The following is a 576,716-nucleotide window of genomic DNA, read 5'->3' as shown; positions in this document are numbered from 1 at the left end:
TTTCGTGGACTCTTTTTGAACGAAGAGGTACCTTCGAGGAAACAGTTTTTATATGAAATGGGCCTTTTTGGACGAAAGGGCACTTTCAAGGAAACATTTTATTTTTTAGGATGCTTTTTGTTCGAACGGATACTTTCGAGGACACATTTTTATGGAAAAGTGACAATTTTGTCGAGTCGATACTTTCGATGAAACATTTTATACGAAAGGGTACTTTCGAGGGCATTTTTTGTACGAAAGGAGGACATTACATTATATTATAAAAAGGATGCTTCCGAGACGTAAAAGCGTATTATAAAATTATTCCTTTATGAAAGGCCGAATTTTAAAAGGGCGATCTAAAATATCATGGGACGATCAGTAAAAGAAGTAACCGATACCTTTATGAAGGTCGAAGGAGAATCTGCTAAAGTGGGTCTGGAGGTAAACGGCGAGAAGACGAAGCTGATGGTGTCGGCGCGCAATGCGTCCATTGAGATCGGACCAACTGTTGAAGTTGGTTCTTATAATTTTGAGGTAGTAAGACTTCGTATACCTCGGCACCGCCGTAAACACAACAAACGACATCAGTTGTGAAATAAAAAGAAGATTTGTATTGGCCAACAGATGCTACTTTGGCTTAAGTAAGCACTTTAAAAACAAAGCCACAACTCGTCAAACAAAAATAACGCTTTACAAAACACTGATACTACCCGTGCTGATGTATAGTTCCGAAGCCTGGGTACTTGCGCAAGCAGATAAGGCAGTGCTTGGCGTGATTGAGAGAAAAATTCTTCGAAAGATCTACGGACCGATCTGCGTTGACGGTGAATATCGACGTCGTATGAACCACGAGCTGTATCTGCTATACAACTACATCAATATAGTGCTTTGGCTAGGCCATATAATAAGAATGAGCGATGATGAACCCGCAAAAAAGGCGTATAAATTCGAGCCACATGGCGGTGCACGCAGAATTGGCAGGCCAAAGAATAGATGGCGCAAACATATGGTTGAAGAGATGACAAGGCGCGGTATTCCAAAAAGCGAAGCACTAAACAGAGAGAATTGGAGATCTTTTATTAGTTCGGTCTATGGAACAAATGTTCTGTAATGGGCCAGCTAAGTAATTAAGTAAGATCTAAAATATCAAAATATTCTTGTAAGAATGTTTGCTCTAGAGTTGTGCCAAAGGAACTATATGGAACTATCTAGTTCACTTCACAGTTCCAATGGCCCACATTATTTCTTTGAACAAACTACGTATACTTAATATCACACGCTATATTTCATAATATTACTCATACGTTTTGGAACTAGTACAAGGAACTAGATTACCCAAAGCTAGTTTGCTCTAGAAGACTATTTATATGCCTTGCGTGCTTTCAAGGACATTCTATATATGATGGCGGTGCTTCTCGTGACATTGCACAGTGGTCCCATTTGTATGGGAAGTTGCGAAAAATATGTATAATCGTCAGATCGATTTGATTTTTACAGAAAATGTTTAAAATAAGAAAAAACTACTTTAGCTAAAAAATCATCAATATGGGTCTAGTTTTTCCTATAGCCCCCCATATAGCAGTACTATCCGATTTCTGGTAATTTGAAGCCTTTATCTACATTTTCGGTCTGAATTGGTTGTAATTTGGTATTTGGGGTTCTCAGTAGTCAGTAACCATATGCACCAAAAATTGTGGACATAGTTCCAGGTTTTGGTATAACCCCCATATAGCTGTACTTCCCGATTTTAGGTACTTTGAAGTTTTCGCCTAGATTTTCGGTCCGAATGGGCTGTAATTTAGTATTGGGAGTTCTCATTGATCGGGAAACTTTCAAAGCAAAAAGTGTGGACATACGTCCAGGTTTTGGTAGAGCCCCCATTTAACGGAACCGTCAGATTTAAGGTTCTTTGAAGTTTTTATCTACCATTTCGACTTAAATCGGCTGTAATTTCGTTATGGGGGTTCCAAAACAAAAAAAAAAAAAAAACATTGTTCCACAACATCCCATACGGGACAAGGGAGACTTCTCTCATATCAATGAGTGCACCCCGATTCATATTTAGCTCAATGATATGGGACCTACTGTTTATCGCCGAGTCCGAACGGCGTGTCTTAAGACACCACTTATGGAGAAGTTTTTCAAGGCTGAAATACTCAGGAAATATCGCCAACATTACTGAGGGGTATTTTGCCACCGTTGAAAAATGTTTGATGTTGCTTGGCCGGGGAATCGAACCCCCGACCTTCTGCGTGCAAGGCGGACGTGCATACCATTGCACCACGGTGGCACCCGTGGGGTTTCAGTTGTGAAAAAAATGTCTTCGCCTGATAATGTGGACAAGAAAGGAAGCTAATTCTTCCATATGAGGTAAGAATATTTCATGGTGGCGGTATAATAAAGTTCGGTCCGGCCGAATTTAACAATTATACTTGTTTTTCATTTTGTGTGGAGCATCATATATCAATACTATACAAGTGTAAGTGTAAAATACACTTATAAGTAGATCCCAAAACAATATCTAATTCTTGAATGAAAAAAAAACCAAAACAAACAATTAAAACCCAACACAAAAGAACACAACAATAAACACGGTGTGCCTTAACCAAATTTAAATGGAAGGTGCTTACACCTGGGAAGTTTTTGCAGATTCTGAAACTACAATGCTCATATATGAGGGGAGGGATTTTCAATAAAATCGCGATTTAAGTTCACATTTTAGGGGTTCTTTAGGTTTTCACGATTTTGCTTGGAAACCGCAAGTCCTATGTAAATGGATCTAAAGAAAATGTTGTAGCTGTGAAAATTCTCCACAAGATTGGCCTTTATGATATTTTCGTAGGTTTTACCGTTTCTGAGATATAGAAGTTCAAATAGAGATATTTTCGATTTTACGATTTTTGTCGCAGGTTGGGACCACAGTGCATTGTATGTTAAAAAGGTTGGTTTCGAGGACATTTATTGAAGAAAATATTCTTTCGGGGAAACTTTTTAAAAGAAAAGGAAATAAATAAAATAGTTAAATCTATAAGAAATCGTGCTTTAGATTACCCTTTTTCAGCCTAAGAAAGATAGCCCATGAAAACTCTTGTAGAGAAAAGGTTCAAAAGCATCCTTCTATCTGCTTTTTATGGAAAGGTAATCGAAGAAAAAGATCCGTTCAACGAGAAAAATACATTAAAATGCCATTTATGTACAAAAACTGTGCTTTTGGAGACACTATTATACGAACAGGTGCTTTTAAGGACATACATATATTATATTATGCAAAAACTTCGAATGAATTTGCCAATAATTTATTTTTATTTGTTGCATATAATTTTTAAGTTTTGTGATCTTTAAAAAACACATACATATGTATATTCTTAAAGTCTTTAGAAGTATCTACCCTTGCCATATGCAACACCCTTTCATTAGAACTGTGTTTCTGTTGAAACACACACACAAAGCTCTTAATTTATTTGATTATGGGTATGCGATTTGCTTTTATGGCTTTTATAAATTGTTGGGGATTATCGTTGTTGTTGTTCTCCAACTCCCATTAATCAATTACAAAATAATATGGCAGCAGCAGCAGCACCAGAGTGTCATGACATCATTAACATTGTATTCTGCGCTGTTTCTGTTATGTGGAAAAATAAATTGCAGTTATCTGCAAACAAACAGCTAAACAAAAGGCGTATTATTTTCCTAATCCCTAATGCTCCCTAATGAAGGTGAACTTGCAAATTGTTATTTTCGAATAAAAATAGAATTTAATTACCAATAATGACAGAGAACAGAAGCTGCGAAAGTGTTTGTAAGAGTTGATTAGAAGATTATTTTAACGAATAAAGAATGAATAAATGTGTGATTAATGTATTTGTAGATTTCTACAACATCGAAAGTATTATTTATTATTTTTGATGAATAATAAATTTTATTTATGTGAGTCAAATGTCTATAACGTTTTCATCCAATAATTTTGCAGTACGTCCTTGTAAGAATAGAAAAGAAAGCAGGGAATTTTATTTTCAAACTATCATGTGACACTATTGACAGTTTACCGGCAACTAAACATTCATTACGAGCCAACAAGTAAACAAACAACAGCTACTCAGCAAACGTGCTTTTTTCCAGACACAACCGAGGTCTGTAGTTAACTAACAGTCATATATCTCTGCTACGTAAATATTTTGAATGTTATTATGTATTAACCCATAACCGCATTTATTTCCCATTTCTAGATAACAAGTACTGTAAAGGATAGGCTATTTATTATAGGCGTGTTTTCCCGAAGGGACACGGGAGACTTCTCTCATATCAATGAGAGCACACCGATTCATATTAGCTCAATGATATCCCAGCAAACCAATCGTACAGACATCGTAATGAAATCGGAACGAAATTCGGACGATACGTCCGATATCTGATCTGAAATTGTAACGATATCTTAACGAAAGTTGTATGAAGTGGTTGACATAATTTCGGAACGAAATGTCGGAGCGACATCGGATCGATTTCGGTCCGATTTCGTAACGAAATCTGAAGAAAATCCTTGGGAAATTCGGAAAGGAAATTTCTTTCCGACATTCGTTCCGAAATCGGAACGAAATCTGTAGAAAATCTGAACTATTTCCTGTCCGAAAAATCGTTTAGAAATCGTAACGAAATCTGAACGACTTTGCTTCCGAAATTGTTCAGACTTGTCGGACATCAGACATTTGGTTTGCTGGGATGGGACCTATAAATAAGTTTTACATGTCTGCAATACTCAGGTGCTGTCGCCTACATTACGCAGAGGGTGTATTTTGCCACTGTTGAAAAGTATGATGTTTTGCCGAACGGGTGCTTTCGAGGACAAATTTTCTACGAAAGGGTACTTTCGAGGACACTTTTTATACGAAGAGATACTTTTTGACGAAGTGATTCTTTCAACGGCACATTTTATACAAAATGCTGATATCAAGGACACTTGCTATACGAACGATTGCCTTCGAAAACAATTTTTGTATAATGGGAACTTTTGAAATGAAAATTTCGTAAAACTGTTGCTAAAGAACCCCGTCTTATGGAAGGAGTCTTCTAAACTCTCTTCTAAAGGACGCCTAGAAGTCACATAGAGCTCCCTTCTCTTGGAAGGAGTCATATAAAGCGTCCCTTCCTATAGAAGAACTCTTCTAAAGCACCCCTTTTTATAGAATGGGACTTCTAAAGCACCCCTTCTCATAGAAGCAGACTTCTAAAGCATTCCCTCTCATATAAGCACCCTTTCTTACAGAAGGAGACTTCTAAAGCTCCCTTTCTTCTAGAAGGGGTCATATAAAGCACAACTTTCCATAAAAGGCATCCCTTCTTATAGAATAAGTTTTCTAAATCACGTGTTTTCTAGAAGGATTCTTTAAAACAATCTAAACAATCATAGAATAAGTCCTTTAAAGCGTCCCCTCTCAGACAAGGAGTTTTGTAAATCACCCTTCCCATAAAATGAGTCTTCTAAGTCACCCTTTTCGAAGAAGAAGACTTCTCAACGACCCGTACTCATCGAAGGGAACTTCAAAAGCACACCTTCTCGTAGAAGGAATCTTCTAAAGGAACCTTTCTCATAGAAGAAGTCTCCTTCTAAGGAAAGAGTCTTCCATGAGAAAGGGTGCTTTAGAAGACTTCTTCCATGAGAAGGTGTGCTTTAGAAGACTTCTTCCATGAGAAGGGGTGCTTTAGAAGACATCTTCCATGAGAAGGGGTACTTTAGAAGACTTCTTCCATGAGAAGGGGTGCTTTAGAAGACTTCTTCTATTAGAAGAGGTGCTTTAGAAGACTTCTTTCATGAGAAAACTTCATAGAAAACTTCTTTCATGAGAAGGGGTGCTTCAGAAGACTTCTTCCATTGGAAGGGGTGCTTCAGAAGACTTCTTCCATTGGAAGGGGTGCTTTAGAAGACTTCTTCCATTAGAAGGGGTGCTTTAGAAGACTTCTTCCATTGGAAGGGGTGCTTTAGAAGACTTCTTCCATGAGAAGGGGTGCTTTAGAAGACTTTTTCATGAGAAGGGGAGCTTTAGAAGACTTCTTCCATGAGAAGGGGTGTTTTAGAAGACTTCTTCCATTAGAAGGGGTGCTTTAGAAGACTTTTTCATGAGAAGGGGAGCTTTAGAAGACTTCTTCCATGAGAAGGAGTGCTTTAAAAGACTTCTTCCATTAGAAGGGTTGCTTTCGAAGACTTCTTCCATGAGAAGGTGTGGTACAGAAGACTTCCTCGATGAGAAGGGGTGCTTTAGAAGACTTCTTCCATGAGAAAGGGTGCTTTAGAAGACTTCTTCCATGAGAAGGGGTGCTTTAGAAGACATCTTCCATGAGAAGGGGTACTTTAGAAGACTTCTTCTATGAGAAGGGGTGCTTTAGAAGACTTCTTCCATTAGAAGAGGTGCTTTAGAAGACTTCTTCCATCATAGAAAACTTCTTTCATGAGAAGGGGTGCTTCAGAAGACTTCTTCCATTGGAAGGGGTGCTTTACAAGACTTCTTCCATTAGAAGGTGTGCTTTACAAGACTTCTTCCATGAGAAGGGGTGTTTTAGAAGACTTCTTCCATGAGAAGGGGTGCTTTAGAAGACTTGTTCATGAGAAAGGTTGCTTCAGAAGACTTCTTTCATGGGAGGGGGTGCTTTAGAAGACTTCTTCTATGAGAAGGAGTGCTTTAAAAGACTTCTTCCATTAGAAGGGGTGCTTTAGAAGACTTCTTCCATGAGAAGGTGTGGTACAGAAGGCTTCCTCGATGAGAAGGGGTGCTTTAGAAGACTTCTTTCATGAGAAAGGGTGCTTTAGAAGACTTCTTCCATTAGAAGAGCTGCTTTAGAAGACTTCTTCCATGAGAAGGGGTGCTTCAGAAGACTTCTTCCATGAGAAGGGGTGTTTTAGAAGACTTCTTTCATGAGAAGGGGTGCTTTAGAAGACTTCTTCCATTAGAAGAGGTGCTTTAGAAGACTTCTTCCATGGGAAGGGGTGCTTTAGAAGACTTCTTCCATTGGAAGGGGTGCTTTAGAAGACTTCTTCCATGAGAAGGGGTGCTTTAGAAGACATCTTCCATGAGAAGGGGTGCTTTAGAAGACTTCTTCCATGAGAAGGGGTGGTTTAGAAGACTTCTCCTATGAGAAGAGGTGTTTTAGAAGACTACTTCCATAAGAAGGGTTGCTTTAGAAGACTTCTTCCATAAGAAGGGTTGCTTTAGAAGACTTCGTACATGAGAAGGGGTGCTTAAGAAGACTTCTTTCATAAGAAGGATTGCTTTAGAAGACATCTTCCATGAGAAGGGTTGCTTTGCAAGACTTCTACCATGAGAAGGGGTGCTTTTGAAGACTTCTTCTATCAGAAGGCGTGCTTAAGAAGAAATGGATTCTTTAAAAGACATCTCCCATGAGATGGGTGGCTTCAGAAGACTTCATCCATGAAAAGGGGTGATTTAGAAGACTTCTTCCATGAGAAGGGGTGTTTTAGAAGACTTCTTCCATGGGAAGGGTTGCTTTAGAAGAGTTTTTTTAGCTTTCCGTTTGTAACACATCGAACTAATCATTTGCGAGCCAATAAAGTATATATATTCTTGATCAGGATAAAATTCTAAGACGATCTAGCCATGTCCGTCTGTCCGTCTGTTGTAATCACTCTAGCGTCCGCAATAATTGAGATAGAGTGCTGAAATTTTGCACCCGAGGGTCTTTTTTCCATAGGCAGGTCAAGTTCGAAGATGGGCTATATCGGTCCATTATTTGGTATAGCCCCCATATAACGGTACCTCCGGATTTGAGGTATTTTGACGTTCTTCGCCACATTTGCAGACCGAATTAGCTATAATTTGGCACTTAGGGTTCCTAGTGATCAACAAACTTATATCCCAAAGGATATGGGCATAGGTCCATGTTTTGGTATAGTCCCCATATAACAGTACCCCCCGCTTTTCGGTATTTTGAGAATTTTATCCACAATTTTTAACCGAACTATCTGCAATTTGACATTGGAGGTTCTCAGTGGTCATGAAACATCTCCACGAAACATTGTCATGTTTTGGTATAGCCCCCATATATCGGTACCTCCCGATTTTCGGTATTTTGAGAATTTTAGCTACAATTTTTAACCGAACTAGCCGTAATATGTCATTTCAGGTTCTCAGTGGTCATGAAATATCTCCACCAAACATCGTCAACATAGGTCCATGTTTTGGTATAGCCCCCATATAACGGTACCTCCCGATTTTCGGTATTTTGAGAATTTTAGCCACAATTTGTAACCGAACTATCTGCAATTTGACATTTGAGGTTCTCAGTGGTCATGAAACATCTCCACCAAACATCGTCAACATAGGTCAATGTTTTGGTATGGCCCCCTTATAATCGTACCTCCCGATTTTCCGTATTTTGAGCATTTTAGTTACAATTTTTAACCGAACTAGCTGTAATTTGACATTGGAGGTTCTCAGTGGTCATGAAACATCTCCACGAAATATCGTCAACATAGGTCCATGTTTTGGTATAGCCCCCATATATCGGTACCTCCCGATTTTCGGTATTTTGAGAATTTTAGCTACAATTTTTAACCGAACTAGCTGTAATTTGTCATTTGAGGTTCTCAGTGGTCATGAAATATCTCCACCAAACATCGTCAACATAGGTCCATGTTTTGGTGTAGCCCCCATATAACGGTACCTCCCGATTTTCGGTATTTTGAGAATTTTAGCCACAATTTGTAACCGAACTATCTGCAATTTGACATTTGAGGTTCTCAGTGGTCATGAAACATCTCCACCAAACATCGTCAACATAGGTCAATGTTTTGGTATATCCCCCATATCACGGTACCTCCCCATTTTTGGTATTTTGAGAATTTTAGCTACAGTTTTTAACCGAAATAGCTGTAATTTGACATTTGAAGTTCTCAGTGGTCATAAACATAGGTCCATGTTTTGGTATAGCCCCCATATAACGGTATCTCCCCATTTTCGGTATTTTGAGAATTTTAGCTGCAATTTTTAACCGAACTAGCTGTAATGAATTTAAAAATAATCATGTTTTGGTATATCCCCCCATATAACTTTACCTTTTCGGGAATTTTCATTAGTCACGAAATTTCTTCGCTAAAATTCGTTAACATGGGCCCATTTTTGAGGGTCTACATTGTTTTGATGAACTACCCTCAATTTGACTCTTGAAGTTCCCTGCAGCTATAAAACTTTTCCGCCAAAAAAATTAAAGATAGGTTGACTCCTTGATATAGCACCGTAGGTGGTACCTTTCACCTAGCTGAACACATTTTTTAAATTAGATTAGAAAACACTGTGCAACAAAATGGAGGTGAAAGTGTGGGGCACGGAAAATTCCACTTGTGGAAAAAAGGCCTTGGTGAGTATATTATGAACCCCGAAGGACAGATCCACCGTGAGTTGAAGTTCCGCGTTATGGCGTGATGAAATTTTTGTTAGAGACCCTGTGGGTCATCAGGAATTAGCGTTATATCTTTGTTCACTGTTGCTTAAGTGCTCTACAAAAACAACAAAGATATAATGCTAATTCATGATGGCTTACAGGGTCTCTTGCAAAAACTTCATCACGCCATAACGCGGAAGTTCGACTCACGGCGCATCTGTCCTTTGGGGTTTTTAACATACTCACCATTGTCGAAAAGTTGTTACACCTAAAATTGTAAAAGGACCCTAATAATTCCATTTAAATTAAGACTTTTTATGGTGGAGGGTATAAAAAGTTCGGCCCGGCCGAACTTAACGACTGTTTACTTGTTTTAAATCTTTACCACGCTTCATCAATTTGACTATAAATAATGAAATGTTTGCTGAATAGATAGAAAATTAAATAAAATCTTGCAATGCTTTCGAAATGGTTTTAAATCGTTTTAAATAGTTTTGCCAACCAACATCATGGCTATAATAGAAACCTTTTTGATTGATCAGTTTTGTGTAAAAATTAGAACCTCAGGACAAACACACACTCTTGAAATGGCAATACGGTAGCTGTCAAATGCAATGGCTATTTAAAGAAAAAAATGGTCGAAGAACAGAAACAAAACACAGCATCAAGAATTGACCGCGAATCATTCTTCGGGCACGTGCTAAATAAAATGTAAATTGAAATATTAAATTGTAAAATAAATGTTGTTGTTGTACATGGATCCCCCCCATCTACTACAAAAACAGCACTGGTCGGAAAATTACCAACGAAAAAACACGCAGGCAGATCTATGATGATAAGAAAAAATACTGCACTACGTCATCAATGATCAAATGTTGCATTTCCAACAAGCGAGGGAGAAGAAGGGGTAAGAAGTGAAATATATTTTTAATTTGAAATATGTCACGTTTGAAAAAATCACCTCAAGACAAATTTGAATTCTTACACACGCCACGCCGAGAATATCCCCCCGCCCATTACGTTGGGTGGGGGACATCATTCAAGGAGGACATGACACACCATTTTTATTTAAAATAGTTTTCATTTAATGGTGCTTCCTCATTTTTTTCTGCCCACTTCTATTTTTTCCTCTGCTTCTCTGTGATTGTCTTGACTACGTGGAATAGCATCCCGCAATCATCCAAGCAAAAAAAAAAAATGATTGCGAAGAATATCAGCAGGCGAATACGTGATATCATAAATGTTTAGATTTTCTTTCTCTTCGGACTCTAACGAATCTCTCTCCCCGTCTCTCTCTCTGCGACTAAGTAAAATGACTAAAAGGAAACAAATCCCAACAAGGCCACAAAACCCAAAATGCATTCTACGACGACGCTTTTCTGTCTAAGACAGCCAGTTACCCAACCAGCCAGCCCAACCGCCCGCCACCCATCCAACACTCTCAACATGCAAATGCGTTCTGGGCTAATGGGACAATTTGGCTATAAATTTGAAAATTACATTTCAAATACTCGGTGTGTGTCTATTTTTAAAGATTTGCACACAAAGGGTAGCGTCCTCTTGAGGACATTGAAAAAAGGTCGCATTGCCAGTTTGGCAAGCGATTGACGATTAAATAAAAAACACAAAAGCAAAAGAAATGTGAAAGAAACGAGGGTTGTGCCAAGAATTTAGGTGCGATGGGAAATTAAACAGCAGAAAATACCAACTATAACAAAGTTTTAGAATAGAGAGGGGAAGTTTTGCAGGATTTGAAGTGCGCGATCACATAAAAATTGGCTAGGGAAAAAAATGATTTTAGTAGAATAATTCTTTCTTCTTCATCGGAGAATTTCGCATAGAAAAGTTATATTAGATGAGAGGGTGCTTAAGAAGATATCTTCCATTTCTGATGGAAACACCCTGTTATTCTTATCAAGGCGTGGTTTGGAAGACTTCTTCCTTAAGAAGGCGTGGTTTAAAAGACTTCTTGCGTATGAAGGCGTGGTTTGGAAGACTTCTTCCTTAAGAAGGAGTGGTTTGGTTTCATAAGAAGGCGTGGTTGGGAAGACTTCTTCCTAAAGAAGACGTGGTTTGGAAGATTTCTTCCTTAAAATGATGTGGTTTGGAAGGCTTCTTCCTTAAGAAGTCGTGGTTTGGAAAACTTCTTCCTTAAGAAGGCGTGGGTAAAAAGACTCCTTCCTCAAGAAAGTGTGGTTTAAAAGACTTTTTCCTTATGAAGGCGTGGTTTGGAAGACTCCTTCCTTAAGGAGGTGTGGTTTAAAAGACTCCTTCCTTAAGGAGGCGTGGTTTAAAAGACTTCTACCTTATGCAGGCGTGGTTTCAAAGACTTCTTCCTTAAGAAGGCGTGGTTTGGAAGACTCCTTCCTTAAGGAGGTTTAGTTTAAAAGACTCCTTCCTTAAGGAGGCGTGGTTTAAAAGACTTCTACCTTATGCAGGCGTGGTTTCAAAGACTTCTTCCTTAAGAAGGCGTGGTTTAAAAGACTTCTACCTTATGCAGGCGTGGTTTCAAAGACTTCTTCCTTAAGAAGGCGTGGTTTAAAAGACTTCTACCTTATGCAGGCGTGGTTTCAAAGACTTCTTCCTTAAGAAGGCGTGGTTGGGAAGACTTCTTCCTTAAGAAGACGTGGTTTAAAAGACTTCTTCCTTAAGAAGACGTGGTTTAAAAGACTTCTTCCTTAAGAAGGCGTGGTTTAGAAGAATTCTTCCTTAAGAAAGCGCGGTTTGGAAGACATCTTCCTTAAGAAAGCGTGGTTTCGAAGACTTCGTCCTTAAGAAGACGTGGGTTGCAAGATTTCTTCCTAATGAAGGCGTGGTTTAAAAGACTCCTTACTTAAGAAGGCGTGGTTTAAAATACTTCTTCCTTATGAAGGCGTGGTTTAAAAGACTCATTCCTTAAGAAGGCATGGTTTAAAAGACTTCTACCGTATGAAGGCGTGGTTTGGAAGACATCTTCCTTAAGAAAGCGTGGATTGGAAGACTTCTGCCTTATGAAGGCGTGGTTTGGAAGACTTCTACCTTATGAAGGCGCGGTTTGGAAGAATTCTTCTTTAAGAAGGCGTGGTTAGAAAGACTCCTTCCTTAAAAGGCGTGATTTAAGACTTCTTCTTTAAAAAGGCGTGGTTTGGAAGATTTCTTCCTTATGAAGGCGGGTGTTGGAAGACTTCTTCCTTAAGAAGGCGTGGGTAAAAAGACTCCTTCCTTAAGAAGGCGTGGTTTAAAAGACTCCTTCCTTAAGAAGGCGAGCTTTCAAAGACTTCTTCGTTAAGAAGGCGTGGTTTGGAAGACTTCTTCCTTAAGAAGGCGTGTTTTAAAAGACTCGTTCCTCAAGAAAGTGTGGTTTAAAAGACTTTTTCCTTATGAAGGCGTGGTTTGGAAGACTCCTTCCTTAAGGAGGTGTGGTTTAAAAGACTCCTTCCTTAAGGAGGCGTGGTTTAAAAGACTTCTTCCTTATGAATTCGTGGTTTGGAAGACTTCTTCCTTATGAATTCGTGGTTTGGAAGACTTCTTCCTTAAGAAGGCGTGGTTTGGAAGACTCCTTCCTTAAGGAGGTGTAGTTTAAAAGACTCCTTCCTTAAGGAGGCGTGGTTTAAAAGACTTCTACCTTATGCAGGCGTGGTTTCAAAGACTTCTTCCTTAAGAAGGCGTGGTTTAAAAGACTTCTTTCTTACCAAGGCGTCGTTGGGAAGACTTCTTTCTTACCAAGGCGTCGTTCGGAAGACTTCTTTCTTACCAAGGCGTGGTTGGGAAGACTTCTTCCTTAAGAAGACGTGGTTTAAAAGACTTCTTCCTTAAGAAGGCGTGGTTTGGAAGAATTCTTCCTTAAGAAAGCGCGGTTTGGAAGACATCTTCCTTAAGAAAGCGTGGTTTCGAAGACTTCGTCCTTAAGAAGACGTGGGTTGCAAGACTTCTTCCTAATGAAGGCGTGGTTTAAAAGACTCCTTACTTAAGAAGGCGTGGTTTAAAATACTTCTTCCTTATGAAGGCGTGGTTTAAAAGACTCATTCCTTAAGAAGGCATGGTTTAAAAGACTTCTACCTTATGAAGGCGTGGTTTGGAAGACATCTTCTTAAAGAAAGCGTGGTTTGGAAGACTTCTGCCTTATGAAGGCGTGGTTTGGAAGACTTCTACCTTATGAAGGCGCGGTTTGGAAGAATTCTTCTTTAAGAAGGCGTGGTTAGAAAGACTCCTTCCTTAAAAGGCGTGATTTAAGACTTCTTCCTTAAAAAGGCGTGGTTTGGAAGACTTTTTTCTTAAGAAGGTGTGGTTTGGAAGACTTCTTTCTTAAGAAGGCGTGGTTTAAAAACTTCTTCCTTAAGAAGGCGTGGTTAGAAAGGCTCCTTCCTTAAGAAGGCGTGATTTAAGACTTCTTCCTTAAAAAGGCGTGGTTAAAAAATCTTCTTTCTTAAGAAGACGTGGTTTGGAAGACTTCTTTCTTAAGAAGGTGTGGTTAAAAAGACTCCTTTCTTAAGAAGGCGTGGTTTAAAAACTTCTTCCTTAAGAAGGCGTGGTTAGAAAGGGTTAAGAAGGCGCGTTTTCAAAGACTTCTTCCTTATGAAGGCGTGGTATAAAAGACTTCTTCCTTAAGAAGGCGTGGTTAAAAAGACTCCTTCCTTAATAAGGCGTGATTTAAAAGACTTATTCCTTAAGAAGGCGTGGTTTAAAAGACTTCTCCCTTAAGAAGGCGTGGTTAAAAACACTCCTTCCTTAAGAAGGCGTGGTTAAAAACACTCCTTCCTTAACAAGGCGTGGTTAAAAACACTCCTTCTTTAACAAGGCGTGGTTTAAAAGACTTCTTCCTTGAGAAGGCGTGGAATACTTCTTCCTTAAGAAGGCGTGGTTTAAAAGAATTCTTCCTTAAGAAGGTGTGGTTTAAAAGACTCCTTCCTTAAGAAGGCGTGGTTACAAAGACTTCTTCCTTAAGAGTGCGCGGGTTCTTAAGAAGGCGTGGCCATAATCCCTTAACTTAAGAAGGTGGTTTAAAAGACTCCTTCCTTAAAAAGGCGTTTTTTTAGAATACTCCTTCCTTAAGACGGCGTGGCTTGGAAGACTCCTTCCTTAAGAAGGCGTGGAGGAGTCTTTCAATCCTTTCTTTGGATGCGTCCCCTTCTCATGGAAGAAGTCGTCTAAAGTTTTCTAAAACACCCACTTTATTTGAAGGAGTGTTCTAAAACACCTCTTTTTATGGAAGTCTACTAAAGTACCCCTTCTCATAGAAGTAGTCCTTATGAAGGTGTGGTTTGAAAGACTTCTTCCTTAAGAAGGCCTGGTTTAAAAGACTCCTTCCTTAGGAAGGCGTGGTTTAAAAGACTTCTTCCTTATGAAGGCGTGGTTTAAAAGACTTCTTCCTTACGAAGGCGTGGTTTGGAAGACTTCTTCCATAAGACGGCGTGGTTTGCAAGACTTCTTCCTAATGAAGGCGTGGTTTGCAAGACTTCTTCCTAATGAAGGCGTGGTTTTTAAAGAAGTCTTCCTTTAGAAGGCGGGGTTAGAAATACTCCTTCCTTAAGAAGGCGTGATTTAAGAGTTCTTCCTTAAAAAGGCGTGGTTTAAAAAACTTCTTTCTTAGTCTTCTAAAGCATCCCCTCTCATAGAAGGAGTCTTCTAACTCACCCCTTCTTATAGAAGGAGTCTTCTAACGCACCCCTTCTTATGGAAGGAGTCCTTCAAAGCTCCCCTTCTCATTGGAGGGGTCTTCCAAATCACCTCTTCTCATAGAGGGAGTATTTTAAAGTACCCCTTTGCATAGCAATGTCTTCATTTAACCTTCTCATAAAAGGTGTCTTCTAAAGCACGCTTTCTCAAAGAAACAGTAAAAATCACAATGACTATCCGCTATTAAAATTTAAACACGATTCGAAAAGTGACCTTAATCTCTGGGATAAAGCGAAAAACTGAAACTAAACTTTTACTGAAAAGGGACCAGGTGGAATAGACCGTCATAGTCTACCTTAAAATTGATAGTTTTTGTGTAAATCAGCCATTTAAATTGGTCATCGTAGGATTTTTTAAAACTTTTGGGTATTTATGGCCATATCCACGAAAAAAATATATCATTGCAATCAGAATCACACGGACTACTTTCTAAGAAAGTTTCAAAACAATTTTCGAACATATGTATGTATGTATATTGGTATGAATGTTACAAATTGTTAGCGTAATTGTTCAGAAGACACTAACGGACATACATATATACATTCGCATTTACACGATGAAGCCAAATGATGACAGCAAAAGAAAAAAAAAACGCAATAGTCCTGGCAAAATATGTCCCGTTTGCCCACACACCCACCAACTTTGCCTAACAGCCAAATTTTTGATAACGGTGTTGTAATGAGATATAAGTTCCAAAATCATGACTGTTGATGTTGTTGTTGTTGCTGGGAACAACATAGACAATTTAATAACAACATATTAAAGGAACTTTTGAGATCATGTAAAAATCACCCACATCCAGTTGACAAAACAGCTTGAGAGGAGTTGTTCAGGGAGGGTTTATTGTTCTTTAAAATTAATTCAAAATATAAAATTAAATTCATTTTAAAAATGTACAATTTACATATTTATGTATAGCTAAGCAAAATTCATTAGGAGACTTGTTGCAATATATGTCTCTTTATGGACTGTAAATGAATCTGCCCAACGATTCCCTCGGGGTATGAAAGGTTTTTCTTTCGTTTCATTTTTTTTCGCAAAGAGACAATAATGACCATCATTGTTGCGATGGCGCCACTGCAATCATTTGAATACTCTACATGTGCCATATGTCCATCACAGAGGGGGTGGAGGCAGACAAAAAAAAAAGAAAGAATGAAATTAATTTTTTTTTGATGCTGTGTATTCGTGATATGCGATTTGAAGTGTAACATTTAATATTGGAATAAAGCTACGAACATATGGAATTAAGGGCATTCAAACAAATTCCGTAACACTTTATAATTACACTGTGCTACACGAAAAATATTTATGGGTTCTGACTCAAAGATTTTATCGTGTTGGGGTCCATTGACAACAAAAAAATGGTTCCTTTGGGACACTTCGTTTATTGGTTTTATAACGGTAATTGTAGTGAAAAACGGGGCTTTTGAAATTTTCAAATTTAAACGGGCATAACTTCTATATTTCACATAGTTTTTCTTTTAAAGGGACGAGTAATATCTTTCGAATGAGCCATTAAGTTTTGAAATCGGTTAACAAATGGCTAAGTTATAGTGGTTGATGTGCGAAAAAAAATCAAAAATCGGGAAAATGATTTCCCTCGTGCTTTAGGCTGCTTAGAAGATACCAAACAGTATAATAATTTATTTTTATTAGGAAGAAAATTAAGTTAGCTTTCGAAAAAGGGAAAAATAAATGAAATCGGTTGAAAAATAGATAAGTTATGAAATTTTTTTTGTTCTTACTTTTTGGTTTTTTATGCAAGTCCGTCCCTCCGTTCGTCTCTTGTAATCACTCTAGCATCCACAAAAAAATGAGATAGGACGCTGAAATTTTGGAACGATAAGTCTTTTGTTTCGGGGCAGGTCAAGTTCGAAAATGGACGACATAGGTTCGCGTAGTGGTATAGCCCCCATATTACAGTACCGCCCGATTTCAGGCATTTTGGCGATTTTAGCCACATTTTCAGACCGAATGAGCTAAAATTTGGCATTTGGGCTTTCCAGTGATCAAGAAACTTCTCCACCAAAAATTATGGACATAGGTCTAAGTTTAGCGTACATAATTATGTACCAGTGTATGCTAACACCAGAATATGCTACCACCCCAATTTTCAAGTCTACTCGTACTTAAGGAATGGAATTCATGTAGATTAACTAATGTGTGAAAAGAAGCAGCTATCATAACCCTACCGAAGACATGCGGCTTAATGGAGAGACATCTTAATACCTTAAAGATAGTGGTCGCATTGATTTTAATAGGCAGAATAAGAAAACATTTAGGGGTATTCAAAAACACACGGCATTCGGAGATCTTCAAATCAACAGAAGACCCCTTTCGGAGGTCTTCAATAAACAGAAGAGCCATTTCGGAGGTCTCCAATCAATAGGAGAACTCTTTAATAGGTCTTCTATCAACATGTGACCTTTTTAAGAGGTCTTTTATCAATAGAAGACTGCTTTTTGAGGTTTTCTATCAATGGAAGACCCGTTTAGGTGGAATTCTATCAATTGAGGACCCCTTCAGAACGTCTTCTATTAATAGAATACACCTTTATGAGATCCTCTATCATTGAAAATTCTCTTTAGGGGGTCGTCTATCAATAGAAGGCACCTTTGTGATATGTTCGATTAATAGAAGACACATTTATGTTATCATCGATTGACAGAAGACCCCTTTATGAGGTCTTCAATAAACTGAAGACCCCTTTAGAAGGTCTTCAATCAATAGAAGGGGCCTTTATGAGATCTGCAACTAATAGAAGGCTCCCTTCAATAAACAGAAGACTCCTTAAGGATGTCTTCTATCAATAGAAGAGAACTTCAACAACAAACAAACAGAAGGCACCTTAGGATGTCTTTTATCAATAGCACACATTTTTAGGAGGTCTTCAATCCATAGAAGACCCCTTTAGGAGTTTTTCAATCAATAGAAGGTCCCTTTCTAGGAGGTCTGCAATAAAAAAGAAACCTTTAGGAGGTCTTCTACAAATAGAAAAAAAAAGAAGAAATTCTCAATCAATAGAAGATCCGCTTTAGGAGGTCCTATATCAATAGCAGACCCCTTTCGGAGGTCTTCAATAAACAGAAGAGCTCTTTCGGAGGTCTCCAATCAATAGGAGAGACTTTTTAAGAGGTCTTTTTTCTATCAAAGGAAGACCCCTTTAGGTAGAATTCTATCAATTAAGGACACCATCGAGAATACACCTTTATGATATCTTCGATTAGTAGAAGACCCCTTTATTAGGTCTTCAATAAACAGAAGACCCCTTTATTAGGTCTTCAATAAACAGAAGACCCCTTTAAAAAGTCTTCAACCAATAGAAGGCCCCTTTATGAGAAGGCCCCTTTAGGGGATCTTCAATAAACAGAAGACCACTTTAGGAGGTCTTCAATAAACAGAAGACTTCTTAAGGATGTATTTAGGAGGCATTAAATAAACATAAGACCCCCCTTAGAAGGCCTACAATCGGTAGGAGACCCGCTTAGGAGGCCTTCGATCAATAGGAGACTCTTTTCGGAGATATCCTATTAGTAGAAGATATCCATTTAGGGGATCTTCAATGAATAGAAGACTTCTTATGAAGGTTTTCATTAAACAGAAGTCCCCTTTGGGAGTTCTTCGATTAACAAAATAAGTCTCCAATCAATAGAAGGTCCCTTTATCAAGTCTTCTGCCAAGAGCAGGCCCCTTCAGAAGGTCTTCTATCAATAGAAGAGACCTTTAGGAGATCGTCTATCAATTGAAGACGGCTTCTACGAGGTCTTCTATTTATGGAAGACCCCTTAAGGAGTTCTTCTATCACTAGAGGACTTCTTCAGGAAGTCTTCTATCAATAGAATAGACCTTTAGTAGATCCTTTGTAATAGGTAGTTCCCCTTAGGAGGTCTTCTATTAATAGGAGACACTTTAGGATGTGTTTTATTAATAACACCCTTTGAGAGATTTTTTATCCATGAAAGACCCTTTTAGCAGGTATTTTATTAATAAAGGGACCCTTTTAGAGGTCCGCAGGAAACGGTACGTTTCTATAAGAACACCGATTGGCCCAATGGGTCTTCACATAGAAGACTAATAGGTCTATTATGGACAGAGCTCCGATTTACTCGGTGGTGAAAATTTGGGGGGGGGGGGGTGGTGTAGGTTTTTTTGGGTGCAATTTTGTTGATGGGGGTGGGGCAAGTTTATTTGCCCCCCTCAACTTGCTCAAATTCAAGAAGAGTTTCACTCGCGAGTGGAATTCGAGACAATTAGAGCGAGTATTCGGAGCTCTGATTATGGATGATCAGTAGACCAATAGGTTTTCTTATAGAAGACTAGTGTATCTACTTCTAGAAGACTAATAGGTGTTAATAATAGATCTTTGTATAGAAGACTAATTGGTCTTCTTGTCGAAGGTTAATAAAATTGTCTTCTTATAGAAGACTAATTGGTCTTCTTCTGGGAGGCCAATGGTCTTCTTATAGAAGGAATGCCAATATGTCTGATATATGTCTAGAAAAATAAACGTATAAACGTACATACATATGTATGTATGTACGCTAGGGTGGGGCGATTTGTGTGGAAGGAAAAAACCCTAATGAGCCCTTCGCGTTTCTGATTCCTGGGATTGAACTGAGCAAAAAAGTATACTGGACCATATATCTACCGTGAAAATCGAGCCTCCCGATTTTGACTTTAAGTTTTTTATTGACCTTTTTTGGATATTTTGGCATATAACAGCCAAACCATTGAGATCTTCGATCCAACACAAAGACAAACATTGTAGCCAAGACAGTAATTGAAAACTCTCTAATACATCGCAAAAGCATTGGAACGCTCCTTCAGACAGTTTTGGCCTTAAGAATGTGCAAACTTTTCGGAAAATGTCGATAAATGACATTGTGCTACAAAATTTGACCCGAAAAATATTCAAGTGTTCTGATGTAAAATTATATCGTGTTGGGATTCATGGACAACGACAATGCCTTTATTTCGTTTGGGTCACTTCGTTTTATTTTTTTATAACGGTAAAAGTAGTGAAAATCTGGGTTTCTTACATTTTCAAATTTAAACGGGCATATCTTATTTTTTCCACAACGGATTTCTTTTGATCCTTCTTCCTTTTAAAGGGGTGAATAATGTCTTTTGAATAAGCTATTATTGTTTCAAATCGGTTAACAAATGGCTAAGTTATAGTGGTTTATGTCTGAAAAACCCCACAAAAAACCTATAAAGGAATTTCTCATAATTTTCAAAAATATAATGTTTTTTTGTTTTGTTCAATATTTATTTTGAAAATTATGAGAAATTCCTTTATAGGTTTTTTGTGTGGTTTTTTAGACATAAACCACTATAACTTAGCCATTTGTTAACCGATTTAAAACAATAATAGCTTATTCAAAAGACATTATTCACCCCTTTAAAAGGAAGAAGGATCAAAAGAAATCCGTTGTGGAAAAAATAAGATATGCCCGTTTAAATTTGAAAATGTAAGAAACCCAGATTTTCACTACTTTTACCGTTATAAAAAAATAAAACGAAGTGACCCAAACGAAATAAAGGCATTGTCGTTGTCCATGAATCCCAACACGATATAATTTTGCATCAGAACACTTGAATATTTTTCGGGTCAAATTTTGTAGCACAATGTCATTTATCGACATTTTCCGAAAAGTTTGCACATTCTTAAGGCCAAAACTGTCTGAAGGAGCGTTCCAATGCTTTTGCGATGTATTAGAGAGTTTTCAATTACTGTCTTGGCTACAATGTTTGTCTTTGTGTTGGATCGAAAATCTCAATGGTTTGGCTGTTATATGCCAAAATATCCAAAAAACGTCAATAAAAAACTTAAAGTCAAAATCGGGAGGCTCGATTTTCACGGTAGATATATGGTCCAGTAGACTTTTTTGCTCAGTTCAACCCCAGGAATCAGAAACGCGAAGGGCCCATTAAGGTTTTCAAATCGCCCCGGCCTAATGTACGCATGTCTTGCTATTAATTACCCATTAATAATGGCCGTTGGTTGTCATAGAACGTGGCCTCAATTTGTCAGCATCAATTAGAAACCCAAGAGTTCCGCCAAACATTTAGGAAACATTTATCTCTTAGCCAACATTTACATTTGTTTATATGCATATATACACATATATATATGTACTCACTAATGTATGTGTGTGAGTGTTATGCATTATGTATTGCTGTCAGTTCAGGGTAACATTACAAACAAATCCCGCTGTTCAACTATTTACCACCCATTGGGTAATGAGGCGGAAATAATTTACAAAGGCCAAATGCATATTTCATGGACTGTATGTGTGTGCGTATGTCCACGGGTATATGCCCGGTAGGTGGAGGATATCCTCATGCCAGATTGTATGTTTTCTTTGATTTAAAAAAAAAACCAAAATATTAATATGCTGCGTTCGACATATAGGCCGGTAAATATTTACATTTGCTTGCCTTACAGATGAGTGGATTTTTCGCATATTTTTGTGTTTTGTTTATTTTCGTAATTCTACGTTCGGATATCAAAATGGAATTTAAATGATGGAGGATGTTTGTATAATCGTTTATACATACATGAATTTAATGGCTAACGATGACCTTTATTGGGTAGGAAGGAAGGAAGAAATTTTGTGTTACTTTGTTTATAAAACAGATGATGGCAAAGGGAAGACAAAATCATATCCAAAAACAACATTTGGGGAAGAGGCATAGTCAGACTGTCTTCAGTTAATATACCTAATGAGCACCGTCACCATACGCTAAGCATGTCGTGTAGTGGTTAGGAGATAACTTTTCTGGCATTCGTTTTCGCTTGCAAAAATCTTGTGATTATTCAGCTCATCTGTAAAGAGAAAAAGGAAATTAATTGACATCTAAGCTCCGAACACATCAAAGCGAAGGATTGTAATTTAATTAACAAGCCGAGCCTTATTTTTAAAAATTATTCTCTTTGTTTTGGGTACTATCTAATCCGCTTTCGAAGTAACTAAGTCATATTTAAGCTCTGTAACAGCGCTATATTTCGAAATACACATCCAAAAAATAACATTTTTATAATAGCCTGCAATTCTCTTCATTAATACCATTCAAGGTCCCACTTTACCTGAGCACATAATAAATAACTAATTTTCGTTTCTGCTAATGATGACCTCTATTTTGCATCTGTTTCTGGTTTTTTCCTAACAATTCTTATTTTCTATTTTTATTGACAAAAAATCAATCAATTTATTTCTTTCCAGATGGCTGAGCTAATGCATCAAATGCGTGATCCCGCTCACACCTTGGGCGGTTCCGTTGGCAGTATACCACAAACATTGGTGGCAAACAGCAGTTCGGGTAGTGGTGGTGATTTGACAATGCAAAAACTGCTGGCCGGTAATGGCATACACACCACGCCAGCCACGAATCTTAAGATGGCCGAAGCAATGCGTCAGGCACAACATGAGGCGAGTCCAACTGCAGGAGCAACGTCCAAAATGAAATCTTCAAAATCGTATACACATGGTCTCAGTAATTCCGCAGGAACGGTAAGTAAAAATAAAAACATGAAAGGTTTCCACCTAAAGAGGTCTCCCATTGATAGAAGACTTCCTGAAGGGCGTCTTCAATTGAAAGAATACCTCCTCAAACGGTCTTCAATTGAAGGAAGACCTCCCAAATAGGTATTCTATTGAAAGATCACCTCAGATAAGAGTCTTCTTTAAATAGAATACCTCCTAAGAGATATTTTATTGACAGAAGAACTCCTAAAGGGGCCCTACTAAAGAGAACTTCCTAAAGGAGTCTTCTAGTAATAGAAGACATCTTAAAGAGGTCTTCGATTGATCGAAGACTGCCTAAAGTGGGTTTTCTATAGATAGGAAACTTCCGAGAGGGGCCTTCTACTGATCGATCGGTGTCTACTATTGATAGGAGACTCTTCTATTCTACTATGTTTAGTGAAGACCCCTTTAAAGGGTCTTATGCTCATTGGAGTCCTCCTCAAGGGGTCTTCTATTGATAGAAGTCCTTCTAAGAGGATATTCTGTTTATTGAAGACCACCTAAAGGACTCTTCTATTGATAGGAAACCCCGAAAGTGGTCTTTCATTGATCGAAGACCTTCTAAAAAGGGGTTCTATTGACAGAAGTCTTCATAAAAGGCTCTTTTATTGATAGAAGACCTGCTAAAGGGGGTCTTCTCTTTATGGAAGACCACCTAAAGTGGTCTTCTGTCTATTGAAGGTCACCTAAGGAGCTCTTTTGTTTATTGCAGACCTTCTAAAGGGGTCTCCTCTGTATTACAGAACTCCTAAAAGGGGTTTCTTTTGATCGAATACACCTTAAAGGGGTCGTCTATTGATAGGAGACCGCCTAAAAGGGTCTTCTGTTTATTGAGGGCCTCCTAAAGGGCTCTTTTTATTGAAGACCCCCTAAAAGGGTCTTCTATTGATCTATTCTATCGATCAAAGACCTCCTAAAGAGGTCTTCTATTGATCGAAGACACCCTTTTATAAGTCTTCTAGGGGGTCTCCTGAGACCTCCTGAAAGGCTCTTCTATTTAAAGAAGACGTCCTGAGAGGGTCTTCTTTTCATCGGAGACCTCCTAAAGGGGTCTCCTATAAGGACTTCCCAAAGGTTTCTTCTCTTTATTGAAGACCACCTAGAGGGGTCTTCTGTTTACCACCTAAGGAGTCTTCTGTTTATTGAAGACCTCCTAAAGAGCTCTTTTGTTTATTAAAGACCTCCTAAAGGGGGTGTTCTCTTTATTGAAGACCTCCTAAAGAGGTCTTATTTTGAAAGGAGACCTCCGAAAAGGGGTCTTCTGTTAATTTTAGACTTCTTCTATTGACAGGAGAACTCCTAAAAGTGTCTTCTATTGATATGAGACCTCCGGAAGAAGCCTTCTGTTATTTAAAGACTTGCTGAAAGGGTCTTCAATTGTTTGGAGATCTCCTAAAAGGGTCTTCTATTTATTGAAGACCTCCTAAATAGGCCTTCTATTTAAAGGAAAACTCCGAAAAGAGTCTGCTATTAATCGGGGGCTTCCTAAAGGGATAGAAGTTCACCTAAAGGAGTCATCCATTGATAGAGACCTCCTAAAGGGGGTTTCATTGATAGAAACCTTATCAAATAAGTCTTCTATTGAAAAAACCTCCTAAAGAGTTTTTCTATTTATAAAAGACCTCCTTAAGGGTCTTCTATTGATATAATATAGAAGTCTTCCTGTTGGGGTCCTCCATTGATAGAAGACCTCAAAAAAGGTTGTTCCATTAACAGAATACTTAATAAAGGTGTCTTCTATTGGAAGAAGATCTCCTAAAGGGGTTTTCTCTTGATAGAAGACCTCCTAAAGGGGTCTTTTAATAATTGAGGACTTTCTAAAGGGGGCCTCCATTGATAGAAGACCTCCTAAAGGGGGTTTTCTATTGATAGAAGAACACCTAAAGGTGTCTTCATTTCATAGGAGACCTTCTAAAGGCGTATTCAATTGATTGAAGACTCCCGTTTGGAGATTTTCTAGAAGGTATCCCATCTTCTACTGATAGAAGTCCTCATAAAGAGGTCTACTGTTATTTGAAGAACTACCAAAGCGGACTTCTGTTTATTGGAGACATGTTAAAGGAGTCTTTTATTGATTATAGGCCTCCAGAAGGGGCCTTCTATTAATTGAAGACCTTCTAAAAGGATCTTCTATTGATCGAATACCTCCGAAAAGAGTCTTCTATTGATAGAAGAACGCCTAAAGGGGTCTTCATTTCATAGGAGACCTGCTAAAGGCGAATTCAATTGATCGAAGACTCCCGTTTGGAGGTCTTCTAGAAGGTATTCCATCTTCTATTGATAGAAGTCCTCCAAAAGGGGTCTTCTGTTATTTGGTGACCTCATAAAGGGGTCGTCTATTTATTGAAGACTTATTTAAGGAGTGTTCTGTTGATAAAGGTTTCTCCCGTTTATTGGAGAACTCTAAAAAGGATGTTCTTTTGGTAAAAGAGCTCCCCACCTACTAAAAGGGTCGTCTATTAACCGAAGACGTCCTAAAGGTGTCCTCTGTTGATTGAAGACCTCTTAAATGGATATCCTATTGATAAAAGACATCCTAAAGTGGTATTTTCTGAATTGAAGACCTTCTGAAGAGGTCTTCTATTGGTTGGAGTCCTCCTAAAAGTATTTTCTATTGAGAGGAGACTTCTAAAAGGGATCATCCCTGCACTGAAAACCTCCTTAAACGGATTTTCTCCTAAATTGATCTTCCATTTATAGAAGGCCTAAAGGATACTTCAATTGTTATAAGTCTTCTAAAGGGGTCCTCTATAGATAGAACCCTTAACGAAATTCTTCCATTCATAGAAGATCTCCTGATGGGGCCTTCCGTTGATAAAATACCTCCTACAATGGTTCTTCCTTTGATAGAAGTTCTCCTAAAGGGGTCTTCTATTGAGAGAAGACCTCCTAAGCCGGTATTTTATTTATAAGATACCTCCTACGATGACCCCCAAAGGCATCTTTCATTGATAGAAAACCCCCTAAAGCTCTATTCCATTGATAAATAATCTTTGAAAGAGTCTCCTTCAAAAAAGACCAGAGGTCACGTTCATCTTAAATTGCCTTTATTTTGACCATTTTCACTTTTGTTTTTTTCTGCATCCTATATCATTTCAGGTAAACATTCCAACCTCTACCTCAGCACAAAGTAATCTCTCGTTACTCGCCGACATCTCACCAAATCATACACACTTCTTTGAGGTTATGTATGTGGGTAAAATTCGGGTATCACACAAACGGGTACCATACTCCTTCATTGATGATGCCTTGCCGAAATTCAAGGCCTACGATGCTCAGCGTCAGCGACTCATGCAAATGTCTTCAAATCGTAAAATGTCAATGACCAGTGAAGGAGCCTTTGTTGGATCGGGAACACTTGATCTCAAGAATTGTTCTTTTAAGGGTAACGATGTTAAGGAAGAGGATGAAGAAGAGGCTGAACGTGAAGATGCAAAACGTTTACAAGAAAAAGAAGACGCCGTCGCCGCAAAGAAAAAAGAAGAAGCCGGCGATGATGTGACCGAAGGTGATGTTCAGCTAGAAACGGTGAATGTTTTTGTTAAGGCCGCGACACCAATTGATGGTGATAGGGAGGCAGATGCTGATCTCAGTGACCAGGGTGATAAGAAGACCCCGGAGGACAATAATAAGGAGAATAAATTGCCAGTGGGAAATCGTTTAATACGCGGCATAAGTCAACTGGAAATACCGCTAAAGAAAGAGTAAGTATTGGGAGGGAATTTTTTCTTTGATCGGGGGGATAATGGGTTTCAATCAATCATCAGTCAGTTAGTCACACAATTGTGGAATTGTGTTCTGTGTGTTTTATGTTAAGTGTTAAACCTTTTGTAAAGCCTTAAAATTAAGTTCGGCGGAACAGTGTTACAAAGATTTTTCTAGGAAGGAGGTGAATGTAAAATCATCTTGAAGAGAAAGAAGCCGTAGGTTGAGATGCCAGTTCCAGAAATAAAATATGCCCCACAAGAAATCTACTAGCCGCAAGTAAAATAAAGAAAACCAATAGTCGTTACCAATAAGTTTCCCTTCGAAGCCCAATAGGTCTTCTTTAAAAGACCTCCTAATGGGATCTTCTGTAGATAAACGACGTCCTATATGGGCCCCCTATGTATTGAAGATCTCCTAATGGCATCTTGGAGACTTCCCAATGCGGTCATCATGGAAGACCTCCCAATTCGGTCTTCTGTAAACAGAAGACCCCCTAAAGAGGTCTATGGGGGCTATTATAGATAGAATATCTGCAAAGGGATCCTCTATAGACATACGACCTTCTAAAAAGGTCTATTGTAGACAGATGAGAGGATCTTCAATAGACAGAAGGCCCCCTCATGGTGTCTTCCTTATATAGAAACCCTTCCAAAGTGGTATTTTATAAACACAAGGCCTCCTAAAGGGGTCTTATATACAAAGAAGACCTCCTAAAAAAGTATTTTCTAGATAAGCGACCTTCTTCTATAGATGGAAGACCTCCTAAAGGGGTCTTCTATAGATGGAAGATCTCCTAAAGGTGTGTTTTGTAGGTAAAAGACCTCCAAAAGGGGTCTTCTATAAACAGAAGACCTCAAAAAGTGGTATTCTATAAATATAAGTCCTCCTAAATGGGTCTGCCATATATTGAAATCCTCCTCAAAGGATCTTCTATACATGGAAGACCTCCAAAAGGAGTCTTCTATACATAGAATACCTCCTAAAGAGTCTTCTTACATAGAAGACCTCCTGAAGGTCTCTTCTATACGTAGAAGACCTCCTAAAGGGTTCTTCAATACATAGAGGATTTCCTAAAGGGGTCTTGTATACATAGAAGGCCTCCTAAAGGGGTCTTATATACATTGAAAACATCCTAAGGGGAACTCTGTACATATAAGACCTCCTAAAAGGGTATTATATACATAAAGAGCTTCCTAGAGGGTCTGCTGTACATAAAATACCTCCTATAGGGATCTTCTATATGTAGAAGTCCTACTAAAGTGATCTTCTATACATAGAAGGCCTCCTAAAGGGGTCTTCTATACATAGAAGACCTCCTAAAGGGGTCTTCTGTACATTGAAAACCTCCTAAAGGGGTCTTCTGTACATTGAAGACCTCCTAAAGGGGTCTTCTATACATAGACGACCTCCTAAAGGGGTCTTCTACACATAGAAGACCTCTTAAAGGGGTCTTCTATACATAGAAGACCTCCTAAATGGGTCTTCTATACATAGAAGACCACCTAAAGGGGTCTTCTATACATAGAAGACGACCTAAAGGGGTCTTCTATACATAGAAGACCTCCTAAAGGGGTCTTCTATACATAGAAGACCTCCTAAAGGGGTCTCCTATACATAGAAGACCTCCTAAAGGGTTCTTCTATACATAGAAGACCTCCTAAAGGGGTCTTCTATACATAGAAAACATCCTAAAGGGGTCTTCTATACCTAGAAGGCCTCCTAAAGGGGTCTTTTATACCTCCTGAAGGGGTCTTTTATACATGGAAGACCTCCTGAAGGGGTCTTCTATACATAGAAGACCTCCTGAAGGGGTCTTCTATACATAGAAGACCTCCTAAAAGGGTCTTCTATACATTGAAGACCTCCTAAAGAGGTCTTCTATACATAGAAGGCCTCCTAAAGGGTCTTATATACATAAAAGACCTCGTAAAGGGGTCTTCTATACATAGAAGGCCTCCTAAAGGGTTCTTCTATACATGGAAGACCTCTTAAGGGGTCTTCTATACATAGAAAACCTCCTAAAGGGGTCTTCTACACCTAGAAGGCCTCCTAAAGGAGTCTTTTATACCTCCTAAAGTGGTCTTCTATACATAGAAGACCTCCTAAAGGGGTCTTCTATACACAGAAGACCTCCTAAAGGGGTCTTCTATACATAGAAAACCTCCTAAAGGGGTCTTCTATACATTGAAGACCTCCTAAGGGGTCTTCTATACATAGAAGACATCCTAAAGGGGTCTTCTATACATAGAATACCTCCTAAAGGGGTCTTCTGTACATTGAAGACCTCCTAAAGGGGTCTTCTATACATAGAAGACCTCCTAAAGGGGTTTTCTATACATAGAAGACCTCCTAAAGGGGTCTTCTATACATAGAAGGCCTCCTAAAGGGGTGCATATAGGGCTTCCTAAAGGGTCTGCTGTACATAAAATACCTCCTATAGGGGTCTTCTAAACATAGAAGACCTCCTAAAGGGGTCTTCTATACATAGAAGACCTCCTAAGGAGGTCTTCTGTACATAGAAGACCTCCTCTATGGATATTCTGTACATTGAAGACCTCCTCAATGGATCTTCTGTACTTTGAAGACCTCCTGAAGGAATCTTCTATACATAAAAGACCTCGTAAAGGGGTGTCCTGCAGATAGTAGACCTCCTACAAGGGTCTTCTATACACAGAAAACCTCCTCAAGAGATCTTCTATACATAGAAGACCTCTTCTGGGGACTATCTATACATAGAAGACCTCCTGAAGGGGTCTTCTCTACATTGAAGACCTCCTAAGGGGGCCTCTGTACATTAAAGACCTCATAAAGGGGTATTCTTTACATCGAAGACCTCCTCTATGGATCTTCTGTACATTGGGTCTTCTATACATAGAAGGGTCTTCTATACATAGAAAACCTCCGCAAGAGATCCTTCTATACATAGAAGACCTCCTGAAGGGGTCTTCTCTACATTGAAGACCTCCTAAGGGGCTCTTCTGTACATAGAGGGCCTCTTAAGAGGATCTTCTATACATAGAATATGTCCTAAAGGGGTATTCTCTACATTGAAGACCTCCTAAGGGGATCTTCTGTACATAGAAGACCTCCTAAAAGTGTCTTCTATAAATAGAAGACATCCTAAAGGGGTCTTCTATACATAGAAGACCTCCCGAAGGGGAATAATATACATCGAGGAACTCATAAAAAGGCCTTCTATACATAGAAGGATCCTAAAGGGATCTTCTATACATATAAGACCCTCTAAAAGGTCTCCTCAAGGGACCTTCTATACAGAGAAAACCTCCGAAAGGGGTATTCTCCTCAAGAGATCTTCTAAACAAAGAAGACCTTCTAAAGGGTCTTCAGTAGATATCTCCTAAGTGGTCTAATAAAAAACCTTCTAATCTTAAATAGTTTAACGGGTCTTATTTAGATAGTACTCTTCCTTAAAAAGCCAATAAGTATTTATACATATAGAAGACCAATGGGTTCTGTCTTAGTGATGGCTTCCCACAATATTCGACGAAATTAATTTCATTATCTTCTCTGTTATTGCTTGCATTTTTCGCTACGCTTTCGGATTTCAGAGAATCTCAAACTATTGATGAAAATGAACCCTTACCAAGTAATGTTATAATCAATCAAAAACATCCATCACCACCAAGGCAGGATCAGGAGGCAACAGAACCGGTAATTATACCTCCCGTACAGGATCAACAATCTGAAGAAGCGTCACAACCATCTAATTCTGCATCACAACCACGACAACATTTACATCCGAATCTTGGAGCGGATAAGTGAGTAAAGAAGTCTGATAACGTACACCACCAGCACCAACAGAATTAGTTTTGTTATATCCTGCTTGTTATCCCCCCACCAAATCCAGAGTTTTGTATGATTTCCCCCCGCAATTTAAAATGTTTGTTTTGTATTTGAGTTGATTGTCTTGTGTTCATATTTTACTCCCACCCCTCACTTGCATGCTTCTCTTCATAAGAATCCCGACAACTTCTTTTTCGTTTCAGAATTTGTAGGTTATTTTTTACTGCTGCAAGCTGAGAAGGCATATCCGCTGTCTTCTCCCCTTTTTATTAGCTTACAAACCAAACTTAATCTCTCTCTCTCTCTTTGTTCCCCCCACTTTAGCCTACCAAAGCAACGTGATCGTTCGGCTTCGTACGGCTGTATACCACCCTATGTTGAACAGAATCGTACCATGGTCTTTCTGGTGGGTCGTTCCGACTTGCGGCTGATCTCCCCGGATCGTAAGCAGGTGTTGCTCTACAAAGATTTCAAAGATGTGGCCAGTTGTGCCCAGGGTCAAAAGAATGCCGATCACTTTGGCATTATCTGTCGTGAGGCCCACAATGATGGTTACATTGGCTACGTTTTCAAGTGTCAATCGGATCATGTTTGCGATGATATTGTGGCCGCCATCTCCCAGGCATTTGTCACCTGTGCTGAACAAAAGAAAAAGGAAGCCACCCAAATATTCTCCTGTGATCATTGTCCCATGTTGTGGTATCACAAACTCTGTACCGACGTTGAAGGTCTAAGTGAAAAGAAGACCCAAGCTATGATATTTAGGCGCATCGAAACTTTAACCGATGATGAACAGGACACCATATGGGCCAAGTTTTATGGTTCGGAAAAAATGACAGCACCACTACAGGAACAAAATCAATTTCTGATGATGTTATTGCGAGCTCACTGTGAGTCACGACAGCAACGACATGTCCACGACACGGCAGAAAATCGTTCGGAATTCCTCAACCAATATCTTGGTGGTAGTACCATTTTTATGAAGGCAAAACGTTCGCTGACAAACTCCTTTGACCATTTGCTAAAGCGTAAGGCCTCCAAGGATGATATTGGCGCAAGTTTGCAGGTTAAGGAACACAAGATACGGGAAAGTTCAGCAGAACCTAAGTTGGAGGGTTCGGGTGGTGGTGATTCACCACCGGAAGGCTTTAGATCACGATCCAACACCATTGGTGGTACTAGTCCAAGTAAACCGCAGGCGGAACAATTAAAATCACCAATGATGGATATGTAAGTGAAAGGAGAAGAATTCGAAGAAAGGTGATAATAAGCTTTTGTTGCATGTTTTCAGATTCATGAAAGTGGGCAATAGTCCCAAGGTGGAGGAGGCTCATCAAGGCTCCTGGCGCCAGGCCATACTCAATAGTGTGGTGACACCCTCGAAGGGTATGGATGGTTCAGATGGTCAATCGGAATATTTGTCACCAATGAGGATAACACGTAAGTGAAAATAAATTGAGGTAGAAATGAAAGGATGGATAATCTAAAATGCCCAGAAGGCATTAGGATTGGGTCACTTCTATCAATAGCAGATCCCTTTAGGAGGTCTTCTTCTATTTTATAAAAGACCCTTGTGTTGTGTATTTAAATTGAAAAATGAGCACGCGTTGATTAATGTTTAAATAATACTTTATTTATTAAATAACTAACAACAAAGATGAATATAAAAATGGAGTCGAACGTTTTGATCTGGTTGATAGTTGAAATCGAAGTGAACAAGTTAATAATAACTAGTAAGTAAAATGGCTGTTACTAAAAATGTAACGAATACTAATTAGTACAAAAGATACATTAGCATTGAGTAGAAAAACTTAACATTGCAGGGTTGCCATCAAATATCAATACATCATGAAATACACCACACCTTGTAAGAGATCATCTTTCTATTGAAGATAACTGTAGCAGGTCTTCTATCAATGGAAAACCCCCTTATTAAAGTTCCCTTTCGGAAGCCTTTTATCCACAGATGGAGGAACGCCTTTGGTAGGCCTTTTATATATGCAAAACCCTTTCGAAGATCTTCTGTCTCTAGAAGACCCCTTTCGGAGATCTTCTGCATTTAGAGGACCACTATAGGAGGTCTTTTATTTAAAAAAAAACCATTATCTGAGGTTTTGTGTCTATAGTAGTGTTGGGCAATCTCGTTCATTGAGGGGATCGATCTTTTTCATTCCGTTCACCAAAAAGATCCGGGTCGTTTACTTCGTTCGTTGGCTCTTTTTCGTTCAACAATACATTTGACTTTATTATTTTCTTTTGAAGTCGTTCGTTCTCTGCTGCATATGACTCCGTCGTTCTTTTCACCGAATCGTTCTTTTGAAAATGTTCGTTCACGAATAACACATTGTGTGCTAATGAGGGTGGTTTTGTTTCTGAACGTAGTGGTGGTGGTTTTGACATGAAAGAAGCAGATGAACGAATGATGCAAAGAAAGATATGACCGATATGTGCTACTGAACGAGGTGAGTTACTGAGCGAGAGTAGCTCTCTGAATCATTGTTTTGTGTGGAAATTGTGCTGTTTGCGCTAACGCAGCGTTTGTTTAGAGTTTGACTGCAAAACCAATGCTGCTAATTTTGTAAGCAGCAATGACTCGTCCATCGGGGATCTAAATGAACGATATAAAAGAATGGGCTGGATACGGATCCGTTCGTTCTTTTCACAGAATCGTTCCTTTGAGCCGGTTCGTTCATGAACGACTCAACTCTAGTCTATAGAAGTCCATTTTAGGAGGATTTCAGTCTATAGAATACCTCATGGGAGGTCGAAGGCCCCTATAAGAGGTCTTATTTTTATAGAAGGCTCCCACTGGAGATTTATTAGAAAAAGACCATTTATGATGTCTTCTGTCTGGAGAATACCCCTTTCATGAGGTCTTGTGTCTATAGAAGACACCTTTAGGTGGCCTGCTTCTTTTCGATGACGTATATGGGAGGTTTTTTATCTACAGGTGACCCTTTTTGGAAGTCTTCTGTTTATAGAAGATCCTATAAGGAGATCTTCTACATTTCGAAGGCCTCTTTGGGAGGTCTTCTACATTTTGAAGGCCTTTTTAGGACGTTTTCTACATTTCGAAGGCCTCTATGGGAGGTCTTCTGTCAATAGGGATGTCTACAGAATACACCTATAGGTTGTCCACATCTTTTCCAAGACGCCTACAGATGACACCTTTAGTAGATTTCTGTCTATAGAAGATTTTTTAGGTGGTGCACTTATTGTCGAAAGCCCCTGTTATAAGTCTTCTGTCCATGGAAAACCCCTTGAGGAGGTCTTCTGTTCATAGAAGACCCTTTTAGTAAGTCTTTTGTCTATAGAACACCCTGTTAGGAAGTCTTATGCCCATGGTAGACCCCTTCTGTCCATGGAACACCCTTTTAGGAGGCCTTCTGTATATGGAAAACCCTTTTAAGAGGCCTTCTGTCTATAGAAGACCCCTTTCGGAAAGATTCTGTACATAAAAGACCCCTTTAGAAGGTCTTCTGTCAATAGAAGTCCCTTTTAGGAGGTCTTCTGTCCATGGAATACCCTTTTAGAAGGTCTTCTGTATATAGAAGACCCCTTTCGGAAAGATCCTGTCAATAGAAGACCCTTTTAGAATATATTCTGTACATAAAAGACCCTATTAGGAAGTCTTATGTCTATGGAAGACCACTTTAGGAGCTCTTTTGTCCATAAAAGACCCTTTTAAGAGATCTTCTGTTCATGGAAGACCCTTTTAGAAGGTGTTCTGTCTATTGAAGACCCCTTTCGGAGGTCTTCTGTCCATAGAAGTCCCTTTTAGGAGGTCTTCTGTCCATGGAATACCCTTTTAGAAGGTCTTTTGTCTATAGAAGACTCCTTTCGGAGGGCTTCTGTCATTTAGAAGGTCTTCTGTCCATAAAAGACCCTTTTAAGAGGTCTTCTGTTCATGGAAGACCCTTTTAGAAGGTCTTCCGTCTACAGAAGACCCTTTTCGGAGGTCTTCTGTCCATAGAAGTCCCTTTTAGGAGGTCTTCTGTTTATAGAAGACCCTTTTAAGAGATCTTCTGTTCGTGGAAGACCCCTTTAGGAGGTCTTCTGTCCATAGACGACCCTTTGAGGAGGTCTTCTGTCCATGGAAGACCCTTATAGGAGGTCTTCTGTCGATGGAAGGCGGCTTATGCAGGTCTTCTACTTTTCGAAGACTACTTTTGGAAGGCCTTCTGCCACTAAAGGCCCCTATAGGAAGTCTACTGCCTATAGAAGACACCTTTATGAAGTCCTCTCTTCATATAAGATACTTTTAGGAGGTCTTATGTTCATGGAAGACCCTTTTAGGAGGTCTTCTGTGTATAGAAGAACCTTTAAGAAAGTCTTCTGTCCATGGAAGACCCTTTTAGGAGGTCTTCTGTGTATAGAAGACCCTTTTAGGGGGTCTTCTGCCTATGGAATACCCTTTTAGGGGGTCTTCTGTCAATAGAAGACCCCTTCAGGAGGTCTTCTGTTCATGAATGACGCCTTTAAGGGGTCTTCTGGCCATGGAAGACCCTTTTAGAGGTCTTCTGTCCATGGAAGGCACTTTTAGTAGGTTTTGTGTTCATAGAAGACTTTTTTAGGAAGCCTTCTGTCTATTGAACACATTTAGGAGGTCTTCTGCCCATGGAAGACGCCTTTAAAAAGTCTTCTCTCCATAGAATGCGCTTTAGTAGGTTTTCTGTTCATAGAAGACCCCTTTAGGAGGCCTTTCTGTCCATGGAAGGCCCCTTTAGGAGGACTTCTGTTCATAGAAGAACCCTTTAGGAGCTCTTCTGTTCATAGAAGATCCCTTTAGGAGGTCTTCTGTCCATGGAAGAACCTTTTAGTAGGTTTTCTGTTCATAGAAAACGTTTTTAGGAAGCCTTCTGTCTATTTAAGACCTTCAGGAAGTCTTCTGTCCATGGAAGACGCCTTTAAAAAACCTTCTCTCCATAGAATGCCCTTTTAGTAGGTTTTCTGTTCATAGAAGACCTTTTTAGGAAGCCTTCTGTCTATAGAAAACCCCTTTCGGAGGTCTTCTGCCTGTGGAAAACCCCTTTCGGAGGTCTTCTGTCTATAGAATACCCCTTTAGTAGGTCTTCTGTAGTACAGAAGACCCCTTTCGGAGGTTTTCTTCTTTTAGATGTCTTCTGACCATGGAAAACTCTTTTAGGATGTCTTCTGTCTCCCTTCAGGAGGTCGGCTTTCTTGAGAAGACCCCTTTAGGGTGTCTTCTGTTAATAGAAGACCCCTTTCGGACTACTGTCGATACTGTCGCTTATGCAGGTCTTCTATTTTTCGAAGACTCCTTTTGGAAGACCTTCTGTCATTGAAGGTCACTGTAGGAGGTCTTTTGTTCATATAGGACCATTTGTCTTCAGAAGACTCCTTTAGGAGGGCTTCTACTTTTCGGAGACTCCTTAAGAAGGTTTGATGTCTATAGAAAACCACCTGATGAGATCATCTATACCATAGAAGACGCATTTATAAGGTGTTATACGTTTCAAATACCCATTTAGGAGGTATTCTGTCTACCAAAAACTCCTTTAGCATATCGGTCCACGAATCTGAGATCGAAGACCTATCGAAGACCTCTTTACGAGCTCTTCCATATACATAAACCCCCTGAAGAAAGTCACCTATCTACAGAGTTCTCTTTAGAAGATATCTTCAGGAGGTCCTCTACTTTTCGCAGACTATTTTAGAAGCTCTTCTATCGATAAATCCATCTATAGGTTGTCGGATTTTTTTATTAATTTTCTGTCTTCCCTCTCTCTCTCTGTTTCTCTTTCTCTCTAGAACCCAAAATTGGCAAGCGAACCCGTGAAGAGTTACGTGAACTGTGGAAAACTGCGATACGTCAAACCATTTTACTAAATCGCATGGAGACGGAAAATGCTATGTTGCAGGCGAGACAAAATGAAAACGAATTGAAACGCATGAAATTGGACTATGAAGAAATTGTACCATGCGATAAGCAGCTCATTGAACGTTGGGACACCTTTATTGAGAGGGATTCGATGAAAATAGGCAATAAACGAGATCCCATAGTGTTGGCCCAGGCCATTAAGACGGGTGTGCCACGCTCAAAACGTGGTGAGGTATGGTCATTTTTGGCCGAACAATATTCCATGTATACGGCACCGGTGGATACGAAAAAATTTCCCAATTTCAATACACCCTATCATACGCTGTTGAAAAATCTCACCGAACATCAACATGCCATTTTCATTGATTTGGGTCGAACCTTTCCAAATCATAAATTCTACAAAGATCCTCTGGGTTTGGGTCAGCTGTCGTTATTCAATTTACTCAAAGCCTATTCGATATTGGATCCTGAATTGGGTTATTGCCAAGGTTTGGGTTTTATATGTGGTATACTGCTGTTGCATGTAAGTTCGAGGAATTGAAGGTCGACAAGGATATTGAATTGATTTTGAAAATTTGTTTGTGTTTTCCAGTGTGAAGAAGCTGATGCCTTCCAGCTGTTGAAACATCTTATGTTCCATCGTCAAATGCGCACCAAATACTTGCCCGATATGAAAAAATTCCAACTGCAATTATATCAATTGTCACGTTTGGTTAAGGACCACTTGCCGGCTTTGTATGTTTGGCTCGATCAAAATGATGTCTCACCCACCCTCTATGCAGCTCCATGGATTTTAACGGTATTCAGTTCACAATTCCCGTTGGGTTTTGTGGCCAGAGTTTTTGATCTGATGTTTTTGGAGTCGTCAGAAGTGATTTTTAAATTTGCCATAGCCCTGTTAACGGTGCATGAATCCGAGTTGTTGGCTCGTGATAATTTTGAAGAGATTATGGATTATTTAAAAACCGTTGTACCGAAAATCGATGCTAAAACAATGGAGAAGGTTTTGAAAATGGTAAGTAAAAAAAGAAAAAATGTTCGAAGTTACTCTGTAGGATAGTATGAGAAGGGAAGGAACAGAATATTCTGACTTACGGAATTTTCTCAAATAAGACGAACTTTGGTATAATTTTTTCATTACAATTGTCTTAAAAGTATATTCGTGGTTCATGTGGTTCCATTATTCAACATCAGCGTATATACGACGATAGAACACAGGTCTACTCTCACATTTGCTTTCTATAGAAGGCTTAATGAGGTCTTCTGTTGTGTCAAGATGACCTCAGGAGGTCTGCTGTTGTCCATGGATGACCTCAACAGATCTTCTATTGTCTATAGATGATCTCAGAGGTCTTCTGTTGTCTATTGAAGACTTTAAGAGGTCTCCTGCTGTCTATAGAGGTCTTATGTTAGCTACTGAAGATCCCAAGACGTCTTCTGTTGTATAAAGATGACTTCAAGAGGTCTCCTGTTGTCTATAGATGACATCAAGAGTTGTACGGAAGATCTCAAGTTGTACGGAAGATCTCTTCTGGTGTCTACAGATGAGCTGAAGAGGTCTTTCGTTGTGTATTGAATACCTCATAAAGTTCTGTTGTCTAAAGATGACCTCAAGGGGTCTCCTGTTGTCTACACATGACCTCAAGAGGTCCCTTGTTGTTTAGAAGACATGAAGAGGTCTTCTTTTGCCTAAAAAAGGTGTTAAGAGGTCCCCTGTTGTTGTAGAAGACCTGAAGAGGTCTTATTTTGTGTATGGAAGACCTCAAGAGGACTCCGTTGTCTATTAATGACCTCTAGAGGTCCTCTAAGAGGTCTTCTTTTGTCTCAAGATGACCTCGAGAAGTCTTCTCTTTTCTATAGATGACCCCAAGAAGTCTTATGACCTCATAAGGCTTCCTGTTGTCTACAGTTGACCTCAAAAGGTCTACTGAAGACCTCAAGAGATCTTCTGATATCTATAGAAGACTACAAGAGGTCTTCTTTTGCCTAAAAAGACTTGTTGTTGTAGAAGACCTCAAGAGGTCTTATTTTGTCAAAAAAAATGATCTTAAAAGGTCTTCTGTTGTCTATTGAAGACCTCAAGAGATCTTCTATATCCTCCAGATGATCACAATAGCTCGTCTGTTGTCTAAAAGTGACCTCAAGAGGTCTTGTGTTGTCTACTGAAGACCTCAAGGGGTATTTTTTTGTCTCTTGAAGACCTTAAGAGGACTTCAGTTATCTATAGATTACCTCAACAAGTCTTATGTTGTAATCAAGACTCCAAGGAAGATCTCGATTCACAAAATGCTCTCGATAAATTATTAACGGCCATAAATCCTTATGCCCAAACTATCCAATGTGATTTGGATGAATTAACAGAGGTCTTCTGTTGTCTATTGAAGACCTTAAAAGGTCTTCTGTCTCCTAAAAATGACCTCAAGAGGTCTTCTATTGTCTATAGGTCTTCTGTTCTTAATAGAAGACTTCAACAGTATTTCAGCTGTCTATAGATGGCCTCAAGAGGCCTTCTGTTATGTAGTGAAGTCCTCAAAAGGTCTTCTATTGTCTATGGATTACCTCAAGGGGTCTCCTGTTGTCTATGAAAGACCTCAAGAGGACTTCTGTTTTGTATAGATGACCCCAAGAGGTCTTCTGTTGGCTATAGAAGACGTCAGGAGTTCTTCTGTTGTGTATGAAGACCTAAAGAGTTCTTCTGCTGTCTATAGATGACCTCATGAGGACTTATGTTGTCTATGAAGATCTCAAGAGGTCTTCTGGTGTCTACTGAAGACCTCAAGAGGTCTTCTGTTCTCTATTGAAGACCTTTAGAGGTCTTCTGTTGTCTATTGAAGACCTCAAGAGGTCTTCTGTTGTCTATTGAAGACCTCAATAAGTGCTCTATAGATGACCTCATGAGGTCTTTTGTTGTCTATAGATGACCCCAAGAGGTCTTCTGTTGTGTATGAAGACCTCAAGATGTCTTCTGCTGTCTATAGATGACCTCAAGAGGACTTATGTTGTCTATGAAGATCTCAAGAGGTCTTCTCTTGTCTACAGAAGACCTCAAGAGGTCTTCTAATGTCTATTGAAGACCTTAGGTAGGTCTACTGTTGTCTATAGATTATCTCAAGACGTCTATTGTTGTTTATAGACGACCTGAAAAAGTTTTTGTATTCTGTGGAATAACACTTTAAGAGGTCTTCTATCTATGGAAGATCCCTTTGAAAGGTCTCCTATTTATGAAAGATCCCTTTAGAAGGTCTTCTATCTATGGAAGACCCCTTTAGAAGGTCTTCAATCGTTATAAAATCCCTTTAGAAAGTCTTCTACACATGGAAGACCCCTTTAGATGGCCTTCTCGGCAGAAGATCCCTTTAGGAGGTATTCTATTCATAGAAGGCTCCTTTAGAAAGTCTTTTGCCTATGCAAGACCTCTTTAGGAGGACTTCCATCTATCGAGGACGCCTTTCTGAGATCTTCCGTCTAAGAAGACCTCTTTAGGAAATCTTCCATCTTTGAAATATCTCTTCATGAGGCCTTTTATCAATGGAAGATCCTTTTAGAAGGTCTTCTATCTATAGAAGACCCCTTTAGGAGGGTTTTTTATGTTTTGAAGACCCTTTTAGCAGGTCTTCTATCCATGGAATACCCTTATATGTGACTTTTTATGTATGCAACACCCCTCTAGGAGGCCTTCTAACCATGGAGGACCACTTTGGTACGGCTTTTATCCATGAAAACCCCTTTCACAGGCTTTGGTCCATGAAAACCCCCTTTGTTAGGTAATCTATCTATAGAAGACTCCTTTAGGAAGCCTTTTATCTATGCAAGACCTCTTTAGGAGGACTTCCATCCATCGAGGACCCTATCTGATATCTTCCATATATGAAGACCCCTTTAGGAAATCTTCCATCTGCGAAATACCTCTTCACGAGGCCTTTTATCAATGCAAGACCACTTTAGGAGGTCTTCTATCCCTGGAAAACCCCTTTGGTAGGGCTTTTATCCACGAAAACCTCCTTTGGCTGACTTTTTATCCATGAAAACCCCCTTTTTTAGGTATTCTATCTATGGAATATTCCTTTAGGAAGCCTTTTATCTATGCAAGACCCCTTTAGGAGGACTTCCATCTATCGAGGACTCCTTTCTGAGGTCTTTCATCTATATTCATTTATGGAAGATCCATTTTATGTATGGAAGAACCCTTTAGAAGGTCTTCTATCCATGAAAGACCCCTTTAGGAGGTTTTATATCCATGGGAGACCCCTTTAAGAAGCCTTTTATCTATGCAAGACACCTTTAGAGGGACTTCCATCATTCTGAGGTCTTCCATCTATGAACACCCCTATAGAAAATCTTCAATCTGTGAAATACCCCTTCATGAGGCCTTTTATCAATGGAAGACCCCTTAAGGAGGCCTTTATCCATGGAAAACACCTTTAGGAGATCTTTAATGCACCTACGACCTCTTTAGAAGACCCCTATCCATTGAAGAGCCCTTATGGAGGCCTTTGTTCTTTTAAAAGATCCGCATTTAATTTCTTCTCTTCTTTCCACCCAACAGGTTTTCACATTGGACATCAACAAACAGCTAATGGAATACAATGTGGAGTATAATGTGCTGCAGGAAGAAATAACCTCTACAAATCATCATTTGGAAATGCTGAATCAAGAAAAGTCAAGGAATCAACATTTGGAGCAACAATTACAGGTAAACTATGGCCAAAAGAAAATATTTCTCTCTCTCTCCACACTTTACTAATTTTCTTCCTTCTTCTCCGCCACAGTTTGCCCAATCCTCAATAGTGCAATTGGAGAAGACACGCTCCTCACAGCAATCGCAAATAACAAATCTACAATCCCAAGTTCAATCCCTGGAATTGACCATACAAACGTTGGGACGTTATGTTAGCCATTTGGCTGAACGTAACATAGATTTGGAAATACCGCAAGAAGTGCGACGGGTACTCCAACAATTGGATGATTTGGAAAAGCAAAGGCGACGCCCCCTGTTTACAGAACGAAAAATTGGTAAATCTGTCTCCGTGAACAGTCATTTGGGGTTTCCACTCAAAGTCCTAGAAGAGTTGAACGAAAAAGAAGAACATGGTTCGCCCCAAAAAACCAAGAAGACACCTTATTTTGAGAACACCTATGAACAGTTGAGGCAACAAAAGAGGGTGGGCGGTGCTGGATCCAATGCCGCCGATACAACAATATCACCCACACGCCAGATATCACCACCCTACATACAACAGCCGCAATCACCTGAATTGACCCAACCCCAAAGACCCTCAGCTAGCCAGCAACAACGACCAAATCGTCTATACAATGATAAAGGTCCCAATCTCCAAGAAATGCAATCACGTTTGGATGAATTAAAATTACCCGAACATGTTGATCGTTATATGGCTCAAATTAAAAGTCCCCTCGAGGTGGATAGTGGTGTTGGCACCCCTCTTAGCCCGCCCAGCACCAGCAGTAACAGCAGCCAGAGTAGTTCCTTAAGTACGGGCAGTATTTTCAGTCGCATGGGCTACAAAAATACCCCAGCTGTATTTTCTCCAAATGCTAGTCGCCAACTTTTTGGCGTGGCCACTAATGAGTTGGCCGGTGGTAATGCTTCTGCTTCACCTGCAAAAGCAGCAGCCGTGCCACCAGCTGAAGAAGCCAAACTACCGGAGGTGAATAAAACCGAAGCAATGCATCCCCTGAGTATGGTGGGTGAGGTAAATGTGCGATTTAATGGTACAACACAATTGAAATCTATACGTCCCATACATCATTTCAAGAGTCCGGTGGTGACGGCGACGCCATCAGCTAAGACCACCACCACCACCAGCAATAATAATCAATTGGCTCAAAATGTTAGCGGGGCTGGTACAAGCTAACGGTTTTGATTTATAACAAAATTTTTGCGTAGCTTCTACTGAAGACTGGACGACGATGGACTGTTTTGTTGTTCCAGATAGGAAATTACACACACACACCCAAACACAAATAGAGGAAATGTTAGTAAAAAATATTAAGTCCCTCAAATTAAAACCGAAAAAAATCATATTTTGAGAAAATTATAAAACAGCAAAGAGATGTATCAGAACGTCGTAATGTCAGAAAACCAAAGTCCAACCTGAGCTTAATGTTAAAGCAAATTATCCCTTTATAATGAATAGCTTGAATTTGATATAAGAACAAAAACAAAACAAACAAAAAATAACAACAAATGAAATTGAACAAAGATTCATATCCCCATCAAAGGAGGAAGAGAGAGAAAGAGAGTAGATATAATGGGGTTTTAGAGATTGAGAGGCAGTGGAAGGCCTCACTAATACTTTAGGAATTGATTTAAATGTGTCCGCCGGTGTGTTCGACTGGCTGGTGCGTACGATAACTCTTGAACGTAGTGGTCCCCATAGAAGACCTAAACAGGTCTCTGTTGTCTATTGAAGACCTTTAGATGCCTTCTGTTGTCTATTTTTATTTTTTTATTTTCCAATTTCTTTTATTTATTTTTCAAAAATCGTTATAAATAGTTAATACAATTACAATTTTATTTCGTAAAGTAAATAAAGAAATTATTCAGCATGGTTGTATTTAAAACCGTCAGCTGGAGAATTGAGTAATTTATTTGTATATATAAAAATAGTTTTTTTTTTTTTTTTTGATCAGTTAATAATTAAATTCATTTATTAGCATATTTCGGTATTTAAGAGCTTCTTTCAAGAATCTGCATAAACTAATCCAACAAAAATCTTCACCACCATTTAGGATTGAAATAATTTCATCAAATAACATTTCAGTTTTGTTAAAATGTCTAGATCGTATACTTGTTAATATGGGGCACCGCCCTAGAAAATGCACGAATGTTTCCGCTTCTCCCATGTTGCACATGGAGCACCTCTGCTCATTCGTAGTCCTGTACCTATTGTGATTTAGCCAAAACAGGTCACCTCTAGCCTTCATTATGAGCGTGATATATTCTTGACTGTAATTCTTGCTGCAATAGATGGGTCCGATGCTAAAGTCTAGGAACTTGAATAATCTATATTCACTCTGATTAGCTTTTTGAATGTGTAAGTTGTAAGTCCTGTTCTTCATTTCCTGCAGCAGTTTTTTGCTTGCATCTGTCCAATATTTCTTACTTGTGTTGACATTTCTGTTGCATACATTATGCTCGTCCAATCTTAGCATGTAATCTTTGTACCAAGAAATGTTTTTGTTGCGTAGTTGTAGTGCAAGAATGTGTGGCAGTCTATGACCTTCAAGATCAAATAAAACTTTAGATAGGTAATTTAAGTGAAGCGAATACGTATATATAAATCCCGGTTCGTATGCCGTCTCCAGTGCGATTATGTAATTCGGGGTGCTTTCTGGTAGTCTTAATATTCTTTTTATGTAATAACGATACAGTTTGTCGACTTCTTCAAAATATGCGCCTCCCCATACCTGTGCTCCATAACTATAAATGGATCGACAAACTGATAGAAACAGTTTGCATTTTGCGGTTAAGTGTATTGATGGGTTGGCGATAAAAGTTTTCCAAGTCGAGTTTAATGCCATTTTTGCCGCCTCTTCTTTTTTGATAAGATGCTTGCTAAAGGATAGTTTTGGGGTTAATACAATTCCTAGGTATTTGTACTCATTGACAATTCGCAACGTTTCTCCTTTATATGTCCATTTTTCGTTTACCGCAAGTTTACCTCCTCTTCTAAACACCATAATTTCAGATTTCGCTTGATTCACTTCCATTCCCCATCTTTCGCAATATGTTTCCAATTTTAAGATCATTTTTTGCAGTGTATTGGGATTATCGGCCATTATGACTATGTCATCCGCGTACATGAGTAGTCGGATGTTTTTCTTTTCAATATAAAGTCCTCCCTCTAAGTGTTCATGAAGGTCGTTAAGGTATATTGCAAATAAAATGGGCGATAAAAGACAACCTTGTTTTACTCCAGTTACGGTATCAAAGTAATCAGACAGCTGGTTTCCTGACCACACTGCAGACTTGGTATTCTTGTATATCTCATCTACGAAGGTTATGATTTTAGCAGACAAACCTATCTCATGAAGTTTGTAAATTAGTAGGTCTCTAGGAATTCTGTCAAATGCTGCCTTGAAATCTACAAAGAAGGCGTATACTTTTTTGTTTTCATTAAACTTCAAATTTACTATAGCCGTTATATTAAATATGTTGTCGACAGTTGAGTATCCTTTACGGAACCCGGCCTGGTATTCATTTAATATCTGGTATCTATCTATCCAACTCACTATTCTTCTATTTATCATACCAATCATGAGTTTTCCAATACAGTTCATGAAGGTTATACCTCTATAATTGTTTACATCCGTGATATCGCCCTTTTTATGTATTGGAAATATTATTCCTGTACGAAAAGTTTCGTAATCATCGAGACCGTTTAAGATCCTTGTAAAAGTTTCACATAGGCGTTCTAAGAATAGATCAGGTGCATGAATGAAAAACTCGTATGGGATTTGGTCGTCCCCTGGCGCCTTATTAGTTTTTAAAGTTCTGAGTTGCGCTTTAATTTCCTCGATTGTGAAATTTCCGTCTAATAATGTGTCTGTAATGTTGGAGCGCGCATACAAAATCGAGGCTGTGTTAATTGTTGGGTTCAGAAGACAATTGAAGTATATTTGTAATACATCCGCAGATAAACAGCAACTAACTTTTCCATTTGACTCTCTAATTTCTTTAGCGAGACTCCACCAGGCCTTACTATCCGACGTATTGTCTAATTTTTCCTCCAAGCTCTTGTAATAATCCGCTTTTTTGATTTTACATACGTTTACATATGCTTTTCTCTGCTCAGTGTATGCCTTTCTGTCGTTTATGTTCCCGGATTTTCTGTACTTGTTGAGCAACCTCATCGTCTTGCTCCTACTCTTCAAACATGCTCTATCAAACCATTTATTTTTGAATCTAACACTTTTGGGCATCATTTGTTTTGGATATGACTCATATATTGCTCCCGTTAGGTCTTTGATGAATGGAATTACTGGCAATGACTCTGTCTTACAATTCAAAGCATGTTGATAAGAGCTTTTGTGTTCATTTTTCCAAGTTAATTTTGGTAAAGGATAAGGTTTTTCAGGCATCTTAGTTTTTTCACATGGTATTGAAATCATTATTATAATAGGAAAATGGTCTGACCATATTTGATCATCTACTTGGAATGTTTTCAAAACATCAAGGATTTCAGGAGACACGGAACATAAGTCAATTACGGAACTACCGTTTTTATTGGCAAATGTAAACTGTCCTTCCTCATCGCCTTTGACTCGTCCGTTCAAAATTACAAGACCATTGTTACCGCAGAATTCTATATATTTTTTGCCGTTGGAGTTAATTATTTTATCTTTCGATGTACGCATGTTAAAGCAGTTTTTTGCCATTTCTATGGGAAGCTCTTGTTGCTCTCCAATACGTGCATTATGGTCGCCAATAATTATTTTACTACATTGATTATATTCAACTCCACATTTCAGGCATTCAAAATCTTCATCCCAAGTTGCTCCTCTTAAATATACCGGTACTATTTCGAATTGAAATGAATTTAGCTCGCATTTGATCACTAATTGGCTTCCTCTATTGATAATTTTGTGCTGGAATCCATCGCTCTCTAGACTGTTCTTCACTCCGAATAACTGCCCACCTATGCCCCTTCCTCTAGCATTGTTTCTAGTAGCCGCAACCCAAAATATTTTAAAATTTTTGAATTGTTTGGAATAAATTTCTTGCTTGGTTTCTTCAACGTGCGTTTCCAAAAGTAAAAAAATATCGAAGTTATCTAAATATTCAAAGAAACGATGGTGAAGATTTTTATTTCCTAGACCATGAACATTATAGGATATAATATTTAAATCAAAAGTTCCATTTACTATAGTATCTTCAATGTTTAATTTATCTTTAGTTATATTTTTCGTTTTTAAATTATTTTCTTTAATTGTATTAGTTCCTTTTAATAGTTTTTTGAATTTAAATGTGATACTAAGATATCGTAGTTTAAGTTTAAATTTTTAACATCATCGCCGAAAATACTTATTAGAACTTCTGTACCGCAACTTTCGCCGCAAACCAATTTGTTTGTAGAGTTCCAATGTAATGTTCTTCCATCGGTTACCAGTTGTTCCCCTCTCACGGCAATTCTTTTATCCTTTTTGATCTTATTTAGTTCCTTTTTAAGTAACAGCATTACCTTCTTCCGTTGCAATCTTATACCACTCAGATCACGTTCTATGAATATTGATGTTCCAGTCAGTAATTTCGTACTTTTGATAACTTCTGCTACTGTTTTTGCTGATTTGAGTTCTACCAAAACTGTAACTTTTTCGTTGGTCTCGTGCAGTTTCTTAATATTTTCTATTTCAGTTTCAATATTCATTTTTAAGTTGAAGCGAAAAAGTTTGTTGACAGCCCCATGCAACGACTTTTCTCTTGGTAAACCTCTTATGATTAATTTACATCTTCCTAATTGATCTTCCAATCGCTGCAATCGTTTTTGTTCTTCATCTCTTTCCGCTCGCAATGTTCTTAATTCAGCCCTAAGTTCTTCGTTCTCGGTTGATAATCTTTCAATGTCGTTTTTGACAACATCGATGTTGTTTTTGATATCATGAATATCGTCCTTTGTTGGCAGATTTTCTAATTTCTGATCCAACAGCTTCGACATACACGCATTCATCAGACTCATTAATTCCATTGTGGACATATTCCCTACCATTGTGGAATTGTCGGGAGACGTTTCCATCAATTTGCGTTTCGCATTTTGCTCAGTAAGTCCCACTGTGCTGGTACTGCTGAATGGTGAATTAACCGGGGAAACTGACATACTTTATGGCTTTATTCAAAAATTTATGGCTATTGTGAATTAGCAAATTCACAAACCTACGTTTATACTAGCACTTAGATGATGTTTTATTTTATTTGCTTAAATTTCGGAGTATACTTTCAGGCTCACCAATTCTTCTTCTTCTTCTTTTATTGACGTACCTTGGAATGTTGGCTAAACTTTAGATTGTGGCAACTATGTAAAAAACCATTATTCGACAGACAAGGTAAACACAGCTGTTGTTATTCAGCGATTTTCTTAACTCTTTTATCTTTTTGAGTTGAATCAAAACAAAATACTTTCCAGTGGTTATTTTTGCCAAAATTGTGTTTTAAAATTGTTTATTTTTAAAGTGTGCAGTGTTAAAACGATTGTTTTTCAACATTCACCGGTGGCCGAACACGTAATCTTTTAATTTTTCTAAAAAACGCTTGGAATCAAGGTAGAATGTTGGTGTTTACACGAAAATATTTGGAGCCTCGAATTAGTGCGACCTTCCCGGTAAGAATTTTACTCAAATGTTGTCTATAGAAGAACACAAGAGGTCTATTCTTGTTGTATTGAAGACCTCATAAGGTCTTCTGTTGTCTTAAGATGACCCCAAGAGGTCTGATGTTGTCCATTGATGACCTCAGGAGATCTTCTGTTGTCTATAGATGACCACAGAGGTCTTCTGTTGTCTATTGGAGACCTTAAAAGTCTTCTGTATCTATAGATGGCCTCAAAAAGACTTCTGTTGTCTATAGATGACCACAAGAGGTCTTCTGTTGTGTATATACCTAAAAAGGTTTTCTATTGTCTACTAAATATGTCAAGAGGTCTTCTGTTGTCTCAAGATGATCTCAAGAGGTCTGATGTTGTCCATAGATGACCCATATTGTTCAAACTTTGTAAAGCCCAATATTTTTCCAAATTTAGTTTAAGTTCAAGGATGGAACACATCGGCCAACCTTTTGTTATATAAAGGTAAATACTGATTTCAGGTAATAATTGTTCGACAAACCTCTCTGAAGGGATATGTGAGACTTTTCTCATATCAATGTGCGCATCCCGATTCATATTAGGTATCTTATATCAGGTATTCGAAGGTTTTAGACACATATTCCAACCGAAAAATCTGAAATTCAGGTTTTCATATCCTCCACCATGTTATATTTGTCATTCCATTTTCAACACCTTGAAGTATTCGTCTGAGATCACACGATCAGCATACAGTTTTAAGTCGATTTAAAGACAACCGTCCGTCTGTTGAAATTAAGATAGATATCTCAATATTTACGTTTGTAGCAGTCCTAAGATGTTTGATATTGAAAATGGGTAATATAGGCCCTCTTTTTTGTGTAGACTCCCATTGGGGGTACCATCCGATTTAAGCTTTTTGGAAGATTTTAGTTACATTTTCCCACTGACTTGATTGTTAATTGGAGTTTTGTGTTCCCAAAAGGTAGAAAATTTCCCTACAAAAACTATCCACATAGGTCCAGGCTTTGGCATAGCCGTCGTCCTATAACCGAACCTCCCCATTTTATGTATTTCGAGGATTTTTGTCACATTATCGTACCGAAATTTCTGTGATTTGTTATCAGAGGGTAGAACAACTCAATTCAGAATATTTTAAATAACGTTCAAACTTTGTAGGGGCTCCGAAACATGTTTCCGCCCATTGTGAGTTATTTTAAAGGGGTTTTCAAATCTTTCCCACTGACGTGGCTGCAATTTGGTATTTCGAATTCTCAATGGTCAGAAAATATCCAAGCAGAAAATGATTAATAAAGGTCCATGGTTTGGTACTTACCCCCCATGACGGTACCTCCCGATTTTAGGTATTTTGAAGGTTTTACACACATCGTCAAAATGGTATGGCTGTAATTTGGCATTTCGGATTCTCAATGGTTACACAACTTCTAGGCTGAAAATGATCGACATATTTCTATGATATAGGTACATGACGGTACCTTCCGATTTTAGATATTTTGGAAGGTTTGACAACTATTCATACAAATGCAATGGCTGTAATTTGGTATTTCGGATTCTCAATGGTCAGAGAACATTCAAGCAGAATATGATCAATAAAGGTCCATGTTTTGGTACATACCCCCCATGACGGTACCACCCGATTTTAGGCATTTTGAAGGTTTTAAACACATCGTCAAAATAGAGTGGCTATAATTTGGCATTTCGGGTTCTCAATGGTTACACAACTTCCAGGCTGAAAATGGTCGACATAGTTCCATGATATAGGTCCATGACGGTACCTTCCGATTTTACATATTTTGAAGATTTTACACATATTCCTGCAAATACAATGGCTGTAATTTGATATTTCGGATTCTCAATGATTAGACAGCTTCGACGCAGAGTATGATCAAAACGGGTCCTTGACGGTATCTCTCGATTTTAAATATTTTGAAGGTGTAAACACGTCGTCCAGATGGAATAGCTGTAATGGCTGAGATCTCATTGGTATTCAACATTGTTTAAAATAAAGTGTCATTCATCATATAACATATTCTAACTCCTCCTGCGAAGAAGTCTTGACATGGCGGATGACCTTAGTACCGTCATAAACGAAAGGTAAATAATTACACCCTCAGCCACTAGGCTAAAGAGGGTATATGCACATTGATACAATTAACCAAAAAGGAAAAGGTCAAAGTCGGGCGAGACGACTACATAATGCCCTACACCACCACCAAGATATCAATACAATTAATACAATTCCACGGCCGCCGATACTAAGCATCAGCTAGACTGGGAGTAAACTTCGACCAGGACCCTCAAATACCTCAATAATTATGTGTTTGTATCTGGGATTGGCTGCTCCGAGCTCGTTTGGTTCGTGGCGGAATAGAGAAGAACCACGGGCCATGAATCGATTCTGTTTGCCAGATCCGCTTCTAACACATGGTGAAATGTAATGGATGTAGGGAATGGGTGGACTTCAAAGGTTGTTATGGCGTTAGACGCCTCCAGGACTGTTGCTAGAGTAGTGTCTAAATCTCCATGTCATCCTTGTTGTCATACGAGACACACCCACAGTCCCCCCAACAACAACAAAAAATGCAGCACTAACACCACATGTTTGTTGTTCAGCGCCTGCAATTCTATTGCAACGGTCTCCGCAACGAAGTCAGCGAAATTGTAAATTTTATGAATGGAAAGAACATAATTTTAGCCGTGCTGATGTATGGTTCCGAAGCCTGGGTACTTGCGCAAGCAGATAAGGCAGTGTTTGGCGTGTTTGAGAGAAAAATTCTTCGAAAGATCTACGGACCAATCTGCGTTGACGGTGAATATCGACGTCGTATGAACCACGAGCTGTATCAGCTATACAACGACATCAGTATAGATAAACATATCGAGATGCAGCGATTGTGCTGGCTAGGCCATATAATAAGAATGAGCGATGATGAACCCGCTAAAAAGGCGTATAAATTCGAGCCACATGGCGGTGCACGCAGAATTGGCAGGCCAAAGAATAGATGGCGCAAACAAGTGGATGAAGAGATGACAAGGCGCGGTATTCCAGAAAGCGAAGCACTAAACAGAGAGAATTGGAAATCTTTTCTTAGTTCGGTCTATGAAACAAATGTTCTGTAATGGGCCAGCTAAGTAAGTAAGTACAGGAAACAAAGCTAACCTCCACCTGTAGCTTGCAACGTTGCGAAGAGATTGTACAAGTAGCGGAGGAGAAGGAGGACTTGCCTTCGTTATATACCAGTCTGTCCAGTACAGATCTATCTCACTTTAGCTCGACTCTAGTGTCCGTACATAGAATGTGGGGGGAGGGAGAGGGTAGCAGTAAAGTTTTGGACGAGGTAGAGGTGCTTATGATTGACATTAGTTCGCTATTGGAGGGCAATAACCGTCTGGTACTAGGAGACTTCAATGCTCATCATGAACTTTGGCATTCTGCATTTCCGCATTTTGCACGGTGAAGAAAAACCTTTCTACGAGAATAAAAGGTGATTTCCACATTTCACCATATATCACCGTTGTGACACACGGTCTGATAAATGACGTGGCCTGGCAACCCGGCATTTTCCTTAACTCAGACGACCTCCCTGTCATCGTCTCCGTTAACAGACCACCCAATAACTTACTTACTTACTTTTTTGAACCATGGGAAAGCTGATTGGTGAGGGTTCAGATCATTTACCAATTATCGATTCAGAGAGCTCCCAATTCTCTAAGATTCTCGGGAAGCTGAGAGAACTTTCCGGGACATCATCACAGCTGTAGCCGCTCGCCACATACCTGCTGGTCGAATACCCGAAATCAGACCAAATTTCCCAGTAGAGGTAATGGAATTAGCAATTGACCGTGATGAGCATCGTCGTACGAACCCTAAAGACCCAAGAGTTATAGAAGTTAAGGCCTCGACACATAAGAAGCATGGCATTCTTGCTTAAGTCATATCTGGTAAATGACGAAAGACCAAGTTCGACTTAATTTAAATGTGATTCTGAAATCTTTTTATTAGGTCGAACTTGGTATTTAGTCTTTTATCAGATATGACTTAAGCAAGAATGCCATGCTTCTATGTGTCGAGGCCCTTACTCTTGAAGTCAACAGACTAATAGGCGAGCTAAAGCGCAAAAAATTGGCTAGACCACCTGAAGCAATGAAACATTGGAAGATGATAAATGAAATGTTGGACAAGGGTTAAATCACTCTCGAATCCGGGAAAGAAGGACGATAGAACGGCTGTTACTTTCAACGGTGTCACACTGACATATTCGTAGAGGTGAGCATGTTCATATTGCACACTGATAGTGATAAGGCGAAAAGAAGTGCGCTACACCATATAAGAGCCCTCGCAGCCAAGGAAATATCACCATAATGTTGCAGACATCATCCGAAACGCGAAATCATGCAAAGACCACGCATAATGTAAAATGTACAGTACGCCATATACACACATATCAGTCAAGGACAGAACCGGAACAGGGCATGCGACTGTACCGTCAAGGTGGCTTTTGACCTATCAAAGGCCTTTGTCAACCATACCAAGCTGTTTGATATAGAGAAGACTTCCCTCCAGCCTTTTCTGAAAGGTTGGACAGTCAACTAGTGTAGAACTTCAATAATTCGTAATACAAGGGACCGGCCATTTCCTACGAATTATCTAGGATTTCGAATTAGCGGGGTTAAAATGCGAAGGAAAAGGCTTAAAGGGACCGGCAGTTTGTTACGAATTATCGAGGATTACGAATTATCGATGTATATCTAGATACTACTGTATATGCCAGTTGTTTGTGGATTTCAAAAAGACCCGTAGAGTCTAACAGGAAGTTCCCCGAGGCGGGGTTATAACTCCTGAACTGTATAACCTCCACCTTTTAGAAATTCCTCACCCTCCAAAGATTGTAATAGCTTAGCATCGGTCCCTATCGTCGATGACACATATGATAGGTTAAATATCTACATAGCTGACTTAGTGCAGTTCATCCATCTGAGGAATATAAACATGTCAGATGCTAAATTCTCGCAAGCCAGAAGTAAGAACAATGTCCTCAATTCGCTGGCCGGCACATGACACCAGTGGATCACCTTCATGATGAGACAAAGATTTTAACGGTGCATCAGCACAACAAGATGTTGTCGTCGATGCAGTAGCTGCATGGGTGTTATCGCGGGGAGCATCCCTGCCACAACCTAGTGGACAAGCTTCTCCACCCAAGTACATCAGGAGAAATCTAAATGATGTGGAGAGAGATTTCTAAAGGTATAAACGAGACCAACGAGTCTATCAAGCAGGCCGGAATAGCACTCACACTGATGCAGTTGCGCAGTCCATTCTAGAACCAGTTTGCAGAATATTTGAATCTTGACACAGAGGAATCAAAACAGATTACTGAAAAGATATACAAACGTTTCTACAACAACAACAACTGATCAAGTTCCAAGAGGTTATATTATTGGACAAGAAGACCCCTCGCAAAGGTTCAACATTTTTGTTAAAGTGCAGTTTAAGGGCTTTGCGAAGATAGTTTTTAAATTTGTTGAATTTTTTACACAGGGATTTAAGCCGTATCATGGAAAAATCGTCGCTTGACCAATATAAATGACTGCTGGTCACAATATTTGAAAGGAGTGAATGATATAGATCCAATCTATGCACATTTCAAATGGACACCATGTTCCAAAAAGGTCTATTTCGGACAATACCTTCGGATACCTCCCTCTAGAAGGCTGTTCGAGGGTGGTTTTGAAATTTTCATCGAACGATTTTCAAGTCCATGGGCAAGACCACGTCCATACATCCACCACATAGTTTCGCAGCTCATAAGGAATATCGGTTGTGAAAGTAGCTTCTCTGACAATGCTTGGAATATAGTAATTAAAATGATTTTTTTTTCAATCTGAACTGCAGACAGTTCTTCAAAATCTTCAGCCCGGAACAATTGACTAGTGAACCAATGATCTATGCATGAGTAAGAAATGAATGAACAGATTTTACGCAAGCTGTTCCGGATTTCAGATACATCAGAATAAACGCAAAAAGATCTAGAATCGCAGGATAGAGTTTATTTCAGATGTTTGAGACCCGCTTAAACTTTACAAAAGGGATCTCACTCCTTTTAGTGAAGTGATGAAAGACACGAATGTGGTTTAAGAGAAACTCCATATCGTGTCTCCAGTTGCATGTTTTCTTTATCTCAGTTTTACCATTGATTGCTAAAGGCTGGTTGCACTTAAGAATAATTGATCATGGCATCCTGCACAACGAAGTACCCGATATTTGGTGATTTAGTCGATTCATGGCAACTCGAACCAGCACTTGAGTGTGGGGTGACCTTTCGCTTCGAATACATTTAGAAGGACTTTTTAAAGTGGCTTCTATTTATAGAAGAAGGAATTTTTAAAGTGACTACTATTTATAGAAGACCTTTTTAAGGGGTCTTCTATCCATATCCATAGAAGAATCGTTATACCCTTAGCATTATTTAACGACGGTATATACACTTTGATAAGGGCAAAATGTGCCTCATCGAAATAATGGACCCCTAAGTATGTTTAGACGAAATGTGTTTCAGGCAATTTAGAGTTGATTCAGCCATTTCCGTCCGTCTGTCTGTCTGGCTGGCTGGAACGCACGATAACCCTCATACGGATAAACAGATTTGGTCCAATATTTAATTTAGCCTTAGTAATTTTTATACCCTCCACCATAGGATAGGGGTATATTAAGTTTGTCACAACGTTTGTAACTACTCGAAATAATCATTGTAGACCCCACAACGTATATATATTCTTGATCAGCGTGCAATTCTACATCGATATAGCCATGTCCGTCCGTCTGTCCGTCTGTGGAAATCACTCTAGCGTCCGAACGGATTGACGTAGGTTGATGAAATTTTGGGAAAATATGTTATATTTACGTAGGACTTTCGGTATTGAAAGCCGGCTATGTAGGTCCACGCTTTCGTATAGCCCCCATACAAAATGACGCGTGACGCGTCGTCGTTTTAAGGAATTTTTAAGATATTTGGCCCATTTAACCACCGAATTGGTTGTAATTTGGCACTTTGTGTCTCCAGAGGCCAAAAAATATTCCTACCAAAGTTGGGTTATATAGATCCACGTTTTGGTATAGCCCCCATATAAGGCCCCATATAAAGTACGCGTCATTTTAATATATTTTGAATGTATTAGACCCATTTGACCAAAGAATCGGTTGTAACTTTGTATTTTGTGTTTCCAGAGGCTAAGAAACATTTCTACCATAAAATGTTTATATAGGTTCACGTGTTGATATAGCCCCCATAATACAATATCTCCTGATTTTCGATATTTTGAACGTTTTAGCCTCATTATCACACCGAGATGGCTGAAATTTGGTATTTAGTCTTCTTTAGGCGTATAAAACTTTCCCCCAGAAATTTGTAGGTATAGGTCCACGCCATCATATAGCCCCCATAGAACGGTACCTTCCGAATTTCGGTATTTTGAAGGTTGTGGCCACATTAATCCACCGAAATGGCTGAAATTTGTGGTGGAGGGTATAAAAAGTTCGGCCCGACCGAACTTAACGCTTTTCTTACTAGTTTATCCAAACTTAGTTTAAGTTCAAAGATGAGCCATATAGGTCCACTACTTCAGATACCTCCCCCACAAAAGTTTGAAACTGTTCGGAAAAATCGTTCGCACGATAAATATTGAAGCAAGTAACCGATTTGGTCCATACTTTGCACATTGTGAAATTTCTACTAAACTTAGATGAGGTTCCAATGTGGACTCTATCGGTCCACTCCTTCGGGTACCTCCCACACAAAATTTTGGAAAAGTTCAGTTTAGGACCTGCTCTCGAATAGCTTTGATTTTTGTTGTAACAACTTTTATTCGCTGCCCCCAATACGACGGTACAAGTTCAATCAGGGGCAAGTCCATATTTCCTGAGAAAATAGCCTGAAAGGTGCAAAAAAAGACCCCTATGACACCGTGTGAAGTGGTTGGAGCGCAAGATAACTCTCCAACGGATCTACCAATTCGGTCCACTCGGCCTTCGTAATATTTTGTCCAAACTTAGTTTAAGTTCGATGATAAGCCACATCGGTCCACTCCTTGAGATACCTCCCCCACAAAAGTTCGAAAATGTTCGGAAAAATCGTGCGCACGATAAATATTGAAGCAAGTAACCGATTTGGTCCATACTTTGCACATCGTGAAATTTCTACCAGACATATATGAGATTCCAATGTGGACTCAATCGTTCCACTTCGGGTACCTACCACACAAAATTTCGGAAAAGTTCAGTTTAAGACCTGCTTTCGAATCGCTTTGATTTTTGTTGTAACAACTTGTAATCGCTGCCCCCATTACGATGGTACAAGTTTTATCAGGGGCAAGTCCATACTTCCTCAGAAAATAATAAATAATAAAAAATAATATTTCTACCAGATATAGATCAGGTTCGAATATGAATTAAATTTGTCCACTCCTTCTGGTACCTCCCACAACAAATTTCGGATAAGTTCACTTTAAGACCTGCTCTCGAATCACTTTGATTTTTGGTGAAACAATTTGCATTGCAACTTGTAAAAGTTTTTTTTCAGGGGCAAGCCCATACTCCTTGAGAAAACACCCCGAAAGGTGAAAAAACCCCTATGGCACCATATGTAGTGGCTGGAGGAGAGCACGATAACTCTCGAACTGCTCCAAAATTTGGCCTGGTCCAAAATTTGGCCTCCGTCATATTTTGTCCAAACATAGTTTCAGCAGCAAACTATTCATGGAACAACGTCAGTCAAGCATTGCACAACATAGTTCGATAAAAAAGGATGCTTCAGGCCCTATGTTCCGGAGGAAGTGAAGGATAACAGAAGAAGAAGTTTCAGTTCGAACATGGGCAATACCGGTTCACAACTTCCGGTACTTCCCTCCAATATTTAAAAAAATCTCAATAAAATGGTATGCACGTTATCTCTTGAACGGTGCAACCAATTTGGATCTCCTATTTTTTTTTTTTTGTCCAAATTTAGTTTAACTTCTAAAATGACCCATATCGGTCCTCTCCTTAGGGTAAGTGAAGTGTAGAGTCTATTCAAATATCCTTTAGAAATGTGTAGCGTTGTTGTTCGTTGTGGTCCTGTTTAAAGGGATATTATGTTTTCCATGGACAAGTTTTCCATGGACTGGTCCAGTTAGTTATACGATGACCCACTGAAATGACTCTAGTGGTTGCGATATCTATCGAAAAGATATGACTCCCAAAGTAAGATCCATTCCCATAATGGACTATGTCGGTCCCACTGAAATGACTAGTGGGCGCGATAACTATCGAAAAGATATCATTCCCAAAATAAGATCCACTTCCATAATGGACTATGTCGGTACATTCCTTTAAGTACCTTATCCGCAACACTTTTGAACATTAATCCTAAGTCACATTTTTGTCGTCAAGTTCAAATGTCCAAAAAGGGCCACCACATTCTAAAACGAACCTAAATACATTCGATCTGTCCGTAGATGAAAGTTTCAATTCACATAGGCTAAGGGTATATCTCTCTTTTGTCGAAGGTCACACTAGAGTGTTTCATTGGAACAATTTCATGAAAACAAGGGTTCCTAGGTCGAGTTTCACAGTAGAGTGATATCATAAAGTTGCTGTAGTGGGGAACTCGATCTATAAATACCTAAAAGTTTCAGGGGTCGATCATCGATAACTATTATCGTTGAGTGGCGTTGCCAGTTGTCAAAATTGATCCACATATGGCAACTCTCAACTAAAGTTGCGAACCAATTTTCAGTTGCAGTGAACATTTTCGAAGAAACAAGAAGTAAAATAGAAGGAAAAATGGAACAAATCTAGTTTAGTAAAAACTCTCCGATTTTTTTGAAATTTTTTCCAGAGGTAGGTATTTTTACGCTGATTACGGGAATATAAAATTTTCTTGGGGGACGGACCCGGTTACCCGGTTATTCGACCCGAAAGTCCGGGTACCCGGTACCCGATAGACCCGGTTCTACTGAACCGATTCTTACAAAATGGGTATCGTTGGAAAGCTTATGAAACTACCTGTCCAACAAGTGGTCATATGATGGGGTTATCTCCAGGGGTTCAGAAGTTATAACCAAAATACCTCTTTTTGGACCCGGGTTTTTCCATAAAACCCTCAAAAAGTCGAAAAAGGGCCCATTATGGGTGCTCAATTAATTCACGTAATTTTATAGCTCATACTTCAACCTTTCCAAAATGGTGCCATTTGTTATAATACCTTCACTGGGTCCAGAGTTTTTCTAAATTCATCACTTTTTTTAAGTAAATTTTTTTCTAAGTAGCCGGCCTTCGGCCGGGGATTTAAGACTTTCTCCTATGGACAGGTTCAAATCTAGGGAATGGGAACAACATTTTCTTTTAAATTATAAATTTTCTCTAAGTAGCCGGCCTTCGGCCGGGGATTTAAGACTTTCTCCTATGGACAGGTTCAAATCTAGGGAATGGGAACAACATTTTCTTTTAAATTATAAATTTTCTCTAAGTAGCCGGCCTTCGGCCGGGGATTTAAGACTTTCTCCTATGGACAGGTTCAAATCTAGGGAATGGGAACAACATTTTCTTTTAAATTATAAATTTTCTCTAAGAAGCCGGCCTTCGGCCGGGGATTTAAGACTTTCTCCTATGGACAGGTTCAAATCTAGGGAATGGGAACAACATTTTCTTTTAAATTATAAATTTTCTCTAAGTAGCCGGCCTTCGGCCGTGGATTTAAGACTTTCTCATATGGACAGGTTCAAATCTAGGGAATGGGAACAACATTTTCTTTTAAATTATAAATTTTCGCTAAGTAGCCGGCCTTCGGCCGGGGATTTAAGACTTTCTCCTATGGACAGGTTCAAATCTAGGGAATGGGAACAACATTTTCTTTTAAATTATAAATTTTCTCTAAGTAGCCGGCCTTCGGCCGGGGATTTAAGACTTTCTCCTATGGACAGGTTCAAATCTAGGGAATGGGAACAACATTTTCTTTTAAATTATAAATTTTCTCTAAGTAGCCGGCCTTCGGCCGGGGATTTAAGACTTTCTCCTATGGACAGGTTCAAATCTAGGGAATGGGAACAACATTTTCTTCTAAATTTTAAAGTTTTCTCTCATTCTAAGGTCAATATCTCTGGACCCAGTGAAGGTATTATAACAAATGGCACCATTTTGGAAAGGTTGAAGTATGAGCTATAAAATTACGTGAATTAATTGAGCACCCATAATGGGCCCTTTTTCGACTTTTTGAGGGTTTTATGGAAAAACCCGGGTCCAAAAAGAGGTATTTTGGTTATAACTTCTGAACCCCTGGAGATAACCCCATCATATGACCACTTGTTGGATAGGTATTTTCATAAGCTTTCCAACGATACCCATTTTGTAAGAATCGGTTTAGTAGAACCGGGTCTATCGGGTACCGGGTACCCGGACTTTCGGGTCGAATAACCGGGTAACCGGGTCCGTCCCCCAAGAAAATTTTACATTCCCGTAATCAGCGTAAAAATATCTACCTATGGAAAAAATTTCGAAAAAATCGGAGAGTTTTTACTAAACTAGATTTAAGCCGGAAAAATAAACATTTTGTTAACAATTATTGATTCTTTGCATCATTAATTAATTTTGTGTATCAATGTGGTGAAAATAACGACAAAGCAGCAGTTCGAAATATTTGGTCTGTTCCTTTACTTTAAAAAATGGTAAAACCGGCAAAAGTAGTGAAAGTTGTAAATTGCTCCCATATGAATTGTATTGTGTCTGAAGTAAAGAAACGCTTTTCGAGTAAAAAGTGGTAAAACTTGAAGATTCTTGCACGTAAAGGAACAGAGCTTTTAATTGATAAACTAAGTGAAAATCCAAACTTAGCCCGAGGAGTTCGGGAGATTAGGTGAAACCAAAGCCACAGCGGATGAAGCGTGGAGGTCCATTTCGGACAGTTTAAACAGCCATGAACCTCCAACACGAACACCTGAAGAGTGGCAGAGTCTGAATTCACTTTAAAGCAAAAAAAAAAAACTTCAACGACACTGGTGGTGGTCCATCACAATAAGTGAATTTATCGCCTTTGGAGCGGACAGCAGCAAATCTTTTGCAAATGAATTTGGTGACAAATACAGTAGGTTCAGTTTAAGTACAAATGACGAACATCCTCCATCTATATAGCCAACTACACCAGGAAATTTCGTTTTTGAATAAAAATGGTTTTTATTTTGCCTTTTTTCCCTCCTCTGTCAACTTCGAAACGATCAAATTTTGGCACAATTTGTCCTCTATCAAGTGGACAACTTCCTTCAATAATCTCGACAATGTAGATTGAGCCATGCAATTGTTGAAATCATTGCCATGGGACTTTTGGAAACTTCCGTCCTCCAAGAATCGCAACGCTGCGCACACTTTTAAAAATGGGGGTATTGCTGTTGATCTGTAACTTACTTTGAAGTCATCCTTTAACGTTTCCACAACGTAAACTACGGCATCCTTTGGCAATCGAAAATACGCCTTAAACCTGAAATAATTTACTGATTATACAGGTCTTTCCACATGATCATCAGCTTACAGTGCAGATGGCAATTCCATTCGACTTGTCCCTCAAATTCGACTTGTCCCTCAAATTTCTTCTAATAGATGCAATATCCTGTACATTTTCTTCATCATCATTCAAAAATAATTCCACCGAACTTATCATTTTTTGGGACAGCAAACAAAACTTGACGACCCGAAGATTCAATGGGCAGGTTATATTCCAATCTTGAGTTGTTTTCCAAATTTGCTCGAAAACTCAGCCAAAATATTAAAATATTGTCCAGAATACACAAAAGAGTTATCCAAAGCGCAATTATTTTAAAATTTTTTTTTTTTCTTTTTGGCGAATAGAGGTCACAAGTTTGAAAAAACACTGATCGATAACATGTTTATCGACCACCCAGTTGAGTTGACATTGATGGTACAACATTTCAACTGACAACGCAACTCAAGTTTAGTGGCAATACAAGATAGACCCATCAATGAAACCACTCTAGTGTGACCTTCGACTTTGTTACCAAAGAAAAACTTCCATGCTGGCGGTGAGCTTTGAACACACAACCCTAGGATTTGTAGGTGGGCACACAAGCTCCGTGCCACCGTACTCATTACTTAATAATGAGTAAATTAAGTAGTTATGTGTAAGCCATTATTTATGTACTGCCTGATAATGTGGAGAGTAATGAGCCCTCATTAGTCGGTAATACATGAAGTAATGATATGTGCCTACCAAATGTTTACTGGGTAGGAGCCTTCTATCGGTAGACGGACTTTTTAAAGTGGCTTCTGTTTATAGAAGACCCCTTTAGGAGGAGATCTATCTATATAAGACTCGTTTAGGACTTCTATCTTTGGAAGACCCTTTTAGTGGGACTTCTATCTTTAGAAGACAAATTTAGGGGCCTTTTTTCTGTAGGAGGGATCTTTAAACTGACTTTTATTTATAGAAGACCTTTCTAGGAGAACTTTTACCTTAAAAGACCCTTTCAGTGGGACTTCTAGCTTTGAAAGACACATTTAGGGATATTCTTCCTTCTACAGGATTTTTATACCCTCAGCCTTTAGGCTAGAAAGGGTATATACACTTTCATACAGGCAAAATGTGCCTCATCGAAATAATGGTTTTAGACACCAAGTATGTTTGGACGAAATGTGTTTCAGACACTTTGGAGTCGATTTAGCAATGTCCGTCCGTCTGTCTGTCTGGCTGGCTGGAGCGCATGATAACTCCCAAACGGATGAGCCGATTTGGTACAAAATTTGGCTATCGTAATATTTTGTCCAAACTTAGTTTAAGTTCGAAGATGGGCCATATCGGTCAACTCCTTCAGGTACCTCCCCCACAAAAGTTCGAAAATGTTCGGAAAATGATTTGGTTCATACTTTGCACGTCGTGAAATGTTGATAAGGTTTCAATATGGACTCAATCGGTCTACTCCTACCTCCCACACAAAATTTCGGAAAAGTTCAGTTTAGGGCCTGCTCTCGAATCGCTTTGATTTTTGTTGTAGCAACTTATATTCACTTCCCCCCATACGAACGTACAAGTTTCATCAGGAGCAAGTCCATACTTCCTGAGAAAATAGACTGAAAGGTGCAAAAAAACCCCTATGACACCGTGTGTAGTGGTTGGAGCGTAAGATAACTTCCGAACGGATCTGCCGTTTCGGTCCAAAATGTGGCCTTCGTAATATTTTGTGCAAACTTAGTTTAAGTTCGAAGATAATCCATATCGCTCCACTCCTTCAGGTACCTCCCCCACAAAAGTTCAAAAATGTTCGGAAAAATTGTGTGTACGATAACTCTTGATGGGAGTGATAGATTTGGTCCATACTTTACACATCCTAATATAACTACCAGGTATAGGTCAGGTTCGAATATGGACTATATTTGTTCACTCCTTTGGGTGCCTCCCACACAAAATTATGGATAATTTCACTTTAAGACCTGCTTTCGAATTACTTTGATTTTTGTTTAAGCAACTTGCATTCGATGCCTCAATTACGACAGTAAAAGTTTTTTCAATGGCAAGTCCATGCTTCTTGAGAAAAAAACCCGAAAGTTGTAAAAACCCCCTATGGCCCCATATGTAGTGACTGGAGAACCGAATACTGCGTTCGTCCACACTTTGGATATCGTAATATTTCTTCGAATATTAGATGCAATTCGAAGATGGAAGGAGTGGAACTTCCGATACCTCCCCCACAAAAGTTGGAAAATATTCACTAAAATGGTACTCTAAATATTGTCGAAACTTAGTTTAAAAAAGCGATAGATTATCCCGGCCAATTTTTGCGCTTTAATCCAATCCATATTGTTTTGAAACCCCCCCCCCCCCCTAAATACGTAAGTTTTTTTGGATAAAAAAGTATTTCAATCCACACAGGCTGAGGGTGTATCTCTGTCGGCAGTGTCGACTGAGACTTTTTTACTTGTTAAAAGTGACTTCTATTTATAGAAGACCTTTTTAAAGGGACTTCTATCCACAGAAGATCCCTTTAGAAGCAGATATATCCATAGAAGACTCTTTAAATGTGACCTCTATCTTTCGAAGATCCTTTTAGTGGGACTTCTATCTTTAGAAGTCACATTCAGGGGGCTTCTCTGTAGAATTAGTTTTTAAAGTGGCTTATATTTATAGAAAACCCCTTTAGGAGGAGATCTATCTATAGAAGACTCTTTTAGGGGACTTCTACCTTTGGAAGACCCTTTTAGTGGGACATTATCATTAAAAGCCTCATTTAGGGGCGCTTCATCTGTAGAAAGGCTTCTTTAAGTGGCTTCTCCCCTTAAGGGTAGATCTATCAATAGAAAAGCCTTTTAGTGGGACTTCTAGCCTTAGAAGACACATTTAAGGCATTCTCTGTAGAAAGATTTTTTAAAAAGGCTTCTATTTATAGAAGACCCCTTTAGGAGGGGATTTATCTATAGAAGATAATGTTAATCTCCGGTCTACCCCAATGTCTACGCTGGAATTGTTGAGGTTATGAAGTTTTTCGGCAATTTACACCAACGATGAACACAAAGAGAGCATTTGTATGGCGAATCGTACGAAAACGTAAGTACGCGAGTGCTCATCTTGTTCATCTATGATTTACACAAACCGACTTGTTCTTCTCAATCTCTCTCTTTCTATCTCTCTCTCCTTTTTATCCTAACACTCACTCCGACCATCCAACAATATTCTGCCGAAACAAAAAAACCTAAGCCGCACAAAAATATCAAGCGTTTAAATGTTTGTTGCCATATAAAATAAAACCACAAAATGCTTACATAAAAAAACAACAATAAACTGTAAATTATATAAAAAGTAATAATAAAAAAATAATATAACATGATTCACAAAATGAAAAAAATATATAAACAACTTAACCCTCTTCAATGTTGTAAAAGTGTGAACAAAAATACAAAAAAACAAAACTCTAGGGGAAATCGGAAAAATTATATGAAAATTATATAAAACAAACAACTATAATTTGAAGCAAATTTTTAAGCTTATTCATGAATTTGTGTAAAGAACAAAAAATATATAAAAAAACACAAAGTAAGAGTATTCTCTTGAAAATACATAAGAAAAAAAAGAACATTGATGTTGTCCGAGTAGTAATGTAATATAAAATAAAAATAATACCAAAAAATATTTATAAAAAAAAATTAATTAAAAAAATATATAAAAGCAATGCTCTATTTATATAAAAAAAAACTAATATAAAAAATATTTATAAAAACCAAACACAAATCTTTATTATAAATATTTAGTCTCAAACAAACAAACAAAAAAGCAAAAGCAGTCTTCATGCTACTCTATATATTAAATACAAATTATTAATTATTAACATATAATTTAGTCAAAATTATTATTATTTTAGTTAATATAATCATTATAGTTGCTATTAATTATTATTATATAAAATATTATAAATTAACCAATAAACAATAATGTATTTTAAGTTGATTTCATATAAAGAAAAAAAAAATGAAAATATTGTAACTATCTCCGCTCTCTCTCCCCCACACCCCTTTTCTAAAACAATAGTTATTTTATGCTGTATTACACACACAAATTTATATAGACAGATACACCCTTCTTTTTCTAGTTCTACTTCTGATAAATAATTATTTATAACTTCTAGATAGCCACCCACGTTTCTAGTGCTTAGTTTCTAATTAAATATTTTAAGTCAACAATAAATAAAAAAACAATAAAACATTAACGGTATAAAACACAAATAACACACCGTACTTATGTACATAAATTTATATTTTTTAAATTATAATTGCGACATCGATTATTATTGTTTCTTTATTTTTTTAAAATTATTTTGTTTTAACAATTGTTTTTGTTTTAGTTGTAATATTTCTTTGTTTTATTATTATTATTTAGTTTTTAATTATTTTTTTGTTGTATATTGTTTTAGGTTATGTTTTAAGTGACAATTAATAACAAGTAAAATGTTGTAAAATTAAACATTTCAATATTTAATGAATTTTGTACTAGGGTGGGAAGTGGATAGGGGGAATTCATATTCAGAAAAAGAGCCTATGAAGGGGACTGCTATCTTTAGAAGAACCCTTTAAAGTGACTTCAATTTATAAAAGATGTTTTTCAGGGACTCTCATCTACTCCTTTAGGGGGACTTCCATCAATAAGAGACCCACTTAGGGGTAGATCTATCTATAGAAGACCCTTTTAGTGGAACTTCTATCTTTAGAAGACACATTTAAGAACCTTCTATCTGTAGAAGGGCTTTTTAACGTGGCTTCTATTTATAGACGATTATTTAGGGGGGATCTATCACCCTTAAGAGGACTTCTATCTTTAGAAGACGTTTTTATTGGGCATTCTACCTGTAGTAGACCCCTTTAGGAGGAGATCTATATGTAGAAGACCCTTTTAGGGGGACTTATCTCTTTAGAAGGGCTTTTAAAGTAGCTTTTATTTATAGAAGACCTTTCCATCTACTTCTATCTATAGAAGACACCTTTAGGCGGAGATCTATATAAGAAGACCTTTATAGGGGACTTCTATCGTTAGTATTTTTAAAGTGGCTTCTACTTATAGTACTATATTGGACTTCTTTCTATAGAAGGCCCCTTTACGGGTACTTCTATCAATAGAAAACCCCTTTAGGGGGACTTCTAGCCATAGAAGGCCCCTTTAGGGGGGCTTCTATGTATAAAAGACCCCTTTAGCGGGACTTCTATGTATAGAAGACCCCTTTAGGGGGACTTCTATCTATAGAAAACACCTTTAGGGGTACTTCTATCCATAGAAGGCCCATTTACGGGTACTTATATCTATAGAAGACCCCTTTAGAGGGACTTCTATCTTAAGAAGACCCCTTTAGGGGGACTTCTATGTATAGAAGACCCCTTTAGTGGCACTTCTATCTGTAGAAGACCCCTTAAGGGGGACTTCTATCTACAGATGAACCCTTTTAGAGGGACTTCTGTCTATAGAAGGCCCCTTTAGGGCGACTTCTATCTATAGAAGACCCCTTTAGGGCGACTTCTATCTATAGAAGACCCCTTCAGAGGGACTTCTATCTATAGAAGACCCCTTTAGGCGGACTTCTATCCATAGAAGACCCCTTTAGGCGGACTTCTATCTGCAGAATACCCCTTTTAGGGAGACTTCTATCTATAGAAGACTCTTTAGGTGGAGTTCTTTCTATAGAAGGCCCCTTTAGGGGGACTTCTATGTATAGAAGACTCACTTAGGGTTACTTCTATCTATAGAAAACCCCTTTAGGGGGACTTCCTATCTATAGAAGACCCCTTTAAGGGGACTTCTATGTATAGAAGACTCCTTTAGGGGGACTTCTATATATAGAAGACCACTTTAGGGGGACTTCTATGTATAGAAGACCCTCTTTAGGGGGACTTCTATCTATAGAAGACCCCTTTAGGAGGACTTCTACCTATAGAAGACCCCTTTAAGGGGACTTCTATGTATAGAAGACCACTTTAGAGGGACTTCTATGTATAAAAGACCACTTTAGGGGGACTTCTATGTATAGAATACCACTTTAGGGGGACTTCTATGTATAGAAGACCCCTTTAAGGGGACTTCTATGTATAGAAGACCCCTTTAAGGGGACTTCTATGTATAGAAGACCCCTTTAGGGGGACTTCTATGTATAGAAGACCCCTTTAGGGGGACTTCTATGTATAGAAAACCCATTTAGGGGGACTTCTATGCATAGAAGACCCTCTTTAGGGGGACTTCTATCTATAGAGGACCCCTTTAGGGGGACTTCTATTTTTAGAGGACCTATTAGGGCGACTTCTATATACAGAAGACCCCTTTAGGGTCACTTCTATATGCAGAAGACCCCTTTAGGGGGACTTCTATCTATAGAAGATCCCTTTAGTGTGACTTCTATATACAGAAGACCCCTTTAGGGGGATTTCTATCTATAGAAGACATCTTTAGGGGTACTTTTATCTACAGAATACCCCTTTTAGAGGGACTTCTATCTATAGGAGACGCCTTTAGCGGTACTCTAGGGCGACTTCTATCTATAGAATACCCCTTTAGGGCGACTTCTATTCATAGAAGACCTCTTTAAGGCGAATTCTATCTATAGAAGGTCCATTTGTGGGTACTTCTATCCATAGGAGACCCCTTTAGGGGTACTTCTATCTATAGAAGACCCCTTTAGAGGGACTTCTATCTATAGAAGACCCCTTTAGGGGTACTTCTATTCACAGAAGGCCCCTTTGCTACCCCCTTAGAGAGTCTTCTATCTATAGAAGACCCCGTTAGGGGGACTTCTATCTATAGAAGACCCCTTTAGGGGGATTTCTATCTGTAGAAGACATCTTTAGGGGTACTTTTATCTACAGAAGACCCCTTTTAGAGGGACTTCTATCTATAGAAGACCCCTTTACGGGTACTTCTATCTATAGAAGGCCCCTTTGCGGGTTTTTCTATCTATAGAATACCGCTTTAGGGGGACTTCTATCTATAGAAGACACCTTTAGGGGGACTTCTATCTATAGAAGACCCCTTTACGGGTACTTCTATCTATAGAAGACCCCTTTACGGGTACTTCTATCTATAGAAGGCCCCCTTACGGGTACTTCTATCTATAGAAGGCCCCTTTGCGGGTACTTCTATTTATAGAAACCCCCTTTAGAGGGACTTCTATCTTAAGAAAACCCCTTTTAGGGGGACTTCTATGTATAGAAGACCCCTTTAGTGGGACTTCTATCTGTAGAAGACCCCTTAAGGGGGACTTCTATCTACAGAAGACACCTTTGCGGGTTTTTCTATCTATAGAATACCCCTTTAGGGGGACTTCTATCTATAGAAGACACTTTTAGGGGGACTTCTATCTGTAGAAGACCCCGGGGGACTTCTATCTACAGAAGACCCCTTTAGGGGGACTTCTATCTACAGAAGACCCCTTTAGGGGGACTTCTATCTATAGAAGGCCCCTTTGCGGGTTTTTCTATCTATAGAATACCCCTTTAGTGGGACTTCTATCTATAGAAGACACCTTTAGGGGGACTTCTATCTATAGAAGACCCCTTTACGGGTACTTCTATCTATAGAAGGCCCCTTTACGGGTACTTATATCTATAGAAGGCCCTTTACGATTACTTCTATCTACAGAAGGCCCCTTTACGGGTACTTCTATCTATAGAAGGCCCCTTTACGGGTACTTCTATCTATAGAAGGCCCCTTTACGGGTACTTCTATCTATAGAAGGCCCCTTTGCGGGTAATTCTATCTATAGAAACCCCCTTTACAGGGACTTCTATCTTAAGAAAACCCCTTTAGGGGGACTTCTATGTATAGAAGACCCCTTTAGTGGGACTTCTATCTGTAGAAGACCACTTAAGGGGGACTTCTATCTACAGAAGACACCTTTAGGGGGACTTCTATCTATAGAACACCCCTTTAGGGGGACTTCTATCAGTAGAAGACCCCTTAAGGGGGACTTCTATCTACAGAAGACCCCTTTAGGGGGACTTCTATCTATAGAAGACCCCTTTAGGGGGACTTCTATCTATAGAAGACCCGTTTAGGGGGACTTCTATGTATAGAAGGTCCCTTTACGGGTACTTTTATCTATAGAAAACCCCTTTACAGGCACTTCTATCTATAGAAGCCCCCTTTGCGGGTACTTTTATCTATGGAAGACCCCTTTAGGGGTACTTATTTCTATAGAAATCCCCTTTACGGGTACTTCTATCTATAGAAGCCCCCTTTGCGGGTACTTTTATCTATGGAAGACCCCTTTAGGGGTACTTATTTCTATAGAAATCCCCTTTACGGGTACTTCTATCTATAGAAAACCACTTTTGAGCGACTTCTATCTATAGAAGACTCCCCTGCGATTACTTCTATTTATAGAAGACCCCTTTAGAGGAATTGTATCTATAGAAGACCCATTAAGGGCGACTTCTCTATATAGGGCGACTTCTATCTACAGAAGACCCCTTTAACGGGTGATCTATCTATAGAATACCGTTTTGGGGGCATTCTATCTGTATAATGACTTTTTAAACTGGCTTCTATTTATAGAAGACCTTTTTAGAAGGACTTCTATCTGCAGAAGTCCTTTTTAGGGGGAGATCTATCTATAGAAGACCCTTTTGATGGGTCTTCTATCTAAAGAAGGCCCTTGAAGAGGACTTCTTCCTTTTAACGACACATGTGGGGGCCTTCTGCCTGTAGACATTAATATTGTAGAACCCTGTCTGATAAATGACGTGTCCGTTAACAGACCAACCAACTTCATAACATCTGACCGCTGTACTTTTCTGAACTATGAAAAAGCTGAGTGGCAAGGGTTCAGAGAATTTACCAATCACCGTTTCAGATAGCTGTCCATTCCCTCAGATCCTCAGTTGGTGAGAATTTTCCGGAACATCATCACAGCTGCAGCCGCCCGCTACATACTTGCTGGTCAAATACCCAAATTTCGCAAATGAGCGTAATGAGCTTTGTCTTACATAAGCGGAAAAATGGGTATAATATTAAATACATTTTGGGCAACGGTTCAGATCGCTATTACTTTCAGCGGCATGACAGTGACAGATCCGTAGAGGTGCGCGTTATTTTAAGTGACAATTTATAGAGCACCCCGAGAGTTATACACCGAATATGAATCTGCTACGTCGTATAATAGCCCTCCTAGCACCCGCAATTTACTGTGGGCGAAGTTGCAGATGTCATTCGAATCACGCAATCGTTCAAAAAGTTGGGCCCACACGGAATCTCAATGGTTATGCTTAAGCCACCGGATGAACCTGCAGTTAAGTATTTGACAAGTGTCCTCAATATATCGTTAGCCACCCTTATTGTTCGAGAATCGTGGAAAGTTGGCAGGACCAGATTGCCTTCCTGTCACCAGTAACGAGGATTCTAGAGACATTACTCCTGCCCATGATGAGAAGCTGTTTCCCAGTTGCCAAACATCAGCATGGATTCCATAGCATTACACGTCATATCCACACATATCAGTCGGAGACTGAACCAGAACAGGCCGTGTGATCGAACAGTTATGGTGGCTATTGACCTATCGAAGGCTTTCGACACCGTCAATCTTGCTTAGGATATAGAGAAGACTTCCCTCCAGCCGTGTTTGAAACGTTGAATAATCAACTAAATGTATAGACGCCAGCAGTTGGTGGAATTCAGAAACAAAAAGTCCAGGACTCGTTGAGTGAAACAAAGACGGGGTGATATCTCCGGAACCGTTTAACCTCTAACTTTCTGAAATTCCACACCATCCAAGCGCCACAGAGATCGTAATGTATGCGTATAATTGTACGATCTTCGGTCTTGGGTACTATCGTCGATGATATGATGATGTGATAGGTTGTATATCTACATAGCAGAGCTGAGTGTAGTTCTTGCACCTAAGGATTATGACAATATCCGCCGCTAAATCCACTGCAACACTGTTCACCACCTGTACTTCTGAAATGAGGCTCAACCTGAACATATTAGTAGATGGTGTGCTGATTTCGACTACTAACTACCCAAGATATTGGGTGTATCGTTCTATAGCATGTTTAAGTCGTGCGCACAAGCCACAGCTATTTACAACAAGATCAGAAGTATAAACAAGGTCCTCACGTCGCTGGCCGGGGTGCTGACAAAGAAACCCCTTGTTCACCTCTTACAAAGCAATTGGCCGGACTGTCGAAAGTTATGCGGCACCAATGTGGTGTGCAAATGTTGGCGCTACGCAATGGAAGAATATATTAAAAACTGTCGGAATGCCAACCTGAAAACTGCAACAGGGTACCTCCTCATGACATCAGGGGACCACCTTCATCATGAGACGAGGAGACCAGTTACAGACCACCTATAAAATCGCATAAAAATTATGTATTTGGTTCAAGGTACAGCAATAGTGTTAACCCGATGGAGAGAACTGCATTTACTTAAATGAATTTATTTCATTTTCTTTTAATTATTATTATTTTTTTTCATTACAGTTATAATTTCTAATGAAAAACATAAAAAATTAAAAAAATAAAAATTTGTAAATCATATATAAAAAATGGAAAAAGCGAACAAATAATTATACAAACAAATATTTATAGCATTTAAAGCATTTTTTCTGTCTGTAAAGACACACCAAAGAAACGCTCTCCCAAAACCCTCCATCCCCTCAAAAAAAAATAAATAAAAATAAAATAAAATACAAAATAACTCACTTTCAAGTAATTGAAAAAATTGCCATTGCAAAAATATATACTTACATACATATATATCTACACCAGAAGATACAACTATATATACACTTCTATATACAAAAAAACAAATATTTATATATTAGCAAACCGCTTAAATAGGCAAACAACAAAAGTATTATTACCAAAAAACAAACTGGGGAAAAAGATTTAAAATGAAAAAAATAAAAAACAACTGCTTAGTTTGATGTACAACGTTTAAAAAACGCATAAAACAACAAATCAATAACAGCAACTTGAAAGAAACATTATTCATATATAACACAAAAAAGGCAAACCAAAAAAAAAAAACATTTTCTCAAAATAAAAAAAAAAACAAGAAAAAAGAACAAAGGAACAAAAGTTTTATTAAAGAAATTAATTTTTGTCAGGGAATAGAGGGAGGTAAGTACTTACCATAGTATAAGTAAATGAGGCGTTGCAATATGGTCGTCTAAAGAGACTCCCTTAAGGCCATCTATAACGATTGCCTTCAGGTCGTCTATAAAAGACTCCATTCTTATAAATACTCTCATATACAGACACGGTGCTTTTAAACCAACTTTAAATGGAATGTTCGCGGCTCAAGTTTACATTTTTAGGGTTTTTTTAGGTTTTCACGTTTGTGCTTGGAAACCGCAAGTCATATCAAAATGGGACTAAAGAAAATCTAACTTTGAAAATTCTCTACAAGATTTACAATTTTGATATTTTCGTAGTTTTTAGCGTTATTGAGATATAGAAGTTCAAATTGCGACAATGCACTGACTGTATTGCCTCCAATGTCGTGTCTGTAATTTCCCAACTTAAAATCATATATCTTAAAAATGGTACATCCTAGGAGAAAATAATACGAGCCAATATTGTAGAGAAGAAAATCTGTAAGATTTTCTCTAGTCCCATTTCGATAAGACTTACCGTTTTCAAGCAAAATAGAAAAAAACCTAAAAATGTGACCTGAACTTCTTTATCTCTAATATGGTAAAACCTAGAGGAAGTAATCATAAAGGTCAGTCCTCTAGAGAATTTTCACAGGTAAAACATTTTTTTAACCCCATTTCGCTAGAACCTACGAACTCAAACACAGAACTGCAGGAAACCCCCGAAAATATGGCGGAAGAGCTTATTTTCCGGCAACAAGCATGCAATGCAAAAAAGGAAGCGGGGTGTCAACAAAGCCCCAGTATATTGGTGGAACGCTGAAATAGCTGATCTACGTAAAGAGTGTCTTTGTGCTAGAAGACGTTTTGTAAGAACTCGTGATAGAGAAGACAATGAAGCTTATAGACAGGTTCTCAAGATGAAGAAGAAGAAAGCCCTCAAAAAAGCCGTATATGCAAGCAAAAGATATTGTTTTCTCGCTATTTGCGATGATGTAGAATACCAGACGTTTGGACTGCCGTACAAGATTGTGACTAAGAAACTGAAATGCTTCGGCTCAAGTACATCTACGGATGCTAAAACATTAGATAACATTGTGAATCACCTTTTTCCTCACCAAGCTGTAACATCATGGGCAACTTTTAACCCTGGTGGACATTTTGCTTACCCCCCGGTTACACCAGCGGTGATAAATTTTGCTTTCTCTAAATTCGATAACTCAAAGCACCTGGTCTCGATGGAATTCCCAACTACGTTCTAAAAGATATTATAAGTTGCTGTGGAGAACAAATGCTTAAATTACTGAACTCCTGCTTAGAATATGGACCCTTTCCATCGTTATGGAAAAAGCAAAAACTAGTCCTATTGCCCAAAAACTGCAAGCCGTTGGAAAATCCTTCATCATACCGCCCGCTATGTATGATAGATACATGCGGAAAACTCCTTGAGAGCATTATCCGCGACAGACTTGAAGAGTACATAGAACGTGCAAAGGGCTTATCTGAAAGCCAATTTGGTTTCAGAAAAAAAGATCTACGATCGATGCAATAAAAATGGTAACACACATCGCAAGGGAAGCAATAAATGGCCAAAGCTGGAAAAAAGAGTACTGTGTTGTCATAACACTAGATGTTAAAAATGCCTTCAACACATCTAACTGGAAGAATATTCTAAACGCTCTGAGACGGTTAAATGTCCCGGCATATCTTGTGGCTATACTCCAGGACTATTTCCGCAACAGAATACTAATATACCAAACTGAGGAGGTTTTAAAAGAATACCGAATAACAGGAGGAGTACCACAAGGATCTGTTCTTGGACCTCTTCTGTGGAACGTGATGCAAGATGGTGTCTTAAAGCTAAAACTCCCAGAGGAAGCAAATATTATTGGATTTGCAGATGATATTGCGCTATTTATAGTTGCAAAAACAACCGAAGAAGCAAAAAATGTCTCAGAAGTCAGCATAAAGTGGGTTAAATCGTGGCTGTGTTCACAAGGCCTAGCATTAGCCGATCAAAAAACGGAAGCTGTCTTAATTACAAGCCGCAGAACTGTAGAAAGGATAAATATTCAAATCGGAGAATGTACAATCACAACAGCGGAAAGCCTGAAATACCTCGGCGTTATTATAGACAATCGTCTATCTTTTAAGGAGCATTTGAATTACGTAAAGGCGAAAGCCGGAAACACTTGTAAAGCGCTGTGCCGTATAATGCCAAACACAAGAGGTCCGAGATACTTAAAGAGAAAAATTCAGGCAGGAGTTACCAAAAATATTATTCTTTATGCAGCACCAATATGGGCGAAATCCTTGAGGTATGCCACTACCTCACTACGTGTATGCTGTGCATATAGGACTGTTTCTGACGATGCAGCCTATGTTATCGCAGCTACTCGTATGATACCCATAGATATTCTTGCAAGAGAATCGGAATACATATACAATTCCAGAATCTCACAGGGAACAGATAATGAATCCGACGTCGCAAGAAGACGTAGCATTACCGAATGGCGAAGTAGGTGGTCAGCATCTACAAAAGGCAGATGGACGTATTCGCTGATAAGAAATGTGGACACATGGTCAAATAGGCGACATGGAGATCTAAACTTCTATCTCACCCAATTTCTCTCCGGACATGGGTGTTTCAGGTCCTATTTATACCGTTTTGGACTTGACTGCTCCCCTGATTGTCCCTGCTGCGTGGAACGTTTTCTTTTTGAGCCCGCGATGCAGTGAAGAGAGGACAAATTTAGAGCGGCAAGTTGGTAGTAAAATACATATGTGTAGAAAACATAATCGAAATTATGATGGCATCTTTAAGCAATTGGGAATATGTATGTGAGTACGTAAAGACAATAATATTGGAATTACGGAGGCAAGACGATATTCGAAGAAGAATAACAAATAGCAGTGTTCTATAGAACATTCCCCCCTGCGACGAAATGCCTGTACGGCGGTACCGCAGGGATGGTGGATCAGAGTAAAGGGGTTATTTTAGCGTGTTAAAGTCTCGCACACCTGGCGAAACCATAAACCAGGTAGCCAGAGTCTTCCGATTTCCCCGACCAAAAAAAGTCTTCTATAAAAACTTCCTCCATGTCGTCTATAAAGACTCCCTCCAGGTCGTCTATAAAGACTCCCTCCAGGTCCAGGTCGTCTATAAAGACTTCCTCCAGGTCGTCTATAAAGACTCCCTCCAGGTCCAGGTCTATAAAGACTCCCTCCAGGTCGTATATAGAGACTCTTTTCAGATTGTCCATACAAATTCCTTTCGGTTGCCTATAAAGACCCCCTTCAGATCATCTATAAAGACTCCCATTATGTCGTCAATGAAGACTCCCTTCAGTTCGCCAATAAAGGCTCCCTCCAGGTCGTCTATAAAGACTCTCTTCAGTAATGCGATTCTCTACCCCATTTTTTAGTTACCGACAATTGTCGGTAAAATTAAAATGCTTATAATTTCGGTAATTACCGATGTTTTTCGGAAAGTTAGCGACGAATAAAAAGTAGTCGTAAAGTTCTACCGATAACAAGAGTGTTGTCAACTTTTATTTTAACTTTTCATTCATAATTGTGCGTTTTAATTTTACCGATTTTTGTCGGTAACTCAAAAATGTGTTAGAGAATCGCACTACAGGTCGTCCATAAAGACTCCCTTCAGGTCGTCTATAAAGACTCCCTCAGGTCGTCTATTAAGACTCCCTTCATGTTGACTATAAAGACTCCCTTCAGGTCGTGTATAAAGAATATTTTTGGGTCGTCTATAGAGACTCTTTCCAGATTGTCCATACAGATTCCTTTCAGGTCGCCTATAAAGACCCCCTTCAGGTCATCTATAAAGACTCCCTTCAGATTGTCTATAGAGGCTCTTTTCAGATTTGCATACATATTACTTTCAGATCATCTATAAAGACTCCCATTAGGTCGTCAATGAAGACTCACTTCAGGTCGTCTATAAAGACTCCCTCCAGGTCGTCTATCAGGACTCCCTTCAGGCTGTCTATAAAGACTCCCTTCAGGTCGTCTACAAAGACTCCCTTCAGGTCGTCTATAAAAACTTCTAGAGACCTCTTCTGAAAGAAAGGGTGCTTTTATAGACCCTTTCTGAAAGAGTGAGTGCTTCTAGAAACCCTTTCTGAAATAAAGGGTGCTTCTTTAGACCCTTTCTGAAATAAAGGGTGCTTCTTTAGACCCTTTCTGAAATAAAGGGTGCTTCTATAGACCCTTTCTGAAATAAAGGGTGCTTCTATAGACCCTTTCTGAAATAAAGGGTGCTTCTATAGACCCTTTCTGAAATAAAGGGTGCTTCTTTAGACCCTTTCTGAAATAAAGGGTGCTTCTTTAGACCCTCTCTGAAATAAAGGGTGCTTCTTTAGACCCTTTCTGAAATAAAGGGTGCTTCTATAGACCCTTTCTGAAAGAAAGGGTGCTTCTTTAGACCCTTTCTGAAATAAAGGGTGCTTCTTTAGACCCTTTCTGAAATAAAGGGTGTTTCTTTAGACCCTTTCTGAAATAAAGGGTGCTTCTATAGACCCTTTCTGAAATAAAGGGTGCTTCTTTAGAACCTTTCTGAAATAAAAGGGTGCTTCTTTAGACCCTTTCTGAAATAAAGGGTGTTTCTTTAGACCCTTTCTGAAATAAAGGGTGCTTCTATAGACCCTTTCTGAAATAAAGGGTGCTTCTATAGACCCTTTCTGAAATAAAGGGTGCTTCTATAGACCCTTTCTGAAATAAAGGGTGCTTCTATAGACCCTTTCTGAAATAAAGGGTGCTTCTATAGATCCTTTCTGAAATAAAGGGTGCTTCTTTAGACCCTTTCTGAAATAAAGGGTGCTTCTTTAGACCCTTTCTGAAATAAAGGGTACTTCTATATACACTTTCTGAAATAAAGGGTGCTTCTATAGACCCTTTCTTAAATAAAGGGTGCTTCTTTAGACCCTTTCTGAAATAAAGGGTACTTCTATATACACTTTCTGAAATAAAGGGTGCTTCTATAGACCCTTTCTTAAATAAAGGGTGCTTCTATAGACCCTTTCTGAAATAAAGGGTGCTTCTATAGACCCTTTCTGAAATAAAGGGTGCTTCTATAGACCCTTTCTAAAATAAAGGGTGCCTCTATAGACCCTATCTGAAAGAAAAGGTGCTTCTATAGACCCTTCCTGAAATAAAGGGTGCTTCTTTAGACCCTTTCTGAAATAAAGGGTGCTTCTATTAACCCTTTCTGAAATAAAGGGTGCTTCTATTAACCCTTTCTGAAAGAAAGGGTGCTTCTATTAACCCTTTCTGAAATAAAGGGTGCTTCTTTAGACCCTTTCTGAAATAAAGGGTGCTTCTATTAACCCTTTCTGAAATAAAGGGTGCTTCTATTAACCCTTTCTGAAAGAAAGGGTGCTTCTATTAACCCTTTCTGAAAGAAAGGTTGCTTCTATAGACCCTTTCTGAAAGAAAGGTTGCTTCTATAGACCCTTTCAGAAATAAAGGGTACTTCTTTAGACCCTTTCAGAAATAAAGGATGCTTCTTTAGACCCTTTCAGAAATAAAGGATGCTTCTTTAGACCCTTTCAGAAATAAAGGATGCTTCTTTAGACCCTTTCAGAAATAAAGGATGCTTCTTTAGACCCTTTCAGAAATAAAGGATTCTTCTTTAGACCCTTTCTAAAAGAAAGAGTGGTTCTATAGAACCTTTGCTAATGAAAATCTCAGACAGCCAAGCTGAATGGGATAGTCTTTTTTAACCCGTTGACTGATTTGATGTATCCCAATTCCTTGTGGAAATAAAACACACGTTTGTTTGTTTTCATTTGTAGTTATCTTTCTTGTTTTTGTTCGTTCAAATTTTGATAAACAAAATTACTTACTGGTTTTTATTGGATTTTTCTTGTTGTTGTTGTTTTTTTTTTCTTCTTCTTTGAAATGTGTGATGTATTATTTGAGTTTTGTTTATAATTATTACAAACTATTTGCAATCTAAATTTGTTTTTATATTATTTAAATATGAAATACAGCAGTCCACTCTTCAAGAAATTCTAATAGGAATTTTGTTTTTTTTTTAGAAATATAAATATTTTTTTTACTTTAATATAGTATTTTTTTTATATATAAATAATTTAAAATAATATTACAAATATTGTTGTTTTTAATTATTCTTTTTTACTAAAACAAAAATTTGAAAATTGACCCAACTACATTTATATATATAAATATACGTCATATTTACAAAAATAGATTAGATATAAATATAAAATATAAAGGATTTTTTTGCTACAGTTTAGGAAAGTTGAGAGGAGAAGGATTTTCTTGTTTTAATTTTATTTCAACAGAGATTTTGTTGTTCCTTGTATTCAGAAGAAGCATGAACTAAAATGTCAAGGGGTCTAGTATTTAGAAAAATATTAAAATTGGGTTGTGGTAATCTCCAAATGGTGTTCCCAATGAATCTTTGCTCAGTGTTAAAATTTACGGCGTATTCTGTGATGTTTCGGCTTATGAAAAATGTTTCATTTTAAAACCCCATGACCTTTCAGTCCATCCATCTTTAAATTCCTAATAAAACTCATTTAAGCTATAACTTATTTGCTAATTTTGAATTTTGGTATGATAAATTTCTAAGGGTTTCCTTTTAGATTTAGGTATCTTCCTTATTTGTATAATTCCATAATTAGGTTCATTGGTTGGTTGCTTGCTTGGGATAAGGCCTAAAAATGTTGTTGTTGTTTTAATTACAAATATATAGTCGGTTTTCCGTTTTAGATATTTCCTTTAAATTGGTATACAAATAGAGAGTTTAAGCTACAGAGTTACACAAATCGATTTTTTTCTCTAATGCATTATACAAAGTTAAAATTAATTATTACACCTTTTTTAATAATAATAATTAAATTATAATAGTTTTTGTAATTATTTAATTTTAATAATAGTTAAGAGTTGGTATTGGGTTCCATTTTTTGTTTTGTTCTATATTTACATATACAAATTGTTTTATATTAATATAGTTAGGTATGTATAGGTAGGTATATAAATATATATCTATTTAACAACCAAAGACTGTTTTAAATGACGCAGTAAACCGGCGCCAATGTCCTGAACATCAGGCCATTGACGTATCACACAAATTATAATGAATATCGATAAGAATGTTGTCAAGACACGGACTCTGTAAAAAAGAAGGAAAAAAGAGAGAGAACATTAGTAAAGGAGATCAACAATAACAAGGGAAAAAGCATATTATTCTGTGACATAAATAAAAGAAGCAAACTCAATATGGGCAGTTCAGAAAAGGTCGATAGAAGCAGCCTTTCTTTCAGAAAGGGTTTATATAGAAGTAGTCATTTCAATAGAAGCAGCCCTTCTTTCAGAAAGGGTCAATAGAAGCAGCCCTTCTTTCAGAAAGGGTTTATATAGAAGTAGTCATTTCAAAAGAAGCAACCCTTCTTTCAGAAAGGGTCAATAGAGCAGCCTTTCTTTTAGAAAGGGTCAATAGAGCAGCCTTTCTTTTAGAAAGGGTCAATAGAGCAGCCTTTCTTTCAGAAAGGGTCAATAGAGCAGCCTTTCTTTCAGAAAGGGTCAATAGAGCAGCCTTTCTTTCAGAAAGGGTCAGTAGAGCAGCCTTTCTTTCAGAAAGGGTCAATAGATCAGCCTTTCTTTCAGAAAGGTCAATGGAAGCAGCCATTCTTTCAGAAAGGTCAATAGAAGCAACCTTTATTTTAGGAAGGGTCAATAGAAGTACCCTTTTTAGAAAGGGTCAATAGAGGCAGCCTTTATTTTAGAAAGGGTCAATAGAAGCACCCTTTATTTTAGGAGGGGTCAATAGAAGCACCCTTTATTTTAGGAGGGGTCAATAGAAGCACCCTTTATTTTAGGAAGGGTCAATAGAAGCACCCTTTATTTTAGGAGCGGTCAATAGAAGCACCCTTCATTTTAGAAAGGGTCAATAGAAGCACCCTTTATTTTAGGAAGGGTCAATAGAAGCACCATTTTTTTAGAAAGTATCAATAGAAGTACCTTTTATTTTAGAAAGGGTCAATAGAAGCACCCCACTATTTTAGAAAGGGCCAATAGAAGTACCCACTATTTTAGAAAGCGCCAATAGAAGCACCTTTATTCTAAAGAGGGTTAATAGAAGCACCCTTTATTTTAGAAAGGGTCTATAGAACACTCTTTATTTTAGAAAGGGTCAATAGAAGCACCCTTTATTTTAGAAAGAGTCAATAGAAGCACCCTTTATTTTAGAAAGGGTCAATAGAAGCACCCTTTATTTTAGAAAGGGTCAATAGAAGCACCCTTTATTTTAGAAAGGGTCAATAGAAGCACCCTTTATTTTAGAAAGGGTCTATAGAAGCACCGTTTATTCAAAAGGCATCCTTTATTTTAGAAAGGGTCTATAGAAGAACCTTTTCTTTCAGAAAGGGTCTTTAGAAGCACCTTTTCTTTCAGAAAGGGTCTTTAGAAGCACCCATTCTGAAGAAAAATCTTTATAGACCAACTGAAGGAAAGCTTTATATGCGACCAGAATGGAGTCTTCATAGACGTCTTTATAGACAACCTGGAGAGAGTCTTATATAGAAGGAAACGGCCTGAAGGGAGTACTAATAAATGACCTGAAGGAAGTCTTTATATGCGACCAGCACTACCGGCACTAAGCATACCTCCACCACCACCAGATCTTGTTGATGCATTGGGCATCACCAAAAGTGAGATTTTGCAGACTCCAGAAAAGACTTTATATTCGACCAGAAGCGAGGACATGGTGGGAGTCCTTATAGACGACCTGAAGGGCGTCTTTATAGATGACCTGAAGGGCGTCTTTATAGATGACCTGAAGGGCGTCTTTATAGACGACCTGAATGGCGTCTTTATAGACGACCTGAATGGCGTCTTTATAGATGACCTGAAGGGCGTCTTTATAGATGACCTGAAGGACGTCTTTATAGATGACCTGAAGGGCGTCTTTATAGATGACCTGAAGGGCGTCTTTATAGACGACCTGAAGGGAGTCTTTATAGACGACCTGAAGGGCGTCTTTATAGACGACCTGAAGGGCGTCTTTAAATGACGACCTGAAGTTCGTCTTTATAGACGACCTGAAGTGCGTCTTTATGGATGACCTGAAGGGAGTCTTTATAGACGACCTGAAGGGAGTCTTTATAGACGACCTGAAGGGAGTCTTTATAGACGACCCGAAGCGAATCTTTATAGACGACCTGAAGCGAATCTTTATAGACGGCCTGAAGGGAGCCTTTATAGACGACTTGAAGGACGTCTTTATAGACGACCTGAAGGGCGTCTTTATAGAAGGCCTGAAGGGAGTCTTTATAGACGGCCTGAAGGGAGTCTTTATAGACGACCTTAAGGGAGTTTTTTTAGACGACCTGAAGGGAGTCTTTATTGACGACCTGAAGGGAGTCATTTTAGACGAAGGGGGTCTTGTTAGACGACCTGAAGGGAGTTTATAGACGGCCTGAAGGATGTCTTTATAAACGACGTGAATGGAGTCTTTTTAGACGAAGGCAGTTTTTATAGATGACCAGAAGGGAGTTTTTATAAACGAGCTAAAGAAAGTCTATATAGACGTCCTGAAGGGAGTTTATATAACGATCTGAATGGAGTTTATATAGACGGCCAGAGCGAAATCTTTGCAGAAGTGAGATTTCTTAACCCATACTAAGGACATGTGTTGAGTATCGTTCTATCAAATCGGACCCAACACAAATTGAGACGGCTTCATCGTCCTGATCTTAATTGAGCTTTTAGCTCGTGTTTGCCTTGGCTGGCGTTTTTCTGTTGCGATGGGGTGATCTCCGAGTACGGCATTGGCACTGTATCTTTGTACTGCTGCGGTGATCGAAAGGTTCTCGTTTGTACCTTTCGATCTCTCTCTCCAGATCATGTTGTTGTTGTAGCAGCATGAAACCTACGTAGAATCAGGGGTGCCAAGTTGGTGGTTTTCCCGCTACTTGTGATTTTTGATGTACAAAAAACACTGTTTAAGCAGGAACGTCAAGTGTTTTAAGGTAAAAATCGCTACAGACCTATGGTGCGTATGTGGCTGTAGTCAATTTGGTACGAAAGAAGCCGCTGCCGTGGGATATATCATGCATATCTCTCCTGACGTTTTTACCACAGAACGGGTTTTAAGAGGTTAAAAAGGTTCATTTGTTAGCAACCCAAAAGCTGCCGGCCCGCGACTAATACCTTGTCCCCTACATGGACGAGTTCAGATCAAAGTTTGAGTGTAGCGGATGCGGATGTGCCAAACTTTTTTTCCTCCGGTAGGGACCAAAAGTCCGAAGCAGGCTGTTCCCAATACAAAAAAAAACTATTCAGATACAATAATGTGTACCCTGAGGTGGTAGCCGCTGCCCGGAACATTAATGTGGTGAAGATCCCGGTCAATGCAATGTCAAAGAATCTACCCCCGTGAAATTGAGAGTTCACCAATCAATTTAGTTGTTGTCGGCTGGGTCTTTTAGAGCTTTTAAGGCATTCAGCCCAATCATGAATGAAAATTCCCTGCGAAATTTCTCTCTTTTCCCTTCTTTCCCATCATAAACAAAAAATCCGCAGGGGAAAAAATCCGATAGTGAAAAAGTAGGTATCATGAACGCTCTCAAACATGTGTTTTCCTCCAAAAAAATCTCCCTTCCAAAACTGAAGGGAGTTTACAAAATCATGAATTATGTACTTGATGGTTCCGTTGTAACAGGGGCCGCATAAGATGATCTTAAACAATATTTTTGTGGAGTTGGTACCCGAAGGAGTGGAGGCCCATCTTCGAACTTGATCTAAGCTTGGACAAAATATTAAGAGGTGCAAAGTTTGGACCAAATCGGTTGATCCATTCGAAAGCTATCGTACATCCCAACCAGCCGGGCAGGCATTCGTACTATTTCGCACTTTTGATCGTACGGATGGAACGGATGGTATTGTCATTTCTTTTAGGTCGAACCAGTTTGTCTGAATGAAATTTTTTTTTTGGAAATTTTCAATTCGGTCGGGCAGAATGTAGATTTTTTGCGTCTCTTGCACTTACCTTGTTTTCAAAAATGGCATTATAATACCCGCCGCTGTGGCAACCAGCAGCAGTACCACTTGCAGTATGGTGAGGACAACATTAATTAGTTTTACAACTAGAGCACGGGCATTTGAATTATCGATACCTTCCACAGTTACGTATTGTTGTTGGGATAAATGTTCCATTTTGGATATCTGTAGGAAAACGAAAATATTATTAATTTTTCCAAATATATAACTTTCGAATCTTGTAAAGACATACTCTAGTTTGACAATTTTCTAAAACTTCATTGACATCCTGTAGACGTTCATCACTTTGATATTGGACCTTTTCCTCCATATCGGCAATGGTTTGTTTAAGGTTTTCAATTTCGTTCTAAGAGGGGAATAAAATATTAAAACCAAAACATTTTAAGGTTAGGAATTAAAAAAGGGGGTCATATCATACCTGATGTAATTCCGTTAGATCATTGATTTGTTCCTCCAGACTTTCAGCACGATATCGTTCACCTTCCAGTGTTGCAGTTAAGCCATTAAATTCCTTTTGAGCATTCTTTATTAAAAGGAGAAAAAGAAGGCGTTAATTAATGTTCGATATTTTATGGATAAATGTGTCTGTCACCAACCTCTAAACGTTCCACACGTTCGGTTAGTTTTTCTATTTCAGCCTTACGTTCGGCCAATTCGGTTAACAGAGATTTTAAAACAATGTGATATTGGCTGGCACCCGATTGACTTTTTCCAGAGCTGTAAAGAAACACACAACTATGTCATTAGAAGAATTGCCTCCCTCTCTTCTACAATTTCGGACACCTACCCCGCTGGTATGCTCTCACTGGTGACGCTGCTACATTCACTGCCATTTTCACTATTAAATTTACCGCTACCAGCACCACCGGTATTAAGCATACCTCCACCACCACCAGATCCAGTTGATGCATTTGGCATGACAGTATTGGGCGTGGAACTTCCAAACATTTCTTGATTCGCAGGCATATTTAGGTTATTTAATTCAGATTCTAAAAGAATAAGAAGTGAAAAGGAATATTAAATAATTCCGCATACACCTTAGGAAGGCTACTTTCTCTTTGGCTTACCTGACATTTGATTTATGTTATCAGCACTGCCAAATTTGTTTTTAATCAAATGTGCAAATTCTCGAGGTTTGGACATGACAGACCCCGAAAATCCTGTAATACCATCGCGGATATTGCCACCAACATTTCTGGAGAGAAAAAAGAAAGAAAATAGATAAGATTCGGCATCAAAATAACGTAATTCAACCACGCTGAAGTGAATTCAACCATACTTAATTGAAATTTTCTTATGGAAAGTATAATTCAGCCAGGCTGAATTGCAATTTTCCTATGGAAAACCTTATTCAGCCAGGCTGAATTGCAATTTTCCTATGGAAAACCTTATTCAGCCAGGCTGTATTGCAATTTTCCTATGGAAAACCTTATTCAGCCAGGCTGAATTCCAATTTTCCTATGGAAAACCTTATTCAGCCAGGCTGAATTCCAATTTTCCTATGGAAAAACTTATTCAGCCAGGCTGAATTGCATTTTTCCTATGGAAAACCTTATTCAACCAGGCTGAATTGCAATTTTCCTATGGAAAATCTTATTCAGCCAGGCTGAATTGCAATTTTCCTATGGAAAATCTTATTCAGCCAGGCTGAATTGCAATTTTCCTATGGAAAATCTTATTCAGCCAGGCTGAATTGCAATTTTCCTATGGAAAATCTTATTCAGCCAGGCTGAATTGCAATTTTCCTATGGAAAATCTTATTCAGCCAGGCTGAATTGCAATTTTCCTATGGAAAATCTTATTCAGCCAGGCTGAATTGCAATTTTCCTATGGAAAATCTTATTCAGCCAGGCTGAATTGCAATTTTCCCATGGAAAATCTTATTCAGCCAGGCTGAATTGCAATTTTCCTATGGAAAATCTTATTCAGCCAGGCTGAATTGCAATTTTCCTATGGAAAATCTTATTCAGCCAGGCTGAATTGCAATTTTCCTATGGAAAATCTTATTCAGCCAGGCTGAATTGCAATTTTCCTATGGAATTGCAATTTTCCTATGGAAAATCTTATTCAGCCAGGCTGAATTGCAATTTCCTATGGAAAATCTTATTCAGCCAGGCTGAATTGCAATTTTCCTATGGAAAATCTTATTCAGCCAGGCTGAATTGCAATTTTCCTATGGAAAATCTTATTCAGCCAGGCTGAATTGCAATTTTCCTATGGAAAATCTTATTCAGCCAGGCTGAATTGCAATTTTCCTATGGAAAATCTTATTCAGCCAGGCTGAATTGCAATTTTCCTATGGAAAATCTTATTCAGCCAGGCTGAATTGCAATTTTCCTATGGAAAATCTTATTCAGCCAGGCTGAATTGCAATTTTCCTATGGAAAATCTTATTCAGCCAGGCTGAATTGCAATTTTCCTATGGAAAACCTTATTCAGCCAGGCTGAATTGCAATTTTCCTATGGAAAACCTTATTCAGCCAGGCTGAATTGCAATTTTCCTATGGAAAACCTTATTCAGCCAGGCTGAATTGCAATTTTCCTATGGAAAACCTTATTCAGCCAGGCTGAATTGCAATTTTCCTATGGAAAACCTTATTCAGCCAGGCTGAATTGCAATTTTCCTATGGAAAACCTTATTCAGCCAGGCTGAATTGCAATTTTCCTATGGAAAACCTTATTCAGCCAGGCTGAATTGCAATTTTCCTATGGAAAACCTTATTCAGCCAGGCTGAATTGCAATTTTCCTATGGAAAACCTTATTCAGCCAGGCTGAATTGCAATTTTCCTATGGAAAACCTTATTCAGCCAGGCTGAATTGCAATTTTCCTATGGAAAACCTTATTCAGCCAGGCTGAATTGCAATTTTCCTATGGAAAACCATATTCAGCCAGGCTGAATTGCAATTTTCCTATGGAAAACCTTATTCAGCCAGGCTGAATTGCAATTTTCCTATGGAAAACCTTATTCAGCCAGGCTGAATTGCAATTTTCCTATGGAAAACCTTATTCAGCCAGGCTGAATTGCAATTTTCCTATGGAAAACCTTATTCAGCCAGGCTGAATTGCAATTTTCCTATGGAAAACCTTATTCAGCCAGGCTGAATTGCAATTTTCCTATGGAAAACCTTATTCAGCCAGGCTGAATTGCAATTTTCCTATGGAAAACCTTATTCAGCCAGGCTGAATTGCAATTTTCCTATGGAAAACCTTATTCAGCCAGGCTGAATTGCAATTTTCCTATGGAAAACCTTATTCAGCCAGGCTGAATTGCAATTTTCCTATGGAAAACCTTATTCAGCCAAGCTGAATTGCAATTTTCCTATGGATAACCTTATTCAGCCAGGCTGAATTGCAATTTTCCTATGGAAAACCTTATTCAGCCAGGCTGAATTGCAATTTTCCTATGGAAAACCTTATTCAACCAGGCTGAATTGCAATTTTCCTATGGAAAACCTTATTCAGCCAGGCTGAATTGCAATTTTCCTATGGAAAACCTTATTCAGCCAGGCTGAATTGCAATTTTCCTATGGAAAACCTTATTCAGCCAGGCTGAATTGCAATTTTCCTATGGAAAACTTAATTCAATGTTTCTACCTACCTTAAACCTTGGCCCACGTCTCTTAAGACTTCACGCGGTTGTCGATGCTGTGACTTGTGTTGATATTGTTGATTTTGCAGATCTTTCACCCGTTTCGTATAGTTGTCCAGCTTCTTTTGTAGTTGAGATATTGAGTGTGCGCTTTTTTGATTTTTCTTCTCAAAAACGGCCTAAAATGTGAAACGATCTTATATTAAAATACTACTACGACTATTGGAAATAAGTTTCCTTTAAGAAATCTTCAATTCAGCCTGGCTGAATAAGGTTTCCTTTAGGAAATCATCAATTCAGCCTGGCTGAATAAGGTTTCCGTTAGGAAATCTTCAATTCGGCCTGGCTGAATAAGGTTTCCTTTAGGAAATCTTCAATTCAGCCTGGCTGAATAAGGTTTCCTTTAGGAAATCTTCAATTCAGCCTGGCTGAATAAGGTTTCCTTTAGGAAATCTTCAATTCAGCCATGCTGAATTATCTTTCCTTTGGGAAATCTTCAATTCAGCCTGGCTGAATAAGGTTTCCTATAGGGAATCTTCAATTCAGCCTGGCTGAATAAGGTTTCCTATAGGGAATCTTCAATTCAGCCTGGCTGAATAAGGTTTCCTATAGGAAATCTTCAATTCAGCCTGGCTGAATAAGGTTTCTTTCAGGAAATCTGTAATTCAGCCAGGCTGAATAAGGTTTCCTGGAGGAAAACTGCTTTATACGCTTACCTTTATTCGTATTAATTGCTGTTTATCAGCACTGGCGGCTAATTTCAGATATTCATTCACATTATCTGAAAATTAGAAAATATTAGTAAAGCTTTTTAATGATCCGCCTATGTATTTACCATCCCGGGAAGTCTGTTCTTTACGTATGGACTCCTTTGTACATTGTATTTTGGTGTTCAGACGATCTAATGCCTGCAGACTGGAGGTTCTTTCATGACGTCGATGATGTTTTTTACTACTACTCTCACCGCCGTGGCCAGGACCACCGGCGGCATCTAAATCATCGGAGGCAAAGGATTGATAACAAATGTCGTCGATACCTAAAGAAAGAGGGAAATTGTTAAAAATTTTCTTCTGATTGATGGGGAATAGTTTTCTCTCGTGTTTACCTGATAACCGTGTATCGTCTATGACACCACCAGATGAGGTTCCGATACTACCCAAAGCTATATCCAAATCACCACCCACCAAACCAACACCACTCAAAGGTATACCACCACCAATGGCCCCATAGGCCAAGAGACCACCTTGATCGGAACCATGTGTGCGGGCGTGTGTGCGATTACGTTCCCGACTGCGACGATTTGTGGGCGAATGACTACGAAATCCGCGATAGGGCGTTACACCAACTACCCCACCACCACCGCTACCCATGCTACCGGTCATGGTGGTGGCCACACTATTGCTGGCCGCACTGGATGATGCTGCTATACCTGCCGCCGCCGAACTGCTGCTAAATGCAACCGCCGCTGAACTCGTTGAGTCGGCACTCTCGCCGCGGTGATGTTCACGCTCTCTGGACACTGTTGTTGTATTCATGCGAAAAGTTTTGTTTGTTTTGATTTTAGGTTATAATTTTCAAGCTCTCAAAAATAGGTTTTTGTTTGGGTTTAAAGACGAAATTGTAGCCGTTTGTTTTTGTATCGTTTCAGAACTCAAATCAAAAATCAATAATTTTCTTCTTGCTTTGCTTTGGCTGGCTTTCAGCTGTGTTTTCTCTTAGTTTTTGTTTTAAGCGAAATTTAAAGCTCTATGAGTATTGCTCTCTTTGTTTTAACAAAGAGAGTGAGTACATTGTTTATCATCTAAGAGAGTGAGTTTACAATAAAGCACATATAAAAATGTGTGTGATATTTTAACGATACAAAACGGAAGAGAGATAGAGAAATAGAGCAAAAGCGGTAGCGAGTTGAGAGACACATAAATCGTTGAACAAAGAGATGGTGAACAGAGAAAGCGTCTAAGAAAGTGATAAGACACAGACTTTGATGATGAGAGCAAATAAATCAATATAAATTGTCTCCCCAAGAGAGGGAGAGAGATAAATCAAAACCGAAAATAAACTTATCAACAGAAGAGAGAGAGCAACGTGATGCTTTTTTTTTAATGAAGACAGTGACAGGTGAATCAGTCGTACAGCTACGGTTATATGAGTGAGAGTGAGTTGGAGCCACGTTGTTTCATAGTATTCTCTTACTCTTTTGTTTGTTGATTCTTCTCTTATTTTCTATAAGGTGTGAATGTGCGTGATCAAAGGAAATCTGCTACTAATTTATTGAAAATACGCAAGTTTGTTTTTGCTGTTGTTGTGGTGGGTGTCCTTGTCTTTATTGTTAATTATATGAAGCTGTGTGATGATAAAGAACAGAAAGTGTGACAGAAAGAAAACAAACAAAAAAACATTGATAAAAAACATATATTTATGAAGACGATAGGAACACGTAAAACAAATTGGTAATGGCTTAAAATAGACAAACACCGCAAGCAAAATACAAGGATAACAAAATGAAATGAAGATTTCCTAGAGAAATCCCAATTCAACAAGGCTAAATTGAAGTTTCCCCAAGGAAAACCCTATTCAGCCAGGCTGAATTGAAATTTTCCTATGGAAAACCCTATTCAGCCAGGCTGAATTGAAGTTTTCCTATGGAAAGCCTTATTCAGCCAGGCTGAATTGAAGTTTTCCTATGGAAAACCTTATTCAGCCAGGCTGAATTAAAGTTTTCTTATGGAAAACCTTATTCAGCCAGGCTGAATTTAAGTTTTCCTATGGAAACCCTTATTCAGACAGGCTGAATTGAAGTTTTCGTATTGAAAACATTATTCAGCCAGGCTGAATTGTAGTTTTCCTATGGGAAAACCCTATTCAGCCAGACTGAATTGAAGTTTTCGTATCGAAAACCCTATTCAGCCAGGCTGAATTGAAGTTTTCCTATGGAAAACCCTATTCAGCCAGGCTGAATTGAAGTTTTCCATAGGTAAATAAGATTTTCCATAGGTAAACTTCACTTCAGCCTGGCTGAATAAGGTTTTCCATAGGTAAACTTCAATTCAGCCCGGCTGAATAAGGTTTTCCATAGGCAAACTTCAATTCAGCCTGGCTGAATAAGGTTTTCCATAGGAAAACTTCAATTCAGCCTGGCTGAATAATGTTTTCCATACGAAAACTTCAATTCAGCCTGTCTGAATAAGGGTTTCCATAGGAAAACTTAAATTCAGCCTGGCTGAATAAGGTTTTACATAAAAAAACTTAAATTCAGCCTGGCTAAATAAGGTTTTCCATAAGAAAACTTCAATTCAGCCTGGCTGAATAAGGCTTTCCATATGAAAACATCAATTCAGCCTGGCTGAATAAGGTTTTCCATAGGAAAACTTCAATTCAGCCTGGCTGAATAAGGCTTTCCATAGGAAAACTTCAATTCAGCCTGGCTGAATAAGGCTTTCCATAGGAAAACTTTAATTCAGCCTGGCTGAATAAGGCTTTCCATAGGAAAACTTTAATTCAGCCTGGCTGAATAAGGCTTTCCTTAGGAAAACTTCAATTCAGCCTGGCTGAACAAGGTTTTCCATAGGAAAACTTCAATTCAGCCTGGCTGAACAAGGTTTTCCATAGGAAAACTTCAATTCAGCCTGGCTGAACAAGGTTTTCCATAGGAAAACTTCAATTCAGCCTGGCTGAACAAGGTTTTCCATAGGAAAACTTCAATTCAGCCTGGCTGAATAAGGTTTTCCATAGAAAAACTTCAATTCAGCCTGGCTGAATATGGTTTTCCATAGAAAAACTTCAATTCAGCCTGGTTGAATAAGGTTTTCCATAGAAAAACTACAATTCAGCCTGGCTGAATAAGGTTTTCCATAGAAAAACTTCAATTCAGCCTGGCTGAATAAGGTTTTCCACAGAAAAACTTCAATTCAGCCTGGCTGAATAAGGTTTTCCATAGGAAAACTTCAATTCAGCCTGGCTGAATAAGGTTTTCCCTTAGGAAAACTTCAATTCAGCCTGGCTTAATAGGGGTTTCCATAGGAAAACTTCAATTCAGCCTGGCTGAATAAGGTTTTCCATATGAAAACTTCAATTCAGCCTGGCTGAACAAGGTTTTCCATAGGAAAACTTCAATTCAGCCTGGCTGAACAAGGTTTTCCATAGGAAAACTTCAATTCAGCCAGGCTTAATAAGGTTTTCCACAGAAAAACTTCAATTCAGCCTGGCTGAATAAGGTTTTCCATAGGAAAACTTCAATTCAGCCTGGCTGAATAAGGTTTTCCCTTAGGAAAACTTCAATTCAGCCTGGCTTAATAGGGTTTTCCATAGGAAAACTTCAATTCAGCCTGGCTGAACAAGGTTTTCCATAGGAAAACTTCAATTCAGCCTGGCTGAACAAGGTTTTCCATAGGAAAACTTCAATTCAGCCAGGCTGAACAAGGTTTTCCATAGGAAAACTTCAATTCAGCCAGGCTGAATAAGGTTTTCCATAGGAAAACTTCAATTCAGCCTGGTTGAATAAGGTTTTCCATAGGAAAACTTCAATTCAGCCTGGCTGAATAAGGTTTTCCATAGGAAAACTTCAATTCAGCCTGGTTGAATAAGGTTTTCCATAGGAAAACTTCAATTCAGCCTGGCTGAATAAGGTTTTCCATAGGAAAACTTCAATTCAGCCTGGCTGAATAAGGTTTTCCATAGGAAAACTTCAATTCAGCCTGGCTGAATAAGGTTTTCCATAGGAAAACTTCAATTCAGCCTGGCTGAATAAGGTTTTCCATAGGAAAACTTCAATTCAGCCTGGCTGAATAAGGTTTTCTATAGGAAAACTTCAATTCAGCCTGGCTGAATAAGGTTTTCCATAGGTAAACTTCACTTCAGCCTGGCTGAATAAGGTTTTCCATAGGTAAACTTCAATTCAGCCTGGCTGAATAAGGTTTTCCATAGGAAAACTTCAATTCAGCCTGGCTGAATAAGGTTTTCCATAGGAAAACTTCAATTCAGCCTGGCTGAATAAGGTTTTCCATAGGAAAACTTCAATTCAGCCTGGCTGAATAAGGTTTTCCATAGGAAAACTTCAATTCAGCCTGGCTGAATAAGGTTTTCCATAGGAAAACTTCAATTCAGCCTGGCTGAATAATGTTTTCCATAGGAAAACTTCAATTCAGCCTGGCTGAATAATGTTTTCCATAGGAAAACTTCAATTCAGCCTGGCTGAATAATGTTTTCCATACGAAAACTTCAATTCAGCCTGTCTGAATAAGGGTTTCCATAGGAAAACTTAAATTCAGCCTGGCTGAATAAGGTTTTCCATAAAAAAACTTCAATTCAGCCTGGCTGAATAAGGTTTTCCATAGGAAAACTTCAATTCAGCCGGGCTGAATAAGGTTTTTCATAGGAAAACTTCAATTCAGCCTGGCTGAATAAGGTTTTCCTTAGGAAATCTGCAATTTCATAGGAAAACTTCAATTCAGCCTGGCTGAATAAGGTTTTCCATAGGAAAACTTTAATTCAGCCTGGCTTAATAGGGTTTTCCATAGGAAAACTTCAATTCAGCCTGGCTGAATAAGGTTTTCCATCTGAAAACTTCAATTCAGCCTGGCTGAATAAGGTTTTCATAGGAAAACTTAAATTCAGGCTGGCTAAATAAGGGTTTACATAGGAAAACTTCAATTCAGCCTGGCTGAATAAGGTTTTCCATAGGAAAACTTCAATTCAGCCTGGCTGAATAAGGTTTTCCATAGGAAAACTTCAATTCAGCCTGGCTGAATAAGGTTTTCCATAGGAAAACTTCAATTCAGCCTGGCTGAATAAGGTTTTCCATAGGAAAACTTCAATTCAGCCTGGCTGAATAAGGTTTTCCATAGGAAAACTTCAATTCAGCCTGGCTGAATAAGGTTTTCCATAGGAAAACTTCAATTCAGCCTGGCTGAATAAGGTTTTCCATAGGAAAACTTCAATTCAGCCTGGCTGAATAAGGTTTTCCATAGGAAAACTTCAATTCAGCCTGGCTGAATAAGGTTTTCCATAGGAAAACTTCAATTCAGTCTGGCTGAATAAGGTTTTCCATAGGAAAACTTCAATTCAGCCTGGCTGAATAGGGTTTTCCATAGGAAAATTTCAATTCAGCCTGGCTGAATAGGGTTTTCCATAGGAAAATTTCAATTCAGCCTTGCTGAATAGGGTTTTCCATAGGAAAACTTCAATTCAGCCTGGCTGAATAGGGTTTTCCATAGGAAAACTTCAATTCAGCCTGGCTGAATAGGGTTTTCCATAGGAAAATTTCAATTCAGCCTTGCTGAATAGGGTTTTCCATAGGAAAACTTCAATTCAACCTGACTGAATAGGGTTTTCCATAGGAAAACTTCAATTCAGCCTGGCTGAATAAGGTTTTCCATAGGAAAATATATGAAATCTTATATTTATGGAAGGCTTTTAGAAACAAATTTTACAAAACACAAAGAAAGAATTGAATGACAATTGAGAAATGATAAGAATGTAAGAGAATGAGTATGGATAGAGGAGAGAAAACATTAAAAGCTAAACCAACCAAACTACAAATTACCATAAAATTAAATAAAATAATTTCATTACAAAATATTCAATTCTAGTTACAGCTACAAATTCCAACTACAACAATTATTTTAATTGAGTCTCAGCCACCACAGAAAAATAGAAGAGGGGGAGACGAGAATTGAAAGCATTACTTACTTGGTTCAGCACTGCGTGTGGCCGATGGAGATCGACTGGTGCGTAATAGCAGTACACTTCCGGTTCTCGATTGAGACAATAATTGTGATGCTGATGCTGCTGGCGTTGTTGTTGATGATAATAATGGATTGTGGTGATGCTGAAGGGCCAATGGTTGCAATGGCAACAATTGATCTTTGGCTAATTGATGACTACTGCCACCGAAATGTGAACCATCCATTATTTGTGTTGATGAGATTTTCTTCTTCTGCTGCAGCTTCTGCTGGTCTAGTGTTGGGAAATACTTGAGACACGAGATGTGATGTGAATAACGAGGAACATTGTCTTGGTTTGAGCCACAATGGGAGGTGGGCAGAGGATAAATGCAGCTTCTTGACGGCTATGCCTTGTGTGGTTTCAGTAATCTGAAAATAGAAGAATGAAAAAAAATAAAATAAATTTAAATATTATTTTTCACAAAAGAAAGAAATTTACTTTTTACATAGAAGACAAAACGCTACAATTTTTCAAGCTTTCAATTTCAAAAGATGAAAAATGTGTTTTTTGAATAGTTCGAGTAATCCGCCGCTTTGTACTGTATGTTTGCCCAGTCCAGTCCAGTTTAATTGAAATATAAATAAATTTAATCAGCATAAATTGTTGTATTGTAAACGAAAAACCCAACAACGACAACAACAAAAAGCACGAGGAGGAGGAGGAGAAGAATGAAGAGTAGGAAAAGAACAGAATAGAATAAATACGACAAATCGCCATTCGCACAATTTTTGAGATTATGATGTGTGTGTGGATCAACCACCCCAGTCAGAAAGATAGATAGCGAAGAGAAGAGACAGAAATGAAGAAAAGCAGAGGGGGAGAATGGGCCAGAGATTATGTTTATTATCACTCGTATGAACAGTACAAAACCCACAAACCCCTCACTTTCCCCCTCTCTTTTCTGTGGGGGAACTGCAGCAACAGATTCATATTTCATTGTGATATAAAGACGTCCGCCGTTGATGACCAGCGCCGTTCATTTCCAGCGAGTATAAAGTCCACTGCTGATTCACCTCGCTCGCCACCACACATTCATTCTTCATAGAAACCAATATTCCCACAGATAATTGTCTTATTTGTTGAATTTATTAAAAATAATCTCTATTTAATAAAGAGATATGTGAATGTGGGTTAGAGTGAACTAGGGTGGAGGAGGTGTCTACTAGCAGGAATGAAAAAAAAACCCAAGAAATTTATAATAACCGGCAGTGACGGCATTTTGGAGACAAGAAGTAGCAGCAAAAAAAAGTACCTTTACCACACAATTATAATTACCGATACTTTGTTTCAAAGGGATTGACAACGAAAGATCCTCGGTTATATTTTAAAACAGCACAAGAAGACCTTTCGGAGGTCTGCTATTTAAAAGAGGTCTATATTAGTACTTCTAACCATGTAAGACACTTCTAAAGAGGGTCGTCTATCTACGGAAGTCATTTAGCAAGACCTCTATCTGTAGGAGAAGAGGAAGAGGCCTCCCATCTGATCCAAAAGTGGAAGATTTTGGGATGTCTCTATCCATAGAAGACTTTTGCAGGTGTTGAATACAAACGTGCTATGTATAAAAGACCCAAAAGACCCTTAGGAGGTCTTCTATGTATGGCAGACACGTAGTAAGTCTTCTATCTATGGCAGGCTTTTTTAGGTATTTTATCAGTAGAAGAGCTTTAGGAAGTCTCCTAACTATAGACAACATTTAGAAGGGTTTTGGTCCATAGGATGTCAGTTATCCACAGAAGATCTTTAAAAGGTCATATATTCTATTTATAGACCTCCTTAAGGACCATATCTATCCATATAGGAGGTCTTCTATCCACAGAAAACATTTAGGAGATCTTTTATCAATAGAATAAGTTTAAAAGGTCTTCTTACACAAAAAACCTTTAGGAGGTCTCCATCCACAGAAGACATTTATGGATAGAAGACCATTAGCAGGAGAAGGTCCAATATAGATAATTCTTATATGGAAACCCATAAAATATCTTTAGACGGCCTTTAGGAGGTCTCCTATCCTTAGTATACCTCTAGGAGGTTGTCTATCAATAGCATACCTTTAGGAGGTTATCTATTTATAAAAGACCGTTAGAAGATTTTTAAGACATTACCGGATAAGACGTACCGGATTGACCCGGAACAACACAAAACCAAAGTTCCGGCCAGCGGCTGCCACCTCAGTGTGTACATGTTTGTATTTGTTTCGTTTTTCTGTATTGGGAGCAGCATATCCCGGAATGCCTGCTCCGAATACTATTGGTCCGAGCCGGGACAGAGGAAAACCCAGGACCAATATATCTGTGCTCAGTTTGTCACATCCGCATCTTCACCCACATCCAACCTTCGGAGAGATGCAATAGATGTCAGGAGTGGGTGCATCTAAGGGGTTGCTCTGGACTCGTCCACGTGAGGGACTACGACAGGGACTATGTTGCTGCATGCTGCGTGAACACAGTCCCCAGTGAGTCGTCGTCGGATTACGAGACTCCCTCGTCGTCTGATTACGAAACTCCCCCGCAGTCCCCTCGACAACAACCGCACACGCAGCCTTTAACACCAGCCGTTGTTGTCCCAATCCCCGAAAATGTAGCCTTTTTGCAATTGAATTGCAATGGACTCCGAGGTAAGATCGAGGAGATAGTAGATTTTATGAGTCGGAAGAACATCAAGGTCGCTGCGGTGCAGGAAACCAAGCTGAACAACAACCACAGCTTAGAGCATTGTGATGATTACAATGTTCTGAGGAAAGATCGCACCAGAAGTGGAGGTGGGGGATTGGCTTTCCTATTGCACCAGTCTGTCCAATACAGACCTATCTCGCTTGAGCCTGTCTCTAATGACCCGTACATGGAATGTATGGGGGTAGCAGTCAGGTGTGGAGCTGCCGAGATAGAGTTGCTGAATGTATACATCCCGCCGAGAAATAGCTGTATCCCTGATTATAGGCCTGACTCCCTGATTATAGGCCTCGCTCTTGCAAGGTCATAATCGGTCCTGGTCCTGAGGTATTTTAATGCGCGTCATGAGATGTGGCTGAGCTGGCTGAGCAGATTGATAGCTCTACGTTTTGCACGGTCAATGAGGACGCCCCTACCAAAATTAGAGGAGAGTGTCACAGTTCGCCTGACATAACCATCGTGTCACCTGGTCTGACAAATGACGTTACCTGGCAACCCGTCATTTCCCTTGGATCAGACCATCTCCCCATAATTGTCTCCATTAGCAGACCACCCGACTTCATCACCTCTGAACGCCGCACGTTCGTCAATCATAAAAAAGGTGATTGGCCGAGTTTTAGAGAGTTCACCAATCACCGCTTCAGAGAATTGCCCAATCCTTCTGATGTTCGGGTAGCGGAAAGGACATTCCGGGACATCATCACTGCTGCAGCCGCTCGCCATATCCCTGCTGGTCGAATACCCGAAGTAAGACCAAATTTCCCAGCAGAGGCGACGGGATTAGCAAATGAGCGTGATGAGCTTCGTCGTATCAACCCAAATGACCCCAGAGTCAGGGAGCAGACACTGGAAGTTAACAGGCTGGTCGGCGAGCATAAGCGGAACAAATGGTTAAATCATCTGAAGAGCTGCAACATTGGAGCCGGTATAGGTGAATTGTGGGCAACGGTTAAGTCACTCTCGAACCGTGGAAGAAGGGAAGATAGGACCTCAGTCACGTTTGGCGACGTTACCTTGACTGACCCGAAGAGGTGCGCAAGTAATTTCAATCGATAGTTTGTCGAGCATCCCGAGAGTGACAGGGCGAAGAGAAGAGTATTACGTCGCATCAGATCTCTTCCTGCCGAGGATGAACCACCACAATTTACAATGGATAATGTTGCCAATGCCATCAGGAACGCTAAATCATCCAAAACGTTGGGCCCTGATGGAATCTCCATGGTAATGTTGAAGCAGCTGGATGAGCCGGGATTCGAGTATCTCACCAAAGTCTTCAACTGGTCGCTAGCCACCCTCGTTGTTCCCGAAATCTGGAAATGGGCAGGGTGGTCCCACTACGGAAGCCAGGCAAGAATGCCAGCAAAAGTGAATCGTACAGACCGATTTCGCTTTTGTCGCCCGTAGCAAAGACACTTGAGGCCTTGCTCCTCCCCAGTATCAGAAATAGCTATCAAGTTGCCGATCATCAGCATGGATTCCGTAAGCAGCACAGCACGACAACAGCGCTGCACGCCTTTGATACAGTCAGGCACTCCACGCTGTTTGAAGACATTGAGCAGACAACCCTCCGGCCAAGCTTGAAACATTGGATAGTCAACTATATGTGTGGACGCCAGTCGTACGTGGAATTCAGAAATAAGAAGTCCAAACCCCGTAGAGTGAAACTGGGAGTCCCCCAAGGTGGGGGTGATATCTCCGGAACTGTTTAACCTCTATCTCTTCTGTATTCTGGCCCCTCCAGACGGAATCGAGATCGTAACGTATGCGGATGATTGCACGATCCTGGCGTCGGGTACCTATCCTGATGACATCTGTGAGAGACTGAACAACTATTTAACCGATCTTACCACCTTTTTCCATTTGAGGAATATGCAGATTTCCGCCACAAAATCTACAGCCACAATGTTCACCACATGGACAGCGCAGTTTGGATGTGAGTTGAATGTCGTGGTCGACGGTAGCAGAATTCCGACCACAAACTGCCCTAAAATGTTAGGGGTCACATTCGATACTACATTCACGTCGTGCGCACACGCGACAAGCTGAAAAGTAGGAACAAGGTCCTTAAGACCCTAGCCGGCAGCACTTGGGGTGCAGATAAAGAAACCTTGTTGGTCAGGTATAACGCGATAGGTCAGTCTGTGGTAAGCTATGCGGCTCCAGTCTGGTCTCGGAGATTATGTGATACGAATTGGAAAAAGATTCAAACTTGCCAGAATGCCGCCCTGAGAACAGCAACAGGGTGCCTAATCAAATCTTCAGTGGACCATCTACATGAGGAGGCAAAGATTCTTCCAGTAAAGCAACACAATGAGATGCTATCGTTTTGCAGTACCTGCTTGGATGTTACCGTGTGAGCCAACCCAAATCACCTTCTTGTAGGTAGGCCCGACACATTCATGCAGATCAGGAAGGATATCCATGCTCCAGAGGGAGAGGTCCAACGATACAGGAGAGAGCCCCTAGATCAACAAGCATATCAAACGGGTTTGAAAAGCATTCACACGGACCCACTTGCCAAGGCCTTAAGCAATTATAGTGTGAATAAAGTACATCCCCCATCTATCGCAGCTGAGGAGCGTCACCTGCCACGACAAACCAGTGTAGTTTTGGCTCAACTACGCTCGGGATATTGCAGTCGCCTAAATTCTTATTGGGCGGAAATCGATCGCGCCGTGCAAGACATCTGCCCAGTATGCGACATGGACCCGCACGACACAGAACACCTTTTTAAATGCCCCGCCAAACCTACCCATCTAACTCCAGTGGATCTGTGGCTAAATCCTATCGAAGCAGCCATTTTTCTGGAACTGGAGATAGACCCAGAGCCAGATTGAACAGAGGAACGAACATACAAACATAAAAAAACACTGTTACAACAACAACAATGAGGAGGTCTTCGACCAATAGAAAACCTTAAGGATGTCTTCTATCCAAAGAAAACCTTTAACAGGCCTATTATTCACAGGTCAGCTTTAGGGGTATTCTATTTATAGAAGGTCTAAAGGAGGTATTCTATCCATAGAAGACTTTTATAAGGCCTTTTATCCACAGAAGACCTTTTGGCCTGCTATCTAAAGAAGGCCTCTAGGAAGTCTGCTACCTTTAGGACGTCTGCTATATAAAGTAGACCTTAAGGAGGTCTTCTATCCATAGTAGAAAAAAAGTAGGAGGTCTTCTATCCACAGAAGACCTTTAGGAGGTCTCCTATCCATATAAGACCCTTAGGAGATCTTCTGTCCATAGAGATATTTAGAAGGTCTTTTGTCCATAGAAGACCTTTAGGAGGTATTAATAGAAGATCTTTAGCAGGGGTTCTGTCCATCGATGACCATTAGAAGGTTTTCTGTCCATCGAATACCTTTAGGAGATCTTCTATCCACAGAAGACCCTTATGAGATATTCTGCCCATAGAAGACTTTTAGGAGGTTGGTTTTCTGTCCATAGAGGAACTTTTTAGTAGGTCTTCTGTCTATGGAAGACGTTTAGAAAATCTTCTATCTATGGAAGGCCTTTATGAGGTCTTTTATCAATAGAAGAGATTTAGGAAGTGTCATAATTATAGAAAACCATCAGAAGAGCTTTAGTTTTCTATACCTATAGAAGACCTTTAGGTCGTCGTCTGCCCATAGAAGACCTTTAGGTGGTCCTCTATCCACAGAAGATCTTTTGAAGGTCTTCTGTCTCCAGATAACCTTAAGGAGATCTTCTATAAAAAGAAGAACAAATTAGGAGGTCTTCTATCCACAGAAGACCTTTAGGAGGTCTGCTATCCTTACAAGCCCCTTAGGAGATCTTCTGTCCATAGAGATATTTAGGAGGTCTTCTGTCCATAGAAGACCTTTAGGAGGTATGAATAGAAAGTCTTCTCTCAATAGAAGACCTTTAGCAGGTCTTCTGTCCATCGAACACCTTTAGGAGATCTTCTATCCATAACAGACCTTTAGGAGGTGTTCTATCAGTGGAAGACCTTTAGGAGGCCTTCTATCCACACATGACCTTTAAAAGGTATTCCTCCCATAGAAGACTTTTAGGAGGTTGATTTTCTGTCTATAGATGAACTTTTTAGAAGGCCTTTAAGAAAGACGTTTGAGAAATCTTCCATCTATGGAAGGCCTTTATGAGGTCTTTTATCAGTAGAAGAGCTTTAGGAAGACTCCTTATTATAGAAAACAATTAGAAGAGCAGTAGTCGTCAATACCTATAGAAGACCTTTAGGTGGTCCTCCACCCATAACAGACCTTTAGGTGGTCTTCTATCCCCAGAATCTCTTTTGAAGGTCTTCTGTCCCCAGATAACCATTAGCAGGTCTTCTATGTAACCTTTAGGATGTCTTCTATTCATAGAAGATCTTTAGAAATTCTTCTCTCCATAGAAGACCTTTAGCAGGTCTTCTGTCCATCGAACATCTTTAGGAGATCTTCTATCCATAACAGACCTTTAGGAGGTGTTCTATCTTTGGACGACCTTTAGGAGGTCTTCTATCCACAGACCTTTAGGATATCATTTATCCACAGAAGAGCTTCAGGGAATCATTTATTCACAGACGACCTTTAGGAGGTCTTCCATCTATAGAAGACTATTAGAAGGTCTTCTATCCATAGAAGTTCCTTTATCCGCAGTAGACCTCTAGAAGGTATTCTGCCCATAGAAGACTTTTAGGTGGTTGGATTTCTGTCCACAGATGAACTTTTTAGAAGGTTTTCTGTCTATGGAGGACGTTTAGAAAGTCGTCTATCTATGGAAGGCCCTTATGAGGTCTTTTATCAATAGAAGGAGCTTTAGGAGGTCTTTTACACAAGACCTTCAAGAAGTCTTATAACCGCAGACGACATTTAGGAGGCCTTATATTCATACAATACCTTTAGGATATATTCTATCCACAGAAGAGCTTTAGGATATCTTCTTCCATTGAAGACCTTTAGCGGTCTTCTATAAACAGAAGAAGAACTTTAGGAGGTCTTCTATCCATAGAAGACAATTATGAGATCTTCTACACATGGAAGACCTTTACGATGCCTCTATCCATATAAGACCTTTAAGAGGTAATTTGTCCATAGAAACATATAAAAGGTTTTCTATCCATAGATACACTAAAACAGATCTTCATCCGAAGATCTTTAGCAGGTCTTCTATGTAGAGAAGACCTTTAAGAGGTCTTCTGTTCTTAGGAGGTCTTCTATTAATAGAAGATCTTAAGGAGGCCATAGAAGACCTTAATGAGGAATTGTATCTGTAGAATGCCTTTATGAAGTCTTCTATCTGTAACGGATCTTTAGGAAATCTTCTATCTACAGAAGACCTGTAGGAGGCTTCCACCAGCCGAAGACATTTAAGAGGAATTCTATCTATGTAAGGCCTTAGCAGGTTTGCTGTCAATGAAATTCCTTACGGAGGATTTCTATCTGTAGAAGACTTAGCTAAGGTCTCCTATCTTTAGAAGATCTTTTGGGAAGGATTCTATCTGTAAAAGACCTCTAGGTGGTCCTCTATCTCTAGCAGATCATTAGGTCTTCTGCCTATAGATGAATTGAGAAGCTGTTCTATATATAGAAAACCTTTCGAGATTTACCTAGGATCTATACTATCTGTAGAAGACCTTTAGGAGGAATTCTATCTGTAGAAGAACTTTGGGAGGTCTTCTATACTTAGAAGACCTAAAGATGGCCTTAGAAGACCTTTAGGGGGTCTTCTATCCACAGAAGACATTTTGGAGGTCTGTTATCTATGGAAGGCTTAAGGAGGTATTCTATCCTTGGCAGACTTTTAAGAGGTCTTCTATCCCCAGAAGACCTTTAAGAGGGCTTTTATCCATAGAAGAGCTTTAGCAGGCCTCCTGTCCATAGAAGACCTTTAGGAGCTCTTCTATCCATAGAGACATCTGTCCCACAAGATTTTCAATATATAGAAAAACATGTGTCCCAAAAGACTTTCTATATCGGAAAAAATGTCCCACAAGATGTGTCCCTCAAGATTTTCTATATCGGAAAACATGTGTCGCAAAGCATTTGCCATAGAAAATGCCACACTTAAAACTTTTTACATTTACATTCTACATCACTTTCCTCCTCGTTTTCACTTTTCTCTTTCACTCCCACATATGTACATATGTTTGTTTGTCTGCCATTTATTATTAACATTTTATTTTTGCATTTATTATAATTTTCAAATTACCGCTTTTGAACTTCGTACGTGAGTTTGAATAATTATTTTATAATAAAAAAGTTTATTTTTAATCGGTTCATAAATAAAGCGCCGTAATTGGATTGAAGTGTGAAGTGTAGAACGCGCGACGTACTCCCGACCGACCGTTGGCTATGAAAACTAAACTTCACTGGCAAGTGAACGGACAAACGAATGAATACAACAACAACAACACATGCTCATTGATTGGCCGAACACAGTTGAGAAAACGCTGCACCGGCAACAATGATGAACGACGACAGCGAAGGGGGGCAGGCAGCAGAATGTCACGCTCCATTCATGCGTATGTAAATTAGAGACCTAATTGATTGATGGTCTTATCTTATCGGCAAAGCCAGGGTGGTAGCAGCAGCAACAACCACAACAACAATAACAACAACAGCATGGCAATGTTGACAATTCAAATTTAATTAATATTCAAATAAATAGACAACAAAGACAATAACAACAACAACAACATGAAATGTGACCGACTTCGGAAGGAAGTTTATTGAACAAGTCCATCGTCGTCGTCGTGAGTCACTTAGGTATCTCCCCAATCAGAGATTTGGTTCTTTTTTTCTTCTTTGTCTTCTCCCTCTTTGTCAAATATTTGTTTGAATATTTATTTTGCGTATCGAAAATTTCGATTGTATAACAATAATGGCATAATTAAGACAACAAATAAAAATATTAAAAACAAATAATCAGCACAAAAAGCCAATAAATTAATTCGTCCACTTAGGGAGCGGTGTTTGATGGATTAGTCTGATGTGATGCCGAACATCGGTCAGACGTTGTCGAAGCAGACAACACATTAAGAATTTTAATTAGAATTGAAATAAATATTGATATAAATAAATGAATAGTCCCACCACCAACCCAGCAAGGTATGGCATTCCAAATACAAAAGTAATTTCTATGAAAAAAATTGTGTCCCACAAGATGTTCTATGAGACAAAATAAAAGACATTCGGGAGGTTTTCCTTCTATAGAAGATCTGTGGGAGACCTTCTATGTTCAGAAGAGCTTTGGGAAATTTTCTATCTATAAAAGATCTATTGAAGACCTTTAGGACGTCGCTTAGCTATAAAAACCCATCGGAAATTTTCTATATATAAAAGACATTTAGAAGGTATCCTACCTATAGAAGAACTGTAGGAGGTCGCCAACCTATAGAAACCATTTAGAGGTCTTTTATCTATTGACGGCCTTTTGGAAGCCTTCAATTTATAGCAGACCTTTAGAAGATCTCCTATCAATATAAGAACTTTAAAAGCTATCCTATCTATAGAAGAACTTTATGAGGTCTCCTACCTATAGAAGACCTTTCGATGATCTTCTCCTGGGTCCAAGAAGACCTATAGGACGTAGCCTGTCTATACTTTCTATATACAGAAAACCTACGCGCGATCTTCTATTTACAGAAGACCTGTAGAAGGCCTTCTATCTATAGGGGAAGGTCGCATATCTACAGACTACCTTTAGGAGGACTTCTATCTAGACAATACCGTTAGGAGGTTTTCTACTTATGGAAGACCTTTAGACGGTAATCTAACCTTCCACCTTTTATTCAGAAAGGGTCTATAGAAGCACCCTTTCTTTCAGAAAGGGCCTATAGAAGCACCCTTTTTTTCAGAAAGGGCCTACAGAAGCACCCTTTATTTTAGAAAGGGTCTATAGAAGCACCTTTTCTTTGAGAGAGGGTCTATAGAAGCACCTTTTCTTTGAGAGAGGGTCTATAGAAGAACCCTTTCTTTGAGAAAGGGTCTATAGATGGACCCTTTCTTTGAGAAAGGGTCTACAGAAGCACCCTTTCTTTGAGAAAGGGTCTATAGAAGCACCCTTTCTTTCAGAAAGGGTCTATAGAAGCACCCTTTCTTTTAGAAAGGGTCTATAGAAGCACCCTTTCTTTTAGAAAGGGTCTATAGAAGCACTCTTGCTTTTAGAAAGGGTCTATAGAAGCACCCTTTCTCTCAGAAAGGGTCTAAGGAAGCACCCTTTCTCTCAGAAAGGGTCTATAGAAGCACCCTTTCTCTCAGAAAGGGTCTATAGAAGCACCCTTTCTTTTAGAAAGGGTCTATAGAAGCACCCTTTCTCTTAGAAAGGGTCTATAGAAGCACCCTTTCTTTCAGAAAAGGTTCTACAGATGCACCCTTTCTTTCAGAAAGGGTCTATAGAAGCACCCTTTCTTTTAGAAGGGTCAATATATGCACCCTTTCTTTTAGAAGGGTCAATAGATGCACCCTTTCTTTTAGAAAGGATCTGTAGATGCACCCTTTCTTTTAGAAAGGATCTGTAGATGCACCCTTTCTTTTAGAATGGGTCTATAGAAGCACCCCTTCTTTCAGAAAGGGTCTATAGAAGAACCCCTTCTTTCAGAAAGGGTATACAGAAGCACCCTTTCTTTCTAAAAGGGTATACAGAAGCACCATTTCGTTCAGAAAGGGTCTATAGGTGCACCCTTTCTTTCAGAAAGGGTCTATAGGTGCACCCTTTCTTTCAGAAAGGGTCTATAGGTGCACCCTTTCTTTCAGAAAGGGTCTATAGGTGCACCCTTTCTTTCAGAAAGGGTCTACAGAATCACCCATTTCTTTCAGAATGGGTCTATAGGAGCACAATTTCTTTCAGAATGGGTCTATAGGAGCACAATTTCTTTCAGAATGGGTCTATAGGAGCACAATTTCTTTCAGAAAGGGTCTATAGAAGCACCCTTTCTTTCAGAAAGGGTCTATAGAAGCACCTTTTCTTTTAGAAACTGTCTATAGAAGCACCCTTTCTTTTAGAAAGGGTCTATAGAAGCACCCTTTCTTTTAGAAAGGGTCTATAGAAGCACCCTTTCTTTTAGAAAGGGTCTATAGAAGCACCCTTTCTTTCAGAAAGGGTCTATAGAAGCACCCTTCCTTTTAGAAAGGGTCTATAGAAGCACCCTTTCTTTCAGAAAGGGTCTATAGAAGCACCCTTTCTTTTAGAAAGGGTCTATAGAAGCACCCTTTCTTTTAGAAAGGGTCTATAGGAGCACCCTTTCTTTTAGAAAGGGTCTATAGAAGCACCCTTTCTTTTAGAAAGGGTCTATAGAAGCAGCCTTTCTTTTAGAAAGGGTCTATAGAAGCAGCCTTTCTTTTAGAAAGGTCTTTAGGAGCACCCTTTCTTTTAGAAAGGGTCTACAGAAGCACAATTTCTTTCAAAAGGGTCTATAGAAGCACTCTTTCTCTCAGAAAGGGTCTAAGGAAGCATCCTTTCTTTTAGAAAGGATCTATAGAAACACCCTTTCTTTCTGAAAGAGTCTATAGAAGCACTCTTTCTTTTAGAAAGGGTCTATAGAAGCACCCTTTCTCTCAGAAAGGGTCTAAGGAAGCACCCTTTTTTTCAGAAAGGGTCTATAGAAGCACCCTTTCTTTTAGAAAGGGTCTATAGAAGCACCCTTTCTTTTAGAAAGGGTCTATAGAAGCACCCTTTCTCTTAGAAAGGGTCTATAGAAGCTCCCTTTCTTTCAGAAAAGGTTCTACAGATGCACCCTTTCTTCAGAAAAGGTTCTACAGATGCACCCTTTCTTTCAGAAAGGGTCTATAGAAGCACCCTTTCTTTTAGAAGGGTCTATAGATGCACCCTTTCTTTTAGAAAGGGTCTGTAGATGCACCCTTTCTTTTAGAATGGGTCTATAGAAGCACCCCTTCTTTCAGAAAGGGTCTATAGAAGAACCCCTTCTTTCAGAAAGGGTATACAGAAGCACCCTTTCTTCTAAAAGGGTATACAGAAGCACCATTTCGTTCAGAAAGGGTCTGTAGGTGCACCCTTTCTTTCAAGAAAGGGTCTGTAGGTGCACCCTTTCTTTCAGAAAGGGTCTACAGAAGCACCCATTCCTTTAGCAAGGGTCAACAGAAGCGCCCTTTCATTCATAAAGGGTCTATAGAAGCACCCTTTCTTTCAGAAAGGGTCTATAGAAGCACCCTTTCTTTCAGAAAGGGTCTATAGAAGCACCCTTTCTTTCAGAAAGGGTCTATAGAAGCACCCTTTCTTTTAGAAAGGGTCTATAGGAGCACCCTTTCTTTTAGGAAGGGTCTATAGAAGCACCCTTTCTTTTAGAAAGGGTCTATATAAGCAGCCTTTCTTTTGGAAAGGGTCTTTAGGAGCACCCTTTCTTTTAGAAAGGGTCTACAGAAGCACATTTTCTTTCAGAAAGGGTCTATAGAAGCACTCTTTCTCTCAGAAAGGGTCTAAGGAAGCATCCTTTCTTTTAGAAAGGATCTATAGAAGCACCCTTTCTTTCTGAAAGGGTCTATAGAAGCACTCTTTCTTTTAGAAAGGGTCTATAGAAGCACTCTTTCTTTTAGAAAGGGTCTATAGAAGCACCCTTTCTCTCAGAAAGGGTCTAAGGAAGCACCCTTTCTCTCAGAAAGGGTCTATAGAAGCACCCTTTCTTTCTGAAAGGGTCTATAGAAGCACTCTTTCTTTTAGAAAGGGTCTATAGAAGCACCCTTTCTTTCTGAAAGGGTCTAAGGAAGCACCCTTTCTCTCAGAAAGGGTCTATAGAAGCACCCTTTCTTTTAGAAGGGTCTATAGATGCACCCTTTCTTTTAGAAAGGGTCTGTAGATGCACCCTTTCTTTCTAAAAGGGTATACAGAAACACCATTTCGTTCAGAAAGGGTCTATAGGTGCACCCTTTCTTTCAGAAAGGGTCTATGTAAGCACCTTTTCTTTCAATAAATACAATACCCTTAGGAGGTCGTATATAAATAGAAAACCTGGAGGTTTTCCATGCATTGGAGCCCTTTGGAGGTCTTCTATATATAGAAGGCCTTTAGATGGTCTTCTATTTATGGAAGACCTTTAGTAGGTCATCTATCTCTAAAAGTCCTTTAGAAGGTCTTCTATACATACAAGACCTCTGGGAGGTCTTCTGTCTATAGAATACCTTTAGGAAATCTTCTATTTATGAAAGACCTTTAGGAGATCTATTTATAGAAGAACTTTATATGGTCTCCTATCAATAAAAGACCTGTAGGAGGTTTCTTATCATCAGAAGACTATTAGGAGATCTTCGATCTATAGAAGAACATTAGGAGGAGTTCTATGGCAAAATACCTGCTACAGAAACGCCTTTAGTATGCCTTCTATTTGAAAAAGACTCATCAGTGATCTTATATCTAAAGAAGACCTTTCAGAGACCTTTTGGGAGGACGTTAAGGATTTCACTCATTGTTTGTTACTTCCTGTGAACTTTCCTCCATATCCCCTCTTAATCTTTCGTTATTGCTTTTGTTGTTAATTAAAGAAAGAAAAAAAAAGCAATTAATAATCCAACAACAACAACAAAAGTTGAAAGTGAAAATCGTTTAGAAAGAAAATTACAACAACAACAGCAACACAAAGAAAGTGAATTTTTTCTTCTTTCTTTTGATGGCGGTTTTCTCTTTCTGACTTTTAATTTTTATAAGCCATTTTTTCAGGGTTGTTGCACTTGGTTTTCAATTTAAAAATGTATGCGACGCTTGACCCCACACCTGGCCCTTCTCGTCACTCGATCCCAGTAATCATAGATTTGCTGCAATGTACAGACCATTTATTATCCAATAGGCGGCCATGCTTGTGTGCATGTGGGAAGGTGGGCGCATAGCTATTTATGTATTAAGACGTCTTCCACATGCCGCAACTACCATCAAGAAGCGGTGGGTAGGTAGTCCGTCAGCTAGCTATGGATGTACCTTGCAAATATGTAAAATATGCTCATGTCGTTCGTTGGGCATATTTAGCAAACAACCTACTTTTCGTTGTTGCTCGATTCGATGAAACTAAAAAGGGCAGTGTTGCGATTCACACGTTTCACTTGTTTGCAAAAAAAAATTCGAGACACCAGGTAAGGAAGTGTTTGTTTCGAAAAATTTGTTGTGAAAATGTTGTAATAATTATTGGGCCTCGTTATATCCATATTCAGTGTCAACGATTTATTGCAAAAGGCTCTTGGGACAGATAGGGAAGCTTTTGAAAGAGAAACAAAATCTTCTCTTTTTCGCAAAAATGTCCATTACACCCTAATGTATGTTTATAGTTCCCTTTGTGTCACTTCTTTGCACATGTTCAGAACAAGGGGAGTCTCTCTTCTTCTAGGTCCACCACACAAACCTATAGAATATTTTAATGAATAATGAAATATGCAACACTCGGTTATGTTGTTGTTGCTGCTCTTTCTCGAGAAATATGCCTCGTTTATATTGTAATTATAGCTGCAATTATAGGACAAAATCTATTAATTAAAATCAGTTCTTTCTTCCCTCAGCTACGTATGGTTATAGCCATTAAAAGTGTTTGTTGGTGAGTTGGCATGTGTGTGTGTGCCTATGCTTGTGCCCTGTGCTTGTCCGAGCATTCGCAGGGTATTTGTGTTAACATCCCAGCCAACAATTTTTTCCGAGGGCTCTGATTTCCGATTTTTTTCCGAAATTTTCTGAATATTTTTTAGATATTTGTCGATTTCTCTAATATTTTTCTAGAAATTGTACCGATTTTCTAAAACTTTTTTTTAAGAATCTCTGCACATTTTCTGAAGAACCATAAGAATCTCGTTCCGAATTCGTTCCGATTTCTAATCGATTTTCTAAGGGATATTTTTGTTCGATTGTTGTCGAAAAACAAAGTGTTTTTTTATAAAATTCGCATATACAGTTTTTGAATTGTTTTAATATAAATGCAACATATAATAATTCAAGCTAGTGTTGATAGCTTTAACATACTCGTGCACATTCTTCTACTATTAATCACAATATGATAACAACAGGGTAAATCATTAGGACGTTTGAAATTAGAATCATCCATAAATAGCGCATTAAAAGAGAATTGTTTCTGAGTTGGGGATTTGTTCTGTGTTGTGTGTCAATATCAAAGGCGTCAGCGGCCAAGAATTTCATCAGATTTTTTCCAGAAAATCTAATCTTTTCTTCGAATTTTTCCAGAATTTCTTTCCGAATTCGGACCGATTTTCTTCAAAAAATCTAAATTTTCCACCGAATTTTCCAGAATTTTTTTCCGAATTCGTACCGAATTCGTTGCGAAACTCTAATATTTTGTTAGAATTTTCTTAGAAAATTCTTTCCGATTTCGGTGGACACGTCCATACAACTTTTGTACCGAATTCGGAAAGAATTCGGCATCAGAATCGGCAACTTGTGCAGAGATTCTGACCGAATTCGCAAAGAATTCGGAAAAAAATGTTAGCTGGGATGTCTGTTGTTCACACAGATGGCCGTATTTTTATTTTTGTCAAATGATGATGGGAACTTTTGCCACTTGCCAAGTGATCGATAACAATTTTTGTACATTTATAGGCCACTTTAAAGCAATTCACAAAACAAGAAATTTTCATAGAAAGATTTATCATTAATTGTTTACATTTTGATAAGAGGACGGGTGGCCGGACGAGAGATATGACTAACTACGAGGCAGATTTCTTGCAAAAATGTCGAAAATTTTAATTTGAAAGGAATTTGAAGATTTTTATCGAGGAATATTTTCTTATAGAAAATTGTATGTTTCACAAGTTTTTTTTTTTAAGAAATTTGTAGTTGCACAAAAGTTTTTTATTAGAAAATATTATGATACACCAGAAAACATTTGTTCCACGAGATTTTTATACTCTCAGCATTTATGCTAACGAGGGTACATACATACATACACTTTCATACGGGCAAAATGTGCCTCATCGAAATAATTGGTTTTAGACCCCAAGTATGTTTGGACGAAATGTGTTTCAGACAATTTGGAGTTGATTTAGCCATGTCCGTCCGTCTGTCTGTCTGGAGCGCACGATAACTCTCGAACGGATCAACCGATTCCGTCCAAAATTTGGCTTTAGTAATATTTTGCCCAAACTTAGTTTAAGTTCGAAGATGGGTTATATCGGTTAACTCCTTCCGGTACCTCCCCCACAAAGGTTCGAAAATGTTCGGAAAATTTGTGCGCACCATAACTCTTGAAGGGAGTAACCGATTTGTCTAATACTTTGTACATCGTGAACTTTCTACCAGACTTAGATAAGGTTCCAATATGGGCTCAATCGGTCCACTCCTTCGGGTATCTCGCACACAAAATTTCGGAAAAGTTCAGTTTAGGACCTGCTCTCGAATCACAGTCCCCCATACGACGGCACAAGTTACATCAGAGGCAAGTCCATACTTCCTGAGCAAATAGCGTGAAAGGTGCAAAAACCCATATGACACCGTGTGTAGTGGTTGGAGCGCAAGATAAATCTCGAACGGATCTGCCAATTCGGTGCAAAATTTGGCCTTCGAAGATAAACCATATCGGTCCACTCCTTCAGGTACCTCCCTCACAAAAGTACAAAAATGTTCGGAAAAAGTATGCGCAGGATAACTCTTGAAGGGAGTGATCGATGTAATCTATACTCTGCTCATCCTAATATATCTACCAGATATAGATCAGGTTCGAATATGGACTATATTTATCTACTCTTTCTGGTACCTCTCACACAAAATTTCGGATAAGTTCACTTTAAGACCTGCTCTCGAATCACTTTGATTTTTGTTGAAGCTATTTGCATTCGCTACCTCCATTACGGCGGTAAAAGTTTTTTCAGGGGCAAGTCCATATTTCTTGGGAAAACAGCCCGAAAGGTGTAAAAAACCCTATGTCACGTTACGTGGCGGCCACGATATCTCTCGAACTGTTCCACCGAGTTGGTCCAACATTTGGTCATCGTCATATTTTGACCAAACTTAGTTTCATATGTCAATACCGGTCCACAACTTCCGGTACTTCTCCCCAATATTTAAAAAAATGTCACAAAAATGCTAGGACGATATAACTTGAATGGGGCAACCAATTTGGTCCAAACTTTGGTTCTCCTAATATTTTGTCAAAATTTAGTTTAACATCTAAAATGGCCCATATCGGTCCTTTCTAAGGGTACCTCCCCCACAAAAGTTCAACACTTGTGTCTTAGTGCAGTTAATTCCTAATCCTAATCAAATGCTCAAAAAGGGCCACAAAATTCTGAAGAGACCCTAAATACATTTGATCTGTCCGTAGATGAAAGTTTCACTTCACATTGGCTGAGGGTATATCTCACACTTTTTTACTTGTCTATAGAAAACATGTTCCACAAAATTTTTAACCAGATTTTCTATATAAAATATTACGTTCCACAATATTTTCTATAAGAAAATTTATGTTCCACCACATTTTCTATAGAAATAATTATGTTCCACAAAATTTTCTATAGAAAATATTATGTTGCGCAAGATTTTGTATAGAAAAAGTTGTGTTCCACAAGATATTCTATAGAAAACATTATTTTCCACAAGATATTCTATAGAAAACATTCCCAGCAAAATGTTTGCCTCCAAAGATGCAGTTAAATGATATGTACAAGTGATCTGGATGTGCATCAAATTATGCATTTTCACTGATGATTTTTACAAGAGCGTGACTACTGAAAGATGCACTCCAAAGCACTGCATTTTAACTAACCCTTTGGCACTGCATTTTAACTGACCCTTTGGCATTGCATTTTAACTAACCCTTTTGCACTGCATTTTAACTGACCTTCTGGCACTGCATTTTAACTGACCCTTTGGCATTGCATTTTAACTAACCCTTTGGTGTAGAATATGAGGCAGTCCAAAGCACGTGTTTGGTACAGGCATTCTGCGGAAATTGTGCAAGCCATTACAAAATATGCCAGAACAAATAAAATGCATTTATTATTTGTGCAAAACAAAAATATTAACAACTTTATTACATTAACACAAATTATGAAAATTCTCCATTGAATTCAATCGCAATCATGCGTGTTTCCTCCGCTTGCATTTGTTCCAAGCTGAACTGTTTTTGCTTCATTTGCTAAATGGGTTGTCTTCCCATCACCAGTTAAGATTTCGACACGTACTCCAACAGCACTCCATTGGGAAATTTTCTTCTGGTGAGTTGCCGGAAAAATGTTCACAAATTAAATATTATTTAAATATTAAATATTATTTAGTTTGTATTAACAAATGTTTGGACATGTTACCACGCTTATCTCTTTTTGGAAAATTAAAGCCGCTGCCTGTAGAGATGTACAATCTGATTTATGTACATATAGGGATCTCTAACAACTGCTAATAAAATGTAGCGAACGGAGTGCCTTTTCACGACTCCGTTTGGACTGCATCCGGATGCTGTTAAATTGTGAGGAATTGGAGTGCCTTTTTCACGACTCCGTTGAACTGCATCCGGATGTTGTTAAAATGTGACAAGTGGATGTGATTCTTTGGATTGCATCCAAATGCGGTTAAAATGTGAGGACTGGAGTGCCTTTTTCACGACTCCAGTTGAACTGCATCAAAACATGCCGTGACAGAACTAGTCCACATTGCACTACTTCCAATTTATTTTGCTGGGTTATGTTCCACCAGATTTCTATAGAAAAACTTATGCTTCACAAGATTTTCTATAGAAAACATTATTTCCCACAAGATATTCTATAGGAAACATTACATTCCACAAGATATTCTATAGAAAACGTCATGTTCCACAAGATTTTCTATAGAGAACATTACGTTTCACATGATATTCTTTAGAAAACATTATTTTCCACAAGATATTCTATAGAAAACATTATGTTCCACAAGTTTTTCTATAGGAAACATTACATTCCACAAGATATTCTATAGAAAACATTATGTTCCACAAGATTTTCTATAGAAAATATTATGTTCCACAAAATATCCTGTAAAAACCTTTATGTTCCACAGATATTCTATATAAAACATTATGTTTCACAAGATATTCTATAGAGAACATTACGTTTCACTTGATATTCTATAGAAAACATTATGTTCCATAAGATATTCTATAGAAAACAGTTTGTTCCACAAGATTTTCTATAGAAAACATTATGTTCCACAAGATATTCTATAGGAAACATTACATTCCACAAGATTTTCTATAGAAAACTTTATGTTCTCGAAGATTCTCTATAGAAAACTTTATGTTCCACAAGATTTTCTATTAAAAATACTATGTTCCACAAAGTTTTCTATAGAAAAAATTATATTCCAAAAGATGTTTTAATATAAAACAATATGTTCCACAATACTTTCTATAGGAAACATTATGTTCTCATAGAAAACATTATGTTCCACAAAGTTTTCTATAGAATATTTTATGTTACAGATCGCCTAAAGGTATACAAAAAGAAGTGTGGTCTATAAGACCCCCAAAAGGCTTTCTTTAAGATCTCCTAAAGACATCATAAGGGGTTCCTCAACATCTCCGAAAGGACATTTATGTATATGTATAGAAGAAGAAACCTGCTGATGATCTCCTAAAGGTCCTCTATAAAAAGAAAACTAACTTAAGTCCTCCTAAAGAACTTCTAAAGATCTTCTATGGAAAGAAGATCTCCCATAGATAGTACACCCCCAAAGATGCACCTCAACATCTCCTAAAGGTCTTCTATATCGAGAGAAGACATCCTGAAGATCTTCTAAAGACTTTATAAGGGTATTCTATAGATAAAAAAACTTCTAAAACACTCTATAAACCTCCTAAAAATCTTTCCCTAAATAGAAGACACCATTCTCAATATCTCTTCTTTAACATTTTATTTAAGGTCATCTATATATAGAAGACCTCATAAAGCACTCGCAAATATCACCTAAAGGTCTTTAATAAGCCCCGTGGGATCTAATACAGACCTCCAAAAAATACTTAAAGATACATACATGACCTCTCAAAGATATCTTAAATGTCTTGGGCTATCTTATATAGATAGAATACATCCTAAGGGCCTTCTGCAGATAGATCTCCAAAATGTATAAAAAATACTTCCTAAAGGCCTTCAAATACTGGACTTCTTGAGGCTTTCCATAGATAGAAGACCACCTAAAGATCCTCGTAAGGTAGACCTTTTTCGATAGAAACCCACCCAAAAACCTTCTATGAATATAAGACCTTCTAAGTGTCTCCTAAAAACCTCCTAAAGATCTTCTTTATGTAGAAGATTCCCTAAAGACCTCCAGATGGTCCCATAAAAACCTCTTTACAGTATTTATATAGAAGATGTCCTAAAGGTTTCTAAAGCTCTTCTAAAAAAACTCCAAGAGGTTTTCTTAGGTAAAAGACATCCTTAAGGTATTGTAAACAAATTCCAAAGGTCTCCTAATAAAAAGCTCCAAAAGGTCTTCTATAGATATACGACCTCCTACATGTCTCCCAGTAACCATCTAAATGTCATCTGTTGATAGAAGATCTTCTAAAGGCACCTTAAAACCTAAAAAACTCCCTACAGTTTTTCTTCTGTTAAAAGACCTACTCAAGATTTTCCATAGATAGGAGACCTCCTAAAGGATTTCTTTAGGGAGAAGATATGCTCAAGATCTTCCATGGAAAAAGAAATCTCCAAAGTCTAGAAAACCTCATAAAGAAATTCTATAGATAAACAACTACCTGAAGGCCTTCGATAGATAGAAGACCTCCTAAAGTCTTCTATACTAGCAGGATGTCTTTAGGTGAAAGACCTTCTAATGATCTTTTTTAGATTGATTTTAGATGGACATCCTAAAGGTGTTCTTTACAGAAAAGAAAACCTCCTAAATATCAACTAAAAACTTCTTTAAGCTCTTCCTTAGATAGCATACCTCATATAAAGGTCTCCTAAAGACCTCCTGAATGTTTTCTATAGATGGAAAACCTCCTAAAGGTCTTTTAAGAACGTTCAGAGTTTTTCTAAAGACCACTTAAAGGTCTTATACCTCCAATAGTTTTTCTAAAGACCGCCTAAGGACAGCTGTAGACCGCCTAAATGTTTTCTAAAGATAGAATATTTACTAAAGGCCTCCTAAAGATCTCATGAATGTTTTCTATAGATGGAATAAAGGAATCTTAAAGGCCTTTTGTAGTTAGAAGACTTTAGAAGTTTTCCTAAAGAGCTCCTAAAGGTCAGCTGTAGACCTCTTACATGTTTTTTATAGGTAGAAGACTTACTAAAGGCATCCTAAAAACCTTCTAAAGTTTTATGCAAATAGAAGACTCCCTAAAGGTCTGATAAAGACCTGTTGAATGTTTTTTTATAGATGAAAGACCTTTAGTAGGTATTTTAAGGACCTCTAGAGTTCTAAAGGCCTCCTAAAGCTCAGCTGTAGACCTCTTAAATGTTTCTACCGGTAGAAGACTTTCTAAGAGCCTCCCAAAGACTTCATAATAATTTATGCAAAAGTTCTTATAAATACCTCCTGAATGTTATATGTTCTTCTAAAGACCACGTAAAGGTCTTTTAAGGATATAATGCCTCCAAAAGTTTTCCTAAAGACCTCCTAAGTGCAGCTGTAGACTTCCTAAATATTTTCTATAGGTAATATTCCTCCTAAAAGACTCCTAAACAATGGCTTCTATAAATGAAAGACCTCCTAAAGGTTTTTTAAGGGCCTCCAGAGTTATTCTAAAGTCCTCTTAAAGGCCTTTTTTAGTTATAAGACCTCTAAAAGTTTTCATGAAAACTCTTAAAGGTCAGCTGTAGACCTCCTAAATATTTTCTATAAGTAGAAGACTTAAAAAGGTCTTCTAAAGACCTCTTTTCTATAGATAAAGAGCTTTTAAAGCTCTTATATAGACAGAAGACCTCCTAAAGGTCTGCTATAAGTGGATGACCTCTATCTATGGATAGAAGACGTCCAGAGTTCATCTAAAGACAACTTAAAGACCTTCTATATATAGAAGACATCCAAATGTTTTCCTAGAAACCTCAAATGTAGACCTCTTAAATATTTTCTATAGGTAGAGGACTTACTAAAGGTCTCCTATATACCTCCTGCATGTTTTCTATAGATAATAAACCTCTTAAAGGTCTCCTACAGAACGCTTAGGTTAGGTTAGGTTAGGTTGAAAAGAGGGGCGAGTAATCACCACATGCCCTGGTGGACATACACTTAAGCCAGAAGTAGGCCTGTTGTGCGCTCTGTTGTTGTTGTTGTTGTAACAGTGTTTTATTCTTGTGTTTGTATGTTCGTTCTCCTATTCAATCTGGCTCTGGGTCAATCTCCAGTTCCAGGAATTTGGCTACATCGATGGGATGTAACCACAGATCCACTGGAGTCAGATGAGTAGGCTTGGCGGGGCAGTTGAATAGGTGTTTAGTATAGTGCGGGCCCATGCCGCATACTGGGCAGATGTCTTGCACGGTGCGATCGATTACCGCCCAATAGGAATTTAGGCGACTGCAATATCCTGAGCGTAGTTGAGCCAAAACTACTCTGGTTTGTCGTGGCAGCTGACGCTCTTCAGCTGCGATAGATGGGGGATGTGCTCCGATGACTGCATTCACACAATAATTGCTTATGGTCTTAGCAACTGTGTCCGTGTGAATGCTGTTCAAACCTGCCTGATATGCCTGTTGATCTGGAGGTTCTCTCCTATATTGTTTGACAGTCGTCTCTAGAGCATGAATATCCTTCTTGATATGCCTGGGTGTATCGGTGGCCAGCAGATGGTGATTGGGATGGCTCTCACGGTAACACCCGAGCAAGTACTGCAACGATAGCATCTCATTATGTTGTCGTACTGGAAGAATCTTTGCCTCCTCATGTAGATGGTCCACTGTTGATTTGAAGAGGCTCCCTGTTTCTGTTCTCAGGGCGGCGTTCTGACAAATTTGAATCTTATCCCACTGCGTGTCACATAAATTCGGGGACCAAACTGGCGCCGCATAGCTTACCACAGACCGACCTATCGCTTTATACGTGGTCAACAAGGTTTCTTTATCTGCACCCCAAGTGTTGCCGGCTAGGGACTTGAGGACCTTGTTCCTACATTTCAGTTTATCGCAGATAGCTGTGGCATGCGCGGACGACGTGAAAGTGGTGTCGAGTGTGACCTAGAATTTTAGGGCAGTTTGGTAGGGTAAGTAGGTACCTGATGCCAGGATCGTACAATCATCCGCATACGTTACAGGAAAGGTAGAGGTTAAACAGTTCCGGAGATATCACCCCTCCTTGGGGAACTCCCTGTTTTACTCTACGGGGCTTGGATTTCTTGTTCCTGAATTCCACATACGACTGGCGACCACACATATAGTTGATTATCCAACGTTTCAGATTTGGCCGGAGGGTTGTCTGATCAATGTCCTCAAACAGCGTGGAGTGCCTGACTGTGTCAATGGCTTTTGATAAGTCAAGCGCCACCATCACTGTTGTATCGCACGCTCGTCTCTGGTTGAGTCCTTGACAGATATATGTGGTAATGGCGTGCAGCGCTGTTGTCGTGCTGTGCTGCTTACGGAATCCATGCTGATGATCGGCAACTTGATAGCTATTTCTAATGCTGGGGAGGACTAAGGCCTCAAGAGTCTCCGCTACAGGTGACAAAAGCGAAATCGACCTGTACGATTCACCTTTGCTGGCATCCTTGCCTGGCTTCAGTAGAGGGACCACCCTGCCCATTTTCCAGACTTCGGGAACAATAAGGGTGGCTAGCGACAGATTGAGAACTTTTGTGAGATACTCCACTCCCGGCTCATCAAGCTGTTTCAACATTACCATGGAAATTCCCTCAGGGCCCAACGCTTTGGATGATTTAGCGTTCCTGATGGCATGACATCATCCATTGTAAACTGTGGTGGTTCCTCCTCGGCAGGAAGAGATCTGATGCGACGTAATACTCTTCTCTTCGCCCTGTCACTCTCGGGGTGCTCGACAAACAGTCGATTGAAGTAACTTGCACATCTCTTCGGGTCAGTCAACGTAACGTCGCCAAACGTGACTGAGATCCCGTCATCCCTCCTTCCGGGGTTCGAGAGTGTCTTAACCGCTGTCCACAATTTGCTTATACCGGCTGCAATGTTGCAACTCTTCAGATGATTTAACCACTTGTTCCGCTTATGTTCGCCGACCAGCCTGTTAACTTCCAGTGTCAGCACCCTGACTCTGGGGTCGTAGGGGTTGGTTCGACGAAGCTCATCACGTTGTGCGCTCTAGGCTAGGTTTGTTTGAACAAGGGGACTCTATTGTATTTTATTTAAGGAACTCTGTGCCCTTAACAAAATCCCGCAATTGTTTCAGGCCGTCTACAATTACCTGATTGAGATCTTGTATTGTGTCGTTCCCTAAAAACTGGGATCTGATATTTGCGAAAGCAGGGCATTGACAGAGAAAATACTCCAGTGTTTCGTCATCTTCTCCGCATGCCCTGCATATGCTGTTGTCTGTACAGATGAGCTTGTAAACCCAGGTGACCTGTAAGGACAGGTGTAAGTCTACTCAACCCTGACTTACCTAGCAGTAAAAGGTTTTTAGTTTTTTCCTCATTTCGGTCTCCCCATAGGATTTTTATACCCTCAGCCTTTAGGCTAAAGAGGGTATTTACACTTTGATACGACCAAAAATGTGCCTCATCGAAATAGTGGTTTTAGACCCCAAGTATGTTTGTACGATATCCGTTTCAGACAATTTTGAGTAGATCTAGCAATGTCCGTCCGTCTGTCTGTCTGTCCGTCTGTCTGTCTGGCTGGCTGGTGCGCACGTCGGTCCATTCCTTTAAGTACCTTTTCCGCAAAATTTTTTAATTTTAATCTTAATCAACATTTTTGTCGGTTCATACGACCAAAATTTTGAAACCCCCTAAATACATATTTTTTTTGTGAAAAAAGTGTTTCAATTTGCACAGGCTGAGGGTATATCTCTGTCGGCAAAACCGACTGATACTTTTTTACTTGTTGTGGTTGGTAGTTGGTCTCGTGTTGGCATTAAGCCAGTTCAGACATTCTGTAATCCCTCGGATCTCCGCTTGATGGATCGTTCTCCCACCTTGCAGAAGCCGTCTGTATTACCACAGTTTCCAGTCGGCATTTGTGCTAGAGTTCCGCCGATTCACGAGTCTCAGTCTGGAATTAATGCCTCGCATGAGGCAGATACAATTGTTTCAGGTATACGGTCCGATACAATGTTATCCATTGACTCTCTAGTTGTTACCCGTAAAATGTTTTGAGGGTATGTTAGGAGGTCCTTTCTGATCCACTCGTCCATCGCTTTAAGTCGTACAGCTTGCGACGGCCGCTTCATACCTTATCAGAATGCTTAAAGGTTGTCTATAGACATCACTTCCTCTAAAGATCTTCTAAAGAACTCCTGAAGGTTTCCCAAAGAGCTCCCAAAAAGGCCTTCTACAAATTGAAGAGCCTTCTATCGATATTAGACCTCGTATAGGTGTTTCTTAGATAGAAGCCCATCTAATGGTCGTCCATAGATCAGCCAAGATCACCCATATACGTTAACGTGACTACAGCAACAACATATGTTCTCTTTATTTCTCATCTGCCGTGGTTTAGCATAGGAAGGACTCGCTCAGAGAGACTAATGCACAAAATATTTTGAGCACCACCGCCATAGATAGAATTAGAGCCCTAAAGCTCTAAACAACTCATACAACAGGTCCTCTTTGCATATAGTTGGTCTTTAGGAGGTCTCTCATCTATAGAAGACCTTTAATTTATATTCTATATATAGAATCTATCTATAGAAGACCTTTAGCTTGTGATTTTGCATTTGTAATTGTTGCAACAATTTGTTCGTTATTTTACAATAGAATTTAATAATAGTTTTAAAACAGATTTACGGCGACAATAATAAATATTTATAACCTACCAAGCTACCGACCGTCCGACCACAATCGACAACAATGAATGTTTTCTGTAATGCATTTAAATGTGTATTTAAAAAAGAAAAAAAAACTTTATGAATAACACATGAATTTTCTAAAAAAACTATAATTGTTGACAATTGCATTGTTCTTTTTTTGTATTCTCTACAAAGAATTGAATACATTTTCTAGAAAGAAAACATTAGCATGTGGTTTAGAATACTAATCTGCTGATTTTTACAGAGATATGACAATGGGATGAAAAAAATATTGTACATTTAACAAAAGCTGAGCAAATTTTTTGTCTGTTGCAAATTTCGGGAAGTGTAAAATTTTCTCTCATGTTCTGCCTCAATTTTTAAAATCTGTGAAAAAAAATCTTTTCAATTTTGTCTTCACACCTTCTTCATTCTGATAAGAAGTATCTGCAGCATTTCCTTTTTAGCAACCCATTGCTGATAAAGTTTCCATTTAGCAAGTGTTCGGTATATTTTTTTTTTTTTTTGCTTCCGAATAAGATTTGGATTCCAGTGAAATTATTTCTTCTTCTCGCCCATGATTATTGTTGATGTTGGAAACGCACTTGACTCTGCTTTCATTTTTATCTCACTTTTTTCGTCTTTCTTCTTAGCCATGGATTATTTTAACGGTGAAGGTCGCTTTAAGTTATTGACTGACTGACGTGCGGCTTTTATTACAGTTCTGCTGACTTTGTTATTGTTGCTGCTGTGTTCTGTTCCCTCGTAATAATATTACTTAAGCTCTTCGTACTTGCGTGTCAAGTACGTAAATGTGAATCTGTGCCGATGCCTGTCGTGCAGAAGGTATCCATCCACACATTCTCCTATAGCGACCATCATCATCGTCATCTGCATGCTTTTTTGTTTTCATTCGGTTAGTTATTCTCTGTTTCATTTAATTCTGTTTCGTTTTGAATTTAAAACAAATAAATATTTAACAGATCCGATAACCACAAGGAAATAAGTTGTTAAGTAAAATGTTTATATGTGCGAAGGTAGATATGTATACGAGTGTGTATTATTTGCGAAGGTGGTACCTGATGCTGCATAAATCACTCAATCAGTAGGCATACGTCAATGACAACATATAAACAGACGAGGTGGGTTGAAACATTAATTGGAAACTATAGAAAAAAGTGGTTATCGGACAGGAAAATGAGTTATCGACAAATATTGCTCTAAAAATTAGTGTTATCGACAACTATTTCTATAGACAACTATTTCTATGGAAAAGGTTGTTATTGACAACTATTTCTATAGAAAAGTTGTTATCGACAACTATTTCTATAGAAAAAGTTGGTATCGACAACTATTTCTATAGAAAAAGTTGGTATCGACAACTATTTCTATAGAAAAAGTTGGTATCGACAACTATTTCTATAGAAAAAGTTGGTATCGACAACTATTTCTATAGAAAAAGTTGGTATCGACAACTATTTCTATAGAAAAAGTTGGTATCGACAACTATTTCTATAGAAAAAGTTGTTATCGACAACTATTTCTATAGAACAAGTTGTTATCGACAACTATTTCTATAGAAAAAGTTGGTATCGTTGTCGAATTTCTATAGAAATTGGTATCGTCGACTATTTCTATAGAAAAAGTTGTTATCGACAACTATTTCTATAGAAAAAGTTGGTATCGACAACTATTTCTATAGAAAAAGTTGTTATCGACAACTATTTCTGTGGAAAAAGTTGTTATCGACAACTATTTCTATAGAAAAAGTTGTTATCGACAACTATTTCTATAGAAAAAGTTGTTATCGACAACTATTTCTATAGAAAAAGTTTTTATCGACAACTATTTCTATAGAAAAAGTTTTTATCGACAACTATTTCTACAGAAAAAAGTTGTTATCGACAACTATTTCTATAGAAAAGTTGGTATCGACGACTATTTCTATAGAAAAAGTTGGTATCGACAACTATTTCTATAGAAAAAGTTGGTATCGACAACTATTTCTATAGAAAAAGTTGGTATCGACAACTATATCTATAGAAAAAGATGGTATCGACAACTATTTCTATAGAAAAATTTGTTATCGACAACTATTTCTATAGAAAAATTTGTTATCGACAACTATTTCTATAGAAAAAGTTGGTATCGACAACTATTTCTATAGAAAAAGTTGTTATCGACAACTATTTCTATAGAAAAAGTTGGTATCGTTGTCGAATTTCTATAGAAATTGGTATCGTCGACTATTTCTATAGAAAAAGTTGTTATCGACAACTATTTCTATAGAAAAAGTTGGTATCGACAACTATTTCTATAGAAAAAGTTGGTATCGACAACTATTTCAATAGAAAAAGTTGTTATCGACAACTATTTCTGTGGAAAAAGTTGTTATCGACAACTATTTCTATAGAAAAAGTTGTTATCGACAACTATTTCTATAGAAAAAGTTGTTATCGACAACTATTTCTATAGAAAAAGTTTTTATCGACAACTATTTCTATAGAAAAAGTTTTTATCGACAACTATTTCTACAGAAAAAAGTTGTTATCGACAACTATTTCTATAGAAAAGTTGGTATCGACGACTATTTCTATAGAAAAAGTTGGTATCGACAACTATTTCTATAGAAAAAGTTGGTATCGACAACTATTTCTATAGAAAAAGTTGGTATCGACAACTATATCTATAGAAAAAGATGGTATCGACAACTATTTCTATAGAAAAATTTGTTATCGACAACTATTTCTATAGAAAAATTTGTTATCGACAACTATTTCTATAGAAAAAGTTGGTATCGACAACTATTTCTATAGAAAAAGTTGGTATCGACAACTATTTCTATAGAAAAAGTTGGTATCGACAACTATTTCTATAGAAAAAGTTGGTATCGACAACTATTTCTATAGAAAAAGTTGTTATCGACAACTATTTCTATAGAAAAAGTTGTTATCGACAACTATTTCTATAGAAAAAGTTGTTATCGACAACTATTTCTATAGAAAAAGTTGTTATCGACAACTATTTATATAGAAAAAGTTGTTATCGACAACTATTTATATAGAAAAAGTTGTTATCGACAAATATTTCTATAGAAAAAGTTGTTATCGACAACTATTTCTATAGAAAAAGTTGTTATCGACAACTATTTCTATAGAAAAAGTTGTTATCGACAACTATTTCTATAGAAAAAGTTGTTATCGACAACTATTTCTATAGAAAAAGTTGTTATCGACAACTATTTCTATAGAAAAAGTAGTTATCGACAACTATTTCTATAGAAAAAGTTGTTATCGACAACTATTTCTATAGAAAAAGTTGTTTTCGACAACTATTTCTATAGAAAAAGTTGTTATCGACAACTATTTCTATAGAAAAAGTTGTTATCGACAACTATTTCTATAGAAAAAATTGTTATCGACAACTATTTCTATAGAAAAAGTTGTTATCGACAACTATTTCTATAGAAAAAGTTGTTATCGACAACTATTTCTATAGAAAAAGTTGTTATCGACAACTATTTCTAGAGAAAAAGTTGTTATCGACAACTATTTCTATAGAAATTACAGTTATCGAAAAATATTTCTCTAAAAAATAGTGTTATCGACAACTTTTTCTATGGAAAAAATTTTTATCGATAACTATTTCTATAGAAAAGGTTGTTGTAGACAACTATTTCTATAGAAAAAGACATTATCGACAACTGTGTTTACAGAAAAAGCTGTTATCGACAACTGTTTCTATAGAAAAAGTTGTTATCGGCAACTATTTCTATAGAAATTGTTGTTATCGGCAACTATTTCTATAGAAATTGTTGTTATCGACAACTATTTCTATAGAAATTGTTGTTATCGACAACTATTTCTATAGAAATTGTTGTTATCGACAACTATTTCTATAGAAATTGTTGTTATCGACATCTATTTCTATGGAAATTGTCGTTATCGACAACTATTTCTATAGAAAAAGTTGTTATAGACAACTATTTCTATAGAAAAAGTTGTTATCGACAACTATTTCTATAGAAAAAGTTGTTATCGACAACTATTTCTATAGAAAAAGTTGTTATCGACAGCTATTTCTGTAGAAAAAGTTGTTATCGACAACTATTTCTATAGAAAAAATTGTTATCGACAACTATTTCTATAGAAAAAGTTGTTATAGACAACTATTTCTATAGAAAAAGTTGTTATCGACAACTATTTCTATAGAAAAAGTTGTTATCGACAACTATTTCTATAGAAAAAGTTGTTATCGACAACTATTTCTGTAGAAAAAGTTGTTATCGACAACTATTTCTATAGAAAAAATTGTTATCGACAACTATTTCTAAAGAAAAAGTTGTTATTAACTATTTCTATAGAAAAAGTTGTTATCGACAACTATTTCTATAGAAAACGATGTTACCAAAAACTATTTTCATAGAAAAAATGTTATCGACAACTATTTCTATAGAAAAAAATGTTATCGAAAACTACTTCTATAGAAAAATTTGTTATCAAAAACTAGTGTTATCGACAACTATTTCCTAAAAAATAAGTGTTCTATAGAAAATTTGTTATCGACAACTATTTCTATAGAAATTTTGTTATCGACAACTATTTCTATAGAAAAAGTTGTTATCGACAACTATTTCTATAGAAAAAGTTGTTATCGACAACTATTTCTACAGAAAAAGTTGTTATCGACAACTATTTCTACAGAAAAAGTTGTTATCGACAATTATTTCCATAGAAAAATATGTTATCGAAAAAAAATTTATAGAAATTAATGTTATCGACAATTATTTCCTAAAGTGGGGTACACACGATCAGTTTTGCTCAAATTATCGGTTGCTTGCCGGTGTGGCCGCTAATTTTTGTCAGTCATCAGGCAACCACAAAATATTTTGTGGTTGCTGGGCAGTTTGACATTTATCGATATTTCCGAAAAATCGACAGTCAAAACTGATCGTGCATACCCCGCTTTAGAAGTTAATGTTTTCGACAGCTATTTTTATAGAAGTTACTGTTACCGGACCCTATTCCCACATAAATTTGTTACTGACAACTATTACTATAGAAAAAGTTGTTACTGACAACTATTACTATAGAAAAAGTTGTTATTGACAACTATTTCTATAGGAAAAGTTGTTATCGACAACTATTTCTATAGAAAAAGCTGTTATCGACAACTATTTCTATAGAAAAAGTTGTTACCGACAGCTATTTCTATAGAAAAAGTTGTAACCGACAGCTATTTCTATAGAAAAAGTTGTTACCGACAACTATTTCTATAGAAAAAGTTGTTATCGACAACTATTTCTACAGAAAAGGTTGTTATCGACAACTATTTCTATAGAAAAAGTTGTTATCGACAACTATTTCTAGAGAAAAAGTTGTTATCGACAACTATCTCTATTGAAAAAGTTGTTATCGACAAATATTTCTATGGAAATTGTTGTTTTCGACAACAATTTCTATGGAAATTGTTGGTACCGACAATTATTTCTATAGAAATTGATGTAATCGACAGCTATTGTTATATAAATTAATGTTATCGACAACTATTTCTATAGAAATTGTTGTTATCGACAACTATTTCTATAGAAATTGTTGTTATCGACAACTACTTCTATAGAAATTGCTGTTATCGACAACTATTTCTATAGAAATTGCTGTTATCGACAATTATTTCTATAGAAATTTGTTTTATTTTTGTTATCGACAACTATTTCTATAGAAATCGTTGTTATCGACAACTATTTCTATATAAGAATTTATCGACATCTATTTCTATAGAAATTGCTGTTATCTATTTCTATAGAAATTGCTGTTATCTATTTCTATAGAAATCGTTGTTATCGACAACTATCTCTATAGAAATTGTTGTTATTGACGATTATTTCTATATAAATTGATGTTAGCGACATTGATTTTTCGGAAAATGCTGTTATCGGTAGCTATTTCTATAGAAATTGTTGTTATCGATAGCAATATCTATAGAAAATGTTGTTATCGACATCAATTTCTTTAGAAATTGTTGTTATCGGTAGCAATAGCTATAGAAAATGTTCTTATCGATAGCTATTTCTATAGAAAATGTTGTTATCGACATCTATTTCTTTAGAAATAGTTGTTATCGGTTGATATTGCTATAGAAAATGTTGTTATCGGTAGCTATTTCTATAGAAAACTTATGAAAAAATATTGCATTTAATTAAACCTCAAATTATTTATCCATCCATGATGAATACGCTACACATTTGTTTGTGTTTTTCTTGCTTATTTAGTTTTCTTTTACCATCTATTTCGTCTTCGGTCGTCATTATCATCATTCGACGTCTTCTGGGGTTGTTCAATGAACTTGGCATAGATATTTTTGGCATTGTTGCTTTTACTGTTGCGTTTCGGAAGAATAACACGCTCACTTATAGTTGCCGCGAATATCTTCTTCGTATTTTTTCGCTGATTGATGAAATGAAATTGACTGTGTATATATTTTGATTTGGTGAAAAGTAGCAACAGTTCATGAATAGAAACGGAAAAATAAATTCATATTGGCCATAAAACTGTAGCCATAAACTATTTCATTGTTTTAATATGGCCATTGGTATTTGCTTATTGGCAAATATTTTTGTAAATTTTACCGAAAAAAATGTGTTGAGTTGTTTTAGCTCTTACTGTTAGGTGAGAAACAAGGGCGAGGAGGGGATGAGGGTCAGTAAATTTGATTATATGGAGTGGTACTATTTTTATTCATGTAAAGTTTTCCAATTCCCAGTTTTCACACAACTTCATTTTAGACACACAATATAAAATATTCTAACAGTTTCAATTATCATCTGACAAATTTTATGTTGAACCTGGCATTCTCTTCATAGCTCCTCATAACAAGCGAAGGCTGTTGAAAATCACATTTAATTCCGTTTCATTCTCCTTTAAGTAGAAAAATGTGATGCGTGTTTAATAACTCAACGTTGGTGCCACATGCTAGGTTGGTGTGGGGGATTTTTTTTTTGTCACATTCTACACCTCCCACAACATCACAACAGTGTTTGCGATATCAGTGCTGATGGCATATTGGACTAATCCCAGCAAGCATTTTTTATCGCCCATTACCCGAAGCAGTCACTCCCAGGCGATAGAAATACACATCCGCGATCTCGCATTCTAATTGAAGTGGGCACACCGTTCGGGAAGAAATGAACCACGTCCACGACACTACTTGTGAATGTCGCTTTCGAGACTTCCTAGAAGTACTTTTAGCGATAAAATTGGTTGTGACGAAAAAAAAAACATTTTTTTCATTTTATCTGTTGTTATTATTTTAATTTTTATCTTTTTACTATTCTAATTAATGTTCCAAATTACGTACGTTTTGAAAGAACTATCATTAGATGAAATTGTCATCTTCATTAATTTTTGTACTTTTAAAAATGTTATGTTGCCTGACCTGGGAATCAAACCCATGACCTTAGGAATGCAAAGCAAACATGCTTACCACTCCACCATCGTACCTTATAAACACCAGATAGACTAAAGTCTTATATTAGTTTAAGGTTGTACACGCCTCAAATGAACGTAAACAATCGAAGTGTCTGCATTGACCACAAAAAGTGTCTGCCCACGCGATAGTCATAAGTAGTACACATTGTTTGTGTAAACAATCAATAATAGAATTTCGATCTCCTTTTCTGACACTAGGTAGTTATTCAAAAAGTTCAAAAAGGGACAGCAATGCATTTGTTATTGTAAAATGATAAAAGATCGCTATTTTATAGAAAAGAAGTTCAGAATGCGATAACTTATGATAGAGGAAGTGAGAAACTCACTCCCAAATGCTGGCTGGGATGTGTTGATGTGTATGTGTGAGTGTTTGTAATGTAACTCGTCAAGGGTCGTTATCGTTTTTAATAAGATTAAACAACGCTACCAACGACATGGAAATTGCCATTTATGACATTTCAGTCATTCAGTCTTTTTTTTTTCTGATGTTTAGTTTATATAGCAACACCCGAATTAATACCACTCATCCGATGATAAGGTGGTAATAAGTGAACTGACAAAGCAAAATAAGCATGATATGATTATTCTATTAAAAATTGTTGTCGATAAAAATCTTTTACATCGAAATAGTTATGGATAACAACTTTTTCTTCAGTCAAACTAGTCGATAACAATTTTTTTCTATAGAAATAATTGTCATTAACAAATTTTTCTATAGACACAGCTGTCGATAACAACTTTCTCTATAGAAATAGTTGTCGATAACAACAATTTCAATAGAAATAGTTGTCGATAACAAAAATTTCGATAGAAATAGTTGTCGATAACAACAATTTCTATAGAAATAGTTGTCGATAACAAAAATTTCTTTAGAAATAGTTGTCGGTAACAAAAATTTCTATAGAAATAGTTGTCGATAACAACAATTTCTATAGAAACAGTTGTCGATAACAACAATTTCTATAGAAACCGTTGTCGATAACAACAATTTCTATAGAAATAGTTGTCGATAACAACAATTTCTATAGAAAAAGTTGTCGATAACAACAATGTCTATAGAAATAGTTGTCGATAAAAACAATTTCTATAGAAATAGTTGTCGATAACAACTTTCTCTATATAGTTGTCGATAACAACTTTCTCTATAGAAATTGTTGTCGATAACAACTTTCTCTATAGCAATATTTGTCGATAAAAACTTTTTCTATAGAACAGATGTCGATAACAAAAATTTCTACAGAAATAGTTGTCGATAACAAAAATTTCTATAGAAATAGTTGTCGATAAAACCAATTTCTATAGAAATAGTTGTCGATAACAACAATTTCTATAGAAGTAGTTGCCGATAACAACAATTTCTATAAAAATAGTTGTCGATAACAACAATTTCTATAGAAATAGTTGTCGATAACAACAATTTCTATAGAAATAGTTGTCGATAACAACAATTTCTATAGAAATAGTCGTCGATAACAACAATTTCTATAGAAATAGTCGTCGATAACAACAATTTCTATAGAAATAGTTGTCGATAACAACAATTTCTATAGAAATAGTTGTCGATAACAACAATTTCTATAGAAATAGTTGTCGATAAAAACAATTTCTATAGAAATAGTTGTCGATAACAACAATTTCTATAGAAATAATTGTCGATAACAACAATTTCTATAGACATAGTTGTCGATAACAACAATTTCTATAGAAGTAGTTGTCGATAACAACAATTTCTATAGAAATAGTTGTCGATAACAACTTTTTCTGTAAAAACAGTTGTCGATAACAACTTTTTCTATAAAAACAGTTGTCGATAACAACTTTTTCTATAAAAACAGTTGTCGATAACAATTTTTTCTATAAAAACAGTTGTCGATAACAATTTTTTCTATAAAAACAGTTGTCGATAACAACTTTTTCTATAGAAACAGTTGTCGATAACAACTTTTTCTATAGAAACAGTTGTCGATAACAACTTTTTCTATAGAAACAGTTGTCGATAACAACTTTTTCTATAGAAACAGTTGTCGATAACAACTTTTTCTATAGAAACAGTTGTCGATAACAACTTTTTCTATAGAAACAGTTGTCGATAACAACTCTTTCTACAGAAACAGTTGTCGATAACAACTTTTTCTATAGAAACAGTTGTCGATAACAACTTTTTCTATAGAAACAGTTGTCGATAACAACTTTTTCTATAGAAACAGTTGTCGATAACAACTTTTTCTATAGAAACAGTTGTCGATAACAACTTTTTCTATAGAAACAGTTGTCGATAACAACTTTTTCTATAGAAACAGTTGTCGATAACAACTTTTTCTATAGAAACAGTTGTCGATAACAACTTTTTCTATAGAAACAGTTGTCGATAACAACTTTTTCTATAGAAACAGTTGTCGATAACAACTTTTTCTATAGAAACAGTTGTCGATAACAACTTTTTCTATAGAAACAGTTGTCGATAACAACTTTTTCTATAGAAACAGTTGTCGATAACAACTTTTTCTATAGAAACAGTTCTCGATAACAACTTTTTCTATAGAAACAATTGTCGATAACAACTTTTTCTATAGAAACAGTTGTCGATAACAACTTTTTCTATAGAAACAGTTGTCGATAACAACTTTTTCTATAGAAACAGTTGTCGATAACAACTTTTTCTATAGAAACAGTTGTCGATAACAACTTTTTCTATAGAAACAGTTGTCGATAACAACTTTTTCTATAGAAACAGTTGTCGATAACAACTTTTTCTATAGAAACAGTTGTCCATAACAACTTTTTCTATAGAAACAGTTGTCGATAACAACTTTTTCTATAGAAACAGTTGTCCATAACAACTTTTTCTATAGAAACAGTTGTCGATAACAACTTTTTCTATAGAAACAGTTGTCGATAACAACTTTTTCTATAGAAACAGTTGTCGATAACAACTTTTTCTATAGAAACAGTTGTCGATAACAACTTTTTCTATAGAAACAGTTGTCGATAACAACTTTTTCTATAGAAACAGTTGTCGATAACAACTTTTTCTATAGAAACAGTTGTCGATAACAACTTTTTCTATAGAAACAGTTGTCGATAACAACTTTTTCTATAGAAACAGTTGTCGATAACAACTTTTTCTAAAGAAACAGTTGTCGATAACAACTTTTTCTAAAGAAACAGTTGTCGATAACAACTTTTTCTATAGAAACAGTTGTCGATAACAACTTTTTCTAAAGAAACAGTTGTCGATAACAACTTTTTCTAAAGAAACAGTTGTCGATAACAACTTTTTCTATAGAAATAGTTGTCGATAGCAATGTTTTCTCAAGAAATATTGCCGATAACACCAATTTCTAAAAAAATAGTTGCGAATACTTTGTTACAATATTTTTTAAAAATTGTCCATAAAAATAATTATCGATAACAACTTGTCATTACTAATTTCTCCATAAAAAATAATGCCGCTATTGAAATAGCCTATAGAAAATATTCCATTTCCTTCATTAAATTGACAATTTTATTTCAACAGCAAAATCATCAACATTTCCTTGCATACAAATCGGATTTAATTATTCAACAGTTGCCTTACATCCCAGTGCTGCCATCCAAGCAAGCAACTCACATCACCTATCGAAAAATGACTACCAACAATTCACACTTATTTGTTTATGAAGGGAAGAGCAAAACAAAACAAAAACTAATTACAGCTGCCAATTCACTTGAGAATGATGGTTACTTTCGTTTCGTTCGTTTGTTATTGCCACTGGAGCCGGTCGACAAGCGATAAAAATTGTTTATTGCATATTTATGAAATTTCATTCCTCAGCACCTTAGAGGCGGCGGCAAGAGCGTAAGAAGAACTCTCAAACAAAGTTTTGGTTTTGTTGTTGTTGTTGCTGAAAATGGACTTGTTTAGTTTTGTATGATGATATTTGGATGTGTTTATTTTCAAGCTATCATGCTAATGAAGTCTAATCTGTAACAATACTGCAGAGCGGCGCAGAGCGACAATGACGCTGGACAATGGCAACGATGGACGATTAATGACTTGAATATGAGAGCCATGGTGGTGGTGTTTTGTGACACTCCAATATTGAATGACACACGACTTTCAACATTTTCAATTTAATTTCGATTTTTAACATAATCATTTAGCAATGAAGTGTCAGTAGTTGTCGAAAGGAAAAAAAATCTGCTATTAGCACCTTTTCAGATTTGAGGTCATTGGTCGAAAGGTTATTGACATCAGGGTCAATCAGTTTTATAAAATAAATTAATAACACAAATTTTTTAAAGAAGTAGTTGTTGATAACAACAATTTCGAAAGAAATAGTTGTCGATAACAAAAATTTCTATAGAACTTCTTCTATAGAAACAGTGGTGGTCGGTAACAACTTTCTCTATAGAAACAGTTGTCTATAGAAAAGAAAGATAAAAACTTTTTCTATAGAAACTGCTGTCGGTAACAACTTTTTCTATAGAAACAGTTGTCGATAACAACTTTTTCTATAGAAACAGTTGTCGATAACAACTTTTTCTATAGAAACAGTTGTCGATAACAACTTTTTCTATAGAAATAGTTGTCGATAACAACTTTTTCTATAGAAATAGTTGTCGATAACAACTTTTTCTATAGAAACAGTTGTCGATAACAACTTTTTCTATAGAAACAGTTGTCGATAACAACTTTTTCTATAGAAACAGTTGTCGATAACAACTTTTTCTATAGAAACAGTTGTCGATAACAACTTTTTCTATAGAAACAGTTGTCGATAACAACTTTTTCTATAGAAACAGTTGTCGATAACAACTTTTTCTATAGAAACAGTTGTCGATAACAACTTTTTCTATAGAAACAGTTGTCGATAACAACTTTTTCTATAGAAACAGTTGTCGATAACAACTTTTTCTATAGAAACAGTTGTCGATAACAACTTTTTCTATAGAAACAGTTGTCGATAACAACTTTTTCTATAGAAACAGTTGTCGATAACAACTTTTTCTATAGAAACAGTTGTCGATAACAACTTTTTCTATAGAAACAGTTGTCGATAACAACTTTTTCTATAGAAACAGTTGTCGATAACAACTTTTTCTATAGAAACAGTTGTCGATAACAACTTTTTCTATAGAAACAGTTGTCGATAACAACTTTTTCTATAGAAACAGTTGTCGATAACAACTTTTTCTATAGAAACAGTTGTCGATAACAACTTTTTCTATAGAAACAGTTGTCGATAACAACTTTTTCTATAGAAACAGTTGTCGATAACAACTTTTTCTATAGAAACAGTTGTCGATAACAACTTTTTCTATAGAAACAGTTGTCGATAACAACTTTTTCTATAGAAACAGTTGTCGATAACAACTTTTTCTATAGAAACAGTTGTCGATAACAACTTTTTCTATAGAAACAGTTGTCGATAACAACTTTTTCTATAGAAACAGTTGTCGATAACAACTTTTTCTATAGAAACAGTTGTCGATAACAACTTTTTCTATAGAAACAGTTGTCGATAACAACTTTTTCTATAGAAACAGTTGTCGATAACAACTTTTTCTATAGAAACAGTTGTCGATAACAACTTTTTCTATAGAAACAGTTGTCGATAACAACTTTTTCTATAGAAACAGTTGTCGATAACAACTTTTTCTATAGAAACAGTTGTCGATAACAACTTTTTCTATAGAAACAGTTGTCGATAACAACTTTTTCTATAGAAACAGTTGTCGATAACAACTTTTTCTATAGAAACAGTTGTCGATAACAACTTTTTCTATAGAAACAGTTGTCGATAACAACTTTTTCTATAGAAACAGTTGTCGATAACAACTTTTTCTATAGAAACAGTTGTCGATAACAACTTTTTCTATAGAAATAGTTGTCAATAACAACTTTTTCTATAGAAATAGTTGTCGATAACAACTTTTTCTATAGAAACAGTTGTCGATAACAACTTTTTCTATAGAAACAGTTGTCGATAACAACTTTTTCTATAGAAATAGTTGTCGATAACAACTTTTTCTATAGAAACAGTTGTCGATAACAACTTTTTCTATAGAAACAGTTGTCGATAACAACTTTTTCTATAGAAACAGTTGTCGATAACAACTTTTTCTATAGAAACAGTTGTCGATAACAACTTTTTCTATAGAAACAGTTGTCGATAACAACTTTTTCTATAGAAACAGTTGTCGATAACAACTTTTTCTATAGAAACAGTTGTCGATAACAACTTTTTCTATAGAAACAGTTGTCGATAACAACTTTTTCTATAGAAACAGTTGTCGATAACAACTTTTTCTATAGAAACAGTTGTCGATAACAACTTTTTCTATAGAAACAGTTGTCGATAACAACTTTTTCTATAGAAACAGTTGTCGATAACAACTTTTTCTATAGAAACAGTTGTCGATAACAACTTTTTCTATAGAAACAGTTGTCGATAACAACTTTTTCTATAGAAACAGTTGTCGATAACAACTTTTTCTATAGAAACAGTTGTCGATAACAACTTTTTCTATAGAAACAGTTGTCAATAACAACTTTTACTATAGAAACAGTTGTCGATAACAACTTTTACTATAGAAACAGTTGTCGATAACAACTTTTACTATAGAAACAGTTGTCGATAACAACTTTTACTATAGAAACAGTTGTCGATAACAACTTTTTCTATAGAAACAGTTGTCAATAACAACAATTTCTATAGAAATAGTTATCGATAACAACAATTTCTATAGAAATAGTTATCGATAACAACAATTTATATAGAAATAGTTATCAATAACAACAATTTCTGTAGAAATAGTTGTCGATAACACCAATTTCTATAGAAATAGTTGTCGATAATGGCAATTTATGAAAAAAATAGTTTTCGATAACATCAATTTCTATAGAAATGGTTGTCGATAATAACAATTTCTGAAAAATAGTTGTCGATAATAACAATTTCTGAAAAATAGTTGTCGATAACAACAATTTCTATAGAAATGGTTTTCGATTATAACAATTTCTACAAAAATATTAGTCGATAACAATGATTTCTATAGAAATAGTCATTAACAAATTGTTTATTTTTTGTAATCTCATAAACATGATTGTGTTTATAATAAGATTATATAATTATTTCAAAACCAAACCCCCTAGTTATTTAATAAAAATTTCTTTACAACTCTGATAGCCAAAACACGCAACCTGTCATAGTTTTTAATTCAATAAAAAACAACAACGACAAGAAAAACATGCATTTATTCCCACAGTCATAAAAAATACAATTCAAAACAATGCTTAAAAACGATATTAACAATCAACCCCTCTAAAAGAAAAAAAAAAAAACAACAACACCGAAGATAAGTGAATCTTAAAGAAAGAAAATAAAAACAAAGCGCCAGATTTTCGTGAAATTTGTTGTTTTGAGTGGCAGTGACAAAATGCTGGGATTTTGTTTTGTTTTTGTCGTATTTTTTACCTTATGACTCATGACGAAATAATTAAGGCTATGGCTAGCGGTGATGTTGTTGATGACGGCGATTTTTCATGCCGGCCTGTTATGACTTATTTTACAAAAATTTAATTCCGAGCAACCGGTTACAGTTGTGTCGTGGTTTTCGGTTTCAATCTCAAAATAAATCATTGCATTTTTTTCTTCTTTCGAAACAACAGTCATCTGAACTGAGTGACCGACAACAAACAACGAAACAACACAATAAAAGTAAAATAATTGATAACAACAACAACACAATTCAGACATTAAAAACAATACAATGAAATACATAATAATGATGACTGACACTTGACCAACAAAAACAAACTGAGTTTTTTTTACAGAACAGAAAATGATTTTTATTGTTTTAAAGGAGGTGACGGCGATGTGAGCTTTTGTTTGTGAAAACAACAACTATTGTAATTCATTCATATTTGGATTATAAGCCAAGGGGCGTGAGCTTGACCGACATTTGAAAATAAAGATGATTGTAACTGGAAAGTCTGTTATCGGCAATTTTTGCTATAGAAAAAGACAAAGTATATACGAGTAGGCACGTATTTATATAGAAAACTTTGTTACTGGCACCAATATCGATAGGAAAGGTTGTTGTCGATAACTGTTGTTGTCCAATAGAAAAAGTTCATATCGACAACTATATAAATAGAAATCGTTGTTATCGAAAACTATTTCTATAGAATTTGTTGTTACCGACAAGTATTTCTATAGAAAAAGCTGTTATCGACAACTATTTCTATAAAAAAAGTTGTTATCGACAACTATTTCTATAGATAAAGTTGTTATCGACAACTATTTCTATAGATAAAGTTGTTATCGACAACTATTTCTATAGATAAAGTTGTTATCGACAACTATTTCTATAGATAAAGTTGTTATCGACAACTGTTTCTATAGAAAAAGTTGTTATCGACAACTGCTTCTATAGAAAAAGTTGTTATCGACAACTGTTTCTATAGAAAAAGTTGTTATCGACAACTGTTTCTATAGAAAAAGTTGTTATCGACAACTGTTTCTATAGAAAAAGTTGTTATCGACAACTGTTTCTATAGAAAAAGTTGTTATCGACAACTGTTTCTATAGAAAAAGTTGTTATCGACAACTGTTTCTATAGAAAAAGTTGTTATCGACAAATATTTCTATAGAAAAAGTTGTTATCGACAACTGTTTCTATAGAAAAAGTTGTTATCGACAACTATTTCTATAGAAAAAGTTGTTATCGACAACTATTTCTATAGAAAAAGTTGTTATCGACAACTGTTTCTATAGAAAAAGTTGTTATCGACAACTGTTTCTATAGAAAAAGTTGTTATCGACAACTATTTCTATAGAAAAAGCTGTTATCGACAACTATTTATATAGAAAAAGTTGTTATCGACAAATATTTCTATAGAAAAAGTTGTTATCGACAACTCTTTCTATAGAAACAGTTGTCATCGACAACTATTTCAATAGAAAAAGTTGTTATCGACAGCTATTTCTATAAAAAAAGGCTGTTATCCACAACTATTTATATAGAAAAAGTTGTTATCGACAAATATTTCTATAGAAAAAGTTGTTATCGACAACTATTTCTATAAAAAAAGTTGTTATCGACAACTATTTCAATAGAAAAAGTTGTTATCGACAACTATTTCTATAGAAAAAGTTGTTATCGACAACTATTTCTATAGAAAAAGTTGTTATCGACAACTATTTCTATAGAAAAAGTTGTTATCGACAACTATTTCTATAGAAAAAGTTGTTATCGACAACTATTTCTATTGAAACTGTTGTTATCGACAACTACTTCTATAGAAAAACTTGTTATCGACAACTATTTCTATTGAAACTGTTGTTATCGACAACCGTTTCAATAAAAAAGTTGTTATCGACAAAAATTTCTATAGAAATTGTTGTTATCAACAACTATTTCTATAGAAAAAGTTGTTATCGATAACTATTTCTATAGAAAAAGTTGTTATCGAAAACTATTTCTGTTGGCTTTGTATTGTTGGACTGCAAAATAATACTTGTTGTGTATTTATTTCAGCTAAAGTCCATATTTTGTTGCTTCAAAATTTGAAGAAACAAAATGTTTAACAGTGGGTATTGAAATTGATTACTACGAGCGGAGGCAGAGAAGACTATAGTTTCGGAAGCAGCCAAACTTCCTCATCAGTTCTCTTAACCGCTGACTCTGTATCAATAAACAGGTCAATAAGAGTGACCAGAAAATTAAACAGAACGAGAAATTTTCTGTATCCTCCTAAATCTGTTGACCGCACAATTGAGTCAGAATAATCAAAATCATATACCCACTACTGTTTTTATGCTGTCTTTGCATCGCAAACTTCAAATTTTGAAGCAACAAAATATGGACTTTAGCTGAAATAAATACACAACAAGGAAAACTATTTCTATAGAAAATTGTTGTTATCGACGACCATTTCTATAGAAAAAGTTGTTATCGACAACTATTTCTATAGAAAAAGTTGTTATCGACAACTATTTCTATAGAAAAAGTTGTTATCGACAACTATTTCTATAGAAAAAGTTGTTATCGACAACTATTTCTATAGAAAAAGTTGTTATCGACAACTATTTCTATAGAAAAAGTTGTTATCGACAACTATTTCTATAGAAAAAGTTGTTATCGACAACTATTTCTATAGAAAAAGTTGTTATCGACAACTATTTCTATAGAAAAAGTTGTTATCGACAACTATTTCTATAGAAAAAGTTGTTATCGACAACTATTTCTATAGAAAAAGTTGTTATCGACAACTATTTCTATAGAAAAAGTTGTTATCGACAACTATTTCTATAGAAAAAGTTGTTATCGACAACTATTTCTATAGAAAAAGTTGTTATCGACAATTATTTCTATAGAGAAAGTTGTTATCGACAATTATTTCTATAGAGAAAGTTGTTATCGACAACTCTTTCTATAGAAAAAGTTGTTATCGACAACTATTTCTATAGAACAAGTTGTTATAGAAAACTTTTTCTATAGAAAAAGTTGTTATCGACATCTATTTTTGTAGAAAAAGTTGTTATCGACAACTATTTCTGTAGAAAAAGTTGTTATCGACAACTATTTCTATGGAAAAACTTGTTATCGACAACTATTTCGATAGAAAAAGTTGTTATCGACAACTATTTCTATAGAAAAAGTTGTTATCGACAACTATTTCTATAGAAAAAGTTGTTATCGACAACTATTTCTATAGAAAAAGTTGTTATCGACAACTATTTCTATTGAAACTGTTGTTATCGACAACTACTTCTATAGAAAAACTTGTTATCGACAACTGTTTCTATAGAAAAAGTTGTTATCGACAACTATTTCTATAGAAAAAGTTGTTATCGACAACTATTTCTATAGAAAAAGTTGTTATCGACAACTGTTTCTATAGAAAAAGTTGTTATCGACAACTGTTTCTATAGAAAAAGTTGTTATCGACAACTGTTTCTATAGAAAAAGTTGTTATCGACAACTATTTCTATAGAAAAAGCTGTTATCGACAACTATTTATATAGAAAAAGTTGTTATCGACAAATATTTCTATAGAAAAAGTTGTTATCGACAACTCTTTCTATAGAAACAGTTGTCATCGACAACTATTTCAATAGAAAAAGTTGTTATCGACAACTATTTCTATAAAAAAAAGGCTGTTATCCACAACTATTTATATAGAAAAAGTTGTTATCGACAAATATTTCTATAGAAAAAGTTGTTATCGACAACTATTTCTATAAAAAAAGTTGTTATCGACAACTATTTCAATAGAAAAAGTTGTTATCGACAACTATTTCTATAGAAAAAGTTGTTATCGACAACTATTTCTATAGAAAAAGTTGTTATCGACAACTATTTCTATAGAAAAAGTTGTTATCGACAACTATTTCTATAGAAAAAGTTGTTATCGACAACTATTTCTATTGAAACTGTTGTTATCGACAACTACTTCTATAGAAAAACTTGTTATCGACAACTATTTCTATTGAAACTGTTGTTATCGACAACCGTTTCAATAAAAAAGTTGTTATCGACAAAAATTTCTATAGAAATTGTTGTTATCAACAACTATTTCTATAGAAAAAGTTGTTATCGATAACTATTTCTATAGAAAAAGTTGTTATCGAAAACTATTTCTGTTGGCTTTGTATTGTTGGACTGCAAAATAATACTTGTTGTGTATTTATTTCAGCTAAAGTCCATATTTTGTTGCTTCAAAATTTGAAGAAACAAAATGTTTAACAGTGGGTATTGAAATTGATTACTACGAGCGGAGGCAGAGAAGACTATAGTTTCGGAAGCAGCCAAACTTCCTCATCAGTTCTCTTAACCGCTGACTCTGTATCAATAAACAGGTCAATAAGAGTGACCAGAAAATTAAACAGAACGAGAAATTTTCTGTATCCTCCTAAATCTGTTGACCGCACAATTGAGTCAGAATAATCAAAATCATATACCCACTACTGTTTTTATGCTGTCTTTGCATCGCAAACTTCAAATTTTGAAGCAACAAAATATGGACTTTAGCTGAAATAAATACACAACAAGGAAAACTATTTCTATAGAAAATTGTTGTTATCGACGACCATTTCTATAGAAAAAGTTGTTATCGACAACTATTTCTATAGAAAAAGTTGTTATCGACAACTATTTCTATAGAAAAAGTTGTTATCGACAACTATTTCTATAGAAAAAGTTGTTATCGACAACTATTTCTATAGAAAAAGTTGTTATCGACAACTATTTCTATAGAAAAAGTTGTTATCGACAACTATTTCTATAGAAAAAGTTGTTATCGACAACTATTTCTATAGAAAAAGTTGTTATCGACAACTATTTCTATAGAAAAAGTTGTTATCGACAACTATTTCTATAGAAAAAGTTGTTATCGACAACTATTTCTATAGAAAAAGTTGTTATCGACAACTATTTCTATAGAAAAAGTTGTTATCGACAACTATTTCTATAGAAAAAGTTGTTATCGACAACTATTTCTATAGAAAAAGTTGTTATCGACAACTATTTCTATAGAAAAAGTTGTTATCGACAACTAGTTCTATAGAAAAAGTTGTTATCGACAACTATTTCTATAGAAAAAGTTGTTATCGACAACTATTTCTATAGAAAAAGTTGTTATCGACAACTATTTCTATAGAAAAAGTTGTTATCGACAACTATTTCTATAGAAAAAGTTGTTATCGACAATTATTTCTATAGAGAAAGTTGTTATCGACAATTATTTCTATAGAGAAAGTTGTTATCGACAACTCTTTCTATAGAAAAAGTTGTTATCGACAACTATTTCTATAGAACAAGTTGTTATTGAAAACTTTTTCTATAGAAAAAGTTGTTATCGACATCTATTTCTGTAGAAAAAGTTGTTATCGACAACTATTTCTGTAGAAAAAGTTGTTATCGACAACTATTTCTATGGAAAAACTTGTTATCGACAACTATTTCGATAGAAAAAGTTGTTATAAAAAACTATGTCTATAGAAAAAGTTGTTATCGACAACTATTTCTATAGAAAAAGTTGTTATCGACAACTAGTTCTATAGAAAAAGTTGTTATCGACAACTAGTTCTATAGAAAAAGTTGTTATCAACAACTAGTTCTATAGAAAAAGTTGTTATCGACAACTATTTCTATAGAAAAAGTTGTTATCGACAACTATTTCTATAGAAAAAGTTGTTATCGACAACTATTTCTATAGAAAAAGTTGTTATCGACAACTATTTCAATAGAAAAGGCTATCTTCTATGGACAGAACACTTTCTTATGGCTTTCTTTGGACAAAAGTCCAGCTTACGGGTCCAATAGACAGAACACATTCTTAAGTGTACAGAATACTTTCTAGCTGTCTTCTGTATACAGAAGACTTTCTTATAGTCTTCTATAGACAGATTTGGTATTCTATAGACAGAAGACCTTCTTAAGGTCGTCTATAGACCCTCTAAAGGTCTTCTAAAAACAGAAGTCCTTCTTAAGTACACAGAGGACTTCATAGGGGCATCTGTGGATAGAAGATTGCCTTAAGGACTTCTGCGGACTTCTATCAGTAGAAGACCTTAAGGTCTTCCAGAGACAGAAGATGTTCAGAGACAATTCTTAAGGTCTTCTATAGACCCTTATTAAGGTCTTCTATAGACAGAAGATCTTCTTAAGATCTTCTATAGAAAAAACACCTTGTTAAAGTCTTCTATACACGGAAGATATTCTTAAGGTCTTCTATTCTAATGCCTTCTTGTGAAAGAAGACCTGTGAAGGTAGGTAGGCAGAAATCCTTTTTAAAGAAAAAATAACTTCTCAGGAGACCTTCTTGAGGACTTCTTTAGACAAGATACCTTTTTAATGACCTCTGTAGACAGAAGACCTTCTTGAAAACTTCTTTGGGTAAAATACCATCTTTAGGACATCTGTAGATAGAGGATCTTCTTAAAGTCTTTTAGGTTTTTTTAAGGTCCTAAATACACCAAAGACCTTTTCGGGGACTTCTACAGACAAAAGACCTTCGTAAGGTCTTCTATAAACAGAAGCAACTCTTAAGCGATTATATGGACAGAAGAGCTTCTTAAGGTCTTCAATAGACATAATAGCCTCTTAAGGTCGATAGAAACAGGGAAGGCCTTCTACAGGTATAAAATCTTTCTAAGGCCTGCTGTAAACGGAAGACTTTCTTATGGCCTTCAATAGACAGAAAAAAACTTCCCAAGCTCGTTTATAGTCAGAAGACTTTTTTGAGGTTTTCTATAGGCAGAAGAATTTCTTATGGACAGAATACCTTCTTAGGGACTTTTATAGAAAAAATAACTTTTTGAGGTCTTTTATAGACAGGAGGCCTTCTTAAGGCTATCTATTGGCATAATACCTTATTAAGACCATCTGTAGACAGAATACCATAGACCTTTTTAAGGCTTCTTATAGAAGACTTTGCCAAAGGATTTTCTTTCATAGATAGAAGATCCTTCCTGTTATGTGTCTTCTTCGAAGGGCTGAAGAGCTGATAAAAATCTTCTATAGTGGGAAGGTCTTCTACGGAGAAAAGACCTTCTTAAGGTATTCTATATACAGGAGGTATTTTTAATGGTTCTTTAGAACGAAGACTTTCTTAGGGCTTTCATTGACAGATGATTTTCTTAAGACTTTCTGTAGGCACATTTGACTTACCACCACTTTGTTGATAGTTATTTCTGAAGAATTACTCCCAATGACTTACCCTGCAAAGAAAAGAAAATATCACAGATTAAAAATTGGATATTGGTACTGAGATGATATATGATTTTATATTGATATGGTGATATAGGTAAGAAGAATCTTACCACCCTCAATCTTAAACATTATTTCCCTATATTAAATACCATCGGCAGGTTTCCTATCACATGGTCTCATGTTATTTCTATTTTATAGATACCCCGAACTTGTAAGTTTTCTATTTAAATTAAATATCTCCCAAAACTCGTGGTGAAGATCCCAAGAGCCCACATTTTAGGCCATTAATTACTCATTTTTGCAACTACAAACATTCCTGTCCTGTCCTGCCAGTCGTCATTCATTTCATTTATTTGAACATTCAATTTACGAGCTAAATATCCGCAATATGACACCCCAACCCACCAACTAGCAGAGGAGCACTTGAGGGGAGATTGTTTTGCTGGTCATTTTTTTTCGTTGCTGCTGCTGTTGGTGTGTTTTGTCCAAATAAATGGTTCCCATTGCCAAATTGTCTACATTTTGGATATCTGGCTTATTCTAAATTTCCTTAATACCGCTGAGCACACAGTTGACTTCGTAGTCGCCGCTGTTTGGGGAAAAGAAAAATAAATTAAAGCAGAATATTTGATTTGGTAGTTTGCCAAATCTTATAATCCGATAATTGTTGCATATGTTTTTGACTTGCTTGTGTCTCTTTTGTGTGTGTGTGTCTTGTTTTTCTTGGCTTTCAGTTAGTTTTTTATTCGATGGGGATTTTCTTTATGAATAGACATTTTGGTCAAGTGTTTTTCATTCATCTTCATCACACAGAAAATTTGCTGACATTGCAAAAAGATTGAAAAATACGATTTTTATTCAATTTGAATTTGGTCGAAAAAATAATTAATACTTTTGATCGATTCAGCATGAAATGTGTCTAAAAATTCGATAATAAAACATTAAAGTATTAAACAGCTGAGTTGGGGAACATCTGGTGCTGTAATCAGCTGATTCGGAGGTCAGTGTATCACCTAGGAATCAGCTGAGCTTATGACCAGCAGATTTGTCTAACACCAAGGCCCTATTCCACGAAACAACTTATCGCTTTTCATAATGAAAAATCAATGTTTTTTGTTCCCCAAAATTACTTTTCAGTTTCTCTTTGTACTTAGCAAATTTGACTATCACTGTTCTCTTTCGGAGTTTTTGTGCTCTCTTGCTTCATTTTTCCGCCATCTTGCTAAGTCTCTCCGTTCTCTTGCAAAGTGTGGATGCTATTTGTTCCACAGAACATTTGATTATCTTTGCATTATTTTCTACTTGTCAATGATAAATAAGACACGTCAAAATGGGACGCGAGAACAAAAATGAAAAGAAATTGGTGTTATTAAAAGTGAGTAATGAAAAAAAAAATAAAAAAAAAATAAAAAAAATAAAAATAAAATAAAAATATAATAAAATAAAAAAAATAAAATAAAAATTAAAATAAAATATAAATAAAAAAATTAAATAAAAATAAACATAAAATTAAAATGAAAATAAAATTAAAATAAAAATAAAAATTAAAATAAAATAAAAATTAAAAATAATAAATGAAAAATAAAATGAAAATAAAAGAATACAAAAATTAAATAAAAATAAATGAAAACTAAAAACAAAAAAAAAACATAAAATTAAAATGAAAAAAAAAAATTAAAATAAAATGAAAATAAAAATAAAATAAAAATAAAATAAAAATAATATAAAATTAAAATAAAAATAATATAAAAAATTAAATAAAAATAAAATAAACATAAAATTAAAATGAAAATAAAGTGAAAATAAAATGAAAATAAAAATAAAATAAAATAAAGTAAAATAAAATAAAATTAAAATAAAATAAGAATAAAATGAAAATAAAAATAAAATAAAAGTGAAAGTCAAATAAAAATAAAATGAAAATAAAATATAAATAAAATAAAATAAAAATAAAACAAACATAAAATTAAAATGAAAATAAAAATAAAATAAAAAAAAATAAAAATTAAAAATAATAAATGAAAAATAAAATGAAAATAAAATATAAATAAAATAAAAATAAAGTAAACAAAAAATTAAAATGAAAATAAAAATAAAATAAAAACAAATAAAATAAAAATAAAATAAAAATATTAATAAAAATAAATGAAAAATAAAATAAAAAATAAAAAAATGAAAATTAAAATGAAAATAAAAAATAAAATAAAAATAAAAATAAAATAAAATAGAAATAAAATAAAAATAAATGAAAAATAAAATAAAAAATTAAAATAAAATCAAAATAAAACGAAAATAAAATAAAATAAAATAAAATAAAATAAAATAAAATAAAATAAAATAAAATAAAATAAAATAAAAATAAAATAAAATAAAATAAAAATAAAAATAAAAATAAAAATAAAAATAAAATAAAATAAAATAAAAATGAAAATAAAAATAAAAATAAAAATAAAAATTAAAATAAAAATAAAAATAAAATAAAATATAAATAACATGAAAATAAAATGTAAATAAAATAAAAATAAAAAAACATAAAATAAAATAAAATAAAATAAAATAAAATAAAATAAAATAAAATAAAATAAAATAAAACAAAACAAAATAAAATAAAAATAAAAATAAAAATAAAAATAAAATAAAATAAAATAAAATAAAGTAAAATAAAATAAAATAAAATAATATGAAATAAAATAAAATAAAATAAAATAAAATAAAATAAAATAAAATAAAATAAAATAAAATAAAATAAAATAAAATAAAATAAAATAAAATAAAATAAAATAAAATAAAATAAAATAAAATAAAATAAAATAAAAATAAAATAAAATGAAAATGAAAATAAAAATTAAAATAAAAATAAAATAAAATATAAATAACATGAAAATAAAATGAAAATAAAATGTAAATAAAATAAAAATAAAAAAACATAAAATAAAATAAAATAAAATAAAATAAAATAAAACGAAATAAAATAAAAATAAAATAAAATAAAATAAAATAAAATAAAATAAAATAAAATAAAATAAAGTAAAATAAAATAAAATAATATGAAATAAAATAAAATAAAATAAAATAAAATAAAATAAAATAAAATAAAATAAAATAAAATAAAATAAAATAAAATAAAATAAAATAAAATAAAATAAAATAAAATAAAATAAAATAAAATAAAATAAAATAAAATAAAATAAAATAAAATAAAATAAAATAAAATAAAATAAAATAAAATAAAATAAAATAAACTAAAATAAAAATAAAATAAAAGTAAAACAAAAATAATATAAAAATAAAATAAAATAAAATAAAATAAAATAAAATAAAATAAAATAAAATAAAAATAAAATAAAAATAAAAATAAAAAAACAATACAAAAATAAAATAAAATAAAAAATTGAAATAAAAATGAAATAAAGTAAAAAAAGTAAGAACGGCTTTAAGTTCGGAGTAGTTCAGAAGTGGTATTAAAGTAAAATTGAACAATTAGTTTTCTTTTGTTTATGAAAAAGACTCAATACCAAATTTCAGCAATTTCGGTAAAACAATAGCGCTAACCTTCAAAATACGGAAATTCGGGAGGTACCGTTCTATGGGGGCTATATCAAAACGTCGATCTATAGCGACAAATTTCTGGCGTAAAGTTTTTAGACTCAATGAAGACTAAATTTCGGTGTGATAACGAAGCTAAACCCTTCAAAATACCGAAAATCGGGTGGTACCGTTCTATGGGGACTGTATTAAGGGGGACTGTATTATCCGAACGAAGACTAAATACCAAATTTCAGCCACTTTGGATGAATATTGAGGTCACAACCTTCAAAATACCGAAAATCTGGAGGTACCGTTCTATGGGGGCTATATGAAGGCGTGGACCCATACCAACAAAATTCTGGGGGAAAGTTTTATACCACAAACGAACACTTAATACCAAATGTTAGCCATTTCGGTGTGATAACGAAGCTTTAACCTTCAAAATACCGAAAATCGGGTGGTACCGTTCTATGGGGGCTATATCAAAACGTGGATTAAACATCCTAGGAGTAATAGAAATTTCTATACCAAATTTCAAAGCTCTATCTTAAAAATTGCGAGCTGTATCTTGATTTCAACAGACGGACGGAAGGACGGACATGGTTATATCGACTTAGAATTTTACCCTGATCAAGAATATATATATAGAATATATATACATTACAGGATCTCCGATGAATATTTCGATGTATTACAAACGAAATGACAAATTTAATTATACCCTCCATATTATGGTGCAGGGTATAAAAATCATAAATAGAGTTTAGTCTAAGTGATTTGTGGGATAGTTCGGAGGGTGTTGTTCGGAGGTTCGAAGTTCGGAATGGGGTGGTTCAGAGGTTGGAAGTTAGGATTGGGGTTGTTTGCGGGGTGGAAGTTCAGAAGAATATGGTTCGCGTAACGTTTTAAAAACTTTACTTATTTTAACAATGTAAATTGGCAAAGAGAACGTTTACCCCACAAATTTTAGGCAAAAATTACCAAAATTTGGTCTGCAAAAACAAAATGCAAAGTTTTCTGTGGAACGAAAGAGCAAAATTTTTTGCAAAATCTTAGCAAAATACACTTTGCAGTTACAACTTTTCACTTAGGAGTAGAGGACGTTTGTGGAACAGAAATAAAAAAGAGAGCAAAAATTTTTTGAAAACTTAGCAAACACAACTTATCATTAGCAACTTATCACTTATCAAAAATAAGGGTCCTGTGGAACGGATAATTTTACGTATTGTCAAAAATATTGCCAAGTGCAGAATGAAAAGTTGAAAAGTTGTTTCGTGGGATATAGGGCCCAGATGTTACCCAACGTTCAAACTTTCAAATCTTTTAAGGACTTTGGACACAAATGTTAAAAAATGAAAAGAAAATACATTCAACGAAGCTCCTCACTTTTCTCCCTCCCACCCCTTTGCATTCCCCTCACTCACAACAACATAAATCCAATAAAAAAAATAACACAGCTTTCACACACAACAAATCTTTCTCAATTTTTCCAATTGTAGTGTGTGAAGATGACTCATTTAGTAGTCAATGTTCGCAGTTAACAATTTCTTAGGCTGTTATGTTGTTGTTATTCTTTTGTTGTTTTATGTCATTTAGCATCATCATTACCAAACATTCAACTAAAAAGTCAAAACATTAAACAGGCAATTCGATAACAAACCACCAACCCAAGCGAAACGAAAACGAAAAAATCGGCAACCCCCTCTTAAACACACTCAACAAAGGAAGAATACGCATCCACAACTAGAACAACAACAACAACACTTTTAGCGTCATCAGCCACAGAATGTGTTTATATTTTCCCCCAAATACACTTGTCAGACTCCCTCCGCCAACCCACACACAAAGCATTCTCTTTCTATCACTCATCAAGAAACACAACCTTAACCCAATACCGAATCAATTTTACACTAAAAAAATACCGACTATCTCTCGTCTCAATAGAAAAAAAATAAATAAACAAAGAAAGCCAATAAGGAAGGTGGCAAGGGAGGAAGAACAGAACTGAGTTTAGTGATGGCATAACAAAGTGATAAATCTTATTAAACTTCTATAGCCAGAAGAACTGTGAAAGGTGCTCTATGGAAAAAAGACCTAAGGAAGGTCTTCTGTCCATTCAAGCCGATAGAAAGGTTTTCTGTCGCCCAAAAATACGATGACTTCTCAGGTGGGCAGAAAGCCAAGGAGAATAAGACGAATATCGAGAAGGCAACTACCGCCTCGGGGAAACGAACTTCAAGACACATAGACAAGGGCGCAACAAGCCCTACCGCAGCCCAGTCCACCGCTGACGACTTTCGAGTGGCAATTATTGACCGAGCTGACCCCCAACGGGAGATCGGCGAAAGTCACTGGTTGCTTGTCGAAACAGAGGAGAGTGGAAGATCGTTGTTTCTGACATGGTTGTAAATCGGAGTGGCCGTCAGTGCAACAGCGTCAAGATCATTAAATGCTATAACAAGAATCGCGAGATTTCCTTTTTGAGGCACATAATGGCCTAGGTGACCTTTTTTGAATGGGCAAATCTTGCTGCGATCTACTGAGATACCATCCAGAATGCTATTTCCAGCCTGGCTTCCCCTACCTAACGTGCAAAGGGAGCTCATACTGAAAATGTTGGCGTTTCAAAATCCTGATATCCTCACATCGGGCAGGAGTATTACTAGACTAATCCCTTGTAAGGAGAATGAAGGTATGGATATTAGGGTGGCTGTGGACTCCATAGGGAGGGTTATTTTTGAAAACGTGGGGGAAAACTGAACTTCGGTTTGGGATGAATTCGATTCCATCTGAATCCACCTCACGAAACTCAGTAAGAGTGGTTAAGCGGCATCCTGATTAATCTGCATCTTGCAGATTAATCTGTCGCCGAACAAATCTTGTCCCTCACTAATTCAGAAGTATACATTGCCTTAGTTCAGGAACCATATATCTACAAGAATATGATTTCTGGACTATGCAATGCCAAGACTTCGTTCCATCCAAGGTGACCAAAGTGAGGACTTGCGTAGTAGGTAGGAAGAGCTCAAATTGAATCTTTCTATTTGGAAGAAAACCTTAAGAATGTATTTTGCCTATAGAAGACCTGTAGAAGATTTTAACATGTTCTTCTTCTTTTTTTATTATAAAACGACAAAAATCACTGCCTCACAAATATTATCCAATTTGGGTAAGTGGCACCCCCCAAAGACCATCTTCTCTATTTTGCGGTTAAAATTTCCGGGCCGAAATTCACAAAAACAACAAACACTTTTTGCGTGTTTGACGTTGATTTGATGAAATGCCAATGAGTGGCCGGTCTTCCGTTTAATTACCGATTGACATGCCACCAGGCAGGCAGGGTGGCTTTTAAAGACGACGTGTGGAGTATGGACAGCCACCAGTCAAAAAGTTCTTCAAAATATTTCGTTGGTGTCGCTCTGTTGTAAAAATTCACCCACTATAACAAACATTTGAAATTTAATCAAAGAAATTCTGTTCTAAGGTTATTTGAGAGGGTGAGAGAACCACGAACGGCAGACACACATTTGAAATATTTTAAAGTAGTTTTCCCCATTAATAAGTGTGTAGCGATGATGGTGGTGTTGGTTGGTTGGTTGTTTGAGATGCCATCATCCAATACTTTGGTTCCACAGCTTTTTGCTGTTTCATTCCAAATAAATTTATGTTGGAGATTACATCATAAGTGGTGTTCTGCCTCCCACCACTATCCATCATCTATGAAAGCCACAACACATAACAAATCTCTGAAACAATCCATTTACATCCGTAATATGTTCTATGGTTGTTATCATTTGGGGGCAACCTTCCCGTCCATTGACCGACCTACTGAACAACAAAAAGATAAACCGCCATCAACATCACAACAACAACAACAAAAATATACAACAACCTAAGCAACAAAATCAAAAGGCGTATGAAAATTTTACAACTCTCGGCATGACGAATAACATGGCGTGCAGCGTTATATGCTTTGGATTGGAATATAAATGTTTCTGGTGGGCATCACCAGCATCATTTCATCAATGGCTTCATTTTGAACATAAAGAAGAAGAAGGGTAAAATTAAAAGATGGCTAATTCTCTATAGAAGACGTGTAAAAGGTCTCCTGTGTAGAGAAGACCCGAAGAAAATCTTCTGTTTATTGAAGTCTTTCTATTGAAGTCTTTCTGAAAGAAGAGTGTTTCTATAGACCATTTCTCAAAGAAAGGGTGCTTCTATAGAACCTTCTATAGAAGCTCTCTGAAAGAAAGGGTGCTTCTATAGACCCTTTCTGAAAGAACGGCTGCTTCTATAGAGCCTTTCTGAAGAAAGGGTGCATCTATAGACCCTTTCTGAAAGAAACGGTGCTTCTATAGAACCTTTCTAAAAGAAATGGTGCTTCTATAGACGTTCTCTGAAAGAAAAGGGGGTTCTATATACCCTTTCCGAAAGAAAGGGTGGTTCTATATACCCTTTCTGAAAGAAAGGGTGCTTCTGTAGAACCTTTCTGAAAGAAAGGGTGCTTCTATAGAGCCTTTCTGAAAGAAAGGGTGCTTCTATACACCCTTTCTGAAAGAATGGGTGCTTCTATAGACGCTCCACGAAAGAATGGGTGCTTCTATAGACGCTCTCCGAAAGAATGGGTGCTTCTATAGACGCTCTCCGAAAAAATGGGTGCTTCTATAGACGCTCTCCGAAAAAATGGGTGCTTCTATAGACGCTCTCCGAAAGAATGGGTGCTTCTATAGACGCTCTCCGAAAGAATGGGTGGTTCTATAGACCCTTTCTGAAAGAAAGGGTGCTTCTTTGGACGCTCTCTGAAAGAAAGGGTGCTTCTATAGACCCTTTCTAAAAGAAAGGGTGCTTCTTTGGACGCTCCCTGAAAGAAAGGGTGCTTCTATAGAACCTTTCTCAAAGAAAGGGTGCTTCTATAGAACTTTTCTCAAAGAAAGGGTGCTTCTATAGAACCTTTCTCAAAGAAAGGGTGCTTCTATAGACCGTTTCTGAAAGAAAAGGTGCTTCTATGGACGCTCTCTGAAAGAAAGTGTGCTTCTATAGACCCTTTCTCAAAGAAAGGGTGCTTCTATAGACCCTTTCTCAAAGAAAGGGTGCTTCTATAGACCCTTTCTCAAAGAAAGGGTGTTTTCTATAGACCCTTTCTCAAAGAAAGAGTGCTTCTATAGACCCTTTCTCAAAGAAAGGGTGCTTCTATAGACCCTTTCTCAAAGAAAGGGTGCTTCTATAGACCCTTTCTCAAAGAAAGGGTGTTTTCTATAGGCCCTTTCTCAAAGAAAGGGTGCTTCTATAGACCCTTTCTCAAAGAAAGGGTGCTTCTATAGACCCTTTCTCAAAGAAAGGGTGCTTCTATAGACCCTTTCTCAAAGAAAGGGTGCTTCTATAGACCCTTTCTCAAAGAAAGGGTGCTTCTATAGAACCTTTCTCAAAGAAAGGGTGCTTCTATAGACCCTTTCTCAAAGAAAGGGTGCGTCTATAGACCCTTTCTCAAAGAAAGGGTGCTTCTATAGACCCTTTCTCAAAGAAAGGGTGCTTCTATAGACCCTTTCTCAAAGAAAGGGTGCTTCTATAGACCCTTTCTCAAAGAAAGGGTGCTTCTATAGACCCTTTCTCAAAGAAAGGGTGCTTCTATAGAACCTTTCTCAAAGAAAGGGTGCTTCTATAGACCCTTTCTCAAAGAAAGGGTGCGTCTATAGACCCTTTCTCAAAGAAAGGGTGCTTCTATAGACCCTTTCTCAAAGAAAGGGTGCTTCTATAGACCCTTTCTCAAAGAAAGGGTGCTTCTATAGACCCTTTCTCAAAGAAAGGGTGCTTCTATAGACCCTTTCTCAAAGAAAGGGTGCTTCTATAGACCCTTTCTCAAAGAAAGTGTGCTTCTATAGACCCTTTCTCAAAGAAAGGGTGCTTCTATAGACTCTTTCTCAAAGAAAGGGTGCTTCTATAGACCCTTTCTCAAAGAAAGGGTGCTTCTATAGACCCTTTCTCAAAGAAAGGGTGCTTCTATAGACCCTTTCTCAAAGAAAGTGTGCTTCTATAGACCCTTTCTCAAAGAAAGGGTGCTTCTATAGACTCTTTCTCAATGAAAGGGTGCTTCTATAGACCCTTTCTCAAAGAAAGGGTGCTTCTATAGACCCTTTCTCAAAGAAAGTGTGCTTCTATAGACCCTTTCTCAAAGAAAGGGTGCTTCTATAGACTCTTTCTCAAAGAAAGGGTGCTTCTATAGACCCTTTCTCAAAGAAAGGGTGCTTCTATAGACCCTTTCTCAAAGAAAGTGTGCTTCTATAGACCCTTTCTCAAAGAAAGGGTGCTTCTATAGACCCTTTCTCAAAGAAAGGGTGCTTCTATAGACCCTTTCTCAAAGAAAGTGTGCTTCTATAGACCCTTTCTCAAAGAAAGGGTGCTTCTATAGACCCTTTCTCAAAGAAAGGGTGCTTCTATAGACCCTTTCTCAAAGAAAGTGTGCTTCTATAGACCCTTTCTCAAAGAAAGGGTGCTTCTATAGACCCTTTCTCAAAGAAAGTGTGCTTCTATAGACCCTTTCTCAAAGAAAGGGTGCTTCTATAGACCCTTTCTCAAAGAAAGGGTGCTTCTATAGACCCTTTCTCAAAGAAAGGGTGCTTCTATAGAACCTTTCTCAAAGAAAGGGTGCTTCTATAGACCCTTTCTCAAAGAAAGGGTGCGTCTATAGACCCTTTCTCAAAGAAAGGGTGCTTCTATAGACCCTTTCTCAAAGAAAGGGTGCTTCTATAGACCCTTTCTCAAAGAAAGTGTGCTTCTATAGACCCTTTCTCAAAGAAAGGGTGCTTCTATAGACTCTTTCTCAAAGAAAGGGTGCTTCTATAGACCCTTTCTCAAAGAAAGGGTGCTTCTATAGACCCTTTCTCAAAGAAAGGGTGCTTCTATAGACCCTTTCTCAAAGAAAGTGTGCTTCTATAGACCCTTTCTCAAAGAAAGGGTGCTTCTATAGACTCTTTCTCAATGAAAGGGTGCTTCTATAGACCCTTTCTCAAAGAAAGGGTGCTTCTATAGACCCTTTCTCAAAGAAAGTGTGCTTCTATAGACCCTTTCTCAAAGAAAGGGTGCTTCTATAGACTCTTTCTCAAAGAAAGGGTGCTTCTATAGACCCTTTCTCAAAGAAAGGGTGCTTCTATAGACCCTTTCTCAAAGAAAGTGTGCTTCTATAGACCCTTTCTCAAAGAAAGGGTGCTTCTATAGACCCTTTCTCAAAGAAAGGGTGCTTCTATAGACCCTTTCTCAAAGAAAGTGTGCTTCTATAGACCCTTTCTCAAAGAAAGGGTGCTTCTATAGACCCTTTCTCAAAGAAAGGGTGCTTCTATAGACCCTTTCTCAAAGAAAGTGTGCTTCTATAGACCCTTTCTCAAAGAAAGGGTGCTTCTATAGACCCTTTCTCAAAGAAAGTGTGCTTCTATAGACCCTTTCTCAAAGAAAGGGTGCTTCTATAGACCCTTTCTCAAAGAAAGGGTGCTTCTATAGACCCTTTCTCAAAGAAAGGGTGCTTCTATAGAACCTTTCTCAAAGAAAGGGTGCTTCTATAGACCCTTTCTCAAAGAAAGGGTGCGTCTATAGACCCTTTCTCAAAGAAAGGGTGCTTCTATAGACCCTTTCTCAAAGAAAGGGTGCTTCTATAGACCCTTTCTCAAAGAAAGGGTGCTTCTATAGACCCTTTCTCAAAGAAAGGGTGCTTCTATAGACCCTTTCTCAAAGAAAGGGTGCTTCTATAGACCCTTTCTCAAAGAAAGTGTGCTTCTATAGACCCTTTCTCAAAGAAAGGGTGCTTCTATAGACTCTTTCTCAAAGAAAGGGTGCTTCTATAGACCCTTTCTCAAAGAAAGGGTGCTTCTATAGACCCTTTCTCAAAGAAAGGGTGCTTCTATAGACCCTTTCTCAAAGAAAGTGTGCTTCTATAGACCCTTTCTCAAAGAAAGGGTGCTTCTATAGACTCTTTCTCAATGAAAGGGTGCTTCTATAGACCCTTTCTCAAAGAAAGGGTGCTTCTATAGACCCTTTCTCAAAGAAAGTGTGCTTCTATAGACCCTTTCTCAAAGAAAGGGTGCTTCTATAGACTCTTTCTCAAAGAAAGGGTGCTTCTATAGACCCTTTCTCAAAGAAAGGGTGCTTCTATAGACCCTTTCTCAAAGAAAGGGTGCTTCTATAGATCCTTTCTCAAAGAAAGGGTGCTTCTATAGACCCTTTCTCAAAGAAAGGGTGCTTCTATAGACCCTTTCTCAAAGAAAGTGTGCTTCTATAGACCCTTTCTCAAAGAAAGGGTGCTTCTATAGACTCCCTCTCAAAGAAAGGGTGCTTCTATAGACCCTTTCTCAAAGAAAGGGTGCTTCTATAGACCCTTTCTCAAAGAAAGGGTGCTTCTATAGACCCTTTCTCAAAGAAAGTGTGCTTCTATAGACCCTTTCTCAAAGAAAGGGTGCTTCAATAGTCCCTTTCTTAAAAAAGGGTGCTTCTATAAACCCTCTCTGAAAGAAAGGGTGCTTCTATAAATCCTCTCTGAAAGAAAGGGTGCTTCTATAAACCCTCTCTGAAAGAAAGGGTGCTTCTATAAATCCTCTCTGAAAGAAAGGGTGCTTCTATAGACCCTTAAAACATATATTATCCTATTGTCCCCTTACTACATAGCCTCCTTCATGGGCTTCCTTTTGTTTTCAATAGTCCCTTTCTTAAAAAAGGGTGCTTCTATAAACCCTCTCTGAAAGAAAGGGTGCTTCTATAAATCCTCTTTGAAAGAAAGGGTGCTTCTATAGACCCTTAAAACATATATTATCCTATTGTCCCCTGACTACATAGCCTCCTTCATGGCTTCCTTTTGTTTTTTTCGCCATGGAATGTTGATATTAAATTTCCATTAATAACTTTTGCAATTAATTGCTAATATGTTTGTGAAATAATTAATAATTATGTTCTCATTAAAATGTTTGAAATAATCGACCTCCTGCTTAACTATGAAATGGTGGCCAGCAAATCTATTTTTGTTGCGCATTTTTTGCATTATTTTATCGGTCAATGAACATAAGAGGCGATAGGCAAAATATGGATGACCGTGATAATCAAAGTTTAAATGGATGAAATCTAATCGGTGGTTTTAATCTTTACACCCAGTCAAATAGAAGAAGGCGAAGAAGAATACGAAGGTAAAGAAAAATGAACAATAATAGACCACCTATTTTGTTAAATTGTCTATTCTCCTATTAACACTGGTCGCCCTTCTTATCCACCTTTTCCAATCCCTTTCTTCATGCCACCATCATTCTTCGTTGCTTAGAAAAGATTAAATCATTTGTGGCTGGAAATGTCTTAAAGCCAATCCTCCTTGACTAAGAAATTATGTCTGTTTGCCTCTAATCTTGGCTTATCAATCTTTGTTTTTGTTCGCCTTTGGTCAGCAGCTTAACAGACGTCCGGCGATGATTGTCTAAAAAAACAATGATGGGTTTAATATTGGTGATAAGAAAGAAAAAAAGTTGTTGCCTTGTGCGATATGGTTGCAAAAAAAATATATGATTGAATTACTTGAGTTATTAGCTGACAACAAACAGACAGAGGGGGAAAGAAGGGAAGGGAGAAGTAGCATTAATTTATTATGCTTCCATGTTGCTGGGACTCCTCATTGCTCATTGCTGCTTGCTTGTGAGTTGTTGCTTTTTACACACCCGGAAATAATTGAATGAAAATATTTATTTGCCAGGGTCCGGCCGACAGTCAGAGCTTAATATTATAAGATGAAGGTTAGTCACATACATTCCAGTAGCATTTAGTCATTGATAAAATGGATACAACTTGTGAGGAAAGCGTTTCGATGATTGGAAATAAGTTCCAAATGTGTAATAACAATTATTTTCTCAAGGATTCTAGAGGTAGAAAGCCTCCTAAAAGTCTAGAGATTGAAGAACTACTAAGAGTCTTCTCTAGATAAAAAATCTCCGAAAGGTCTGTCTAGAAGAACTCCTAAATGCCTTTCATAGACCGAAGCCTTCCTAAAGGTCTTCTATATATAAAAGACTTCCTAAAAGCATTCGATAGATAGAATACCTCCAAAATGTCTGATGTACATAGAAGTCCTGTTAAAGTTTCCACATAGCACAAATACCTTTTATTTATTTATTATTAACAGTGTAGTAAATACAGAGTAGAAGACGTCTCAAAGGTCTTCTAGAGATACAAGACCTCCATCATGCCATCTATTTACAGATATACTCTGAAGGTCTTCTAGAGATAGAAGAAGTCCCAAAGGACTTTTACAGACAGAAGGCCTTCTAAAGGTTTTATATAAATAGAAGACTTCTTAAAAATCTTCTAAACATAAAAACCTTTACTTAAAACCTTAGCCTTCTTTTATCTCTAAAACACATTTAAGAGTCCTTCTATCTCTAGAAGGCCTCCTAAAGGTTTCCTATAGATAGAATGACTCTAAAATGTCTTCCAGAAATAGAACACCTTCTGAAGGTCTTCTAGAGAAAAAGGACCCCTTAAAGGTGTTTTTAAAGACAGGCGATCCCTCAGGGTCTTCCAGAGATATAAGACTACCTGAAGATCTTCTAGAAATAAAAGGTCTTCAATAGAGAGAAGACCTTCTAAAGATCTTCTACAGGTTTAATGGTTTTCTAGAGACAGATTATCTAGAGACAGATTATCTAGAAAAAAATTTGTACATTTAGAAAATTAGCTAAAGGTCTACTAGAGATGGTGTTCATAAACCACTTCAGTAAAGTGCATAGTGTTTGTATGTCATTTGGATAACCCGAATAATGTGCCTAAGTCAATCGGATAATATGGATAACGTTTCTACCATATTTGGATAACGTGGATAAGGTTTTCAAACAATTTATATAACTTGAGTAATGTTCTGTGAAACTTGAATAACGTGCATATAATTTCTAAGCCATTAAGAAAACGTAGGTAATGTTGCTAAGCCCCTTGGATAAAGTGAATAATGTCCTAAGCCACTTGAATAAACTGAATGATGTTTCTAAGTCTTTAGGATGATGTGGATAATGTTTTTCAATCACTTTGATAACATAGATAATGTTTCTAAGCGACCCGGGTGACATGGGTAATGCTTCTAAACCACTCGGATATGTTTTTAAGTCACTTGGATAACGTGTATAATATTTCTAAGCCACCAGAATAACGCGGATAACGTGGATAATGTTTCTAAGGCAATTGGATAAACTGGAAAATGTTTCAAAGCCACTTTGATAACATCAATAATGTTTCTAAGCCACTCGGTTTATGCGGATAATGTTCGTAAGCAACTTAGATAAGGTCGATATGTTGCTTAGTCACTTGGATAATGTTTCTAAGTCAATTGGATAAACTGAAAAAAGTTTCTAAGTTAATTGGATAAACCGGATAATGTTTCTAAGTCAGTTGGATAACGTGGATGTTTCTAAGCCACTTAGATAAGGTGGATAATGGTAACAAGCCACTTGGATAACGCGGATAATATTTACAAGTCATTTTGATAACGTGGATAATGTTTCGTAGCCACTTGGATAACGTGGATAATGTTTCTTAACCACTTGGATAACGCGGATACTGTTTCTATGCCACTTCGATAATGCGGATAATGTTTCTACGGCAATTGGATAAAATGGATAATGTTTCTAAGTCAATTGGATAAACTGAATAATGTTTCTAAGTCAATTGGATAAACTGAATAATGTTTCTAAGCCACTTGGATAACATGGATAATGTTTCTAAGTTACTTGTACAACATGGATAATGTTTCTAAGTCAATTGGATAACGTGGATAATGCTTCTTAATCACTTGGACAGCATGGGTACTGTTTCGAAGTCAGTTGGATAACGGGGATAATGTTTCTAAGCGACTCGTATAACGCGGATAATGCTTCTAAGCCACTTGGAGAAAATGGATAGTGTTTTTAAGTCACTTGGATAACATGGATAATGTTTCTAAGTCACTTGGATAAAGCGGGCTACTTGGATAACGCGGATAATGTTTCTAAGCCACCCGGATAACGCGGATAATGTTTGTAAGTCACATGGATAATGTGGATAATGTCTCTAAATCAACTGGATAACGTGGATAATGTTTCTAAGCCACCATGATAACGTGGATAATGTTACTTAATGTTTCTAAAGCAATTGGATAAACTGTATAAAGTTTCTAAGTCAATTGGATTTACTGGATAATGTTTCTAAGTCAATTGGATAACGTCTATAATGTTTCTAAGGCACTAAGATAAGGTGGATAATGTTTACAAGCCACTTGGATAATGCGGATAATGTTTCTAAGTCAATTGGATAAACTGAATAAAGTTTCTTAACTTAATTGGATAAACCGGATAATGTTTCTAAGTCAGTTGGATAACGTGGATGTTTCTAAGCCACTTAGATAAGGTGGATAATGGTAACAAGCCACTTGGATAACGCGGATAATATTTACAAGTCATTTTGATAACGTGGATAATGTTTCTTAGCAACTTGGATAACGTGGATAATGTTTCTTAACCACTTGGATAACGCGGATAATGTTTCTAAGCCACTTCGATAATGTGGATAATGTTTCTACGGCAATTGGATAAAATGGATAATGTTTCTAAGTCAATTGGATAAACTGAATAATGTTTCTAAGTCAATTGGATAAACTGAATAATGTTTCTAAGCCACTTGGATAACATGGATAATGTTTCTAAGTTACTTGTACAACTTGGATAATGTTTCTAAGTCAATTGGATAACGTGGATAATGCTTCTTAGTCACTTGGACAACATGGGTAATGTTTCGAAGTCAGTTGGATAACGGGGATAATGTTTGTAAGCGACTCGTATAACACGGATAATGCTTCTAAGCCACTTGGATAAAATTGAAAGTGTTTTTAAGTCACTTGGATAACATGGATAATGTTTCTAAGTCACTTGGATAAAGCGGATAATGTTTCTAGGCTACTTGGATAACGTGGATAATGTTTCTAAGTCACTCGGATAACGCGGATAATGTTTCTAAGCCCACAGTATAACGTGAATAATGTTTCGACGACACTTAGATAACTTGGATAATGTTTCATAGCCACTAGGATAACGTGGATAATGTTTCCAAGCCACCAGGAAAACGTGGATAATGTTTCTACGCCACTAGGATAACTTGGATAATGTTTCTAAGCCACTAGGATAACTTTGATAATGTTTCTAAGCCAACAGGATAACGTGGATAATGTTTCCAAGCCACCAGGATAACGGGAATAATGTTTCTACGCCACTAGGATAACTTGGATAATGTTTCTAAGCCACTAGGATAACGTAGATAATGTTTCTAAGCCACTAGGATAACGTGGATGATGTTTCTAAGCCACTTGGATAACGTAGATAATGTTTCTAAGCCACTAGGATAACTTTGATATTGTTTCTAAGCCATTAGGACAACGTAGATAATGTTTCTTAGCCACTAGGATAACGTGGATAATGTTTCCAAGCCACTTGGGTAATGTTTCTAAGCCACTAGGATAACTTGGATAATGTTTCTAAACCACTAGGATAACGTGGATAATGTTTCTAAGCCACTTGGATAACGTGAATAATGTTTGTAAGCCACTAGGATAACTTTCATAATGTTTCTAAGCAATTAGGATAACGTGGATAATGTTTCTAAGCCACTAGGATAACGTGGATAATTTTTCTTAGCCACTAGGATATCGTGGATAATGTTTCCAAGCCACTTGGGTAATGTTTCTAAGCCACTAGGATAACTTGGATAATGCTTCTAAGCCACTATGATAACGTGGATAACGTTTCTTAGCCACTAGGATAACGTGGATAATGTTTCTAAGCCACTAGGATAACGTGAATAATGTTTATAAGCCCCCTTGAGAACGTGGATAATGTTTTGAAGCCACTAGGATAACGCGGATAACGTTTCTGAGTCAATTGGATAAACTGGATAATGTTTCTGAGCCACTTGGATAACGTGTATAATGTTTCTAAGCCACACGGATAAGGTGGATAATGCTCCTAACCCATTTGGATAACGTGGATAATTTTTCAAAGGCATTTGAATAACGTGGACAATACGTCTCAGTTGTTTGGAAAACGTATATAATGTTTCTAAAAACGTGAATACGATTATCAACATATTAAATGAAAGCAGCGACTTTTAGTTCCACTGACCTTTTACAAGAAGCATTTGGACCTCCTAAAAAGAATTTCATTATGATACCTTCAAAAAACTTAATAGAGACAAATTGACATACAAACATGAGGGCTAATAGCTGCCAAAGTGAATAATCAATATCAAACTTCATTGATCCCTGTTTGTCAATCTGTTGAATGCACTCTATGCATAGGTGGATGGGGCAGTGCTTGAATTAGCCCGCATCTATGATATGAAGAATGATTACAATGAAGAATGCATTATAAAAAATCAATTCTGAGAATTTCACTCATGTTTTCTTTTTTTTTAATTACATTTTTTTCACCGAACATCATCTCTAAGTGAAAAAGGTTATCGATCGATATTCATCTGAAATCACTGACAGACAGAAAAACTTTTGTTCAATTCAATTGAGAGATGAATTGAATGACAACAACAAAAACAAAAAACAATGGTGGTGACGATGCTAATGATGATAACAACGACATCTCATCTCATAATTCAATGAACTACTGCGAATAGCGGGAAATACTTGTCATGGAGGAGATCAAGAGGTTATGTTGTATGTCGGAATTTATTACAAATAAATGTTGATACAAGTGGCCATGAGTAACGTTTCGGAAGTATGAAGCCAATTTTTACTTTTATTCAAACATCTCCAGTAAATATTGTCATGAGAACTTTAGATATATGCCCCTCATGGAAAATGAGCTCAATAATAACCTCATAACAAAATCATCATAAAAAAGTTTGAAAACTGCCAAAGTCCAAATGACAAAAAATTAATAATAAAAACTCAATCTTGAAACTGCAAAGAATTTCAGTTGCATTTTTCACAGCTGTGCCGAAACAGTGTAGAGTAAAAAAAAGATGACAGGAAAATTGAAAAAACAGAATTAATTGAATTAAATGCAATTTATTTGCAGAGAGACAGACAGACAAACTAACATTCACAGCCATAGAGATGCCAGAATGACTGATAAGTAGCAACAATAACACCAGTTACAACAAATTCCAAAGAATTAAAATTCTGGAATTTATGAACTAAATTTTTTTATGTTGTTGTTGTGTGTGGATGTTCCAAGAGATGTTGTGGTCATACTTGATGGGTAAATAAACTGTATGGTTCTCAATAACAAGACCTATCAGTGCACTTTAACATAACCTTTTTGTCTTCTATAAGAAAATCCAGTTGGGTAATTTTTCTTAGCCTCTTAGATAACGTGGATAAAGCTGAAAACACATCCAACGTTTGAGTAAAGTTTTGTGTCATTTCTGGTAGAAGAATAAGGACAAATTGTAACTTGGCAGCACTTTGCCTTTTATTCATCTACCAGAAATAACACAAAACTTTACTCAAACGTTGGATGTGTTTTCACCTTATGTCTCTTAGCCATCTAGATAACGTGGATAATATTTCTTAGCAACTTGAATAACGTGGGTAATATTTCTAAGCCACTTAAATAACGTGGATAATATTTCTAGGGTCCTTGGATGACGTGGATAATGTGTCTAAGGTTCTTGGATAACGTGGATAATGTTTCTAAATCACTTAGATGTTTCTGAGCCCCAATGATAACGTGGGTAAAGTTTGTTAGTTGCTTGGGTAACGCGGATAATGTTTCTAATGGCGTGGATAATGTTTCTAAGCCCCTTGGATAACGTGAATAAAATTTCTAAGCCAATTGATAACGTGGATAATTTTTCTATGCCCCTTGGACAACGTGGATAATGTTTTTAAGGTCCTTGGACAACGTGGGTACTGTTTCTAAGGTCCTTGGATAACGTGGATAATGTTTCTAAGGTCCTTGGATAACGTGGATAATGTTTCTAAGTCACTTGGACAACGTGGATAATGTTTCTAAGCCGCACGGATAACGTGGTTAGTGTTTCCAAACTATCTGGTTAACGTGGATAAGTTTCTTAGCCATTTAGATACCGTGGATAATATTTTTTAGCCACTTGAATATAGTGGATAATGTTTATAAGCTACTTGGTTAGCGTGGATGATGTTTCAAAGCAATTTGGATAACGCGAATAATGTTTCTAAGTGCGGGGACAATATTTCTAAGCCTCTTGGATAACATGGATAATGGTTCTGACCCTCTTGGATAGCATAGATAATGTTTCTGAGCCCGCTACATAAAGCGTATAATGTTTCTAAGCCACTTGTATAATATGTATAATGTTTCGAATCCGCTTGGATAAGATGGATAATGGTTCGGAGCCTGTTTGATAACATGCATAATGCTTCCAAGCCCTTTGGATAACGTGCATTATGAATATAAGCCACTTGTTTAACGTTTTTCTTGGCCCCTAGAATGAAGTGGATAATATTTCTAGGCCCCTAAAACAAAGTGGATAATGTACATAAGGTACTTGGATAACGTGGATAATGTTTATAAGTCACTTAGATAATGCGAATAATATTTCTAAGCCCCTTGGATAAAGTGGATAATGCTTCTAAACCACTGGATAACATGTATATTATTTCAAAGCCCCTTGAATAACGTGAATAATATTTCTAAGTCCCTTGGATAACGCTGATAATATTTCTAAGCCTCTGAAATAAAATGGATAATGTATATAAGGCACTTGGATAACGTGGATAATGCTTCTAAGCCGTTTAGATAACGTGGATTATGTATTTAAACCACTTGTTTAACGTGGATAATGTTTCTAAGCCACTTAGATAAAGCGGATAATATTTCTAGGCCCCTAGAATAAAGTGGATAATGTACATAAGGCACTTGGATAACGTGGATAATGTTTCTAAGTCACTAAGATAATGCGGATAATATTTCTAAACCACTTGGATAAAGTGGATAATGCTTCTAAACCACTTGGATAACGTGTATATTATTTCTAAGCCCCTTGAATAACGTGGATAATATTTCTAAGCCCCTTGGATAACGCCGATAATATTTCTAAGCCCCTAGGATAAAGGGGATAATGTATATAAGGCACTTGGATAACGTGGATAATATTTCTAAGTCACTTAGATAATGCGGATAATATTTCTAAGCCCCTTGGATAACGTGGATAATATTTCTAAGCAACATAAATAACGTGGATAATATTTCGACGGTCATTGGATGACGTGGATAATGTGTCTAAGGATTTTGGATAACTTGGATAATGTTTCTAAGTCACTGGGATGTTTCTGAGCCCCAAGGATAACGTGGGTAAAGTTTGTAAGTTACCTGGGTAACGCGGATAATGTTTCTAAGCCACTTGGATAACATGGATAATGTTTCTAAGCAACTTGGATAACGTGGATAATATTTCTAAGCCACTTGATAACGTAAATAATGTTTCTAAGCCACACGGATAACGTGGATAGTGTTTCTAAACTACTTGGTTAACGTGGATGATGTTTCTAAGCAATTTGGATAACGCGAATAATGTTTCTAAGTGTGGGGACAATATTTCTAAGACTCTTGGATAACATGGATAATGGTTCTGAACCACTTGGATAACGTGTATATTATTTCTAACGTCCTTGAATAACGTGGATAATATTTCTAAGTCCCTTGGATAACGTGGATAACATTTCTAAGTCCCTTGGATAACGCGGATAATATTTCTATGCCCCTAGGATAAAGTGAATAATGTACATAAGGCACTTGGATAATGTGGATAATGTTTCTAAGTCATTTAGATAATACGGATAATATTTCTAAGCCCCTTGGATAAAGTGGATAATGCTTCTAAACCACTTGGATAACGTGTATATTATTTCTAAGCCCCTAGGATAAAGTGGATAATGTTTCTAAGCCAATTAGATAACGCGGATAATATTTCCAAGCCCCTAGGATAAAGTGGATAATGTACATAAGGCACTTGGATAATGTTTCTAAGTCATTTAGATAATGCGGATAATATTTCTAAGCCCCTTGGATAAAGTGGATAATGCTTCTAAACCACTTGGATAACGTGTATATTATTTCTAAGCCCCTTGAATAACGTGGATAATGTTTCTAAGTCACTTAGATAATGCGGATATTATTTCTAAGGCCCTTGGATAAAGTGGATAATGCGTCCAAGCCACTTGGATAACGTGGATAATGTTTCTAAACCACTTGAATAAAGTTAATAATGTCTCTAACCCCCTTGGATATCGATAATAACATATCTAATACCTTTGGATAACATGGATAATATTTCTAAGCCCCTTGGATAACTTGGATAATGTTTCTAAGGCAATATGAAACCCCTATACTGCGAAAGATTTTCCAAACAACAAGAAAGCAGTCATATTTACCAAATAATTTAAAAACATTATCCCTCTTACGGACCCAATACTTTCCATAAAAGTGACAATTTTCCATATGTAGTCAACAAAAAGCTACAATTGCTGCTGCTGCTGTTGGTGGTATCACATCAGCTGACCAACCAACCCGTGCATTTGTTGGGTCATATCTCTTCTCAATAAAATAAAAACCAGTGGCCCATATTTCTATCAATTCTGGCACGGATGTATGACCCCATCGTAGCACACAAATGAAACCAAGCATGAGAAGATGATGTGCAAAGTGTGATGCCGCGGCCAAACAACAAAAACAAAATCAAATTTATGATAGTATACCATGAAAAAGAGGGGATGTGGGGAAGAAGGGGGGAGGGGAAACAAACACATGCATTGCAAGTGTTTCCATTGTAGTTTCTTGACTTTTAAATGGCTCTACCACGACGACACTTCGCATAGAACAACAAATTTCTTGTTAATTTTCTAACAAGAATTTTTATTTGAGATCTCTTCATATATTGCTTTTAAAATTCTACTACTCAATGGGGCGGAATTTTTATGGACATTAATCCCCAAAATTCTGCAAGTATTTTTATTAAAACTTTTAACATATTTTTTAACGATGATTGAATTGTTTCTAATCTTTGTTTCGATTTTTAAGATTGCAACAGTAGCCGCATTTATTACCAACACACCGTTGGGGATTCGAAGCCTTATATCTGATAAGGAAGTTAGGCCAGTCAGTCAGTCATCAACCAATCTAAGTCTAAGGTGTTTCTTATCACTCAATTATAAATAAATTTTGAAAAAAAATGTGCTATTCGTTTGATAAGCGTATTTCTAAGGTGATTGAAATCGGAAGCAAAGTTTTGTAAATAAAATCAAATAAAATGTTCATTGTTCAACAAACAAAACTCCCTTCGGTATAGAGGGCACCATTCCATCAGAATAAAAAGACTCGGTTCAGATTGCTTATAAAGACTACCTTCTAGTGGACTATAATCCCTCGTGGTCGCGTAAATACCTTCCTTCAGGCCTTCTATAAAGGCTCCCTTCTGATCGTCTATATAAAAACTCCCCTTCTGGTCGTCCTATGATGACTCCCTTCAGCTCGTGTATAAAGACTCCCTCCTGCTCCTTCTCCCTTTAGTTTTTATAGACGGTCATGTATAAATACTCCCTTCTGTTCGCCTATAAAGATTCTATTTTGGTCGTCTATAAAGACTTTCTTCAGCTCGTCTATAAAGACTTCCATTAACTCGTATGTCTGTAAAGACTCCATTCAGCTCGTCTATAAAGACTCCCTTCAGCTCGTCTATAAAGACTCCCCTCAGCTCGTCTATAAAGACTCCCTTCAGCTAGTCTATAAAGACTCCCTTCAGCTCGTCTATAAAGACTCCCTTCAGCTCATGTATAAAGACTCCCTCCTGCTCCTTTTCCCTTTAGTTTTTATAGACGGTCATATATAAAGACTCCCTTCAGCTCTTCTTCTTCCTACTTCCTTCATCTTTTCTAAAAATACTCCTTTAATATCCTTAAAAGGTATTACACTAAACTCTCAGGGGGAAACTTCAACTTCCTCATCTGTGTATAAAAAAAGTTGTATAATAAAGGGAGTAAACTATGAAATTTCATTCTTCACTTACCTTTCAATGAAATGTGTTATTTTGCCAACAAGAATTGGATTGAAGAACTGTTAGAGTTGGAATTTGCCCCGTACTTGAACTGAATTTGAGAAGAGCAGGTTTTTGTCGAATATTTTTGGGGACAGTCAGTCATACAGACTGCGACTGCACAGCTCAGACTGCAAAAAAGGGCACAACAAATAGATGAAGATTTTTAGTATTGCTTTTTTGTTGTTATTTTTGTATTTGCTGCAAGTTGGTTGGTTCTTTTATTTTCCACCAAAACACAATAGGCACAGAAACACACACACACACTCATACACAAATATTTGCTGTTTTTGGTTTGCTTGATTTGGGTTCAGAAACACAAAATTAATCCTCCCATTTTAAGTGTTTGATCAAAGAAATGCATGATGAATTTTGCTCTGCAAATAATTTATCTTTTTTAATACATATTTTTCACACAATATTATTTAATTTGCTTTTAATTTCGTTATGAAAACAACAATAGAAACAAAAATGTCACAAAAAGAAAGACTTTTTCCTCTCGCGCTTTGCACTCTCTCTCGCTAAAAAATGACAGTTTACCTCACCCCTTGCCAAAACTCTCACTCACACACTCTCTCACTCATTCACAATTTGACGCTCCTTCAGTATCTTTTCTCATACACACCTTTCGTTTTTTTTTTTTCTTGTTTCTTCTTCTATCTTTTTTTTGCTTAGAGATGATTGTGGCTGTTTTTCTTTTAATTTTTCATAATCTCTTTTGTAAAAAGAGGAAAATTTTCATTTTCTTTACTAAAAAGCTTGGACTTTTCACTTCACTGGGTGTTATTCACAAATTGTTTTTGTTTTTTACACAGCAACACTTTCAAGGGAGTGTTTTTTCTCTGCTTTTATTTTTTTGCATTGGGGCAGCAAACAAACAAAAAAATTGCTTTTCACTCCGCGACAACTACGTCAAAAGAATACAAGAAAAAACTAACTAACCAACCGACGACAACTAACATGCGAGACGAGTAGATTAGTCGATTTTTTTGTATGAATCGACTTTACTTATAAGAAAATCGAAAAGCAAATTGAGAAAACAACATTGCCATCACCAATGCTATGGACCTAATGAATGGCAATGCCGTTACAGGGTTGTATATTGGTGAGAACAAAAGGCCAACCTAATTAAAAGGCGTAAAATAATACGATATTTCAAAGAAATTTACGATATTTGACATTGCATTCACTGCAGACAGCTATGACCCGGTCCACACTAGAGTGATTTCAATAAAAAGAAATTGTGAAAAGAAAAAAAGAAATTATTATGAAATTATGCGTTTCTAGATCGCGTTCCATAGTAGAGTAAAATCAGGAAATTGCTGTAGTGCGGAATTCGATCTAAGAACGCCTAATTTCATTAATTCTTTTAATGAAATTCACTGGTGTGGACGTGTCGACACTAGAATGAATTTCATTAAAATTTTCATGAAATAAAAAAATAAAAATGAAAATAATAAAATAAATTAGGCCTTCTTAGTTCGAATTCTTCACTAAGCAAATCTCATGATTTTACTCTAGTATTGAACTCGATATTGAATTGCATAATTTCATGATTTTTTCAATGAAATCACTCTAGTGTGGACCGGGACTAACGGATGTACAACAACAACATACTTTCTGTAATTCTCGTTTGCCGTTGTTTAATCCAGGTCCACACTAGCGTGATTTCATTGCATGGTAGAACAAATATAAGGTAAAATAAATACTACAACAAATACAACTCGAACAACAACCACAAAGGAATTTGTTTTTGTTTGTAACATTACTGCCAGTTGTATTTGTAAACAAAACAAGGAAATGTCTATAAATTATTGGAATTTAAAAAAAAACTAATAATTTTTCACCTTTGGTTGAATATTTTGGAAAACATGAATAAAAATTCGTTACATTTTCAATTTTTATGTTTCCACTAAATGCATAAATTCTCGCAGAAAGTAGAATTCTTGCATTCTCGCTGGAAATTCATAGAAAAAGGAGAAGCTGTTTCAATGTTTTGTTTTAGAAATCAAAGAAGCACATGTTTATTAGGGCTTTATTATTTAAAATTTTAACAAAATACCTCACATATTAACAAACGTTGTGTCGCCTCTACAAGCGGGGATTTACTGCGCGGCCTATCGTTCGAACTTGGAGGAGGTTACATATCATTGATATGAAGAAGTCTTTCAGGGAAATGGTTTTTTCCGAAAGATATATTTTTTTCTCAAAAAATATATGTCCCTAATGTACATCGAAATAGAAATAAACATGGTATAAGTAAAGAGGTAGATTTAAATGAAAAAAATCTATAGAACCCTTGTTTTTCCTGAATTCCTAAAACTTCAAAATTAAGCAACAAGTGGTTTGTTTACAACACCAATATTGAGCATTTTATAAAAATCGCGAAAAATGAATGAAGGACCAATGTTTCTCCGCATAATCAAGTTGTGGATATGATAAAATGTTTGTTTCAATGATAACCTGAGGAATTATTTCCATACAAATGTTCCAAAAATAATTTTAAAAATCATTGAATTCGATTGTTTTTAAAATTGTTTGACATATTATTCAAACACCACACACACATACACAGTTTGTGTATATTGTTTTGAAGTTTTAGGAATACTCGAATAAAAAAATTTAAATTGACATAAAGCTTTGGCTAACCTTTCTTATTAAACCATGGAAATAAATGTATAAAATGTCATATGAAATTTGACAATAACGTTACAACCCAGTTCAGTCAGCTGTGTATTGCTGCTACCTTTTCTTATTCTACCATGCTTTCTTAGTCGAAGGTCACACTAGAGTGGTTTCATTGAAACTTCTAGGTATTTATAGATCGAGTTCCCCACTACAGCAACTTTACGACATCACTCTACTGTGAAACTCGACCTAGGAACCCTTGTTTTCATGAAATTGTTTCAATGAAACTCTCTAGTGTGACCTTCGACTTATATGAACGAAGAGAAAGTTTGAGCGATTTCAACGACACAATTTCATGAAATTTGGCGTTCTAAGTCCTGGGTCACACTACAGTAATTTCACTGAAATTTTGATATGAAATTATGCGTCACCAGATCGACATCCATAGTAGAGTAAAATCATAAAATTGCTGTACTGGGGAATTCGATTTAAGAACACCTAATTTCATGAAATTTTTCAATGAAATTCACACTAGTGCGGACCGGGACTAAGATCGAGTTCCAATTTCATAAAATTACTTTTGTATGGAAATCGATCTAAGAACGCCTAATTTCATTACATTAATTCATTGAAATCACTTTAGTGTGGACCGTGACTTAATAAATAAAATTGAGTTTAACGCTGCGTTTACAAATGACAGGACAGTTGAGTTCACGTATTGATTGTCAAAAACCCAAAACATGCCTGTGTGACGTAGGCGTCCAGACAACTGCAAAAACAGTAGTAAAATTATGAATGAAAATCGACGATTTATTTTTGTTTTCCGTTCACACATTTTGTTTTTGTTCCTTTTCTTTTGTTTTCAACACATTTCAATTGCTATCTCACTTAATTTTGCAAAAATTCAAAATTAGTTAACACGGCTGTCTGTGAAAAAATGATGGACAGCTGGGAGACAAACGACAAATATATGTATGTGTTAGTAAATCAGAGTTGTATTTGAAGACAAACTGTCTGGTGTAAACGCCTAGTAAACAAATTGTGGAAATTTATGAATTGTTTGTTGTTTCTCAAATTGCTATTCTGAAATTGCAGGAGTGGGGACTTATCCTTGAGGAATTACGTGTTGAAGTGCGAAAGAAGACAAGCTTTAAAACTGGCGTGTTATAATAATGTTAATCGCAGGATATGGAGGTAAGTACATTTTATAATATGTAAAGTATTAAAAATTTTATTTATTTATTTTATATATATATATATATATATATATATATATATATATATATATATATTTTGTGTTACATTATATCTAGATTCCGCCTTCAAGCGTTCCCTGCAAAAGGGAACGTTCTTTGATAATTCTCATCAGTCGATTTGTCAAATTATTGTTTTATGTGGGTTAGCAGTATAACTCCCTGACCGACATCATGAAGGAGATAACAATCAGTGAGACAACCGTAGTGGACTGGAACCAATTATTGTCGCGAAATTGTGGTTTTTAGTTTCTTCCAGACACTTCTACATATGGGCGGTCCCGGAATCTAAGTGGAAATGGACGAATCCAAAATAGGCAATAGAAAATATAACCGGGGTCATACTGTGGAAGGTCATTGGTTCTTTGGAGGGGTGGAGCGTGGAACCAATAAGTGTTACATTGTTCCAGGGAAACTTTGCTCCCCCATATAAAAAAATTGGTTTAACGGTTATATTAAACATTTATTTTTTAAGTTAGTGCAAAGCAAAAAGACTGATTTGATGATTTGTTGAATCTCTTCGTTTCTCCGTGCAGTTGAATGACTCAACCAAATCTACAATTGTGGACGAACGTGAAGGAATGTAATAAATGGATCCTTCTGAAAACACAATTGTATTAACTTATTCGAGTTTGTAAGAGGAAGATGTCCACACAACACCCCTTCCTAGTACGAGTAAGTCCCGGCCACACTAGAGTGGTTTCAATGAAATAATTTCAAGAAATTAGGCTTTCTTAGATCGAGTTCCCCACTACAGCAATTTCATAAAATTACCTTTGTATGGAACTCGACCTAAGAACACCTAATTTCATGAAATTTTTGCAATGAAATCACTGTAGTGTGGACCGGCACTATGAAACGGTCGGTGGAAATTTTCGCACCTTTAACCAACTTAGCGCCGAGATTTTTTACGAGAAAACTTAAAATTGTACATGAAAATATTTTTGAGATTTTTAAACATTTTTGATAAAGAATTTATTTCTCTAAAACGTATAGTTTTTTGCTTTGAAGGGTAATATAGGTGTATTATCATATTCCAATCCCTCGGTTTTTGATTGAGAATTTCTCATATGCTAGGTTTACATTTACGAAATCCACTCGATTTCAACTGTCAATTCCATCGCTTAAACGTCAAATGAAATCCAATGGATTTCAGTAGTGGAATTGTGTAAATCATTTTTTGAATTATCGACAAACGTCGGAAAAATTAAAATGGTTTTAATTTCGATAATTAACGAAAAATAAAGCTGTCGCTAAGTCCTACTGATAGCAACAGTGTTGTCAATTTTATATATATTCATAATTTTGCGTTTTTATTTTTATCGACTTTTGTGCTAGGTTTACATTTACGAAATCCACTCGATTTCAACTGTCAAATCCATGGGTTAAACGTCAAATGAAATCCAGATGAGATTTCATTTGACGTTTGAGCTATGGAATTGACAGTTGAAATCGAGTGGATTTCGTAAATGTAAACTTATGGGTACTTTACACGATATGTTTTTTACATATGAGTTGTCACTTTGCATATACATTTTGTACGGGAGAAGTGACAACTCATATGTAAAAAACATACCGTGTAAAGTACCCATTAGCATTGTCGGTAACTCAAAAAATGAGTTGTAGAATTTCACTACAGATGTGATTTCATTTGAGGTTTAAGCAATGGAATTGAAAGTTAAAATCGAGTGGATTTCGTAAATATAAATCTAGCATTACTACATTCCTAATTATAAAAGGAGTTGTGGGTTCCTTCTTGCAGTTTTGTCGTTTGCCTAGACGAAGTTTTTATAAATTTTTCGTTTTTTAATTTCCATTTTTACATGGTTTAATAAGAAAGGTTAGCCAAAGCTTTATGGCAATTTAAATTTTTCATTTGAGTATGCCTAAAACTTCAAAACAATATAAACAAACTGTGTATGTGTGTGTGGTGTTTGAATAATATGCCAAACAATTTTAAAAAACAATCAAATTCAATGATTTTTAAAATTGTTCTTAGAACATTTGTATGGAAAAAATTGGTGAGATTTGCATTGAAACAATCAGTTTATCATATTCACAACTCGATTATGTGGAGAAAACTTAACTCTTCATTCATTTTTAGCGTTTTTTATAAAATGCTCAAAAAATGCATTGTAAACAAACCCACTTGTTGCTTTTATTTTGAAGTTTTAGGAATTCAAGAAAAACAAGGGTTCTATAGATTTTTTTTCAATTAAATCTACCTCTTTACTTATACCATGCATTTTTAATTAATTCCGATTTTTTGTTTAAAATTGTTGTTGTTTCTTCAAACAATTTATTATAATTTGTTGATAATTATTGATTGGTTCTTCTCATTGTCTCAATTGATGAACTTCTTCGAATACACACAGCAGCGCAGCATTTCCATAATAACCGTCTAGTCTCGTGCATGGCACAATCATACAGGTACTGTGAGCTGTCAAAAAAGTTGTTGTAATTGACTCTGTTCTAGAATTAAAAAGTTTTTACAATTTTTGCCACTTTTACACATTTTGCGTTCCCGTACACAAAATTTATATGAAAATCGTTTACGACTTTTACAACTCTTACGACTTTTGCCACTTTATAAAGTACGGGAACAGGCCAATAATTTACATAAAGTTTAAGGGCAAAACCTACACGCAGAGTTATAGGTTTTGCCCCAAATAAAAATGGAAAACCAAGCGGAAAAGAACGTCGAAAATTCCCTAATGGGTACTTTACTCTATGTTTTTTACATATGAGCTGTCACTTTTTATATACAAAATGTATACGCTAAAGACCAGAAAAGAATCAATCGTCGCTTGCTTCCCAAATGTCAAATTATAAAGGAATGCCAGAGCATCTTTGCAAATCCGCCTGCGTTCCCCTTTAGGAGGTTCTGGCATTCCTTTATAATTTGACATTTGGAAAGCAAGCGACGATTGATTCTGTTCTGGCATTAAGTGATAACACATATGCAAAATAACATATCCTGTAAAACACCCATTAACAAGCCATTAATACAAAAGCTTTGTTCCTTTACGTACAAGAATCTTCAAGTTTTACCACTTTTTACTCGAAAATCGTTCCTTTACTTCTGACACCACACAAATCATATGGGATCAGGGGCTGGATTCTTGTTCTATGAAAATTTGAAATGAAAAATATTTTCTTTATAAAATGTTTCATTTGACTTTTATTTCCTTTATAAAAGTTTTCATTTCAAGTTTCAATAGAACAAGAATTGGGCCCCAGTTTACAACTGTTACTACTTTTGCCGCTTTTACCATTTTCAAAAGTAAAAGAACAGATCAAAAGTGAATCGAGACAAGAGGAAGCATGGGACATCAATTCACTGTGGCTAGTTTGCATAGATCTTTAAATAGCTGTGTTCCTTTACTTACCTGAGGTTACCATTTTTCCCATTTGTTACCATTTTTAACCTGCAAAGCGTTCCTTAACCCCGAAAAGTGGCAAAACTGGAAGCAATTTTTAAGAGAGTGAGAGGGGAGAGATAGCGAAAATGGCTTTCTCTTCTACCATAGGCTACCAGCAAAATTTCTGCAGGTGGAAAATGGCAGAACTGATTTTTCGACTTTTGTTTGACGATTATTTCACAAAATGGACGAAAAACCGAAGAAAAAGTCGAACACTGACAAAACTAAATTAAAAACTGTGAAATAAAAGACGAAAATTGATTTTTTTATGTTTCTTTTTGACATTGCTGCCAGATATACCATTTTTCCGTTCCTTTACTTTTCTGGTAAAAATATTCATGAGAGAGCAATTTTGAGCAATTTTGACACTTTTCTCTTTTACCACCCTTACCATTAAAAAAGTAAAGGAACAAAGCTAATGTGATTACCATTATTCGATTACTTATACCCCGGTCACACTTAGAGGTTGTTTACACTAACTATCAATGTCATATGACTCGATATAAAAACATTCCATATATACCCACGCAGGGAATGTGGAGACGTAATTTCACTGCATTTTTGCTGGTGTGGACGCAAAAAGTAAATGGCGTAAGAAAAATCCCCAATATAGCACACATTAGCGACTGCATAACGATGAAAAATTTCAGCACATATGGCATTGATAGATAGTGTAAACAACCCCTTAACAGGATTAACCCAGTGGGTTTGGCTTTTAAATGTCAATTCCATAGTGCAAACGTCAAATAAATCCTCATGAAGTGGGTTAACATCTAAAACACATTTAGTGCTTGGTTTACATTCGGCGTCGTTTCGTGATTTCGTGCGGAATCAAGCTAAATTTATCATGATTTCGCATACAAAAATGAAATCATCTCATTTCGTTATTTCAGCGAAACCAACATCGAAATCACAGTACTCATGATATACAACACAAACAACAAAAAATTTTAGTATCAAAATGTGTAAACAATGTGAAAATAAAATATTAAATTAATTTGTTACAAGGCTATTTTCCATTGTGTTCCCGTACTCTTTTAATGGTAATGTTAGAAAAACGAGCGAATTGTCAAAAATTGCTTTCCCATACAAATTTCCTAAAAAAAACGGGAATGAAAAATGACGGAAATTGCAAAACTCCAACATAAATGTCAAAATTAATGTATCAGCTATCATATTCAGATGACAAAAACATGCTGCTAGTTTTTACCATGCCAAATTTGTATAGCAGAAAACAGGAGAGGAGGGTGTTTGTTATTCAGCGCTATTTTTGTTTAAAGAGAAGTTCAAGTCTTGCTAGATTTCGGAGTACGGGAACGCATTTGTAGCACTAAACGGGAAAACTACTGCAAGTAGTAATATTTTTTAATTTGTTAGTATTATACACAATTAATATGATATATAGATAATTTTCGAAATAAAGCAATAAAGTTCTATATTGTCATATTTTTTTTTGATGACTAATTCAATTTACAACAGCTTGTTTTGAAAATTCATGTTCGATCAGCTGCGCATCTACCTTGATAATTGTGATATGTTTGAAATCAACAAAAAATAAGTGTAAACACCAGGATGTATTTCAGGATTTCGCGAAATCCAGGGGAATTTTGGAGCGTAAGTGTAAACTTGGTATAACATATTTTTTTTAAATAGCTGTGTTCCTTTTGGCCTGTTCCCGTACTTTATAAAGTGGTAAAAGTCGTAAACGATTTTCATATAAATTTTGTGTACGGGAACGCAAAATGTGTAAAAGTGGTAAAAATTGTAAAAACTTTTTAGTTCTGGAACAGAGCTTTTACTTACCTGAGGTAATACGGCGTTTATATTATAGTTTTTTGCAGGGTTATAGTACGTTTATATATAACCGGATTTAACAATCCCACTGGGTTTTAAATGTCAATTCCATTACATATACGTCAAACAAATCCTCATGAAGAAGGTTAACCCTGCAAAAGGCTATAATATAAACATGACCTTAACCTTCTTTATGAGGATTTATTTGAAGTATACACAATGGAAATGGCATTTGAAACCCAGACCCACTGGGTTAACCCGGTTATATGTAAACGGCCTATTACCATTTTTAACCTGCAAAGCGTTCCTTAATCCCGAAAAGTGGCAAAACTGGAAGCAATTTTTAAGAGAGTGAGAGTGGAGACAGAGCGAAAATGGCTTTCTCTTCTACTGCTAAGTTTACATTTACGAAATCCACTCGATTTCAACTGTCAATTCCATAGCTCAAAATCCAGATGAGATTTCATTTGACGTTTAGCCTATGGATTTGACAGTTGAAATCGAGTGGATTTCGTAAAGTGTGTTCTACACGGTATGTTTTTTACATATTTGTGCACACCAACTGTCACTTTTTACAAATCAGAATTTTGTACACATCGTGTGAACCATACAGAAATTTCAATGCATCAAAGTGTTATGTGCCTACATATGTATATTTTTCGAATAGAACGCGCTCTATTCTCGTCTGTACAACCAAAGGTAAACAGCTGTTTTGTTTGTACGCGATATAAATAAAGAAAACAACAGAAAACGAATGAAAAATAAAATTTTGCCATGCAGAAGGAATTACATATGGGCGAAAAAAAGTGACAGTTGCTATGCATGAATATGTAAAAAACATACCGTGTAGAAACCCCATAAATGTAAACCAAGCATACCACAGGCTACCAGCAAAATTTCTGCAGGTAAAAAATAGGTGTGTTCGTTTACTCAACAATTTGTACAAATTTGTACAAGTTCAGTAACTTCTTGCAATCGGCTAAGGTCTTTTGCATTGTACTGTAGAGTAAACGAACAACATCCAGTAACAATTTGTACAAATTTTAAGTAAACGAACACACATAATAGCAGAACTGATTTTTCGACTTTTATTTGACGATTATTTCACAATAAAAAAGAAAGTGGACAAAAAACAGAAGAAAAAGTCGAACGCTGACAAAACTAAATTAAAAACTGTGAAATAAAAGACGAAAATTGATTTTTTATGTTTCTTTTTGACATTGCTGCCAGATCTAACCATTTTTTCGTTCCTTTACTTTTCTGGTAAAAATGTTCATGAGAGAGCAATTTTGAAACTTTTCTCTTTTACCACCCTTACCATTAAAAAAGTAAAGAAACAAAGCTAATATGTATCATGTCAATGCCATACAATAGGTGTGTTCGTTTACTCAACAATTCGTACAAATTTGTACAAGTTCAGTAACTTCTTGTAATCGGCTAAGATATTTTGCATTGTACTGTAGAGTAAACGAACGACATCCAGTAACAATTTGTACAAATTTTGAGTAAACGAACACACATAATATCTGCCAAATAAATGACGTAAACAACCAAAACACCTTTTTTAAGTGCAAGTGTAAAATGCGTTTAACATGTTTTATAAAACAGGCATCATTTAAGTTGTCAATTCCATACAATATGTGCGTTCGTTTACTCAAAATTTGTACAAAATGTTAGTCGAAGGTCACACTAGAGTGGTTTCATTGAAACTTTTAGGGATTCCTAAATCGAGTTCCCCACTACAGGAACTTCATGATTCTACTCTAGTATGGACATCGACCTAGGAACCCTGGCTTTCATGAAATTGTTTCAATGAAACCATCTTGTGTGACCAAGGACTTACTGGATGTTGTTCGTTTATGGGTACTTTACACGATATGTTTTTTACATATGAGTTGTCACTTTGCATATACATTTTGTATGGGAGAAGTGACAACTCATATGCAACAAACATATCGTGTAAAGTACCCATTACTCTACAGTACAATCATGGTACAATAAGAAAGGTAGATGCCTCAGCCCAGCTGATCGAATCTAAAACGTCAAAAAACTAGGAATTCGCCATGAAAAATCAAAATAAAAAACCATATGATTCGGTAAGAAAGAGATAGCATGTCTACACTTTATAGACAAACACAAGCGATAAAAAAGACAACAAGAGACCATTAGGCGAAAATTTTGACAGTTTACATTACAAAAAAAGTTGCTTTGTTGTAGCAATTCGCCGATGCATCTACCTTTCTTATTGTACCATGAGTACAATGCAAACGACCTTACCCTACGTTTACACATGACAGGACAGTTGAGTTCATGTATTGATGGTCAAAAACCCAGAACTTGCCTGTATGACGTATGCGTCCCGACAACTGCAAAAACAGTTGTGAAATTAAGAATGAAAATAATCGATTTCTTTTTGTTTTCTGTTCACATATTTTGTTTTTGTTCATGTTCTTTTGTTTTCAATACATTTCAATTTTTATCTCACACATTTTTAATAAATGTCAAAAATTTTTTAACCCTACTGTCTGTGAAAAAATGATGGACAGCTGGAATACAGCCGACAAATGTATGTATGTATGTGTTAGTAAATCAGAGTTGAATTTGAAGACAAATTGTCTGGTGTAAACGCCAAGAAGTTACTGGACTTGTACAAATTTGTACAAATTATTGAGTAAACGAACACACATATTGAGTAAACGAACATACATATTTTTGAAATAATTTGGGAACGGAAAAATGGAAAATACGTCAAAAAACTGGAACAGATGTCAAAGTCAGCGTATACGGTTACACTATTGAAGGTTAACCCACTGGGTTTAATAGATCCAGTGGGTTAATCTTTGCTGGTTACACTTAAGGCCTAGGTACATAAGCTGCCTTGCCTGCTTACCTTGCTTACTTCTGATAAAAGAATAAAAAAGAAAAGGGCAACCCAGTTCGAAATTTCCTCGGCCTTCTTTATTCTTTTATTTTTATTATGTCAAAAATGAAGCAGGAAAGCAATCAGGCAGAGCAGCTTATGTACGCAGGCCTTTAGCTTTTCGAGGATATAAACTGTCAGCTGATGTTTGTTTACGTATACATACAAAATAACTAATAAAGTAGTGTGTTACACTTTTACAATTTCTCGTATGAGATATCGTCCCCTCTTTGCTCATAGCTGTGTTCCTTTACTTACCTGAGGCTACCATTTTTGCCATTTGTTACCATTTTTAACCTGCAAAGCGTTCCTTAACCCCGAAAAGTGGCAAATCTGGAAGCAATATTTAAGAGAGTGAGAGTGGAGAGAAAGCGAACATGGCTTTCTCTTCTACCACAGGCTACCAGCAAAATTTCTACAGGTAAAAAATGGCAGAACTGATTTTTCGACTTTTGAGTCGAACGCTGACAAAACTAAATTAAAAACTGTGAAATAAAAGACGAAAATTGATTTTTTTATGTTTCTTTTTGAGATTGCTGCCACATCTACCATTTTTCCGTTCCTTTACCTTTCTGGTAAAAATGTTCATGAGAGAGCAATTTTGAGCAATTTTGACATTTTTCTCTTTTACCACCCTAATACCCCGTTTATATATAACCGGATTTAACAAACCGACTGGGTTTTAAATGTCAATTCCATTGCTTATATTTCAAACAAATCCTCTCAAAGAAGGTTAACCCTGCAAAAAGCTCTAATATAAACAGCATATTACTATTAAAAAAGTAAAGGAACAAAGCTCATATTGGTATATTTTACACACAGGGATACATTTTTGTATCATGGTATCAATCGTACTTTTTGTTAAAAAAGTATCTAATGAAAAAAAAAAAAAAATAATTTTATGATTTCCAAATAACTTTAGATTTATTAACTCCATAAAATCTCATGCGACCAATCGTAAACGTGTAAAACACGACAAACTCTGTTGCAAAAACAGTTGCAACTTTTGGTACTTTTTGAGTAGAGTTGAATTATTTTGCACAAATACCGAATACAACACTGTATTTTTGGTGGATTTGTGCCGGATTTAAAATAAACCCAGCCATGAGAGGATTTAATTTTTGTATGGCAAATCTGGTTAGATTTGAGCAGATTAAGCAAATAAATCCTCATGAAGTGGGTTAACCCGGCAAAAAGCTGTAGTGTAACCATGCTATAAGCCAATCAGACGCCGACCACCACTTTAATATTTTTTACAAGCTCAAATTCTTCGAGTAAAAAGTTTTTAAAGAGAGCGTCATTCAGCGCCATTTTTGTTTAAAGAGAAGTGAACATTTTACAACTTTTTTGTGTACGGAATCGCTTTTTTCGGGTAAAATGTGTAAAAGTGGTAAACATTTTAAAAACTTTTTAGTTCTAGAACAAAGCTATTGTATGGAATTAACAACTTAAGCTTTGTTCCTTTACTTTTTTAATGGTAAGAGTGGTAAAAGAGAAAAGTGTCAAAATTGTTCAAAATTGCTCTCTCATGAACATGCAATGTCAATGTCAGAAAAAACATAAAAAATCAATTTTCGTCTCTTATTTCACAGTTTTTAATTTAGTGTTGTCAGTGTTAGACTTTTTCTTCGGTTTTTCGTCCATTTTGTGAAATAATCGTCAAACAAAAGTCGAAAAATCAGTTCTGCCATTTTCTACCTGCAGAAATTTTGCTGGTAGCCTGTGGTAGAAGAGAAACCCATTTTTGCTCTCTCTCCCCTCTCACTCTCTTAAAAATTGCTTCCAGTTTTGCCACTATTCGGGGTTAAGGAACGCTTTGCAGGTTAAAAATGGTAACAAATGGTTAAAATGGTAACCTCAGGTAAGTAAAGGAACACAGCTTTAAATGATGCCTGTTTTATAAAACATGTTAAACGCATTTTACACTTGCACTTAAAACAAGTGTTTTGGTAGTTTACGTCATTTATTTGGCAGATATTGTATGGCATGGACATGATACATATTTTATAAAATATGTTAAATGTAAAATGCGTTTTAGATGTTAACCCACTTCATGAGGATTTATTTGACGTTTGCGCTATGGAATTGACATTTGAAAGCCAAACCCACCGGGTTAATCCGGTTAAGTGTAACCGGGCTATAAGTAATCGAATAATGGTAATCACATTTAAAGATCTCTGCAAAATAGCCACAGTGAATTGATGTCCCATGCTTCCTCTTGTCTCGATTCACTTTTGATCTGTTCTTTTATAAAGGAAATAAATGTCAAATGAAACATTTTATAAAGAAAATATTTTTCATTTCAAATTTTCATAGAACAAGAATCTAGCCCCTGCTCCCATATGAATTGTGTGGTGTCAGAAGTAAAGGAATGATTTTCGAGTAAAAAGCGGTTGTACGTAAAGGAACAAAGCTTTTGTATTAATGGCTTGTTAATGGGTATTTTACACGATATGTTATTTTGCATATGTGTTATCACTTATGGGTACTTTACACGGTATGTTTTTTACATATGAGTTGTCACTTCTCCAATACAAAATGTATATGCAAAATGACAACTCATATGTAAAAAACATATCGTGTAAAGTACCCATTAAGGCCAGACAATCGTCGCTTGCTTTGCTTGCTTTCCAAATGTCAAATTATAAAGGAATGCCAGAGCCTCCTAAAGGGGAACGCAGGCGGATTTGCAAAGATGCTCTGGCATTCCTTTATAATTTGACATTTGGGAAGCAAGCAAAGCAAGCGACGATTGATTCTTTTCTGGTCTTTAGCGTATACATTTTGTATATAAAAAGTGACAGCTCATATGTAAAAAACATAGAGTAAAGCACCCATAAGGGAATTTTCTACGTTCTTTTCCGCTTGGTTTTCCATTTTTATTTGGGGCAAAACCTATAACTCTGCGTGTAGGTTTTGCCCTTAAACTTTATGTAAATTATTGGCCTGTTCCCGTACTTTATAAAGTGGTAAAAGTCGTAAAATCCGTAAACGATTTTCATATAAATTTTGTGTACGGGAACGCAAAATGTGTAAAATGTGTGTACGGGAACGCAAAATGTGTAAAAGTGGTAAAAATTGTAAAAACTTTTTAATTCTAGAACAGAGCTTATATTTTATATATTAAAATAGATATTTACACATTGGTTATTGAACATCGTGATTAGAGATACCAATTAACATTTACAGATCTCTATAGGTCCCGATTTGCATCGATTTACAGATCTCTGGAGAGAGAGCAAAGTGAATTGATGCCATTCAGTTTCTTTTTTAACACGAGACTAGACGGTCATTGTGGAAATGCTGCGCTGCTGTGTGTATTAGAAGAAGTTCATCAATTGAGACAATGAGAAGAACCAATCAATAATTATCAACAAATTACAATAAATTGTTTGAAGAAACAACAACAATTTTAAACAGAAAATCGGAATTAATTAAAAATGGAAATTAAAGAACGAAAAATTTATAAAAACTTCGTCTAGGCAAACGACAAAATTGCAAGAATTCTTTTTATAATTAACAAAAAAAAACCAAACCAATACCAAAAAGTACAGTGTATGTGGTAATATAATTGTGGATTTAATAAAGAAGAAGCATAGCAGGCAGACATATAAGAAAGAAGGAAAAACCAAAAGCACCACACCAACCACATAAAAAGGTTAGAGAAAACAATCTCAGAATAGAAGCAAGGCAAAGCAAAAGCAAATCATGGAAATAAAATGTGAAAAGATAATCATCAAATGTGAATTGTTTGTGCGCGGAAGAAGATGAGGGGAAGAAGTGTTGTTGATGGTGGTGTGTGCGTGTGTTTGTTGTGTATGTGAATAAAAGAAGCAAGTGAAATAACAATATACACATGGTCATACATAATAGACGAATATATAAATATAAACATAATAGACAATTCATATAACAAAAACAACAATTCATTTACATTTTAACAAAAAACGTGTAAATTAAATAAAAGGTAATTAGAATAAAGAAGAAACATAAATTTATGATGTTTAAAAATTAAATGCCATAGTGCCAGTTATTAGAGAGAGAAGGAGAACGAAAAATAACCCCCAATAAAACTGGGAGCACAAGAGAGCAAGAATAACAATTGGAGTACGTGATGACAAGTTTTTCTTGTGACGCCGCAAACAACGGCATACGGTCGACTTTGTATTGTGCAGTGTGTGTTCAGTGAGTGCAGTGCATGAAAATTATATTTTGTGAGAAAAAAATTGAGGCTGAGAGAGAATCCAACTAAAAGAGAAAGAAGAAGTGTTCAATCAACCCAAAAAGAAGAAGAGCATCACCATAAAAAAGAGGTGTGTATTTTTATTATCAAATGAACCCCAAAAAATGTTGTATAAAACGGCCGAAAACATTATGCGAGTTGTTTAAAAGTTATAAGAAATTTATTTTGCAATAAAATAAAGTAAAAATTATCAGAAAATTGCCATTGATTTCCAAATAAAAGAAAACAAAAAATTTTGTGTGTCTATAATAAAATCCATAATTTTTTTCTTCTCACATTCAAAGTGATAGCAGAAAAATATAAGAATTTGAAAGCAAAGCAAAATTAGACAAAACGACGACGAGACAAACGATGGATGGACGGCAAAAGGAGTGTGCAAAAAAAAAAAACAGACAAAAAATAAATTGTTGAGACAAACAAAGCAACAACAGCAATAACACACAAACGCCAAGTTTATAAATAAATTAAAGAACTCTTAATTGGTAATAAAAATTAAATAAAAATTTATTTTATGTGGAATTTAAAAAAAAGAACAATGCGAATTTTTAAACATTAAATGGAAGATCTAAAAGATAACAATAAATGCCAAAAAAAACTTAAAAAAAGATGTGTTGAATGAAAGCAAAACAAAATGTCTCAAATAAAAAAATATATAAAATGTCTCAAACCATAAAAAGAGTGTTTTTTTTTTTAAACTTTGAAGAATTAAGAGACAAATTGTTGTAACTAAAAAAATATGAAAAATATTTGTAAAAACTAACTAAATATTCAAATATTCAAAAAATGTGAGTGCATGGTGATTATTTGCAATTTATTGTTGGGAGTTTGCGAGTTTCCCTCCCATTAAAAATTTCTTTGCAAATTAGAAGTGTTGCCATCTTGTGTATGTCTTCAAAATGAGGCTAAACAGTGTTGTGCAAAATTGTGTTTTTTTTAGTTTTTGTTTTGCAGTTGTAAAAAGTGATTTGATTTAGAAACAAGTGTGTGTGTTCAGTGGATAATTCATTTTGGCAAATATTATAACTATATCAGTTGAGATGGGTTGGAATAAGTCTAGTTTAGTGGCTCCATTTAAATCGATATGAAATTCTTACCACAGGTCATCTATGATGCACAAGTCACAACGTTGGGCATTTTAATAGGGGGAACTATACTTTTTGAGTCAGAATACTCAAAATAAATGTCGTTTAATGACACTTACCATAGGTGGTTCTTGGTACCCTGATCAAAACGATAGTTTTCTGGGGGTAGAAGTCCATACTTCGGAGATATGGTTGTCTACATTTCCGAAGAATCGGCTGAAAAACATTGTTTTCAGAAGAGGATATGGCACCATAGCACCATAGCTGTTTTGCATATTTCCATAGTTGAGAATCGACCGAAGACCGGCTATTCCATGAAAATTGAAGACATTTCGGCGAAAATTTCAAAAACCGAGAACATAAACTTCAATATGCGCGTGTAAAACCGACATGGCATAATATTAATGTAGTGGCTGGACTCAAAAATAGTCATAAATTGAATACTCTACCAGCTGGCGGAAAAATCTGAAATGTTTACCACAGTTAGATTTTTACGTCCTGATTACAAAAATATAAAGTTTGTTGGGGGGAAGTGCATACTTCACGAGATATGGACCTCTTAACTTCAGAAAATTCCCATGTTAAAGTAAGAAAAAAATTTAAATTAAAACAAAACAAATGTTGTTTTCGTGCCTAAATTGGCTCCTGTCCATAGGAGAAAGTTTTAAATTTCAGATTTTTTCCCTCAGCTGGTAGAGGATTCAATTTGTTCCCAAAAATATTTAAAAGTTTATCCACAGTTAGGTCTCGGAATGCTGGGAAGGCCATACCTCCCCGACAAAGGTCTAGGAAGTTCCGAAAAACCTATGAATTTTGGGGAAAATATAATTTTGGGCGTAAATTGAATACTCTACCAGATCTGATACTCTACCAGATCTACCAAATCTGAAATGTTTACCACAGGTAAACAAATTCCCTTGTTAAAGAAAGAAAAAATTCAAATTTAAAAATGTTTTTTTCCGTGCCCTAAATTGGCTCCTGTCCATAGGAGAAAGTCTTAAATCCCCGGCCGGAACAAATTTTTCTCTAAGCAGCCGGCCATTAAATTAAACAAGGGAATTTTTGGAACTTCAGAAACCCATATCTCGGGAATTATACATTTCCCCAGAAAGTGTTATACGTCGTTGGAATCAGGACGAAAAGCACTATCCATGGTAAATTTTTCATAATTTTCTGCATACTGTCGGTAAAGGAAAGATATGCCGAGTATTCAATTTGTTCCTAAGGGTTAAATGTCGTTCACGGTCACCTCTCGGATCGGGCTGAAATTTTCACAGTAGATAGCCCTTGGTACCCTGAGTACAAAGATGTATAATTTCCAGGGGGGAAGTTCATACTTTCCGAGATATGGGTCTTGAGATTTCGGAAATTTCGTACTTTAACACAATTAGGTTGTTTGTGGGCACCTCTGGGATAGGGCTGAACTTTTTACAGTAGATAATCCTTGGCTCCCTGAATACAACAATATATAGCTTTCCGGGGGGAAGTTCATACTTCCCGAGATATGAGTATGAACATGTTACAATTCTAAATTGGGCAATATGGGTATCATTTGAAAGCTTATGGAGAGTAATTTTGTGCACGCGTCCTATTTTTATACCTGTTTATAGGAGAACATATTAAATTTCTGTTCGAAACCGGCTACTTAGGAAACTTTCAATTTAAACGAGTTTTGTTCGCGTAGCACACTTTTGCACCTGTCCATAGGAGAAAGTCTTAAACCCCCGGACGAAGGTTGGCTACTCAAAAACACTTACAACTTGAAAGAAAATTCTGAGCGCGTACCCCCCTTTTGCTCCTGCCCATCATAGGAGAAAGTCCTAAATACCCGGCCGAAGGCCGAATACTTAAGGACACCTTTTTTTATTATGATGACGCATAATAATTTAATAAATTATTATGAGAAAACCTAATTACCACTGATAATAATTGGCCGCATTGGAAAGTAGTTCGTTCGGTGATAAAAGTAAAAAAGACAAGACTCATATTTTGGGAAGTATGGACTTCCACCGGAATGCTATATATCGTTGTGTTTAGGGTCCCCAGGGCTAGCTATGGTAAAAATTTCAGCCCGATCCGAGAGCTGCCCATAAACAACCTGATGGTGTTAAATTACGAAATTTCCGAAATGTCAAGGCCCATATCTCGGGAAATATGGACTTCTCCCCCGAAAACTATATATCGTTGGGATCAGGGTTCCAAGAGCTATCTGTGGCAAAACCGATCCGAGAGTTGCCGCTAAACGACACTTGTTCCAAATAATGACCATATTTTTTGCTTAGAATATGTAGATAATAGCAAACAAATGTCCAAAACTTTTAAGACCCATGTCTGTGAAAATATAGACTTCCGTGATCAGGAAGACGAGACTTACACACCTGCTCAAAATAATAGATACACCATGTAGGAATACCCTCAGCAACTGACAAAAAAAAAAAAAAAAAAAAAAAAAACAAAACCAATCCAAACACAATAATTATGCCGTATATAAATTATATCGATTTTGAATCAAGAGTTTGCTTTAAAATCTGTAGGTAACGTAATGTGGTGCTATACCAAATCACTGACATATACAAAAAATTTTTAGTAACCAAACTTCTTCATAAAGGAAATATTAAATTAGTTTTAGAGTTATCTCTTTTGGGTCATTATCTCAGCAAGTATTGACTTACTCCAGAAAAAAATTGTACCGTTGTAAATCAGGTCGCTAGAACAACCTACTGCAAAAAGAATCAAAACGATGCGAGAGGAGATCTTAAACTTAACTTTTTCCTAGGGAAATACCCGAAGGAGTGGAGCGATATAATCCATATTCGAACCTGATACATGACTGGGTGAAATAATACGATGTGCAAAGTCTGCACCAATCAGAAACTCCCTGCGAGCATTACCTTGCGAATTTGCAATTTAGGTTGGTGCCGTCAGGGTTTCTTGGAGGCTTTATGCCAATATCTCAGGAAGTATGGACTTGCGCAAGAAAAAAATCAGAACGATCCGAGAGGAGCTCTTAAACTTCATTTTATCCGAATTTTGTGTGGGAGGTACCCGAAGGAGTGGACCGATATAGTCCATATTCGAACCCGATATATATCTGGAAGGTATAATTCGATGTGCGAAGTGTGGATCGAATCAATTGCTCTCTTCGAGAGTTATCGTTCACACCATTTTACAGGAAAATTTTGAACTTTTATGGTGGAGGTACCAGAAGAGTGGACCGATATGTTCCATCTTCCAACTTAAACTAAGTTTGCACAAAATAGTAACATACCCAAAATTTGGTTCGAATCGGTTGATCCGTTTGAGAATTACCGTGCGTACCAGCCAGACAGATGGACAGACAGACGGACGGAGATGGCTAAATCGACTTCAAATTGTCTGCAACGAATTTCGTCCAAACATACTTGTGGTCTAAAACCGTTATTTCAATGAGGCACATTTTTGGTCGTATCAAAGTGTATATACCCTTTCTAGCCTAAAGGCTGAGGGTATAATTACTCATACCTATGTGAATTTGTAGGTTTTTGGTACATTTTCCAAGCAAATTGTCTGCAATTTGATATCTGTGTGTGCATGTTTGGTGTAATCCCCATTTAGACATTTTTGCGACATCTATCTGGTTTCGCGGAAATTTTGAGTTTCTTCATGCTCGCACATTTTTTTTTGTTCTTCAAGACATTACCTTACAGATAAAGCTGATTTCAGTTTCCGATAGTTTGAGGTGTGATGTATTCATCTCTCATATATTATTAACTAACCTTTGGGCTTGGCAAACTATTCCTCTAAGATATCTCCTCCAGTTAAAATGATGTAAGACACATCATTAATCAAGAAACTTTTCTAAAAAGTAACAGACATTTTATGGATGGCAGTTTGTCATAGCTGAAGGCTGTATTTAAGGACATACCTTCATACATATCTAGAAATATGTATGTATATAATTCTAATGCTGTTTGCAAGTAAATTATATGTGTTTCGTTGTGTATATGAAATTATAAATATATTGTATATAATTTATATTTTAATGACTGCACAGCAACGACTTGAACTTTGTACCATAAATCATCAAATTGTTTTTTTTCTGGCAAAATTATTGATTTAATGCCAAGCACTAAAGAAAAAAAATGAAGAATCATTACCTAATTGGATAATTGTTTCTGGTTCAATAGCCTTTTTCATCAAAAGCCGGAATAGGTTATATTTGTGAATGGCATGCAGTCGTGCCTAGTATTAGGGTCACTAGAAAACTTTCTGGTCTAGGCAACATGCAGTGTCGCCAGGCGTCATTTGACATTTATTTTGAGTTTGAATGTTTTTAGCCTAAGCGTACTCAGGACAGTGCCACCGTGGTGCAATGGTATGCACACCCGCCTTGCACGCTGAAGGTCGTGGGTTCGATTCCCAGGCCAGACAATATCAACAATTTCAACGGTGGCAAAATAACCCTCAGTAATGTTGGCAAAATTTCCTGAGTATTTCAGCCATGTAAAACTTCTCTACAAGTGGTGTCTTAAGACACGCCGTTCGGACTCGGCAATAAGCAGTAGGTCCCATATCATTGAGCTAATATGAATCGGGGTGCACTCATTGATATGAGACAAGGGAGTCCCGTATGGGATGTTTGTGGAACAATTATTATATACTCAGGACAGTTTGACATACGGCCATGTGTTGGGTTGTTTACAGTGGTTTGATTGATACACGCTTTTACAGCATCTTCTGGTGATTGCTGCTATTTTTCGGGTTCATACGCACAGCCCCAATGATTCGTCACCTGCATCCATCTTATAAACGTCATTTAAAGCACATCGATCGTATTTTTTTCGAAATTTCTTGCAACGATCAACACAAGATACTACGAGAAAACCCCATTTTTTTCGCCAAGTGTTCATGCAATATCAAATGTTAGTTGGTGGAATAAATACCCAAAGATGCCTCTATCTTACGGTATATAACATGGCAACTATTGAAGTCTGGAGACCACTACGGGTCTGCTATTGGCTATAGAAATTCCTAATAGAGCTTCAAACGACTATGAAGGACTTTTGTGTGTATTGTTGTTGGCTAGAGAAGCCACCTGAAAGTATTCTATCCCTGGAGGTTGAAGTCTGTAGACCCCTATGGACCTGTTACTGGCTATAGAAATCCCTAATGTGGTCGTAGGTCTATATTAGGCCTTCAAAGTTCGTCTTTGATCAAAATTTGTGCTTTTTTCATGACCGGGACGAAGCTTTCAGAGATATTTTATCGTCAATTATAGATTGTCAGAGGATATCTTTGCTCAATAGAAGTGGTTCGGAGGTTTTTGTTTAGTAACAAGTAAAAAAGTATCAGTCGGCTTTGCCGACAGAGATATACCCTCAGCCTGTGTATATTGAAACATTTTTTCACACTCTTCTGGCTGTTTGCTCAAGAAGTATGGACTTGCCCCTAAAAAAACTTTTACCATCGTAATTGAGGCAGCGGGTGCAAGTTGCTTCAACAAAAATCAAAGTGATTCGATATCAGGTCTTAAAGTGAACTTATCCGAAATTTTGTGTGGGAGGTACCGGATGGAGTGGACAAATATAGTCTATATTTCAACCTGATCTATATCTGGTAGATATATTAGGATGTGTAAAGTATAGACCAATTCGGCCACTCCCTTCAAGAGTTACCCTACGAACAATTTTTCCGAACATTTTTGAACTTTTGTGGGGGAGGTACCTGAAGAAGTGGACCGATATGGCTTATCTTCAAACTTAAACTATGTTTGGACAAAATATTACTAAGGCCAAATTTTGGACCGAATCGGCAGATCCGTTCGAGAGTTATCTTGCGCTCCAACCACCTCAAACGGTGTGATAGGGGTTTTTTGCAACTTTCAGGCTATTTTCTCAGGAAGTATGTACTTGCCCCTGATGGAACTTGTACCATCGTATGGGGGGGCAGTGAATACAAGTTGCTAAAATAAAAACCAAAGCGATTCGAGAGCTGGTCCTAAACTGAACTTATCCGAAATTTTGTGTGGGAGGTACCCGAAGGAGTTGACCTATTGAGCCCATATTGGAAGCTCATCTAAGTCTGGTACATATTTGACGATGAGCAAAGTATGAACCAAATCGGTTACCCCCTTAAAGAGCTATCGTGCGCACAAATTTTCCGAACTTTTTCGAACTTTTGTGGGGGAGGTACCGGAAGGAGTGGACCGATATAGCCCATCTTCGAACTTAAACTAAGTTTGGGCAAAATATTACGAAAGCCAAAATTTGAACCAAATCGGTTCATCGGTTCGAGAGTTATCGTGCGCTCCAGCCAGCAGGACAGACAGATAGACAGACGGACGGACATAGCTAGATCGACTCCAAATTGTCTGAAACACATTTCGTCCAAACATACTTGGGGTCTAAAACCATTATTTCGATGAAGCACATTTTCATCGTATCAAAGTGTATATACCCTCCTTAGCCTAAAGGCTGAGGGTATAAAAAGACCCTATAAACTTTAAGAGATGTTGGTCCATTTTCAGAGGACATATTTCGTCATTAGAAGACATTAAAATGGCTCGGAACGACCATGAGTTCATAGTTTCGACTAGAGAAGACAAACACATGTCTTTTATTGATCAAGGAATACCACTGGAAGACTCCCTTGAAATCTGTAGAACCATATGGGTCTTTTCCTAGTTAGGCAAGTCCTTATATTGGCAAGAATAAGCTATCAGAGGTCAAAATAAGGCCTTCAGTTGTCAATTTTGATCAATAATAGGCCTTTAAGCTTCTATCATGGGTTTTAGATGTATTTTATTGCCAATGGTATACAATCCGAGGATATCGAGCTTTAAAGAGCTTTCGAAGACTTCCGTTAACACCAAAGGACGTTTACTCATTTAGGTTCATTTGGTAATATAAGGGCTTTTGAGGTTTTGTTTGGCCGAAAGATAAACTTTCAAAAATATTTCATAGGTTATGGTCCATTTTCGGAGTACATATTTTGTCATTAGAAGACCTTAAAATGGCTTCGATCAACCATGAATGACTTCTGGACAAATTGTTTGACTAGAGGAGGCATCCGAAAGTCTTTTATTGACTAAGGAATTACTCTTAAAGTCTATATAAATCCTTAAAATGTCCATAAAAGACTTCTGATAGGGTTTGCTTTGTTTGATCAAGGAAATCCTCTGGTAGCTTCCCACTGTGCTTTGAAATCTGGAGACGACCCCTAAGGACCTTCTTCTACTAGCTATGCAAGTCCCCAAAAAAAAGCTTGTATCTACGATGGAACTTCAGAGGGCGTTGGTTTGACAGGAGCATAGGCATCCGATAGTTTTCTATCAATAATCCCTCCGGAGGTCGAAGTCTATAGACCGCTGAGGGGCCCTGCTACTTGGTCCTTCAAGGCGTGGGTTTATTAAAGAATATTTTCACTTGGGCCTTCAAGGCGCGGTTTTATTAAAGAATATTTTTACTTGACAAATCAAGGCGTGGATTTATTAAAGAATATTTTCACTTGGGCCTTCAAGGCGCGGTTTTATTAAAGAATATTTTTACCTTACAAATCAAGGCGTGGATTTATTAAAGAATATTTTTACTTGGCCCTTTAAGGCGTGGATTTATAAAAGAATATTTTTACTTGGCCCTCCAATGCGTGGATTTATTAAAGAATATTTTACTTGGCCCTTTAAGGCGTGGATTTATTAAAGAATATTTTCACTTGGCCCTTCAGGGCGCGGATTTATTAAAGAATATTTTTACTTGGCCCTTCAACGCCTGGATTTATTAAAGAATATTTTTACTTGGCCCTTTAAGGCGTGGATTTATAAAAAAATATTTTTACTTGGCCCTTTAAGGCGTGGGTTTATTAAAGAATATTTTCACTTGGCCCTTCAGGGCGCGGATTTATTAAAGAATATTTTTACTTGACCCATCAAGGCGTGGATTTATTTAAGAATATTTTTACTTGGCCCTTCAAGGCGCGGATTTATTAAAGAATATTTTTACTTGGCCCTTCAAGGCGCGGATTTATTAAAGAATATTTTTACTTGGCCCTTTAAGGCGTGGATTTATAAAAGAATATTTTTACTTGGCCCTTCAAGGCGCGGATTTATTAAAGAATATTTTTACTTGGCCCTTCAAGGCGCGGATTTATTAAAGAATATTTTTACTTGGCCCTTCAAGGCGCGGATTTATTAAAGAATATTTTTACTTGGCCCTTCAAGGCGCGGATTTATTAAAGAATATTTTTACTTGGCCCTTCAAGGCGCGGATTTATTAAAGAATATTTTTACTTGGCCCTTCAAGGCGCGGATTTATTAAAGAATATTTTTACTTGGCCCTTCAAGGCGCGGATTTATTAAAGAATATTTTTACTTGGCCCTTCAAGGCGCGGATTTATTAAAGAATATTTTTACTTGGCCCTTCAAGGCGCGGATTTATTAAAGAATATTTTTACTTGGCCCTTCAAGGCGCGGATTTATTAAAGAATATTTTTACTTGGCCCTTCAAGGCGCGGATTTATTAAAGAAAAGGCTTAAGATATGTTTTATCGTCAATGGTAGACCGTCAGAGGACATATTTCGTCATTAAAAGACCTTAAAATGGCTTCTCAAGGCTTTGCTTTAACTAGAGAAGACATCCAAAAGTCTTCCAGAGATCGAAGAATACTTCTGTGGCCCTTCAATTGACCAATAAAGGCTGTACGTATACCTATGAGGACCTTCCTGACCATAGAAGACAACATAAGTGTTTCTAACGTCTTTAATCGTCGTGTTCAGACTAGATAAGTCATGCGAAGTTTTTCTACTGATAGCAGAAGTCATCTGGAGGCTTTCTATTGAATTCGGAAATCCTTCTTTTGGCCATCAATAACCCGAAAAGTCTTCCCACTAGACATATAAAACCTCGAAAGACTTTCCATTGCCAGAAATACCTACAAATTCTTCGATTTCCCCTGAAGAGAAGTCTTTAAAATGGAAATTTAATTTTCAAAAGATGGCTATCCATTCTATTTATCTTTTTTCCTTGCCATGGATTTAAATCCAATATTCATGCTGCTGCTGATGTTGCCACTGCTGCTCTGGCTGTCTGTTTATCATTTTATTAAAGCTGGCAAAGACCAAAGCAAATATTGAATGACGATGAAGAAGAAGAAGAAGTAAAAAAAAAAACACCCCATAGAAAAAAAGAAATTGCCTCAAAAGATTACAAGAAATAAATTCCGAAAATAATAACCATAAACAAAGTTGTACTGCTGCTGCTGGCTGATCTGAGCTATGTAAGCAACAACAACAACAAATAATGAAGAAAAAACGAAATAGAAAAAAATCCCAAACATTACAACGTTCATTCCATTGTTGTTTTTGTTGTGTGGAGTAGAAGACATGAAAAACCTCAACGTTAGAGGAGATAACAAAATTGGATTTTGTGTGCTGTGGCATATCTATTGCAAACCTCCCCGTCCGTTCTTCTCCTTTTATGCAAAGGAAATTTATTGCTTTGAATGTTGGAGATGGATAAAGAAGAAAAGGCAACAAAACAACAGCAACATGAAAAGTAACGCACGAATGCGCAAGTACCCACCAATGGCTCTGCCGCCTGCCTGCTTGCTCCTCTAATGGTGGTAGCGGCAGCAAACATTCTCGCAGTTAGGCGGCCAACAACCATCATCCATACTTGGCATGGTGGAAGACGGACGGCGGTGTCTATGAACTATGGTCGAACAGTCAGTCGGTTGGTGGATCTAACTTTTGGTCCGTTAGTCCATATGTTTGTCTAGCATTATTGTACCTATCTATGGCTGGATGTTGCCCCATTGGCCGTTGTTGTTTGTGTTGTTTTTTTTGTGTGTTAGCAATGACGGCCCAAAAACAATTTCTGTGGTGAAACCTTAATGCAGTTGGAAGACGACAAACAACACGGCGACGACGAAGACCAAAAGGAGTTGGGGCCAAATATCTTCAAATGACTTTAACAACAACAGACGGCAACAGCAACACCAGCACCAGATGATAATAATGGCATGGCAGCATTGTGTGTACCTCCACACAGCTCAACCACAGCAAATAGCTATGCACGAAGATGGAACACACGTCAAAGTGTATACCACCAAAACAAATTATCCATTCCATATGTGTCTTTTGTTTTTGTTGCTCCTCAGGCCTGCTGGTCTAGTGAACTTTGTTTAGAAGATGAGTGTGTTAGGATTATTTCATTTGGTTACAAAATTTTAGATGGCGAATAGATGGGTGTCTTTTGTGTGGGGGATTCATTGGTTGATATTTAAGGGCTCATAAGGGTTTCTTTGGCCACAAGGCGGCTTTCAAAGCCTTTCATAGGTAGTAATTACCTTTCAGAGGAGTTGGTCCATTATCAGAGGACATATTTCTTCACTAAATGACATTTAAATGGCTCCAAACGACCATCTGGAGACTTTCTATTGATCATTGAAACCTGTAGACCTGTGAGGGGGCCTGCTACTGGCTATACAAATCCTTAAAATGGCTTCAATCGACAATGAAAGACTTTTGAGGATGTTGTTTTGATCAGAGAAGTCTTCTATTGATCAACGAATTGCTCTGGAGACCCTAAATGCCTTCCATGCCCAATTTAAAACACTTCAAGGTCTTCAATGTTCAGTAAAGTCATTTCTGGTGTATTTTATTTCCAGTTGAATATTTCTAGAGGTACACGCTGATCAATAAAAGGCCTTTAGAGGTTTCCATAGTCATTGGAAAACATTCAGAAGTATTATTGAGTCAATAGAAGACCCTTCCTGCTACTGGCTACACAAATACTTAAAATGGCTTCAATCGACAATGAAAGACTTTTAAGGATGTTGCTTTGATCAGAAAAGTCTTCTATTGATTAGCAAATTGCTCTGGAGGTCTTTATTGATAATACTAAGTCTCCAAAGAGACCCTAAATGCCTTCCATGCCTAATTTAAAACACTTCGAGGTCTTCAATGTTCAGTATAAGTCGTTTCTGGTGTATTACATTTCTAGTAGAATATTTCTAGAGGTACTTGCTGATCAATAGAAGGCCTTTAGAGGTTTCCATGGCCATTGGAAAACATTGAGTCAATAGAAGACCCTTCCTCCTTCTATATACATAATTACTAAAAGTTCTTCCAAGGTTTCCTTTAATCAATAGATGGCTTATAGAAGACCTGTGAACATTTCTAGAGGTACTCTCTGATCAACAGAAGGTATTTATGGTCATTGAAAGACCTTCAGAAATATTTTTGAGTCAACAAAAGGGTCTTTCTCCTATATGAATACTAGAAAATTCTTCTAGGGTTTCCTCTAATCAATATATGGATTTTAGAAGACCTGTGAAGATTTTTAGAGGTACTCGCTGATCAATAGAAGGTCTTTGTTGGAAGACCTTCAGAAGTATTCTTGGTTCAATAGAAGGACATACCTTCTATACCATTACTAGAAGTTTTCCTAAGGTTTCCTTTAATCAATAGACGGCTTATAGAAGATTTCTAGAGGTACCCACAGATCAATAGAAGGTCTTTGAAGTCTTCCATTGTCATTGGAAGATCTTCAGAAGTATTCTTGGGTCAATAGAAGGATATATCCCCTAAGGACCACAACGAACAGCATCGGTATAAATGTCTAAAGAATCTTCGAACAGACCCTAAACTGCACTTAGACACAAATGTTGAAATTCTGTGGAGGTGGTACCCTAAGGGGAGGACCGATATGGCTTATCTTCGAACTTAAACTAAGTTTGGACAAAATATGACGTAGGCCAAATTTTGGACCAGATCGATTGATCAGTTATCGAGAGTTATCGTGCTCTCCAGCCACTACATATCGTCACCTGAATGCCCAAAGACGTAATCCTCAAGGTAACCCTTTGAGGGTTACGTCTTAGGTCATTTCAGGTGACGATATGGTGTCATAGGGGGTTTTTACGCCTTTCGGGGTGTTTTCTCAAGAAGTATGAACTTGTTCCTGAAAAACTTTTACCCTCGTAATGAAGGCAACGAATGCGATTTGCCTCAACAATCATCAAAGTGCAGGTCTTTAAGTGGACTTATCCGAAATTTTGTGTGGGAGGTACCCGAAGGAGTGGACAAATATAGTCCATATTCGAACCTGACCTATACCTGGTATATATATTAGGATGTGTAAGGTATGGCTCAAATCTGCCACTCCCTTCAAAAGTTTCGTGCGCACAATTTTTGAACTTTTGTGGGGTGGGGGAGGTACCTGTAGAATACCTGGATCGATATGGCTTATCTTCGAACTTAAACTAAATTTGGAAAAATATTACGACGCCGAAATTTTGTACCGAATAGACTGATTCGTTCGAGAGTTATCTTGCGCTCCGACCACTACACACGGTGTCATAGGGGTTTTTCATTCTATTTTCTCAAGAAATATGGACTTGCCCCTGATGCGAATTGTAGCGTCGTATGGGGGGCAGTAAATACAAGTTGCTGCAACAAAAATCTAAGTGATTCGAGAGCAGGTCCTAAACTGAACTTTTCCAAAATTTTGTGTGGGAGGTACCCGAAGGAGTGGACCGATTGAGTCCTTATTGGAACCTCATCTAAGTCTGCTAGAAATTTTACAATGTGCAATGCATGGACCAAATCGGTTACTCCTTCAAGAGTTATCGAGAGCATAAATTTTCCCAACATTTTCGAACTTTTGTGGGGAGGTACCGGAAGGAGTGGACCAATATAACCCATCTTCGAACTTAAAATAAATTTGGACAATATATTACGAAAGTCAAAATTTGGACCGAATCGGTTGATCCGTTCGAGAGTTATCGTGCGCTCCAGCCAGCCATACAGACAGACGGACAGTCAGACAGACAGACGGACATGGCTTAGGTTAGGTTAGGTTTAAGGATGCGCATCCATCTGGTAGTATAGGTGACTGCTTCACTCGGAGACCGTTGGTCCATTATGATCATCCTGTGTAGGTTGTAGTTGAAGATTTAAAGATGTGAGGATGTTGATGCGGTATGGTGAAATGAGGATGATAGGTTAGAGATGATGAGACGATGGTGGAGTGTAGGAGATGATGAGTTGATGGTGCAGTGCAGATAGGATGAAGTTGTAAAGATGAGAGGTTTGATGCCGAGGTATAGATGATATTGTGCTGGAAATGTAGAAAAAGTCTGATTAGTATTTAATAGGTTGTTGTTGTTGTAGCAGCTTCTACAAGTACATGTAAATCTTTATTTTATTGATTCGGCTCTGCCTCCAGCTCCAAGTTCAGAAAGGACGCCACCTGAATAGGATTCGTCCAAAGAGGGAGTGGAGTTAAGTTAGTCGTGTTGGCTGGGCATTTAAACAGGTGCTGCGTAGTGTGCGGACCGGTGCCACATGCTGGGCAGATATTCCGCGTGCCATCAATCATGGCTCAGTACGAATTGAGGCGGCTGCACCAACCAGATCTAAGTTGTGCCAACACGGCTCTCGTTTGTCTTGGCAGCTGTTGTTCTTCTGGATGATCGCCGAGGACGATATTCGCACTGTAGGCTACCAAAGCCTCTGCAACCGCATCAGTGTGAATGTCCCTTAAACCTGCCGGGTATGCACGTTGATCTAGAGGTTCTCTTTTATATCTTTGGACCTCTCTCTCTCTCTCCAGATCTTGATAATCCTCCCTAACTTGCATGGGGGGTTCAGGTAAGGATCTTTGCCAAGCCATGATAGATGTTTGGCAAAGATGAGTAGAACAATGGGATATATGTTAGACAGGAAGGTCAGAGTGTCTATCTCATATCTACCTAGTTTTCGGTATCTCCTTGTTTGCAACAAGGGGCACCTACAAAGCAATCCCACGACAGCGGGTTCTTACGTACCGGATTGACCCGAAACCAAAAGTGTTTCGGCCAGCGGCTGCCAACCCAGCATTATATGCTGCTACAACAACAACAACCAAGCAGATGTTCTACAGTCTCTATCTTCTCCGCATCTTCACATAGTCTGCAGTAGTCAATGCCACTGTCGTCCCATTTTGAAGTTAGAGATCTCACTCTGCAGTGACCTGTTATAAGTCCCACCGCGATTTTCATCCGTAACTTATCAAGTGAGAGGAGGGAGGCCGTTCTTCGACGAGAGACCACAGTCCAGATCTCCTTGGATACCGTACGGACATGGCTTAATCAACTCCAAATTGCCTGAAACGGATTTCGTCCAAACATACTTGGGGTCTAAAACCTTTATTTCGATGAGGCTCATTATTATTTCGATTAGGCCGTTAGCATAAATGCTGTGGGTATAAAAATGGTTTCAAATAACGTTCTAAAGACCATAGACCATGGCATTCTACATTGTTTTTATCTGTTTCTAAAGGACAGTGAAGATTGTTGGAGGTCTTCCACGTTCAAAGGAAGTTGTACAGTGAACTTCAGTGACCATCAGAAGGACTTTGAAGTTTTCAGTGTCCTTTAAATACCCAATCGAACTCTCAGATCGTATTTTCAATGGACTATAGATAAACCTTTCTCAATTAACTGAATATCATCTCCAAAGTGTTCTATGGCAGAAAAGAAGAAGGTCTTCAGATGCAATTTATGATCTCCTCTAAAGTCAAAAGGAAATCTCAGAAAATTTCTGCAGTCCATGGTTGGTTAAACTTAGATGTTAAAGACTTCAAATGCCCTCCGATGATCAGGAAAGGGCTTCAAATAACTTCCAATTGACAATAGGGGGCTCTTAGAGGTCCGAGGGACAATAATAGCTGTTGAAGGTCTTGCACGCCCAACAGAAGGACTTTGAAGACTTCAGTATACAAAAAGTGGCCTTAAGAGGATATGTATAGAAGAGAAATCCAATAAAAGTTATTCAGAGGTCTTCTATTATCTATATAAGACTTTAAGAAGCCTTCAACACTCAATCACATTCTCAGGTCGTCATTCCAATGGACGATATAGGATTATTTGAGGGCTTCAGACACCTTTCGTGGCATCGCACATTGTTTGTAGGTCATTTATGATTAATAGAAACCTTCAAAAGTATTTTATTGGCCAATAGGAGACCTTCAAAAGACTTCAAAGGCTCCAATAGAAGTTATTCAGAGGTCTTCAATTATCTATATAAGTCTTTAATAAGCCTTCAATACACAATCACAGTATCAGGTCGTCGTTCCAATGGACAATAGAGGGTTCTTTGGGGGCTTCGGATAGCTTTCATGGAATCGTACATTGTTTGGAGTTCATTTGTGATCAATAGATACCTTCAAAAGTATTTTAGGGCTTTCCAATATCTTTATTGGCCAATAGGAGACCGTCAAAAGACTTTAATGGCTCCAATAGAAGTTATTCATAGGTCTTCCATTATCTATATAAGACTTTAAGAAGCCTTTAATACTCAATCACAGTCTCAGGCCGTCGTTAAAATGGACGATAGAGGGTTCTTTGAGAGTCAGACACCTTTCATGGCATCGCACATTGTTTGTAGGTCATTTATGATTAATAGAAACCTTAAAAAGTATTTTATTGGCCAATAGGAGACCATCAAAAGACTTCAATGGCTCCAATAGAAGTTTTTCAGAGGTCTTCTATTATCTATATAAGACCATAACAAACCTTCAATACTCAATCACAGTCTCAGGTCGTCGTTCCAATGGACAATAGAGGGTTCTTTGGGGGCTTCGGATAGCTTTCATGGCATCGCAGATTGTTTGGAGGGCATTTATGATCAATAGAAACCTTCAAAAGTATTTTAGGGTCTTCCAATATCTTTATTGGCCAATAGGAGACCTTCAAAAGACTTCAATGGCTCCAATAGAAGTTATTCAGAGGCCTTCTATCTATATATATAAAAGAGTAGTGAGGTGAGTGACTGACTGACTGACTGACTGACTGATTCATCAACGCCCAGACGAAACGGCTGAAGCTAGAAACTTGAAATTTTGGGTGTAGGTTGATGTTGGTGTGTAGGGGTGAGATAAGGCTGGGTTTTTGGAAATTCGACCTAGAAGTGTACGAAAAGTACTAAAAGGTACTAAAAATGGTACCCTTTGTATTAGGCAAACGGTAAGAGCTAGAACTCTGAAATTTGGAATGAGGGTCACTGATGGACAGTTAGAAAGATGTACCAAAGGGTTTTTGGAAATTCGAACTATAAGTGTACGAAAAGTACTAAAATTTACAAAATTTACAAAATTTAGTACCAATTGTATATTTTGAACGGATATAGCTAGAATCATGGAATTTGGTATGGAAATCAAGGTTGGGAAGTGGTGTTGATGTAATTAAATGGTTTTGGAAAATCGTACTAATGTGTACGAAAAGTACTAAATGGTACAAAATTAAGTACAACTTGGATTTGGGTGAACGGATAGAGCTGGAATCCCTAAATTTGCAATGAGGGCCACTGATGAAGAGTAACAATGAAAGGTTTTTGGAAATTCGAACTATAAGGGTACGAAAAGTACTAAATGGTACTAAATTTAGTACAATTAGAATTTGGGTGAACGGATTGAGTTGGAATCCTGAAATTTTGAATGAGGGTCACTAATGGAAAGTAACAAAGAAAAGTTTTTGGAAATTCGAACTAAATGGTACTAAATTTAGTACAAATTGGATTTGGGTGAACAGATAGAGCTGGAATCTCGAAATTTGCAATGAGGGCCACTGATGAAGAGTAACAATGAAAGGTTTTTGGAAATTCGAACTATAAGGGTACGAAAAGTACTAAATGGTACTAAATTTAGTACAATTAGAATTTGGGTGAACGGATTGAGTTGGAATCCTGAAATTTTGAATGAGGGTCACTAATGGAAAGTAACAAAGAAAAGTTTTTGGAAATTCGAACTAAATGGTACTAAATTTAGTACAAATTGGATTTGGGTGAACAGATAGAGCTGGAATCTCGAAATTTGGAATAAGGGTCACTGATGAAGAGTAACTATGAAAGGTTTTTGGAAATTCGAACTATAAGTGCACGAAAAGTACTAAATGGTACTAAATTTAGTACAATTTGGATTTGAGTGAACGGATAGAGCTGGTATCCCGAAATTTGGAATGAGTGTTACTGATGAAAAGTAACAATGAAAAGTTTTTGGAAATTTGAACTATAAGGGTACGAAAAGTATTAAATAGTGAACGGATTGGGTTGGAATCCGGAAATTTGGAAAGAGGGTCACTAATGGAAAGTAACAAAGAAAAGTTTTTGGAAATTCGAACTATAAGTGCACGAAAAATAATAAATGGTACGAAATTTAGTACAATTTGGATTTGGGTGAACAGATAGAGCTGGAATTCCGAAATTTGGAATGAGTGTTACTGATGAAAAGTAACAATGAAAAGTTTTTGGAAATTTGAACTATAAGGGTACGAAAAGTATTAAATAGTACTAAATTTAGTACAATTTGAATTTGGGTGAATGGATTGAGTTGGTATCCTGAAATTTGGAATGAGGGTCACTAATGGAAAGTAACAAAGAAAAGTTTTCGGAAATTCAAACTATAAGTGCACGAAAAATAATAAATGGTACGAAATTTGGTACAATTTGGATTTGGGTGAACAGACAGAGCTGGAATCCTGAAATTTGGAATGAGGGTTACTGATGAAAAGTAACAATGAAAAGTTTTTGGAAATTCGAACTATAAGGGTACGAAAAGTACTAAATGGTACTAAATTTAGTACAATTAGAATTTGGGTGAACGGATTGAGTTGGAATCCTGAAATTTAGAATGAGGGTCACTAATGGAAAGTAACAAGGAAAAGTTTTTGGAAATTCGAACTAAATGGTACTAAATTTAGTACAAATTGGATTTGGGTGAACAGATAGAGCTGGAATCTCGAAATTTGGAATAAGGGTCACTGATGAAGAGTAACTATGAAAGGTTTTTGGAAATTCGAACTATAAGTGCACGAAAAGTACTAAATGGTACTAAATTTAGTACAATTTGGATTTGAGTGAACGGATAAGGCTGGAATCCTGAAATTTTGAATGAGGGCCACTGATGAAGAGTAACAATGAAAGGTTTTTGGAAATTCGAACTATAACGGTACGAAATGGTACTAAATTTAGTAAAATTTGAATTTGAGTGAACGGATTGGGTTGGAATCCTGAAATTTGGAAAGAGGGTCACTAATGGAAAGTAACAAAGAAAAGTTTTTGGAAATTCGAACTATAAGTGCACGAAAAATAATGAATGGTACGAAATTTAGTACAATTTGGATTTGGGTGAACAGATAGAGCTGGAATCCCGAAATTTGGAATGAGGGTTACTGATGAAAAGTAACAATGAAAAGTTTTTGGAAATTCGAACTATAAGGGTACAAAAAGTACGAAATGGTACTAAATTTAGTACAATTTGAATTTGAGTGAACAGATTGGGTTGAAATCCTGAAATTTGGAAAAAGGGTCACTAATGGAAAGTAACAAAGAAAAGTTTTTGGAAATTCGAACTATAAGTGCACGAAAACTAATACATGGTACTAAATTTAGTACAATTTGGATTTGGGTGAACAGATAGAGCTGGAATCCCGAAATTTGGAATGAGGGCCACTGATGAAGAGTAACAAAAGTTTTTGGAAATTTGAACTATAAGGGTACGAAAAGTACGAAATAGTACTAAATTTAGTACAATTTGAATTTGGGTGAATGGATTGAAATTTGGAATGAGGGTCACTAATGGAAAGTAACAAAGAAAAGTTTTCGGAAATTCAGACTATAAGTGCACGAAAAATAATAAATGGTACGAAATTTGGTACAATTTGGATTTGGGTGAACAGATAGAGCGGGAATCCTGAAATTTGGAATGAGGGTTACTGATGAAAAGTAACAATGAAAAGTTTTTGGAAATTCGAACTATAAGGGTACGAAAAGTACGAAATGGTACTAAATTTAGTACAATTTGAAATTGGGTAAACGGATTGAGTTGGAATCCTGAAATTTGGAATGAGGGTCACAAATGGAAAGTAACAAAGAAAAGTTTTTGGAAATTCTAACTATAAGTTAACGAAACGTACTAAATTTAGTACACTTTGGATTTGGGTGAACGGGTAGAGCTGGAATGCTGAAATTTAGAATTAAGATTACTGTTGGAATCTAGAATTGAGATATAGAGGTAGCTTTTGAAAATCATACTAATGTGCACGAAGCAGTACTAAATGGTACTAAATTCGATACAATTTGTATTTGCGTGAACAGATTGCTGTTGGAGTGTAGGATTGAGGTAGTTTTGGAAATGCGTACTTATGGAAAAGTGCTAAATGGAACTACATTGGCTATAATTTGGAGTTAGGTGAACTGATAGAGCAGAAAAGTGCTAAATGGTACAAAATTTGGTACATTTTGGTATTTGCTATATGGCACAGAATTTTGTTCAAGGGGTAGAACTGGAATTTTGAAATTCGGTATTAGATTAGTAATTGGTGTTTATTTATACAAAAAGTACTAAATAGTATTATAATTGGTTTCAGAGGAAGAGATAATGCTGGAAAAGTGAATTGCGGTTGGTATTTATCTTGAATATTAGGAAGTAATTTTTGAAACGTTTACCTACATATGTGTACGAAAAGTTTGTTAACATGTTGGTACCAAAACCATTTTGGTATTGTGTAAACGGTTAAAGTGAGAAATACATACTATAGGGGAACGAAAAGTACTAAATGGTACTAAATTTGGCGTTGGGTGTAGGAACAGAGCTTGGATTATATAATTTGGACAAAAACTACGAAATGGAAAAATATTTGTTAAGAAGATCATTCTGATATTTGAGATAAAGTTCGGAGTTTGAAAAATTGTACTGAATATTGTTCTATTGATTTTATGTTAACGCGAAGGCGTTCTAAATAATGTACTGGAATTATGTAGTCAAACGTGAAGTATCTTTTCAAAAAATTTTTTTGTTAATTTGAAAATGTGGTCCAATGCGACAATTTTGTAAACTAGAAGGTTTTTGCTCCCTGATAATAAAAAGGCCTAAATTGAAATGCATCAAAAAATTTTACCGTTATATACGGTTAAAATACCCGTGCAGTTTTTTTCTAACCTTTCATGCCGTTATATGGTGATATACTAATTTGTGTGGCCATTTTGAATGCCGAAAATTAGGTTCGTAGAATTTTCGGGTTCTTGGCGAAACCGCTGAAGCTAGAACTTTTAATTGTTGTGAAGGGGTGAGATATGGTTTAGTGTTTGGAAATTCGTACTGGGAGGGAATGCTGTTTTAGTGAAGGGGTAAAACCGGAAGTCAAGTCTGAAATTAGCAATATGAGTCGCTGTTGGTGTATGTCTGTGATATGAGGTCGTAGTTTTGGTAATTCGAAATAAAAAATATGGTAGGGGTGCGATACGGCACATTTTTTTTTTGGGAAATTCTAACTACAGTGTACAGTATTAAAAGGAATTAAATCGATTAAATGTTGAAATTAAAAATAGGTTTTAGTACAACAGAATCACCTCTTCCATATTAAATATTGTTCATATATATTTTATTCCCTTTCCGCATACAAAGTAGCGGGCATTTGCTAGTTATCTATATAAGACTTTAAGAAGCCTTCAATACTCAATTACTGTCTCAGGTCGTCGTTCCAATGGACAATAGAGAGTTCTTTGGGGGCTTCGGATAGCTTTCATGGTATCGTAGATTGTTTGGAGGTCATTTATGATCAATAGAAAGGCCAAAAAATATTCAATGGTTTTCCAGGGCTTTCTTTGGTCAACAGAAGACCTTCAAAAGAAAAACTTCAAGACACAATATAAATGTCTTCAGAGGTCTTGTGTATTCAATATAATATCAACCTTCTTGTTGGTCATTATAACGCTGTCAAAGAGGTGTCTGTCTTCCATATGCAAACTTCTTCAAAGCTATTAGTTCTTGCCTGCATATGTTTGTTTCTATGTTTACACTTCTCGCCATTCCTTTTTCGTCTCGTTTGGGTACTCTACTCTAAATATGGAGTTATTTTTAAATTTGCCTTCAACATTCGACGACGGCGGCTGTCTGCTGAGTGTTTCTTCCCCCCCCCCCCCAGTCCGTAACCCCTTAATGCTGGTGTTTGTGGTTATATTCATCCATTCAAATGGCGGATATGTTTTGTCTGTTTTTCTGTGTTGATGTTGTTTTTGTTGTTGCATTTTGGCAACATGTTTTTAGTTTCTAAAAAATCCCCAAAAAAAATCCACAACAACGGCAAAAACACAAAAGCAATTATCAAATGAGAGTGAATGTGTGTTGTTGCCAAACAAGAAGAAACAGAAGAAAACGTGGGGATAAAGAAGGTGAAGAAGACAACGTCAGTCAGTCAGTCAGTGCAAGCCAAATGCATGCGAGTCGAGTAAAGTGTGCGTCATTCTTCCTTCAGTCATTCATTTCATTTGGTTGTTCGTTCATTCGTTCACTACCACATCAGGCTAAGCTAAAACTTCCAGTCTTTTGTGTCCGTGTGTGTGTGTGAATTTAAGTTGAGTTGAAGTTCATTCAACTGTCAGAACCAACAACCATCAAAAAATGAAAATTTTCATTTATTTTTAATTTTTGATTTTCGAAGAATTTTAAATCAAAATTTTGTTTTCAAGTGAAGAGTTCTTTTGTTTCTTTTGCTACGTCATTTCGTTTCACTTTGCCTTTGTTGAAATTTGTTTGTATCGATTAAAAATGTGTATAGTGGGAAAAGGTAGGCGGGAGAGATTATTGTGGATTTTAAGTGGCTGAAAAGAGGACTTTTTAGGGGCTTCTTTCGGTCAGGAGGGGCGCTCTGATCTGATTGACCAATACAAACCCTTCAGAGGAAGGTCTTCAGAGCTCTTCTGTAAACAATAGAAGGCTCTCAGAAATAATTTATAGTCAGAAAAAGGTATTTAGAGGTCTTCAAAGATCAATAGACGACATTGAGTAGGCCTGCAAATTTGTTGTATTGTCGGTAGGTGGCCTATGAACAGTGGAATACCATTAGAGCATTTCTATGATCAATATATGGATATTAAAAACCTTATATGTCCGAGCACTTCCATAGAGCCTCTTTTGAGGAGCCCTTAGCGGTTTTTGCGGTCAAAGATTCCACTACAAGCCCTTTAGAGGACTTCCATTGTAAGTAGTACGACTTCAGAACTCTTCAGTAATCAACAGAAGGCTCTCCGAAATTATTTATAGTAAAGAGGAGGACATCAGAGGTCTTCAAGGGTCAACAGGCGACCTTGGGAGGCCTTTCATGTTCAATAGTAGGCCTGTAAATTTGTTTTATTGTCAGCAGAATGCCTTTTCGTGGTGTTCTATGAGCAGTGGAATGGTCTGTAGCATTCCTTTAGGAAATCTTTATTGTCCGAGGACTCCCATGGTCAAAAACAATATTTTGAGGAGCCCCTGAGCGACTTTTTACGCTCAAAGATATCTCAAAAGAAATTCCTTGGTCAACTCAAGATATTCATATAGGTTTTATAAACATGAGGAGGCTTTCCGATGTGTTTTATCGCAAAAGATGGAATGCCAGAGGGTATCCTTGGCGAATAGGTGTTCTTAGGATGTTCGTTGGGCAATATAAGACCTTAAGAGGTCGTTTTTGGTCAACAGAGGACATGTAGATGCATTCTTTGATAAAAGGACTTCTTTCGTTAACCGACGCCCATTCTTTAGAAGTGTTCAATCTCCGATAATAGAGGTTAGGGTTCTTTGATCAATAAAAATAATTTCAGAGTTCATTTTTGGCCAGTATAAAGCCTTAGGAGGTTTTTCTAAATAAACTAAAAACATTCACACGGCTTTCAGGTTGAAGAGAAAGCTTTCGCTGCTGTCTTGTTGACAATAATAGACTGACTCTTTGGCTTCTTTGGCAAATAGAAGGTCTTTAGAGGTTTCCTGGTCAATATAAAGTCTTCGAAAGTCTTCGTTGGTCAACAGAAGACATCTTTTATGGTCAAGAGAATGCTTTTAGAAGTTTTTTTTATTGTTAATGGTTGAATGCCAGACAGCATCTTCAGTCGGTAGAAAGACTAGATATTCATGGGCCAACATAAGGTCCTCAGAGGTCTTATTTGGCCCGCAGAAGGCGTTCAGATGACTCTAATAGGAAGTCTTTTGATGCTTCTTGGTTCCTGTAAGGCTTTCAGAGTCGTCGTGATAAATATAAGCACTTCAAAGGTTGGTCTTTGGTCAGTAGAAGACAGTTTTTTCAGAGGATTTTTCAATGGCAGACTATCAGAGACACCATTGACCAACAGAAAGCCTTGACATCTTTAGGCAGGAGATGATTTATCGACAATGGTAGATAGCCAGAGTAGATCTGTTTTTCAATGGGAGGTTCTAAGATGTTAGGTCTTAAGATGTTCGTTGGACAATAGAAAACCTTCATGAGTCTTCTATGGCCAACAGAGGACGAGTACAAGCTTTCTTTTGATTGAAATTAAGGCCCTTTAGAGGTTCGATGGTCAATAGAAAACCTCCATGAAGGCATCCCGATGCCAATAGAAGGCCTTCACAATTCCTGTGGTCAATATAAGGTCTTTATAAGTCTTCTTTGATGAATAGAAGAAGATTCCTGATCAAGAAAAAGGCCTTCAGAGGTCTTCTTGGGTAATAGACGCGATTCAGACCTTTCTGAAGGACGTGTAGAATGTATTCTTAAGTGAATTGAAGGCGTTTTAGAGGTTCAATGGTCAATAGGAAGCCTTCTTGAAAGCGTTCACATCTCAATATAAGACTTTCAAAGTTTCTAAGGTCAATATAAGGTCTTTAGAAGTCTTCTTTGATGAATAGAAGAGGATCAAACAGGACCTTCCGAAGTCTGCTTGGGCTAATAAAAGCGATTCAGACCTCTTTTATGATCAGAAGATAACTTTCAGACCCTTGAAAGTTTTTTATTGTCCAAGATGGTACGGGAATTAAGGGTCTATCATGGGGTCTTTTGTTGCCCAAGAAAATTAAAAATGTTTTTATAAGGTATCTACAGTCAAGGACGGGGGAGAATCAGCAGAATGTTTTCAAAGGTGTTTTATTGTCAATGGTAGACTGTCGGAGGACATTTTTGGTCAATATACGAACTTTTCGAAGTCTTCTATTGTCAAAAGTATACATCCCGACGTCTTATATAGGAAGGAGGAGGCTTTCACAGGTGTTTTATAGTCAATGCTGGACCGTCAGACGTCCTTTATGGTCAAAAGGTAGACTTCTTTGGTACATTTGAGGACTTCAAAATGCTTCAAAAGGTTATTTTATGGTCAAAATGAGGCATTAGAAGGCTAACACGGAGTCTTTTTCGGTAAATGGAACAGTCTTTTATAGTCTGTAGAATTCTTTCGGAGAGTAATTGAATCTCATTAGGAGGTTTTCATGGTCCATATGTGGCAATTAGAAGTCTCCGACGTTCAATAGAAATTACACACTGGACGTCCATGGTCATTAGAAGGCATCTTCAATATCCAGTAGGTGGTTTTATGGGGACTTCAATAGCGAAGAAGGTGTTCAGAGGTCTTCCATGATCAACACAAGGTTTTTTTTTTCAATTTATTTCTATTGACGTCTTTACCGGTGTCTTCTTTGACAAATAAAAAACCTCAGGGCCTTCTTTATAGGCAGTAGAAATTTTTCAGAGTCCTACTATATGGTCAATAGAAAACCTCAGAGGTGAATTAATGACCCTTAAGAAATTCTGTGATCATTAGAAAGGATCTATCTCCATTTCTTAATGGAAGGGATTCACACAATAAAAAACTGTAGTCAATGGATGGTCTTACGAGAGCAATTGAAGCTCGTCAGAGAATTTTCCCGTTGATGGCTATTGTTGTTGTTGTTGTTGTTGTTGTAACAGTGTTTTTATTGTGTTTGCGTGTTCGTTCTTCTGCTCAATCTGCTTCTGGGTCTATCTCCAGTTCCAGGAATGTGGCTGCTTCGATGGGATGTAACCAAAGATCCACTGGAGTTAGATGAGTAGGTTTGGCAGGACAGTTGAAAAGGTGCAGTGTGCCGTGCGGGCCCATGCCGCATACTGGGCAATTGTTTTGCACGGTGCTATCTATACTTGCCCAATAGGAATTTAAGCGACTGCAATATCCTGAGCGTAGTTGAGCCAAAAATACTCTGGTTTGTGAGGAGCGTTAGCTGCCTCAGCTGCGATAAATGGGGGATGTACTCCGAGGACTTTATTCACACTATATTTGCTTATGGCCTTAGCAACTGCATCCGTGTGAATACTATTTAAACCTGCTTGATATGCCTGTTGATCTAGGGGTTCCCTCCTATATTCTTGGACCTCCCTCTCTAGACCATAAATATCCTTCCTGATATGCCTGGGTGTGTCGGGCCTAGCCAGCAGATGGTGATTGGGATGGATCTCACGGTAACACCCGAGCAAGTACTGCAACGAAATCATCTCATTGTGTTGCTGTACTGGAAGAATCTTTGCCTCCTCATGTAGATGGTCCACTGAAGATTTGAGTATGTACCCTGTTGCTGTTCTCAGGGCGGCATTCCGACAAGTTTGAATCTCTTTCCAATGCGTATCAACCAAATTCGGGTACCAAAATGACGCCGCATAGCTTACCACAGACCGACCTATCGCGTTATATGTGGTCAACAAGGTTTCTTTGGGGTGCAGATCCCAAGTTCTGCCGGCTAGGGCTATCCAATGGTAGGCTGTCGGCGGCCATTTTTTTGGGCATAATTTGTCAAAAAAAAAGGGTTTAGATGTCTTCTTTACCCGGTAGAGGACGTTAAGATCCATTCTTCAATTGTAAATAGAATTTCTTTGCTCAGTGAAAGGACTTTAATAAGACCTTTATTGGTCAATGGAGATCTTCAGGTTACATAGTTAAATTTGTTGTTGTTGTTCTTGTAGCATAGGTTTGATGCTGGCATAGCAGACGCTGGCCGAAAAGCTTCTGGGTTTGGGTCAATCCTGTACAAAGAACCCCCTGCCGTGGATTTAATTTAGAATTTTCCTTTGAGCAATAGAAGCAATTATTCGTCGTCTGTGGTCGGCGTCATCTATGATGTGTGAATGGTTTTTTTGGACTAACGAAAATCTGTTAAGACTTCTTCTTTGACGAAGCAAGTTTTCTGAAGGTCTTCTATTGATCAAAGAAATTTCAGAAGGCGTTCTATTGACCATAGAAGTCTGAAATACACTGAAATATCAAGGAAGTACTCTAAAGGTTCGAGTCAAAAAATTGACTATTGACCAAAGAAACTGCCCAAATCCCTTATTTTGTCTGAAGGCCTTCCAATGGCCACAGAATTATCCCGTATACCTTCTGGTGGCCGAAGAAATCTCCTAAACGTTTTCTTTTGATAAAAAATGTGTTATGAATACCTTCTATTGAACAAAGAAGTACTCCAAAGGGGTTCTATTTACCAACAAAGCCTGATTTTTTCCTTTAGGCCTTCTATTGATCAATCCGTAATCCGTAAAGGCTTCCTCTTTGAGCAAGAAAGTTCTCTGAAGATCTTCGATGACCACATAAGTTTTCTGGAGGTCTTCTAGTGACCAAAGAAATGCTCTAAAGGCGTTCTATTGGCCATAGAAGTCTGTAATACTCTGAAGGATCAAGGAAGTATTCTATAGGTACGTGGCAAAACATTGACTATCGAAGAAACCGCCCAAACCCCTTATTTTGTATGAAAGCCTTCCAATGGCCCCAGAATACCCATATACCTTTTAGTGACTGAAGAAATCTCCTAAACTAGGGATACCAAGCAAAATGTTCGATGCCAAAGATGCCATTCAATCATGGGTGCAAGTGAGCTGGCATGTCATCTTTTTAGCATCTTCGATCGATGAATTTTATATGAGCGTGGACCCCAAAAGATGGATCCAAAGCATGTCATTTACACCAATGCTTTGACATGTCATTTTCACCAACCCTTTGCAATGACATTATCATTACGACGAGAGTTTTAACAACGTTGGTTGTGATTTCGAGTCTCCGACAACATCAAGCCTATTGTAAATAATTAATCTTATATATTTAGAAAAAATTTTATAAATAAAACCACAAAATGCATCTCTATTGGATCGATGGAATGGGTTCAAATGCTGATGAAAAGATCGGATCTTTCACGACTTCCTTTGCATTGGTTCAAATGATAATAAAAAGATCGGATCTTTTACGACTTCGTTTGAACCAATTCAAAAGATGCCATGAAATCACGTCATCGCATGGAACCCCTTCCTTCAAATTTTGCTGGGATAGGTTTAGTCGACTTTTGATTAATCGACTTTTTGCAGTCAAAAGTCTAAAAATTGTGGTCGACTTTTGTCTGGAGGGAAAATCGCATAATCGATTATGTTGTGATCGATTTTCGAGTTTGCCCATAGATTGTTGACTTGGCGGTTTTACATTTTTGGCGGTTTTTAAACGAAAATCGACGAATAGTCGATTATAATCGTTTTTCTGCGGTTATGAAAAAGTGGAAAGTTAAGTTTTAAGACAACTGAAATAATCGCCAGACCGAAAAATCGCATTTTTAGTTTTAGACTAAAATCGAAAAGTCGAAAAATCAATTATTGCTTTCTAGAACGAATTCCACTGATCAAAAATGTAATATGAAGACCATCTATTCACAAAGGAAGTGCACTTAATGCGTTCTATTGACCAACAAAGTCTGAATTTTCCTTTAGGCCTTCTGTTGATCAAACATGTGCTCTAAAGACCTTTTCTTGACCACAGAAAACTTCTAAATGTCTTCTATTGACCATCTTAAGACCTTATATTGCCAAAATAACCGCCTAACGAACTTCTATTGATCAAAGAAATGCTCTGGGGGATTTGTACTCACAACCAACCCTCCATGGAATGCCGTCTCTTGACCAAAGATAATCCCTAATGTCCTCTTGATCGAAAAAAGTAGCCTAAATGACGGCTGTTGACTGCAAAGAAACCCTGAAGTCCTCACATTGACCAAAGAAGTTCACTGAAAGTCTTTTACCATTAATATAAAGCCTATAAAGCCTTAAATGACTTCTGTTTGTTAAAGGTCTTCCGTTTACTAAAGAAGAGACCTGAAGACCTTCTCTGGACAAATAAAGTTCAGTATGCCCACGGCTGACAACACTTTTTTATCATAAAAATAGAGATAATCCCTAATGTCCTCCCCTTAATCGAAAAAGTAGCCTGAATGCCGGCTGTTGACCGCAAGGAACCCCTAAAGTCCTCACATGGACCAACGAAGTTCACTGAAAGTCTTTAACCACAAATGGAGGCTTAAATGACTTCTGTTTACCAAAAGAAATCCCGTAAAGATCTTCCGTTTACTAAAGAAGAGACCTGAAGGCCTTCTCCGGACCAATAAAGTTCTGAATACCTATGGCTGACAACTGTTTTTTATCATAGAAGTACTTTGTGGAGGTCATCTGTTGACCACAATAGTACAGAAGTGAACGCCTGCAATCATCCTGAAGTTCTGAATGCCTTCTGTTGACAGTAGAAGAGTTCTTAGTGCCTTCTATGGAAACCTTCTACTGCTATGGAGGTATTTTACTCATTATCAAGGAGGTTTGAATGCCTTCTCTTGATCGAAAAAATCGTTAATGTCCTTTTATTGATAAAAAAAATTAGCCTGAATGCCTGCTGTTGGCCGCAAAGAACCCCTGAAGTCCTCCCATTGACCAAAGAAGTGAACTGAAAGTCTTTTACTATTAATGGAGGCTTTAATATCTTCTGTTTGATAAAGAAACTCCTTAAAGGCATTCTTTTTATTGAAGAAGAAACCTGAAGACCTTCTATTGACCATAAAGTTATGAATGGCTACAGTTAGCCAACACTTTTTATTATACAAGGGCTTTGAAGGTCATCTGTTGACCACAAAAGACGTTGGAATGCCTTATATCGACCTTTAATACTGAAGTGAAGGCCTTCTAACGTCCTGAAGGTCTCAATGTTTTCTGTTGACTGCAGAAGACTTCTTGATGCCTTAAGGCTCTGAAGGCTCTGCTTTCTGATGACCGAATCAGAAATGGGAGGGAGCAATTTTTTAAGAATCGCCACCTAGAAAATACCGAAATACCACCGTGGTGCAATTGTATGCACACCCGCCCTGCACGCTGAATGACTGCGGTTCGATTCCCAGGCTAGGCAACATCAAATTTTCAACGATGGCAAAATACCCCTCAGTAATGGTAGCGACATTTCCTGAGTATTTCAGCCTTGTAAAACTTCTCTACAAGTGGTGTCGTAAGACACGTCGTGCGGATTCGGCGATAATCAGTGGGTCCCATATCATCGAGGTAATATGAATCGGGGTGCATTCATTGATATAAGAGAAGTCTCTCTTGTCCCTTCTGGGATGTTCGTGGGACAATTATATTATACCATGACAATGTAAGCAAGAATTACGGATGGATTCAGAGTTGTCCCCAGAGGACATTCAAGGGTCTTGAAGAAGAAAGCTTTCAGATGTAATCTAATGCCAATGGTAAAATTTGTTGAGTTTATAGAAATTTGGGGTTAAGTCTCGTTTAGGGGCACCTCTCTGATCGGGCTAAAAGTTTTACCACAGGTTGTCCTTGAGACATTGATCACAACGATATATAGCTGTAGTGAAACTTCCTGAGTTATGGGTCTTGACCTTTTACTATTCTTAACTTGGGCAATATGGGTATCGCTTTAAAGCGTATGGAGAGCGTACTTTTGTTCGTGTGGCCGACTTTTGCCCCTGCCCATAAGAGAAAAACTGAAATCCCAAAATTTTAAAGCATAACATTTTTCCTTTTTCACCACTAAATTCAAAGATAAACAACATTTATGACATTGTTCTAAAATTTCAAAGAAATTATGGCAACAACAACAACAAAATTAAATTTAGATTAGTTACGTTACGATTCTCTCCATTATTCAACCACAGAGAACTCAGGTGTGGCCCATAATCCCAACAAATATTCACCTTATTCTACTTTTATCTTCTTTTTTTTCAACCACAAAAAAAGAAAACTTTCAAAAAAATTGAAAACATTTTTCACTGGAATCTCTGGATAAGGATATTAAAGTTTTGGTACAATACTCTCATTGTTATTGTCCTGTGCTTTTTCGTGCCCTCTTCTTGTCGTTTTTACTAAAAAATATTTCCCTAAAATGAAGAAAAAAACTGTTACACACGCCCAAAGTATGGCTGACTCCCCAGTTTGTTGGCATTTAAAGCCATCACAAGAAAACCAACAACAAACTTTCTGCTGCAAAATTCAGCAGTAACTTCTATTCTCCCAGGCCAAATTTTGGTTGTTTTTCTTTGGGATTTTTCTTCGTTTTTTTTTTCTCTTTAAAGAGAAGAAAAATAGAAAGTAACAAAAAATTTCGACATTATATAAATAACAATAGGCAGGCAGGCTGGCTGACTGGCAGTTAGTCGTTTCGTTATTTGGCAGGGAAGGAGGGATGGAGGGGGAGAGAAAGGTTTGTTTCTTTCTGTTTCGGTTCCTTGAAGTGTGCCTGGTGACAGGATGATGGTGTTTAGGGAGAAATTGAATTAAGGCTTTTTTTGTATGTAAAAATGCTTATGTTTCTTGTAAAGGAGCCCAGCCCCATCATGACCCACACCGCACTCGGCACCAAAAATAAATTGCCAACAGCATCCGTTCCATACTCCATCCAAGCTTTCTACTGCACACTCAAGTCATATATCATAATCTAAGAATGTGGAAAAAAAACTGTTTGGTTTTTCCCCCTTGATTGAATTAAGTTTATTTAAAGATTGTGTGGTACCAGGGAGCAGGGAGGAATATAGAGCAAGAGGATGGGAGTAATGAAAAATGGTTGTCACATGCAAACAAGAAACTTTTTTTGTTTAAGTACTTTGGGATTCGGGAAATAAATAGGGTTTTTTTTTTAACTCACAATAACATTGTCTTACCTAAATATAAAAAATCTCTAGGGGAGTTCTAGAATCCCATATAACATGTACAGGGTTCAGTTCAGTTAAGTAGAACATATATTGATCAAAGAACAACCGATTTATGGATTAGAGACGTAAATCGGTTGTTATTTGATTGTTGTTTTTCTTTTTACACACAATTTTTTGGACCGACACTTTCATCAATTCTTTGTAGTGAAACTTTCAACGTTTCCCTGGAAATACCTTTTCATAAGTTCTCTCCAAGTAATTCTGAAGGATTAGTGACCTCACTTAGGTTCAGGATGCGTAACTGCCATGCTGGCAGCTACTCCACTCGGAGACCTTGAGGTCCATTGTGATCATAGTGACCTCACTTACAAAAAAAAAAAAAAAGACTGAAGCAAGTTTTCCCCAATATCGTTGAATTAACATTTTCATCAATTCTTAGGAATCACATTTTCACGAGTTGACTCCAACGAAAGGGTTTGTTGGAATAGAACGAATTTTGAACGTTCGTTGTTGACTAAATAATACCTCTGACTGTCTTCTGTATATTGTGGATCATAAGACAAACCTGAAAGGCTCTTTCTAATTATATAAGAGCTATGAATAGCTTATTTTTTAACCCAAAGATACTTCTGAAGGTCTTCTATTGATCAAAGAACCTCTAAGTGGCCTTATACTGACCAAAGAAGACCACTGTCAGTCTATCGTTGGTCATTAAACTCCTTCGAAAGCCAACTTCCGATCATAAAAGACGTCTGCATGATTGCTGAAACATCTCTGAAAGCCATTTCCTGTCCCTACAGGACGTCTGAATGTCATCTGTTGGCCTTGTTGACCTCTAAAGGCCTTATATTGATTTGAAGGCCTTCAGTTGGTCTTCTAAAAGCCTCCTCCTAATCATTAACGAGGTGTGAAGATCTTCTTTTGATCAAAGAACCTCTAAATGGTGATCTATTGACTAATGATCACGATCACGAAATACATCGGAATGATTTCTTGTAACCCAAGAAAACAAAAAAAAAAAAAAAACTTAGGACAATGGCATGATCCAAAACTCCTACAGTCCTTCTATTGATCAAAGAACTGCTCTGTATAACTGCTGTTGACCACAGAAGACTTCTTAATGACTTCTAATGTCCAAAGAATACTTGTATCGTCTTTCTGTTGATGAAAGAAGTGCTGTGAAGCCTTACTATTGGGAAAATGAAGAACTCGAATGGTCTCTGAAGACATCCACTACATTCTATTGGCCAAAGAAATCCCCTAAAGTACCTCGATTGAATAAAGAAGTTCTCTTAAGTTTCTCTGAGTGACTGAAGAGGTATGATTGCCTTCAGTTCAACGCATAAGATGCCGGAATACCTTCTGTTGACCGCAGAATATGTATGAGGGTCGTCTGAGTGTCTCATGTTGACCAAACAACCTTCCATAAGTCTTTCTGTGCATCAACGAAGTGCTTAGAATGACTGCTGTTGATCACAGAAGACGTTTTAATGCTGTCTTAACTGTCCAAAGAAATCTTCTACAATCTTTATGTTGAGGGAAGAAGTGCTATGAAGGCCTACTATTGCGAAATGAAGGGCTCGATAGGCCTTTGAAGGCTTCCATTGAAAAGACTTCGATTGAATGAATAAGTTTTCTGAAGGTTCTCTGACTGACTGAAGAGGTATGAATGTGTTCAGTTCAACGCATAAGATGTCTGAATACTTTCCGTTGACCGCAGAAGATGTCTGAAGATCTTCTGAGTGTTTCCTGTTGACCAAAGAACGTCCGATAAGTCTTTCTGTTGATCAGTGGTCTGGATGACTATTGTTGATCACAGACGACATCTTAATGTCGTTTTACTGTTCCAAAAAACCTTCTACAGTCTTTCTGTTGCGGAAATAAGTGCTCTGAACTCCCACTATTCGGAAATGAAGGTCTCGAGAGGACGTATGAATACTTTCTGTGACGAAAGAAACCTCTAAAATCTCCCAAAGAAGTATTCTGAAGGCATTTTAGTGTATAAAGGCCGGTTTCGCCAACTAAACGCCTCTAAAAGCTTCGTCCTGACTTATGAATCCTCAGAATGCTGCTTTTGCAAAAAAGAATGCCTGTGGAGACATTATTTTGAAAAGCTTCAAAAGACGTTATGTTGACCATAAAAAAATCAGAATGCCTCCTGTTGGGCGTATAAGACGCCTGCATAACTTATATTCACCTGACCAAGGAAAATTCCAAACTTTATTCTATTGATCATGCAGTACTTTGAGGGATCTTTAATGCTCAAAAAGGCACGAATGCCTTCTCTTCACGGCAAATAATTTACCAAATAACGGCGCAACCCCCTTATTTTGCTGAAGGATGCGGTCTGAAAGCCTTCCGCAGACCAAAGAAACCCTTTAAAGTCCTTCTATTGATCAAAAAAGTGATCTGAAGGCTTTCTATTGACCAAAAAAGTTCTCTGAACGCCTTCTAATCACAAAAGTTTGAATGCCTGTGTTAAGCTGAGAAGACGTTTGGCAGCGTCCTATTTACCACAGAAAAACCCTTTCATCGTTGAAATGTTTTCAAGGTCTTTTTCATTGACCACAGAAAACTTTCGATTCCCTTTTCTCGTAAAATCTCAGACATCATCATTCAGCAAAAAGACCTTATTTTGACAAAAAAATACCTCAAGGGCTTCTATTGATCGGTAATGAAGCGCCTCTGAACGCCTCATTTTGATCTGAGAGTGTCACTTTCGTCGAAAGAGTACCTGTGGATACATTATTTTGACAATAGAAGACCTCTAAGGGCCTTTCTTGACAAAAGAAGATCTAAATGACTCCTATTGAACAAAGATTTAATCTAAGAATCCATCGTAGGCATTAAAACCCCTCTGAATACCTTAGATTGACCGTAAAAAAACCTCAGAAAGCCTAATTCGCCTAAAGAATACTTGTGGAGACATTATTTTGACAATAGAAAAACTCTTAAGGCCTTCTTTTGACAAAAGACAACCTAAAAGGTTTCTATTGTCCAAAGATTTAATTTGAGAATCCATCATCGGCAAAAAAACACTCCTCTGAAAGCCTCATATTGACCTTAAGAAACCTCAGAGAGCTTCTTCCATATATAGGCCTTCTTCAAAAAAAGCCTAAAGGACTTCTATTGATTATTTATATACCCCTAGAGTTCACTATACCCCATAAAACTTTTCTGAAGAATCCAATATACCTGCTGGTAATCTACCATTGACAATAAAAGGCCTTCTTCTGGTCACAGATAACATCTAAAGACCTTCTTTAGCCCTAAAAGATCTTCTACTTACAATAGAAGACTTGGGAATGCCATCTGATGGCAAAAAATTCCCAAATTCTTTTTTTTTTTTTGCAAAATATGTATTTGAAGATTTTTTCCTGATCCTTTGAGAGCCGGAGTGTCTTCTGTTAACAAAGGAGACCCTTAAAATTCAAAAATTATTTGGCATAAAGAACTTCGGAAGGTCTGCGAAGGCATTATATAACATTTAAGTCTTTCTGTGGATCGAATAAGTGCTCTGAATGCCTTCTTTTGACCTTAGAAGGCGTATTAAGACCTTCTGCTGGTCCAACAAAGCCCCTATAGTCTTTCCTTTTCTGAAAAAGTGCTCTGAAGGCCTTCTATTGTTCAACTAAGGGCCTCTGAAGTCCTTTCAGTGACTATAGAGGCGTGATCTTCTTCGTGTTTACCACAAAATGCGTAGGAATGCCTTCCATTGGCCAAATAAGACCCCTAAAGTCCTTCTATTGAACAAGGAACTGCTTTGAATGACCACAGAAGACACCTTAATACCTTCTAATATCCTAAGAAACTGTCTACCGTCTTTCTGCTATTGAAAGAAGTGCTATGAAGCCTTACTATTGGGAACTGAAGAGCTGGAAAGGTCTCTAAAGGCTTCCAGTGTTGGCCAAAGAAACTCCTGAAGTACTTCGATTGAATAAAGAAGTTCTCTGAAGTTTCTCTGACTGACTGCAGATGTATGAATACTTTCTGTTGACTGCAGAAGATGTCCCATGAGTATTTCCGTTGATCAAGGAAGTGTTCTGAATGACCGCTGTTGATCACAGAAGACGTGTTAATGTCGTCTTAACTGTTCAAAGCTCTACAGTCTTTCTGTTGAATTTTTTAAGTCTCCTAAGGTCCTCCTATTGAACAAGGAACTGCTCTGAATGACTGCTGTTGACCACAGAAGACCTTAATACCTTCTAATATCCTAAGAAACTGTCTACCGACTTTCTGCTATTGAAAGAAGTGCTCTGAAGCCTTACTGTTGGGTACTGAAGAGCTAAAAAAGGTCTCTAAAGGCTTCCAGTGTTGGCCAAAGAAACTCCTGAAGTACTTCGATTGAATAAAGAAGTTCTCTGACCTTAAATAATAATTTTCTTTACCTTAAAAGAATGTTCTTCAGCAAAGTCTTCTGACATAAACCTCTCAAGGATTTATCGAGACAATCGAAAATATCTGAAGACCTCGAATTGATGTCATGTTATGCCATGTCAGGTCAAGAGAAAACCTTTCAAGGTATTCAGAAGTTCTCTGAAGACCGTTTTGGTGAGACTTAAAAGCCACTCAAGCTTTCTTATGACCTCATACCTTTCTAAGAAATTTCTCTGGACCCTAGAAAATATCTGATGTCCTCCACTTGACCTTATTAGATCTCTGAATATCATGGCATTGTATCATGTCATGCCATCATGTGCCATGTCATGACAAGAGAAGATCTTCAAACATATTCTTCTATTTCAGAAGTTTTCTACAGGTATGTTCGTTAATTTTATGTTGTAATGGAAGATAAGACCGTCGAATGTTATTTATTGGAGACATTTTAAACAACCGAAAAACATTAGGGGAAAAAAACTTTGGGAAGCCTTCGATTATACCATCGAATTGAAGATATCTATTGGTATTTAAATAATTTTCTTGGCCCTAAAAAAGTGTTCTTCAGCAGAGTCTTCTGACATAAACTTCTTAAGTATATAACTTCTTAAGCATTAAACCAAATAAGTCCTTTAAAATGACAGCAGCCATGCCTAGTTAGAGAGGTATTGTCATTTGCCAAAATAGGATTTGTAAATGAGGGAAGAAATGCTATGAAAGCCTATTATTGCGTAAAGAAGGACTCGAGAGGCCTCTGAAGGCCTTTCAGGAATACAATAACCTTAAATTGAAGGCTATGAAGGTTTTCTATTGACATTTAAATAGTTTTCTTGACCTTAAAATGTTGTTCTTCACTAAAGTCTTCTGACATAAACGTCTCATGGATTTATCGAGACAATAGCAAATATCTGAAGTCTTCCAATTGATGCCATGTTATGCCATGTCATGTCATATGAAAACCTTAAGCATACTCAGAAGGTCTCTGAAGGCGTTTTCGTTAGACTTCAAGTTCACACAAGCTTACTGATGACCGCTTACCTTTCTAAGGAGTTTCTCTGGACAATAGACAGTATCTGATGTTCCCCAATTGACCTTGGTAGATTTCTGAATATCATGACATTGCTTCAAGTAATCATGTGTCATGTCATGACAAGAGAAGATCTTCAAACATATTCTTCTATTTCAGAAGTTTTCTACAGGTATGTATGTTCGTTAATTGTAAAGACCTTCGAAGAATTTCAATGTTGTTCAACAGTAAAGTCTTCTTACATAAACGTCTCAATGATTTATCGATCCAATTGATGTCATATTATGTCATGTCATATGTAAACCTTAAGCATACTCAGAAGGTCTCTGAAGACCCTTTTCGTGAAACTTAAAGTTCACACAAGCTTACTGATGACCACATACCTTTCTAAGGATTTTCTCTGGACAATAGACAGAATCTGATGTTCCCCAATTGACCTTAGTAGATCTATGAATATCATGACATTGCATCATGCCATGCCATCTAATGCCTTCAAGTAATCATGTGTCATTTCATGACTAGAGAAGATCCCTTTTGGAGGTGGCATTAAACCAAATAAGTCCTTTAAAATGGCAGCAGCCATGCCGAGCTAGCGAGGTATTGTCATTTGCCAAAATAGGATTTGTAGATGAGGGATAAAATGCTATGAAGGCCTACTATTGCGTAATGAAGGACTCGAGAGGGCTCTGAAGGCCTTCCACTAATACATAACCGCAAATTGAAAGCTATGAAGGTCTTCTATTGACATTTAAATAGTTTTCTTGAACTTATGTTGTTGTTCTTCAGTATAGTCTTCTGACATAAACGTCTTAATGATTTATCGAGACAGTAGAAAATATCTGATGTCATATTATGTCATGTCATATGAGAACCTTAAGCATACTCTGAAGGTCTCTGAAGACCTTTTCGAGAGTCTTAAAGGTCACACATGGTTACTGATGACCACATAAATTTCTAAGAATTTTCTCTGGACAATAGACAGAATCTGATGTTCCCCAATTGACCTTAGTAGATCTCTGAATATCATGACATTGCTTCATGTCATGCCATCGAATGCCTTCAAGTAATCATGTGTCATGTCATGACAAGAGAAGATCTTCAAACATATTCTTCTATTTCAGAAGTTTTCTACAGGTATGTATGTTCGTTGATTGTAAAGACCTTCGAAGAATTTCAATGTTGTTCATCAGTAAAGTCTTCTTACATAAACGTCTCAATGATTTATCGATCCAATTGATGTCATATTATGCCATGTCATGTCATATGTAAACCTTAAGCATACTCAGAAGGTCTCTGAAGACCCTTTTCGTAAGTCTTAAAGGTCACACAAGCTTACTGATGACCACATACCTTTCTACGAATTTTCTCTGGACAATAGACAGAATCTGATGTTCCCCAATTGACCTTAGTAGATCTATGAATATTATGACATTGCATCATGCCATGCCATCGAATGCCTTCAAGTAATCATGTGTCATGCCATGACAAGAGAAGATCTTGAAACATATTCTTCTATTTCAGAAGTCTTCTACAGGTATGTTCGTTAATTTTAAAGACCTTCGAATAATTTCAATGTTGTTCTTCAGTAAAGTCTTCCTACATAAACGTCTCAATGATTTATCGAGACAATAGAAAATATCTGAAGTCCTCCAATTGATGTCATAGTATGCCATGTCATGTCGTGAGGCTGAAAGGTCACACAAGCTTACTTATGACCACATGCCTTTCTAAGGGGTTTCTCTGGACAATAGAAAGTATCTGATGTTCCTCAATTGACCTTAGTAGATTTTTGAATATCATGACATTGCATCATGTCATGCCATCTAATGCTTTCATGTCACCTTATGTCATGTCATGTCAACGAAAATCTCCAAACATATACTTTTAGTATACAACTATTTTAAAAGGTCTCGATAGGTATATTTGTAAATTTTTAAGACCTTTTAAGGATTTTGAGTTTTAATGGAAGATAAGAACGTCGAATGTCTTTTATTAGAGATCTTTTAAGAAATTTTAAACCACCGAAAATCATTAGGAAATAAAAAACTTGGAAAGCCTGGGAATTGAAGATATTCTATTTGTATTTACAATTTTTTCTTGACAAATAGTGTTCTTCAGCAGAGTCTTCTGACATAAACTTCTCAATGATTTATTTAGACAATCGAAAACATCCGGAGTCCTTCAGTTGATGTCATGTTATACCATGTCAGGTCAAGAGAAAGACTTCAGGATATTCAGGGATTTAAACGCATAGAAGTCTTTGGAGGAACTAATATTGGCCACATATATTTCTAAGGAATTTCTCTGCACAATGGAAAATATATGATGTCTCCCAATGTCATGCCTCGTAATGCCTTCACGTCATCAATTGTCATGTCAAGAAAAAATCTACAAATATATTCTTTTGTTGTAAAACGAGTTCGGAAGGTCTATAAATGTTTTTTTGTGAATTTTAAATACCTTCGAAATATTTCGAGGAGTAATAGAAGATTTGCGAAGTCTACCTCTTGATAATAAATATTTGATATGGGTTCTCTGAACGCCCTGAAGACATTCTAATGACCAAATAAGGCTTCATCCGACTTTCTATTGGCTATTAGCATCCATTTTAATAACTAGAGATGACCTCTTGGGACCTCTTTATGTACTGCTTAAATAATTTGCAGCTGTCCTAATCCCCTTTTATCTAGCTCCTTATCCAATCTTCCACTATCCAACATTTTGTCACACCTACGAACAAAAAACGAAAATACCATTTATTTCTAATCATCAATTCTTCGATGAATCCCTTTTGGGAGGTGGCATTAAACCAAATAAGTCCTTTAAAATGACAGCAACCATGTTAAGCTAGCGAGGTATTGTCATTTGCCATCGAAATAGGATTTGTAGATGTCTAGAATTGACCCGAAATAAATAACTACAAAAAACACACAGACACACACATTGTGAGCATTTTTAAAGACCAAAAGGAGCGGTGAAGAGAATCCGTCCTCAGCGTGTAACGAGGACAACTTTAGTTTTTTTTTAGATGTAATTTTTGCTGCCATAGCTTTTCATTCCATTTGCTTTAAATTGACACAGCATAAAGTTGCTGCTGTCCTAGACTTGAGGCTTAAAGCAGAGTAGCGCAGGACGGGCAAAGAGATGATGTGAAAAAGGACCAAAATGGCAACATACACAAAATAAATTCCAATTTCAGTTAAAATGGCACGAACACAAAACTTCATTCATTCCCTACCACCTTCTACCTAACTACCTTCTCAACTATATATTCAACCAAATCTACAGCCACCTCCTAGGCTGCTTTATTTTCATTCTTTGTCTGCTGGCTGTAGTTGTTGTTGCTGTTGTTTTTTTTCTCGCTTAGACCTAACAAATATCTTTTGTGGGTTCTGTTGGGTATGGTGGAGTAGTGCCACCATTATTTTCCTTCTTTTTTTGCCTTTTGTCTATCTGGTTTTTCCTTTAATTTATCAGTAAAGAAAGAAAAAAAAGAGGAAAAACTGGCAAAAACAGAGTCGGTATTAAAGCCATGTCATAGAATGAATATTGTTTGCATGAATGATGTGGCTGGCTGGCGTTTTGTCGCTCGGATACCACATCTGCAATAAAAGCCCCATTTCAAAACCACCCCCTCACAGAGCATTTGCTTTCCCTCCCTCCCTATCCTCATTTTTTGCAGTTGGTTTTTGGTTCAGGCATTCTTTTAGCTATGGTTATAACGAATACGAACACACAAAAACACTCAGCCGCCGCTTAACCCGTACCCCAACGACCCCATTTAAATAGATGGTGATGATGGCGGCAAGGGGAGAAAGAGACTCCATGCACCCAGGCACACACACACAACCACAACAATATTATTATAACCCATACTTTGGTGGCTGTGATGATGAATACGTTTAGCTTTGCAAAAAACCTCACAAACAATAGCTGCGAATGCAAACAGCAACGTCAGTGACATACTCCTCTTAACAACTCCCAGCATCCCATTGTGCTGGCTGGTCTCTGGCAGAGTCTGACTTTTTTATGTTATTTGTTTTCGCTTTGCAGCGAAGATTCTGCCGCACCACAACTTTACCACCCTCTGACCTGATGCTAACGTCGTCGGCCGATGCAAGCAAATTTAGGACCAAATCCTCGAAGCAGGCGGCAAACGCCGCCGTCATCGTTTGTGCAGCCATAACAACGTCAACGACTTTGGGGGGTTCTGCTTAACGCAAACTCAGTGTTGCCAACCCATCATTACATTGTTCTGCAGTCAGTCAGATGAGACATTTGTTTTGGTTGCTGTGGGTGGGTGGTGGTAGCAGGCCTGCCAAGCCAAAGTGTGTGATTTCCTCTGAGAGAAAAAGAGATGATGAAAATTTTGCTAAAATGGAAATTTAAAGTGAAATTCCTGAAATACACAGAGAGAAAGATACATCATCGGAATCCGTAGGATAAAATTGACACAATTTATTTACTAATTGACAGATAGTGAAGGCATTAATTTTAATTTATTTTTTCAAAATTGGCATTGCAAGTGATTGGAAAGGAGTCTTCAGGAGGTTCTGTCTTCTATTGGCCAAAGAAAACATCTAAAGTTATTCTATTGATCAAAAAAGTATCCTAAATGCCTACTGAACCATGCAAGAGAGTCCTAAGGTCTTCTAATTACTATGGAGGTCTGAATATGTTCTGTTGACCAAAGAAATCGCCTTAAGCCTTCTGTTGATCGAAGAAGTGCTCTGAATGCTTGCTGTTGGCCTCAGAAGGGTTATTAATGTCTTCTACTGTCCATTAATGAAAAAAGTACTCTGAATGCCTTTTATTGGGAAATTAAGGGCCTAAAAGGTCTCTGAATGACTATCAGTGACTATATATTTTCTACTGTCTATCGCAAAAGAAGCCGGAATGTCCTTCTATTTATCAAAGAAGGACACTGAATGACTTCTGTTGACCACAGAAGATGTCTTAATGCCCTTAAGTAGCCTCTGAATATCATGGCATGTCATTATGACATTGTCAGAAGGTCTGTGAATATCTTTTCAAGAAATTTAAAGGCCACAAAAGCCTTTTGATGACCTTATATGGACCATATAAATCTAAAAGATTTATCTAAACAATAGAAAATATGGGATTATCTGTAATTTACAGTAAAAGGCCTCTGAATGCCATGCCATGCCAAGTAATGTCTTCATATTATGCTATGCCATGTCATGCCATATGAACAAGAGAGTCCTAAAGCCCACTCTATTAAGGTCCTAGTGACGATGTAGGTCTAAATATTTTCTATTGACCAAAAAAATCTCCTTAAGTCTTTCTGTTGATCGAAGAAATGCTCTGAATGCTTCCTGTTGGCCTCAGAAGGGTTATTAATGTCTTCTACTGTCCATTAATGAAAAAGTACTCTGAATGCCTTTTATTGGGAAATTAAGGGCCTAAAAGGTCTCTGAATGACTATCAGTGACTATATATTTTCTACTGTCTATCGCAAAAGAAGCCGGAATGTCCTTCTATTTATCAAAGAAGGACACTGAATGACTTCTGTTGACCACAGAAGACGTCCTTATGCCCTTAAATAGCCTCTGAATATCATGGCATGGCATTATGACATTGTCAGAAGGTCTGTGAATATCTTTTCAAGAAATTTAAAGGCCACAATAGCCTTTTGATGGCCTTATATGGGCCATATAAATCTAAAAGATTTATCTAAACAATAGAAAATATGGGAACATCTGTAATTTACAGTAAAAGGCCTCTGAATGTCATGCCATGCCAAGTAATGTCTTCATATTATGCTATGCCATGTCATGTCATGCCATGTGAACAATGCCAGAAAGTCCTAAAGCCCACTCTATTAAGGTCTCCTAGTGACGATGGAGGTCTAAATATTTTCTGTTGACCAAAGAAATCTCCTTAAGTCTTTCTGTTGATCGAAGAAGTGCTCTGAATGCTTCCTGTTGGCCTCGGAAGGGGTATTAATGTCTTCTACTGTCCATTAATGAAAAAAGTACTCTGAATGCCTTCTATTGGAAAATTAAGGGCTTTAAAGGCCTCTGAATGTCTATCAGTGACTATAGAGGCGTGATTTTCTACTGTTTACCGAAAAAGACTTCGGAATGCCGTTTACTGGCCAATGAAACCGCCTTAAGTCCTTCTATTGATCAAAGAAGGGCTCTGAATGACTGCTATTAACCACAGAAGACGTCTTAATGCTTTTTAATGTCCAATGATACCTTCTACCTTCTTTCTGTTGGTGAAAGAAGCCTTACTATTGAAAAATAAAGGTGTCGGAAGGCTTCCACTACCTTCTATTGGCCAAAGAAGTACTTCGATTGAATAAATAAGTTATCTGCAGGTTTCTGACTGACTGACCGACCGACTGCAGATGTAATGTCTTCTGTTGACCGCAGAAGATGTCTAAAGGAAGAAGTGCTCTAAATGACTGCTATTGATCACAGAAGACGTCTGAATGTTGTCTTAACTGTCCAAAGAAACATTCTGCAATGTTTGTGTTGAGGAAAGAAGTGCTCTGAGGGCTTACTAGCAGAAAATGAAGGACTCGAGAGGCTTCTTAAGGCCTTCCACTGAACATATAGGCGTGAATTTCTTCTATTTGCCGCAGAAAACGTCTGAATGCCTTCTATTGCCAAAGTATTTCATCCATGTCAAAAGTCCATCGACAATAAAACAACTATGAATTCATGTGTTATGTCCCTGAAGTCCTTCAACCGATGTTATGTCATGTCAAAAGATAATCTTTAAAGGCATATTTTTGGTATAAAAATGCTTCAGAATGTCTCTGAAGATCTTCTTGTGACATTTAAAGACCATCAAATCTTCGGATAACCTTATATCATCACTTAAATCAATGTGAAGTCCCCCATGGAGCTTGAAAGGCCTCTGAATATCATGGCGTGGCATTATGACATGGTCAGAAGGTCTGTGAATATCATTTCAAGAAATTTAAAGGCCACAAAAGCCTTTTGAAGATTATCTAAATAATAGAAAATACGGGAACATCTGTAATTTACAGTAAAAGGCCTCTGAATGTCATGTCATGCCAAGTAATGTCTTCATATTATGCTATGCCATGTCCTGCCATGTGAACAATGCCAGAGAGTTTAGGACTCTATTAAGGTTTTCTAGTGACGATGGAGGTCTAAATATTTTCTGTTGACCAAAGAAATCTCCTTAAGTCTTTCTGGTGATAGAAGAGGTGCTCTGAATGCTTGATGTTGGCCTCAGAAGGTGTATTAATATCTTCTACTGTCCATTAATGAAAAAAAGTGCTCGGAATACCTTCTATTGGAAAATTAAGGGCTTAAACGGTCTCCTAATGTCTATCAGTGACTTTTGATTTTGTACTGTTTACCGCAAAAGAATTTGGAATCATCAAAGAAGGGCTCTGGATGGCAGCTGTGGACCACAGAAGACGTCTTAATGCTTTTTAATGTCCAATGAAACCTTCTACCGTTTTTCTGTTGGTGAAAGAAGCCTTACTATTGGAAAATGAAGGTGTCTGAAGCCTTCCACTACCTTCTATCGGCCAACGAAACCCAAAGTACTTTGATTGAATAAATAAGTTATCTTGCAGGTTACCTTATATGGGCCACATAAATCTAAAAGATTTATCTAAACAATAGAAAATATGGGAACATCTGCAATTTACAGTAAAAGACCTCTGAATGTCATGTCATGCCAAGTAATGTCTTCATATTATGCTATGCCATGCCATGTGAACAATGCCAGAGAATCCTAAAGCCCACTCTATTAAGGTCTTCTAGTGACTATGGAGTTCTGTTGACCAAAGAAATCTCCTTAAGTCTTTCTGTTGATCGAAGAAGTGCTCTGAATGCTTGCTGTTGGCCCCTTAATGTCTTCTACTGTCTATTAATGAAAAAGTACTCTGAATGCCTTCTATTGGGAATTTAAGGGCTTAAAAGTTTCTGAATGTCTATTAGAGGCGTGATTTTCTACTGTTTACCGCAAAAGACGCCGGAATGCCTTCTATTGGCCACTGAAAGCCCCTAAAGTCATTCTCTTCATCAAAGAAGGGCTCTGAATGACTGCTGTTGACCACAGAGGACGTCTTAATGCTTTTTAATGTCCAATGAAACGTTCTACCGTCTTTCTGTTGGTGAATGAAGCCTTACTATTGGAAAATGAAGGTGTCTGAAGGCTTTCTCTACTTTCTATTGGCCAACGAATCCCCCTAAAGTACTTTGATAGAATAAATAAGTTATCTTGCAGGTTTCTGACTGACTGACTGACCGACTGAAGTTCTTCAACGGATGTTATGACATGCCATGTCATGTCAAGAAATATTCTTTAAAGACATTTTTTGGTATAAAGATGCTTCAGAATGTCTCTGAAGATCTCGTGACATTTAAAGACCATAAAATCTTCGGATAACCTTATATCACCACATACATCTATGTGACAAGGCCTTTCTTTGAGAACATTTGATTGATCCTAAAATTCCTGTAGGAAGAAGACCCTCAGAGGAATGTGTAGAGGTGATTAAAGACCTTTTTTTTTCATAGATATTTGAAGAAATTTGAAAAACATCTCTTGATTATAACGAGCTATTGAAGACCTCAAAAAGGCTGTTCATTACAATGAAGGGCCTTCTAATGCCATCTCTTGGCTGCGAAGACCTATGTAGACTTTATTTTAAGAAAATAGACCCCGTTTTGCCTTACAATAGAAAAGAGGACTTCTTAAGACCTGAAGCGAATCAAATGTAAGTTTTCTGAGGGCTAACAATTGGCAATATAAGACTTGTGAAGGCTCGGATGGATCTCTCAGAACGTTCTATTTTATAATTGTAGTGATTTGAGGGCCAGTTTTTCGAATACAAGACAGATATGTGTCTTCTTGGCACTCGAAGCGATTCGGAGGCTATGCCTTAACAATGGAAAACTTTTGAAGGCCTTTCATTAAGTTAAGAGGATTTTCATGAAACTTCTTTTAATGCCAATAAGCTTGTATTTCAAAAATCTTTTTGGACCCTTCATCTTTTTCAGGCAACTCGATATCTAGCATAAACATTATATACATATACATAAAAAAAAATCTCTCATTTTGTGTGATTTATTATTAATAATTAAATTTTCTCTCTCTTTTTTTTAGGTAAGTTCAACTGATCCATACTCTGTGACATGTTTACAAATTCCGTAAGTAAATTTACCAAAAAGAGCTTTAAAATTTCAAACTCGAAAGCAAAGTTTTATAAAAAAAACCTCCTCTTGGCCTACATTTTAATATAGCTTCGCCGAAGCCACAAATTAAAAGAAGAAAGGAAGTAACATTGCATGTGCGATGCATACTTTTGGGCGCTCCACATAAAAATTCTTTTTAAATCCAAATTTGTCTTGGGTCAGTAATGGAAATAAAATTTATTGCAATTTATTTGAGAAATGTTTTTTAAAAACATTCTATATGGGAAAAATCACCTTTAAAGTTTCTCATTTTAGAGAGAATGTATTCGGAAGCACTATTTCTAAGGGAAGTTTCCATAAAGTAAAGTTCCTTTTAACAAGAGGGGGGAAAGTCAAGGACTGCTTTCCTGAAAATATTTTTTTATGACATCTCCTAGCCCAAAGTTCACAATACAATTTACTAAAGTCCCTAAAAAATATAAAGAAGATATAACCTGTGCGATGCTTACTTTTAGGCGATCCTCATAAAATGTCCTTTAAATCCAAATGCAAATTCAATATTGTGCCAGAGATGGAAATTTAATTTCTGAAAGTTTTTTTGCAATTTATTTTGGAAATGGATTTTAGAATCGCCTCTCCTTTGTGAAGAATTGACTCAAATTTTTCCAAACTTGCCAAAACACTCTCAGCTTTGCTTTTGCCTATGGCCAAACTTATTGAAAATGTTTCTTTTTAAATCCAAAGTTGTATTGGGCCAGTAATGGAAATTAAATTTATTGCAATTTATTTGGGAAATGTTTTTTTTTTTTTGAAAAAAAGTTTTTCGCATGTGAAAAATCACCTTAAAGTTTCCATTTTTGCGAGAATGTATAGGGAAGCACTACTTCTAAGGGAAGTTTCCATAAAGTAAAGCTCCTTTTAACAAAAGGGGGAAGATCAAGGGCTAGTTTCCTGAAAAAAAATTTTTTATAACATCACCTAGCCCTAAGTTCACAATACAATTTACTAAAGTCTCTGAAAAATAAAATGAAGATATAATCTGTGCAATGCATACTTTTAGGCGATCCTCATAAAATGTCCTTTAAATCGAAATTGCAAATTCAATGTTGTGTCAGAGATGGAAATTTAATTTCTTAAAGTTTTTTCCGATTTATTTGAAATTAAGCGTCTTAAAGTTCATTGCAATTTTCTGGACAAATGTCTATCAAAATCGCCGACTCCTTGAGAAAAAGCGCATTTAGAAAGGGATTATTTATTTCCTTGTCCTGAAGGAAAGTAGAATCGCGATAATTCGTACCTGTCGGTCGTTTGAAGCCATTTCCTTAGCATTTTAACCTCTCTAAATCGAAAACCTCGATAATTCATATAAAATGACCCTTGGATTACGAATTATCGAGATTCTACTGTATAAGGTTATCTTCCTTTTAACAAAATGGGGAAGGTCAAGAGTTCCCAAAAAGATTTTTACAACATTCCCTTGTCCTTAAGTTCACTACACACTTCTCTAAAGTCACTAATAAAAAGAAAAAAAGGTAATACTGCTTGTGCGATGCATACTTTTAGGCGCTCCACATAAAAATTTACCTTAAATCCAAATAATAATTTCTTTAAGTTTTTTTCCGATTTATTTTGGAAATGGATTTTAGAATCGCCTCTCCTTTGTGAAGAATTGACTTAAATTTTTCCAAACTTGCCAAAACGCTCTCAGCTTTGCTTTTGCCTATGGCCAAATTTATTGAGAATCAGTCTTACAACAAAACATGGGGTTTTTCGCCTCCTTCTTAACACTCAGTAGAACTCATTTAATTTTTTTTTTTTTTAACAAAAGAGGGCTTCTTTCCAGAAATTAATTTTTTTCACAACATTCCCTTGTCCTCGCGACGTTACACAATTCTCTCAAGTCACTAATAAGAAAAAGTTTATTACCTGTGCCATGCATACTTTTAGGCGCAGCCCATAAAAAAATGCCTCTTAAATTACAAACAGAAATTCAAAGTTGTCTTGGGTCAGTGATGGAAATTTAATTTCTTAAAGCTTGTTACGATGCCATAAAATCGAAATATTTAAACAAAACTAAATTTTTATTTGTTTGCTAAATTACCAGGCACACACACAAACATACAAATACATTCAAACACAAACACACACAGAGAAATTCCCATTCACAAAATGCTTACAAGAGAAATGTTGAAAAATTAGGTAAAAACCTTAAAGCCATTCATTGTCAGTCAGTCAGCAAAACAAATTTAAAGCTTCAATTCTATGTATTCCAGTATAGCCAGCGAACGACACTCGACGCTCACAGAACAGACACTGGCACACGCACACATTTATGTGGGCCCATAAGAAAAATCCATTAAAACTGGGTGGGACACTAAAATCAATTGGGTGGCGGACAGGCAGGCAAGCAGCCCACCGGCCGGGCCGGTTTGTTGGCCAGGAAACAGAAATCCGTTATGTGAGGCGGCAGGGGGAAGGAGGGAGGTATATGGTTAGAAAATGGCAAAGGAAGTATTTACACGATTTTTTTCGGTTTTATACTTATATACCAAGCGAAGCAACATAGTTATGTACATGCATATACATATGGTATTTTATATACACACGTATACATAAAACTCATAACATAAACAAACAGCATACACAGGATAAGTTGAGAGAGAGTACATACAACAAACAGCCAGCAACAAAAATGTAATTTTTATGTAAAACAAAAAGAGGGAAATCCTAGGGGGAGAGTGTATCTGCACGGCGAGGGGGGGTCAATGTAAAAATATGGTGTTTCCATTTTGTAATGGGTGGTTGGTTGGTTGGTGGAACCTATTCACTTACACATGGATAATGGAAGGAGGTCTTCCTCCTGCTCCCTACCACCCTTCCTCTCTTTTTGCCCTTTTGGATTTTGTATGGCAACAACATTTCAATTTTCCATTCTCAGCAATCTTTATACATGTATGCCAAGCCAAGAGAGGGAGAGAGAGAGTGTAGATTCCGGGGAGAGAAGACTCAGAACATAAAATTTTCACCATCTGACTGAAATGAAAGAAAAATCGATAAAATCAAGGGCAGACAATATACAACATTAACAACAACAACTGCAGCAAATCAACACGACAACGACAGCATCATAAACAGTGAAACGAAAAACAAGAAGAAGAAGCAGAAGAACAAGCATTTAATACGAAACACACAGCGGCAGCTGATGTGCGGGTAAGTAAACACCACGTGGGGCAGAAGAGAATCAAAACAATTGCTGTGTCAAGCAAAGCTATACAGAAGCTTAATAAAAACACTTGCTCAGCAAGAGGGTGATAGGTGCGGAGGAAAAATACATATCAAATAGAATGGCATTGTGGGAGTTGAACGGGAGAAGAATATATAAAAGAAGGAGCAGGAGATTTCAAATTATAGAGTGGAATACATATACACATCAAATTGCTGTTAGCCTTCCTTTACACAATTTGAAAATGTTGTGCGCTTTAAATCAACTTTAACAAATTTAAGCTTTAAAGGCATTCATTGATACCATTTCTTAAGCTCTTCCACAGATACAAGTTCCTCTAAGGTTCTTCGGTACAGAGAAGGCCTTCTAAGAAGGGTATTTCGCAAAAAGAATGTCTTGTAAGGCCCTCTAAGGGTATTCCATACGTTCTAAGTGACCTTCCTCAACATTAAAGTAACCTATATTTTAACAGGGGGCAAGTTTAGGGCCTTCTTCATAGAACACGATGTTTAAAAGAATCCTCTTATACTCAAGTTCACTACACAGTACCCTAATGCCACTAATAAGAAGAAAAAACAGTAATATTGCCTGTATGATGCATACTTTTAGGCGCTCCACATAAAATTACCTCTTACATCCAAATAGGAATTCAAAAGTTATCAAGGGTCAGTGATGGAAATTAAATTTAATAAGACTTTTAGGACTCCTGCCCCCGCCATATTCAGTAACTTTTTTACAACATTCCTCATTGTTTATTTTACAACAATTTCATTATTTTTGTTGTTGTTGTAGCAACGCAAATATGTTTGTTCGTGTATTATTTCAGTTATCAGGTTCTGGTTCCTCTGTATCCAGACTCAAGAATTCTGCAACCTGGACTGGCTGCGTCCATAATGAATCAGGAGAGTGAGTTAGCTGGGCAGCTAAACAAATGCAGTGTATCGTGTGGTCCCAATCCACATGCTGGCATGTTTTGGGTATCGTGGCGTCAATTCGGACCCAATATAAATTGAGTCGGCTGCATCGTCCGGATCTTAATGGGGCTAAAACCACTCGTGTTTGCCTTGTCACCTGGCGTTCTTCTGCTGCGATGGATGGGGGGTGGTCTCCAAGTACGGCATTCACACTGTATCTCTGTACTGCCTGCGCAACCATATCAGTGTGAATGCTATCCAAGCCTGCCTGATAGGCTCGTTGGTCTAGAGGTCCTGTTTTATACCGTTGGCCTCTCTGTCTAGATCATGAGGATCTCTCCTGACGTGCCTGGGGGGAGGAAGCCTGTTCATTAAATCGCGACAGGGATGCTTGCTCACTGCGATAACACCCAAGCAGGTACTGCATCGACAACATCTTATTGTGTTGACGCACAGGTAAAATCTTCGTCTCCTCATCAAGATGGTCCACTGGTGGCATGAGGAGGCTCCCTGTTGCAGTCCTCAGGACAGCATTCTGGCAGGTTTGAATCTTCTTCCACTGCGTAGAGCTAGCCTTTGCAGACCACGCTGGCCCCCGCATAGCTTACCACAGACCGGCCTATTGCATTGTAGGTGGTCAACAAGGTTTCTTTGTCAGCTCCCCAAGTGCTGCCGGCCAGCGACTTGAGCACCTTGTTCCTACCTCTGATCTTATCAGAAATAGCTGTGGCATGCGCTGATGACTTAAAAATGCTATCAAACTTTACGCCCAATATTTTTTGGGGTAGTTAGTGGTCGGAATCAGTGCACCATCGACCAATATGTTCAGTAGGAGCCTCATTTCAGCCGTCCATGTGGTGAATAGTGTGGCAGTGGATTACCGGCGGATATTTTCATATTCCTCAGATGAAAGAACTGCACTAGGTCAGCTATGTAGACATTTAACCTATCACATATGTCATCGACGATAGGACCCGACGCAAAGATCGTACAATAGATCACGATCTCTATGCCGTCTGGAGAGTGTGGAATTTCAGAAAGGTAGAGCTTAAACACTTCCGGAGATATCACCCCTCCTTGGGGAACACCCTTTTTAACTCTACGGGGTTTGGACTTCTTGTTTCTGAATTCCACAAACGACTGGCGTCCGCACATATAGTTGATTACCCAACGTTTCAAATATGGCTGGGGATTAGTCTTCTCTATATCCTCGAACAGCTTGGCATGGTTGACAGTATCGAAAGTCTTCGACAGTTCAAGCGCCACTATGACTGTTCCGTTGCACGGTCTTTTCTGGTTCAGTCCCCTACTGATATGTGTGGATATGGCGTCTAATGCTGTTGTAGTGCTATGCATTTTCCGAAATCCATGTTGATGTTGGGCAACTGGAAAACATCTTCTCATTGTGGGAAGGAGTAGTACCTCTAGGATCTTTGCTATTGGCGACAGTAGGCTTCAGTAGCTGGACCACCCTGCCAACTTTCCAGGCTTCTGGCCAGGCCTAACGATAGGTTAAGACAACTTGTTAAATACGCCATTCCAGGTTCATCCAGTTGCTTAAGCATTACCATGGATATTCGGTGTTGGCCCAACGCTTTGGATGATTTCGCGTTTCGGATGGCATCTGCAACATCGCTAATCGTAAATTGTGGTTGTACCTCCTCGACTGGAAGGGCTCTTCTTTGACGGCGTAGCACACTTCTCTGCGCCCTATCACTCTCGGGGTGCTCTATGAACTGCCGGTTAAAATAACATGCGCACCTCTTTGGGTCAGTTACTGTAACGCCGTTGAAAGTAACTGCTGTTCTGTCATCCTTCTTCTCCGGATTCGAGACTGATTTATCCGTTGCCCACACTGGAGCTATCAATTTGCTTGGCCAGCGCTGTAACCCTCTGGTCATAACCTAGGACGAAATGCCAAAGCTCGTAATGAGCATTGATGTCCCCTAGTACCAGACGGTTATTGTCCTCTAAATGCGAACTGCTCTACCTCGGCAGTACCACACTTTACTGCTACCTCCATACATTCCATGTATGGGTCACTAGAGACAAACTCAAGCGAGATAGGTCTGTCTTGGACAGACTGGTGTATCAGGAAGCCAAGTCCTCCTCCGCAAGCTTTGTTTCTTGGATCGCGGTGACCATGATGTTTTTCCGACTCATAAAATCCATAATTTCGCTGACCTTATTGCGGAGACCGTTGCAATTGAATTGCACTAATTATGCATATCCGGGCCGTTGAACAACAACTTGTGGTGTTAGATGCTGCATTTGTTGTTGTTGGGGAGTCTACGGGGGCGTCTCGTATTCGGACGACGACGAAGAGTCAGACGACGACTCTGACTAGGGTAACATGTTTCTTTGACTAAGGAAAACTAAGGAAACATGTTTCACTGACAGGGGAAAACATATATCGTTGACAAAGGTTTCACTGTATTTCTAGTTATGGATACATATTTCGCTGTCTGGGGAAACTTGTTTCGTTGACTGGGGAAAAATGTTTCGCTCTCTGGTTTAAAATGTTACACTGATTAGGGAAACATGTACTGTTGACCACGAAACAGTATCTCTGACTAGCGCAACATTTTTCGAAGTGGGGAAACATGTATCACTGACTAAGGGAATATTAATCGGTGACTAGGGAAATAAATATCGTCGACTACCGAAACATGTTTCAATGTCTGGGGAAACATGTTTCGCTGACAAGCGAAATATGTATCCTTACCTAGTGCAACATGCTTCGGTATTTGGGGTTCACATGTACCGCTGAATATCGCATTATGTTTCGATGTAAGATTTCTTCCTATGTTATCTTTTATTTGATAGAGTTGATCTTGAATTCATCACACCAAGTACACAATTTTCGATGAACACAGAATTTGTTGCAAAAAAAATTTTAACCTTAAAAAAGTAACCACCAGTGTTCCTAAGTAACGCTGAACCAAGTGAAAGAAATATTTATGTTTTTTTTTTACTTTTTTTGTTCACTTTAAAATGAACACACTATGTAGGCGGATTTATTTAGGATGAACAACCAAAGCTCCAAGAAGAATATAATTTTAAGGACTGTTTTTCTACACCTCCATGTAGTAGATGAGAGAAAAAGGACTAACTAAAGACTTGGCTAGGAAGAAAAAGAAAAAAGTTAATAGCATAAGTTACTCTTCGTTATTTTCTTTGCAACTTTTTGCCATTACTGCCTGCCTGCAACTAATGATCCTTTTCCGAGAAGGGAAACAACGAAAATAAATTAGTTTAACAATAGTGTTGGCTTTAGATAGGCGTTAACAAGAATGTACTTATGTAAATATTGTCGGAGTAATTTTGAAAATGTAATTTAATCAAGGAAAATTAGTTAATCTTAGAATAGGAACAAGCATAGGCACACTTCAATTAATCAGTATATTTATAATTGTGTCGATCTGCTGTCTAGAAAAATATTTATCGCTGTATAGTAAACTATGCCTCGCTATGTAGCCATCTATCGCTATCTAGCGAATCATGTCTCACAGTATAGATTTTTTAAAAAACATTTTGAAAGCTCCTAGACACGCGAGGGTTTTTAGAAATATTTTTGAAAGATCCTAGACAAGTGGGGATTTTTTTAGAAATATTTTTGAAAGCTTACAAGATAAGCCTAAATTTTTTAAAAATATTTTTGAAAGCTCCTAGATAAGCGAGGATTTTTTAAAAATATTTTTGAAAACTCCTAGACATGCGAGGATATTTTGAAAATATTTTTGAAAGCTCCTATACAAGCGTGGATTTTTTAAAAATATTTTGGAAAGTCCTAGACAAGCGTGGATTTTTTAAAAACATTTTTGAAAGCTCCTAGATAAGCGAGGATTTTTTAAAAATATTTTTGAAAACTCCTAGACATGCGAGGATATTTTGAAAATATTTTTGAAAACTCCTATACAAGCGTGGATTTTTTAAAAATATTTTGGAAAGTCCTAGGCAAGCGTGGATTTTTTAAAAACATTTTTGAAAGCTCCTAGATAAGCGAGGATTTTTTAAAAATATTTTTGAAAACTCCTAGACATGCGAGGATATTTTGAAAATATTTTTGAAAACTCCTAGACATGCGAGGATATTTTGAAAATATTTTTGAAAGCTCCTATACAAGCGTGGATTTTTTAAGAATATTTTTGAAAGTCCTCGACAAGCGTGGATTTTTTAAAAATATTTTGGAAAGTCCTAGACAAGCGTGGATTTTTTAAAAACATTTTTGAAAGCTCATAGAAAATCGAGGATATTTTAAAAATATTTTTGAAAGCTCCTTGACAAGCGTGGATTTTTTAAAAACATTTTTGAAAGCTCATAGAAAATCGAGGATATTTTAAAAATATTTTTGAAAGCTCCTAGACAAGCGTGGATTTTTAAAAAATATATTTTTGAACGTTTCTGGACAAGTGTGAATTTTTTAAAAATATTTTTGAAAGCTCCTAGACAAGTAAGGTGTTTTTGAAATATTTTTGAATGCTCCTAGATAAGCAAGAATTTTTTAAAAATATTTTTGAAAGTCCTAGACAAGCGTGGATTTTTTAAAAATATTTTTGAAAGCTCCTAGACAAGCGTGGATTTTTTAAAAATATGTTTGAAAGCTCCTAGACAAGCGAGTTTTTTATAAATATTTTTGAAAGCTCCTAGATATGCGTGAACTTTTTAAAAATAATTTTGAAAGCTCCAAGAAAAGCGTGAATTTTTTAAAAAATGTTTGAGAGCTCCTAAACCAGCGTGGATTTTTTAAAAATATTTTTGAAACCTCCTAGACGAGCCAGGATTCTTTTTAAAATATGAATGGTTTCATAAAGACAAACGTGTTATTTTTAATATTTTTGAAAGTCTTAGACAAGCGAGGATTTTTTAAAAATATTTTTGAAAGCTCCTATACAAGCGTGGATTTTTTAAAAATATTTTTGAAAGCTCCTAGACCAGCGTAGATTCTTTAAAAATAATTACGGAATCTCTTAGACAAGCGTGGATTTTTAAAAAAATATTTTTGAAAGCTCCTAGACAAGCGTGGATTTTTAAAGAATATTTAGAAATATCTTAGACAAGTGTGGATTTTTTATTAATTTAATTGAAAGCTCCTGGACAAACGTAGATTTTTTAAAAATATTTTTGAAAGCTTCTAGACAAGCGAGGATATTTTAAAAATATTTTTGAAAGCCGTAGACAAGCGTGGGTTTTTTTAAAAATATTTTTGAAAGCTCCTAGTCAAGCGAGAATTTTTTAAAAATATTTATGAAAGCTCCTAGACAAGCTAGGATATTTTAAAAATATTTTTGAAAGCCGTAGACAAGCGTGGGTTTTTTTAAAAATATTTTTGAAAGCTCCTAGTCAAGCGAGAATTTTTTAAAAATATTTATGAAAGCTTAGAAATGTTTTTGAAAGCTCCTAGAGTAGCTTGATTTTTTTTTAATTTTTTTAAAATATGTTTAAAAGCTCCTGGACAAGCGAGGATTTTATAAAACTATTTTTGAAAGCTCCTAGATGGGCGTGAATTTTCTAAAAAATAGTTTTGAAAGCTCCTAGACAAGCTAGGATTTTTTAAAAATATTTTTGAATGCTCCTAGACAAGCTAGGATTTTTTAAAAATATTTTTGAAAGCTCCTAGAGAAGCTCCGATTTTTTTTTAAATATTTTCAAAAGTTGCTGCACAAGCGAGCATTTTTTAAAAATATTTTTGGAAGCTCCTAGAAAATCGTGGATTTTTAAAATATTTTTAAAAATTCCTAGACAAGCGTGGATTTTTTAAAAATATTTTTGAAAACTGCTAGACCAGTGGGGATTTTTTGGAAATATTTTTGAATGCTACTAGATAAGCGTGAATTTTTTAAAAAAAATATTTTTGAAAACTGTTGGACCAGTGGGGATTTTTGGAAATATTTTTGAATGCTACTAGATAAGCGTGAATTTTTTTAAAAAATATTTCTGAATTCTCCTAGATAAGTGAATATTTTTTAAAATTATTTATGAAAGTTTTTTAAAAATATTTTTGAAAGCTCATGGAAAACCGTGGATTTTTTTAAAATTATTTTTGAAAGTACCTAGACAAGCGTTGATTTTTTAAAAATATTTTTGAAATCTCCTAGACAAGTTGGGATTTGTCAAGAAATATTTTTGTAAGTTCCTAGAAAAGTGTGAATTTTTTAAAAATATTTTTGAAAGTTCTTAGATAAACGTGAATTTTTTAACATTTTTTTTTTGAAAGCTCATAGATAAGCGTGAATTTTTTTAAATTATTTTGAGAGCTCCTAGACCAGCGTGCATTTTTTAAAAATAATTTTAAAGCTCCTAGACAAGCATGGATTTGTTTAAAAATATTTTTGAAAGCTCCTAGACAAGCGAAGAATTTTTAAAAATATTTCCGAAAGCTCCTAGACAAGCGTGGGTCGCAGTCTAGAGTTTGTGTTAGTTAGAGTTGTGTTTCCCTGTCTAGAGGAAAATCTATCGCTGTCTAGCGAGTCATGTCTCACTGTCTAGAGGAACATGTTTCGATGTCTAGAGAAACATGTTTCGCAGTCTGGAAAATCATGTTTCCTTTCTAGAGGAACTTGTTCCGCAATCTAGATCAACATGTGTCGCAGTCTAGCGAATTATGTTTCCCTGTCTAGAGGAGCATGTATCGCTGTCTAGTGAATCATGTCTCGTTGTCTAGCCATTCATGCCTAGAGGAACATGCGAATCATGTCTCATTTTGTTGTAAGTCGCTACCAAAATTTATCCCGCTGTTTACTAAAACTTCATTCCTTGCGAATTTGTCTCCTGTTTTTGTCTTGTCATATAATACCTTCCTCTATATATAAATTAAATACTAAAATATCCTAAAATTCCTTTCGATTAAATTGCTGACAAAATCCTTTGTCCTATTTAATATTGTTTAAAGAGAGTTCTGATGCTTTAATTCTGCTTTAAGCTAAATAAATATTTAAATTTAAGAATGAACGTCGTTATGGCAGAGTTATATACATCAAGTATACACATATACATAGATTTTTATGTACACATAAAGTACATTTCTATGTATTTTGATGGTATTTATATACCAACCTAACTTTCCCTTCATGTCTCTCTGGTATATCCAAACATCTATTCACATGCTCCATAGAGCCTAATAAAACTCTCAGCTATTATATACATATATCCTCTCTCTCTCACTTTCATATGTACACATTCAGCATCCTTCTGCTACCTCTACTGGTCCCCACTATGTCCTTGCCCCACAAACTCACATACACACTGCAGTGCTGGCAACAGAAGCAGCAGCTGCGGCTTCTGCTGCTATTCTCATTACTTTGCTGTTTTTTTTCGGAGCTTGGGCTGCTGCAGATGTCCCTTTTGTTATGGATCTCAGAGGCGGAATGGGGTTTTCCTTTTGGGTTTTTTGCGCTCTTGTCGTCATTCACTGTCCTGGGTTCACATTTATTATTAAAATCTACCCAACAATTCATTCTTTGTTGATCCTCTTGCTTTTCTTTGGGGCTTTCTTCGGCGTTTTTTTTTCTTCTCGCAATTCTTTTGTTTTCATTTCTTTTCAAACATAAAATTACGTTATTAAAATTATTCGGCACAAATAGAATACGAAATGATGACAGGACATAAAAACCCAAAAAAAAAAAAAAAAACATCAACTTCAATACAAAGTTGATGGAGGAAAAGGATGTCGGATATTATACAGATTGTGGACATGAAGTGGAGCAGTCAGGAGGTGCAGAGAATTGCAAATTTTCAAAATTCACTGAAAGGATAATTTAGTTTTTGTTTTATCCTCGACGCTCATTTATTTTGAATTGTCCATTTGGATTGTGGTGGATTTGAATTAAAGCTACTGTCCCTGCTGCTGATGATGATGCTTCTGCATCGGTGACAGCAGCAGCGGGAGAAAAACAAATGTCATATATCTATTTAATTTATTGTCTGACAAGCAGACTGTAATTAATGTTTCAGAGATTTATCATCAATTCCGCAATTTTTCGTTTTGCTTTTTTGTGGAGGGACAACAAATCCGAAAGAATAAAAAACTGAATGAAATTAAAATTCATTTGTATTGTCTCTTTAAAGTCATTTGTTTCTTTTACATTACTGACCTAACATAAGATAATTTTTAGAGCAGCATAAGCAAAATCATGGCATGAATTCGGTTTAGCATTGTCTCTATGTCTTGAGAGACATGTATCCCTGACTGGCGAAACATGTATCCCAGACTAGCGAGACATGTATCCCTGACTAGCGAGACATGTATGCCAGACTAGCGAAACATGTGTCCCAGACTAGCGAGATATGTATCCCAGTCTAGCTAGACATGTATCCCAGACTAGCGAAACATGTATCCCAGACTAGCGAAACATGTATCCCAGACTAGCGAGACATGTATCCCAGACTAGCGAGACATGTATCATTGACTAGCGAGACATGTATCCCAGACTAGCGAGACATGTATCCAAGACTAGCTAGACATGAATCCCGGACTAGCGAAACATGTGTCCCAGACTAGCGAGACATGTATCCCTGACTAGCGAGACATGTGTCATTGACAGGCGAGACATGTATCCCAGAGTAGCGGACAGGTATCTTAGACTAGCGAGACATGTATCCCGGACTAGCGAAACATATGTCCCAGACTAGCGCGACATGTATCCCAGACTAGCGAGACATGTATCCCATACAAGCGAGACCTGTATCCAAGACTAGGAGACATGTATCCTAGACTAGCGAGACATGTATCCCAGACTAGCGAGACATGTATCCTAGACTAGCGAGACATGTATCGCAGACTAGCGAGACATATGTCCAAGACTAGCGACACATGTATCCCAGACTAGCGAGACATGTATCCCTGACTAGCGAGACATGTATCCCAGACTAGCGAGACAGGTATCCCAGACTAGCGAGACATATGTCCAAGACTAGCGAGACAGGTATCCCAGACTAGCGAGACAGGTATCCCAGACTAGCGAGACATGTATCCCAGACTAGCGAGACATGTATCCCAGACTAACGAGACATGTATCCCTGACTAGCGAGACATGTATCCCTGACTAGCGAAACATGTATCCCAGATTAGCGAGACATGCATCCCAGACTAGCGAGACATGTATCCCTGACTAGCGAAACATGTACCGCAGACTAGCGAGACAGGTATCCCAGACTAGCGAGATATGCATCCCTGACTAACGAGACAGGTATCCCAGACTAGCGAAACATGTATCCCTGATTAGCGAAACATGTATCCCAGACTTGCGAGACATGTGTCCCAGACAAGCGAGACATTTATCCTAGACTAGCGAGACATGTATCCCTGACTAGCGAGACATGTATCTCAGACTAGCGAAAGATGTGTCCCAGAGTAGCGAGACATGTATGCCTGACTAGCGAGACATGTATCCCAGACTAGCCAGACATGTGTCCCTGACTAGCGCGACATATATCCCTGACTAGCGAGACATGTATCCCAGACTAGCCAGACATGTATCCCTGACTAGCGAGACATGTATCGCAGACAAGCGAGACATTTATCCTAGACTAGCGAGACATGTATCCCTGACTAGCGAGACATGTGTCCCAGACTAGCGAGACACGTATCTCAGACTAGCGAAAGATGTGTCCCAGAGTAGCGAGACATGTATCCCAGACTAGCGAGACATGTATCCCGGACTAGCGAAACATGTGTCCCAGACCAGCGAGACATGTATCCCAGACTAACGAGACATGTATCCCAGACTAGCGAGACATGTATCCCTGACTAGCGCGACATCTATCCCTGACCAGCGAGACATGTATCCCAGACTAGCGAGACAGGTATCCCAGACTAGCGAAGCATGTATCCCTGACTAGCGAGACAGGTGTCCCAGACTAGCGAGAAATGTTTCCCAGACTAGCGAGACATGTATCCCAGACTAGCGAGACATGTGTCATTGACAGGCGAGATATGTATCCCAGATTAGCGAGACATGTATGCCTGACTAGCGAGACATGTATCCCAGACTAGCCAGACATGTGTCCCTGACTAGCGCGACATATATCCCTGACTAGCGAGACATGTATCCCAGACTAGCCAGACATGTATCCCTGACTAGCGAGACATGTATCGCAGACAAGCGAGACATGTATCCCAGACTAGCGAGACATGTATCCCGGACTAGCGAAACATGTGTCCCAGACCAGCGAGACATGTATCCCAGACTAACGAGACATGTATCCCAGACTAGCGAGACATGTATCCCAGACTAGCGAGCCAACTACCGCTGACTAGCGAGACATGTGTCCCTGACTAGCGAGACTTGTATCCCTGACTAGCCAGACATGTATCCAAGACTAACGAGTCATGTATTCCGAACTAGCGAGAAATGTTTCCCAGACTAGCGAGACATGTATCCCAGACTAGCGGGACAGGTATCCCAGACTAGCGAGACATGTGTCATTGACAGGCGAGATATGTATCCCAGATTAGCGAGACATGTATGCCTGACTAGCGAGACATGTATCCCAGACTAGCGAAACATAAATCCCTGACTAGTGAGACAGGAGTCCCAGACTAGCGAGACATGTATCCCAGACTAGCGAGCCAACTACCGCTGACTAGCGAGACATGTGTCCCTGACTAGCGAGACTTGTATCCCTGACTAGCCAGACATGTATCCAAGACTAACGAGTCATGTATTCCGAACTAGCGAGATATGTATCCCCGACTAGCGAGACATGCATCATTGACAGGCGAGACGTGTATCTCAGACTAGCGAAACATGTATCCCTGACTGGCGAGACAGGTATCCCTGACTAGCGCGACATGTATCCCTGACAATCGAGAAATTTATTTACATGCAGGGATACATGTTTCGCTAGTCACGGATAAATGCCTCGGTAGTCTGGGATACAGTATCGCTAGTCAGAGATATAAGTCTCGTTAGTTACTAGCGTTACTTAACGACACTTGTTTCCTAGCTTAAGAAGAACATTTCCTCTTTTCCTGCTGTTGTAATACATTAATATTCTTACACTCATCTGTTTGCACTTAAATTACATTAACAATATTTTATCATTGTGACAAAATCATTATGCCAAAAACGATGCTGCTAAGAAAATGCTACATAATATTCCATTACAATAACCACGCCAAAAGGAAACTTTAGTTATTATGAATGCGTTCTGTTGTTTTTGTTTTTATTACTTGGAAACCATATCCAGCACCGGCATTTCTTTTGCAGAGGCAGACTTCTCTGGGGATGGATATGAGAAGTCAGGCACATTTGGTCCTTCGCCCAACTATTCTACGAAAAAGGAGGTAGGTCACGTAGCAAAGTTTGTTTTGCTATGCCCTCTTCTTTTTCCTCCAGATTCTTATTGTTTGTTTTCTCCATTTTGTTTCTCTGAGAATTATTTTTCTTTCATGCTCTTGCCTTTTTCCTATTAAGTAATAATGTTTTGAGTGCGTATGTGTGGGGGAAATGCTTTTTCCTTTTTTTACCCATTTTGTGGGTGGATTTTTTTTCACAAACTTTTGCAATTTTGTTGATGACAGCAACTAAAGGGGCAGGGAGGCGGGTGGCCCTTAGTGTTAATGGCTTCTGTGTTCCTTTCTACGAGATGTAGTGGAGCGTAGGCGGTGGCAGTTTTTTTCTACTTCAGGATTTATGTTGTCGTTAAGGATTCCTTCTGTCTCCTCTTCAATCCTCCGCACCAACAAAGCTTTAATGTTATTTTACTTCAGACCAAATAAGAGCAAAATGGAAAAATTCCCAAGTATTTGTGTGTGTCTGTTGCCATGGTTCTGTGCTCTACTTTAGTTGAGAAAAAATATTTTGTTATTTACTTTATCATCATCTCGGCTTCTGCCATTTCACAATCTCTTGAACACAAAAATACTTTTTAGTTGCAAAAAATACATACCGACATTACCCATGTAAATATGTATGAAGTATATATGGTTTTATATGTATTTGTTAGTAGTTTTTCTTATATTTCTGTCTTTTTTATATATTACATCCTTTAGATGTAGATGAAATAGCTACTGCATGTGTGTCCTTTCTCCTCTTCTCTGTTTCCTTGGTATGCCATGATTTTGTTTTCATAGCTGGAGCGTTTTTTTTGTCTAGGGAAAATTTCATGGAATTTAGCTTTAAATTAAAATTTAATGTTTTATGAGCCAGCAATTCAGCAAACCATAGACAGCATTGTGCCTGTCTTAAGTGTCATAGGGAGCCAAAGAGAGAGGGAAAACATTTGTATTGTATGTATGCAGCCTGCTGTCAATTTAAATGAAAATTGATGCTGACTTTAAGGATGTCTTTATTAATTGAATGAACTTTAAAGGACACATAACAAATTGTTCAATTTCAGAGACCTAGAAAAATGGGCAGCTGCAGCCAATTCGTTACAATTAGAGTTTGAGGTTAGGTTAGGTCATCTACTAATATACGATAGATATTTTAAAGATTGGATTCCAGAAAACACAAGAATTGTTGAGAATTGTATCGCCTATTAGGAAGACCTGTATTGCTGCCTAAGGGGAAATGTATCCATGACTAGCGAGATAAGAATCCCCGACTAGCGAGACATGTATTCCAGAATAGCGAGGCATGTTTCCCTGACTAGCGATACATGGATCCATGAATAACTAGACATATACCACAAACTAGCGAGACATGAATCCCGAGACATGTATCACTGACTAAAGAGACATGTTTCGCTGGCTATGGAAACATGTTTCGCTGGCTATGGAAACATGTTTCGCTGGCTAGGGAACCATGTTTCGCTGGCTAGGGAAACATGTTTCGCTGACTAGGGAAACATGTTTCGCTGGCTAGGGAAACATGTTTCGCTGGCTAGGGAAACATGTTTCGCTGGCTAGGGAAACATGTTTCGCTGGCTAGGGAAACATGTTTCGCTGGCTAGGGAAACATGTTTCGCTGGCTAGGGAAACATTTTTCGCTGGCTAGGGAAACATTTTTCGCTGGCTAGGGAAACATGTTTCGCTGGCTAGGGGAACATGTTTCGCTGGTTAGGCGAACATGTTTCGCTGGCTAGGGAAACATGTTTCGCTGGCTAGGGAAACATGTTTCGCTGGCTAGGGAAACATGTTTCGCTGGCTAGGGAAACATGTTTCGCTGGCTAGGGAAACATGTTTCGCTGGCTAGGGAAACATGTTTCGCTGGCTAGGGAAACATGTTTCGCTGGCTAGGGAAACATGTTTCGCTGGCTAGGGAAACATGTTTCGCTGGCTAGGGAAACGAGTTCCGCTGACTAGGGAAACATGTTTCGCTGACTAGGAAAACGTGTTTCGCTGACTAGGGAAACGAGTTCCGCTGACTAGGGAAACGAGTTCCGCTGACTAGGGAAAGGAGTTCCGCTGACTAGGGAAAGGAGTTCCGCTGACTAGGGAAACATGTTTCGCTGACTAGGGAAACATGTTTCGCTGGCTAGGGAAACATGTTTCGCTGGCTATGGAAACATGTTTCGCTGGCTAGGGGAACATGTTTCGCTGGCTAGGGGAACATTTTTCGCTGGCTAGGGAAACATGTTTCGCTGGCTAGGGAAACATGTTTCGCTGGCCAGGGAAACGAGTTTCGCTGACTAGGGAAACGAGTTTCGCTGACTAGGGAAACGAGTTTCGCTGACTAGGGAAACGAGTTTCGCTGACTAGGGAAACGAGTTTCGCTGACTAGGGAAGCGAGTTTCGCTGACTAGGGAAACGAGTTTCGCTGACTAGGGAAACGAGTTTCGCTGACTAGGGAAACGAGTTTCGCTGACTAGGGAAACGAGTTTCGCTGACTAGGGAAACGAGTTTCGCTGACTAGGGAAACGAGTTCCGCTGACTAGGGAAACGAGTTCCGCTGACTAGGGAAACATGTTTCGCTGACTAGGAAAACGTGTTTCGCTGACTAGGGAAACGAGTTCCGCTGACTAGGGAAACGAGTTCCGCTGACTAGGGAAACGAGTTCCGCTGACTAGGGAAACATGTTTCGCTGACTAGGGAAACATGTTTCGCTGGCTAGGGAAACATGTTTCGCTGGCTATGGAAACATGTTTCGCTGGCTAGGGAAACATGTTTCGCTGTCTAGGGAAACATGTTTCGCTGGCTAGGGAAACATGTTTCGCTGGCTAGGGAAACATGTTTCGCTGGCTAGGGAAACGTGTTTCGCTGGCTAGGGAAACATGTTTCGCTGGCTAGGGAAACATGTTTCGCTGGCTAGGGAAACATGTTTCGCTGGCTAGGGAAACATGTTTCGCTGGCTAGGGAAAGAGTTTCGCTGATTAGGGAAACGTGTTTCGCTGACTAGGGAATCGTGTTTCGCTGACTAGGGAATCGTGTTTCGCAGACTAGGGGATCGTGTTTCGCTGACTAGGGAATCGTGTTTCGCTGACTAGGGAAACGAGTTTCGCTGACTAGGAAAACGAGTTTCGCTGACTAGGGAATCGTGTTTCGCTGACTAGTGAAAAAAGTCCATCATTGACAAATAAGAACTTCTGAAATCATCATCCCTAGCCAGCGAAACATTTTTCCCTAGCCAGTGAAACATGTTTCCCTAGCCGGCGATAGTTGAATATGTAGCCACAGTGTATAGTGACGAGGGAAACATGTTGGGGAAATGTTTGGTCCTCCAACTACAAAACTTGATCTACAATCCTACAATTTTAAGGCGAAATCTGTGCATTTCCCAAAGTTTAATTAACTTTCAACTACCTTATATTTCTATAAACCAAATATTCTACTTTGTTGCTTGAAATTTACCCACTAACAAGCTACTTGACCTGAACTATTCTCCGTTACTGTTGTATATATTTTCCCCTCTCCGCTTTTTTACTTACTCTTCATCTCCTTTTATGATTTTGAACCCTTTTTGACCCAAATTTATTATATACAACCACATAACAATCATAAAAAAGAACATCAAGTTTACTTTACAACGCTTGCATAAATTATGCAAAAATAGGTTAAAAACGCATGCATATGCATGCATGTTTTTTTCTGCCACTTTCCATATGAATGAACACATAAAATGACTGTGGTGTTCCAGTAAATAAGGATTTTAAGGATTTGAGTGACCTAATTTAGTTAGTTTGCATTTACATTAACCATTATGGCCACAGGTCACTTGCCCAAAGGCCAACAAAATCGACAAATGCGGGTCAGGCGTTCTGCTGCAGTTCCAAAGGAAAAAACCAACAAAACTCGTAAATGGCTCATTAACCAATATTTCGTTTTTTGGATTTATAAACATAGGTCACGTTTGCTGCTCTATTGCTGAGTAAGAGTGTCCAGCAGGTTCATATCAAGTTCAAATTAAATCTTTAAATTGCGTGCCGCCGTCCAATGATTAAAATCTACTTTGCCATTTTTAATGAGAAACGCAAACAACATTAACATTTCCTTAGAAAAAGACCAAACATAACAACAACAAGGAAACAAACATGACCATAACTCGTGAGCAAGAACACACAGAAAAAAGAAAATTTAATGACCAAAAAGTGACTTTACTTTGTTCTTTTCGTTGCAATGTTTTGATCACAAAGAAACACCGACACGCACCTGTAGCTTGTTGTCGCTTTTTAGTTTTTCTGTTGTTTTTTTTTTTAGCAATGTTGAAAATGTCGTGACAGTTGTTTATATTAAGAATTCGAAGGGAGCCGAATAACGGGACTATTGTAAATAGAATTTTAACAAGACAACAGTTGTCTTACATTGGAAATTATGACATGCACCACGTGTAGACAAGGCAGCGGGATTAACTCGTTATAGGCACTAAAAGGGACTTTTTATTTACGACATAAGGAAGGTCTATCGACTTCCTAGCCAGCGAAACATGTTTCCCTAGTCAGCGAAACATGTTTCCCTAGTCAGCGAAACATGTTTCCCTAGCCAGCGAAACATTTTTCCCTAGCCAGCGAAACATGTTTCCCTAGTCAGCGAATCATGTTTCCCTAGCCAGCGAAACATGTTTCCCTAGTCAGCGAATCATGTTTCCCTAGTCAGCGAATCATGTTTCCCTAGTCAGCGAAACATGTTTCCCTAGTCAGCGAAACATGTTTCCCTAGTCAGCGAAACATGTTTCCCTAGTCAGCGAAACATGTTTCCCTAGTCAGCCACAGATGTTTCCCTAGTCAGCGAAACATGTTTACCTTGTCAGCGAAACATGTTTCCTTAGTCAGCCACAGATGTTTCCCTAGTCAGCGAAACATGTTTCCCTAGTCAGCGAATCATGTTTCCCTAGTCAGCGAATCATGTTTCCCTAGTCAGCGAAACATGTTTCCCTAGTCAGCGAAACATGTTTCCCTAGTCAGCGATACATGTTTCCCTAGTCAGCGATACATGTTTCCCTAGTCAGCGAAACATGTTTACCTTGTCATCGAAACATGTTTCCTTAGTCAGCCACAGATGTTTCCCTAGTCAGCGAATCATGTTTCCCTAGTCAGCGAATCATGTTTCCCTAGTCAGCGAATCATGTTTCCCTAGTCAGCGAAACATGTTTCCCTAGTCAGCGATACATGTTTCCCTAGTCAGCGATACATGTTTCCCTAGTCAGCGATACATGTTTCCCTAGTCAGCGATACATGTTTCCCTAGTCAGCGATACATGTTTCCCTAGTCAGCGAAACATGTTTCCCTAGTCAGCGAAACATGTTTCCCTAGTCAGCGAAACATGTTTCCCTAGTCAGCGAAACACGTTTCCCTAGCCAGCGAAACATGTTTCCCTAGTAAGCCACAGATGTTCTCCTTGCCAGCGAAATATGTTTCCCCAGCCAGCGAAACATGTTTCCCTAGCCGGCGAAACATGTTTCCCTAGCCAGCGAAACATGTTTTCCTAGCCAGCGAAACATGTTTTCCTAGTCAGCGAAACATGTTTCCGCAGCCAGCGAAACATGTTTTCCTAGCCAGCGAAACATGTTTCCCTAGTCAGCGAAACATGTTTCCGCAGCCAGCGAAACATGTTTCCCTAGTCAGCGAAACATGTTTCCCTAGTCAGCGAAACATGTTTCCGCAGCCAGCGAAACATGTTTCCGCAGCCAGCGAAACATGTTTTCCTAGCCAGCGAAACATGTTTTCCTAGTCAGCGAAACATGTTTCCGCAGCCAGCGAAACATGTTTCCCTAGTCAGCGAAACATGTTTCCCTAGTCAGCGAAACATGTTTCCGCAGCCAGCGAAACATGTTTCCGCAGCCAGCGAAACATGTTTTCCTAGCCAGCGAAACATGTTTCCCTAGTCAGCGAAACATGTTTCCCCAGCCAGCGCAATATGTTTCCCTAGCCAGCGAAACATGTTTCCCTACTCAGCGAAACATGTTTCCCTAGTCAGCGAAACATGTTTCCTTTGCCAGCGAAAGATTTTTCCCTAGTCAGCGAAACATGTTTCCCTAGTCAGCGAAACATGTTTCCCTAGTCAGCGAAGCATGTTTCCCTAGCCAGCGAAACATGTTTCCCTAGCCAGCGAAACATGTTTCCCTAGCCAGCGAAACATGTTTCCCTAGCCAGCGAAACATGTTTCCCTAGCCAGCGAAACATGTTTCCCTAGCCAGCGAAACATGTTTCCTTAGCCAGCGAAACATGTTTCCCTAGCCAGCGAAACATGTTTCCCTAGCCAGCGAAACATGTTTCCCTAGCCAGCGAAACATGTTTCCCTAGCCAGCGAAACATGTTTTTCTAGCCAGCGAAACATGTTTGTCCTAAAGCCAGAAGGTTTCCTTTCATTATATGCCATAATCTCCTCTGGCATAGATGATGAGCAGAATTGCTTTTATAAATTAATCAATTTTTGTATTTCCTGAAATATTTCATTTTCCCTAAAAATATTTCTCTAAGCAGGCCCATAGCCAGAATTAGTGAAAAATCGCATACAACTTTAATAAAAAAAAGTGGAAATGCTTTAATGTTTGGTGCGGAGATCAATGACTTTAAATAGTCAAACGCGAAATCAACGGTTCATCCTTTTTCTGCCAGTGACTAGCCCCGGCAGTCAGCCACGAAGAAGAGGAGTATCATAAAAGTTTTGCTCCCCTCTTTGTTTTGTAACTTCTCAAAAAGGTGGTAATAAAAACACTGACAGCCATATTTTATGGGCACACGACACAAAATGCCATGTGTCGGTCGGTCGGTCCTCCGTCTGTCGGTATTTACTGGTGACGCTGATGCGCACGAGTTGAGACTGGTCTGGTTGATTCTCTTCTTTTTTGGGCACAGACACAAACCAACAACTTTTGTCTGGAGTAGAGTAGAACAGAGTTGAAAAAAGGGGGCAAAGGAATAAAAACAGGTCTAATCGCAACAATGGTCGTTGTTCTACGACAAGAGATGATGTGAGAGGAAAAGCGATATAGAAGAGTTCAGTAACAAACAAATGAAATAATGAAACAATGTTGCGCGTGATATGGATGGTTATGCTTGGGAATAGTCTGTCGGTCGGTGTGCTTTTCCTTTCCTTCCCTTGGAGTGGTGCAGTTGTGCGTTGGCAATGTCGTTGTACGACCCAACCAACAATTCCTTTTTTTCCTTCTTTACCTATTAAAAATGACTAGATATTGAATATTTCTCGTTTCTGGTTTATTATCTTCCTCAGGAGAGGTGAGATTCACACTGTAATAAACTAACCCAGCGTGCAGACAGGCCTAACTCTTGCCAGCTAACATTTATTATAACGTAGAAATAGGATGTGCTGGAGGATTTGTGGGAAATAAAAAGGGCCTTGAAAGGACTGAAGATAAGGTCATTATTTATTTAAGGAAATTTGTGGCGTGGATAGATGGGATCAAAGGTCATCTATCGTTTGATGGTTGGGCTGAAAGGCCATCTATCGTTGGATGGATGGGCTGAAAGGCCATCTATCGTTGGATGGATGGGCTGAAAGGCCATCTATCGTTTGATGGTTGGGCTGAAAGGCCATCTATCGTTGGATGGATGGACTGAAAGACCATCGATCGTTGGATGGATGGGCTGAAAGGCCATCTATCGTTGGATGGATGGGCTGAAAGGCCATCTATCGTTGGATACATGGGGTGAAAGGCCATCTATCGTTGGGTAGATGGGCTGAAAGGCCATCTATCGTTGGGTAGATGGGCTCAAAGGCCATCTATCGTTGGGTAGATGGGCTCAAAGGCCATCTATCGTTGGATAGATGGGCTCAAAGGCCATCTATCGTTGGATAGATGGGCTCAAAGGCCATCTATCGTTGGATAGATGGGCTCAAAGGCCATCTATCTTTGGGCTCAAAGGCCATCTATCGTTGGATAGATGGGCTCAAAGGCCATCTATCGTTGGATAGATGGGCTCAAAGGCCATCTATCATTGGATAGATGGGCTCAAAGGCCATCTATCGTTGGATAGATGGGCTCAAAGGCCATCTATCGTTGGATAGATGGGCTCAAAGGCCATCTATCTTTGGGCTCAAAGGCCATCTATCGTTGGATAGATGGGCTCAAAGGCAATCTATCGTTAGATAGATGGGCTCAAGGGCAATCTATCGTTGGATAGATGGGTTCAAAGGCCATCTATCGTTGGATAGATGGGCTCAAAGGCCATCTATCATTGGATAGATGGGCCGAAATGCCATCTATCATTGGATAGATGGGCTGAAATGCCATCTATCATTGGATAGATGGGCTCAAAGGCCATCTATCATTGGATAGATGGGCTGAAAGGCCATCTATCGTTGGATAGATGGGCTGAAAGGCCATCTATCGTTGGATAGATGGGCTGAAAGGCCATCTATCGTTGGATAGATGGGCTGAAAGGCCATCTATCGTTGGATAGATGGACTGAAAGGCCATCTATCGTTGGATAGATGGGCTCAAAGGCCATCTATCGTTGGATAGATGGATATCGTTAGATGGACTGAAAGGTCATCTATCGTTGGATGGATGGACTGAAAGGCCATCTATCGTTGGATGGATGGACTGAAAGACCATCTATCGTTGGATGGATGGACTGAAAGGCCATCTATCGTTGGATGGATGGTGAAAGGCCATCTATCGTTGCATAGATGGGCTCAAAGGCCATCTATCGTTGCATAGATGGGCTCAAAGTCCATCTATCGTTGGATAGATGGGCTCAAAGGCCATCTATCGTTGGATAGATGGGCTCAAAGGCCATCTATCGTTGGATAGATTGGCTCAAAGGCCATATATCGTTGGATAGATTGGCTCAAAGGCCATCTATCGTTGGATAGATGGGCTCAAAGGCCATCTATCGTTGGATAGATGGGCTCAAAGGCCATCTATCGTTGGATAGATGGGCTCAAAGGCCATCTATTGTTGGATAGATGGGCTCAAAGGCCATCTATTGTTGGATAGATGGGCTCAAAGGCCATCTATTGTTGGATAGATGGGCTCAAAGGCCATCTATCGTTGGATAGATGGGCTCAAAGGCCATCTATCGTTGGATAGATGGGCTCAAAGGCCATCTATCGTTGGATAGATGGGCTCAAAGGCCATCTATCGTTGGATAGATGGGCTCAAAGGCCATCTATCGTTGGATAGATGGGCTCAAAGGCCATCTATCTTTGGATAGATGGGCTCAAAGGCCATCTATCTTTGGATAGATGGGCTCAAAGGCCATCTATCTTTGGATAGATGGGCTCAAAGGCCATCTATCGTTGGATAGATGGGCTCAAGGCCATCTATCGTTGGATAGATGGGCTCAAAGGCCATCTATCGTTGGATAGATGGGCTCAAAGGCCATCTATCGTTGGATAGATGGGCTCAAAGGCCATCTATCGTTGGATAGATGGGCTCAAAGGCCATCTATCGTTGGATAGATGGGCTCAAAGGCCATCTATCGTTGGATAGATGGGCTCAAAGGCCATATATCGTTGGATAGATGGGCTCAAAGGCCATCTATCGTTGGATAGATGGGCTCAAAGGCCATCTATCGTTGGATAGATGGGCTCAAAGGCCATCTATCGTTGGATAGATGGGCTCAAAGGCCATCTATCGTTGGATAGATGGGCTCAAAGGCTATCTATCGTTGGATAGATGGGCTCAAAGGCCATCTATCGTTGGATAGATGGGCTCAAGGGCCATCTATCGTTGGATAGATGGGCTCAAAGGCCATCTATCGTTGGATAGATGGGCTCAAAGGCCATCTATCGTTGGATAGATGGGCTCAAAGGCCATCTATCGTTGGATAGATGGGCTCAAAGGCCATCTATCGTTGGATAGATGGGCTCAAAGGCCATCTATCGTTGAATAGATGGGCTCAAAGGCCATCTATCGTTGGATAGATGGGCTCAAAGGCCATCTATCGTGGGATAGATGGGCTCAAAGGCCATCTATCGTTGGATAGATGGGCTCAAAGGCCATCTATCGTTGGATAGATGGGCTCAAAGGCCATCTATCGTTGGATAGATGGGCTCAAAGGCCATCTATCGTTGGATAGATGGGCTCAAAGGCCATCTATCGTTGGATAGATGGGCTCAAAGGCCATCTATCGTTGGATAGATGGGCTCAAAGGCCATCTATCGTTGGATAGATGGGCTCAAAGGCCATCTATCGGTGGATAGATGGGCTCAAAGGCCATCTATCGTTGGATAGATGGGCTCAAAGGCCTTCTATCGTTGGATAGATGGGCTCAAAGGCCATCTATCGTTGGATAGATGAGCTCAAAGGCCATCTATCGTTGGATAGATGGGCTCAAAGGCCATCTTTCGTTGGATAGATGGGCTGAAAGGCCATCTATCGTTGGATAGATGGGCTCAAAGGCCACCTATCGTTGAATAGATGGGCTCAAAGGTCATCTATCGTTGGATAGATGGGCTGAAATGCAATCTATCGTTGGATAGATGGGCTCAAAGGCCATATATCGTTGGATAGCAAAACATGTTCCGCAGCGTAGCGAAACATGTTTACCAGACTAGCGAAATATGTGTCCTTAAATAGCCAAACATGTTTCCCAGCCTAGCGAAACTGTTTCCCAGCCTAGCGAAACATGTTTCCCAGCCTAGCGAAACATGCTTCCCAGACTAGCGAAACATGTTTCCCAGCCTAGCGAAACATGTTTCCCAGCCTAGCGAAATATATTTTCCAGCCTAGAGAAACATGTTTGGCCCTGGCTAGCGAAACATGTTTCCCTCCTTGCTCAACCAAGGCCCCTTAATTCGGCCTTGATTTCATCACACCTTACGATTTAGTACGGCCTTTTGCCAAGCCTTTCGTTGACTATTACTGTTGTGTCTGCGGCCTGGCATGTTTATGGCGTAAAAGCACAGTAATGGCCAACGACCTTAAGAAAAAAAATATTGGTCGTTGTGTTCTGTCGTTCTGATTATTATTTTTCTTTGTCGTGTCCAATAGCCTTTCGCTCTCTCTCCTATCGTCTCTCCGAACAACTTCTTTCCTCGGAAAGTGTAATTTCAATTTTTCTTTGAATACTCCCCATAGAATTAAATAAACAAAACACATCGGCCAAAGAAGAAGAGGCCTTAACATATTATTTTGTAAATATTACTGTTGTTGTATTTAATGTCTAAACAACAACAACAATAACCACAAAGGAATAAAGGCTAAAAGGTTTCCCTTTGATTATGACAATGGTGATGATGGGGGGCCTGAAATAAAACTTTTAGACGTCATTATTATTTTGACTGCCGTCTTCTTTTGCTTTTGTTGCTATTGTTGTGTGTTATTAAAGTTTAAGAGGACATGCTGCTGCACATACATTCCCCCCACACACAGTTTAGGACCACCTCTCCTTGACAGACACACAAAACTCTTAACTTTTAACTGCTGCCAGTCATTGTTTGATTCTCATGATATTTTTGTTGTTGTTGTAGTCTTCTACCTTCTGTGTTCCTCCGTGGTTACTGACTAAATTATAGCCCTGCCATAGAGGTTGTTGTTTTTTGTGGTCATAGATCCCAAGCGGTGAGGAAGACCGACTGCCAGGCAGAGCCAGCCTGCCTGCCAGCCGGTGAGTCAGTCAGTCCTGTCATACCTTAAGGCTAGACTACCCAGAATTTGATTATAAATAAATTATTGTCTGAAAGACAATTACTCTGGCATAAATTTTCTGTTCGGTTTGGTTGAAAGATATCTCTGGGTGTCCGTGTGTTGTAGATTGTTGATGGGTTTAAAGTAGAGGTTTAAAGAAAAGGGAAGAGAATTTTTGAAATACGGAGAAATTAGAAGCGCTTATTGATTTTCTATCTTCAAATAAGCTATGAAGACTTTTGTTGTTATGTAAAAACTTAATTTCTTGCCTTCAATAAAGAATTTCCTCCAGCGGAACCCGTCCTTGGCGAAGAAACCTCTAAAGGCATTCTATTAACAAAATATGTCGTCTGCTAGCTTTTATTCAATTAATATCTCTGACAGAAGACTTCTGGAGATATTCGCTTGATCAACGCTGACTGCTAAAGATTTTCTACAAAGACGTCCTCTGAGAATCTAGCCTTATCCAGGCCATATAGACCTAAATAACTTCTTATAGACCATAAATAACTTCTTTTCATGTACCATCGTCAATAAACACCTATGAAAGCGTCGTCCTGACCATTTAAGAATGCCTAAGAAGACTTTCTTGGCCTGACGAACCTCTAAAGAACTTTTATTGACTAGAGATGGTGTCTAAATGGCTTCCTTTGACTAAAGACCCTGTCAATGTCTTCTATTTATCAAAGATGTCCTCTGAAAAGCTCTGCATTACCAATAAAACACCTCTGAAAGTTTGTCCTGACGTCTTGAACTTCTTGTTTTGATAACACATTACATTTGGGGGTCTTCTAATACTCACGGCGCACACTGGTCGAAACCACTGATCTAGCGGCGCGAAAGTCAAAAAATCGAACTATAAAATTGCGAAATATTTTCCATTGTATCGATTACAGACACTTTGCAGACAAAGATTTTGTTTTTTCATTTTTGTTGTTGTAAATATTCACTCAGTTATTCACTATCAAATACAAAAGTTTTTGTTGCATCAGATTTTAAAAAATTGTTGCAAAAAATTAACTTCATATTTGTTTAAATGTTAAATAAATTCGTAATGAAAATGGACAAGATATATTTTTAATTAATAGCAGAGGGTGTGATTTAAATTATAAAAATTAGTTTGGGGTCTGGAGGTACTTAGTAATATAGCAATAAATTGTCAAAAAATTGAATTTTTTAGTGTTATTATGGGTTGTACGCGCTTGTTCCATAGAGTGCATCTTGTAAACTTGGCCGAACTTAGGTCTGATTATTTTTTGGGGAATGATATTGGACTCTCTGGATACTGAATAACCACATTCGGGCTGCAAATATTTGCAAATCTTTTGATGACTGCACTTTTAAAATAAGGGATTTTGCATGAAATTCATACAAATTTAGCTGTGCATTTGTATGGGAGCTAAATCAAAATATGGACCTACCTTGTGAAATGTTTGCAAGGAGAAGTTCTACCCCCGGAGACACTATAATACCATATTATAGGTAAATATGTTATTAAATATGGGATAACAAGTAAAAATTCAACGAATCGGGGGTACCATAAAAAGGGCTACATCGAAACATAAATCCGTATTGAAAATGTTTTGTACGAAGATTTTATACGCAGTGAGAACACGGAATGCAAAATTACAGCCAAGTTGAATTAAAATTGTGGTCATGATATTCAAAATACCTTAAATTAGGAGGTACGGTTACATGGGGGCTATATCAAAACGTGGACCTATGTTCATAATTTTTGGTGGAAATATTTTGTGACCACTAGGAACCCTAAGTACCAAATTACAGCTAATTTGCTACGTAATTGTGGCTTAAATCGTCAAAATACCGAAAATCGGAAGGTACCGTTATAGGGGGGCTATACCAAAACATTACCCGATATTATTCATATTTGGCCCATTATTACCCACAGGTACAAGCTGAGTTTGTGCAAAATTTCAGTGACGTATCTCAATTCGTTTGCAAGTTATGAATTTCGCGCCGCTAGATCAGTGCTTTCGACCACCGTGCGGCGCCTGGCAGGCCCTTAAAAGTGGCCACGTTTACCAAATTTCAACTCTGAGGATCTTAGAAGAAACTATTGACCGAAGATCTCTTCTAAACTTCACTTGATAGAGAAACAGATATTCAGGTAAGGTATGAGACAGCCATCGCAGCTAACAAGGCTAAAGTCGATGAGCGAGTGGATCAGTAAAGACCACCAAATATACTACCAAAACATACTAAAGGTCACAACGGGTGAATCTATAAACCAAATAGTATCAGACCGCATACCTGAAACTAGTGAAGTAGCTTTGTGTGAAGTTTTAATACCAGACAGAGACATGTGGATCGATGGAACACAGATAGCACAGATTCCCGCTGGAAGCTGCGGGTTTACGGATGGGGCTGTGCTAAAGGGGAGAACCGGGCTGGGTCTATATATAATGGAACCGGAAACGAAAATCTCCCTCCGACTGCCGGATCATAATACGATTCTTCAGACGGAAGTCCGAGCGATAACAGAGTGTCTGAACTGGCTTGACGCTCACACAAAGCCTACCTCTGCGAACATCCTTACGGACAGCAAAGCAGCCATCACGGCTGTAACGGCCAAGACAGTTAAATCTATAACTGTCTTGGAATGCATACAGTCTATTAACAACTACTCCCAACGAGGTACGGTAAATATTATATAACAAAGGGACTACTTTTACTAAGTAAAAACGACATTAGTAGACTGATGGGTATCCTTACAGGACACCTGGGTCTACAAGCGCACCTGCACAAAATAGGTTGTGCAGGAAGCAGTGAATGCAGAGCATGCAGAGAGGACGACGAAACGTTGGAACACTACCTCTGTCATTGCCAGGCCTCCACAACCCCGAGAAAACAGCTACTAGGGAGCGACATAATACAAGGACTCGACCACATCAGGACAATCGAGCTCAAAGCATTAAGAGACTATGTCAATATGACAGAAATCTTAGACTAACGTCAATAGAATAATCAGGAATTTTAATTAATTCATACACAAAATTTACAACCTCATCCTGACCGCAAATTAGAGCGCACAACAGGCCTACTTTATGGCTTAAGTGTATGTCCACACGGACATGTGGTGATCCTGCATCACCCCTCTTTTCAACCTAACCTATATTGTTGTTGACTACAGAAAATGACCAGACTAACATGTATCGCCGCTGGCTATCAAAACATTTCACACTGCTTGGCGAAACTTGTATCCCTAACTAGTGAGACATTTATTCCTGACTGGAAAAACATGTATCCCAGACTAGCGAAACATGTATCCCAGACTAGCGAAACATGTAACCTAGACCAGCGAGAGATCTATCTGACTAGCGAAACATGTATCCCTTACTAGCGAAACATGTATCCCTGACTAGCGAGACATCTATCTCTGACTAACGAAACATGTAACCCAGGCTAGCGAGACATCGATCCCGGACAAGCGAAACATGTATCCCTGATTAACGAGACATGTATCCCTGTCTAGCGAGACATGTATCCCTGATTACCGAGACATGTATCCCAGACTAGCGAGACATGTATCCCTGACTTAGCGAGACATGTATCCCAGACTAGCGAGACATGTATCCCGGACTTAGCGGGACATGTATCCCAGACTAGCGAGACATGTATCCCAGACTAGCGAGAAAGGTATCCCTGACTTAGCGAGACATGTATCCTAGACTAGCGAGACATATATCCCTAACTTAGCGATACATGTATCCCAGACTAGCGAGACATGTATCCCTGACTTAGCGAGACATGTATCCCAGACTAGCGAGACATGTATCCCGGACTTAGCGGGACATGTATCCCAGACTAGCGAGACATGTATCCCAGACTAGCGAGAAAGGTATCCCTGACTTAGCGAGACATGTATCCCAGACTAGCGAGACATGTATCCCAGACTAGCGAGAAAGGTATCCCTGACTTAGCGAGACATGTATCCCGGACTTAGCGGGACATGTATCCCAGACCAGCGAGAAAGGTATCCCGGACTTAGCGAGACATGTATCCCAGACTAGCGAGACATGTATCCCTGACTAGCGAGACACGTATCCCAGACTGGCGAGACATGTATCCCAGACAAGAGAGGCATGTATCACAGACTAGCGAGACATGTATCCCTGACTAGCGAGACACGTATCCCAGACTAGCGAGACATGTATCCCTGACTAGCGAGACACGTATCCCAGACTGGCGAGACATGTATCCCAGACAAGAGAGGCATGTATCACAGACTAGCGAGACATGTATCCCTGACTAGCGAGACACGTATCCCAGACTGGCGAGACACGTATCCCAGGCTAGCGAAACATGTGTCCCAGACTAGCGAGACATGTATCCCTGATTACCGAGACATGTATCCCAGACGAGCGAGACATGTTTCCCTGACTAGAGGAACATACATCCCTCACTAGCGAGACATCTATCACAGACTAGCGAAACATGTGTCCCTGATTATCTAGACATCTATCCCAGACTAGCGAAACATGCATCCCTGATTACCGAGACATCTATCTCTCACTAGCGAGACATCTATCCCAGACTAGCGAAACATGCATCCCTGATTACCGAGACATGTATCCCAGACTAGCGAGACATCTATCCCAGACTAGCGAAACATGCATCCCTGATTACCGAGACATGTATCCCAGACTAGCGAGACATGTATCGCAGACTAGCGAAACATATATACCTGACTAGCGAGACATGTATCCCAGACTAGCCAAACATATCTCTCTCTCTCTCTCTCTCTCTTGCTAGACATGTATCCCAAACTAGCGGAAAATATATCCTGACTATCGAAAGAAGTATTCCTGACTAGCAAAACTTGCATCGCTGGTTATCTTTGATTATTTAGGTTTAGATATTCAAACTGAAAATCTCTCCTTCGTTATAGAAATCTTGAAAATATTTAAATAAAATCTTTTTGAGGTCAAACAATTAAAATTATTTTGATACTCCTTTCCTTTGAAACCTTAAAAGTTATTGGCTCTTGTTGCCTGCCATAGGTAATTAGCATTAAAATGTTTATAAAAAACATTAAAACAATAAATTGAGCTTTATAAGTACCTCGTTGTTGTTGTGGTTTTTGTTTTCAAAAGATTAGCAACCAAAGTGAATCATTTTACTCAAAAAAAAAAAAAAAAAAAAATTAAATTAACGGTTGTGGCGAAACACACAAAGTCATAACAAAGGCTTTAACAAGGGAACTTCCCCTCTCTTCTTCTTATCATTCCGTCAACATTTTGGACAAGGCGTTGGTGTCTATAAACAACAAATAAATCTTAATATTTTATTGATTTTGTTTTCAACTGTTTTCTTCTGCCGTTGACACTTGCCTAGAATTTGACAGTTGCCAGTTTTATGACAAAGTTTTGCCATTGCATTCTTTGTTTGTTTATTTTTGAAACAATGAATGGATGGATATTTGCTTTTGAATTCTTCTTGCTTTTTTGTTTTCTTTTTTATTAAAAAAATAATGACAAAGAAATTCCATTGCCCCAAAACCTTTTAGGCCGGTCTTATCATCATCGCTATCTTTTATGTTTTATTAATAAAACTCGCGTGTCCAACTGACATAAATTGTGTGTCAAAATATCCAAAGATATGACAGAGACGACACTTTTGGTCACGAATTTTAACAGAAAGAAAACAACGATGAAGAAAATTGAATATTTATTTGAATATGTATATAAACACATACAATATTTTGAGAGGAAAAATAATCATTTATTTACGATGAGACGCCGTTAACAAATACGATGACAATAGCTACAATAATTTGGTGCAAAACGACTTGTTGAAGATTTTGGTTCAAGTATTAATTAATTACTTTGATAAATCAGCACCTTTGAGCCCCTTCCGGTGTGCAAAAAACCATTGAATATCCTTTGTTGGCATAAAAAGACCTCTTTGGCAATGAAACATTCTGAAATCCTGAGGGAAACATGTTTCGCTGCCCTGGGAAAACATGTTTCGCTGGTCTGGGGAAACATGTTTCGCTGACTAGGGAAACATGTTTCGCTGACTAGGGAAGCATGTTTCGCTGGCTAGGGAAGCATGTTTCGCTGGCTAGGGAAGCATGTTTCGCTGGCTAGGGAAGCATGTTTCGCTGGCTAGGGAAGCATGTTTCGCTGGTTAGTGAAGCATGTTTCGCTGGTTAGTGAAGCATGTTTCGCTGGCTAGGGAAGCATGTTTCGCTGACTGGTGAAACATGTTTCGCTGACTAGGGAAACATTTTCGCTGACTAGGGAAACATGTTTCGCTGACTAGGGAAACATGTTTCGCTGACTAGGGAAACATGTTTCGCTGACTAGGGAAACATGTTACGCTGCCTTGGGGAACATGTTACGCTGCCTTGGGGAACATGTTTCGCCGTATAGGGCAACATGTTTCGCTGCCTAGGGAAACATGTTTCGCTACCTTGGGAAACATATTTCGCAGGCTGGGGAAACATGTTTCGCTGCCTAGGGAAACATGTTTCGCTGACTAGGAAACATATTTCGCTGACTAGGGAAACATGTTTCGCTGACTAGGGAAACATGTTTCGCTGACTAGGGAAGCACGTTTTGTTGGCTAGGGAAACATGTTTCGCTGTCTGCAGAAACATGTTTTGCTGTCTGCGGAAACATGTTTCGCTGACTAAGGAAACATGTTTCGCTGATTAGGGAAACATGTTTCGCTGACTAGGGAAACATGTTTCGCTGACTAGGGAAACATGTTTCGCTGACAAGGGAAACATGTTTCGCTGACAAGGGAAACATGTTTCGCTGACTAGGGAAACATGTTTCGCTGACTAGGGAAACATGTTTCGCTGACTACGGAAGCATGTTTCGCTGGCTAGGGAAGCATGTTTCGCTGACTAGGGAAACATGTTTCGCTGACTAGGGAAACATGTTTCGCTGACTAGGGAAACATGTTTCGCTGACTAGGGAAACATGTTTCGCTGACTAGGGAATCATGTTTCGCTGACTAGGGAAACATGTTTCGCTGACTAGGGAAACATGTTTCGCTGACTAGGGAAACATGTTTCGCTGACTAGGGAAACATGTTTCGCTGACTAGGGAAACATGTTTCGCTGACTAGGGAAACATGTTTCGCTGACTAGGGAAACATGTTTCGCTGACTAGGGAAACATGTTTCGCTGACTAGGGAAACATGTTTCGCTGACTAGGGAAACATGTTTCGCTGACTAGGGAAACATGTTACGCTGCCTTGGGGAACATGTTACGCTGCCTTGGGGAACATGTTTCGCCGTATAGGGCAACATGTTTCGCTGCCTAGGGAAACATGTTTCGCTGACTAGGGAAACATGTTTCGCTGACTAGGGAAACATGTTTCGCTGCCTAGGGAAACATGTTTCGCTACCTTGGGAAACATGTTTCGCCGTATAGGGCAACATGTTTCGCTGCCTAGGGAAACATGTTTCGCTGCCTAGGGAAACATGTTTCGCTGCCTAGGGAAACATGTTTCGCTACCTTGGGAAACATATTTCGCAGGCTGGGGAAACATGTTTCGCTGCCTAGGGAAACATGTTTCGCTGACTAGGGAAACATGTTTCGCTGACTAGGGAAACATGTTTCGCTGACTAGGGAAACATGTTTCGCTGACTAGGGAAACATGTTTCGCTGACTAGGGAAACATGTTTCGCTGACTAGGGAAGCACGTTTTGTTGGCTAGGGAAACATGTTTCGCTGTCTGCGGAAACATGTTTCGCTGACTAAGGAAACATGTTTCGCTGATTAGGGAAACATGTTTCTCTGACTAGGGAAACATGTTTCGCTGACAAGGGAAACATGTTTCGCTGACTAGGGAAACATGTTTCGCTGACTAGGGAAACATGTTTCGCTGACTAGGGAAACATGTTTCGCTGACTAGGGAAACATGTTTCGGTGACTAGGGAAACATGTTTCGGTGACTAGGGAAACATGTTTCGGTGACTAGGGAAACATGTTTCGCTGACTAGGGAAACATGTTTCGGTGACTAGGGAAACATGTTTCGGTGACTAGGGAAACATGTTTCGCTGACTAGGGAAACATGTTTCGCTGACTAGGGAAACATGTTTCGCTGACTAGGGAAACATGTTTCGCTGACTAGGGAAACATGTTTCGCTGACTAGGGAAACATGTTTCGCTGACTAGGGAAACATGTTTCGCTGACTAGGGAAACATGTTTCGCTGACTAGGGAAACATGTTTCGCTGACTAGGGAAACATGTTTCGCCGCATAGGGCAACATGTTTCGCCGCATAGGGCAACATGTTTCGCCGCATAGGGCAACATGTTTCGCTGCCTAGGGAAACATGTTTCGCTACCTTGGGAAACATATTTCGCAGGCTGGGGAAACATTTTTCGCTGCCTAGGGAAACATGCTTCGCTGCCTAGGGAAACATGTTTCGCTGACTAGGAAACATATTTCGCTGACTAGGGAAACATGTTTCGCTTACTAGGGAAACATGTTTCGCTGTCTAGGGAAACATGTTTCGCTGTCTAGGGAAACATGTTTCGCTGTCTAGGGAAACATGTTTCGCTGTCTAGGGAAACATGTTTCGCTATCTACGGAAACATGTTTCGCTGTCTAGGGAAACATGTTTCGCTGTCTAGGGAAACATGTTTCGCTGTCTAGGGAAACATGTTTCGCTGTCTAGGGAAACATGTTTCGCTGTCTAGGGAAACATGTTTCGCTGTCTAGGGAAACATGTTTCGCTGTCTAGGGAAACATGTTTCGCTGTCTAGGGAAACATGTTTCGCTGTCTAGGGAAACATGTTTCGCTGTCTAGGGAAACATGTTTCGCTGTCTAGGGAAACATGTTTCGCTACTTTGGGAAAAATGTTTCGCTACCTTGGGAAACATGTTTCGCAGGCTGGGGAAACATGTTTCGCTGCCTAGGGAAACATGTCTAAAAGTAGAAGACTTTCAATAAATCCTCTGTAAATAGATTCTCCATTAGGTTTGTTTATGTATAGAAGAACTTCTTAAGGTCTTCTGTTAAAAGAAAACCTCTCATAGGTCTCCATATCCATCTTTCACCTGACCCATCAACCAACAATTTCTCTGGATCAGAAGAAGAAAACTAATCTTACAGAGTTAAAAAATATACGTGTTTGTGTTGCAAAAAAAACAGACAAAACATATTTGCTATTGTTGTTGTTGCCACAATCTTTATGTTATTATTTTTCGTTGCTTTTGTTATTGTTGCTGTTGTAGCAATTTTGTGTTGTAGTAGGTATATGCATAATATTGAGAGCGAGTTTTATGACCTTTTCAGCAAAAACCGTATTTTGTTGCCATGTTGCCAAACTTCATTTCACTTGCACAGCACCAAGCCACACACTTCTCGTCATATACATACATACAACCAAACAAACATACTTATATTACACACAAAAACAAACAAATCCACCAACCAACCAACAAAATAACAAAAACATTCAAACAAACTCTTCTCATAACACAGAAGAGCCAAGGCAGGCGGCGGCAAGGCAGTCAGTCAGACAGACAGACACTAAGTCAGGCTGTTTGCCTGTCCGTCCAATAGTTAACAAAAGCAGCATACGTTGCTGCATGCATAGCATGCAGGCACATAATCTCTTCTCAGTCACCACTCTCTCTCTCTCTCTCCCTCTTACTTGGCGGCAGGGGGATAGATAGCATGTGAATTTCATAGATACTTTTGTTACAGATAGACACAGACATACCTAATGTGTTGTTTTTTGTGTGCAGGCGATTATGTGTGCGAGCAGAGTGACTGAAGTAAATGGAGTATGTTTGTAGCCGTTAGTTGTTGTTAGTCTGCGGCGGCGGCTTATGGTAGCCATCAGTTGGCTCTGTAGTATTTCATTTTCAACTCTCTTCTTCTGTCTGTTATTAACAAGAATTTGTGGCAATGTGTGTGCATGTTTATGTTTTGCAAGTGTAACTGTGAAAGTGTTTATAATTCAATGTTTGTTTATATTTTTGTGTGTACATGGTCGGTTGATTGCTGTTGTTGTTATTGTTGTCACCACCACTATCCCCTTATCATTTCCATTTTGAGGAGAATAGAATGCCAGCAACAACAACAAAAACATTGCAAAAAACCACTAACTTCAATTTCACATCACATGTTTTTGACGATCCGTCTTCATAAATGCTTTAATAACTGTAAGGGGCAAAAGTTTGTCCACACTTGATTGTGGTATAGTTCTACATTTTATGCAAATTTTTATTAAAATTTAAATTAAATAAGATTTCCTTTTTTCTCTTCTCTTTCCAGGTGAGTCTCAGAGGAAAGGTTGTGGAATAAAAAGAAAGTATGTATTTTCTTCTTCTGAATGTCTTCTATTGGTAGAATATTCCAACCATAATGGAGTGAGTGGCAGATTTTAAGGGGAGTCGACGTCAACTAAAGGCAGATGGCCACAAAAATAATCCCAAATCTTGAAACATGGTGCAACAGACAGCATGGTGATTTAAATTGATATATGTAAAACCCAATTTTTATGTTGACATGGCTGTTTCAGATCGTACATATTCCCCTTTTGGAGTCGATAGCTCGCTATTCTGTCCGAACTGTACAGAAAGGATCTTAAGAAGCACCCTTTCTTCAGGAAAGGGTCTTAAGAAGCACCCTTTCTTCAGGAAAGGGTCTTAAGAAGCACCCTTTCTTCAGGAAAGGGTCTTAAGAAGCACCCTTTCTTCAGGAAAGGGTCTTAAGAAGCACCCTTTCTTCAGGAAAGGGTCTTAAGAAGCACCCTTTCTTCAGGAAAGGGTCTTAAGAAGCACCCTTTCTTCAGGAAAGCGTCTTAAGAAGCACCCTTTCTTCAGGAAAGCGTCTTAAGAAGCACCCTTTCTTCAGGAAAGGGTCTTAAGAAGCACCCTTTCTTCAGGAAAGGGTCTTAAGAAGCACCCTTTCTTCAGGAAAGGGTCTTAAGAAGCACCCTTTCTTCAGGAAAGGGTCTTAAGAAGCACCCTTTCTTCAGGAAAGGGTCTTAAGAAGCACCCTTTCTTCAGGAAAGGATCTTAAGAAGCACCCTTTCTTCAGGAAAGGGTCTTAAGAAGCACCCTTTCTTCAGGAAAGGGTCTTAAGAAGCACCCTTTCTTCAGGAAAGCGTCTTAAGAAGCACCCTTTCTTCAGGAAAGGGTCTTAAGAAGCACCCTAACTTTAGGAAAAAGTCTTCAGAAGCAACCTTTCCCCAGGAAAGGATCTTAAGAAGTACCCTTTCTTCAGGAAAGGGTCTTCAGAAGCACCATGTCTTCAGAAAAGGTTCTTAAGAAGCACCCTTTCTCCAGGAAAGGGTCTTAAGAATCACCCTTTCTTCAGAAAAGGGTCTTAAGAAGCACCATTTCTTCAAAAAAGGTCTTTCCCTTGGAAAGGGTCTCAACAAGCACCCTTTCCCTTGGAAAGGGTCTCAACAAGCACCCTTTCCCTTGGAAAGGGTCTCAACAAGCACCCTTTCCCTTGGAAAGGGTCTCAACAAGCACCCTTTCCCTTGGAAAGGGTCTCAACAAGCACCCTATCCCTTGGAAAGGGTCTCAACAAGCACCCTATCCCTTGGAAAGGGTCTCAACAAACACCCTATCCCTTGGAAAGGGTCTCAACAAGCACCCTATCCCTTGGAAAGGGTCTCAACAAGCACCCTTTCCCTTGGAAAGGGTCTCAACAAGCACCCTTTCCCTTGGAAAGGGTCTCAACAAGCACCCTTTCCCTTGGAAAGGGTCTTAACAAGCACCCTTTTCCTTGGAAAGGATCTTAACAAGCACCCTTTCCCTTGGAAAGGGTCTTAACAAGCACCCTTTTCCTTGGAAAGGGTCTTAACAACCACCCTTTCCCTTGGAAAGGGTCTTAACAAGCACCCTTGGAAAGGGTCTTAACAAGCACCCTTGGAAAGGGTCTTAACAAGCACCCTTTCCTTTGGAAAGGGTCTTAACAAGCACCCTTGGAAAGGGTCTTAACAAGCACCCTTTCCTTTGGAAAGGGTCTTAACAAGCACCCTTGGAAAGGGTCTTAACAAGCACCCTTTCCCTTGGAAAGGGTCTTAACAAGCACCCTTTCCCTTGGAAAGGGTCTTAAGAAGCACCCCTTTCCCTTGGAAAGGGTCTTAACAAGCACCCTTGGAAAGGGTCTTAACAAGCACCCTTTCCTTTGGAAATTCCTTTGGAAAGGGTCTTTACAAGCACCCTTTCCCTTGGAAAGGGTCTTAACAAGCACCCTTTCCCTTGGAAAGGGTCTTAACAAGCACCCTTTCCCTTGGAAAGGGTCTTAACAAGCACCCTTTCCCTTGGAAAGGGTCTTAACAAGCACCCTTTCCCTTGGAAAGGGTCTTAACAAGCACCCTTTCCCTTGGAAAGGGTCTTAAAAAGCACCCTTTCTTTTGGAAAGGGTTTTAACAAGCACCCTTTCTTTTGGAAAGGGTTTTAACAAGCACCCTTTCCTTTGGAAAGGGTCTTAACAAGCACCCTTTCCTTTGGAAAGGGTCTTAAGAAGCACCCTTTCTTGAGGAAAGGGTCTTAAGAAGCACCCTTTCTTGAGGAAAGGGTCTTAAGAAGCACCCTTTCTTGAGGAAAGGGTCTTAAGAAGCACCCTTGCTTGAGGAAAGGGTCTTAAGAAGCACCCTTTCTTGAGGAAAGGATCTTAAGAAGCACCCTTTCTTGAGGAAAGGGTCTTAAGAAGCACCCTTTCTTGAGGAAAGGGTCTTAAGAAGCACCCTTTCTTGAGGAAAGGGTCTTAAGAAGCACCCTTTCTTGAGAAAAGGGTCTTAAGAAGCACCCTTTCTTCAGGAAAGGGTCTTAAGAAGCACCCTTTCTTCAGGAAAGGGTCTTAAGAAGCACCCTTTATTCAGGAAAGGGTCTTTCACCCTTTCCCCTGGAAGGATCTCAAGAAGCACCCTTTCCCTTGGAAGGGGTTTTAAGAAGCACCATTTCCCTTGGAAAGGGTCTTAGGAAGCAAAGTCTTAAGAAGGACTCTTTCTTCAGGAAAGGGTATTTAGAAGCACCCTTTCCCCTGGAAAGGTTCTTAAGAAGCATCCTTTCCCCTGGAAAGGTTTTTAAGAAGCATCTTTTCCCCTGGAAAGGTTTTTAAGAAGCACCCTTTCCCCTAGAAAGGGTCTTAAGAAGCAACCTTTCTCCTGGAAAGCGTCCAAAAAAGCACCCTTTTCCTTGGAAAGGGTCTTAGAATACCACTTAAAGATATTCTATAGACAGAAGACCTACCAGAGGTCTTCTACAATCGGAAAACCTATTAAAGGTCCTCTACAAATAAATAATCTCGTATAGGTCCTCTGAAGATAAATGATCGCCTAAAGGTCCTATACAGATAGAAGCTCTATAATTGTTCCACCAACATCCCAGAAGGGAGAAGGGAGACTTCTCTCATATCAGCAAGTGTACCCCGATTCACATTAGCTCAATGATATGGGACCTACTGTTTATCGCCGAGTCCGAACGGCGTGTCTTAAGACACCACTCTTAGAGAAGTTTTAAATGGCTGAAATACTCAGGAAATGTCGAAAACATTACTGAGCGATATTTTTCCACCGTTGAAAAGTTTTGATGTTGTCTGGCCGGGAAATCGAACCCACGACCTTCAACGTGCAAGGCGGGTGTGCATACCATTGCATCACGGTGGCACCCGATATTAAATGTATTACATTTGTAAAATTTAGAAACATTTGTAAAATTTAGAACTTAACCCTATTTGATGATCCCCAACCCGGATACTTCCATATGTCAGGTGGTGCGCAGCAGGGAACTATTTTTCTGCCGCAAAATTTTCCTCACAAAACAAACCGAATAAATTTTATCCAAAATTAAATTGAAATTTATGCAACACAAACTGGTCAACCGCAATGAATTTAATGAATGAATAAACCGTAAAAGCCCACGACCCACACACCGCGTTTCCACCATTTAATACTACCTTGTTTTGCTGCCTGCAATCAATTGCAAAAAAAAAGAAAAACAAAACAATAACAACTAATTCATTGAAAATGAATTATAAATTGAGGTGAACAAATTATTGGTGAAACGATTTTATGCAAATTTAAAAAACCAACAACAACAATAAAGGCAAGTGCCGGTTGGGGCGTCAAGCAATCTGTGTGAGAATTTAGGCACATGTTTTCACGGAGGTAATGTATTTATATGGCGTAAGACACTTCCATTGTTTGAAGGAAGTGGAAGGTATATTTTCTTGAAGACATGGCGAATGAAGAAGAAATGACGAATTGGAGGAAGAAAATTGTTTGTATCGTTTTTTTTTTTTTTGAAATTTAAAAAAGGACAAGTTGTTATTAGACGGTTTTCTATCCCCAGAAGGCCTTTAGGAGGTCTTCTATCTATTGAAGACCTTTAGGAGGTCGCCAAAAGGTCTTTTCTCTAAAAATGCCTTCAAGAAGCCTTCTTCCTGTAGAATACATTTTAGAGGTATTCTATCCCCTTAAGTATTTAAGCAGGTTTCTTATCTACTGAAGACCTTTAGCGGTCTTCCATTCATAATAATAATTTTTATAATAATTGTTCCACAAACATCCCAGGCGGGACAGGGGAGACTTCTCTCATATCAATGAGTGCACCCCGATTCATATTAGCTCAATGATATGGGACCTACTGTTTATCGCCGAGTCCGAACGGCGTGTCTAAGACACCACTTGTAGAGAAGTTGTACAAGGCTGAAATACTCAGAAAATGTCGCCAACATTACTGAGGGGTATTTTGCCACCGTTGAAAAGTGTTTGATGTTGACTGGCCGGGGAATCGAACCCACGACCTTTAGCGTGCAAGGCGGGTGTGCATACCATTGCACCACGGTGGCACCCATAGAAGACCTTTACGTAGCCACACATCTTTAGGAGATCTTCTGTGTGTGGAATACCTTCTATAGATAGAAGACCTCCCACCTATAGAAGACCTTTAGAAGATCATCTTATCTGAAAAATACCTTTATCTATCCAGGGGTTTAGGGGGGTTTGCTTCCGCTTGTGTGACGTTGCTCGGGTTTCTATCAACAAACTTCCTACATTTTTGTAGTTCCCTCTTGTTGGAGTCCCTATCTTTCCTCGCCTTATCTTCTCCATAGACTCTCATTCATCTGGGTGTCCCACCTGTAAAGGTGGACCCATTATCCCCCAAGATAGTTAAACTGTTATTGCCTTGGTTTGTGCTCCCATGGACAGCTGTTGATGGCAGCTATCTGAATCATTGAAATGAGATGATTGTAGTAGGTATCTCATCCTGCCCGTTACTCAGTGGGAAACCCTACTCACTCAGTCTACGAGTCTCATTTTTCTGTTTGTAACTCATCGAAATAATCATTTGAAACCCCATAAAGCGTATGTATTCTGGATCAGGATAAAATTCTGAGCCGATCTAGCCATGTACCTTCGAATTCTAGCTATTTTTAGGTATATTTTTTGTCCAAACTAGGTGTAATCTGGCATTCGAGGTTCCCAGTGGCCACAAAACTTTTCTACCAATAATTGTCAACATAGGTGCATATTATGGTATTGCTCCCTTATAAGGTTACCTCGTGATTTTATGAGAATTCTATTCACCATAGAACACATCAGGCAGTCTTCTATTCACCATGGAAGATCTCAGACGGTATTTTTTTTACACTAGAAGTCCTCAGACAGTCTCCTATTAACCATAGAAGGCCTCAGATAAACTCATATTCACCATAGAAGACCTCAGACAGACTTCTATTGAAAATAGAAGACCTCAGACAGCCTTCTATTAACCATAGAGCACATCAGACAGTATTCTATACTACATAGAAGACCTCAGACAGTCCTCTGTTCACCATAGCAGACCTCAGACAGTCTTCTGTTCACCATGTTAGACCTCAGATTTTCTTCTATTCACCAAAGAAGACATCAGACAGACTTTTATTCACCATAGAAGACCTGTAATGGTCGTCTATTCATTATAGAAGACCTTAGACCGGATTTTAGTTATTTTGAGGATTAGTGGAATTTTTTGTCCGAACTATCTGTAATTTGACATTTGAAGTTCCCAGTGGTCAAAAATTGTGGACATAAGTCCATGCTTTGGCATAGACTCCATATAACGATACCTTCGGATTTTAGACGGATTCAGACGGTCTTCTATTCACCGTATTAGACCTCAGATTGTCTTTTATTCACCAAAAAATGTATCTGACAGTCTTATATTTACCTTAGAAGGCCTCAGAAAGTCTTCTATTCACCATGGAAGACCTCTGATGGTCTTCTATTCATCATAGAATACCCCAAATAGAATTCTATTCACCATAGAAGACATCAGGCAGTCTTCTATTCACCATGGAAGACCTCAGACGGTATTTTTCACAATAGAAGACCTCAGACAGTCTCCTATTCACCATAGAAAGCCTCAGATAAACTCCTGTTCACCATAGAAGACTTCAGACAGACTTCTATTGAAAATAGAAGATCTCAGACAGCCTTCTATTAACCATAGAGCACCTCAGACAGTATTATATACTACATAGAAGACCTCAGACAGTATTCTGTTCACCATGTTAGACCTCAGATTTTCTTCTATTCACCAAAGAAGACCTCAGACAGACTTTTATTCACCATAGAAGACATCTGATGGTCTTCTATTCATTATAGAAGACCTTAGACGACATTTTATTATTCAATTCACCGAAGAAGACCTCAGATAGTCTTTTGTTCATTCTATACATCATATGAAACCTCTGACAATCTTCTATTAACCATAGAACACCTCAGGCAGTCTTCTGTTCACCAAAGCATACCTCAGATTGTATTCTTTTCGCCTTTGAAGTCCTTGGACTGTCTTCTATTCGCCATAGAAGACCTTACACCTTATTTTATTCCCTCAGACAGACTTCTATTGAGCATAGAAGACCTCAGACAGATTTCTATTCAGCATATAAGACCTCAGACAGTATTCTATACAACATAGAAGACCTCAGACAATCTTCTATTCACCATTGCAGACCTCAGATGGTCTTCTATTCGTCCTTGATGTCCTCAGAATGTCTTCTGTATACCATAGAAGACCGCAGACAGTCTTTTATTCACCATAGAAGACCTTAGGCGGCATTTTATTCACCATAGAAGGGCTCAGATAAACTCCTGTTCACCATAGAAGACCTCAGAGAGTCTTCCATTAACCATAGAACACCTCAGACAATGTTCTATTAACCATAGAACACCTCAGGCAATCTTCTGTTCACAGAGAGATCATAGCAGACTTCGGCTTGTATTCTATTCACCTTTGAAGTCCTCAGACTGTCTTCTAATCACTATAGAATACCTCAGACCTTATTTTATTTCCAATATAATACCTCAGACAGTATCCTATTCACCATAGAAGACCTCAGACAGTATTCTATTAACCATATAACACATCAGACAGTCTTTTATTCACCATAGAAGACCTCAGGAGTCTTCTATTCACCATAGCAGACCTCAGATTGTCTTCTATTCACCAAAAAGACCTCAGACAGTCTTTTATTCACCACAGAAGACTTCAGACGGCCTTCTATTCGTCCTTGAAGTCCTCAGAATATCTTCTATTTACCATAGAAGACCTTAGACCTTATTTTATTCCCAATACGAAACCTCAGATAGTATCCTTTTCACCATAAAAGGCCTCAGATAAACTTTTATTCACCATAGAACACATCAGACAGTCTTTTATTCACCATAGAAGACCTCAGGCAGTCTTCTGTTCACCATAGCTGACCTCATATTGTCTTTTGTTCACCATGGCAGATTTCAGATTGTCTTCTATTCACCATAGAAGACCTCAGACAGACTTTTATTCACCATAAAAGACTTCAGACGGTCTTCTATTCGCCCTTGAAGTCCTCTATTTACCATAGAAGACCTTAGACCTTATTTTATTCCCAATACAACACCTCAGACAGTATCCTTTTCACCATAAAAGGCCTCAGGTAAACTTTTATTCACCATCGAAGACCTCAGACAGTCTTCTATTACCTATAGAACACATCAGAGAGTCTTTTATTCACCATAGAAGACCTCAGACAATCTTCTGTTCATCATTGCAGACCTTAGATGGTCTTCTATTCGTCCTTGAAGTCCTCAAACTGTCTTCTATTTACCATAGAAGACCTCAGACAGTCTTCTGTTCACCATAACAGACCTCAGACGGTCTTCTGTTCGCCATGGCGAACCTCAGATTGTCTTGTATTAATCGTAGAAGACCTCTTTTTATTCACCATAGAAGAAGGACCGCGCTCCATTTGGTCTTATTGTCCACATTCTAACGTTAAGCCATTTAATAGGTACATACCTACCTTAACTTAATTAAAATACCTGTCACTGTGACATCAACCTCGTCTGCTGCTTAATGCCAAGTTAGAGAACACCTGTCAGCCGGTAAATGTTGTTATTCTCCATTTTAACGAAAAAAATTGAAACTTTTAATTACAATTCTTGGCATTTTTTGTTTTTCAAATGTGTCTCTATTACAAAATCTTCGAGGTCCCCCTTTCCTCCTCATCTCATCTAATGAGCAGTAATTGTAAAGGAAGAACAAAACGCCGCCACATTCAAACAAACCTCTAATAATCGAAACCAATAAAACTAGTTTTCTGCTATTTGGATGGATGGCAAACTAGTTTTTGAATTAAATTATTGCTTGTTTTCCTTTATATCTCTCTCTTTTTTTGGCAAAAAAGAAAACAACAAACAAACTCGATTGTAAAATGAAAACAAAACAGAAAAAATCTACAATTGAATTCTTTCATAGCGGACCCAAGCAACCATCGAACGGGCAAATACACCCGACAAACTGGCTGCTAGTTGGTGGCGGCGACTGACTGGTTAGGTTCTTTCTTTGGGGGGTTTTGTTTTTGTTTGTTGTTCTTCTCCTCTTCTTCTTCTTTGCTTTGCTATTTGAAATCTTTTCCATTTTTAATTCCGCCACAAAAAAAAATCTTGTTTGGCTGCCCATGTTTTTGTTTTTGCTTTACAGAAACGTGTTTTGATTTAGTTTCTGTTGTTTTGTTTTACTATTCTTGCTTTGTGTTTTAGTTTCTATTTTTGTTTTCTTTGCATTGCTTCCTCTGTTTTATTAACGTTTTTACGAGGATAGTTAACAGCAAAAAGAAGAAAATTAACTCAACTTTAAATGCAAATATGTCAATCTCCTTTGCTATCAGTGACACCCAATCAGCTGTTTAGGGTTTTGCCAACAATGTTAACATTTTAGCGTTTAAATTTTATTTTTGGCGATTTTTGCAACAAATACAATTTGTGGCTAAAACCTTTTCAAACCAACCTCCATGATGAGATTTTGCCTTAAAATATTTGTTAGAATTGTTTTGTTGTTGGTGTTGTTGTTTTTGTTTATTGGTGTGCGTAAGTTCACAAATATCTTTCAATGTAACCAAGCAAGTGAAACCAGTTGGTCTGATCGCCAGTAGTAGTTGGCCATTAGTTTCATAGTTTTGGTTTAAAAACTATTTCATGTTTTTTTTTTTTTTAAATAGTTTTTGTGGGATTTTTTTCTAATATTGTTGTTATATTTGTTTACCTTAATTGCCAACTGGCTATTTTGAGAATTTCATAATAAACTGGAAATTAAAGTTTTTGATCATTTGCTACGGTCAATATTAAATTTGTAATAGACAACAAAAATTTGGAATAAGAAAGAAATAAAAACGGAAACAGGAAAATATGAGTCAATTTTTGTTCTTCAAACAACAAAATATACCTCACAAGGGGTCTTCTATAGAATAAAATACCTCGGAAGGGGTCTTCTATAGTATAGAAGACCTCGATAGGGTTCTTCTATAGTATAGAAGACCTCGATAGGGGTCTTCTATTGAATAGAAGACCTCTGTAGGGGTATTGTATAGAATAGAAGACCTCGGTAGGGGTCTTCTATAGAATAGAAGAGCTCAGTAGGTGTCTTTTATAGTATAGAAGAGCTCAGTAGGTGTCTTTTATAGTATAGAAGATCTCGGTAGTAGTCATCTATAGTATAGAAGAACTCGGTAGGGGTCTTTTATACTATAAAAGACCTCGGTAGTAGTCATCTATAGTATAGAAGATCTCGGTAGGGGTCTTTTATAGTATAGAAGACCTCGGTAGGGGTCTTCTATAGAATGGAGGACCTCAGTAGGGGTCTTTTATAGTATAGAAGATCTCGGTAGTAGTCATCTATAGTATGGAAGACTTCGGTAGGGGTCTTCTTTAGAATAGAAGACCTCGGTAGGGGTCTTCTATAGAAAAGAAGACCTCCGCAGGGGTCTTCTATAGAATAGAAGACCTCCGCAGGGGTCTTCTATAGAATAGATGACCTCGGTAGGGGTCTTCCATAGCAAAGAAGAACTCGGTAGGGGTCTTCTATAGAATAGAAGACCTCGGTAGGGGTCTTCTATTGAATAGAAGACCTCGGTAGGGGTCTTCCATAGAATAGAAAATATCGGTAGGGGTCTTCTATAGAATAGAAGACCTTGGTAGGGGTCTTCTATAGAATAGAAGACCTCTGTAGGGGTCTTCTATAGAATAGAAGACCTCTGTAGGGGTCTTTTATGGAATATAAGACCTCGGTAGGAGTCTTCTATAGAATAGAAGTCCTCTGTAGGGGTCTTCTATAGAATAGAAGACCTCTGTAGGGGTCTTCTATAGAATAGAAGACCTCTGTAGGGGTTTTTTATGGAATATAAGACCTCGGTAGGAGTCTTCTATAGAATATAAGACTTCTGTAGGGGTCTTCTATAGAATAGAAGACCTCTGTAGGGGTCTTCTATAGAATAGAAGACCTCTGTAGGGTTCTTCTATACAATATAAGACCTCGGTAGGGGTCTTCTATGGAATATAAGACCTCGGTAGGGTCTTCTATAGAATAGAAGACCTTGGTAGGGGTCTTCTAGAGAATAGAAGAGCTCGGTAGGGGCCTTCTATAGTATAGAAGACCTCGGTAGTAGTCATCTATAGAATAGAAGACCTCGGTAGGGGTCTTCTATAGAATAGAAGACCTCGGTAGGGGTCTTCTATGGAAGAGAAGAGCTCGGTAGGTGTCTTCTATAGAATAGAAGACCTCGGTAGGGGTCTTCTATAGAATAGAAGACCTCGGTAGGGGTCTTCTATAGAATAGAAGACCTCGGTAGGGGTCTTCTATAGAATAGAAGACCTCGGTAGAATAGAAGACTTCGGTAGGGGTCTTCTATAGCATAGAAGACCTCGCTAGGGGTCTTCTATAGAATAGAAGACCTCGGTAGGGGTCTTCTATAGAATGGAAGACCTCGGAAGGGGTCTTCTATAGAATAGAAGACCTCACTAGGGGTTTTCTATAGAATAGAAGACCTCTTCTATAGATTAGAAGATCTCGGTAGGGGTCTTCTATAGAATAGAAGACTTCGGTAGGGGTCTTCCATAGAATAGAGGGCCTCCGTAGTGGTCTATAGAATAGAAAGCCTCCATATGGATCTGTTATAGATAAGAAGACCTTAGTAGGGATTTTCTAGAGAATAGAAGACCAGCCTTCTATTCACCACAGAAGACCTCTCGCCTCTTTTATTCTCCGTAAAAGGCATTTGAGGATTTTCTATTCACCATAAAAGACCTTATATGGTTTTCTATTCACCATAGAAAACCTCTAACGGTCTTCTATTCACCATACAATACCTCTGACGGTCTTCTATTTAACATAGAAGACCTCTGACTGTCTTCTCTTCCCCATAAAAGAACACTGACAGTCTTTTATTCCCCATAAAAGAACACTGACAGTCTTTTATTCACCATAAAAGACCTCTGACGGTCTTCTTTTCACAATAGAAGACCTTTGTCTCTCTTATTTTCACCATATAATACTTCATATTTTCAGCTATCCACCATAGAGGGCCTCTGACAGTTATCTATTCACCATGGATGACCTCAGACGGTCTTCTTTTCACCACAGAAGATCTCAGATGGTCTCCTATTCACCATAGAATACCACACTGTCTGTCTTCTATTCACCATAGAAGACCCCCCTAAATTACCTCAGACCGTCTTCTAGTCACCAGCAGCGGGTTCTTTCGTACCGGATTGACCCGAAACCATTGTGTTTCGGCCAGCGGCTGCCAACCCAGCAAAAAACCTATGCTAATACGTAGGTTTCTAGCTGCTACAACAACAACAACAGACTGTCTTCTATAAACTATGGAGGACCTCAGACGGTCTTCTATTCACTGTAGAAGATCTCTAACGGCCTTACTCCCTAACATAGAAGACGTCAACATGGAAGACCTTAGACCGTCTTCTATTCACCATAGAAGACCTCAGACGGTTTATAGATGGCCTCTAACCGTTTTTTATTCACCATAGAAAGCCTTTGACAGTCTTCAATTCACAATAAAAGACCTTTGACGGTCTTTTATTCACCATAGAAGACCTCCAGCGGCCTTCTATTCACCATAGAAGTCCTCCGATGCTCTTCCATTCACCATAGAAGACCTCTGACGGCCGGCTATTCACCACAGAAGACCTCTGTCGACCTTTGTTCACCATAGAAGAGCTCTTGCGGTCTTCTATTCACCTCTGACGGTCTTCTGTTCACAATAAAAGACCTCGGGCGGCATTCTAGTGACCATATAACGGTCTTGCGTTCATCATAAATGACCTCGGGCGGCAATAAAAGACCTCAGACGATTTTCTTTTCACCAAAAAGGATCTCTGACGTTCATCTATTCCCCATAGAAGACCTCTGACGGTCTTCTTTTCCCCATAGAAGACCTCTGAGATTATCTAAAGTCCTGCATAACGATGACTTTAAAGCCTTCAAAAAACTACACAAGATTTTTCCTGTCTATTTCCTTCATTGACTTTAAGCCATAACTGGAGCTGCTAATGGTCGAGAAATACAAAACAGACATCTGTCTAGAGTTTTTGTTGGTGTCGTTTTGCCGTAGTTATCTTTCATTCGAGGAAAATATTGTTGACAATTTTCCAAAGCAATGTTGTCAAGTTTCCATATTTGATGTTGTTGTGTTTGGATTATAGCCGCCAGAGAACAAGAATGCCAGCACAGCATAAACGGCACAAGGCAGGCAGATAGACAGGCAGAGACCTATAGCCAGGCAAAGGAGGCAGCAGTCAGTCCGACAGTCAGCCAAGCCAGTGAGTTGGACAGACAGTCTTGTCGAAATACAATATAAACAAACATTAAAGCCCGAATAGAAACTTGCAAAAATTCATCCGATGCCAGTCAGAGCCGGCAGAGTTGCAGTAAACGGATCGGTGGAGGGTTTTACACGACAGCAGCATTTCCTTCCTGGATGAGATGAAAAAATTAAACGGAATGATGCTGCCGCTGCAGCAGCTTTGAGTGTCTGTTTTTATTAGAGTAGAGGACCATTCATCTATCCAACCAAACAGGGGGAGCGAGAGAGGGAGAGAAATGCAACAATCTTTGCACCCCCGCCACCAGACACGAAGAGGAACATTTTGAGATTTAAAGGAATTTTTGCAAAAAACGCAAAAATAACTGAAAGGAATTTTCAAAATATGGGAAATAGCGGCATCAGGAACAGCACCGTACCAATAGCCTTAGGATTTGTGAATGTATTACACACTAAAAAGTAATATGTCCTTTAAAGAGTAACGGTGAAGAGGACGGATGAGATGAGAAGAGACAGGCTTTCAACTTCTAGGAAATTTCAAAATTTAGGGACAAGAAAGTGAAGAGGATACACGGAGAGCAGATGACAACAGGGATATATACAGACACATATTCGCATAGGGTTCGTGTTCTTCTTCTATATACCATCCACATCAAGTACTTGTGGCGTGACAGACAGATAATATCCTCGAAAGGATAAAATTTTTCGGTTTGTTTTTTTCTTGTTGTTTTTCTTTCAAGCATCCCAGATCCCCGAGATCTCCGACTTGGAATAGATGCCAGAAGAACGAACGCAGATGAATGATAGAAATTGCTTTGCGGCGACATTGTTTTTTTGAGTTCTTCTTCCTGTTTTGTTATTCCTTCGCATTAAGGAATCTTTATGTGTATGTGTGTACACGACATGTAGATAGATTGAATTTATCTCTGAAATAATGGTTGCCAAAAAGAATTGAAAGACAACAACAATAAGAAAATGAAAATAAACCTCAATAATTTCCGGTCCTAATGTTTGAATGATGAGACAGACATATGCTGTAATGAAATTGCGGGATGAATAAGTGACAATCTGCGGATTTGAATTTAGGCAAACTTTCAAAACGCATTAACAGAAGGAGCAACTGAAATGTTAGACTTCTATGGTGAATAGAATACCGTTAGAGGAGAGAGGCCCTCTGTGGTCAATAGAGAGCCGTTTGAGGTCTTCTATGTTGCCTAGAAGACCGTCTAAGGTCTGAGGTTTTTGATGGTCAATAACAGCCTGTCTTAGGGATAGAATACCACCTGAAGAAGACTGTCAGAGATCTTCTATTATGAATGGCGAATAGAAGACCGTCTGAGATATATGATAAATAGAAGATGGTTGGAGGTCTTCTGTGGGGTATAGAGGAACGTTTGAGGTCTTATATGGCGAACTGAAGACCGTCTAAGGTCTTCTACAGTGAACTGAAGACCTTCTGAGGTCTTCTACCGTGAATAGAGGAACTTCTGAGGTCTTCCATGGTGAATAGGAGGCCGTCTGCGGTCTTCTATGATGAGTATAAGCTCTTCTATGATGAATAGGAGACCATCAGCGATCTTCTATGGTGATTAGGAAGACCTCATATAGTCTTCTATTGTGAACAGAAGACCATCAGAGGTATTCTATAGCGAATAGAGGAACGTCAGAGGGCTTTTATGGCGAATAGAAGACCGTCTGAGGGATTTTTATGGTGAATAGAAGATCGTCTGAGGACTTATATTGTGAATGGAAGACAGTCTGCGGTCTTTTACTGTGAATATAAGAACGTCTGAGGTCTTCTATGGCGAATAGAAGATAGATGGATAGAAAACCGTTTAAGGTCTTCTATGCTGGATAGAAGAAATCTGAGGGCTTCTATGGTGAATAAAAGAACCGTCTAAGGTCTTCTGTGGTGAATAGAAGACTGAGGTCTTCCATTGTAAATAGAAGACCGTCTGAAGTCTATTATGACGAATACAAGGTCGACTGCGGTCTTCTGTGATGAATAAATGACCGTCTGAGGTCTTCAATGATAAATATAAAAAAGTGCAAGGTCAACTATGTTGAATAGAAGACCATCAGAGATCTTTTATGGTCAATAGAAGACCAAATGAAATCTTCTATTGTGAATATATGAACGTCTGAGGTCTTCTACGGTGTATTGAGGGCCGTGGATGTCTTCTACTGTAAAAAGAGGACCATCTGAGGTCTTCAGCATTGAATTGAAGACTGTTTGATGTTTTCTACACTGAATTGAGGTCTAAGATCTTCTACGGTGCACTGAGGTCCGTCCGAGGTGTTCTGTGACAAATAGAGGACCGTCTAAGGTCTTCTGTGGTGAACAGACTGTGGTGAATAGAAGACAGTCTGAAGTTGCTATAGTGAACAGAAGAACGCCAGAGGTTTTAAATGGTGAATAGAAGAACGTCTGAGGTCATTCATGCTGAATAGAAGACCGTCTGAGGTCTTCTATGGTGAATAGAAGATTGTCGGAGGTCTTCTAAGGTGAATAGCAGACCGTCTGAGGACTTCCATTGTGAATAGAAGATCGTCGGAGGTATTCTATGGTGAATAGAGGACCGTCTGAGGTCTTCTATAGTGAACAGAGGACCGCCTGAGTTTTTATATTGTGAATGGAAGACCGTCTGAGTTCCTCCATGGCGAATAGAAGAACGTCATGGGATTTCAAAGTCGAATAAAAGACTGTATGAGGCCTTCTATTGTGAATAAAAGACCGTCTGAGGTCTTCTAAGGGGAATAGAAGACCGTCTGAGGTCTTCTATGGTGAATGGAGGACCGTCTGAGGTCTTCTATGGTAAATGGAGGACCGTCTGAGGTCTTCTATGGGGCCTAGAATGACGTCAGAGGTCTTTAATGCTGAACTAAATTCCGTCTGATGTATTCTAAGGGGAATAGAAGACCGTCTGAGGTCTTCTAAGGTGAATAGAGGACCGTCTGAGGTCTTCTATGGGGACTAGAATGACGTCAGAGGTCTTTAATGGTGAATTAAATACCGTCTGATGTATTCTAAGGGGAATAGAAGACCGTCTGATGTATTCTATGGTGAATAGAGGACCCACTGAGGTCTTCTATACTGAATAGAAGAATGAGATCTTTTATGGTGAATAGAAGACTGCCTGAGGTTTTCTATGGTAACTTGAAGACTGTCCAAGGTCTTCTATGGTGAACAGAAGACCGTCCAAGGTTTTCTATGATGAATATAAGATCGTTCAAGGTCTTCTATGGTGGATAGAACAACGTCTGAGATCTTCTATGGTGAAAAGTAGAATGTCTGGGATCTTCTATGGTGAATATTAGAATATCTGAGGACTTCTATGGTGAATAGAAGACCGTCTGAGGACTTCCATTGTGAATAGAAGACCGTCTGAGGTCTTCTATGGTGAATAGAAGATCGTCGGAGGTCTTCTAAGGTAAATAGCAGACCGTCTTAGGTATTCTATGGCGAATATAAGACCCACTGAAGTCTTCTATACTGAATAGAAGAATGAGATCTTTTATGGTGAATAGGAGACTGCCTGAGGTCTTTTATGGGGAATAGAAGACTGTCTGAGGTCTTCTATGGTAAATAGAAGAACGTTTGAGGTAAATAGAAGAACGTCTGAGAAGACCGTCTAAGATCTCTAAGGGACACTCTGGGGTATTCTATGGTGAATACAAGACCGCCTGAGGTCTTCTATGGTGAATAGAATACCGTCTGATGTCTTTTATGGTGAACAGAGGACCGTCTGAGGTCTTCTATGGTAAATAGAAGACCGTCCAAGGTCTTCTATGGTGAACAGAAGACCGTCCAAGGCTTCTATGGTGAATATAAGACCGTCCAAGGTCTTCTATGGTGGATAGAAGGACGTCTGAGATCTTCTATGGTGAATAGAAGACCGTCTGAGGACTTCCATTGTGAATAGAAGACCGTCTGAGGTCTTCTATGGTGAATAGAAGATTGTCGTAGGTCTTCTAAGGTGAATAGCAGACCGTCTGAGGACTTCCATTGTGAATAGAAGATCGTCGGAGGTCTTCTAAGGTGAATAGCAGACCGTCTTAGGTCTTCTATGGCGAATAGAAGACCCTCTGAGGTCTTCTATGGTGCCTAGAAGGACGTTGGAGGTCTTCAATGCCGAATCAAAGACCGTCTGAGGTCTTCTATAGTGAATAAAGAACCGTCTGAGGTCTTCTATAGCGAATAGAGGATCGTCTGAGGTCTTCTATGTTTAATAGAAGAACGCCCACTCTGAGGTATTCGATGGTAAATAGAAGACCGTCTGAGGTCTGCTGTGATGAATAGAGGACCTCTGAGGGTCCGTTGGGCCGTTTGAGGTCTTATATTGTGAATGGAAGACCGTCTGAGTTCCTCTATGGTGAATAGGAGACCGTCTGAGGTCTTCTTTGGTGAATAGAAGATCGTCGGAGGTCTATGGTGAATAGAAGACCGTCTTATGTCTTCTATGATGAAGAACATCTAAGATCTTCTATGGTGATTTTGAGACCGTCCAAGATCTTCTATGGTGAATAGAGGTCTGATTTCGTCCATGGTGAATAGAAATCCGTCTGGAGTATCCTCTAGCGAATAGAAGACCATCAGAGGTCTTTAATAGTGAACTGAAGAACGTCAATGGTGAATAGAGAGCCGTATGAGGTCTTTTATGGTGAAAAGAAGATCGTCTGAGGTAAATAGAACACGGCCTGATGCATTCTATGGTGAATACTACACCATATGAGGTCTTCTACGGTGAATAGAAGACCATTTAAGGTCTTCTATGGTGTATAGAAACCCGCCTGAGGTCTTCTGTGGTTAGGTATTTTGTCTGAGGTCTTCTATGGTGATAAGAAGGCTGTCTGATGTCGTCTAAGGTGATTAGAAGGTCGTCTGAAGTCTTCTACGGCGATTGTAGGACCGTCTAATGTATTCTGTGGTAAATAGAAGACCCCGTCTAAGGTCTTCTATGATGGATAGAAAACCATCTAAGAACTGCAATACAATACCAATAGTTTTTAAAAGTTATAGAATATGTCTACTGGAATACAGAATAATTCATATAATTACATTTATAAACATGTCAAAATCTCTGGCTCTCTCTTTTATTAACATTTCTCCATATTGAATCTGTTCTAATTTCTATTCCATTCCATCTTTTTTCTTTCAGAAAATTCGAATAAAAAAAATCTAAACCGTTTAAGCCTTCAAGTGTGGATTATTTTATACAACAACAACAACGTCGCATATTTGGAATATTAAAAATTTTGTAACGAAATTAAAAACCTCGGATATTAAAAAAAAAACAAAAATCGATTTTGTAATAATTGGATAACGCTTTTTTGGATTAATACAACAACAACAAAATTTAGACAACAAAGGTAAGCTTACTTTCTAAAAGGTATAGTTAAGGTATGTTGTTATCTCTCTATTGTGAAAATACCTAGTTCCAATTAGGGTTCATGCTGGGGTATAATTGTGGTTCACAAATAGTCATAATCCTTTTAATAACACTTCTTAAACAGTGGAGATCTCCAGAGTTCTCTAGAGACCTTCATTTTTTTAAAGAGCCGGGCTGTGTAAGAGTTTTCCTATAGAAAACCCTGAATTCCTATGCGAAACCTCCATTCAGCCAGACTGAATTGCAGATTTCCAATGGGAAACCTCCATTCAGCCAGGCTGAATTACAGATTTCCAATGGGAAACCTCCATTCAGTCAGGCTGAATTGCAGATTTCCAATGGGAAACCTCCATTCAGCCAGGCTGAATTGCAAATTTCCTACGGAAATCTCCATTCAGCCAGGCTGAATTGCAAATTTCCTACGGAAATCTCCATTCAGCCAGGCTGAATTGCAAATTTCCTATGGAAACCTCCATTCAGCCAGGCTGAATTGCAAATTTCCTATGGAAACCTCCATTCAGCCAGGCTGAATTGCAAATTTCCTATCGAAATTTCTATTCAGCCAGGCTGAATTGCAAATTTCCTATCGAAATTTCTATTCAGCCAGGCTGAATTGCAAATTTCCTATCGAAATTTCTATTCAGCCAGGCTGAATTGCAAATTTCCTATCGAAATTTCTATTCAGCCAGGCTGAATTGCAAATTTCCTATCGAAATTTCTATTCAGCCAGGCTGAATTGCAAATTTCCTATCGAAATTTCTATTCAGCCAGGCTGAATTGCAAATTTCCTATGGAAACCTCCATTCAGCCAGGCTGAATTGCAAATTTCCTATGGAAACCTCCATTCAGCCAGGCTGAATTGCAAATTTCCTATGGAAACCTCCATTCAGCCAGGCTGAATTGCAAATTTCCTATGGAAACCTCCATTCAGCCAGGCTGAATTGCAAATTTCCTATGGAAACCTCCATTCAGCCAGGCTGAATTGCAGATTTCCAATGGGAACCTCCATTCAGCCAGGCTGAATTGTAAATTTTCTATTAATAACACTATTCACCGAGTCTAAATAGTGCTTGGTTCTAAATTATTTTACAATTTTCAAAATTTGCCATGAAGTTCCAATCCGTCGCCCGCCTTTCCCCTATTCTCTGCCATAATTAGTATGCCATCCATGCCTTCAACTGTTTGATTAAAGTTTTATTTAATGAAGAATTTCATTTCACATTAATTTTTTATGATTATTTATTCTCATCTCACACTGCACACTTTCATTAGTGTCAAATACTGTTTCGTTTGTTTTTTCTTCTGTTTCCTCTCATTCATATTTATTTACATTCACTAGCAACAACAACAACAGTAAAGGCTTCAAAACATTTCAATTTCGGCCTTGTGCTAAAAAAAGAAGAAGCACACACACATACACAGAAAACAAAACCCGAGAACTAAATTAAGCTGCTGCCGCAAATGTTTTTCGTTTTTTTTTGCTTTGTCAGCAGCACCACTAAAACAAAGCTGGAAAAAAATACAAACTTTGCTTTTAATGGGATTGCTTGCTGGCTGTGATGTACATAGAATTTGTTGTTGTTGTTTTTGCCATCAACTATTCAGTTTTATTTACCTTTTTTTCCTCCCCGCCCTTCCAACACTATATCTTTCCGCACTACAAATCCCTAACGGTGGCTCTCAACCACAAACCTACCCACCTACCTATCACTACATTTTATAATTTCAATGTAATCATCTTCTCTTTTCCTCTCTCTGCTGTGCGCTCTCCCGCCTCGTCTGTCACTGATTGTAACATTAGTTCTGTTTTTTTCTTTTTATGTCTGAGGGGGATTTGTGTGGGGACCAAGAAACATAACCCAACAAATTTCCAGCACAAAACTATGGCGCGCTGCGGCAAGCCCACATTTCATGCAAAAACGAAAACTAAACAACAAAGAGAGAATCAGAAAGAAAAATAACAACAAATGCTTATGCATACAAAATATGTTCTCTTCCCATCCATGGACGAACGAAAAAAATCGATAAAAGCAATTAATGCGAAAGGAGGCGCAGCACCCCCTAATGCACACACGAACGAACTCACAGTCATTCACTCAGAGATGACATATTGTAATACATATAAATTTTATTCATCAGCAGCAGCAGCAGAATACATAACAGTTTTGTTGTTGCTGCCCATACGCACATTCATTCAACAGAGACCAACCTGTATAGTGGTGTTGTAGTTTTTGTTGTTGTAGTTTTTTTGCAAACGTCATCATTAAATTTCTTTCCGCCATCGCATTATTTACTTCACGTTCTTATCCATCATTATTACTTGTTTGATTATTATACAATGCAACAGGGTTGCCAAGTGTTTGGGGGAACGTAGGTGCTCTTTTGTGGGAAATAAAGAAGATTTTCCAAGGGTAATGCTGGACTTCTTGTGGGATTTCATTGATAAACAAGGTCTTCTGTTGTATCCTAATGTCTTGTAGCAGGTTTACATTAGAGCTTTTTGGCCGAGTTAAACCTTAAACCTTCTTTACTTGTTTTCACGATTTTGCTTGGAAGCCGCAAGTCCTATCGAAATGGGACTAAAGAAAATGTTGTAGCAGTAAAAATTCTGTGCAAGATTGGCTGATTGATATTTTCCTAGGTTTTACCATTTTTGAGACATAGAGGATCGGATCAAAAAATATGGCCGTCTTCTCATAGAAGAGCAGAAGGTCCTCTCATAGAAGGGCAGGATGTCTTCTCATAGAAGGGCAAGATGTCTTCTCATAGAAGATCAGGAGGTTGGCTCATAGAAGAGCAGGACGTCTTCTCATAGAGAGCAGGACGTTTGCATACAGAAGGGCAGGAGGTCTTTTTATAGAAGAGCAGGACGTCTTCTCATAGAAGAGCAGAAGGTTCTCTCATAGAAGGGCAGGATGTCTCCTCCAAGGATTTGACAAAGTCCGCACACAGGGATATCGATGCGCTCAGTAGGTAACATGCACATTTAAGTGTTGGGACAATACAACACTCTGCTCTGTTGATTTGAGTGTCCAAGATTAGGCAAAGTTTGATTAGTTTAAGTAGTTCTTAAGAAAAATATTTTAAAATAAAATCAGAATCGAATAAGCAATCGAACCGTGCGGTTGTGTTATAACTTTCTCATTTCATTGGTACTTCGAGCCGGATTCAATTATCCTTCTCATTTTCAGCAATGCAAAACCTTTCATTGAAAATCTAGGCCACCTTACACCCGCTATAGGTAATATAAGCCTTCTATCGGCAGTAAAAAACTTCTTGGAGCCTTCCTATGGTCACCACAAAACCATATATGGGCAATTCAATTTCAAATGAAAATCAAGAAAGAGAAAAAAGTATAGCTAAAAAGTGGCCAATAAGCAGCAAACATAAGTTGTGTTCCAGAACCTGCAAAATAGTACTATTTAGTACTATTTTTACAATTTTATGTTAAAAGTGCGTTCCTGTACTCCAAAAAGTAGCAAAAGTTGCACTTCTCTTTAAACAAAAATGGCTCTGAATGGGGCTCTCTTCTGCTATTTTCTACTACACAAATTTGGGTGAGCAGAAAGTAGCAAATCTAGAAATTTGTAAATTTGACATTTAATTGCCAGGTTTATAAAAGATTGAAAAAGATTAAGTTTGAAATATGTATATTAAAAGAAACAAAAAAACAAAAGATTCTTAAGGAAAAACAGCTTTTTGTGACACAGACACTTATGGAGCAAGTAGTTTCAAAAAGTTGCAACTCAAATTTGTTTAATACGGTTATCTATATCTGGTTCTATTTCCTCTGAATCCAATTTCAAACATCCTGCAACTTGAACTGACTACGTGCAGGTCATGCGATGGATATCGTGTCCCAAATTCGAACCAAATACAAATTGGGGCGGCTGCATCGGCCGGATCTTAACTTGGATACAACTACTTGTGTTTGCATTGGAATTTGGGGATAGTGGTCTTTGAGTGTTCAAAAAGTTATGGCAATCGTTGCCGGAAGTACATATGTATGTAAGTAATTGCTCTATTTATTTACAGAAAACCATATTTTCTTATTTGCCAGTACATTTGAAGTCATCGAAATTCCAATCCGGACCCTATCCTTATTCAGAAGAATTCCGTTAGAAGTGGTGCTTATTTTGTGATTGTGAATCTTTAAAATTGGAAGCTATTGTGAAAAGCATCGTTCTGGTCTTACCACCATAAACTGTGAAGGAAAAAAGCCTTGAGTTTTGCACATAAACATGAAAAAAAATTGTTAAAAAAGCAAAAAGATCGGAAACGCCTTGAAGTTGTACAATTCAATAATAAAATTAGTAAACTAAACCGTAAAGAAAGCAATACGGTAGATGTTAAAGCCAAACAACCAACTAACTGCTATATGCTAGTATTTTTGCAGCCACAGTATTATCTGTAGCCTTAGCTTTATAAGAACAAAATTGAAGTTTTTATTATATAAAGATGTAAAGAAAATAAGTTGTTGAGTGTAAACTTTATAGATGTATTTATTATGATTGTCCATTTTAATAATAGTGCAGATCTTTTAATAATAAAATATTGTTAGGCATACTAATACATATGTTCCCGCAACATAAGCAAAGGGACAAGGGACACTTTTCCCACCAAGTGCACGCCGATTTATATTTGGGGTCATTCTGAACGAAAGTTCCTCGTGAAACACAAAAACATCACTTGCAAAAAAGTTTTTCACTGAGGGGATTTGCACAGCCGAAAATTGTGATGTCGTGATCAGGGATTTAACCGGAGAGGGCGTGCTCTACTGCAACACGGTGGCATACTGTATATTTTCTTCATCACAGAGAAGCAGCAACAATTCAAAATCATCGCCATAGCATCCCTTTGGATGAGTGTAAAATTACTTAAATAAAAAACGACGACTTTCGTTACTACCCCAATGATATCAATTGGGACCACCACCACCAAGCATCCTTGAGAAAACCACTTTTACATATAATTCCAATAGTTGTTTATTGGCTACAGCCAAAACTCTCATATTGAATGATATCTTCCAGCTTGGCCACATTCATTCCCACATGATCCGATATCCTTGATATTTGTCAGTCAGATTCCAATATTCAGCAAAAAATTTACAAATTGAAAGTTCTTTTTCAAGGTTTCTCTAGTCCGATTTGTCATGACTTTTTTTGATTTTGACACATTTTCACTTTCTCCCATTTTTCTGTTCCTGTACTTTTTAGAAAATGTTGCACATTACAGCAATTTTTGAGAGTTCTCTCTTTTGCAACTTTTACTACTAAAGAAGTACTGGAACGAAGCTATAATTACAGTACAATAAGCAAGGTACATGTCGAGTTTCAATATTGCAACCAAACACCATAGAAGTCATTTAATAGACTTTCATAGACTCAATAAAAAGCGGGAAAATTGTTGTTACATAACAAACGTCATGGAAGACAAAAGAAAATCAAGCAATAAGCACAAACATTGTGAGCAAGTCTATATTTCAGGTTGAGAAGTAATATGATTCAGCACTTTAAGCCGAAAAGCATTATTGGAATGTGACAAAACTCTCAGATCAAGAGGTAAATAATTCCATAATCTTGCAGCGCGTATTAAAAGCGACTTTTCAAAAGTAGAGTTGTATATTCTAGGTATAAAAAGTTGTGTATTCCTCGGTGAAGAAATAAAGCTAAACATGTTAGCCAATGAAGCAGGTGTACCAGTCTTAATTATTTTGTGAAAAGTGCACAACAGCTTACAATTGACAAATTCCCCGAAATCAACACCCAAAAAACTCTCAACATAACTAGATATATGTTCACGACGTTTCACACCAAAGACAAACAGGGCAACAGAGTTGACAATACGTCTCAGCCTCAATAAATTTCGTTCTATCGTACCAGAAACCACTTCTAAGCCATAATTGATACAAGGCATGAGTAGAGCTGAAGCTAGTCTTCGTTTGACCCATGTAGGAAGGTATACATTAATAGAATACAATCTGCGAATGGTACTAAAGACTTTCCGCTGAATAGAGTCGATGTGAAATTCGAATGAAAGCTTATCATCTATAATAACACCAAGGATTTTATGGGAACCTACGAAGCTGATCCGATTCTGATCTAGAAAAATATTGAAGTCATTAGCTTGACTTCCAAAGCCAAACTTAATTGCTTTTGTCTTCCCTGGGTTGATCAAAAGAGCATTTTCAGAGCACCATTGAATAAATCGGCCAAGACAACAATCAATTTCATTCTCGAAGGTACCAACAGACGCTCTAGCATCGCGGAAAACCAGGAAAACATCATCCGCAAACAACAACGGTGTGCTATGTGCACCATTAAAGCAATCAGCAATGCTGTTAACGTAAAGGACGAACAAAAAGGGTCCCATTATAGACCCCTGGGGAACACCACACGTTCGGGAAAGCAACGTAGAATACTCTCCATTATAGTACACAAATTGCGATCTATCACTCAAGTAAGACATCATTAGCTTGCAAGCATTAACGGAAAAATTAAACTCATTTCTAAGTTTACGAATCAATACGTGGTAAGAAACAGAATCAAATGCTTTGGTAAGGTCTAAAGATACAACTATAGTGTTCATGTTAGCATTAGCATTATTTCTAATCATATCAGTCATATAGAGTAATAAACCCGTTGTACTGTGATTTCTACGAAAGGAAAACTGATCATTATACATATACCTGCTTACATGTAACATTATTTGATCCTTCATAATGTGCTCACACACTTTAGACAACACAGGGAGAATTGAAATAGGTCTGAGATCGTCGTAGCTGTTAACAACATTACCTTTCGGTATTGGAACAATGCGAGCTTTTTTCCACTGTAAAGGAAAGACGGAAGAGGTGATAATGGAATTTATTAAGTCTAAAATATAATCAGATATATAGGGAAAAACTAGTTTTAAGAAATCCAGTGGTATTTCATCAACTCCAATAGATTTGGATTTTATTTTACTAAGTGCTATGACAATATCGTCGACGTAAACGCAGCTGAATGAAAAACCAGTATCAGACCCATCAAATTCAGGGAAATCAATACCTAGAGTTTGAGAATTATTATCAACAAACGCAGCATTCAAACCATTAACATCAATATCAAAAGCAATATCATCTCCACCAAGACATCCTGATCCTCTCAGGAAACGCCACAGATCAGTTGAACCCATTGCATTGAATTTCTTGGAATAAAACTTTCTGCGCTCACGCCGAATAACAGACTTCGCTTTATTACGATACCTACAAAAGACTTTCCAAGACTCACGACTCTTGTTACACTGATAGGCTCCAAAAGCTAAGTCACGCATAGAGCGAGCAAAATTAATAGAGTTAGATTTGATCCAGTTATCGTTAGAATGTATCCTTCTTCGAACCAAAGGAACAAACTCAAATAAGTCCATTATAAGGGAATTTATGATAGAACATTTAACATGAACATCACCAACGTTTAGCAAGTCGAAGTTAGATAAGCGCAGGTAAAACCCATCCCAATCAATGTTGGAATAATCCCGATATTCAACAAATTCAAGGAATTTGGGAACACCAATATTAAGCGAAGTGAATATAAGTGAATGATCAGAAATAGCAGGACAAATACCTTGACCAGATTGATAAACCATGGAAGAGTCACTGACTAAAACAAAATCAATCAGAGAAGTTGAACCATGCGACACATCAAAGTGAGTAGGCTTGGAATTGTGTAATATTGACAGATTCAACCGGAAGCAACAAGAACGAACATATGCAGATTTATGGAAATCGAACAGGTTACAGTTAAAGTCACCAACAATCACTAGATTCGAATACCTCATGAAAATATCTGAATGTTGATCCTCAAAGAAAGAAAAATCACCAGGAGGAGGCAGATAAACAACACCAAACAATACCTTTGAGTTACTGGCTGAAAGCTCAATAAAAAGTGATTCACATTTGCCCAATCTAGATAATTTGAAAACAATATTGTATCTGATAGAATTAACAACATAAATAGCCACACCACCACCCCGAGTTCCAATCCTGTCATTCCTCACAAGTTTATAACCTGGAATATCAACCATACGATTAGAGATATCAGGCCTCAGCCAAGTCTCAGAAAGTGCAAGAATATGTAAAGGAGAGTCACATAGAATCGACTTTAACTCACAATATTTAGTAGAGTTATTTGAAGGCATTATACTTCTGCAATTTAAATGTGCGATATTCAATTTGCCATGGCATGTGCTATGAACCGAGTTTATGTAAGCATTGCTACTTATCACAGGCCCAAAATTAGGGTCAAAAGACATCAAAAGTAAAAAATAAGTAATGGCGGGGAACCAAGTATATAAACAATGAAAAAATATATTTCTTAACTTTCTACACATCGTAAAAACATATAAAACTTTAAGGCAGCTGATCAACAGCATATTGCGATCAAAAATACTTTTACAAAAAATTAAGGAAAAAAAGATTATTCAGAAAAATCGAGCAAAATTATATAAAAAGGTGAAAAAAAGTTCAAACATCTCCACCTTCAACATCATGAAGCAAAGCATCACATTGACTGGCGCTATAAGTGTCTTCTCTGCCATCAGGAAACCTTAGCCATGTCTTAAGAATATCAGAATTCAAAATTTTAAACTTTGACACCATCTTTAAACGCTGAAGTTTCTTGCACACAAAGTTCAAACGTGCAGCGGCAGGAGAGAAATGGTCGTTAAGATAAACTCTACTAGTTAGACCAACACCCTGGGTACCCAATAAGTCAGAGACTTTAAGGTTACGAGTTTTAAAATACTCCTTCATCAGTAGGTCGCGCTTAGATACTTTGTTAAATTTAACAAGAATTTGTTTTTTCCGATTTATGTAACATACGTGATTTATGTCCATGCTGCTGACAGGTATATTGTAAAATGTGCCCAGAGCAATAACAGGCGCTTCTAGATCGTCAATATAGATCAATTTTGTGTTTTTATTTATACCCATTTTTCTAAATATATAAGATTAATTATTTAAAATAGGCTTGATGTTGTCGGAGACTCGAAATCACAACCAACGTTGTTAAAACTCTCGTCGTAATGATAATGTCATTGCAAAGGGTTGGTGAAAATGACATGACAAAGCATTGGTGGAAATGACATGCCAAAGCATTGGTGAAAATGACATGTCAAAGCATTGGTGTAAATGACATGCTTTGGATCCAAAAATGAATAGCATCTTTTGGGGTCCACGCTCATATAAAATTCATCGATGAAGATGCTAAGATGACATGCCAGATCACTTTCACCCATGATTGAATGGCATCTTTGGCATCGAACATTTTGCTGGGTAGTTAGCCTTAAACATTTTATGGTCAATACAAGTCCCCTTGATACCATCTATGGGAATACAATGCCTCTTCAATTTATAAATAAGGTTACGATAAGAACTTTCTTGCATTCTTTATTGGCAATATTAAACATCTCGACCTGTTATATTGATAAAGGGACATAAGGGATTTTTTGGAATGAAAAGATATCCGTAGGTCTTTCATTTGCTTGCTCTTCGCATCTCTCTTGTCTCGCATAAAGATTTTTCTAACAATCTGTTCCTTTAAAATTTTTCTTACCTATTTCTGTCAATTGTCACCTAACTTGGCAACTCTACCATGCATCTCCAATATAAAGTCTGTCTGGTTACCCCAAAATTTGTAACAATTTGTACCAATTGTTGTTGTAACGCAAAAAGTCAGCAAAAGAGAGCGATCTGAGAGAGACATTTTGACAGTTCTTTCACTGAGAGTTTGCAAATTCTTGCTGGACAAATTTCTTCTAGCAAGCACTAGCACAATGGTGCAAAAGAAGCGAATGCTACTTTGGGTTTTTGTATGGGAAAGAGAGTTGTAGTTAACTTTTTCGTAAAGACGAGTTCATGGCTGCACTAGCAACTCTTCTTCTTCTTAAAAACAATGAAACATCTGTTTTTATTTTTTCGTTGATTTATGTTTGTGAAAATTAAAAACAGTTTTATTGTGGAAATAGCAAGCCTAATTGTATTGCTTTTTTGGAGAACAAAGTTGCAAATTGGGAAAACTCCTTTTTTGGGCTATTTTCTTTTTTATTTTTAATAAAATACATCATTTTTGCTTCCTTTGGTTCCTTCATTGGCGGACAAATTGTTCTGTTTTGGCTTACTGGTTTTTTGCTGGGAAGGTGTCTGTTTACTTTTTACAATTTTCTTGCAAAAGAGAATAAAAACTCCTTACTCTCTGAGAAAGTTCTTGCTGGACAATTCTTGGAAAAAATTCTGGAAAAGTAACCAGACAGACCTATAAATTGTTCCATTGTATAACGGTCTGTGCACGTGTATAACTGTCATACATTCACAAGCACACATACATACACACAAATTTAAATGCAAATTAAGGATACGAAAAATCGATTTCGGTTAATCGATTATTAACCGTAAAATTTCCAAAAGTCGTACTCGACTATTGACTGTGCGAAAACCGAATAATCGATTATTCTTAGTCGACTTTCGGAAGACGGAGTCAGCTATTATTCGTAGTCAACCAATAGTCCTAGTCTATTATTATTCGTAGTCGGCTATTAATCGTGGTCGACTATTAGTCGTAGTTGACTATTGGATGTGCTAAAACCGCATAATTGACGGTACTTTTTTATACATATATCCATCACGGATCGCATCAACGAAAATGGTCGATTATATTCGATTATAATCGGTTTTCGGCGGTTAACGATTAATCGAAAGTCGACTTTTAGAACACTCTCAAATAATCGACTAACCGAAAATCGAGTTTTAACTTTTTCACGAAAACCGAATAATCGAAAAACCGATTATTGCAATTCACTGCGTATCGCTAATGCAAATATTTTGTTATACAAAATAATCTCATCATCAGAGTTTGCTGTTGGGTGTGAACCACCCCAATAAAAATAAAACCCATTTAATTTCTCACAAACATATGGAGAGCAAGAGAGAATAATACCGTAAATCCTGAGCAGGAAAAAATTGAATTATGTTTTGCACGTGTTTGTTGGATGTGTGCTGCTGCTGGTGGGTGGTCGGTGGCTAAGAGAAATTGTTTACATATTTACGACGACGGACGGCGACGCCATTGTCGACAATGTAGTCGTGAAATTAACGAAAAATTGCGTCGCTGTCGACTGAGGTTTCTGTCATTGAGTTGGGCGAATGATAAGAGGGAGTTAAAATTGTTGCTGGAATATGAGTGATGAAAGTCGACGATGTCGTCGGCTACAGCAGCGACAAAGTCGTTTTGTTTTGAGTCCAGGGATGCCAACTGTTCCAAGGCAAAAATCGCTACAGAAAAGTTGTGTTAAAAACCACCACAAATCTCCACTGACCAAGACCAAAAAGCACTACGAAAATGTGTAAAAACGGCAGAAGTTAGCAACTGTTACACAGAAAGAGAGAAATTAAAAAAAAAATCGCACATACATGTTTTTATCCATTTCTTCAATAAAATATCTCAATTCCCATAGGTTCGGTTAGGTTTAAGGATGCGCAGCTACAATTCATCATAGCTGCTTTACTCGGAGACCTTTTTGGTCCATTGTGTTTATCCTGAAAATATATAAGAGATTGGAAACAGAAAGATTCACAGCAGGAGAAAAGAGTTTATAGAGTAGGGAGATTGATACATATAAGAAAGGGGAATAAAGGAAAATAATTTTGTTAATTCAGTCGAAATCGCTTATAACGTCGGTCAAGGGACCGGCTAAAATCGGACGCTATAAGCGATAGTCGTTATAAACGATATTTATAAAAGAGGTAATATAACATTATGTATAGTGACATTTGGGTATAAATACGTTGTTTTATTAAGTAAATAAATAAAATCAATTCAATTTTTTACTTTTTCATTCTATAAATGACAAAATAATAAAAAATAACGATATTAAATTCATTCTTCAGCAGATCGCCTTCAAAATATCACCTTTAAATAGGATATGGTTCTATTTCTAAGAGTCTGTTATTTTAGTTTGTGCTTTTGAATTCCGACATAAGTTTTAAATTTAACTCAGATCTGAGTTTTGAAAGGGTTTCCAAAACACATTTTTGTTTGTAACATCTTCTGAGTAAATAAATTTTTGAAGAGTTTCTACAGCTAGACACGCCTCTGACACAGCATTTGAAACTCTGTTCATTAGAATTGCCTCCATCTAAAACTTCCAATTATGTCGTCGTCATTATATAAGGCAGATGTGAAAACTTTGTCATCGATTTCAAATAATTCATGAATATCTTCTACGTTTTGGGAGAAATTAGAACGAAGATAAATGTCTTCAGAAACTTTTAAAGGTCCATTAACAATCCCGCAAGATGAAGAAAATTATCAATGACAGAAGACGTTACATTTTTCCATGATTCATCTAACACTAACACGGCATCCAACACATTTAGTTTCGTACATACTTTGATCCTTTTCTATTCTTGACAGGATAGTGGATATTTGCTTATCCGGCAATGCTATTTTAATGATTATATTCCACCTTGGTCCATGGGTTGTAAAACAGATGTGACATTGGGTGACAAACATTCAAGCTTAATTGACTTGATACCATCTTCGAACATGTTGTGCATAAGTTTGGTATTTTGTTGTTGTTTGAGTTTGAAAAAGTATACGTACAACAAATTATTAAGAGACAATTTCCATCTTCGTATGATTCGACGTTATAACCGATAGCAAAATTCCAATATTTCACAAAAAAACCGACGTTGCAACCGATATGACGCTATAAGCGATGACGTTATAAGCGATATTTATTTGTGTGGAATATAAAGGGTAGAAATTCGGGACTTTTGGATTTCGTCGCTATAAGCGATATGACGTTATAAACGACGACGTTATAAGCGATTTCGACTGTATATATATTGTTCGACCTCATAATAGAATGAGAGAGTCAGATTTGTGGTTGTGTCGCATAGTTTTCCCATAGCCATTTACAGGCTCTGGTAAAGTTGACAATAATCACAGGATCGACATAGCAGATGTTCGATCGTCTCCAACTCCTCCTCATCCTCACAGAGTCTGCAAAAATCGACATTGGTTCCATCCCATTTACAGCTTCTGGATCTGACGCGACAGTGGCCGGTGATCACCCCTGTAGCAATTCTGATCTCAAGTTTACTGAGTGAGAGTAAGGATGAAGTTCTACGTCTCGAAATAGTTGGCCATATTAGTTTCGCTATCCTACATTTGGGTTCATTAGACCAAATTTTACCAGCTTTATCAGAGAAGAAGCTCGTGAGCTTACCAATAAAATGACACAGCGGCGGTTTCACAAGGCTTTCTGCACGAATGCTATCGGACTGTGAGCCTGTACGTGCCATTTCGTCAGCGATTTCGTTTCCTTCTATATTATAATGTCCGGGTACCCAACAGAATACGATTGAATTTTGAATGTTCTCAAGTTGATGTCTACATTTGCTAACGATCTCAGACTTTATTGTGTATGACGTAAGTGCCTTTAGGGCAGCCTGACTATCGACAAAGACAACTATTTGTCTGTCTGCGTCCACTTCATCGCTGACGATCAGATCCAGAGCCTTCACTATGGCGAAGATCTCCGCCTGGAAGACACTGCAGTTGTTGTCCAATTTATATGCATGCCGAATGCTGAGCTCTTCACAATAAATTCCGGAACCGGTTCCCTCCTCCATTTTCGAGCCATCTGTGAAAATGGCTAGCCTATCTGAGAAGAGTTGACCATTTCTCCAATCATTTCTCTCTGGTAGACAAATATCCGCCCTGTTGAAATTAAGGATAGATGCAATATAGTCACTAACTTTAAATCCGACTCGACAATTGGTTACTTGAAGGATGCTGGCATGTCCCAGTTGTGAAGGACACCAAGCCTGAATCTCGTTGAGCCTCGTTGCACTCCAAGAGGCTAGGAATTGTACTGCTATGTCCAGTGGTTGAAGGTTGAGTATCGCATTTAGGGCCGCCTGCGGTGTACTTCTCACAGCTCCAGTGATGAGCAGTGAAGCTGCTCGCTGCACGCCTGCTACCTTAGCCAGGTATGTTCCGTTTTCGAGTCCTTTCCACCAGACAAGACATCCATAGGTTAAGATTGGACAGACTACAGTTATATACAACCAGTATATTGTGTGTGGCTTGAGTCCCCAACTTTTACCTATCGAATTCTTGCAGGAGTATAGTGCGATTAAACCCTTCTTAGCCCGTTCCTCAATGTTCCTCTTCCATCTTAGCTGCCGGTCAAGGATTACACCCAAGTACTTGGCTTCCAGAGAAAGACTTAACGCAACTCCGTCTAGTACGGGAAGGGTAAATTCGACAACCTTCCTCTTCCTGGTGAAAAGGACAAGCTCTGTTTTTGTCGGGTTTACGCCTAGACCGTTCCGATGAGCCCAAGTCGAAAGTTTAACCAGGGCCCTCTGCATTAATTCTGACAGAGTGGATGGGAATTTTCCACTGATGAGAATGACGACATCATCAGCGTAGGCAACAATCTTCGTACCGACTCTATCAAAATCTTGTAATATTCCATTTATCACCATGAGCCATAGCAGAGGTGACAGTACACCCCCCTGGGGTGTACCCCTGTTGACAGACTTCTCAATTCCCATACTTTTCTGTATTTTTGAACAATATGCGGCCTCTTAATGTATGAATATTTATTTCACTCGCTGCACAATATACTATTTTTCTTTTGCTTTAAAGTAATGACAGTAAACAATGTTGCGTAAAAATCGCTACAATTCGCTACCTTAAACAGCCAAAATCGCTACTGTAGAGATTTAAAATAAAAAATCGCAACAACTCCTAAAAAGTGGTTTTTGTACGTCAAAAATCACCACAAGTAGCTGGAAAACCACCAACTTGGCATCCCTGGTCTTGAGTGTGTGACGAAGGTGATAATAACAGTGTTGCCACTGCTCTGCTGTGACTGTGCCGAATGTTGTTGACGGTGGGTGATGTTGGTTGTTTGTTATTTTCTTTTTATTTGCTTTGTTGTTGAGCTGCGTGAGAATGGGGTTGTTGCCTGTCGTTGTTGGATTATTTATTTCGTATAGCAGTTTTTATACAATATCAACGTGAATGTGTTTGTGTGCTTTAATGGCATTTTCTGTGTTGTATAGCAGGGTGGTTGGCTAGAAAATTGGGTGGCAAATTTTTCTCATTTGATTTAAGCCCCCTTTTTTACATTTTTTTTTTGCTCGTTTTTTTCTTCTGGTACATAACACCCATTTGGTTATAGCAAATTCTGTTGTTGTGACTTTAATTTTCATTGAATTTAACGTAACTGTAGCACAGAGGAGAGGATACTTTTAATGTTGATTCGACATAGTCATCATCATCAATGTTGTCGTCGTTATTGCCGTATCTTTATTCTCATTTTCGTTATTGGCATTGCTGTTCAAAATTCGTTCTTGTTGTTGTTATTACCCTACACAGCCGAGTTGTTGTTATTGCCAATGCCTGGGAGCTTTGTGCTGCCGCCTGTGTAACATTAAAACTTTAAGAATTTAAGGTCGTTTGGAAAATTACCCAAAAATATTTAATTGAACCAAAGCAACGAACCAACCAACCAACCGACTAACATTTAAACGGAGAAGGGATGAAGTTTTATGACCTTTACATGGAATTTTACAATGTCTGAGTGTGCAACTTTATAACTTTGTGTGTGTGTGTATGATTTTTGGAAAAATTTTCAATTTATGTGAATAAATTGCTTTGAATTGAATGAGGATTTATAGAAAATTTTTCGTTAAAGAAAATTACCAAATTTAATTGTTAAAAAAGGCCTTTTTGGAAAATTAAAAATAAATGTAGTCAGCCATTGAAATGATTAAAAAATCTCTACTCGTTTCGAAGTTATCAACCTTTGAATTTTTTTGGTTCAGGTTGCATCATTTTCAGTGACACCCACTATATAAATATTGCGCATGTGGTCAGGACTTCAGCTCCTTGTATTGGTTATAGGAAAATTCGTATCATATAATTGGCAATTCAAGACGTCTTAAGGTGTTCTATTGACAATACATTGCCCTATTTTGGTAACAATTAATAATTTTCCTCCTTTTTTCTTCCCTTCTTTTGGGGTCGAATATTGACCATATGAGAACTCGAGAGTCATATATGGTCTGTTCCTTTACTTTTAAAAATGGTACAACCGGCAAAAGTAGTAAAAGTTGTAAACTGCTCCCATATGAATTGTATGGTGTCTGAAGTAAAGGAACGCTTTTCGAGTAAAAAGTGGTCAAACTTTAAGATTCCTGCACGTAAAGGAACAGAGCTATAGTTAGCAAATTAAGTTGTTTAGAGGCATTCCAAGTTCCTTTTGGAACTACAATCGCCAATACATCTCATGGCTTAAATGTCGTTTATGGGCCCTCTCGAATCGGGCTGAAATTTTTACAGTAGATAGCCCTTGGCAATCTGAACACAACGATATATAATTTTCTCTTGACATTTCGTACTTTCACACCTTTAGGTTGTTTATGGGCAACTCTCGGATCAGGCTAAAATTTTTACTGTAGATAGCCCTTGGCATCCTGAATACAACGATATATAACTTTCCGGGGGGAAGTTCATCCTTCCCGAGATATGGGTCTTGACATTTTACAATTCTAACGTGGGCATTATGGGCATCGTTTTAAAGCTTATGGAGAGTACTTTTATGCACGCGATCTAGGAGAAAGTCTTAAATCACCGGCCGAAAGCCGGCTACTTAAGAACACTTTCAATTTAAAAGAGAGTTTTGATCGCGTAGCCCACTTTTGTCCCTGTCCATAGGAGAAAGTCGTAAATCCCCTGCCCAATAATAACTTAATAAATTAATATTAGAAAATCTAATTACCATTATTAATTATTGGAAAGTACTCTTCGTGAGCTTTAAAACGAGTCCCATATTGCATAGGTTTTAAAAATAATGGTGATAAAGTAAAAAAGTCTCGGGAAGTATAGACTCCCTATATATCGTTGTGTTCAGGGTCCCAAGGGCTATGGTAAAAATTTCAGCCCGATCCGAGAGGTGCCCATAAACAACCTAAAGGTGTTACAAGTACGAAATGTCAAGACCCATATCTCGGGAAGTATGGACTTCCCCCAGGAAAATTATATATCGTTGCGTTCAGGGTCCCAAGGGCTACCTATGGTAAAAATTTCGGACCGATCCGAGAGGAGCCCCTAAACGACACTTGTTCCCATCTCATCTTGGGGTCCAAACAAGCCAACTTAAACCTCCTATCGCCTTTGCAAGTCCTCTTTAGGCCTTCAAACGCAAATAGGGGTACCATAGGGATTGGTAATGAGAGGAAATAATCAATTTTTCGACTTTTCGATTTTGGTCTAAAACTAAAAATGCGACTTTTCGGTTTGGCGATTATTTCAGTTGTCCTAAAACTCGACTTTCGGCAGCAAATCGATTAGTCGAGATTTTCGAGTTTTCTTTTGAAACTGTAAAACCGCCAAATCAACAATCTATGGGCAAACTCGATCACAGGATAATCGATTATGCGATTTTCCCCTTCAGACAAAAGTCGATTACGATTTTTAGACTTTTGACTGCAAAAAGTCGATTAATCGAAAGTCGACTTACCTATCCCTAGAATAACGTTTGAGACCTTCTATCGGCATTATAAGGCACCATGTTGATACAGCTGACCTTCTTATGCCTCTTATCACCATTGCAAAGTCATCTTGATGTGACGTGACGCTTCTGACGTGACTAGAAGACCCTTTAATGCCTTTAATCTGTATTATATTGTTAAACCAGGCCGAATTACACCTCCTATTGTTTTTACAAGTTATCTTAAGGCCTTTTAATACCAATAGGAGACCATTTGAGACCTATCGGCAATATAAGGACTCAGAAGACCTCATATAAAAGACCCTTTAATACCTTCTATAGACAATATAATACAATTTCTGGCGTTATATTAATCAGTCCGATCCCTCCTTATGCCTTATATCTACATTGCAAGTCCTTTTATCGGCAATATATGCCGTTTTGATGCATTATATTGATAAGCGAGACCTCCACAAACCTCCTATTGGCACTGTAAGACATCTTTAGACACTTTAGGTTCAATAAAAGTCTTCGGTCCGGCGGTATCACGTCGTTCCTATAAATTGAGGTAAGGTTTTCATGTGGTAAGTCTGAGTTATACCTATTTGTGAAATTATTTTCGCCTTGTATTGAGAAGTAAAGTCTTAGGAAGCCATCTATAAGCACGTCCAAAACCTCTTAAGTCCAAGAAGCAAGCAAGGCAGTTACAATATTGGCCTGTTCCCGTACTTTATAAAGTGGTAAAAGTCGTGAACGATTTTCATATAAATTTTGTGTACGGGAACGCAAAATGTGTAAAAGTGGTAAAAATTGTAAAAACTTTTTAGTTCTGGAACAGAGCTTATATCAGCAAAACAAGACCCCTATTGTCTTATGTCGGCGTTACTACAACTATTAAAGCCTTATTTTGCAAAACAAGGTCTCCTTAAGCCTTCTAGCAGCTGTAGAATGTCACTTGAGGTCTTATATCGTCAATATAACTCATTTAAAGGCGTTTTTATCCGTCTTTTTAATGCATAATTTCATGAACAAGCATTTTGTCCGCTTTTTATCAGCAATTGAAGTTTTTCTCGAGTCTTTAATCATCAATAGTCGTTTTGACGCTTATATAGGCATCCTTGTCCCTCCTATTAAACTTACGTGTCATCAAAATACAAACTTTTGAGTCCTTTTAACACCCTTGAAGACCTTCTATCGACAATACAAGACCTTTAAGGCCTTATATGGATAAGCCTGAGGCTTTCCTTGATACCTTTTAACATCAATAGAGGACCCTTTAAGGTCTTCTATCGAAAAAACAAAACTTTTGAAGGTCGTATATTCACAAATTAAAATTCCTTACACTTTAAATCGGCATTACACGTCCTCCTGATACCTTTTAGCATCAATACGATACCCTTTAAGGTCTCCTATCGGCAATACAAAACTTTTGGAAGACTTATATTCATAAACAAGGCCTCCATTGACATTACAAATCCTCTGTAGACCTTTTGCTGCCTTTTACTGGCAAACCAAGTCCTCTTGCCGCCTTCTAACACCAAATGAAGACTATTGTGGCAGTACAGAACCTTTCGAGGCCTAATATTGATAACCAGGCGATTTTATACACTCTATCGATAGTACAAGTTCTTTTAAGGTTTCCTACTACCAATAGAAAACCCCTTTGGAACCGTATACTGGAAATCAACAACATTTAGAGGCCTCGTATTGATAAAACAGGCCTCCTTTCAAGTTTACATGTCACCTTGAGGCCTTATTACACCAAAAGAAGACCTTTTTGTGATTTTATGTTGATAAACTAGGCCTCCATCCACACTAAAACTCCTCTTGATACCTTCTAACACTAAGAAAGACCTTTTGAGGCGTAATGTTAATACAGTCAGCCTGTTTATACCTCCCATCCATATTACAAGCCCTCTATACACATTCCAACACCAATAGAAGAACCTTTGATTCCTTCTATCGGTAATACAAGACTTTTTGATGCTGATATTGATAAAACAGGCTTCCGTATGACCCGTTCGATGTTACAGAGCATCTTGAGGCATTTTAACACCAAATTACTACATTTTGAGGCCTTATGTTGATTAATCTGACCTCTTACGCCACTTTTCGACACTACAAGTCACCCTTGATGCTTTATATAACCAATGACGATCCCTTGATACCTGCTTTCGCAATCCTTTGATGTCTTCTATCGGCATTACAATACCTGGCTTCCGTATGTCCCGTTCGATGTTACAGAGCATCTTGAGGCCTTTTAACACCAAATTACTACATTTTGAGGCCTAGTGTCGATTAACCTGACCTCTTACGCCATTTTTCCACACTACAAGTCACTCGTTATGCTTTCTAAAACCAATGACGGTCCCTTGATACCTGCTTTCGCTATCCTTTGATGTCTTCTATCGGCAATACAACACCTGATATTGATAAAACAGGCTTCCGTATGACCCGTTCGATGTTACAGAGCATCTTGAGACCTTTTAACGCCAAATTACTACATTTTGTGGCCTTATGTCGATTAACCTGACCTCTTACGCCATTTTTCCACACTACAAGTCACCCTTGATGCTTTCTAAAACCAATGACGGTCTCTTGATACCTGCTTTCGCGATCCTTTGATGTCTTCTATCGGCAATACAATACCTGATATTGATAAAACAGGCTTCCGTATGACCCGTTCGATGTTACAGAGCATCTTGAGGCATTTTAACACCAAATTATTACATTTTGAGGCCTTATTTCGATTAACCTGACCTCATACGCCACTTTTCCACACTACAAGTCACCCTTGATGCTTTCTAAAACCAATGACGATCCTTTGATACTTACTATCGCTATCGCTAAGACCTTTCCAGATCTTATACAAGTCTGTCCAAAAAATCTGCAGTCCTTTTTTTTCACTACAAAGCTTCCTGAGATCACTTGAGGTCTTCTATCGGTAATCTGTTGGTCGCTTACGTCCTCAGTTCACAATACTATGCCTATTGAAGGCTAATTAAGGCAATACAAAGACCTCTGGAAAAATTCTATATACACAAAATATTTGTTGAGCCCTTCTATTAGTAACTTAAGCCCTGAATTGGCGATATTCAAGACCTATTGGAACCAAATATTTGCCACACAAGACTTATTCGAGCCACCTAATTGCAACGCGAAACCTCTAGGGGCCTTTTATTGCGCATATAACCAAGCAAGAGGTTTTCCTCTAGGGGTCTCTTATTGCAGAAGTCTAAAAATCGTGGTCGACTTTTGTCTGGAGGGGAAATCGCACAATCGATTATCTTGTAATCGATTTTCGAGTTTGCCGATAGATTGTTGACTTGGCGGTTTTACAGTTTCAAAAGAAAACTCGAAAATGGACAAATAGTCGTTTATAATCGATTTTCTGAGGTTATGAAAAAGTCGAAAGACCAGTTTTAATACAACTGAAATAATCGCCAGACCGAAAAACAAACTGCATTTGAAAGAGGAAAATTCGGATGGTAGCGAAGCCGCTCCACAGCCGATATGTCTGAAGAGCCTCTAGAAAAGGCGAAACATCATTTTAATAAAAATAATCATTAATCTACTAAATTACAATTGAAAGTTATTTTCTGCATTATTTTCATTGCAAACAATGACCAATCATTCACACAGAGATGATAACAATTAATGAGAACAGTAACAGGGGAGAATGATAAAGTAATGAGAGCCCTATCATTACTTTATCATTCTCCCCATGTGTAAGGTGACAAAAAATAACGTTAGTTGAATGATTGTTTAGAACGTGTGAACCTCCCTTAAGCCAATGAATTAAATAAAAGGCAAAGCTCTAAGAATTTATTTTATTAATAAATTCAATAAAAAATACCGAAAATATACGAAAAGTACTGATTGAATGTGGAAACAAATATCAATGAACAATTTTTCACATAGGAAAGAGAGTATAAATATAATCTATTAATAATCTCATTACATTTTCTCCTTCACCACATGAAAGATGATGGATGCATTGTTTACAACAGTATAACGTTAGTTGAGTGATCGTGTGAACATCCCTTGTAAAGAAAACTCTAATAAAATGAGAATATATTAGAATTTAAGTAATTTAAAGAAAAAATTATAGTAAAAAAAATCAGAAATAATAGTAAATACAGATTTCATGTAAATACGGAAATAATTAAAGTGAAAATAGGATGTATTCGGGGGGGTTCTTATAATATTATAAGAGGAAAAATTAGATGATAGCGAAGCCACTCCACAGGCGATATGTCTGAAGAGCCTCTACCAAAGGCGAAACATGCCACATAGTGGTGGTTGTGTGGGTTCGAATCTTCGACTTTCCTTTTTCACTTGCATCATTGGTCATTGAGCTTGACTCTAACGAGAAATTAATATTAAAAATGATCTTCGCCTTAAAAAAGGCAAAATTTTCAAACGAAAAATCGCATTTTTAGTTTTAGACCAAAATCGAAAAGTCGAAAAACCGATTATTGCTTTCCATTACCTATCCCTACAATATAGTATATTCTTCAGCAGAATAAGACCTCTTAAGGCATTTCACGCGCTCCATCAACTTTTTGAGGTGTTCTGCTGTTGGCCTAAATAAACCATACAAAACCTATTTTACACCCTGAGAAAAACTGTCTTATATTTCCACCACCAAATGATGTCTAATTTTTCCCACCACCATCAACACTTTTTTAATTCTAACAAATGTAATCTGCAGACTAGAACCTGCTAAAGTCCTTTGTGTGCAACTCCTAAAAGAAGAGGGTTGATGCTGCCGCCGCTGAAGCATGTTCTCATTTTGCATCTTTTGTTGTTTTGAATCAGATTCTTGGGTCAGTGGCATAGTTCCAAGTTTGTGGTGCCAGAAGTATAAATAATTGTGTTTTGTGCTTTTTTTTTAATTAAATTAAAAAAAGTGTTTTTATTTTGTTTATTTTTACAGTGTTTTAAACATGAATAATTTCTAGAAGAGCTGTAAGTTGTTATTTAATAATTTTGTAAAATGTTCTTTATTTATTGGGTGTTTTTTTTAATTTCATATTTCCTTAAATTTCCCTAATTAATTTAATTCAAAGTTATTTCCCTTTTGTTGACGTTGTTGGACTAAGTGCGGTTCACATGCTAGGAATTATTATCATGGAACAATGTGCAGAAATATATTATATTTTGATTCGATCAGATGGGCTGATGCATCTACCTTGGTAATTGTGCTATGAACAAAAATCAGCTGATTGTCTTTTAAATCCTCCAAAAGTATATCTAAGTGCAATGAGATTTGTACTGGTTTATTTAATACAGTTGGGGATTTATGGCTAGTCTATATGATCTATTAGTGAGGTTATCCAGAAACCTAGTTCAGGTCTTAGTTTTCTTTTAGAAGTATACTTTTGGTTGAACTGAAATATTTTTATTATTTTTTGAAACAAAAATATATTTTTACAGCTGCGCTTTACAGGATCACCTTGTTATTGCATTATACTTGGAGGTTTTGCAACAGAACAATTATGTCCGAGGAAGAAGTCATAATATTATAGGAACCCCCCGAATACATCCTATTTGCAATTTCATTATTTCCGTATTTACATGAAATTTGTCTCATTTATATGTTTTTATTATAATTACTATTTATTCTGATTTTTTTACTGTAATGTTTCCTTTAAATTACTTTATTCTAATATAGTCTCCTTTTATTAGAGTTTTCTTCACAAGGGATGTTCACAACCTTTGAACGTTCACTCAACTAACGTTATGCTGTTGTAAACAATGCATCATCTGTCATGTGGTGAAGGAGAAAATGTAATGATATTATTAATAGATTCTATTTATACTCTCTTTCCTATGTGAAAAATTGTTCATTGATATTTGTTTACACATTCAATCATTATTTTCGGTATTTTTTGTGGAATTTATACATAAAATAAATTCTTAGATCTTTGCCTTTTATTAAATTCATTGGCTTAAGGGAGGTTCACATGTTCTAAACAATCATTCAACTAACGTTACTTGGTGTCACCACACATGGGGAGAATGATAAAGTAATGAAAGTCCTATGTTACTGTTCTCATTAAATGTTATCATCTCTGTGTGAATGATTGGTCATTGCAAAGACACACAACCAAGGCCTATAGAAGGTCGGCAATTCAGAGTTCTGTTAACAACTTTTGACAACAAACATAATAGATTTTATATTATTGTGATTTGAGTTTCTTTATTTTTTAAATCACTATGTTTTTGACAACAATCATAACAATCAGGTGGGCTTAGTGCCCAACTGTATAAACTGTGCATACAACCATTGACTAATGAATTTATAGACGACGGATTACTCAATTTTTCCGCGGTCAAGTCACACAAACTCGAAAACTCAAAAAGTTCGAAGACGATTTTTGGGGAAAATCACAATATTTTCTTGGATATTTTTATCTGAGGACATAATTCCCATCAAAAACTAACCCTATGTACACTTTTGTCGGAACAAAATATTTGTTAGGTTGTATTTTTGTGGCAATATCCAGTAACAATTTGTACAAATTTTGAGTAAAAAAGCACACATATTAGCTTTGTACCTTCACTTTTTTAATAGTAAAAGTAGCAAAAGAGAGAACTGCCAAAAATGCTCTCACGTAACAAGTTTTGCACAAAAGTAAAGGAACGGGAAAATAGTAGATCTGGCAGCAATGTCAAAAAAACATGGCCGCTTAAAAAATAACAACATACAAAATAAATTTTATTTTTATTTCACTGGTTTAAATATTTTTTTATTTATATTTATTTTGCTTTGACAATTTGCGTTGTTCTCTCTTTTTCTTTTGCCTTAATTATCAAATCAAGTTTGACCATTTTTTGGAGTTAAGGATCGCTTTCCGAGTAAAAAATGGTACAACTTTACGAAACGTTAACGTAAAGGAATAAAGCTATTATGTTAAATTCAAAAGCCATTCACTGAAGAATAATAACAATGAAATGTCCTATCTTGTTATTTTTATTTATGTCTTTGTTCATTGTTTACAACGAAATAATAAATTAATTCTTTTAAAATAATAAAACAAAAACAATGGAATTAAGCCAGACTATTTTGAAAAAGTAAATCAATTATAATTTAAATACAATGTATTCTTATTATTTATATAAACAAAAAAAAAAAACATTGTTCCACAACATCCCATACGGGACAAGGGAGACTTCTCTCATATCAATGAGTGCACCCCGATTCATATTTAGCTCAATGATATGGGACCGACTGTTTATCGCCGAGTCCGAACGGCGTGTCTTAAGACACCACTTGTGAGAAGTTTTTCAAGGCTGAAATACTCAGGAAATGTCGCCAACATTACTGAGGGGTATTTTGCCACCGTTGAAAAATGTTTGACGTTGCCTGGCCGGGGAATCGAACCCCTGACCTTCTGCGTGCAAGGCGGGCGTGCATACCATTGCACCACGGTGGCACCCTTATTATTTATATAATTATTCTAAAAAATTGTCCATATTTTATTTAGAGGAAGAAGAAGAATGGGTAATTCAATTGCAGAGGTACAACTAACGGCCGTATTTCTTTGCTGACTCTTTGAATAAAAGACACAACACAATGTGAAAGGGAGGTTCACATGTTATAAACTATCATTCAACTAACGTAATTTAGTTGTAAACAATGTGTCACTTTACATGTGGGGAGAAAAATAGAGTAATGAGAGTCATATGTTATTGTTCTCATTAGATATTATCATCTCCGTGTGAATGATTGGTCATTGTTTACAATGAAAATAACGTTAGTTTGACGACAGAAAATAACTTTCAATTGTATTTATTAAATTAATTATAAATTTTATTAAATTTATAATTATCATTTATATGTATAATTCTTCTAAGAAATTGCCCGTATTTCATGGTATAAGTAAAGAGGTAGATTTAAATGAAAAAAATCTATAGAACCCTTGTTTTTCCTGAATTCATAAAACTTCAAAATTAGTAAACAAAAAGGCAACAAGTGGGTTTGTTTACAAAATACCAATTTTGAGCATTTTATATAAAAAACGCGAAAAATGAATGAAGAGCCAAGGTTTCTCCACATAATCGAGTTGTGGATATGATAAAATGTTTGTTTCAACAATAAGCTGAAGGATTTCTTCCATACAAATGTTTTAAAAACAATTTTGAAAATCATTGAATTCGATTGTTTTTAAAATTGTTGGCAAACATCACACACACAAACAAAGATTGTGTATATTGTTTTGACGTTTTAGGAACAGTCGAAAGATAAAAATTTAAATTGACTGGAAGCTTTAGCTAACCTTTATTATTAAACCATGCCGTATTTTATTTAGGGGAAGGGAAGAAGAAGCATTGGTAATTACGTATTTTGAAGAGGTACAACTAACGGGCAATATTTCTCTTTCGACTTTTTGATGAAAATACACAACACAATGTGAGAGAATACCCATCAAAATTCTCCTCACCAGATGTAAACACATCAAACGCATGTCACCACATTTGTATGAATGACACATTAAAACGGAAGTTGACCCTTTTTTCGTTAAAATTTAAGGAGGGGACAGACACATAAACAGTTAATAAAAGCTGGAAATGATCGATATTTTATTGATTCATACTTTCAAACTGCCTTTAAAACTATTCAACATCACTTAACTATGCACAAAAATACAACAAAAAACAATTGTCGAGAGGGCAAAAGTGCAGCTTTTTTGCGCCTGTCATCGCAAACACCTGTCCAAGCCAGCAGCAACAGCCTAAAAGCAACAATTTAATAGTCTTATTTATGGCCTCTCCTAAAGCGAAGAAGAAAAAACAATTTTTGGGGGAAAATATTTATCTTCTCCTTCTCAGCTTGTCATACTCATGCAATTGATCACGAGCTACAACATGTTGTTGGGGGGAGAGTTATTGTTGTTGCTGCATAATAATTTTTTTGTAGGATGTTGTAGGTAGCAACACTTGTTAAAAGACAGACAGACAGATATATTTATGACCAGCAGCACGATCAAAATGTTGCTGATGATTTTTTGATGGTAGGGGAGCAGAATCTCCCTCTCTTGGCTTTGTTTTGGTACGTGCCTAAACAAGTATTGCCCTCCGCTCGCTCTTCCAGACACACAAGATCCCCAAAGTTTTCATTTTTTTTCATGTTAAGGTCAACGACGTTGTTGCTCCCTTTTAAAAAGAAGAAGAAGCTGCAAGAAAACCGGAAAAGTAAAACAAACGACAAACAATAACAAGAAATCGTGTTTTATCATGAAAAATATGTTCTCTCGATATGTGTACATTTTAATAATTGTGAACTTTGTTTATTTGTTGTTGTTTTCTTGTGGTTTTGTGCAAAACAAAAAAAAAAACATGCCAAACCATCTGTCTTTTGTGTGGCAAAAACAAGAAGAAACAAGACAATAATTTCATGACAAATGTCTGCAAAATATGTAAATTTAATTTATGTGACTTTGACAACAACACGCCGCTACCACAACATGCCTGATGATGAGGAGGATAGATGACAATAATAATAGTGTGGTGTAGTGTGGTGTTTGTCTAGCATCATCAGCAGCATATGGTGACACAGTGGGGTGAATTTTCTTATAATTTTATGAAATATTAGCTTTGTTCCCGTACTTCTTAATAGTAAAACTCGTAAAAGAGAGAAAAAATGTTGTCACACAAAGGTTTTTTCAAAAAGTTCGGGAACGCAAAAATGGAAAAAACGTCAAAAAAGCTGGAACAAATGTCAAAGTGGGCGTACCAGCTAATCAGACGCCGGCATCCGTGTTACTATTTTTTACACACTCATATTTGTCGAGTAAAAAGTTTTTAAAGAGAGCGTCATTCAGCGCCATTTTTGTTTGAAGAGAAGTGAACACTTTACAACTTTTTTTGTGTACGGGAACGGGTTTTCGGGTAAAATGTGTAAAAGTCGTAAAAATTGTAAAAACTTTTTAGTTCTGGAACAAAGCTATTATGTTATAAAATATTTATCGAATGAAATTTTCAAAAAGAAAATGTTCATCGTCGGATGAACTTCTTTTAATAGGAAAATGTTTATCGGATGACCTTTTAATAGGAAAATGTTCATCGGATGAAGTTTTTTATAGGAAAATGTTCATCGGCTGAACTTTTTTTATAGGAAAATGTTCATCGGATGAACTTTTTTATAGGAAAATGTTCATCGGATGAACTTTTTTATAGGAAAATGTTCATCGGATGGACTTTTCTATAGGAAAATGTTTATCGGATGAACTTTTCTATAGGAAAATGTTCATCGGATGGACTTTTCTATAGGAAAATGTTTATCGGATGAACTTTTCTATAGGAAAATGTTCATCGGATGAACTTTTCTATAGGAAAATGTTCATCGGATGATTTTTTCTATAGGAAAATGTTTATCGAATTAACTTTTCTATTGGAAAATGTTCATCGGATGAACTTTTCTATAGGAAAATGATCATCGGATGTACTTTTCTATAGGAAAATGTTCATCGAATGAACTTTTCATTAGGAAAATGTACATCGGATGAACTTTTCTATAGGAAAATGTTCATCGGATGAACTTTTCTATATTAAAATGTTCATCGGATGAACTTTTCTATAGGAAAATGTTCACCGGATGAACTTTTCTATAGGAAAATGTTCATCGGATGAACTTTTCTGTAGGAAAATGTTCACCGGATGAACTTTTCTATAGGAAAATGTACATCGGATGAACTTTTCTATAGGAAAATGTTCACCGGATGAACTTTTCTATAGGAAAATGTACATCGGATGAACTTTTCTATAGGAAAATGTTCACCGGATGAACTTTTCTATAGGAAAATGTTCACCGGATGAACTTTTCTATAGGAAAATGTTCATCGGATGAACTTTTCTGTAGGAAAATGTTCACCGGATGAACTTTTCTATAGGAAAATGTACATCGGATGAACTTTTCTATAGGAAAATGTTCACCGGATGAACTTTTCTATAGGAAAATGTTCACCGGATGAACTTTTCTGTAGGAAAATGTTCATCGGATGAACTTTTCTGTAGGAAAATGTTCACCGGATGAACTTTTCTATAGGAAAATGTACATCGGATGAACTTTTCTATAGGAAAATGTTCACCGGATGAAATTTTCTATAGGAAAATGTTCATCGGATGAACTTTTTTTATAGGAAAATGTTCATCGGATGAACTTTCTTATAGGAAAATGTTCATCGGATTAACTTTTTTATAGGAAAATGTTCATTGGATGAACTTTTTTATAGGAAAATGTTCACCGGATGAACTTTTCTGTAGGAAACTGTTCGTCGGATGAAATTTTCTATAGGAAAATGTTCATCGGGTGAACTTTTCTGTAGGAAAATGTTCATCGGATGAACTTTTCTATAGGAAAATGTTCATCGGATGAACTTTTTTTATAGGAAAATGTTCATCGGATGAACTTTCTTATAGGAAAATGTTCATCGGATTAACTTTTTTATAGGAAAATGTTCATTGGATGAACTTTTTTTATAGGAAAATGTTCATCGGATGAACTTTCTTATAGGAAAATGTTCATCGGATTAACTTTTTTATAGGAAAATGTTCAACGGATGAACTTTCCTATAGGAAAATGTTCATCGGATTAAATTTTCTATAGGAAAATGTTCATCGGATGAACTTTTCTATAGGAAAATGTTCATCGGATGAACTTTTCTATAGGAAAATGTTCATCGGATGAACTTTCCTATAGGAAAATGTTCATCGGATGAACTTTCCTATAGGAAAATGTTCATCGGATGAACTTTCTTATAGGAAAATGTTCATCGGATTAACTTTTTTATAGGAAAATGTTCAACGGATGAACTTTCATATAGGAAAATGTTCATCGGATTAAATTTTCTATAGGAAAATGTTCATCGGATGAACTTTTCTATAGGAAAATGTTCATCGGATGAACTTTTCTATAGGAAAATGTTCATCGGATGAACTTTTCTATAGGAAAATGTTCATCGGATGAACTTTCCTATAGGAAAATGTTCATCGGATGAACTTTCCTATAGGAAAATGTTCATCGGATGAACTTTCCTTTAGGAAAATGAACTTTCCTATAGGAGAATGTTCATCGGATGAACTTTCCTATAGGAAAATGTTCATTGGATGAACTTTTTTATAGGAAAATGTTCACCGGATGAACTTTTCTGTAGGAAACTGTTCGTCGGATGAAATTTTCTATAGGAAAATGTTCATCGGGTGAACTTTTCTGTAGGAAACTGTTCGTCGGATGAACTTTTCTATAGGAAAATGTTCATCGGATGAACTTTTCTATAGGAAAATGTTCATCGGATGAACTTGTCTATAGGAAAATGTTCATCGGATGAACTTGTCTATAGGAAAATGTTCATCGGATGAACTTTTTTTATAGGAAAATGTTCATCGGATGAACTTTCTTATAGGAAAATGTTCATCGGATTAACTTTTTTATAGGAAAATGTTCAACGGATGAACTTTCCTATAGGAAAATGTTCATCGGATTAAATTTTCTATAGGAAAATGTTCATCGGATGAACTTTTCTATAGGAAAATGTTCATCGGATGAACTTTTCTATAGGAAAATGTTCATCGGATGAACTTTTCTATAGGAAAATGTTCATCGGATGAACTTTCCTATAGGAAAATGTTCATCGGATGAACTTTCCTATAGGAAAATGTTCATCGGATGAACTTTCCTTTAGGAAAATGAACTTTCCTATAGGAGAATGTTCATCGGATGAACTTTCCTATAGGAAAATGTTCATTGGATGAACTTTTTTATAGGAAAATGTTCATCGGATGAACTTTCCTATAGGAAAATGTTCTTCGGATGAACTTTTCTATAGGAAAATGTTCATCGGATGAACTTTCCTATAGGAAAATGTTCATCGGATGAACTTTTTAATAGGGAAATGTTCATTGGATGAACTTTTCGTTAGGAAAATGTTCATTGGATGAACTTTTCTATAGGAAAATTTTCATCGCATTAACTTTTTTTGGAAAATGTTCATTGGATGAACTTTTTTATAGGAAAATGTTCATCGGATGAACCTTTTTATAGGAAAATGTTCATTTCTATAGGAGAATGTTCATCGGATGAACTTTCCTATAGGAAAATGTTCATCGGATGAACTTTCCTATAGGAAAATGTTCATCGGATGAACTTTCCTATAGGAAAATGTTCATCGGATGAACTTTTCTATAGGAAAATGTTCATCGGATGAACTTTTCTATAGGAAAATGTTCATCGGATGAACTTTTCTATAGGAAAATGTTCATCGGATGAACTTTTCTATAGGAAAATGTTCATCGGATGAACTTTTCTATAGGAAAATGTTCATCGGATGAAGTTTTATATAGGAAAATGTTCATCGGATGAACTTTTCTATAGGAAAATGTTCATCGGATGAACTTTCCTATAGGAAAATGTTCATCGGATGAACTTTCCTATAGGAAAATGTTCATCGGATGAACTTTCCTATAGGAAAATGTTCATCGGATGAACTTTCCTATAGGAAAATGTTCATCGGATGAACTTTTCTATAGGGAAATGTTCAACGGATGAACTTTTCTATAGGAAAATGTTCATCGGATGAAGTTTTCTATAGGAAAAGGTTCAAGGGATGAACTTTTCTATAGGGAATTGTTCATCGGATGAACTTTTCTATGGGAAAATGACGATGAACTAAACTTTTCTATAGTGAACTATTTACATATATTCAGCCAATCTTAATTGCACAATTTCCTATAGAAATCATCCTAAAAATTATCTTTCTTTAAATTTGCATTTCACGTGTCGCGAAACCTCCAAACAAGATTTGCATCAACGGAAACACATGTTTTTATTGTTAAAAATTGTGTATGTATGCCAACTGAAAACAAAATGTAGTTAAAAATATCTAAATTACCTAAAAATAACAATTTGTTCCCCTTTCCTTAATTTGCCACACTTTAATGCGTCATCATTTGAAGGTGGCAGTAGTGTGAGTGCGTGCTTGCCAACGTTATGTTAACGGCGGTCACAGATGTTCGCTGAATGCCGCCGTTGTTTTCTTCTTGTCGTTTGTGGAATGTCACAGTAATACATTGACCGCATAAAAATCTTTGATATTTGCTGTGAGAGAGGGAGAGTGAAAGAGAGAGTCAAATTTGTTTGAGGTTTTTCATGGATTGTCGGGACTTTTTAATGTTTAATGAACATGAAATTAAAGTAACTAAGTAAAATGCTTTTTTAGTCCCTTTCTGAAAGAAAGGGTGCTTCTAGAGTCCCTCTCTGAAAGAAAGGGTGCTTTTATAGTCCCTTCCCGAAAGAAAGGTGCTTCAATAGCCACTTACAAACAGCTCTTTTGACAGTTTTTAGGTATAAAAAAGACCTCGTCGTTGTCGTCTTTTGACAACTTAGGCAAAAGAAACCCCCTTCGAACTTTAAAAAATAATGCCGCTCAAGATATGAAGAAGGAAAAAGAAGAAATAATTTATTATCTAAAATAAACAATTGTTTTTTGTTGACAAAACAAATTCCCATGTTAATGCCACCATTCATAAAAACAAATCATAACTGGGTCATTTTTGGACACAAAAACACCCGCCCTGGCGTTGTTATCATTCGAGCGCCAAAGATAAAATGGGAAGTTAAGCACTTCGCACTAAGTCACCCCCACCTCCTGTCCCCCAAAGAACTAGATTATCAGATAGGAGATATATAGGCGTTTGCTCGCCTACCACCACCTTGCCCTGTTTGACCTGAAAATCTAGATTAAGTTGTACCGCAGTAGCGGCGGGCACAGCATTTGTATAAATGTAATTTTATATTTTTTTCTTTTCATTTCTTTCAATCTCACTCACATTCATTCTCATTAGGGATAGGTAAGTCGACTTTCGATTAATCGATTAGTCGACTTTTTGCAGTTAAAAGTCTAAAAATCGTGGTCGACTATTGGCTGGAGGGAAAATCGCATAATCGATTATCTTGTGATCGATTTTCGACTTTGCCCATTGATTGCTGACTTGGCGGTTTTACAGTTTTGGCGGTTTTACATTTTCAAAAGAAAACTCGAAAATCGACGAATAATCGATCATAATCGATTTTCTGCGGTTATGAAAAAATCGAAAGTCGAGTTTTATGACAAGTGTAATAATCGCCAGACCGAATAATCGCATTTTTAGTTTTAGACCAAAATCGAAAAGTCGAAAAATCGATTATTGCTTTCCATTACCTATCCCTAATTCTCATGTCCCACATGAGAATTAAGAATGTGAGAGGAGTAAAGGCGTACATAAGAGGAAATGTAATGAATAGCAGGCAGCATTTTCCAAGGAAAAATGGAAATATGCATTCGCCTCTTGGGTAAATATGCACATATGGTGGCTTGTCTCACCGTAATCTCTTTACTACTTCCTCTCCCAACCCCCTTCTATAGATAAACAAGTTGTTGATGGTTAGAATTCCAAAGCAATCATCATCAGCGTTATAATGATCATCACCGTCATTGCAAAATACCTAACTGCGAAAAATATATTCCATACTTTTCTTCTCTATAGGAAATAATAATAGCTCTTCCGTATGTGCGAGTGTGTGTGTAGAAGAATTTTGTAAAAAGCTTCACCATAAGGAGACGAATATTACGGGGGAGTATTAAGAGGAAAACTATCATTCACAGCGAAATTGAAATTAATGCAATTTTTCCTCCTCTTCTTTTTCTTCTGCTTTTGCTTTTTTTGCAAACAAAATGTGGAACACACGTATTAATGGCCTGTTTTTTCTTTTAACTTACGACGTGTCTTCCTTTTACGTCTCACCCACCCATCAACAACTTGCCACCTTCTTTCTCAATCTCACAACACGTTATTTTACCCAACCATTTCGATGGCAGTGCATTAGAGCAACGCCACTTCCCACAAAGCGCAAGTGAACCAAATATTGAAATACAAAACATTTTATTTCGGTTTCGCAAGAAAAAAAATTGAAAATAGAAACTAGAGCAAGTGGGAAATTACATTTTTAAAGCTTTAAGGGAAAGTGCAAAATTACAATTTTTCATAGGAAATTTGCAATTCAGCCTGGCTGAATATAAATTTCCATAGGAAATTTGCAATTCAGCCTGGCTGAATATAAATTTCCATAGGAAATTTGCAATTCAGCCTGGCTGAATATAAATTTCCATAGGAAATTTGCAATTCAGCCTGGCTGAATATAAATTTCCATAGGAAATTTGCAATTCAGCCTGGCTGAATATAAATTTCCATAGGAAATTTGCAATTCAGCCTGGCTGAATATAAATTTCCATAGGAAATTTGCAATTCAGCCTGGCTGAATATAAATTTCCATCGGAAATTTGCAATTCATCCTGGCTAAATATAAATTTCCATAGGAAATTTGTAATTCAGCCTGGCTGAATATAAATTTCCATAGGAAATTTGTAATTCAGCCTGGCTGAATATAAATTTCCATAGGAAATTTGTAATTCAGCCTGGCTGAATATAAATTTCCATAGGAAATTTGTAATTCAGCCTGGCTGAATATAAATTTCCATAGGAAATTTGTAATTCAGCCTGGCTGAATATAAATTTCCATAGGAAATTTGTAATTCAGCCTGGCTGAATATAAATTTCCATAGGAAATTTGTAATTCAGCCTGGCTGAATATAAATTTCCATAGGAAATTTGTAATTCAGCCTGGCTGAATATAAATTTCCATAGGAAATTTGCAATTCAGCCTGGCTGAATATAAATTTCCATAGGAAATTTGCAATTCAGCCTGGCTGAATATAAATTTCCATAGGAAATTTGCAATTCAGCCCGGGCTGAATAAAGATTTCCATAGGAAATTTGCAATTCAGCCCCGGCTGAATATAAATTTCCATAGGAAATTTGCAATTCAGCCTTGCTGAATAGAAATTTCCATAGGAAATTTGCAATTCAGCCTTGCTGAATAGAAATTTCCATAGGAAATTTGCAATTCAGCCTGGCTGAATACAACATTTCCATAGGAAATTTGCAATTCAGCCTGGCTGAATACAAAATTTCCATAGGAAATTTGCAATTCAGCCTGGCTGAATACAAAATTTCCATAGGAAATTTGCAATTCAGCCTGGCTGAATACAAAATTTCCATAGGAAATTTGCAATTCAGCCTGGCTGAATACAAAATTTCCATAGGAAATTTGCAATTCAGCCTGGCTGAATATAAATTTCCATAAGAAATTTGCAATTCAGCCTGGCTGAATATAAATTTCCATAGGAAATTTGCAATTCAGCCCGGGCTGAATATAAATTTCCATAGCAAATTTGCAATTCAGCCCGGGCTGAATATAAATTTCCATAGCAAATTTGCAATTCAAATTTCCATAGCAAATTTGCAATTCAGCCCGGGCTGAATATAAATTTCCATAGCAAATTTGCAATTCAGCCCGGGCTGAATATAAATTTCCATAGGAAATTTGCAATTCATCCCGGGCTGAATATAAATTTCCAAAGGAAGTTTGCAATTCAGCCCGGGCTGAATATAAATTTCCATAGGAAATTTGCAATTCAGCCCGGGCTGAATATAAATTTCCATAGGAAATTTGCAATTCAGCCCGGGCTGAATATAAATTTCCATAGGAAATTTGCAATTCAGCCCGGGCTGAATATAAATTTCCATAGGAAATTTGCAATTCAGCCCGGGCTGAATATAAATTTCCATAGGAAATTTGCAATTCAGCCCGGGCTGAATATAAATTTCCATAGGAAATTTGCAATTCAGCCCGGGCTGAATATAAATTTCCATAGGAAATTTGCAATTCAGCCCGGGCTGAATATAAATTTCCATAGGAAATTTGCAATTCAGCCCGGGCTGAATATAAATTTCCATAGGAAATTTGCAATTCAGCCCGGGCTGAATATAAATTTCCATAGGAAATTTGCAATTCAGCCCGGGCTGAATATAAATTTCCATAGGAAATTTGCAATTCAGCCCGGGCTGAATATAAATTTCCATAGGAAATTTGCAATTCAGCCCGGGCTGAATATAAATTTCCATAGGAAATTTGCAATTCAGCCCGGGCTGAATATAAATTTCCATAGGAAATTTGCAATTCAGCCCGGGCTGAATATAAATTTCCATAGGAAATTTGCAATTCAGCCCGGGCTGAATATAAATTTCCATAGGAAATTTGCAATTCAGCCCGGGCTGAATATAAATTTCCATAGGAAATTTGCAATTCAGCCCGGGCTGAATATAAATTTCCATAGGAAATTTGCAATTCAGCCTGGCTGAATAGAAATTTCCATAGGAAATTTGCAATTCAGCCTGGCTGAATAGAAATTTCCAAAGGAAATAAATTTAATTTGAATAAATTTAAATGTAAACAAAAAATGTTTAATAAATGTGCAATGAATGCACAATTTTGTTGCAGTAAACAGCAACAATAAGAATGACTAAAATTAAACAAAATTTTTACACCAACATTGATGCCCACACATACACGTGCTGCCTGCTCGGTATTACAGGGTCATATGTATTATCAGGGTTTTTTGTTCTAAAAATTGCATTCTCAGCACTCGGTATAGCAACAAAAAAATTACACAAATGATTCTCGGTATTTGTTTGCTTATCATTTTCAATGGCGTTGAGCTCGCAAATGCTTGCATTTATTGTTTTGCAATAAGGAAGTAAAATTTATTAAATTATTAAATCAAATAAATATTGGGTTTTTTTCTGAATGAAATGTAATGTAAATAGCATCAGGTATGTGTCATTTCTCTCGTTTGTAGGTAATTAAGTTGTTAACAAATACAATGTCTTTTTGCGCACAATTAGCGGGAAATTTTTTTAAATTCCTATTATTGTGATTCATTGAAATTTCCACGTGTATTTTCCCTTTTTCATTAATGGGATTTGTAATCGATTGGGGGAAACCTTTTATAATTGGTTTCATTGAAATAGGTAAGGTATTTGTAACCTACCTATTGGGAATATATGCAAATTTGAAGCACCCTTTCTTTCAGAAAGGTTTTATTGAAGCACGCTTACAGAACTTCTCTTGGCACCTACGAAAATGGCAGCAACTGATGAAGTTGAAAACTATAATTTTATAGTAGTAAATGGGGCACATCTACCCCGGTACTTTCATAAGTAGGTATATAAGAACCAAACTTCCTATTTGAATAGTAAAACACTATTCCTGCACAGTTAATCAAATTTTTGCCACTTGTCGTACTGTAACATTGAAGATGCCACATAGTTCTATCATTAAACAGCTGATGCCGCTGAAAATCGATAAGTTGAGAGTCTGACACAAATGTTTTCTCTCCCTCCATAATAGTATGCTTATATATAACCGGATTTAATAAACCCACTGGGTTCCAAATGTCAATTCCATAGCGCAAACGTCAAATAAATCATCATAAAGAAGGTTAATCAGGGAAAAAGTTCTAATTGAAAGGCCTTTTGAGAGTACTTTCGGTTAAGCCGCCTGATTCTTTTTTGCTTGTTAAGTTAAATTTTAGGATGACCTCTTAAATAAATTGTAATTTATTTTAAATACCTATAAACATGTGTTATTTTTAGTTTTTGTGTTGTTTTTGTTTGAACATTGTTGTTGTGATTATTTAATTACCATGTTTTTGACCTTGACACACAAAAATTGCCACGACAAAAGTGTTAACTATTGCAAAAAATGGAACTGGAATTGCAAACCAAGCACAAAAATAGCAATTATAATTAGAAACAAATGTAGAATTACACACATATGCTCTTATAAAGTAATTATGTATGTAAAAACATTTTGCACTTGAATGCAAATTAGTACATGTATTCTAATATGGAAATATTTTTGTTGTTTTCCTAACCACGTATCCTTGTCTTACAGCCAGTTTCTGTATGTCGAAAGAAGAATGTGTGCGAATGAAACACGCCCGAACTTTAGTTTTCGAAATAGTTTTACCTTTGCTTTTGCTTCAAAACAAAAAACAAATTTGAAAAACACACAAGAGTTTGGACGTGTTTCTTTCGCACACATTCTTCTTTCGACATACAGAAACTGGCTATTAGATTTTTTAGATTAATTTTATGACACAGTGCCTCTCACTGAGGAAAATAACCTCTGTCCTTGTTTACATAAATGTAAGAAATAATGTATTTTCCTTATTACTTCTATCAATCATTTACTTAATTTCCATTTTTTTAATCGGTTTCTACTTTTGCAACACTGTTACTTTGACACATTTTCTCTGTGTGCAGTCTTATTAGTCCCCCCTCGCTCTCCCAAATAAACACTGAACATCTTGTTCCTAGATAACATGACATTGGTTTTATTACTGTTGACTTAGAAACTCAATTTGGCCATCTCCTTTCCAAAAATGGTTATTTTCCTAAATTGCCGCACATTTAGTAGACAAATTTCCTCTTCTTTGCAACAAAATGTCTTTCTTTTCATGTTTTTCTGGCTCAAAACACTATTTTTGCCATTTGCCATACGTTTTATTTTAAGATGCAGCATCCACATTGTCAATCACATCTTGTTCCTAGATAACATGAACATGGTTTTATTACTGTTGACTTAGAAACTCAATTTGGCCATCTCCTCCCAAAAATGGTTATTTTTCTAAATTGCCGCAGATTTAATAGACAAATTTCCTCTTTTTTGCAACAAAATTTCCTTCTTTTCATGTTCTTTTGGCTCATTAACACTATTTTTGCCATTTGCCATACGTTTTATTTTAAGATGCAGCATCTACATTGTCAATCATATGTTTGTTTTATATTATAAAGCGGCCTGAGCACATATTAAGTTGCCCTATCAAAAATATAACGCATTTTGGTTACAACAATTAGAATTACTGTTAAAATCATAGATCTGTCAATGGAATATGCTCATATTATTAATACACACAGACTAATACGTCAGCCTACCTTTAATAGGGTTAAGACTTTTTTACAATCTCGTATCCCTGTATGATATTTTGATGAGTTTTTACCTAACAGTACGTTTATATTTACGAAATCGAAACACTATTATTTTGACACATTTTCTCTGTGTGCAATTTTATTAGTGCCCCATCTCTCTCTTTCCCTAATAAACATTGGACATCTTGTTCCTAAATAACATGAACTTGGTTTTATTGCTGTTGACTTAGAAACTCAATTTGGTTATCTCCTTCCCAAAAATGGTTATTTTCCTAAATTGCCGCAGATTTAATAGACAAATTTCCTCTTTTTTTCAAAAAAATTTCCTTCTTTTCATGTTCTTGGATATTAGGTTGGATATTAGCTAACATTGGTAACCAATCTGTCGGTGTGGCCTTTAATGTTCCTGTTATGATTCTCAATTCAATTTCGTACTTTCACACCTTTAGGTTGTTTAGGGGCACCTCTCGGATCGGGCTGAAATTTTTACAGTAGATAGCCCTTGGCATCCTCAATACAACGATATATAATTTTCCGGGGGGAAGTCTATACTTCCCGAGAAATGGGAAAGTAAAAAGTCAAGACCCATATCTCGGGAAGTATAGACTTCCCCCCGGAAAATTATATACTCATACTCAATTTTCGATTTTTCCAATTTTCGGACTTTTCCAGAGAGATTTTCCAAAATTTTCTTCCGTAAAGACCTTCTCCTCGAAAATACGAATAACTGACAAAAAATTTTACAGAAATCGGCCTAGCCGTTCTCATTTTATGAATTACTATACATTTTTTACACCATTTTTATATATATAGATTTGTTGGGTTTTATTCGACATTTCTTGTAAACACTGTGTATTTTTTCTTCTTAAACCAGGAGGTTCTCTTCGGTTGATATTGAATAAAACTTGATGCTTTGGCTTCCGATTCGCTGTAGTTCATTTAGCGTTACCCGAGTTTTACGTCAATTTTTCCAACCATTTTTTGCGGCCTTTAAACGACCAGTGGCTTTATGTGGGTTAAAGGGTAGAGAATTCTAGTTTGAGATTCATAAATACATATTCTGTACTTAAAAAACACCAAACAACCGCAGAATGGGGCAATTCTTTTGCACAAGTTTATTATATGACGTAAAGTTGATTATTTATGACTAATAGACCACAATTCACAGCCTGTCTATTGGGCGCGGAACAACAATTGCAACAACACCAACAAACAACAATTATTTTTATAGCAAAGAAAAGGTGGGTGTGTGTTTTGTTCAACTTTGCTGCTAAATGGGTTATTTTAATGAACAGAGTTGCTATCACGAATCAAAAACAAATTCTTTGTCGTGATTTGTTTTCTTTTTTGTTGGTTTTTTTCATAAAAAAGGAGAAAGTTCAATGGCTTTTTAAATCTCTTTGTTTTTAATTTATATTGCAAGAACTTTATATTTACAAAGAGAATTATTTTTTTTTTCACATTGACATTTTGTTTGGTTGACTTTTAAGGTGGACTGGCCACACTTTGAGTTTTCTAAGGAAAATTGTATTGCCTAATGTTAATAAGAAGAATAATGCCATGTTCACATTAGAGCTTTTTGCCGGCTTAACATCCTTTATGAGGGAATATTTGACAATTTAAAGCCATTGACTAAATCCAGTTATATGTAAATGTACTATAAAACACATTTTATATTTAACATGTTTTATAAAACATGCATCATTTAAGTTATCACATCCATACAATATCTGTCAAATAAATGATGTAAACTCCCAAAACACCTGTTTTGAGTGCAAGTGTAAAATGTAAAAAAGTGGATTAAAGTTGTCAGACTTGCGATTTTTACCACTTAGAAACCGTACTACGGCCCGTACTACGTTTCGTTGCCCTCCAAACGCTAGCAACATTTAATTTTTATGAGACATCTAATAATGTTGCAGAAGATCTGCTACTAGCCATTTTCGTCCAAAATTCGAGAATAAATTACCATAGTTAATCATATCTATGACATTTTTCTTAAGTATATCGAATGTTCTTCCGACTTTATATTCATGCAAAAAATTTAATCACATTATCGTTATTTTTACATTTTTCTACAGAGCAGGCATTTCAAAAGAAGAAAAGTTAATGGTATTTTGCCTAAAAAACTCTTAAATACCTCAAATATATAGTGATTCTAAGTATACGAATTCGAATTTTGCCATCCAGGCAGGCGCCATATATACCTAAATGACGGAATAAATTAAAAATTTGTTATTTTTATTTTTTATTTTTTAATCTTTCTTCGTTATAGTAACTCCCGTCAGTTGTTTCTCATTTGCATATAAAATAAGGAAACCCTCAGCAAAATGCCAGACACTTGTTCTGTACCTTCCAGTCATGAAAAACTTTCTTAGAAGTGGTGTCTATCAATGTTCTACATGTTGTCCACTCAAAATGCCACTTTAATTGGCGTCACTAAATCCCAATTAAAACTATATTTTATATTTTGTATGTCTTTAAAATATGGAACGTTCTTGAATCCATTTATTTAAATATCTGTTGATTATAAGTGGAAGAGTGCCTGATTTGCCATGTGGCCTTGTAGATTTATCGATTAAAACCTATATATGTACTTATTTTTGACATGTCATTTTAATATGTGGCCAGGCCGCTTAATAATTTAAAACAAACATATGATTGACAATATGGTGCATCTCAGAATAAAACGGATGGCAAATGACAAAGAATTGTGCTTTGAAGCCATTGGAGCATGAAATGAAGTAAATTTGTTGATTAACTGTGCAGAAATTTATGATAACTGACACACACTGTACACTTCGGAACACATTATGCTATAACAGACAACATTGGGCTGTAATAGTCACTTTAACCCACTTAGCACCGAGATTTTTTTGCGAGAAAACTTAAAATTTTTATGAAATTGATATTTTTGAGACTTTTTAAGCATTTAAAAAAAATCTCGTATAGTTTTCCTGCAATCAGGTCTTCTATTTAAAGTCCCAAACACTTTGAAGGGTAATATAGGAGTATTCTTTCATGCCAATCCCTTGGTTTTTTATTGAGAAAAATACTCTTACTATACTCCTAACAAATCCCTGACTTTATATGAATGTAACATTTATGATTAAATTTTTATCGCATATTTAAAATTTTCATCAAAAGTCGAATATTACAAAAAAAGTCGATTTTTTTGAATTGCTTGCGTTTTAGGCCAATTGCGTGGAGATACATAGGCCAAATAAAGCTTTATGAGCATGGGATGACAGATAACAGACAATACTATAAGAAAATGCAAAAAACCCTACAAAAATGTGCGAAAATATCCAAGTTACGCTAAATTTTGCAACCATTTTTGGTGGCGTTTAAACGACCAGTGGCTTTAAGTGGGTTCAAAAGAAATAACAAAGAGTCAGACAGAGAAGTATTTTTTATATTGCTCTGTTCTAGAATCTGCAAGTACTATATTGGAATTATTTGACAAATTTTAAATATTTACACTAGGCAATTTTCCTTGCGGCAATTGTCTGTTTGTCGTTGAGAGAAGATGTAGAGATGCAAAGGGTTACCATATCCCTTACCTATCTCTCCGTCAAACTGACAATTGCCGCAAGGAAAATTGCCTAATATAAATATGGACTTCATAAAGGGAAAACATTATCAAAATTTCGAAAATAATTTGAAACTAAAATATAAAGAGCGTAAATATGTTTAATTACATATACTTATTTTAAAACAAATGTGTGGACATGACGCTTAACCACTACTTTATAAAACAGCTGATGGCAATGTCCACCGAAAGCTCATTACATGAGAAATTGTTGAGCTTATAGTACGGTTACATTACAGTTTTTTTCAGGTTAACCCACTTCGAGGATTTATTTGACGTTTGCGCTATGGAATTGACATTTGAAACCCAAACCCACTGGGTTAATCCGGTTAAGTGTAAGCGGGGTATTAGGCCATGTTTATATTATAGCCTTTTGCATGGTTAACCTTCTTAATGAGGATTTATTTGACGTATACGCAAAGGAATTGACATTTGAAACCCAGTGGGTTTGTTAAATCCGGTTATATATAAACGTACTATTATGGAGGGAGAGAAAACAGTTATGTGTCCGACTCTCAGCTTATCGATTTTCAGCGGCATCAGCTGTTTAATAATAGAGTTTGTGGCATCTTTAATGTTACAGTACGACAAGTGGCAAAAATTTGATTAACTGTGCAGGAATAGTGTTTTTATACTCTCAGTCTTTAGGCTAAAGAGGGTATTTACACTTTGATACGACCAAAAATGTGCCTCATCGAAATAATGGTTTTAGACCCCAAGTATGTTTGTACGATATCCGTTTCAGATAATTTTGAGTAGATCTAGCAATGTCCGTCCGTCTGTCTGGCAGGCTGGTGCGAACGATAACTCTCGAACGGATTAATCGATTCGGTTCAAATTTTGGGTATCGAAATATTTTGTCCAGATTCGATTTAAGTTCGAAGATGGGCCATATAGGTCCACTCCTTCAGGTACCTCCCCCACAAATGTTCAAAAATTGTAGCAAAACTTGTGCGCACGATAACTCTTGTAGGGAATAACCGATTTGGTCCATACTTTGCACATCGTGTAACTTCTACCAAACTTAGATGAGGTTTCAATATGGACTCAATCGGTCCACTCCTTCGGGTACCTCCCACACAAAATTTCGGAAAAGTTCAGTTTACGGCCTGGTCTCGAATCGCTTTGATTTTTGTTTACGCAAGTTGTATTCGCTGTCCTCTATACGACGCTGTAAGTTTCATTAGGGGCAAGTCCATACTTCCTGAGAAAATAGCCTGAAAGTTACAAAAAACCCTATGACACCGTGTGTAGTGGTTGGAGCGCAAGATAACTCTCGAACGGATCTGCCGATTCGGTCCAAAATTTGGCTTTCGTAATATTTTGTCCAAGGGGCCACCGTGGTGCAATGGTTAGCACGTCCGCCTTGCACTCAGAAGGCCTGCGGTTCGAATCCCAGGCCAAGCAACATCAAATTTTCAACGGTGGCAAAATTCCCGCTCAGTAATGCTGGCGACATTTCCTGAGTATTTAAGCCATGAAAAACTTCTCTATAAGTGGTGTCGTAAGACACGCCGTTCGGACTCGGCAATAAAAAGTAGGTCCCATATCATTGAGCCAATATGAATCGGCGTGCACTCATTGATATGAGAGAAGTCTCCCTTGTCCCATCTGGGATGTTTGTGGAACAATTATAATATTTTGTCCAAACTTAGTTCAAGTTCAAAGATGGATTTTATCGGTCCACTCCTTCCGGTACCTCCCCCACAAAAGTTCGAAAATGTTCGGAAAATTTGTGCGGACGATAACTCTTGAAGGGAGTAACCGATTTGGTCCATACTTTGCACATTATGAAATTTCTACCAGACTTAGATGAGGTTCCAATATGGACTCAATCGGTAAACTCCTTCGAGTACCTCCCACACAAAATTTCGGAAAAGTTCAGTTTAGGACCTGCTCTCGAATCGCCTTGGTTTTTTTTGTAACATCTTGTATTCACTGTCCCCTATACGAAGGTACAAGTTTCCTCAGGGGCAAGTCCATACTTCTTGCAAAAATAGCCTGAAAGTTGAAAAACAAACCCGATGACACCATGTTTATGGGTGGAAGCGCAAGATAATTCTCGAACGGAAATGCCGATTCCTGCCAAAATTTGGCCTTCGTAATATTGTTTCCAAACTTACTTTAAGTTCGTAGATAAGCCATATCGGTCCACTCCTTCAGGTACCTACCCCACAAAAGTTCAAAAATATTCGGAAAAATTGTGCGCACAATAACTCTTGATGGAAGTGACCGATTTGGTCCATACTTTACACATTCTCATAATATCTACCAGATATAGATCAGGTTCGAATATGGACTATATTTGTCCACTCCATCCCGTACCTCCCACACAAAATTTTGGATAAGTTCACTTTAAGACCTGCTATTGAATCAGTTTGATTTTTGTTGAAGCAACTTGCATTCGATGCCTCAATTACGATGGTAAAAGTTGTTTCAGGGGCAAGTCCATACTTCTTGAGAAAACATCCCCAAGGGTGTAAAAACCACCTATGGCAACCCCATGGTCTATGCCGGTCCATTCCTTTAAGTACCTTTTTCGCAAATTTTTTGAACTTTAATCCTAATCAACATTTTTGTCGGTTCATACGACCAAAATTTTGAAACCCCCTAAATACATAAGTTTTTTTGTGAAACAAATGTTTTAATTTGCACAGGCTGAGGGTATATCTCTGTCGGCAAAGCCGACTGATACTTTTTACTTGTTACTATTCAAATAGGAAGTTTGGTTCTTATATACCTACTTATGAATGTACCGGGGTGGATGTGCCCCATTTACTACCATAAAATTATAGTTGTCAACTTCATCAGTTGGTCTGAAATTTCTGGACATCTTGTTCTTAAATAACATGAACTTGGTTTTATTGCTGTTGAGTTTGAGACTCTATTTGGATGGCTCTTTCCCAGAAATGGTTAATTTCCTAATTTTTGCCGCACAGTTAATAGAATAAATATCCTCTTTGCGACAAAATTTCCTTCATTTCATGCTCCAATGGCTCAAAAGTAAAATTTTTGCCAATTTTCCAAGCGTTTTAGTTTAAGATGCAGCATCTACATTATCAATCATATGTTTTGTTTTAAATAATTAAGTGGCCTAGGCACATACTAAACTGTCCAGTCAAAGATATTGTGGATTTTTGGTAGCAAAAATTAGAATTACAGGATATTCATAAAAAAATAATTGTGGAATAACTCGCAAGACTAATATGACAACCTACGATCATTTTCCCATTATTACTTTCACAACGAATAATTATTTGTCTGTTCCAGAACTACCAGAATCTACTAATTTCTACTATTTTTTCCTATAACATAAAGGAAAAAATGTTATCGTAGTAGAAAATAGTAGTTTCTTGCAGGTTCTGGAACAGAGCATATTTCTCTGTTAAAAGTTTAACTATGAGTTCCCACACAAAATATGCTCTTTATAACGAATGTTCGACTTTATATCCACATTAGAGGGAAAATGAAAAAGGGGATGGATATGAAATCTATATACATATTTTAAATTAGAATCAGTGAAACAAAACTATAAATAATTCTCATGAACATCTTCGAAAAGTCAAGGGTAGACTTATTTTATATCAAAGAGTATTGCCCTGCGATATTTTTTATCGCAATGATATGGCACTTCATGTGATCGAAGCACTTCAGGGTTCGTAGCACTGACATCCATTGGCTCTGAGGGGACATTCTAACCAAGCACCAAGGTGGCTTCCTTGAACGGCCTCAAATCAGCGCCAGTCATTCCAATGCGCCACTGTAAATGTCATTTGGAAATATGAAAATCTAATTATTAAAGCCCCTTTGGTAAAAAAGTAATTTAAAATTTGACGTCATTTTTAAAGTGACCTACTTTCTGTCGAAATTGCTAAACACCACACCTTTATTGTATATTACAAAACACTTCCATGTTTTTTAAATCGATTATTGTTGTTGTTTCTTTTTTTAGACATTATTTTGCCAGGCAATTATTTATAGAAAATGTAACTAAATTCTGACATTAATCTGAGCAGCAGCAACAACAACAACAACAACAACAAATATTCATGTTTTGTTTGCAAAAAAATAAAAATTCTATATTTTTGTTTTTCCTTTTTTTTGCAAACGTAATTTATCCAACGTCATTGTGCAATATATTCATGGTCACGTAAATTTTTTATACATATTTGTATGTAATATTGTGTGCTTTTTGTGTTATTCATATAGTATAAATACATTCTGATGATTATTACAGCACGGTTTGTGTGAGTGGCAACAACAACAAAAAGCAACAATTCAATTGTTGCTAGCCTAGCCAAGAACGCAAAAATGCAAAACACAAAAAGTATATAGTATTATTAACCAGAAAATGAATACTAATTTTTGCAAAACAAAAACAACAACAGCAACAAAAATAAAATGGAAATGAGAATGGAAATGCATACTTCATTATCATCAACACCATAATCATCGCCATCATCATTATAAACAATAGATGTTTATTTTTGATTACTGATAGACAAGGTCAAGTCTACGTTTAATTAATATGCATTGGTTTTGTTTTCATTGTTGTATTATTAATTTTTTTTTTAGTTTTGCATTGATATTGAATTGCAAATCAGTAGAAAATATGAAAATAATAAAAATCTAATTAATTTATATGGAATGTAAATTATGATTTTTTTTTTAAGAAAATCGTACAGAATTTATAATTTTAAAGTTTATGTAGAAAAAAATCTTTTTCCCACGAACAAGTCAGAGGGCACACGCAGAAACTAATCCCATATTAAAAAGAGAGGAGGAGAATCCTGCTGACATGCTAACTAGTTACACCCTCCTTATGATCAGTAATGTACTATATTATATATACATTTTCGATAGTATCGAGGTAGATGATGCCATTTACTACCTTAAAATTATAGTTTACAGTACATACAGTTAAAATTTTCTATTTTCGCAACGAAATTTCCTCCATTTCATTCTACAATTGTTCCAAAGCACAATTTCTGCCACTTGCCATACGTTTTATTATAAGATTTTATGCAAAGATGGTATACTCAGCGATCCCACTGAGTTGTCTTTCCATTTGCTTTTCTCCCTCACGCAAACTGTACGTAAACAAAAACAAACGATAAACATAATTTGGCTGTTGCTTTTTTTCACTCATACATTAGCTTCGTTCCAGTACTTTTTTAATGGTAAAATGTTCAAAAGAGAAAACTGTCAAAAATGTGTTCAACGCACACATTTTTCCAAAATGTACGGGAACGGAAAAATGGCAGAAACGTCAAAAAATCTGAAACAAATGTCAAAGTCGGCATGTCAGCCAATCGGAAGGCGGCAAACATGTTGCACATTTTTGCTCGCTCAAATTCGTCGTGTAAAAAGTTTCTAAAGAGAAAGCTATTCAGCGCCATTTTCGTTCAAAGAGAAGTGAACATTTTGCAACTTTTTTGGTGTACGGGAACGCATTTCGAGTAAAAATGTGTTAAATTAAACTTTTTAGTTCTGGAACGAAGCTAATCACACATGTTTTCGTTGATTGTATTTTGTTGGTCTCCACTGGTTTAAATTATTAAGTGGCCTGACTACATATTAAATTGGCCTGTCGTAAATGTAGATACTAAAAGACGTTATTTACGCAACTCTTTTTCTTTCTCAAATATTTTTTTCCATTATTTGCCGCATCGTTAATCAACAAATTTCCCCTTCTGCAAAGAAATTTGCTTTATTTTAGGCTCAAAAACAATATTTATGTCATTTGCCATGCGTTTTATTTTAAGTTGCACCATCATATGTTTGTTTTTAATTATTAAGCGGCTAGCATGGTGGAATAAGAAGGTGTTACCATGGCACAATAATACAGGTACAACGGGACCAACAGCTGATTATCACACTAGTTGTCAGAATACATAATTGTGAATAAAATCGCATACAAAAGGTAAACAAGCAATTCACAGCAATGCGTTATTGTGAACAATTTTGACGTTTGGTATGATTTGATGTAACACTTTCTTATTCCACCATGGGTGTTACATCAAATCCCTGGCACAATAATAAGGTACAGCGCCAACAACAGCTGATTTTCAGACTAGTTGTCAAAATGTATTATTGTGAATAAAATCTCATACAAAATGTAAACAAGCAATTCACAGCATGGTACAATTACTTAGGTAGAAACATCGGCGAATTGCTACAACAAAGCAACATTTTTGTAATGTAAACTGTCAAAATTTTCGCCAAATGGTTTCTTGTTGTCTCTTTTTATCGCTTGTGTTTGTACAGTGAAGTGAACACATGCTATCTCTGACTTACCGAATCATATGGCTTTTTGTTTTGATTTTTCATGTTATTGTGAATAAATTGTATGAAAACGTAAACAAACATTTTGACATATTGAAGAATTTTTGGCCAAAACAGAGTTGTATTTGTGCTACTTACGTGACCTGTTAAATAGATCTTGCGTTTTAGATTCGATCAGCTGGGCTGAGGCATCTACCTATGTAATTGCACCATGATTCACAGTAATGCATTATTGTGATCAAATTTGACGTTTGGTATGATTTGATGTAACACCTTATTCCACCATGATCAAATCATACCAAACGTCAAATTTGATCACAATAATGCATTACTGTGCATTGCTTCTTTACATTTTGTATGAGTTTTAATTTAAAATAATACATTTTGACAACTAGTCTGAAAATCAGCTGTTTTTGGCGCTGTACCTTATTATTGTGCCATGGCGGCTAGGCTAATAAAACGATAAAGCGGAAAGGTCACATGACAAATCAGTCTCTAAACATGGATATTTATACAAAGTGAGGGACGAACAAGATTTTAAGGACATGCTAAGTAAAAAAGAGGAATTGTTGTTGAAATACAAAAAGAATAATTAAACTGAAATTGGATCCCGTAGTGGACAATTAATGTCGAAATTTTAAAAATTTAAACGGAACTCATAGTAGAGAATAAAGGTTCTAAGCCATATCGGATGCTTTTCTGAAACAAAGAGTGCTTCTATAGACCCTTTCTGATAGAACTTTCTGAAAGAAAGGATGCTTCTATAGAACTTTTATGAAAGAATTAGATCTTCTATAGACCTTTTATGAAAAAAGGGTGCTTCTATAGACCTCTTATTAAAGAAGGGGTGCTTTTATAGACCTCTTATTAAAGAAGGGGCGCTTTTATAGACCATTTCGTAAAGAATGGGTGCTTCTAGAGACCCTTTCTTAAAGAAAGGGTGCTTCTATAGACCTTTTCTGAAAGAAAGGGTGCTTCTATAGACCTTTTCTGAAAGAAAGGCTGCTTCTATAGACCTTTTCTGAAAGAAAGGCTGCTTCTACAGACTTTTCTGAAACAAAGGGTAATTCTACAGACTTTTCTGAAATAAAGGGTCCTTCTACAGATTTTTCTGAAAGAATGGTTGCTTCTACAGACTTTTCTGATAGAAAGGACGCTTCTATAGACCTTTTCTTGAAGAAAGGACGCTTCTATAGAACTTTTATGAAAGAATTAGATCTTCTATAGACCTTTTATGAAAAAAAGGGTGCTTCTATAGACCTCTTATTAAAGAAAGGGTGCTTCTATAGATCTCTTATTAAAGAAAGGGTGCTTCTATAGACCTCTTATTAAAGAAGGGTGCTTTTATAGACCTCTTATTAAAGAAGGGGTGCTTTTATAGACCCTTTCTTAAAGAATGGGTGCTTCTAGAGACCCTTTCTTAAAGAAAGAGTGCTTCTATTGACCCTTTCTTAAAGAAAGGGTGCTTCTACAGACTTTTCTGAAAGAAAGGGTGCTTCTACAGACTTGTCTGATAGAAAGGACGCTTCTACAGACTTGTCTGATAGAAAGGACGCTTCTATAGACCTTTTCTGAAAGAAAGGCTGTTTCTACAGACTTGTCTGAAAGAAAGGGCACTTCTACAGACTTTTCTGAAAGAAAGGGTGCTTCTACAGACTTTTCTGATAGAAAGGACGCTTCTATAGACCCTTTCTTAAAGAACTTTTATGAAAGAATTAGATCTTCTATAGACCTTTTATGAAAAAAAGGGTGCTTCTATAGACCTCTTATTAAAGAAAGGGCGCTTTTATAGAGAAGGGGTGCTTTTATAGACCCTTTCTTAAAGAATGGGTGCTTCTAGAGCTACCATGACCAAAAAGAGAGCGGAGAAAATGTGAATGTTTTCAGAATATTGGCAACTTATAAGAGTGTGTTAGTAAGTTTGTATTCACGCAAGGTGTAAAACAATAATAAATCAAAACATTTGCTCTCTTTTGTACGCTCTTTCTGTGCATTCGGGACGTGTGCGTGTAAATTGCCGAAAATCATCGGCACAGCCGTGCCAAATGTGAACATGCTTGTTCTAGAGACCCTTTCTTAAAGAAAGAGTGCTTCCATTGACCCTTTCTTAAAGAAAGGGTGCTTCTATAGACCTTTTCTGAAAGAAAGGCTGCTTCTACAGACTTTTCTGAAAGAAAGGGTGCTTCTACAGACTTTTCTGAAAGAATGGGTGCTTCTACAGACTTTTCTGATAGAAAGGACGCTTCTATAGACCCTTTCTTAAAGAACTTTTATGAAAGAATTAGATCTTCTATAGACCTCTTATTAAAGAAAGGGTGCTTCTATAGACCTCTTATTAAAGAAGGGGTGATTTTATAGAGAAGGGGTGCTTTTATAGAGAAGGGGTGCTTTTATAGACCCTTTCTTAAAGAATGGGTGCTTCTATTGACCCTTTCTTAAAGAAAGGGTGCTTCTATAGACCTTTTCTGAAAGAAAGGGTGCTTCTATAGACCTTTTCTGAAAGAAAGGCTGCTTCTACAGACTTTTCTGAAAGAAAGGGTGCTTCTACAGACTTTTCTGAAAGAAAGGGTGCTTCTACAGACTTGTCTGATAGAAAGGACGCTTCTATAGACCTTTTCTGAAAGAAAGGCTGCTTCTACAGACTTTTCTGAAAGAAAGGGTGCTTCTACAGACTTTTCTGAAAGAAAGGGTGCTTCTACAGACTTGTCTGATAGAAAGGACGCTTCTATAGACCTTTTCTGAAAGAAAGGCTGTTTCTACAGACTTGTCTGAAAGAAAGGGTGCTTCTACAGACTTTTCTGAAAGAAAGGGTGCTACTACAGACTTTTCTGAAAGAAAGGGTGCTTCTACAGACTTTTCTGAAAGAATGGGTGCTTCTACATACTTTTCTGATAGAAAGGACGCTTCTATAGACCCTTTCTTAAAGGACGCTTCTATAGACTTTCTGAAAGAAAGGATGCTTCTATAGAACTTTTATGAAAGAATTAGATCTTGTATAGACCTTTTATGAAAAAAAGGGTGCTTCTATAGACCTCTTATTAAAGAAAGGGTGCTTCTATAGACCCTTTCTTAAAGAAAGGGTGCTTCTATAGACCCTTTCTTAAAGAAATGGGGGCTTCTTTAGACCCTTTCTAAAACAAGCCATTCTGAAAGAAAGGCTACTTCTGTAGTCCCATTCTGAAGGAAAGGGTACTTCTTAGACCCTTTCAGAAAGGTTACGTATCAATTCTGGAGCGATTTAAGGAAAACAGCGATATTTTTTAGTAATGCTAATTTTTTATTTAGATTCTACAAAAAGAAGATTCGTCGAAGTTTGACGACACACACAAGTGGAAGTTGTATGAGGTTGCCAAGGAAAAACTTCTCATTGAACTTTTTTCTTTGCTTACCTTTATACTTCGAGCTGACGATTGATGTTTGGGTATAAAAAGTTTTTTGTTGAAGAAGTTATTGAAAAATAACTTCGGTGGAGAATATCCACAAACAAGAAACAAGGGAACTGATGAGATCCAGTGGCGTGGATCGAAACTATAGTATTCCCTGCCTTACCCCTTGGCGAACAATGCCAAATCTTTTCCACTAATAAAATAGTTGTTTTAAAATATTAAAACAACAACAATGGGATTAAGCCAGACTATTTTGAAAAAACAAAATTGCAAACGCTATCCCAATAAAAAACGCCACAATGCTTCAAGATTCTAATTTATTTTGACCAGTTGCCATAGGTTTTCATTAAAGGTACACTGTTTATTGCAATGATTCTTGACGAAGGTGGTGATTATGTCGCATGGCCACATTTCAAATTGACTTTTCATAAACACAATGCTATGCTTCCAATTCTAAAGTGGCCTAGTCACATGCCAATTTTGGTGGGATGTAAGGGAAATAATGCGGTATTTTTATATCAATGCTTGTTTTGGTTAATTCGTCCAGAGTTAAAGCAATGCCAGCTCTTTTTTATGTTTGCTAAAAAAAATATTGTGATTTACAATACAAATAAACTCAAATCACAATAATGTAAAATCTATTATGTTTCTTGTCAAAAGTATTCTGAATGACCGACCTTCTTTCTGTAGGCATTGAGTTAAAGCCTACAAAAGCCGGAAAACTTATGCACTTTTCACACGGTCTGCTTTTTACATATTCATGCATAGCAACTGTCACTTTTTTCGCCCATATGTAATTCCTTCTGCAAGGCATAATTTTATTTTTCATTCGTTTTCTGTTGTTTTCTTTATTTATATCGCGTACAAACAAAACAGCTGTTTACCTTTGGTTGTACAGACGAGAATAGAGCGCGTTATATTCGAAAAAAATACATATGTATACACATATCACTTTGATGCATTGAAATTTCTGTATGGTTCACACCATGTGTACAAAATTCAGATTTGTAAAAAGTGACAGTTGTTATGGCACAAATATGTAAAAAACATACCGTGTAGAACACCCTTTAGTCTTTTGCAATTTGTCATAGGTTTTAATTAAAGGTACACCGTTTAAGTGACCTGGCTACTTGTCATAAACACGATCATATGCTTCGAATTCAAAAGTGACCTGGTAACATGTCAATTTGAAAGGGGTATTTAATTTAATTTTTTATTTCGTAATGATAAGCCTGAGGGCTTTTAAACTAATGTTTATTTTAATTGATTTAGTTAGAGGAAATCCTCTAGAATAAAGTTCGTAGAGAAACTTGTATATTTTATATATATTTACATATGTTTTAGAGTCTGCTGCTCAAATGTCAAACAACATGATATTTATATTATAATTATAATAAATGATGTTATATAATGTCACAAATTACTAAATAAACATTCAACAAATGGAAACATTATTCACATTGGAAAAATGTTATTGCAAAGTATGACGCAATTTTTAAAAATTTTATAATATTAATGCAGAAATTATTTAGATTTGATATTTACTTTATAAAAATAAAAGGCTGGTTAATATAACTTAAAAATAGTTTTAACTTTTCAATAAAATTATTTTCAAATGTATACTTTATAAGTTAAACTTAAAGAAATATCACAAAAAAGTGATACATATATTTATGGATGTAAAAACTCTAGATCCTGTATTTAATGGAAGAAGAAAGTCATGGCATACATTATTTTTGGTGTTTGCATGATTTTGTTTTACAAAGAAAGAAAAACTTCATTCCATTATATTTCAGTTTCAGTTTTACATCATCCAAAATTATTTATGTTGCTCTTATGTTTAATTTATTTTAATGATTTATTTGTTTTAACATACATATTTATATATATTTTTTGACAATTCTTATTCTTATTTTTTGACATTTTTCTCCCATTCTCTATTCTCTTGTTTCAGACTCTTTTTGTGCTCTTACATAAAACAACATAACAAAAAATATAAATAAATAGAAAACGGGATAAAGCCAAAATAAAAAAATTCTGGAACAAAAACAAATACACAAATAAACACTTATTCAAAATCATCATTACGAGAACATTTTTTACACTAAATTAAAAATGATGAATTCGTGCGAAAATGTATCGCTTTCTTAATGCCCAGCAGCAACATAAAAAACGAACAAAAATACGAAATTATCATCAATTGTTATTATATTTCGTGTTGTCGTTTGCAAATATAACGCCGTTAATCAATACGCCGTCGTCGTCGTCGCCGTCGTTGTCACCACAATTGCCGCTTTCGACCTCATTGTGACCGTTATGACAACTATTGTTTTATTTACGTAAAATATATGAAAATTTATATAAAAATTTGCAATTATAACCTCTTTGCATAACATAGATGTTGAAAGAACAATTCTCATAACGCTTGTTAAATTAAAAAACGGAAACGGAAAACATTACAAAAAAATACAACTTTAAAATCTAAACACAACTCCACTTCTTCCTGCCATTATTACGTGAAACTGATAAAAAAAAAAACATATTATTTTTTGTTAATTATTTTGAGATCCCGCTACTCCTCATTCATCCTATATATATAACCAAGCAAATAACAAAAACTCTCATATATATTTTGTGTTATATATTTTGTTAAAATTTATTTTGCTAAACATTTGTCGTCGCAATAAAAACATAATAGCATATTTTGTTTAAAACTCATCATAAATCATATTAGTAATACAATAATAATAATAAAATTAAACAACAACAACAAAACGTAACAAAAACTGCCTTTAACAACAACAACAATTCCCAAATAATAACAAAAAACAAAGCAAAAATATCGAATCGCAAAGAATAAAAACCACAAGATCTTCAAAACTACTACCCACCGATAATCTGGCGTCGTCATACTCGTTTAACTTAAGTGGAACGCTTTATTCTTAACAAAAATATCATCGTTAACATCAACATCAGCTGATTCAAGAACAAAAAGAAGAAGAAGAACAAGTAACTTACACACAGCCAAAGCACCAAAGCATATTTTTTCAGAAATAAACACACAAGCCGCTGGGAAAAAGGATAACGTTTTTATCACAAAAAAAAACAACGAAATTAACGCAAATAAAAACCAGCCACCAGTTCTTTCGTTTCCCCAACACTCTCCATCTCGTTTTTTATATCATCACTACTGTTGTGGAATTATTAATTGATTCGATTCAAAATTTCATTTAATTGACAACCATCATTCAACGACATTTCGCAAAAAGATATGGCAGCACCTCAAGTCAAAGACTTGGTGTTGCGTTCGCCAGCTGGTTCATCTGAGGTCATAACATTCACTTGGCCCCTACAAGTTGGTACCGGTTCCGATCGTCATGACAATGGCATCGATATTATTGATACAATTAAATTTGTTTGCGATGAACTGCCCAGCATCTCGTCGGCATTCGAGGAGATTAATCTTAATCATATAGACACTGCCTGTTATAAGACTATGACAAATCTTGTCGATCGCTTTAATAAAGCTGTTGACAGTATTGTTGCTTTGGTAAGTACCACCTAATATTATTTATTTATTTTTTTTCTATATCTGTTTGTTTACTTAAAAAGGATTGTCCAGTACAGAGGTTAACAAATTGGGGTTCAATTTAAGTAAGTTTCCACATTTTAACATCTACAGCATATTTTGCCATTTGCCACAGGTTTTTGTTGAAGGGGCACGCACCACTTATTATACAGATTATTGATTAGAGCTGGCAAACCATCGATATTCCCAACTTTCCCAATTTAAAATATCGATTGCTATCGATATTATCGTTAAGTTGTCAACACCATTACTTTGGAGATGAAAATGGCGGAAATGACAATGCATTTCTGGACATTTTGAACAAGTAGTTCACAGAAATGTACAGGAGAATAAACAATTGCTTTTATTTTATAAAAATAATAAAAAATACATTTTATTTTTCCGAAAAATGTGTACGTGTGACTACGGACTTACTTTCTCACACACACACAAAACCGAAAAACAACCAAATTTCTATTTATATCAATGAATTTTAGGTTGGGGGTTTTTGTTCCGATCATATCGAAACTATCGATATTTAATTTTTACAAAATAATCGATTTTATCGATAGTGCCATCGATTTTTTGCCAGCTCTATTATTGATGTGTTTTAAGATTATTAAATGGCCTGGTCAAATTGACTTCACGATCATAAGATTCAATTACTAAAGTGGCCTGGTTGCAGGTCATTCTTAGAGGGATTTATATTAAGGTTGAGTTTGGTTGATTTAGTCAGACTTACTTCATTTATCAGTTATTCAATTATTTATTTATCAATTAATACCTACCAAACCATTAATACCCTTAATACAATTTTTGACATTTGTCATAGGTTTTAGTTAAAGATGATTGAGAATGATGATAAAGAATGATTTTTGACAGACACAAGTTAGTCTTTGAAGTTGTTATGTGATCGGCTCACTTTTCATATTGGCTTGCCACAAACTTGATCATGTGCTTCAATTTATAAAGTGGCCTGGTTACATGTCAATTTGGAGGGCTTAAAAATAATATGTATAAATGTTTGTTTTGGTTGATTCAAATTTCTCCAAAGGTAGAAAAACATTTTTTTTGTCATTTGCGATAGAATTTCTTTGAATGTAGACGATTTATTGTAATGATTTTTGACGAACATATGTTTTAGTGGTATTAAATGGCCTAGTAACATATCAAATTGACTTGTCAGATATATGATCATAAATTTGCGATTCTCTAACTCATTTTTTGAGTTACCGACAAAAATCGTTAACATTAAAACTCAAAATTATGAATGAAAAGTTCAAATAAAAGTTGAAAACACCCTTCTATCGGTAGAACTTTACGACTACTTTTTATTCGTCGCTAACTTACCGAAAAATATCGTTAATTACCGAAATTATAAGCATTTTAATTTTACCGATTTTTGTCGGTAACTCTAAAAATGTGTTAGGGAATCGCACTACTGGTTACCTTCACAAAGATATTCATCTATCTTTTTTTGGTAATTTGCCATTTATTACAACGCGTCTTGATTAACTCATGTTTACATTTATTAAGTGGTTTAGCCACATTTCAGGTTATCTTTTTGTATACGATTCAATTTCTTAAGTGACCAATAGTTCCATTCTTTAAATCATTTTTTGAGTTACCAACAAAAATTTGGAAAATTAAAATGCTTATAATTTTGGTAATTAACAATATTTTTCGATAAGTTAGCGACCAAAATAAATGATTTAGTCGTAAAGTTCTACCGATAGCAAGAGTGCTGTCAACTTTTATTTGAACTTTTTATTCATAATTTTGCGTTTTTATTATTTTACCGATTTTTGTCGGTAACTCAAAAAATGAGTTAGAGAAGCGAACTACTGGTTACAGGTTAAGTTTTGAAAGATTTTATAAGGCAGTATTTTTATATTAATGCATGTTCTGATAGATGAACCAGAATTAATACAAAAGTCGACAAAACTGTATTTAGGAGATTTGCCATAAGTTTTCGTTAAAGGTACACCATTTATAGGAATAATTATTGAGGAACATTTATTTTCACTGGCACCCCAATAAATTGTTTCTAGCAATTATATCATTTATTTGACAGATATTCAAAGAATTGACAACTTAAATGACGCGTTTTATTAAAATTCGGTTAATGTAAATGCGGCTAAAGTTTGTGTTTAGTCACCCGTTCACCCATATACTTGGCATGTCAAATACACGATCATATGGTAAAAATTTGTAAAGCGACCTGGCCACATTTTGAATTATAACGCAAAAAATTGGAATAACGTGTTTTTTTAATATATTGAGGTGGAACCGCATGTTTACATTAGTGTAAATTATCATGATAATCCTTCTATTTTGACTTACTTTAGAAACCCACTTAGCGCCTTGAAATTTTTTGCGTGAAAACTTAAAATTTTATATGAATACGATATTTTTGAGGCTTTTTAAGGATTTTTTAACAAATAAATTTTTTCTCTAAAACTTATAGTTTTCCTGTAATCCGGCCTTCTTTTAAAAATGCCGAAAACTTGGAAGAGTAATATCTGTGTATTCGTACATGACAATCGCTTGGTTTTTGATGAAGGAAATACTCTTACTATATTCCTAACAAATCACTGACCTTATATGAATGTAAAATTTATGATCAAACGCATATTTAAATTATTCATCACAATTCGAAAATTACAAAAAAGTAGATTTTTCAGAATTTCTTGCGTTTTAGACCAATTGCGTGAAAATACATGAACCAAATGAAGCCTTAAAAGCGTATAATGATAGATAACAGACAATATTATAACAAAATGCAAAAAACCACACAAAAATATGCGAAAATACCAGAGTTTTACGTAAATTTTTGCAACCATTTTTTGTGGCGTTTAAACGACCAGTGGCTTTAAGTGGCTTAAACGGCGTTTGCACTAGAGCTTTTTGACTGGTTAACCTTCTTTATAAGGATTTATTTGACGTTTACGCTGTGGAATTGACATTTGAAACCCAAACCCACTGGGTTAATCCAGTTAAGTGCAAACGGGGTATTATATTTTTAAACATTTTGCATGCAAACAATCAAATAAAATCAATTATAATAAAAATGCCATATGTCACAGCTTTTCGTTAAAGGTGCACCATTTATTGCTGTGTTTTATATTTACGATTATTAAGTGGCCTGGCAATATATCAAATTGGCTGATCAGAAACACGATCACATGATTTAATTTTTAAAGCGGCCTGGCCACACGCCGAATTATAAGGCGTTAAGGCCTGCGTACATAAGCTGCTCTGCCTGATTGCCTTGCTTTCCTGCTTCATTTTTGACATAATAAAAATAAAAGAATAAAGAAGGCCGAGGAAATTTCGAACTGGGTTGCCCTTTTCTTTTTTATTCTTTTATCAGAAGTAAGCAAGGTAAGCAGGCAAGGCAGCTTATGTACGCAGGCCTTGAGACGGGAATAACGGGGATTTTTGAAGGAGGATTAAAAGAGTTCGTTTACAATAGATGTGTCATTTATCATGATAATTCTTCATCTTTATCTAATTGATTTTACGTGCAGAAAATCAAAATAGGGAAATGCTGACTTCCATATGGTCATATGCTTTTAGTTTTTAAACTTCGTCAAAATATTGCAATTGCACACTAATGCATTGTTCCTCGAAAATGCAACTACTAAATGCATCAGAAATAAAAATGATACATATTTGCTTTTTACCTGCATTAAAAATCCGCAATTGTGACGTTTTGAAACACATAGCTTCGCAGTTGTTAAGTATTACGGCGTTATGAAACACAATACTTCATATATTTGCAGTCATTTGCAAAGAATCTGACGATACGAAAGTCAGCCATATTTGTCTTAATAAAAATGGGCATTAAGACAAAGATGACGTTAAACATTGACTTTAAATGGGACAATACCGAGACATTAAAGATTGGATTTTCCGAGGTGTCTGAGAAGGTTTTCAAGAATAAAACGGTGTTCACATTGGAGCTTTTTGCCGCGTTAACCTTCTTTATGAGGATTTATTTTACCTTTGCTCTATGGAATTGACTTTTGAAACCCAGTGGGTTTATTAAATCCGGTCAAGTGCAAAGGGGGTATGAGAATTATTTTAAAGTTTAACCCACGGTTCTAAAGGAAATTTTCTTTTCCCGTGCAAAAGCCACAAACAATTAGTTTTCACAGATTTTAATTTCGGGTTTCGTTTTTCTTCAAGGATATCAAGTGATCTGGCCACGTATCAATTTGATAATTTCATGAAATTTGTTTCGTGATAACAAAGCAACTGACGTTACGGAAGTCAGCCTATTTCATTCAAATGTAATCACATGTCTCATGTAAGGAGGAATTTTATTTTGAGTTTGGCCTAACAGCGGCATTAAGAATTTATTGAGGAGGAGGTCCCAAATAAAAAAGACATTTGTCGCCTAGGTGTTAAAAACCAACAAAAGTGAATTTTTAAGGGATCAGAAGATGGAAATAGCGGTGAATTTTCAAGAGATCCGAAATGGACATTGTACTAGGGCTTTTATTGGGACCGTCACAAAACATAAATTTTTTGAGGAATATAAAAATGATTGTTCAAAGTTAAGTTGGTCACCGTAGGGTTTTTTTTTATAGCTATTCCCAGCAAAATTTGACGGAAGGGGTTCTTTGCGATGACGTGATTTCATGTCATCTTTTGCATTGGTTCAAAGGAAGTCGTGAAAGATCCGATCTTTTCATGCAAAGTGTTATATGCCCTCGAAGTGCGACAGGGTAGCAACAATACTAAGATGGAAAGCGTACTGTGTACTTTGATCGCTCCGGCTAGCTGCTGCCACATTCGAGCATATACAAAAGAAATTGAATCACACCAAAAGAAATTTATTATTGCTGGCAATGTGCTGTAGTTGTATTCGTCGTGGTTAGTTGGGTACCTCTAGATGGAGAGGGGTACCCTATGCCCGCCCATGGACTCCCTAGGAATCCCCTTGATGGGTCTCAGTAGGATTGAGAACCCCCATAAATTATGTTGACTCGAACCCTAACCCCTTTTAAACACCCCCTGTTAAATAATTACTCAGAACATCTCCAGGTTTTCAATCACATTTCAAATAACAATTCATTTAGGTTTATTGGTATAAGCTCACTGTCCGAGCACTTATATCTATAACTTAGCATAGGTTGGTAACGACTTAAAATTATTACAACCCCTTAGGGTTGAGTGCGAACAGGAGTGTGGTTTATATATAAAAAAAAAAGATTTAAAGGTGACTTATGTTCATCCCAATTTTTGAGTGCCACTGTGCACTATAATCTTGTTTACTTATCGAAATTTGACCTATGACCTATCGAGCTCAATAGATAATTGGTTTTGCCGCAGATACGGCAGTTTATATTTTCTTAAAGAAAATAAAAACTGGGATCAACACTAACAAATCGCAATAAGAAAAACTTTAATAAATCGATGCAATTCTGTTGACCAAGGAAAAAGGTATAATCACGAGTATATGAATTCATAACATTTTTTTAAACAATTAATGGAAACGGGATAAAGCTTACATCAACTATGGGTATCAATGATATAAATGGGTATAATAATGTAGTAATGGAATTATATATGTTTATAAATAATGTGGTTACTTATATTGGTCCGCTTCACGTGCGACCCCGAAAGCCTCTGCACAAACATAAAAGAAAGAAAAGTATCGATCGTAAAAAAAATTAAGACCGAACTCGAAATATGTTGGGCTCCACATCGGACCCAAAACCAAATAAGAAATCAGCCTAAGCGGAATTTTAAATCTAACAATATATAAATTTGTACCTTGACTGCAAACCTTTGATTCCAATTACGACCCTGAACCTCAATCTTAAATTTTTTTATCGTTTATGATTCATACAAAACGTCAATTTAATCGGCAAGGAAAAGTTTCGATTGGTGTCCGAAATCGAAATTCAATATTCTTGGGATTTATTTAAGCTTTAACAAAGATTTTGATTTTACTCCAGTTCAATTTTAAATTGACGCTTAAATGGTTCGTTTTTTTCCTCAATTCCACAAAACGGCGATTAAAATTTTTATTGAGGATTTAAAAAAAAGGTCCAGGATTCTATCTTGGGTTTGGTTCAAACCAGTTCAGAGCTGTTGTCAAAATCCAATTTGAGATTAGTTTCGAATTCGATTTTGAATTTGATAAAATTTCGATTTTAAATTGCACTTGAATTTTTCATAAGACTCAATTTCAAACCGATGTGAAACTCGGCACCAAATCCGATTTGAAACTGGTTTCTATTTGAATTTCAAATTTGATTAAATTTCGATTTTAAATTCCACTTAACTTCGCAATGATGTTCGGTTTCAATTCATTATAATGCTAGGAACAAATTCTTATTTGAAATTGGTTTCGAGTTGGGTTTTAAATTTGATTAAATCTCGATTTTAAATTCCACTTAACTTCGCAATGATGTTCGGTTTCAATTCATTATAATGCTAGGAACAAATTCTTATTTGAAATTGGTTTCGAGTTGGGTTTTAAATTTGATTAAATCTCGATTTTAAATTCCACTTAACTTCGCAATGATGTTCGGTTTCAATTCATTATAATGACTGGAACAAATTCAGATTTGAAATTGGTTTCGAGTTCAATATTAATCACGAATGGAAATCACTTCTAAAATCTCGTACCCAGTCCGACTCTAAAATATTAATTTTGATATAAATTTTAGCTTATCCGAAACTTAATGGTAAATCAACGATCTAATCCAACTTGAAGGATCGTCCAAATTTATTTAATTCGGCCAAAAAGTTTCTTTCTTGCTAATGTTGAAGGCAAATGAAATTGAACATAGGTCGGACCTTTGAACTTTAACCAAACGAGATTTAGAAAAACATAAGTATGAGAACTCGAATCCAATCAACAAGAAAAGAAACGTTATATTGACACGTGCTAGGTGAATTCCGTTACCGAAAGTTCTGGCAATTGAGACCAGGCCTCGCACGTGATGAGGAACCGTGCTTATGGAAGAATAAGTGATTTAATTTATAATACAAATATGTTTTGGGATATTTCCCATAATCAGGCGGGTTATGCTCGGCTGACCGTCGAGTGAGTTACGTAAAAACTGGTCCCACTCTTCCCTGTCTGTAACGGGGAAGAAGTGGGTACCCACAAATGGAAATTGTTACTGGTTATTTGCACGGACTGTACCGCTTGTTATATGCGTACTTACTACGATCCAATGTACCAAAAGTGCTTAATATATTTAATCCTTTTCACAAATGATACTTGCGGTGGATAGAATTTGTTCTGGATGAGGCTGTTGTACGACTGGAACACTGGTGGTAGTGACAGCAATGTGGTACGGCACAGGAATGGTTGTGGGCTGGGAATGACGTTGAGTCGATGCTACGATGACAGCTTCGCTGTTGTGGTCAATAATTTTCCAAAAAAAACTTGATGAGAGATAGCATACGGGCTTAGCCTGAAGGTGCTGTGATGCTTTATGAGGGTCAGCTTTACTGACAGGCACACATGTGTAGGATGACGCTAAGGCTGATTCATATTGGCAAATATTGCAAGTTTAGGTCTTCCACAAAAAGGCAAGATGGCGAAGAGATAAAGGAGGGTTGCACCTTCAATACGGTGATTCAATGTGATGCGGACAATTTTGCAAGGTTGCACCGGATGGTTTTTGGTGCTATCGGCAACCGGTTTCCGAAAGGAATTCCAAAAAGAAATATCAAAATATGTGTTTGCTGGGCGTTCTTCTGTTTAATAAGACGGCATGGCGAAATGTTATTGCTGTTGGTAGTGGTTTTCGTTTGATAAGCCCAGCCTCGTGGTTGTACAGCACGTCGAGTAACGGTGCATCAAGTTTGTACTATGAGGTGTTGGCAAACGCTGAAAATTTGCAAGAAAAAGATATTCCTTTGTAAACGTTTAGGCGGAATAAGGAAACCCTAATAACCCAGCAAGTTCAACTTACTTTCAGATATTCCACTCCAATTAGTATTCCAATTCCCAATATAGTAATTGGAATTTCGAATGCCGCTTACCAGAAGAATGTTCTAGTGTTCCAATTGCACTTTCTGTATCACGAAATTAATTTTCTTTCTGCCTTGCCGTTGAACCGATTGTTTTAAAAGAAATTGCAAAATGAAATGTGTAGGTTGGCAAAAGTGTCTTTGCCTCCTCTCTTTCGAACACAGGCCTGCCAACCTACGGTCAAATGAACAGCTGACCGAATTCAACTCTGAAATTAGGTTGATGCGCACAATGTGGCGTAAAAAGTTTCATAGGCTGTCATTAAAGTTTCATAAGCTGGCAAAAAAAATGTGATCGGCTGACATAACAAACCCGAACATGTTGTCGGAGGCCTGCCGAAGATAACTGATTCGGGAAGTCAACCGAAATAGTGCTCGTGGGGAAGAACCGCGACCCTGATATTTAAAAAAAAACAATAAGGGAAAAAAAGCCGGGCAATTATTTGACTGGAACCATGTGTTGCAAGTCTTTTGAGTGATAGACCCCTATCTTCTTTCCCTGAAGGTCTTCAATTTCGTACAACGAGGTCCCTACCTTTTGCACAACTCTGCACTTGACAAACTTCTGACATAACTTCGAATTAAGATGGCGCGAAGCGTCACTCAAAATGAAATTCCGCCGAAGTATTTCCTGTCCGGGTTTGAAACTAACTTCACGTGCTCTCGTGTTGTATCGTGCCGCAGACTTTTCATAAGAATCGTGCATTTTCTGTTTAATCGTGTCTCGGACTAAATTTAAAACGTCGTGTTTCGGAAGCATGTCAATAGTGCCGTCCTCTAAAACCCCTAGTTTCTGTGCCAAATCGTATTCACTCGCGTGTTTTATCATATGTGTGCCGAAAAGAGAAAAATATGGTGTAAATCCGGTTGTGGTGTGTAGTGTGGATCTTAGTGAACATTCGATTGCGGATAAACATCGATCCCAATCCTTCTGATCCTCCGAAACATACGATCGAATCGCCGCGATAATGGTCCGATTGACCCTCTCGGACGCATTCGCTTGTGGCGCGTAGACCGCGTTTCGAATCTGTTTACAACCATATTTATCTAAAAATGAAGTGAATTCTGCGGATATAAATTGCTTTCCGTTATCGGAATGGACTACCTGTGGCACGCCAAACTTGTGAAAAACCTCGGACTGTAAAAATTTCACAACATTTTTCGAATTGGCTTTGGCCATCGGTTTTAAAAGGACGAATTTCGTCAAGTGATCCAAAACAATCAAAATAAAAGCATTGCCTAAACGGGATCTCGGAAACGGTCCGATAAAATCAATAAAAAATTTTCTGCCACGGTCGGTCAGTGATGGTTTCCTTGCCCATTTTCGATCGCAATATTATATTTGGGGCCTTCGTCTGCTTACAAACAGTGCAATGGTTGATAAAATCCCGGATTTGTTTTGCCATATTTGGCCAAAAGAAATATTGTCGAAGTGCCGCGATTGTACGACCCATACCACAATGACTTAAAGACGTGTGTGTGTTCGCAATGAGTGTCTCGGTTAATCCGATTGGAACCCATAGTTTCCAGATAAAATTTTCGTGAATTGGTGAGCCGTCAGCAGGAAGTGTCTTTTTGTAAACGAAAGTGTCAGAGACTTTTAAATCGGGAAGACTATCTTGATTTTCAAGAACCGTCGCGATCAATTGTAAATACTCTTCGCTTTTAAAATCGGATGAATTCAAGTCAATCAAAGGCTCTGTGTCAACAAACATATTGATTTCGTCCAAATGAACACGGGATAAAGTATCGGCGACTACATTTTGTGACCCTTTTCGGTGCTGGATGTCAAAGTTGAAAGCTTGCAACTTCAAACTCCATCTTGCCAACCGTCCGCTGAGATCCTTCTGTCCCATCAGCCATTTCAGCGCGCTGTGATCCGTCACGACAGTGAATGGCATCATTTCAATAAACGGGCGAAATTTCTTGATCGCGCTAATGACTGCCAAACACTCCCGCTCCGTCACACTATAATTCTGTTCAGCTTTGGAAAGCTGCGCAGAATGAAAGGCGATGGGACGTTCCAGACCTGCAGCATCCAGTTGGTACAAGACTGCACCTAATCCCAAATTTGAGGCGTCACATTGGACATAAAAGCGTTTGTCGAAAACAGGATGATGTAGCACTGGGCTAGTAGTCAAAGCTACTTTCAGTTTATTAAAAGCCTCGATTGCCTGAACATCAAAAGAAAATGATTTACCCTTCTTCAAGGTTTTGGTTAGCGGTGCTGTTATCTCAGCGTAGTTTTGGATAAATCTACGGAACCATGAGGCCATACCTAGAAACCGACGGACTTCCCGAGTTGTCTTTGGAATGGGTATATCAGTGATGGAATTAATTTTGGATGGATCCGGCTTAAGCTTCCCCTCGCCAACTATGTAGCCTAAGTACCTCAGCTCCTTACGGCAGAATTTCGACTTCTTCAGGTTGATAGTTAAATTTGCCCGAGACAGCATCTCGCCTACCTTCCGCAGCAACTCAATGTGCGATTCAAAGTCTGGGGAAACAACTAATAAGTCGTCCAGGTATACGAAGACTTTGTTCCGCAGGTCCGGTGAGATCACACTATCCATCAACCGACATAACCGTTGGGCTGCATTGCACAACCCGAACGGCATGACGGTAAATTGATAGTGTGGTCTCCCCGGCACTGTAAACGCAGTCTTCGGACGGCTGTCGACTGCAAGGGGCACCTGCCAAAAAGCGTCTTTGAGGTCTATACTGGATATGAAATAGGTGTCTTGAAGACGACCAAGTAAAGCATCAATAAAAGGAAGAGGATACGCATCTTTAACCGTGACTTCGTTCAACTTACGTGCGTCTAAGCACAACCTGTTCTTTTCACCACGACGGACCAAGGTAACTGGAGAATTCCATGGAGAATTACTGGGCTCGATAACACCCAAGCTCAACATACGATCTAATTCCTGATAGATTAATGACTCTACAGCTGGAGACACCGGATAGTGGCGCTGTTTAATTGGGACTGCATTCCCCGTATCTATAACATGCTCTTCTAAATGTGTTTTTCCGAGACCATATTTCTCGAAGTCCTTAAAAGTTTCTTTAGCCTTTTCAAGCAAGGCTATTTGATCATCAGATAGAGAGTGCATGTCAGAATCATTAACCACAGAAGTAATCTCACTGCTGCTTATGAGTTTGGGTGCTACATTGAATTCCTTCCAAAAATCGACGCCACAGTACATGGAATTCTCCAGACCCGGAATGAGATAGATCTCCATTGTCTTCGTCTGGTTATCAAAAGTAAGTTGAACGGTTACTTTTCCTGCGCAGGGAACACGCTGACCACTGGCAGTACCAACACTGCACTTATAAACCGGAATAATTTTCAAGTTCAATTTATCAATCAGAGATAAACAATCTTTGCCTAAGCAGGTGACGGTAGCTCCGCTATCGAATAAGGCTAACACTGATACACCATTCACCAAAACTTCCTTAAAAGGACGAGGATCATTAGGTCTGAAGTCGGAGAACGTGGTAGAGGAAACCGAAAGTCGCTTAAGACGTCGCAGTCTGTAACGTTCACGAGCTTTAAGGATTCTTCTGGAAACAAAAGCATCAGATTTACAAGAAATTTCGGAGTTGAAAATACGCTCTCTAGTCTTCAGATAATTTGCCATGCGGATATGAAAAGGCAAAGTCAAATCAGGTTTGGGTTTGACAGTGTTGTCGGAAAGTCTGGGTAGTACACTACATTGATTAAAAAGGACTGGATCTGTTGAAGTGGAAACATTAGTAGGACCTAGTCAGTCCACTGTCTGAGTTGAGATTGACTCGGACTTCGCAACATTGAGACGACTAACCTGTTTGCAGTTATTGCATTGTGGAGTAGTAACTCCTGGCGATCCACAGCGGAAACAAAATACTGACCGATGAGAACTAGTACAATTCTTAAAAACGTGGCCATTGCTACCGCAATTCCAACAGCGTGAATTCTCATTTTTGGAAACACTATTTGCCTTTGGCCGAAGCCTCAGCTCTTCAACATCATGTGCTAAATCATCAAAATCAGAATCATTAATTTCATTTATCATTCGAGGGGGTTGGCCTGTCCTAAATCTCATCGACGATTCCCTTTCAAGAAACTCTTCAGCTTTTCTAACTTCGTTTCGGAATTGTTCAACAGAATAAAAAGTGCCACTAAAAGTTAAGTGGGCAAGTCTGGGTTTCAATCCCGCTTTGAGGATGTCAATAACTTCAAAATCTTTCAAAGGTTCCCTCAACTGAGTACGCAGACTATTTATAGCGTCTATATATTGTGTAGCAGACTCATCTCTACCCTGCTTTCTATCCATAATCTGCCTCATCACATCAAGATTTGATTGAAAACGCTGGAATTCCCTAACTATACACAGTTTTAACATCTCCCAGTTCAAATTTGGATATTGACGGATCAGACCCCAGTACCACTGACAAGGACGGCCTTCCAGTAAATGATGAAATTCATCAACCAATTCTTGTTCTGGGCAGCCATAACTATTTCGAAGCCTTTCTACTCGAAAGATGAAGTCTTCGACATTTGGTGTCTTTGGGGTGGCATCAAACTTAATGCCCCACTTACTGAGATATGGATACCTGGGCCTACTAAAATCTTCCCTATTTCGATTTGGAACTTCCTGGTTTCTACTACCCGAACCTGCATGTCTGGTATCGGTTTGTAGTGGTGGCAAATCATGAGGCCAATCAATGCTTTGAGAATGTGGTTCTTGTCTGTGAATAGGATTAGCTGGAGGTACGGAAGATTGAGAAAAAGCAGCTTGAACTGCAGCAGCGACCGCTTTCTGCATTTCCTTTTTCATGGTTTCAACCATTGATGCTTGGGTGGCCTCTAAGGCGGACTGAACTACCTCAAGAACTCCTGTGCTACTAAGCCTATCAACCTGATCTTCATCATTGCCACGAATAGTCAAAGGGCTAAAAGAAGGTCTGGGAATTGTGCTTGGTTGCTCATTTACTTGCGAAAGAGTAGGTGGACTTGCAAATTCGTTTGGTGTAGGCAGATCATTGCCATCAGCGCTAGCTGGGATACCTGATCCGGTACCTGGTTCTATTCCAGCAGCTTCTCCTACTGCCTGGCTTGTAGACCTTGTAATAATGCCGTAAGTTTTTGGCTTAGCCCCCGTAGCAGGCTGCATGATGTACAAATCAAAATGAAATCTCCACAATAATCAACAAATATTCCCCAAAAATGTTATTGTATTAATCCGTCCGAATAAGAATCTCAATAAAAAGCGCAAGAAAGCAAAAGTCAATATTATGTCTTCTCCGATGATCAACAGGTTATCCAAAAGGTAGGAATGATACCATAAATTCAAAGAAAATGCCAAAGATATTTATAAGCAGAGGTTGTCAAAGTTCAATATTGAAATTCTCAAACACAACAAAACTCGATCAGAATACTGAATGGTTACTGCAGGTCAGGTATTTCGGAAAAAAGAAACGAATCAAAAATCAAATCTTGCAAAGTTTCTCAAAAAAACAGAATAAATCGGGGCAATAGATTATTTTCTCTAGGCTGTGGTAGATCAGTATAAATATTTGTAAGTCCGGGTAAAATTAGTTCGAATAATATTCGAATAAATAGTCTTGGCTGGTAAAAGGAAAATAGAACTTCGATAGGCTCTTCAGTTCTCTTCGCCTACCCCTATTGTTCTATGGAGTAGACTGTTCAAACGTAGGAGTGATTGTTGCCGGTTAGAATTTCCTCAAAGAGTTTCTCGAGGTCTCTTCAGTGTATCTTTAGTTAAGCATAGAACGGCTTTCTAAAGATACACTGGGAAATCGACAACCAGACAACAACCAGTCCTACGGAAAATGCTCCAACTCAAGGTTGAGCGCTGCCGTCCGAAGGCTCTCCAGACTAACCGCCCCTACAACCTTAAGGTACTTCAGCTGACCTCGAGTCGAACTGAAGACCAGTCTTCGGGTACAGTTAGTCCAGTTCTGTGTACACCCTGTGTGTACGTGAAAACAAACAAAAATATATTACTACTTAAAGCTTATATATTTTAATATTAAGAACTAACGATCGGTAGTCTGAGCCTATCAGACCCCTCCTGCTGTCTTTAAAAAAAAAAAATCACAAAAAAAAATCAAATGTCTTATGGGCGACGGCCCTATGTTTCAAGCTATTGGATTAGGATGGTAACTCTGCCGCAGAAAATTCAAGTGGCGTATTTACCAAAATGCCCAAAGCCTGCTACTCTCAAAAGGTTCCGAAAAATCCGACAAAATTAACACCCAAAAATCTCAACTACATTCCCGAATGGTCCCACCAGGTCCCACGTCTAAGCTTTACATTCAATTGTCAAACCGGACAGGAAATAAAGTCGTGCAAAAGTTTCGCTATTGTAGGTGGCAGATAAAAACTACAAAGTTATCGATGTTCCGACAACCAAGAGCTTTTTTTTTTCAAATACAGAGTTAAAGAGCAGGTTACCTTACTCAACTACGTGAATCGTTTGACATCACAATCGTCAAAATTCATACAAAAGAAAAACTCAAATATCGTATCAGAATATTTCAGTTGTATTGATAAAAGTTTTGACTTCCCAAAGGCTCTAAAACAATTCAATACACAAGAGCCCAAATGGAATTGACAATAATATTCAAAAATAATGCGAGGGTGTAATGAAAAAAAAGGTTAGGTTCAGTCAACAGCATAATTATAATAAGTGCTCGTTTACTCAAAACTGAATGTTGTTCGTTTACCCTACAGCACCATGCCAAAACTATAGTCCTTTGCAAGAACTTGCTGCACTGGTATAATTTGTAAACATTTTTGAGCCAACGAATACATCTATTGTAACCACCGCGGAACACAACTTTGCAGCACCGCAATAAAAAAAAACAAGAAAACTCCGTTTAAGGTGAAACAATCCAGAAGACATTGGTAACACCGCAAATTCATGGATCGACCATATATACGCCAAAACGAATGACTATGCTTTACCTAGGCTTCTAACAGCAAATATAGTTCCTAAAAAACTGACTACATTGTTGCAAATACTGAATATTGTAATTTAACAATCATTCATGACAAACAAAATAGTTGCACCGATAGATGGAATTAAGTGCATATGTCCTTACATGGCACGATATGTAGCTAACTAAAGTTGAAATACATCAGCATTTAATGTCTCAAAACGATACCATATATACTCAATACTAATAAAAATTGCTTTACGTTGGGGCGCCATTTGTTATATGCCCTCGAAGTGCGACAGGGTAGCAACAATACTAAGATGGAAAGCGTACTGTGTACTTTGATCGCTCCGGCTAGCTGCTGCCACATTCGAGCATATACAAAAGAAATTGAATCACACCAAAAGAAATTTATTATTGCTGGCAATGTGCTGTAGTTGTATTCGTCGTGGTTAGTTGGGTACCTCTAGATGGAGAGGGGTACCCTATGCCCGCCCATGGACTCCCTAGGAATCCCCTTGATGGGTCTCAGTAGGATTGAGAACCCCCATAAATTATGTTGACTCGAACCCTAACCCCTTTTAAACACCCCCTGTTAAATAATTACTCAGAACATCTCCAGGTTTTCAATCACATTTCAAATAACAATTCATTTAGGTTTATTGGTATAAGCTCACTGTCCGAGCACTTATATCTATAACTTAGCATAGGTTGGTAACGACTTAAAATTATTACAACCCCTTAGGGTTGAGTGCGAACAGGAGTGTGGTTTATATATAAAAAAAAAAGATTTAAAGGTGACTTATGTTCATCCCAATTTTTGAGTGCCACTGTGCACTATAATCTTGTTTACTTATCGAAATTTGACCTATGACCTATCGAGCTCAATAGATAATTGGTTTTGCCGCAGATACGGCAGTTTATATTTTCTTAAAGAAAATAAAAACTGGGATCAACACTAACAAATCGCAATAAGAAAAACTTTAATAAATCGATGCAATTCTGTTGACCAAGGAAAAAGGTATAATCACGAGTATATGAATTCATAACATTTTTTTAAACAATTAATGGAAACGGGATAAAGCTTACATCAACTATGGGTATCAATGATATAAATGGGTATAATAATGTAGTAATGGAATTATATATGTTTATAAATAATGTGGTTACTTATATTGGTCCGCTTCACGTGCGACCCCGAAAGCCTCTGCACAAACATAAAAGAAAGAAAAGTATCGATCGTAAAAAAAATTAAGACCGAACTCGAAATATGTTGGGCTCCACATCGGACCCAAAACCAAATAAGAAATCAGCCTAAGCGGAATTTTAAATCTAACAATATATAAATTTGTACCTTGACTGCAAACCTTTGATTCCAATTACGACCCTGAACCTCAATCTTAAATTTTTTTATCGTTTATGATTCATACAAAACGTCAATTTAATCGGCAAGGAAAAGTTTCGATTGGTGTCCGAAATCGAAATTCAATATTCTTGGGATTTATTTAAGCTTTAACAAAGATTTTGATTTTACTCCAGTTCAATTTTAAATTGACGCTTAAATGGTTCGTTTTTTTCCTCAATTCCACAAAACGGCGATTAAAATTTTTATTGAGGATTTAAAAAAAAGGTCCAGGATTCTATCTTGGGTTTGGTTCAAACCAGTTCAGAGCTGTTGTCAAAATCCAATTTGAGATTAGTTTCGAATTCGATTTTGAATTTGATAAAATTTCGATTTTAAATTGCACTTGAATTTTTCATAAGACTCAATTTCAAACCGATGTGAAACTCGGCACCAAATCCGATTTGAAACTGGTTTCTATTTGAATTTCAAATTTGATTAAATTTCGATTTTAAATTCCACTTAACTTCGCAATGATGTTCGGTTTCAATTCATTATAATGCTAGGAACAAATTCTTATTTGAAATTGGTTTCGAGTTGGGTTTTAAATTTGATTAAATCTCGATTTTAAATTCCACTTAACTTCGCAATGATGTTCGGTTTCAATTCATTATAATGACTGGAACAAATTCTTATTTGAAATTGGTTTCGAGTTGGGTTTTAAATTTGATTAAATCTCGATTTTAAATTCCACTTAACTTCGCAATGATGTTCGGTTTCAATTCATTATAATGACTGGAACAAATTCAGATTTGAAATTGGTTTCGAGTTCAATATTAATCACGAATGGAAATCACTTCTAAAATCTCGTACCCAGTCCGACTCTAAAATATTAATTTTGATATAAATTTTAGCTTATCCGAAACTTAATGGTAAATCAACGATCTAATCCAACTTGAAGGATCGTCCAAATTTATTTAATTCGGCCAAAAAGTTTCTTTCTTGCTAATGTTGAAGGCAAATGAAATTGAACATAGGTCGGACCTTTGAACTTTAACCAAACGAGATTTAGAAAAACATAAGTATGAGAACTCGAATCCAATCAACAAGAAAAGAAACGTTATATTGACACGTGCTAGGTGAATTCCGTTACCGAAAGTTCTGGCAATTGAGACCAGGCCTCGCACGTGATGAGGAACCGTGCTTATGGAAGAATAAGTGATTTAATTTATAATACAAATATGTTTTGGGATATTTCCCATAATCAGGCGGGTTATGCTCGGCTGACCGTCGAGTGAGTTACGTAAAAACTGGTCCCACTCTTCCCTGTCTGTAACGGGGAAGAAGTGGGTACCCACAAATGGAAATTGTTACTGGTTATTTGCACGGACTGTACCGCTTGTTATATGCGTACTTACTACGATCCAATGTACCAAAAGTGCTTAATATATTTAATCCTTTTCACAAATGATACTTGCGGTGGATAGAATTTGTTCTGGATGAGGCTGTTGTACGACTGGAACACTGGTGGTAGTGACAGCAATGTGGTACGGCACAGGAATGGTTGTGGGCTGGGAATGACGTTGAGTCGATGCTACGATGACAGCTTCGCTGTTGTGGTCAATAATTTTCCAAAAAAAACTTGATGAGAGATAGCATACGGGCTTAGCCTGAAGGTGCTGTGATGCTTTATGAGGGTCAGCTTTACTGACAGGCACACATGTGTAGGATGACGCTAAGGCTGATTCATATTGGCAAATATTGCAAGTTTAGGTCTTCCACAAAAAGGCAAGATGGCGAAGAGATAAAGGAGGGTTGCACCTTCAATACGGTGATTCAATGTGATGCGGACAATTTTGCAAGGTTGCACCGGATGGTTTTTGGTGCTATCGGCAACCGGTTTCCGAAAGGAATTCCAAAAAGAAATATCAAAATATGTGTTTGCTGGGCGTTCTTCTGTTTAATAAGACGGCATGGCGAAATGTTATTGCTGTTGGTAGTGGTTTTCGTTTGATAAGCCCAGCCTCGTGGTTGTACAGCACGTCGAGTAACGGTGCATCAAGTTTGTACTATGAGGTGTTGGCAAACGCTGAAAATTTGCAAGAAAAAGATATTCCTTTGTAAACGTTTAGGCGGAATAAGGAAACCCTAATAACCCAGCAAGTTCAACTTACTTTCAGATATTCCACTCCAATTAGTATTCCAATTCCCAATATAGTAATTGGAATTTCGAATGCCGCTTACCAGAAGAATGTTCTAGTGTTCCAATTGCACTTTCTGTATCACGAAATTAATTTTCTTTCTGCCTTGCCGTTGAACCGATTGTTTTAAAAGAAATTGCAAAATGAAATGTGTAGGTTGGCAAAAGTGTCTTTGCCTCCTCTCTTTCGAACACAGGCCTGCCAACCTACGGTCAAATGAACAGCTGACCGAATTCAACTCTGAAATTAGGTTGATGCGCACAATGTGGCGTAAAAAGTTTCATAGGCTGTCATTAAAGTTTCATAAGCTGGCAAAAAAAATGTGATCGGCTGACATAACAAAAGGAAGTCGTGAAAGATCCGATCTTTTCATCAGCATTTGTACACATTCCGTCGATCCAATAGAGATGATGTTTGTGTTTTTATTTACACACCTGTTTATTTTCATTTTGGTATGTTCCAGTACTGCAAAAATCTACTAATTTTTACTATTTTTTCCGATAACATAAAGGAAAAATTGTTATCGTAGTAAAAATAAGTAGATTCTTGCAGTTTCTGGAACAGACCAAAGTTGTTAGAACTGTCGTCGTGATGTTGTCTTACATTTCCTGCATATCAAACAACTAAAACTTCTAAACAATTGGTATTATATGAAGTCCAAACCATCGAGCTAAAAATAGAATCGGACTGCACACATTGCTATTTTAAAAGTTCCCTTGTCTGTTCTAAATCTGACATAGAATGAAATCAATCAAATCTCGCTTCTTGGAATTTGAAAAAAAAGTCCGAAACGAAAAGGAACAAGAATCTGAAAATAAAGAAGAAACTACTTTTGGAAAGAAACAATTAAAAATAAATTAATTAAGCATAAATGGTATTTTCCATAAAAAGTCTCTCCTCCCCGTTCGTTACATTTTGTTTTTAGAGATCCCTAAAGCAAGCCGGGTTGTAGATCCCTACATATTTCCGTCACTAAACAAAAGAGTATAAATTACCAAAATGTTGTTATAAAATAAAAGTAATTTACGAAATAAAAATACTTAAAGGAGTGCATTTGGAGTCCATGTTGAAATCTGAACTGGTGATGGGAAGATAATTGAAAAAACCTTTTGTAAGATGAAAGAATATCAGTTGCGGAGAACGGAGGAAGCAATCTTTTGCGTTGCAGCGGTGGTGATTACATTGCAATTTTGGATGTAAACTTTTGAAAAACTAAACTGATAAATTAATTGTAGCTATTTCATGAATTCGTTTGAATTAATAAAGAGCTTTGTTTTTCATGAAAACTATATTTCAATACAGCATTTCCATTTTCCAAACAAGACATGAAAATTTCATGCCAAGGGGTTGGTGAAAATGACATGCTTAGGATCCAGAAAAGAACGTCATCTTTTGGGGTCCACGCTCATATAAAATTCATCGATGAAGATGCTAAAAAGATGACATGCTAGATCACTTGCACCCATGATTGAATGTCATCTTTGGCATCGAACATTTTGCTGGGTTATGTCAAGAAGCATGGGCATCGAAATGCCCTTAAACTATACTTAAGCAAAAATTTCGAATTTTTGTGAGGGTGGTAGCGAAAGCTGTATTCTGATTACATATCTTCCAACGTCAGTCACTTCTTATCGCGACCCAAAAAAAACATTATTCGGTAAAATTTTCAATACGATCCTCAATGTTGAACTTTTGCGAGGGATATACGCGAAAGTGTTGTCCCATGTGGACCTTCTTGGAACTTTTGAAATACGTTTGGAAGAAATTTTACGATTTGCAAAGTTTTGGATAAATTTTGTTGTTGCCGGCATGATTTTTCTTTATAGCTTGCCGCCCAAAAAAATTTAGCTTTGTAATAGGTTCCGCCAGGACAACCCGATGCAAGCAAATAAAAAAAAAATAATAAAAAACTAAAAATTTTGAAATTTTGACATGTGGCTAGGCCGCTTTATTAATTGAAACATATATATTCGCCTTTTTAATACATATAATTGATATATCGCCCGACCACTTTATCTTCTTGTGATGCAAAGGTGCACCTTTAACTAAAACTTGGGACAAACATTGTTTTAAAGTCGTTTGTAAAGCAACAGTGTTGTCAACTTTTCATTCATAATTTTGCGTTTTAATTTTACCGACATTTGTCGTTAACTCAAAAAATGAGTTAAGCGGGGTACACACGATCAGTTTTGACTGTCGATTTTTCGGAAACATCGATAAATGTCTAACTGTCCAGCAACCACAAAATATTTTGTGGTTGCCTGATGACTGACAAAAATGAACGGTGACACTGGCAAGCAACCGATTATTTGAGCAAAACTGACAAAACTGATTGTTGGTACCCCACTTTAGAGAATCGCACTACAGGCCCACATATCAAGTTATGTAATAAAACACAAAAACATGCGTTTTACTTCTAAAACATCCTGGCCACATGCCAATTTGAAAGCCATTGAACAGTATCTACTTGCCAAACTTATAGACATTCTATTTTCACCGATTTTTTGTCGGTATCAAAGTTGTAACTTTTACTACAGTTATCGTTTGTAAAACAAAGACCTTTATCTACATTGGCCGCAGTCTTGCCTTTACATATAACTATCGAAAGGTGTATAATACTTTCTAGTAATGTTAATCCTATCTTCCGCACAATTTCCTACTTTCATCCACTGAATAGTAATATATTTAAAATTAAAATGTTTAAAAAGTTTGATTATGTTTACATTTTATATTAAAATGTTATGTTTGACCAAAGAATACATTTTGGACTGTGACTTAAATTTAATAGTATGGGGAAAGTAATCATCCAAATCTAAATAAGCTTAGGAAAACTACATTGTAGTATGAAATAATCCAACTACCAAAAATTTTGCCTTTTGAGGTTATGTTCTCCGTCTCTTTTTTGGTTCTGTGATGTAATTCAAAATCAATTCTAATACAGATGAACGATATTGTTGCAATATCTAATTAATTTTAGTTTCTTCATTTTTTTTTTTCTAACAAACGCTATTTTTGTCTATTGCCACAGGTTTTAGTTAAAGGTGCACATTTGCATCACAGCAATATTATAAATCGGCCAGGCCACATATCAAGTTAATTAATCAAAAGCAAGACCATGTGTTTTACTTATAAAGCAACCTGGCCACTTGCCAATTTGAAAGGAATTAAAGAAGTTTTTAGAATACATTATGAAATTATAAGGTGGCGTAAAACGACCAGCTGATTGGTTTCAATCTGTCAATTTTTTTGTTATTGTGAATCATTTGTATGAAAACGTAAACAAACATTTTGACATATTGAAGAATTTTCGGCCAAAATAGAGTTGTTGTTGTGCTACTTACGTGACCTTATAAATAGATCTTGTTAGAATATGTTTGAAGCCCATAAAAGTGCCTTTTTGTTTTTGGTATACCAATCTCTGAAAGATATTTAAAACCTGTGGGTAACTTATATGGTTCGGGTGGCATTTAAGACCTCCCTAACACTTAAAGAGTGCAAAATATAATTTAGCTATACCACCTAGCCTCCTGGACAATCCTTATTATTAAGCATGCATGAAAATATTTCTTCTTCCCTTTTTTAGTCCCCCATACTATAATGTTCATATTCTTTTTTTACTTTTATTTTTCAGGAAAAAGGAACCTCACTGCCCGCCGAGCGTCTCAATAAATTCGCTCATCCCAGTCTATTAAGACATATTTTACAATTAGTTTACAATTTTGCCGTACTCGATCCGGATAAATTGAACAATTATGAACCATTCTCTCCCGAGGTGTATGGTGAAACCTCTTATGAATTGGTTTTACAAATGATTAAACATGTTAATGTTACCAATGATGATACCTTTATTGATTTGGGTTCTGGTGTGGGACAAGTTGTCCTCCAGATGGCCGGTTCCTTTCCCCTCAAATCATGTATAGGCATTGAGAAGGCAGATACACCGGCACGTTATGCCGAACGTATGGATATGTTCTTTCGTCAGTTTATGGCATGGTTTGGCAAACGTTTTTGTGAATATAAATTGCTCAAGGGAGATTTCCTTGTCGATGAACATCGTGAAAAGATAACATCATCATCATTGGTTTTTGTAAATAATTTTGCATTCGGACCGAATGTTGATCATCAGTTGAAGGAGAGATTTGCCGATTTAAGAGATGGTGCACGGATTGTTTCATCGAAATCATTTTGTCCGCTGAATTTTCGTATAACCGATAGGTAAGTGGCGGAGTTGGGAGAAAGATTATATACAATTTACTAATCAGGTTTTTTTTCGTTTCTTTCCTTTTAGAAATCTCAGCGATATTGGCACAATTATGCATGTCAGCGAAATACCTCCCCTCAAGGGTTCTGTATCATGGACCTGTAAACCGGTTTCCTATTATCTTCATGTCATCGATCGTACAATATTAGAGCGTTACTTTCAACGACTCAAAACCCAAAAAGGTGCTGAAAACGATCATGTGGGTAAGTTGTGCCACCGAGGCCATTGTTGTGTGCCATCAAAATCACAGGCCCGGGAAACCAGACCTGGTTATCTAACCAAACTTCAAACTCTACTTCCATTATTGTGCCAATATACAGTGTAACTAGGACGATGAATAAACAATTAAGTGAATCCTACCTCGTTAACAAACCCTACGCTTCGAATTAGCTGAAAACCCACACAATGTACATTCCATTACTTCGGCGTTATATCCAACGACTTTTTTGGTTTCCTTTATTTTTGAATACCTCTCTTGCATCATTTCAAAATTATTTTGCATATTTTCTTCAATTGGGTTTTCACATATATTTTTCATTCATTTTTGTTCTTTCTTCTTCTACAAAAACTATTAACAAAAAATTCGAACTTTTACTTGTTTTCATATCGAAAAAATAAATTGAATTTATTCGTATCGATTTTTTCAATAACATTTTCGAAATCAAAACCAGCTTTTCAACTTGTAATTGCGAACAAATGTTTCGCCCCTCATATTTGGATGCCATTTTGGCCCAACATGTTCGAAAAAAATAAATATTTTAAATATATTTTCTACTAAAAATTTTTGGGTAAAAGGGCCAATGCAGAATTATGTCTTCCTTATGATATCTAGATCTTCTGTTATCCTTCAGTAGTGCGATTCTATAACTCGGTGAGTGGGAATATTTAAGGGTCTATAAATTTTTATTACCGAATATTTTCGGCAAGATAGCGATCAAAATAAACCTGTTGATAGGATAACATAGCTAACAACAGTGCTGCTAACATTTACTTAATGTTTTAACTTTAATTTCTAACTATATTTGTCGGTAACGAAAAAAAAAATTGTAACAGAATTCTACTACAGCTATCTTCTGTAAAGCGAAGACCACTTATCGGCATTGGCCTTTCTCCATTCACATATTAACAACTATCGAAAAATGTACGCCACTTTCTAGTAATGTAAATCCTATCTTCCACATAACATCCTAACTTTCATGTCCTGAATAATATAACAAGACGTAATATATTTCAAATTATGTTTTAAAACCACAAATACATATATTCTTATTTTATATTCATAGGTTATGATTGCCTAAAGAATACAATTTGGGCTATATTTTATGGGGTACAGTCATTTAAACTTCATACCATAGTTATCCACAGTGGATTTTTATTATACAAATTAAAATTATTTTTATAGTGTGAACTAGTACATTTTGAGGTTATGTTGTTTGGTTGACCTAGCCATCATCAAACTGAATTATAATACAGATCAAAGACATTGATGCAATACATAATTAACAGCCTGTTTCACTATGTCGAATGAAAATGAAAGAAAAACTACTTAACTCGTGTATGATTTTCAAATTTTGTAGTTTTTTCGAAGCAAAAACGAAGTCAATATTACAATGAAAAGCACAGTTTAGGTAATTTTCATTCGCATTCGTTTTCTTTCGACAAAGTGAAACAGGCCCTAATTTTAACGTATTCCATTATTTTTTGCCATTTGCCACAGGTTTTAGTTAAAGGTGCACCTTTGCCTCACAACAACTTGTCAAACAAACGAGCCTTGTGCTAAAAGATAAATGCGGTCAGGCCACACATCAATCCAACTAATCAAAAGCATGAATATATGTATGTAAAGCAATCATACTACATGTCAAATTAGTCCTAATCAAAGAAAAATACTTTGTTTCTTCATTTTTACTGTAAAAGTACTTGAAAACTTATTCTTGAAATTTGCAACAGTTTTTAAATTAAAATGTTGTTAGTGTTCAGAGCCATACTCATTTGGCCTGTTCCCGTACTTTATAAAGTGGTAAAAGTTGTAAAAGTCGTAAACGATTTTCATATAAATTTTGTGTACGGGAACGCAAAATGTGTAAAAGTGGTAAAAATTGTAAAAACTTTTTAGTTATGGAACGGACTTCGCTAAAGCGGCGTTTACACAAGCCATCAATGGGACCACGATGAAAATTTTCATCCATCAAAATGATGTGGCAACTCATATGTAAATTTTTAATTTAGGGAGCGCTCTATTTGTCCATATTTACATTAGGCAATTTTCCTTGCGGCCATTGTCAGTTTGTTGGTGAGAGAGGGTGTTACCATATGCCTCACCTCTCTCTCCTTTAAACTGACAATTGCCGCAAGGAAAATTGCCTAATGTAAATATGGACTTTGATTCGTCATTTTTGTATGTAAACATAAATTTATCAGCTGTTTTTTGTTGGCAGCCGTTGGCAGATGCAAACAAATAATTGAGAAACAAAATCATTTAAAAAATAAAATGGATAAAGAATATGAATATGCATATTTAGTTATTCAATAAAGTAAATAAATGGTTTTATGATGTTATTTTAAGATGGATTGGTCGAAAGAAGCAGTCTTGGAAATGACTCCACAAAAATTCGTACCGTTTTCAATTTATTTTCTATAGTGGATACAACTATTCGTTTATCAGCGATTGATAAACTCATTTTTCTTCGGCCAAAATTTAAATTGACCCAAATTTGCAGCTCAACAATATGTGTGTTCGTTTACTTACAATTTGTACTTGTTGTTACTGGATGTTGTTCGTTTACTCTACAGTACCATTCAAAAGACCTTAGTCGATTACAAGAAGTTACTGGACTTGTACAAATTTGTACAAATTATTGAGTAAACGAACAGACCTAATAAATGCAAACAACGACAAAACAGCTGTTATTAATATTTGTAGGTTATGTCATATGAAAATAACATTCGCAGGTGTGAACACAAAAATGTAAAGTTGTATGGAAGACGCCAATTTTGACAAACATAGAGAATGTCGAATGGAAAAAAGCAGTAACATGTCATTCGACATTGATGGCTTGTGTAAACGCCGCTTAAGCATTTGTCATGAAAGCCATACAATTATTGAACAAATATTCAGCGTTGTAAAAAACAAATTGCGTTTGAAAGAGAAAAAGTTAAATGATATCGAAGCCGCGAAACAGCCGATATGTCTGAGGAGCCCCCCTACCCAAGGCGAAACATGTCATGTCACATAGTGGTGGTTGTGTGGGTTCGTATCGTCGGCTTTCCTTTTTCACTCGCATCATTGGTCATTAAGCTCTATTTTAACGAAAAATCAATAAAATGCTAATAATTTAGGTAATTAACGATATTTTCCGTACGTTAGCGACCAAAAAAATTGGTTATGAAGTTTTACAGATAGTAAGAGTGTTGTCAACCTTTATTTAAACTTTTTATTTTACAGATTTTTGTCGATAACTCTAAAAATAGGTTAGAGATTTCCACTACTGGCCTATATTTGTCACCGATATCCAACGGCATGTGGAACATGTACAGTATAAACGAAAACGTGTCTAGCATTCAGTTGAAGTGTTTTACTTACCCCTGCAGGAAAGTGGCATCATGCCTTGCCAGAGTCTCAAACACATGCCTTTCTGTGAGGAAGACGTGCAAGCCGCGGTATATGAAATGATTAAGAATGAAAAATTAGGCCACATTTACACCACAGTCCACATTATGTTTTTCATTTCATTTTTACATTTGTATGTTATGTGTTTGGCACGATGAGCTGGCTTAAACCACCAGCGAAACGATCGTAGCATAGTGGTTGATTGTGTGGTACTTCGCTAGAATTAATTTTTCAATATTATGTTATATTACATACAATTTAGCTTCATATACTTACTTAATTAGCTGGCCCATTACAGAACATTTGTTCCATAGGCCGAACTAAGAAAAGATCTCCATTTCTCTCTATTTGTTGCTTCGCACTCTGGAATACCGCGCCTTTTCATCTCTTCATCCACTTGTTTGCGCAATCTATTCCTTGGCCTGCCAATTCTGCGTGCACCGCCAAGCGGTTCGTATTTATACGCCTTTTTAGCGGGTTTATCTTCGCTCATTCTTATGATATGGCCTAGCCAACGCAATCGCTGCATCTCGATACGTTTAACTATATTGATGTCATTTTACAGCAGTTACAGTTCGTGGTTCATGCGACGTTGATATTCACCGTCAACGCAGATTGGTCCGTAGATCTTTCGATGAATTTTTCTCCCAAACACACCAAGCACTGCCATGTGTGCTTGCGCAAGTACCCAGGCCTCGGAGTCATACATCAGCACGGGTAGTATCAGTGTTTTGTAGAGCGTTCTTTTTGTTTGACGAGATGTGGTTTTTTTTAACTGCTTACTTAAACCAAAGTAGCATCTGTTGGCCAATACAATTCTTCTTTTTATTTCACAACTGATGTCGTTTGTTGTGTTTACGGAGGTGCCGAGGTAGACGAAGTCTTTTACTACCAACTTCCACAGTTGGTCCGACCTCAATGGACGCATTGCGCGTCGACACCATTAACTTGGTCTTCTTACCGTTTACCGCCAGACCCACTTTAGCAGATTCTCCTCCGACCTTCATAAAGGTATCAGTTACTTCTTTTACTGATCGTCCCGTGATGTCTATATCATCAGCATAAGCCAGTAACATGTGGCTATTGGTGTAGATTGTGCCGCTTCTTCTGACGTTTGCCTCTCGTATAACCTTTTCCAGCAGGATGTTGAAGAGATCACACGAAAGGCTGTCTCCTTGTCTGAAACCTCTTTTGGCACAAAACTCTTCGGAGAGGTTCTTTCCTATTTTAACTGAGGACCTCGTGTCAGTTAAAGTCGTTTTACAAAGCCGGATGAGCTTTGCGGGGATACTAAATTCAGACTTGGCTTGGAGAATACCTTTGAACGCAGCGGGCTGTCGAAGGCTGCTTTATAATCGACAAAAAGGTGGTAGGTGTCGATCTGCATATTTTGGGTCTTCTCCAGGATTTGTCGCAGGGTAAATATCTGGTCAATGGTGGACTTGCCAGGTCTAAAGCCGCAATGGTATGGTCCATATACACGTTAAAAAATCTATTGGATTGGGTATTTTCTCGATATAAATACATGAACCAAACAGGAGGAACGCTTAATGTGAAAAAAATAATTATAATACATAATAAAGGACAATTAAGATTCAAAACAACTGAAATCAAGTTTACCGTGCAAAAGAAACCAACAGAACCAACCATTTTTATTGTTAATTTTTAGGTTATGTTTGACACATTTTGTTAAAATTATGTTTTCTTTGTAGGCAGTTGATTCTAATTCAAACTTAAGAAATGTCAACTTCTTAACTAAAAAAAATTATGCTGCAAAAGACTTATGACCTGTTTCTCTAAAACGATTCGAATTACTAAGTCCCGGTCCACACTAGCGTGAATTTCATTGAAAAATTTCATGAAATTAGGCGTTCTTAAATCGAATTCCTCACTGCAGCAATTTTATGATTTTACTCTACTATGGAAGTCTATCTAGAGACGCATACTTTCATGAAATTTTTTCAATGAAATCACTATAGTGTGGACCGGGACTAACAAACACCTATTGTTGTAAGAAAAATTTGTTTCATTGAAAACAAAAATGAATCAAATATTTTTCAAAAAACTTAAGTTTGGTAGTAGTTCGAACGAATTTAAATTCGAATCGTCTTAGTGAAACAGGCCATTATATTGGACAATATTGTTCGAATTGAGAAACACTGGCATCGTTTGTATGGTTGGCTGCGACAAGCTACCAACGACATTTTGTTATGTAAATTCGTCGAAATTCAACGACACATAGCAGTGGAAAAAGGTTTGGTTTGTTTCGCAAACACTTCCGTCGGAGTTGTGTTAGGTTGCCAAAGAAAAACTTCTCATTGAAGTTTTTTTCTTTGTTCACCTTTATACTTCGAGCTGACGATTGATGTTTTGGGTATAAAAAGTTTCTTGTTGAAGAAGTTATTGAAAAATAACTTCGGTGGAGAATACCCACAAACAAGAAACAAGGGAACTGATGAGATCCAGTGGCGTGGATCGGAACTGGTCTTCCCTGCCTTACCCCTTGGCGAACAATGCCAAACTTTTTCCACTAAGAAATTAGTTGTTTTAAAATAATAAAACAAAAACAATTGTATTAAGCCAGACTATTTTGAAAAAACAAAATTGGACAATATATTTGCGTTTAATTTTGAGGTTATGTCAATAATCATATAAACGTTATTTTTTGAAGTGAATTCTAATAAATAATTAAGGAAAGTTTAGATTCAAAGCACCTGATAAGATCTGTATTTTATTTTACCCTGACAGACGGCAGTTTCTGCATTTACCAAACAGCTGATTGTGGTAAACTACTGTTTTGTTGTTGTTTGCAATGCAAATATTAATATGCTCTCCCTCTTACATGAATATGGGCTCTCTTTTACAGTATTGCCATATTAAAATACCTAAATTCAGTTTGATTTTGTGCACTAAAGTGGGGTACACACGATCAGTTTTGACTGTCAGTTTTGCTCAAATAATCGGTTGCTTGCTAGTGTGGCCGTTCATTTTTGACAGTCATCAGGCAACCACAAAATAGTTTGTGGTTGCTGGACAGTTTGACATTTATCGATATTTCCGAAAAATCGACAGTCAAAACTGATCGTGTGTACCCCGCTTAAGAATGTGGATAATGTACGAATTAATTTGAATTAAAAAAGCGTTTTCATTAGAGCTTTTTGCCGGGTTAACCTTCTTTATGAGGACGTTTGTACTATGGAATTGACATTTGAAACCCAGTGGTTTTATTCAATCCGATTAAGTTCAAACCGGGTATAAGGCAGTTAAGGGAAATTAACGCTGCCGTCTGTAAGGGCATAAAAAAAAAACTGGAACAAAGCTTATAGTACAAAAATCCACCAAAAAATATGTATTATTATTTTTTTAGGTTATGTTTGACACATATGGTTAAATTATCTTTTCTTTGTACTTTTTACATTTTGAGGTTATGTCTGAATAATCATGCCGTTTTTTGGATGGTAAAGCTTAAAGAAATCCGACATAGATCAAATGTAATTTTACTCAAGGAATTTAACTTTAATGTAGCACAAAAGATTGCAACTTATATCATACAAGTTAACTTCTTACACTTTGAGGTTATGTTTAAAATATTTGATCGTTACAATGCATTAGCTTGGCATATTTCAAAACATAATAAAGTATATTTTGAAGCAATATATGCGGTAATAAGATCATACTTTTGACTTGAGTCCTAGTCGGCACCCATGACCAACGGAATTTCAATGGAAAATACGCAGGCCCATATGACGGCAAATATGGAGTTTCTCCCAATGAAATCGTTGTGATCAGCAGCTCAGCATAGACTACATATGGTAATATTTTAGTTCCTAATCTGAACATTAGCACAATATTTAAGATATTTTGCAGCCATAGCCATGACATGTGTGCTTGGTGTTGATGGAAGCCCTTTAGTGTCTTTGTTTTAGCCTGTTTTTTACATGAAAGGATAAGTAAAGTAATATCCAAAATATTTTCCTTTCCTTTTAAAAAATATTTAACAATTGTCCTCCAGCCTTAACACGGATTCCCAAACCAACCTCCATCCCCCTTCTTACATTGTTTATCATATGTGGTGGCATGCCATTTTGTATTAAAACCATATTAATTTCAAATCAATTTTCTTTGTTTCTTCCCCCCTCTTCTCATTGCAGGTGGTTCAACACGTACCACAAGGGATCGTGCCAAACGTGAGGCCAATAATCAGGCAAATTCACAAAATTCCAATTCATCTCTAACTGCTCGTACAAATTCTCCTGCTGCTCATGCCAAAGATAACAGCAATAGTAATTCGAACAGCAATAGCAATAATACAACAACAACGACCACCAGCAGTACTACAAAAACCAGACAGCAACAACAGCAGCAACAAAGGCAGCAGCAGCAGGCCCAGCAGCAGCAACAACAGCAGGCCCAGCAACAAGGTAGTGCTGAAATGGAAACATCCACTGAAAGTGATGGTGATGCTGCAACAACAAATGGTGGTAATAGTAATGGTAGCGGTGGACCGGTTACACGAAAAAATTGGTCCGATTGGGCCAGTTCAAAGGGTGGCAAAAGCTCACAATCCGATGAAGAAGAGAATAACAATCAAACAACCACCTCTTCCACCACACGTACTGTGCGCACAACAACACAAAAGAAACGTAAGAAATTGACACGTAAAGCGGCCATTGCAAGTAAAAGTGCGGCAGCAGCAGCTCAAAGGGAAGCTGCAGCCAAGGAAAGGGCAGAAGCGGCAGCAGCAGCTGCTAAGGATAATTCCTCCAATCAAGATGGTGGTGGTAATAATTCTGCAGGTGGCAGTAGTGCAAAGGGCTCGACGACTGGTGGAACAGCTGGTCGTAAGGGCCGCCTAAAGAAGGGTGCTGTACGTGGCAAACGTTGTGCCAACATTGCAGGCTTGGAAATTTTACACAAACAAACCCTACTTTCCACTTCCATAGAAGCCATGAGCAAAAAATTACCACCCGCCCCCGGTTGTGTTGATCAGCAGTTGACCTCCCTGCTCACCGATAATATGGCTCATCGTGAATTGGATATACCAGCCCAGCCGAACGACACTCCCTATGCATTGCAGATTTTGCTTGATGTTTTCCGTTCCCAATATATGGCCATGATTGAACAAATGAAATCCAAATCATTTGTGCCCAATATCAAAAGGCAAATCCGATTGGAACAGGAACGTAAGCAACGCATTAAAAATCGTGCCTCCCAACTGGACAAACAAATAAAGGTGCTAATCGATGATAGTGTGGCCTTGCTGAAGGTGCGCATGAATGAACTGGGTATCAATGTTTCCTCGCCCAATGATTTAATTGCCAAGGCAAAGGAAATTGTGGGACGCCACAAGGAACTACAGGGCGTGGCCAAGAAAATACAAAGCCAAGTCACAGCCTGTGAAATGGAACAGCGGCGGCTGCTAAAGAAACATTTACAACACCTGCCCGAATATCAAATGCTCTACGGAGCCAATGGTAAGACCAAACTGCATGATGTGCCTGGTGGCAGCGGCGGCGGAGCTGGAGAATTGTCAGAAGCAGCAGCCCATGAGCTGGTACTGAAAGAAATTGCCAATACATTGGCCCAACGCAAGAAATTGGTGGCCCAAGTTTCAAGTATTGAAAAGGAAGCCAAGAGCCTAGAAAAGGCAGCCGAGGAACGTAGGGCCACAGCTGCCCTATTGGCCCAAGGCACCAATATTATTGTCTCAAATAATCCAGCTGCCAGCAGCAGTAGTAGATCTTCATCTTCCTCTGCCATGGATATTTCTCCCTCAAACCAACCTTTGCAATTGACCACCCATAACCATGTAAATACCACGACAATATCCATTAATCATGTACCAACCAACAATGCATCGTCATCTGCGTCTGCATCATCTTCTGCTAACTCCTCTACCTCTTTAGTGCCAAATAATGCAACAACGACGATTCAACCGTCAATCACCGTTACCAAAACCACCAGCGGCGGTAAGTCGGGTAGAAAGAATCGTGATCATCGTTCACGTTCCCAGGAATGGCCTGATGTGCCAGATGTGGGTAAAATTGAAGAAAGTAATCCCGAAGTTTTGGCCCAAAAGATATTGGAAACTGGACGTAAAATTGAGGCGGGCAAACTGGCCAAGCAACAGCAGCAGCAACAACATATGCAACATCAGCCGCACCAGCAGCAACAACCTTTGGCCCTTAACAATCACCATTATCAAATGCAGGCACAACAGCAGGCCCAGCATCTTCTCCATGGTGTTGCTGGACATCCTTCAAACCCTGCTCCTCATCATGCTCATCATAATCATCCACCCCATCATCATCCGGAGGATAAACCCTATCGCAAGAAACATGAACGCTCAGCCAGTAATGAACATTTACCCAGTTTGGGTTATGCTTCGTCAGGTCAATATCCTCCACAACATGCAGATGTGGCGGCCACTCTTATGCCTGCTCCCAAACAAAGGAACTCTGGAGAACATCCACCACATCCGCTGAACATGAACAACAGCAATTCCATGCGTTCGCTTAATGGACCCACGTCCAGCATTTTACCCAAATGTGAAATGCCTGGCATGCGTAAAAATCACGCCTCCGCTATCCCTAACACAGCCGCTCCAGTGGTAAGCATTCAGGAGTCACCAAAAGTGGCCAATTTCGAGGATCGCCTTAAGAGCATTATAACCTCAGCCCTCAATGAAGATCAGGAACAGCGTAAGGCCCAACAAGTTAATCAAGTACAAGTGGATATAACTCCCATTCAACAATCAACGGCGGCGAAACGACAAAAGCATGCATCGGTACCGCATCCTCCACCACCTCCTCCGCATGCCCAAAACAGTAACAATTCGTTGAGTAACATTATCAATGTGGCTACGCATAGTATGACCCACCTAAATGCCACAACCACAATATCTCCCATTAACACGGCATTGCCACCACCACCAGCCTCAGGTACTCACAATAAATTTGCGGCAGCTGGTGGAGGGCCGGCAAATTCGGCGGCTTCATCCAAGGCCATGTTACATCCCCTTAATACAACGTCTTCCGGTGTTATGAATTCCTCAGCCTCAACAAAATCCTCTTCAAAATATTCCCATGCGAATCATCTGGTGAATAGCACCAGCAGTAATCATCCCTATGGGCATCCCGCTGCAGAGCATAGTAATATGTTAAGGAGACGTAGCTCCATTAGTGCTGCCAGTTATGAACAATATATGGCACAACAACAACAGCAACAACATCATCATCATATGCAGCAAAATCTCCACCACCATCATCATCAGCAGCACCAACAACAACAGCAAACACAACCATTAATGCTGAACGCCAGTGGCCACAATAGTATGCCATTGGAATTCAAACAACCACCCTTGGAAAATCATTTGGGTCACCAACAACGTTCAAGCAGTCGTGAAATGTTAATCGATGAACCGGTACGTTCCAGTTCAGCCAATTCGGACTCGGCTTTATCATATTATCCCCCCACAAGGGATCGTTTAATGTCCATGGAGAGAAGTAATAGCCGAGAATCGGCAGCTCAACATCATGGTGGCGGTCAGCAGCAGCAACAGCCGTCATCACAACAACCTCCTAGCCGGCCAAGTTCAAATTCATCACAACCCGACTATACCCAAGTGTCGCCGGCTAAAATGGCTTTGCGAAGACACCTATCCCAAGAGAAATTAAACCAACACATGCCTCCAGGCTCCGGTAGTGGTATGGCTTCCAAAACCATTGGAGATTTGGTGAATGGAGAAATTGAAAGGACATTGGAAATAACCCATCAATCCATAATCAATGCTGCCGTCAATATGTCCACTGTGGGTAATGCATCCGGGGAACGTAATCCATATCTCTTGGAGCGTAGCATTTTTGGCAGTAGTCATCATGATCTACAACGTGAACGGGATCGTTCCAATGAAAGGGAAAGGGAGAGGGAACGTGAAAGAGAGCGAGAACGTGAAAGGGAACGCATGATTGTCAATAATTGTGCCCAAAGGCCAGAAAGAGTCCACGTTAAAATAATGGATGATGGCCAACCCTCATCAAATTCTGCACCCAGCTATGCTGATATATCACCCAGAAATAACACCGGAGGTGAAGGAAAATCCGCATATGCCCATAATTTAGCCACATTGGCCAATGTTGCATATCAACACAAATCAATGGGTGGTGGTGGAACGAATAACAACAATACATCATCAATGCCTAGTGGTGCCAATGTCGCGTCTTCATCAACCAACTCCTCTTCGTCTGCTGCTTCTACGTCTTCTAGACATTACAATAACCGTGAAAGAGATCCTTCGTCCTATCATCAACAACCAACATCTTCGAATAGCAAAATGCCCCCAAATATGGTAAACTCTTCGAATACATCATCAGCGGCATCTTCGTCTGCTGGTAACAGCAACAGTAGGGATTATCAACCTGTTGCCTTGCCCCGGGCCGAAATGAAACCATGTATTGAAGCCTATTTCCAAGAGGAACAACAACAGCAGCACCATTCTTCTTCGTCGTCATCATCATCGTCTCATTCCCACAAATCCAGCAAAGATAAACACTCAAATCGGAGCAATCATCGCATGAATGGCACCAATCCTCCGCTAGAAGGTATGTTTGAAAAAAAAAAAAAAAAACTTAAAGGCCTATGGAGCTTATTAGTGGTGGCAATAAGTTGACAAATGGGGGTATGTAATGGCGGGGAAAAACTTAAACAACAGCATCCAAATTTGGAATTCTGTAGACAAGAAGCACCCTTTCTTTCAAAAAGGGTCTATAGAAGCACCCTTTCTTTCAAAAAGGGTCTATAGAAGCACCCTTTCTTTCAAAAAGGGTCTATAGAAGCACCCTTTCTTTCAAAAAAGGGTCTATAGAAGCACCCTTTCTTTCAAAAAGGGTCTATAGAAGCACCCTTTCTTTCAAAAAGGGTCTATAGAAGCACCCTTTCTTTCAAAAAGGGTCTATAGAAGCACCCTTTCTTTCAAAAAGGGTCTATAGAAGCACCCTTTCTTTCAAAAAGGGTCTATAGAAGCACCCTTTCTTTCAAAAAGGGTCTATCGAAGCACCCTTTCTTTCAAAAAGGGTCTATAGAAGCACCCTTTCTTTCAAAAAGGGTCTATAGAAGCACCCTTTCTTTCAAAAAGGGTCTATAGAAGCACCCTTTCTTTCAAAAAGGGTCTATAGAAGCACCCTTTCTTTCAAAAAGGGTCTATAGAAGCACCCTTTCTTTCAAAAAGGGTCTATAGAAGCACCCTTTCTTTCAAAAAGGGTCTATAGAAGCACCCTTTCTTTCAAAAAGGGTCTATAGAAGCACCCTTTCTTTCAAAAAGGGTCTATAGAAGCACCCTTTCTTTCAAAAAGGGTCTATAGAAGCACCCTTTCTTTCAAAAAGGGTCTATAGAAGCACCCTTTCTTTCAAAAAGGGTCTATAGAAGCACCCTTTCTTTCAAAAAGGGTCTATAGAAGCACCCTTTCTTTCAAAAAGGGTCTATAGAAGCACCCTTTCTTTCAAAAAGGGTCTATAGAAGCACCCTTTCTTTCAAAAAGGGTCTATAGAAGCACCCTTTCTTTCAAAAAGGGTCTATAGAAGCACCCTTTCTTTCAAAAAGGGTCTATAGAAGCACCCTTTCTTTCAAAAAGGGTCTATAGAAGCACCCTTTCTTTCAAAAAGGGTCTATAGAAGCACCCTTTCTTTCAAAAAGGGTCTATAGAAGCACCCTTTCTTTCAAAAAGGGTCTATAGAAGCACCCTTTCTTTCAAAAAGGGTCTATAGAAGCACCCTTTCTTTCAAAAAGGGTCTATAGAAGCACCCTTTCTTTCAAAAAGGGTCTATAGAAGCACCCTTTCTTTCAAAAAGGGTCTATAGAAGCACCCTTTCTTTCAAAAAGGGTCTATAGAAGCACCCTTTCTTTCAAAAAGGGTCTATAGAAGCACCCTTTCTTTCAAAAAGGGTCTATAGAAGCACCCTTTCTTTCAAAAAGGGTCTATAGAAGCACCCTTTCTTTCAAAAAGGGTCTATAGAAGCACCCTTTCTTTCAAAAAGGGTCTATAGAAGCACCCTTTCTTTCAAAAAGGGTCTATAGAAGCACCCTTTCTTTCAAAAAGGGTCTATAGAAGCACCCTTTCTTTCAAAAAGGGTCTATAGAAGCACCCTTTCTTTCAAAAAGGGTCTATAGAAGCACCCTTTCTTTCAAAAAGGGTCTATAGAAGCACCCTTTCTTTCAAAAAGGGTCTATAGAAGCACCCTTTCTTTCAAAAAGGGTCTATAGAAGCACCCTTTCTTTCAAAAAGGGTCTATAGAAGCACCCTTTCTTTCAAAAAGGGTCTATAGAAGCACCCTTTCTTTCAAAAAGGGTCTATAGAAGCACCCTTTCTTTCAAAAAGGGTCTATAGAAGCACCCTTTCTTTCAAAAAGGGTCTATAGAAGCACCCTTTCTTTCAAAAAGGGTCTATAGAAGCACCCTTTCTTTCAAAAAGGGTCTATAGAAGCACCCTTTCTTTCAAAAAGGGTCTATAGAAGCACCCTTTCTTTCAAAAAGGGTCTATAGAAGCACCCTTTCTTTCAAAAAGGGTCTATAGAAGCACCATTTCTTTCAAAAAGGGTCTATAGAAGCACCATTTCTTTCAAAAAGGGTCTATAGAAGCACCATTTCTTTCAAAAAGGGTCTATAGAAGCACCCTTTCTTTCAAAAAGGGTCTATAGAAGCACCCTTTGTTTCAGAAAGGGTCTACAGAAGCACCCTTTGTTTCAGAAAGGGTCTACAGAAGCACCCTTTGTTTCAGAAAGGGTCTATAGAAGCACCCTTTGTTTCAGAAAGGGTCTGTAGAAGCACCCTTTGTTTCAGAAAGGGTCTATAGAAGCACCCTTTGTTTCAGAAAGGGTCTATAGAAGCGCCCTTTGTTTCAGAAAGGGTCTATAGAAGCAGCCTTTGTTTCAGAAAGGGTCTATAGAAGCACCCTTTGTTTCAGAAAAGGGTCTATAGAAGCACCCTTTGTTTCAGAAAAGGGTCTATAGAAGCACCCTTTGTTTCAGAAAGGGTCTATAGAAGCGCCCTTTGTTTCAGAAAGGGTCTATAGAAGCAGCCTTTGTTTCATAAAGGGTCTATAGAAGCACCCTTTGTTTCAGAAAAGGGTCTATAGAAGCACCCTTTGTTTCAGAAAAGGGTCTATAGAAGCACCCTTTGTTTCAGAAAAGGGTCTATATTAGCACCCTTTGTTTCAGAAAGGGTCTATAGAAGCACCCTTTGTTTCAGAAAGGGTCTATATAAGCACCCTTTGTTTCAGAAAGGGTCTATAGAAGCACCCTTTGTTTCAGAAAGGGTCTATAGAAGCACCCTTTGTTTCAGAAAGGGTCTATAGAAGCACCCTTTGTTTCAGAAAAGGGTCTATAGAAGCACCCTTTGTTTCAGAAAAGGGTCTATAGAAGCACCCTTTGTTTCAGAAAAGGGTCTATATTAGCACCCTTTGTTTCAGAAAGGGTCTATAGAAGCACCCTTTGTTTCAGAAAGGGTCTATAGAAGCACCCTTTGTTTCAGAAAGGGTCTATAGAAGCACCCTTTGTTTCAGAAAGGGTCTATAGAAGCACCCTTTGTTTCAGAAAGGGTCTATAGAAGCACCCTTTGTTTCAGAAAGGGTCTATAGAAGCACCCTTTGTTTCAGAAAGGGTCTATAGAAGCACCCTTTGTTTCAGAAAGGGTCTATAGAAGCACCCTTTGTTTCAGAAAGGGTCTATAGAAGCACCCTTTGTTTCAGAAAGGGTCTATAGAAGCACCCTTTGTTTCAGAAAGGGTCTATAGAAGCACCCTTTGTTTCAGAAAGGGTATATAGAAGCACCCTTTGTTTCAGAAAGGGTCTATAGAAGCACCCTTTGTTTCAGAAAGGGTCTATAGAAGCACCCTTTGTTTCAGAAAGGGTCTATAGAAGCACCCTTTGTTTCAGAAAGGTAGGATCTATAGAAGCACCCTTTGTTTCAGAAAGGTAGGGTCTATAGAAGCACCCTTTGTTTCAGAAAGGTAGGGTTTATAGAAGCACCCTTTGTTTCAGAAAGGTAGGGTCTATAGAAGCACCCTTTGTTTCAGAAAGGTAGGGTCTATAGAAGCACCCTTTGTTTCTGAAAGGGTCTATAGAAGCACCCTTTGTTTCAGAAAGGGTCTATAGAAGCACCCTTTGTTTCAGAAAGTGTGTACAGAAGCACCCTTTCTTTTAAAAAGGGTCTATATTAGCACCCTTTGTTTCAGAAAGTGTGTACAGAAGCACCCTTTGTTTCAGAAAGGGTCTATATTAGCACCCTTTGTTTCAGAAAGGGTCTATAGGAGCACACTTTGTTTCAGAAGGTGTGTATAGAAGCACCCTTTCTTTTAAAAAGGGTCTATATTAGCACCCTTTGTTTCAGAAAGGGTCTATAGAAGCACCCTTTGTTTCAGAAAGGGTCTATAGAAGCACCCTTTGTTTCAGAAAGGGTCTATAGAAGCACCCTTTGTTTCAGAAAGGGTCTATAGAAGCACCCTTTGTTTCAGAAAGGGTCTATAGAAGCACCCTTTGTTTCAGAAAGGGTCTATAGAAGCACCCTTTGTTTCAGAAAGGGTCTATAGAAGCACCCTTTGTTTCAGAAAGGGTCTATAGAAGCACCCTTTGTTTCAGAAAGGGTCTATAGAAGCACCCTTTGTTTCAGAAAGGGTCTATAGAAGCACCCTTTGTTTCAGAAAGGGTCTATAGAAGCACCCTTTGTTTCAGAAAGGGTATATAGAAGCACCCTTTGTTTCAGAAAGGGTCTATAGAAGCACCCTTTGTTTCAGAAAGGGTCTATAGAAGCACCCTTTGTTTCAGAAAGGGTCTATAGAAGCACCCTTTGTTTCAGAAAGGGTCTATAGAAGCACCCTTTGTTTCAGAAAGGGTCTATAGAAACACCCTTTGTTTCAGAAAGGGTCTATAGAAGCACTCTTTGTTTCAGAAAGTGTGTATAGAAGCACCCTTTCTTTTAAAAAGGGTCTATATTAGCACCCTTTGTTTCAGAAAGGGTCTATATTAGCACCCTTTGTTTCAGAAAGGGTCTATATTAGCACCCTTTGTTTCAGAAAGGGTCTATATTAGCACCCTTTGTTTCAGAAAGGGTCTATAGGAGCACACTTTGTTTCAGAAAGGGTCTATAGAAGCACCCTTTGTTTCAGAAAGGGTCTATAGAAGCACCCTTTGTTTCAGAAAGGGTCTATATAAGCACCCTTTGTTTCAGAAAGGGTCTATAGAAGCACCCTTTGTTTCAGAAAGGGTCTATAGAAGCACCCTTTGTTTCAGAAAGGGTCTATAGAAGCACCCTTTGTTTCAGAAAGGGTCTATAGAAGCATCCTTTGTTTCAGAAAGGGTCTATAGAAGCACCCTTTGTTTCAGAAAGGGTCTATAGAAGCAGCCTTTGTTTCAGAAAGGGTCTATAGAAGCACCCTTTGTTTCAGAAAAGGTCTATAGAAGCACCCTTTGTTGCAGAAAGGGTCTATAGAAGCACCCTTTATTTCACAAAGGTTCTATAGAAGAACCCTTTGTTTCAGAAAGGGTCTATAGAAGAACCCTTTGTTTCGGAAAGTTTCTATAGAAGCACCCTTTGTTTCAGAAAGGGTCTATAGGAGCACACTTTCTTTCAGAAGGTGTGTATAGAAGCACCCTTTCTTTCAGAAAGTGTCACACTTTCGTTCAAAAAGGGTCTATAGAAGCACTCTTTCTTTCAGAAAGGGTCTACCGAAGAACCCTTTCTTTCAAAAAGGGTCTAAAGAAGCATCTTATCTTTCAGAAAGGGTCTATGGAAGACCTTAACCTTAATTTTTCGTGAAACTTTTTGATTATCTTTGGAGGATTTGATAATTTTAGATAAATATATTTTCAGGTTTAGCTGCATCATTGATGGCTTCACGTAAATTTCGTGAGGAACATGAGGAAAGACAAAAACGGGCAGCAGCTGCTTCATCTACAAGTGGTGGTGGCGGTAGTGGCGGCAGCGGCACTAATGTCAACAATAATGAACACAACAATGTCAATCATAATCAAATGCATCATTATGCCAACAACAACAATGCCTATGGTCAACAGCCAACATCTACAAACCATAATAGCCACCATCATCATCAGCAGCAGCAGCAGCATCATCAACAACACAATGGAACTCCCATGAAGGTGGAACGTAAGTTCTAAAATATAAAAAATTATATTTTCTACGACATTCTTAAACGATACGAAAACTTAATATGATCCGTTTCTATTTTCCAGTTGGTGTAAAACGTACTTCACCCATGACCAATCATCATCCAAGACCTTCAAAAATACCACACTATTCCAATGACCAAACACATATTGGAAATCACAATCAACAGCAGCAACACCATCAACAGCAGGGACCAGTGGGTTCATCTGGTAATCCTTATGCAAATACAAATGGTGGTCTTAATCATCATCAGCAGCAACAGCAGCAGCAGCATCATCATCACCACCAACAGCAACATGCTGGTGGCCATCATGGTGGTGGTTATACCCAGCATTCACCATCTTCCTCGTCTTCTTCACATAGACGTGGTAATAAATTAAGTGTGGAACCTTTACTTATGAGTCCTGAAATTAATTCAATAATGGGCGGTGATGATGTACGATCAATGACTTCATCAGCAGCGACATCATCATCGGCCAGCAATGGTAGACCAACTGTTAATAATAGCCATCATCATCATCAGCAACAACAACAGCATCATCATCATCACCACCAGCATAACAATAAACAACATGGTCATTATCAACAACAGCAGCATCATAATCAGCAACAACTCCAAAATAACAACAATAACCATCAAATGCATCAACATCATAGCCAACAACAGCTGCAAATGCAACATCATACTTCCTCCACAATGAACAACAGTAGCAACAACAACAATAATATTCACAACAGTCATCATCAACAACAACAACACCACCATCACCACAACCACCACCACCACAACCAGCAACATTTATCACATAACTCCACAACAAGCAATACTACCTCTGCTGCAGCAGCATTAACAAATGCCAATCCTGTTGTGGGAGGTCGTGCCGCAGATGATGGTAAGCTTGACTTTTCTAATAATTCCAACTCACAACAACAACAAGAAAGCTTTCAGCAACACGAACACCATCAGCAATCACAAAGCACCTTAACTAATAAACCACACCAACAACAACAACACAGTACAACAAATTACACTACACAAACTAACAATAATACTTCCAAAGATTCTATTACTACCACAACCTCATTCACTACTACTAGCAAACATCATCATCATCCAGACGAAAATAGTCATTATAATCCAAATAATACTCATGAAATAAGTTCATCATCCTCCACCACCACCCCCACAACATATAGCTCTAAGATTATACAATATGCTAATAGCAATAACAATAACAGTAATACAGATAATATCAATTCCACTACCCATGATCAACTAACACCACCATCACCCATGCCATTACCAACATCATCTACAGCATCATTATCCTCAGCATTATCCTCATCATCTTCTTCATCCGCACCCGAAGAACAATCACAAACTTTCTCATCATCAACCTCACCTTCTCCCCCCTCTCCCACCAGAGCCTATAATTTAGCTGTAACCAAAAGAAGAACAACCATAACGCCAACAAATGACCTAAATCCCTTTGCCGCTGAACATGATCCTCATTGTTCTTCTTCTTCTCCCAATAGCGACGACAAATATTGTGGCGAATAATCAAAAACAAAAATGACAATAACTTCAAAATCTTTACTTGTTTTCAATATATATACAAATCATATATACTATATATCACAACTTACATATACTATATATTTCATAAATTTAGACCGATAGCAATGTTACAACAATTTATCACCAATTTTTTTATAACATCTTGTTTTTATTTTGAACTACTTTTTCTTAACCTCAAAAAAAAATTTTATACAAAATTTTCATTATTTGTTGTTACAAAATTTTTATTTTTTATACAAATTTTATGTTTAAACAACCACCACCCTTAGCAAAATAGTTTTTTCTTATATATAACTTTTATTTTGTTTCATTAATAGAAATCAAACAAAAAGAAAAACCTCAGCAAAAAATTTGATAATTTTTGTTTTATTTTTTATGTTTTCTTTTTATGTTAATTGTATTTGTGTTGATGTTGTTGTTGTCCATTGTTGTCAAAATCTAAATGTTAAGTGTTTTTAAGGATAACAAAGGGGATGCGACTCACAAAGAGATGTGCTGACGTAGAATGACTTATTTTTCGAGAACATGGACAATATAAGTGATCTACCTATCTGAATATTGCCCTTACACCAAATTCCATTACAATTGTTATTTGAACACCTCACTTTTGTTACACTTTTACCACTTACAAAAGTAAAGAAACACAGGACTGCACCTTTGAGACATTAAATATCCTATTGTCTCTGATTCATTCTATGTATCCTTAACTAAGAAAGCTGTGTGGGTAGTATTAGTATTTTTATTTTTGCAATGTAGACATAACCTTACTTTCTAAAAGAGTACTTTTAAAGTGAGGTTATGTCCTGAGATCTATGGTATTTTCAATGGAATGAAGTATATGGTGGGTAAATAACAGACTTTCTAAAATGGCTCATAATCTTACTTTCATAAAGGGTATTTTAAAAGTGAGGTTATGTTCTGAGGTTATTAATATATTCAAAAACATATGGGGGATTAATAACAGTACTTTCTAAAAAGAAAAACTATTTCAGCCATCGTAAGGTTATTCCACTTGAATCTTGGCTTTCCCTTTCGCGGTGGTACGACGGCTTAGCTAATGCAAAGATGTCGGCATAAGGCTTGTTCATACGCGACAAGGATATTTAACGTAAATGCATAGATCCGCTTCCACGAGTATCCATGGGTATTATCTTGTAGAGCGCGTGTGTATGTTTTTTTTATTTTAACCGCTTTACGTGGCCCCTAGATGTTCCATTAAAAAAAAAAAAATAGATTAACAGAAGGGTAAAGCTAACCAGGGGTCTTCTATGGGGTCATAAATGGGGTGTTCTATACATATTATACCTCCTAAAGGAGTCTACTATACCTATAAGTCCTCGTAAAGGGGTATTTTACAGATACAATAACTAGCAAAAAGGTATTCTATAGACTGTCTCCCAAAGAGATCTTCAATAGATGTAAGACCCCAAAAAGGGGTCGTCTATGGAGAGAATACATCCCAAAGGGGTCTTCTATAGATAGAAGACCACTCAAAAGGTTCAGCCATGGATATAAGATCCACACAAGAGGTAGTCTATAGATAGAAAACATCCCAACGGAATCTTCTATAAACATGAGACCCCCAAAGAAGTCTTCTGTAAGCAAAATACCTCCCAAAAGGATCTTCAATAGATGGAAGACCTCCCAAAAGGGATCGTCTATGGAGAGAATACATCTCAAAGGGGCCTTCTATAGAAGACCACTGAAAAGGGTCAACCATCTGTATAAGATCCCCACAAGAGGTATTCTATAGATAGAAAACATCCCAAAGGAGTCTTCTACAAACAGAAGATCCCCCAAAGAAGTCTTCTAAAAGCAAAACACCTCCCAAAGAAGTCTTCAATAAATAGAATACCTTCCAAACTTGTGCTCCATAGATAGAAGACACATCCCAAACGGATTTTCTATAGATAGAAGACCTCCCAAAAAGATCTTCTATGGAATAAAATGTCAAATGTCAAAGAGGTCTTTTATAACCTCAAGATAAAAGGCAATTTGAAAGGGTGTTTTACACAAAGAAGAGCTCCCAAGGTGTCTTCTATGAAAAATGTCCTCCTAAAGGGGTCGCCTATACCTAGAATACCTCCTAAAGGAGTCTTTTATACCCATAAAACCTCATATTCTACAGATACAATAACTCCCAAGAAGGTATTATATACATAGAAGCCCCCCAAAGGGATCTTCTATAGAAAGAAGACATCACAAAAGGGTCAGAAGATTTCCAAAAGTGGTCTTATATTGATAGAAAATACCCAAAGGAATCTTCTATAAATAGAAGACCTCCAAAAGAAGCAAAAGATCTCACAAAGAAACCTTCTATAAATAGAATGCCTCCCAAACGGGCTTTCTATACATAGAAGTCCTCCCAAAAGGGTCGTCTTGTATAGATGACCTCCAAAAGGGATCTTATATAGATAGAAAATATCCCAAAGTAATCTATAAATAGAAGACCTCCCAAAGAAGTCTTCCATAAGCACAAGATCTCACAAAGAAACCTTCTATAAATAGAATACCTCCCAAACGGGCTTCCTATACATAGAAGTCCTCCCAAAAGGGTCGTCTTGTATAGATGACCTCCAAAAGGGATCTTATATAGATAGAAAATATCCCAAAGGAGTCTCCTTTATACAGAAGACCTCCCAAAGAAGTCTTCCATAAGCAAAAGACCTCCCACAGAAGTCTTCTATAAATAGAATATTTCCCACTTTGGATGGAATATCTCTATTAGGGGTTTTCTATAGACAAACATGTCTTCCATAGAAAGAGGACACATCCCAAACCGATTTTCTATAGATAGAAGACCTCTCAAAAAGATCTTCTATGAAAACAAAATGTCAAATGTCAAAGAGGTCTTTTATAACCTCAAAAAGGGATATTCTACAGAGGGGAAGGGGTGTTTTACACAAGGAAGAGCTCCCAAGGGGTCCTCCTAAAGGGGTCCCCTATACCTAGAATACCTCCTAAAAGAGTCTTTTATACCCATAAAACCTCATATTCTACAGTTACAATAACTCCCAAGAAGGTATTATATACATAGAAGTCCCCCCAAAGGGATCTTCCATAGAAAGAAGACATCACAAAAGGATCGTCTATGGATAGAAGATCTCCAAAAGGGGCTTCTATAGATAGAAAATATCTCAAAGGACCTCACAAAAAGGTCGTCTATGGATAGAAGATCTCCAAAAGGTGTCTTCTATAGATAGAAAATATCCAAAAGGAATCTTCTATAAAGAAAAGACCTCCCAAAAAAGTCTCCCATGAGCAAAAGATCTCACAAAGAAACCTTCTATAAATAGAATATCTCCCAAACGGGCTTTCTATACATAGAAGACCTCCCAAAAGGGTCGTCTTGTATAGATGATCTTCAAAAGGGACATTCTATAGATAGAAAATATCCCAGAGGAGTCTCCTTTATACAGAAAACCTCCCAAAGAAGTCTTCCATGAGCGAAAGATTTCACAAAGAAACCTTCTATAAATAGAATACCTCCCAAACGGGCTTTCTATACATAGAAGACCTCCCAAAAGGGTCGTCTCCAAAAGGGATTTTCTATAGATAGAAAATATCCCAAAAGAGTCTCCATTATACAGAAGACCTCCCAAAGAAGTCTTCCATAAGGAAAAGACCTCCCACAGAAGTCTTCTATAAATAGCATATTTCCCTCTTTGGATGGAAGATCTCTATTAGGGGTTTTCTATGGACAGAAGGCCTCCCAGAGATGTCTTTTATATATATGTAAAAGCTCCCTAAGGGGTTTTTATAGATGCATGACCCTTTTTGGGGTGTTTTCTAAAGATAAAAGACCTTCCAAATAAGTGGCCTATAGCTAAAAGACGTCCCAAAGGGATATCAAATAGATATAAGACTTTTTGAAGGAGTCTTCTGTAGATAGAAGACCTCTCAAAGAAGTGTTCTATTAAAATATGACTTCTCAAAGGGATATTCTTTAGATAGCAGACTTTCTGAAAGGGTCACTGCATATAGAAGACCTCTCAAAGAAGTGTTATATTAAAAGATGACTTCTTTAGATAGAAGACCTTTTGCCCATAATTCAATTCTAATCTCACATTTTTGAACATTTTTTGAAAAATGAGTCGAAAAATCAATACGTATGGATTATATTTATTATTATAGAAATAGATATTGAAATTGTAAGGAAAATTTATAAAAAAAAAATATTTACTATTAATTTTTAAGATAGGAATAGGAATATAGAATTTTGGACATAACCTCACTTTTAAAACACCTCACTTTATAATACTTGTTTTTGTAAAACTATACATAAAAAACATAAACATAGAAAAGCCAGAATACTTAAAGTGGTGATAACCCATCATTTTGAGAACTTGAGAAACAGACAAACCGTTTTATGTAAAAAATTAAAAAAAAAAAAAATCATTAAAACTGGTAATGGTTATTACATTTAAAAGGCTGTGCCTGAACATGCAAGAATTTACAAGTTTTTACTACGAAAACAATTTTTCCTTCAAGATTTCGAAAAAATATTAAAAAAAAATATTCTTGCAGTTCTAGAACCAGACAATCCCCCATTATTACAAGTCTTCTTTTGTTATTTATTGGATTTTTCGAACATATTTATAGGGCTCCGGTTAACTTAAAATTAAAAGTGATCATTAAATTTGAAGGAGGACCTTCTTAGCATTGAATATTAATGTGTAAAATATATCTTGAAGTCCTCCAAATTTGTTTATTTTGCGATTTTTAATCCATCCAATAGTAAAAGGCAACATGTAATAATGGCCCAATAAATTTTAAAAAATTTAAGTTTAAACAATTTTCCCCCAATATTGGCATAACCCAACAAAAATTAAACAATCCAAATTATCCTCTTATTTCATTTTTCCAAATCAAAACAACGTTTGTAAATTGTACGACTCCCTATCATTTGTTCATACAATCATTTCAACAAATTGGTTTTCATATTTCTTAAACTTCAACCTAACCCCACTTCATGTAAATAAAACTTCATCTAAATCTATCTCTTGCTCTTTGTTATTACACAACAAACAAACACTAATCAAATCAAAACAAGACACAAATTTTTCCTCTTCCATGATTAAACAAATCATTACCAAAAAAATTACATTAAAAATTTGAAACAAATTTCAAAATTTGTCATTACGTTGTTTGTCTGTTTCCTCTTCTTTGATTTGTGTTTTTTTTTTTTCTTTCTTATTCTTCTTTTGAACAGTTTTAAAATTGGATACTACTTGTTCTACTACCACAACGACTGTCATGAATAGTAATACTACCACCGCCAGCACAATTATTACAACAACGACAACAGCTACTGCTTCGGCATCTAGTAATAGTTCAAGAGATTTAGGAATTTATGATTATAGACGTAGTATGACTGATCAACCACCAACACAATATCCTCCATCCCACCATAACCATACTAGCAATTTTTACAACCGTCACCACCAAAATCCCAACAACAACAATAGGAATCATGTTCCTTCAATTGGAATTATTGTCGCCGATAGTAGTACCACAAAAGACTAAAATTGTTATATCGAAATGTTTTTTTAAAATTTATTCAATCAAAATAGCAACCAGAAAAAAAGACATAAATTAGTACAAAGTTAAAAAATTAATGTTTATGTATTTTCAAAAAAAAAAAAAATATGTAATAACAAGAAATATTTTATTTATATATAATCCGTAAAACAAAATTTTTAAATGTTTTTTGTTAATTTTTAATTTGTGAGGTAAGTTTTTTTTTTAATTTAAAATTTAATTTTAATTTTTGATTTGTATTTATTAAATTATTTTATGCTTTTTTTGTTTATTTATAGTTTTAAATATTGTTTTATTGTTTGTATACTAATTGTATGTTATGTTTTTGAGCATGTTAATTAATATTTATTATATTTTTTATATATTTGTTTATTTTTAATGTTATGTTTTAACATAACCTCTGTTTTTTAGAAACCGAGAGTAGAAAAGACTTCCCCCTTGTTTTTTCTGTGCTACTCTGACATTAATTTCGACAGATAGATTGGGGTTATAGCCCCCAGTTACTCAGCATCAGTAGGAATACCACTCAAATCATTTGATGTGCTTGTTGATCTAGAGGTTCACTTTTGTATCGTTGGACCTCTCTCCCTCACTAGATTATGAAGATCTTTCCTGACATGCCCAGGCGGCGAAGGTACCTATCCACTAGATGGTGATTTGAATGGTTTTGCTGCCTATAGCACCAAAGCAGATACTACATCGACATCATGTTGCGTCGACGCAGCGGTCCTCAGGGTCCATTCCGGCTGGTTTTTCCATTGCGTATATTCTACAAGCCATACTAACGGGGCATAGCTTACCTTGTGTGTGGATAGTAAGGTTGCTTTATCTGCTCACCAAGTGCTGCCGGTTAAGGGCTTGATGAGGACCTTGTTCCTACATCTCATCTTATCGTGGACGACTTATATAAACTATCGAATGTGACTTCTAGCTCTTGATTTAGAGGCGAATATTTTTTTTTATATTCCTCACTTGAAAGAACTCAACAACATGAAAGAAAAAGGTATTTTGCCTGACAAACGGGCTTTCTATACATAGAAGACCTCCCAAAAGGGTCGGCTTGTATAGATGATCTCCAAAAGGGGTCTTCTATAGATAGAAAATATCCCAAAGAACCTCACAAAAAGGTCGTCTATGTATAGAAGATCTCCAAAAGGGGTCTTCTATAGATAGAAAATATCCCAAAGGAATCTTCTAGAATCAGAAGACCTCCCAAAGAAGTCTTCCATGAGAAAAAAATCTCACATAGAAACCTTCTATAAATAGAATACCTCCCAAACGGGCTTTCTATACATAGAAGACCTCCCTTGTATAGATGATCTCCAAAAGGGATCTTCTATAGATAGAAAATATCCCAGAGGAGTCTCCTTTATACATAAGGCCTCCCAAAGAAGTCTTCCTGTAGGTAGGCCCTGACACCCTATTGTAATACATACTTACCATACATAATGATCTCAAAGCCGTCGGTTGAGAGTTAAACAGTTCGGGATATATCACCTCTTCTTGGGAAATCCCTCTACGTGATACTTGTTTCTGAATTCCCATCATTTCAAACTACTCCGGAGGGGAGTATTCTCGAAAATCCTCGAACAGTTTAGCACGACCGACCGTATCATATGCTATAGCCAGGTCCAATGCTACCATCACTGGTCTGTGGTGCCGTTAATGCGTCACCTTTGAAGACTTCTTATCAGAAAGTCTTCTTAGAAGCCCGAACTCTATGAGAAAAACCCTACTTAGAATCCCGTTTTCTATAAGAAAGACTTGTTTCTATTAGAAAGCCTTCCCAGAATACAGATTTCAATAAAAAAATCCTCCTTGAAGGCCCGCTTTCTATTGAAAAGCCTCTTTCTATTACAAATCCCCCTTAAGCCGCTTTCTATAAAAACTGCTTTCTGTTAGATGTCCGTCCTCCTTAGAAACCCTCTTTCTATAAGAAAGTCTCGTTAGAAGCCTGCTTTCTATAAGAAGGCCTCCTTTGAAGCCCGCTTTCTAAAAAAGCCAGTTTTTTATTAGAAGACCTCCTAGAAACCCACTTTCCACAAAAAAAACTTGCTTTGGAAGAACTCTACCCACTTCCAGGCTTCAGGAACTACTACGGTGGCTAACGATAAGGTCCAAGCGCTTTTGGCAAAATCTGCAACATCATCCATCGTAAACTGTGGTGATTCTTCATCGGCTGGAAGAGATCTCAAACAACGTAGAACACTTGTCTCTGCCCGATCGCTATGTGGGTGCCCAATAAATTGTCGGCTTAAATAACCCGCGCACCACTTCCGATTTGTTGTCACAACCACGCCGCTAAACATGACATAGGTCCGTTCATCATTTTAAAACAGGATTCGATAACGTCTCAACGTTGTCCACAATTTATTACTACCCACGGTGCTCTTGAATCAAATTTAAATAGAAGGTGCTTACACCTGGGAAGTTTTTGCGAATTCTGAAACTACAATGTTCATAGATGAGAAAAATCAAAAAACAAAAAAAAAAATCGCAGGAGCGCTTTTTAAATAAATCGCGATTCAAGTTGACATTTTTAGGGGTTGTTTAGGTTTTCACGATTTTGCTCAGAAACCGCAAGTCCTATCAAAATGGAGCTAAAGAAAATGTTGTAGCTGTCAAAATTCTGTATAAGATTGACCTATACGGTATTTTCGTAGATTTTACCATTTTTGAGATATTGAAGTTCAAACTGGGACAATGCACTGACTGTATCGCCCCCTTATAAAACAATGTCATGAAGGGTGCGCCTTAACTAACTTTTAATGAAAACCGCTTACACAGGGGAAGTTTTTGTGAATTCTGAAACAGCAATGTTCATAGATGAGAAAAATCCCAAAACAAGAAAAAATCGATGTAGAGATTTTTAAATAAATCGCGGTCAAAATTCACATTTTTAGGTGTTTTTTAGGTTTTCCCGATTTTGCTTTGAAACCGCAAGACCAATCGAAATGGAGCTAAAGAAAATGTTGTAGATGTGAAAATTCTCTACAGGATTGACGTTTATGATTTCTTCTCAGGCTGTAAAATTTTTGAGATAAAGAAGCTCAGTTTACATTTTTAGATTTTTTTGCTAGGGTTTCGCGATTTTGCTTGAATACGGCAAGTCTTATCGGCATGGGACCTGAGAAAATCTTATAGCTGTGAAAATTCTCTACAAGATTGGCTTATGTAATTTTTCCTATGTTGTGCCATTTTTTTAGATATATAAGTTTAAGTTGGAAAATTGCAGTCATGACATTGTTTTATAAGGAGTCGATACAGAATTGAATTGGGTTTGAACTGTCCCAATTTCAACTTCTATATCTCAAAAGTTGTAAAACCTACGAAAATATCATTAAGGTCAATCTTGTAGAGAATTTTGATAGCTATAACATTTTCTTTATTCGCAGTTTGATAGGACTTGCGGTTTCCAAGCAAAATCGCAAAAACCAAAACAACCCCTAAAAATGTCAACTTGAATCGCCATTTATTTAAAAAGCGCTCCGGCGATTTTTTTTTTTTTTTTTTGTTTTTTTTTATTTTTCTCATCTATGAACATTGTAGTTTCAGAATCCACAAAAACTTCCCAGGTGTAAGCACCTTCCATTTAAATTTGATTCAAGAGCACCCTGTACCGTTTCCAATGTTGCAGTACTTCCGATCTTGTAGTCTGTTCCGTTTGTGCTAACCGACGAATTTATTTTGACTTCCATTTCAGTTTTTGGCTCAGGGGTCGCTAGAATTCGTACGACGAAGCTCATTCTCTAGGTATACGACAAACAGGAATATGCCGAGCAGCTGGAGCAGTGATGTTATCTAGGAATTCATCTCGGCTACCTGAACATTAGAGGAGTTGGATAGTTCTCTAAGTTGTTTGGTTTGTAAATTCTCTCAATCCTTGCTTATTGGCTTTCCGATGGTTAAGCAAAGCCCGGCTTTCAAAGGTTATGAAATCGGACGGTCCATTGATAGAGATGACAAACTAGGGAGGTGGTCCGACTCAAGGGAAATGACGGTTGCCGAGTCACATCATTCATTAGACCAGGTGACAACCCTGGATATGTCGTGCGAACTATGGTGTTCTCCTCTAATCCTGATGGGAGTGTCACAGTGCAATATTTGTAGCTATATATTTGTTCGGCCAGCGCTATGCCTCTCTAGTCATTTCTTAGGTCATCTCCTAAGACTAGCCGCAGCTGCAGCAGTGGTGTTATCTAGGAAATTCATCTCGGCTACCAGAACATTAGAGGAGTTGGGCAGTTCTCTAAGTTGGTTGGTTTGTGAATTCTCTCAATCCTTGCTAATTGGCTTTCCGATGGTTAAACAAAGCTCGGCTTTCAGAGGTTGTGAAATCGGAAGGTCCATTGATAGAGATGACAATAGGGAGATGGTTCGACTCAAGGGAAATGACGGTTGCCGAGTCACGTCATTCATTAGACCAGGTGACACAATGGAAATGTCGGGCGAACTATGGTAATGTCCTCTAATCCTGATGGGAGTGTCACAAAGCAATATTCGTAGCTATATATTTGCTCGGCCAGCGCTATGCCTATCTTGTCATTTCCTAGGGTTTCCTGCGTATTAAAATCTCGACCCTCACAGGGGCCTGATGTCAGGCGAAAAACGCAGCTGTTAATCGGCATAGTAGACAGACTCAGCAGTTCCGTTACGACGGTTGCACACTTGACCGCTACCCCCATTCACTCCAAGTAGAAGTCACCGCAGTCAAGTTCATGCGAAATAGGTCTGTAGTAGACAGACTGGTGCAATGGGATTGAAATTCCACCTCCTCCACTTCTCGCATGATACAAGAGCAGTACGTGTGTATCAATCACAACTCCGAAAACTTTTGGTGTTATTCCGCTTCGTTGCACAAATCTCCGCGTCTATTTCCTTCTCCGACTCATAAAATCCATAATCTCATTGATCTTCCCACAAAGATCATCGCAGTTAAATTGCAGAAATGTCACATCTCACTAAGAATCAAGTTGACGCAGCACGATTCAACATAATACCACCTATTTAGCCATATCTCAAATATCCCTCAATGCCTTCAACCCTAATAGAATCTACCAGGTTGGGTTAATAAACAAATCCTTAGTTGACTTACGTATCGGGAAACCGTACGTAGTATTTATTGTCAATTTAAGCTTAGATTGAGAAGCAAGTACCCTGAGGAAACATTCTGGCGAGTTTACGATGGGCGATTTCCGCCTTGCATCCAGAAGGTCTGCGGTTCAATCCCCGACCAGAACATCACAATTTTCGACAGTGGCAAATCCCCACAGTGTAATTTTGACTTACATTTTCTGAGTATTTCAGGACTCGGCGATTAAAAGTAGGTTCCATATCATTGAGCCAATATATATGGCAGAAGTCTCCCTTGTCCATTCGGAGATGTTGTGTGGAACATACATATTTATGTATGTATATCCCACCCTCTATGCGATCCTGTCGCCCGAAGACGGGTTTTCTCCCTTTATCCTATCTGTAATGAAACTACCCAACTACCCTAACTTGTTCTGAAGTGAATGTAAATCTTTTTTCTTTGTATTGAGGTTATATATATATATATATATATATATTTTTTTTTTTTTTTTTCATAATAGTATATAGGCTCCCCTTTACTGAGCTGAACTTTGGTCTTGCCACAGCACACTTAACTTTCCATAACAACTGCCTAGAATAGGTAACTGTTTTATGTATGAAAATGGTATTTCAAGGAGACTTCTATTAAATAACGCCTAAACGTATGCTTTAAAATTTGTCGAATTCCTTTACAACGTCACATATTTTCAATTATACCTTTTGTTTATACCCTCAGCCTTTAGGCTAAAGAGGGTATATACACTTTGATACGATGAAAATGTGCCTCATCGAAATAATGGTTTTAGACCCCAAGTATGTTTGGACGAAATGTGTTTCAGACAATTTGGAGTCGATCTAGCCATGTCCTGCTGGCTGGAGCGCACGATAACTCTCGAACGGATGAACCGATTCAGTTCAAATTTTGGCTTTCGTAATATTTTGCCCAAACTTAGTTTAAGTTCGAAGATGAGCTACATCGGTCCACTCCTTCCGGTACCTTCCACACAAAATTTCGAAAAAGTTCAGTTTAGGACCTGTTCACGAATCGCTTTGATTTTTGTTGAAGTAACTTCTATTCACTGTCCTCTATACGACAGTACAAGTTTCATCAGGGGCAAGTCCATACTTCCTGAGAAAATAGCCTGAAAGTTACGAAAAACCCCTATGACACCGTGTGTAGTGGTTGGAGCACAATATAACTCTTGAACGGATCTACCGATTCGGTCCAAAATTTGGCCTTCGTAATATTTTGTCCAAAATTAATTTAAAGTTCGAAGATAAGCCATATCAGTCTACTCCTTCAGGTACCTCCTTCCCAAGAGTTCAAAAATGTTCGAAAAAATTTGGCGCATGATAACTCTTGATGGTAGTGACCGATTTGGTCCATGCTTTACCCATCCAAGTATATATACCAAATATATATCAGCTTCGAATATGGACTACATTTGTCCACTCCTTCGGGTACCTCCCACACAAAATTTTGGATAAGTTCACTTTAAGAACTGCTCTGGAATCAATTTGGTTTTTGTTGAAGCAACTTTCATTCACTGCCTCAGTTACGACGGTAAAAGTTTTTTCAGGGGCAAATCCATACTTCTTGAGAAAACAACCCTAAAAGTGTAAAACACTCTATGGCACCATGTAGTGGCTGGAGAGCACGACAACTCCCGAACCGAATACTGAGTTGATCCACACTTTGTATATCGTAGTATTTATTCGAAAATTAGATGAAATTCGAAGGTGGTGCTTGTAGGTCCACTCCTTCCGGTACCTCCCCCACCAAAGTTCGATAGTATTAGCTAAAATAGTACACGCGATATTTGTCGGTCCATACGCTTAACATTTTCAAAACCCCTTCAATATATACGTTTTTGGGAAAAAAGTGTTTCAGGCTGAGGGTATATCTCTGTCGGCAAAGCCGACTGATCCTTTTTTACTTGTTTTGTTAATAATTAATTTTTAGTTTAAAGTTTTGTACAGTTATTGAGTTAACTAATTATGTTTTAAAGACGTTTTCACTTTATTAAATTTGTACTAATTTGTGAAAATTATTGGGCAATGTTGATGCCGTTGATTTTGAACTATAAACGACAAAATTTAGTTATTATTACGGATCTTTAATTGCCTTGTCATATTGGATTTGACAACTAACTCCGAAAACAGACACTGGAAGACATCCATTAAAAAAATGTTATGTCCTTGGAAGTTATAACAAAAGAAAATCTTGATTAGTATTCTTGCCCAAACGAATATTTGAATAAATACAACAATCAAGTATGTGATTCTGAAATTGGTTATTACTTCCGATATGGCAAGGGTTGGTACAAACCGGGTTAATACAACAGGGAATAAATAAAAGAAATATAGTTTTTAGTAGAAAAATCCTTTCCTCTTCCTAATCCCTTTTCCTAATAGATTACCATTCTACACACACACAATCATTACAAGTTACCTTTTGTGATTGGTTGAAAATATATATTCATAACCATCAGAAAGAAAATTTTTTTGTTAGTTTATCCCATCAATAACAAAAGGTGACTTGCAAAATGGCTCATAATCATAATCAAAGTCAATTATGTTTAGAATTTTACATATTTACATTTACATACATTTTATTTACTAACAAACATCTTTGTTTAGAAATGTGCACTTGTTTGAACAAAATATAAAATAAATATTTTAATATATAAAAAAATAATGAAAAAATGTTGTTTTTTATCTTCTTCTTTCTTATGCCAAACAAACATTTACACCCAACACAATAAATCACGTAACACCACTGCCAACCGCCACCACTATCTCACCACAAACAATGTTAAAATCGAATAACAAAAAAAAACTACTTTGGATAGATGACGTTATAGCCGCAGATGATGAAACCCATTGGCAACATCGTGTTAGTTCGGGTTTTGATCGTTTGGTGGCATTTGCCTCAACGGAGTTGGATAAGACCCGAAGGTCCATTGATAATGACACGGTGCCCTCATCGATTAGCTGTAATACCTCACCAGATTCGGGTATCACACACAGCAGCAGTAATTCGGAGGCTGCACGTACATTTCTTTCCACCTCATCAACATCATCGCAATTGGATTTGCCAATAAGCAGTGGTAGCAGCACCTCCAGTGGTAATAGCAGTTTTATGGGTGGTCATCTTAGTGGAAATCATCACAATCTTCATCATTCCTCCTCGTCGTCATCACATCCGGATCATTTGAGTGATAGTAGCATGAAGTCATCACATTCGGGGGATATTTTAAATTCATTGCCGGGCATGACATTGAAAAATTGCTCATCACCTCAAGATACCAGTAGTGCTATTGAAAGTCCACCATTATCGGATATGGGTTTGCCACGTACCCCCAGCCCCAGTGTTACCGTGAATACACCACCACCTGGCGGTTTAATGGTTGGTCATCATTTGGAGCAAGGCAGTGGTGGCGGCAATAGCCTAAAAATCCCCCTAAAATATCAGCGCAAATCCAAAACATCATTGGAAAAACACTACAAAAAGAAATTTTGTGAACGTAATTGGGAATATGATTGTGATGAAATATTGGCCTATTCCAATTCATCATCAACAGCAGCGGCCGATGCTGCAGGTAATACCACCTCCACCAATAGCAATCACAATGGTCCTTCCTTAATTGAAGGCAATTCATCATCGGGTGTGGATCAAATTGATGGTCTAATGATGGCAAATAATAACAAAGATTTGGATAGTATTAATCTACAACAACAACAGAATTCCGGGCAACAACAGCAGCTGCACAAATCGTCTAAATTCCGGCCCAAAGGTAAAGATTGGGATTGGTCAATGGATAGCAACAGCAGTAACATAAGTACAGGCCAAAAATCCAAATCCGCCAACGCCATGGATATGTTGAATTCTAACAACAACAACAATAATAACAACAGTATGATGTCCTCATCGTCATCAGGCAATAATAACAATAACAACAACAATCTAACCATACATTCACAAAAAGCTTCAATAATTAATTAGAAAAGTGTTAAATATTTGATTGATTTATATAGTATGCATATATTGAATTATCTATATTGTGTTTTTTGTTTATAAATAAATTACTAGTGTTTTTAAGTTTGTCTATTTTGTTTTAAACCCCCCGATTGATTTATTCTTTTAACTTAGTTAATATTAGCTTAAGAAACAAAAAAAAAATATGTAATATGATAATCTATAAACATTGTTAATGTAATTTTTCTTTATGTGTTTAATATTTAATTTTGATTTTCTGTTTTTATTTCTTTCTTTAAATTTTGTTTGTTTTAAACAATTTACTTTTATCTAATTTCACTTGTTTATTTTAATGTAAATTTTTTGTTTAGTAATAAATTAGTAACGTTTTTGTTTTCAAAAACTATAATTTCATCAATGATTTGTTTTTATTTCAACGGTTTATGGTAATTATTACTATTTTGTTTTTAATCATACTTATTTTTATGGCATTTAAATATTTTTGGAATATAAAATTATAACCTAACCTCAAAAGAACCTCAACATTTTTTATTAATTTACAACATGCATATGTCGTGTATTACACTCGACTAAATGTTTGTAAATGTAATATTTTCTTAATGGTTGCAAACTCCTGTTTGACATTGAAATATTTTGGCACAAAATATATAACCTAACCTCAAAATATAAATTTATGTTTTTTAAACCTTTAAATGAGAAAAAATAGTGTTTCATATTTGTTTAAATTTCTGTAATTAACATTCTGTTATTAAGATTTACAATTTCGTTTAAATAATTTGGCGTTAACAATTCATAGTCTAACCTCAAAAAATATTATATTTTTTTTTTCACCTCTACTCTAAACAGGGGAGCTGTTCAGGGACTTAATTCTGTTTCAATGAAAATGTGAAATGAACAATTTTATAAAGAAAAACTTATAGTACGGTTACATTAGAGTTTTTTTGCCGAGTTAGCCCACTTCATGAGGGCAATCCCACAGCAGCGGGTTCTTACGTACCGGATTGACCCGAACCCATTGTGTTTCGGCCAGCGGCTGCCAACACAGTATTAAACATATGCTTCTACATAGGTTTCATGCTGCTACAACAACAACTTCATGAGGATTTATTTGACGTTTGTGCTATGGAATTGACATTTGAAACCCAAACCCACTGGGTTAATCCACTTAAGTGTAACCGGGGTATTATAAAGAAAATATTTTTCATTTCAAATGTTCATAGAACAAGAACACAAGTCCAGGAAACCTCATTGGTGTCTTTCTAATATCTCGCAATGTTTATTTTTTTTTAATATTTTGGTTATTTCCTAAATACCAATAACCTAAAAATAATAGAACATTTGAAATCGAGGCTTTATTAGAGTTATCATCTAAACTTTTGTAATCGAAACAAATTACATTAACACACATACATATATTTCAAGAGCATCCCCGAAAGGAGACTTCTCTCATATCAATAAGTCCACGCCGATTCATATTAGCTCAATGATACGGGACCTATTGTTTATCGCCGAGTCCAAATGGCGTGTCTTACAACACCACTTTGTAGGGAAGCTTTTTCATGTCGGTAATACTCAGAAAATGTAAGCCAACATTACGATGGGATTTTCCACCGCTGAAAATTTTGTGTTCTGGTCAGGTATTGAAACGCAGACCTTCTGAGTGCAAAGAAGTGAACGTGCTGTCTTATACACCATGGTGACTTAAAACTAGTTACATTTAAATATTTCTGGGTGTAAAAAATTCATAACCTCAAAACCGTGAAAATGTTTAACAGTCGAAATGGCATATCTCGATCAGACTTGGGAAACGATGGATTAATATACGATGGGAAGATGTTTTGAACGTCCCTAGAATAACAGTTTTTAGTGCAATTCTGAGTGTAAAAAGTTATAACACCATATCCTCAAAAACTTTCAATTAATTTTTTTTAATTTATGCTGATCTCGCCTCGGGGTTTTACGCCACACCAATCTTTAGTACGAAACGTGAAGTGGTATAGGCCGACTTCCATATTGTCAGTTGCTTTGTATTCGTGCATGAAACTAGAGGTTCTTAAATCGATTTCCCCACTACCGTAATTTTATAAAATTACTCTAATATGGAACTCGATTTAAGAACCCCTAGTTTCATGCACGAATACAAAGCAACTGACAATACGGAAGTCAGCCATACTACCTTTGGAAGACAAACAAACAAAAAAAAAACATTGTTCCACAACATTCCATACAGGACAAGGGAGACTTCTCTCATATCAATGAGTGCACCCCGATTAATATTTAGCTCAATGATATGGGACCTACTGTTTATCGCCGAGTCCGAAAGTCCGAACGGCGTGTCTTAAAACACCACTTATGGAGAAGTTTTTCAAGGCTGAAATACTCAGGAAATGTCGCCAACATTACTGAGGGGTATTTTGCCACCGTTGAAAACTGTTTGATGTTGCCTGGCCGGGGAATCGAACCCCCGACCTTCTGCGTGCAAGGCGGGCGTGCATACCATTGCACCACGTTGTCACCCATTTGGAAGACATCAATATGTTTTGTGCCTATAGCGGATAAAAGGGCGTTATTCTGAATGAAAACTCAGCGTGTTTTTTTTCACATTTTCCTTTGTTGAAAAATACAGAGATAGAGAGAGTCAAAACTAACGGGGCAGTTTTCATTCAGGATAACCTCCTAAATGTCTTCTCTCTATAGAAAGTTTTTCGAGAAATTCTGTATACAATAGGCTCGTTCTAGGAAGACCTCAGAAGGTTTTTTTCTGACCACAGTGGAAGATTTTAAGAGGTCTTCTGTCAGTAGTGGAAGACCTTAAGGCGGGATATGTTCATATTTGTCTTTTTGTCTATAGTAGAGACGTCAAGAGATATTCCAATTATATAAGATGATCTCAAGAGGTGGCAGACCTCAACATTTCTTTCGTGTATAATGGATGACCCCAAGACCTCAAGAGGTTTTCAGTTAATATTAGAATACGTGAAGAGGTATTCCGTCGATAGTAGAAGAATCAGGAGAGAACCTTCTGTCCAGGGGAGAACCTTCTTGAGGTATTAAAAGGGGACCTCTTCAGGTCTTCCACTTTAGACGACAAACTTCTTGAGGTATTCCACTATAGAAATAAATCCTGAGGTCTTCAACTATAGACACAGGAAGTCATCTTTTATAAACATAAAACATCTTGAATTCTTCGACTACAGACCTAGGACCTCTTGAGGTCTTCCTCTATAGACAGAAGACAGCCTTCAACTATAAAGAAAAGACCTTTTGAGGTCTTGACCATAAATGGAGGACCTCTTGAGGTTTTCACTATAGACAGAAGACCTCTTGAGGTCTTTCTCTATAGGCAGAAGACCTCTTGAGGTCTTCCACTATAGTCCTTCATAGCAGAAGACCTCTTAAGGTTTTCCACTATAGTTCTCTATAGGCAAAAGACCTATTGAGGTCTTCCACTATAGCCCGCTTGAGGTCTTCCAGTAATGTCAGAAGAGCTCTTGAGGTCTTCCACTATAGAGAGAAGTTCTCTTGAAGTCTTCTCTATAAACACAAGACCACATGAGGTCTTCCTCTATAGACAGAAAACATCTTGAGGTTTTCCACTATAGACAGCGGACCTGTCAAGATATTCCTCTATAGATAGAAAACTTCTGGAGGTCTTTAACTATGGACAAAAGACTTCTTAACGGTGTTCAGGTATAGACATTGGACCTCTTGAGGTCTTCCTCTATAGACAGAAAACACCTTGAGGTCTTCCACTAAAGACTGAGGACCTCTCAACGTTTTCCTCTATAGACAGAAAACTTTCTGAGGTCTATCTCCATAGACAGAAGAACTTTTGAGGTCTTTAACTATGAACAAAAGACTTCTTGAAGATTTTCTCTATAGACAGAAGACGTCTCGAGGTCTTTCACTATAGGCAGAATACCTGTTGAGGTATTTCGCTATAGACCAAAGACCTCTTGAGGTCTTCTCCTTTAGACAGAAGTCCTCTCGAGGTCTTTCACTATAGGCAGAGGACCTATTGAGGTCTTTCACTATGGAAAGATGAACTCTTAAGGTCTTCCTCTATAGACATAGGACCTCTTGTGTTCTTCTACAATAAGCTGAATATCTCTTGAAGTCTCCACTATAGATAGAATGCCTCTTGAGGTCTTCCATTATTGACAAAAGACCTTTTGAGATTTTCTACTATAGGCAAGAGACCTCCTACGGTCTCCCACTCTCCTCTTAAGATCTTTCACTACGGATACAAGACTTCTTGACAGGACCTCTTAAGGTCTTCCTCTATAGAAAGAAAACACCTTGAGGTCTTCCGCTATGGACAGAGGATCCTCAACGTTTTCCTCTATATATAGAAAACTTTCTGAGGTCTATCTCCATAGACAGAAGACCTTTTCAGGTCTTTAACTATGGACAAAAGACTTCTTGAAGATTTTCTCTATAGACAAAATACCTCTGAGGTCTTTCACTAGAGGCAGAATACCTGTTGAGGTCTTTCGCTATAGACCCAAGACATCTTGAAGTCTTCTCCTTTAGACAGAAGACCTCTCGAGGTCTTTCCCTATAGGCAGAGGACCTATTGAGGTCTTTCATTATGGAAAAGTGACCTCTTAAGGTCTTCCTCTATAGACAGAAGACCTCTTGTGTTCTATAAACTGAATACCTCTCGAGGTCTTCCACTATAGATAGAATGCCTCTTGAGATCTTCCATTATTGACAAAAGACCTTTTTAGATTTTCTGCTATAGCCAAGAGAACTCCTTAAGGTCTCCCACTCTCCTCTTAAGATTTTTTACTACGGACACAAGATTTCTTGACAGGACCTCTTAAGGTCTTCCTCTATAGACAGAAAACACCTTGAGGTCTTCCACTGAAGACAGAGGACCTCTCAAGGTTTTCCTCTATAGACAAAAAACATCTTGAGGTCTGTCTCTATAGATAGAAGACCTTTTCAGGTCTTTAACTATGGACAAAAGACTTCTTGAAGATTTTCTCTATAGACAGAAGACCTCACGAGGTCTTTCACTATAGGCAGAGGACCTATTGAGGTCTTTCATTATGAAAAGGTGACCTCTTAAGGACCTCTTGTGTTCTTCTACTATAAACTGAAGACCTCTTGAGGTCTTCCACTATAGGTAGAATGCCTCTTTAGATCTTCCATTATTGACATTATTCTCCGGAAAAAATGAGGCCGCTAAAACAACCTATTGAAAAAAGAATCAAAACGATGCGGCGGAAGGAGCTAACTTTTCTCAAATTTTGTGTGGGAGGTATCCGAAGGAGTGGACCGATGTAGCCCATACTACAATCTGATACATGACTGGATAAAATAATATTATGCGTAAAGTCTGCACCAATCAGAAACTTCTGCGAGCATTATCTTGCGAATTTGATATTTTATTTGGTGCCGTCAGGTTTTCTTAATGGTTTTAGGCCAATATCTCAGGAAGTATGGACTTGCGCAAGAAAAAAGTTCTACCGTCGTAAAGGGAGCCGCAAGGACAACTTACTGACACAAATTTCAAAACCATCCGAGAGCAGCTCTTAAACTTCACTTTATCCGAATTTTGTGTGGAAGGAACCCGAAGGAGTGGATATAGCCCATATTCCAACTTCATACATTACTGGATGAAATAATATGATGTGCAAAGTCTGCACCAATCAGAAACTCTCTGCGAGAATTATCTTGCGGATTTGCAGTTTTGGTTGGTGCTGTCAGGGTTTCTTGGAGGTTTTAGGCCAATATCTCAGGAAGTATGGACTTACGCAAGAAAAAAATTGTACCGTCATAAAGGGAGCCCCAAGGACAACTTACTGAAACCAATTTCAAAACGATTCGAGAGGAGCTCTTAAACTTCACTTTATCGGAATTTTGTGTGGAAGGAACCCGAAGGAGTGGACAGATATATTCCATATTCCAACCTGATACATGACTGGATGAAATAATATGATGTGCAAAGTCTGCACCAATCAGAAACTCCCTGCGAGAATTATCTTGCAGATTTGCTATTTTGCCCCTGAAAAAATTGTTTTGGTTGGTGCTGTCAGGGTTTCTTTGAACTTTTAAGCCAATATCTCAGGAAGTATGGACTTACGCAAGAAAAAAATTGTACCGTCGTAAAAGGAGCCGCAAGGACAACTTACTGAAACAAATTTCAAAACGATTCGAGAGTGGCTCTTAAACTTCACTTTATGCGAATTTTGTGTGGAAGGAACCCGAAGAAGTGGATATAGTCCATATTCCAACTTCATACATTACTGGATGAAGTAATATGATGTGCAATGTCTGCACCAATCAGAAACTCACTGCGAGAATTATTTTGCGGATTTGCCATTTTGGTTGGTGCCGTCAGTGATTCTTGGAACTTTTAGGTCAATATCTCAGGAAGTATGGACTTGCACAAGAAAAAAATTGTACCGTCGTAAAGGGAGCCGCAAGGACAACTTACTGAAACCAATTTCAAAACGATTCGAGAGCAGCTCTTAAACTTCACTTTATCCGAATTTTGTGTGGAAGGAACCCGAAGGAGTGGACAGATATAGTCCATATTCCAACCTGATACATGACTGGATGAAATAATATGATGTGCAAAGTCTGCACCAATCAGAAACTCCCTGCGAGAATTATCTTGCGGATTTGCTATTTTGCCCCCTGAAAAAATTGTTTTGGTTGGTGACGTCAGTGATTCTTGGAACTTTTAGGTCAATATCTCAGGAAGTATGGACTTACGCAAGAAAAAAATTGTACCGTCATAAAGGGAGCCGCAAGGACAACTTATTGAAACCAATTTCAAAACCATCCGAGAGCAGCTCTTAAACTTCACTTTATCCGAATATCCGAATAGCCCATATTCCAACTTCATACATTAGTGGATGAAATAATATGATGTGCAAAGTCTGCACCAATCAGAAACTCCCTGCGAGAATTATCTTGCGGATTTGCTATTTTGCCCCTGAAAAAATTGTTTTGGTTGGTGCCGTCAGTGATTCTTGGAACTTTTAGGTCAATATCTCAGGAAGTATGGACTTACGCAAGAAAAAAATTGTACCGTCGTAAAAGGAGCCGCAAGGACAACTTACTGAAACCAATTTCAAAACGATTCGAGAGGAGTTCTTAAACTTCACTTTATCCGAATTTTGTGTATCGAACCCGATCTATTTCTAGAAGGAATAATACGATGTGCAAAGTTTGGACCAAATCGATTGATCCCTTCGAAAGTTATCGTTCACACCATTTTACAGACAAATTTTGAACTTTTGTGGGGAAGGTACCCAAAGGAGTGGACCGATATTGGCCCATCTTCGAACTTAAACTATGTTTGGACAAAATATTACGATACCCAAAATTTGGTTCGAATTACTTGATCTATTCGAGAGTTATCGTGCGCACCAGCCAGCCAGACAGACTCCAAATTGTCTGAAACGAATTTCGTCCAAACATACTTGGGGTCTAAAACCGTTATTACGATGAGGCACATTTTTGGTCGTATCAAAGTGTATACATGCACTCTTTCTAGCCTAAATGCTGAGGGTATAAAAAACAATCTTCTTAGGGTCACCCTAATGTATATGGGTACCTTTGTACATAAATACCGCAATTCATTCATAAAAAAATCATACAAAAATTTCATGTTTTGACGCCACTCCGACTCAAATTAAATACCGATTATGATATAAAAATAAATTTCCATAACTCACATACACATATAGAAAAAAATATTTAATGCCTTTCAATGTGCCAAACAAACATTTGTATGCAAATATAAAAATAACAACACAATTTTTATTAATTATTCTTTTTTTGCATTTACTTTTTCATTATTTAACAATTTTTATTTAAGTTTTTAGAAACAAAATGATTTCCGGTTTATAAAAAAATTTTTCAAAATATTAAAGTGGAAAAATATAAAAATTTAGCAAAATTTTTAATTTTTATATTGTAAATGAAATAAAAAAATAATAATATTAAACTTATGTGTAGTCTAATGAACCATATACATATATGAACAACAACCGAACACCAAACAGTATTGAAATTTATTAAAGAAGAAAATAGACAAAACAAAAATTACAATTTAGTGTAAAATCAAGAAATAGAAATATACAAAAATTACTAAAATATTAACAAAAGTAAATTACACAGTGCTATATAACTCTAAAACCACACGCTGAAACTTTCATACGAAACTTTCACATTATTTTGGCATTCTTAGGTCAAGTTCCCCAATACAGTAATTTCATAAAATTATTTTAGCATGGAACTCGATCTATGAACGCCAAAATAATGGGAAAGTTTCGTATGAAAGTTTCAGCGTGTGGCTTTAGAGTAAGTTAATTCTTATATACAAATATTGGCCGCCATAGGATGATCTGTTTTTCTCGTTAGTAAGTTATCGACTTTTTCAATTATTTGTTCCATTTACAGAAAGTGAATGTTGACCATTTATACCAAATAATATGGCCTTGCATTTTATGGGATTCTTTCTTTCATGCCTAAAAGTATGCAATTTTTTCTACTTTTCTCTTCTGTGGCACTGTGTAATTTGAACAAAAAAAAAACTAAAAATTCTAAAGAATTTTTTGACACCTCAGCGAAATATTACAGAGAATATTTATAAATAAAATATTAATATAAAATTAACAAATAAACAATTATTCCATAGAATTTTTCTTCGTTTTTTTCTAATAAACATTTTATTTTTTCTACCAGAAATGAAAACCCCAAAAGAAGAAGAACAAAAACCCAAAACGATAACAAAATACTTTAAACTTAAAAGCAAATAATACAAATCAGGTAAATTTTGTTTTGTTTATTAAAAAAATGAGGAAAGGAAATAGTTATGGCACAATTTTTTATAAAAAAATATATATAAAATACTTACAAAAAATAACATTTTAATTATATAAAACAATTACAAAAATTATACATACATGAAAAATATACGTAATAATTATAGAAACAAAACAAAAAACATATGAAGGATTTCAACATAAACTAAAGTAAGCGACAGAAACAGAACAACAACAACAACAACAATGTGCTATTAGATAATTAAAAAATATCCCCTAGAAATATCGATAAAAATAAAATACAAGTAAAATAAAATAAAAGGTAGTATTAGTAAACGAAACTATGGGAAATAATTTATAGAACAAAAATATAAACAGCTAAATATTCATTCACAATAAGGTGTATTATATAACACATTGATTTCACAAGTGGAAGTAACAAACATTCAAAATAATAACAAAAAATGCAATAACAAACACAAAATACATGAAACAAAGCATTAAATGTAGTTAATTAAACAATAAAAGACATTTTATATAAATAATAACATAAATAAAAAAAAATAATTTTTATTTCTTTTCTTTTATTATAAAAACTTTTATTTTGTACTTTTAAATTATAACAGATAAAAATGTAATAAATAAATACAAATAACAACAAAACTTTGTTAATATTTTGTCAGTTTTAAAATATAATAGTTAAAAATTTAATCAATTCTTTGAGATATTCATCCCCACAACCACTTTCCTTATGTAATATTATCCCGCCCCTCCCCCCCCCTTTCTACCATAATTTTTTGTTTCCTTTTTCTGTAAATATTAACTAAAGAATAAAACTCTAAAACATTGTAATTACTTACATTATTCTATATAAATATTAAAAATAAAATCACACACATACATAAACACTACTTTAATTAAACATATACATACATAATTAAATGTATATTATTATAATTATTAAATATTACTTATTTTAACCAACACACAAAAAACAACATTAAACAAAAACATTATAAATAATAATTATATTCAGTAAATTTAAACAATTAACAACAAAAACAATGATGTATCAAATAATTTAATTTAAAGAAAGATGAAAATAAAAAAACAGAAAGAAATAAATATATAGTAATGTGAAAACAAAACATAACATAATTCAATGGATGTTTTATTTCATAATGTGGGATAGATATATAGGAGCAGACTTTCTTTGGGAAAGGGTCTAAAAAAGCACCCTTTCTTTGGGAAAGGGTCTAAAAAAGCACCCTTTCTTTGGGAAAGGGTCTAAAAAAGCACCCTTTCTTTGGGAAAGGGTCTAAAAAAGCACCCTTTCTTTGGGAAAGGGTCTAAAAAAGCACCCTTTCTTTGGGAAAGGGTCTAAAAAAGCACCCTTTCTTTGGGAAAGGGTCTAAAAAAGCACCCTTTCTTTGGGAAAGGGTCTAAAAAAGCACCCTTTCTTTGGGAAAGGGTCTAAAAAAGCACCCTTTCTTTGGGAAAGGGTCTAAAAAAGCACCCTTTCTTTGGGAAAGGGTCTAAAAAAGCACCCTTTCTTTGGGAAAGGGTCTAAAAAAGCACCCTTTCTTTGGGAAAGGGTCTAAAAAAGCACCCTTTCTTTGGGAAAGGGTCTAAAAAAGCACCCTTTCTTTGGGAAAGGGTCTAAAAAAGCACCCTTTCTTTGGGAAAGGGTCTAAAAAAGCACCCTTTCTTTGGGAAAGGGTCTAAAAAAGCACCCTTTCTTTGGGAAAGGGTCTAAAAAAGCACCCTTTCTTTGGGAAAGGGTCTAAAAAAGCACCCTTTCTTTGGGAAAGGGTCTAAAAAAGCACCCTTTCTTTGGGAAAGGGTCTAAAAAAGCACCCTTTCTTTGGGAAAGGGTCTAAAAAAGCACCCTTTCTTTGGGAAAGGGTCTAAAAAAGCACCCTTTCTTTGGGAAAGGGTCTAAAAAAGCACCCTTTCTTTGGGAAAGGGTCTAAAAAAGCACCCTTTCTTTGGGAAAGGGTCTAAAAAAGCACCCTTTCTTTGGGAAAGGGTCTAAAAAAGCACCCTTTCTTTGGGAAAGGGTCTAAAAAAGCACCCTTTCTTTGGGAAAGGGTCTAAAAAAGCACCCTTTCTTTGGGAAAGGGTCTAAAAAAGCACCCTTTCTTTGGGAAAGGGTCTAAAAAAGCACCCTTTCTTTGGGAAAGGGTCTAAAAAAGCACCCTTTCTTTTGGAAAGGTTCTAAAAAAGCACCCTTTCTTTGGGAAAGGGTCTAAAAAAGCACCCTTTCTTTGGGAAAGGGTCTAAAAAAGCACCCTTTCTTTGGGAAAGGGTCTAAAAAAGCACCCTTTCTTTGGGAAAGGGTCTAAAAAAGCACCCTTTCTTTGGGAAAGGGTCTAAAAAAGCACCCTTTCTTTGGGAAAGGGTCTAAAAAAGCACCCTTTCTTTGGGAAAGGGTCTAAAAAAGCACCCTTTCTTTGGGAAAGGGTCTAAAAAAGCACCCTTTCTTTGGGAAAGGGTCTAAAAAAGCACCCTTTCTTTGGGAAAGGGTCTAAAAAAGCACCCTTTCTTTGGGAAAGGGTCTAAAAAAGCACCCTTTCTTTGGGAAAGGGTCTAAAAAAGCAACCTTTCTTTCGGAAAGGGTCTAAAAAAGCAACCTTTCTTTTGGAAAGGGTCTAAAAAGCAGCCTTTCTTTTGGAAAGGGTCTAAAAAGCAGCCTTTCTTTTGGAAAGGGTCTAAATAAGCATCCTTTCATTCGGAAAGGGTCAAAAAAGCACCCTTTCTTTCGGAAAGGGTCAAAAAAGCACCCTTTCTTTCGGAAAGGGTCTACAAAAGCACCCTTTCTTTCGGAAAGGGTCTAAAAAAGCACCCTTTCTTTTGGAAAGGGTCTAAAAAAGCACCCTTTCTTTTGGAAAGGGTCTAAAAAAGCACCCTTTCTTTTGGAAAGGGTCTAAAAAAGCACCCTTTCTTTTGGAAAGGGTCTAAAAAGGCACCCTTTCTTTTGGAAAGGGTCTAAAAAAGCACCCTTTCTTTTGGAAAGGGTCTAAAAAAGCACCCTTTCTTTTGGAAAGGGTCTAAAAAAGCACCCTTTCTTTTGGAAAGGGTCTAAAAAGGCACCCTTTCTTTTGGAAAGGGTCTAAAAAAGCACCCTTTCTTTTGGAAAGGGTCTAAAAAAGCACCCTTTCTTTTGGAAAGGGTCTAAAAAAGCACCCTTTCTTTTGGAAAGGGTCTAAAAAAGCACCCTTTCTTTTGGAAAGGGTCTAAAAAAGCACCCTTTCTTTTGGAAAGGGTCTAAAAAAGCACCCTTTCTTTTGGAAAGGGTCTAAAAAAGCACCCTTTCTTTTGGAAAGGGTCTAAAAAAGCACCCTTTCTTTTGGAAAGGGTCTAAAAAAGCACCCTTTCTTTTGGAAAGGGTCTAAAGAAGCACCCTTTCTTTTGGAAAGGGTCTAAAAACGCACCCTTTCTTTTGGAAAGGGTCTAAAAAAGCACCCTTTCTTTTGGAAAGGGTCTAAAAAAGCACCCTTTCTCTTGGAAAGGGTCTAAAAAAGCACCCTTTCTTTTGGAAAGGGTCTAAAAAAGCACCCTTTCTTTTGGAAAGGGTCTAAAAAGCACCCTTTCTTTTGGAAAGGGTCTAAAAAAGCACCCTTTCTTTTGGAAAGGGTCTAAAAAAGCACCCTTTCTTTTGGAAAGGGTCTAAAAAAGCACCCTTTCTTTTGGAAAGGGTCTAAAAAAGCACCCTTTCTTTTGGAAAGCGTCTAAAAAAGCACCCTTTCTTTTGGAAAGGGTCTAAAAAAGCACCCTTTCTTTTGGAAAGGGTCTAAAAAAGCACCCTTTCTTTTGGAAAGGGTCTAAAAAAGCACCCTTTCTTTTGGAAAGGGTCTAAAAAAGCACCCTTTCTTTTGGAAAGGGTCTAAAAAAGCACCCTTTCTTTTGGAAAGGGTCTAAAAAAGCACCCTTTCTTTTGGAAAGGGTCTAAAAAAGCACCCTTTCTTTTGGAAAGGGTCTAAAAAAGCACCCTTTCTTTTGGAAAGGGTCTAAAAAAGCACCCTTTCTTTTGGAAAGGGTCTAAAAAAGCACCCTTTCTTTTGGAAAGGGTCTAAAAAAGCACCCTTTCTTTTGGAAAGGGTCTAAAAAAGCACCCTTTCTTTTGGAAAGGGTCTAAAAAAGCACCCTTTCTTTTGGAAAGGGTCTAAAAAAGCACCCTTTCTTTTGGAAAGGGTCTAAAAAAGCACCCTTTCTTTTGGAAAGGGTCTAAAAAAGCACCCTTTCTTTTGGAAAGGGTCTAAAAAAGCACCCTTTCTTTTGGAAAGGGTCTAAAAAAGCACCCTTTCTTTTGGAAAGGGTCTAAAAAAGCTCCCTTTCTTTTGGAAAGGATCTAAAAAAGCTCCCTTTCTTTTGAAAAGGGTCTAGCACCCTTTCTTTGGGAAAGGGTCTAAAACAGCACCCTTTCTTTTGGAAAGGGTCTAAAAAAGCATCCCTTCTTTTGGAAAGGGTCTAAAAAAGCACCCTTTCTTTTGGAAAGGGTCTAAAAAAGCTCCCTTTCTTTCGGAAAGGGTCTCAAAGCGCCCTTTCTTTCGGAAAGGGTCTCAAAGCGCCCTTTCTTTCGGAAAGGGTCTAAAAAAGCATCCTCTCTTTCGGAAAGGGTCTAAAAAAGCACCCTTTCTTTTGGAAAGGATCTAAAAAAGCTCCCTTTCTTTTGGAAAGGGTCTAAAAAAGCACCCTTTCTTTTGAAAAGGGTCTAAAAAAGCACCCTTTCTTTCGGAAAGGGTCTAAAAAAGCACCCTTTCTTTTGGAAAGGGTCTAAAAAAGCACCCTTTTCTTTTGGAAAGGGTCTAAAAAAGCACCCTTTTCTTTTGGAAAGGGTCTAAAAAAGCACCCTTTCTTTTTGAAAGGGTCTAAAAAAGCACCCTTTCTTTCGAAAAGGGTCTAAAAAAGCACTCTTTCTTTCGGAAAGGGTCTAAAAAAGCACCCTTTCTTTCGAAAAGCACCCTTTCTTTCGGTCTTCTGTTTATAGAAGACTAGCAAATGCCCGCTACTTCGTATGCGGAAAGGAAACGAAATATATATATATAAACTATATTTAATACAGGAATGGTGAATACTGGAGATTCTGTTGTACTGAGACATATTTTTATTACCAACATTTTTTCGATTGTAGTCAGAATTAAAAAAAAAAATTTTGCCGTATCGCATCCCTACACAGCTACCATATTTTTTATTTCGAATTTCCAAAACTACGTATCATATTGCAAATTTCAGATTTGACTCCTGGTTTTACCCCTTCACTAACACAGCATTCTCTTCCAGTACGAATTTCCAAACACTAAACTTTATCTCACCCCTTCACAACAAAAATCAGCACATTCACAATTCAAGGTTCTAGCTTTAGCGGTTTCGCCCAGAACCCGAATAGGTCCATTAAATTTTCGGCCACGTTTTCGTATATCCCCATATAACGGTACCTCTCGAATTAGTGTATTTTTAAAGAAGAACAAATGTATATTGTCCAATTTTCTTTAAATTTGGACCTTGAATACTCAGAGGATATAGAAGTTTAATTTAAAAAATCTCCACTTCAATCCACGTTTATTAGAAGAGATATTTTGAAGATTTAGGTTTTTTTAGGATTATTTTAATATCAGGGGTAAATACCTTCTAGTTAACAAAATTGTAGCATTTTACCACGTTTTCAAATTTACATACCAAAGCGGTCAGAACAAAAAACCTTTTTTGAAAAGATACTTCACGTTTGACTACTTAATTTCAGTACATTATTTAGAAACTCCTTGGCGTTAACATCAAATCAATGGGGCAATATTCAGTACAATTTTTCGAACTCAGAACTTTGTCTCAAACTTTAGAGCGATTTTCATAACAAATATTTTCCATTTCGTATTTTTGTACAAATAGCGTATTTTTAAATTATATAATCCCAGCTTTGTTCCTACACCCAACACCAAATTTAGTACCTTAGCTATTTAAAATGGGTTTGTATCAACATGTTACCCAACTTTTCCTACACATAGGTAAACGTTTCAAAAATTACGTCCTTATATTTAACATATATCCTAACCCCAATTCAGTTTTCCAGTTTTACCAGTTCCCCTGAAACCCATTTGAGGACTATTTAGTAGTTTTTGTATAAATAAGTACGAATTTTCAAAACCGCCTCTCTACCTCCACTCTAAACACCAACTGCTAATCTAATACCGAATTTCAAAATTCCAGTTCTACCCTTTACAAAATCACAAATTGTACAAAATTCTATACCATATAGCAAATACCAAAAGGTACCAAATTTTGTACCATTTAGCACTTTTCGTACACGATTTTCCAAAATGTACTTTCATATCTCAGCTCTATCCGTTCACCTCAACCCAAATTATAGCCAATGTAGTTCCATTTAGCACTTTTCCATAAGTACGAATTTCCAAAACTACCTCAATCCTACACTCCAACAATAATCTGTTCACGCAAATACAAATTATAGCGAACTTCGTACCATTTAGTACTACTTCGTGCACATTAGTACGATTTTCCAAAGCTACCTCCATATCTCAATTCTATATTCCAACAGTAATCTTAATTCCAAATTTCAGGATTTCAGCTCTTCAAATCCAAATCATACTAAACTCACTACCATTTAGGACTTTTCGACCTTTGGTACATCTTTCTTACTCTTCATCAGTGACCTCCATTCCAAATTTCAGGATTCCGGCCCTATTCGTTAACCCATACCCAAATTGTACTATATCTAGTACCAATTAGTATTTTTCGTATAATTTTAATTCGAATTTCCAAAAACCTTTCTTTTTTATTCTCCATCAGTGACCTTCATTCCAAATTTCAAGATTCCAGCTCTATCCGTTCACCCAAACCCAAATTGTACTAAATTTAGTACCATTTAGTACTTTTCGTACCCTTATAGTTAGAATTTCCAAAAACCTTTCATTGTTACTCTTCATCAGTGACCCTCATTCCAAATGTCTGTATTCCAGCTCAATCCGTTCACCCAAATCAAAATTGTACCATTTAGTACTTTTTACTTTCTTCATCTTTTTACTCTTCATCAGTGACCTTCATTCCAAATTTCTGGATTCCAGCTCTATTCGTTCACCCAAACCCAAATTGTACTAAATTTAGTACCATTTATTACTTGTCGTATACTTATAGTTCGAATTCCAAAAACCTTTCATTTTTACTATTCATCAGTGATCCTCATTCCAAATTTCAGGATTCCAGCTCTATCCGTTCACCCAAATCCGAATTGTACTAAATTTAGTACCTTTTAATACTTTGCATGCACTTATGGTTCGAATTTCCAAAAACCTTTCTTTTTTACTCTTCATCAGTGATCCTCATTCCAAATTTCAGGATTCCAGCTCTATTCGTTCACCCAAACACAAATTGTACTAAATTTAGTACCATTTAGTACTTTTCGTACCCTTGTAGTTCGAATTTCCAAAAACCCGTTGGTACATTTTTCTAGCTCTCCATCAGTTACCCTCATTCCAAATTTCAGAATTCTAGCTCAAACCGTTTGCCTAATACAAAGGGTACCATATTTAGTACCTTTTAGTACTTTTCGTACACTTCTAGGTCGAATTTCCAAAAACCCAGCCTTATCTCACCCCTACACACCAACAGCAACCTACACCCAAAATTTCAACTTTCTAGCTTCAGCGGTTTCGTCTGGGCGCTGATGAATCAGTCAGTCAGTCACTCACCTCACTACTCTTTTATATATATAGATTCTCCTACGAAGTACGGAAATGTGTTATATTTATATAAACATTTTTGAGGTTATGTTTAAAATTTATTCTTATTTTTTTTTTTTTCAATTTAAATTGACAGTTTATAAATTTATTCTTAAAGAAACGTGAGTATTTGTTGTAGTGTTTTATATGCATTTTATAGTTATTTGAATATCTAGTCTGTTCCCTTACTTACTACTGTTGAGATCAATTCGTTACAATAGAGATATTAATTTGTTAACTACATTTGTTTATAGAAACAAAAACAAAACAAATATTATGATAAATATTAAACATCATTAAGTTTCAAATAACTCCAACTTAAACAACTTCAAATAAAGCACACATGGTGTGTAATTGAAACCCCTTTTCCCCTTTTAATTTAACTAACTAAACTAAAATTGATTCGAATCTATTCCCAATTCTAATAACATTTTATCTAAACGTTGGCTGGCTTTTTTCAAGTGTTCCAACAGTTTGGTGTTTTTGGCTATGTTGTCGTATTGGGCAACGGATAATGGTCGCAGGTGGGCGGTGCAATGTTTTAAATGTTCCGGCAATGGTCCCTCAAACCGTATATCACATTCCAAGCATTGTCGTTGTATGATTTGCACCATTCCACCACCCGGCATGGTGGGCATTTGAATGCGATGAACAAAATCCAAATGTTGCAGCATTCGCGATTTACTTGATTTGGTCTTCTTACAAAGGTTACATTTCAAATAGCCCTGGTGTGGCATGTGTTGGAAATAGTGGCGCTGCAAGTCCACATGTTTTGCCGTCTTTTGCACCTGATAACATGACAGACAGAGAAATGATGTTTTCTGATCATTTAATGGATGGAATTTTGTTTTAATGGCATTTGCCAGGCTGTGGTCTTCGAAGACATGCAAACGCCATTCCGGTTGATTGTCAAATTCTTTGAGGCATTCTGGACACAAGTAGTTTATGTATTTTTGCATTTCCTGCTTTTGTAACTCTAAGATGGTGTCCAGCTTACAACGTTTTTCGGGAATATCATTTTCTTCCGGTTGCTCCTCTTCAAACATTTCCAAACAAATTGCCTCCAGGTCATTGTCATTTAGGTCCCCATATTTTATTATATGCTGTTTTTCTTCTTGCTGCTGCTCCAACCTCAACTCCCCCTCCTCCTCTGCTTGTTCCTTTTCCAAATCTATACAACTTTCGGTTAAGGCCTTTTGCAGAATATCATTCACCCTGGTCGGCTGGATGGTTGTAGAAAATGCTTTTTCCGCATTCTTAACCTCTCTAGGAACTTTGGAATGGATTCTCCTCTGTATCACCTCCCTTTCATCGGCCATATATATTTGTATTTGCCTCAGGGTCATGGGCTTGGCCGGGCCAGCCCATTCATTGGGGGCACATATGTATTTTTTGTTCTTCAAAAACTCCGCCCTATGATATCGAATGAAATGCAGAAAGAGATCCGTTTTAAACGCCTTTTGGGTTATACAAAATGCACATTGGAAATAGGAAGAATAAGGCAAATGGCTAAAACGATGACGCCTCAATTGATCTCGGGTGGGACCATTTTTTAAAGTTGCCGAACAATCATTACAGAAATAGTCACGGCTGTGGATAATTCGATGCATATTCAGGGTTTCCGAGGTACCCAGATGATCGTTGTCAATGTGTTCCTGCCATTCGGCGAAACGTTGAAACAGCTTACCACACTGAGGACATATGAAGCGCATAAAAAATTCCCTATTGAAACGTGGATGACGCAGGGTGATGGCTTGGCGCATTTTTTCCATTTTATATTCATTATCCAGTTTGGTCATCAACTGGCCATGGCAACGAAACAAATGCACAGAGAGAGCCCTCTTCTTGACATACATGCCAGCACAATAGCGACACTTGAAGGGTCCACCATAATTTAAATGGGAAAAACGATGATTTTGTAGCAGGGCCAAGGAGTGCAGGCCATGGGCCAAACGTTTCATACACACCTGACATTCGTGATATTTGTTGTCGATGATGCGAAATCCGAAATCCGTTGCTGTTTTGCTGTTATAAGCATGGATGGTGTTCAGATGATGACGCCACTCACTTTGGCTATCCATAGTTTGGCCACATTCGGGACAAACAAAAATCATGTGACGTTCCATGCTCACATTTTTATCCACATCCTCAGCTTTGGCACTGGCTATCGCCGCCATTGTGTTAGGAATTAAAAACTTAAGTAATTGGTTTCGTTTGGTGATTCAATGATTTCGTTGTTTTCTTCTCCAGGATTTTTTCGTCTTCCTTTTTACATGTTTACAAACAAACAAATAACAGGATACTGACTTATTTATTGCAATGACAAGTTCACCCTCCCTTCTTTTTGGGCAAGACAAATGTCACTTGTCAATGCGGAAAACAACCCCCTTGCATAACGGTAAGTTACGACTGTTAGGGGTTGCCACTATTGACCCAAAACTTGTTTTGCAGGGTTGGAAATGCCAATGAAACGAATTTTCTCCCCCTTTTAATAGACACAACGGTCAAGAGCCAAAAGAGGAGTCAGACTTTGGGATATTTCATAAAGGAGAAAAAGTGTATTTTTATTGAATAAAGAGAGAGAGAGATAGAGAAGGACATTAATTTTCCATTCAACAAATAAGAATAGAAAACTGACTTTTTAGGGGGTTATTCTAAAAGTCATAACTAAAGGGGAAAGTGAAAAAACTCACGGGAAATTTTCATACCGAATAACCCCCTTATGCAATGATACTCCCTGTGTAGCTTCTCTCCAAAATTACTTTTAACAAGTCAAAATTGTGGTGGTTGCCTCTTCTCGCAAAATGGTTCAGTGGTTTGGGGTAAAAAATATAGTAGAGGACCTTTTTGAAATCGATTTTTCATTCAAAACCGAAGTCCCATACGGGACAAGGGAGACTTTCTCTCATATCAAAGACGGAAAGGGTCTTTCTTCAGGAAAGGGCCTTAAGAAGCACCCTTTCTTCAGGAAAGGGTTTTAAGAAGCCCCCTTTCTTCAGGAAAGGGTCTTAAGAAGCACCCTTTCTTCAGGAAAGGGCCCCTTTTCTTCAGGAAAGGGTCTTAAGAAGCACCCTTTCTTCAGGAAAGGGTCTTAAGAAGCACCCTTTCTTCAGGAAAGTGTCTTAAGAAGCACCCCTTCTTCAGGAAAGGGTCTTAAGAAGCACCCTTTCTTCAGGAAAGGGTCTTAAGAAGCACCCTTTCTTCAGGAAAGGGTCTTAAGAAGCACCCTTTCTTCAGGAAAGGGTCTTAAGAAGCACCCTTTCTTAAGGAAAGGGTCTTAAGAAGCCCCCTTTCTTAAGGAAAGGGTCTTAAGAAGCACCCTTTCTTCAGGAAAGGGTCTTAAGATCTTCAGGAAAGGGTCTTAAGAAGCACCCTTTCTTCAGGAAAGGGTCTTAAGAAGCACCCTTTCTTCAGGAAAGGGTCTTAAGAAGCACCCTTTCTTCAGGAAAGGGTCTTAAGAAGCACCCTTTCTTCAGGAAAGGGTCTTAAGAAGCACCCTTTCTTCAGGAAAGGGTCTTAAGAAGCACCCTTTCTTCAGGAAAGGGTCTTAAGAAGCACCCTTTCTTCAGGAAAGGGTCTTAAGAAGCACCCTTTCTTCAGGAAAGGGTCTTAAGAAGCACCCTTTCTTCAGGAAAGGGTCTTAAGAAGCCCCCTTTCTTCAGGAAAGGGTCTTAAGAAGCACCCTTTCCCCTGGAAAGGGTCTTAAGAAGCACCCTCTCCCCTGGAAAGGGTCTTAAAAAGCACCCTTTCCCCTGGAAAGGGTCTTAAGAAGAACCCTTTCCCCTGGAAAGGGTCTTAAGAAGCACCCTTTCCCCTGGAGAGGGTCTTAAGAAGCAACCTTTCCCCTGGAAAGGGTCTTAAGAAGCACCCTTTCCCCTGGAAAGGGTCTTAAGAAGCACCCTTTCTTAAGGAAAGGGTCTTAAGAAGCAGACTTTCTTCATGAAAGGGAACACCCTTTCTTCAGGAATGGGTCTTAAGAAGCACACTTTCTTCAGGAAAGACTTTCAAAAGGTCTGCTATGGATAAAAGACGTCATAAAGGTCTTCTATGTATGGGAGACTTCATAAAGGTCTCCTATGGATGGGAGACCTCATAAAGGTCTTCTTTGGATAGAAGACCTTGTAAAGGATGGAAAACATCCTAAAGGTCATAACGATCTTCTATGGATAGAAGACCTCTTAAAAGTCTTATTTAGTTAGAATACCACCTAAAGAAATTCTATAGACCGAAGACCTACCAGAGGTCTTCTACAGTCGGAAAACCTATTAAAGGTCCTCTACAAATAAATAATCTCCTATAGGTCCTCTGTAGATAAATGATCACCTAAACGTCTTCTATGGATAGAAGAACTCTTAAAGGACTTCTTCGGATAGAAGTCCGCATAAAGGTCTTCAAAATAGAAGACTTCCTAAAGGTCCAGCGATATTAAATGTAATAATAATAATTGTTCCACCAACATCCCAGAAGGGACAAGGGAGACTTCTCTCATATAAATGAGTGCACCCCGATTCATATTTAGCTCAATGATATAGGACCTACTGTTTATCGCCGAGTCCGAACGGCGTGTCTTAAGACACCACTTTGTAGAGAAGTTTTACATGGCTGCAATACTCAGGAAACGTCGCCAACATTACTGAGGGGTATTTTGCCACCGTTGAAAATTTTGATTTTGACTGGCCGGGGATTCGAACCCACGACCTTCAGCGTGCAAGGCGGGTGTGCATACCATTGCACCACGGTGGCACCCCCAAAGGTCTTATGTCGATCGAAAATCTTCCAAAGACCTACTGTCCAGCGAGGACCTTCTATTGGTTTTTTGACTTTAAAAACCCCTTCAAGAAGACCTTCTAAAGGCCTCGACACATACTGTCCGTTGAGTGTCGCGTTACAACAATCACATGAAAACTTCATTGTTGTTGTTTTTGACGCGACACATAACAGTCCATAGGTATCCTCCTGTCCATAGAAGATCAAATTAAGTTCTCTTGTTCTTCTTTTTTCTGTCCATAGAAGACCTTCCAAAAGTCTTTAGTCCATAGAAGACTTCTAAAGGTCTTCGGTTCATAGAATACCTCCTTCGGTCATCCTAAATGTCTTCAGACCACTGAAGACCTTCTAAAGGTCTTGGGTCCATAGAAGACCTTCTTAAGAAATTTGGTCATCCTGAAGGTCTTCAGTCCATAGATGACCTTTTAAAAGACTTCTTTCCACAGAAGACATTATACAGTTCTCTTCTTCTTCTTCTTTCTATTCATAAAAGACTTTCTATAGGTCTTCAGTCCATAGAAGACCTTCTAAAATGGTCCTCAGTCCTTTTAAAGGCCTTCTCTCCACAGAAGACCTTCTAAAGGTCTTCAGTCAGTAGAAGACCTTCTAAATGTCTTCGGTCCATAGAAGACTTTCTAAAGGTCTTCTGATCATTGAAGGCTTTATAAATGTATTCTGCCCATTGACGATCTCCTAAAGGTCATCAGTACATAGAATACCTCCTAAAGGTCTTCAGTCCAAAGAACCCTTTTAAAGGTGTTCGGTCTTCTGTCCATAGAAGACTTTTTAAAGGTCTTCTCTGCATAGAAGACCTTGTACAGGTCTTCGGTCCATAGAATATGACCTTTTTAAGGTTCTGTCCCTGACCTATTAAAGGTATTCTGTCCATTGAAGACCTCATAAAGGACTTCAGTACATAGAAAACCTTCTAAAAAGGTCTTCGGTCTTTTGTCCATAGAAGACCTTTAAAAGGTCTTCTACAGGTCTTCAGTCCATAGTAGACCTTCTTAAGTTCTTCGGTTATGCAAAGCTCTTCAGTCCAACGAAGATCTTCTATAGAAGATCTTCTAAAGGTCTTCAGTCCAAAGAAGGCCTTCTAAAGATCTTCAGTCCATAGAAGACCTTCTTAAGGTCTTCGGTCATCCTAAAGGTCTTCTGCCCATAGAAGACCTTCTTTAGATCTTCGGTCTAAAGGTATTCGGTCCATTCAGTCCATAGAACATCTTCTTAAGGTCTTCAGTTATTGGAAGTCTTTCTAAAGGTCTTCAGTCCATAGCACACCTTCTAAAGATCTTCGGTCCATAGAAAACCCTCTTAAGTTCTTCGGTCCTTAAAAGACCGTCATGAGTCATTCGGTCATCCTATGGGTCTTCAGTCCATAGAAGACTTTCTATAGGTATTCAGTCTAAAGGTCTTCAGTCCATAGAAGATCTTCTAAAGGTTTTCAGTTAATAGAAGACCTTATAAAGATCTTCGTTCCATAGAGGACCTTCTTAAGTTCTTCGTTTAATAGAAGACCCTCTTAAGGTCTTCGGTCATCCTAAAGGACTTCAGCCCATAGAAGACTTTCTTTAGATCTTCGGTCTAAAGGTATTCGGTCCTTCATCCTAAAAGTCTTCAGTCCAAAGAAAATCTTTTAAAGGTCTTCAGTCCAAAGAAGACCTTCTAAAGGTGTTCAGTCTATAGAAGATATTCTAAAGGTCTTCAGTCCAAAGAAGGCCTTCAAAAGATCTTCAGTCCATAGAAGACCCTCTTAAGGTCTTCGGTCATCCTAAAGGTCCTCTGCCTATAGAAGACCTTCTTTAGATCTTCGGTCTAAAGGTATTCGGTCCATCATCCTAAAGGTCTTCAGTCCATAGAACATCTTCTTAAGGTCTTCAGTCCATAGAAGTCTTTCTAAAGGTCTTCAGTCCATAGCACACCTTCTAAAGATCTTCGGTCCATAGAAAACCCTCTTAAGTTCTTCGGTCTATAAAAGACCGTCATGAGTTATTCGGTCATCCTATGGGTCTTCAGTCCATAGAAGACTTTCTATAGGTATTCAGTCTAAAGGTCTCCAGCCCATCAATCTAAAGGTCATCAGTCCATAAAAGATCTTCTAAAGGTTTTCAGTTAATAGAAGACCTTATAAACATCTTCGTTCCATAGAGGACCTTCTTAAGTTCTTCGGTTCATAGAAGACCCTCTTAAGGTCTTCGGTCATCCTAAAGGACTTTCTTTAGATCTTCGGTCTAAAGGTATTCGGTCCTTCATCCTAAAAGTCTTCAGTCCATAGAAAATCTTTTAAAGGTCTTCAGTCCAAAAAAGATCTTCTAAAAGTAGTCAGTCCATAGAACACCTTCTAAAGATCTTCGGTCCATAGAAAACCTTAAGTTCTTCGGTCATGAAAGACCTTCATAAGTCATTAGGTCATCTATGGGTCTTCAGTCCATAGAAGACTTTCTATAGGTATTCAGTCTAAAGGTCTTCGGCCCATCAACCTAAAGGTCTTCAGCCGATAGAAGTGTTTCTAAAGGTTTTCAGTCCATAGAAGACCTTCATAAGTTCTTCGGTCATTCTAAGGGTCTTCCGTCCATAGAAGACTTTCTAAAGGTCTTCAGTCCATAGAAGACCTTCTAAAGGTCTTCAGTCCATAGAAGACATTCTTAAATTCTTCGGTCCATAGAAGATCCTGTTAAGGTCTTTGGTCATCCTAAAGGTTTTCTGTCCATAGATGACTTTCCAAAGGTTGTAAAAGTCTTCTGTCCATAGTAGATCTACTAACGGCATTCCATGGAACCCTTCAAAAGGTCTTCCGTTTATTGAAGAAAAAGTGACGAATTTTGTAAATTTTAATATTTTGTTTGCAATTTGTTCGAAATAAATTATCGTTTATTCTATGAAAAAAAATTAACTTTTCTAGAACGATTCTTAAATATTCATTAGCTATGTGTGGCGGTGGTTGTGGTGGTGGTGGTGGTCGTTGCCTCTTTTAACATATTATCAAGACGTACACTGGCCTTTTTTAAATGTTCCAAAAGGCGATTATTCTCAGCGATACTAAATTGAATTTTCGGCAAAGGCGACAAATTCTTCGGACACAAACGTATATGGGTCCTATATCGTGGCAACGTAGCATATGTTTTATCACATTGTAAGCAACAAAACTTTTTCGGCATCTGTTTTGTTTGGGCGGTGTTCGATTCGCGATGGGCATGCATTAAATGGACATAGTCCATGTGTTGGACCATTTTCGGTTTACTTGACTTGGTTTTACTGCAAATGATGCACTTGAGGTACGATTGATAGGGCATATGTTGGAAATGATGACGCCTTAGATCGGCATGTTTAGAGGTTCGTAGTATCTGATTACAAACCAGACATATGTACAAAGTTTTTAAGCTATTAATGGGACGAAATTTAGATTGTACGGCATTTATGAGATTGTGTTGCTCGTAGACATGGGAACGCCATGTTGTTTGATCATCGAATTCATTGCCACATTCCGGACACAGATAGTGGATGTATTTTTGCATTTGTTTGGTAAGAACGAAACCTTCTGTTAATAGTCTTCCACCAACATTATCGGCGGGTAGCTCTTCAAACATTTCCTGGCAAATGGTTTCCAAATCTTGTTCGCTTATGTCGGAAAACTTTACAGTGGTAGTTCTTGCCAGTGTTCTGCCCTTAGGCATTAGACCATTTAGACTTTGATCCAAAGCATGTTCATGATTAAACTTCACCATTGCTGCAGCTTCTGGGTTACTTTCCTCCTCCAGATTAATATCTAGCAGGGCCTTTTGTAATAAATCAGTTTTGGGCCTTTTTAATTTTATTGTCTCACCCAAAAGATGTTGTATTTCCTGGACAATTTTTTGTTCAGCACAACCACCCCATTCGTCTGGCAATACAATTTGTTTTTTATATTTTAGAAACTCTTTGGGATGATACTTAATAAAGTGCAGCAGTAGCTCGGTTTTGTATTCCTTGCGACTGTAGCAGAATGCACATTGGAAATAACTGGGATATGGCAAATGTGTGAAGTGATGTCTTTGCAGTTGACTACGAGTGGGGCCATCTTTGAGCGTGAATGAACATGTACTACAATAATAATTATTTGTACCAGTTATGCGATTCATTTTCAAGTCAACCGATGTACTGGGATGTGCCGAGTCTAAATGTAACAACCAAATGTGAAAACGTTCAAATAGCTTACCACACAAAGGACACAGAAAGCGTATGTAGAACTCCTTATTGACACTTGGATCTCTTAGGGCATTTTTGGTATCAACACCACCACGAGTAGGAACATCCGCTCCTCCGCCTCCTTTATTTACTAAATTACTGTGGGTACGAAAAAGATGATCAATTAAAGACCGCTTTCGAAAAAATGAGCCACGGCAATGTCGACACCGATAGATTTTCGGAAAGGGCAAATGATTGAAGCGATGATATTGCAGCACAGCTGGAGTCTGATGTCCATTGGGTATCCATTTAAGACAAACTTGACATTCATGGTGATTGTTATCGATCTCCTTGAAATTGAAATCTTTGAAAGTTTTGTTCGCATAGCCGTGGACATTGTTGATGTGCCTGCGCCATTCTGCTTGTGTTGAACTCTGTTTACCGCATTCCGGACACAAGAACAGCATATGTTTCTCCAATGAGTTGTCGGTATATCGGGATGTGGCCATATTAGATTTGTGTATAAGTAGTAATTATTATTTTAATTTTTTATTGGAATGAGGATCACCTGGATTCACAACGCCAGTTTCAATTCAAAAAATTTATATAACAGGTAGATTTTGATGAGATAAGATTTATAGTTATCCAATAAGCAGCATAGGTCAAATTTCAAATTCCAGAGACTGTTGAGTAATAAAAAAAACATCAACAATCACTAAGTAAGACGTTAATAACAAATAAAGGGAACAAGTTTCCTTTTGGGGGAATCTCAAGGATCGAGCTGAACTCTTTACCATAACAACGATATATATCTTTTCCGGGGGGAAATCCATACTCCACGAGATATGGGTCTTGACTTTTTACATTTATCACCATTATTAACCTTTACAATATGGTTAGCTTTTTAAAGCCCATGAAAAGTGCTTTCTAAGGCCCTTAAACGTATTTAATTTTTTAATAATAAAAATTTATTAAATGATTATACTGAGTATTCCATTGCAATAGCATGATGTCAGTTCTGTGATACCTTTATTTTAACTGTGATTTTATTTATTTACGCAATTATTTTATTAATTGCCGTGTAGACCAGCTTTTAATAGTAATAAGTATATTATATTTAAATTAAATATCCAAAATAAACACAAGCTCTTGATAAAGTTGGAAAAAAGCCAACGAAACGTTGAGCGCAATGTGAACTAAAATTATTGTAATAACTAAACACTGATCAAAACAGTGTCAACATTTAAAAAATTACCAAAAATAAGTCCCAATTTACATTAGGAGATTTTACTTGCGGCAATTGTCAGTTTGTAGGTGAGAGAGGGGGCTGAGAGGCAAAGGGTTACCATATGCCTCACCTCTCTCTCCATCAAACTGGCAATTGCCGCAAGTAAACTCGCCTAATGTAAATTGGGACTAAGTTTTATTTAAGTGGCCGGTTTTAGGTCGGGACTTTAAAATTTCTCCTACGGACAGGAGCAAAAGTCGGCCACACTAACAAATATTTATTCTAAATTGCAAGTTCCTTTTTAAGTAGCCGGCCAAAAGCCAGGGAATTAATACTTTCTCCAATGGACAGGTTCAAAAGTTGGCTAAAGGGGTGTTTTCACTACCCATCAATGGCATATGACCTGAAATTTTCCATCGGTATGCAATATTGGGGATTTTCCTTATGCCATTTACTTGTTGCGTCCACACCAGCAAAAATGCAGTGAAATTACGTCTCCACATTGTCTGTGTGGGCAGATATGGAATGTTTTTATTTGGGGTCATATGACATTGATGGCTAGTGTTAACACCCCTTAACCGAACGAAAGTACTCCCCATAAGCTTTAAAATCGTGCCCCATATGATATGTCAGAAAATGACAGACCCATATTTTTGAAAGTTAGGACTTCCCCGGGAAAGCTACATATCGTTGCGATCAGTATTTATCAGTATGGTAAAAATTTCATCCCCATAAACGAGACTTAAGACAAATAAGGTTGTTACCATACGAAGAATGTAACCTAAAGAACACAGCATAAACAGCAAATCGTATATTCCAAAGGCATGGACCAGCAACAAACAGGATGAATATTGGCTGTGGAAATAAATGAAAGGGGTAGAAAATATTACTAACGATTCACAAAAAATATGACCATTACATACCATATAAATTATAATAATCTGAAATCTATAAATCAGTCCTTTTAGACCTAGTGGCTTTGTACAAGAACGACTATCTTTTTCAACAATCAATCTGTTGTTTTTATTATTTTTCTATTAATAATGTTTTGTTTCATGAAGGGAAAAAGTTCAATTAAAGGATTCATTGAAAAGAGCGTATGAACTAGTTACCTTGACAGTCAGAGTGCAATAAACAAGGTGAACATGGTGTAATTACGACCAGTTGATTTTTATTTAAAAAAATTTACATAAGCTCTGTTCCTTCACGTGCAAGAATCTTCAAGTTTTACCACTTTTTACTCGAAAAGAGTTCCTTTACTAAAGACACCATACAATTCATAGAGGAGCAGTTTAGGTTAGGTTAGGTTTGGGGATGTAGGTTTGGGGATATATATATATTGACTACGCCACTCGGAGACCTTTCGGTCCATTGTAATCATCCATAAAAAAGAGATTCAGAATTACCTGAAGGGGTGTTGACCGCTCTAAGCGAGAGATGAATGGATTCAAATTTTACGTTGTTAAAGGATCCTTCTATATCTAGGAAAGCCGCCAAGGTAAAGTTTGAATTCTCCATACTTCTCTCAATGAAACCCACGACCTCATGAAGAGCAGTTTCGACAGATTTACCTTTCATGTAGGCATGCTGCGAGTTGCTCAGCGAGGCAGTGTCTACAAAGCTCCTAACCTCCAGTTCGATCAGTCGTTCGGGTGTCTTGAGGAGAAAGGAGGATAGGCTAATAGGTCTGTAGTCTTTCGGTGCAGAGTGACTGGCTTTCCCCGCCTTGGGGATATAAGTTACCTTTACCTCTTTCCACAGTTCTGGTACGCAGGAAAGAAACAAACAGGCCCTAAAGATCTCCTTCAGAATTTGGTACATCTGCGGTGCGGCAAAATGAAGCATCGCAGGAATTACTCCATCTGGACCAGGTGACTTATAGGGTTTGAATGTACTTACTGCCCACTTTATTTTGTTTCTGCTTACAACCTTATCAATGAGGCTCTCGTCCACTGACTCTTGGACTTGGAAGTTTTCACATTCAATGTGAAGGTTACTGGCGTCCGTGCAGTCAGGGAGGTGGGTCTCAGGTAGAAGGTTTAGAGTCTCAAGACCTGAGTCTGTCCACGTGCCGTCCGGTTTTTTGACACTACCAATGGATTTGGGGTCCTTCGAGAGTATCTTACGGAATCTGGCAGCGTCGTTTACCCCTTCTACAGACTCACAGAAACAAACCCATGACTTCTTTTTGGCGCGCTTGATTTCACTCTTGTATTTGTTGAAACTCGCTTTATACGATTCCCAGTCACTGTCAAGTTTCGTCGAGTGCGCCCTGTTGTACAGCAGTTTACAACTTTTACAATTTTTGCCGGTTTTACCATTTTTAAAAGTAAAGGAACAGACCAATAATCTGTCAAATTAATTTTTGTTGTGAATTAATCATTTGTATGAGCTTTGTTCCTTTAATTTTGAACCGTCAAAAATTGTAAAAGTTGTAAACTGCTCCTATATGAATTGTATGGTGTCTATAGTAAAGGAACGCTTTTCGAGTAAAAAGTGGTAAAACTTGAGGATTCTTGTACGTAAAGGAACATAGTTGTATTCTGAATTTATAAATGCAACACTGCGTTACATTTGGTCTGTTCCAGAACTGCAAGAATCTAAAATTTTTTACTACTTATTTATTTATTTAGTTAGAGCAGTTTTTAAACATATGCTAAGTTTCAGAACCTGAACTTTTTACAATTTTTCCTTCATAAATTTTACACAAATTTCAAAAAATAGTAAAGCTGTAAAAGCCGCTGCATATACAGTCCTGCTCTGTTCCAGAACCTGCAAGAAGCTACGGAACAACTCTAGTTTAGTAAAAACTAATTTGTACTACGATACCATTTTTTCCTTTATGTTATCGATAAAAATAGTAAAAATTAGTACATTCTTGCAGTACTGGAACAGAGCTAAAGGCAGTTTGTGTAAACTCGACCTTTGTGATTATGAAAAAATAAATTATGCATATTTACATTACCAATAAATTACAACCCTATTGAAATTAACGGTACAATTCCAATATTCTGTCTGTTTATTTGTGTGTAAAATAAACTTCAATTCGTTTTAATATTGTAACCAATTTTCAATGTTGTTTTGTAAAAGTTTGTTTAATAAATAATGAATCCTCGTACATACGATCTAAATGAAAATGCCATAACCACACTTACAATGATACCACTACCAAATGAAAAGTGTTGTGCACCAACCAACATCACCACCAAGGAGCCCGAAGAAACTCCCAAAAAGCCGCCACGAACCTTATGTCAGGGTATACAACAAATTTATTATGAATATTGTGCCAACACATCTATACACGGTGTCCAATATTTGGGAGATCGACGTCCATTGAAGGAGAAATTTTTTTGGATATCAGTTTTCATTGTATCGATTTATTGTTGTACGATTTTAATAGAAAATATCTACGAGAAATGGACTGAGACACCGGTAATTGTTAGTTTTTCGGAAAAGTCGACCCCGGTTTGGAGTATTCCATTTCCGGCTGTAACGATATGTTCGGAAACGAAGAGACCAATGCGTAAAGAAGGTAAATAACAGTAACTGATAATAGTATTTCCACAAACAAAGGGAGACTTCTCTCAATAACTGATATATTGTCTTTTATTCAAAGAACTTCCTCTTAAATGTCGATCTTTTATAGATAGAAGAATGAATACCTCATGAAGATCATACATAGAGAGAGTCCTCATAAGTATCTTACATAGATAGAAGTCCTCATGAATATCATACCATCCTCCAATGGTTTTTATTGATAACCTCCTAAGAATTTTCTAAGGAGGGAAGACCTTCAAAAGATGGAAGGCATCCTAAGAATCTACTGTATAGCGAAGACTTCCTAAGGGTATTCTGTATATGGAAGACCTCCTTAGGGTATTTTATAGATGGAAGACATCTTAACGGTCTCCTATAGAAGACTACCTAAGTGTCTTATATAGATGGAAGTCCCACTAAGGGTGGTCTATAGATGTAAGACCTGCTAAAAGGCTTCTATAGATGGAATACTTAAGAGTCTTCTATAAATTGGAAACCTCCTAAGGGCCTTCAATGAATGGAAAACCTCTTAAGGACCTCTATAAATGGGTGACCTCGTAGGTGCCTTTTGTAGGTAGTTGATTTTCCAAAGGTTTTCTATACATAAAGTATGTTTTTATGCATAGAAAGCCTCCCAAAAGGTCTTCTATAGATGGAAGATCCCCTAACGTTTTAGGTTTCATTCATCAACACTCACCGTTATTTATCTTTTTTTATTTCCAGGTCCCACGTTTATGCAACTGTTGAATAAACTCAAAACTGATTTGGCTGAGGATAATGAATTTAGTCCAGAAATAAATTCCACCGAATTCCAAGAATTCCTAACCCTCCTACATATTTGTAATACACAAATTGTTGATGATGGTATTAAACCTTTGTCTAATCATGCCCTCGATTATATTGGCATACTGAATGAAATGGTGCCGGATTTTGCTGAGCATTATTTCTATTGCAAATGGTTTAGCCATTTTAGTGCATGTGACCAACTATTTACCAAAGCCTATACTGAGGAGGGCATCTGTTATACGTTTAATGGTTTGAATGGCACCGATTTATATCGTGAGGACACGGTGCAATATCAACAAATGGGTTTGGAAAGCACTGTACAACATTCGGAAATAATTAATCGTTCCCTTAGCTGGTCTTTGGAAGATGGATATTCGTTAAATAGTGGTCTGCACACATATCCTGCCAGGGTGTTAAGTGCTGGTGCCCGTGCTGGATTGTTTATTGTTTTACAGAGTTTTAAGGAGGAACTGGATTATGGTTGTCGTGGTCCCATCCAGGGATTTAAGGTATTGCTGCACTCACCGGATGATGTACCATTGGTTTCCAAGCAATTTGTACGCATCCCTATGGGTAAGGAGATTGTGATAGCTGTTAAACCCAACATGATTACCACATCGGCGGGTATTGCTGAATATGAACCAAAACGCCGTCAGTGTTATATGATGAGTGAGAGGTCGCTGAAATTCTTTAAAGTCTATACCCAAAACAATTGTGAATTGGAGTGTTTGGCAAACTATACATTGAAGACATGTGGTTGTGTTAAATTTTCCATGCCCCGTACCCCCGACACTCCGGTGTGTGGTGAAGATAAAATCCATTGTTATGATGCGGCTGAGGATAGTTTGCTGTTCAAGGAATTCACAGAGGGCTTGAAAGATATACTCATGAATGAGCACATTGAAACAGAGTGCAATTGCATGCCCGCCTGTACTTCGCTGGATTACAACACCGAAATTTCCCAAGCCAACTTTGATTTGTTTAATATGCTGGAGGCCATCGGCAGTGAGGGTTATTTAAAAGACAACCCTGGGGTTGAGATGTCACGTCTGTCAATCTATTTCAAAGATAATCAATTTATTACCTCCAAACGTTCCGAGCTATATGGTGTTACGGACTTTTTGGCCAATTGTGGTGGTATCTTTGGCCTATTTATGGGGTTTTCCATTCTGAGTATGGTGGAGATGTTGTATCATTTCTCGTTGCGCCTGTGGTCAAATATGAGGCAGGCAAGATAAATGAGGCAGGGGCCTTTGATGTTGTTGTTGTTTATTGTTTGTTATTTGTTCAAGTTTTTATTTGCATGATTTTTAATTTATTATTTTTTTTTAATTTAAAGTTACGTAATTATCTGTAAAAATATTGCGTTATTTTTGTTGCATTTTTTGTTTAAAACAATGATATATTTAGAAGTTAAAAAATTGTTAATCATGTAAATATACGAAATCTCTTACTAGAAAATGTTTTAATTTTTTACATTTTTTATTATTATACGAATGATTTGTTATTTGTTTTAAATTTTAAAGATATGTAATTTTTTGTAAATATATTTTTTTATTTTTATATTATATTTAATATTTTTTATATTTATATTTTTATCTAAAATAATAATAATAATAATAATAATAATAATAATAATAATAATAATAATAATAATAATATATTTATAAATTAAAAAAAATCATAATTTTTTATTTATTTTTTTTTTTTTTTTTGTGTGAACAAATCATATGAGCTTTATTAGGGGAAAATACTTTAAAAATAATAATTTTGTTATTTATTTAACGTCAATGCGAAGGAAGCCATCCATATAAGCCTATTCTCCTTTTTTTTTAATTTTTTGTATAAATGGTTTTGAATTTTTTAATTATTAATTTTTTGTCTGTAAATATATATATTTTTTTACATTTTTATTTAAGATAATTATAAATTTATAAATTAAAAAAACATCTACTACTCTATTTTGGTTCAAATTTTGATCAAGGGGTCATATCGGTCACTCCTTCCGGTAGCTATCACATACAATTTTTCGACAAAGAGCAGTTTATGATGATTGTTTAGAATTTTCGTGGGCACACTTCGTGCACGACAGTTTACGAATTAAGTATCGCAATTAAGAAAAAAACATCAAATCGAGGAAGGAACATGTCGGAATATTCTCTTGTGATAGATTTAAGTGTTTGTTTTCAGTTAAGTTTAAGGACTAATCATAATCTAATCTATTTCCTGGGGTTTCATAAACTACCAGACTGAAGAACTCAAAGAAATCTGCAAGGGTCCGCCTTAACGAGCTATACGCGAAGTCTGACCTTAAATAACGTCAATTAAAGCACAAATATGTTCCTATTTTGTCTAAAATATAACATAGACAACCAGAGACATTCGATAAAGCAATAAAATGTAAAATTTGTATTGCTTATTCCATAAATTTTACGGTAATTCTAATATTTCAGTGGGACTAATTATTTTGAGATCCTAAATTTTACGGTAATTCTAATATTTCAGTGGGACTAATTATTTTGAGATCCTAGAGCTCTTTGAAGTAGTTCTTATGGATAATATATGCTCCTGAGCTTCGCTAAATATGCGAATTCTTGAGTTTTTCATAAATTTTATAGTTTTCACAGCATTCCAAGGGTCAAATTACAAGCAAGAACCTTGGAATTACCTTGTAATACATTTTTGGACCTTAACTCAATCAGAAATGTACAACATAACTAAAGTTTCCAAAGCATCAAAATAAAAGCATGAAATTTGTATGAAATTTACACTGTTAACTAGTATGCCCTCGTATTATGATCGTTAGGGTCACTTGAAGCGCTTTAATGTCGGATACTTTTACATTGCTGATTCAAGGGATGCTCGAGGATTGTACCAGACCTTATTACAAGGTAATTCGAAGGCTTCTGCATGTAATTTGCCCCTTGGAATGTTGTGAAAAGTATAAAATTTATGAAAAACTCAGGAATACGCATATTTAGCGAAGCTCAGGAGCATATATTATCCATAAGAACAACTTCAAAGCGCTCTAGGATCTCAAAATAATTAGTCCCACTGTATTTCCTGGGGTTTCATAAACTACCAGACTGAAAAACTTAAAGAAATCTGCAAGGGTCCGCCTTAACGAGCTATACGCGAAGTCTGACATTAAATAACGGCAATTAATCCACAAATATGTTCCTATTTTGTCTAAAATATATCATAGACAACCAGAGACATTCGATAAAGCAATAAAATGTAAAATTTGTATTGCTTATTCCATCAATTTTACGGTAATTCTAATATTTCATTGGGTGTATGTACACTTTTTCCCTATTAATTTTTTAACAATTATAGAATTTACCGTTATTCGTATTATGGAATATATTTTTGTTGTATGTAATATTGTTTATTAGGGATATGAAATAGATCTATGTACTTGGATTTTCATAAAAATGCTTCCTTACCCTTAAAACTCTAGATTTTTAGGGTGTATGTAGACTTTTTTGGTTGACTGTATATTTGACTCCTACATATGTATATCGGATCACTCCATGGTAGAATAAGAAAAGGTAGCAGCAATACACAGCTGACTGAACTGGGTTGTAACGTTAGTGTCAAATTTCATATGACATTTTATACATATATTTCTATTTCGATGTACCTTAGGGACATATATTTTTCGAGAAAAAAAAATATATCGTTCGGAAAAAACCATTTCCCAGAAAGACTTCTTCATATCAATGATATGTAACCTCCTCCAAGTTCGAACGATAAGCCGCGCAGTAAATCCCCGCTTGTAGAGGCGATACGTTTGTTAATATGTGAGGTATTTTGTTAAAATTTAAAAAATAAAGCCCTAATAAACATGTGCTTCTTTGATTTCTAAAACAAAACATTGAAACAGCTTCTCCTTTTTCTATGAATTTCCAGCGACCCCAAACTTTTCTGCAAGAATTCTACTTTCTGCGAGAATTTATGCATTTAGTGGAATGATGTGGAAACATAAAAATTGAAAATGTAACGAATTTTCATTCATGTTTTCCAAAATATTCAACCAAATGTGAAAAATTATTAGTTTTTTAAATTCCAATAATTTATGGACATTTCCTTGTTTTGTTTACAAATACAACTGGCAGTAACGTTACAAACAAAAACAAATTCCTTTGTGGTTGTTGTTCGAGTTGTATTTGTTGTAGTATTAACTTTACCTTGTATTTGTTCTACCATGGGATCACTCATTGAAGTCTCTAAACTCCAAACCCATTGAGTACTTACCGAAAAAAATCGACAAAAAGTAGAATTACACGAAAGCGGTATTACGGGTCCAATGGTTGAAATATGTCTGGATTACGCCAAAAAAATCATTGAATTTTTCTTTGGAGGTTCGAATGTGATGAAAATAAGTTCAAAAGGCAAAAATATCCCTTCATTTCGTTAAAGAAATAAAAAAAATATTGCGTTTGACAAAAGTGTTAACTTTATTTTGACGCGTCATATTTTGGGTTATTTTGGTAATCTTCATTTATTCCCTAAGGCCCATACCTATATACGACAGTATAATCAGGGTGTGTGTGGTGAAAAAAGTAGAACACATGTATTCTTATGAGAACTACCGAAATACATACAGTGACACAGAAAAGTATACATACACCCTACAGAAATGCAGTTTTGGCTAAATCGTTGGGTTTTTCAGCAACAACTGCACTGTGTGGCTCCTTGGTGACAAAATAACCATAATTACACAAATTTATTTTAATCTAATGCGTATATTTAATACAATTGAAGAAATTCAATTTTCACAACACAGAAAAGTATACATACACCCCAAGGAAATACGAGTATCATCGTAAAACTTATGGAATTAGTAGCAAAATTTATACATTTTTTAGTTTTGGCGAATGTCTCTGGTTGTCTGAGATATATTTTAGAGAAAAGAACATAATTTTTGGGGGTCAAATGCCGTTATTTAGGGTCAAATTTCTTATATACCTCGTTAAAGCTGACCCTTGCTTAATTTTTTGCGTTTTTAGGTATTGTACTTTATAAAAAGCACAAAATTCGTATCAGATGGCAAATCTTGAGACACTAGGAAGTTTTGAAGTTGTTTTTGTGCGTAATATACCTTCTTGAACGTCGATAAATACACGTTTTCCCTCAGATTTCTCAGGAAGTGAATAGATTCCGCGGAATTCTTGGTGCAAATTACATATAGATGGCCTTGAATTGCCTTGTAATATTGTCGGATACAATCCGTCTGATTATAGTTCAGTGAACTATTGAACTATAATGAACTATATCCACTGATCTAGTTCATACGCTCTTTTCAATGAATCGTTCAATTGAACTAGTTCGTTCATGAACTATACAACTCTAGCTGTGTTCCAGAACTAAAAAGTTTTTACAATTTTTACGACTTTTACACATTTTACTCGAAAAAGCGTTCCCGTACACAAAAAAGTTGTAAAATGTTCACTTCTCTTTAAACAAAAATGGCGCTGAATGACGCTCTCTTTAAAAACTTTTTACACGACAAATTTGGTCGAGTAAAAAAATAGTAACATGGTTGCCGGCGTCTGATTGGCTGATACGCCGACTTTGACATTTGTTCCAGTTTTTTTGACGTATTTTCCATTTTTCCGTTCCCGAACTATTTCAAAAAACTTGTGTGTGATAACAAATTTTTTGCAGTTCTCTCTTTTACGAGTTTTACCATTAAAAAGTACGGGAACGAAGCTTCTATTCACCATGTCGTTCACAAATACATAAAGTGACGGCGTCATCTATCTTTAGGCATGCCTTCGTAATGTGATCAGTTTGTTTATGTTTTGAATCAAGGTACATGGATAGAAAAAAGGGAAAACATAAAAAGAAAAACACACGCACAAAGCTTCTATCAATTTCTACACACACACAACATACGATTTTTTGCCAGCCACCTAAATGAAGGATGTTTTTTTTCTAAAATTAATTAATCTTTCTTAAAGAATGCAATAAAACTATGTAAATGTAATATTTATGTTATGGAGTAGTTAAATTATATTAGTTTTTGGTTTGTTTGTATTTGGTGTATATATGCGTTTTCATCAAACGACCGATTAAGAGCCGGTGAACGATTTTTATCCGAATGATTGAACTGTCAGTGAACTATGAACTAGATTACTGACCTAGTTCAGTTTAAAGAGCTGAGCTATTGAACTAGATTTTTCAAATGTACTATATTGTACAACTCTAGTACCTGTATGATTGTGCCATGTTGTAAGTTGAACAAATTCAACTATAGCTGTGTTCCTTTACTTACCTGAGGTTACCATTTTTACCATTTTTAACCTGTAAAGCATGGCACAATTACCCAGGTAGTGACATCGTAAAATGTTGAATATGTTATGTCAAAACTTTCTTTATGTTGTTGGGGAAATTACAACAAAAATAATTTTTTATAAAGGGATTTGACTTTTCATATTCGATCAGCTGGTGTGATACCACTACCTGGTAGTTCTGCCATGCCTGCAAAGCGTTCCATAACCCCAAAAAGTGGCAAAACTGGAAGCAATTTTTAAGAGAGTGAGAGTGGAGAGAGAGAGAGCGAAAATGGCTTTCTCTTCTACCACAGGCTACCAGCAAAATTTCTGCAGGTAAAAATGGCAGAACTGATTTTTCGACTTTTGTTAGACGATTATTTCACAAGGAAAAAGAAAATGGGCGAAAAACCGAAGAAAAAGTCGAACGTTGACAAAACTAAATTAAAAACTGTGAAATAAATGACGAAAATTAATTTATTATGTTTCTTTTTGACATTGCTGCCAGATCTACCATTTTTCTGTTCCTTTACTTTTCTGTTAAAAATGTTCATGAGAGAGCAATTTTGACACTTTTCCCTTTTGCCACCCTTATGTCCAATTTACATTAGCAACTTTTTTATCATTTAGAGCTGTTTCGTCATTTATTTGCTAAAACAGGCAACATTTTGCGTCATTTACCATACAAAAATAAATGACGATAGCTACGTCATTTATTCTAAACAACGCACGAAAACACCATACTTTTATACGCAACCCTACTTTTTCGTCATAAACTACCAAAAAATGCAACTGTTTTATGATGTCTTTGTTTGTTTGTGTGTGTTGTAGAAAAACAAATATACTCAAACGATGACAAAAGTGAAAATAAATGGTTAAAAAACTTGCAAAAATTATTTTTTGAAATTTTGCCTCTTTTTAGGGCGAAGATCATTTTTAATGATTTTTGTTAATTTTCTCGTTTAGAGAAAAATGTCGATAGTTAGCGATATTTGTCGGTAAGTGCTATTCTGTATACAAATTCTACCGATTTTTATGTCGGTAATTATCGAAAATCATCGGTCAGTTACCGACGAAAAAAAGGAGTCGTTAAGTCTACCTACATAAAAGAATTTTCATATTTTAAACAAAATAAAAATAGGTAAAAAAAACTTTTTAAGTTAAACGGTTTTATGTTAAACATACATTGCAATGTTTAAGATAAATGTACTAAAAACCAAAAAATAATAAAATAGATACAGTCGTGGGAATTATAAACATATGCATAGACTAGACTAAAATAAAACCGTGGGGCACGTCAATTGTCTACAAATTATCTACTTAATGTGCGATAGAAGAATCGTTTAATTCGTCGTTAGGCAGTTGGCCCGCAGACGGTGAGGAAATTACTTACTATTTTCTTGCTCATGGAAATTCCAATAGTTATACACTCCATGTAAATAAAAGAGATGTTTCAACTAGTTTATCGTTGGACATTCACACTGCTGGCTGGCGAGGAATCGTTTCACAGCTCGTAGTTTGTCTTTAATCGATAAAGTACTACTCGCTCACCACTATGAAACCCTAAAATTCGCTTATAATCGAGCTTGCTAGCTTGTTTCCTTATTCTAGCCCTACTTATCACACGTCCATCGTTGTCGGTTGAACAACTGCCTAATTATAGAGTAACATTACAAAACAAACATTTTAATCAACGATTGTAGACAATTGACGTGCCCCACGGTTTTATTTTAGTCTAGTCTATGCATATGTTTATAATTCCCACGACTGTATCTATTTTATTATTTTTTGGTTTTTAGTACATTTATCTTAAACATTGCAATGTATGTTTAACATAAAACCGTTTAACTTAAAAAGTTTTTTTTTACCTATTTTTATTTTCTAGTTTTTAGTTTTTATTTCGCATTCTGTTTAATTAATTTAGTGCTTCATTATTGCAAGGTTTCTTGCCCGTTAGTTTATTGCAGTCCAACTGTACCGCTAAAAACGTACCGCTAACGACGTATCATTTTTAGCCACCCTAACGCCACACAGTCCTCAACACGATAAAAAATCTTGACTTGGGTGGTGGATTCAGGCTGTATTAATCCGATACCTAAATTACAGATTCAATTTCTAAATTTAAATCTTAATTATACGCCATTTAGTGGCTGCGCCCATCTTAAGTATTGAGGTTGTATAGTGCACTGTATTCTTCTTGTCAAGCCCTTTTATTTGATACCCATATTGGTGGGATTGATAAAAAATTGTTATCAGCCATTTGGTAGCGGCGGCCATCTTAGATTTCAATTTTTGTAGTATATTGTATTCTGCTTGTCGAGCCCTTTCATTTGATACCCATATTGATGGGAATGATAAAACCTACGTTATCCGCCATTTTGTAGCGGCCGCCATCTTGGATTTCAATTTTTTATAGTATATTGTATTCTGCTTGTTGAGCCCTTTCATTTGATACCCATATTGATGGGATTGATAAAACCTACGTTATCCGCTATTTTGTAGCGGCCGCCATCTTGGATTTCAATTTTTTATAGTGTATTGTATTCTGCTTGTTGAGCCCTTTTATTTGATTCCCATATTGATGGAATTGATAAAACCTACGATATCCGCCATTTTGTAGTGGCCGCCATCTTGGATTTCAAATTTTTATAGTATATGGTATTCTGCTTGTTGAGCCCTTTCATTTGATACCCATATTGATGGGATTGATAAAACCTACGTTATCCGCCATTTTGTAGTGGCGGCCATCTTGAATTTATAATGATAATGAATAAACATAATTGTATTGTCACCAAAATCCAAAGTGTATACAAAATTTCAGATTAATCGGTTGACAGGAAGAGGGTGAAATTTGAATTACTAAATTTGACCCAAGAATAAATAATAAAACAAACGGGGTGAGCTAAATAAAACCATTTAAAAACAATGAAAATCAAGTTTTTAAGAAATGATTTTGGAATATATTTCATGGCAAATAAAAAGGTAAGCTGAGATACATTTCTTTACGCATAAAAAAGAAAAATCTGTGACATATGGAGAATCCTTTCAATCTAAATAATAGGAAGCTTAGGCCATGTTTATATTATAGCCTTTTGCAGGGTTAACCTTCTTAATTAGGATTTACTTGACGTATACGTAAAGGAATTGACATTTGAAACCCAGTGGGTTTGTTAAATCCGCTTATATATAAACGTACTATTATGACAAATTGGAAATGGATACATTTTATAAAATAATGGATGAAATGGGGGGTCATTTGGAAACCTCCAGAATTGCGGGAAAAATCTCTGAGAAAATAATAACTATTTTCAGTACGAACAAAATATTTTGAAGGATATATTCCGTAACAGTTGCTACCCATATAAAAATGTATTGGTGGTTTCGATTAGCATCAACATTAAAAGAAAGAAGAATATCACAATGGTCGTCATATTCCCTGATAATACGTAATTCTGATATAACAGATCAATATACACAATTTAAATATTCATGTTCAAAATATACATATTAAATGTTAGGATTTTAAATCTTCTTTTTAAACAATTCAACTAATTTGTCGAATATTACACAATGTTTAAATTACAACTTGCCGGGTTATGAGAATTTATGTTTGGTTTACATTCGGCGTCTTTTCGTGATTTCGAAGGCGTTTCGTGATTTCGCGCGGAATCATGCAAAATTTATCATGATTTCGCATACAAAAATGAAATCATCTCATTTCGTGATTTCAGCGAAATCAACATCGAAATCACAGTACACATGATATACAACCTTGCTTTTGCCTAAACAAGTACCAAAAGTTGCAACACTTTTCACGTATCACAATAAACAAGGTAGATGTGCGAATTGCTGAAACAACAAATTTTAGTATCAAAATTTGTAAACAACGTGAAAAATATTAAATAACTTTCTTACAATGCTATTTTTCATTGTGTTCCCGTACTTTTTAATGGTAATTTTAGGAAAATAGATCTAATTGTAAAAAAATTTCTCCCCCATACAAATTTCCTAAAAATACGGAAACGGGAAATTACGGAAATTGCAAAAACTCCAGCAAAAATGTCAAAATTAACGTATCAGCTATAATATTAGATACCAATGAACATGCTTGCTGCTAGTTTCTAATAGGCTAAAATTGTATGGCAGAAAACAGGAGAAGAGGGTGTTATTCGGCGCTATTTTTGTTTAAAGAGAAGTGCATGTCTTGCTAGATTTCGGAGTACGGGAACGCATTTTTAGCACTAAACGGGACAACTACTGCATGTACTAATATTTTGTAGGTTCTGAGCACAACTTTTATCTATCAAAATTTATTATTATGATGTCTCAACTATAAAATCATTATTTATTTTTTTTTTATTTTTTGGTACTATACACAATTGATATGATATATAGATAATTTTACGATAATTTTTTAAATAAAGTTGTAAAGTTCTGTATTGTCGAATATTTTTGATGTTTAATTCAATTTACAACAACTTGTTTTGAAAATTCATGTTCAATCAGCTGCGCATATGCATCTACCTTGATCATTGTGATATGTTTGAAATCAACAAAAAATAAGTGTAAACACCGGGGTGTATTTCAGGATTTCGTGAAATCCAATGGATTTTGGAGCGCAAGTGTAAACTTGGCATTATACGTATAACCAATGGATTAGACAATTAAAATCCACCGGAATAAATAAAAAATAAAATAAACATAGTTATATGTATGTAAACGTAGTTTTAACGACGATTTTTAATATTTAATAAATCCACTGGGTTTAAAATGTCAATTCCATTGCTTATATATCAAATAAATCTTCATAGAGAAGGTTAACACTGCAAGTGGCCATAATATAAACATGTCCTAAAGTTGAGTTTTTCTACATTTAATTTGAAACATACTTATTTTATATACAATAGTGATTTAAATAATTTCATTAGAAATTTGAATTATGCTAACTTTGAATGAGCATTATTTCGTTTAAGGTGTGATTTTTCCTATTTCTCCTAAAAACAAGAAACGTTTAAAAATTAGAATAATTTATATAGCGTATACGAAGCTTTTCATTTTGAAATTACGTGCATCTTCTTTTAAATTCCGTCATTCTACCGATATTCGTCGCTAAAATTTTTGTATCGATAACATTGAGTTACAGAATAGCACTTTCGGTAATTCAACCGAAAATTTTCGTTAATTATCAATATCGGTTCGGTAGAAAAAAAAAAAGTTACAGAATCCCACTACTGGTTTCATTGGCGGTAAAGCAAATCTTCGGACGTATCGACTATGTAATGGCTTCTCTGTCCTAGAACTTATCGTTTTTCAAATGCAAATGTGTTTTTGTACATTAACGCGGATACTTGGCCACAGAAATGTATTTTCTTCACGACAAACGCTTTTTGCGCTGACTTTGAAGTTATGAGTTTTGGCTTACCACCAATGAAACCAGGTAACGTAATTTGGTGACTATGTGGGTTCGAGTCCTTGGCTTTCCTTTTTCACTTGCAAATAATTTCAGATCATCAAGCTTAACTCTAAACGAGAAAATTAACAAAAATCATTAAAAATGATCTTCGCCCTAAAAAGAGGCAAAATTTCAAAAAATAAAAACAGGCTGAGACCGGCTGGGATTTGAACCCACGTCCTTGAAAAACATATCAAAAAATGTTGTCATGGCGTGTTAGCGTTCAAAGCCAAAACTCATAACTCGTGAAGAAAATACATTTCTGTGGCCAAGTATCCGCGTTAATGTACAAAAACACATTTGCATTTGAAAAACGATAAGTTCTAGGACAGAGAAGCCATTACATAGTCGATAGTTGTTGTTGCTCGCAACGTGTTAAGGTGTGAACAGAATGAAATACGCCTCTTTTTTCACGCTCAGTTTCATGTAAAAGATTAAAGGCCAAGTACTACCTAATTCAAATGCTGCCTAATCATTTGAATTAGGTAGTACTTGGCCTTTAGTCTTTTACAGGAAACTGAGCGTGAAAATACGGCGTATTTCATTGTGTTTCAACTGCATCACTACAAGTGTACAGTACATTTGCCGTTGGAGTACATCTTTTCCTATGAATTCACTTATGAATTTTACAAGAGAGCGCGCAGCTAGGATTTACTCCATTTTGCTTCCACAGCACGCAGCTAGAATGCACTCCATTTTCGATCCAAATCACAGCTTTTGATGTAGTGTTTTGGATTGAATTTAAAGGCACTCTTCGCTTTTCTTTCTGCTTTTTTTTATCAGTCTTAAGATGCAAATAAAATGCAAGCCATTGGGAAATGTCCCAAAATAAATAAAATAAATTTATTATTTGTGTAAAACAAGAACACAAAGAACTTTATTATATAAACACAAATTAAAAAAAGTTTCCATTAAATTCAATCACATTCCCAGCAAAAAGTTTGCATCCGTGGATGCAGTTTAATCAGTACGAGTGTACAGTACAATTGCCGTTGGAGTACATCTTTTCCTATGAATTCACTTATGAATTTTACAAGAGAGCTCGCAGCCAGGATGCACGCCATTTTGCTTTAACAGCACACAGCTAGGATGCATTCTTCTGATTGCATTTTTAATCAGTCTAATCATGCAACAAAAATGCTAGCCATTGCGAAATATCCCAAAATAAATAAAATGCATTTATTATTTGTGCAAAACAAGAACTTTATTATATTAACACAATTTTATTATATGAACACATATTTAAAAAAAGTTTCCATTAAATTCAATCACATTTGAGCTTACTTCCTCCGTTCTCAATTTAATCCAAGCGCATCTGATTTTGCTTCATCATCCAAAATGTTTTTTATGTTGCCTTCCCATCACTAGTTCAGCTTTCGAAATGGACTCCAACTCCGCTCCATTAAAAATTTCCGTCTCGTGAATTACCGCAAAAATGTTCGCAACTTAAGTTTTTATTTCTTTATTTTATAACAAATTCTCCGATATGTATATGTGTAGCGATCAACCAACTGTTTTTTCTGTAGGGATCTCTACAGCATCTGCTTATAAAATGTATCGAACGGAGTGCATTTTTCATAACTCTGTTGAACTACATCGAAAGATGTTGTGAAATCATAACTCCAATTGCACAACTTCCAAAATTTTTTGCTGGATACTGTGTGTGAAAAAATGATGGACAGCTGGAAGACAGCCGAATAATGTATGTATGTGTTAGAGGTAGTTTACACCATCTATCAATGTCATATGACACGAAATAAAAACATTCCATATCTACCCACGCAGGCAACGTGGAGACATAATTTTATTACATTTTTGCTGGTGTGGACGCGTAAAGTAAATGGCGTAAGGATAATCCCCAATATTGCACATATTAGCGGCTATATAATGATGGAAAATTTCATGTCATATGACATTTACATATAGTGTAAACTACCTTTTAGTAAATCAATGGAAGGCATTGTGACTCACAAGAGAGCCAATGTGCTCTAAGTGAGCGTAATACGGCGTTTAGATTATAGTTTTTTGCAGGGTTAACCTTCTTTATGAGGATTTATTTGAAGTATACACAATGGAAATGACATTTGAAACCCAGACCCACTGGGTTAACCCGGTTATATGTAAACACCCCTTTAATTGGTTATCGCTCACAGCCTGTGTAGATGCTAATGGGGTTTCTACACGGTATGTTTTTTACATATTCATGCATTTCAACTGTCACTTTTCTCGTCCATATGTAATTCCTTCTGCACGGCAAAATTTTATTTTCATTCGTTTTCTGTTGTTTTCTTTATTTGTATCGCGTACAAACAAAACAGCTGTTTACCTTTGGTTGTGCAGACGAGAATAGAGCGCGTTCTATTCGAAAAATATACACATGTATGCACATAACACTTTGATGCATTGAAATTTCTGTATGGTTCACACCATGTGTACAAAATTCAGATTTGTAAAAAGTGACAGTTGGTATGCACAAATATGTAAAAAACATACCGTGTAGAACTCACTTTAGGGTAACCAGACAGACCTTATGCATTATGTGGAATTAGGCCATGTTTATATTATAGCATTTTGCAGGGTTAACCTTCTTAATTAGGATATAAAAGGAATTGACATTTAAAACCCAGTGGGTTTGTTAAATCCGGTTATATATAAACGTACTATCCCAGCAAAAAGTTTGCATCCGTGGATGCAGTTTAATCAGTACAAGTGTACAGTACAATTGCCGTTGGAGTACATCTTTTCCTATGAATTCACTTATGAATTTTACATTTTACATTACCATTTTCGATCCGAATCAGAGCTCAAGATGCAGTGCTTTGGATTGAATTTATATTCATTCTTCGGATTGCATTTTAATCAGTCTAATGATGCAATAAAAATGCAAGCCATTGCAAAATATCCCGAAATAAATAAAATGCATTTATTATTTGTGTAAAACAAGAACTCAAAGAACTTTATTATATTTATTATATAAACACAAATTTATCATATAAACACATATTAAAAAAAAGTTTCCATTAAATTCAATCACATTTGAGCGTACTTCCTCCGTTCTCAATTTAATCCAAGCGCATCTGATTTTGCTTTATTATCCAAAAGGTTTTTTATGTTGCCTTTCCATCACTAGTTCAGCTTTCGACATGGACTCCAACTCCGCTCCATTAAAAATTTCTGTCTCGTGAATTACCGCAAAAATGTTCGCAACTTAAAGCTTCGTTCCCGTACTTTTTAATGGTAAAACTCGTAAAAGAGAGAACTGCAAAAAATTTGTTCTTACTCACAAGTTTTCTGAAATAGTTCGGGAACGGAAAAATGGAAAATACGTAAAAAAAAACTGGAACAAATGTCAAAGTCGGCGTATCAGCCAATCCGACGCCGGCAACCATGTTACTATTTTTTTACTCGCCCAAATTTGTCGTGTAAAAAGTTTTTATAGAGAGCGTCATTCAGCGCCATTTTTGTTTAAAGAGAAGTGAACATTTTACAACTTTTTTGTGTACGGGAACGCTTTTTCGAGTAAAATGTGTAAAAGTCGTAAAAATTGTAAAAACTTTTTAGTTCTGGAACACAGCTTAAGTTTTTATTTCTTTATTTTATAACAAATTCTCCGATATGTATACACTCTTGTTTGTCTTTTGAAGAAATGTGTAGGGATCAACCAACTGTTTTTTTCTGTAGGGATCTCTATAGCAACTGCTTATAAAATGTATCGAACGGAGTGCATTTTTTATAACTCTGTTGGACTACATCGAAATATGTTGTGAAATCATAACCCCAATTGCACAACTTCCAAAAAATTTTGCTGGGATCATGGTATAAGTAAAGAGGTAGATTTAAATGAAAAAAATCTATAGAACCCTAGTTTTTCTTGAATCCCTAAAACTTCAAAATAAAAGCTACAAGTGGGTTTGTTTACAATGCATTTTTGAGCATTTTATAAAAAACGCGAAAAATGAATGAAGAGTTAAGTTTTATGCCATGTTTACACTTGCGCTCTAAAATCCACTGGATTTCACGAAATCCTGAAATACCTCCCGGTGTTTACACTTATTTTTTTGTAGATTTCAAACATATCACAATGATCAAGGTAGATGCATATGCGCAGCTGATCGAACATGAATTTTCAAAACAAGTTGTTGTAAATTGAATTAGTCATCAAAAATATACGACAATATAGAACTTTACAACTTTATTTCGGAAATTATCGTAAAATGATCTATATATCGTATTAATTGTGTATAGTAATAACAAATTAAAAAATAAAAAAATTAATTTTAACGTTGAGACATCATAATAATAAATTTTGATAGATAAAAGTTGTGTTCAGAACTTGCAGCAGTTTTCCCGTTTAGTGCAAAAATGGGTTCCCGTACTCCGAAGTTTAGCAAGACTTGCACTTCCCTTTAAACAAAAACAGCGCCGAATACACCCTATTTATTCTCCTGTTTTTTTGCCGTACAATTTTGGCATAGTAGAAACTAGCAACATGTTCATTATCATCTAAATACGATAGCTGATACGTTGATTTGTTGCAGTTTTTGCAATTTCCGTAATTTTTTCGTTCCATTATTTTTTAAGAAATTTGTATGGGGAATCATTTTTGACAATTCGCTCTTTTTTCTAACATTACCATTAAAAAAGGACAATAACACACTGAAAAATAGCATTGTGACAAAGTAATTTAATATTTTTTTCACATTGTTTACAAATTTTGATACTAAAATTTTTTGTTGCATCAATTGACCATCTACCTTGTTTATTGTGAAACGTGAAAAGTGTTGCAACTTTTTGTACTTTTTCAGGCAATAACAGGGTTGTATATCATGTGTACTGCGATTTCGATGTTGATTTCGCTGAAATCACGAAATGAGATGATTTCATTTTTGTATGCGAAATCATGATAATTTTTGCTTGATTCCGCGCGAAATCACGAAACGCCTTCGAAATCACGAAAAGACGCCGAATGTAAACCAAACATTATCCACATAATCGAGTTGTGAATATGATAAACTGATGGTTTCAATGCAAATCTCAACAATTTCTTCCATACAAATGGTCTAAAAACAATTTTAAAAAGCATTGAATTCGATTGTTTTTAAAATTGTTTGGCATATTATTCAAACACCACACACATACACAGTTTGTTTATATTGTTTTGAAGTTTTAGGCATACTCGAATGAAAAAAATTAAATTGACATAAAGCTTTGGCTAACCTTTCTTATTAAACCATGGCTGGGATTATATGGAATGATTCAAATTGAAAATGTAACGAAGTTTCATTCATGTTTTTCAAAATATGTATTCAATCAAATGTACATTTATAGACATTTCCTTATTTTGTTTACATATACCGTTGACACTAACGTTACAAACAAAAACAAATTTCGATGTGGTTGTTGTTGAGTTGTATTTGTTGTAGTATTTACTTTACCTCATGGTATAAGTAAAGAGGTAGATCTTGATGAAAACAAATTATAGAAACCTGGTTTTTCCTGAATTCCTAAAACGTCAAAATTACTAAACATAAAAGCAACAAGTGGGTTTGTTTACAATACATTTTTTGAGCATTTTATAGAAAACGCGAAAAATGAATGAAGTGTGAAATTTTCTCCACATAATCGTGCTGTGGATATGACGAAATGATCGTTTCAATGCAAAGCTGAAGAATTTCTTCCATACAAATGTTCTAAAAACAATTTTAAAAAGTTCCGGGCCACACTAGAGTAATTTTACTGAAATTTTGACATGAAACTATGCGTCTCTAGATCGAGTTCCATAGTAGAGTAAAATCATGAAATTGCTGTAGTGGGGAATTCGACCTAAGAACACCTAATTTCATGAAATTTTTTTATTGAAATTCACTCTAGTGTGGACCGGGACAAATCATTGAATTCTATTGCTTTTAAAATTGTTTGACATATTTTTCAAACAGCACACACACATACACAAATTGTGTATATAATTTTGAAGTTTTAGGAACACTCGAAAGAAAAAATTTAAACTGACAGATAGCTTTAGCTAACCTTTTTAATTAAACCATGCTTTACCTTACTTCTTCTATAGATAGAAGACAACCTAAATATCACCTGTAGAAAGTCTAAAATCTTCTATAAAGAGAATGTGTGCTATTTTTCTATACTTAACTGTATCAAATTGGTTTATTTCGTATTCTATTCAAACAAATGTACGTTAAAATTATTTTTTATTTTTTGGCCAAATAGTAGAAATATTCTCTAATTCACTGTTGGGCAGAAATGCTCTGCCTCACACACAAAAGTGTAAAAAATACATGAGTCTCTCGCAATTTGCCCACCATTGCTCTAATTCTACCATTCTCTCTAATACGTGTGTATTTTTGTCTCTCAATTTAATTGTCTGCTATTTGTTTGTCGTTGGGGACTCCAACTTGTGGTCTCTTTTGGGGGGGAATCATTTCTCTCCGCTTCACTTCTCCCTTGATGTGTGTGTGTGTGTGGTGACATATGAATGGGTGATGGGGACCCCATATACCGTGCATATTCGCGTATTGCATTGTTTGAGTCGCCTTCTTCGTGAATTTTGTTTGTTTTTCAGTCAGTACTCTGCACAAGTTGTGTCAAGTTGAAACGGGTCGAAATAATAAAACAATGGAATAAATAAATGGAATTTGTTTAATGACTATTTAGTTAAACATAAAAACTTTAATAATATTGTGCAGAGAACATAAAATAATTATAAAATAATAATTAGGCACAACCACAATACTCTACTCTCCAGGAAATAACTGGCACAACAGAACTGTCACAATGACCGTTAATGAAGATCTTGAATCAACAGCAGCAAATCCTCCATCCAAGCAACGGAAGACTTTACGCAAAGCATTTAAAGAATCTTTTTTGGAATATTCGGGGAATACGGCATTGCACGGTGTCCCCTATTTTAGTCAACAACGTCCTTTGAGAGAGAATATATTTTGGTTATGTGTTATATTGTTGTCGGTGTTTTATTGTGCAACATCTGTTTCGCAGACATTCGGCAAATGGCGGGAAAGACCGGTGATTGTTAGTTTTTCCGAAAAATCTGTGGATATATCGAAAATACCATTTCCAGCTGTTACCATTTGTCCGGAAACCAAGAGGCCCTTGAGGAAAGGTAAGGAATATTAAGTAATAGCCTGTTTACATATACCTAACTGGATTTAAAAAATTGACTAATAGGCCATTTAGATATGATCTCATTAGCCGGATTTAGCCTTGCTAAATCTGGCGATAATCTACCAGATTTCCCATTCAAAAATAAATCCGGCGTAAATCTTCGTATACAACTCTGTTTTTTTTTTTGCAACATGTTGCTAGAAAATACAAAAAGTTGCAAGCTGGCACAAGAAACAAGGTAGATGCAAGGCATATTTATATAAGGTATATGCATGAATTACAACAACTAACAAATTTACAAAAACAAAAAAAAAACTTAATTACATTTTGAAAATCCTCTAAAATAGAAACAAATTGCTTCAAGATTCAAATATAAAGTATTCAGAACTGTCGTAGGTCATTTTTATTACACGTTTAGGATGAAAAGAATTATTTTATGGTAGCAAATTTCGAAGTTTGAAATAATTGCCTTGCTTTCCCGCTTCATTTTTGACATAGCAAGGTAAGTAGGCGAGGCAGCTTATGAACCTAGGCCTTTAGGCGGTCTTCTGGATGAATGAGCCCTTCTGGAGGCTTCTTAGGTGGTCTTCTGTATGAAGGAGCATTTAAAAGGTTTCTTAGGTGGTATTCCGTATGAAGGAGCCCTTTGGAAGGATTCATGGGAGGACTTCTGTATGAAGGAGTCCTTTAGAATGCTTTTTATCAGGCCTTCTGTATGAAGGGATACTTTAGAAGTTTTCTTAGGTGGTCTTCTGTATGAATGAGCCCTTTTGGAGGCTTCTTAGGTGGTCTCCTGTATGAAGGAGCATTTATAAGGTTTCTTAGGTGGTATTCTGTATGAAGGAGCCCTTTAGAAGGCTTCCTAGGAGGTCTTCTGTATGAAGGAGTCCTTTAGAATGCTTTTTATGTGGCCTTCTGTATGAAGGGATACTTTAGAAGTTTTCTTAGGTGGATGAATGAGCCCTTTTGGAGTCTTCTTAGGTGGTCTTCTGTATGAAGGAGCATTTATAAGGTTTCTTAGGTGGTATTCTGTATGAAGGAGCCCTTTAGAGGGCTTCCTAGGAGGACTTCTGTCTGAAGGAGTCCTTTAGAATGCTTTTTATGTGGCCTTCTGTATGAAGGGATACTTTAGAAGTTTTCTTAGGTGGATGAATGAGCCCTTTTGGAGGCTTCTTAGGTGGTCTTCTGTATGAAGGAGCATTTATAAGGTTTCTTATGTGGTATTCTGTATGAAGAAGCCCTTTAGAAGGCTTCCTAGAAGGTCTTCTGTATGAAGGATTCCTTTAGAATGCTTTTTATGTGGCCTTCTGTATGAAGGGATACTTTAGATGTTTTCTTAGGTGGTCTCCTGTATGAATGAGCCCTTTTGGAGGCTTCTTAGGTGGTCTTCTGTAAGAAAAAACACTTTAGATGGCTTCTTAGGTGGTCTTCTGTATGAAGAAAAAATAATAGCTTTGGGCCTCAAGTGTGTTGGGACGAAATCCATTTCAAACAATTTACAAATTTAGGAGGATTTTTTGCTGAACTTTAGGAGTTCTTCTATCTAAAGAAGACCTTGATATCTTCTATTTAAAGAAAACCTTTCGAAGGTATCTTAGGAGACCTATCTATAGAAGGTCTTTTAGAATACCCTTAGGGGACCTTTAGGAGATCTTTTAGATTGGACGAAATCCGTTTCAGACAATTTGTAGTCAACCCTATCCATCCGTCTGTCTGGCTGACCTTTAAGAGGTCTTCTATCTAAAGAAGATCTTAAGGAGATATTCAATCCCGAAAAGATCATTAAGAAGCTTATAAAAGAAGGCCATTATGAGGTCTTTTAAAAGACCTTTAGGAGGTCTTCTATATGTTTGGAAGAAACCCATTTAAGACAATTTGAAGTTAATTTAGTCCTGTTCGTCTGTCTAGCTGACCTTTATGAGATCTTGTATCTAAAAATATCTTGAAGGTATCTTCTATCCACACAATGTATTTAGGACGACTTTTAGAAGACCTTGAGGTGGCTATTTTAGAAGACCATGAACAAGTCTTTTAGAAGACCATGATAAGGTGCTTTGGAAGACCTTAAAGAGGTCTTTTAAAAGACATTGAAGAGATCTTCTTTCCAAAGAAAGCCTTTAGGATGTCTTTTGGTAGACCCTGAGGAGGTCTTCTTTGTAAAGAAGTATGTTTGATTAAGGAGGATTTTAAGAAGACCTTGGGGATGTTTTCTTTCTAAAGAAGACTTTTAGGAAGTCTTTAAGAAAGCCATAAAGACCTTTTAGAAGACCTTGTGGAGATCTTCTATCTAAAAAAGACCTTGTGGAGGTCTTCTGTATAAAGAAGAAGTTTAGCAGGTCTTCTATTTAAATAAGGCCTTAAAGAAATCTTCATCCGCATAACACCTTGAATAGATCTTCTATCTAAAAAAGAACTTTAGGAGGCCATTAATCTTAAAAAAAACCCTTAGGAGTATAAACAAGACCTTGAAGAGATCTTCTATCGAAAGAAAAGCTTTAAATAAGGCCTTTTGGAGATCTTCTGTGTACAAAAGACCTTTAGGAGTCAATGTGGGCCAATCTGTCCGGCCTTTAGAAGATCTTTTATCTAAAGAAGTATTTCTGTATAAAAAAGACCTTTACGAGGCCTTTCGTCTTTAAGATATCCTTAGAAGGTCTTCTATTGAAAGAAAACCTTAAGAAGACCTTGAAGGTATCTTCCATTCACAGAAAACCTTCCGTAACATTTTTCGGATCGTTCGGAAAATTTTTGCAGCAGATTGTCCACGCTACGATGGTAATATGCCTGAGTTTCCGAAAGCAACTTTTAATACCCCCTTTGCTCATTTTGTTCATCTATGGCGTTAATTCATTGCTTTCTTGTTAGAAAACATACAAGAAAATCTGTGGTGAGATTTATGTTGAAACTCACCACAAATGAGATTGTGTGGGTTCACACAGTAAGGGCTCGCGAGCCCCGTGGTGAAGACCATTGATATGAAAACACATGATGAATAAATTTTGGAGCCTACAAGCTTCTAAAGGGCTCCTTCATACAGAGGACCACCTAGGAAGCATTCTAAAGGGCTCCTTCATGCAGAAGACCACCAGGAAGCATTCTAAAGGGCTCCTTCATACAGAGGACCACCTAGGAAGCATTCTAAAGGGCTCCTTTAATCAGAAGACCACCTAAGAAACCTTCCAAAGTGTTCCTACATACAGAAGATCGCCTAAGAAGCCATACAAAAGGGCTCAATCTTACAGAAGATCACCTAAGAAACCTTCCAAAGTGCTCCTAAATACAGAAGATCGCCTAAGAAGCCATACAAAAGGGCTCAATCTTACAGAAGATCACCTAAGAAGCTTCGTAAATGGTTCCTTCATACATAAGACCACCTAAGAAGTCTTTTAAAGAGCTCCTTCATAATGAAGACGACCTAAGAAGCTTCCTAAAGGGATCCTTTATACAGAAGACCACCTAAGAAGCCACCTAAGGAGCCCTCTTAGAGGCTCTTTCATATAGAAGACCACCTAAGAAGCCTCCTAAATAACTTCCTTATACAGAAGACACCCTAGGAAGTCTTCTTAAGGGCTCATTCATACAAAAGGCCATCTAGAAAGCCTTCTAAGAAGAAGTCTTCTAAAATGTGCTTCTTGTGCTCCTGTTTAAAGCGTTATACCTTTAACGAAGGCAAGTCCGTGCTTCCTGTCATAGCATAAATTATGAGTAAAGTGCACTTACTGTTTCTTTTTCGCCAAAGACTCCTCTTGTGTAATTGTTAAATTTTCACTCCCTCTAATCCCGTTTTCTGTACTATTTCAGGTCCCAGTTTCAATGAACTTTTTTTGGAACTCAATAAGATGGGGGTGTTTTCTGGAAACTCTACCGCCAACGACACCACCACCGACAAAAAACTTAAAGAGTTCCTAACTCTGGCGCAGGTTTGTGAACTGGAGTACTTGAGTGATCCGGACAATGTTTCTGGTGAATTTGATTTGGACATACGCCAGCTGGAAATTCCATCAATCGATTATATGGCAATATTGAAAGAAATGGCCGTAGAAATAGAAAAGTATGACATCGGTCAATGGTGGTCCTCACATCTACTGAATGCTACACAAGTATACACCACTAGCTATACGGAAGAGGGTTTATGTTATACCTTTAATGCATTGAACAACACCGATTTATATCGTGAAAATACCGTGCAATATCAAATGATGACCGACACACCAGCAACAGATTCATCAACAGAAGTAATAAATCGTACACTATCTTGGTCTATGGAGCATGGCTATGCCCCCGACAGTCCACTAAATACCTATCCAGCACGGGTTACAAGTTGCGGCAGTCGTTCTGGCTTGGTTTCGTCATTTTATGACCGTCGGGAAAATAACGACTATACATGTCGTGGCCCAACGCAGGGTTTCAAACTTGTGCTGCATGCCCCCGATGCCGTGCCTTCGATAGCCAAGAGATTTGTGCGCATAGATATGGCCAAGGAAGTGGCGATTGCTGTAAAACCTAAACTTATGCAAACTTCCCGAGATATTGCCGTCTTTAGTCCGGAAAAGCGTCAATGTTATTTCAATGACGAGAGACCTTTGAAATTTTTTAAAATCTACAATACCGATAACTGTGAATTGGAATGTCTCACCAATTATACGCTCAAAAAATGTAATTGTGTGCGTTTCGCTATGCCACGTACCCCAGATATGCCGGTGTGTACTTTAGCTCAGCTAGATTGTTATAAATCAGCCGAGGAGGATATGCTGATGAACAAATTCAATGCCCATTATGCCCAAAAAGGAGGTGCCAAGGGTTCAAAACCCGATGAGTCCCAGTGCCGATGTTTACCTTCATGTACCAGCCTGGAGTACGATATGCAAATCTCAAAAGGCGTTCTAGAAATAAGACGTTGGATATTGAAATCTCTTGTATATACAGGTAACGGTACGCTACCTGCCGTGGAATCGGCCCAATTGTCGATATATTTTAAAAATAATCAATTCATAGCCACCAAACGTTCGAAGCTATTTACTTTTTATGATTTACTCTCAAATTGTGGTGGTATTGGTGGTTTATTTATTGGATTTTCTCTTTTAAGTATTGCCGAGGTGCTATTCCATTTTACCATGCGTTTTTGGGCCAATTGGAAAGTGAAGAAAGAATAAAAAAGGAATGAAGAAAATTAAGTTGCAATTAATAATTAATGTTTAAATAAATAAATAAATAAATTATTTTCTGCAAAATGTGTTCTTAAGTTAATAAATGAGAGAGATTGAGAGAGAGAGAGAGGGAGAAAGAAATATTACGAGGTGCAGCCGTTGGAACAATATCAGTCACTCCTTTCGTTAGTTGTCGTGCCAACCAGCAATTTTTGTTGGTCACCGTAGGATTTTTTAGCCCACTAAGGGGCTTCTTCATGTAGAAGACCACCTAAAAAACCTTTCCAGGGCTCCTTCATATGGAAGACTACCAGAGCAGCCTTCTAAAAGTCTCCTTTATACAGAATACCATCTAAGAAGCCTTCCAAGGGGCTCCTTCATACAGAAGGTCATCTAAGCAGCCTTCTAAGGGGGTTCTTCATACAGAAGACCACCTAAGAAGCCTTCTAAAGGGCTGCTTCATACAAACGACCACCAAAGAAGTCTTCTTAAGAGCTCCTTTTACAGAAGACAACCTATGAAACCTTCTAGAGGGTTCCTTTATACATAAGACCGCCTCAGAAGCCTTCTTAAAGACTCCTTCATTATGAAGACCACCAAAGGGTTAGTGTTTGAGGAAAAAAAAACAGAAAAAATCTTAAGGTCGGTCCTTTAAAAATGTTTATCCTATTGGTCTTCATGGGGTGGACTTGGATCCCTTGTAAAGGACCTCTTCACCTAAGGCTATCTATGTCTTCCTCAAACAAATGGTCTTCTATGAATTGAAGACCCCACAAAAGAATTCTAGAGGCATTCCTTTAAAAAAGATCTCTTGAACTTATCCTAGGGATCGGCCTTCTTTAGATATATGCACCCGTTCTGGCATTCTATGTATAAAAGACGTGCAATAGGTCTTCTATGGATAGACGATCCCCTAAAATTCTTCTATGGATAGATATATCCGTAAAAGCCTTCTAAAGACAGAAGAGCTCTCAAAGGTGTTCAAAGGATAGAAGAGCTCCCAAAGGTATTCAAAGGATAGAAGACTTCATTAAGGGTATTCTAAGATTCAAGACCTCCTAAAGGTTTATATGAATTGATTTCCAAAATGTCTTCTATTGTTAGAAAAACTTCTAAAGGTGTCCTATGGATAGAAAACCTTCTCGATAGAAGATTTCCTAAAGGTGTTCTATGGAAAAAAAGCCTTCTAAGGGTCTTCTTCTATGGATAGAATACATTGTAAAGTTCTTTTTCCATGGATTGAAGACCTCCTAATATTGTTCTTGGATAGAAGACCTTCTATACTTCTTCTTCTATGGATAGAAGACCTCCTACAGGTGTTCTATGGTATAAAGGTCTTATTCTATTGAAATGGTTCATAAAAGCACCCTTTCTTTCCGAAATGGTTTATAAAAGCACCCTTTCTTACCGAAATGGTTTATAAAAGCACCGTTTCTTTCCGAAATGGTTTATAAAAGCACCCTTTCTTTCCGAAATGGTTTATAAAAGCACCCTTTCTTACCGAAATGGTTTATAAAAGCACCGTTTCTTTCCGAAATGGTTTATAAAAGCACCCTTTCTTTCCGAAATGGTTTATAAAAGCACCCTTTCTTTCCGAAATGGTTTATAAAAGCACCCTTTCTTTCCGAAATGGTTTATAAAAGCACCCTTTCTTTACGAAATGGTCTATAGCAGCACCCTTTCTTTACGAAATGGTCTATAGCAGCACCCTTTCTTTCCGAAATGGTCTATAGCAGCACCCTTTCTTTCCGAAATGGTCTATAAAAGTAGCCTTTCTTTCCGAAGCACCCTTTCTTTCAGAAGCACCGTTTCTTTCCGAAATGGTTTATAAAAGCACCCTTTCTTTCCGAAATGGTTTATAAAAGCACCCTTTCTTTCCGAAATGGTTTATAAAAGCACCCTTTCTTTCCGAAATGGTTTATAAAAGCACCCTTTCTTTCCGAAATGGTTTATAAAAGCACCCTTTCTTTCCGAAATGGTTTATAAAAGCACCCTTTCTTTCCGAAATGGTTTATAAAAGCACCCTTTCTTTCCGAAATGGTTTATAAAAGCACCCTTTCTTTCCGAAATGGTTTATAAAAGCACCCTTTCTTTCCGAAATGGTTTATAAAAGCACCCTTTCTTTCCGAAATGGTTTATAAAAGCACCCTTTCTTTCCGAAATGGTTTATAAAAGCACCCTTTCTTTCCGAAATGGTTTATAAAAGCACCCTTTCTTTCCGAAATGGTTTATAAAAGCACCCTTTCTTTCCGAAATGGTTTATAAAAGCACCCTTTCTTTCCGAAATGGTTTATAAAAGCACCCTTTCTTTCCGAAATGGTTTATAAAAGCACCCTTTCATTCCGAAATGGTCTATAGAAGCAACCTTTCATTCCGAAATGGTCTTTAGAAGCATCCTTTCTTTCCGAAATGGTCTATAGAAGCAACCTTTAATTCCGAAATGGTCTTTAGAAGCATCCTTTCTTTCCGAAATGGTCTGTAGAAGCACCCTTTCTTTCCGAAATGGTCTTTAGAAGTACCCTTTCTTTCCGAAATGGTTTATAAAAGCACCCTTTCTTTCCGAAATGGTTTATAAAAGCACCCTTTCTTTCCGAAATGGTTTATAAAAGCACCCTTTCTTTCCGAAATGGTTTATAAAAGCACCCTTTCTTTCCGAAATGGTTTATAAAAGCACCCTTTCTTTCCGAAATGGTTTATAAAAGCACCCTTTCTTTCCGAAATGGTTTATAAAAGCACCCTTTCTTTCCGAAATGGTTTATAAAAGCACCCTTTCTTTCCGAAATGGTTTATAAAAGCACTCTTTCTTTCCGAAATGGTTTATAAAAGCACCCTTTCTTTCCGAAATGGTTTATAAAAGCACCCTTTCTTTCCGAAATGATTTATAAAAGCACCCTTTCTTTCCGAAATGGTTTATAAAAGCACCCTTTCTTTCCGAAATGGTTTATAAAAGCACCCTTTCTTTCCGAAATGGTTTATAAAAGCACCCTTTCATTCCGAAATGGTCTTTAGAAGCACCCATTCTTTCCGAAATGGTCATTAGAAGCACCCTTTCTTTCCGAAATGGTTTATAAAAGCACCCTTTCATTCCGAAATGGTCTATAGAAGCAACCTTTCATTCCGAAATGGTCTTTAGAAGCATCCTTTCTTTCCGAAATGGTCTATAGAAGCAACCTTTAATTCCGAAATGGTCTTTAGAAGCATCCTTTCTTTCCGAAATGGTCTGTAGAAGCACCCTTTCTTTCCGAAATGGTCTTTAGAAGTACCCTTTCTTTCCGAAATGGTTTATAAAAGCACCCTTTCTTTCCGAAATGGTTTATAAAAGCACCCTTTCTTTCCGAAATGGTTTATAAAAGCACCCTTTCTTTCCGAAATGGTTTATAAAAGCACCCTTTCTTTCCGAAATGGTTTATAAAAGCACCCTTTCTTTCCGAAATGGTTTATAAAAGCACTCTTTCTTTCCGAAATGGTTTATAAAAGCACCCTTTCTTTCCGAAATGGTTTATAAAAGCACCCTTTCTTTCCGAAATGGTTTATAAAAGCACCCTTTCTTTCCGAAATGGTTTATAAAAGCACCCTTTCTTTCCGAAATGGTTTATAAAAGCACCCTTTCTTTCCGAAATGGTTTATAAAAGCACCCTTTCATTCCGAAATGGTCTTTAGAAGCACCCATTCTTTCCGAAATGGTCATTAGAAGCACCCTTTCTTTCCGAAATGGTTTATAAAAGCACCCTTTCATTCCGAAATGGTCTATAGAAGCAACCTTTCATTCCGAAATGGTCTTTAGAAGCATCCTTTCTTTCCGAAATGGTCTATAGAAGCAACCTTTAATTCCGAAATGGTCTTTAGAAGCATCCTTTCTTTCCGAAATGGTCTGTAGAAGCACCCTTTCTTTCCGAAATGGTCTTTAGAAGTACCCTTTCTTTCCGAAATGGTTTATAAAAGCACCCTTTCTTTCCGAAATGGTTTATAAAAGCACCCTTTCTTTCCGAAATGGTTTATAAAAGCACCCTTTCTTTCCGAAATGGTTTATAAAAGCACCCTTTCTTTCCGAAATGGTTTATAAAAGCACCCTTTCTTTCCGAAATGGTTTATAAAAGCACCCTTTCTTTCCGAAATGGTTTATAAAAGCACCCTTTCTTTCCGAAATGGTTTATAAAAGCACCCTTTCTTTCCGAAATGGTTTATAAAAGCACCCTTTCTTTCCGAAATGGTTTATAAAAGCACTCTTTCTTTCCGAAATGGTTTATAAAAGCACCCTTTCTTTCCGAAATGGTTTATAAAAGCACCCTTTCTTTCCGAAATGATTTATAAAAGCACCCTTTCTTTCCGAAATGGTTTATAAAAGCACCCTTTCTTTCCGAAATGGTTTATAAAAGCACCCTTTCTTTCCGAAATGATTTATAAAAGCACCCTTTCTTTCCGAAATGGTTTATAAAAGCACCCTTTCTTTCCGAAATGGTTTATAAAAGCACCCTTTCTTTCCGAAATGATTTATAAAAGCACCCTTTCTTTCCGAAATGGTTTATAAAAGCACCCTTTCTTTCCGAAATGGTTTATAAAAGCACCCTTTCTTTCCGAAATGATTTATAAAAGCACCCTTTCTTTCCGAAATGGTTTATAAAAGCACCCTTTCTTTCCGAAATGGTCTTTAGAAGCACCCTTTCTTTCCGAAATGGTCTTTAGAAGTACCCTTTCTTTTCGAAATGGTCTTTAGAAGTGCCCTTTCTTTCCGAAATGGTTTTTAAAAGCACCCTTTCTTTCCGAAATGGTCTATAGAAGCAACCTTTCATTCCGAAATGGTCTATAGAAGCAACCTTTCATTCCGAAATGGTCTTTAGAAGCATCCTTTCTTTCCGAAATGGTCTTTAGAAGCACCCTTTCTTTCCGAAATGGTTTATAAAAGCACCCTTTCTTTCCGAAATGGTTTATAAAAGCACCCTTTCTTTCCGAAATGGTTTATAAAAGCACCCTTTCTTTCCGAAATGGTTTATAAAAGCACCCTTTCTTTCCGAAATGGTTTATAAAAGCACCCTTTCTTTCCGAAATGGTTTATAAAAGCACCCTTTCTTTCCGAAATGGTTTATAAAAGCACCCTTTCTTTCCGAAATGGTTTATAAAAGCACCCTTTCTTTCCGAAATGGTTTATAAAAGCACCCTTTCTTTCCGAAATGGTTTATAAAAGCACCCTTTCTTTCCGAAATGGTTTATAAAAGCACCCTTTCTTTCCGAAATGGTTTATAAAAGCACCCTTTCTGGTCTATATAAAAGCACCCTTTCTTTCAGAAATGGTTTGTAAAAGCACCCTTTCTTTCCGAAATGGTTTATAAAGCACCCTTTCTTTCCGAAATGGTTTATAAAAGCACCCTTTCTTTCCGAAATGGTTTATAAAAGCACCCTTTCTTTCCGAAATGGTTTATAAAAGCACCCTTTCTTTCCGAAATGGTATATAAAAGCACCCTTTCTTTCCGAAATGGTTTATAAAAGCACCCTTTCTTTCCGAAATGGTATATAAAAGCACCCTTTCTTTCCGAAATGGTTTATAAAAGCACCCTTTCTTTCCGAAATGGTTTATAAAAGCACCCTTTCTTTCCGAAATGGTTTATAAAAGCACCCATTCTTTCCGAAATGGTCTTTAGAAGTACCCTTTCTTTCCGAAATGGTCTTTAGAAGTACCCTTTCTTTCCGAAATGGTTTATAAAAGCACCCTTTCTTTCCGAAATGGTCTTTAGAAGTACCCTTTCTTTCCGAAATGGTCTTTAGAAGTACCCTTTCTTTCCGAAATGGTTTATAAAAGCAGCCTTTCTTTCCGAAATGGTTTATAAAAGCACCCTTTCATTCCGAAATGGTCTATAGAAGCAACCTTTCATTCCGAAATGGTCTTTAGAAGCATCCTTTCTTTCCGAAATGGTCTTTAGAAGCAACCTTTCATTCCGAAATGGTCTTTAGAAGCATCCTTTCTTTCCGAAATGGTCTTTAGAAGCACCCTTTCTTTCCGAAATGGTTTATAAAAGCACCCTTTCTTTCCGAAATGGTCTTTAGAAGTAACCTTTCTTTCCGAAATGGTTTATAAAAGCACCCTTTCTTTCCGAAATGGACTATAGAAGCACCCTTTCTTTCCGAAATGGTCTTTAGAAGTACCCTTTCTTTTTGAAATGGTTTATAAAAGCACCCTTTCTTTCCGAAATGGTCTTTAGAAGCACCCATTCTTTCCGAAATGGTCTTTAGAAGTACCCTTTCTTTCCGAAATGGTTTATAAAAGCACCCTTTCTTTCCGAAATGGTCTTTAGAAGCACCCATTCTTTCCGAAATGGTCTTTAGAAGTACCCTTTCTTTCCGAAATGGTTTATAAAAGCACCCTTTCTTTCCGAAATGGTTTATAAAAGCACCCTTTCATTCCGAAATGGTCTATAGAAGCAACCTTTCATTCCGAAATGGTCTTTAGAAGCATCCTTTCTTTCCGAAATGGTCTATAGAAGCAACCTTTAATTCCGAAATGGTCTTTAGAAGCATCCTTTCTTTCCGAAATGGTCTTTAGAAGCACCCTTTCTTTCCGAAATGGTCTTTAGAAGTACCCTTTCTTTCCGAAATGGTTTATAAAAGCACCCTTTCTTTCCGAAATGGTCTTTAGAAGCACCCTTTCTTTCCGAAATGGTCTTTAGAAGTACCCTTTCTTTCCGAAATGGTTTATAAAAGCACCCTTTCTTTCCGAAATGGTCTTTAGAAGCACCCATTCTTTCCGAAATGGTCTTTAGAAGTACCCTTTCTTTCCGAAATGGTTTATAAAAGCACCCTTTCTTTCCGAAATGGTTTATAAAAGCACCCTTTCATTCCGAAATGGTCTATAGAAGCAACCTTTCATTCCGAAATGGTCTTTAGAAGCATCCTTTCTTTCCGAAATGGTCTTTAGAAGCAACCTTTCATTCCGAAATGGTCTTTAGAAGCATCCTTTCTTTCCGAAATGGTCTTTAGAAGCACCCTTTCTTTCCGAAATGGTTTATAAAAGCACCCTTTCTTTCCGAAATGGTCTTTAGAAGTACCCTTTCTTTCCGAAATGGTTTATAAAAGCACCCTTTCTTTCCGAAATGGTCTATAGAAGCAACCTTTCATTCCGAAATGGTCTTTAGAAGCACCCTTTCTTTCCGAAATGGTCTTTAGAAGCACCCTTTCTTTGCGAAATGGTCTTTAGAAGTACCCTTTCTTTCCGAAATGGTTTATAAAAGCACCCTTTCTTTCCGAAATGGTCTTTAGAAGCACCCATTCTTTCCGAAATGGTCTTTAGAAGTACCCTTTCTTTCCGAAATGGTTTATAAAAGCACCCTTTCTTTCCGAAATGGTTTATAAAAGCACCCTTTCATTCCGAAATGGTCTATAGAAGCAACCTTTCATTCCGAAATGGTCTTTAGAAGCATCCTTTCTTTCCGAAATGGTCTATAGAAGCAACCTTTAATTCCGAAATGGTCTTTAGAAGCATCCTTTCTTTCCGAAATGGTCTTTAGAAGCACCCTTTCTTTCCGAAATGGTTTATAAAAGCACCCTTTCTTTTCGAAATGGTTTATAAAAGCACCCATTCTTTCCGAAATGGTTTATAAAAGCACCCATTCTTTCCGAAATGATTTATAAAAGCATCCTTTCTTTCCGAAATGGTTTATAAAAGCATCCTTTCTTTACGAAATGGTTTGTAAAAGCACATTTTCTTTCCGAAATGGTCTTTAGAAGTACCCTTTCTTTCCGAAATGGTTTATAAAAGCACCCTTTCTTTCCGAAAGAGTCTATAGAAGCACCCTTTTTTTGCGAAAGGGTCTATAGGAGCAACCTTTGTTTCAGAAAGTGTCTATAGAATCACCCTATCTTTCAGAAAGTGTCTAAAGAAGAACTTTCTCTTTCAGAAAGGGTCTATCGAAGCATTATTGTGACCCCCACTCGAACTGTGCTATAAATTCTACCACCAGTATACCCCAGAATTGAAATGTATGTTTTATTTTTTTAATTCTATAGAAACTCTGGTCATAATTTAAATATTCCATCAGCAAACACATACTATACACATAGATATACGCACACACCCATCTCCCTTGGTGGTGTTCTTCTTTGTTTTTGTTCCCGAATTTTGTTTTTTTGCCAAACTCATTATGATATTGTTGCCCTGCAAACAAACAATTGCAGGCGAATAAAAAACAAAAACATGTTTTCAAACAAACCAAAAGAACAACATATGGACACACACGTATTAAGATTTATTTATTTTTATTTATTTTTTTTTCAAGAATAGCCACTCAAATAGATTATTTCATTTTGGGTGACTTCATAGATATGTACAAAAATATATCATTTCTTTTATTGAAAATCAATTTCATTGCAAGAAATTATTGGCGGCAAATTCTGGCAAATGAAAACACCGAATAATTATTACAATAAAGAGAGGTAATGTAAACGTAGCCTTACACAAATTACACCAATTGGCAGAAGTGATCACAATTATCGTGTTAATGATTGTTTCCATTCTTGGTAGGTGAGAAGTGATGTTTTCTTTTCATGTTTTTGCCGCCAATTAAAACTGTACTTCGATCCCCTCTCATTTTTTTTTTTTATTTAACTCTTTCTTCCACTTCATTGAATTTGTTGATATTTTCTAATGAGAACACTATGACATTGCCTTTTTCTTTTCTCTCTTCACTTTATAAACAATGTAGTGGTCACAGTTGGCCAAATAATATAAGAGAGAATTCATGCGGGAATAATGTCACTGTGTTTATAAAAACCGGCTGACATTGGTGAAGAGAGAATAAAGTCTGGTTTGTTTGTATGGCCGCGCAATACATCAAAGATGAACAAACGCTGCACTGTCGTTATGCCGCCAAATTTACATATGTGACGTATACGTCACATGAAAATTTGTACATACGCTCTCGAATCCCATGCTGTTACTCATGGTGTTTAAAGTATTGTATTATAACCGTATTTAACAAACCCACTGGGTTTCAAATGTCAACTCCTTTGCGTATACTTCAAATAAAACCTCATTAAGAAGTTTAACCCTGCAAAAGGCTATAACATAAACATGGCCTTATGTATGTCTAATTCCAATGGGGCGGTTGTCATTTTAATTACTTTAGCATAAAACCTACTCCGGTAAAACATTGAAATAATGCTATAATTATAGCCACTGATGTCTGTATTTTCTTAATGAATGAACATGTTGGCCATAAAGGGAGATCTCTCCTCTACTTTTTTATGATTGGACTTATACATACATATGTGTGTATATGTGAGAAATGTTTGATGAGACTCCATCGAGGAGTCTTTTTTGTTTTGGCAAAAGCGTCCAAAATTTGCAAAATGCCCAGCGTCAGTAGTAAAACATTTGACGTACACCACAACAAATGTTTGTTTGGTCGGTCGGTTGTGGTGAAGCGGTTTTTCTTAAACGGCTAATTAATAACATTAATTAAAAGTTAAACGCGAATTTATAAACGAAATAAAGTTGAATGTGAAGTAATTAAGATCAGTGATCTATTTTTTAATTTTTCAAGCAAAAAAAAAAAAACTGTGAAATGTAAGTTACAACGTTCACGTAAACCTAGTTGAAACGTGCTCACAATGTAAACAAAGTAAACTTAGGCCATGTTTATATTATAGCCTTTTGCAGGGTTAACCTTCTTAATGAGGATTTATTTGACTTATACGCCAGGGAATTGTCATTTGAAATCCAGTGGGTTTGTTAAATCCGGTTATATATAAACGTACTATTATAGCCCATTAATTCATAAGCCGGATTTAGCACATTATCAGGTTTTATTAGCTAAATCCAGCTAAAATGTATTTAGTGGATTTGTTTTAAATCTGGCATAAATCCTCGTATACAACTCTGTTTTTTTCAACATGTTGCTAGAAAATACAAAAAGTTCAAGCTGGCACAAGAAACAAAGTGAATTGCTACAGCAAAAATAATTTTAAATGTCAAAATTTGTAAATCCTCAACTGCATTTAATAAATCCGGTACAAATCTCATTGCAAAAGGTATATCTTTTTGGAGGATTTAAATTTCAATCAGCTGATTTTTGTTCACAGCACAATTACCAAGGTAGATGCATCAGCCCATCCGATCGAATTGGAAACGTCAGAAGAAGTTGTCGTAAATTGAACTCGTCTCAAAAAACATACGGCAAATTACAAATTTATTGTTTAATATTGAATATGTTAGCACATTATGCTACTAATGCTAAGTAATGAGCATCTTTCATCTCATCTTTGTATATCAAATCAAATTTATTTTTTTCGTATCCTTTACAAGTTTTGAAATTTTAAATTATTTTTGTAATATCAATTCACCGATGCATCTACCTTGTTTCAAAGACATAAATACAACTAAGACTAGACAAAATGCATTCAACAAAAAAATGTTTACGAAACTTTGTATAGAAACATTACCCTTAACAGGTTGCAGTTAATTCAAAATCGTAACCAAGGAGGAACATTTCATGTAATGGTATCAGAAACGAAATTTATGAATTCAAGGATCTATTCAAGAATAATTCTATGTCAATTGTATCGGTAAATTCGGTTAAATACGTAAAAATGTATAAAAGAAAAAAATGTTATTTCACCATATCGTGATATAACATTATTGCTATGTTTACATTTACGAAATCCACTTGATTTGATCTGTCAAATCCATAGGTTAAACGTCAATTGAAATCCAATGGATTTCAGATGAGATTTCATTTGACGTTTGAGCTATGGAATCATGGTTTAATAAGAAAGGTTAGCCAAAGCTTTATGTCAATTTAATTTTTTTCATTCGAGTATGCCTAAAACTTCAAAGCAATATAAACAAACTGTGTATGTGTGTGTGGTGTTTGAATAATATGCCAAACAATTTTAAAAACAATCGAATTCAATGACTTTTAATATTGTTTTTAGACCATTTGTATGGAAGAAATTGGTGAGATTTGCATTGAAACAATCAGTTTATCATATTCACAACTCGATTATGTGGAAAAAACTTAACTCTTCATTCATTTTTCGCGTTTTTTATAAAATGCTCAAAAATGCATTGTAAACAAACCGACTTGTTGCTTTTATTTTGAAGTTTTAGGAATTCAAGAAAAACAAGGGTTCTATACATTTTTTTCATTTAAATCTACCTCTTTACTTATACCATGTATGGAATTGACAGACGAAATCGAGTGGATTTCGTAAATGTAAACTTAGCATATGTTAAATTCAAAAGCCATTCACTGAAGAATGATAGCAAAAAAATGTCTTATCGTGTTGTATTTATGTCTTTGCTTGTTTCTTGTCCCAGCTTGCAACTTTTTGTATTTTCTAGCAACATGTTGCAAAAAACAGAGTTGTATACGAGGATTTTTGCCGGATTTAAAATAAATCCACCCAATACGAGGATTTATTTTTGTATGACAAATCTGGTAGATTTTGACCGGATTTAGCAAATAAAACCTGATAATGCACTAAAGGTGAGAACACAGTCAGCTCTTAGGTTAATTTTCCTGCTTAGCGTATTTCTTTACTAGGCCGCTTATTTCTTGGTATCACACATCGAAGCGTAAAATTCATGGGCGCTATAAACATAATTATTTTAATATATCCAATAAAATTCAATTTTTTAATATGAATTGTTCGTAAATAGTTATTACCGAACATAACAATTACAACCAAATTCTATTTTTCATATTGAACACGTGTTTATATTAAATTGAATGTCGAAACGAAATTTCAAAAATGAAGCCAGGCGAAGAATTCAAAAGTTCAAAAATTTTCAACTTTGTGGCCTGAAGCCTCGCTTCGTTGTAGTCTGTCCTATTGAAAAGAGTACAATTTCATTTTTGCGCTTTGAAGCGAGGCGGAAAAAATAAGCAACAAAAATCCATTGTGTTCTCGCCTTAAATCCGGCTAATGAAGTCATATCTAAATGACCTATAAGCTTTGTTCCATTACTTTTTAATTGTAAAAGTGGTAAAAGAGAAAACTGTCAGAATTGCTCTCTCGTGACCGGTTTTACCAGAAATGTAAGTCCCGCTCCACACTATAGCGATTTGCAAGAACTTTTTACTTGCCAAGTTATCGAACAGACCTATTCTCGCTGCAGACCTTAACTAGGCGTTTACACAAGACAGACTGTCTGCAAATACAACACTGATTTACTAACACATACATACATTTTTCGGCTGTCTCTCAGCTGTCCATAATTTTTTTTCACAGACAGTAGGGTTAACAAATTGTTGACGTTTTTGTAACAATGTGTGAAATAATTGCTTTGTTCCAGAACCTGCAAGAAGCTACTATTTTTTACTACGATAACATGTTTTCCTTTATGTTATCGGAAAAAATAGTAAGAATTAGTAGATTCTTGCAGTTCTGGAACAAACCAAATAATTGAAATGTGTTGAAAACAAAAGAACACGAACAAAAAGAAAATATGTGAACGGAAAACAAAAGGAAATCGACGATTTTCATTCATAAGTTTACAACTGTTTTTGCAGTTGTCTGGACGCCTACGTCACACAGGCAAGTTTTGTGGTTTTGACAATCAATAGGTGTGTACGATAACCCAATAATTTGTACAAATTCGTACAAATTTTTACTGAATGCTGTTCGATAACAAAATTATCCAGCAAAAGAGAGCGAGTTTGGAGAAATTTTTGAGAGTTTTGTGACTGAGAACTTGCAAATTTTTGCTGGGAAAATTTGTCCCGCAAAAACTTGCAAGTCTGATCAGCTGACTTTTAGTCACCTGTTCAATGTAAACAACTCGAAATGTTAACATTTTTGACCAAGAAAATTTCACAATTGCACATTTTTTTAGATTGTGGATAGGATTAAAGCATTAAATAAGTAAAATGCAATTTTAAAATGTATGTTTTTGTTCCGTTTGGTTTAAAATATCAAAAGAAACAAAATCAAATTTCATACATTTTCGGAAACAGCTGACTTTCTTGCGAGTTTTTGCAAAATGCTGTTCGATAACTTTCTGCAATTTTTCTTGCTTGAGAGAGTAAAATTCACTGAGAGAGGTTGCTGGAACTGACTGAGTAATTCTTGCTGGGAAAGTTATCGTACACACCTAATACATGTACTCAACTGTCCTGTCATGTGTAAACGCAGGGTAAAATAACGCAAGTGCCGTCCATTGAACATTGGTCTGTTCCTTTACTTTTAAAAATGGTAACAGTGGCAGAAAATGGTAAAAGTGGTAAACTGCTATCATATAAATTGTATGCTATCAAAAGTAAGGGAACACTTTACAGGTCAAAAATGGTAAGAAATGGTAACCTCAGGCACGTAAAGGAACAGAGCAAGGCGAATTTAACAAGGTGATCCAATAGTTGACGTTAGGTTGTAGTCTTCATTTGCTGTCAAAATTTTTTTGCGCGAAATATCCACAAAAGTTAGAAGAAAACGTTAAAATATTATTCGCCAAGCTTAAACAAAGATGTTGTACACAGATATTTTTTATAGAAGCGAAATATTTGTTATTTATTTTTGATTAAAAATATGTTTTGACAGCAAATGAAGACATAGGTTGCTATTATTTGGTCTGTTCCAGAACTGCAAGAATCACCTTCTTTCTTACACCATGGGAACAGAGCACATAGTCCCAATTTACATTAGGCGAGTTTACTTGCGGCAATTGTCAGTTTGATGGAGAGAGAGGTGAGGTATATGGTAACCCTTTGCCTCTCAATACCCTCTCTCACCCACAAACTGACAATTGCCGCAAGTAAACTCGCCTAATGTAAATTGGGACATATTAGTATAACATTAGGTGTGTCTTTTTGCTTACTAAAGCTCTGTTCCAGAACTAAAAAGTTTTTACAATTTTTACCACTTTTTCACATTTTGCGTTCCCGTACACAAAATTTTGTATGAAAATCGTTTACGACTTTTACCACTTTATAAAGTACGGGAACAGGCCATAAATGTTGCTGAGACAAATTTTTCAGCAACTTTTCCTTTATACATCTGTCAAAATTTGAAACATTTGTAAAAATTATTACAAATTATCGAGTACACGGACAGGCATATTAGGTGTGTCTTTTTTCAGCAACTTTTCCCTTATACAGCTGTCAAAATCTGCAACATTAGTAATAATTATTATTAAATAGGTTTGTCCTCGTACTTACTAAATGTTGCTGAAACAAAATTTTCAGCAATCTTTTCTTTATACAACTGTCAGTTTTAGAAACACTTGTAATAATTATTAGAAATTATCGAGTATGCAGACACACTTATTATCACGTAAAAACATACAGCTATTGACCAAGGCACATTGAATAAGGCATGGTGGAATAAGAAGGTGTTACATGAAATCATACCAAACGTCAAATTTGCTCACAATAATGCATTACTGTGAATTGCTTGTTTACATTATGTATGTGATTTTATTCACAATAATGCATTTTGACAACTGGTATGAAGATCAGCTGTTTTTGCCGCTGTACCTGTATTATTGTGCCATGGAATAAGGTAGCCGACTCACGCCAGCTGATTGAACATGAAATGTCAAAACAAATTGTTGTAATTGCGAAATGTAAACATACATCTTGTTCTGATTGGTCGAAGCAAATTCGCTGCAAATTTAAGAGCCAAGGCGAATTGATTTTCTTTACAAATGTTGACATATTATAGGTCTGTACGATAACCCAAAAGTTTGTACAAATTTGCACAAACTTTTACAAAATGCTGTTCGATAACAAACTTGTAAAGTAAAAGAGAGCTAATTTAGAGACAATAGTGAGAGAATTTTGGAGAGCTTTGGAGAGTTTTGTTTACAAGTTTTTGCAAGGAAAATTTTTCTTGTAAGAACTTGCAAGTTTGATCAGCTGATTTAAATTCGAATGTTTTGTGGCGGGCTTCTTGGCAAAAACATAAACAAACGTTTGCTTATTAAAATAAATAGAAATAAAAAGGGAAAAATTATTAAATAAATTATGGAAAACGATAATGTAAATAAAATAACTTATTTTGTAGTTTGTGGTGTCTACTTTTTTATTTTATTATTTATTTATATATTTAACATTTTCCGCCAACTTCTTCAAATCACCTGACTTCTTGCAAGTTTTTGCAAATTGCTGTTCGATAACAATCTGCACATTTTTAGCTTCGAGAGAGTAAAATTGGTGGAGAGACGGATCTGAGAACTTGCTGAGTACTTTTCACTTGCGAAGTTATCGTACAGACCTTATGTTACGGCAAAAGTTGCTTTGTTGTACCAATTCGCCGAATCGGCTATTGACGCTTCTGAAGCTTTACCCTCTGAAGTTGTCATCATATTGGGTAGCATCGCAATTGTGGTCTCTTCACTCATAGGTATGTGGAGGAAATGTCTCTTATAACCCTGATCAAATTTGCGACAACCACAGTCAATGTGGGTTTGTAATCCCTTAGTATGGCTAATAAAGTACCTCCAAAAGGTCTTCTTTAAATGAATGATTTCTAAACGTTATTCCATCAGTTAAAGAGAAATCTCTCCAAATTAATTAAAATTCTTTTTAAAAATTTCGTTTCAGACTCAAAGAAGAATCCCCAATCTATAACATCATGGAAACTACATTGGATAACCATTTCGAAAGTATACCTCTAAGTGGAGTAAAAACCGAAACGGCGCCACCGTTGCTACCAAAAAAGAATAACAATACAGTTATTGCAGCACCAGCTAGACCCAAAAGCCGTCATGCCAACAAAAACCTATCATGTTCGAAATTTTCAAAAGAACGTTTCTACGATTATTGTTCGAACACCTCGATACATGGAATTCGATATCTGGGCGAGCGGCGACCAACAATGGATCGTTTTATTTGGATTGCTATAATTTGTGTATCGTTCTTTTTTTGTATTGATTCAATAACGGAAATCTATGAGAAATGGACCGAGACACCGGTAATTGTGAGTTTTTCAGAGAGGTCTACAGATATCTGGAGTATACCATTTCCGGCAATAACCATTTGCTCGGAAAGTAAACATGGGGTAAAGGAGGGTAAGTGTTGAGGTAATTGTTTTCTTTTTGTGTTTTAGATCAGAGATGAACACGGCGAGAGCATGTGTATCGCACATTTTCGTAAAAGTGCGTACTCACCGTGTTCTTATCTGTTTTAGGTTTACAGCCGCTTATAACGCCGTTTACACTTACCCTGATTTAATAAACCCATTGGGTTTCAAATGTCAATTCAAATAATATCCTGCTTCTTTTGGGCCGAGGCCTACACATGCTTATCAGTCTGCAGTCTAGAATACATCCCATAATCTAAGCCTAGCCGTCTGGGGGTTTTCTCTCCGCTTCATTTCTGACATAATGAAAATAAAAAAAGAATGAAGGCCGATCCAAAATCAAACTAGGTTGCCCTTTTCTTATTTATTTATTTTTTATTGTTCTTTACTTTGTCAGTAGTCACACGGGCAAAGTTTTCGGGAACAGTTTACAACTTTTACTACTTTTGCCGGTTTTACCATTTTCCAAAGTAAAGTAACAGACCAAAAAATTGCAAAAAGTTGCAAAAGTTGTTAACTGCGCTCATATCAATTGTATGCTTATACTATGTTTAAATTTACGAAATCCACTCGATTTTAACTGTCAATTCTATTGCTCAAACGTCAAATGAAATCCAATCGATTTCAGATGAGTTTTCATTTGACGTATACACAAAGGAATTGACAGATGAAATCGAGTGGATTTCGTAAATGTAAGCCAAGCATTACATCAAGTAAAGGAACACTTTTCGATTAAAAAGTGATAGACCTTGAAGATTCTTGCACGTAAATGAACAGAGCTTATGTTAGAAATGAAGCGGAACAAGAAAATCAGCCGTCTAGAGGCTTCTTATGGATCGAGGCGTTTGCTCTAACATACCACATGTGGCAATGGAAAATCTTAACTCCCTTTATAAATCTTTTCACACATAAAAATCATTTTCTTTTTTCTCTTTCACTCAGGTATGACCTACAAGGAACGCTTCGACGATTTCTGCAATGAACGTAAATCATTTCCACCAAATATAACGGAAGAAATTGAAGAATTTCTAACCCTTTTACATGTCTGCGTTAGTAATCCCTACGAATATGAGGGGAAACCATCTCTTGATTATCCACCATTTGACTACATTTCGGTATTGGAAAAAATGTTACCAGCCTTTAATGATAATATTCTGGAATGTAAATGGTTGGGAAACACCACCGACGACACCGATTGTATACGTTATTTTCGTAAAACCTATACTGAAGAAGGCCTTTGCTTTACATTTAATGGTCTAAATGCCAGCGATTTGTATCGTGAGGACACCGTACAATATCAAGATATTGAAATAGAGAATACCCACAATGACAGTTATTTTCTAAGACGAAAGCTGTCATGGTCCCTAGAAGAGGGTTATGCCCCAGACACAGATCTGCACAACTCATATCCGGCCAGAGTTTTAAATAGCGGCATTAAAGCTGGCATATCAGCCGTACTAACGAATTACAAAGGCGACATTGACTATGGTTGTCGCGTATTTGATCAGGGTTATAAACTAGTGATACATTCACCCAATGATGTGCCACAGGTGTCGAGACATTTCCTCCACATACCCATGAGTGAAGCCACGACAATAGCGGTGCTACCAAATATGATGACAACTTCAGAGGGTATAGCAAAATACAGGCCCGAGAAGCGTCAATGTTATATGGCCAATGAACGGCTATTGCGCTACTTTAAGGTCTACAGCGAGAAAAACTGTGAACTGGAATGTTTGACGAATTTCACGCTCCAACTATGTGGTTGTGTTAAATTCTCAATGCCTCGCACAAGAGATATGCCGGTGTGTCGGGAAAATGATATTTCCTGCTATGATGAAGCTGAAGAGAAGCTAATGCTCCAACAGTTCACGGAGAACATTGACAATTGTAATTGCCTACCGGCCTGTACTTCGTTGGATTATAATGTGGAAATATCACAGAGTCATTTTGATGTTGAGAGAACCCTAAATGCCATGAATAAAGGAGTTGATGACGAACTGGAGGAAGTTGCTAAAGAGGAATGGGAATATGGCTCGTTTAGCATCTATTTTAAAGATAATGAATTTATTACCACCAAACGTTCGGAATTGTATGGCCTCTATGATTTTATTGCCAATTGTGGTGGTGTTATGGGTCTATTTATGGGTTTTTCGTTGCTCAGTGTAATTGAGATTTTTTATCACATCACGTTGCGTCTATGGGCACAGTTATCGAAGATGAATTAATCAGACAACGCTGGATGGGGTGAAAATAAAATTTATTCAGTAACAACAGCCAATGACATTGGTGTAAATACAACCCTGTAAATGATTACTGACTTCCCAATAGAGCTAAAGATTCAAATGTAACAAAGAATGAAGAGATGATGAAATAAAATTAGACGTCACTCAAGTGAAAGTCATAAAAGCCTAACAATTTATGATTATTTTTTTATTTTGTCAATGTAGAAGGCTAGTCCTAGATTTAAGAAGATTTATATGTAGTCGCTAGATTCCCGTGTGGGTTTACTTTAATGCAGGATCCTATATGTTTATACGCCTAGCCTTAATGATGCCAAGTTTGTTCTTAAAGTTTTCATGTGGTTGTTTTAACGCGACACTCAACGAACCGATTGTATTTGGCCCCTTAAGACTATGTTTACATTTACGAAATCCACTCGATTTCATCTGTCAATTCCTTTGAGTATACGTCAAATGAAAACTCATCTGAAATCGATTGGATTTCACTTGACGTTTGAGCAATGTAAACATAGTCTAAGACTATGTTTACATTTACGAAATCCACTCGATTTCAACTGTCAATTCCTTTGAGTATACGTCAAATGAAAACTCATCTGAAATCGATTGGATTTCACTTGAAGTTTGAGCAATGGAATTGACAGTTGAAATCGAGTGGATTTCGTAAATGTAAACATAGTATAATACCCCTCAGTAATGTTGGCGACATTTCCTGAGTATTTCAGCCTTGTAAAACTTCTCTACAAGTGGTGTCTTAGTACACGCCGTTCGGACTCGGCAATAAATAGTAGGTCCCATATCATTGAGCTAATATGAATCGGGGTGCACTCATTGATATGAGAGAAGTCTCCCTAGACCCATCTGGGATGTTTGTGGAACAATTATTATATTATTATTATTATAAACATAGTATAATTATCGTCATTTCTGGCAAAAAGAATAAAGAATAGCCAAGCCACATTCGAACTAGGTTGCCCTTTTCCTTTAAGTCCTGTATCAGAAATAACGGCCTGGGTACATGGTAGAACAAATATAAGGTAAAGTAAATACTACAACAAATACAACTCGAACAACAACCACAAAGGCATTTGTTTTTGTTTGTAAAGTTAGTCCCAATTTACATTAGGCGAGTTTACTTGCGGCAATTTTTCTCGTTCCCTTTTAAATTTGCCTCTTGCATTTATACAAAGCAATTCTGTTCCGACAAGTTTTGTTTTCAAAGCAATGAAAATAATGTCAAATACGAAAAATATAAAAGGAATTGCCTGAAAATTGCCGGTACGAAAATTTTTTTTCCATTTCCATTCCCCTTACGTGTCTCTCCTACAAACAGAGACTTGCCGCAAGTAAACTCGCCTAATGTAAATTGGGACTTACTGCCAGTTGTATTTGTAAACAAAACAAGGAAATATCTATAAATTATTGGAATTAAAAAAAACGTTAATGAAAATTCGTTACATTTTCAATTTTTATGTTTCCACATCATTCCACTAAATGCATAAATTCTCGCAGAAAGTAGAATTCTTGCAGAAAAGTTTGGGGTCGCTGGAAATTCACAGAAAAAGGAGAAGCTGTTTCAATGTTTTGTTTTAGAAATCAAAGAAGCACATGTTTATTAGGGCTTTATTTTTTTAAATTTTAACAAAATACCTCACATATTAACAAACGTTGTATCGCCTCTACAAGTTCGTTCGAACTTGGAGGAGGTTACATATCATTGATATAAACAAGTCTTTCTGGGAAATGGTTTTTTCCGAATGATATATTTTTTTCTCAAAAAATATATGTCCCTAATGTACATCGAAATAGAAATAAATGTATAAAATGTCATATAAAATTTGACACTAACGTTACAACCCAGTTCAGTCAGATGTGTATTGCTGCTACCTTTTCTTATTCTACCATGGCCTGGGTACATAAGCTGCTTCGCCTGGTTCAGGGACGTAGCCAGGATTTCATTTCGCGGAGGGCCCATCGGACCAACATTTTGGAAATTTGTTATTTAACAATGTTGTAAAACATGTTGTAGACAGTGTTATATGGTTTCCACGAGATCCAGTTGAAATAAAAATTCTTGCGACAAAAATAAAATAAAAATCCTTGCTTTCCTGCTTTATTTCTGACATAAGGTCTGTACGATAACTTCGCAAGTAAAAAGTGCTTGCAAGTACTCAGCAAGTTCTCAGTAACTTCTCTCCACTAATTTTACTCTCTCGAAGCTAAAAATTTACAGAATGTTATCAAACAACAATTTGCAAAAACTTGCGAGAAGTCAGCTGATTTGACAAACAAGAAGTTTGGCGGATAAGATTTAATTTAATAATCGAAGGTTGTTTACGAAAATTATTTGATTATCCATTGCTACAAAAATAATTATCTTTCCATATCATAAATTAAAGGCTAGCCGTCCACTTACTTAGTGTTCCTCCTACTCCATGGATGCGCCGTTTTTTGCTGGGATTTGATGCCTTAGAAATAAAACAGTCATCACAAACTACAAAATAAATTATTTTACAAAATAAGTCGTTTTCCATAATTTATATAGTTATATCTTCTCTTTTTTATCTTGTAATTATTTTAATAACCAAATGTTTGTTTATGTTTTTGCCAAGAATTGCAATGTCCGCCACAAAACATTCGAATTTAGATCAGCTGATCAAACTTGCAAATTCTTACAAGGAAAACTTTGCTTGCAAAAACTTGTAAGTTCTCAGTAACAAAAGTCTCTCACCATTCTCTCCAAATTCGCTCTCTTTTACTTTACAAGTTTGTTATCGAACAGCATTTTGTAAAAGTTTTTACAAAATTTATATAAACTTTTGGGTTATCGTACAGACTTATTGTATGGAAATGACTACATAATGCCTTGTTCATACTAAGGCTAATTCGCTCTCTATTCGTTGTTCGAACCCAAATTACGATGTAATTACTTCATTTTCCATACAAAATTTAGAGAACGAAGAACGATTTTTGTACATTATTCAATTCAGATTACTCTCAGAACGACGATAAAATATGTCCCATCTCTAACAAATGAGAGAATTTGTCGAAATAAATTAGTTATGACAGGAAAAATACAAAATTTAAAAATTTATTAAAAACCCAAACATTTTTAGAAAAACTGCAAAACGTGAATGAAAAGTAAGCGGCTTAACGACTAGTACACATTCAAATCATAACAAATTTTGTATTCTCTTTCATTGCAGTTGCATTTCTTGTCCATCGTTTCAAATTCGCGTACAAATTTAGAAACAAAAATCAAGTGCCAGCCAGAAAGTCTGTATACCAAAAAGTTATTTTGGCAGGAGTCTCTCTCGTTAATTTTGAAAATAGAAAAATAAAAAATGTTCTGAAAACACTAAAATTCTGAGATAAAATAGAAAACATTAATGAAAATAATAATAATAATAATTAAATATATATCCGAAAGAAGGGCAAATATATTTTCAATTCATATCCATTAATTTTACTCGTTTTCTTTCTTTCTTTAAAATCAGTAAATAAAAAGTATGAAAATATGAATCATGTTGCTATAAATTATGTACTATGTCGTATGAAAGGGTTAATTCGTGTACTTAATTATGAGAGCGAACAACGTGATTAAAATGCTAGTATGAACATGGCATAAATCGACTGGATTTGCTAAATCCAGCATAAGTCCAATTTACATATGCATATTAAATGATTTCGTTTTACGAAATCCATGGTAGAACAAATACAAGGTAAAGTTAATACTACAACAAATACAACTCGAACAACAACCACAAAGGAATTTGTTTTTGTTTGTAAACCTTAGTGTCAACGTAAATGTAAACAAAACAAGGAAATGTCTATAAATTATTGGAATTTAAAAAACTATTAATTTTTCACATTTGATTGAATATTTTGGAAAACATGAATGAAAACTCGTTAGATTTTCAATTTGAATGTTTCCATATCATTCCACTAAATGCATAATTTCTCGCAGAAAGTAGAATACTTGCAAAAATGTTTCGGGTCGCTGGTAATTCATTGAAAAAAGAGAAGCTGTTTCAATCATTTGCATTTGAAAACAAAAAAGCACAAGTTTAACAAAATACCACACATATTAACAAATATTGTACCGCCTCTATAAGCGGTGTTTTAGTGTGCGGCATGTCGTTCGGACCTGGAGGAGGTTACATGTCAATGATTTGAAGCCGCCTTTATGGGAAATAGTTTTTTTTCTGATGAATAAATTTGTTCTTCAAAAATATATATCCCTAATATACATCGAACATAGAAATAAATACATAAAATGTCGAATGGAATTTGACACTAACACTACAACCCAGTTCAGTCAGCTGGGTATTGCTGTTACCTTTTCTTGTTCTACCATGTACGAAATCCTAGAATCAAATGAAGTGTATTTACATCTGTTTTTTTGCGTCATTTGCTTACGCACACAATCGCACAGACACACTTATACAATACCCCAACAACCCGCACACAATATATTTATTTAGAAAAATGGGAATTTCACAACACAAATGTGTATCAAATAACTTAAATTAATTCTAAAAACAAAAAAAAACATAATTTTTGCAAGTTTTTTAAACATTTATTGTCACTTTTGTCATCGTTTGAGTATTTTTGTTTTTCTGCAACAAACACAAACAAACAAAGACATCATAAAACAGTTGCATTTTTTGGTAGTTTATGACGAAAAAGCAGGGTTGCGTATAAAAGTATGGTGTTTTCGTGCGTTGTTTAGAATAAATGACGTAGCTATCGTCATTTATTTTTGTATGGTAAATGACGCAAAATGTTGCCTGTTTTAGCAAATAAATGACGAAACAGCTCTAAATGACGAAAAAGTTGCTAATGTAAATTGGACAATAGACTAAATGTTCTGTAATGCTTGGTTTACATTTACGAAATCCACTCGATTTCAACTGTCAATTCCTTTGCGTATACGTCAAATGAAAACTCATCCGAAATCCATTGGATTTCATTTGACGTTTAAGCAATGGAATTGACAGTTGAAATCGAGAGGATTTCGTAAATGTAAACCAAGCATAAGCCAGAAAGACAACCGCCTGGGGGTGTCGAAAACTATTAGGCCTGTTCGACAACTTCGCAAGTAAAAAGTATTTGCAAGTTCTTGCAACTACTTGCAAGTACTTCTCATTTCTCTTTTACTGAACAAGTTTGTTATCGAACAGCATTTTGTAAAAGTTTGTACAAACTTTTGAGTTATCGTACAGACCTAATGTTTCCATTTATACCCTGGCACAATTACCAAGGTAGCATCGGCGAATTGATACAACAAAACAACTTTTATTTTTGTAATTTAAAACGTTGAAATTTGTAAACAAGGAGAAAAACAAAACAATTCGCCTTGGTATATGAACTTCGCGGCAAATTTATTTAACCAATCAACACGCAGAATGATTGAATTGATTTGATTGTTTTTGACGCATCTACCTAGGCAAGGCAGCTTATATAGCTAGGCCTTAAGACTTTTGGGACCTTCGGAGCTTTTATTAAAACCCATCGTTCAAGTGGTAAATTGATAAACTGTCTAATAATAAGTCCTTGGTCACACTAGAGGGTTTCATTGAAATCAAGGGTTACTAGGTTGAGTTCCATATTAGAGTAATATGAGCTGTGTTCCTTTACTTACCTGAGGTTACCATTTGTTACCATTTTTAACCTGTAGTGCGATTCTCTAACATATTTTTAAAGCTACCGACAAAAATCGGTAAAATTAAAACGAAAAATTTGGAATGAAAAGTTTAAATAAAAGTTGACAACACTGTTGCTATCGGTAGAACTTTACGACTGCTTTTTATTCGTCGCTAACTTACCGAAAAACATCGGTAATTACCGAAATTATAAGCATTTTAATTTTACCGACAATTGTCGGTAACTCAAAAAATGTGTTAGAGAATCGCACTACTGAAAAGCGTTCCTTAACCCCAAAAAGTGGTAAAGCTGGCAGCAATTTTTAAGAGAGAGAGAGAGAGCGCATATGCCTTTCTCTTCTACCACAGGCTACCAGACAAATTTCTGCAGGTAAAAAATGGCAGAACTGATTTTTCGACTTTTGTTTGACGATTATTTTACAATGAAGAAAAAATTGGACAAAAAACAGAAGAAAAAGCCGAACGCTGGCAAAACTAAATTAAAAACTGTCAAATAAATGACGAAAATTGATTTGTTATGTTTCTTTTTGATATTGCTACCAGATCTACCATTTTTCCGTTCCTTTACTTTTCTGGTAAAATTGTTCATGAGAAAGCAATTTCGAGCAATTTTGACACTTTTCTCTTTTACCACTCTAACCATTAAAAAAGTAAAGGAACAAATGGTAGTAAAAATTGTAAACTGCTCCCATATGAATTGTATTGTGTCTGAAGTAAAGGAACGCTTTTTGAGTAAAAAGTGGTAAAAATTGAAGATTCTTGCACGTAAAGGAACAGACCAAAAGCTTTGATGAAGTTGCTGTAGTGGGGAACTCGATTTAAGAACACCTAAAAATTTCAATGAAACCACTCTAGTGTGACCTTCGACTAACGAAACACTTGCTTAACCCTGCGTTTACAAATGCCAGTATTGGCAAGACAATAGCAAAAATACACACCTTTTTCACAAATACATTTATAAATTTTTGAATATGTATAGAGAAAAGTATGAATGTATTGGTGAAAATGGTTTGTAAGAATACGTTTATATATGACTGGATTTAATAAACTCACTGGGTTTCAAATGTCATTTCCTTTGCGTATACATCAAATAAATCCTCATAAAGAAGGTTAACCCTGCAAAGAGCTCTAATATAAACAGCCTTTATCTTTGCTATTGTTTTGCCAATACTGTAAATTGCGTTTAAAAGGAAACATCTTAAGCCGCATTTACACATAGCTGGTTTTATAAAACATTTCTTATGGGCCAAATACATATGGTCCGTTGTGTTACGCGTTGAAAACTACAAACACATGAAAAATGTGTAAGTGATGCCAAGTTTGTTCTTGAAGTTTTCATGTAGTTGTAGTAACGTGACGCTCAACGGACCGTATGTATTTGGCCCCTAAAGCTGAAAACACATCCAACGTTTGGGTAAAGTTTCTGTCGTTTTGGCCGTTTTTACACTGTTCGGCATGATATCAAAAAATTCAAATTCATTTGAAATATATGCGGGCAAACATATCAACGCTGGACTTTGGTGTAGTCGTCGCCCTGTTGTTGTTGTTTTCTTTCAACGCCCAACACAAAACTTTACCCAAACGTTGTAACTTAAGGCGGCCATCAGACCATCTGCTTTTTTACATGTATGTTGTCACTTTGGATATACTAATATACAGAACAGCTGATGTCATACATGCGAAAAAGCAGATGGTCTGATGGCGGCCTAAGTTGTAACCATGGTGGAATAAGAAGGTGTTACATCAAATCATGTCAAACGTCAAATTTGCTCACAATAATGCATTGCTGTGATTTGCTTGTTTACATTTTGTATGTGATTTTATTCACAATAACGCATTTTGACAAATGGTATGAAGATCAGCTGTTTTTGGCGCTACACCTTATTATTCCACCATGGTTGTAACTTCCAAAATAAATGACTAATGGGTACTTTACACGATATGTATTTTACATATGGGTTGTCACTTTTTATATACAAAATGTATACGCAAAGTGACAACCCATATGTAAAATACATATCGTGTAAAGTACCCATAACCCCCCTGTTTTTGTAACTCAAATTTTCCGATTCGTTCGTGTTTGTCACACACAAAAACACATTTTGGTTTTTGTATCCAATGCTGTTTGTATGTGTGTGAAAACCAAAAGAAACTTTTTATTTCCTTCGTATATTTGGTTTTCATAGCAAAAAAATACAAACGAAAACGTCTGAAAAAGACGATAGATAGAGACCCAATGTTTTGAGCTGAAATTTTGTTCAGAATTTCGCTGAAAACTCATGCATATGATGGGAAATTGATTTAGCGAAATTTTAAGATACTCATATACCTAAAAATCATCCATACAGGCCAAATATCACAATTTTTCCAAAATGTATTTTAACATTCTTTGAAAATTGTTTTCCACATTTTTGTGTATATTGAATATTTTTTGGGATTGCCACAAGGAACATATTTTTCAAAGAGAACAATTCAAAAAAAATTTAAAAATTAACATAATGGAAACTCTGATATAATCAAACGAATGCTTTTCAATTTTTTAACAGGCCCATACCTATATACGTCCGTATACGCCGTATGTATGTATGTAACAGCTATACCTAATTTAAGTCGTGACGTACAAAAAATATTCACCTACCTACCACAACAACCCTCTCTGGGCGTCCGTATTACCCAAATACGTTGAATCCGAAATCCCATTTAAAACACGAAAACCGCGACAGAAACTTTATAAAATGTTTTCATTCTTAAAACAAACATTTTTCCTTTGCAATAAATTGTATTTCATGATTTGTTGGGCTTTTGCTTTCAAAAACAAAACACACACATACATACATACAATAACATATCGTACGTTCTGTCAAAGTTGAAAAAAAAGTATACGCTCGACGTATTTCGGTAGTTCTAATAAGAATACATGTGTTCTACTTTTTTCACCACACACGCCCTGGGAATACGGTCGTATTTAGGCATAGGTCTAAAATACGTATGTGGTTGAACAAATTCAACTATGACAGAACGTTCTGTATGCATGTATGTGTGTGTTTTGTATTTTGAAAACAAAAGCCCAACAAAACCTGAAATCCAATTAATTGCAAAGGAAAGTTATTTATTTTACAAATGAAAACATTTAAATAAGTTTTGATCGCGGATTAGGTGTTTTAAACGTGATTTTGTACTCAACGTATTTGGGTAATACGGACGCTCAGAGAGCGTTGTTGTGGTAGAAAGGTGAAATATTTGTGTACTTCCCGTCGTTATTTAGGTTTAGCAGTAAACGTTTGAGTAAAAACGGATTCGTTTGAGTACGAACGATAAGTTTGAAAGATATTTTTTTTGTTTACAAAGTCGATGGTCAGACTAGCAAGGTTTCTTGAAACCAATTTCGGTAAAGTTTCTTTTCAAGTTTCGTTAGTGTCCACACTCGTTAACGTGAAATTTAAGATTTTTGCGTGTCCTCTTTATTTTACCATTCGCGTTTGTTGTGTTTCTCATACCAATAAAAGCAAAAAAAGACATAAATAAGCCAAAAAAAACAACATAAAATAATTAACATTAATAATTAAATTAATATTAATAGTTAAATTTTCACTATTTCATTAATTAAATGTTTTTATTAAATCTTTTTATGTTTGTTTTGTTGTTAACGTTTGCTTGAGAAAATAAAAATGAAAGAAAATGGAAGAAATAATCTTGCAACGAAAAACAAGAAGAGGCAACATAACAAACACAGAAAACCATGTACATGGGTTTCACTACTTCATATCCCTCGCCTATAAACTTGACGTCGCCATGTTGAAATCGTGCTAGTCTGACCATCGACAAAAACAGGCTGTAAGTCGAAGGTCACACTAGAGTGGTTTCATTGAAACTTTTAGATATTTATAGATCGAGTTCCCCACTACAGCAACTTTATGATATCACTCTACTGTGAAACTCGACCTAGGAACCCTTGTTTTCATGAAATTGTTTCAATGAAACTCTCTAGTGTGACCTTCGACTAAGACTATATTTACATTAGGCAATTTTCCTTGCGGCAATTGTCAGTTTGTAGGTGAGAGAGGGTGTTGTGTGGCAAAGGGTTAACATATGCCTCACCTCTCTCTCCATGAAACTGACAATTGCCGCAAGGAAAATTAAGTCTGTCTGGTTACTTTTCCAGCAAGAACTTTCTCAGAGAGTAAAGGCCGCTGCACATACGGCGCGTTGAGCGTTGCGTTACAACAACCACATGAAAAGTTCAAGAACAAACTTGGCATCACTTACACATTTTTTATGTGGTTGTTGTTTTCATCGCGCAACGCGTCACTCAACGGACCGTATGTATTTGGCCCATAAGGAGTTTTTATTCTCTTTTGCAAGAAAATTGTAAAAAGTAAACAGACACCTTCCCAGCAAAAACCAGCAAGCAATCAGCTGGCTTGCCAAAACAGAACAATTTATCCGCCAATGAAGGAACCAAAGGAAGCAAAAATGTTGCGTTTTATTAAAAATAAAAAAGAAAATGACCCAAAAATGGATTTTTTCCACTTTGCAACTTTGTTCTACAAAAAAAATAATACAATTAGACTTGCTGTTTCCGCAATAAAATTGTTTTTAATTTTCACAAACATAAATCGACGAAAAATTAAAAACAGATGATTGACTGTTTTCAGGAAGAAGAAGAGTTGCTGGAAGAAATTTGTCCAGCAAGAATTTGCAAACTCTCAGTAAAAGAACTGTCAAAATGTCTCTCTGAATTCCCTCTCTTTTGCTGACTTTTTGTGTTAACAGACGACTTCCAGCAACAATTGGTACAAATTGTTACAAATTTTAGGGTAACCAGACAGACCTATTTATTGCCTAATAGCACGGTTACAGTACAGCTTTTTGCCGGGTTAACCCACTTCATGAGGCTTTATTGCTTAATCTGGTCAAATCTGACCAGATTTGCCATACAAAAATTAAATCCTCTCACGACTGGGTTTATTTTAAATCCGGCACAAATCCACCAAAAATACAGTGTTGTATTCGGTATTTGTGCAAAAAAATCCAACTCTACTCAAAAAGTACCAAAAGTTGCAACTGTTTTTGCAACAGAGTTAGTCGTGTTTTACACGTTTACGATTGGTCACATGAGATTTTATGGAGTTAATAAATCTAGAGTTATTTGAAAATCATGAAATTATTTATTTTTTTACATTAGACACTTTTTTAGCAAAAAGTACGCTTGATACCATGATACAAAAATGTATCCCTGTGTGTAAAATATACCAATATGAGCAAAGAGGGGACGATATCTCATACGAGAAATTGTAAAAGTGTAAAACACGACTTTATTAGTTATTTTGTATGTATACGTAAACAAACATCAGCTGACAGTTTATATCCTCGAAAAGCAAAGTGTAACCAGCAAAGATTAACCCACTGGATCTATTAAACCCAGTGGGTTAACCTTCAATAGTGTAACCGGGGTATAATGTAAATATGGATTAATATGCCCCAAATACTTGCTTTAGGCCAGAGCAAATTTAAGTAGTGGTGTCACGCGAGCTCACATTAGTCGAAATCACTGATCTAGCGGCGTGAAATTAATAACTTGGAAACGAATGTAGATATCTTTCTGAAATTTTGCACAAACTCAGTCTGTATCCGTGGGTAATAAGGTACTAAATATGAATAACATCAGCTAATATTTTGGTATAGGCCCCGTGTAACGGTTCCTCCAGATATTCGGTATTTTGAGGATCTAAGCCATCCTTTCCTTCCTTAGGGTTTCTAGTGATCACTAAACCTTTCCACCAAAAATTGTGGACATACGTCCACGTTTGGGTATAGGCCCTTTTAAGATGCCTCCCAATTTTCAGTACTTTGGGAGTTTAAAGCTACATTTTCCGGCCAAATTATGTGGACGCAAACATTCTCCACCAAAACTTATGGACATAGATCTACGTTTTGTATTGTTCGCATATAAGCTATTTTTCAAGACCATTTATCAGCAAGATTTGCAGCTATTTGCAGCTAAATTGTGGTTATTCGGAATCTAGGAAGTCAAAAGTAATTAGTAAAAAAATGGACTGGACCTTAGAGAACCTTTGTAGTTACGCTCCATTCAACAAAAGTATATTGCACTAAAACATAAAAAATAATAATGTTTTAAAATGTTTGTCTGTTCCACAACCTTGCAAGAAGCTACTGTTTTTTACTACGACACAAATGGTTTGTTCCAGTACTGCAAGAATCAACTAATTTTTACTATTTTTTCCGATAACATAAAGGAAAAAATGTTATCGTAGTAAAAAATAGTAGCTTCTTGCAGGTTCTGGAACAGAGCAAATTTTTTCATTTATGTTATCGGAAAAAATAGTAAAAATTAGTAGATTCTTGCAGTTCTGGAACAGACAATTTATTGCTATATAATTATGCAACTTCAGGCCCCAAACATTTTTTTAAATTTAACTTAAGGCCTAGGTACGTAAGCTACCTCGCCTTGTTGCTTCTGATAAAAGAATAAAAAAGAAAAGGGCAACCCAGTTCGAAATTTGCTCGGCCTTCTTTATTCTTTCATTTTTATTATGTCATAAATGAAGCAGGAAAGCAAGGCAACCAGGCACAGCAGCTTATGTACCCAGGAAATACGATGGAACGGGAAAGGCGTCACAACAAAATCTAAAGGTGACGCACTGTATTATAGCTGCCATGACATAAAGCATGAGTTTGGTTGCGGATTTCTAGTTGGTCGGAGGTTAAAACACCTGGTCTCCAGCTTCACACTCGTGAATGAAAGACTTGCTACAATTCGAATAAAAGCTAAATTCTTCAACATCAGCTTTATTTGCGCTCATGCTCCCACTGAAGACAAGGACGAACAGACCAAAGATATATTTTATGAGCGCTTAGAAGAAACATATGACCGTTGTCCTGACCATGACATTAAAATTATTCTAGGCGATTTTAAGGCCAAAATTGGAAAGGAAAATATCTTTGGCCCAACAGTCGGAAAATTCAGTCTCCACAATGAAACATCTGACAATGGCATGAGGCTGATAGACTTCGCCGCGGCAAAAAACATGGTAGTTAGCAGAGCCAGATTTAAACATCTCGACATCCATAAGGGCACCTGGCTGTCTCCAGATCAGAAAACAAGAAATCAAATTGATTACGTTGTGATAGATGGAAGACATTCATCGAGCGTGTTGGATGTGCCCTCGTTCCGAGGAGCAAACATAGACTCGGACCACTACCTACGAGTTGCAGCAAATGTACGTACCCGGTTAATCGTAGCAAACAAAGTACGAACAGACACAACACGAAAGTTAGACAGCGGTAAGCTGCAATCACAACAGATAGCCACAGCATATTCCACTCAACTAGCCCAATTGCTTAATCAAAGCACACCTCATCCCGATAACATATCAGCGCAATGGCAAAGTATTGCCCACTCCATGCAAACAGCCGCAAAATCCATACTTGGATACCAGAGACCTCCACCAAGGAATCCATGGTATGATCAGGAGTGTCGTGCTGCTACCGAAGAGAAAAATTCGGCATATAGGGCTACTTTACAAAAGAGAGAAATGGAAAAGCGGGAGTGTGAAAAAATTGAGATGTACTGGAGCCAGAATGAAGTCCGAAAATTGTACCAAAGAGTGAAGCATCATACTGATGGCTTTTGTACAGGCACCTCCTCCTGTAGAGACCAGCAAGGTAATCTGGTAACTGATACAGATAGTGTGCTCAGGATATGGAAAGAGCATTTTTCAAACCTGTTGGTATCCAGCGAAGACGACGAAGATACCACAGATCCAATCCCAGAAAATGGAATTGAATGTATACCGCCCAGCCAAGATGAGGTAAAGACAGCAATAAACCGGCTGAAGGGCAAAGTCTGCTCCCGATTGCCTACAAGATCGTGTCGGGGATATTGTGCGAACGACTAAAGCTTATGTGTCAACGAGATAATTGGGCCATACCAATGCGGCTTTAGATCTGGCAAGTCCACCATTTATCAGATATTTACCCTGCGGCAAATCCTTGAGAAGACCGAAGAGATGCAGATCGACACCTTCCACCTAATTGTCGACTATAAAGCAGCCTTCGACAGCCCACTACGTTCAAAGGTATTCCAGGCCATGTCTGAATTTGGTATCCCCGCAAAGCTCATTCGGCTTTGTAAAATGACTTTAACTGACACGAGATCCTCAGTTAAAATAGGAAAGAACCTCTCCGAAGAGTTTTGTACCAAAAGAGGTTTCAGGGAAGGAGACAGCCTCTCGTGTGTATAGACATCATGGGACGATCAGTAAAAGAAGTAACAGATACCTTTTGTGAAGGTCGAAGGAGAATCTGCTAAAGTTGGTCTGGCGGTAAACGGCGGGAAGACTAAATTGATGGTGTCGACGCGCAATGCGTCCATAGAGATCGAGCCAACTGTTCACGATGGTTCCTATAATTTTGAGGTAGTAAAAGACTTCGTCTACCTCGGCACCGCCTTAAACAAAACAAACGACATCAGGTGTGAAATAAAAAGAAGAATTGTATTGGCTAAGGCCATGTTTATATTACAGCCTTTTGCAGGATCAACCTTTTCAATGAGGATTTATTTGAGATATACGCAAAGGAATTGGCATTTGAAACCCAGTGGGCATGGTAGAACAAATACAAGGTAAAGTTAATACTACAACAAATACAGCTCTAACAACAACCACAAAGGAATTTGTTTTTGTTTGGAACGTTAGTGTCAAATATAAATGTAATCAAAATAAGGAAATGTCTATAAATTATTGGAATTTAAAAAACTAATAATTTTTCACATTTGATTGAATATTTTGAAAAACATAAATGAAAACTCGTTAGATTTTCAGTTTGAATGTTTCCATATCATTCCACTAAGTGCACAATATCACGCAGGAAGTAGAATTCTTGCAAAAATTTTTGGGGTCGCTCGTAATTCATTGAAAAAAGAGAAGCTGTTTCAATTCTTTGTACCGCCTCTATAAGTGGTGTTTTAGTGTGCGACATGTCGTTCGGGCCTGGAGGAGGTTACATGTCAATGATAAGAAGGAGTCTTTATGGGAAATTGTTTTTATTTCAGATGAATAATTTTTTTCTTCAAAAAATATATGTCCCTAATATACATCGAACATAGAAATAAATATATAAAATGTCGTATGGAATTTGACACTAACACTACAGCCCAGTTCAGTCAGCTGGGTATTGCTGCTACCTTTTCTTGTTCTACCATGCCCAGTGGGTTTGTTAAATCTGGTTATATATAAACGTACTGTAACAGATTCTACTTTGGCTTGGGTAAGCAGTTTAAAAACAAAGCCCCATCTCGTCAAACAAAAATAACGCTTTACAAAACACTGATACTACCCGTGCTGATGTATGGTTCCGAAGCCTGGGTACTTGCGCAAGCAGATAAGGCAGTGCTTGGTGTGTTTGAGAGAAAAATTCTTCGAAAGATCTACGGACCAATCTGCGTTGACGGTGAATATCGACGTCGCATGAACCACGAGCTATATCTGCTGTACAACGACATCAATATTGTTAAACGTATCGAGATGCAGCGATTGCGTTGGCTAGGCCATATCATAAGAATGAGCGATGATGAACCCGAGGCACGCAGAATTGGCAGGCCAAGGAATAGATGGCGCAAACAAGTGGATGACGAGATGAAAAGGCGCGGTATTCCAGAGTGCGAAGCAACAAATAGAGAGAATTGGAGATCTTTTCTTAGTTCGGTCTATGGAACAAGTGTTCTGTAATGGGCCAGCTAAGTAAGTAAGTAAGGGTTTCAAATGTCAATTCCGAAGCACAAACGTCAAATAGATCCCAATAAAAAAATGTTAACCTGGGAAAAAGCTCTAATGCAAACGCCGTTTTAGGTACAAGAATAGTGTGAGTTGTATAGTTTACATATAACCGGATAATAAACCCACTGGGTTTTAAATGTCAGTTCCATTGTGTATACGTCAAATAAATGCCCATAAAGAATGTAAACCCGGCAATAAAACTCTGATCCAAATAGCGTTTTAGCTTCTAATTTTTTTAAAGGTTGTGCTACATTTTTGACCGTAGATTCTTTCCTCATCATTTCATACCACAAATGATGAACACATCTTTCTGCAGCAAATTCGTGCTAACATACATACATACGTATATAAACAGGCATGTATGTATGAGTGTTTGGCATGTTTTAATTTTTTAATTTGTTTTTTTGGGAGAGTCAAATTGAATACGCGAAAACAGAACAGAAACTTTTGAAATAGTTGTTGTTGTTGTCATTTGCATTCTCATGAGCATTAGAATTTGTAGATTTTTCTGAGTGTGTGTTTGTGAGCAAAATGTTTTGACTTGCTAAAAACAACACAAAATTCAGTTGTTGGATATCGGCTGAAGGCGCTTAACATGGAACGGTAGCAAGTTTGAGGGAAGAAATTCTGTTCGATACATTAAAAAAAATTAAAAAACATTAGCAGATTGAAATATTAAAAGAAAAAAAAAAAAACAAAATTTAAATAAACGGTAAATAAAAATCTCCATGAAATATTTAAAAAATTAAAAACGTTTGGCCTGTTCCCGTACTTTATAAAGTGGTAAAAGACATAAAAGTCGTAAACGATTTTTTTTATAAATTTTGTGTACGGGAACGCAAAATGTGTAAAAGTGGTAAAAATTGTAGAAACTTTTTAGTTCTGGAACAGAGCTTTTTTTTCTCTCATTTCAGATTAACAACAACTATGGCTGCAACCAATAACTGGTCTAATGATTCCATGGAAAATCAACATTTAAACCAAGCTAATTTTCAAAACCCCACCTCCAAAAAAACCTCCTTAAGTGAACGAAATAAGAAATCCCTACGTCAAAGTATTAAAAAAACCTTTTTCGAATATTGTTCGAATACCTCCATCCATGGTATTAAATATTTTGGCGAAAATCGTTCATGGACCGAACGTTTGATATGGATTTTCGTTTTTATCGTCTCTCTGTATTGGTGCGTCGACGCGTTGCGAGAAATAGCTCACAAATATCAAGAAACACCGGTAATTGTAAGTTTTTCGGACAAATCTACAGATATTTGGAAACTTCCATTTCCCGCTGTTACGATTTGTTCGGACATTAAGAGAAGAAAACCAAAGGATGACTTGTACGGTAAGTTGATTTTTTTTTTTTTTTTTTTGTTTCGAGAAATTTAATATGTTTAACCCAATGCATATTGAAGAGGTAGTGGTGTCACAGCAACTGTTCGAAAACGAAGTGTCAAATCCCTTGGTAACAAAATTATTTTTCAGGTATGTGATGAAAATCGATTTCGAGCCCAAAACGAGTCAAAAACGACTGTAGGTGTGATGCATTTACATTTTCCGATTTCGAATTGTTTTCGATATAGGTTTCATATTGCATTGTTTATGTATATTTGACTCCTATGTATATCGGATTACTCAATGAAGTCTCTAAACTCCAAATCCATTGAGTATTTACCGAAAAAATCGACAAAAAGTCGAATTACACGAAAGCGATATTACGGGTCCAATGGTTGAAATATGTCTGGATTATGCCAAAACAATAAGTCTGTCTGGTTACTTTCCCAGCAAGAATTGTCCAGCAAGAACTTTCTCAGAGAGTAAGGGGTTTTTATTCTCTTTTGCTAGAAAATTGTAAAAAGTAAACAGACACCTTCCCAGCAAAAACCAGCAAGCAATCAGCTGACTTGCCAAAAATGAACAATTTGTCCGCCAACAAAGGAAGCAAACACGTTGTATTTTATTAAAAATAAAAAAGAAAATGAAACAAAAAAGTATTTTTCCACTTTACAAATTTGTTCTCCATAAAACAATACAATTAGACTTTGTTATTTCCACAATAGGTGTGTTCGTTTACTCAATAATTTGTACAAATTTGTACTAGTCCAGTAACTTCTTGTAAACGACTAAGATCTTTTGCATTGTACTGAAGAGTAAACGAACAGCATCCAGTAACAATTTGTACAAATTGTGAGTAAACGAACACACATAATAAAATTGTTTTTAATGTTCACAAACATAAATCAACAAAAAATTAAAAACGGCTGATTGATTGTTTTCAGGAAGAAGAAGAGCTTGCAAGTGCTTGCTAGAAGAAATTTCTCCAGCAAGAATTTGCAAGCTCTCAGTGAAATAACTGTCAAAATGTCTCTCTCGAATCGCTCTCTTTTGCTGTTTTTTTGTGTTAACAGACGACTTCCAGCAACAATTGTTACAAATTGTTACAAATTTTAGGGTAACCAGACACAGCTAATCATTGAATTTTTCTTTGGAGGCTCGAATGTGATGAAAATAAGTTCAAAAGCCAAAAATATCGCTTCATTTCGTTAAAGAAATAAAAAAAATTCTTGCGTTTGGCAAAAGTGTTAACTTTATTTTGACGAGTCATATTTTGGCTTATTTTGGTAATCTTCATTTATTCCCTAATGAAACGTTGCTAATATTTTCTGTATTTAAATTCACCACTAGATACTTAAAAAAATTACATTTGAGAGGTGTAAACATTATTTTGACACTCACTGTATTAACAAATGACGTACCGCCTTTAATACCCTAGACAGACGGCAGCGTTAATTTGCATTAACTACCTTAATTCAAATTAATTCGTGCATTATCCACATTCTTAATGCACAAAATCAAAGGAAATTTAAACTGAATTTAGCAATTTCAATATGGCAATGCTGTTGAAAATCAATTGTTTTTTTTTTGTCAAATTTCCGTGTTTAAGAAAATAATAAAGGAAAGCAAATCAGCAATTTTCGCGTTTCTTCAAAATAAGTAGTGGTCTTTCGCGAGTAGAATAGCAGCTAATCGTTTTCTACGCCTTCTAACAAATCTCTTTTTAAAATTTTTATTTTCACAAAAAATGTCATTACCCGCCATACCAATTCTATCGAAAATTATATCTTCTTGAAATGTTTTTTAAAGTTTTGCAATATTTTTATAATATTAAAAAGACTCAAAAATATCGCGAATAAATTACATTTATTTTTGCTTCATCGTGGTGAAAATGTCAATGGTAGAAAGTGTATTTTTATCGCATATTTTGGCGAACTTTTGTAAAGCTTTATGAAATGGTCTGCTGGGTACAAACAGACAACACAAACAGCTGTTTCATAAATGCAAAAACTATCGTCTGTCAGGGTGAAAAATTAATTCAAATTAGGACATTTTTAATGCAAATTAACTCTGCCGTCTGTCTAGGGTATAAAATGCCTTGTTCGCTCTCTATTCGTTGTTCGAACCCAAATTACGATGTAATTACTTCATTTTCCATACAAAATTTAGAGAACGAACAACGATTTTTGTACATTGTTCAATTCAGATTACTCTCAGAACGACGATAAAATATGTCCCATCTTTAACAAATGAGAGAATTTGTCGAAATAAATTAGTTATGACAGGAAAAATACAACATTTTAAAATTTATTAAAAACCTAAACATTTTTAGAAATACTACAAAATGTGAATGAAAAGTAAACGATTTAACGACTAGTTTACATTCAAATCATAGCAAATTTTGTCTTCTCTTCCATTGCAGTTGAATTTCTTGTCCATCGTTTCAAATTCGCGTACAAATTTAGAAACAAAAATCAAATGCCTGCCGGAATGTCTTTATACCAAAAGTTATTTTGGCAGGTCTCTCTCTCTCTCGTTAATTTTTAAAATAGAAAATTTTGAAAATATACTGAAAACTCCAAAATTGTGAAAAAAAGAAAACATGAATGAATATAATAGAATTTAATATTAAATAGATATCTGAAAGAGGGATAAATATTTTTTCAGTTAATTTAAATTAACTTTACTCGTCTTTTGGCTGAAACTTTTTTTAAAATCAGTAAAGAAAAACCATGAAAATATGAATCATGTTGCTATGAATTGTGTACCATGTCATATGAACGAGTTAATTCGTGTACGTAATTATGAGAACGAAAGACGTGATTCAAATGCTGGTATGAACATGGTATAAGCGGTGTTTTAGTGTGCTGGACGTCGTTCGGACTTGATATGTAGAAGTCTTTATGGGACATAGTTTTTTTTCTGAATAATATGTTTTTCTTAAAAAAATATATATCCCTAATATACATCGAACATAGAAATAAATTATTAAATGTCGTATGGAATTTGACACTAACATTACATCACAGTTCAGTCAGCAGGGCATTGCTGTTACCACATATTGTTCCACCATGACATAACATATTCAAAATTTGTCGATACCACTACCTGTTCAATTAGCCTTGGCTTATAGGCTGCTTATATGATAGCTTTTTACCAGGTTAACCTTCTTAATGAGGATTTATTTGACGTTTGCGCTATGGAATTGAAATTTGAAAACCCAATCGGTTTATTAAAACCGGTTAAGTGCAAACGGAGTATTACCCCCAGTTTTTGTAAAAATATTTATTGTTCTCACACGAAATGTCAAATTTTGTAGATCAATTTACTCGCCTTACGGCAAATGTAGAACGTTGATTTTTGAATGAGGAATTCTATACTATATATAGAACATGCCTACGAAGAATTAGGTCTGTATATCGTCTAGGGGCTGAGCTATGGATGCTCAAATTATTACGAATATAGACGAACGAACAAAAAATACTTACAAAAACAGGGGGTTATGCTTGGTTTACTTTTACGAAATCCACTCGATTTCAACTGTCAAATCCATAGGTTAAACGTCAATTGAAATCCAGATGAGATTTCATTTGACGTTTGAGCTATGGAATTGACAGTTGAAATCGAGTGGATTTCGTAAATGTAAACTTAGCATTAACCTTTCAAATTTATAACCCTACGTTTACACATGACAGGACAATTGAGTTCATGTATTATTTGCCAAAAACCCAAAACTTTCCTGTGTGACGCAGGCATCCCGACAACTGCAAAAACAGCTGTAAAATTACTAATGAAAATCATCGATTTCTTTTTATTTTCCGTTCACATTTTTTTGTTATTGTTTATTATAGTTGTGTTCCTTTCCTTGTCTGAGGTTACCATTTTTAACCTGCAAAGCGTTCCTTAACCCCAACAAATGGTAAAACCGGAAGCAATTTTTAAGAGAGAGAGAGAACAAAACTGGCTTTCTCTTCCACCACAGGCTACCGGACAAATTTCTTCGGGTAAAAAATGGTAGAACTGATTTTTCGACATTTGTATGAAGATTATTTTGCAATGAAGAAAAAAATTACAAAAACGAATGAAAAAAGCGAACGCTGACAAAATAAAATTAAAAACAGCGAAATAAAAGTAGAAAATTGAACATTAAGGTTTCTTTTGTGGCACTTTTACATTAAAAAGGTAAAGGAACAAAGCTTATGGCTATAAACAAAAAATACCACGCCAGTACCCGGTTGGGGATTATTGTCCTGATAACGCACCGACTAATGCTTGGTTTACATTTACGAAATCCACTCGATTTCAACTGTCAAATCCATAGGTTAAACGTCAAATGAAATCCAGATGAGATTTCATTTGACGTTTGAGCTATGGAATTGACAGTTGAAATCGAGTGGATTTCGTAAATGTAAACTTAGCATAAGATTTCTACGAAATCCACTCGATTTCAACTGTCAATTCCTTTGCGTATACGACAAATGAAAACTTATCTGTAGTGGGATTCTGTAACTTTTTTTCTACCGAACCGATATTGATAATTAACGAACATTTTCGGTTGAATTACCGAAAGTGCTATTCTGTATTTCAATGTTATCGATACAAAAATTTTACCGACGAATATCGGTAGAATGACGGAATTTTAAATAAGATGCAGGTCATTTCAAAATGGAATAAAAAAAAATCACACTTTAAACGACATAATGCTTATTCAAAATTAACATAATTCAAAATTCTAATGAAATTATTTAAATCACAATTGTATATAAAATGATTATTTTTCAAATTACATGTAGAAAAATTCAAACTAAAAATTAAAAATCGTAGTTAAAACTATAAATGTACGTTTACATATAACTATATTTATTTTATTTTTTTATTTATTCCAGTGGCTTTTTATTGTCAAATCCATTGGGTATACGTACATATACATTCACATAACCCGACAAGTTATAATGTAAACGTGGTGTAATATTCGACAAATTGGTTGAATTGTTTTTGTTTTCAGAATTTTTATGGTGTGGAGGGATATTTTTAATAAGATCGAATATAGAGTGAAAAAGAAGATGTATAATTGTAACATTTAATACGTGTATTTTGAACAGGATTTTTTTAAATTTTTTTTATTGATCTGTTATTTCAGAATTACGTATTATCAGGGAATATGACGATCATGGTGTTGATGTTGATGCTAATCGAAGCCACCAATAAATTTTTATATGGGTAGAAACTGTTACGGACTATATCATTAAACAGAAATTTTTCGCGCAATTCTGGAGGTTACTAAATGACCCCCAATTTCATCCATTATTTTATAAAATGTATCCATTTCCAATTTGTAAAGTGTCATACGCTTCCTATTAATTAGACTGAAAGTATCCACCATATGTCGCAGAATCTTCTTTTTTATGCGTAAAGAAAAATATATCTCAGCTTACCTTTTTATTTGACATAATATATATTCCAAAATCATTTCTTAAAATTTTGATTTTTATTGATTTTTTTGTTTAAAATATGAAAATTCTTTTATGTCGGTAGACTTAACGACTCCTTTTTTTCGTCGGTAACTGACCGATGATTTTCGATAATTACCGACATAAAAATCGGTAGAATTTGTATACAGAATAGCACTTACCGACAAATATCGCTAACTATCGACATTTGTCGTTAATTCCATCGGTAGAGATTTACAGAATCCCACTACTGAAATCCATTGGCATTGGAATTGACAGTTGAAATCGAGTGGATTTCGTAAATGTAAACTTATGCTCTGTGGTAGCCACATCTTTATATAATTTCATTACCTTTTCCTTTAATTGCCACATGAAAAAAGTGTAAGTGATGCCAAGTTTGTTCTTGAAGTTTTCATGTGGTTGTTGTAACACGACTCTGAAATTTTGACCGATGATTTTCGATAATTACCGACATAAAAATCGGTAGAATTTGTATACAGAATAGCACTTACCGACAAATATCGCTAACTATCGACATTTGTCGTTAATTCCATCGGTAGAGAGTTACAGAATCCCACTACTGAAATCCATTGGCATTGGAATTGACAGTTGAAATCGAGTGGATTTCGTAAATGTAAACTTATGCTCTGTGGTAGCCACATCTTTATATAATTTCATTACCTTTTCCTTTAATTGCCACATGAAAAAAAGTGTAAGTGATGCCAAGTTTGTTCTTGAAGTTTTCATGTGGTTGTTGTAACACGACGCTCAACGGGCCGTATGTGCCGGGGCCATTACGTAATGCCCCTATTGTTTGGTTACCTTGGTATCCTCAGTCACCGGCAGAGCATTCTCGACCGCTCAACTCAACCTTCATCGCTGTATTTTCATTGACCACTAGCTCAGCAGCAACTGTAGTGCGATTCTCTAAAGGCCAGAACAGAATCAATCGTCGCTTGCTTTGCTTGCTTCCCGAAATGTCAAAATATAAAGGAATGCCAGAGCCTCTTTGTCCCGGGCCACACTACATAAATTTCACTGAAATTTTGATATGAAATTATGTGTATCTAGATCGACGTCCATTGTAGAGTAAAATCATAAAATTGCTGTAGTGGGGAATTCGATTTAAGAACACCTAATTTCATGAAATTTTTTTATGAAATTTACGCTAGTGTGGACCGGGACTTTGCAAATCCACTTGCGTTCTCCTTTAGGAGGCTCTGGCATTCCTTTATAATTTGACATTTGGGAAGGAAGCAAAGCAAGCGACGATTGATTCTGTTCTGGCCTTAAAGGCCTGCGTACATAAGCTGCCGTGTCTGATTGTCTTGCTTTCCTGCTTCATTTCTGACATAATAAAAATAAAAGAATAAAGGGGGCCGAACAAATTTCGAACTGGGTTGCCCTTTTCTTTTTTATTCTTTTATCAGAAGCAAGCAAGGTAAGCAGACAAGGCAGCTTATGTACTCACCCCATTACTCATTTTTTGAGTTACCGACAAATATCGGTAACATTAAAATGCTTATAATTTCGGTAATTAACGATGTTTTTCGGTAAGTAAAGCGCTCGGCACATACGGTGCGTTGTGCGTTGCGTTACAGCAACCACATAAAAATGTGTAAGTGATGCCAAGTTTTTTGGAAAACAACAATGTGGCTGACACATTAAAGTTAAACATAACAACACTAACAATCTGTTTCCCCATTGGCCACTAGATTTGCACGCTCCGTTTCAACTGAAGGACGGGCTTTATCTGTGTAGCCAAATATTAATTCAATTTCATTAGTTCTTCCTTCCTTGGCCTTGAGCTGGCGTTCTGCCTCTTGGTTAGCCGCCAGTAATTCTTTCTCAGCCTCACTCAGATCATTCCTGACTTGCTCCTTTAAGCGCTCGGCACATACGGTCCGTTTAGTGACACGTTGGGACATCCGTTGTCCCAAAATAGTTAAATTATGTTTAACTTTAATGCGTCAGCCATGCTGTTGTTTTTCAAAAAACTTGGCATCACTTACACATTTTTCATGTGGTTGTTGTAGCGCGACGCTCAACGCTCCGTATGTGCAGAGCGCTTTAGAGTTTTGATCTCAAGATGTTGGCTAAAGAATAGAAGGAGGTATCAAGAGGTTTTCGGTTGCGTATATAAGACCTATGGAAGACTTCATGTTTATTGAAGACTTCAAGTCTTATCTTGTCTATAGAAGACTTCAAGAAGTGTTCTGTAGTCTATACAATTTAGAAGATCTCAAGAGTTCTTCTGCAGAGCGATTCTCTAACTCATTTTTTGAGTTACCGACAAAAAACGGTGGCATTAAAACGCAAATTTATGAATGAAAATTTTAAATAAAAGTTGGCAACATTGTTGCTATCGATAGAACTTTTCGACTAAAGGCCAAACCTATATCTCTGCATGTTGTATTTTTTGAAGTTACAGCTTTGGCCCTAATTTTTATTGGTCGCTAAATTAAGGTAGAAACCAAGGCACATTTATAGAAGGTAGAAGTGACAATCAGCTGTATTTTCACTTTTTTTGTAAATTTGGTTATCAAAATGTAATAGGGTCTACTCGTGAAATTTGAAACTTCGAAATTTGCTAGAATAAAATACTTCTTTTCATCATAAACGTGTAATCAAAATTACCTACGAGAGTTCTGAATGCGTTATATTTACATTTTGATTCAAATTTGTTCTATTTTAGATGATTTTCAAAATGTATTTATGTTTTTCCTGAAAAAATTTTTGGAACGACCCTATTATTCAATATTTATCTTTGACAATTAATTTTCAATAACAACAATGTTGTTTTTGTAAATTTGTTAGTTGTTGTAATTCATGCATATACCTTATATGAATTTGCCTTGGTAGAAACACAATGAAATACGCCGCTTTGTTCACGCTCAGTTTCATGTAAAGGACTAAAGGACAAGTACTACCTAATTCAAATGCATTCGAATTCATTTGAAATAGGTAGTAGTTGGCCTTTAATCTTTTACATGAAACTGAGCGTGAAAAAGCCGCGTATTTCATTGTGTTTCTACCTTTACCGAAGAGTATCGTTAATTACCGAAATTATAAGCATTTTCATTTTACCGACAAACTCAAAAAATGAGTTAGAGAATCGCACTACTGTTGCCTCTAGAAGACCTCAAAAGGTCTTCTATTGACTTTAGAAAACCTGAACAGCTTGCTGTTGTTCCCAGACCACCTCAAGAGGTCTTCTCTTGTCTATAAAAGACTTCAAGGGGTCTTCTGTTGTCTTTAGAAGATTGAAATAAATCCTGTGTTGTTTATAGAAGTCCTCAAAAGCTCTTCTTTTGCCTCTAAAAGATCTCAAGAGGCCATTTGTTGTCTATAGCAGACCCCTACAGGTCATTAGCAGGTTGGCTAAAGAATATCACAAGAGGTCTTTCGTTGTCTAAAGAAGAATTTTAGAGTCCTTCTGTTGACTACAGAGGCCTTTTGTTGTCTGAAGAAGACCTCAAGTGGTCTCCCGTTGCCTATAGAAACCTCAAAAGGTTTTCTGTTTTCTATAGAAGACCTCAAGAAGTCTCCTGTTGTCTAAAGAAGGCCACAGGAGGTCTTCTGTTATCTGTAGAATTTCACAAGAGATCGTCAGTTGTCTCTAGAAGACTCCAAGATGACTTCTGTTGGCTAAAGAGTACTTCAAGAGATTTTCTGTTGCTCAGAGAAGACCAAAAAGGTATTATGTTTTCTATGGAAGAAGAGGTATCTTCAACTGTAGTAGAATTCTTTATTAATGAAAAGTACCAATAAAAGTTGACAACACTGTTGCTATCGGTAGGACTTTGCGACAGCTTTATGTTGGTTGTTAACTTACCGAAAATTTTCGTAAATTAGCGAAATTATAAGCATTTTAATTTTACCGATTTTTGTCGGTAAGTCAAAAAATGAGTTACAGAATTCCACTACTGGTCAACTGGTCTTTCTGTTGTCTAGACAAGATCTCAACAGAAATCTCTGTTATCTAAAGAAGAGATAAGTAGTCTTATGTTGTTTATAGAAGAACACAAGAAGTCTTCTGTTATCTATACTGACTTGCTTTTTGGCCTCTTCGTCTTAATTTTGAAGGACTAATAGCATCCCAAATTGAATGCACAACCTAGCTTCAAGTCGCAATTTATTCTATTCAGCATTTTTTTACATGTCAATTTGAAGTTTCTTAATAATGCTCCCAATTTCGCCATTGTTCGTTTCGATTTTTACAACTCTTGTTGCCGGATATCTTTTTCAAAGAACTTCTGGGAAATTTTTTTTCGGTTCTTCTTAGTATCTCTGGATCCCCCGCAACCCTGTTCTCTTAGTAAACAATTGGAGCATTATCTTTTATTTTTTGCTGAGGCAGCACGCTGACTTTTAACATACTAAAGCGTCACTTAACGGATCCATTATGTCCACACCTTTAAAGTTGCCTTAATAGGAATAAAACCATCAGTTAGTCTCACGTCTGTCCTCAAAGCCTTGACATCGCTCTCTGGCTTCCTAGGCCACAAGCAGGACCTCCCATTTTCTTCTTGTGTTGTATCCACTCGTTCTCCAATTTATATTAAAGTTCTACCACCAGCTTTTGAATACCGTTGATTTTTCCCCCTACATTCTTAAGCTTCGTTCCCGTACTTTTTAATGGTAAAACTCGTAAAAGAGAGAACTGCAAAAAATTTGTTCTCACACACACGTTTTTTGAAATAGTTCGGGAACGGAAAAATGGAAAATACGCCAAAAAAAACTGGAACAAATGTCAAAGTCGGCGTATCAGCCAATCAGACGCCGTCAACCATGTTACTATTTTTTTACTCGCCCAAATTTGTCGTGTAAAAAGTTTTTAAAGAGAGTGTCATTCGGCGCCATTTTTTTTTTAAAGAGAAGTGAACATTTTACAACTTTTTTGTGTACGGGAACGCTTTTTCGAGTAAAATGTGTAAAAGTCGTAAAAATTGTAAAAACTTTTTAGTTCTGGAACACAGCTTTAATCTGTAGGTCATGGTAGAAGAAACAAGGTAAAGTAAATACTACAACAAATACAACACAGGAACAACCACATAGAAATTTGTTTTTTGTTTGTTGTAATATTTGTGTCATCGGTAAACGTAAACAAAATAAGGAAATGTCTACAAATTATTAGAATTTGTAGCTCATTTCATGATACAATGATACAAGGTAAACTCACGCTCAGAGCTTACAGAGTTGTATTCGCTTTGCCGTCCCTTCATTGACAAAATGATTTTGACAAACTTTGTATGTATATGTTAAAACATACATATGGCAGGTTTATTTACATTTCAAATTCCAAACTAATTATATTTAAAATTTTTAAATTTTCAGACAATTTGGTGCCAATTTGGCCCCGTCTGCCCGCCCGTCTAAAGGATAACTCTCGAACGGATAAGCTGATGTTGTCCAAATATTGGCCTCGTCATAATTTTTCAAAATATTAAACAATTTCAAGAATGAGGCATATCGGTCCATAAAAGTTCAAAGATTTGGTGCGTACGATAACTCACGAATGGATCAACTGATTTTGCTTAAAAATTTTTCCTCGCAGCGGCGGATTTCTCCTTTCTATATAGCTTTACGTGTTCTATAGCGTTTTAGCGCGGTTGGTAGCAGCTTTAGTGGTAGCAACAGCAAAATGGTCCTTAGCCAATTCCTTCTTCAAGGTGGAATTATTAATCTTTGTGGTATTCGATGAGAGGTCCATGGCGGCCGCGTATGGTCTCATGACCAAAACGGAATTGTTGGGATTTGTACACCTTTTGGATGTCCGTGCAGCGCCTGAGGAAAACAGCCTGTTTGGTCTTTTGCAACTTTTTTGCCAAGTCCCGGTCCACACTAGCGTGAATTTCATTAAAAATTTCATTAAATTAGGTGTTCTTAAATCGAATTCCCCACTACAGCAATTTTATGATTTTACTCTACTATGGACGTCGATCTAGATACGCATAATTTCATATCAAAATTTCAGTGAAATTACTGTAGTGCGGCCCGGGACTAAGGAAATTCATACACGCCATCAATTAAAAAGGCTGATAGTAAATAGTAGTGGCGTTGGGTATACTGACCTTCCTGTTCCAACTGCGAAAAGTCTTAGTGGAGGCGACCATCACGGCATGTGTTACCAAAAGCACAGGACCAGAGCGATGAATACCGCCACCACAGACACGACAGTGTCCCATGATTCGACAGAGATTTGATGACCTGTAACAAACAGCACACATTCAACATCAAAATATACATCCACTCATCTTCGCTCCAAACATTTACTTACCGGCTTTTTTGCTGGCAGCCATAAGGTTAATGCTAGTAACAGTGAGCGTGTGAGGATATCGTTGCCGAGATCAGGGCGAATAGAAACCTTGAACACTGCTGGCAATTAAATGCTCTTTTCTGTGATTTGTCTTTTCCTTCCGCGAATAACAATGCAATAACATTCAAGTTAGAACTCTTTGCACGTTAAGAGGACCGAGAAATCCAAAAAATACAAACTTATTTTATTCTCCAGCCGCAGAAACGTTCTCCATGGACCAATTAAATACCGAAAAAGAAAACTTTTCACACATTCTCGCGAAATATTAAAATATTTATTCAAATAAAAATATAAATTAAACGTGAACAAACAATATGTTGTTTTTTTTTTGTAATTGACATACAATAACAACAACAACTTTCATATGCATGGTTGTATTTGGCAGCTCAAGGACGGTTTTTTCAAATGAGATTACCTTCTTATTATGCCATGAGCTCATTTAGACTAGACATAAATCCTCGACTGGATTTAATAAATCCAGTACAAATCTCATTGCATTTAGATATACATTTTGGAGGATTTAAACGGCAGTCAGCTGATTTTTGTTCATAGCACAATTACCAAGGTAGACGCATCAGCCCATCTGATCGAATTTGAAACGTCAAAAGAATTTTTTGTAAATGGAATTCTTCTCAAAAAACATACGTCAAATTACAAATTTATTGTTTACTACTGAAAATGTTAGCACATTATGCTACTAATGCTAACTAAAGAGCAAATAAAGAATTATTTTATCGCAGTTTTCCCATCTAAAATAAATAAGCGAATTATTTTATCGTTTAGACATCGTAAATATTAGTTTTGGTTGAAATATGATATCCAGCGAAAATCTACCAGATTTCCCATTCAAAAATAAATCCTCGTATTGGGTGGATTTGTTTTAAATCTGGCATAAATCCTCGTATACAACTCTGTTTTCTGCAACATGTTTGATAGAAAATACAAAAAGTTTCAAGCTGCCACAAAAAACAAGGTAGATGCATTGTTGAATTGCTACACTAAAAATAATTTAAAATGTAAAAAATTTGTAAACAAGGCGGAAAAATTAAATTTGTTTTGATGTAAAAAGTTGATTTTAATCAACCAAGACTAATATTTACGATGTATAAACGATAAAATAATTAGTTTATTTATTTCAGATGGGAAAACTGCGATAAAATAATTCTTTATTTGCTCTTTAGTTAGCATTAAGCTAGGGTCACACTAGGCAAATATTTGCTCCATTTGTCTCCCAGCTGTCAAGCAAGTTGTGGGATTTTGACAATCAATACATGAAGTCAACTGTCCTGTCATTTGTAAACGCAGGGTTATGTATCTGTTTTCAGATCTGTAAGTACTACTCGTCGTGTGATACATAAAAAATATTTGAAGAATCAAAATGAGATGACAACACAGATGTACATTTTTCGATTAGAGCGCGCTCTATTCTCTTCTGTAAACATAAAGCTGTGGCAAAGCTGTGTTTACATTTTTAGGTTATGTCATATCAAAAAACATAACCATATGTCGCAGAATTTTCTTTTTTATGCGTAAAGAAATGTATCTCAGCTTATCTTTTTATTTGCCATGAAATATATTCCAAAATCATTTCTTAAAAAAATTGATTTTCATTGATTTTTTTTGTTTAAAATATGAAAATTCTTTTATATCGGTAGATTTAACGACTCCTTTTTTTTGGTCCGTAACTGACCGATGATTTTCGATAATTACCGACATAAAAATCGGACAAATATCGTTAACTATCGACGTTTGTTGTTAATTCCATCGGTAGGGAGTAAAGCTGGGTACACATTGTCAGTTTTGAATGACAGCTTTGTTGTTGCTTGCTAGTGTGGCCGTTCATTTTTGTCATTCATCATGCAACCACAAAATATTTTGTGGTTGCTGGACGGTTGGACAGTTATCGATAATTGCAAAAAATCGTCATGCAAAACTGGCAATGTGTACTATACTTTACAGAATCGCACTACAGGTATGATAGGAAAAATCATAAACAGTATGTAAATGACAATTTTGTTGTACATATGAATTTGGATGTGAATATGAAAAGCTTCATAGTATATGTAAAAAACAGATGGTCTGATGACGGTTTAAACAATAAATTTGTAATTTAACGTATGTTTTACAAAAAATTCTTTTGACGTTTCAAATTCGATCAGATGGGCTGATACATCTACCTTGGTAATTGTGCTATGAACAAAAATCAGCTGACTGCCATTTAAATCCTCCAAAATGTAGTATATAAATGCAATGAGATTTGTACTGGATTTATTAAATCCAGTCGAGGATTTATGGCTAGTCTAAATGAGCTATTATGCCCCGAAATCCACTGGATTTCACCAAATCCTGAAATACACCCCGTTGTTTACACTTTTTTTGTTGATTTCAAACAAATCACAATAATCAAGGTAGATGCATATATGCAAATGATCGAACATGCATTTTCAAAACAAGGTTTTGCAAATTTAATTTGCCGTTAAAAAAATATATATTTAATTGTTCCACAAACATCCCAGACGGGACAGGGGAGACTTCTCTCATATCAATGAGTGCACCCCGATTCATATTAGCTCAATGATATGGGACCTACTGTTTATCGCCGAGTCTGAACGGCGTGTCTTACGAAATCTCTTTATAGAGAAGTTTTATATGGCTGAAATACTCAGGAAATGTCGCCAACATTACTGAGGGGTATTTTGCCACCGTTGAAAATTTTGATGTTGCCTGGCCGGGGAACCAAACCCACGACCTTCTTTGTGCAAGGCGGGTATGCATACCATTGCACCACGGTGGCACCCAAATACAATTAAAAATATACGGCATTATAGAAATTTACTGCTTTATTTCGAAATTCATTGTAAAATTGATTATATGTACATATGACATAAAGCATGTGTATAATACTAACAAATGTACAAAAAAATATTTTAGCCTTTACTTACCTGAGGTTACCATTTTTAACCTGCAAAGCGTTCCTTAACCCCGAAAAGTGGCAAAACTGGAAGCCATTTTTAAGAGAGTGAGAGGGGAGAGAGAGCGAAAATGGCTTTCTCTTCTACCACAGGCTACCAGTAAAATTTCTGCAGGTAAAAAAATGGCAGAACTGATTTTTCGACTTTTGTTTGACGATTATTTCACAATGAAGGAGAAAACGGACGAAAAGCAGAAGAAAAAGTCGAACGCTGACAAAACTAAATTAAAAACTGTGAAATAAAAGACGAAAATTGATTTTTTATGTTTCTTTTTGACATTGCTGCCTGATCCACCATTTTTCCGTTCCTTTACTTTTCTGGTAAAAATGTTCATGAGAGAGCAATTTTGACACTTTTCTCTTTTACCATCCTTACCATTAAAAAAGTAAAGGAACAAATCTTTTATCGTTGAAGCATCAAAATTAGAAGTTTTGATTTATATCTTCCCAGAACTGCACGAATCTACAAATGTTTACTATTTGTTCGACAACATAAAGGAAAAATTGCAGGTTTTAGAACATGCTTGAACGAATTTGTATAGGAAAGTATCTTTTGTCATTTTGCTCATTTGCTATTTTTTTTACCAATTTTGATGTTACAATTTTTGTTGCAGCAATTCGCCATCTACCTTGTTTATTGTGATACGTGAAAAGTGTTGCAACGTTTGGTACCTTTTTAGGCAAAAACAGGGTTGTATATCATGAGTACTGTGATTTCGCTGAAATCACGAAATGAGATGCCGAATGTAAACTAAGCATAAAATGTGTAAAAGTGGTAAAAATTGTAAAAACTTTTTAGTTCTGCAACAAAGCACATATGAATTAATTTCATGGGAGATAATACATGAACTTCACAAGTTATGACTCTGTGTATTCACCAACATTTATTATTGTTTCTCACTCTCTCTCTCTCTCTCTCTCTCTCACTTTTTCTTCATTTAGACTTTGCTGATCTTATTATACTCTATAACGAAGAGCCACTTCCAGTTGCCTTGATATTGGAGTATGACGGAAAACTGCAGGAATTCCTAACAATGTTACAAATTTGCCCAGGTAGTTTGCCAGTGAATAACACCTTAATACCACTGGTTCGGAAACCAATGGATTATTTCAAAATACTCGATAAAATGGTGCCAAACTTCGAAATGACCTATCGGAAGTGTTATTGGTTCAACAATGACGCATGCGATCAGTTATTGACCAAAACCTATACCGACGAGGGTATTTGCTATACATTTAACGGACTGAGTGCCACCGATTTATATCGTGAAGATACCGTACAATATCAACGAATGCTCATAGAAACCGCAACGGATTCCATGTCTGCATTGAATCGTACATTAGATTGGAGTCTGGCTGAGGGTTATGCTGCAAATAGTCCAATACATACGTATCCTGCTAGGACGTTAAAAAGTGGGGCCAGAACAGGTTTTCAACTTGGAGTGAAGAATTTGAAAGAAGATGTTGACATCGGTTGTAGTGGACCAACAAGGGGTTTGAAAATTTTACTTCACTCACCTGACGATGTACAAATAGTGGGCGAGAATTTTGTACGCCTCTCGATGAACCGACAAGCCTCTATTGCTGTTAAACCACAAATGATGACCACGTCCAAAGCCATAGAGCAATTCACACCCGAACAGCGTCAGTGTCTAATGCCGGGTGAACGTTATTTGAAATTTTTCAAAGTTTACACTGAGAAAAATTGTGAATTGGAATGTCTAACAAATTTCACCCTAGCCCAATGTGGTTGTGTCCGATTTGCCATGCCTCGTACCCAAGATATGCGTGTTTGCGGTGTTCAGGACATTGAATGCTACGGTGAGGCTGCGTCAAAACTATCAGCCATATATTTCTCCGGTGATTCGCAGATATCAACAAATAAATGTAATTGCCTGCCAGCCTGTACTTCGTTGGACTATGAAATTGAAATTTCCGAGAGTAATTTTAAAGCAGAGGCCTTAGAAAATGAGACGATGGTTGAATTATTTGAATTTGCCCATCTCCACGTCTATTATAAGGATAATAAATTCTTTACTTCACATCGTTCGGAATTGTATGGCTACTATGATTTCATTGCCAATTGTGGTGGTATTTTTGGATTGTTCATGGGTGTATCGCTGCTAAGTGTATTCGAAATATTATATCACATTACACTGCGCCTGTGGAATAATTCTAAGGTGAAAGAAAATTAATTAATTAAAAAAAAATTTGAAAATATGTATGTATTTCTGTTCAAAAATAAAGTGGAAAATTTTGAAAAAAAGAGAAAATGGATTTTCTTGTATATAATTATGTTTGTACACTGTCAAGATCTGCTAAGAAGACCTTTTGAAAGTCTCCTGTCTAAAGAATACCCCTTGGAGATCATCTATAAAAAAGCCCTTTAGGGAGTCTACAATTAAAAGAAGGTCTTTCGAAGGCCTTCTATCCATGGATGGCCTTTTAGGAACTCTTATAATATCTTTATAACTTTAGAAGGCCTTCTATCCATAGACTTTTCGGAGGTCTTGTAACCGTAGATGTTCTTTTGGAGGTTTACGATCCATAGAAGATATTTATGAGGTATTCTATCCATAGAAGACCTTTAGGAACTCTTCTGTCCATAAAAGTCCTTTAGGAGGTATTCTAAACCATAGAAGACATGTTTTTCTTTTTCTATCCAGAGAAGATCTTTAGAAGGTATTCTATCCATAGAAGACCGTCTTAGAGGTCATATATCTACAGAAAACCTTTAGGAGGTCTTCTATCCATAGATCTTCAGGAGGTAATTAATTTTAAAGATCTACAGAAGATCTTTAGGAGGTCATCAACTTTAAAAGATCTACAGAAGATCTTTAGGAGGTTTTTTATCGATAGAACCCCTTTATGAGGTCTTCTATCCATAGAAGGTCATTAGGAGGTTTTCTATACCTAAAAGACCTTTTTTAGGTTGAGGAGGTTTTCTATCCAAAAAAGATATTTAGAAGGTATTCTATCCATAGAAGACCGTTAAGAGGTCATCAATCTACAAAAGACCTGTAGGAGGTCTTCTATCCATAGAAGACTTTTGTGAAGTGTTCTACCCGTAGAGGATTTTTGGAGGTTTTCTATCCCTAGAAGGCCTTTGTGAGGTCAGGAGGTCATCGATTTTAAAAGATCCACAGAAGATTTTTAGGAGCTCTTCTATCCATAGAAGGCCTTTACGAGCTCTTCTATCCATAGAAGATCTTTAGGAGGTCTTCTATCCCTAGAAGACCATTTTTAGGATTTCTAGATTTTTAGGATTTCATAGAAGGCCTTTATCCGTTCCTTTATCCAAAGTAGGCCTTTAAAGGGTCTTCTATCAACTGAAGTTCTTTAGAATGGCTTCTATCTGTAGAAGACCTTCAGGAATTCTTCTAACAATAGCTCTGTTCCTTTACGTGCAAGAATCCTCAAGTTTTACAACTTTTTACTCGAAAAACGTTCCTTTACTTCGGACACCATACAATTCACATTGGAGCAGTTTACAACTTCTGCTATTTTGCCGGTTTTACCATTTTCAAAAGTAAAGGAACAGACCAAATAGGAGGTCTTTCAATCGTAGAAGACCTTTAGGAACTCTTCTGTCCACAGAAGCCCTTTAGTAGATCTCCTAAAGGCCTGGGTACATAAGCAGCCTCGCCTGCTTCATTTCTGACATAATAAAAATAAAAGAATAAAGAAAAAAGGGACAACCTAGTTCGAAATTGGCTACGCCTTCTTTATTCTTTTATTTTTATTATGTCAGAAATGAAGCAAGACAAGAAAGCCAGGCGACGAGGTTGCTTATGTACCCAGGCCTTAAAGGCCCATACTCAATTAGATCGTTGATAGATATCTTCGCTTTATTTCTAGTAAGAGAATGACGCAACAAAGAGTTGATTGAGTTTGGGCCTTTAGGCGCTCTGCTATAATAGAAGAAATTTGCGAGGTATTCTTTCCATAGAAAGCTTTTGGAAGATATTCTATCTACAAACGAACGATTTTTGGGCGGAATTTTATCAATTGAAGACTTTAAAGGCCTCAGTACATAAGAAGTCTCGCCGAGTGGCTTCCTTGCCTTGCTTCATTTCTGAAATAGGGATACGCAGTGAAATGCTATAATCGGTTTTTGGATCATTCGGTTTTTCTGAAAAACTTACAGCGTGTTTTTGTAAAAAGTTTTTGCCCATTCGTTCGTCGATTTCATGAACGAAGACACAATTTGGTTTTCATAGCGGTTGACGTTTGTATTCGTGTGACAAACAAATGAAAGCTTTTTATTTTCGTAATTTTGTTGGTTTTTGTAACAAAATCAGACGAACGAATACGTCAAAAATAAACGAATGAAAAGACCCATCGTTTTGAATGAAAATTAAATAATTTGAGTAATAAATAGCACAAAACACACGAAAACTGGAAGGGAATGCAATTTTATTTATTTCCATAGAAGTACACGCGTATATGTGCATTCGTTTCTTTATATTATCACAATTATTTTTGGACAAATTTGTTTACATTTTTTTTCTTATTTTTTGTTTTTCAACTGTTTATCGGGGTTGCCATCAAGTAACACATTTTACGTGCAGATGCCTATGCAAAATTCACAAAATAAGTATCATGGAAACCCTGAAATATAAAAGCTTTTATGAAATAGACGAAAGCTTTCAGATAAAAACGAGTGGTTCGTAAAATTTTACAAGAACCAAATTTTGAACGTATACGTTTTAGTACGAACGGTTCGTGTGACAGGCAAGCATTTTTACAAAAACACCCTGTTAAATACAGCTGGCAAACCATCGATATTCCCAACATTAGATATTTTCGATATAATGTTTTAAAATATCGATTGCTATCGATATTATCGTTATGTTGTCATCGCCATTAATTTGGAGATGAAAATGGCGAAAATGTCAATGATTTTCTTAAAATTATGCAAAAGTAGTGCAGAGAAATGTAAAGGAGAATAAACAACTACTTTATTTGATAAAAAATGTAAAAAATACATTTTATTTTACCGAAAAATGTGTACGTGTGGCAACGGACTTACTATCTCACACACACATAACCGAAAAGCAGCGAAATTTCTATTTATTTCAATGAATTTCAGGTTAGGGATTCTTATTCCGATAATATCGATAGGTAAAACTATCTATTTTTGCCAGCTCTACTGTTAAAGCTCGATTTTCGATTAGTCGATTATTTGAGAGTGTTAAAAAAGTCGACTTTCGATTAATCGTTAATAATTTTCGTTGATGCTATCTGTAATGGTTATATGTATAAAAAAGTACCATCGATTACGCGGTGTTAGCACGCCGAATAGTCAACTACGACTAATAGTCGACCACAATTAATAGTCGACTACGAATAATAATAGACTACGTCTAATGGTTGACCGCGAATAATTGTTGACTCCGTCTTCCGAAAGTCTATTAAGAATAATCGATTATCCGGTTTTCGAACATTCAATAGTCGACTACGATTTTTTGAAAATTTACGGCTGAAATCGAAATCGATTTTACGTATCCCTATTCTGAAATAATAAAGGCCGCTGCACATACGGCGCATTGAGCGTTGCGTTACAACAACCACATGAAAACTTCAAGAACAAACTTGGCATCACTTACACATTTTTCATGTGGTTGTTGTTTTCAACGCGCAACGCATCACACAACGGACCGTATGTATTTGGCCCATAAAAATAAAAAAGCAAGTCCCAATTTACATTAGGCGAGTTTACTTGCGGCAATTGTCATTTTGTAGGAGAGAGAGGTGAGGCATATGGTAACCCTTTGCCTCTCAGCACCCTCTCTCACCTACAAACTGACAATTGCCGCAAGTAAACTCGCCTAATGTAAATTGGGACCAAACAGGCGAGGTAGATTATAGCTCTGTTCCTTTACGTACAAGAATCTTCAAGTTTTACCACTTTTTACTAGAAAAGCGTTCCTTTTCTTTTGACACCATGCAATTCATATGAGAGCAGTTTACAACTTTTACTACTTTTGCCGGTTTTACCACTTTCAAAAGTAAAGGAACAGACCATAAATGTGTGTTCGTTTATTTACAATTTGTAGAAATTGTTATGTTTGGTTTACATTCATCGTCGTTTCGTGATTTCGAAGGCATTTCGTGATTTCGCGCGGAATCACGCAAAATTTATCTTGATTTCGCATACAAAAATGAAATCATCTCATTTCGTGATTTCAGCGAAATCAACATCGAAATCACAGTACACATGATATACAACCCTGTTTTTGCCTAAAAAAGTACCAAAAGTTGCAACACTTTTCACGTATCACAATAAACAAGGTAGATGGTCAATTGCTGCAACAAAAAAATTTAGTATCAAAATGTATAAACAATGTGAAAAACAATGTGCTATTTTCATTGTGTTCCCGTACTTTTAAATGACAATGTTAGAAAAAAGAGCGAATTGTCAAAAATTGCTTCCCCATACAAATTTCTTTAAAAAAAAACGGAACAGAAAAATGACGGAAATTGCAAAAACTCCAGCAGAAATATCAAAATCAACATATTAGCTATCGTATTTAGATGCGAATGAATATGCTGCTAGTTTCTACTAGAAGATGGTGTTATTCGTCGCTAGTTTTTTAAAGAGAAGTGCAAGTCTTGCAAGATTTCGGAGTACGGGAACGCATTTTTAGCACTAAACGGGAAAACTACTGCAAGTAGTGATATTTTGCAGGCCCTGAACACAAATTTTTTTCCATCAAAATTTATTATTATGTCTCAACGATAAAATCATTTTTTATTTTTTCATTTGTTAAATACGTTATTATATAGATAATTTTACGATAATTTTCGAAATAAAGTTGTAAAGTTCTATATTGTCGTATATTTTTGATGATTAGTTTAATTTACAACAACTTGTTTTGAAAATGCATGTTTGATCATCTGCATCCACCTTGATTATTATGTTTGAAATCAACAAAAATATTAGTGTAAACACCGAGGTGTATTTCAGGATTTCGTGAAATCCAGTGGATTTTGGAGCGCAAGTGTAAACTTGGCATTAGTCCATATTTATATTAGGCAATTTTTCCTTGCGGCAATTGTCAGTTTGATGGAGAGAGGTGAGGCATATGGTAACCCTTTGCCTTTCGACACCCCCTCTCACCGACAAACTGGCAATTGCCGCATGGAAAATTGCCTAATGTAAATATTGACATACTTTTCAATACATATTTTTTCAAAACTACTGAACCAAATTTCATGAAATTTAAAAAAAAAAAAATATTCAGGAATGTCCCGTGGTCCAGAATGCTATATATGTATTTCTAGACGAATTTCGGGCGCCTATTGTTTTCTAATCGCTATATTTGCTAAACTTATGGGTGCATCGGCTTGCAAATTGCGATGGTTGCGCCCCCCATCAAGAGTTACGATATATGTATTTACAAATTTCCTTAAATGGTGAGGTTCAACGGACCACCGGGCAAGAAAAACTAAAACATATAATGCTTGGTTTACATTCGGCGTCATTTCGTTATTTCGAAGGCGTTTCGTGATTTCGCGCGGAATCATCTCATTTCGTGATTCCAGCGAAATCAACATAAGCTTTGTTCCTTTACTTTTTTAATGGTAAGAAAAAAAGAGAAATGTGTCAAAATTGCTCAAAATTGCTCTCTCATGAACATTTTTACCTGAAAAGTAAAGGAACGGAAAAATGGTACATCTGGCAGCAATGTCAAAAGGAAACATAAAAAAATTAATTTTCGTCTTTTATTTCACAGTTTTTAATTTAGTTTTGTCAGCGTTCGACTTTTTCTTCTGTTTTTCGTCCATTTTCTTCTTCATTGTGAAATAATCGTCAAACAAAAGTCGAAAAATCAATTCTGCCATTTTTTACCTGCAGAAATTTGTCTGGTAGCCTGTGGTAAAAGAGAAAGCCATTTTCGCCCTCTCTCCACTCTCAATCTCTTAAAAATTGCTTCCAGTTTTGCCACTTTTCGGGGTTAAGGAACGCTTTACAGGTTAAAAATGGTAACAAATGGTAAAAATGGTAACCTCAGGTAAGTAAAGGAACACAGCTTATGTTAGAAAAAAGAGCTAATTTTCAAAAATTGCTAACCCCATAAAAATTTATTAAGAAATACGGGAACGGTAAAATGACGGAAATTGCAAAAACTCCAGTAGAAATGTCAGAATCATCGTATCAGCTATCGTATTTAGATGCCAATGAACACGCCGCTAGTTTCTACTAGGCCAAATTTGTATGGCAGAAAACAGGAGAAGGGGGTGTTATTCGGCGCTATTTTTTGTTTAAAGAGAAGTGCAAGTCTTGCTAGATTTCGGAGTACGGGAACGCATTTTAGCACTGAACGGGAAACTACTGCAAGTAGTAATATTTTGCTGGTTCTGAACACAACTTTTTTTTCTAACAAAATTTATTATTATGATGTCTCAATGATAAAATAATTTTTTTTTATTTGTTAGTACTATACACAATTAATACGATATATAGATAATTTTACGATAATTTTCGAAATAAAGTTGTAAAGTTCTATATTGTCGTATACCAGCAAAAAGTTTGCCTCCAAAGAAGCAGTCAAATCATATGTACAAGTGATTTGGAAGTGCATCAAATTATGCATTTTCACTCATTATTTATGGACTCCAACAGCACTCCTTTAAGAATTTATAGTTCTACATACATTTAATTTGTAATTTTATAACAAAAATTTTGGAAATTTATACTCTTTTATTTTGATGTCGCTACATGTAGGGATGTACAAATCGACTTGTTTGTTTCTAGTGATCTGTACAAATGATTCAAATGCTGATGAAAAGAACGGATCTTTCACGACTTCCTTTGCATGGGTTTAAATGCTTATGAAAAGATCGGATCTTTCACGACTTGCTTTGAACCAATGCAAAATATGCCATGAAATCACGTCATCGCATAGAACCCCTTCTTTCAAATTTTGCTGGGATTTCAATACAGAATTTTCCATTTTCCAAACAAGACATGAAAATGTCAAGCCAAAGGGTTGGTGAAAATTACATGTCACAGCATTGGTCAAAATGACATGCTTAGGATCCGACAATGAATGTCATCTTAAGATCCGAAAATTAATGTCATCTTATGGTGGTCACGCTCATATAAAATTCATGAGTGAAAATGCTAAAAAGATGACATGCCAGATCACTTGCACCCATGATTCAATAGCATCCTTGGCATCGAACATTTTGCTGGGATTTTATAATATCGATTGCTATCGATATTATCGTTAAGTCGTCAACACTAATAATTTGGAGATGAAAATGGCGGAAATGTCAATGTTTTTCTTGACATTTCGCACAAGTAGTTCACAGAAATGTAAAGGAGAATAAACAATTGCTTTTATTTTATAAAAATAATAAAAAAAATGCATTTTACTTTTCCAAAAAATGTGTACGTGTAACAACGGACTTACTTTCTCAAAACCGAAAAGCAGCGAAATTTCTATTTATTTCAATGAATTTTAGGTTGGGGATTTTTGTTCCGATAATATCGATAAGCAAAACTATCTATCGATATTTAATTTTTAAAAAAATAATCGATTTTATCGATAGTGCCATCGATTTTTTGCCAGCTCTAGTGTGTACCCCGCTTAGTCGATGGTCAGACTAGCACGATCGCAACATGGCGATGTCAAGTTTATAGGCGAATCTTTCTCTTTATTTTTGTTTTCATCTTTTTGTGGATTAATTGACATACAAATGAATAAATTAAAGTAATGTAACGAGCATGTGATTTAAATTTATTTAACACTGTGGCCGCATCTGAGTGATGAAGGAACCGAGCGTGAAAGATCGAAGAAAGAAAATAAATTCTATAAATTAGAGGAATTATATGCACGGCTGGAGCTGTAACTATATTAATTAAAGGAACTATATATATGAAAGAGCCGGATATAGTTCCTTGTCCGGAATAGTTCCTTGGAACTAGTTCGTTCCGGAACTACACAACTCTACTTGTCTTATGCTTGGTTTACATTTACGAAATCCACTCGATTTCAACTGCCAAATCCATAGGTTAAACGTCAAATGAAATCCAATGGATTTCAGATGAGATTTCATTTGACGTTTGAGCTATGGAATTGACAGTTGAAATCGAGTGGATTTCATCTCGAACTTAAACTTATGCTAATGCTAAGTTTACATTTACGAAATCCACTCAAACGTCAAATGAAATCTCATCTGAAATCCATTGGATTTCATTTGACGTTTAACCTATGGATTTGACAGATGAAATCGAGTGGATTTCGTAAATGTAAACATAGCATTAGCAATTCGTCGTATATGAAGAATCGTCCATTTGGCATATGGTCTGTTCCTTTACTTTTAAAAATGGTAAAACCGGCAAAATTGGTAAAAGTTGTAAACTGCTCCCATACGAATTGTATGTTGTCTGAATTAAAGGAACGTTTTTCGAGTAAAAAGTGGTAAAGCTTGCAGATTCTTCCAGTACTTTTTTATAAAGTGTCAAAAGAGCAAACTGCCGAAAATAAGTTCCACATACACATTTTTCCTAGATGACAGAAACGTCAAAAAAACTGGAACAAATGTCAAAGTCTGCGTATCAGCCAATCAGAAGCCGGCAAACATGTTGCACATTTTTGCTCGCTCAAATTTGTCGTGTAGAAAGTTTTTAAAGAGAAAGCCATTCAGCGCCATTTTTGTTCAAAGAGAAGTGAACATTTTGCAAATTTTTTAACTTTTTCGGTGTACGGGAACACATTGTGGGGAAAAATGTGCAAAATGTGTTAAATGTTGCTCTGTTCCTTTACGTGTCTGAGGTTAACATTTTTTACCATTTTTAACCTGCAAAGCGTTCCTTTACTTTAAAAAGCATACAATTTATATTAGAACAGTTTACCACTTTTACCATTTTTAAAAGTAAAAGTCCATTTAGACTACGCTGGATTTAGCAATTATCTGGTTTTATTTGGCATATGTTGTATGAAAATGACAACTTAAATCCACTGGATTTGCTAAATCCAGCATAGCTTAAATCAGGCATAAACGAACAGACCATGTGTAAACGAACGAAGCTAACTAGGCGTTTACACCAGACAGTTTGTCTTCAAATACAACTCTGATTTACTAACACATACATACATTAGTCGGATGTCTTCCAGCTGTCCATCATATTTTCACATCACCATCATATTTGTGAAAAAGAAGTGATACGATAATTGAAATGTGTTGAAAACAAAAGAACATGAACAAAAACAAAATATGTGAACGGAACACAAAAAGAAATCGACGATTTTTATTCATAATTTTACAACTGTTTTTGCAGTTGTCTGGACGCCTACGTCACACAGGCAATTTTTGGGTTTTTGACAATCAATACATGAACTGAACTGGGAACAAGTGTCGTTTAGGGGCACGTCTCGGATCGGTCCGAAATTTTTACCATAGGTAGCCCTTGGGACCCTGATTCCAACGATATGTAATTTTCCGGGGGAAGTCCATACTTCCCGAGATATGGGTCTCGACATTTCAGAAATTTCGTACTTTAACACCTATAGGTTGTTTATGGGCATCCAAGACAGATCCTTGGTGAACACCACTGCTAATCAGCCTCTCACTGGAATAAACACCATTATAGTGAACAAACTGCGAACGTTCGGAAATATAGGAGTAAATTAATTTACACGCAGAACTACTAAAATGAAAATTATCTTTCAATTTCTTAATCAAAAGTTGGTAATCTACCCTATCGAAAGCTTTCGATAGATCAAGAGCTACCAAAACACCAAAACTACCAGCATCAACAGCCTCTCTAATTGTGTCAGTAAGATGAAGTAAATGGGCAGTGGTACTATGTCCACGCCTGAAGCCAAACTGAAAATTATTTAAAATCTTGTTTCCTTCAATATAGTCTGAAATTTGGTACTTCATTAAGTGCTCTGCCACCTTAGAAAGTGCTGGTAGTATGCTGATTGGACGAAAATTGTCCATAGCGAAAGGTCCCTTATTTTTGGGAATGGGAACAACCCTGGCGCTTTTCCAACAAGACGGAAATGCTGACGTCGTGAAAATCGTATTAAAAAATTTCAGAAAGTAAGCAGACAAATAAGGGAATATAAGCTTCAAAAATTTGACAGGGATACCGTCCGAACCCACCGCATTAGACTTGACAGCACCCAAAGCACGAATAACGTCCTCCTCAAACACACAACTGAATGAAAAAGAATCACCTTGACCATTATACCCAGTAAGATCCAAAGGACCCGAATCCACTGTAGAAGATGGTTGTATGAAGAAATCATTTAGATCTTCAACGTTGACCGGAAACTCCTCCGAGTCAGAGTCATCGTCCAAACAACCACTACTCCGCAACTTGTTCCATATTTGAGAGCAATCTAAACCGTTAAACATACTAGTATAGAATTTCCGCTTTTCCTTCCTTAATACAGACTTTGCCCTATACCTATAGGTACAAAAAACTTTCCAATTGTCTCTAGTTGGATGTTTCAGATATTCACCATACGCAATGTCGCGCAAAGAGCGTGAAAATACAATTTCCCTGGATTTCAACCAAGAGTCTAAACGACAATTGATACGACCGTGGGGACAAACGAATATAAATCGTTTATGACACTATTTAGCGCATGTTTTTGAGAATTAACATCAGCCGACAAAAAAGCATTATCAATTGAGACGCTGGATAAATTCCGGAAAAAAGCTGTCCCAATCTATTTGGTTAAAATCGCGATATTCAAAGTGTTGCTCTTGAGGAAAAACAAAAAAATCCATCGATGCAAAAATAAGGGCATGATGGGAAATGGAAGGGCATTGTAGCTGAGAGTAATGCTTCAACAACGTGGGGCGACTAAAAAGCATAAAGTCAATTAAAGAAGTCGATGTGCGTGATATATCGAAATGGGTAGGAAGAGAATTATGAGATATGGTAAGTCCTAATCTCAATGATATTTCCCTCATTCTCCTTGATTTTGTAGAATCAAATAAATTATAGTTGAAATCACCTACAACTATAAATTTCCCCCCGGAAAATTATATATCGTTGTATTCAGGATGCCAAGGGCGATCTAATGTAAAAATTTCAGCCCGATCCGAAAGATGCCCCTAAACGACATTTAAGCCCTGAACTGTCCTGTCATATGTAAACGCATGGTAAAGTTTTCGTTTTTCGATCAACAGGTCCATATGTCTGTCCAATTTTCGATCTACAGATCCATCTGTCTTTCATGCCAGCGTGTGGAGGCAGCATTGTCAGCACTGTTGGTATTGAGTATTGTCAGCATTGTTCAATCTGCCATTTAATTTAATTGGTTCTTTTCTTTTTTTCGTGTTGCGCCGCCAGAAGATTGTTCGCGGATAACTTTTCTCTTTTTTGTTTGTGGAAATAATTTTAAAAAGTACAACACAAAGAAAAAGATTAGAAGAATTTTTCCAAAAAGAAAAGAGCAGCACAATAAATTCCCTCTTATTTTTGGATAAATTGCAACAACACTCGTGAACGAACAAACGACGAGAAGACGTCAAATTCCTCGGATCAACGAATAAAACAAGGAGACAAAAACACGCTGTGAACAAGGAAATATAGAATGGCTGCAGATCAATTCAATCAAATTTTAAATTCATTGCTTTCCACCGACAATGAAGTGAGACAACAAGCTGAGGTGTGTAACAATTTGTAAAAATCCAACAATTGCGAAAATTATGTGGATAAAATATCTGAAAAAATATTTTGCAAGAAACCTTCAAGGTAGTGAGCGAGTGTGTGTGTGTGCTGTAAGCAAAAAAGTTATGACAAAGGTTTTGTTCTGGAAGGAATAATATGTGGTTATGTAGTTTGTCCCTCTCCAAGGAGGAAAGGTTGTTTGGTGTATAGTATAAAAATGATGCTATCGGTTCGTCGTGTGGCAAGAGAGCTGTCCTGATATTTATTTTTCTTTTTTTTCCTACTTTTGCACGAATAAAATTAACCGGACAAAAGGTGGTGGCATGCTTAAATGCTGCCCTGTGGTGAATTTCGTTTATAGCGCGAAAAACGTGTTTTTACGTTGTCTTTTGTGAAGTGTTTTTTCATGGGATTTATAGAAATATAATAATAATTATTTTTAGATTACAAAAGAAGAATCTAAAGAAGTGAAATCTGTAATATTTAATAAGAAGAAGAAAAATCATCTAGAAAATATTTTGCAAAAATATATTATGACAGACAGCCGAATGAACGAAACGACGACCTGCAGCTGCTGCGTGTTGTGTGGGGCCAATATATGATTCATGGAAACGGAAGCAAAACAGAGCCAACAATAGCTAAAAGAAAAACTTACGGACAAACAAAAGACAAAAGCAGCAGCAACGCCTCAGCCGGCCACTTATAGGCAGGCGGCACACTATATTAATTTTCTTAATTTATTCTTATTATTTTAATATAAAGAGGAAAGAATGTTTAGCCTCCTCCCCCACTCTTCACTTAAATAAGAAGAAGAAAACAAAAATGTAGTTGCCATTATATTGAAGGTGCACAGTGTTCTCTCTACAATGACGCATTTTCTTTTCTATATTGTTATAAGGAAGAAGAACAAAACTGCATGTGATTGCAAAAATAAATCTGGTATCATAGAACACCAAGGCCTGGTTGGCAGGTTCTTAAACATGTGCCTGTGTCTGGTGGTCTTCAATGGTGTTATTGATTTTTTTTTATTTGCCACAGCCACAATATACGATATAACAACATCATCATCATCTGTCAAACATGCAAGCATTCCCCGAACCCAACAAGCTGCTTCCCAACAACATGCAGCGGCTGACCTTGTCATGTAATTCATACTACCAACAAGCGAACACGAACAGCTGAGAGGAGCAAGTTGTTCTTCTAATGTAAACAGCAACAACAACAACTAGCAGCACACACCAACTACTTAAAATCTAATCGCAAACTACAAATTAAAACAATACCATCACCGCCCCAGGCCTTCTGCTTACTAATAATTATTTCTTCTACTTTTATTACAGGATGCCTACAACAATGTACCACGCGAACTCAAGGTTACACATTTATTGGCCACAATTCATAATGGCCAACAATCCGAAGAGGCTCGTCAAATGGCTGCTGTTCTATTGCGTCGCCTTTTCTCATCTGAATTCTTAGAATTTTATAAAGAGGTAAGTGCTTCTTGCTTTTCCCTAATTCCCTTTTCATCAATATTCATTCTTATCCGTACCTTTAGTATCTCTATGTTTGTATTTGTTATCATCATCGCAAAAAGCACAGCATTGCCATTTGTTTTATTAGAAAAATTCCCAGTTTGCCAAAATAAGAAAGCTAATTTTTTGCAATGGAAAAACATACCAACAACCATACACACGGCAACGATAGCAGGTATTAAGCAGCATTGATGTGGAAACCATTCATTCGCCCATGTCATTTTAACATAAGTGTGTGTATGTTTGTGTGTTTTGTTTTGATTTAATCTTCGTCTCTTCGTCAATGGCAGGCAGCAGCCAGCCCAGCCCGCCCAATAGTTAGCCCGTTGGGGCGCCTTGCTGCTGCTTAGAAAAAATCTAAAAATCAAAATGAGGTTATGTATAAAAACTCTCTTTGGTGAAGTGGTATATATAAAATTGGTGTCCTAATTTTTGTTTATACCAGAATAATTTCTAGTATATGTGATAGGGGAATCAAACATCATATCCACACACATAAATGATATGTATGTAAATGGCTACATTGTTTTTGTGTAGAAAACATTTCTTTAGAGGCACTTCACGGAAAAGATATATGTAGGCGGCCTTTGACAGGAATCTATTAATTTCTCCTATAGACATATGCAAATCACGGGCAGGGGAACAAAATATCTTTTAATTTATAAACTTTTCTCTAAATAGTCCAGGAAAGTATGAACTTCCACATAAATGTTATATATTTGTGATCAGGCTGACGAGAGACCTACCTGTTACAAAAACTTTCATCTTAATAGGAGGTTAACTAAGCCTCAACTTGCCCGAAAGTTGAGGCTAAAGAAAATATGGCTTATCTTTCCTTTACCGACCCACCTCAGAAAATTGTGTTACCACAGATAGTGCTTTTTATCCCGATTCCAACCATGTATTGCTTTTGTTGCGGAAATGTATACTTCCCGAGATATAGGCCTCCAAAAATATTACATTTAAAAGAAAATGTTGTTCCCGTTCCCGTGATTTGCCCCTGTCCATAGGAGAAAGTCCTAAATCCCGGCCGAAGGCCGGCTATTTAGAGAAAAATATCTAATTGAAAAGAAATTTGTGTTCCCATTCCCGAGATTTGCACCTGTCCATAGGAGAAGGTCTTAAATCCCTGCCGAAGGCCGTCCATTTAGAGAAAAATATTTAATTTAAAAGAAAATTGTGTTCCCGTTTCCGAGATTTGCACCTGTCCATAGGAGAAAGTCTTAAATCCCGGCCGAAGGCCGGCTATTTATAGAAAAATATTTAATTTAAAAGAAAATTGTGTTCCCTTTCCCGTGATTTGCACCTGTCCATAGGAGAAAGTCTTAAATCCCGGCCGAAGGACGGCTATTTACAGAAAAATAGGTTAGGGCCTTTGTGGATCTTTTGAGGCCCATATCTCGGGAAGTATAAATTTCCGCAACAAAAACAATACATCGTTGGATTCAGTGTAAAAAGCAGTATCTGTGGTAATTTCTTCATAGTTTTCTGCGGTGGTTTGCCAAAATTTTAGACTAGGGCCATTGTGGAACTTTGGAGGTCCATATCTCGGGAAGTATACATTTCTGCAACAAAAGCAATACATGTTTGGAATTGGTATAAAAAGCATAATTTTCTGCTTTGGGTCGGTAAAGTAAAGGAGTTCCATAGTTCGCTAGTTTATGTATGGATCATGACTTGAGACCCTGCCTATCAACATATTCTTTTTATAGTCCATGACTTGAGAGCCTTTGGGGCCACCAGGTTTCAAGTCCTCTAACCAACTGTGCTACTTCCTGATAGCAGAAAAAAAGTCTGGAATCTCTCGCAATAGAAATCGTTGCCTTCCTCCATCTTGCAGTCGTCTGTGTCTATCGCCTGACTTACCTTCAGCACATGGCACAATTACCCAGGTATTGGTATCACATCAGCTGTTCGAATATGAAAAGTAAAATCCCTTTATAAAAAAAAGTATTTTTGTTGTAATTTCCCCAACAACATATACATACATAGAAAGTTTTGACATAACCCAGTTGTTCGGGTAACTAGGGAATAACTAGCAATTTTGCTGGCTACTGGTAAACACCCCTAGTTACCATCCAATCTACTCGCAATGTTATAGACTGGTGAATTTAACATGGGGATGTCATAGGAAGGGGTCTATTGTCCCCTCACCGCACTACCAGTAACCACCTAATTCGATAGTCGTGTGAAAGGCAATTGTCTCCTCAGTGCATTACGAGTAACCAGTCAATTCGGTAGTCAGAAATGATAGCCAAAAAATACTAGTAACTTGAAGTCAGATAAATGGGTTAATGCATATATGCATTAGCCACACTTTATTTTAATACATGGAGTGCAAATATTTTACAAAGGACAATATAGTCTTGTATACATACAGATCTTGATCCTTGATTCTGGAACTAGTGTATGACTACTTGATTCAGCGACTGATGTTTATTTGATCTTTGGAATGTTTTTCTCCTGGGTCATTCAGATTATTCAAAAGTTTCTGAAATAAAATGTATAAAAGTTTAATGAAATGTCGCGATAATGAAAATGACAAGATATGTACCAATACTTACCACTTATATATTATAAATATTCTTCTTAAATTATTCATCTTCTTATGATTTAGCTGGTAACACGTTCTATTTTGTATCTTAAATTTTTTCGCAACAAACGCATCAAAAAATTTTTTAATTATGAATAAACAAACAAAATGACAGAATATTTTTTCTATTTTGTTAAAAAAAAAAAAAAAAACAAATAATGTTGAAAAGAGATTACAAGAGAGAAACATTGTCTATTACACTATCCATCGGTAGTCTATAAAATAGTCAATATATTACACGCCGCATTACCTGTAACTAGTGAATTGACATGATAGAGAAGGATGCCCATTTCCAGTGACAAAAGTGGGCTATAGGCTATTTTGTGTGCCATTTATGGGTGTAAACTAACTAGGATCAATGAGTAACTAGTTACATGCCTATGTCAAAGTAGACAATTGCTATTTATTGAACGACTGGGAACATATTCAAAATTTTACGATGCCACAACCTAATTTTGCCATGCTTCAGCCCAAGCGTCTGCTGGGAAATGAACTAAATAATGAAATTTCTTTAAGTAATTCCACGACCCTCAAAGAATATTCGGCTTAAGTCCAGTTCATGGTTAAAAGGACACCAAGGGCTACCAAAAATAGACATGTTTAAATAACTCAAGCCTCTCAAAAAATTTAGTTAAAAAATCTGCCACTCAAAATAAAACTTTTTAAAAATCCGGGTTTTTAAAAAAAAAATCTAAAAAATCAGCTTCTCTTTCAAAGCAAATATTAAAAATCTACGCGGCTCTTAAAAAAAAAATAAATAAATAAAAAAATCCGGGTCTCTCGAAATTTCTTTAAAAAATCCGCGTCTCTCAAAAAACTTCTTTAAATAATCCACGTCTCTCAAAAAACTTCTTTAAAAAATCGGAGTCTTTCAAAAAACTTCTTTAAAAAATCGGAGTCTTTCAAAAAAGTACTTCCACGTTCCTAAAAAAAAAATAAAAATCCACGTCTCTCAAAAAATCTTTAAAAATCCACATCTCCCCAAAAAATCCAAATCTCTTTTTATACCCTCAGCATTTATGCTAACGAGGGTATATACACTTTCATACGGGCAAAATGTGCCTCATCGAAATAATGGTGTTAGACACCAAGTATGTTTGGACCAAATGTGTTTCAGACAATTTGTAGTCGATTGAGCAATGTCCGTCCGTCTGTCTGTCTGGCTGGCTGGAGCGCACGATAACTCTCGAATGGATAAACCGATTCGGTTCAAATTTTGGCTTTCGTAATATTTTACCCAAACTTAGTTTAATTTCGAAAATGGACTATATCGGTCCACTCCTTCCGGTACCTCCCCCAAAAAAGTTCGAAAATGTTCGAAAAATTTGTGCGCACGATAACTCATGAAGGAAGTAACCGATTTGGTACATACTTTACCCATCGTGAAATGTGTACCAGACTTAGATAAGGTTTCAATATGGACTCAATCGGTCCACTCCTTCGGGTACCTCCCACACAAAAGTTCGGAAAAGTTCAGTTTAGGGCCATCTATCGAATCGCTTTGATTTTTGTTTTAGCAACTTGTATTCACTACCCTTCATACGACGGTACAAGTTTCCTTAGGGGCAAGTACATACTTACTGAGAAAATAGCCTGAAAGTTGCAAAAAAAAACCCCTATGACACCGTGTGAGGTGGTTGGAGCGTACGCTAACTCTTAAAGGGAGTGGCCGAATTGGTCTATACTTTACACAACCTAATATATCTACCAGATATAGATCAGGTTGAAATATGGACTATATGTGTCCACTTCATCCAGTACCTCCCAAACAAAATTTCGGTAAGTTCACTTTAAGACATGCTATCGAATAACTTTGATTTTTGTTGAAGCAACTTGCATTCGCTGCCTCAATTACGATGGTAAAAGTTTTTTTTAGGGGCAAGTCCATACTTCTTGAGCAAACAGCCCGAAGTGTGTAAAAACCCCCCATGGTACCATATGTTGTGGGTGGAGATCCACTTCCATAAAGGTCAATGTCTATCCATTCCTTTTAGTATCTCCTCCGCAAAACTTTTGATCCTTAATCCTAATCAACATCGGTTCAAACGCCCAAAATTTTTAAAACCCGCTAAATACATACGTATTTTGGGAAAAATTGTTTCAATGAGGCTGAGGGTATATCTCTGTCGGCAAAGCCGACTGATACTTTTTTACTTGCTGTAAATTTAGGTCACTTAAAGAAAAACTCTGTAAAAAATTCACGTCTCTCAAAAAAGATGTTTAAAATATCCACGTCTCTCAAAAAGTATTTTAAAAATTCACGTAAATTAAACAAAATTTACGTCTTCCAAAAAATTTAAAAAAATCCAAGCCCTTCCTAAAATTCATTCAAAAAAATCCACGACCATATCAAAGAACTCACGGCTCTCAAAAAAATTCTTTAAAAATACACGTCTCAAAAAAAGAAAAAATAAATAAATAAAATACATAAAAATCCACGTCCCTCTCGAAAAAATAAAAAAAAACTACTTCCTTTAAAAAAAAAACGAAAAATAAATAAATAAATAAATAAAAATATCACGTCCATCAAAAAAAAAAAAAAAAAAAAAAAAAAAAAAAAAAACATATGTATATATATCACGACCATAAAAAATCAAAATATCCACGTCCCTCTCAAAAAATTCTTTACAAAACCCATGCCTCTTCAATTTTTTATAAAAAAAAACCTTCTATAAAATTCCGCGTCCCTCAAAAAATTCTCTATAAAATCCACGTCTTTCAAATAATGTCTTACCTGTCTCAAAATTTTTTTCTAAAAAATCCACGACCCTCAAAAAATCTCTTAAAATTCCACGTTTCTCAGCAAATTTTCCTAAAAAATTCACGTCACTCAAAAAAAAAGAAAAAAACTACGTCTCAGAAAATTTCTCTAAAAAATCCACGTCTCGAAATCGACGACCAATTATACTCTTTCTAACGGTCGTCCCCAGATGCATCTATAGATAAAAGGGTTTTAATAACTTTAGACCTTAGAGGGTCTTATATCCATAGAAAAGCTTTATATTTTTATCAAAAGAATACCTTTAGCTGGCTTATGCCCAAAGAAGGTCTTCTGTAGATATTAACCCCTAAAAAAGGAAGGATATCCATAGAAAGAAAAACCCCAAAGATCTTCCCACTAAAAAGAACATGACGAAATTGTTTCACAAATCTTCTTTTCGTTTTTTTATTATTACTATTTGGATTGCATTAATTTTATAAACCGAATGTCATTCATTCATTGTTCCACAACATCCCATACGGGACAAGGGAGACTTCTTCATTATGAATGTAATTTACTGTACATGATCTCAACCCTCCCTCCACTAACTTTGAGTTTATTTCCTTGGGTTAATACAAATCGCATTCTTTGTAAAATATTTTGTGTAGCACAGGCAGAGAGTGAGAGGAGAGGAGGGGTGTGACCAATGAGAGGCCGACTGATCATCTCCATACACTATTAACTTTTACAATAACTATAAAAAACAATAACAACATCAAGTACATACTACATACTGAGTACATAACCTTCATCATTAGCAAAAGCAGGCTGGTCATAATTAATGACGTAAGCGCCACCAAGCTTCAACATATTATGGATAAATACATATATCAAGTCATTAAACAATGCATATATAACATGATTTTTAATGAGGAATACATCCATCAATTATAAATAAATAAATTCTTTTCTCCTCACTAATACCCTCTTCATCAACTTATCATTACAGCTACCGCAAGAGGCCCAGGGACAATTGTTACAACAGATACTTTTAGCCGTCCAACAAGATGTTACACCCAATTTACGCCGTAAAATCTGCGAAGTCGTCGCTGAAGCCGCACGCAATCTAATTGACGAAGATGGTAACAATCAATGGCCTGACTTTTTGCAATTCCTTTTCCAATGTGCCAATTCACCATCGGCCCAATTGCAAGAATCTGCCTTGCGTATCTTTGCCAGTGTACCATCGATTTTCGGCAATGATGAAGCTCAATACATGGATTTGATTAAACAAATGTTGACCAAGAGCATGGAACCTAGTGCTGATGTTGAGGTCCGTTTCCAGGCCGTACGTGCCGTGGGTGCTTTCATTTTGCGCCACGACAAAGAGAAGGAGGCAGTTATCTATAAACAATTTGCTGATCTGTTGCCACGCATGATTATGATCACAGCCGAAAGTATTGAAGCCCAGGATGATCAATCATTGTTGAAGCTGTTGATTGATATGACTGAAACTTGTCCCAAATTCTTGCGTCCACAATTGGAAGTTATTTTTGAGATTTGCATGAAGGTGAGTGGCAACACAATCACAAAACAAATAAAGCAAAAAACCAGTTTGAATTGAGTTTTCCTATGGCATAAAGCAAGTCCGAATCGAAACTTATTCAGCAAGGCTGAATTTTACTATAGAAAACCTTCAAAAAGAACTAGAGTTGGGCAATTGAACGACCTGACCTAGTTCAGAATCTAGTTATTTGGACACCGTGTCTTTTGTATGAACAAAATGAGTATACTAAATATCTCACGTTAGTTTGTATGATGTTACTCACACGTTTTTGAAATAGGATAGTGAACTATCCTATCCCCCAACTCTAAAAAGAACTCATTTTTATGGTATTATTTCTAAAATGTATTCCACTTCCTCTACACAAATTTTATTCCATAGGTCTTTAGCTCGCAAGATGTTGAGGACAGTTGGCGTCATTTGGTCTTGGAGGTTATGGTATCGCTTTCGGAAAATGCCCCAGCTATGGTACGTAAACGTGCTGAAAAGTATATTGTAGCCTTGATCCCCTTGGTCTTGCAAATGATGACCGACATGGAAGATGATGAAGAATGGGCCACCTCCGATTCGGTAACAGAAGATGACAACAGTGACAACAATGTTATTGCTGAATCCTCATTGGATCGTTTGGCATGCGGTTTGGGTGGTAAATGTGTGTTGCCCAATGTAATGAATTCTTTGCCCGCTATGTTGGGTCATGCCGATTGGAAACAACGTTATGCCGCCCTCATGGCCATCTCTGCCATTGGTGAAGGTTGCCACAAACAAATGGAAGCCATGTTGGAACAAGTAATGGCTGGTGTTTTGAACTTCTTGCGTGATCCTCATCCACGTGTACGTTATGCTGCCTGTAATGCCATCGGTCAAATGTCCACTGACTTTGCACCCACATTTGAAAAGAAATTCCATGAACAAGTTGTTCCCGGTCTATTGTCCTTGTTGGATGATGTGCAGAATCCCCGCGTGCAGGCTCATGCTGGTGCTGCCCTCGTCAATTTCTCCGAAGATTGTCCCAAGAATATTTTGACTCGCTACTTGGATGGCATTATGGGCAAATTGGAAGCTGTCTTGAATTCCAAATTCAAGGAGTTGGTTGAAAAGGGTAACAAATTGGTATTGGAACAAATTGTTACCACCATTGCCTCGGTTGCCGATACATGCGAAAAGGAATTCGTTACTTACTACGATCGCTTGATGCCTTGCTTGAAGTTCATCATCCAGAATGCCAACTCGGAGGAGTTGCGTATGTTGCGTGGCAAGACCATTGAATGTGTCAGTCTAATTGGCTTGGCTGTGGGCCGTGAGAAATTCATTACCGATGCCGGTGAGGTTATGGACATGTTGTTGAAGACCCACTCAGAGGGTGATTTGGCTGATGATGATCCCCAAACCTCATATTTGATTACCGCCTGGGCTCGTATGTGCAAAATCTTGGGCAAACAATTTGAACAATATTTGCCCTTGGTTATGGGTCCAGTTATGCGCACAGCTGCCATGAAACCTGAGGTAGCTCTTTTGGACAACGATGAGGTTGAAGATATTGAGGGAGATGTCGACTGGTCCTTCATCAACTTGGGTGAACAACAAAACTTTGCCATTCGCACAGCCGGTATGGAAGATAAGGCCTCTGCCTGTGAAATGTTGGTCTGCTATGCCCGTGAACTGAAGGAAGGTTTTGCGGACTATGCTGAAGAAGTGGTACGTCTAATGGTGCCCATGTTGAAATTCTATTTCCATGATGGTGTACGCACAGCTGCTGCTGAATCTTTGCCTTGTCTCTTGGACTGTGCTAAAATTAAGGGTCCCCAGTACTTGGAAGGTATGTGGCTCTACATTTGCCCAGAATTGTTGAAGGTCATTGTCACCGAACCCGAAGCTGATGTCCAGGCTGAACTTTTGAACTCCTTGGCCAAGTGTATTGAAACCTTGGGACCCAATTGCTTGAACGACGATGCCATGAAACAAGTTTTGGAAATTATTGCCAAATACATGGAGGAACATTTCGAACGTGCCGACAAACGTTTGCAGGCCCGCAACGAGGAAGACTACGATGATGGTGTTGAAGAGGAATTGGCCGAACAAGATGACACCGATACATACATTTTGTCCAAGATTGTCGATATCTTACATGCCCTCTTCTTAACACACAAAGTACAGTTTTTGCCTCACTTTGATCAGATCGCTCAAAACTTTGTTAAACTTTTGGATCCATCACGTTCATGGTCGGACAGACAATGGGGTCTGTGTACCTTTGATGATGTTATAGGTAAGTTAGCATTTTTGAAAGCGGATTTTTTTTTGAGATTTTGTTTAATTTGTTGTTCTTTGTTTTAGAATTCTGTGGCCCCGCTTGTGCCGCCTATCAGCAGTTCTTTACACCTGCCTTGTTGCAATATGTCACCGATAAATCACCCGAAGTCCGTCAAGCTGCCACCTATGGTTGTGGTGTTTTGGGTCAATTTGGTGGTGAACAATTTGCCGTAACCTGTGCACAAATCATTCCTCTCTTAGTACAAGTTGTCAACGATCCCAAGAGCCGTGAACCTGAAAATATCAATCCCACAGAAAATGCCATTTCGGCTGTAACGAAAATTCTTAAATACAACAAATCTGCTTTGCCAAATGTCGATGAAATCATAAATGTTTGGTAAGTACAAACAACAACTCACTAAGAGAGGGCTACATAATGCCTTAGTCGGTTTAAATAGAAGGGCCTTCAGGCAGGAAATTCTTTAAGAATTCCCTGTAATGTTGTGTGTATAAAAGGTCATTGGAGGAGACTCCAGAGAAGGTATTCTATTTAAGGAAGATCCCAGAGGAGGTCTTCTTTGTATTGAAGACCCCTTTAAAGGTCTACCTATAGAATACCCTTGGGGGGAACGTTCTGTCTATAAAAGAGGACGTCTTCAATTGTTTGAGGACACATTGCATTTATAGAAAGACTCTATGCAGAGGATCTTCTATAAATAGAATACACCATGAGAGTGTCTTCAATACATAGAAGACACCTTCAGAGCAGGGATAGGCGATGTGCGCTTACTGAGAGCAAGTGAGCGAAAACTTCAATGTAAAATGCATTGAAATGTATGCTCACTTGCTCTCAGTAAGCGCACATCGCCTATCCCTGCTTCAGAGTGTCTTATATACATAGAAGACGCCTTGAGAAGATCTTATATACATAGAATACATATTGAGAGGGTCTTCTATACATAGAAGACACCTTGAGAAGGTCTTCGATACGCAGAAGACACCTTGAGAGAATCTTCTATACATCGAAGACAACTCGAGAGAGTTTTCTATACATCGAAGACACCACTGGAGGGTCTTCCATACATAGAAGGGGTCTTCTATACATAGAAGACACGTTGAGAGGGTCTTTTATACATAGAAGACACCTTCAGAGGGCCTTTTATACATTGGAGACACCTTAAGAGGGTCTTCTATAGAAAAGACGCATTGAGAGGGTCTTCTATACACAGAATACACCTTGAAGACATCTTGAGAGGTTCTTCTATAAATAGACGACAACTTGTGTGGGGTCTTCTACGAATAGAAGACACCTTGAGGGGGTCTTCTATACATAGAAGACTCATTGCGAGTGTCTTCTATACATAAAGGACACCTTGAGAGGGTCTTCTCTACATAGAAGACACCCGGAGAGGGTCTTCTATACATAAAAGACACATTGCGATGGTCTCTTATACATATAAGACACCTTCATAGGGTCTTTTTACACAGAAGGCACTTGGGGACGGTCTTCAGAGCAGGGATAGGCGATGTGCGCTTATTGAGAGCAAGTGAGCGAAAACTTCAATGTAAAATGCATTGAAATGTATGCTCACTTGCTCTCAGTAAGCGCACATCGCCTATCCCTGCTTCAGAGTGTCTTATATACATAGAAGACGCCTTGAGAAGATCTTATATATATAGAATACATATTGAGAGGGTCTTCTATACATAGAAGACACATTGAGAAGGTCTTCGATACGCAGAAGACACCTTGAGAGAATCTTCTATACATCGAAGACAACTCGAGAGAGTTTTCTATACATCGAAGACACCACTGGAGGGTCTTCCATACATAGAAGGGGTCTTTTATACATAGAAGACACCTTGAGAGGGTTTTTTTTTATACATAGAAGACACCTTCAGAGGGCCTTTTATATATTGGAGACACCTTGAGAGGGTCTTCTATATAAAAGACGCATTGCGAGGGTCTTCTATATACAGAATACACCTTGAAGACATCTTGAGAGGTTCTTCTATAAGTAGACGACACCTTCTGGGGGTCTTCTACGAATAGAAGACACCTTGAGGGGGTCTTCTATACATAGAAGACTCATTGCGAGTGTCTTCTATACATAAAGGACACCTTGAGAGGGTCTTCTCTACATAGAAGACACCCGGAGAGTGTCTTCTATACATAAAAGACACATTGCGATGGTCTCTTATACATATAAGACACCTTCATAGGGTCTTTTTACACAGAAGGCACTTGGGGACGGTCTTTTATAAATAGAAGACGCCTGGAGAGACACCTTGAGAAGGTCTTATATACATAGAATACATATTGAGAGGGTCTTCTATACATAGAAGACACCTTAAGAGGGTCTTTTATACATAGAAGACACCTTGAGAGGGTATTTTTTACATAGAAGACACCTTGAGAGGGTCTTTTTTACATAGAAGACACCTTAAGAGGGCCTTTTATACATAAAAGACACCTTGAGGGAGTCTTCTATACATAGAAGACACCTTGAGAGGGTCTTTTATACAAAGAAGACACCTTGAAGACATCTTGAGAGGTTCTTCTATAAATAGACGACACCTTATGGGGGTCTTCTATGAATAGAAGACAAATTGAGGGGGTCTTCTATACATAGAAGACACATTGAGAGTGCCTTCTATAGACAGAAGACACCTTGAGTGGGTCTTCTCTACATAGAAGACAACCGGAGAGGGTATTTTTTACATAGAAGACACCTTAAGAGGGTCTTCTATACACAGAATAGAAGACACCTTAAGAGGGTCTTCTATACACAGAATACACCTTGAGAGGTTTTTCTATAAATAGAAGACACCTTGAGAGGGTCTTCTATACATAGAAGACACCTTAAGAGGGCCTTTTATACATAGAAGACACCTTGAGAGGGTATTTTTTACATAGAAGACACCTTGAGAGGGTATTTTTTACATAGAAGACACCTTAAGAGGGTCTTCTATACACAGAATACACCTTGAGAGGGTCTTTTATACATAGAAGACACCTTGAGAGGGTATTTTTTACATAGAAGACACCTTAAGAGGGTCTTCTATACACAGAATACACCTTGAGAGGTTTTTCTATAAATAGAAGACACCTTGAGAGGGTCTTCTATACATAGAAGACACCTTAAGAGGGTCTTTTATACATAGAATACACCTTGAGAGGTTTTTCTATAAATAGAAGACACCTTGAGAGGGTCTTCTATACATAGAAGACACCTTAAGAGGGTCTTTTATACATAGAAGACACCTTGAGAGGGTATTTTTTACATAGAAGACACCTTGAGAGGGTATTTTTTACATAGAAGACACCTTAAGAGGGTCTACTATACACAGAATACACCTTGAGAGGTTTTTCTATAAATAGAAGACACCTTGAGAGGGTCTTCTATACATAGAAGACACCTTAAGAGGGTCTTTTATACATAGAAGACACCTTAAGAGGGCCTTTTATACATAGGAGACACCTTGAGAGGGTCTTCTATACATAGAAGACACCTTAAGAGGGTATTTTTTACATAGAAGACACCTTGAGAGGGTATTTTTTACATAGAAGACACCTTAAGAGGGTCTTCTATACACAGAATACACCTTGAGAGTGTCTTTTATACATAGAAGACACCTTGAGAGGGTATTTTTTACATAGAAGACACCTTAAGAGGGTCTTCTATACACAGAATACACCTTGAGAGGTTTTTCTATAAATAGAAGACACCTTGAGAGGGTCTTCTATACATAGAAGACACCTTAAGAGGGTCTTTTATACATAGAATACACCTTGAGAGGTTTTTCTATAAATAGAAGACACCTTAAGAGGGCCTTTTATATATAGAAGACACCTTAAGAGAGTCTTCTATACATAGAAGACACCTTGAGAGGGTCTTCTATACATAGAAGACACCTTGAGAGGGTCTTTTTTACATAGAAGACACCTTAAGAGGGCCTTTTATACATAGAAGACACCTTAAGAGAGTCTTCTATACATAGAAGACACCTTGAGAGGGTCTTTTTTACATAGAAGACACCTTAAGAGGCCATTTTATACATAGAAGACACCTTGAGAGAGTCTTCTATACATAGAAGACACCTTAAGAGGGCCTTTTATACATAGAAGACACCTTAAGAGGGCCTTTTATACATAGAAGACACCTTAAGAGAGTCTTCTATACATAGAAGACACCTTAAGAGGGCCTTTTATACATAGAAGACACCTTAAGAGGGCATTTCATACATAGAAGACACCTTGAGAGAGTCTTCTATACATAGAAGACACCTTAAGAGGGCCTTTTATACATAGAAGACACCGTAAGAGAGTCTTCTATACATAGAAGACACCTTGAGAGGGTCTTTTTTACATAGAAGACACCTTAAGAGGGTCTTCTATACACAGAATACACCTTGAGAGGTTTTTCTATAAATAGAAGACACCTTGTTGAGAGGGTCTTCTATAAATATAAGTCAGTTAAGAGAAGACACCTTGAGGGAGTCTTCTGTACATAGAAAAGCTTATTCTTCTATATATATTTTACTTACGATCATCTTTTTTCTTCTCTCTTCTTTACAGGTTCTCTTGGCTACCCGTTACCGAAGACAGTGATGAAGCTCCTCACATTTATGGCTATCTGTGTGAATTGATACAGGCCAATCATCCCATTATTTTGGGTGCTAACAACTGCAATCTACCACGTATTGTTTCCATTATTGCTCAAGCCTTTGCCAATAAAGTGGTGGCTGCTATCAGTGACGTTGGTTCACGGATGTTGGGTATTGTCAAACAAGTTGAGTCCAATCCCGAAGTCTTCCAGGCATGTGCTAGCCAACTGACACCAGAAATGCAACATGCTCTGCAAGAAGCCATACGGGAATTGGCATTAGCTTCAGCACAGGGTTAAATAACGAAAACACCCCACACACACCTTGCATTAAAAAACAAAACACACACCACAATAACTACTCAACTCACCACACACACCATTCAACAAAAAGGAAATTAGCAAAGAAATGAAAAATAGAAAACACGGAAAAAGGATTTTTTGCTTTATTTGAAAGATAAAAGAAAAAATTGCATTATTATATAAAATATATAAAAAAGCAGACCACAACAACAACAAAACGAAAAACAAAAAAATATATAATCTACAGAGTATATAAAATATACTTACCTTTACTTTACCTATCTACTGATGAACACACACATAATGAAAAGAAATTATATATAAACAATTATATATTCTTCACCACACAACACTTATGAATCCTCCATAATCCCCCTCCAACAACAACAACAACACTACCAACAATCAAAAACACACAGTGACATACTACTATATATGATTGAATAATTATAAATTATCCACATACATATATAATGAATGAATGAATGGCTAAAGAGGAGTGAGTTATATATAACGAATTTTTCACACAATTGCATTGTAATTATTTTGTTAATTTGTTTGATTATTGGTAGCCACGCCTGCGCCTCCTCCTCCCCGCCCCTTTGCAGATGAGTTTAGTTTTTGACTGTTTAGCTTGTGTTTTGTTTTCTCTTACCTCTAAAAAAAAGAAGTAAACAACTAACCTCAAAAAATCAATGTGTATTTAAAAAAAATCAACATTTTTAAGTCTTCTACTACTTGATGATTATATAACAACTATAAATTCCATTTTTTAAACATATAGGAAATTATTACTTTTCTATAAAACAAACGAAAGAAAAAAAAAACTTCTCTCTCATGTGAGTGCATAAATTATTATTTTTTAAATTTCCTTAATTTTTGATAAATTTATTTTTTAATTTAAACTTTTTTCTTGTTGCTTACTTTATACTCTATTACTATTATTTTTATTTTTATTAGTTTTCTTTTTCTTCTTTGTGTATTTTTGCAACAACAAAAGAGTGTATCTAGAAAACTAATTTTTAAACTTTGAAATCCAATTTATTATTCTCTTTGAAGAAACAAAAACAAAGAAACAAATCATGTGCAGCGTTAAAAATAAAGAAATCTTCAAAATAAAATAAACAACAACATCTTAAAAATCAATTGCCCTTCTTTGACTTTTAATTATTTTTTTCTTTTAATTGTTTACAAAGAAAAAGTCTCTAATCATTCGAAACTGCAAATTACTTGGAAGTATTTAATAAAAAAAACAACACTACTAAATAAAAATTACGAAACAAAACTTATTTGGATTCCTTTGCCTTAGAAGATGATCTGAAACAGAAACTAGGGATTTATGCAGGGGAAACTTCGGATCCATACTCCCAGAGTGTGTCCTATCTACAGAACAACAACTACAAAAGAGCCCTAAAAACCTTGATGTGGTGTTTTATCTATAAAATATCCAGCCCAATTATGAACGGCATCTCACCGTGAGTTTTCTCTTTCTCGCCTCCTCCCCTATTATAAACATCATATCGCCGTGAGTGCTGTTATGTTCTCACTCTTCCCTTATTATAAACAACAAGAGGGTAAGCAAAACTCACGTTCGTGAAAAAATTAGCTATTACAAATGTAAAAAAAGTGAGAAAAAGAGGCAAATTTGTGCTGAAATTTCTCACTACCGAAATCAAAGTGAGTTGAACAAAAAAATTTAAGTGTGGTCATTTATTTTAAAAAATACGAATATTTTGTATCTTTAATGATAATTAATTGTATTTTAGGTTGAAAGCAACAAAAAATAATTAGAAATTTTTTATGTTTTGAGGTTATTGTTGACCTTTGGACGCTTTTTTCTTTGGTTTTAATTTTGGTTTGAGGTCAACTTAAGAATTAAAATTTGTTTGTTTTTATTCTTATAAAAAGAAAGAAATATCATTGTTATTATAAATTTCTACCATATTGTTTATAGTTGCATAAAACAAATGTTTTTGAAAGCCAATCCCTGAGGATGACCATCAAAGATGGTTGAAATATTGGAAATTGAATAGATTCTACCTTATTGTGATAAGAGTTTCTTTATATTTTTAATCGCAATATGTTTTCGACAAAAACAAATATTAGGACATTTACCGCTAACATTTTTTCAGAGTTCTTTACGAATTCGGTCTGAATCTCTGAATTCTTTCAGAATTTGGTACAAAATTGGGTCTAACTTCAGTTCCAAGAATGGGATGTAACTATCCACTGAAATTAAATGACTAGGTTTGGCATCGCACCTTTAAAAGACGAAGAGTGCTATGCATGGTGCTATCAACATTTGCCCTATAAGAATTTAGACGACTGCAATATCCCGAGTGTAGTTGAGCAAAAACTACTCCGGTTTGTGGTGGACTTTATTCACACTATATTTGTTTACATTAGAAACTGAGACTATGTGAAAGCTATACAAACCTACTTGAAATGCTTGTTGAGCAAGGGGTTCTCTCCTGTATCGTTGGGCTTTCCTCTCTAGAAAGTGAAGATCATTCTTGATGGACCTAGTGTGTCGGGCCAACCTACTAGATGGTGATTGGGATGGCTCTCACGGTAACGCCCAAGCAAGTACTGTAACTAAAGCGTTCCCCGTTTTCAGGTATGGACAGATCAAAAAGGTGCATACTGTATAAAGCGGTTCACAAATATACAAGGACCCAATCTGGAGCAACCCATGTCTGCGATTGTTGTTCCTAGAGAGAGTAATGTACACGATTTGGAACTTTGGACCAAGATGAATGTTTGGACTGGATTCGGATCCATCTGAAATTTTTATCACAGGTAGGGCTTGCAGTGCTGATCACGCCAATGTATATATCATGGGCAGGAAGTCCATACTTCCCGAGATATAGGCACCGAAAGTTCAAAAATTCCCTTGGTTTTGACAATAAGTTTAGTTTAATTCGAATTTTTTTCATATATAGCCGGCCTTCGGCCGGGGATTTAAGACTTTCTTCTATGGACAGGAACAAATCTCGGCTAACGCGAACAAAATTTTCCTTTAAATCGAAATTTTTTTATCATCGATCCGAATCCAGTCCGTATATTCAACTTATGCCGGAACTTTTGGGTACGCAGTCTTGGAAAAAATGGGTGCTGGTGCTAAAAAGATGACATGTCCAATCACTTGGCCTCAAGCTTGAATAGAATCAACTATTTTGATGGAATATAAGTCCAGACCGTTGCCCCAAAAAGATCCAAACCATTTTGAGATCTTAATCACGTCATCGTCGATAACCCAGTGGAATGGTATCTACACCAAGCAATTTCCTGGAATAGTATTTTAAGTACCGGTTGTTATATGCCATGAACCAAAAAAAATTGGAATTACAATTGAAATTTATTGAAATTGTATTTAAAATTCATTAAATTGGTTTAAGTGTTGAAGAAAGCATTAGGAATTATACTTAGCATTCATAGAATTGGTTCTTATACTGGAGAAAATATCGGATGTTTCACGAATTGTATTTACTATTCTTGGAATTGGCTAAATGCTGAACCTCATTTGAACCAATCATTGATCTCCTGTGATGTCCTAACATCGCTGGTACAGCTTCCACTCCATTTCCTTGGTATTCCTCAGAACTTGCCATTTCTGTTATCACCCAAAATGCAACATTAAACATTTACTTATTGTAGCCATTTAATGACGTTTTTAAACGACATTTGTTCACTTTTTTACGATTTTCCAATAAATTTCACGAATTCTTCAGTGTAAATAAACAATTTTCACATATCTGTCAAAACAAAAGAACAGCTGTTACAGATGTTGCCATGTTGTTTCAATGTTGTATTTTCTTTTACCAATATTCATGTTCTTTTACAGTGGATTTTTAATAACCGACATTTTTCTTGCTAGAAATGTTTATTAATTTGAAAATTTATTTACTTTTTATGCAAAAAATAAGAATTTAATAATCCCAAAGTTATTTGTGCAAAAAATGACGGTATGGTAACACAAATTATTATTTCAAGGGTTCACAAGTCGCGCCATTATTTTCCATTTTCCGACTTGTCAACCCTTGTTCACTTTTTGTGCTCCTCCCTGCCCAATCGTAATAGCTCGAGCAGGTGAAAGTGAACTGCAACTCACTTGTGAGTAGCTCCCTACGTGAAGATTCATAATCGCTATGATCATCTCAAGAGCGTATTCTAGCAACAAAAGAGGGTTTCTATCTGAAATAGATTCCTTTCGGGGACCGTTAAGGGCACTTCAGAAAACTCGGGAGTGTATTCTATATACAGAAGACCCATAGTAGTACCCACTACCTATAGAATAGAGCTTTTTGCAGAACACACGGATGATCGTCTACATATACAGCCCAATCATGAATATCAACTCTCTGTGAGTTTTCTCACTTTCTCTTTTAAGTTGAAACGGCAGAGAGACAAGACTCACGGTGTGTTGACATTCATTATTACCCTGATAGTAGATCCTTTTAGTAGAAGTACTGTTAGAAGGACCTTTATTGAGTGGATCCTTTGAAAGTAGTTACAAGACCCCTTAATAGGGTCGTTAACCGTTAAAAGAGGAGACATTAATAGGTAGAAGACCCTCTCAAGGAACCTTTATATACATAAAGGCTTTAAGGAAACTCAAGGGGTCTTGTATAGATAGGGGACACCTTTAAGAGTTTTCTATTGATAAAATAATCTCACAAGGTGTGGAGGATAAAAAGACCCTCATAAGAGGTCTTCTATAGATAGAATATAGAATATTTAGAAGACCCTCTCAGTGGGCATTCTACATATATAAGACCTCTTCTATAGTTAGACGACGCTCTTAGGAGAATTTCTTTAGGGGGATGACCTAATGGTGTTTTCTGAAAATAGAAGACTTTCTCCATAGGTCTTCTGCAGATAGAAAAGTCTATCAGTGGGGTTTCTTTAGGTAGAAGATCCTATCAATGTTTTTCTTTTCTATGGACAGAAGACCATATCAAGATGTCTTCTATATTACAGAAAAGCAGACTAAGAGGTCTTCCATACACAGACGAACCTATCAAGAGGTCTTCTATAGACAGACGAACCTATCAACAGGTCTTCTATAGAAAAAAAACACCCTATCAAGAGATCTTCTATAGATAGAAAATCCTATCAACGTGGTCTTCTATAGAGGTTCTTCTATCCACAGAAGACCCCTTGAAAGGGTCTCTATCTATGGAGAATCCCTTGAGAGAATATCGGATATGTTCTGAGACACACTTCACCTCTCACTTCACGCCTCAAGCATTTTGTTTACCCTGTTGACGCCTATTTTTCGAGCATTTTTTGGACGGACTATACTTTTTAAATACCCTAATGAATCTTATCCCCAAGAAATTCGCAAAAATTAGGAGTAAATGGGGTGAACACAATGCTTGAAGCGTGAAGTGAGAGGTGAAGTGTGTCTCAGAACATATCCGATATTCTCTCAAGGGATTCTCCATAAATAGAGACCCTTTCAAGGGGTCTTCTGTAGATAGAAGAACCTCTTAATGGATCTATAGATAGAGGACCCTCTCAAGGGGTCCTCTATAGATAAAATACCCTCTCAAGGAGTCTTCTATAGATAGAAGACCCTCTTAAGGTGTCGTCTATAGATAGAATACCCTCTCAAGTTGTCTTCTATAAATAGAAGACCCTCTCAAGAAGGCTTTTATAGATATAAACCCCTCTCAAGGTGTCTTCTATAAATAGTAGACCATATCAAGGGGTCTTCTATAGACAGAAAACAACCTCAACGGGTCTGCTATAAATAGAAGAATCCTCCAAAGGATCTTCTGTAGATAGAGGAGCTACTCAAGGGATATTTTATATATATTAAAGATTTTCTACAAACAGAAAACCCTCTCAGGAGGTATTTTATAGATTGAAGACCCTTTCAAGGGTTGATCTATAGAGAGAATACCCCCTAAAGGGGTCTACTATAGATGGAAGACCCTCTCAAAGGTGAATCTATAGCTAGAGGACCCTCTCAAGGGGTATTCTCTAGATAACAGAGCCTCTCAAGGGTTCTTCTATAGATATAAGACCCTTAAGGGGTCTTCTATAGATAGAAGACTCTCTCAAGTTGGCTTCTATGAATAGAAGAACCTCACAAGGTGTCTTCTTTAGATAGAAGACCCTCTCAAAAACCGTTCTGTAGATAGAAGACCCTCTCAAAAACCGTTCTGTGGATAGAAGATACTCTCAGGAGGTTTTCTAGAAATTTCTAGAGACCTCAAAAGACCACAAAGTGGTGGATTTTCTAAAGATATTTCTAGAGTCTTCAAAAGGCCACAAGGCATGGATTTTCTAAACAAATTTCTAGAGTCTTCAAAAGGCCACAAAGCGTGGATTTTCTAAACAAATTTCTAGAGTCTTCAAAAGCCACAAGGCGTGGATTTTCTAAACAAATTTCTAGAGACTTCAAAAGGCCACAAGGCGTGCATTTTCTAAACAAATTTCTAGAGTCTTCAAAAGGCCACAAGGCGTGGATTTTCTAAACAAATTTCTAGAGTGTTCAAAAGGCCACAAGGCGTGGATTTTCTAAACAAATTTCTAGAGTCTTCAAAAGGCCACAAGGCGTGCATTTTCTAAACAAATTTCTAGAGACTTCAAAAGGCCACAAGGCGTGGATTTTCTAAACAAATTTCTAGAGTCTTCAAAAGGCCACAAGGCGTGGATTTTCTAAACAAATTTCTAGAGACTTCAAAAGGCCACAAGGCGTGGATTTTCTAAACAAATTTCTAGAGTCTTCAAAAGGCCACAAGGCGTGGATTTTCTAAACAAATTTCTAGAGTCTTCAAAAGGCCACAAGGCGTGGATATTCTAAACAAATTTCTAGAGTCTTCAAAAGGCCACAAGGCGTGGATTTTCTAAACAAATTTCTAGAGTCTTCAAAAGGCCACAAGGCGTGGATATTCTAAACAAATTTCTAGAGTCTTCAAAAGGCCACAAGGCGTGGATATTCTAAACAAATTTCTAGAGTCTTCTAAAGGCCACAAGGCGTGGATTTTCTAAAGAAATTTCTAGACTTTAATAGGTCACAAGTCGTGGATTTTCTAAACAAATTTCTAGAGACCCTCTCAAAGGCCTTCTATAGATAGAAGACCTTAAGGTGTGGTCTATAGATACAAGACTCTCTCGAGGGGTCTTCTATTGATAGAAAACCCTCTCAAAAGACCTTCTATAGATAGAAAACCCAAAAAAGGGTCTTACACAGATAGAAGACCGTCTCAAGGTGTTGTCTATAGAAAGGAGACTTTCCTAAGAGGCCTTTTATAGATAGAAGACCCTCTCAAGAGGCCTTCTATAAATTGAAGACCTCTCAATGTGTCTTCTAATGGGATCTCTCCCTCTAAATATAAATCATCTCTTCAATAGGTAGCGTTTCATCTGTTTAAGTTAAAAAGCCCATTAAAACATCCTTCTCTTATATCTTCCAAACATACGACATAGATGGTCATATTCTTAATCCCTGATATATACAGTCGAACTGGAATAAAACTAGTTTTCAAATACATTTTACAATCGAAACTTTATTTTATTTTAGGTTAATGATTTTGTTTGTTTTTTTCCTTTCGTGGGTAGAGTAGTGTTAGTTTGTGTGGGGATGTGGTTTTTTAATATACTAAAATGTTTTTTTTTTCATTTTGTTTTAAACAATTATTTACTTTACTTTTCTTAATGGAATTAAGGAGTGGGAAGTCGTTATAAATGGACTTAACTTAAAAAATCTCTTAAAAAATAGGCCAATGAAGAATGATGTAAAAATGGACAATAATACGAAAAATATAAGGAGATTACAACAACAAAATATAAGATACAGAGAGAGGGAGATTGAGTATATAACGGTAGACTATAATGAATAGGTAATAATAGGAAAATATTTTGAAAAGAATATACAATTGGAAATAATACTAAAAGGAAGATATTAGATGATAAATAATACTAAAAGATAATGCAAGCAATTGGTGTAGAATGGGGAAATAATTTAAAACCTTGGCGAGAAAGCAAACAAAGAAATAATTTAAAATAGAAAACCAAAACAAAACTGTTGAATGTAATGCGGGAGGGAGGGGGTTTTCTGGCATAAAACTAATTCTATATACTTATGGTTAATAATAATTGTTCGAGGAAGTTGCAAAAATGTTTCCGCATGTTTTGTCTTAACCCAAAAGATATTGATCATCAGCTTCCACATTATCAGGATCAACCTCTTCAATTTCGGCCTCGGCCTCTAGCAAATCAATGTCAAGCATATTCTCGGGACAAGGGCCATCGGGGTCATCATCATCTTCATCGCCTTCCTCTTCGTCATCATCATCACCCTCGCCGCCGACGACATCGTCACCACCCTCCTCAACGTTGTGGTGCGATCCACCACCTACCTCATTTTCATCATCACCACCGGCAAAATTATGGCTATCTTCTTCATCCTCCACATCCATATTGGCTGCATCATCTTCATAGTTGGGATCTATGCGCATCTTCGGTATCATCTGGGGATGCTTGTTCTTCAAGTGTTCCTGCATATTGCTAATGTGGAAATAGCTCATGGTACAGAAACGACAATGGAGATAGGCCCCGAATGGCAAATGTTTGAATTTGTGCACTTGCAGGTCCCGCAACTTGCGTCCATTGACATGTTCGTTGCATTCCAAACATAAATGCAGTTTGTTGTTGATTTTTTTGAAATTCAAAACACCCCTACAATTGAGGTTATGTTCAATGTTAATGTGTTCACGCCAGCTGCGTGTCGATTCAAATTCAACACCGCACTGGGGGCAGCTGAGAGTGAAGCAACCCTGATTCTCAGCTGTACTCTCGGTCAGGGGTTGGGCAGGCATTGAAGCCCTTGTGGGCCACAGATTCTTGGCCGATGTACCAGCAGCAGCGGCGTTGTTTGTTTCACTCATTGAGGTATCCTCATCAAATTGGGATTCATTGTGATCCGGTTCCTTGGTCTCGGAGGCCTGTAGACCAGCACATTTATTAGTGATCTTATCCAAATGCTTGAAGAACATTTGTTTGCGTACAAATTCTCCCTTGCACACTGTGCAATGGAATGATTTATAGGGTAAGTGACGGAACTTGTGGGACTGCAATTGACCAATGGCTCCCTTAGTGTGGGTTACGGTCACGCGCTTATAGCACTGCAAACATATGTAGTGATGATCATCCAACTGGCGGAAATTTAAGCCCTGCCGACTATTCAGGTTATGTTCGTCGACAATGTGTTTGCGCCAAAAGACATGGGAATCAAAGGTCTGGGTACATGAGGGGCAGTGGTAGAAAATACTTTCATGGTCCACAGCATTGTGGTAGGAAATGACATCTTCCACGGTCTTTAGGCCGGAGGGTCTATCTGAACTGTTAACATCTGAGAGAGATTTGTTGGCACTGCCTCCGCCGCCGCCGCCGCCACTGCCACCACCTCCTCCAACATATTGCCTTGGTGCATTGAAACTATTGCCCTGCATTTGTTTCCTGGCCTCAGCTGCCAATATTGAATGCTGTACCGGTTCTGCCTCCACTATGTTGTGCCGCTGACGCAAATGACTAATCATATTGGGCTTGTGGTTATAGGCCTGGCCACACAACAGACACTTCAAATACTGCCTATAGGGACAGTGACGGAATTTGTGATCCTGCAAACCCTTCAGCTTGGAACTCTGTACAACTTCATTGCAAATTCTACATTGGAAGCGTAGCTTGTCAATCATACGGAAGTCAAGTGACTCGCGCTTATCAAAGTTGTGCTCGGCATTAATGTGGCGACGCCATAAATGTCTCATTCTAAACTCTATGCCACATTCGGGACAGATATAAATGAAATTACACTCCACGCCAGAGTCATCCATGCTGACATCTACAACGGGGACGGGGGCCTCACGGCTACTGGGCGCCAACAAATCCTCCACATCAATCGATTTGTCCTCGTTAACAAAATCATGTTCGGTCTTAATGTGATGCTGCAATGCCTGAGGATTCTTAAATATGGAACCACAATCCACACATCTGTGTCGTGACATTTGGTCCAAACTTGGTTTCTGGGGATAGGGTCGTTTGTTATACGAATGGGTATCGCCTTTGGAAAAATCATAAGACCTGTTTCCGGCAAAACTTCCACCTCCCATCATATCTCCACCACCTCCTCCTCCTCCCCTATCATAATCATCATCACCGCCTCCACCGCCACTGGCATCTTCATCCAAATAGCATATCTCATATGTGTAGTTATTGTGCCGCACAATTTCCTTATAGGGTTGCTTCGATTTAAACGGTCTTGTGCTGGGACTGCCAAAGTTGGGTATTGGCGAGGAACAGTTCGCATTTCTGGATACACCAATTCCATGGGCATTACGCAAGTGCTTGGTCAAACCCTTACGTTCCGTATACTGTTTACGACATATGCGACAAATGGCAAACGATTTGTACTGCATGTGGGTGATGCGATGCTGCTGGGCATTCTGTATGCCATAGGCATTCGTGATGATTTTGTCGCATTCACGACATCTCAACTGCAGCTCATTGACGACTTCGAAATTGAGCGTTTCCAAATCGGCCATTTGATGGGCGTCAACCAAATGTTTACGCCATACCTTTTTGTCGGTGAACTCTTTGCCGCACTGGGGACAGAGGTAATTGATGTGCTGCTCGAATGTATCACGCTCTTCAGTTTTATTCATAAAACTACCGTTCCCCCAGGCTGATGACGATGATTTTTTACCGTCAAAATCACCATAATCATCAGCACCAAATGGCTCCTGGCTGTCTTCATCGTTGTTGTTGGTAATTTTGTCGGAGACCAAATGATGCTTCTCCGCCAAATGACGTATAACATCCTTGCTAATATCAAATTCCGTAAAGCATAGCTTACAAGTCAACCATTTCTTGTGCGGCAAATGGGTGAATTTGTGCAACTGTAAATTCCTGATGGTGTTCGGCGTGATGGTCTGCAAAGAAAATAACGCTTTTAGAATTATCAAAAGTTACGTTTTAAAGCGATCCAAAATCGGGCGCTAATTTGTAGCCTTTTGGCCCTCTCAATGGGTCTTCTATAAGTAGAAGACCCCCTCAAGATCCTCTCATGTGGTAGAAGATCCTCTCAGGTGACCTTCTGTAGGTAGAAGACCCTCTTAAGGTGTCTTCTATGGAAGACAGACCCTCTCAATGGGTATTTTATGGTAGAAAGACCCGCTCAAGGGGTCTTCTACGGAAGAAAGGCCCTCTAAGGGGACTTCTATGGTAGAAAGGCTCTCTCAAAGGGTGTTATATGGGTAGATGACCCTCAAAAAGGGTATTATATGGGTAGATGACTCTCAAAAGAGGTATTATATGGGTAGAAGACTCTCTCAGGTTGTCTTCTATGGGCAAAATATCCTCTCAAGTGGTCTTCTATAGGCAGAAGATCTTCTCAAGCTGTCTTCTATTGGGTCTTCTACGGGTAGAAGACCCTCTCATAGTGCCTTTTATAGTTAGAAGGCCTTCTCAAGGAGTCTTTACTGGGTAGAAGGCCCTCACATGGAGTCTTCTATGGGTAGAAGGCCCTCACATGGAGTCTTCTATGGGTAGAAGGCCCTCTCAAGGAGTCTTCTATGGGTGGAGGACCCTCTCAACGGGTCTTCCATGGGTAGAAGATACTCCCAAGTAGATTTGTATAGGTAGAAAATCCTCTCAAAAGGTCTTACATAGGTAGATGACCTACTCAATGAGTCTTCTATGAATGAGAGGCCTTCTCAATGGGTTTTTAATGGTAGAAATGCCCGCTCAAGGGGACTTCTATGGAAGAAAGACCCTCTCAGTAGATTTTCTACCCCTCAAGGTATCTTCTGTATTTAGAATACCCTCTCAAGATGTCATACGAAGAAGGGGTGTTATATGGGTAGAAGACCATATCAGGGTGTCTTCCATAGGTAAAAGATCTTCTCCGGATGTCTTTCATGTTAGAAGTTAGTTAAAAGGCCCTCTCAAGGAGTCTTATATGGGTAGAAGACCCTCTCAATGGGTCTTCTATGGGTAGAAGATCCTCCCAAGAGGTCTTCTATAGGTAGAAGATCCTCTCAAAAGGCCTTCTATAGGTAGATGACCCACTCAAGGAGTCTTCTATGGATGAGAGACCTTCTCAAAGGACTTTCTATGGTAGAAAGGCCCTCTCAAGGGGTCTTCTATGGAAGAAATACCCTCTTAGTAGATATTCTATAGGTAAACAACTGAGCAGGTTTTCAATAGGTAGAAGACCCTTCCATGGATAAAAGAATCTCTCAAAAGATCTTCTATAGGTAGAAAACTCTCTCAGTGGATCTTCTATAAGCAGAAGACCCTCTCATGGGATCTTTTATAAGTATAAGACCCTCTCAAGGGATTTTCAATAGGTAGAAGGCCCTCTCAATAGATCTTCTATAGGTCGAAGCCCCTCTCAAGGTATCTTCTGTATTTAGAAGGCCCTCTCAAGATGTCATACGTAGGTAGAAGATCCTCACAAGGGGTTTTCTATAGTTAGAAGACCCTCTCAAGGGGTCTTCAATAGAGAGAAGACCCTCTCAGGGGATCTTCTATAAGTAAAAGACCCTCTCAAGGGGCCTTCTATAAGGCGCTCTTCAACAGGTAGAAGGCCCTCTCAAGAAGTTTTCTATGAGTAGAAGGCCCTCTCGAGAAGTTTTCTATGAGTAGAAGTCCCTCTCAAGAGGTTTTTGTATGTCTAGAAGACACTTTCAATAGGCCCTCTGTAAGTAGAAGACCTTCCCAAGTGCTCTTCAATATTCTCAAAGGGTATCCTCAGGAGAGGACAACGGGAGTAACGACCCCGCGGACCCTAGTTTTAGCAGGTGTGGAGAGCGTACCAAAATGGTGGAAGTGCTCTGAGAAACCCAGTGTCGGGGCGAGTGAATACCGCCCACATTTATGTATTCCGCCATAAGGGAACACCTCTACAGAGGTTTGGAAAGGAGGTGGCGACTCCGTGGTTATCCCCAGTCAAGCCCTATTCATGGAAGAAAATGAAATCCCGGTGAAAGGCATCAAGATCAACCCAGCCCGCTCTAGATTGTGGCATTACTGGACTAAGATTTGGAATTGAGGAACCCTGGGCTGACGGCTGTGGTATTCTGGAACCGGAGTATGTCGGGGTGGAACCTTACAGAAACGACTTTCAGGCTAATGTTGCCTCCGTCCCGTTAAAACTTGGCAAGTTTCAAAGTGCGTTCAATGCTCGTCCCATTAAGTTGGAGTGTAGGTTCGGATGCACATTCCCGATTAACACGGATCTGGCTCTGAAAGGGAGATCTCATAAGGGTCGCCCGACAACCCTCGCATGGACCTAGAAATAGGGACCCATTGGAACTTAATGTGACTGCACATTTTGCGGGCGAAGATAGCGGCTTTGAGTTGGGACCACAAAACCTAAAATAAACGAAGAAAATGAAGAAACAAAAAGAACAAACATAGAGGTTGAAGAAACCCCATTGGGAAGATGCTCGGGTCTACGAGTCGAAAATATGGGAGGTGGTGATTCCCCATTAGGAAGAAGTTTGGTAATTGTGGTGGCGACATCTAACATTCCAGGTGAAGGTACTCTAAAAATAAATGTTCTGGAAGCGAAAATCTGAGGAGGCCTGGAAGAAAAATAGCCCAGTTGGGCAAGGATATCCCGTCCATGACGCAAGAAATACAGGTGATATTTATGGGTAGAATACCCACTCAAGGAGTGTTTTATGGGTAAAATACCCTCTCAATGCGTCTTCTATAGGTATAAGACCTTCTCTATGGACCTCCTGTGGGTAGAATACTCTCTCAAGGGGTCTTCTGTGGGTAGAAGACCCTTTCAAGTTATCTTCTATAAGTAGAAGACCCTCTCAAGGGTTCTTCTATAAAAAGAAGACTCTCATGATGTTTTCTATAGGTAGTTGAATCTCTCAATAGGTTTTCTATAGATAGGTGACCCTCTCAATAGGTCTTCTATAGGTAAACGACTTTCTCAGTAGGTCTTCTAAAAGTAGAAGACCCCTCGAGGAACCTTCCATGGATATAAGACCCTCTTAAGGGGCCTTCTATAGATAAAAAAAACCTCTCAAGGGATTTCTATAAGTAGGAGAACCTCTCATGGGGTCTTCAATAAGTAGAATGCCGTCTTAAGGGGTCTTCTATAAGTAGAAACCTTCTTAAGGTGCCTTCTGTAGATAGAAGGCCCTCTCAGTAGGTCTTCTATGGGTAGAAGACTCTATCATGGTGACTTCTACGTGTAGAAGACCCTCTCAAGGTGTCTTCTTTGGGTAAAAGACCTTCTGAAGGCTTCTTCTACGGATAGAAGACACTCTCAAGGTATCTTCTATGGGTAAAAGACCCTCTCAATGTGTCTTCTACGGATAGAAGGTGTCTTCTTTGGGTCGAATACCATCTAAAGGTGTCTTCTGTGGTTAGAAGGCCCTCTCAAGGTGTCTTCTTTGGGTAAAAGACCCTCTCAAGGTGTCTTCTATGTGTAAAAGAACTTCAAAATGTGTCTTCTGTGGTAAGAATATCCTCTCAAGGTGTAGAACACCATCTCAAGAAGTTTTCTATGGGTATGAGACCCTCTCAAGGGGTCTTCTATGGATAAGACATTTATTTTTTCGCAATCAGGCCCCTATGGGCTCTTCTTTTAAAGGCATAATAACCCCCGAACGGTCTTAAACTCTACATAAGCCTCGTTTTGCCACTGGGTAGCATGAATCCCTCTTAACCCCTTCTACAATAGTTATGATTCAATAGGCAACATATTACTATAGAGATGACCAATATTTTATTCAACTCACCTGACTGCATTCAACACATTGGGCTTGTCCCTGATTGATTTCACGCATGTTCAAACCTTTCCGCGAGTTTAGATCATGGGCTTCTTCGATGTGTTCATGCCATTGACTGCGTGTTTCACATTCCGTTGCACATTGGGGACATGTAAACAATACATATTCTTCCAAGGACTCATCTATATCATCCAAAAGTTTTGTCTTTTGTTCCTTACGTACCCCACCGCCACCACCAACATCACCGGGCGCTGAACCATTTGTCGAACCATCATCCATAAATGAGGGTACATCACGAGCAACTCGTTTTGCCGGTGGTTGTTGTTGCAACGAGCCATCACCATCATCTTCATCCAACACTTCATTACGTACTTCAATATTATCCGAGTTATTATCGAACAGATCTACTGCATTCTCTTTAACATGACCAATGGAAATACTGGGTCTTGATGGTTTACTTAGAATTGCTCGTAAATTTTGATTTTGTTGTTGTTGCTGAGGTGGTTGTGGTGGTGGACGATTTTTATGTTCCTCCTTGACAAGGGCTATCAATTCATCACGATGTGTCATCTTGAGATGGACCATTAAATCCTGACGATATTTATACTGACGCTTACAAATGAAACATTTACAACAACGATAGGGTAAATGGGTGAATTTGTGTTTCATCAAATTCTCCATGCTATGCATTGCTATACGTTTTTTACATTCCAAACATTCGTGATATAGTTTATCTAATTGAATGAAATTCAATCCCGCTCGAGTATTGTAGTTGTGTATGGTATTCAAGTGAGTTTTCCACGCCTCTTGCGAACGGAATTCAGCAGAACAGGAGGGACATATATAGACAATTGCATCTTCATATCTAACCAAGGTGTGGAAATATTCATCCTCGGCCGAAAGAGGTGGAGGTGGTTCGTTGCTCGTTTGTTGTGTAGATCTACCGGTTGCTGTGCGATTATTGGAATTGGAATTGTCAGCATAAAAATCAAAAAGAGATTCATCTTGTTGTTGCTGCTGCGGTGGCGAATCCCTGCCACTGTGAAATAACGAATGAAAGGCAAAAGGACTGTCGTCTGTAAAATTCTCCTCCTCCACCGCTTCGGCAGGTTCTTCTTTTACTTGCATATCTTGTACGGGAGAGGGTATGGAAAAGGGTACATTGTCTTCATCGCCACCACCACCGTCTCCATTCTCATCACCACCATCTTCGTCTGCATTATCACCACCATCTTGTTCGCTTGTGAACATATTCCAAGGCTCCAATTCATCCATTTTGGAAAGTTCCCGTCCAAATATTATCTAGCTGCTTGTGTCTGCAATTCTTTTTTGTTCAATGCTTGCCTCTTGCCTGCCTGCTTTTGTTCTACTCTCTTTTTCACTCTTTTATACACTACTTTTTCGTCTGCTGCTTTTTTTCGCAACGTTTGTTCATCACTAAAATTCTTTTTGTTCCACTTTAAAATGTATCCACGGCGGCATTTTTAGTTTAGAATTTTTCACTTTATTTGTGTAATCACTTTATTTGAAATTCAACACAAATTTTATCCATTAATTTGCGCAAAATTATCCGCACAGATGCTAAATTTCCTTTCCTGGCTTGGCTTTCAACAAATTTCTAGTTTTTTATGCTTTCCTTTTTCGCACACAAGCAGCCGGCGTTGCCAACTTATTATAATGTGGTTTTAGAGGGGTGTTCACATAAAGGGTAAAAATACAATGGATTTTTCTTGCTTGCTTGACTTCATTTCTGGTAGAAAAATAAATAAGCAACCACGCCTGCTTGCCTTGCTTTCCTGCTTCACTTCTGACATAATAAAAACAAAATAATGCCCAGCAAATTTCAAACTAGGTTGCGCTTTTCTTTTTTGTTCTTTTATCAGAAGGAAGCAAGGCAAGCAGGCGAGGCAGCTTATATACCTAGCCTTAAGCAGAAAACACATCCAACGTTTGAGTAAAGTTTTGTGTCATTTCTGGTAGATGAATAAAAGGCAAAGCGTGCCAATTTTTCGTTATTTTTCTACCACAAATGACACAAAATTTTACTCAAACGTTGGATGTGTTTTCTGCTTAAGGCCTAGGTATATAAGCTGCCTCGCCTGCTTGCCTTGCTTTCTTCTGATAAAAGAATAAAAAAGAAAAGCGCAACCCAGTTTGAAATTATTGAAAAATAACTTCGGTGGAGAATATCCACTAACAAGAAACAAGGGAACTGATGAGACCCAGTGGCGTGCATCGAAACTAGTCTTCCCTGTCTTAAAGGTAGAAACACAATGAAATACGCCGCTTTTTCACGCTCAGTTTCATGTAAAAGACTAAAGGCCAAGTACTACCTAACTCAAATTAATTATGCAGCATTTGAATTAGGTAGTACTTGGGCTTTAATCTTTTACATGAAACTGAGCGTGAAAAAACCGGCGTATTTCATTCTGTTCACACCTTAAAGCCTCGGCACATACGGTCCGTTTAGTGACACGTTGGGACACCCGTTGTCCCAAAAAAGTTAAATTATGTTTAAATTTAATGCGTTAGCCACATTGTTGTTTTTTTCAAACAAAAAAAACTTGGCATCACTTACACTTTTTTCATGTGGTTGTTGTACCGCGACGCTCAACGCATCGTATGTGCCGAGCGCTTTAAGCCCTCGGCACGTACGGTCCGTTTAGTGACACGTTGGGACACGCGTTGTCCCAAAACAGTTAAATTATGTTTAACTTTAATGCGTCAGCCATATTGTTGTTTTTCAAAAAACTTGGCTTCACTTACACTTTTTTCATGTGGTTGTTGTACCGCAACGCTCAACGCACCGTATGTACCGAGCGCTTAAACGGACCGTATGTGTCGAGGGCTTTACCCCTTGGCGAACAATGCCAAATCTTTTTCCACTAATAAATTAGTTGTTTTAAAATAATAAAACAACAACAATGGGATTAAGCCAGGCTATTTAAAAAAAAAAAACAAAAGAGGTTGTTTTTTATTTATTCTTCTACCAGAAATGAAGCCACGCAAGCTTCAGGTAGAAACATAATGAAATACGCCGCTTTTTCAAGCTCAGTTTCATGTAAAAGATTAAAGGCCAAGTACTACCTAATTCAAATGAATTAGGCAGCATTTGAATTAGCTAGTACTTGACTTTTAATCTTTTAAACTGTGCGTGAAAAAAGCGGCGTATTTCATTGTGTTTCTACCTTTCCGGCTATTATCAATCAGACAATATCAATGAAAATACGCTCTAGACAGACGAAAGCGTTAAAGGTGGGAACAGAATGAGTAATTCGTGCTTATCCAAGCCTAAAATAATGTACAAGAATAAAGAAATGCAAAATCGCATTTTAATTAGGTAGTACTTGGTCATTAGGCTTTTACATGAAATCAAGCGTGAAGCAAGCATCAACGTTCATTGTATTTTAACCTTAAGCCCTAAACACATCCAACGTTTGATTAAAGTTTTGTGCCATTTCTGGCAGAAGAATAAATAAAAATTGAAACTTGGCAGCACTTTGTCTTTTATTCATCTACCAGAAATGACACAAAAGTTTACTCAGACGTTGGATGTGTTTACAGCCTTAATTGCAATAATTTTAGCCTCACAGCTCAAAGACGACAATTTCTGCATTTACGAAACAGGCGATTGCTGGTAAACAACTGTCTCAGAGCCAGCTCTAAAGCTGCCTCGCCTGCTTACCTTGCTTGCTTCTGATAAAAGAATAAAAAAGAAAAGGACAATACAGTTCGAAATTTGCTCGGCCTTCTTTATTCTTTTATTTTTATTATGTCAGAAATGAAGCAGAAAAGCAAGGCAACCAAGCAAGGCAGCTTATGTACCCAGGCCTTAACTAGCAAAAAATAATGACACTATCGATAGTATCGATTATTATTTTTAAATGCAATATCGACAGATAAATTTGTCTATCGATATTATCAGTTTTAAAACCTCTAACCTAAAATCAATTGAAATGAATAGAAATTACGCGGCTTTTCGATTTTGTGGATGTGATTACGACTTTTACACATTTTACCCGAAAACCCGCTCCCGTACACAAAAAAGTTGTAAAATGTTCACTTCTCTTTAAACAAAAATGACACTGAATGACGCTCTCTTTAAAAACTTTTTACTCGACAAATGAGCGTGTAAAAAATAGTAACATGGATGCCGGCGTTTGATTGGCTGTTACTCCGACTTTGACATTTGTTCCAGCTTTTTTGACGTTTTTTTTTCATTTTTGCGTTCCCGAACTTTTTGAAACAACTTTTGTGTGACAACAATTTTTCTCTCTTTTACGAGTTTTGCTATTAAAAGTAATGCTTGGTTTACATTCGGCGTCGTTTCGTGATTTCGAAGGCGTTTCGTGACTTCGCGCGGAATCAAGCAAAATTTATCATGATTTTGCATACAAAAATGAAATCATCTCATTTCGTGATTTCAGCCAAATCAACATCGAAATCACAGTACTCATGATATACAACCCTGTTTCTGCCCAAAAAAGTACCAAAAGTTGCAACACTTTTCACGTATCACAATAAACATGGTAGATGGTCATTTGGTGCAACAAAAAATGTTAGTATCAAAATTTGTACACAATGTAAAAAAATATTAAATTACTTTGCTACAATGCTTTTCATTGTATTCCCGCACTTTTTAATGGTAATGTTAGCAAAAAGAGCTAATTGTTAAAAATTGTTTACCAAAACAAATTTCTTAAACAAATTCGGGAACGGAAAAATGACGGAAATTGCGAAAACTCCAGCAAGAATGCAAAAATCAGCGTATCAGCCATCGTATTCAGATGCCAATAAACATGCTGCTAGTTTCTACTAGGCCAAAATTTTTTTAGCAGAAAGCAGAAGAAGGTGTTGTTGTTTAAAAAGAAGTGCAAGTCTTGCTAGATTTCGGAGTACTGCAACGCATTTCTAGCACTAAACGGGCAAACTACTGCAAGTAGTACCCAGCAAAAAGTTTGCATCCGCGGATGCAGTTAAATCACTAGAACAATTGCCGCTGGAGTACATCATTTCCTATGAATTCACCTATGAATTTTACAAGAGAGCGCGCAGCTAGGATGCACTCCATTTTGCTTCCACGGCACACAGCTAGGATGCACTCCATTTTCGATCCAAATCACAGCCTTTGATGTAGTTTTTTGGATTGAATTTAAATGCAGTCTAAAGATGCTGAACACTGAAAATTCCTTGGACTGACCGAGTATCAAATGAAGAAGTCCTGAGAAGAATGAACACTAAACGACAACTTCTTGATATCATAAAAAGTAGGAAGATATCCTATATGGGACACATAATGAGAAACGAAAAGTATTCTGTCATCCAGAGCATAATTAAATGTCAAATTGAGGGAAAAAGGCCAAGAGGAAGAAGAGAAATATCCTGGATAAAAAACATTTTGGAGTGGACAAATCAACCAAATGAAAGAAGCCTTATCAACGCTGCGAGGAATAGAGAGATCACCATTGCTGAATAATTTACCACAACATATTCATAAACATATATCTATATATACAGCTAAACATACTTAATTTGTTATTGTATGATCGCCAAAATCCGAATGCGGATCGGCAAATAAAGAAGAAGAAAGATGCTATAAAATGCAAGCCATTGCAAATATCCCAAAATAAATAAAATACATTGCTTATTCGTGTAAACAAGAATATTAACTTTATTACACTAATACAAATTATAAAAACTCTCCATTAAAATTTATCATAACTGAGTTTACTTCCTCTGCTCTGCTTTTTGTGGCACCGCAACTGATATTGCTTCATCATCCAAATGGTTTTTCATTTTTCCTCCAACTCCAGTTCAGATTTCCAAAAAAACTCTAAAGCTTAAAACAGATACGTTTGATTAAAGTTTTGCGTTGGGCGTCGAGAAAAAAACAACAACAACAGGGCGACAACGATACCAAAGTCCAGCGTTTATCTGTTTGTCGGCATATATTTCAAATGAATTTGAATTTTTCGGCATCATGCCCAACAGTGTAAAAACGGCCAAAACGACACAAAACTTTACCCAAACGTTGTATGTGTTTCTAGCTTAACTCCACTTTAAAAATAATTTGCGTCTCGTGAATTACAGCAATGTTCGTATCTTTAGTTTGAGTTTGTATTTCTTTATTTTTTTACACAAATTCTTATAATCTTATGCTAAGTTTACATTTACGAAATCCACTCGATTTCAACTGTCAATTCCATAGCTCAAACGTCAAATGAAATCTCATCTGGATTTCATTTGACGTTTAACCTATGGATTTGACAGTTGAAATCGAGTGGATTTCGTAAATGTAAACCAAGCATTAGACACTCTTTCTTGTGTTCAGAAAAAAAAGACTGCGACTGTAGGGATCAAAAAATTGGCTTGCTTGGCTAGGGATCTATAAGCGATTGCTTCTAAAATGTATCGAGCAGAGTACATTTTTCATAACTCCGTGTGGACTGCATCGAAAGAGGTATTGAAATCATAACTCTGCATTGCACTACTTCCAAACTTTTTTGCTGGGGTAATATTTTGCAGGTATGAACACAAAGTTTATCTATCAAAATGTATTAATAATAAATTATTATTATGATGTCTCAACGATAAAATTATTTTTTAGTTTTTCATTTGTTAGTATTATACACAATTAATACGATATATAGATAATTTTACTATATTTTTCGAAATAAAGCAGTAAAGTTCTATATTGTCGTCTATTTTTGGTGACTAATTCAATATACAAAAACTTTTTTTGAAGATTCATGTTCGATCAGCTGCGCATACGCATCTACCTTGATTATTGTGATATGTTTGAAATCAAGAAATAAATAAGTGTAAACACCAGGATGTATTTCAGGATTTCGCAAAATCCAGTGGATTTTGGAGCGTAAATGTAAACTTGGCATTATGTCCATATTCACACGTAAATTGTTTTCGGTAGAGTAAACTGTATTTTTGTGTATTATCAAATAAAAGCGATTTTTTTCTTCTTTATATTTCTGGGAACTACTTGTGCAAAATAAGTGTGTCTGGTTACTCTAAAATTTGTAACAATTTGTACAATTGTTGCTGAAAGTCGTCTGCAGGGGTGCCAAGTTGGTGATTTTACCGCTACTTGTGATTTTTGACGTACAAAAAACACTGTTTACGCAGGAAAGTCAACTGTTTTAACTGTGCGTATGTGGCTGTAGCGATTTTTACCTCGGAACAGTTGGCATCCCTGGTCGTCTGTTAACACAAAAAGTCAGCAAAAGAGAGCGATTCGAGAGAGGCATTCTGACGGTCCTTTTACTGAGTTTGCAAATTCTTGCTGGACAAATTTCTCCTTCTTGAAAACAATCAATCATATGTTTTTAATTTTTCATTGATTTATGTTTGTGAAAATTAAAAAGAATTTTATTGTGGAAATAGCAAGCCTAATGGTATTGTATTTTTGGAGAACAAAGTTGCAAAGTGAAAAAATAATTTTTTTGTCATTTTCTTTTTTTTAATAAAATACAACATTTTTGTTTATTGACGGATAAATTGTTTTGGCGAGGTTTTTGGTTTTTGCTGGGAAGGTGTCTTTTTACTTTTTATAATTTTTTAGCAAAAGAGAATAAAAACTCCTTACTCTCTGAGAAAGTTCTTGCTGGGAAAGTAACCAGACATACCTAATGTCAACAAGAGCATGACACTTCCGCCATTCTCATTTCCAAATTACTGGAGATGGCAATTTAACGGTAATTGCCAGCCCTGCTTCAGTCTTCTATAAAACAACCCAAGCGATATTCGGTCAAAACGCTCATTCAAGTTTACTTGGTCTGTTCCTTTACTTTTAAAAATGGTAAAATTGGCAAAAGTAGTGAACTGCTCTCATATGAATTGTATGGTACCTGAAATAGGGAACGCTTTTCGAGTAAAAATGTTATAACTTGAAGATCCTTGCACGTAAAGGAACAGAGCTACTGTTGGTTGTTTATGTGGGGTTGCCAACTATTTAGCATGTAATAGAAAGGGGTGTTCACTTTTCATTCTCTTCATAGTCTGTGTTTAGACACATAAATTTCTCGGGAAAGTAAATTGAGTTTTTGGGAGAGAGCGGAGAGGAATGAGCTCCTCAATACTCTTTCCTACCCCCTATTGACTAAAAACTGAATTTACTTTCCCGTGTGTCTAAACACGGACATACTGGATCAGAAGAGTTGCCAGATGCGAAATGGATTCATTTCACTTTATAGCTCTGTTCCTTTACGTGCAATAATCTTCAGGTTTTACCACTTTTTACTCGAAGTGTTCCTTTACTTGAAGTAAGCATAGAATTTAAATGAGAGCAGTTAACAACTTTTGCCACCTTTTACCATTTTCCAAAGTAAAGGAACATATCATATGCAAATACTCCAAAACCCCCAATTCCATGTTATGTATTTTTACAATTTTCTTTCTTTTATTATTACAAAAGATCCTCTTTATATAGGATGATGATGAAATGCATGTTTTTCTTAAATATTAAAAAAGAAGTGAAAAAAAAAAACGAAAGCAACATTTTGTAAAAAACTTAATTTAACAGATAAATTTAAAAAAAGGAGAGTAAAACAAACTTATCAATAACAAAACATAACCTAATTATTTTGATGTTGGGATTGGCATCATCTGAAAGCCACCACTTGTTCCTAAAATGGAATAAAATTATAATTTAGAAAATTGAAATAATGAAGTCGAAGGTCACACTAGAGTGGTTTCGTAAAACGAATTGCGTTATTTAGGCGTTCTCAGATCGAGTTCTTCTATACAGCAATTTCATGATTTTATTCTAGTGTTTTTTCACGAAACCACTCTAGTGTGAACTCCGACAAACATAAGCCAGGATCACAAATACATACCTGTTTTCTTTGCTATCCATGTGCCACCGCCTCCACGGGTGGAAGCCGTTGCCTTAGCGCCACGACCTGTTGAGCTACGTTTGCCTCGAGTGGATGGTGAACCGAACACTTTTTTACTGCCATATTTTCGTGAAGGACTAATGGAAGCACTACCTGCACCCCAACTTGTGGAGGTGCCACTAGCTTTGCGTGACTTTTTGGCACTTCCACCTCTAGCACGCCAAGTACGTTTCCGCTTTCCACCACGATAACTGCCGCCACCTCCATTATTTGCACTACCCTGAGAGGCGGCCGCTCGACTCCAATCTCCGTCGTCATCGTCACAACCATCACTGCTATCGTCGTCATTACCCCATCCACCACCAGTACCAGCACCTGCATTAGCACCACCACTTGATGATGGTGGTGGTTTTTCTTTTTGCTGCATTTCTTCCAAATCCATGAGAATACACAACTTTTCAGCAGCATAATTTCTGGTGATTTCCAATAACTTGGCACCATACTTATCAAAATTGGCTTTCGTAACATGGGGAATGGAACACATTTCTGCCTCGGTTTCTGGCAATTGTTCAGCCATGGCCTTAATGGCTTGAATATTCATAATACTGGCCATGGTAACATTACGTTGCGCAGCAATGGTACGACACAAATCCAACAGATCGGAATAACAGCGATGATATATATCGGTGAGCAATTCATTACTTTTCGATGTCGTTCCTGATGATGTGGCAACATCATTTGCCGCTACAGACGCCGTTGACATCTGACCACGTCCCTGTTTACGTGTCAGGGCAAATTCCATTTGAATATTCTCCTTCATTAGCCGCTCTATCTTGGGACCCAAATAGATATACGCCTGTGGTATATCTTTGGCAAATATCAGATCTTCACGTAAATACTCCTGGGTAACCATAACACGCATCAAACGTTGTATATCGGCTTTATCCCAGTCCTTGAGTATACCGTGATGTCGAGTTTTATTGTGATTGAAGTCGACGATTTTCTTAATATTTGAACCCTTGAGAACATCCGCTACAAAGGAAGTTGAGATGTTTTTTTAAGGGTATCGAGGTGGGAAATATATATTTTTGCTTACCTATATGCAGAAGAGTGAATCTTGACCGACCGCTACATAACTCCTTGACACAATGAGCAACCTTTCGACAATATTCTAAAGGATTTATGAGCTAAAAAGAGAAGAAGGATGAGTACAATTTTAGAATAAATTAAAGAAAATGTCGCTCTTCTATAGGAGTACCATATTGATCTTGCAAAGGTATACCATGTAGTTTTCTACATGAAGACTATTTGGGCTTCTATAGAAAGACCAACTGGTCATAAAAAGTCAGACAAAATGATCTTCTATAGGAATACCAACTGGTCTTCTGTAAGAAGACAAATTGGTCTTTTGTATGGAGACAGACTGGTCTTCTATAGGATGACCTACTAGTCTTCTATAGGAAGACACACTGGTCCTCTGTAGGAAGATCAGCTGGTCTTTTATAGGAGAACAACTGGTCTTCTATCTTTAGAAAGACCAAATGGTCCTCTATAGGAAGATCAACTGGTTCTCTATTGGAAGACAAACTGCTCTTCTATAGGAGCACAAGCTAGTCTTCTATAGGAAAATCAACTGGTCCTCTATAGGAAGACCACCTGGCCTTCAATAGAAGACATGCGGGTGTTCTATAGGCAGACCACTTGTTCTTCTACAGGAAGCCAACTGTTCTTCCATTGAAAGGCAAACTGGTTTTCTATAGGAACACCAATTGATCTTCTATAGAAAGACATTTTGTCTTCCATGGAAGGAAGACCAACTGGGCAGTTTATTAATGTGGGCAGTTGGTCTTCCAACAGAAGGCCAGTTGGTTCTTCAACAAAAGACCAGTTGGTACTTCAACAAAAGGCCAGTTGGTCCTCCAACAGAAGGCTAATTGTTTTTCTTATAGAAGACCGGTCTTCCTGAAGGAAGGCAAATTGGACAGACCAACCGGTTATGTCCATCGTCTTTACGACCTTCCTCACAACAATAATCTTCACTTTTTCTGCCTTCACGATCAGACTTATCAATGATTGCTACCGGAAGGTCATCTGGAATGATCGACCCCGCAGGTCTAAATGTCTCGTGACATTGGTCCAGACCAAGCGGTTATCTCTATCACCTGAAGCTATGATCTTCCTCAAATCAATAACCTTCACGATCAGACTTATCAATGATTGCTACCAGTAGGTCATCTGGAACGGTCGACCCCGCAGGTCTAAATGTCTCGTGTGGGTTCTCACCATAAGGTTTTGGGGATTTTTTTGCTCCAGGCTACATTGGTCCAGACCAAGCGGTTATCTCTATCACCTGAAGCTATGATCTTCCTCAAATCATAAATCTTCAATTTTTCTTCCTTAAGGAACAGACTTATCAATGATTGCTACCAGAAAGTCATCTGGAACGATCGACACCGCAGATCTAGATGGCTTTAATTTTTTTGGTGGGTTTTTACACTATGCTACATTTACAGGTGTTCCCAGATTGGACTTCTCTAATTAATTTTGGCGAGTGGCCACTGTCGCGATTGCCCGACTGAAATTAAATTTAACTTTTCTCTCAACTTACCGAATATTGTTGTTGTTTCAGACAATTATCACATGCCGTTGCACGATTTTTAAGACACTCATCTCGGGTAAAATGTTCACCAAAATAATCCAACTGTTGGGCACGACGGCAATCGGCTATATTCTCGCAATAGCCCACAATGCGATTTAAATTTTCAATGTGAATATTTTTTACAGAGGCTGTGATGGATTTGTCCACTAAAAACGGGAAAACACAAAAAAAACACACACACACACATTACACACACACTCTCACGAGTGGCCCCAACAAATACTTACTGTCCATCATTTTGCGATAACGCATCATATCACCATAATTGTAATACAAAATACAATGGGCCAGTTCACCATCCCGTCCTGCTCGACCAGCTTCTTGATAATAACCCTCAATGGATTTGGGCAGAGAATAATGCAACACAAATCTAACATCGGGCTTATCGATACCCATACCAAATGCAATGGTGGCACAAATGACACGATATTTATTTGTTATCCAATCCTTTTGGCGTGTTTCCCGCACACTATCCGAAAGTCCGGCATGATAGGCACATGATTTTATGCCCGATTTACACATACTTTGGGCAACATCATCACACTCCTTGCGCGACAAACAATAGATAATACCACTGTCTTTGTTGGGTCGTGATAGGATGAAATTTTTCATATCCTCCAATGTGGAGGAACCTTTTTTGGGTAATACCGAATACTTGAGATTGCTGCGATTGAAACTGGATAAAAACCATTTGGGTTTTTGTAAATTTAACTGTTTTAAAATATCCATTCTTACACGGGGTGTGGCAGTGGCTGTCAACGCCATGGTGGGGACATTGGGAAAACGTTTTCTCAAAATGCCCAGGCGTTTGTAGTCGGGACGAAAATCATGACCCCACTGGGATACACAATGGGCCTCATCTATGACAAAACGGGCAATGCTATTTTTGCCATATAGACTATCGAGCAGATCTTGGAATTTGGCAGAACTGGAAATTTTCTCTGGCGTAACATAGAGGATTTTAATACGTGGTGGTGTGGTTTCCAAATCGCAATAAATTGCTCTTTGTTCCGTTAACGACTGTTCACCGGAAAAGTTTTTGGCATAAATCTGTTAGGGGGAGAAAGACAAATTATTAACCATTCTTAAAGATAACATTTGGTACAACAACTTACATCCAATGAGGCCATTTTATTAACCTGATCTGAAATCAATGACTTCAATGGACTTATGACAATGGTAACACCCTCCGTCAAAATAGCTGGCAGTTGATAACACAAGGACTTACCGCCACCGGTGGGCATTAAAACAAAACAATCATGACCCGTCAACGCTGCATTGATAACCTGTAGCTGATTTGTACGAAAACTCTTCAGGCCAAAGTTAAGCCTTAACGCCTCCATTAATCGTTTTGAATGTGGATAGTTGTTGCCATCAAATTCCCCCGTAATACCATCATTTTGTACATTTGAATGGAAATTGCCGGCCACCTTCTGTGCTGAAGCTGTTAATGCGGGACGTTTGGATAGGGAGGAAGAGGACGTGGAGGAGGATGTCGGTGTTCGCATAGCATCCACTAGCATTGATGCCCGACTACTTGTTGTCGGTGTATCGAAATCTTCAATGACAATTGTTGATGTATTTGTACTATAACGTTTGGAGCTATTCAGAACCGCCGCAGCCTGAGAGTGCATCAATTCAAACTTCTCTGGATCATAGACCTGCAATGAAACGGGAGAAGAAAGAAAGGGAATCAATTGAATTTTGCCGGGAAATACAATTGGAGGACCTACTGGAGCTCAAGAGAAGGTCTTCTATAAAGGAAGATCTAGTGACATTTAGGAATACCTAGCGGCCTTCTATAGGAACTATTAGGGTAACCCTAGTACTACCACATAAAATGCAACAATCTGGCAGCATCATAGCAGTGTTGCATGCATCAGTAGTTTTAAGTTATTATCTCTCTCTATTCATTGTCAGTACACAGTCAGTTAGTTACTTTGCAACCACCAATTAATAGACATCTCATCTGTACATATTTCGTCATATTTCATTGTTCTTCATAATTAATACTTTATTTCAACTCATAAACAACTTAAAGTTTTATTCAATAAATGAATTGATTGTTATGTTTAAACATCGTCTTTCATTCAATCGACCACCTCCGTAAGAACATAACAATTTGGCGACGAGGATTTTGGAACAATATGTATCATTCTCGCTAACAATTTGGCGACGAGGATTTTGGAACAAATATGTATCATTCTCGCTAACAATTTGGCGACGAGGATTGTGAATTGAAAACAGCACTCAGTAACAAAAGGAATTTCACAATTTCATCAGAACTTTCAACAAGGCTGCGTAATAACATCAAGACATCGCACACAATAAAAGTTGTGGCAGGAAGATTTTCAAGGAAAACATCAAAACGCACAGGCGCAAGTTCATCAGGAACATTCTAACAAGAATTTTCAAGAAATCTTCAGCGATCAACACTCACACTCACAACAGTTTGCAGTCTCACATATACAACAATTTTCTTTCAGCTCAACACACACACCATAGCAACGTGGGAAATTTCATCATTTTTGCAGCGCACACATACAGACATACGACGGCAGCGTCTCTAACAAAATTGTAACGGCTGAAAACACAGACACTAGAAAAATCTAGACATGTCGGAACAAGCGAATATTGTAAAATTACTTGCACAGCAGCAAGAGCAAATAGCAAAGCAGCAGGAACAATTTGCGCAACAACAGGAATTACTAAATAAACTCACACAAATCATCGCTGGACAACAAGGTGCAAACGCAGTTTCATCATCAGTTCCAGGTGGAGAATCATCAGTGGCAAAAGCCCACCTCATGGAATCTTTAGCTAATTCCATGACGGATTTTCACTATGAGCCTGACAGTGGTTTATTATTTGAATCGTGGTACAATCGTTTCAAACACATCTTCGAAAGGGAAGCAAGTGCACTGGACGATGCAGACAAAGTAGGACTTTTGTGGAGAAAAATGTCCAATCACATTCATGAACGATTCAAGAATTTCGTGTTACCAAAACAACCTCAAGAACTTTCATTGGCAGACACAATCAAGCATCTTACAAGACTATTTGGCAGAACAGAAACACAAGTAAGTCTACGATACAAGTGTCTCCAAATCACAAAGATGGAAAATGAAGATTTTAAAGAATACGCTAGTCGTGTCAATCTTCAGTGTGAACTTTTTAAACTAGATGACTTAACTACAGACCAGTTCAAGTGTTTAATATTCATACTTGGTCTTAAATCATCACAAGACAGTGACATCAGAATCCGTTTATTAAGGCATCTCAATGAAAGTAAGGAAGTAGTCAACTTAGAAAAGCTAGTTGATGAAACACAAAGCATTTTGGACTTGAAAAGTGACACAGCACTAATTGAGGGGAGCCAAAAACAGTGCAACAAAATTGGTAAGCCTCAACAAAAACAAAAGATACCAAAAACAGCATGTTGGTATTGTGGAGATATGCATTATGCAAAACATTGCCCCTACTCCAAGCACAAGTGTACCAAGTGTCAACAGATTGGTCACAAAGATGGTTTTTGCAACAGCATGCACAGGTAGAGCAAATCAAAACACAACAACGACAAACATCAACAAAGCAAAACCAATCATGATCAAAACTCAGAACAGAACAATGTGAGTCATCAGAATTTTAACACCAACAAAACAAAATTCAGCACAAAAACAGTATCTACAACAGATCCAGTCAAAATCAAGCAGGCAAGAAAATATGCTACAGTGAGTATTAATTCAAAGCAAGTGAAACTACAGTTGGACACGGCATCAGACATTACCATAATTTCTAAATCAACGTGGAAAAGAATCGGAAAGCCGGATGCATTTGAAACCACAGACACCGCCGAAGATGCAGGTGGCAATATACTCACATTTTTTGCAAAACTTTTTCCAATAGAAGTGTCAGTTGCAGGAAAATCAAAAATTGTGGATTGTTACATTTCAAATTTGGAATCATTAAATGTCCTAGGCATAGATTGGATTGAGAAATTTAATCTATGGGATATTCCAATAGCAAAATGGTGTCATCAGATCAAGTTCACAGGGACTAAGTCATTTAACAATGTTTATCAAGTACTCAATGCTCACTTTCATCCCAGCCCAAATAGACAAGTCAAAACAGCACTCAAAAAAAGGGAAGAGGAAGGAGCGACCGCAAAAGCATCTTCAAGAAGAAAAACTCACAACGTATTCAACGTTCATAAAAATCTATGTTCATCAGTCATGGACAGAAATCAGAAAAAGGAAAGTCAGTATAATTTCAAACACGGAAGTCGCATCAAGGTACATGCAGATCAACTTCAAACAAAAACAGGTGATACTTCTGCTTCATCAAACAAATTATCACCTTTGGACATATTACTTCGAGAATTCAACATTAAATTGCCGTATACAGATTCTACAGCATATCAACCAGAATCACCCACAGAAGACAACCAGTTGAAGTAATATCCAGAACCCAGGTTCAAACTTAAAAGGGGAGATATTAGGGTAACCCTAGTACTACCACATAAAATGCAACAATCTGGCAGCATCATAGCAGTGTTGCATGCATCAGTAGTTTTAAGTTATTATCTCTCTCTATTCATTGTCAGTACACAGTCAGTTAGTTACTTTGCAACCACCAATTAATAGACATCTCATCTGTACATATTTCGTCATATTTCATTGTTCTTCATAATTAATACTTTATTTCAACTCATAAACAACTTAAAGTTTTATTCAATAAATGAATTGATTGTTATGTTTAAACATCGTCTTTCATTCAATCGACCACCTCCGTAAGAACATAACAGGAACAAATACATTTTTTTTAAATAATACATGCTCGAAGGAACAAAAATTCACGATTTGTAAATCAAAAATATTACTTAAAAAATCCACGATTTGTAAAAAAAATATTACTTAAAAAATCCACGATTTGTAAAAAAAATATTACTTAAAAAATCCACGATTTGTAAAAAAATATTAATTAAAAAATCCACGATTTGTAAAAAAATATAACTTAAAAAATCCACGATTTGTAAAAAAATATTAATTAAAAAATCCACGATTTGTAAAAAATATTACTTAAAAAATCCACGATTTGTAAAAAAATATTTATTAAAAAATCCACGATTTGTAAAAAAATATTACTTAAAATATCTACGATTTGTGAAAAAATATTACTTAAAAAATCCACGATTTGAAAAAAATTATAACTTAAAATAACTACGATTTGTGAAACAATATTTCTTAAAAATTCCACGATTTTTAAAAAAAATATTACTTAAAAAATCAACTATTGTAAAAAATATTACTTAAAAAATCCACGATTTGTAAAAAAATATTACTTAAAAAATCCACGATTTTTTTAAAAAAATATCCACGATTTTTTAAAAAATATCCACGATTTTTTAAAAAAAATATCCACGATTTTTTAAAAAATATCCACGATTTTTTAAAAAAATATCCACGATTTTTTAAAAAATATCCACGATTTTTTAAAAAAAATATCCACGATTTTTTAAAAAATATCCACGATTTTTTAAAAAAATATCCACGATTTTTTAAAAAAATATCCACGATTTTTTAAAAAAAATATCCACGATTTTTTAAAAAAATATCCACGATTTTTTAAAAAAATATCCACGATTTTTTAAAAAAATATCCACGATTTTTTAAAAAAATATCCACGATTTTTTAAAAAAATATTTCTTAAAAAATCCACGATTTGTAAGAAAATATTACTTAAAAAATCCACGATTTTTTAAAAAAAATATCCACGATTTTTTAAAAAAAACATATCCACGATTTTTTAAAAAAATATCCACGATTTTTTTAAAAAATATCCACGATTATTTAGAAAAATATCCACGATTTTTTTAAAAAATATCCACGATTTTTTAAAAAAAATATCCAGAATTTTTTAAACAAATATCCACATTTTTTTAAAAAAATATTACTTAAAAAAATTCACGATTTGTAAAAAAATATTAATTAAAAAATACACGATTTGTAAAAAAATATTAATTAAAAAATCCACGATTTGTAAAAAATATTAATTAGAAAATCCACGATTTGTAAAAAAATATTAATTAAAAAATCCACGATTTGTAAAAAAATATTAATTAAAAAATCCAGGATTTGTAAAAAAATATTAATTAAAAATATATTACTTAAAATATCTACGATTTGTGAAAAAATATTACTTAAAAAATCCACGATTTGTAAAAAAATATTACTTAAAAAATCCACGATTTGTAAAAAAATATTACTTAAAAATCCACGATTTTTTAAAAAAATATCCACGATTGTTTAAAAAAATATTCACGATTTTTTAAAAAAATATTTACGATTTTTAAAAAAAAAATTTAAAAAATCCACGATTTTTTAAAAAATATCCACGATTTTTTAAAAAAATATCCACGATTTTTTAAAAAAATATCCACGATTTGTAAAAAATATTAATTAAAAAATCCACAATTATGTAAAAAATATTACTTAAAAATCCAAGATTTGTAAAAAATATTACTTAAAATATCTACGATTTGTGAAAAAATATTTCTTAAAAATTCCACGATTTGTAAAAAAAATACTTAAAAAATCCACGATTTGTAAAAAAATTTTACTTAAAAATTCACGATTTGTAAAAAAATATCGTTTAAAGAATCCTCGATTTGTAAAAAAATGTTTAAAAAATCATAGAGTTTCTTCTGGTGGAATACCTAGTGGTTTTTATAGGAAGACGTAGTGGTATTTTATAATAAGACTTAGTGGTCTTCCATAGGAAAACATACTGCTCCTCCATAGAAATACCAACTGGTCTATATTAAGACCAACTGGTTTCCATAGGAAGATCTGCTTGTCTTCTCTAGAATGAGTCCTCTAAAAATATATTTTTCTTATTCCACTCACCTCAAAACCATCCTCATCCAATTCAACTGGCGGACTAATGTTTTCATTTCCAGCCGGAAATGTTATACGTCTACCCGGTGATGGCTCACGTATCTTCCCCTTACACTTTTCTATTTCACCATAGGCGTATTGATTATATTCCGAACGTCTTCCCTTAAGTTCAGCATCTTGTTCTCTGATATCATTCAACAAATCATCCAATTCACAATCATCCTCATCACCGTCATCATCAAGTTGAACTGTGGAAGTGTTATCAGCAGCCTCCGCCGACTTGTTATTCACACTATCATCACAGTCATCCAACATAATAGTCTCTTGTAAATATTTCGCCTGTAAATCTTCATTGTCATTTTCATCATCGGAATCTTCATAACACAACTCATTGATTTTTCTTCTTAAATTTAGATAAGCTTGGGAGCTGGATGTTTGTGATTTGCTGGTCACAGCGACTTCTTGTGATGGGGGTTTATTCGAGTTAGATTTTGTTTTATTCGAGATAAGCGGTACCAAGTCTTCATCATCATCGGGGGCACCATTACAAATAACCTCACGCTGTTCTGCTTTCATTTGCCGTTCCTCCTCTTCCATGACATCTATATCGAAATCAGGTTCAGGTTCCAGATTCATGGGTGGAAGACGTTTATTACTTTGTTGTTGTTGCTTTTGTTTGTCACCAAACAAAGATTTATTTTGTTGTATTGAATGGGAGGAGGCATTCATTTGTTTTTGTTCCATTTTCATTTGTCTTTCTTCCGCTTCCATTTCATCAATGTCATAATCATCCGGTTCATTAATGTACGAGGGAAGTTTATTCCTTGAATTTTGTTGTTTTTCTTCCGCTTTCATTTGTCTCTCTTCCTCTTCCAGTTCATCAATATTAAAATCTGGCTCCATTTGCTTTACACTACTGCTAGGACCTGCCTTGTTAATTTGGGCCAAATTTTCTGTGGGCTTGTTTGTCGTTTTCTCTTGGCCAAGCATACTTGAATGTTTTTGTTCCTGTTTTTCCAGCGTGTTTTGTAATAATTTTGTTTTGGCTTTGAATTTTTGTCTCATTATTTTCAGCTTCAAAAAGGTGCCTGTTTCAAAGCCTGATATGCTATTGAAATAATCGGCCGGTATTTGATCAACAATGTTGCAATATTTTTCCATTAAATCGCTATAGGTGGATTTAAAAAATGCCAAACTGGCCTTCAAAACATGGATGTTGTCCTGCAATAGAAATAATGTTTGGTATTGAGGAGTATTCCTAATACAAATCTTCTAAAGACAACTTACCTCATTATTGCTGGTCTTAAAATGATGGCTTTGCGTGAGATCACACAAATAGTTATTAAGGCCATTTTCAAATACGACACTCACATCTGATTTGCGTGGTTTTTTATCGTCTGACTTCTTTTCACGGCCCGCCGTAACTCCTGGTTTCTTTTCCTCATTTGGTGGAGGACTTTTATCCTTTTTAGTTTCTAAAATAGGCTTTTCCTCTTTATCTTTTTTCTCTGTTTTAATTTTAACTTTACTTTCTTGCTTCTCTTCCTCTTGGGATTTTGTGTTTGTCTCCTGCTTGGGTTTATAGGTCATATTAACCAAATCATCAAAACTATCTGTGGATACATTTAAGTCTTTTGTTGGAGTGGCCACTTGCTTCTTGTCAGGCGTTAAAGTGTATTTGCAACGTTCCTTTGTGGCTTTTTCCACGGTGGCATTTAGATTTTTCATGGCATTTTGATATGTCGATTCGATATCATCGAAATTTATTTTCATTGGTGATGGACTGTTCAGCAAAGGACTATTCACTGATAGCCTTGGGGGTGTATTTAATTTCTTCTGAACATCATCTTTCTTTTTGTTGGCAGCGGCAGCAGGAGGAGGAGTATCTGGACTACTTTTCTTTACAACTTTCATTTTGGCCGGTGCCAATGGTGATTTGGAATCATCCTCAAACAAATATTTCTTAATAAGGACACTTGTTTGTTGTTGTTTACTGTTGTTGCTATTTTGATTCTCCTTGCTTTTCTGGGAGTCACTGCTTTTTGAATTGGCATCATCTGTGTCAATGTCGTCCTCATCCGAGCCAGAATCAATGTAAATGGGATTGATTTTTTTGATGGGTTTGGGCTTTGTTTTTGTTGCTTCAGTTTCTGAAATTAGGAAGGAAGAATATATTAAAAAAGTTGCTCTGGGCTCTGGATAACTCGCCTGCCTGTTCTCCTTACCCTTTTTCATTTGGCCCAAAAATGAGCTCAGCGACATTTGTTTACTTTTGGAGCCAGAGCTGGCGGATACTCTCTGAGAAGATGATATTCTGCGAGACATATTGCTTATATTCTACACATAACACAATATTTTAAGTATACTATCAAAATTCTTTACACAAAAAACACTCAAATATAAACAAACGATTGAATTGCATTAAAATCCGCGCAAAAATTAATGAATTCCTTTGCAAAACATAAACACAAAAGAGAGCATGAGAGAACAGCACTGCAACTGTCAAAATATTGACGGCGTTAGCAATTTGGAGAGGCTTGTAAGTCTGAGAAAGAAATATATCGATAAAACAGATATCGATAATTAGGTATATGCCTGTTTCAGAACATGCAAGAATCTACAAATTTTTACTACGATTGTCGATGAATCGTCTAAGAAACCTGGAGACGACATCGACATGGGTGTACTCAAAATCGATGAATAAATTATCGATGTTGATTCCCCTTCTGTAGAAGAAGAAGAAGAAGTTAGTTTTTGTATTAGTAGTAAATAAAAAGAAACTAACGAGAAAAGTGAATTAGCCGCCAGGTTAGAATCGAGGTAGTCAGTTTTTGTACTTACTTAATCCCTTTTTTTTTTTGAATTAAATAAAGTGAAGACCGCCAGCGTCTTAGTGAATTAAAACAACTTTATTTGATTTGTTTTGAAGACAATATAAACCAACAAGTAAGTATCAATATACTTGTTGTGTTGTGTATGTTTGTGCTACATCCAATTTCTTATGGTTGCTTGTCACGATACAACAACTACGTTACATCTTTTCGGTTCCAAAACGGATTTGTAGTTTTTGAACCCTTTTAAGACTTTCCGACCGGAGAGGAACTTAAACATGGTCCTTCGAAGCCAAAAAACTAAATAAAGAACCTAAGCAATTAGGAACATTGTATTTTCTGAAAAGAAAACATAAAATATTATAAATTTCGCCTGAAAAGGCTGATTGTTGTTGTTTTGTTTAACAGTGCTGAAAATCACTCGTTGTTATACACATACATATATGCAGGAGAAGTAACGAACACTACTGCCACTAAATTACCATCACTTATAATATTCCATTTATTGTCATAGTGCGACCACAAATTAGATGAATATATTTCTTTATTAATTAAACAAAACGAAAATAATAATAATAAAATATAAGAACACCACTCTCGTTTATGTTATTGTTTACTTTCTTTGTCATTCTTCTTCATAGTGCTCTAGAGTAGGAACTCAACGAATACCAAATACCAATAGTTAATCAGTTACCATAGTAATTAGTATAACGTAACGCGACGTATCGTAAGAAACGTAAAAAGCTAACTAACTGCAAATTGCATTACACTATATTTCATTATATTAGCAGCATACGAAAACAAATAATATTCATTAAATTCCTCATTTTCTTGTAAGTTTATTCTATAAACCTATTCAGAGAAGCCATATTTAAAGTAAAAATAGATACACAAAACATTACGCACGAATATCATTTTAAAGTTTTAACTCCACATTATTTACCGAAAAATAAATTCGGCAGTTATTGTTAATTGATAATTCAGTGCAGAGAAAAGTAGCTGCAACTTATAGGAAATATGGGGTCGGCAATTTGTAGTAGGTTCGAATACGAAAATGATAATTTACGGGCGATGTGCGTCAATATAGCAAAAACTCCTGAACAGGAGCTTTCTGATTCATTAATTGAAACGAAATTAGAAACATTAGACGAAGACTGGCTTAGTTTAAAGAGTTCGTTTGAAAGTGCATATTTCGCTGAAGACAAATTAGTAGATAGTGTTTTTAAGAGAACAGCAAAAGAAGAATTCGATATTACAAGGGAAAAGTATCAAACGACAAAAGCACATCTTATAGAAATACTAAAGAAAAGGAAGGCTCAGTCCAATAACAACACGATAAGTGATATTACAAATCCATCACTTTTCAATAGTTCAACAATGTACCCTCCGAATACTACCTTTGACCTGTCGGAAATTTGCATAAAGGTGCCACCGTGCGATACACCAGACTTTTATGGCAGTTATGAAGAATGGCCAGCTTTTCGAGATTTGTTCACCGCAATTTACGGTACCCATTCACGATTAACGTCGGTAGAAAAGTTGTACCATTTGAGAAATAAAACCAAAGGTGAAGCAGGAAAAATAGTAGAGAGGTATCCTCTGTCCGAGCAGAGTTTTTCACTAGCCTGGGAGGCTCTAAAAACTACGTATGAAAATAAAAGAGTGCTGGTTGATAACCAATTAAGAATTCTGTTTAACATTTCGCCGGTAAAATCAGAAAACAGTAGAGATATTAAAAGGATGCAATCGACAGTTAGTGATTGCTTAGCAATTCTCAAAGCACATGGAGTGAATGTAGATCAATGGGATCCAATTATAGTATATTTGTGTTCTACTAAACTATCGGTAGAAACATTAACATTATGGGAGCAATCCCTAAATTCTCATTCCGATTTACCTAAATGGTCGCAAATGGAAGAGTTTTTAATAAATAGACATCAGGTTCTTGAGAGAATTGATAGTTTGAGAGGTCAACCAGTAACTCACATAGGAAGTTCAGAGAACCTAGGACAGAAGTATTCACAACCAAACAGATGTATTTTATGTGGAAAGAATCACATTCTGAAAAACTGTCCCAAATTTAATAATATGTCAGTAAATCAGAGAATCGAAACCGTTCGTGAGAAGCATTTATGCAATAATTGTCTTGCAATTGGGCACATAAGTCAGGAGTGCGTTAGCATGCATAGGTGCTTATATTGCAAGAAGAAACACCACACTAAACTGCACATGACAAATATTACGCCTCAATCTACAAGAACAGCATACAGAGATTTACACAACTCTCCACGTGCTGAGACTGAGCGCCATACAAGTGCACATATTACAAATGAGGACTTGCCCTGTTCTTCAAGTTCATTGAATCAAAATTCTACTGTAGAAAGTCATGTATCTCTAAGCCAAGATGACATTATTCTACCAACCGTTCTTGTTCAAATTAAGCACGCAGGTGAACTCTTTACTATTAGAGCCCTTATAGATTCAGCTTCAAAGAGGACATTTTTAACGCACAGAATTGTAAAAAGAATTAATATACCGACGGAAAATGCTACTTTTAAAATAAGTGGATTAGGAGGAACAGTAGTGGCTAATGCTGACAAGGTTTGTACAATCAAATTATACGAGAAAAATAATCGTTTTGAACTCAAGACTCAAGTGATAGTTGTAAAAAATTTAACAAGTTTTTTACCCACACAAACAGTTGTGTTAAAAGATTTAAACGATATAAAGAATTTGAAGCTTGCAGATCCAGGATTTCTTATTTCAGCTCAAGTAGATTTACTTATAGGAAGCGACATCATTCCATACATTATACTAGAAGGTGTAAAGAAGAACATTTTAGGAAATATGATAGCTCAGAACTCTATTTATGGTTGGTATATATATGGTCCAATCAAACAGAAAGAAATTTCCCTAGCCACTATAGAAATATCAGAAGAAACAGAAGACATCAGCAAACTGTTAAAAAAGTTCTGGGAGCAAGAAGAAGTAAGCTCGATTCCAATTGTGTCAGAAGCGGAAAAATATTGTGAAGATTATTATACTCAAACAACTTATAGGAATTCCGAAGGTAGATATGTGGTTAGGTTGCCCTTTAAACATGAGTTTCCTCACTCGATATTTTTGGATTCATCCAGATTCATGGCAAAAAGTCAATATGAAAACATGGAAAAGAAATTACAAAAAGACAATTATCTAGAAAAGACTTACAGTGAAGTCCTAAAAGAATATATAGATCTTGGCCATATGGAGAAGGTAAATCCAAAAGAAATTAAAAAAGACGGGAAATACTTTTCTTATTACCTACCACACCACGCTGTGTATAAACCCGAGAGTAGTAGTACAAAAGTGAGAGTGGTGTTCAACGGTTCGCGAAAAACAAGAAGCTCATATTCGCTAAATGATGTACTGCATATAGGTCCAATTTTACAAAATGATCTCACATCTGTACTTCTAAATTGGCGATTGTACCAGTTTGTATTCAACGGAGACATTGAAAAAATGTACCGTCAAATAATAATTCACAAAGAAGATAGAGCATTCCAAAGAGTTTTATTTCGAAACAACGTCACGAATGAAATAGAAGATTTTGAACTAACAAGAGTAACGTTTGGAATTAACTGTGCACCGTATTTAGCGATACGTACACTATTACAGCTAGCTTCTGAAGAAGAAGCAGAAAATCCTCTTGCTTCAAAGATACTTAGGAATGAAACGTATGTTGACGACATCTTAACTGGCGGTCATACTATCCAGTCCGCATTAAGAGCTCGGAATCAGTTATTGCGTACATTGAAGTCAGCTGGATTTCCTCTTAAGAAGATAACAGCAAATAATCCACTTCTTTTGTCTGACATACCAGAAGAAGATATGTTGAATTCGGAATTTTTAAAAATAGAAGACATGAGTTCTGCAAAGACGTTAGGCATTCGTTGGAATGCAGTTACAGATATGTTCTCATATAATGTTTTGCAGCTCTCAGTAGAAAAAACAATTACAAAAAGGCAAATATTATCAACAGTTTCGAAATTATTCGATCCAGCAGGGTGGTTATCTCCTATCATCATACAGGCAAAAATACTATTACAAGATTTATGGTTGGAAGGTATAAATTGGGATGAGGAAGTATCGGCGAGTATTTATTCGAAATGGAATAAGTTTATAGAACAATTCCAACAAATACATTTAATAAAAATAAAACGGTGGATAGGCTATCATCCAGATTATGACATACAAATACACGGATTCTGTGATGCCTCAGAGAAAGCATACTGTGCTGCATTATATATTCGTTCAGAAAGTGAACAACAGAATCACGTAAACTTGTTAGTGGCCAAAAGCAAAGTAGCCCCATTAAAAAAGATTAGTTTGCCAAGATTGGAGCTGTGTGGGGCCGTCTTGCTTTCGGCTCTAGTAAAGCATGTACTTTCAACCTTGAAATGTGGTGTCAAATCGATATATCTATGGACAGATTCAACTATTGTACTTGCATGGTTAAAAAAGAATCCAGCAGCTTGGAATACATATGTCGCAAACCGAACTAATACAATATTTCAGAATGTTGAAAACGCAGAATGGAGACATGTATCCTCGAAATGTAATCCTGCTGACCTTGGAACTAGAGGATGTAGCGCAAAGGATTTAGAGAGCAATTCACTATGGTGGAACGGCCCAGTGTGGTTATTAAGTCCTGCGGAGAGGTGGCCCCAATCTAATGTAGTTTTACCGGATCCACCAGAAAAAAGAAATACCGTAGTAGTCAATACAACGATTATAGAAAACAATATAGTGTCTAACTATTCCTCTTACAATAAAGCATTATGGGTCGCAGGATATGTATATAGGTTTATAAATAGAACCACCAAACAATCAAAATGTGGATTGAAATCGCCCAATTTACAAAACGACGATGGAAAACTGTACTCAAAGGAAGAATTAGAAAGAAATAGTGTGCTTTCCCAAGAAGAGTTAAACCACGGGAAAATGATTCTCGTTCGAGTAACACAAAAGTCATATTTTTCGCAAGAATATGAGGATTTAAGTACTTCTAAACGCGTTTCGAAAACTAGTGTATTAAGGACATTAAATCCCTTTATTGATATGAATGGTGTAATTCGGGTAAATGGCAGACTGGCTAATACTGAAATGACATATGATGAAAGATTCCCAATAATTATTCCAAATTCGTCACATTTCTGTAATATCTTCCTTGACTTTGTTCATAAAACTCTTTTACATGGAGACATATCTATCATGATGGCAACTATAAGAACTCAATTTTACATTCCAAGGTTAAAAAGAACGTTAAAGAAATATATTCATAATTGCTTGGTATGTGTACGGTTCAAACAAAATATAAAGTCACAGATGATGGCAGCTTTGCCATTAGAAAGGTGCTCATTTTCATTACCATTCACTTATGTAGGAGTAGATTTCGCTGGTCCTTTTCAAGTAAAAAGCGGAACATTGAGAAATTCTCCTTATCAGAAGGCATATACGTGCGTATTTGTTTGTTTCTCAACAAAGGCAATTCACTTAGAAGCCTGTTCCAATTTGTCAGCCGATTCATTTCTAGCGGCATTCGTAAGATTTACAGGAAGACGTGGTCTACCAAAGAAAGTTATGTCAGACAATGGTACTAATTTTGTAGGGGCCAGTCGTCAGTTAAAATCAGAATACATACAATTTATGAAAGACTCATCCGAGGAAATTAGAAGAAAGTATTCAGCTCATGGGTTCGAATGGAAATTCATACCACCTGGAGCCCCTCATATGGGGGGTTTATGGGAAGCAGGGGTCAAAAGCTTTAAAATGCACTTCAAAAAAGTAATTGGCGAACAAAAATTCAACTATGAGGAATTTACGACACTTCTCGCTAGGATAGAAAGTGTTCTAAACTCGAGACCAATAACACCATTATCTGAAGATCCGGATGATTTGGAAGCTTTGACACCTGGACATTTTCTTCGTGGTGGCCCGTTACTATTCGCTCCAGAATTGCCAGAAGACAATTTGTCAATAATCAACAGATGGGAAAAGTTAAAAATTCTTCATCAGAACTTCTGTACAAGGTGGAAAACAGAATACCTACAGGAATTACACAAAAGATACAAGTGGCAAAATCCGGAAAAGGAGGTAGAAGAGGGCGACTTTGTACTAATAAAAGAAGATCAGCTACCACCCAACGAATGGAAGATGGGAAGAGTAATTACTGTTCATAGAGGCAGAGATTCTCACGTAAGAGTGGTAAAAGTAAAAACATCGACAGGTAACATATATAGACCGATAGTTAAGCTATGTGTTCTCCCGATCAGTAGTAGCTCGTAGTCTGTGTTTTTTGTGATATAAACGCAAGTAGACACATCATTAACCTACCCATATATTCTATGGGGTGTACTATTTCTTTTTTTCTCTTTTCATTATCAACACTTTTGAAGAATTCAAAATGAATGGCGGATCTGCAGAACTTTGCATGTTGTGCTTCAATTATCATTCACTGCGGGTCTGTGGAACCTTCAAACGTATGACGTCTATCCAGAGGGAATATGTAGTAAGAGTACACAAATATTGTATGAACTGTCTAGGCCGATCACATTTTGTACGTGATTGTAGTTCCCCACGAAATTGCGAAATATGTGGAGACCGCCATCACACCATGATCCATCCAATGTCAGTACCAATGAGCACAATAGACAACAACGCAAATATGAGAGGAAATGGAGCACGAACGGACCTATATACCAAAGTGAAAGCGCATCATGAGATGTACCATCAAAATCAACTAACAATGTCTCCAACTTATTTACCAATTTATTCGCCGAAATTGAATTCAAAGGCTCGTAGATCGATAAGAAGACAACATCTGCAGCCACAACATGCACAACCACAATACCAGCAGCTTCATCAACTGCAGCAACAACTTCCAAAGAAGACCAGAGAGCAACTGCAGTTGGAGCAGCAACATATATTGCAACAACAGTCATGGCAACATCTACAATTGCAGCAGCAACAACTATCACAACAACAACCATTGCAACAGCAACAATTATTGCCACAACAACGACCATTACCACAACAACAACCATTATTACAACAACAACCATTACCACAACAACAACCATTACCACAACAACAACCGTTGCCACAACAACAACCATTGCAACAACAACGATCGCCAAAACAACAAGAACAGCCACCATTGCAACAGCCGCAGACATCACAAAAACAGCAAGAACAACAACTGTTGTCACAACAACAACAGCCACCATTGCAACAGCCGCAAACATCACAAAAGCAGCAAGATCAACAACCAATTCCCATAACAAAGAAGAAAGACATGAATGCTAAACAAGGGGAAGAAGACACTAGGTCCCTTATGCTGACGGCAATTTCAAAATTAGAACGATTGGCTGAGTCAATTACAGTTGCATTAATGCAAGGGGCCCAGAATGTCGATGAATCGTCTAAGAAACCTGGAGACGACATCGACATGGGTGTACTCAAAATCGATGAATAAATTATCGATGTTGATTCCCCTTCTGTAGAAGAAGAAGAAGAAGTTAGTTTTTGTATTAGTAGTAAATAAAAAGAAACTAACGAGAAAAGTGAATTAGCCGCCAGGTTAGAATCGAGGTAGTCAGTTTTTGTACTTACTTAATCCCTTTTTTTTTTTGAATTAAATAAAGTGAAGACCGCCAGCGTCTTAGTGAATTAAAACAACTTTATTTGATTTGTTTTGAAGACAATATAAACCAACAAGTAAGTATCAATATACTTGTTGTGTTGTGTATGTTTGTGCTACATCCAATTTCTTATGGTTGCTTGTCACGATACAACAACTACGTTACATCTTTTCGGTTCCAAAACGGATTTGTAGTTTTTGAACCCTTTTAAGACTTTCCGACCGGAGAGGAACTTAAACAACGATAACAATTTTTCCTTAGTCCATATTTACATTAGGCAATTTTCAGTTTGCTGGTGAGAGAGGGTATTGAGTTGCAAAGGGTTACCATGGTACAATTACTTAGGTACATGGTACAATTACTTAGGTAGATGCCTCAGCCCAGCTGATCGAATCTAAAACGTCAAAAAACTAGGAATTCGCTATGAAAAATCAAAACAAAAAACCATATGATTCGGTAAGTAAGAGATAGCATGTGTTCAATTCACGGTACAAACACAAGCGATAAAAAAAACAAGAAACCATTTGGCGAACATTTTGACAGTTTACATTACAAAAAAAGTTGCTTTGTTGTAGCAATTCGCCGATGTTTCTACCTAAGTAATTGTACCATGATATGGACTTAATATTAGAGCTGGCAAACCATCGATATTCCAAACATTAGATATTTTCGATATAATAGTTTAAAATATCGATTACTATCGATATTATCGGTAAGCTGTCAACACCATTAATTTGGAGATGAAAATGGCGGAAATGTCAATGCTTTTCTTGACATTTTGCACAAGTAGTTCACAGAAATGCAAAGGAGAATAAAAAATTGCTTTTATCTTATAAAAATATACAAAGAAATACATTTTACCTTTCCGAAAAATATGTACGTGTGACTACGGGCTTATTTTCTCACACACACAAAACCGAAAAGCAGCGAAATTTATATTTATTTTAATGAGTTTTGGGTTGGGGGTTTTTGTTCCGATAATATCGATAGGTAAAAACTATCTATCGATATTTAATTTTTAAAAAACAATCGATTTTATCGATAGTGCCATCGATTTTTTGCCAGCTCTACTTAATATGTATGTTCGCTGCACAGATTCGAGGTGTTGCCAGATGTTCTAGATAATTCTAGACCAAGGAGATTTTGGGAATAAATACAAGTTGGAACGGCAACATTGAGTTAGTTGTGTTTTAAGCGTTGAACTGAACATATCGGTTAAAAAGTGCTGCGTGCTAACTAGATACAAGCTGTGTGCTTAAGTAAATAAAGCATTGTAGAAACGTAATCTAAAACGAACCCTGTTTTATTTGGTACAAATCGTACTGGGGAATAAAACAACGTCTACACGGAGATTAGATAAATCTAATTCCGTAACAGTATAAAAACACATTTGCATTTGAAAAACGAAAAGTTCTAGGACAGAGAAGACATTCCACAGTCGATACGTCTGAAGAGCTGCTCAACTAACAGCGAAACCAGGTAACGTACAGTGAATCACAGTCAAAAGTCACAGTCTTTGCATTTCCAAACGCTGACAATATTTATTTTCATATTAGACCTCGAATATTGTTACAGAAGGACTGCTATTAGCTATTTTCGTTCAAAATTCGTGAATAAATTGCAATAGTTAATCGTATCTAGCACATTTTTCTTAAGTATTTCAAGTTTTCGTCCGACTTTTTATTCATGCAAAGTTTTTAATAAAATTACCGCTATTTTTACATATTTCTATAGCAGAGGCATTCCAAAAGAACAAATGAACAAAAATTTGCGGTATTTTGCTTTGAAAATCCTTAAAAACTCCATATATATAGTGCTTATAGGTCTACGAATACGAACTTTGCCACCCAAACAGGCGCCATCTATACCTAAATGACGGAATATATTAAAAATTGGTTTTGTTATACTTAAATCTTTCTTCGTTATAGTAATTCCAATCAATTATTTTATATTTGCATATAAAATATGGAATTAATAAGGATTTTATTCATTTTTTAGGGTTGTACGAATATGAACTTTGCATACTGTATTTGTCTCCAAAATACTCCATAATAATCCGGGGATCGGGGAGGTGTTTAAATCACTTTTGGACAGTTACATAGTGTTAGGGAATTAGGTTTAACTAATCTCCGTGTAGACGTTGTTTTATTCCCCAGTACGATTTGTACCAAATAAAACAGGGTTCGTTTTAGATTACGTTTCTACAATGCTTTATTTACTTTATTACACTTATTCGTAACCGACTTTAATTACTGAGCACACAGCTTGTCTCTAGTTAGCACGCAGCTATTCTTTAACCGATCTGTTCAGTTCAACGCTTAAAACTCAACTCACCCGTCATTGCCAGTTCCCCTGTATTTATATCCCAAAGTCTCCCTGTTCGAGAAATATCTAGAACATATGGCAACATCTCGAATATGTACAACGAACACACAGACGCACATTCGCACTAATGGGTACTTTACACGGTATGTTTTTTACATATGAGTTGTCACTTCTCCCATACAAAATGTATATGCAAAGTGACAACTCATATGTAAAAAACATACCGTGTAAAGTACCCATAAGCGAACAACCAGACTCACATACATGGGGAAAGATCAATACAGTGTACAAACACAGTAATGACGTAATTACAACAACAAACAAATACAAGAAGTAGAAACTAAACGATAATTACATGATTATGGCAAGACAAATAAAAGCACATTAATAAAAGGTAAAGTGACAACTAGAATGATGAAGAGAGTTCTACATGGTAGTTGTTGTTGCTTAAATAAAGTAACTGCGTAATAAAAACTTTACGTTACAATTCAAATTTTTAAATTAACGGAAATTAAACTAAATTAACTTAAACCTATCAGTTACATTCGTAACAATAGCATCAATTTTGGAAAAATATGTGAGTTGTGCTCGGGCTCATATATTGATAAAATTAGAATGCTGTCCCAAACCCCATTTTTTCAGCGCCTAAATTTCAAATTATCCTTTCAGAATGTTTAAATAATACATCTTATCCTTAATTCCTTCGATAAAGACACGATTTCCTACACCGGAAGCACTCATACAACGCCATACCACAACAGAGTCTCCTCTGTGCTTTACTTTTGAAATTGTGTGTTTGGGGTCCAAGGCTGTATTTGCCCTATGACATACCTTAATTGGTCCATATGACCAAAACATGTTAAAGTTGTCTTCATTGCTTTCATTGGCAGCCTGTTTTGGTCTTATGGATCATATGGACCAATTAAGGTATGTCATAACCCAAAAGTTTGTACAAATTTGCACAAACTTTTACAAAATGCTGTTTTTTAACAAACTTGTTCAGTAAAAGAGAATTGGGAAGGCTTGCAAGAACTTGCAAAAACTTTTTACTTGCAAAGTTATCGAACAGGCAGGCATAATATGTCAACATTTGTAAAGATAATCAATTCGCCTTGGCTCTTAAATTTGCAGCGAATTTGCTTCGACCAATCAGAACAAGTTGTTTGTTTACATTTCACAATTACAACAATTTGTTTTGACATTTCATGTTCAATCAGCTGGCGTGAGTCGGCTACCTTATTCAATGTGCCTTGATGTGTACTGCTCTTAAGTGGGGTTCAGACGATCAGTTTTGACTGACAGCTTGGTTGTTTGTTTGTTTGACCGTGTGAACGAAACAACGTCAGTCAAGGAATAAATTAGCAGAGTAAATATCAAATAAAAGTTAAAAAAGTCGTGTGTTTTTATTAATTTGATTGATTATTATTGCAAATAAGAGATAAAAATAGCAGACAAAATCTTTTCCTTCATTTTAATATCGGCCAAGCAAAAAATTGCAAACAAAACGACAAACATGGACAACGAAAATGAATTGTTAAAGTAATTTTTTGTTGCTACGAAATGCAAAGATGCCTCTGGGACATAACCAGTCCAGAATATATGATGCGCGACATTAAAACAAAGGCATATGGAGAACTACTAAATGTTATGAAGAAATACAAGAAGGATTGTTCTATTGACGACGTCAAGAAGAAAATAAACGTAATCCGCTCATCGTACAGAAGGGAATTGAAAAAAATAAAGCAATCTGAATCTTCTGGAGCTGGAGTGGACAGCGTTTGGCTCAGAATCTCGAATTTCTTTTAAAATATTCACATGTGAATATTTTTTTCGGGAGGCTATCCATTTTTTTTACCCATTTCCTTCTTCTTTGTTACGGGTACCTACTTTCGGCTTGGGGGATTTGTCACCTGGACACCGGCTAACATAGTCGTTTTCTCTAGGGTGTAAGTCCCAACCCTGTTCCCAACCTTAGGCACGCAACAAGAAATAAACAAAGTGACTTCAAACACATAACAAAAAAACTACAACAAAATCCATCATCATCACCTGGAATCCTGCACCTGATGGCTTCTAATTTGCCCACCCAACCTTGGTCACAACTTCCCCCTCTTGTCTTATGTGACCCCTCAACCCGCCCACATCACACCACTTACCTCG

General features: G+C 36.8%; 13 protein-coding genes and 1 pseudogene across 85 annotated transcripts in view; 8 read left to right on the top strand and 6 right to left on the bottom strand.

Annotated features, from left to right (window-relative positions):
* Nucleotides 1-42,535, top strand: part of plx (PTB_TBC1D1_like and TBC domain-containing protein plx) — a 126,152-nt gene extending 83,617 nt beyond the window's left edge. For 22 of the 44 annotated variants that reach the window (XM_073977324.1, XM_073977355.1, XM_073977317.1 and 19 more), the window contains 9 exons: nt 22,254-22,541; nt 25,656-26,260; nt 29,834-30,043; nt 30,393-31,298; nt 31,360-31,508; nt 35,841-36,433; nt 36,503-36,925; nt 40,457-40,603; nt 40,680-42,535. In XM_073977324.1, the coding sequence (XP_073833425.1) occupies nt 22,254-22,541; nt 25,656-26,260; nt 29,834-30,043; nt 30,393-31,298; nt 31,360-31,508; nt 35,841-36,433; nt 36,503-36,925; nt 40,457-40,603; nt 40,680-41,783 (4,425 nt within the window). In that variant the 3' untranslated portion in view covers nt 41,784-42,535. Of the gene's footprint in view, nt 1-9,911; nt 10,277-22,253; nt 22,542-25,655; nt 26,261-29,833; nt 30,044-30,392; nt 31,299-31,359; nt 31,509-35,840; nt 36,434-36,502; nt 36,926-40,456; nt 40,604-40,679 lie in introns of those variants that run through there. The other 22 variants (XM_073977383.1, XM_073977394.1, XM_073977373.1 and 19 more) reach the window with 2 other exon arrangements.
* Nucleotides 42,536-77,805: 35,270 nt separating this feature from the next.
* On the bottom strand, nt 77,806-165,382 carry Dmtn (transmembrane and coiled-coil domain 2 protein Dmtn). Of its 12 annotated transcripts, none has more exons than XM_073977129.1 (14): nt 165,044-165,382; nt 164,392-164,549; nt 92,148-92,551; nt 86,566-87,803; nt 86,296-86,496; nt 86,177-86,241; nt 85,470-85,639; nt 82,937-83,064; nt 82,657-82,858; nt 82,466-82,586; nt 82,288-82,392; nt 82,102-82,215; nt 81,859-82,034; nt 77,806-77,982 (listed from the first exon to the last, which is right to left on the bottom strand). In XM_073977129.1, the coding sequence occupies exons 4-14, from the start codon at nt 86,993-86,995 to the stop codon at nt 77,856-77,858; spliced, it is 1,839 nt and encodes a 612-aa protein (XP_073833230.1). In that variant the 5' UTR covers nt 86,996-87,803; nt 92,148-92,551; nt 164,392-164,549; nt 165,044-165,382; the 3' UTR covers nt 77,806-77,855. The 12 variants fall into 12 exon arrangements, with proteins under 12 accessions (XP_073833230.1, XP_073833276.1, XP_073833199.1 ...); XM_073977175.1 differs by having other exon boundaries at nt 86,566-87,261; XM_073977098.1 differs by having other exon boundaries at nt 86,566-86,979.
* Nucleotides 165,383-179,685: 14,303 nt separating this feature from the next.
* On the top strand, nt 179,686-394,959 carry gpp (DOT1 like histone lysine methyltransferase grappa). Of its 10 annotated transcripts, XM_073977253.1 has the most exons (10): nt 181,069-181,463; nt 264,362-264,552; nt 282,349-282,559; nt 336,218-337,813; nt 359,955-360,538; nt 360,612-360,787; nt 368,346-372,794; nt 378,055-378,348; nt 378,435-379,262; nt 393,415-394,959. In XM_073977253.1, the coding sequence occupies exons 4-10, from the start codon at nt 337,535-337,537 to the stop codon at nt 394,566-394,568; spliced, it is 7,764 nt and encodes a 2,587-aa protein (XP_073833354.1). In that variant the 5' UTR covers nt 181,069-181,463; nt 264,362-264,552; nt 282,349-282,559; nt 336,218-337,534; the 3' UTR covers nt 394,569-394,959. The 10 variants fall into 10 exon arrangements, with proteins under 10 accessions (XP_073833361.1, XP_073833324.1, XP_073833397.1 ...); XM_073977260.1 differs by lacking the exons at nt 181,069-181,463; nt 264,362-264,552 and adding an exon at nt 179,686-180,748 and having other exon boundaries at nt 378,435-378,737; XM_073977223.1 differs by lacking the exons at nt 181,069-181,463; nt 264,362-264,552 and adding an exon at nt 179,686-180,748.
* Nucleotides 394,960-411,118: 16,159 nt separating this feature from the next.
* Nucleotides 411,119-418,231, bottom strand: LOC141399048 (uncharacterized). Its single transcript, XM_073977052.1, has one exon. The coding sequence runs from the start codon at nt 413,256-413,258 to the stop codon at nt 411,474-411,476; it is 1,785 nt and encodes a 594-aa protein (XP_073833153.1). The 5' UTR covers nt 413,259-418,231; the 3' UTR covers nt 411,119-411,473.
* A 454-nt stretch (nt 418,232-418,685) lies between these two features.
* Nucleotides 418,686-422,337, bottom strand: LOC141399053 (uncharacterized). 3 transcript variants are annotated; one of them, XM_073977073.1, is made up of 3 exons: nt 422,164-422,337; nt 422,010-422,095; nt 418,686-420,695 (listed from the first exon to the last, which is right to left on the bottom strand). In XM_073977073.1, exon 3 carries the CDS (start codon nt 420,519-420,521, stop codon nt 418,770-418,772), a length of 1,752 nt encoding a protein of 583 aa, XP_073833174.1. In that variant the 5' UTR covers nt 420,522-420,695; nt 422,010-422,095; nt 422,164-422,337; the 3' UTR covers nt 418,686-418,769. The 3 variants fall into 3 exon arrangements, with proteins under 3 accessions (XP_073833174.1, XP_073833164.1, XP_073833185.1); XM_073977063.1 differs by having other exon boundaries at nt 422,005-422,095; nt 422,164-422,325; XM_073977084.1 differs by having other exon boundaries at nt 422,022-422,095; nt 422,164-422,316.
* Nucleotides 422,338-424,295: 1,958 nt separating this feature from the next.
* Nucleotides 424,296-426,949, top strand: LOC141390566 (pickpocket protein 28-like). The gene is made up of 2 exons (XM_073963517.1): nt 424,296-424,772; nt 425,501-426,949. The coding sequence occupies exons 1-2, from the start codon at nt 424,346-424,348 to the stop codon at nt 426,799-426,801; spliced, it is 1,728 nt and encodes a 575-aa protein (XP_073819618.1). The 5' UTR covers nt 424,296-424,345; the 3' UTR covers nt 426,802-426,949.
* A 16,908-nt stretch (nt 426,950-443,857) lies between these two features.
* On the top strand, nt 443,858-449,661 carry LOC141399108 (pickpocket protein 28-like). Its single transcript, XM_073977207.1, has 2 exons — nt 443,858-444,428; nt 448,232-449,661. Exons 1-2 carry the CDS (start codon nt 444,083-444,085, stop codon nt 449,581-449,583), a joined length of 1,698 nt encoding a protein of 565 aa, XP_073833308.1. The 5' UTR covers nt 443,858-444,082; the 3' UTR covers nt 449,584-449,661.
* Nucleotides 449,662-458,928: 9,267 nt separating this feature from the next.
* LOC141390565 (pickpocket protein 28-like) lies at nt 458,929-468,000 on the top strand. 2 transcript variants are annotated; one of them, XM_073963516.1, is made up of 3 exons: nt 458,929-459,130; nt 465,105-465,571; nt 466,525-468,000. In XM_073963516.1, exons 2-3 carry the CDS (start codon nt 465,136-465,138, stop codon nt 467,808-467,810), a joined length of 1,722 nt encoding a protein of 573 aa, XP_073819617.1. In that variant the 5' UTR covers nt 458,929-459,130; nt 465,105-465,135; the 3' UTR covers nt 467,811-468,000. The 2 variants fall into 2 exon arrangements, with proteins under 2 accessions (XP_073819617.1, XP_073819616.1); XM_073963515.1 differs by lacking the exon at nt 458,929-459,130 and adding an exon at nt 464,859-464,904.
* A 15,832-nt stretch (nt 468,001-483,832) lies between these two features.
* On the top strand, nt 483,833-501,631 carry LOC141390564 (pickpocket protein 28-like). Of its 2 annotated transcripts, none has more exons than XM_073963514.1 (3): nt 483,833-484,068; nt 484,200-484,624; nt 500,297-501,631. In XM_073963514.1, exons 2-3 carry the CDS (start codon nt 484,213-484,215, stop codon nt 501,547-501,549), a joined length of 1,665 nt encoding a protein of 554 aa, XP_073819615.1. In that variant the 5' UTR covers nt 483,833-484,068; nt 484,200-484,212; the 3' UTR covers nt 501,550-501,631. The 2 variants fall into 2 exon arrangements, with proteins under 2 accessions (XP_073819615.1, XP_073819614.1); XM_073963513.1 differs by having other exon boundaries at nt 483,835-483,997; nt 500,297-501,627.
* Nucleotides 495,411-496,639, bottom strand: LOC141390361 (large ribosomal subunit protein uL4-like; annotated as a pseudogene).
* Nucleotides 501,632-512,543: 10,912 nt separating the features above from the next.
* Nucleotides 512,544-528,639, top strand: Karybeta3 (karyopherin beta 3). Of its 3 annotated transcripts, XM_073977036.1 has the most exons (7): nt 513,830-513,938; nt 514,038-514,204; nt 514,340-514,489; nt 520,835-521,395; nt 521,771-523,655; nt 523,724-524,036; nt 528,219-528,639. In XM_073977036.1, exons 3-7 carry the CDS (start codon nt 514,430-514,432, stop codon nt 528,544-528,546), a joined length of 3,147 nt encoding a protein of 1,048 aa, XP_073833137.1. In that variant the 5' UTR covers nt 513,830-513,938; nt 514,038-514,204; nt 514,340-514,429; the 3' UTR covers nt 528,547-528,639. The 3 variants fall into 3 exon arrangements, with proteins under 3 accessions (XP_073833121.1, XP_073833129.1, XP_073833137.1); XM_073977020.1 differs by lacking the exons at nt 513,830-513,938; nt 514,038-514,204 and adding an exon at nt 512,544-512,997; XM_073977028.1 differs by having other exon boundaries at nt 513,348-514,204.
* A 7,410-nt stretch (nt 528,640-536,049) lies between these two features.
* LOC141399033 (uncharacterized) lies at nt 536,050-544,990 on the bottom strand. Its single transcript, XM_073977009.1, has 2 exons — nt 543,324-544,990; nt 536,050-539,489 (listed from the first exon to the last, which is right to left on the bottom strand). Exons 1-2 carry the CDS (start codon nt 544,587-544,589, stop codon nt 536,700-536,702), a joined length of 4,056 nt encoding a protein of 1,351 aa, XP_073833110.1. The 5' UTR covers nt 544,590-544,990; the 3' UTR covers nt 536,050-536,699.
* A 6,717-nt stretch (nt 544,991-551,707) lies between these two features.
* On the bottom strand, nt 551,708-564,461 carry Blm (Bloom syndrome helicase). The gene is made up of 9 exons (XM_073976928.1): nt 563,944-564,461; nt 563,006-563,868; nt 561,728-562,939; nt 555,938-556,483; nt 555,050-555,872; nt 554,772-554,968; nt 553,260-553,350; nt 552,164-553,195; nt 551,708-551,953 (listed from the first exon to the last, which is right to left on the bottom strand). The coding sequence occupies exons 1-9, from the start codon at nt 564,041-564,043 to the stop codon at nt 551,907-551,909; spliced, it is 4,911 nt and encodes a 1,636-aa protein (XP_073833029.1). The 5' UTR covers nt 564,044-564,461; the 3' UTR covers nt 551,708-551,906.
* A 10-nt stretch (nt 564,462-564,471) lies between these two features.
* On the top strand, nt 564,472-572,268 carry LOC141399009 (uncharacterized). 4 transcript variants are annotated; one of them, XM_073976958.1, is made up of 3 exons: nt 564,472-564,526; nt 564,592-564,664; nt 570,987-572,268. In XM_073976958.1, exon 3 carries the CDS (start codon nt 570,995-570,997, stop codon nt 572,063-572,065), a length of 1,071 nt encoding a protein of 356 aa, XP_073833059.1. In that variant the 5' UTR covers nt 564,472-564,526; nt 564,592-564,664; nt 570,987-570,994; the 3' UTR covers nt 572,066-572,268. The 4 variants fall into 4 exon arrangements, with proteins under 4 accessions (XP_073833059.1, XP_073833076.1, XP_073833083.1 ...); XM_073976982.1 differs by lacking the exon at nt 564,472-564,526 and having other exon boundaries at nt 564,528-564,664; nt 570,987-571,099; nt 571,162-572,268; XM_073976975.1 differs by lacking the exon at nt 564,592-564,664 and having other exon boundaries at nt 564,505-564,538.
* The last annotated feature ends 4,448 nt before the right edge of the window (nt 572,269-576,716 follow it).

This window comes from Musca autumnalis, unplaced genomic scaffold, assembly GCF_047663935.1.
Source record: "Musca autumnalis isolate F117 unplaced genomic scaffold, ASM4766393v1 scaffold_1, whole genome shotgun sequence".
Taxonomy (NCBI): Eukaryota; Metazoa; Arthropoda; class Insecta; order Diptera; family Muscidae; genus Musca; species Musca autumnalis.
Note: the sequence above shows the minus strand (reverse complement) of the source record. Positions and strands in the feature narration are given on the sequence as shown.

Coding starts and splice junctions, on each gene's coding strand:
- Dmtn (XM_073977098.1), bottom strand. CDS start 92,367: ATGGATGGTTCACATTTCGGTGGCAGTAGTCATCAATTAGCCAAAGAT. Junction 82,393..82,465: donor AACGTGTGGAACGTTTAGAG/GTTGGTGACAGA, acceptor CTTTTAATAAAG/AATGCTCAAAAGGAATTTAA. Junction 82,035..82,101: donor TAGAAAATTGTCAAACTAGA/GTATGTCTTTAC, acceptor GTTTTCCTACAG/ATATCCAAAATGGAACATTT.
- gpp (XM_073977223.1), top strand. CDS start 337,535: ATGGCAGCACCTCAAGTCAAAGACTTGGTGTTGCGTTCGCCAGCTGGT. Junction 360,788..368,345: donor TGCTGAAAACGATCATGTGG/GTAAGTTGTGCC, acceptor TTCTCATTGCAG/GTGGTTCAACACGTACCACA. Junction 372,795..378,054: donor CACCAATCCTCCGCTAGAAG/GTATGTTTGAAA, acceptor ATATATTTTCAG/GTTTAGCTGCATCATTGATG.
- LOC141399048 (XM_073977052.1), bottom strand. CDS start 413,258: ATGGCGGCGATAGCCAGTGCCAAAGCTGAGGATGTGGATAAAAATGTG.
- LOC141399053 (XM_073977073.1), bottom strand. CDS start 420,521: ATGGCCACATCCCGATATACCGACAACTCATTGGAGAAACATATGCTG.
- LOC141390566 (XM_073963517.1), top strand. CDS start 424,346: ATGAATCCTCGTACATACGATCTAAATGAAAATGCCATAACCACACTT. Junction 424,773..425,500: donor GAGACCAATGCGTAAAGAAG/GTAAATAACAGT, acceptor TTTTATTTCCAG/GTCCCACGTTTATGCAACTG.
- LOC141399108 (XM_073977207.1), top strand. CDS start 444,083: ATGACCGTTAATGAAGATCTTGAATCAACAGCAGCAAATCCTCCATCC. Junction 444,429..448,231: donor CAAGAGGCCCTTGAGGAAAG/GTAAGGAATATT, acceptor GTACTATTTCAG/GTCCCAGTTTCAATGAACTT.
- LOC141390565 (XM_073963516.1), top strand. CDS start 465,136: ATGGAAACTACATTGGATAACCATTTCGAAAGTATACCTCTAAGTGGA. Junction 465,572..466,524: donor TAAACATGGGGTAAAGGAGG/GTAAGTGTTGAG, acceptor TCTTTCACTCAG/GTATGACCTACAAGGAACGC.
- LOC141390564 (XM_073963514.1), top strand. CDS start 484,213: ATGGCTGCAACCAATAACTGGTCTAATGATTCCATGGAAAATCAACAT. Junction 484,625..500,296: donor ACCAAAGGATGACTTGTACG/GTAAGTTGATTT, acceptor TTCTTCATTTAG/ACTTTGCTGATCTTATTATA.
- Karybeta3 (XM_073977020.1), top strand. CDS start 512,923: ATGGCTGCAGATCAATTCAATCAAATTTTAAATTCATTGCTTTCCACC. Junction 514,490..520,834: donor TCTTAGAATTTTATAAAGAG/GTAAGTGCTTCT, acceptor TTATCATTACAG/CTACCGCAAGAGGCCCAGGG. Junction 524,037..528,218: donor GATGAAATCATAAATGTTTG/GTAAGTACAAAC, acceptor TCTTCTTTACAG/GTTCTCTTGGCTACCCGTTA.
- LOC141399033 (XM_073977009.1), bottom strand. CDS start 544,589: ATGGATGAATTGGAGCCTTGGAATATGTTCACAAGCGAACAAGATGGT. Junction 539,490..543,323: donor AATGTGTTGAATGCAGTCAG/GTGAGTTGAATA, acceptor TTTTCTTTGCAG/ACCATCACGCCGAACACCAT.
- Blm (XM_073976928.1), bottom strand. CDS start 564,043: ATGTCTCGCAGAATATCATCTTCTCAGAGAGTATCCGCCAGCTCTGGC. Junction 554,969..555,049: donor TTATCGCAAAATGATGGACA/GTAAGTATTTGT, acceptor TCCCGTTTTTAG/TGGACAAATCCATCACAGCC. Junction 553,351..554,771: donor TGAAACAACAACAATATTCG/GTAAGTTGAGAG, acceptor TTCTCTTTTTAG/CTCATAAATCCTTTAGAATA.
- LOC141399009 (XM_073976958.1), top strand. CDS start 570,995: ATGAATGGCGGATCTGCAGAACTTTGCATGTTGTGCTTCAATTATCAT.